General features: G+C 39.0%; 2 protein-coding genes and 1 long non-coding RNA gene across 19 annotated transcripts; 1 reads left to right on the forward strand and 2 right to left on the reverse strand.

Moving 5' to 3' along the window:
* Window positions 1-3,161: 3,161 nt before the first annotated feature.
* Window positions 3,162-22,238, reverse strand: TEX55 (testis expressed 55). Of its 12 annotated transcripts, none has more exons than XM_033211165.1 (4): window positions 20,666-22,238; window positions 19,931-20,074; window positions 16,649-16,708; window positions 3,162-3,502 (listed from the first exon to the last, which is right to left on the reverse strand). In XM_033211165.1, the coding sequence occupies exons 1-4, from the start codon at window positions 22,202-22,204 to the stop codon at window positions 3,434-3,436; spliced, it is 1,812 nt and encodes a 603-aa protein (XP_033067056.1). In that variant the 5' UTR covers window positions 22,205-22,238; the 3' UTR covers window positions 3,162-3,433. The 12 variants fall into 12 exon arrangements, 8 of the variants coding, with proteins under 8 accessions (XP_033067056.1, XP_033067055.1, XP_033067061.1 ...); XM_033211164.1 differs by having other exon boundaries at window positions 16,649-16,711; XR_004437098.1 differs by lacking the exon at window positions 3,162-3,502 and adding an exon at window positions 5,046-5,241 and having other exon boundaries at window positions 16,565-16,711.
* A 266-nt stretch (window positions 22,239-22,504) lies between these two features.
* IGSF11 (immunoglobulin superfamily member 11) lies at window positions 22,505-250,149 on the forward strand. Of its 6 annotated transcripts, none has more exons than XM_033211177.1 (9): window positions 22,506-22,581; window positions 144,439-144,607; window positions 144,876-144,984; window positions 226,487-226,650; window positions 228,027-228,234; window positions 230,503-230,658; window positions 245,060-245,182; window positions 245,981-246,131; window positions 247,835-250,149. In XM_033211177.1, the coding sequence occupies exons 4-9, from the start codon at window positions 226,612-226,614 to the stop codon at window positions 248,274-248,276; spliced, it is 1,119 nt and encodes a 372-aa protein (XP_033067068.1). In that variant the 5' UTR covers window positions 22,506-22,581; window positions 144,439-144,607; window positions 144,876-144,984; window positions 226,487-226,611; the 3' UTR covers window positions 248,277-250,149. The 6 variants fall into 6 exon arrangements, with proteins under 6 accessions (XP_033067070.1, XP_033067068.1, XP_033067065.1 ...); XM_033211178.1 differs by lacking the exon at window positions 22,506-22,581 and adding an exon at window positions 123,202-123,259; XM_033211179.1 differs by lacking the exons at window positions 144,439-144,607; window positions 144,876-144,984 and having other exon boundaries at window positions 22,505-22,581.
* Window positions 250,150-325,205: 75,056 nt separating this feature from the next.
* LOC117076595 lies at window positions 325,206-328,007 on the reverse strand. Its single transcript, XR_004434423.1, has 3 exons — window positions 327,997-328,007; window positions 327,177-327,181; window positions 325,206-325,338 (listed from the first exon to the last, which is right to left on the reverse strand). It is a non-coding gene; the product is annotated as an uncharacterized LOC117076595 (long non-coding RNA).
* Between the last annotated feature and the right edge of the window lie 248,709 nt (window positions 328,008-576,716).

The following is a 576,716-nucleotide window of genomic DNA, read 5'->3' on the forward strand; positions in this document are numbered from 1 at the left end:
ATAGGTGAGTTTGAATAGAGTTATTAAAGTGGTTAAATACGTAAGAGCAAAGAAGATAGGTGGAGAAGAGTAGGTGAGTAGAGCTGAGAATGAGTTACTAGTCATGAAATACTAGGAGGAAATCATATTCAAGAGACCAAAGAATAAAACAAGGGAATTTGTAAAGAGTAGGGGAAATAGGAGAATAATTCTCCCGGAAGGTTAAGATACTCTTGTTTTTGTTGTTTCTGAGTTTCACAACTATTCTTCTTCTTCCCTGTTATAAGGTGGAACTTAAAAATATTAACCTCCACATTTCTTTTTTTTAATTAGCTTTGTTTATATATAATTCATACACCATAAAATTAACCCTTTTGAAGTGTACAATTTAAGTGGTTTTTAGAATATTCAGAGTTACACAATCATTACCACTACCTAATTCCAGAATATTTTCATCACCCCCAAAAGAAACCTCATGCCCACGAGCAGTCATTCCCCATTACCCGCTCACTGGAACCCCTGACAACCACTTATCTACTTATGTCCCTGTGGATTTTCTTATTCTGGACATTTCGTAGAAATGAAATCAAGTGGTTTCCTATATCTGGCTGCATTTATTTAACACAATGTTTTCCAGGCTTATAAAAGTCATAGTTATGTATCAGTACCTTATTCCTTTTTATGTGAAGGGGTGGCCTACCCCTCCACACCTGTGGGCATTTCTCGTGAGGTGGAACAAGAGACTTGAGAAAAGAAATGAGACACAGAGACAAAGTATAGAGAAAGAAAAAGTGGGCCCAGGGGACCGGCACTCAGCATACAGAGGTCCCACGCCGGCACCAGTCTCTGAGTTCTCTTAGTATTTATTGATAATTATCTTTACCATCTTAAAGAAAGGGAAGTGGCAGGATAATAGGATCATTATAGGGAGAAAGTCAGCAGTAAGACATATGAATAAAGTTCTCTGTGACATGAATAAGTTTAAGGAAAAGTGCTGTGCCTTGATATGCATATGTAAACATCTCCATAAACCTTTTTAGTGCATAAAGAGCAGCATTGCACTTGCAAGTCCCGCCTTTCGCCCTAAGGCGGTTTTCTCCTTTCTCAGTAAACAGAACACGCAATCGGACACCGAGATGTTCCATTGCCCAGGGATGGGCAGGAGACAGATGCTTTTCTCTATCTCAACTGCCAACAACCACCAAGAGGCCTTCTTTCCTCTTGTGCTAGTCCTCCTCAGCACAGACCCTTCACGGGTGTCAGGCTGGGGACAGTCAGGTCTTTCCCTTCCCATGAGGCCATATTTCAGACTATCACATGGGAAGAAACCTTGGACAATACCTAGCTTTCCTAGGCAAAGGTCCCTGTGATCTTTGGCAGTGTGTGTGTCCCTGGGTACTTGAGATTAAGAGAATGGTGATGACTTTTAACCAGCAAGCTGCCTTCAGGCACTTGTTTAACAAAGTACACCCTGCACAGCCCAAAATCCCTTAAACCTTGAGTCACCATAGCACATGTCTCTTGCAAGGACAAGGTGGGGGGTAGGGTCACAGATTAATAGCGTCTCAAATACAGAACAAAATGGAGTCTCTTATGCCTACTTCTTTCTATATAGACACAGTAACAGTCTGATCTTTCTTTCTTTTCCCCACATTTATGGCTGAATAAAAATCCATTGTATAGATATGTCACATTTTTTCATTCTGAACTAAAATTTTTTTGATTGTGGTAAGAACACATAAAGTAAAATTTGCCATTATAACCATTTTAAAGTGTACAGTTCAGTAGTGTTAAGTATATTCACATTGTTGTGCAACAGATCTCCACAACTTTTTCATCTTGCAAAACTGAAAGTAAATCCATTAAATTGCTCTCTATTTGCCCTACTCTTAGTCCCTGGTAATCAGCTTTCTACTTTCTGTTTCTGTAAATTTGACTACTTTAGATATCTCATATAAGCAGAATCATATAATATTTGCTTTTTGTGACTGGTTTATTTCATTTAGCATAATTTCCTCCAGGTTCATCTATGATGTAGCAATTGACAAGATTTCCTTCTTTTTTAAGGCTAAATAATATTCCATTGTATGTATAGACTATATTAAAAAATCTATTAATCAGTTGATGGATATTTGGGTTGTTTCCATCTTTTTGGTTATTATGAATGTTGCTATGAGCATTCGTGAACAAGATTTTTTGTGGACATATGTTTTCAATTCTCTCAGGTATATACTTATGTATTAGTCAATTTTCATACTGCTGTGAAGAAATACGTGAGATGGCATAATTTATAAAGAAAAAGATTTAATGGACTCACAGTTCCACATGGCTGGGAAAGCCTCACAATCATGGCAGAAGGAGAAGGAGGAGCAAAGGCATGTCTTACATGGTGGGAGGCAAGAGAGCATGTGCAGGGGAACTGCTCTTTATAAAACCATCAAATCTCATGAAAACTCATTCACTATCATGAGAACAGCATGGGAAAATCCTGCCCCCATGATTCAATCACCTTCCACTGGGTCCCTCCTGTAACACATTGGGATTATGGGAGCTACAATTCAAGATGACATTTGACTGGGGACATGCCAAACCCTATCAACCTCGGTGTAGAATTACTGTCATGTAATAACACAATGTTTCACTTTTTGAAGCACTGCCAAATTGTTTTCCAAAGTGGCTGCACCATTTTACATTCAACTAGCAGCATATGAGCATTCTAATTTCCCTACATCCTCACTGATACTTATTGTTTTTTTGATTATAGTGAGTGTAAGGTGATCTCTCATTGTGGTTTTGATTTACATTTTTCAAATGACTAATGGTGTCATATTTCTTCTTTAAACGGAAGAAGGGAGGAGAAAGATGAAGGAAAACCGCTCAAGTAGCTTTGCTCTTACCATGAGGAAATCAGGGTAGCTAGGGAATTATTTGAGTGAGGGTAATCAGAATTGCTCGGGTAAAATCCCATATTACTACTGTTGATAATAATATTACTAAAATAATCAGGACTAGCAATGCCCATTACTATTCTAAGTGTTTTCATAAACATCTCTAACAACACTTGAGACGCTCATACTTCATAGCTGTATAAAAAATCTGTTTTTCATAAGCTTCTTTAAAGGATTCCTTCAAGGGAGGTCATGTGTTTTGATCTCCAGTTACTCTGACATTGAAACATTTATTTTCCTTTTATATTCGACATAGCCATCCATGTCCTCTGTCAGTTTTACTCCAAAAGGGTCAGTTCTGAGACGCCTCTTTCTTTTCTGCTTGACAGTAAGTTCCACCCAGATTCTTTAGTGTTTACTCCTGGCCTGGGACTACTTCCTTCCACCTAGGGACTAAGAGCTGAATACACTTTTAGCTGATTGAGCTTCCATATTAGATAGCTCTTTCAGTAGAGAGCCTGAGTCATTGAATATGAAGTTTGATCTTCGTTTTCTCACTTTTCTTCTTAGACAAACATCTTCAGACAGGTTCGCTGTACCATACCAAGCCCATCCCTCTGATCCATTGCCTCATTCTGAAAGGTCAAAAATGACAGTTGTGAAAGGCATCCCAGAAAGCCAACAAGAAAGGCTAAAGTGGCTGGTGTGGTTGGGTCCTAAATGTTCTGCTTTAAGAAACATAGCAAAACTGTCTGGTCTTAGGATTGAAAACTAGTGAACTAAATTTAATCATTAATTTCATTTGTTGTTGATAACATTTGAGTTTTTAATCACTAAAATATTATTGGTCCATTTATCTTTGGATTATTTTATTCACCCAACTAATTGGTATGACCTTAGTGTGTAACTCACTTTTCCCACAGGTTTACTGCAAATTTATCAGCTTTCACCTAGTTTTGCCAGCCCACAGTCAACAGAGCTCCTTATCTGTTTGAATAAGAACAATTTATTGAGTTTGAGTACACATACATTTTGTGGACAACTGAAAAAAAAAACAAGTAAACTTTGAAATTATAAAGTGATTTTTATGTAATTTTAAGAAATGAAAGATATAAAAAAGTAGAATTTGTGTGTGATTGTTCAAACAGAAGCTTAATTTATTGTAATTCAATCATATGACCATACCAATTCATCAACTAAACAATATAAAAAATCAAGTCTCCTGTCATGTTCAAATAGAAATTAAATGGAAGGTTCATATCACAAAAGTAGTATCAGATGATCATCTCAGTTATGATCTTTAGGCAGACACACTCATACCAGACAGACCAAGTTAAGGTTTTTTGCATTAAAATACCAGTTGAACTGGTTATACATTCCACATAATGCAGATACTCTTTAGGGGAAATGGTAATGAGAAGGTGATGTTCTGCCTCACCCACAGGTGTGTATGGAGTAGTATAACATGTTTGAGTTTTGCTGTAGATTAAAAAGCAGAAGTGAGCTATCCATGGGAAAAAATTAGAATCACATCCACTAATGGCAGAATATAACAAACAAGGTTAAAGAAGAAACAGTAAAAATAAAAAAGAGATATTACGGCCGGGCGCGGTGGCTCAAGCCTGTAATCCCAGCACTTTGGGAGGCCGAGACGGGCGGATCACGAGGTCAGGAGATCGAGACCATCCTGGCTAATATGGTGAAACCCCGTCTCTACTAAAAAATACAAAAAACTAGCCGGGTGAGGTGGCGGGTGCCTGTAGTCCCAGCTACTCGGGAGGCTGAGGCAGGAGAATGGTGTAAACCCGGGAGGCGGAGCTTGCAGTGAGCTGAGATCCGGCCACTGCACTCCAGCCTGGGCGACAGAGCCAGACTCTGTCTCAAAAAAAAAAAAAAAAAAAAAAAAAAGATATTACAACAATAATCTTTCATTAAGAGAAAAAATGCTGTCATAAATTCTTTTTCACACATTTTCTGATTACACATTTTGTAAATAGCTTGGAGACAGATTTGTATGCTTTATAAGAAGTACCTATAAATTGCTAGTTGTGATTTGTGAACTTATTATTCAGGGATTTAGGGGAATGAGTATTGAAATATCATTGAATGCATATGTATAATGTGTATATTTTTGTATGATTATCCAGAGATATCTGTAATTGTTATGTAAAGTTTACATAGATATCCTATAGATTTTTTACTTAAAAATTAAGAACACATTCAGGTAGAGTCACCACCAATGTCTATTCAAAACCATTTTTTTCCAGATGGAAAACAGAACATAGTATTGACACATGATTGTAAACAATACTGAAGAGAGGCTCGTTCTTTATAGATTTCACATTTTGTCTCTGTTTTTCATCATTTCCTGCACCTAGGGAGAATGAAAAACAATTTTTTTCCACTTGCAATTTTGGTTTACTTGGAATTACCATATTTTGTTAGGCTAAAATATGTAGAGATTCAAAATACAGAAATCCATATATTGAGCTGGTGCAAATAATTTGTACTTTTTTTTGGTTATATTCATGGTTTATTGCAATGAAATAATACAGATTCAAATCAGCAAAGGGAGACAGCACATATCACATGGGGTGAGGTCAAGAGAAACCAGGCGCAAGCTTCCACTTGGATGCATCAAGGACATATATTACAGTCTCTATGGGAACCATTATAAAATATCATGAGGATTATTAGAACAGTGACTACATTCTGTATAAGCCTGTCACAGTAGATCCATGTCACAGTAGATCACATATATGTGTCAAAGCCCATAGAATGTACGACACAAAGAAAGAACCCTAATGTAAACTATGGTCTTTAGTTAATAATAATATATCAAATACTGGCTCACCAATTTGTAACAGGTGTGTCACACTAATGCAAAATGTTAATAATAGGAGAAATTCGTGGTGGGAGATGAGGGAAGGGTAAGGAGATATATGGAAACTGTTCTTTCTGCTCAATTTTTCTATAAATTTAAAACTGCTCTAAAAATAAAGTTTGCTAATTTAAAAAATTTCCTGAATAAAAAACAACAAAAAATAAAAGTAGATAACTTCTAAGCCAATAGAGGGAAAATGGAATGATAAAAGAAGGCTAAAAGTAAAGAAAAAGAAACATAACAAGTAGGACAAATAGCACACAGCAAAACAAGAGATTTAACCTCAAATATATCTTTAATTGTATTGGTTGTAAATGGTTAAAAACTTACCAGATTTGAGTATTAATGATAAAAAGCAAAACCTCAACTATATGCTATTTATAGAAAACATATCTGAAACCTAAGAACAGAGGAAAATTAAAAGTAATAAGAATAGAAAAATATAATACCATTTACATGTTAACAAAAATAAATCTGGTATAACCACAATAATGTTGAACCAAGTAGTCAGAGTACGTGATATACCTCTTTATAATAAATAGTTCAATTTACCAGAAATAAATAAGAATTCTAAATTCATATGCACTTAATAACATAACCCCAAGCACATATACACAGCAAAAACTGACTGAACTACAGGGAGATAGACAAATTCACAATCATATTAGAAGACTTGAATAACATGTTTAGTAAGCCTGACTTAATTGATACATTCAGAACACTGACCAATGATTGTAGAATAAACCTTTTTTTAAAACTACAAAAAATTTATTCACAACTATTAACCATAAATATATGGTTTTGCTGTGTCATAAAGCAAGTAAACACATTTCAAAGATTTGATGTTATACAAAGTATGTTCTATGAGCAAAGTGCAATTGACTTAGAAACCAAAAGATAACTGCAAAATCCAATATCTAATAATTTGTACAAATAATATAATGTCCCCAAACCTATGAGTTGAAGAAGAAATTAGAATACATATTAGAAACTATTTAGAACTAAATTAAATGAAAATACTATATAATTAAATTTATGTGATAAAACTTTAAATGCATACATTATTTTTTAGCAAGGAGGTTCTGCTTCCTAAATACAGGAAAAGGCACTTAAAAATGAGTCCTGCAGATAACAGCTGTATACAATGGACAAAATACAACACCCACCTCACCTACCACAAACAAACCAATACAAAAATCAAACCAAACCAAAACATAACTTCCTGAAGGCTCTGGAGCCTAAACAAAGACAGATATATTTTAAAGGAAAGTCTAAACTTGGACCAAGTGACCAAAATGAGTTCTTCATTTTTTCAGCTTTGACCCAATAGAAATCACCGTCATAGACAGCTGTGGCAGTGTAAGAATGCCTAAAACTCTGATAAGAAATCCTGCTATCTTTCTGTATGGAAGAATCAGGGGAAGTAGCCTGGCCAAATATGAACAGTTTCTGAAGAGTGAGGGAGAATTCTGAAAGGAGAAAAAGATTCTCCAATAGTATGAACTTCAGGCTGACCCCTAGAACATGTACTCATAGGATAGATTCAAAGTAATGTGAATTGATCTGAGTGATGACCTGTTAATCACATGAGGCAAGAGAGAACTTACACTTTGAATTTAAGCATATTAACTGCCATTAAAAAAAATCAATGTTCATCAGAAAACTATAGCTAATCTCAGACTATGCAATATAATAATAATAATGTCCCAGGTTGTCTAAAATTATTCTACTTGTAGAAAGCATAGAAATTCACTTTAAATGAAAAAGACAATCAACAGATGCCAACTCTCAGATGATCTGGTGTTGAGGTTACTAGAGAAGCACTTTATTTTTGAGACAGAGTTTCACTTTGTCACTCAGGCCAGAGTGCAGTGGTGCAATCTTGGCTCACTGCAACCTCCACCTCCTGGGTTCAAGTGATTCTAGTGCCTCAGCCTCCTAAGTAGCTGGGATTACAGGCGCACGCCATCACACCCAGCTAATTTTTTTTTTTTTTTTTTTTGAGACAGAATCTCGCTCTGTCACCCAGGATGGAGTGCAGTGGCGCGATCTCAGCTCACTGAAACCTCCGCCTCCCAGGTTCACACCATTCTCCTGCCTCAGCCTCCTGAGTAGTTGGGACTACAGGCACCCACCACCACAGCTGGCTAATTTTTTGTATTTTTAGTAGTGACAGGGTTTTACCATGTTGGCCAGGCTGACTTTGAACTCCTAGCCTCAAGTGGTCTGCCCACATTGGCCTCCCAAAGTGCTAGGATTATAGGCATGAGCCACTGCACTTGGCTCTAGACAAGCACTTTAAAGCAGCTGTAATAATTAACTATGCTCAATCAAATAAAGGAAAATACACCGGAAATGAAGGAAAGTATAGGAAATAGAAGACAGATAGAAAGTAAAAAAAAAATGAACTGAAGAAACCACATGGGGATCCATCAAGGGAGTGAGAGGACATAGAAAACAGAGAAGAGCAAAGCTGAGCAGCCAGTCACCTGGGACTGGCCTGGAGGCAAGAGAAGCTCCCCAGTAAGGGGAAGGGGTGAGAATCCCCAGGGGATCCACACTACCCACAGGGACTTATGCAATCCTAGGAATGGAAGAACACCCATGACTCCCACAGGGCCTCTAGACTGATACTGAGAGCCATCTAGAGTTTCTGCAGAAGCAACACTAAAGTCCACAGAGACACCCACAGGTCTTGGGTGCTGGAGCAGCCTGGTGCAAGCTGCCATAGCCCCAATAAAGGCCACAGTCATGATGCCAGAGAGTAGTCAGATTGCTCCACTCCCCCTCACCAGATAAGGTTCAGTGTCAGCTTCCAGCACAGTGGTCCCACACCTGCCTGAACTCTGGCAGGAGACACAGTTCCTGCCTTTCTCCAGGAAGCACCCAAACAGCAGATCAGGTTACTCTACCCACCCCTGCTGCTCCTATGCAAGTGTAACATGCTAGCTGGGGCTTCCAGCAGAGAAGACCTGCCTCTGCCTAAACTCTGTGGGCAGTGCAGCTACGTGTTCTCCCAGGAAGCACCTGGATGGTGGGCCAGATTACTCCACCCAACTGCTGCTCCTAGACTTGCAACACTCCCTGGCTGGGGCTTCCACACAGTGGCCACACCTCTGCCTGAACTCTATGGGTGGGCACAGCTCTGTGTTCCCCCAGGATATGCCTGGATAATGGACCAGGTGACTTCATTCACCCCTGCTATTCCTAGCTAGGTGGGACTTACTGATTTGTGCAGCTCCCAAGCAAGGGGAAACTCTCAGAACAATGAAAGGGGTGAGACGCCTAGGTTCTCAGGCTGGTGGGGGAGCAGGTATGCCTCCCTCCACAGGGCCAGTTAGGGAAGGGTATGGCCTGACTGCCAGCTGTGGCCCCATGCCTGAGGGAGTCCTGCAGTCCAGAACACCTAACAAAGGAAAGGCAGATACAGAGCTAGTGATTGGTGACAGCTACCCCAAACTCCAGGAGTGAACCTAGTTGAGGGGGAGTGGTCATCTCTCTCCCCTCTACTGCAGAGCACTACTGTGAATGTGTCAAAATATGAAAGAGCAGAGGGCTAACAGCCTATCTGCTGGCTACTACTCTTAAGCACGACTACTGGATTTCAGCCCAAATTATAACACTAAAAATATTTTGCCAGTATACAGCATCTGTGAAACCTAAAGTAAAAACCCAGCCACAAAAATCCTGCGCAGAGCATTGGCCCTCTGAAAGCAAGCAGAAATGAAGCCAACTGACTATACTCAACTCCCATCACAGTTAAAGAAACACTAGCCCTCACACATGAGAAAGAATCAATGCAAAATCTCTGGTAATTCCAAAAGCCAAAGTGACCCTTTACCTCCAAATTAACAGACTAGTCCCCCAGCAATGGTTTTAAACCAGATTGAAATGACTGAAATGACAGACATAGAATTCAGAATCTGCATGGCAAGAAAGATCATTGAGATCCAGCAGAAAGTTGAAACCCAACCCAAGGAATACACAAAATGATTCATTTTAGGAACTGAAAGATGAAATAACCATTTTAAGACAGAACAAAATTGAACTTATGGAATTAAAGAATTCACTTCAAGAATGACGAATACGGTTAGAATCATTAACAGCAGAATTGACCAAGGTGAGGAAAGAATATCAGAGCTGGAAGACCAGTTTTTCGAATCAATTCAGTTGACAAAAGTTTTTTTTTTATTTAAAAAAATGAATAAAACCTCCAAAAAAAGTGGGATTGTGAAGGGGCTAAATCTATGACTCACTGGCATTCCTGAGAGAAAAAGAGAGAGAATAAACAACTTGGAAAACAGAGTGAGGATATAGTTCACAAAAATTTCCCCAATCTCACCACAGAGGTGGATATACAAATTTAAGAAAAATAGAGAACCCCTGTGAGATACCATACAAGACAACCATCCCCAAGGCACATAGTCATCAGATTCACCAAGATGAACATAAAAGAAAAAAATCTTAAAGGCAGCCAGAGAGAGAGATCAGGAACCTACAAGGGGAACCCAATCAGGCTAGCACCAGACCTCTCAGCACAAACTTGGAAAAACCATTACCAGCCACTATAAAAATACCCCAAAGTACACAGACCAATGACACTATGAAACAACTATGTTAACAAGTCTGCAAAATTAACTAGCCAGCATGATGATGACAGGACCAAATTCACACATAACAATATTAACCTAGGGCCGGGCGCGGTGGCTCAAGCCTGTAATCCCAGCACTTTGGGAGGCTGAGACGGGCGGATCACGAGGTCAGGAGATCGAGACCATCCTGGCTAACAAGGTGAAACCCCGTCTCTACTAAAAAAATACAAAAAAAAAAAAAAACTAGCCGGGCGAGGTGGCGGGCGCCTGTAGTCCCAGCTACTCGGGAGACTGAGGCAGGAGAATGGCGTGAACCCGGGAGGCGGAGCTTGCAGTGAGCCAAGATCCGGCCACTGCACTCCAGCCTGGGCGGCAGAGCGAGACTCCGTCTCAAAAAAAAACAAAAAAACAAAAAAACAATATTAACCTTAAATGCAAATGGGCTAAATGCCCCAATTAAAAGACACAGAATGGCAAGCAGGATAAAAGACAAGACCCATTGGTGTGCTGAACTCAAGAGACATCTCACATGCAAAGACACACACAGGCTCAAAATTAAGAGATGGAGGAGAATTTACAAAGGAAATGGAAAGCAGAAAAAAGCAGGGGTTACAATCCTAGTTTCTGACCAAATAGACTTTAAACCAACAAAGGACAAAAAAGACAAGGGCATTACAAAATGGTAAAGGGTGTGATTCAGCAAGAAGAGCTAACTCTTCTAAATACATATGCACTCAATACAGAAGCACCCAGATTCATAAAACAAGTTACTAAAGACCTACAAAGAGACTTAGAGCCCCATACAACAATAGTGGGAGACTTTAATACCCCACTGTCAGTATCATTGAGACAGAAAATTAACAAAGATATTCAGGACTAGAACTCAGCTCTGGGCCAACTGGACCTGACAGATATCTACAGAACTCTCCACCTTAAAACACAGAATATACATTTTTTTGGTGCCACTTGGCACTTACTCTAAAATTGATCACATAATTGGAAGTAAAACACTTCTCAAATGTAAAAGACGTGAATCTCATGGATCTCATGGAGGCAGAATAGATTCATGGTTACCAGAGGCTAGGAAGGGAAAAGGGGAAGGGAAGATGTAGAGAAATTGGTTATGGGGTACAAAATACAGTTAAAAGCAAATGTAAAAGACGTGAAATCATAACAAAGTCTCTCAGACTGCAGTCCAATCAAATTAGATCTCAAGATTAGGAAACCCACTCAAAACCACACAACTACATGGAAATTGAACAACCTGCTCCTGAATGACTTTGGGGTAAATAATGAAATTAAGGCAGAAATCAAGAAGTTATTTGAAACCAATGAGAACAAAAAGACAACATACCAGAACTTCTGGGATATAGCTAAAGCAGTGTTAAGAGGGAAATGTATAGCCCTAAATGAATATCAAAAAGCTAGAAAGGTCTCAAATCGTCACCCTAACATCACAACTTAAAGAACTAGAGAACTAAGAGCAAACAAACCCCAGAGCTAGCAGAAGACAAGAAATTACCAAGCTCAGAGTGAAACTGAAAGGGATAGAGACACAAAAAATCCTTCAAAAAATCAATGAATTTGGCCAGGCACAGTGGCTCAAGCCTATAATCCCAGCACTTTGGGAGGCCGAGACGGGCAGATCACGAGGTCAGGAGATCGAGACCATCCTGGCTAACACGGTGAAACCCCATCTCTACTAAAAAATACAAAAATCTAGCCAGGCGAGGTGGCGGGCGCCTGTAGTCCCAGCTACTCGGGAGGCTGAGGCAGGAGAATGGCATAAACCCGGGAGGCGGAGCTTGCAGTGAGCTGAGATCCGGCCACTGCACTCCAGCCCAGGCGACAGAGCGAGACTCCATCTCAAAAAAAAAAAAAAAATCAATGAATTCAGGAGCTGGTTTTAAAAAAATATCAATAGATAGACTGCTAGTTAAAATAATAAAGAAGAAAAGAGAGAAGATTGAAATGAACACAATGAGAAATTATAAAGGGGATACCACCACTGACCCCACAGAAATACAAATAACCATCAGAGAATACTAGAAGGTATCACACCAGATGAATTCAAATTATACTACAAAGCTACAGTAACTAAAACAGCATGGTACTGGCATAAAAACAGACACATAGACTAATGGAACAGAATGGACAACTTGGAAATATATCTATGCACTTACAGTCAACTAATTTTTGACAAAGATGCCAATAACATATTGGGGGAAAGAACAGACTCTTTAATAAATGGTGCTTGGTAAACAGGATGTCCATATGCAGAAGAATAAAACTGCATCCCTATCTTTCACTATATACAAAAATCAATTCAAAATGGATTACGGACTTAAATGTAAAACCTGAAACTTCGAAAATACTAGAATAAAACATTGGAAAAAAAGCAATAGGGCATTGATCTGAATGAAGATTTTTAGGTAAGACCTCAAAAGCACAGGCAACAAAAGCAAAACTAGACAAATGAGATTACATCAAGTCATCTCAAGTAATCTAGCCTTATTAAAAAAAGCTGCTCCGCACAGCAAACAAAATGAGTTAAGAGACAACCTACAAAGTGGGAAAAATATTTGCAAACTACTCATCTGACAAAGGATTAATAACTAGAGGAACTCAGACAACTCAGCAAAAAATAACACAACATAAAATAAGCAAAAGATCTGAATATACGTATCTCCAAATAAGATATACAAATGGTCAAGATGTATATGGGAAAATGCTCAACATTACTAATCATCAGGGAAATGCAAATCAAAACCACAATGAGATGCCATCTCATCCCAGTTAGAATGGCTATTATCAAAAAGACCAAAAAACAAACAAACAACTAAAAAAAAAAAAGAAAAACCAAACCACCAAACAAACCAAGTGCTGGTGGAGATACAAAGAAAGAGGAATACTGCACACTATTGGTGTAAATGTAAAGTATTACAGCCATTATGAAAAACATATCAAGTTTCCTAAACAAAAGTAAAAACAGAACTACCATATAGTCGAGCAATCCCACTGCTGGCTATGATTTCCGAAGGAAAGGAAATCAGTGTTTTAAAGAGATATCTGCACTCCCATCTTTAATACAGCACTATTCGAAAGATCCAAGGTAAGGAATCAACCTAAGTGTTTATCAACACATGAATGGATAAAGAAAATGTGGCATATATATATAACGGAATACTATGCAGACATAAAAAGAAGGAAGTCCTGTTATTTGCAGCAACTGGATGGAACTGGAGGTCTTTATGTTAAGTGAAATAAGCCAGGCACAGAAAGACAAATATTGCATGTTTTCACTCATATGAGATCTAAAAAAGTGGATCTCATGGAGGCAGAATAGATTCATGGTTACCAGAGGCTAGGAAGGGAAAAGGGGAAGGGAAGATGTAGAGAAATTGGTTATGGGGTACAAAGTACAGTTAAAAGGAATAAGTTCTAGTATTTAGTACAGTAAGAAAACTATAGTTAATAATATTTTATTGTATATTTCAAAATAGCTAGAAGAGAAGAATTATAATGTTCCCAAAAGAAAAAAAAGAAAAATGTTTTAGGTAGTAAATATTTCAATTATCTGATTTGATCATTACACATTGTATATATGTATGAAAATATCACATGCACCTTAAAAATATGTGCAACTATTATATATCAGTGAGAAAAGTACAAAAGCAAGTAAGTTGAACCACTGTAGCTACTTCTATTCAGCATTAATTAAACAGGACATCCCTAACCAGTGTACTGTATCAGTCAGCATTCCAACAGGAAATGGATGGCATACTTATAATAGAATTCAATGAGAGTTTATTTATAAATGGGCTATTTGAAAAGAATTAGGCAGGGGGAGTCACATGGGACAATATAATAATCCAAAGCTAGTAGCAGTTGAACTTACTTTAGGGCTGAAGGGTCAAGGAGAGAGAACATTGCTGGAATTCAGAAGAAAATAGTCATATAAAATAAGATACTGTGAGACAGCTTAAGACAGACAGATGAAGGTGACCTCTTAGGGGAGAAAGCCAGGAGAATAAACCTGATTTCACCTCGTTTCCTCCTTATAATCATCTTCCAGGGTTTTCCATTGGCTTAACCCAATTGGAAGTCAGAAGGAATGAGAGCCTGTTGATTTGGTAATTCCAAGTTAGTATTTTTGTGGTAGAGAAGCCAGGAAGGTGGATCTGAAGAGTCAAAGAGAAGATATATCATACATGCAATAAAACAAGGAGGAAAAAAGGAAAAGGATTGTAAAGGCCAAAATAAAACTGCCACTATTTACATGTATCTGTAGAAACACCTAAAGAATAAACACATACATTATTGGAATTAATAATTTGAGTTTAGTAAGGTTGCTGGATATAAGATCAACAAAAAGCTTAATTGTACTTTGTACAAGCAATAAGACAGTCTTGTTTTGAAGCAAAGATGGACAAATATACTATATAATTCAAGTAGAGCAATATGGAAGATATAGTTGTTTTACTAAAAGGCACTTGGTCAACTCGATATCTGACTGGAAGAAAATGAAACTCGACCCCACCTTACACCCTGCACAAAATCAATTCCAGACCAATTGTGGATATAAATGTGAAAGGCAACAAACAAACAAAACTAACCCCCACCCCCTGCTCTTTAAAAAGACCAACCACAAAGAAACTTTCATGAGATATTATGGAAAACTATGGTCGACTGGGTGCTATGGCTCATGCCTGTAATCCCAGCACTTTGGGAGGCCGAGGCAGGCAGATCATTTGAGGTCAGGAGTTTAAGACCAGCCTAACCAACATGGTGTATTCCTATCTCTACTAACAATACAAAAAATTTAGCTGGGCGGGGTGGCGCATGCCTGTAGTCCCAGCTACTCGGGAGGCAGGATAATCCCTTGAACCTGGGAGGTGGAGGCTGCAGTGAGCCAAGATCGTGCCATTGCACTCCAGTCTGAGCGACCCAGCCCGTCAAGAGCTTGGGCTAAGGGGAAGCTTCTAAAATAAGACACTGAAAATGCTAATCATAAAATAAAAGATGGTTAAATTTGACTATATTAAAATTAATAATTTCTGTTCACACACAGATACATTTAAGAGCAATAAAGGGAAGACACAGTGGAAAGACACCTGCAACAAGCATAATCAAGAAAGAAGTCATAACCAGAATATATGGAAAATTGTTACCAATGATTAAGAAAAAGACAAACAATACAATAGAAAAATAAGTATTTCCAAATGGCCAATAAACAAATGAAAAGATATGCAACTGCCTTAGTAATCAGGAAAAAGCAAAATGAAATTGCAATCATATGTTACTCTTCACCTATTGAAATGGCTGATGCTAAAAACACTCATAGTAGTAAGCATTGGTAAGGATGTGGAACAACTGGAACTCTTACACACTACTGGTGGGAACATAAATGGGTATAATCACTTTGGGAAATTGTTTGAAATAATCTACTAAAGCTGAGGAAACACATACCCTATGATCCAGCAGTTACTCTTCAAGGTATGCACTCAAGAGAAATGTGTTACCAAAAGACATGTGCGAGAAGGTTTACAGCAAAAATTTTTGTAATAACTCCAAGTTGGAAACAACCTGAATTCCCATTGAAGGTAGGATAAATTATGGTATTCTACACAATGAATACTGTACAGCAGGCTTGTCCAACCTGCAGTTTGTGGGCTGCATGTGGTCCAGGACAGCTTTGAATGAGACCCAACAAAAATTCATAAACTTTCTTAAAATATTATGAGTTTTTGCGTTATTTTTTTCTCATCAGCTCATCAGCTATCATTGTTAGTGTATTTTACATGTGGCCCCAATTTGTCTTCCAAAGTGGCCCAGGGAAGCCAAAAGATTGGACACCCCTGCCAATTAAAATGAATGAACTATTGCCACATACAACAGCATGGATCAATCCCAATGACATAATTTTGAGCATAAGAAACCAGATACAATTGATTACATACGATACGGTTCCCTTTATATACAGTTCAAAAGCTGACAAATATAAACATAAGTGTTTCATGATTCAGGTTTAGTGATAAAATTATAAAGAAAAGTGAGGAGGTCATTGCCATAAAGGTCATAAAGAATCCTTTTGTGGAAAGTAATAACTGTGAGGGAAAGGAGGGGGGCTTCTGGGATGCTGGTTATGTTTTATTTATTTTTTTAAAATGAATGGTAATTAAAGGTATGTTTACTTCATAAGAATTCAGAGTTGTACGTACTTTGTTCTATACACTTTGCTGTATATATGCTGTATTTTACAATAAAGAGAATTAAAAGGTTGTTCTTTTTCTCCAATTCTATACCTGGCACAGCATAAAATTCAGGGGGTCCTCTGGCTTTTCATAGACTAAGTTTTCAGTAATCTGCTGAGAGAGAGAGCATAAGGCAACACATTATGGCTCTGCACAAAAGTTATGTGGTCAGGTTATATTTGATGCTATCTCTCCCACTAACCTAACACATACCATAGCTTTTGTTTTTTCAGAGATGGGTTCTCACTCTGTCACCCAAGATGGAATGCAGTGGTACTATCATAGTTCATTGCTCACTACAGCTTCAAACTCCCGGGCTCAAGGAATCCTCCTGCCTCAGCATCCTGAGTAGCTAGGACTATAGGTGCACACCACTATTTCCGGCTCACTATGGTATTTTGAAGAAATTAAGTAACAGCTTACTTTATTATTACTAATAAAATTAGGCAAATTAAGGTAAAATTTAGAGAAATAAAATTTAGTATAAATAGCAATTGATATTTTCACTAGTTTCCAAGATCAAAGAGATAGTGAGAAAGTTTGGAAGAAAATATTTGTTTTGAGAATTGTGATCTTGCTAGATTGAGAAATTAATAAATTATTTGCTTTGAAGAACAGAACAGTACGAGAAAAACTTTTTGAATAAAAATTTTAAAACATTGCACAATTTTGCATAGAAACTTCCTTCTGAGACATTTGATTATAAATGGCAAAAATGATGTTCAGTATTATAATATTATGAAAAAGTATATATAAAACTTTAGATTCACTTCCATACTTTTGTTGTTATTGAATAAATTAAAAAATTATAATAAAGTAAGCACAATTCTCACTTGCAGGGCATAACAATCAGGCAGATTTCAGGATAAAATATTCAGGTCTATCTAAGGCACCAACATCATTCCATTATGTGTTTTATATCTATTTCTGTTGAACATATATTTAATTACTATTTTTTCATATAACAATGTTGTATGCATAAGCATTTTTTTCTTCACAGGTGAAGAAAATTATAAAATGATTAAAACTCTACTGTCTCAATGGAAGTCTCAACAGGTTTCATCCTTCAGTTTAATAATTAGTAGTTCTTTAATTAAAGCCAGAAACCCAGACATTAGTACTCTTCCAACAAAAAGACATTTGAAAAAGGAAAAGGCATAGACCAAGGTTAATGAAGTAGACATCATTTATCCTTATTTTATGTGAGGAATCTTAGGTTCACAAAAGTTAAGTAATTTTTCCCAAATCACAAAGACAAGAAGTACAAAGTTAGGATTTGAGCCTTGGGCTAACAGATTACAAAATCTGTTCTCTTTCCTCTATGCTCTACTTCTTTACATTCAAAAATTTTCAGTTTAAAGGTTTTCATTTGAGGTAAGCCATTCTTATTTTACACCTATCTAACCACAAGTTCCAGCACCACATACTGAGGTCAATGAGATTTGTAATTTGAAGAATTAGAAGCAATTTTAAAGTATTTCTTTTCCCCTCTAGAGCATGTGGATTCTTAGATGGTTACGAGATTGGTCATCTTTTGAAAGTATAGTCATGTTCCATATAGTGATGTGTTTCAAGATTTTAATGGAGCTGAAAAATTCCTATTGTCTAGTGACGTCATAGCTGTCATAACGCCATGGTGCAAAACATTAATCATGTGTCTGTGGTGATGCTGGTGTAAACAAACCTACTTTGCTACCAGTCGTATACAAATATAGCACATGAAGTTATGACAGTACATCATACTTGAAAATAAATGACTGTGGTGCTGGTTTATGTACTTGCTATGTGATTTATTTAGAATGTACTCTGTCTACCTATTTAAAAAAAGTTAACTGTAAAACAGTAGGGAGGTTTTTCAGGGGATATTGCAGGAGAAGGCATTGTTATTACTGGAGATGACAGCTCCATGCATTTATTACCTCTGAAGACCTGCCAGTGGGACAAGTGGCGAAGGTGGAAGACAGTGATATTGATGATCCTGACCCTGTAGGCATAGGTTAGTGTGTATTTGTGTCTTAGTTTTAAATCCAAAATGTTTAAAAAGTAGAAAAATAAAAGTAAAAAAAATTTAAAAAATAGAACCAAGATTACGGAATAAGAATGTAAAGAAAAATATTTTTGTATAGCTGTACAACGTATATTTTAAGCTAAGTGTTATTACAAAACAGTCAGAATGGCCGGGCGCGGTGGCTCAAGCCTGTAATCCCAGCACTTTGGGAGGCCGAGACGGGCGGATCACGAGGTCAGGAGATCAAGACCATCCTGGCTAACACGGTGAAACCCCGTCTCTACTAAAAAATACAAAAAACTAGCCGGGCGAGGTGGCGGGCGCCTGTAGTCCCAGCTACTCGGGAGGCTGAGGCAGGAGAATGGCGTAAACCCGGGAGGCGGAGCTTGCAGTGAGCTGAGATCCGGCCACTGCACTCCAGCCCGGGCGACAGAGCGAGACTCCGTCTCAAAAAAAAAAAAAAAAAAAAAACAGTCAGAAGATTAAAAAATTTAAAAGTTTATAAAGTTAAAAAGCTACAGTAAGCTAAAGTTAATTTAGTTTTGAAGAAAAATATGTTAAAAAAATTTAGTGTAGCCTAAGTGTTCAATGTTTCTAAAGTCTACAGTATTGTACAGCAACATCCAAGGCCTTTACACTAACTCACCACACACTCACTCACTGACTCGCTCAGAGCAACTTCCAGGCCTGCAAGCTCCATACATAGTTAAGTACTCCATAGAGGTGTACCATTTTTATCTCTCATATGGTAATTTTACTGTATGTTTTCTATGTTTAGATACACAAATACTTCCCATTGTGTTACAATTGCCTACAGTATTCATTATAATAATGTACAATACAAGTTTGTAGCCTAGGAGCAATAGGCTATACCATATAGCCTAAGTGTGTGGTAGGCTATATCATCTAGATTTGTGTAAGTACACCGATGTTCACACAGTGACAAAATCGCCTAATGATGCATGTTTCAGAACTCTCAGAACATATCCTCATTATTAAGCAACACGTGATGGTATAATACTTCTGCCTGGATTGCCTTTTTCTCTTCTTTTCAATTGATAATATTTTGTCCTTCCCTCCTAGACTGGCTCTTTAACCCTTGGCCAAGTTTTTCTCTATCAACCAACCTACCTGATCTATAATCCCTCTGAATGGCTTCATACAATGGTATCATCTATTTGGTGTTTATCTTTTACTACTTATGGTAACTACATGTTAATGCACTTATTAACTTCTCAATTAGAATATATCCCTTTTTACAGAATACGCCCTTTCTTGTACCTCTTGAAAAACTTACAATTAAAGAGAGGAATTGAGAGGTTTACCTGGAATATTTGCAGAATATGGTGTTTTTCCATGTATTGGAGTGAAACTTGATAAGGATCTTCATAAACTATAGAAGGGAACCTTCTACAAGTTTGATTGCGTATACGATAACTCTTTCCTTGCTCAATTTCTGAAAATTCATCCTGAAATTTAAATCCCCCCACCAAAGAATCCTTAGTAAACCTGAAGGGCCTAGGAATTGTCATTATCAGTGAAATCTGATGTCAATGAGATCTTAACACCAGGAGGTGGAGAAAAGACATATTTTTAAGAGAGACTTGGATAATCCTCCAGGTCTCCAGGTGCAATATAATGCACCTCATGTCCTGGGAGGTACCCTAGGCATTGCCAATCAACTTCAAATACTTTTCCCTTTGCAGGGATCTCTAATCGACTCCAAATTCCCGTCTCCTGGTAGAAGCCCAGAGAGGGAAAATGACTTAATATCACAGAGTTAATTGCAGAACCAGGACTTAAAATGCAGGTTTCCTGAATCCTGGTTTTTAATCCTTCCTGAAAGGCCTTTGGGTAGTAGAGAAGGCAATACTTCTCTTTTATTTCCCATCCTTCTTTTGCCCTTCCTGAAATTATGGGTCACACATACCACAACATGTGGGTTTTTTCTTTATCCTTGACGCAATATATGCCCTTCCATTGTACCCCTATTTCTACTCTCCAGGCCCTATCTAGATCTCTGATCTCCCAGGTAGGTATCAAATGCCCATTTAACTTACAGATTTGGTTACTACGGCTTGAGTTTTTTCTTGACTACTAATATGGTTCAATTTGGATGAGATGGAGGGCAGTCTTGGGAAAAGGGCTTGGTCTTTTGCTTGGAAATCACTGGTGAATCTGGCATCAACTGGGTGGTAGGCTGGGATAGTGGTTGCATTTTGAGTTTCCATTTCAACTGAAAGCTTGGAATTGAGGTCTACTTGGCTGTTCTCAAATTTGCAGGGTTGTACTCTGTAGTCAGCCTCTTTGTCCTCCTTGCTGTTGCCTAACTGGGGAAATATCCTGTCTTCAGACTGGCCACGTCTTTCATAGTAAGACAGTTGGTCTTTGTGATTAGCTTGTCTGTCTGCTAAGTGGTCAATCTGGTCAGATTCACTGTAGTCAGCCTTGTCAACTGGAGGTTGATCAGCATTACTATGAGCTTGGTCAATAGTCTGATGTTCAGCTAGTTCAGTGGCTTTGCCATACACTTGGTGGTGAGTCTTTACAGATGTTTTGTGGTCAACGAGGTCATGCGACCTGAGGTCAATCTGCTCAGAAGTTCCTTGGTCAGCCAGGCTAGCCAATCTGTAGTCAGTCTTCACAGAAGTTCTCCTAACTTTGCCTGACATTCTGCGGTCAATCTGTACTGAAGGTCTTTGGTCAGATGGTACAGATGATCCATTGTCAATCTGTACAGAAGGACTTCGGTCAGATGGTACGGATGACCCACTGTCAATCTGTACAGAAGGACTTTGGTCAGATGGTACGGATAACCCACTATCAATCTGCACAGAAGGTCTTTTCTCAGATAGTCTGGATAACGTGTATGTAATCTGCTCAGAAGTTATTCCCTCAGCCTTGTCAGATATTCTACAGTCCATCTGCTCGGAAGCTCTTCTCTCAGACTGGCCTGCTATTTTGTGGTCAGTCTGTTCAGAAGCTCTTCGGTTAGACTGTGTAGATAACCTACCACCAATATGCTCAGAAGTTCTTCTCTCAGACTGGCCTGACATTCTGTGGTCAGTCTGTCTGGAACCTCTCTGGTCAGATGGTATAGACAGTCTACTATCAATCTGCCCAGAAGTTACTCTCTCAGCCTGGCTAGGTAATCTTCGTTCAATCTGTTCCGCAGTTCTTTCCTCGGTCAGGCCAGACACCTGACCATCACTCTGTTCATACTGTACATTATTAGCTTGGCTAGATGCCTTGCCTTCAGTCTGTTCAGATGGTGTTTGGTCAACCTGATCATCTGCTCTAAGGTCAGAAACATTAGCAGGGTTGGATGCTCTGTGGCCAGCCTGACCAGGTGTACTACGCCCATTTTGTTCAGCTACTCCATTGGTAGTTTGGCTAAATATGTTAGACTCAGCCTGGCTAGGCACTCTTAGGGCAGTCTGATCAGCTATTCTGTGAGCAGTGTGGTTATCTGCCTTCCTTTCGGCCTGGTTCTTCTGGTCGTCTTCTTCCTGGCCATTAGTGTGGCCAGCACTTGAGGGAGCGGCTGGGCTTTCATGTTCCAAGGGTTCAGCCAGAGCCTCTTGCGGAGGCTCTTCCATTTCCTGCTGCGTCCCTGACTGGTCTAGGTTGCCAGGCACTGTGGGTGGAGCTGGGCTGGGTCGCCTAGGAGACCCTTCAGAACCGCCACATGATTCCCAAGGGCTTTGTTCGGGTCTCTGCGCGCGTCAGGGCGAGTGGCCGCCCCGCTGTTGTAAGTGGAGGGATGGCCGTCAGCTGACCCTGCAGGGCGCAGGCGAGCGCAGGGACTACGCCATCTCCTGAGAAGAGGCCATTCCCAGGCTTTGGCAGCTAGAGCTTCTCCTCCCCGCGCAGAGCGACCAGGCCACGGGGCTCCGTGCATCGCCACCTCGAGATTTACCCTCTTCCTTGTTCGCGGAGGTTCTCGGCAGTATGTGAGAAAAAGGCCGTCTCTCAGGTACTGCTACACTGATTAACATCCCCCACCGCACCTCCAAATGTTAGCAGATGAACACACAACCAGCTGCACGAAGACCACAAACCTGAACAGAGGTTGTTGCTATTGCCAATAACTCAAATTCACACTTTGGTACTGAGTTTGTCTCTAATCACAGAGGTAATGCTGTTTTCAGTAGTACCAGGAAGAGTTTAGTCTTACTAACACTCATGCTATTACAATCTTAGGGATCTGCCCTCACAAGAAAAGAGTGTAAAGAAAAGAGTTTTGCTCTCCACCTCAACACATCCCTTGGCAGTTTATTCCTGCAGGAGCGTCCTCTCCCCCATCCAAAGGACAGGTCACCAGTTGTTTTCCATCCCCTTTGGGTATAGCTGTCTTGGCAGTGGAAACTCCTGCCCCAAGGTGTTTTCTTGCTGAATTAGACATGTGATTTATGGCGGGAGAGCCAGAGAGAGGAGAGAAGATCCAGTGAGAATGGGTTCTAAAACTGCACCATCTAGTGGTCTTACAGCAGAGAGGCGAGTTAGAAGGAGGCCAAACCAGTTCCAGAAAGGAAGGGAGTAAGGAAAGTGGAGAAAGATACCAGAAGGAATATTTAGCAAGTGGAGAATTTGTATTTGATGGTGTCGGCCAGTGGGGCCTAGGTTTTGAGATTTTGCCCTCCCCCTTTGCAATCAACCTTAAGAATGCACCTCAGAGTCAGTAGGCTGTCTACTTTCAGGAGTAGGCCAGTACAGAGGTGGTGATTGATGAGACATATTTGACCTTGCAAAGCCTGAAATCACTAAGGCAGGCCAAGGGTTGGTAGTGTGATGCCAGATATTCCTTTAGTAAGGATTTAACTGCATTAAACAATTAGAAATGAGACTTAAAATCCAAATTCAAATACTTGTGATCAAAGTGTGACAGGGAGAGTGGATATACTTGACACCATACTTAGGAATGGAAAGGGGAATCGAAGCACACTACTCTGAAGTAAAGTCATTTATGTAACAGTGCCTAGAACATAACAGGTGCTCAAGAAGTGCTTGTTGAATGTAACTTTATGAATTATCTACCTTATTTATTTAAAAATGTATGACACAATTGGATACTGTGTTTAGAGTAAAATAGCTCTTGGGCTATGGCTTGTAGCTTCAAAGGGTTATTGGTTTTGGAGATTTATTTTTCCATTTTATAACTTAAATGTAATAATCGTAGAAATATAAAAACGAAAGCATAAAGAAAAAAATTCCCAAACACTCAAGAGATAACCTTTCTTGACATTTTGATGTGTATCCTTCTGGAAATACCCCCATGCAAATCTATGTGTCTATATCTATAGGTATGTATATATTTTGCAAAATGATGATTTATTAATTTGAGATCTTTATTCTTTTTAATGTAGCTGTTTCGTAGTTATAAATTTCCCTCTGAGCTGATCCTTTTGCTGCATCTCTCAAGTTTTTGGTGTTATGTTTTCATTCATCTGAAGATATTTTCTCATTTTCTCTGTGATTTTTTTCTTTGATATATTGGTTGTTTAAAAGTATGTTGTTTAATTTCCAAATATGTATGATTTTCCAGTTTTCCTTCTCTTGTTGATTTCTAGCTTCGTTCTGCTGTGTTCAGCGAAGGTACATTGTATGGTTTCAATCTTTTAAAATACATTAAGGCTTGTTTTGTGGCCTAACATGGGTTTATCCTGGAGAATATTCCATGGAAAGAATGTGTATTTGCTATTGTTGGGTGGAATGTTCTTCATAGGTGTTAGGTCTAATTGGTTGATAGTGTTGTTCAAGTCCTATACTTTCTTACTGCTCTTCTGTCTAGTGTTCTACTCATTACTGAAAGTGGGAAACACAAAAATCAGCCGGGTGTGGTGGTATGCACCTGTGGTCCCAGCTACTGGTGGGCTGAGGTGGGAGGATTGCCTGAGACCAGGAGGTTGAGGCTGTCTGAGCCGTGATTGTGCCACTGCACTTCAGCCTGGGCCACAGAGTGACACCCTATTTCACGAAAAAAAAAGTGGGGTATTAAAATCTCCAACTATTATTGTAGAACTGTCTGCCTTTCCCTTCAAATTTGTCAATGCTTGCTTCACAAAATTTGAGCTTGTTGTTTTCTACAAATAATTATTTTCTATAAATAAATATTATAAAACAAGAAGAAATAAAGTCTTCTTGTTTAATTGACACTTTTATCAATGTATAATGCACTTCTTCATCCCTCATAACAGTTTTTGACTTAAAGTCTATTTTGTCTGATACTAGTATAGCAGCTCTTGCTCTCTTTTGGTTATTATTCGCATGGAATATCTTTTCCCATAGTTGTATTTTCAACTTATTAATGTCTTTGAAACTAAAAAGAATCTCACACTAAATAGTCGGATCACATTTAAAAAAAATCTATTCTGCCAATCTTTGTCTTTTTGTTGGAAAGCTTAATCCATCTACATTTAAAGTAATTACTGCTATGGAAGAACTTCCGTCATTTTGCTATTTATTTTTATATGTTATATCTTTTTTGTTCCTCAGTTCTTCCGTTACTACCATCCTTTGTGTTGAGTTGATTTTTTTTATAGTGTATCATGTTGATTCCTTTCTCATTCCTTTTCTGTGTATATATTTTTAGTTATTGTCTTAGTGGTTACTTAGGGATTACAATTAGCCTCCTAAACTTAGCCTATTTTGAATTAAAACCATCCTAGCTTCAATGGTGTACAAAACCTTGCTCTTATATAATACATGTCTATCTCTTTTTTTGTGTGTTATTGTTGTCACAAATAGCATCTTTATACACTGTGGGCCTATTAACATAGATTTATTGTAATTATTTTGTACATCCATCATTTGAATCATACATAAAAAGAGGTTCAAACCAAACATATGATGCTGGCTATTAAATCACCTATATAGATACCAAAACCAGTATCTTTTTTATTTCTTCATATGACTTCAAGTTATTGTATCTTTCATTTCCACTTGAGGATATCCTTTTGGAATTTCTTGTATGGCAGGCCTACTCTAGATGAACTCCTTAGGATTTGTTTATCTGGGAATGTCTTAATTTCTTCTTTATTTCTGAAAGGTAGTTTGCTGAATGCAGAATTTCTGGTCGATGGTATTTTTTTCAGCTGTAAGTATGTTGTCTCACTGCTTTCTCACTTCCATGAATTCTGCTGAGAAATTGGCTGTTCATCTTCAATATCTTTATATGTGAGGAATCACTTCTCTTTTGCTGCTTTCAAGATTTTCTCTTTCAAAATATCTTTCTCTTTTGAAAGTTTTACTGTCATGTATCAGTGTGGATCTTTTTATGTTATTCTTTTGGAGTTTATTGAGCTTCCTGAATGTGTACATTCATTTCTTTTATCAAATTTGTAACATTTTCAGCCGTTACTTCTTTAAATATTTTTTCTTTTCCTTTCTCCCTCCTCTTTTTCTGGAGCTCCCACCATGCATAAGTGGTACACTTAAGGGTGTCTTGTAGGTCTCTGAGGCTCTATAAATTTTTCTTCATTCTTCTTCCTTTTCTTCAGGCTGAACAATTTCAGTTGTCCTATCTTCCCCTAGCTCTTTGAACATTTTTAAGACAGTTGATTTAAAGTTTTGGTCCAGTATCTGTGCTTCCTTAGTAGCAGTTTATTTTAATTTCTCCTAGCCATACTTTCTTGTTTCTTTGCATACTTCATAATAAAAAACCAAAAGGTAAAGTCTGGACAGTTTGTATATTACATGCATCATTCCCTGGGCATGCATGTGCTTTTCTGGATGTCCAATACATGCAGAAACTTTTTGATAAACTAATTATTCAAATAATCTCTCTCCCAGCTTTTCCTCCCAAGCTTTCAGTATGTCCATTACTTAACCATGATTTTAGTCTTTTTACCCAGATGCCAGCAGGTTGCGTTTCAATGTTTTTGAGGAATGCTCTCTTTGTAGCCACTTTTCCATCCTGACAGAGTTTCGTTGATGGATACTTAGATTGTTTCCATATCTTGGCTATTTATTCACAATAATACTGCAATAAACACGATAGCACAGTAGTTTTGATATTTAAGCCTTTCTGAGAATGTGCCCATTTGTATAGATAATGTATATCTATATTAGACATATAGATATTAGAAATATATATTAGATATTTTATCTAATGTATCTAATATATTAGATAATATAGATAATCTGTATTGTAATGTCCCTTTTTTCATTACTTATTTTAGTCATTTGAGTCTTTTTTTAATGTGGTCAACCTAGTTAAAAGCTTATCAATTTTGTTGATATTTTGAAAAAACCACCTTTAAATTATTTTTCTGTCATTTTTATATTCTCATTTTATATTCTCCATTATATTAACGTCTCTCTAATCTTTATTATTTCGTTCCTTCTGTTTGGTGTGGGTATAGTTTGCTCTTTTTTTATAATTTTTTAAGGTGGAAAATTAGGTTATTGATTTGGGACCTTTGCTGTTTTTAAAATATAGGCCTCTATAGCAACAAATTTTCCTCTAAGCATTGTTTTCCTGTATCCCATAAGTTTTAGTATGTTGTGTTTTCATTTGGATTTATACTTTTATGCTTTAGAAAATACTTTGAAAGTATTTTCTAATTTCTTTTGTGATTTTTTCTTTAATCCATTAGTTAGTTAGGAATGTGTTGTTTAATTTCCACATATTTCTGATTTTTCTAAATTTTTTTCTGTTGATTTATCTTTTAATTTCATTGTGATTGCAGAATATATTTTGTATGGTTTTTTTTTTTTTTTTGGTCTTTTTTTTTTTTTTAATGAGACAGAGTCTCCTGTGGCCCAGGCTGGAGTGCAATGGCATGGTCTCGGCTCACTGCAACCTCTGCCTCCTGGGTCAAGCGATTTTCCTGCCTCAGCCTCCCGAGTAGCTAGGATTACAGGCATGTGCCACCACGGCCGGCTAATTTTTGTATTTTTGGTAGAGACTGGTGTTCACCATGTTGACCAGGCTGGTCTCGAACTCCTGACCTCAGGTGATCCACTTTCCTCGGCCTCCCAAAGTGCTGGGATTACAAGCATGAGCCACTGTGTTTGGCCTTGTATGATTTTAATCTTTTAAAATTTACTGAGGCTTGTCTTATGGTATAACATGTGGTTTATCTTGGAGAATGTTCATGTGCACTTAAAAGAATGTGTATTCTGCTGGGTTGGGTGGAATGTTCTCTAGAAGTCTGTTAGGTCTGGTTGATTTATAGTGTTAGTTAAGTCTTCTCTTTCTTTGTTGATCTTCTGCTTAGTTGTTCATTCTATTATTGAAAGTGGAGTATTGACGTCTCCATCTATATTCTTGAATTATCCATATCTCACTTCAATTCTGGAAGGTTTTGCTTCATATATTTTTGGAGTTCTGTTGATAGGGCCATATGTGTTTATAATCATTATGTATACCTGATAGATTGACCTTCTTATCATTATAAAATGTACTTTTTCTAGTAACAATTTTTGTCCTAAAATCTATTTTGGGTCATAGAAGTATAGCCACTCCAGCTATCTTTGATTACTTCATGCATGGCATATTTTAAAAAACCTTTTTACTTTCAACCTATTTGTGTCTTTCGATCTAAAGTTTGTCTCTTGTAGACAGTACAGACATAGTGGTATAGTTGGATTTTTTTTTTTTTTCAGGGGAGGGTCCATTCTGACTATCTCTGCCTTTTGATTCATAAGTAGGATATACATGTTTTATTTTATTTTATATATGTCATGTATTTTTTGTTCCTCAAGTCCTTCTTTCATTGTGTTAAATAGATATTTCCTAGCATACCTTTTAAATTCAATTGCTGTTTTTTTTACTGTTTCTGGAGTTATTTTCTTACTGATTTATCTGGGTATTACAGTTAATTTAATCTTAACTTAAAATAATCTTGTTTGGATTTATGCTAACATAACTTCAGTATTATATAAAAACTTTGCTCCAGTATATCTATGTGCCCTTCACCATTCTTTGTATTATTATTTTCATACAAATTACACCTTTACAGATTATAAACCCATTCACACAACTATTATAATTGATTTATGCTGTTATCTTTTAAAACAGGTTGGAGAAGGAAAGAGTTACATACAGAAGTGTGTTTATAACGTCTTTTGTAATATTATATTAGTCCATTTTTCATACTACTGATAAAGACATACCCAAGACTGGGCAGTTTACAAAATAAAGAGGTTTAATGGACTTAGAGTTGTGGCTGGGGAGGTCTCACACTCATGGCAGAAGGCAAGGAAGAGCAAGTCTTGTCTTACATGGATGGCAGCAGGCAAAAAGAGAGAGCTTGTGCAGGGAAACTCCTGTTTTTAAAACCATCAGATCTCATGAGACTTATTCATGAGAACAGCATGGAAAAGATCACCCCCTTGATTCAATTATCTCCCGCCAGGTCCCTCCTGCAACACGTGGGAATTATGGGAGCTACAAGAAGAGATTTGGGTGGGGACACAGCCAAACCACATCAAATACCTAAGTACTTACCTTTACTGGTGCTCTTTATTTCTTTACGTGGATTTGAATTACTATCAAGTATGCTTTCATTTTGGCCTGAAGGACTCGTTTTAGTATTTTATATGGCAGGATGGTTTGATAGTGATTATGTCAGTTTTTATTTATTTGGAAATGTATAACCTATTTTTTCATTTTTATTTATATATATGTTTTGATTACATAGTAGGTATATATATCTATGGGTTAAATGAGATATTTTGATACAAGTATGCAATGTGTAATAATCAGATCAGGGTAAATGGGGTATCTATCACCTCAAGCATTTATCCTTGTGTCTTAAACAATCCAATTACACTCTTTTATTTTAAAATGTAGAATTAATTTTTTTACTATTCTAATCCTGTTGTGCTAGCAAGTACTAGGTCTTATTCATTCCTTCTGTGCTTTTGTTCTCCTTAACCATCCCCACTTTCCCCCAATTCCTCACTACACTTCCCAGCCTCTGTTAACCATCCTTCTACTCTCTATCTCCATGAGTTCAATTGTTTTTATTTCTAGCTCCCACAAATAAGCGAGAATGTGTGAAATTTGTCTTTCTGTGCCTGGTTTATTTCACTTAACATTATGATCTCCAGTTCCATCCAGGTTGCTGCAAATGACAGGATCCCATTTTTTTTTTTCTTAAGACAGAGTCTTGCTGTGTTGCCCAGGCTGGAGTGCAGTGGTACAATCTCAGCTCACTGTAACCTCCGCCTCCTAGGTTCAAGCGATTCTTGGGCCTCAGCCTCCCACATAGATGGGATTACAGGCATGTGCCACCATGCCTAGATAATTTTTGTATTTTTAGTAGAGATGGGATTTTACTATGTTGGCCAGGCTGGTCTCGAACTCCAGAACTCAAGTGATCTGCCTGCTTTGGCCTCCCCAAGTGTTAGGATTACAGGCGTGAACCACTGCACCTGGCCCGATTCTTTTTTTATGGCCGAGTACTACTCTGTTGTGTGTATGTGTCTATATATATATATATATATATATATATATATATATATCACATTTAAAAAAATCCATTAATCTGTTGATGGACACTCAGGTTGCTTCCAAATATTGGCTATTGTGAATACTGCAGCAATAAACATGGGAGTGAAGATATCTCTTTGGTATACTGATTTCCTTTCTTTTGCGTATATACCCAACAATGGGATTGTAGATCATATGGTAGCTCAATTTTTAGTTTTTTTCTTGTTGAGGAACCTCCAAACTTTTCTCCATAGTGAAAATAATTTACATTCTTACCAACAGTCTACAAGTGTTCCCTTTTATTCACATCCTCACCAGCATTCAATGTTGCCTGTCTTATGGATAAAAACTGTTTTAAATGGGGTGAGATGTCATCTCATTGTAGTTTTGATTTGCATTTCTCCGATGATCAATGATGTCGTGTACCTTTTCATATGCCTGTTTGCCATTTGTATGTCTTCTTTTGAGAAATGTGTATTCGGATCTTTTGTCCATTTTTAATTGGATTATCAGATTTTTTCCAATAGAGTTGTTTGAGTGCCTTATATATTCTGGTTATTAATCCCTTGTCAGATGGGTAGTTTGAAAATATTTTCTCTCATTTTATGGGTTGTCTCTTCACTTCATTGTTTCTTTTGCTGTGCAAAAGCTTTTTAACTTGATGTTATCCCATTTGTCCATTTTTGCTTTGGTTTCCTGTGCCTGTGGGGTATTACTTAAGAACTCTGCTCAGTCCAATGTAGTGGAGAGTTTCCCCAAAGTTTTCTTTTAGTAGTTTCATAGTTTGCAGTCTTAGATTTGTCTTTAATTAATTTTGATTTGATTTTTTTATATGGTGAGAGGTAGGAGTCAAGTTTCATTCTCCTGCATATGGATATCCAGTTTTCCCTGCATCATTTATTGAAGAGACTGTCCTTTCCCAATGTATGTTCTTGGAAACTTTGTCAAAAATGAATCCATTGTAGATGTATAGATTTACTTCTGGGTTTTCTATTCTGTTCCTCTGGTCTATGTGTCTGTTTTTATGCCAGTATCATGCCATCTTTATTATTATTACAGATCTGTAGTATAATTTGAAGACCGGTAATGTGATTCCTCCACTTTTCTTTTTGCTTAGGATAGCTTTGGCTATTCTGGATCTTTTGTTGTTCCATATAATTTTAGGATTTTTTTTATTTCTGTGAAGAAAATCATTGGTATTTTGATAGGGATTGCATTACATCTACAGATTGCTTTGGGTAGTATGGACATTTAAAAAATAGTGATTCTTTTAATCCATGAACATGGAATATCTTTCCATTTTTTGTTGTCCTCCTCAGTTTCTTTCATCAGTGTTTTCTGGCTTTTATTATAGAGATCTTTCACTTTAGTTAATTCCTAGATATTTAATTTTATTTTTAGTTATTGTAAATGGCATTACTTTCTTGATTTCTTTTTCGGATTGCTTGCTGTTGGCATATAGAAATGCTACTGACTTTTATATGTTGATTTTGTATTTTGCACCTTTACTAAATTTCTTTATCAGTTCTAATAGTTTTTTTTTTTTTTTGGAGTCCCGAGGTTTTTCCAGATACAAGATTATATCTGGATCTGCAGACAAAGATCTGAAGTTTCTTTGTTGATTTTCTGTTTGGAAGATCTAGATCTGTCCAGTGCTGAAAGTGAGGTATTGAAATCTTCAGCTATTAATGTACTGGGGTTTATTTCCCTCTTTACCTCTAATAATATATATCTGAGTGCTCCCATGTTAGGTGCATATGTATTTATAATTGTTATATACTCTTGCTGAATTTATCCCTTTATCTTTATATAGTGACTTTCTTTGTCTCTTTTTGTAGTATTTGTCTTGAAACCTATTTTGTCTGATATAAATATAGCTACTCCTGCTCTTTGTTTGATTTTCATGGACATGGAATATCCTTTTCCATCCCTTTATTTTCAGTCTGTGTGTGCCTTCATAGGTGAAGTGTGTTTCTTATTGGCAACAGATCACTGGGTCATGTTTATCTTTTTATTCATTCAGCCACTGTATGTCTTTTTTTATTGAGGAGTTAAATCCCTTTACATTCAACATTATTATTGATGAGTAAGGACTTATTCCTGCCATTTTGTTATTTATTTTCTGGTTGTTTTTTAGTCTTCTCTTCCTTCTTTCTTTCCTTTTGTCTTTTTTTTTTCTTTTTAATTATTATACTTTAAGTACTAGGGTACATGTGCACAACGTGCAGGTTTGTTACATAGGTATACATGTTCCATGTTGGTTCACTGCACCCATCAACTTGTCATTTACATTACATATTTGTCCTAATGCTATCCCTACCCCAGGCCCCAAGCCCATGACAGGTGCCGGTGTGTGATGTTCCTTGCCCTGTGTCCAGTGTTCTTATTGTTCAGTTCCCACCTATGAGTGAGAATATGTGTTTGGTTCTCTGTCCTTGTGATAGTTTGCTGAGAATGATGGTTTCCAGCTTCATCCACTTCCCTGCAAAGAACATGAACTCATCCTTCTTTATGGCTGCATAGTATTCCATGGTGTATATGTGCCACATTTTCTTAATCTAGTCTATTATTGATGGACATTTGGGTTGGTTCCAAGTCTTTACTATTGTGAATAGTACTGCAATAAATGTACATGTGTATGTGCTTTCATAGTAGCATGATTTATAATCCTTTGGGCCTATACCCAGTAATGGGATCACTGGGTCAAATGATATTTCTAGTTCTAGATCCCTGAGGAATCGCTGCACTATCTTCCATGATGATTGAACTAATTTACACTCCCACCAACAGTGTAAAAATGTTCCTATTTCTCCATATCCTCTCCAGCATCTGTTGTTTCCTGACTTTTTAATGACTGCCATTCTAACCTGCGTGAGATGGTATCTCATTGTGGTTTTGATTTGCATTTCTCTCGTGACCAGTGATGATGAGCATTTTTTCATGTGTCTGTTGACTGCATAAATGTCTTCTTTTGTGAAGTGTCTGTTCATATCATTTGCCCACTTTTTGATGGGGTTGTTTGTTTGTTTCTTATAAAATTGTTTGAGTTCTTTGTAGATTCTGGATATTAGCCCTTTGTCAGACGGGTAGATTGCAAAAATTTTCTCCCATTCTGTAGGTTGCCTGTTCACTCTGATGGTAGTTTCTTCTGCTGTGCAGAAGTTCTTTAGTTTAATTAGATCCCACTTGTCTATTTTGGCTTTGGTTGCCATTGCTTTTGGTGTTTTAGTCATGAAGTCCTTGCCCACGCCTATGTCCTAAATGGTATTCCCTAGGTTTTCTTCTAGGGTTTTTATGCTTTTAGATCTTATGTTAGAGTCTTTAATCCATCTTGAATTAATTTTTCTATAAGGTTTAAGGAAGGGATGCAGTTTCAGCTTTCTACATATGGTTAGCCAGTTTTCCCAGCACCATTTATTAAATAGGGAATCCTTTCCCCATTTCTTGTTTTTGTCAGGTTTGTCAAAGATCAGATGGTTGTAGATGTGTGGTATTATTTCTGAGACTTCTGTTCTGTTCCATTGGTCTATATGTTTTGGTACCAGTACCATGCTGCTTTGGTTACTGTAGCCTTGTAGTATAGTTTAAAGTCAGGTAGTGTGATGCCTCCAGCTTTGTTCTTTTGGCTTAGGATTGTCTTGGCTATGTGGGCTCTTTTTTGGTTCCATATGGACTTTAAAGTAGTTTTTTCCAATTCTCTGAAGAAAGTCATTTTGCTCGATGGGGAGGGCATTGAATCTATAAATTACCTTGGCCAGTATGGCCATTTTCATTATATTGATTCTTCCATTTTCATTATATTGATTCCATGCTCATGGATATGAGCATGGAATGTTCTTCCATTTGTTTGTGTCCTCTTTTATTTCCTTGAGCAGTGGTTTATAGTTCCCCTTGAAGAGGTCCTTGACATCCCTTGTAAGATGGATTCCTAGGTATTTTATTCTATTTGAAACAATTGTGAATGGGAGTTCACTCATGATTTGGCTCTCTGTCTGTCTGTTATTGGTATATAAGAATGCTTGTGATTTTTGCACATTAATTTTGTATCCTGAGACTTTGCTGAAGTTTCTTATCAGCTTAAGGAGATTTTGGGCTGAGACAATGGGGTTTTCAAAATATACAATCATGTCATCTGCAAACAGGGACACTTTGACTTCCTCTTTTCCTAATTGAATACCTTTTATTTCTTTATCTTGCCTGATTGCCCTGGCCAGAACTTCCAATACTATGTTGAATAGGAGTGGTGAGAGAGGGCATCCTTGTCTTGTGCCAGTTTTCAAAGGGAATGCTTCCAGTTTTTGCCCATTCAGTATGATATTGGCTGTAGGGTTGTCATATATAGCTCTTATTATTTTGAGATACGTTCAATCAATACCTAGTTTATTGAGAGTTTTTAGCATGAAGCACTGTTGAATTTTGTCAAAGGCCTTTTCTGCATCTGCTGAGATAATCATGTGGTTTTGGTTCTGTTTATGTGATGGATTACATTTACTGATTTGCATATGTTGAACCAGTCTTGCATCCCAGGAATGAAGCCAACTTGATCATGGTGGATAAGCTTTTTGATATGCTGCTGGATTTGGTTTGCCACTATTTTATTGAGGACTTTCACATCGATGTTCATTAGGGATATTGGTCTAAAATTCTCTTTTTGTTGTTGTGTCTCTTCCAGGCTTCTGTATCAGGATAATGCTGGCCTCATAAAATGAGTTAGGGAGGATTCACTCTTTTTCCACTTATTGGAATTGTTTCAGAAGGAATGGTACTAGCTCTTCTTTGTACTTCTGGTAGAATTTGGCTGTGAATCCGTCTGGTCCTGTACCTTTTTTGGTTGGTAGGCTATTAGTTATTGCCTCAATTTCAGAACCTGTTATTGGTCTATTCAGAGATTCACCTTTTTTCTGGTTTATTCTTGAAAGGTGCATGTGTTCAGGAATGTATCCATTTCCTCTAGATTTTCTAGTTTATTTGCATAGAGGTGTTTATAATATTCTCTGAAGGTAGTTTGTATTTCTGTGAGGTTGGTGGTGATATCTCCTTTATCATTTTTTATTGCATCTATTTGATTCTTCTCTCTTTTCTTCTTTATTGGTCTTGCTAGCATTCTATCAATTTTGTTGATCTTTTCAAAAAACCAGCTCCTGGATTCATTGATTTTTTGAAGGGTTTTTGTGTCTCTATCTCCTTCAGTTCTGCTTTGATCTTAGTTATTTCTTGCCTTCTGCTAGCTTTTGAATTTGTTTGCTCTTGCTTCTCTAGTTCTTTTAATTGTGATGTTATGGTGTCGATTTTAGATCTTTACTGCTTTCACTTGTGGGCATTTAATGCTATAAATTTCCCTCTACACACTGCTTTAAATGTGTCCCAGAGATTCTGGTACATTGTGTCCTTGTTCTCATTGGTTTCAAAGAACATCTTTATTTCTGCTTTCATGTCTTTATTTACCCAGTAGCCATTCAGGAGAAGGTTCAGTTTCCATGTAGTTGTGCGGTTTTGAGTGAGTTTCTTAATCCTAAATTCTAATTTGATTGCACTGTGATCTGAGAGACAGTTTGTTGTGATTTATGTTCTTTTACATTTGCTGAGGAGTGCTTTACTTCCAAGTAGGTGGTCAATTTTAGAATAAGTGTGATGTGGTGCTGAGAAGAATGTATATTCTGTTGATTTGGGGTGGAGAGTTCTGTAGATGTCTATTAGGTCCACTTAGTGCAAAGCTGAGTTTAAGTCCTGGATATCCTTGTTAATCTTCTGTCTCGTTGATCTGTCTAATATTGACAGTGGGGTGTTAAAGTTTCCTGTTATTATTTTGTTTTTTTTTTTTTTTGAGATGGAGTCTTGCTCATCACCCAGGCTGGAGTGCAGTGGCGTGATCTCGGCTCACTGCAAGCTCCACCTCCCGGGTTCACGTCATTCTCCTGTCTCAGCCTCCCGAGTAGCTGGGACTACAGGTGCCTGCCAACGCACCTGGCTAATTTTTTGTATTTTTAGCAGAGACGGGGTTTCACCGTCTTAGCCAGGATGGTCTCGATCTCCTGACCTTGTGATCCGCCCGCCTCAGCCTCCCAAAGTGCTGGGATTACAGGCGTGAGCCAACCGCACCCGGCCAGTTTCCTATTACTATTGTGTGGGAGTCTAAGTCTCTTTATAGGTCTCTAAGGACTTGCTTTATGAATCTGTGTGCTCCTGTATTGGGTGCATATATATTTAGGATAGTTAGCTTTTTTGTTGAATTGATTCCTTTAATATTATGCAATGGCCTTCTTTGTCTCTTTTCATCTTGGTTGGTTTAAAGTCTGTTTTATCAGAGACTAGGATTGCAACCTCTGCTTTTTTTTTGCTTTCTGTTTGCTTGCTACATCTTCCTCCATCCCTTTATTTTGAGCCTATAGGTGTCTCTGCATTTGAGATGGGTCTCCTGAATACAGCACACTGATGGGTCTTGACTGTTTATCCAATTTGCCAGCCTGTGTCTTTTAATTGCAGCATTTAGCCCATTTACATTTAAGGTTAATATTGTTATATGTGAATTTGATCCTGTCATTATGATGCCAGCTGGTTACTTTTTCCATTAATTGATACAGTTTCTTTATAGCATTGATGGTCTTTGCAATTTGTCATGTTTTTGCAGTGGCTGGTACCAGTCGTTCTTTTCCATATTTAGTGCTTCCTTCAGGAGCTCTTGTAAGGCAGGCCTGGTGATGACAAAATCTCTCAGCATTTGCTTGTCTGTAAAGGATTTTATTTCTCCTTCACTTATGAAGCTTAGTTTGGCTGGATATGAAATTCTGGGTTGAAAATTCTTTTCTTTAAGAATGTTGAATATTGGCCCCCACTCTCTTCTGGCTTGTAGGGTTTCTGCCAAGAGATCTGCTGTTGGTCTGATGGACTTCCCTTTGTGGGTAACCTGACCTTTCTCTCTGGCTGCCCTTAACATTTTTTCCTTTATTTCGACCTTGGTGAATCCGACAATTATGTGTCTTGGGGTTGCTCTTCTCGAGGAATATCTTTCTGGTGTTCTCTGTATTTCCTGAATTTGAATGTTGGCCTGCCTTGCTGGGTTGGGGAAGTTCTCCTGGATAATATCCTGAAAAGTGTTTTCCAACTTCGTTCCATTCTCCCCGTCACTTTCAGGTACACCAATCAAATGTAGATTTGGTCTTTTCACATAGTCCCATATTTCTTGGAGGCTTTGTTCTCTTCTTTTTACTCTTTTTTCTCTAATCTTGTCTTCTCACTTATTTCATTAATTTGATCTTTGATCACTGATATCCTTTCTTCCACTTGATCAAATTGGCTATTGAAGCTTGTGCACGCATCACAAAGTTCTCATGCCATAGTTTTCAGCTCCATCAGGTCATTTAAGGTCTTCTCTCCACTGTTTATTCTAGTTAGCCATTCATCTAACCTTTTTTTCAAGGTTTTTAGCTTCCTTGGGATGGGTTAGAACATGCTTCTTTAGCTCAGAGAAGTTTGTTATTTACCGACCTTCTGAACCCTACTTCTGTCAGCTCATCAAAGCCATTCTCTGTCTAGCTTTGTTCTGTTGCTGGCAAGGAGCTGCGATCCTTTGGAGAAGAAGAGGTGCTCTGGTGTTTAGAATTTTCAGGTTTTCTGCTCTGATTTCTCCCCATCTTTGTGGTTTTATCTACTTTTGGTCTTTGATGTTGGTGACCTACAGATGAGGTTTTGGTGAGGATTTTTTGTTGTTGTTGATATTTATTCTATTCCTTTCTCTTTGTTCATTTTCCCTCTATCAGTCAGATCCCTCAGCTGCAGGTCTGTTGGAGTTTGCTGGAGGTCCACTCCAGGCCCTGTTTGCCTGGGTATTATCAGCGTAGGCTGCAGAACAGCAAATATTGCAGAACAGCAAATATTGTGCCTGATCCTTCCCCTGGAAGCTTCATCCCAGAGGGGCACCTGCCTGTATGAGGTGTCTGTTGGCCTCTACTGGGAGGTGTCTCCCAATTAGGCTACATGTGGGTCAGGGACCAACTTCAGGAGGTAGTCTGTCTGGAGAACCACTGCTCTCTTCAGAGCTGTCAGACAGGGACGTTTAAGTCTGCAGAAGTTGTCTGCTGCCTGTTGTTCAGTTATGCCCTGCCCACAGAGGTGGAGTCTGTAGAGGCAATAGACCTTGCTGAGCTGCAGTGGGCTCCACCCACTTCAAGTTTCCTGGCCACTTTGTTTACCTAGTCAAGCCTCAGCAATGGCAGATGCCTATCCCCCCGCCAGGCTGCAGTCTTGCAGTTCGATCTCAGACTGCTGCACTAGCAGGGAGCAAGGCTCTGTGAACATGAAACGTGCCGAACCAGGCACAGAAGAGAATCTCCTGGTCTGCTGGTTGCTAAGACCATGGGAAAAGTGCAGTATTTGGGTGAGAGTGTACCAGTTTTCCAGGTACAGTCTATCCATGGATTTCCTTGGCTAGGAAAGGGAAATCCCCTGACCCTTTGCACTTCCTGGGTGAGGTGATGCCCTGCCCTGCTTCAGCTCACCCTCCGTGGGTTGCACCCACTCTCCAACCAGTCCCAATGAGATGAACCAGGTATCTCAGTTGGAAATGCAGAAATCACCTGTCTTCTGCATCAATCATGCTGGGAGCTGCAGACCGGAGCTCTTCCTATTCAGCCATCTTGGAACAGAAACCAGACCTTTCTGTCTTCTTTTTAGTGAAGGTGATTTTCTCTGGTGGTATAATTTAATTTTTTGCTTTTAATTTTTTTAATTTAAATTTTATTTATTTTTTTAAGACAGGGTCTTGGTCTGTTGCCCAGACTGGAGTGCAGTGGTGTGATCATGGCTTACTGCAGACTTGACCTCCCGGACTCAAGCAATCCTCTCACCTCAGCTCCCTGAGTAGCTGGGCCTACAAGCATGTGCCACCACACCTGGCTAATTTTTAAATTTTTTTCAGAGGCAGTGTCTCACTATATTTTCCAAGCTGGTCTGGAACTCCTGGGCTTAAATGATCCATCTGTCTTGACCTCCCAAATCACTGAGATTACAGGTGTAAGCCTTTGTACATGGTTGCTTTTTATTTTTTGTGCATCCATTGTATATTTTCTGATTTGAGATTATCATGAGGCTTGGCAATACTATGTTATAACCAGTTATTTTAAGTTTATAACAACTTAACACTGTTTGAATAAGAAAACAAACAAAAAGCTAACAAAAACTCGACCCCTTAACTTCATCCCCCTGCTTTTAAACTTTTTGTTGTTTCTATTTATATCTTATAGTACTATTTTTTGAAAAGTTATTATTTTCATATGGTTCATATTTTAGTTATTATTTTTGATTGGTTCATCATTTAGTCTTTCTACTTAAGAGTAGTTTACATATCCCAGTTTAGTGTTATAATATTCTGTGTATTTTTCTTTGTACTTACTATCACCAGTGAATTTTGTACCTTTAGATGATTTATTTTTCTTTATTTCTTCTAAAAAAAAAAACGGGATACATGTATGCAGAACATGCTGGTTTGTTACATAGGTATATGTGTGCCATGGTGGTTTGCTGCACCTATTGACTCGTCCTCTAAGTTCCCTCCCCTCACCGCCCACCCCACAGCAGGCCCTGGTGTTGTTCCCCTCTCTGTGTCCATGTGTTCTCAATGTTCACCTCCCATTTATGAATGAGAATATGTGCTGTTTGGTTTTCTGTTCCTATGTTACTTTGCTGAGGATGAGGGCTTTCAGTTTCATCCATGTCCCTGCAAAGGACATGATCTCATTCATTTTTTATGGCTGCATAGTATTCCATAGTGTATATGTACCACATTTTCTTTAACCAGCCTATCATTGATGGAATTTGGGTTGGTTCCATGTCCTGGCTATTGCAAATAGTGCTGCAATAAAAATACATGTGCATATGTCTTTATGGTAGAATGATTTATATTCCTTTGGGAATATACCCAGTAATGGGATTGCTGAGTCAAATGGTATTTCTGGTTCTAGATTCTTGAGGAATTGCCATACTGTCTTCCACAATGGTTGAGCTAATTTACACTCCCATATAGTCAGAATAGTTAGCTCTTCTTGTTGAATTGTTCCCTTTACCATTATGTAATACCCTTCTTTGTCTTTTTTGACCTTTTTTGGTTTAAAGTCTGTTCTGTCAGAGACTAGGATTGCAACCCTGCTGTTTTTTTCTTTTTATTTGTTTGGTAAATTTCCCTCCATCCCTTTATTTTGAGCCTGTGTGTGTCTTTGCACATAAGATGGGTCTCCTGAATACAGCACACCAATGGGTCTTGACTCCTTTTTTGTCAGTCTGTGTCTTTTAATTAGGGCATTTAGCCCAGTTATATTTTCTTTCTTTCTTTCTTTCTTCTTTCTTTCTTCTTTCTTTCTTTCTTTCTTTCTTTCTTCTCTCTCTCTTTTCTCTCTCTTTTCTCTCTCTTTCTTCCTTCTTTCTTTCTTTCTCTCTCTCTTCCTTCCTTTCTTTTCTTTCTTTCTTTCTTCTTTTCTTTCTTTCTTTTTTCTCTCTCTTTCTCTCTCTCTCTTCCTTCCTTCCTTCCTTCCTTCCTTCCTTCCTTCCTTCCTTCCTCTTCCTTCCTTCCTTCTTCCTTCCTTCCTTCCTTCCTTCCTTCCAGGGTCTCACTCTGTCACCAAGGCTGGAATGCAGTGTCACACTCTCAGTTTACTGCAACCTTCACCTCCCAGGTTCAAATGATTCTCCTGCCTCAGTCTCCCTAGTAGCTGGACTACAGACACCTGCCATTGCACCCGGCTGATTTTTGTATTTTTAATAGAGATGGAGTTTCACCATGTTGTCCAGGCTGGTCTCAAACTCCTGACTGTAGGTAATTCACCTGCCTTGGCCTCCCAAAGTGCTGGGATTACAGGTGTGAGTCACTGTGCCCAGTCCCAGTTACATTTGAGGTTAGTATTGTTACGTTTGGAGTTTGATCATGTCATCATGATGCTCTTTGGTTATTTTGCACACTAGTTGATGCAGTTTCTTCACGTGTCATTAGTCTTTATATTTTGATGTGTTTTTGCAGTGGCTGGTACTGGCTTTTCCTTTCCATATTTGGTGTTTCTTTCAGGAGCTCTTGTAGGGCAGGCCTGCTGGTAATGAAATCCCTTAGCATTTGCTTGTCTGGAAAGGATTTTATTTATCCTTTGCTTATGAAGCTTCATTTGGCTGGATATGAAATTATGGGTTGAAAACTCTTTTCTTTAAGAATGTTGAATATTGGCTGCCAATCTTTTCTGGCTGTAGAGTTTCTCCTGAGAGGTCTGCTGTTAGTCTGATGGGCTTCCCTTTGTAGGCGACCTGGCCTTTCTCTCTGGCTGCCCTTAACAGTTTTTCCTTCATTTCAGCTTTGGAGAATCTGATGATTATGTGTCTTGGGGTTGATCTTCTTATGGAGTAATGGTGTTCTCTGTATTTCCTGAATTTGCATGTTGGCAAAGTTGTGTACGTTTTCCTGGATCTTCCCAGGAGATCATATCCTGGGATTTCTTCCTGGATCATATCCCGAAGTGTGTTTTTCAGCTTGTTTCCATTCTCCCTGTCTCCTTCTGGTACTCCAATCAATTGTAGGTTTGGTCATTTTATGAAGTCCCACATTTCTTGGAGGCTTTGTTCATTCCTTTTCATTTTTTTTTTTTTTTTGTTCTTGTCTGCATGTCTTATTTCAATAAAGTGGTCTTCAAACTCTGATATCCTTTCTTCCACTTGGTTGATTCAGCTGTTGATACTTGTATATTCTTAACGAAATTCTTGTGCTGTGTTTTTCAGCTCCATCAGGTAATTTATGTTCCTCTCTCAACTGGTTATTCTAGTTAGCAATTCCTCTAACTTTTTATCAAGGTTCTTGGCTTCTTTGCATTGGGTTAGAACATGCTTCTTTAACTCATCATAGTTTTTTACTACCCATCTTCCCGAGCCTACTTCTGTCAATTCCTTCATCTGATCCTCCATCTAGTTCTGTGCTCTTGATGGAGAGACATTGCAATCATTCGGAGGAGAAGAGGCACTCTGACCTTTTGGGTTTTTAGCATTTTTTCATTGATTCTTATCTTCATGAGTTTGTCTAGTTTTGGACTTTGAGGGTGCTGACCCTTGAATGGGGTTTTTGTAGATGCCTTTTTGTTGTTGGTTTTGTTGTTGATTCTGTTGTTGTCACTTTCTGCTTGTTTTTCTTTCAATAGTCAGATCCCTCTTCTTTAGGGCTGCTGCAGTTTGCTGGGGATTCGCTTCAGGCCTTATCTGATTTGCTCCCGTGCCTGGAGATGTCATTCAAGGAGGCTGGAGAGCAGCCAACTTGGTACCTCCTCCTTCTTCTGGGACCTCTGACCTCAAGGGGCACCAACCTGATGCCAGTAGGATCGTTCCTATATAGAGTGTCTGACAACCCCTGTTGAAGTGCCTCACCCAGTTGGGTGGTACAGGAAGCAGGACCCGTTTAATGAAGCACTTTGTCCCTTGGTGGAGAGGGTGTGTTTTGCGGGGAAGCACACTTGTCTGGGCTGCCTGGATTCCTCAGAACCACCAGGAGGATCAGCTAAGTTTGCTGGTCTGCAGAAACTGCAGCCACCCCTCCCCTTAGGGGCTCAGGCCCAGGGAGATCTGAACTCTGTCCCTGAGCCTCTGGCTGGAGTTATTGGACATCCTGCAGGGAAGCCTCACCCACGGAGGAAGGATGGGTCAGGGTTAGACCTGAAGAGGCACTCTGGCTGCTGACTGCCATAGCCAGTGTATTCGGCTGTGGGGACAAGTCTTGGGACCAAGCTGTCCAGCCCTCTGGCTCCAGCAGCGGAAAAGCACAGCCTGGAGCTGTAGAAATGGGTGTCACCCTTCTCCCACTTAGGGAGCTTAGCATGTTAGGCAGTTGTGAGTCCCAGTGCTGGCTGCTGCTCCTCCCTCAAGGAGCTCAAACAGCTCAGACAGGAGGCAGCAGCAGCCGGTGCTGGTCGCCCCTCCCCGGAGGAGTTTGGTAGGCTTAAGCAGATTCCAGCTGAAAGACTTAAGAATCCATATGTTCCAGGACTGGGACGCTAGGCCCCGGTGGCATGGGTTCACAAGTGGAGTCTTCTGATCTGTAGGTAGCATGGTTTCCCCAGCTGGGTAGCATGCTCACTCACTGCCTCCCTTGGCTGGGGAGAGGTGGTTCCCCTTCCCCATGTGCGGCTCTCAGGTGGGCTGCAGCACCACACTGCTCTCTCTTCTCTCCATGGTCATGCCAGCCTTCTACTCAGTTTTTATGAGAGAACCTGGTTACCTTGGTTGCCAGTGAAGGATTCACACATCTGTTATTTTTTTTTTTTTTTTTTTGATGGGAGCAGTAAAGTCCTCTGAGCTGGCCGCACCATGGTCAGGCCATCATGACATTCCCCTGCCCTTGTGATAATGTACTTTGTGATATTCCTATCCTTGTGAATGTACTTTGTAACATTCCTCCCTGTCCTTGTGACAATACACCCTCCCCGCCCTCGTGAATGTACTTTGTCAAATCCATCCCCTGCCCGCAAAAAATTGCTCCTGACTCCACTGCCTATCCCAAACCTATAAGAACCAGTGATAATCCCACCACCCTTTGCAGACCCCTTCCTCAGACTCAGCTCATTTGCACCCAAGTGAATAAACAGCCTTGTGGCTCACACTAAGCCTGCTCAGTTGGTCTCTTATATGGACGCGTGTAACAGGAGCCTCCAAATGCAGCTGCTTCTAGTTGGTCATCTTGGCACTGCCGGCTCCTTCAGATGATTTTTTATTGCTCATTAACATTCTTTTATTTCTGACTGAAGTGGTACCTCCTCTAGAATTTCTTGTAGAACCAGGTCTGGTATTGATGAAGTCCTTCAGCTTTTGCTTGTCGGGGAAAGTCTTTATTTTTCCTTCATGTTTGAAAGATATTTTTGCCAGATATACTATTCTAGGGTAAAAGTTTTTTTCCTTTGGCATTTTAAATTCGTGTCACTTTCTCCAGGCTTGTAAGATTTCCACTGAAAAGTCTGCTGCCAGATGTATTGGAGCTCCATTGTATGTTACTTGTTTCTTTTCTCTTGCTGCTTTTAGGATCCTTTGTCCTTGACCTTTGGGAGTTTGATTACTATTTAGTACCTCCTTGAGGTAGTCTTGTTTGCTTGTGTTTTATAATCTTCTTGTACTCAGATGTTGATATCTTTCTCTAGGTTTAGGAACTTCTCTGTTATTATCCCTTTGAGTGAACTTTCTACACCTATCTCTTTCTCTAGCTCCTCTTTAAGGCCAATAACTCTTAGATTTACCCGTTTGAAACTATTTTCCAGATCCTGCAGATATGCTTCATTATTTTTTATTCTTTTTTCTTTCGTCTCTTCTGACTGTATATTTTCAAATAGTCTGTCTTCAAGCTTACTAATTCTTTCTTCTGCTTAATTTATTCTGCCCATGACCATGTTGGTCAGGCTGGTCTCGAACTCCAAGGTTAGGAGTTTGAGACCAGCCTGACCAACATGGTGAAACCCTGTCTCTACTGAAAATATGAAAATTAGTGAGGTGTGGTGGCAGGCACCTGTAATCCCAGCTACTTGGGAGGCTGAGGCATGAAAATCGCTTGAACCCGGGAGGTGGAGGTTGCAGTGAGCTGAGATCGTGTCATTGCACTCCAGATTGGGTGATGAGAAACTCTATCTCAAAAAAAAAAAAAAAAAAACTCTGATGTGTTTCTTAATATTTCAGTTTCATTTTCAGCTCAAGAATTTATGTTTATTTTAATTATTTCAATCTCTTTGTTAAATTTATGTGATAGAATTCTGAATTCCTTCTCTATCTCTGTGATAGAATTCTGAATTCCTTCAAAGAAATCTTGAATTTCTTTGAGTTTCCTCAACACAGTTATTTTGAATTCTGTCTGAATAGTTACATATCTGTTTTTCCAGGATTGGTCCCTGGTGCCTTATTTAGCTTGTTTGTTGAGGTCATGTTTTCCTGGATGGTGCTGATGCTTGTAGATGTTCATTGGCGTCTGGGCAGAAGGCTTAGGTATTTATTGCAGTCTTCACAGTCTGGGCTTATTTGTACCCATCCTTTTTAGAAAAGTTTTCCTTGTAATCAAAAGGACTTGGGTATTGTGACCTAAGCCTTATCTACATTAGGGGGCACCTTGAGCTCAGTAACATTGTGGTTCTTGTAGACTCATAGCGGTGCTACCTTGGCAGTCTTGGATAACATCCAGATGGATTCTCTGGATTACCAGAGAATCTTGTTCTCTTCTCTTACTTTCTCCAAAACAAACAGTCTCTCTCTGTCTCTCTCTCTCTGACTCTCTCTCTGTCTCTCTCTCTGTCTCTCTCTCTCTCTGTGCTGAATTTCCTGGAGCTGGGAGTGGGATGACAGAAGCACCTCTGTGGCCACCACCACTAGGACTGCTGCAGTGGGTAATACTTGAAGCCAGTACAGCACTGGATCTTGCCCAAGACTTGCTGTAATCACTCCCTCGCTACTGCTTATGTTCGCTCAAGGCCCTAGGGCTGTACAATCAGCAGGTGGCAAGTGGCAAAGCTAGTCAAGCTTCAGTTCTTGTCCTCAGGTCAATGAGTTACTTCAGGTGCCAGGTGGGTCCAAAGATGTTGTCCAGGAACCAGGGACTGGAGTAAAAAACCTTAGAAATCTACTTGATGTTCTCTTGTATTGCTGTTGAGCTGGCACTCAAACAACAAGACATAGTCCTTCCCATTCTTCCCTCCTCTTTACCCAGGCAAAGGAACCTGACCCTGTGGCCACTACCACCACAGGCCCAGGGAGAGTACTGCCAGGCATCCACCAATGTTCACTTAAGGTGCATGGGCTCTTAAGGAAGCTTGTGGTGAATGGCCCAGGCTGGGACTCACTCTTCAGAGTAGTGGGCTTCCCTCTAGCCCAGCATGGGTTTAGAAATGCTATCCAAGAACCAAGGCCTGGAATCAGGATTCTTAAGAGCCCAAGTGGTACTCTACCCCATTGTGGCTGAGCTGGTACCTAAGATGCAAGCCAAAGTCCCCTTTAGTTTTCCCTCTGCTTTTCTCAAGGAGATGGAGCCTCTCACCATAGCCACCACAGCTAGGAATATGCTGTGTCTCGCCTGAAGCCAGCATGGTTGAGAGTCTCCCCAGAACTCACAGAATACTACCTTGGTATCACTACTGGTTATTCAGTTCCCAAGGGCTCCTAAGTCAGGTGATGGGACCTTCAAGGCAGTGGGTTCACTTCTGATTTAGGGTATGTCTAGAAATGTCTGGGAGCTAGGGCCTCATGACTGCCCAGTGCCCCATCCTAGTGTCTGAGCTGGTACCCAAAATGCAAGACGAAGTTCTCTCTTCTCCCGAGATGAAGGATGGAGTTTCTTTTGGAGCTGTGAGCTGTACAGCCTGCAGTTGGGTGAGGGTTGGTATATGCATTCCCTTAGCTGCCCTGGCTGATATCTCAGTAGGTCATGTGCTCCCCAGTCCACTGGCTCTGAACCCAGCTAAGCACTAGGACTCACCTAGGAGTTGCAGTCCTTGTGGCCTAGACTTCCTTTCAAGTTTATTTAGGGCCCCAGTGCATTTCAGCCCACAGTGGCAAGACTTTATAGAACTTAAGTTTTTTTGGGATGGGCAATTTCCCTCTGGCTGGGGCCAGTCCAAATGCTTTCTTTGTGGGCAGGCATCAGCTATATACAGTTGGGTTCTGCTTTCTTCTGTGAGAGGGCAGCACTGGGTTCAATGCAAAGTCCCAAAATCGCTGTGTTCTCTCTACATAAGTGCACCGATTTTCCATGCCATGCAGCCACTTTCAGGGGTTTGGGAAGAGGTAACATCAGCAAGACAGTCTTTCCTACCCTTTTCTTTTTCTTTTTTTTTTTTTTTTTGAGGCGGAGTCTCACTCTGTCGCCCGGACTGGAGTGCAGTGGCCGGATCTCAGCTCACTGCAAGCTCCGCCTCCCGGGTTTACGCCATTCTCCTGCCTCAGCCTCCCGAGTAGCTGGGACTACAGGCGCCCGCCACCTCGCCCGGCTAGTTTTTGTGTTTTTAGTAGAGACGGGGTTTCACCGTGTTAGCCAGGATGGTCTCGATCTCCTGACCTCGTGATCCGCCCGTCTCGGCCTCCCAAAGTGCTGGGATTACAGGCTTGAGCCACCACGCCCGGCTTTCCTGCCCTTTTCAGTGCCTCTTTCAGCAATATGAAATTAAAATCAGGTACCATGTGAGTGCTTACTTGATTTTTAGTTTTTATGAAGGTACTTTTTTGTGTAGATACTTGTTAAATTTGATGTTCCTACATGAGGAACAATTAGTGCAACCATTTACTCCATCATCTTGCTTCACCTCTCTTCTTCATTTTTAAATGAGAGATTCTCTGTACAGAATTCTTTTTTTTTTTTTTGAGATGGAGTCTTGCTCTGTCGCCCAGGCTGGAGTGCAGTGGCCGGATCTCAGCTCACTGCAAGCTGCGCCTCCTAGGTTTACGCCATTCTCCTGCCTCAGTCTCCCAAGTAGCTGGGACTACAGGTGCCCGCCAACTCGCCTGGCTAGTTTTTTGTATTTTTTAGTAGAGACGGGGTTTTGCCGTGTTAGCTAGGTTGGTCTCGATCTCCTGACCTTGCGATCCACGTACAGAATTCTTAGTTGACTGTCATTTTCTTTTAACACTTTGAAGATCTTATCCCACTGTCTTCTGGCCTCCATGGTTTCTTATAAGAAGTCAGCTATTAATCTTGTTGAGGATCCCTTGTGCATGGTAAGTTGTTTTTCTCTTGCCACCTTCAGATTTCTCTCTTTGTGTCTGACTTGGTTCCATTTGACTAGCATATGTCTAGGTGGGAATCTCTGAGTTTATTCTACTTGGAGTTCATTGAGCTTTTTGGATTTATAGACTCATTTATCTTTATCAATTCGGAGGTTTTAGTCACAAATTTTCTTTCAGTCCCATTCTCTTTTTCCTCTTTTCTTGGGCCTTTATTATGCATATGCGGTTTACTTGGTGATTTCTTGTATATCACCGAGGCTCTGCTCCCCTTCTTTTCATTCTCTTTTCTTTCTTCTCTTCAGACTGAATGATTTCAGTTGACCTATCTTTAAATTTGATAATTCTTCTGCCTGCTCAAATCAGCTGTTAAAACACTATAATAAATTTTTCATTTTAGTTATTGTACTTCTCAGCTGCAGAATTTTCATTTGGCTCCTGTTAGTAATTTTTATCTCATTATTCCTATCCTTTATTTGTTGAGACACTCTCCTGGCTTCCTTTAGCTCTTTACTCATGGTTCCTTTACCTCTTTGGACACATTAATAGTAGCTAATTTAACATCTTTTTCTACTAAATCCAAAATGGTCCCCTCATGGATATTTTCTATTAGTTGCTTTTTTCAGTGTACATGTGGTAGTAGTTTCCTGTTTGTTTTTGTAAGTATCATAATTTTTTGTTGAAAGCTGGACATCTTAGAAAGTATATTTAACAAACTCTGATATCAGATTCTTCTACCCCTTAAGATTTGTCATTATTGCCATTTTGGCTGTGGTTTTTCTTGTTGTTGCTTATTTGTTTCTGTTTGATTCTTCTGTATTAATTCTATAGGTCATGATAATACAGGAGTTATTAAGATATTAGTTTTAGGCAATTAGAAAGGGTAAAAGAGTTCTCAGTAGAATTTTCGTTTAATAAAAAGCAGCCCCTTGAAGACCCAGCCATCCCACTACTGAGTATATACCCAAAGGATTATAAATTATTCTACTACAAAGACACATGCACATGTATGTTTATTGCGGCACTATTCACAATAGCAAAGACTTGGAATCAACCCAAATGCCCATCTGTGACAGACTGGATTAAGAAAATGTGGCACATATACACCATGGAATACTATGCAGCCATAAAAAAGGATGAGTTTGCATCCTTTGTAGGGACATGGATGCAGCTGGAAACCATCATTCTTAGCAAACTATCACAAGAAGAGAAAACCAAACACCACATGTTCTCACTCATAGGTGGGAACTGAACAATGAGATCACTTGGACTCGGGAAGGGGAACATCACACACTGGGGCCTATCATGGGGAGGGGGGAGGGGGGAGGGATTGCATTGGGGAGTTATACATGATGAAAATGATGAATTGATGGGTGCTGACGAGTTGATGGGTGCAGCACACCAACATGGCACAAGTATACATATGTAACAAACCTGCACGTTATGCACATGTACCCTAGAACTTAAAGTATAATAAAAAATAATAATAATAAAATAAAAAAAAATAAAAAGCAGCCCCAAACCATTTCTTCTCTAACGGAAATCAGCCTGAAGAGTAAGTCATAGATATGTAAATTGGGAACTTTTATATGTAAATTCTGTCAGCTGTACCTGGAAGCCAGGTACATTCAACATGGCATCTCCTGCCCTCTTTTCCTTGTCACCATTTGTGCTGGTGTCTTGGCAACCTCCAGGTAAAACCACAGGTACAGGTATCATGGTGACCCACCAGGTAGAAGCCACATTTGCATAATAAAAGGTTAGGGTGGGAGGCCAGTCTTTTCACGGGCTGTGTAAATGGCACACCTGGTCAAACTGATCCCCTGATCCCTATGTAAATCAATTACCACCTCCTTAAGCCTCTGTGCAAAATTGATTGCATTCCACTGCAAACCAGAGACCTTTTCTTGGGAGACTTGCTTTCTCAGCATGAGGAAACTTTTTTCTCTGTCTTTTTTTTTGTCTATTAAACCTTCCACTCCTAAACCCACTCCTCATGTTTGTCTGTGTTATGAATTCTGTCTCAGCCAAGGCAAAGAACCAGGGTATATACCCCAGACAAAGAAGCCATTTTACTGATTCCTTGCCGTGTTTTAGTGTATAGCCACAATTCTTTGCTGCTTTTATTTTTTTAAGTTAGTGCTTTTGTTTTTAAGCCCTGGCTTTCTAGGGATCACTCTTGGATTAGTATAATTTAGTGGCTAACTGATAGGTGGTTAGATTTTCTTAAATGTTTTGACAGTAGTCTTTCATGTGTTGCCAAAGGGTTCTGTGTGAGATATCATGCCGCCAGCCTTCAGGCACTTTAAGACTGCTTTATTCCCTGCTTGGACAGGACCTCAGGTCAGTCAGAGATGAATGACTGTTGCCATCTTTGCCAGGTCTTTCCTTGGCATGTGCACAATCTTTTAGATTTTATGAATATGTTGGAGCTTTTTAAAATTCCCTATGGTAATCTAGTTCTCAAGAATTTTCTTTTAAATTCTAAGCCAGGCTCCTCTTTGCCCCAACTAACATGATAGCCTTAGGCAGTTGTAATGTTGCCAGCAGTTTGCTATTGTTTTGATAATTGCCTGAGGATAACCCCCCTCCCCCACCTGCTGAGCTGAGTTCTGAGAAGAACCAGAGTGAGATAGTCACCATAGTCTGAGAATTGAGATTTTTCTGGGAGATGCATGTTCGGACAAAACATTGACTATGTTCTGGGGATGGCTCTTTTAATGGATTCCAAAAGCAGTCAAAGATGCTGGCTTTTGGCCGCTGCCAGTGAGCTGGAGAGGGAGGAGTCATGGGAATAGACCCAAGTTTAAAATATCACGGACAACCCTGATATTGCTTGGTTGTGTCCCCACCCAAATCTCTTCTTGAATTCCCATGCATTGTGGGAGGGACCTGGTAGGAGGTAATTGAATCATGGGGGCAGGTCTTTCCTGTGCTGTTTTTGTGATAGTGAATAAGTCTCAGGAGATCTGATGATTTTAAAAAGAGGTGTTTCCCTGCACAAGCTCTCTTTAACTGCTGCCATCCATGTAAGACGTGACTTGCTCCTCCTTCCCTTCCTCCATGATTGTGAAGCTTCCCTGGCCATGTGGAAGTTTAAGTCCATTAAACTCTTTTTCCTGTGTAAATTACCCAGTCTCAGGTATGTGTTTATCAGCAGCATGAAAATGGACTAATACAGTAAATTGGTACCAGGAATGAGGTACTGCTGAAAAGATACCCAAAAATGTGAAAGCGACTTTGGAACTGGGTAACAGGCAGAGGTTGGAAGAGTTTGGAGGGCTCAGAAGAAGACAGGAAAATGTGAGAAGGTTTGGAATCTTTTAGAGACTTGTTGAATGGCTTTGACCAAAATGCTGATAATGATATGGACAATGAAATCCAGGCTGAGGTGGTGTCAGCTGGAGATGAGGAACTTGTTGGGAACTGGAGCAAAGGTGATTCTTGCTATGTTTTAGCAGAGACTGGTGGCATTTTGCCCCTCTCCTAGAGATTTTTGGAACTTTAAACTTGGGAGAGATGACTTAGGGGTATCTGGCAGAAGAAGTTTCTAAGCAGCAAAGCAGTCAAGAGATGACTTGGGTGCTGTCAAAGTCATTCAATTTTAAAAGAGAAACAGGGCATAAAAGTTTGGAAAATTTGCAGCCTGACAATGTGGTAGAAAAGAAAATCCCATTTTCTGAGCAGAAATTCAAACTGGCAGCAGAAATTTGCATAAGTAATGAGGAGCTGAATGTTAATCATTAAGACAATGGGGAAAGTGTCTTCAGGGCATGTCAGAGACTTTTGTGGCAGTCCCTCCCATCACAGGCACAGAGGCCTAGGAAGAAAAAATGGTTTTGTGGGCTGAGCCCAAGGTTCCTGTGCTGTGTGCAGCCTAGGGACTTGGTGCCTTGCATCCCAGCCACTCCAGCTGTGGCTGAAAGGGACCAAAGTAGAGCTTAGGCCGTGGCTTCAGAGGGTGCAAGCCCCAAGCCTTGGCAACTTCCATGTGGTGTTGAGCCTGTGAGTGCACAGAAGTCAAGAATTAGGGTTTGAGAATCTCCACCTAGATTTCAGAGGATGTATGGAAATGCCTGGAAGTCCAGGAAGCAGTTTGCTGCAGGGATGGGGCCCTCTTGGAGAACCTCTGCTAGGGCAATGCAGAAGGGAAATGTGGGATCAGACCTCCATACAGAGTCCCTACTAAGGCACTGCCTGGTGGAGCTGTGAGAAGAGGGCCACCATCCTCCAGACCCCAGAATGGTAGATCCACCAACAGTTTGCACTGTGCACCTGGAAAAGCCACAGACATTCAATGCCAGCCTGTGAAAGCAACCTGGAAGGAGGTTATACCCTGGAAAGCCACAAGGGCAGAGCTGTCCAAGACCATGGGAACCCACCTCTTGCATCAGTGTGACCCAGATGTGAGACATGGAGTCATAGGAGATCATTTTGGAGCTTTAAGATTTGACTGCCCTGCTGGATTTTGGACTTTCATAGCGTCTATAGCCCCTTTGTTTTGGCCAATTTCTCCCATTTGGGATGGCAATATTTAACCAATTCCTGTACCCTCATTGCATCTAGGAAGTAACTAACTTGCCTTTTTGCAGGCTCATAGGTGGAAGGGACTTACCTTGTCTCAGATGAAACTTTGGACTGTGGACTTTGGGTTAATACTGAAATGAGTTAAGACTTTGGGGGACTGTTGGGAAGGCATGATTGGTTTTGAAATGTCTGGACATGCGATTTTGGAGGTACCAAGGGGAGAATTATATACGTGTTGTGGGAGACACCTGGTAGGAGATAATTGAATCATGGGGGCAGGTCTTTCCTGTGCTGTTCTTGTGGTAGGGAATAAGTCTCAGGAGATCTGATGATTTTAAAAAGAGGTGTTTCCCTGAACAAGCTCTCTTTGCCTGCTGCCATCCATGTAAGACATGAGTTGCTCCTCCTTGCCGTCATTCATTATTGTGAGGCATCCCCAGCCATGTGAACTGTAAGTCCATTAAACCCCTTTTCCTGTATTAATTACCTGGTTTCGGAGTATGTCTTTATCAGCATGATGAAAACAGGCTAATAAAACCCCCTCCCCCATCTTACCAAGATTCAGTAGTTTTTTTTTTTAATAGATAACTTCCAGTTTATTTTTTGACCTCCATGTGTAATCACCTGAGGGATTCTTCCTGCCCATTGCATAAAGAGAGACCATGAAATTGTAGCAGAGAGTTTAATAGACATGAGGCTGGACATGTTATGTGGGAGATGAAGTTTGTACTCAAATCATCTCATTCAAAGCCCATATGTTAGGGGTTTTTCAAGGGCAATTTGGGAAAAGGGGTTGGGGTGGCCAAGTACCAGGTGCTTGCCGCCGATTGGTTGGGGCAGAGATGAAATCATGGTTGAAGCTTTCCTCCTGCAGGCCCAATAACTTCTGGGTGGGGCTACAGGAGTGGGGTTGTTGGTCCAGGTAGAGCCATCAGGTCCAGGTGGAGACATGGATGTCAGATATGCAAAAAATTCTGGAAAGATATCTCAAAAGGTCAATCTACCATAGTGGTGTTATTTGCAGGAGTAATTGGTGAATTTGCATATCTTATAAGCTCTGGAATAATGTCTGCACCTTATCAGGACTCAGGCTCATCTCCTCCCTTCAGCCTGATGGCCTCCTATTAGCTTTACAAAAGCAGTTGAGTTTTGGGCAATGTCTATTATCATTGAAACTGTAGCCTAAATGTCTTCCAAAGTTAGCATGGCCCAATATCCCAGGAATAATTAAGGAAAGGCAAGATGGGGGTTAGCTTAGCTTCGTTTACTGTAATAATTTTTTCACTGATATAACTTCTGCAAAGGTGATTTTACATGTAGTGAGGAATTGGCTCATGTGATTATGAAGGTTGAGTAATATCATGATCCGCTGTTTGCAAGTTGGAGACCCAGGACATCCAGTGGTATAATTCTAGTCTGAGTTCAAAGGCCTGAGAACCAGGGGAGCCAGTGGTATAAATCCCAGTCCAAGAGCAAAAGACCAGTATTTCATCTCAAGCAGGCAGGCAGGAAAAAAAAGGGCAAATTCCTTCATCTTCTGCTTTTTTGTTCTGTTCAGGACCTCAATGGATTGCATAATGCCCACCTGTATTGGGAAGGATAATTTACATTACTGAGTCCACCAGTTCAAATGCTAATCTCATCTAGAAACACCCTTCCAGACACACCCAGAAATAATGTTTTATCTAAGCAGTCTGTTGTGCAATTAAGTTGACACACACAAAATTTACTATTACAGTTGTTTGGCTCATATTTTTATTGTTTAGAGGTAGAGTAAATTCACCAAGCTCCTCATTTTGCCATTTCAGAAGTAGGACCTTAATTATGTAATCTTAAGACTTAAAATGTTTTCTGAAGTCTTTTGTGATAGCAAATAAAGTTTTTCACCACTTTTATACATTTTTGAGGGAATCAGCAGACACCAAATGGCAAACCACTGATTTTTTTATCACCTCATTTTAGAAGGTTATATAGATTGTACATTTATTAGTTAAGATTTCTCTACTTTTGGACATATGGGATTATATCAAATTAAAAAGCTTCACAGAAAAGGAAACAATCAACAAAGTGAAGAGACAACCCACAGAATGAGAGAAAATATTTGCAACTATTTACCTAACAAGAGATTAGTAACCAGATTATATAAGGGACCCAAACAACTCTATAGGAAAAAATCTGATAATGCAGTTAAAAATGGGCAAAAGATCTGAATAGACATTTCTCAAAAGAAGACATACAAATGGCAAACAGGTATATGAAAAGGTGCTCAACATAATTAATCAGCAGATAAATGCAAATCAAAACTACAATGAGATATCATCTCACCTCAGTTAAAATGGCTTTTATCCAAAAGACAGGCAATTAACAAATGCTGCCAAGGATTTGAAGAAAAGGGAACCCTTGTACATCGTTGGTGGGACTGTAAATTAGTACAACCACTATGGAGAAAGGTTTGGAGGTTCCTCAAAAAACTAAAAATAGACCTACCTTATAATCCAGTAATCGCACTGCTAGGTATATACCCCAAAGCAAGGAAATCCAATGTATCAAAGAGATAGTGGCACTTTCAAGTTTATTGCAGCACCATTTACAGTAGCCAATATTTGGAAGCAACCTGAGTGATATAGTTTGGATTTGTGTCCTCACCCAAATCTCATATCCAACTGTAATCCCCAGTGTTCAAGGAGGGGCCTGGTGGAGATGATTGAATCATGGGGATGGGCTTCTCCCTTACTGTTCTTGTGACAGTGAGCGAGATCTGGTTGTTTTAAAGTGTGTAGCATCTCCCCCTTTACTCTCTTCCTCCTGTTCCAGCCATGTAGGACATGTCTGCTTCCCCCTTTGCCTTCCATCATGATTGTAAGTTTCCTGAGGCCTCCCAAACCATATTTCCTGTACAGCCTATGGAACTGTGAGACAATTAAACCTCTTTATAAATTACCCAGTGTTAGGTAGTTCTTGATAGCAATGCAAGAATGAACTAATACAGAAAATTGGTACCTAAGAGTGGGGCATTGCTATAAAGATATCTGAAAATGTGGAAGCAACTTTGAAACTGGTTAACAGGCAAAAGTTAGACATTTGGGAGGGCTCAGAAAAAGACAGGAAGATGAGGGAAAGTTTGGAACTTCCTAGAGACTTGGTAAACTATTGTAACCAAAATGCTGATAGTGATAAGGACAAGGAAGTTCAGGCTGAGGTGGTCTCAGAAGGAAATGAGGAACTTATTGGGAACTGTAGCAAAGATCACTTTTGTTATGTGTTATCAAACAGGTTGGAGGCATTGTGCCCTGCTCTAGAGATCTGTGGAACTTTGAACTTGGGAGTGATGATTTAGGGCTTCTGACAGAAGAAATTTCTAAGTGACAAAATGTTCAAGAGTAACCTGACTACTTCTAGCAGCCTATGCTTATATTTGTGAGTAAAGAAATGACGTGGAATTGGAACTTGTATTTAAAAGGGAAGCAGAGTATAAAAATTTGGAAAATTTGCAGCTTGGTCATGTGGCAAAAAGGAAAAACCCATTTTCTGGGGAGGAATTCAAGCTGGCTGCAGAAATTTGCATAAGTAAGGAGGAGCCAAGGGGGCCGGGCGCGGTGGCTCAAGCCTGTAATCCCAGCACTTTGGGAGGCCGAGACGGGCGGATCACGAGGTCAGGAGATCGAGACCATCCTGGCTAATACGGTGAACCCTGTCTCTACTTAAAAAAAAAATACAAAAAACTAGCCGGGCGACGAGGCGGGCGCCTGTAGTCCCAGCTACTCGGAGGCTGAGGCAGGAGAATGGCGTAAACCCGGGAGGCGGAGCTTGCAGTGAGCTGAGATCCGGCCACTGCACTCCAGCCTGGGTGGCAGAGCAAGACTCCGTCTCAAAAAAAAAAAAAAAAAAAAAAAAAGTAAGGAGGAGCCAAATGTCAGTAGCCAAGACAATGGGGAAAATGCCTTGAAGGCATTTCAGATACCTTTGCAGCAGCCCCTCCCATCACAGGCCTGGAGGCATAGGTTTCATGGGCCATGGGCTGGGCCCAGGGCCCTGCTGCCCTGCATAACATTGGGATACTGCTTCTTACATCCTAGCTGTTCCACCTCCAGCTGTAGCTAAAAGGGCCCCAGATATATCTCAGGTCACTGCTTCAAAGGATGCAAGCTGTAAACCTTGGTGGTTTCCACATGGTGTTAAGCCTGTAGGTGTGCAGAGGGTAGGAGCTGAGGCTTGGGAACCTCTGCTTAGACTTCAGAGGATGTATGGAAATGCCTGTATATCCAGGCAGAAGTCTGCTGCAGGGGCAGAGCCCTCGTGGAGAACCTCTACTAGGGCAGTGCAGAGGGGAGATGTGGGGTTCGAGACCCCACACAGAGTCCCCACTGGGGCACTGCCAGTGGAGCTGCAAGAAGAGGGTCACCATCCTCCACACCCCAGAATGATAGATCCATTGACAGCTTGCACCATGTGCCTGGAAAAGCCCCAGGCACTCAACCCCAGCCTCTGAAAGCAGCCATGGGGGCTGTACCTTGCAGAACCACAGGGGCAGAGCTGCCCGAGGCCTTGGGAGCCCACCCCTTGCATTAATGTGGCCTGGATGTGAGATATGGAGTCAAAAGAGGTTATTTTGAAGCTTTGAAGCTTTAAGATTTAATGACTCATCCTGGGTTTTGGACTTGCATGGGGCCTGTATGCCTTTGTTTGGCCAATCTCTTCCTTTTGGAACAGGAGTATTTTTCCAATGCCTATATCCTCATTGTATCTTGTAAATAACTAACTGGTTTTGAGTTAGGGACTTGCCTTGTCTCAGATGAGACTTTGGAGTGTGGGCTTCTGAGTTAATGCAGGAATGAGTAAAGATTTTGGGGGACTGTTGTGAAGGCATAATTATATTTTGAAATGGGAAAAAAAATGAGATTTGGGAGGGATCAGGGTAGAATGATATGGTTTGTATTTCTGTCCCCACCCAAACCTCATGTCAAATTGTAATTCCTAGTGTTGGAGGAGGTGCCTGGTGGGATGTAATTGGATAATGGAGGCAGACTTCCCTCTTGTTGTTCTCATGGTAGTGAGATCTCAGAGATCTCATGAGATATGGCTGTTTAAATGTGTGTGGCACCTCCCCATTTGCTCTCGTCCTCCTTCTCTAGCCATGTAGGACATGTCTGCTTCCTCTTTGCTTTCTGTCATGATTGTAAGTTTCCTGAGGTCTCCTCAGTCATGCTTTCTCTACATCCTGCAGAACTGTGAGCCAAATGAACTTCTTTTCTTTATAAATTACCCAGACTCAGGTAGTTCTTTATAGCAATGTGAGAATGTACTAATACACTGAGTGTTCATGAACAGATGAATGGATAAAGAAAATGTGGGACATATATACAATGGAGTACTGTTCAACCTTAAAAAAGAATGAGATCCTGTTATTTTTGACAACATGGTTGGAACTGTAGGTCATTATGTCAGGTGAAGTAAACCAGGCACAGAAAAGCAAATTTCTAACTTATTTGTGGGAGCTAGAAATGAAAACAATTGAACTCATGGAGATTGAGGGTAGAAAAATGGTTACCAGAGACTGGGAAGGGTAGTGGGAAGTTTTGGGAGAAATGGGGATGGTTAATGGGTACAAAAAAATAGTTAGAAAGAATAAGACCTACTATTTGATAGCGTAACTGGGCGACCATAGTCAATAATAATTTAATTGTATCCTCAAAAACAACTAAAATGATAAAAATGGATTGTTTGAAACACAAAGGATAAATGCTTGAGGTGATGGATGTCCCATCTACTATGATGTGATTATTGTACATTGTATGCCTGTATCAAAACATCTCATATATCCTGTAAATAAATCAAGAGGATACAGGGAATTATGGCAGACATACCTCTTAACATGGATCCTTCGATGTATGATCCCTTTGCTCTATATATGTTTTGCATTCAATATGTTTGTAATATGACAAATAAATATGAGCCAACTTTTTGCCTCCCTGTAGAAAGAGATCCAGAAAGCTTGTTGGTTGGGGTTCAAGGGAAGTATAAATAAGAAAAGAAGTATAGTTTAATTTTTGGAGTAGGAAAGGGCAAAAAGGGACCTCAACTAAAGTGAGAGATAATTTAGACCTATTTTGTGGTGGTAGGCCAAAGGAATCTAGGCTGAGAAAGACCTGGATATGGGTATTGGGAGTGCTCCTCCAGACTGAGGAAAGAAACCAGTAAATGCCATCTTGCAAGCTGAAGGATTTCATGTATGGTAAGTGTGGTTTCCTAATCTGAAAGAGCTTGTAACTTTTTAAAGTCCTCACTATTTATGTCAGAGGAGCTTTTTAAATTACTAAAGAAAATTGGATAAGTGTGTTACTGTTCTGATAACTTGTTGTAATTGATGCAGGTGACCTACTACAAGGAGTAATATAGGAGATAAAAAAGGTCAAGGTCTCTGGATGGTGGCAGCCATGATGGGAAAGTAGTATCCATTCTATTACCCTGATCCATCTTGATACAACTGTGGGTAATCCCATACAGATCTAGTTTGGGGTAGCTTTAGTTAATCCATTCTCCTATTAAAGCTTCCGTGTGATTAACTGGTCTGATGAAATGGTTTCCATCCTAATGTTTTATTATGGCTCCAAATCCTGTACCCAGGAAGGTTTTCCTAAAAGAAACTAAAAATTTTAAAAAAATGAAATTCATGTAATGTTTTCATGACATAAAGTCTCTCTTTCCCTGTTCTCACCTTCCTCAGGCAAGAAGAATAAATGTCTGTGGTGAAACTTTTGCTCTGGTGGAACTGCTTTTCTAAAACTAGTGAGTGACTTGACATTGGAAAAGTTTTATTACTATTAGTAGTTATTATCTCTTATGGCCTGGTTGAGTGAAAGGCTTTTTGTGACACTGACCTCTATTTACATTCTCCTACTACTAAAAAAAACTTCCATTTCTAAATCCTGAGAAAAATCATTTTTTCTTTCAAAAAACATTTATTGAGCCCTTGCTATGTGTCAGGCACTGTGGATTCAATAGGAAATAAGACAGAATTCTTTTTTTTTTTTTTGAGACGGAGTTTCGCTCTGCCACCCAGGCTGGAGTGCAGTGGCCGGATCTCAGCTCACTGCAAGCTCCGCCTCCCAGGTTCACGCCATTCTCCTGCCTCAGCCTCCCGAGTAGCTGGGACTACAGGTGCCCGCCACGTCGCCCGGCTAGTTTTTTGTATTTTTAGTAGAGACAGGGTTTCACCATGTTAGCCAGGATGGTCTCGATCTCCTGACCTCGTGATCTGCCCGTCTCGGCCTCCCAAAGTGCTGGGATTACAGGCTTGAGCCACTGCGCCCGGCCTTTTTTTTTTTTTTTTTTTTTTGAGACGGAGTCTCGCTCTGTCGCCCGGGCTGGAGTGCAGTGGCCGGATCTCAGCTCACTGCAAGCTCCGCCTCCCGGGTTTACGCCATTCTCCGGCCTCAGCCTCCCGAGTAGCTGGGACTACAGGCGCCCGCCACCTCGCCCGGCTAGTTTTTTGTATTTTTTTTAGTAGAGACGGGGTTTCACCGTGTTAGCCAGGATGGTCTCGATCTCCTGACCTCGTGATCCGCCCGTCTCGGCCTCCCAAAGTGCTGGGATTACAGGCTTGAGCCACCGCGCCCGGCCCAGAATTCTTAACCTTGAGAATCTATATGCTGGAGGGTGACTCTGATAAGAAAATAAGCAATGCAATTATAACACACTGTGTTAAGAGCTTTGATGGGAAAAGTATAAACAGCTATTGGTGCCTGTAGAGGAAGCACATAACCCAAAGTTGAGGGGTAAGGAGAAGTGACATAAATATAGTAAAATGTATAGTCAGTTTGTTGTTATAAGGCCTTCGGAGTATTGGAGTTCAGTTGCAGCTACAACATTTACTAATTCTGTTTCCTTATACAAATTTCATAATCTTTTAAAGGTTCAGTTTTCTTATATTTAAGATAGGGGCAATAATAGCACTCACCTCATTGGCTAGCTGTGAAAATAAATGAGTTAATACATAGAAATTGCTTAGCACAGTGCTTTTGTAAATAATAAAAAATGGAAGCTCATTATTACTATGCTGAGAGCTGAAGGGTTATTAAGATTTAAGAAGTGAATGGGAGTGATCAGTGTCAGGAGAAGCATATTCCAGGCAAAGAGAAGAGCATATTACATGCTCGGAGGCAGAACAGATTACAGGGAGTTTGAATAACGAAAAGAAATTCAATATGCTGTAATATTGAGTGTGAAGGGACTGGGTAATAATAGACGAGAAAGGAGAGGTAGACAAAGGAGAGGTAGACAGGGAACATATAGAGATGTTTAGCTTTTATTCCAATAATATGCAGAGTCATCAAATGGTTTCTTGCAGGGTATTAACGCAATTGGATTTGCACTTTAGATCATGCTAGTTATAATTGGGAAAAATGGATTGAGGAAGAGATTGGAAATTGGGCGACTAAGATGACCTTATTATAGAAATTTCTTTTTAAAAAATGGCTAAAGACGGTACTGTCCTCCTATTCTCTCAGAAATCAACCCAAGGTAAGAAGAACAAAAAACAGAAATGTCAACTTCATCTTTTTAAAAAAACTAGATGAAACCTATAAACTTTAGCCACAATATATGAAGGGGCATTACCAAGAGCAGTTAGGTGCTGCTCGCATCTGTATATCTCAAGCAAAACTGGGGAAATACCCAACAATTTCTTATGTGGAATTATGGGAAGATGGTAGTGGAAGCCTCCCTAACCCACTCAAGTCAATACTAGTAAGAAGCAGGATTGGTAGGAATGAGGGAAAAATCACACTAATAGGCCATATCTGAGTTTTACATTTTATTTTACTAGCAGTACAGGGTGGAGGAAAGAGACTCTGCATTGGGTACAACCCTATGGCAACTGATCTTTGATGACTTTGGAGAAGTAAAAAGAAAAAAGAAACTTTTATGCGTAACTTTGTGTCATAAGAAACATCACTGTCAACTGGGAAGAATTTCTGCTAATCCAGAAATTCTTGGCTTAGCAGAAAGGAGGGTCTTAGCTCCTTCCTCTTATAAACCTCCTGCCAATAGTGATCATAAGAAAAACTCATCACATTCAAACATGAGTAGTAATCGAAGAGGAATTAACACAGGATTTATGTAAGTATTAAAAAAAAAAAAAAAGAAGGAAAGGAACAGTAGACACCAAAACAAGCAGAGAAGGAAAAACTCTCATCAGAATAAAAGTTGTCATAGATCACATAAAAATTTTGGGCCGGGCGTGGTGGCTCACGCCTGTAATCCCAGTGCTTTGGGAGACCAAGGTGGGCAGATCACAAGGAGATCGAGACCATCCTGGATAACACGGTGAAAACTCATCTCTACTAAAAATACAAAAAATTAGCCGGGCATGGTGGCAGTCGCCTGTAGACCTAGCTACTCAGGAGGCTGAGGTAGGAGAATGGTGTGAACCCAGGAGGCAGAGCTTGCAGTGAGCTGAGATTGCGCCACTGCACTCCAGCCTGGGAGACAGAGCAAGACTCCGTCTCAAAAAAAAAAAAAAAAAAAAAAAAAAAATTGGCCAAGTATGAATTAAAATATAAAACAAAACAACAAACCTTAATTACGCACTCCTTCTGTAAATATGAACTCAGAACGAAGAACTCCAAGGGCTCACAGAAGACATACTAAGACCACAGAGGGACTTGACAAATGAGCTCAGGGAAGAAATAGAGAATTAAAAAACTATTTTAGAAATAAAGGTCTTATTGGAAGAAGCCCGAAGAAAACTAGATATAACTTAAAACACTTTGGAGATGCAGAAGATGGAATGAAGAAAAGCAAGAAAAATGAAGCAGAATCCACAAAATATTTAGAAGTATTAGGGACAAAAATATTTGATAGGAAAGATAAGGAGGTCCAATATATAACAATGAGCATAGATTCAAAGGACTAGATGCAATATTTAGATATATAATTAAAAAATATTTTCTAGAAACAAAAAATGTCTTGGATATATGTATGAAAATGGTATTCTGTAGCCCAGGAAAACTTGACATGGAATTGTTAACATTATGTTATGTTCAAACAAAATTACTGTTTCTCAAAGATTGAAACTCTTTTATGCAACTAGGCAAAACAGCCTAATTTCATGTAAGAAAGTAATTCAGACGGGCTCAGACTTCTCCACAGCAGTAATCAATGCCAGGAAACAATGGAATAATGCTTAAAATTCCTTAAGGAGAGAAAGTGTGGACTCCAGAAATGCATTTCCAGATAAGTTATCTTTTTAGTGAAAAGATAGCAGACATCTTTGAATATGCAAAAACCCAGAAAATATAATTCCATGAATTTTTTTTTTTTTTTTTTTTTTTTAGTGGCTATGAATTAAGTTATTGGCAGTAAAAGAGAATAAATGGATAATGGCTCATAAATGTTTTTCCTAAACTCTCTTTTTTTTTTTTTTATTATGCTTTAAGTTCTAGGGTACATGTGCATGACGTTTATATCATGTATAACTCCCCAATGCAATCCCTCCCTCCTCCCCCCTCCCCATGATAGGCCCCAGTGTGTGATGTTCCCCTTCCCGAGTCCAAGTGATCTCATTGTTCAGTTCCCACCTATGAGTGAGAACATGCGGTGTTTGGTTTTCTCTTCTTGTGATAGTTTGCTAAGAATGATGGTTTCCAGCTGCATCCATGTCCCTACAAAGGACGCAAACTCATCCGTTTTGATGGCTGCATAGTATTCCATGGTATATGTGCCACATTTTCTTAATCCAGTCTGTCACAGATGGACATTTGGGTTGATTCCAAGTCTTTGCTATTGTGAATAGTGCCGCAATAAACATACGTGTGCATGTGTCTTTGTAGTAGAGTAATTTATAATCCTTTGGGTATATACCCAGTAGTGGGATGGCTGGGTCATATGGTACATCTAGTTCTAGATCCTTGAGGAATCGCCATACTGTTTTCCATAATGGTTGAACTAGTTTACAATCCCACCAACAGTGTAAAAGTGTTCCTATTTCTCCACATCCTCTCCAACACCTGTTATTTCCTGACTTCTTAATGATTGCCATTCTAACTGGTGTGAGATGGTATCTCATTGTGGTTTTGATTTGCATTTCTCTGATGGCCAGTGATGATGAGCATTTTTTCATGTGTCTGTTGGCTGTATGGATGTCTTCTTTTGAGAAATGTCTGTTCATATCCTTTCCCCACTTTTTGATGGGGTTGTTTGCTTTTTTCTTGTATATTTGTTTGAGTTCTTGGTAGATTCTGGATATTAGCCCTTTGTCAGATGAGTAGGTTGCAAAAATTTTTTCCCATTCTGTAGGTTGCCTGTTCACTCTGATGGTAGTTTCTTTAGCTGTGCAAAAGCTCTTTAGTTTAATTAGATCCCATGTGTCAATTTTTGCTTTTGCTGCCGTTGCTTTTGGTGTTTTAGACATGAAGTCCTTGCCCATGCCTATGTCCTGAATGGTACTACCTAGATTTTCTTCTAGGGTTTTTATGGTATTAGGTCTAACATTTAAGTCTCTAATCCATCTTGAATTATTTTCGTATAAGGGGTAAGGAAAGGATCCAGTTTCAGCTTTCTACTTATGGCTAGCCATTTTCCCAGCACCATTTATTAAATAGGGAATCCTTTCCCCATTTCTTGTTTCTCTCAGGTTTGTCAAAGATCAGATGGCTGTAGATGTGTGGTATTATTTCTGAGGACTCTGTTCTGTTCCATTGGTCTATATCTCTGTTGTGGTACCAGTACCATGCTGTTTTGGTTACTGTAGCCTTGTAGTATAGTTTGAAGTCAGGTAGCGTGACGCCTCCAGCTTTGTCCTTTTGACTTAGGATTGTCTTGGCAATGCGGGGTCTTTTTTGGTTCCATATGAACTTTAAAGCCGTTTTTTCCAATTCTGTGAAGAAAGTCATTGGTAGCTTGATGGGGATGGCATTGAATCTATAAATCACCTTGGGCAGTATGGCCATTTTCACGATATTGATTCTTCCTATCCATGAGCATGGTATGTTCTTCCATTTGTTTGTGTCCTCTTTGATTTCACTGAGCAGTGGTTTGTAGTTCTCCTTGAAGAGGTCCTTCACATCCCTTGTAAGCTGGATTCCTAGGTATTTGATTCTCTTTGAAGCAATTGTGAATGGAAGTTGATTCCTGATTTGGCTCTCTGCTTGTCTGTTACTGGTGTATAAGAATGCTTGTGATTTTTGCACATTAATTTTGTATCCTGAGACTTTGCTGAAGTTGCTTATCAGCTTAAGCAGATTTTGGGCTGAGACAATGGGGTTTTCTAAATACAATCATGTCATCTGCAAACAGGGACAATTTGACTTCTCTTTTCCTAACTGGATACCCTTGATTTCTTTCTCTTGCCTGATTGCCCTAGCCAGAACTTCCAACACTATGTTGAATAGGAGTGGTGAGAGAGGGCATCCCTATCTTGTGCCAGTTTTCAAAGGGAATTTTTCCAGTTTTTGCCCATTCAGTATGATATTAGCTGTGGGTTTGTCATAAATAGCTCTTATTATTTTGAGGTACGTTCCATCAATACCGAATTTATTGAGCGTTTTTAGCATAAAGGGCTGTTGAATTTTGTCAAAAGCCTTTTCTGCATCTATTGAGATAATCATGTGGTTCTTGTCTTGGTTCTGTTATATGCTGGATTACGTTTATTGATTTGCGAATGTTGAACCAGCCTTGCATCCCAGGGATGAAGCCCACTTGATCGTGGTGGATAAGCTTTTTGATGTGCTGCTGAATCCGGTTTGCCAGTATTTTATTGAGGATTTTTGCATCGATGTTCATCAGGGATATTGGTCTAAAATTCTCTCTTTGTTGTGTCTCTGCCAGGCTTTGGTATCAGGATGATGTTGGCCTCATAAAAAGAGTTAGGGAGGATTCCCTCTTTTTCTATTGATTGAAATAGTTTCAGAAGGAATGGTACCAGCTCCTCCTTGTACCTCTGGTAGAATTCAGCTGTGAATCCATCTGGTCCTGGACTTTTTTTGGTGGGTAGGCTATTAATTGTTGCCTCAATTTCAGAGCCTGCTATTGGTCTATTCAGGGATTCAACTTCTTCCTGGTTTAGTCTTGGGAGAGTGTAAGTGTCCAGGAAATTATCCATTTCTTCTAGATTTTCTAGTTGATTTGCGTAGAGGCATTTATAGTATTCTCTGATGGTTGTTTGTATTTCTGTGGGGTCGGTGGTGATATCCCCTTTATCATTTTTTATTGCGTCTATTTGATTCCTCTCTCTTTTCTTCTATTAGTCTAGCTAGCGGTCTGTCAATTTTGTTGATCTTTTCAAAAAACCAACTCCTGGATTCATTGATTTTTTGGAGGGTTTTTTGTGTCTCTATCTCCTTCAGTTCTGCTGATCTTCGTTATTTCTTGCCTTCTGCTAGCTTTTGAATGTGTTTGCTCTTGCCTCTCTAGTTCTTTTAATTGTGATGTTAGAGTGTCAATTTTAGATCTCTCCTGCTTTCTCTTGTGGGCATTTAGTGCTATAAATTTCCCTCTACACACTGCTTTAAATGTGTCCCAGAGATTCTGGTATGTTGTATCTTTGTTCTCATTGGTTTCAAAGAACATCTTTATTTCTGCTTTCATTTCGTTATGTACCCAGTAGTCATTCAGGAGCAGGTTGTTCAGTTTCCATGTAGTTGAGCGGTTTTGATTGAGTTTCTTAGTCCTGAGTTCTAGTTTGATTGCACTGTGGTCTGAGAGACAGTTTGTTATAATTTCTGTTCTTGTACATTTGCTGAGGAGTGCTTTACTTCCATTATGTGGTCAATTTTGGAATAAGTGCGATGTGGTGCTGAGAAGAATGTAATTCTGTTGATTTGGGTGGAGAGTTCTATAGATGTCTATTAGGTCCGCTTGGTGCAGAGATGAGTTCAATTCCTGGATATCCTTGTTAACTTTCTGTCTCGTTGATCTGTCTAATGTTGACAGTGGAGTGTTGAAGTCTCCCATTATTATTGTATGGGAGTCTAAGTCTCTTTGTAGGTCTCTAAGGACTTGCTTTATGAATCTGGGTGCTCCTGTATTGGGTGCATATATATTTAGGAGAGTTAGCTCTTCCTGTTGAATTGATCCCTTTACCATGATGTAATGGCCTTCTTTGTCTCTTTGATCTTTGATGGTTTAAAGTCTGTTTTATCAGAGACTAGGATTGCAACCCCTGCTTTTTTTTGTTCTCCATTTGCTTGGTAGATCTTCCTCCATCCCTTTATTTTGAGCCTATGTATGTCTCTGCATGTGAGATGGGTCTCCTGAATACAGCAGACTGATGGGTCTTGACTCTTGATCCAGTTTGCCAGTCTGTGTCTTTTCATTGGAGCATTTAGTCCATTGACATTTAAGGTTAAATTGTTATGTGTGAACTTGATCCTGTCATTATGATATTAACTGGTTATTTGCTCGTTAGTTGATGCAGTTTCTTCCTAGCCTCGATGGTCTTTACATTTTGGCATGTTTTTGCAATGGCTGGTACCGCTTGTTCCTTTCCATGTTTAGGGCTTCCTTCAGGGTCTCTTGTAAGGCAGGCCTGGTGGTGACAAAATCTCTAAGCATTTGCTTATCTGTAAAGGATTTTATTTCTCCTTCACTGATGAAGCTTAGTTTGGCTGGATATGAAATTCTCGGTTGAAAATTCTTTTCTTTAAGAACGTTGAATATTGGCCCCCACTCTCTTCTGGCTTGTAGAGTTTCTGCCGAGAGGTCTGCTGTTATTCTGATGGGCTTCCCTTGTGGGTAACCCGACCTTTCTCTCTGGCTGCCCTTAAGATTTTTTCCTTCATTTCAACTTTGGTGAATCTGGCAATTATGTGTCTTGGAGTTGCTCTTCTGGAGGAGTATCTTTGTGGCGTTCTCTGTATTTCCTGAATTGAATGTTGGCCTGCCCTACTAGGTGGGGAAGTTCTCCTGGATGATATCCTGAAGAGTGTTTTCCAACTTGGTTCCATTTTCCCCCTCACTTTCAGGCACCCCAATCAGACGTAGATTTGGTCTTTTTACATAATCCCATACTTCTTGCAGGCTTTGTTCATTTCTTTTTCTTCTTTTTTCTTTTGGTTTCTCTTCTCGCTTCATTTCATTCATTTGATCCTCAATCGCTGATACTCTTTCTTCCAGTTGATCGAGTCGGTTACTGAAGCTTGTGCATTTGTCACGTATTTCTCGTGTCATGGTTTTCATCTCTGTCATTTCGTTTATGATCTTCTCTGCATTAATTAATCTAGCTGTCAATTCTTCCACTTTTTTTCAAGATTTTTAGTTTCTTTGCGCTGGGTACGTAATTCCTCCTTTAGCTCTGAGAGGTTTGATGGACTGAAGCCTTCTTCTCTCATCTCGTCAAAGTCATTCTCTGACCAGCTTTGATCCGTTGCTGGCGATGGGCTGCGCTCCTTTGCAGGGGGAGATGCGCTCTTATTTTTTGAATTTCCAGCTTTTCTGCCCTGCTTCTTCCCCATCTTTGTGGTTTTATCTGTCTCTGGACTTTGATGATGGTGACGTACGGATGGGGTTTTGGTATAGGTGTCTTCCTGTTTGATAGTTTTCCGTCTGACAGTCAGAAGGACTGTCTGTTGGTCTGTTGGAGATTGCTTGAGGTCCACTCCAGACCCTGTTTGCCTGGGTATCAGCAGCAGAGGTTGCCGAAGATAGAATATTGCTGAACAGCGAGTGTACCTGTCTGATTCTTTCTTTGGAAGTTTCCTCTCAGGGGTGACGCCACCCTGTGAGGTGTGGGGTGTCAGACTGCCCCTAGTGGGGGATGTCTCCCAGCTGGGCTACTCAGGGGTCAGGGACCCCTGAGCAGGCAGTCTGTCCGTTCTCAGATCTCAACCTCCGCGTTAGGAGATCCACGGCTCTCCCCAAAGCTGTCAGACAGAGTCGTTCGCGTCTAACCGCCCCCGCTCTTTCCCCTAATGGACTGCAGCTGTGCGCTGTCCGCAGAGGTAGAGTCTACAGAGACAGGCAGGCTTCCTTGAGCTGCTGTGAGCTCCACCCAGATGGAGCTTCCCAGCGGTTTTGTTTACCTACTTAAGCCTCAGCAATGGCGGGCGCCCCTCCCCCAGCCTCGCTGCTGCCTTGCGGATAGATCGCTGCAGACGGCTGTGTTAGCAGTGAGGGAGGCTCCGTGGGCGTGGGACCCTCCCGGCCAGGTGTGGGATATATTCTCCTGGTGTGCCTGTTTCCTTAAAGCGCAGTATTGGGGTGGGAGTTACCCGATTTTCCAGGTGTGTGTGTCTCAGTTCCCCTGGCTAGGAAAAAGGGATTCCTTTCCCCCTTGCGCTTTCAGGTGAGGCGATGCTCGCCCTGCTTCAGCTCACGCTGGTCAGGCTGCAGCAGCTGACCAGCACCGATTGTCCGGCACTCCCTAGCGAGATGACCCCAGTACCTCAGTTGAAAACGCAGAAATCACCGGTCTTCTGTGTCGCTCGCGCTGGGAGTTGGAGACTGGAGCTGCTCCTATTCGGCCATCTTAATTCCATGAATTTTTATAGCAGATGGAAAACCTCAACAACCACAGATAAATGAAGAAATTATGGCAAAAAGAGTGGCAGTGATGTACCAGTATGATTAAATGTGGAATTAAGGTGAAAATAAACATGAAGGTTACAGTTAGAAAGGAATCTGTTTTTTTTTTTTTTTGAGAGCGGAGTCTGGCTGTGTCGCCCAGGCTGGAGTGCAGTGGCGCGATCTTGGCTCACTGCAAGCTCCGCCTCCCGGGTTCCCGCCATTCTCCCGCCTCAGCCTCCGAGTAGCTGGGACTACAGGCGCCCGCCACGGCGCCCGGCCAGTTTTTTGTATTTTTAGTAGAGACAGGGTTTCACCGTGTTAGCCAGGAGGGTCTCGATTTCCTGGCCTCGTGATCCACCCGCCTCGGCCTCCCAAAGTGCTGGGATTACAGGCTTGAGCCACCGCGCCCGGCCAAAAGGATCTGTTTTATAAACTCTGAGAAAGTGGAACTAATAGAACAAACAAAAGATGGAAAGGGGAAGAAAAAGTAGGAGGTAGTGTAAGCACTTTTTATAATTATAATTAGAAGTTAAAATTATTTAAAATATAGATGAAGTAATTGAAAGTAAATATATTTAAAACTTTAAAGACAAGTACTAAGATAAATCTTATAATTCACTAACATTAGGTACTGGAGTAAGAAGAAAGTGAAAATGAAATGGAAATAGACTAATTTATTTAATCATTGTTGATACTGTGGAGTCAATAGATACCATCCAATGAAATACAGAATTAAATATGTTATACACTTAGAGTTAGCCCACAGATATATTTGCAAATGTGAGAAATAAGGTATATGAAAAAATGTTTATGGCAACATCATTTGTAGAAGCCAAGGACTGCAAATCAGGGAAATGCCCATTAATTGGAACCAGTGAAATAAATGATGGTATATCCATTCAGTAATGCTCAGGGGAGGGAGGGATACATTTTATTATATACCTTTCGGTAATTTAACAATTTTTTGTGACATGTATGTATATGCTTTACTTTTTTTTTTTTTTGAGATGGAGTTTTGCTCCTGTTGCCCAGGCTGGAGTGCAGTGGCGTGATCTTGGCTCACTGCAACCTCTGCCTCCCAGGTTCAAGTGATTCTCCTGCCTCAGCCTCCTTAGTAGCTGGGACTACAGGCATGTGCTACCAGTCTTCACTAATTTTGTATTTTTAGTAGACACAGGGTTTCTCCATGTTGGTCAGGCTGGTCTTGAACTCCCGACCTCAGGTGATCTGCCTGCCTTGGCCTCCCAAAGTGCTGGGATTACAGGTCTGAGCCACCGCACCCAGCCTGCTTTACTGTTAAATATAACTTTTTTTAGTTTTAAAAGTAAATTTGTAAAAAGAGGCTATTTAAATCATTTGTGTTAGAAATGACGATAGCCCATGTTAGACAAATGGCAGTGGCATGGATTGGAAGTATTATCAGTCAGATTTGGTGTTAGAATGATGAGTAGTGAGGAAGAGAAAGAGTCAAAGACAACATCTATGTTTCTTCTGGTTTGGGTAACTGGATAGATAGATGGAGGTGGCATTCCACAGGATGGACTCTACTGATTCCCCATGGATCTGTCCTCAGGATTCATTCCTCATCTCCCTCTATAGAGTTCTGTTATCTCATCCCATTCAATGACTTCTGATTTTACATACTTGTGAACAGTTTCCGTATCTTTCATAAACTCTAGACTACCTGGTTGTCAGATGCCCCCTGGATGTAACTTATAGCACTTATCCTTAACTAATCACAAGACCCAACCTCATAAACTTTAGATCTAAAATGAACCTTAGAAATGCCTCATGGTACAGCCCTTTTATTTTACCAATGAAAAGCCTGAGACACAGAGGCATTATGTGACTTTTGGATTTTTCTTATACATTTAAATAAGTTGGATTATGAAGTTACATATTTTTGATCTCCCTACTCCTTATTTAAATAATAAACTAAAGCATTTCTAAGCAGTGAATACTAGAACAATTTTGTTCTTTAACCACATGTGACAAGTAGGCAACATATGGGAATTAATGACAAATTGTCATCATCTCTGTGATCTCTGCCACACTGACTTCAAAATCTTTCTAGCTGCCTAGACTCAAAGCCTCAGAGACTTCTTTATTCTCTTATTCTAAGGATCTTCTCTTATCCAACACTCCACATCAACCCACTGTTGAGTGACTTTGGTTCTTTTTCTGAAACATCTTATATCCGTGTCTTTTTCTCTATCACCATTATTACAGCTGTGGTTTACATTTTCATCTCTGGATGATATCAGTGGCCTTTAAACTGATCTTGATTTTAGGCTTTCTCTTTTTCAGTTTGTCTTTGAAACTACAGTAGTTTTTCCTTATCCATACTTTTGCTTTCTGAAGTTTCGGTTACCCACAATTGCAGTCTAAAAATATCAAATGGAAAATTCCAGAAATAAACAATTTATATTTTAAGTTGCATGAAGCTCTGAGTAGCAGAATGAAATTTCATGTCATCCCGCTGTGTCTTACCCGGGATGTGAATCATTCCTTTGTCCAGCGTATCCTCACTGTACACTCTGCCTGCCCATTAGTTTCTTAGTAGTTGTCTCAGTTATCAGATTGAGAAAATACAGTGTACATTGGGTTCAATACTACCCGGAGTTTCAGGCATCTACTGCCGGTCTTGGAATGTATCCCTGGTGGATAAGAAGGGACTAATACACAGCAAAATGTTTCTTTGTAAAACCATGGATTTTACTGCGACCTCTTGTAAAATGTCCAATAACTTTTCAAAGCAGATAGCTCAAAGTCCAGATTTCCTGATGGCATTCAAGGCCCTCCATGATTTCTAACTAGCCCTTGTTTCTGATTTGATTTCTGAATGCACTCGCCACTGCGGCCATACCTGACTCGTCATCTTTTCCAAAATTCAAGCTGTGCTTTTCTACTCATGTGCAGTAGTTTACCTTTTTCCATCTATGTGAATGAAGTAACTTTTCTTTTATTTTTTTGTTGATGATTTAAGCATCCTTAAAGAGCTCGTTCATCTGCCATCTACTTTGGGAAGCATTTCTAGAGCAAACTTTCTTTCCCTGTACTCCCGTGGCTCTGAATTTGTACCACCAATGGAAGTACGTTCTCTCAGTTTGCTTTCTATTCTACTTAGTGGTGTTGTGTCCACCTACCTTCCTTCAGGAACAGATAATGTATTTTTCGTTTTGGTATACTACACTAACCTTCCCTTTCCCAGTTTTTGCACATTCTCGGTGCTCAGAAAATTTTCTGGATTGAATTGAGAACTCTTTGTGACTCCTCTGCAGAACTTCAGTAATCTGAAATTGGATGAAAATCTGAGGTTAATCTGAAATTGGATTAAAATCTGAAGTAAAATCTGAGGTTAGACACCAGAGGGATTATCCACAAACATTTAAGTAATAGTGGAACAAAAGTACCCTTGAAATGTGTTATACTTCTAAATGTCGTTCTGAACCTGTGACCCTTTTTTCCCCAATTTTCATATCCTATTTATTTTGCAATTTGTTACAATCGAGGCATATTTTAAAAAGTGAAACATTATATTTCATATGACTGACTTCTCAAAGGGACTAGATTATGAATGCAAAGAATATGTTACCTGAGATAATAATGCAAGTTTTGAAACTTTTTTTTTTGAAAACATATAAGATAGAGTAGAAAAGTTGTTTTGATTTTTAAAAAATATATGCCAGCCAATTGAGGACATCACCTTTGTGTGCTTTACATTTTCTCCCACTAGAGGGCAGCAAAGATTCATAATTGAATCAGGCAATCGCTAAAAATGCTTTGGGATTACTTTTGATGTAGTTTCCAATGCTAAATTGCACAAAATGCCTTTTCCATTAATTTAAAAAACATGTTTTATTGACTTTCTGGCCAAGTGGAAACTAATCTCTAGTAAAGGTTTTTAAGTTTAGTAAAGCAAATTGTGCTATATGGCAGAACAATTTTCTTAACTTAGTTTTTGTCTTCATTTCTTATTTCATTTATTCATGCAGCAAACACGTGTTAATCTCTATTGTGCTAGGCACTGTGCTGTTCTTGAGGGTACAAAACTGAATAAGACGTAGTCCCTGCTTCAGAGAACACTGTTTCATGAAAAAAAAATTGTTTCAGTATTTCTATACTAAATACAATGGAGTATGCAAATATGTTATAAGACATAGTAATACATAGCATGTGTTGAATGCTTACAATATGTTAGGCACTGTTCGAAGTGTTTTGCTTCCGCTATATCACTTACTATTCACATTCTAAGAAGTAAGAATTAGTATTCCCATTTTATAGGTGGGAAACAGAGGCAAAAAAAGGTTAAGTAATCTGCCACACATCACACGACATATAAATGATGGAGTCAGCATTTGAACTAAGGCAGTTTTAATACACCTGCATACTTCATCACTGTACTGTACTGTTTCACACATAAGCTTTGTTCTCCAAAAGAAAACCAAATTGGCTGGGTGTGGTGGCTCACACCTTTAATTCTGGCACTTTGGGAGGCTGAAGTGTGAGGATTGCCTGAGCCCAGGACTTGGAGGCCAGCCTGAGCAACATGGTGAGACCCTGTCTCTCTGAAAAAAAAAAAAAAAAAATTAGGTGAATGTGGTGGCAGGTTCCTGTGGTCCTAGCTGCTTGGGAGGCTGAGGTGGGAGGATTGCTTGAACCTGTGAGATTGAGGCTGCAGTAAGCTGTGTTTGCACCACTGCACTCCAGCCTGGGTGACAGAGCAAGACCTTTTCTCAAAAAAAAACCAATCACATATGGAGAAATGAGACATCTTGGAAAAATAAACAGCATCATATGAAGTAAGTGCTTTCTCTTGAGGTTTGTAATGGAGTCTCAATAAAGGTACTTTCCTTTTCCACCTGGATTATTGAACAGTTTGAGGACTAAAACAAAAGATTTGGGTGATGGGGTCAAAATATCACACTCTGATAGAGGCCAAACTGGAGGATTTGTTAGCCAAATGATATCAAGTCCCCAAGTTAGCAGGCTCTCTCTCTACCTCTCCACCCCAGGAAGGCTGGGTTTGGGGTGAGCCTCACCCCCGACCTGTGCTTGCTGGGGTAGATTCCCTGGAGAAGTAGTGACGTGTGTGCTCTCCATAGGCAGTTTGCTCCCCAGAGGGAAAATGGGAGGTTCTGAGCCAAGTATGCCCAATTTACCAATAAGATAAACCACTTCATCTCCTGTGGGCAGAGACGCCATAATTATAGTTACCGAGCTCCTCCAGGGAAGGAAACTTCCGAAGTAGTGGAGATGATGCATTCCTCCCTAATATTTCCCAACTTCTGACAGCGATTTCCTTTTTTGGAGAACAGTATTATGGTAGACAAAATAGAGGCTCCCAGAGATGTCTGCTTTCTGGTCCTGGAGCTTGTAAATGTCCTGTTACATGGCAAAAGGAAATTAAGGTTGTAGATGAAATTAAGTTCACTAACCATCTGACTTTAAGATAGGAGATTATCCTGGATTATCTAGGTGGATCCAGTGTAATAAATCTTAAAAGTAGAAGAGAGGCCGGGCGTGGTGGCTCACGCCTGTAATCCCAGCACTTTGGGAGGCCGAGACGGGTGGATCACGAGGTCGGGAGATTGAGACCATCCTGGCTAACACAGTGAAACCCCGTCTCTACTAAAAAATACAAAAAACTAGCCGGATGAGGTGGCGGGCGCTTGTAGTCCCAGCTATTCGGGAGGCTGAGGCAGGAGAATGGCGTGAACCCTGGAGGTGGAGCTTGCAGTGAGCTGAGATCCGGCCACTGCACTCCAGCCTGGGTGACAGAGCAAGACTCCGTCTCAAAAAAAAAAAAAAAAAAAAAGTAGAAGAGAAATGTTGAAGAATAATAGAGATGGAAGCACAAAGTAGCACAACTTCACAACGCAGAGGCACATGTGATGATGGCATTAGTAATCTGCAAGAAGATTCAAAGGAGTTGAAAGAATCTCAGGATGAAGTAGTGTAGTTCAGTTGCTTTTCTCCATTTGAAGATTCCTTGGCATTTCTGGACTGTATTATCATTAATATGGCTTGCATTTCAAGAATTTACAGCCATATATATGGTATATGACTGAATATGTGTGTATGTATACACATGTATATATGTATATATGTGTGTGCATGTATATATATGTAGGTATATACGTGTATATATATGTGTGTGTGTGTATGTATATATATATTCTACTTGAAGTCAGAGCCATGTCTCCCACTTCCATGTGTATGTCCAAAAGCCTGGGCCATAGGGGTAGACCAGTTAATAAAGCCTTGAGGGTGAGTATTCCCACCAGTAGGTACTCTCCCATCAAGAAGAGTGCTTGAAAGCCAAGTCACTGTAACCGTAATAGAGTTTATTCAATACATCCATTGTTTTCGTAGAGTTTCTACTAAGTACTCAACACTGTGGTAGGTAGTTGCTGGAGTTAAATATAAATAAATAAATTAAAAAAACAGTTTTCATCCTTAAGGAGTTTTAAGTGTACTTGAAAAGAAAGACATGCAAGTGGATAGTTAGAACACGATATAAGATAAGGAAAAAATAAAGTTTATAAGACGCAATCCTCCATGGGCCCTGAGTATACCTGTATACTCATTCTGGGTATACCAAGAATGAAAGCTTCTGATTTATCTCTACCTAAGCCATTCACAGGGTTGGGTTTGCAGCATGCGACCTTGAGGGTTAAGGTAATTTCTTCCCCCAAAGAATAGGCTTGCTTACTGTAAAAGTGCTGAATCTCCAAGTTTAGTGTTTCTATTCCTGTAAGGCAACCTACTGCATGTGTAGGCCACAGTCCCTAACTTAATGTTGTTTTCTTCTGTGAAACTTGGAGGATATGAGGAACTGGCATGAACATGAAGCTTTGGCTACTACTTTTGCTATAAGTAATGAAGTCTTTTGTCCCTATCTAGGAATCTCATGTCTTCTTCTGCCAAGATCCATGAACAGTAATAGGTTAATTTGTTAGCTTATAAGTAGGGTAAAATCCTAGACCCTTCACAATCCCTGACTGTGCTCTACCTTGGGAAAGTAAACTGATATTTCAGCTGAGACTTGAAGAATGAATGTGAATTTTTAGGCTGACGATAAGGTCACCTCTACCATGTCAAATAACAGAGTCAGGCAAGGCCACTGTGTGAATATTTTAGCTCTCTTGTTATTTCTGACCCTTGTATGTCTACTTGGTTCATTGTTCAGTTCTTGGAAGTATTGTGTATATTCTCTTTGTGCCAGATTTTTTATGGCCCATAGTTATTAGTGTGAAGGAGAGGGTATTAACAAAGATTATACGTTCTCAGATATGAGCATGAACCATCCAAAGTGTGTATGTATCAGATTCAGCTTCTTATTGTCATTTTTCAAATACCAAATTTGTTTGAGTTTTCACTTTGATACTTTTCTTTAGCTCATTTTTCAATGTGAAATTAGTTTTCCTGAACTTTTGGAATAGGGTGCATTTTAGGAAGCTTTTTCATAATATTACAGAACTCCTTCCTTTATCTGGTGTTAAAAATATAGAGACTTTTCCAGGCTCGGTGGCTCACGCCTGTAATCCCAGCACTTTGGGAGGCCAAGGCGGCCGGATCATCTGAGGTCAGGTGTTTGAGACCAGCCTGGCCAACATGGTGAAACCCCATCTCTACTAAAAATACAAAAATTAGCTGGGTGTGATGGCAGGAGCCTGTAATCCCAGCTACTTGGCAGGCTGAGGCAGGAGAATTGCTTGAACCTGGGAGGTGGAGGTTGCAGTGAACCGAGATTGCGCCATTGTCGGCAAGAGTGAAACGCCATCTAAAAAAAAAAAAAAAAAAAAAAAAAAATAGAGTTGCTCTCTGGGATTTTCTGGCTTTGTTCACCTACCCTACTTTGGTGTGGATATTCTCATTCCTATTTTCCTATTCTGTTCAATTTTGATTGCACTCACAGCAGATTCTCTCTTTGTTCCACCCTTCTCTAGCACTCCTAGTTCTTTTTCAGCATCTCCTTCCTGGAAGACATGAACTGATAAAAGGATTCTGTTGTTACATCTGTCAGACGGTGCCTAATTGCTTCTTTATCTTTCCTACCAAACAAGTGCTAATACCATACAGATTTTCTGGCTGTCAGTGGTTCACCACTACCCATTTGTATGTTGTGGTTTATAGGAGTACCTTGTTGTTCAATTAGTAAATAAATATTACTCATTTTTTGGTGGTTGTTGTTGTTTTTTACTTCGCTATGTAGTTCTTCTTTCCATTTTGTGTGGGGACTTGAAAAAATGGAGAAGCTGTATTTCCACTCCTTCACATATTAAAATTTTTATCAACTATAACTATTAATATCATTAGCTTGGCCAGTATATTCCTGCTACATGTTATACCTCATGAGGTGATTTACCAAGATACTGCACCTTTACGAAAATGTCTCTTAAAATCTCTTAGATCATATTTTCTGATTGAATCTAGGCTATCTTCTGATCTTAATTGGATTTCTCCCTTAGAAGTGCTCATGTTGATTAGCTGAGATGTATAAATACTCTTGGATATTCTATTTCTCATGATAAATTATTCATATATTCAATTCAGGTTAAACCTTCTTTTGGGCCTACTATTTGTGCCACACAGTATGAGTTGGGTACGAGAATCAGAGTTGAATAAACCATAGACCCTACACTGAGAAAGCTCAAAGGCAAGTGGTTTGCTGGCATTAGGGACCTGTCTTTATCTCTGATGATGTCAGACCGCTGAAACAACCTCTCATGAAGAAAAAGAACCTGGACTTTTTGACTGTCAAAGCTTTATGAAAATATCTAGTGAAGTTTCTGGAAGGTAGAGGGAAGTAAACTGCTGCTGAGCCCCAAATTAATGTGGAGGACAATACTTTGCTTTTGGTACTGATATTGAAGATACCTGGTGGTTACTAAAGATTTGTCATCCTAAAATGTGGTTGGGTATGGGCATTTACTGACATAAATTTTTCCTGAGAAGTATTTTCAACCAGAGTAAGTTTAATGGTCTGGTTTAAGGGTCTCAGGAGCCCACATGTGTAAATGACCAGCAGCTTCTTCAAGGAGTTCTCCATGGTAGTGTGTTTGGGTCAGAGCTCATTCCACCGACATGGAGCTGATGCAGTGTAATCCCTGGGAAGTGTCCAAAAAAGTACAGTGCTAATGACTGAAGGTGAAATACGCAAGCATTGCAGGCAGACGTAGCTCAGCAATCTTTAATGTCTTCTGTAATGATAACACAGTGTGTGCATTGTTCAATAGGGCATTTTCTGTTAATCACACTCTAAATATACCTTTGTGTTGCTTTTTTTTGTGTGTTGATATTTTAATATACAATCATGTGTTACTTAATGGCGGGGTACTCCCTGAAAAATGCATTGTTAGACAATTTTGTCATTGTGCAAACATCATAGAGTGTACTTACACAAACCTAGATGGGATAGTCTACCATACACCTAGGCCATATGCTCAAACAAACCCGGATGGTATAGCCCTACTAAATACTTAGCCTATTGCTCCTATGCTACAAACTTGTGGAGCATGTTACTGTATTGAGTACTGTAGGCAATTGTATCAAAATGGTAAGTATTAGTGTATCTAAACATAGAAAAAGGACAACAAAAATATGGTATGAAGATTAAAAAATGGTATAACCTGTATAGGGCACTTACCATGAATGGAGCTTGCAGGAGTAGAAGTTTTTCTGGGTAAGTTAGTGAATCAGTAGTGAGCAAAAGTGAAGGCCTAGGACATTACTATACACTACTGTAGACTTTAGAAACACTGTACACGGCTGGGCACAGTAGCTCATGCCTGTAATCCCTGCGTTTTTGGAGGCTGAGACGAGTGGATCACCTGAGGTCAGGAGTTCAAGACCAGCATGACCAACATGGCGAAACCCCGTCTCTACTAAAAATACAAAAATTAACCAGACGTGCTGCCACACACCTGGAATCCCAGCTACTTGGGAGACAGGAGACTCTCTTGAACCTGGAAGGCTGAGGTTGCAGTGAGCCAAAATTGTGCCACTGCACTCAGCCTGGCAACAGAGCGAGACTCCATCTAAAAAACAAAAAAAAAAAGAAAGAAACACTGTATACTACTTAGACTACACTAAATTTATTAATTCTTTTTCTTATTTTAACTTTGTTATAATATTTTTACTTCAGAAACTTTTTAATTTTAACTTTTTTACTCCTTTATATCACTTTGCTTCAAGTGCAAATACAGGGCATGGTGGCACAGACCTATAATCCCACATACTTAGGAGTCTGAGGCATGAAATTTGCTTGAACCCAAGAGGTGGAGGTTGTAGTGAGCCGAGATTACACCACTGTACTGCAGTCTGGGTGACAGGGTGAGACTGTGTCTCAAAAGCAAAATAAAAAAGCACCAAAAACCTAACAAAAATAAAAAATAAAAAAAGAAAAAAACGCACTGTACAGTTATACAAAAACATTTTCTTTGTTTATATTATTACTCTAAGTTTGTAAAAATTTTTTATTTTTATTTTCCTTTTTTTTAAAAAAACATTCAATATTTATGACATACACGGGGCACATTTGCAGGTTTGTTACATGGGAATGTTGTGTGATGCTGAGGTTTGGAATATGGATCCCATCACTCAGGTAATGAGCACAGTATCTGATAGGAGGTTTTGCAACTCACGCTCCCACTCACTTCTTCCTCTAGTAGTCTTCAGTGTCTGTTCCCATATTTATGTCCGTGTGTGCTCTGTGTTTAGCTCCCAGTTATAAGTGAGAACATGCAGTATTTGGTTTTTCTGTTCCTCCATTAATTTGCTTAGGATTATGGACCCCAGCTCCATCTATGCTGCTGCAAAGGATATGATTCATTCTTTTTTATGACTGCACAGTATTTCATAGTGTGTATGTATCACATTTGTTTAATCCAGTCTACCATAGATGGGTACCTGGGTGGATTCCATGTCTTTGCAACTTTGAATAGCACAGCAATAAACAATACAAGTGAATATGTCTTTTTGGCAGAAGGAACTGTTTTCTTTTGGGTATATACACAGTAATAGGATTGCTGGGTCGAATGGTAGTCCTCTTTTAAGTTCTTTGAGAAGGCTCCAGAATGCTTTCCGCAGTAGCTGAACCAATTTACATTCCCATCAACAGGGTAGAAGCGTTCCCTTCTCTCTTCAGCCTTGCCAGAATCTGGTGTTTTTTTGACTTTTTAATAATGGTCATTCCGACTGGTGTGAGATGGCCTCTCATTGTGGTTTTGATTTTCATTTCTCTGATGACTAGTGATGCTGAGCATTTTTTCATGTTTATTGGCCACTTTTTGTCTTCTTTTGAGAAGTGTCTATTCATGTCCTTTGCCCATTTTTAAATAGGGTTACTTGTTTTTTCCTTAAGTTCCTTGTAGATTCTAGATATTACACCTTTGTCAAATGCAGAGTTTGCAAATATTTTCTCCCATTCTGTAGGCCATCTGTTTACTTTGTTGGTGCAGAAGCTCATTAATTAGGTCCCACTTGTCAATTTTTGTTTTTGTTTTTATAGTTGCTTTTGGGAACTTAGCCAAAAATGCCTTGCCAAGGCTGATGTCAAGAATCTACTTTCCAGGTTGTCTTCCAGGATTTCTGTAGTTTGAGGACTTATTAAATCTGTGATCCATTTTGAATTAATTTTTGTATATGGTGAAAGGTAGCCATCAAACTTTAATCTTCTGCATATGGCCAGCTAGTTATTCTATCATAATTTATTGAATAGAGAATCCTTTTCCCCATTGATTGTTTTGGTCAACATCGTCAAAGGTGTGGGGCTTTATTTCTGAGTTTTTTATTCTGTTCCATTAGTATATGTGTCTGTTTTGGTACCACTACCAAGTTGTTTTGGTTACTGTGGCTTTATAGTGTAGTTTGAAGTTAGGTAGTGTGAAGCCTTAGCTTTGTTGTTTTTGCTTAGGACTGCTTTGGCTATATGGGCTTTTTGTTGTTGTTTCATATGAATTTTAGAATAGTTTTTCTAATTCTGTGAAGGGTGATGTTAGTAGTTTGATAGGAATACCTTGGAATCTGTAAATTGCTTCGGCAGTATGGCCATGTTTACAATGTTGATTTTTCCAATCCATGAGCATGGGATGTTTTTCCATTTATTTGTGTCATCTCTGATTTCTCTCAGCAGTGATTTGTAGTTTCCCTTTCACCTCCTTGGTTAGCTGTATTCCTAGGTATTTCATTTTCTGTGTGGCTATTGTAAATGGGATTGTGTTTTTTATTTTACTTTCACCCTGGAGATTGTTGGTATATAGAAATACTACTGATTTTTGTATATTGATTTTGTATCTTTTTTTTTTTTTTGGTTTGTTTTTAAGACCAAGTCTGGCTCTGTTGCCCAGGCTGGAGTGCAGTGGCATGATACCAGCTCACTGTAACCTCTGCCTCCCAGGTTCAAGTGATTCTCCAGCCTCAGCCTTCTGAGTAGCTGGGACTACAGGCAAGCACCACCGGGCCTGGCTAATTTTTGTATTTTTAGTAGAGATGGGGTTTTGCCATGTTGACTGGGCGGGTCTCAAACTCCTGACCTCAGATGATCCACCTGCCTTGGCCTCTCAAAGTTCTGAGATTACACGTGTGAACCATTGCGCCCAGCCTGATTTTGTATCTTGAAGCTGATAAGATACAAGATAAGATTTTGTATCTTATCAGCCTAGAAGCCTTTTGGTAGTCTTTAGTGTTTTCCAGGTATGGAATCATATCATTAGCAAAGAGAGATAGTTTGACTTTGTCTCCTGTTTTGATGCCTTTTATTTCTTTCTCCTGTCTGATTGTTCTGGCTAGGACTTCCAGTAGTATGTTGTATAGGAGTGGTGAGAGTGGGCATCCTCATCTTGTTCCAGCTCTAAAGGAGAATGCTTCTAGTTTTTGCCCATTCAGTATGATGTTAGCTGTGGGTTTGTCATAGATAGGTCTTACTTTTTCGAGGTATGTTTCTTTGATGCCTCATCTGTTGAGGGTTTTTTTTCAATCATGAAAGTATTATATTTTATTGAAAAGCTTTTCTGTGTCTATTGTGATAATCATATTATTTTTGTTTTTGATCCTGTTTATGTGGTGAAACATTTATTGGTTTTTATATGTTGAACCAGCCTTCTATCTCAGAAATAAAGCCTACTTGATTGTAGTGTATTAACTTTTTGATGTGCTATAGGATTTGGTCTGCTAACATTTTGCTGAGGATTTTTGCATCTATGTTAATGAGGGATATTGGTATGAAGTTTTCTCTTTTCATTGTGTCTCTGTCAGATTTTTCTATCAAGCTGATGCTGCCTTCATAGAATTAGTCAGGGAGGAGCTCTACTCCTTGATTTTTTTTTGAATAGTTTCAGCAGAATTAATATCAGTTATTCTTTGTATGTCAGTAGAATGCATCTGGTCTAGGGCTTTTTATGGTTGGTAGGTTCCTTATTATTGATGCAATTTTAGAAGTTGTTATTGCTCTATTCACGGTTTCAGTCTCTTCTTATTCAATCTTTGGAGTTTATGTGCTTCTAGGAATTTATCCATTTCCTCTAAATTTTCTAATTTGTGTACATAGAGTTGTTCGTAGGAGTCTCTGAGAATCTTTTGTATATCTGTGGGATCAGTTGTAGTACTGTCTTTGCCATTTCTGATCGTGTTTATTTGGATCTTCTCTTTTTTTTTGTTAATCTAGCTAGCAGTCTATCAATCATATTTATTTTTTGAAGAACCAACTTTTCCATTGATCTTCTGTATGGATTTTTGCATGTCAGTTTCATTAAGTTCTTCTCAAATTTAATTGTTTCTTCTTTTCTTCTGCTAGCTTTGGGGTTGGTTTGTCCTGTTTTACTTTTCTTTCTTTTTTTTTTCTGTAGTGCCTTAGGCACAAAGTTAGATTGTTAATATGAGATCTTTCTAACTTCTTGATGAAGGTGTTTAGGGCTATAAAACTTTCCTCTTAACATTGTTTTAGCTGCATCCCAGAGATTTTGGGAAGTTGTGTGTCTATTATCATTAATTTCAAGGAACTTAAAAATGTCTGCCTTAATTTCAGTGTTCACTCAGGAGTTATTTAGAAGTAAGTTGTGTTTAATTTCCGTGTATTTGTATAGTTTTGAGAGATCTTCTTGATATTGATTTCTGTTTTTTTTTTCCCCCACCATGGTCCACAGAGTGTTTCTGGTATGATGTTATTTTTTTTGAATTTATTGAGATCTTCTTTATGACTGAGCATGTGTCAATCTTAGAATATGTTCCATGTGCAGATGAGAAAAATGTATATTCTGTGGTTGTTGGGTGGAGTATTCTGTAGATGTCTATTAGGTCCAATTGATCAAGTGTCAAGTTTAAGTCCAGAGTTTGTTAATTTTCTGTCTCAGTGATTCATCTAACATTGTCAGTGGGGTGTGGCAGTCTCCCATGATTATTGTATAGTTGTCTAAGTCTTCTGTATGCCAAGAAGAACTTGTTTTTACAAATCTTGGTGCTCCAATGTTGAGTGGATATATATTTAGGAGAGTTAAGTCATCTTGTTAGATTGTACCCTCTATCATTATGTAATGCCCTTCATTGTCCTTCTTAACTTTTTTCCATATTTATTATTAAAATTTTTAAAAATTTACTTTATTTCAGTAGGGTTTTGGGGGAACAGGTGGCATTTGATTACATAAATATATTGTTTAGTGGTGATTTCTGAGATTTTGGTACACCCATCACCCGAGCAGTGTACATTGTACCCAATGTGTAGTATTTTATCCCTTGCCATCCCCCACCCTTTCCCCCAAGTCCCCAAAGTCCAGGGTATCATTCTTACACATTTGCGTCCTCATAGCTTAGCTCCTACAGATGAGTAAGAACATATGATGTTTGGTTTTCCATTCCTGAGTTACTTCACTTAAAATAATCGTCTCCAATTCCATCCAGGTCGCTGTGTATGTCATTATTTCATTCCTTTTTATGGGCTAGTAGTACTCCATGGTGTGTGTGTGTGTGTGTGTTTAACATTTTCTTTATCCACTCATTGATTGATTGATGGGCATTTGGGCTAGTTCTATATTTTTGCAATTGCAGATTGTGCTGCTATAAACATGCACGTGCAAGTACCTTTTTCATATAATGACTTCTTTTCTTCTGGGTAGATACCTACTAGTGGGATTGCTGGATCAAATGGTAGATCTACTTTTATTTCTGTAAGGAATCTCCACACTATTTTCCATATTGTCCTTCTTAATTTTTATTGCTTTAAAGTCTATTTTATGATATAGGAATAGCAACTCCTGCTCTTTTTTACTTTCCATTTGCATGTTAGATCTTACTCTAACCTTTTACTTTGAGCCTGTGGGTGTCATTACATGTGAGATAGGTCTCTTGAAAACAACAGATAGTTGAGTGTTGTCTTTTTATTCAGTTTGCCACTTTTGTCCTTTAAGTGGGGCTTCTGGCCCATTTACGTTCAAGGTTAGTATTGATATGTGTGGTTTTGATCCTGTCATCATATTGTTAGCTGGTTGTTATGTAGACTTGATTAAGTAGTTGCTTTATAGTACCTGTGGGCTATGTGCTTAAGTGCGCTTTTGTGGTAGCAGGTGTTGGATTCCATGTTTAGCACTCCCTTAAGGACTTCTTGTAAGGCTTATCTTGTTGAAACATGTTCCCTCAACATTTGCTTGTCCTGGCAGAATTTTATTTCTCCTTCACTTATGAAGCTTAGTTTGGTGGGATATGAAATCCTTGGTTGGAATTTGTTTTCTTTAAGAGTGCTGAAAATAGGCCCCCATCTCTTCTGGCTTGTAAGTTCCTGCTGAGAGGTCTGCTGCTAGTCTGATGGGGTTCCACTTGTAGGTGTCCTGACCTTTCTCTTTAGCTACCTTTAAGACTTTTTCTTTTTCTTCCTCCCCCTCCAACTTGGACTTTTGCTTTTGTGTTGACCTTGCTGAATCTGATGACACTGTTACTTGGGGATGGTGACTTGTATAGTGTCTGGCCAGGGTTTTCTGTATTTCATGAATTTGCATGTCAACCTGTCTAGCAAGATTAGAGAAATTTCCGTGGACTGAATCGTCAAATATGTTTTCCAAGTTACTTATTCTCTCTCCTTCTCTCTTAGGAATGTCAGTGAGTCATAGATTTGGTCTCTTTACATAATCCCTTGTTTCTCAGAGATTTGTTCATTTTTGTTAAGTTCTTTATTTTTGTCTGAGTTTATTTGAAGAACTGAGGCAGGAAAATAGGGTCCAGAGACAGGGAACATAAAGCCGATTCACACTTCAGCTATAACAGGAAATATTCTCTCCAAAGGGCATACGCCGTAAATGACTTTGTAACTGTAACTTTACTTCATCCTTTTCATTTACATAGGGGGTACCCCAAGTAGAGAGTATTGAAACTCACAAAAATTCTGTAACGGGGCCTTTGAGCCCCTTTGCTCAGGCCCACTCCCACACTATGGAGTGTAGTTTCTCCTTTTCAATAAAACCCTTAATTCCTTCCTTGCTTTGTTTGTGTATTTTGTCTGATTCTTTGTTCAAGATGCCAAGAACCCAGACACCATCCACCATGAACAGAACTGATCTTCAAGCTCTGAGATGTTTTCCTCAACTTGCTCTATTCTGCTGTTAACACTTCAGATTGTATTACTATATTATTTTAAGGAAGTTTTCAGCTCAAGAAGTTCAGTTTGGGTTTTTCTTAAAATGGCTATTTCATCTTTCAGCTCTTGAACCATTTTATTGGATTGTTTGGCTTCCTTGGATTGAGTTTCAACTTTCACCTGGATGTTAATGAGCTTCCTTGCCATCCAGATTCTGAATTCCACGTCTGTTACTTCAGACATTTCAGATTGGTTAAGAACCATTGCTAGGAAGCTAGTGGGCTCATTTGGAGGTAGGGGGACACTCTGGCTTTTTGAATTGCCAGATTTCTTGCACTGATTCTATTTCACTGGGATGATTTTTATTTCTTAACCGTGGTGTAAATTTGAGTACACAGTCAGTTGGCTTCATTTATGGAAGTTTTCAGAGGGCTAAAACTTTGTACAGGGTCTTTGTTAAATTCTTGCTCTTAGTTTCACAGGTGGGAGAATTAGTTTTTTGACATTGTCGTTTGGGCCACAATCCAGTAGGTGACGCTTGAGAAAATGGGTGCCAGGTTGTTACTCAGCCACGTATCTTCTTTGTGTATCCTCACATTTGCACCTGTGTTCTGTGGTACGAGGGGGAGAGAGGTGACCTCACCAGCTCCACTCTTGAGCCTTGGGGGAGCCACCTCCCATTATTGGCACCGTGCCCACAATTTTGTTGTTGTTGTTATTAGGTCTTTTGGGCGGCAAGTCTCCCTCCAGAAGAAGACCAGTAGGGAGTTAGGCCACACCTTTATCGGACAAGCCCTGCGGAAGGAGGCATACCTAGGTTCCACACCAGCCTGTGAACCTGTGCAACTCAGCCCTTTCTGCTTTCTGAGAATGTGGGCTCCTCCCCAGCTCAAGTGCTGGGCACAGATCCTGTCTTAGCAGTCTGGAGCTACTGGCCACAACCCTGGAACACCAGGACCCGCTTGTGGCTTCCTCCTCCAGGCCCTCGGGGCTGGGTTCTGGGTGCACCGAGGGATATGAAGGGCTTACACACTGCCAGAATGCACTCAGGTGAAGCAAGGGACCCAGGTTGGGCAGTAGAACCTGCACTGTGTGGGCAGGAGCCCTGGAAGGTTTGGCTGGCAGGCAAGACTGCAGGACAGATGTGCCCCAGTCCCATGTGGAAGGAAGCCCTGCTTTCTTCCCGGTGATTAGCTGGGAGACTCGAGAGGGAGATGGGCAGCCTGAGTTGGGAGCGGGTGCTTATGGCTGTGCTCCACTGGAACTACCCCACACATGCTTGCTGCAGGTCCATTTCTGTCTGATCTCTGGGAAAATGCCCCTGCTAGCTCAAGCATCCGTGGGGGATGTGGGGTCTCCTGCAGCTAGGATCCCAGAGGTCCGTGGTGCAAGTGGGAAGTCCACCATCCTCTTCACTCACCCTTTCCCTAAGCGCGGTTCGAGGCAGGAAACCAGCCCTAGCATTCAGGCACCCCACGCGAGATTCCCAGCGCCCCACCTTCCTTACCTTCAGCCTCAGTGTTTGTGCCTTTTCACCATCCACATTTGGGGTTTTCTCTCCAAAGATCTGTTCAAATTACGTTGGTTTAGACAAAATCCTTGTCTTTCTCTGTAGGAGCAGCACTTCCTGGCTGTATCTAGTTGTCCATCTTGCCCACTCCTCTATTTTTATACTTTTAAAAAACTTTTTTTGTTAAAAACTAAGACACAAACACATACATTAGCCTAGGCCCACACAGGGTCAGGATCGTCAATATCACTGTCTTCCACATCCATACTTTGTCCCACTGGAAGATCGTCAGGGGCAGTAACACACACGGAGCTGTTATCTCCTGTGATAACAATGCCTTCTTCTAGAATACCTCCTGAAAGGCCTGTCTGAGGCTGTTTACATTAAATTAAAAAAATAATAAATATAAGTAGTGTACTCTAAAATAATGTTCAAAACATAGTGTGATAAATACATAAACAATTACCTTAGTAGTTTATCATTAGCAAATACTGTGTACTGCACACAATTGTATGTGCTATATTTTATATGACTAGCAGAGCAGTAGGTTTGTTTACACAAACTGGTGAATAACGTGTTCCACTAAGATGTTACAATGGCTACATGTCTCTAGGTGATAGGAATTTTTCAATTCTGTTATATCTTTTAGGACCACTATCATATATGAGGTCTGTTATCTGAAACATCATTATGTGGTACATGACTCTGTGTGTGTGTGTGCATGGTGTGCATGCGCATGTGTATGTGTATGTGTGTGATCTCTGTGGTAAGAGTGTTTGTTCTATAGATCAATTAGGTCGGTTATTCCCAGGAGGGATAGGAAAGGAAGTAGGAATAAATTACTACATAGAAATAGTCTGGCCAGGTGCAGTGGCCCATGCATGTAATCCCAGCCCTCTGGGAGGCCGAGGCAGGAGGATTACTTGAGCCTTGGGTAACATGGCAAAACCCTGTCACTACTAAAAATGCATAAAAATAGCTGGGCATGGTGGCATGCTCCTGTAGTCCAAGCTGCTCGTGAGGCTGAGATGGGCTGAGCCCACGAAGTTGAGGCCGCAGCAAGATCGTGCCACTGCACTCCACCCTGGGCAACAGGATTGAGATGCTGTCCACGTGCCCCCAAAACAGAATTAGTCTAGGAAGATAATCATCTGGAGCAATCAATGAAAGAACCCACAGCTTATGGTGCTATACTTGAATTTAAGTGGTCAATTTAGTCTGCTTGATTATAGTTTTGTCCTAAAACATAGCCCTAACAATTGATTTTAAATCTATATAATCTTTACTGGTATTTTTCTTTTTATACTCCCTTGAGACAAAAGAACTTTTTTGTTTGTTTTATATTGGAAAACCCTACTTTTTATGTAGATTTAGTCATAGAAGCATGCTAAGTTGATGGTTTTAGAGAAAGTTTACCCTCCTAGATTCTTCCCTTAAGATTTCAGTAAAGTTTAATTTTTTGTTGTTAAAAATATTTGAACATACAAACACTAAAGACTAAATACAAACTGAATTTTATATTGCAACCAATGAAACTTACAGTGACATTAATCTGAAATATTTAATGATGAGCATGATTGCTATTGAACTTTATGAAATGTAAAGATAAATATTGAACTTTGATGTAATTTATCTGTAGAAGAATAGTATAGATATAACCCATAAAACATGTTATTGTATTGATTGTAAGGATGTTATTGAGGATAGAATTTAATTCATTATATATTATTTTCTGTATGAATACTCATGGAAGATTTTTCTGTGTTCTTATAACCTGTAATAGTTCTGCTGGTTATAAACTATTGTTTTGTTTACCTTTTAGAGACTCTGTATTTTATAACTGATCATATTCCTCTTTGCATTGCCTGCCAGGAAGCTCAGAGCCAGACTTCTGGCCAATCTGTAGTTAAGTGTGGAGGATATTATGGCATAAAGTATATGTCCCAACTTCACATTTTATCTTACTTTTATGTTGCCACTTTTTCTTACCTATTAAATTTTACAACTTATTATATTGATTTTAGTTTTTGGTAAGCCATTACATTTCAATTAGCAAGAGGTCTGAATAAATAAAGTGAATATAAATAATTACAAGTGGAAGGTGTTTACGTAGTCAGATTTCAGGACTGCAGCTAACTATAGGCAAACTAAATGAAGCAGGAAGTTTCTCTATCTGAGGATCTCAGGATCCTGAATGTAGGAGGGATTAGAAGGTCAGGCTTTATAATTTCTCACATTGGAGTTTCCTACATTTCAGGTCGTCTGGGTACTGTGACCTCAAACTCCCTTTTTTCCCTATTCTTCATTCTCACTGCTTACCTTGGCTTCATAGGCCAAGAAGTGTTTCTTGTCCCAAAGGAGGTTTCTTGTCCTGAAATATATTTCATAAATTTCCAACAGACACAGATTTATTTGGACAAGCAAATACCCATGGAAGGAGTAAGATTTAAATCTTCCTACCTGTCATTCACAAGTAGGTGTGAGTAAGTAACAGCATCATAAAACTGAAAGGGTCTTTAGAAATCCCAAACAACTCTCATTTTATAAGTAAGGAAATTGAGGCTCCCTGTGGTAAAGTAATGTGCCAAAGGGCATACAGTTTGTCATTGCTGAAAACCAGGACTAGAATTCCTGAATACAAATCCAGTGTATGTTAGAAAACGGCTTTTTAAAAGAACTGTAAGACATGGGACAGTTCTTTATATCTTTATGTATATTTAGTCCATGCTTAGTATATATAAAATACTCTACCAAAGGACTGTCACCTTTGGAGCTGGTATGGACCCACGCTGCCCTTGTGGATTCAGTATTCACCTAGGTATTATGGTCGTGATAATGATTGAGTAGAGCACAAAGAAACAGAATGGGAAAAAGAATATCTGGAACAAGAAGCAATAAAAAGTAGAGGGAAAAGAAGTAAAGGATAAGATTATGAGGAGAGGCAAGGCAGATGGAAAGATAGAGCCGAAAGTAGAAGTAAAAGACAGAAATAGGGGAATAAAAATGAGCAGATGAGAAACAGATGAAAAATGGGATTGTGAGGATGAAAAGAAGGAGATAATAAAGAATAAAATATGAAAGATATGAAAAATACTCCCTAGACAGTCAAATGCTCAATCAGCTGTTGTAAATAACAGGTGAAACAACACATTACACAATTAGTGTTTAAAAACATTGAGTATTCATTTTACTTTCTAAGTTACTGAGAGGCACCAATATATTGCCCTAAAATGAAAATTAATACATTGAAAAAGAAATTAAATAAACCCTGAAACATTTTGGGTACAATTTTAGTAGGAGGAAATTCATTAATATATTAATAGATTTTTTGATTTGCAGGGAATTAGTTAAACTGGGATAAAAAGCAACTGTCACCCTGGGTCTGGGCTATCTTTCTTTAAAGATGCAAATTAAGCATGGACTTTCAAATAGTACTTAGGATAGGAAAGTTACAATTAGCTGCTATAATAATTGTGCTCTTTGGTTCTTTCTTTGTTTCACAGTGGCTTTAATTAAAGGTCTAGTTTATGTAGGAAAGTCACATTAATTATTCATCTGCAAACATTTACATAGACTTCCCTGTTCCCCTTCAATAAATTATCAACTTCACATCTCCATAATTTAATCAAAATGACTAAAAATACACCATCTCAGGCTTTTGCCCCTCCTCTCTGGGCTTTGTCTCTTCAATGTTACTTGTTCTTGCAGAAGACTTCCCACTGTTATTAAGAAATAAGAGAAGAAAATCTGTGGGCTGAAATTGTATGGATAGTGTTTACTTTTTTTGCACACTGTCATATTGATTAGTACAAAGCTGTGGTTTGCAAATGTCCATAATTTTTTTGGAGTAACATGAGAGGGATCATAGAATTGTTGTATTATTAAAAGCCGATATGATGCTAGAATATATTAATAGAAGCATATTCAAGAATAAAGAAAAAATGTTTCCCATAATCCTCAGAGTGTAAAGAATCAAAGCTTCCATTACTAAGCATAGAAAAATTATAAAAGGGAAAGTTCTAGGGGTTTCAGCTAAGCAGTTTAGAGAATCATATGTAAAATTAGAAATATGATTTAAGAAAAATTGCCTATGGAGGCAGATATGCAATTTGATAAATAATTGCTTAGTAGCAAATAATAACTGCTTGATTATAGTTTTGTACTAAAACATAGCCCTAACAATTGATTTTAAATCTATGTAATCTTTACTGGTATTTTTCTTTTTATACTCCCTTGAGACAAAAGAACTTTTTTATTTGTTTTATATTTGAAAACCCCACTTTTTATGTAGATTTAGTCATAGAAACATCCTAAGTTGATGGTTTTAGAGAAAGTTTACCCTCCTAGGTTCTTCCCTTAAGATTTCAGTAAAGTTTAATTTTTTTGTTGTTAAAAATATTTGAACATACAAACACTAAAGACTAAACACAAACTGAATTTTATATTGCAAGCAATGAAACTTACAATGTTTCATTGCAGTGTTGCAATTTGACCTAACCCTTTTAAATTTCCTTCCAACTTTTATTTCAGGTTCAAGGCAGTACATGTGCAAGTTTGTTACATGGGTAAATTGCATGTTGCTGGGGTTTGGTGTACAAATTATTTCATTACCCAGGTAGTGAGCGTAGTACCTGATAAGTATCTTTTGATCCTTTCCCTCCTCATACCCTCCACTCTTAGGTAGGCCCTTGTGTCTTTTTTTGCCTTTTTTTGTATTCACGTGTATTCACTGTTTAGCTCCCACTTACAAAAGAGAACATGTGGTATTTGATCCTTAATTAATTTGCTTAGAATAATGACTTCTAGTTGCATCCATGTTGCTGCAAAGGACATGATTTCATTCTTTTTTATGGCTGCATAGTATTCCATGGTATATTTTGTTTATCCAGTCCACCACTGATGGGCATCTAGGTTGATTCCTGTCGTTACTATTGTGAATAGCGCTGCAATGAACACACATATGCATGTATCTCTATGAAAGAATGATTTATATTCCTTTGGGTATATACCCAATAATGGGATTGCTGGATTGAATGGTAGTTCTCTCTTAAGTTCTTTGAGAAATCTCCATACTGCTTTCCACAGTGGCTGAACTAACTTACATTCCCATCAACAGAGCATAAGCATTCCTTTTTCTCTGCAGCTTCACCAACATCTGTTCTTTTTTAACTTTTTTTTTTTTTTGAGATGGAGTTTCACTCCTGTCACATAGGCTAGAGTGTAATGGCGTGATTTCAGCTCACTGCAACCTCCTTCTCCCAGGGTTTAAGTGATTCTCCTGCCTCAGCCTCCCCAGTAGTTGGGATTATAGGTACCTGCCACCACACTTGGCTAATTTTTTGTATTTTTAGTAGAGATGGGGTTTCACCGTGTTGACGAGGCTCATCTCGAACTCCTGACCTCAGGTGATCTGCCCACTTCGGCCTCCCAAAGTGCCAGGATTACAGGTGTGAGCCACCACGCCCGGCCTATGTTTTTAACTTTTTAATAATTGTCATTCTGATTGGTGTGAGATGGTGTCTCATTGTGGTTTTGATTTGTATTTCTTTAATGATTAGCGATGTGAAGTATTTTTCCATGTGCTTGTTGGCCACTTGTATGTCTTCTTTTGGGAAATGTCTGTTAACTTCTGTTCTGTCCTTTGCCCAATTTTAGTTGGGGTTATTTGTTTTTTTGCTTGTTGATTTGTTTAAATTCCTTATGGATTCTGGATACTAGATCATTGTCAGAAGCATAGTTTGTGAATATTTTCTCCTATTCTATAGGTTGTCAGTTTACTCTGTTGATAGTTTTGTTTGCTTTGCAGAAGCTCTTTAGTTTTGTTAGGTCCCATTTTTCAATTTTTCTTTTTGTTGCAATTGCTTTTGGAGTCTTCATCATGAAATCTTTGCCAGGGCCTATGTCCAGAATGGTATTTCCTAGATTTTCTTCTAGGGTTTTTATTGTTTTAGGTTTTACATGTAAATCTTTAATCCATCTTGAGTTAATTTTTGTAAATGGTGAAAGGAACGCATCCAGCTTCAATCTTCTGCATATGGCTAATCAGTTATCCCAGCACCATTTATTGAACAGGGAGTCCTTTCCCCTTTGCTTGTTGTTGACTTTGTCAAAGATTAGACAGTTGTAGGTACATGGCTTTATTTATGGGTTCTCTAACCTGTTCCATTGGTCATGGTCTCTGTTTTTGTACCAGTACCATGCTGTGTTGGTGTTCCATTGGTCATGGTCTCTGATTTTGTACCAGTGCCGTGCTGTTTTGGTTGATGTATCCTTGTAGTATAGTACTTGATGTCAGGTAGTGTGATGCCTCTGGCTTTGTTCTTTTTCCTTGAGATGATTTTGGCTGCTCAGGCTCTTTTTTGGTTCCATATGAATTTTAGAATAGTTTTTTCTAGTTTTATGAAAAATGCCTTAGTTTGATAGGAATAGCATTAAATCTGTAAATTGCTGTGGGCTGTATGGCCATATTAATAATATTGATGTTTTCTGGAATGTTTTTTCATAGGTTTGTGCCATCTCTGATTTCTTTCAGCAGTGTTTTGTAATTCTTGTTGTAGAGATCTTTCATCTCACTGGTTAGCTGCCTTCCTAGGTATTTTATTCTCTTGTGAATGAGATTGCATTCTTGATTTGGCTCTCTGCTTGGACGTTATTGATACATAGAAATGCTACTGATTTTTGTACATTGATTTTGTATCCTGAAACTTTCCTAAAGTTATTTATAAAATCTAGGAGCCTTTGGACAGCGACTGTGGGGTTTTCTAGGTATAGAATCATATCATTTGTGAAAAGAGATAGCTTGACTTCCTCTCCTTTCTATATGGCTGCCTTTTATTTCTTTCTCTTGCTTGATTGCTCTGGTTAGGACTTCCAGTGCTATGTTGAATAGGAGTGGTGACAGTAGGCATTCTTGTATTGTTCCAGTTCTAAGGGGGAATTCTCCCACCTTTTGCCCATTCAGTATAATGTTGGTTGTGAGTTTGTCATAGATGGCTCTTATTTTGAGGTATATACTTTTGATGCTTGGTTTGTTGAGGGTTTTTAACATGAAGATAAGTGAATTTTATAAAAAGTTTTTTTGCATCTATTGAGATGATCATTTGGGTTTTGTTTTTAGTTCTGTTTATGTGATGAATCATATTTGTTGATTTGTGTATGTTGAACCCATCTTGCATCTCAGGAATAAAGCCTACTTGATCACGGTGGATTAGCTCTTTGATGTGATGCTGGATTTGGTTTGCTAGTATTTTGCTGAGGATTTTTGCATTTATGTTCATGAGGGATATTGGCTTGAATGTTTTTGTTTGTTGTTGTGTCTCTGCTAGGTTTGGTATCAGAATGATGCTAACTTCATAGAATGAGTTAGGGAGGAGTCCTTCTCTTTGTTTTTTTGGAATAGTTTCAGTAGGATTGGTACCAGATCTTCTTTTACGTCTGGTAGAATTTAGCTGTGACTATATCTGGTCCAGCATTTTTTCTGGTTGGTAGGTTTTTTATTACTGATTTAATTTTAGAGCTAATTGTTGGTGTCTTCAAGGTTTCAATTTCTTTCTGGTTCAATCTTGGGATGTTGTATATTGCCAGGAATTTATCTGTTTCTTCTAGGTTTCCTCGTTGGTGTGCAGAGGTGTTCAAAGTAGTTCCTGAGGAAGTTTTCTATTTATATGAGGTCTGTGGTAATGTCCCCTTTGTCATTTCTGATTGTGTTTATTTGGATCATCTTTTTTCTTTATTTGTCTAGCTAGTGGTATATCTATCTTACTTATTCTTTCGAAGAACCATCTTTTGGTTTTGTTGATTCTTTGTATGTTTTTTTTGCATCTCCGTTTCATTCATTTCAGCTTTGATTTTGGTTATTTCTTTTCTTTTGTTAGCATTGGTATTGGTTTGCTCTTGTTTTTCTAGTTCCTCTAGGTTTGCTGTTGGGTTAATTTGAGATCTTTCTAACTTTTTGATGTGGGTGTTTAACACTATAAACTTTCCTCTTAACACTGCTTTAACTGTGTCCCAGAGATTTTGCTATGTTGTGTCTGTACTGTCATTATTTTCAAAGAGTTTGTTGATTTCTGCATTAATTTCATTGTTTACCCAAAAGTCATTCAGGAGCAGATGGTTTAATTTCCATGTAATTGTATGGGGTTGAGAGAACTTTTTGGTATTGATTTCTTTTTTTATTGCACTGTGGTCCATGAACATAGTTTGTGTGATTTCTATTTTTTTAAAATTTGTTGAGAATTGCTTTATGGTCAAATATGTCATAGGTTTTAGAGTATGTGCCACGTGCAAATGAGAATGTGTATTCTGTTGTTGTTGGGTGGAGTGTTCTGTAGATGTCTGTTAGGTCCATTTGGTCAAGTGTCAAGTTTAGGTTCCAAATATCTTTGTTAGCTTTCTACCTTGATAATCTGTCTAATACTATCAATGTGGTGTTGAAATCTCCCACTATTATTGTATGGTTATTTAAGTCTATTTGTAGGTCTCTAAGAGCTTGTTTTATAAATCTGGGTGCTCCAGTGTTGGGTCCATATATATTTAGGTGAACTAACTCTTAAAGTTACATTGGCAAGCAATTAAAGGAGTCATAAAAGATGGTAGTGGGAAATATATGGATATTGTAGTATTAGCTGGATCTAAGTTCAAATCTCAACTTTGCTATTTAGTACTGCTCTGATTTGGGGACAGTTTCTGATTTTTAAAAAGGTGTATTTGTTAATCTTGATAGATAATGCCTTAGCTCAGGATCATTTTCTTGCAACAAAGAGAATCCAACTCAAGCTAGATTAAATGTAGTGGACTTACTGTATGGAAACAAAGAAATCTCATGGAAGACATGTGCTAAATATAGCCAGATCTTATGGAAATTGGGAAGTTTTTAGGCAACTTTTCTTTTCTTGGAAGATTCTCCTAGAGTCTCTTATTTTTGATTCCTGTGTAAGACTTGTATTTCCTGAAGAAACTAAAGAATACCTAAATAAGTAGAAAGACATTCTGTGTTTGTGAATCAAAAGACTTAATATTTTTAAGATGGCAATCCAAATCAACCTAGAGATTCAACACAATCTCTGTCAAAATTCCAGCTGTTTTGTTTTTGTTGGGCACAAATTGACAAGCTCTGAAATTCATATAGATATCATGGAGGCTCAGAGTAGCCACAACAATCTTGAAAAAGAAAAATGAAGTGGGAAGACTCACACTTACTGATTCCAAAACTTACTATAAAGCTAAAGGAATCAAGACAATGTATCTCTGGCATGATGATGGACATATAGATCAATGGAATATAATTGAGAGTTCAGAAATTATATATATGCTCATATATATGGTCAGTTTATTTTTGACAAGGATGTCCAATTATTCAATGGGAAAAGAATAGTCTTTTCAACAAATGGTGCTGTGACAACTATATATCCAAATGTAAAATAATGAAGTTGTACCCCTACCTCACACCATATACAAAATCAACTCAAAATTGATCAAAAGCTAAATATAAAAGCCAAAACTGTAAAACTCTTAGAAGGGATAACAGGTCTAAATCTTCATGGCCTTGGATTAAGGAATGCTTTCTTAAATATGACACCAAAAGCACAGGGAACAAAATAAATAATAGATAATTTGGACTACATCAAAACTGAAAATATTTGTGCATTAAAGGACAGTATCAAGTGAAAAGGCGACACACAGAATGGGAATAAATAATTACAAATTATGTGAGTAGGACTGTGGCCATGGTCATTTGTGCCCATTTTACCTCTTAGCTCTTTCTAGTCTTGCAGGACTTCATCCTCCTCTCAGAAATTTTTTTCTAGTTTTTTCATAGAAGCTCTATGATTCTGGTGTTTCACATGTGCTCATGAATACTTCTGTCTGTGTTCTTTCACTCTTGTGTAAGCCTCCTAACGCAAGCCACCAGAGAGAAATATTTCTCCCAACAGCTTTTTTTGAGGATGCTACTCATGTGGGTATTGCTGTTCTCTACCTACTGTAGGCCAAAAGTATGTTCATGGTAGGGTTGGAGGAAAGGAAAAATAATCTCTGTGATTTTGTATTGCACATGATCACTTGGACAGAAAAGTAGCTATGTTAAGTTCAGAGCCTCCTGTAATGAATATACTTCCTTTAGCCTTTTGCCCTAATACTGCTCTTGGAGGAATTTGAACCTATCCACCAGTATAAACATGGAGAGAAATGGCACAGCATCCTGATCATTGTCCCCAATTTCCTCTTGTCTTTATTCCACAGGTGCCTCTATACTACTCTATGTTCACTTAGGAAAAAAATTCAAAACCCCAAAACCCAAACCTAAACAAAGCAAACATCATCAATAACAAAAAACAAAGAAGGAATGAATAAAATACATGCACATAAACTCTAAATGTAGATACTTGAATGTTACCTGCATATCAGAAGATGTGATCCTTAGCTGTCCAGATAGAATACAATTTTAAAAATCATCTTAAAGTAGTTAAATTTTGAGACTGCATAAAATATCCTTAATCAGTAGTTATTTTGGTGTGCTTGCTTAGTCAGTTCAACTCCCATCACTTTATACATTCTTCCATTATGTATTTCAAATATATATCAATATTCTAATTAGAACAATATTATAATACATTATTTCAGACATAGGTATAATTACCAGCAATTCCTATATGCAGGCACCCAGGAAAAGTGGTAAGTCCTTTTGGTTGAAGATTCGTTTATTTTTGTTTTCAGTTTTCAAAAGAGTAAGGAAAAAACACATCTGAAATTCTTGCTGAGGGCCTGGGGTTAAAAATTATATAATCTGTTTTAGTCTAGAAGAACTGTGATAAAGGGAGTAAAGCATGAGCTCTAAAGTCCAGAACATCTGAATTCCAACTTCATTTCTTATGCATTCTTGATCAAGTTTGTGAGCTTCAGTTTCCTCCTTTGTAAACAGAATATATTTCCCAATGTTAAGGAGATGCTGCAAAGTGCCTAGCACCTAGTAGGGGCTCAACAGATGTTAGTTCCTCCTACCCATTGCTTTTTCTTACAGGGTTGTCTCATACTCGAGTGAATCATTGCTATATGGGAGTTTTAGAACTGGGAAGAAATAGGTTTCAATTTTTATTGCCATGACAACAGAATTCGAGAAGTAAAAAAATTTTCTCCTGAAACAGTGAACAACTGTTAACAAAATAGCACCTTTTTAATTGGTGGCAAGTATGTGATTTTTTTTTTTTCCCTTTTTGCTTCAACTAGTTTTCCTAATTTTATTTGTTTATTCTGAAAGGACCAAAAAGAGAAGTTGGTTTTTGAATTTCTACTTACTGTGAAAATGTTAACAGTAATATCTAGCACTTTTATATCACCTACCCTGCTGCTTGCAGGATATTGTGGAGGGTACCTGGGGTTTTATTATTATCTGAAATTAGGCCTTTTCATAACCAATATATGTATTTGTCAGATGTCTTTAAGCCATAATTATACTATATTCATAAAATCTCAAAGACTACAATGGTCATGTAGTATTTCCTTCACCCTCTCAAAAGGATCATTTCCAAAAGGATTTTTCTACTTGTTGTTTCAAAATACCTAATGTTGACTCAATTAATTTCCATGGCGATATCTTTCAGTCACTCATTTTTTTTGTGGTCTTTATTACCAACCCAGCTTACTAAAATGTAAGCGTGTTGTCTCTCCTCTCTCTACCAAAGATATAGAAAATAACGGTTGTCGACCAGGTGCAGTGGCTCATGCCTGTGATCCCAGCACTTTGGGAGGCTGAGGTGGGCGGATCACAAGGTCAGGAGATTGAGACCATCCTGGCTAACACGGTGAAACCCCATCTTTACTAAAAATTCAAAAAAATTAGCTGGGCGTGGTGGTGGGCACCTGTAGTCCCAACTATTCGGTAGCCTGAGGTAGGAGAATGGCGTGAACCCTGGGAGGCAGAGTTTGCAGTGAGCCGAGATTGTGCCATTGCATTCCAGCCTGGGCGACACAGCTAGACTCCGTCTCAAAAAGAAAAGAAAATAACCATTGTCACTCATAAATCATACCTTTATATGCTCTAATTACATGCTTTACTTAAGAAAGACTCTAAGTTATGATCTCTTTTTTAGAATAAAGAAACCATTGTCCTTGTATCATGTGAATCAGTATGAAGCTATTTTAAAATACTGTTCTGCTTAAAACTTATTTTTAAAAAGTTACTTTGAAAGCTAGAGTCCTCAAAAGCAGTTTGGCAGAGATCAGTAAATAAATTATTTACTGAAAAATTTCTTATTAGAGAGAAGAACTGAATGACAGAGAAACGTGTTGCCAGTAAAATTACTTCCTTCTCATTGATAAAGGACCACTACAGATATGGAAGTCGTGCTGCTAGCATGCAAATATGAAATGGCCTAATGTTCTTTGGGCTTTTGATAAGTACTTGGAGCAGAAAATAATTTTTCTCTTGTGCAATTATAGAGAGGAATTTATTAGTCAGATAAGAAAGAAGCTAAAAGAAGTGCTAAGAATGGAACTGTGGCAGAGATTGCTAGCTGCCCACCTAATATCCATTTTCTCGTTTTCTTTGCTATGACGTTTTCATGGGGGCAATAATGTACTCAAGTTTAAAATATTACATTTCCAAGCCTCCCTTATAGATAGAAGTGGACAGATAACATGGTTTGGGTCAATGATATAAACAAATGGAAGTTTATAGTTAGGACCTCTGCAAATACTTCAAAAGTTGGTGATCCACTGTTGGGATGCCTTTTCTGCTCTCTGGATGGTCTCCTTTCTCCTGCATGGAACATGATAGGCATGATAGGTGAAGACCCATTTATCTTGTAGCAGTGAGAGAAAGCTGAGAGAACCTAAGTACTTCAGCCTAGACCTCAGCCTTGTAGTGGTTTCTTAGGTGCAGTCAGTATTGCTTACGATTGGCTACTCATTAGAATCTGCTAGGAATATTGACTTCTACTAATAGGTAAGATGTATATAGATTGCAGCAGGCCAATGTTTCCATTGCAGTGGCCAAATAAATTATGAATTTATTTTTAAAGGTATCAGATACTTGTAAAAGCAAGTTTATAATGCTAAAATCCTAGAGAGAGAAGAACCTAGAGAGGGTAGGTGAATGAGCAAATGCCTCCCTCTGGGCCTTTGCCTGTTCTGGGCATGGATTGAGTATCTTGCTTGATGTAAGTAGAGGGACTTTATGGAGACCAAAATACAAGAAATAAAGTTTTTAGTGGTCATGCAGGGTTAGAATGAAAAAGAGGAAACTTGAAGCACTTTAAATGCATATCTGATTTTTCCCCACAGTGCGTTAGCCAATTTTTGGTGTTGCATAGGGAGCTGAAGAGCTAAGCTGAAAGCTTCTAAAAGGCAGAGTGAAATTCCCTGCAGTCTCATGAAACTTGGGAAACAAAGACCCACCAAGGGAAGGGACCTTCCTTAAATATACAGTTGATTTCCTTCTGAAGTTATTGGCTAGATTTTAAAATGTAGGAGGCAAAAGGCTAAAGGTGGGCTGAGGACCTTGGAAGGGCAGAGCTGGATCTACAGTTTGTCAGAATTGGCTCACCAGGATTTCCATAAGAAACCTCACGAGAGCCTGAGGAAAAGAGGTGAGCCAGAGGTAGACTTGACTTTCATTAACACTGAAACTCAGCTCCAACCAGTTCAGTAATTGGATTGAGGTGATCAGCCAGCCACTCATCATATATGCTAGTACAGTACAGAAGAAACTCTTTGGTGAAAGATAACATTACTTGGAGTTTTGTATCATTTTTTAAATACATGGAGCTTAGTATACAATAAAAAGCTACTAGATTTACATTGAGGCAAGACAAATAGGATCTATAATAAAAAAAGCAGACAGTTATACTAGGGCCACATGTGGTCCAGATATTGGAATTTGCAGACAATAAATTTAAATAACTGTGATTAATATGTTTAGAAAATAAAGGAAAATGTGGACTAATAGATAAAATGATGGAAAATTTTGCCAAAGAATTAGAATCTATGAGAAATGAAATAGATGTTTAAAATTAACAAGTATAATATCTGAAATCAAGAACTCAATAGATAGGTTTTATGGACACAGCAGAACACAGATTAAGTGAACTGGAAGACAATTCAAGAGAAAATATCCAGTTGAAACACGGCAAGACAAAAGGATCAAAAGAACAAACTGGAGTATAGCAAACAGGTATAGTGGTATGATGACAATCCAGTTCTCTGGGAAAAATAAAAGTATCAACTTGCAGTGTTTGCTGACTGTCATGGTGTAGATACTGTCACCATGGATGATTTCAAGCTACCAATGATTTAACAACAATCTCATGGAATTCCTGAATATTTAACCATTGGCTCTGACAAGCTGATATGAGCTGCTCCAGCACACCACTTTGTATGAATCATACTTAGAATCTAAAATATGTTTAATTAGAGATCCAGAGAGAAGATAGAGATGGGAAAGAAGGAATATTTGAAGAGATTACAGCTGAGAATATTCCAAAATTTTGAAAATAAATCAAGCCACAGATTAAGGACCACAGCAAATTATAAATACGATAAATCCATAAAAGACTATATGTAGGCGTATCATCATGAAACTGTTGCAAACCAAGATATAATGGGCCGGATGGTGACACCCAAAAAGATATGTCCATGTCCTAACAAATGTTACCTTGTTTGGAAAAAGGATCTTTGCAGATGTAATTAAGAATTTTGAGATGAGATCACCCTGGATCAGTTAATCCAGGTGGGCCCTAACTGTTGTCTGCCTGTTTCACCATGATAAAAAAAGAAATACAATTACTTGTATTAGTTGTGAAAAAGGGGACATTACTATGGATTTTACAGACCTCAAAGTTTCGATAAATTATGATGAAATGGATGCATTTTTAAAAAATACAACTAACCAAAGCTGATAGAAGAAATAAAAAACCTGAAGTATTATGTTTATTTAAAAGTTATCTGTTGAAAAACAGCCCTCCCATGATGAAAATTACACATTCAATGAATACACAAGTAAATTCTTCTAAGAATTTGTGAAATTCTTGTGAAACAAATATTTCACGATTCTTTTATAGAACAGAATACTACAAGCAATGCTTCCTTGCTGCTTCTTTTTTTTTTTTTTTTTTCTTTTTTGACAGAGTTTCACTGTCACCCAGGCTGGAGTGCAGTGGTGCCATGTTGGCTCACTGCAACGTCCACCTCCTGGGTTCAAGCAATTCTCCTGTCTCAACATCCCGAGTAGCTGGGATTACAGATGCATGCCACCGTGCCCATCACATTTTTGTATTTTTAGTACAGAGGGAGTTTCACCATATTGGTCAGGCTGGTCTCAACATCCTGACCTCAGGTAATCCACTTGCCTCGACTTCCCAAAGTGCTGGGATTACAGGTGTGAGCCACTGCCCTGGCCTGCTTTCTTGTTTTTTGTGAGGCCAGCATAATTTTGCTTCTAAAACCTGACCAGGAAATTACAAGGAAAGAAAATTATAGACCACTGTCTCATGAAAGTAGATACATTAAAAAAAATCCAGTTATATGTAAAAACATATCCCATGATGATGACCAGGGAGATTTCACAGATACACTGATGGTTTAGCATTCAAAAAAATCAATGAAGACTATATATTACTAAGAAAAAGTGACAGGTGACATTATCATTGCAACAGATACAGAGAAGGTATTTGAGAAAATTTAGTGCACATTAATGATTTTTTAAAATCTTGGCAAACTTACAATAAAATGGAATGTTCTTAATTTGATAAATATGTCTATTAAAAACCTATGTGATACATCACTTGAAAAGATAAAATATTCAAAACTTTCTGAAATTGGGTATGAGTCAAAGAGGCCAGCTACCAACACTTACATTCAACATATTCTGGAGGTCTCAGGAAATACAATAAGGCAAGAAAAATAAGTGAATAAAGATTGAAAGGGAAGAAATAAACTTATTTTTACATGACATGATTGTATATGTAAGACCATTCAAAAGAATCTATAGTCAAACTATTAGAATCAATAAGTGAATGTAGTAAGATTTTTGGAAACAAGTTAGATGTATGAGAGTAAATTTTTTTGTATGCCAGCAATAATCAAATAGAAAATTAAATTTGAAAAACAATACTATTTATAATTGCATCAAATAATGTCACATACTCGCAATCAATTTGATTAAAAAGGAACAAGAAACTACAAAATATTGTTGTGAGAAATGAAAGAATCCTAAATGTATTGATTGATATGCCATTTTCTTGGATTGGGAGACTTAATATTATAAAGATATTTTGTCCCAGATTAATCTATAGTTTCAGTACAACCCCAATCAAAATCCCAGAGATTTTATTGTGTAAATTGAGATGCTGATTCCTAAGTTCACATGGAAATAAAAAAAAAAAAGAGCAGCCAAAGCAACCTTCAGAACAAAGCTGGAGGGCTTATACTACCAGACATCAAGACTTAAAAACCTACAGTGTGTAGGACAGTGTGGTATTGGGATTAGGATGGAGTAGTTGACCAGTGAGAACAGAATAGAGGGAAAACCCCCTACACGTACTCAGCCATCTAATTGATGACAAAGGCTGTGCTGCAGTTCAGTAAGAAAAAGCCTTTTAAAAAAATGATGCTTAGTTACATTCAATATTTTGGCTATTCCTACCTCATACCATTTATAAAAATTAAATCCATGTGGACTGCAGATATAAATGTGAAAAGTAAAACAAAAAAGCTTTTAGAGTAAAATGGAGGAGAACTTCTTTCTGACTTTGTTGTAGTCCCTGATCTGTGGTCATTTTATTCCGACTCGGGGTTCCTCTGGCACACCAGTTTCCTTGGCATCTCAGAGTCCCCTTCCTCCTTTCAACCAGGAACCTAACGCTACTCTGCACTTTCTGGACCACTATAATGGAACATGGGCAACTCCATGAGACAATCTTTTGGCCTACTCATCAAGACATTTTCCCAACCATCACTCTTCCACAGCTCATTTGCTAAAATGCAGCAGTGCCTTCTTGCACTACTACACATTACAGAGAAAGTGAGGACATTCACATTTGACCTCCTGGCCTCTTTCTTTCTCTCCCCTCGTTCCTCTTTGAGAAGTTTTCCTTTCCTTCTTGCTAGGGTTGGAACATCATCTCTGTGATATCCTCTGATTTGTATTCAGGAAGACTTATGATATAACACCTTTGTGTGAATACATCTGACTTGTCTTTAGATATTTAGAAAGGAACTATTGAAATTAGAAACAAAACTATACACTATAATAACAAGAACACAACAAAGTAAGACGTCCCCTATCTTGAAGCCTGGCTAAGAGAAAATATTTTTGCATGGGAGTAAAAAATGGGGCCATTGTACTTAAAGCAGAGGAATGACTTTTTTTTTTCTAGGTACTTGCACTGTTCATGTCTGTGCACAAAAACAAAACAAAACATAACAAAAAAAAACCCTCATGGCTTGTCCTCAAAAGGGAAAATTTTCAAGAAAACATGATTTACAAAGGGGAATTAAAATGCAGAGTTTTGTTTCAAAATATCTCCATTTTTTCACCTGTTCCAAAAATTATCTACTTACCCTTTGCCTAGCCAAGCATCAGTCTTTGTAGAGGAATCATGTCTTTGGGGAATTCTTTCTAGCTTTCTTTGATTATGTCAAATTGTTCTGTTACAGGTCCATTCAGAACTCAGCCCCTCTCCTTCATACCACTTTTCACATTTGTCTGTAGAATTATGTGGTAAATTTCTGCCTTTTCCACTAGACTGAAGGTTTCATAAGAGCAAAGACCTATTGATTTTTTCTACTTTGTGTATTATCACCAGTACCCTGGACAAAGCCTGGGAGATCATATATTCTCAAAAAGCACTGTAAAACCCAATCCAGTGTACCTCATTAATAATGAGAATGAATATATAATTCTATTGACAATTCCTGTCCTATGTTTAGTTCTTTTCTCATAGTGCGGGGAGGGGAATTAAAGGGAATGGAGGCTAAAGTGGAGGATGTGGTGGGGTGAATGAAGTTAGAGGGTTAAATCCTTCCTAATCCTGCCTTGAGAAGCAGAGGGTGTGTTCCTGTATATCATGGCCCAGTATTCTTGCATCAAGCTGATGAAACAAGTGTCAGTTCACTGTTCCTGGTATCACTGATGCAAACCTGGAAGCACCAATCAATATAGGACACAGAAACATTTCCATCAATAGCTAAGCTTTAGTTTGAAGTGCCACCTTGCTAAACCATAGCTAGGACATAAATAGATGCAGATTCAGCAACAGGATTTCTGTAATTCTTGGCTGTCTTGCTAGGCAGTTTATTACCCTAGTCATTTTAGAACCTCATAATAATATGACTGTATATTTTGCATGATCTGACTGTTTAATTTCCACTCAACACATCATAGCAGAATTTTTATATAGTTGTTGAATTGATGAAAGACTGCACAAGAGCAGTGCAAATTCAATGGAAGGATAGAGTGGGGTTGGTTGTGAGGCAAAGGCATTTGTGGAAGCGATAATGTTTTGCAGTCTCTCATTTCAAAGGTCTATACAGAGGTATTCTCAGTTTATTCTGGGGAGGTATCTTGATTCTCCACATTAAATTAAATTCAAATATTTGCTTATGGCTGCAAAATACAATGCAGTGAACTATTTGGGTGGAAATATCAAGTTAATGGATCTTTTATCCCCATGATGGCAAACTTTCAAATAAAACCAATTCTACTAATAATGGTAATAATAAGAGCAGCTAATCGGACTTGCCAGGCTGATTATCAGCTAGACACTGTAATGGGCATTTGCATACGTATTACCTGATTCAATTCTAATAACCTGCAAAGTAGGAATTATATTCCATTTTTATAAGGTGGTAGTTGAGACATATAGAGGTTAAGTGACTTTCCCAATGTTATTAATAATATAGCAGAGTTGAAATTAAGCAAACCTTTTATCATTTAGAAGGTCAAATGCAAAAGCTCTATTTTGTATTTACCTTATTTGGTTCAAGACATCAAGAAATATACACTATAGACATGCCCAAATCTCTAGGACAAGAAGTATACTAGTATCATAATTTTGATGTATATTTGAAAAGAGCTGGCTACTGAAAAACTAAAAAAAAATCCTATAGTTAATCCTAGTAGGAACCATGTACATAGATACATAAAGTCTATTTGAAGTTAGTTGTCTTAGTTTGGGTTCCCCTGAAAGTATATCCTGAGTTAAAGGTTGATATATAGTTAGTTTATTTAAGAAGTAATTTCAGGGAGAAAGAGTAATTGATGGGGAAATGAAAAAGGCAAGAAGAAAAGCCAACGATGCATTTGTTGTTGGTTGGCTGCTATTGATCATGCCAGAACTTCTGGGGAGCCTGATGAAATGTGGCTACGAACTGCTACTTGGAGGATGCAAGGGAGAAGGATTATCTATTGACTCCCATTCTACATTGGTCAAGAGTGGCCCCTGTGCTTCCAGGTTGCACATGTCTATGGCACCGGATTCCTGCTGGTGTCAGAGAATCTCTGGAACAGAAAGAGAGAGGTACTTGATATAGTCCAAGGCAAAGCAAGACATTGTTAGGTTATACCTGTGAGAAGCTGATCTAAGCCTGCAGCAGAAACTAGAATAAGAGGTAGGACTGAGAAGATATGAAACGGTGCATAAGAAGATTTTAATACTGCGGCACTCTTTCTTTAAGAATACATAGTATTAATATGTGGATTTTGGTAATAATGATTAGATATATATTGATTTTTCTAAAAATGATATTAAAACTGTGAACCAATTTATTTGAATTAAAATATCTTTTAGGCCATCTAATTTTTTCCTCATTGAGTTACCATAGAAACAGCATAGTTCACTGTTTTTGAGTTCCAATTTTTATGGGTTATTCCTGATTTTATTATTAAAAACATTTAAAATCCAGGTATTATTTACTTAGTCTTTCATGTTTACGAAGTATAAAACTTCTGATTAATTTTTAAAGAGTGGGTTATCTATTTAATTGTATATGTCTGTGTCTTTTAAGGAAGAGTGTTCATTAACAGATAAAAAAGACAGGCTAAAATCTGAACAAAACATATTTTAGTGTTAAAAAGTAGCAGAAAGGTTATCCATTTCAAATTGTCAATCAGGGTGCTAATTCAAATGGAGGTATCTGTGTATAGTGGAAAGAACACTGGCCATAGAGACAGAAAACTTGAGTTTTATTTTCTAAGCTTTATTATTTATGGGCTGTATCATCTTGACTATGCAGTTTAAAGCTTCTTTGAATCTCAGTTTTCTTTATCTGGAAAAATGAAGTAAAATTACTTGTATCACAGCATTGTTGTGAGGATTTAAATAAGACAACTGTGTTAAAGTGTAGTGTAGTTACAGTGCCTGGAACATAGTAAGTATACCATAATATGGATTAAATTTTAGTATGAAATGTACACCTGTCACTGGTTCTGATCCACACACTGATCGTATGTTCTATCAGACTGGAGGCCATTTTTTCAAAATCTTCTGGTTCTTCTCAGGGTTGTTTTTTCTTATCTTTTGACTATCTTCTTGGATGTTGCTGGTTTAGAAAGATCTCTGATGGCTCTCATCAGGTAGGACCCTCCTCACCTCTTTGAAGTATAAGTTAATCAATATCTCTAACTTTCTGGAAAGATAAGAATTTCAGAACACTTTAATCCTAAAGACAATGTTCTTGGTTGTAAGAAACAGAAACTGATGATGGTTCATTAAAGAAGAAAAGATCCAGGCTGTTAGGTAGCTCATAGAAAAGGTGACAAGTCTAAGGGATTAGAAAATAAGCAGCAACCAAAGGAGGCTGAATAGCCAAATGACACCAAAGGAACACTCTGGTGGGGACTCACTGGACAGCTCCTGGGACCACTACCACTGCTGGCACCACACCTACAACTGCTTCTGGTCAGTGCACAGTGGAATGAACTCTTTTTCATCTCTTCCTTCTTTTATGTCTTAGCATTTCCTTTTCTTTCTTCTTTCCTTATCCCTAAATTTTTGTTACACTTGCTCAAGACTTAAAATTCCAAATATGAGGCTCTCCAGTTGGCTGAACCTTATGTTATGTGATTGCACCCTGGTTGTTAGGGGGTATTTCTGGCCTCTACAGGGGAAGGTGGACTCTACTTTCCACTGAAAATCAAACTCTGGAAAATTGCCTGGACATTGGAAGAAGGTCTTGATGCTTAGCAGAAAAAAAAAAAGCTTGGCAGTAAAAAAAAAAAAAAAAAAAAAAAAAAAAAAATCACCAGTGTCTGCAGTTTTGGATGTCCCACATCCACCAATACCCTTTCCCTTCTAGTTATACTGAAAAATAATAAATGTATCCTTTTTAAAAATTATTTCAGTAGTTTTTGGGGAACATGTGGTATTTGGTTACATGGATAAGTTCATTAGTGATGATTTCTGAGATTTTGGTGCATCCATCACCTGAGCAGTGTACACTGAACCCAGGTGTACTTTTTTGTAATCACTCACTACCCTCAAACCTTCCCCTGAGTCCCCAGAGTCCATTATATCAGTCTTATGCCTTTGCATCCTCGTATCTTAGCTCCCACATATAAATGAGAACATACAATGTTTGGTTTTACATTCCTGAGTTACTTCACATAGAATAATGGTCTCCAACTCCATCCAGGTTACTGTGAATGCCATTATTCCATTCCTTTTTATGGCTGAGTCATTTTCATGGTGGGGTGTGTGTGTGTGTGTGTATCTGGGTATATATACACACACCACATTTTCTTTATCCACTTGTTGGTTGATGGGCATTTAGACTGGTTCCATGTTTATGTAATTGCAAATTGTGCTGCTATAAACGTGTGTGCAAGTGTCTTTTTCATATAATTACTTGTTTTCCTCTGGGCAGATAAGGAGTAGTAGGATTGCTGAATCAAATGGTAATTCTACTTTTGGTTCTTTAAGGAATCTCTGCACTGTTTTCCATAGTGGTTGTACTAGTTTACATTCCCACCAGTGATATAAATGTGTTCGCTTTTCACCAGATTCATGCCAACATCTATTATTTTTTAGTTTTTAATTATGGCTATTCTTGCAGGAGTAGGGTGGTATCACATGGTGGTTTTGACTTGCATTTCCTAATAATTAGTGATGTTGAGCATTTTTTCACGTTTACTGACCATTTGTATATCTTCTTTTATAATTGTCTATTCATGTCCTTAGCCCACTTTTTGATGGGATTATTTGTTTTGTTTTTTTCTTTCAGATTTGTTTGAATTCCTTGTAGATTCTAGATATTAGTCCTTTGTTGGATATATAGTTTGTGAAGATGCATAATTTGTGAAGATTTTTCTCCCACTCTATGGGTTGTCTGTTTACTCTGCTGATTATTTCTTTTGTTGTGCAGAAGCTTTTTAGTTTAATTAAGTCCCATCTATTTATCTTTGATTTTTTGCATTTGCTTTTGGGTTCTTGGTCATGAACTCTTTGCCTAAGCCAAAATCTAGAAGGTTTTTATGATGTTATCTTTTAGAATTTTTATGATTTCAAGTCTTGGACTCAAGTCTTTGATCCATCTTGAGTTGATTTTTGTACAAGGTGGGAGATGAGGATCCAGTTTCATTCTTCTACATGTGGATTGCCATTTATCCCAGCACCATTTGTTGAATAGAAGGTCCTTTCCCCACTTTATATTTTTGTTTGCTTTGTTGGAGATCAGTAGGCTGTAAATATTTGGCTTTATTTCTGGGTTCTCTTTTCTGTTCCATTGGTCTATGTGCTTGTACTTAATAACAATACCATGCTGCTTGGTAACTATAGCCTTGTAGTATAGTTTGAACTTGGATAATGTGATGCCTCCAGATTTGTTCTTTTTGCTTAGTCTTGCTTTGGCTGTACAGGGTCTTTTTTGCTTCCATATAAATTTTGGGATTGTTTTTTCTAGCTCTATGAAGAATGATGTTGGTATTTTGATGGGAATTGCATTGACTTTATAGACTGCTTTTGGCACTATGGTCATTTTCACAATATTGATTCTACCCATCCATGAGCATGGGATGTGTTTCCATTTGTTTGTGTCACCTATAATTTCTTTCAGCAGTGTTTTGTAGTTTACCTTGTAGAGATCTTTCACTTCCTTGGTTAGGTACATTTCTGAGTATTTTATTTTTTTGCAGCTCTTGTAAAAGGGGTTGAGTTCTTGATTTGATTCTTAGCTTGGTCGCTGTTGGTGTATAGCAGTGCTACTGATTTGTGTACATTGATTTTGTATTCTGAAACTTTACTGAGTTCATTTATCATATCCGAGAGCTTTTTGGATGAGTCTTTAGGGTTTTCTAGGTATATGATCTATACCTAGAAAACAGCGGCAAATCAGCAAACAGTGGCAGTTTGAATCCTCATTACTGATTTGGATGCCCTTTATTTCTTTCCCTTGTCTGATTGCTCTGGCTAGGACTTCCAGTACTATGTTGAATAGAAGTGGTGAAAGTGGGCATCCTTGTCTTGTTCCAGTTCTCGGGGGGAATGCTTTCAACTTTTCTCCATTCAGTATAATATTGGCTGTGGGTTTGTCACAGATGGCTTTTATTACAGTTAGGTATGTCCCTTGTATGCTGATTTTGCAGAGGGTTTTAATCACAAAGAGATGCTGGATTTTGTCAAATGCTTTTTCAGAGTCTATTGAGATGGTCACATGACCTTTGCTTTTAATTCTGTTTATGTGGTGTATCACATTTATTGACTTGCATATGTTAAAGCAACCCTATAACCCTGGTATGAAACCCACTTGATCATGGTGGATTATCTTTTTGATATGCTGTTGGATTTGATTAGTTAGTATTTTGTTGAGGATTTTTGCATCTATGTTCATTAGGGATATCAGTCTGTAGGTTTCTTTCTATTTGCTATGTCCTTTCCTGCTTTTGGTATTAGGGTAATACTGAATTCATAGAATGATTTAGGGAGGATTCCCTCTTTCTCTGTCTTTTGGAATAGTTTCGTTAGTATTGGTACCAATTCTCTGAATGTCTGACAGAATTCAGCTGTGAATTCATCTGGTCCTGAATTTTTTTGTTGGCAATTTTTAAATCCTCCCTCCCTCCCTCCCTCTCTCCCTTCTTTCCTTCCTTCCTTCCTTCCTTCCTTCCTTCCTTCCTTCCTTCCTTCCTTCCTTCCTTCCATCCTTCTTTCCTTCCTTCCTTCCTTTTTTTGTGACAAACATGATTCTCCTGTCTCAGCCTCCTGCGTAGCTGGGATTACAGGTGCATACCACCACACCTGGCTAATTTTTGTAGTCTTAGTAGAGACAGGGTTTCACTGTGTTGGCCAGACTTGTCTTGAACTCCTGGCCTCAAGTGATCCACCCACCTGCACTTTCCAAAGTGATGAGATTACAGGCATCAGCCACCGCCCCCAGCCAAGAACTATCTTTTTGTTTCATTTAACTTTTGTCCATTTTTTTTGTTTCAATTTCATTTAGTTCTGCTCTGATCTTTGTTATTTCTTTTCTTCTTCTGGGTTTGGGTTTGGTTTGTTCTTTTTTTCTAGTTCCTTGGGGTGTGAGCTTAGATTGTCTATTTGTGCTCTTTCAGACTTTTTGATGTAGGCATTTAATGCTATGAACTTTCCTCTTAGCACTGCTTTTGCTGTATCCTAGAGGTATTGATAGGTTGTGTCACTATTATTGTTGAGTTCAAAGAATTTTTAAATTTCCATATTGATTTCATTGTTGATCCAAAGATTATTTGGGATGAGGTTATTTAATTTCCATGTATTTGTATAGTTTTGAGGGTTCCTTTTGGAGTTAATTTTCAATTTATTCTACTGTGGTCTGAGAGAATACTTGATATAATTTCAATTTTCTTAAATTTATTGAGACTTGTTTTGTGGCCTGTCATATGGTCTATCTTGGAGAATGTTCCATGTACTGATAAATAGAATGTATATTGTGCAGTTGTTGGGTAGAATGTTCTGTAAACATCTGTTAAATCCATTTGTTCTAGAGTATAATTTAATTCCATTGTTTCTTTGTTGACTTTCTGTCTTGATAACCTGTTTAGTGCTGTTAGTTGAGTATTGAAGTCCCCACTATTACTGCATTGCTATCTATCTCGTTTCTTAGGTCTAGTAGTAATTGTTTTATAAATTTGGGAGATCCAGTGTTAGGTGCATGTGTATTTAGAATTGTGATATTTTCCTGTTGGACTAATCTTTTTATGATTATATAATGCCCCTCTTTATTTTTTTAACTGTTGTTGCTTTAAAGTCTGTTTTGTCTGATATAAATAAGAACAGCTACTCCTGCTTACTTTTGGTTTCCATTGGCATGGAATATCTTTTTCCACCCCTTTACCTTAAGTTTATGTGAGTCCATGTGTGTGAGCTGAATCTCTTGAAGACAGCAGATACTCGGTTTATGGGATTTTATCCATTCTGCCATTCTCTATTTTTTAAGTGGAACATTTATGCCATTTACATTCAATGTTAGTATTGAGATGTGAGGTACTGTTCTATTCATCATGCTGATTGTTGCCTGAATACCTTTTTTAAATTGTGTTATTGTTTCATAGGTCCTGTGAGATTTATGTTTTAAGAAGGTTCTATTTGGGTGTATTTCAGGTTTTGTTTCAAGATTTAGAACTCCTTTTAGCATTTTTTGTAGTGCAGGCTTGGTAGTGGTGAATTCTGTCAGCATTTGTTTGTCTGAAAAAGACTTTATCTCCCCTTCATTTATGAAGCTTAGTTTTACTGGATACAAAATTCTTGGCTGATAATTATTTTGTTTAAGAAGCCTATAGATAGGACCCCAATCCCTTTTGGCTTGCAGGATTTCTGCTGAGAAATCTGGTGTTAGTCTGATAGCTTTTTCTTTGTATAATAGGTTACCAGATGCTTTTGCCTCACAACTCTTAAGATTCTTTCCTTCATCTTAATGTTAGATAACCTGTTGACTATGTGCCTAGATGATGATCTTTTTGTGATGAACTTACCAGGTGTTCTTTGAGCATCTTATATTTGGATATCTAGATTTCTAGCAAGACCAGGGAAGTTTTCCTCAATTATTTCCTTAAATACATTTTCCAAACTTTTAGATTTCTCTTCTTCCTCAGGAATGCTAATTACTCTTATGCTTGGTCATTTAACATAATGCCAAATTTCTTGGAGGCTTTGTTCATTTTTTTAAAAATTCTTTTTTCTTTACCCTTTTCTGATTGGGTTAACTAGAAAGTCTTGTCTTCAAGCTCTGAAGTTCTTTCTTCTGCTTGTTCGATTTGATTGCTGAAACTTCCCAGTGTATTTTGCGTTTCTCTAAGTATGTCTTTCAATTTCAGAAGTTGTGATTGTCTTTTCTTTATGATGTCTATTTCTCTGGAGACTTTTTCATCCATATCCTGTGTTGTTTTTTAGGTTTCTCTCAGTTGTTTTTCACCTTTCTCTGGTGCCCCCTTGAGTAGCTTAATAATCAACCTTCTGAATTCTTGATTTGGCAATTCAGAGATTTCTTCTTGGTTTGGATTGCTGGAGAGCTAATGTGACCTTTTGGGGCTGTTATAGAACCTTGTTTTGTCATATTATCAGAATTGTTTTTCTGGTTCCTTCTCTTTTGGGTAGACTGTTTCAGTGGAAAGATCTGGAACTCAAGGGCTGCTGTTCAGATTGTTTTGTCCCATGAGGTGATCCTTTGGATGTGGTACTCTCCTGCTTCCCCTAAGGATGGGGCTTCTTGAGAGCTGGACTGCAGTGATTGTTATTGCCCTTCTGCATCTAGCCATCCAGTGGGGCTAAATGGGCTCCAGGCTGGTATTGGGGAATGCCTGCAAAAAAAGTTCTGTATTGTGATCCATCTTTAGGTCTCCCAGCCGTGGATACCAGAACCTTCTCTGGTGGAGGTGGCAGAGGTGTGTAGTGAACTCTGTGGGAGTCCTTGGTTGCAGTTTTGCTTACTGCACTGGTGTTCTTGAATGGTGGTTATGCTAGCAGTGAAATTGTCATGTGGATGGACTCAGGACCTCTAGTTAGCTGGGGTGTTGCAGGCAGTGAAATCAGCTGTTGTTTCCTCCTTCTTTGGAGCATGGTTGTGAGAGACAGGACAAGCTAGATTTCCTAGGCCAACTAAGAATCCCTAAGCCTAGTTGGAAAGGTGACCACATCCACCTTTAAACATGGGGCTTGCAACTTAGCTCACACCAGACGAATCAGGTAGTAAAGAGAGCTTACTAAAATGCTAATTAGGCAAAAACTGGAGGTAAAGAAATAGCCAATCATCTATCGCCTGAGAGCACAACGGGAGGGACAATGATTGGGATATAAACCCAGGAATTCGAGCTGGCAATGGCAACCCCCTTTGGGTCCCCTCCCATTTTATGGGAGCTCTGTTTTCACTCTATTAAATCTTGCAACTGCACAATCAGGCTAAAGGCTTGCCATTGTTTCTGCACTGCACAGCTAAGTGCCCGGGTTCGTCCAAATCGAGCTGAAAACTAGTCGCTGGGTTCCACAGTTCTCTTCTGTGACCCATGGCTTCTAATAGAGCTATAACATTCATTGCATGGCCCAAGATTCCATTCCTTGGTATCCGTGAGGCCAAGAACCCCAAGTCAGAGAACAAGAGGCTTGCTGCCATCTTGGAAGTGGCCCGCCACCATCTTGGAAGCTCTAAGAACAAGGACCCCCTAGTAACAGTTGTTCTGTTATGAGTTGCTGTAATGGCTTTAGTTGGTTTGCTTCCAGCCAGGAGGTGGTGTTTTCAAGAGAGCGCCAGCTGAGGCAGTAGAAGTATATAATCTTGCCCTACGTTTGGCAGGATGGGTACTCAGGTTTCTCAGGTGATGGGTAGGGCCATAGGACTCCCAAGAGCGTATGCCTTTTGTCTTCAGCTACCAGAATGAGTAGAGAAAAACCATCAGGTGTGGGCACTGTTAGGTGGGTCTGAGCTCAGGCTCTTCTTGGATGGGGCTTGCTGCCACCACTGTGGGGGGTGGGAGGTGGTTCCCAGACCAATGGAGTTTTGTTCCCAGGGGAATTATGGCTGCCTCTGCTGCAACGTACACATCACCAGGGAAGTGGGGGAAAGCCAGCAGTGACAGGCCTTACCCAGCTCCTCGTAACCAGCAAGGTCAGTCATGTGCCATGCCTCTGCAACCACATTGATTTTATATCCAGTCAGCCTGCAATCAGGGCTGAGATCTTGCCCAAGGCTACAACCCTCCCTGTTGAGAAAGCAAACAGGGCTCTCAGGCTTCTCAGGCTTCTCTGCCTGCCCACTGAGCACTCAGATCTGCACTACGAGCTTCCTTCACCCTGTGGCCCTCTGATTCCGCTGGCTGCCTTTTCTTCCCCAAGGACCTCTGTTAGATAAGGCCAGGAATGGCTTCTTTGCCTTCAGTGGGCACTTAAGAAGATCATCTAATTTTTTTCCTTTAACCTCAATGTGGTGAATTGCATTGACTGTTAAATATTAAACATTACACTCATGAAATAAATCCAATTGGTGTGATGCATTATCTCATATATGTATTAGTGGACTTAGTTTACTAATGCTCATTTGCATCTCTGCATAAGAAAAATTGGCCTATTTTCTTTTCTCTTATCATTCTTGACAATATTTGGTATGCAGTATAACAGTAGCATCATAAAATGAGTGGAGTGTATCATTTTTTTCTCTATTTTTAAATAGTTTGTAAAAGATTGGGTTTGTTTTTGTTTTCTGAACATTTGGTAAAATCTGCTGATAAAATTACCTGGAGCTAGAGTTTTATTTATAGAAAGATTTTAAACTATTGCTTCAATTACCTTAATTGTATGGGACTATCCAGGTTTTCTGGTTATTTTTGAGCAAATGTTGATAAGTTATATTTTTCTAGGATATTGCCCATTTCCTCCAAATTTTCAGATTTATTGGCAGAAAATTATTCATCTTTTTTCATATCTTTTAAATATCTGCAGCATATGTAGTAATGTCTCCTTTTTTATTTTTTTTTATTTTTATTTTTTGAGATCAAGTCTTGTTTGTTGCCCAGGCTGGAGTGCAGTGGCATGATCTCAGCTCACAGTAACGTCTCCTTCCCGAGTTCAAGCGATTCTCCCACCTCAGCCCCCAGAGTAGTAGCTGTGATTACAGGCATGCATTACCACATCTGGCTAATTTTTGTATTTTTAGCAGAGACGGGATTTCACCATGTTGGTCAGGCTGGTCTCGAACTCTTGACCTCAGGTGGTCCACCTGCCTTGGCCTCACAAAGTGCTGAGATTACAGGCATGAGCCACCTCAACTGGCCATCATTTTTATTCTGATATTATTTGAGGTCTCTCTCATTTTTAATTTTGATTAGTGTCACTAAAATTTGGTTAATTAATGATTTCAAGGTGCAGATATTTGACTGTGTCAATCTTCTGTATTATACATTTGTTAAACATTTTATTGTTTTTGTCTCTATATTATTTTCTTCTATTAATGCTTCCTTTAGACCTATCTTGTTTTATCAAAATTCTTAAGCTATATAGTAATTTATTTGTGTTTAGGTTTTCATCTTTTCTAATATAAGCATTTGAGACTTTAAGTTTTCCTTCAAATAGATACTCTAGCTGCATTTTACAGATTTCAATATAAAAGATTTTTATTTTCTTCTAGATACACTTTAGTTTCCTTTATGATTTCTTGATTTTGAAGTATTTAGAATTGCTTTTTGTAATATCTCTGTGTGTATGTGTGTGTGTATTTGTTATTGATACCTACCTTGATATCATTGTGGTCAAACAATGTGTTGTAAATAATTTCAGTCCTGTCAAATTTCTTGAGAATTGCTTCATTCATTGATTCATCCATTCAAAATATTTATTCAGCATCTACAAGTGTCATGATCTGTTAAAGAGACTGAGAATTCAGCAATGAATAGAGTTCCTGTCCTTGTAGATTATATTGGGTGAAGCAGACAACAAACAAACAAGATTATTAAAATAATTGAGTATGTTAATGACAGAATGCTAAGAAAAAAATACAACAAGGAGACGGATTTTAAAATGTCGTTTAATTTTTTTTTATTTTAGAAGGATGATGTTAACTGCCCAAGGAGTTCACCTTGCCTGCTGCCTCAACAGAGCCAATTCATCAAGACAGGGGAATTGCAATAGAGAAAGAGTAATCAACACAGAGCCAGCTGTGTGAGAGACCAGAGCTTTATTATTACTCAAATCAATCTCCCCAGACATTGAGGGAGCAGAGTTTTTAAGGATAACTTGGTGGGTGGGGGGAAGCCAGTGAGCCAGGAGTGCTGATTGGTTAGGGAGGAAATGATAGTGAGTCAAAGCTGTCTTCTTGCACTGAGTCATTTCCTGGGCAGGGGCCACAAGATCAGATGAACCAGTTTATTGATCTGGGTGGTGCCAGCTGATCCATCCATCCTGTGCAGGGTCTGCAAAGTATCTCAAGCACTGATCTTAGGAGCAGTTTAGGGAGGGTCTTGTAACCTCTGGCTGCATGACTCCTAAACCATAATTTCTAATCTTGTGGCTAATGTTAGTCCTACAAAGGCAATCTAGTCCCCAGGCAAGAAGAAGGTCTGCTTTAGGAAAGGGCTGTTATCGTCTTTGTTTAAACTATAAACTAAGTTTCTCCCAAAGTTAGTTCAGCCTACGCCCAGGAATGAACAAGGACAAGGTCAGGTTAGAAGCAAGATGGAGTTGGTTAAGTGAGCTCTCTTTCACTGTCTCAGTCATAATTTTGCAAAGGTGGTTTCAATGGTCAGTTACGACTTAGATGACATATGAGAAAAGGTCTTTAGAAGTGAAAGGAGAGCTATGCAACAATGTAGGGAAAGAACAATTTTAGTGTTCCTGAGGGAAACACGTTCCTGCTTATTCAAGAAACATTGAGGAGGTCATTATGGTGACAGCAGAATGACTGAGGGGAAAAACAGAAGATGTGGTCAGAAAGATAATGGGGGACTAGATCCAGTAGGGTCTTGTAATCAGAATAAGGGCCCCACACAAAGGGGATTCCCCACTTCCTAATCCCCAGAACCTGTGAATATATTACCTCCTATGGCAAAGGGGAATTAAGGTTGCTGATGGATGCTGTTCAACTGATCTGGAAATGAGGTTATTCTGGATTATCTGAGTGAGCCCAGTGTAATCACAAGAATCCTTAGATGTGGAAGAAGGAGTGTGAGAAGGGCTTGGCCTGATGTTACTAGATTTGAAAATAGAGGAAGGGGACCATGAGCCAAGGAAAGTTGGTGGGCTCAAGAATCTGGAAAAGGTAAGAAAATGATTCTCCTCTGGAACCTCCAGAAAGGAACACAGCCCTGTCCACACCTTGATTTTAGTCTACTGAGAATCATGTTGGACTTCTGACCTCAAGAACTATAACACATTTGTGTTGTGTTATGCCACTAAGTTTGTAGTAATTTGTTACAGTAGCAATAGACAACTAACATAGGCCCTGTGATTTATAGTAAGACCTATCCTGAGTGATTCAGGAAGCCATTGGAAGGTCTTGGACAGACCTGATCTGACTTCTTAGGATCATTGTGGATGCTGTGTTGAGAATAGACTGTAGATGGATTCCTTCCTTCATGCAGCCTTTGGCTTTACTTTTCCGTATTTTATTCATTTAAGATTATAAAAATATATAAGTTCACATTTTTAATAAATCAAGGTCTCTGACCTGTTTTGTTGCTGGAAGTGAAAGTGTGAACTGCAGTTTAAATTAAACTTCTATGGAAAACACCTCAGAATTGAAAAATACTGAGGTAACTGCCTATACCCCAATATATAAAATCGAGTGAATTAATCTGAAGCATATTACCTTTAATGAAAACTGGTAAAGAAACTTGTCAGAACATTTGAAAATTATATTCCTTATAAAAATGAAAATACAAAAAATTTTCAGGTGACATATAAAATGCTACTTATGCTATTGCCTTTTTCAAGTCCTAAAAAACATAGTGGTATTATTTTAAATTTGCTATTTGAATTAATTCTGTAGCATTTCATTACAATGTTCCCTGCTTAGAGAGTAACTTTACCTAAAAATAAATTAGGGCTTCAAGAAAAAGAGCTAACTTTTCCCAAAATGAATGAAGATGGGAAACTTTGACAATATTCACAACAGTGATAGGGATTGGGCTATGGGGAGGAGGATGGGTATTGCTGTTTAGCTCCTTGTAAATCCTATCTAGCAAGGGTTGACAGAGGAGTGGGAAGAAAGATACATAAGAAAGACAGTAAGATATCAATATACCTAGGTTATGAGTTAATCCAGAATTCGAGAGTGTTGCTTTAAAATATTAAGTGGCTTATTTATGTCAACATACAATAAACACTTGTTGGTTTGCTTTCCGTCTTACTGTAATGATGCCACTATTTTCTCCTCCATTCCTTTATTATTTTAGAGCTTTTCTTGACATTTTGCAATGGGGGGGGGGGAGAAAAATTCCTCCAAAATTTTACTTCTAAAAGGACTAAGCTGTGCTCTAGACTATATGTTGTCTCTAAGCAGCTGGGTTAAAATATATACAGAATGAGTTACTGGCTCAAACAAGGATCAAACAGGTTTTTCCTAACTTTAAGAACAATGCTCTTGGCCGGGCGCGGTGGCTCAAGCCTGTAATCCCAGCACTTTGGGAGGCCGAGACGGGCGGATCACGAGGTCAGGAGATCGAGACCATCCTGGCTAACATGGTGAAACCCCGTCTCTACTAAAAAAAATACAAAAAACTAGCCGGGCGAGGTGGCGGGTGCCTGTAGTCCCAGCTACTCGGGAGGCTGAGGCAGGAGAATGGCGTAAACCCAGGAGGCGGAGCTTGCAGTGAGCTGAGATCCGGCCACTGCACTCCAGCCTGGGTGGCAGAGCGAGACTCCGTCTCAAAAAAAAAAAAAAAAAAAAAAAAAAATAACAATGCTCTTATAAAACACTCCATAGACAAATACAACCAAACTTAAATGCAATTAACCTTTAATTTATATACACGATGAAGAGGGATCTGAGGTATAAAAAACTTAAAATAGCTAATTCAAAAGTAAATTATACTTGGCATTGGAAATCCTTATAATTCCCTACATCATTTTTCTTTCTTATGTTCCTCCTAAGCTAATAATAAAGTTAATTTTCCATTCTTGAATGCAGATAAACTGATTGTGGAAAGAAGTGGTCCAGCATTTTGATGGGTTGAGGAGAGAAGCTTGCCTAGGATTAAAATGTGAACTTTAGAAGTTGACTTATTCTTCACGGCATCAATGTTTTTGAGTCAAAGGTGCTATATAGCAGAGTCTCCTACCAGGGTTCCTCATTCTGATCATTCCCCTCTCCATTTCTTTCTTGGTAAGGTAGACCAACTACAACTCCCTCAAAGATGAGGGTGGGACCAATCTCATCCAAATCTTATAGCTTCTGAGGTGGTGTCTGGGTGTGGTAGTGATGGTGGTAGGGCAGAGGTGGGATAAATCTTTAGGAGGTAAGTACAGTGTTACCCTCAGATAGCTTTAAGACACTATCATTTATACTTTTTTAAAAGTTGGTCTAAAAAGAGATAAAAGAAAAAGACTTCATGGTGTGGTAGAAAAAACTATATGGTAAATAAGACCCTGGTTCCAGGTGTCCCCATTTACATCTGCAATCTCTGAGGTGTCTCTTGATCTTTCTGAGACACAGTATCCTCCTGTGTGAAGACAGGGTCATCATCCATGCCTTACCCATCCCCCCTGGGTTTGCTGTGAAGATCAAATCAGATGATAGGTGTGAAAGTACTCTGAAATGTGTAAAGTGTTATACAAATATAACATGTTGTCTGTGTCTTTAGTACTCAGAATACTTAAGGGATTTAAAGAAATCATTTTGTGCTCGTAAAGCAGATTAGGATAAAAGAGTTGGTGAAACTCATCATTACTAATAAAAAATTACTCAAAGTATATGCCAATGGTATTGTCTCTATGAATTTTTTTTAAAAACCACACTTCTTGTTTCCTGGGAGAGTGTCCTTGGAAGCCTCTGTATACAGCACTTGGAGCTTCCAGTACTCCTGATCTGCCTTCTTCTGGTCCACCAGCTACCATCTGCCCCTATGACTCTGGGCAGCTGCATTGCCTCCTTAAATCTGATCATCCTCACTCTCCCTGCAGAAGCCACACTTCTTTTTCTATTGAAAGGGCTCCTCCACTGAGCTGTGAGCACTGTCCTCTTAATGACTCAGTAGCTCTTGTCTGGCAAGGCAGAATTATCCTTAGGTGACAAAGAGGCAGAACTCTTACCTGCTGATTCATGATAGTACAGACATAGCCCATATGCAATTGGAACTTATTTGGGGTCAGGGGTCATTTTTTTTGGTTTAACCTTAAACCCGGTGCCTTACAAAGTGTAGGTACTTGGTAAATAGTTCTTAAATTGATGTGATAAATATATCAGATAACTTGCTTTATCAGGGCTTTAAGCTCAGATTAGTAGGTTATTTAAAGGATAAATATTCTGTCTCTATATTTATATCTGGGATTATAGTGACATGAAGAATTGCTTTGAGTAGCTCCTATCACTTGACAGCGTCCTTGTTTTTCTTATATTGCTTACTCTTATACCCTGCTTAGGACCGGATTAGACTGCAGGAATATGTACAAGAGAGGGTGAGAAATTGAACTGGATGGAAAAAAGAAACACTAGTCCTCACCCTGGAGTTTAAAAGAATGAGAATGAGCCTCGTGATATCATAGTTGGAAATTTAAACTTGTTATTAATGTGAAAAACTCTACTGTCACATCATTTATTTCTTGCCATTAGAGATCTGGTAGGGAATTCTAGCAACTTGGAAGTAGTGAGCAACGTTGAGGCATCTCTAATTCATAATAAAAATGTATCCTTTCAGGATATTCTTGTTAAAAATTATTAACATTTCTTAACGTTTCCTTTTTTTACCTTAAAAAAATAACATCCACATTTTCAAAAGAGAAGTACATTCATAACTCCACCATCTTGATATTTTAATTTTACATATATCTTCCAATCCTTGTCCAAATGTATGTTTAAAAATATTTTACATATTTTTTCTGTGCATATTATTTTTGTTTCTGAGTTTCCCTGGGAGTACTGTATTTGCCAGATGAGGGCTCAATTTCTGAATGGCTCCGAGAATCCTAATTTATGCTGCTGCAGAAACTGACCAAAATGGGTTGGCATCCCCTGGGCAGGTATGTCCTCAAATTTAGAAGGCTCAGTTTGGAGGCTGAAGCAGGAAGTGACTATGAGCTGTACAATAACGAGCAGAGTCCAGTGTAAGGCAATAAAGATAGTTTTATAAGAAAAGATGTAGGTAGATACTTAAGTAAAACAATTTCAGATGCTAGGAAAGTCCTTCTTCCCACCCAACCCAAACAAGAAACAACAACAAAAAACCCAACTAAACAACCATTACAATAAATGCACCTCTCCCACTAGTTAACATGTATACTAAAGGTCAGTTTAAGAAAGCACTAACGTTTAAGATGGAAAACTTAAAATATTAGAAGTTGACGTAAGGTTTACAAAAGGGGCAAGAGAAGATGGCAGTCTCTTTGATAGGAATGGGGAGTTAGCGGCATGGTACAGCCCCTATCCACTTTTCAAGAAAGAAAGGTGAAAAGGTATCCAGGAAACAGCACAAAACCAAAAAAATTGTAAAATTAGGAATTCCTAATTTTGCCAGAGTCAGGTTCTTTCAGATTATTTAGGTTTTATAAGAGAGGAGTGAAAAAGAAAAAGCCAAATATAAATTATCCGAAAACTGCCACAGGAAAGACTCTTGCAGGCTCAGGAGGCGGCTGTGGAAAAGTCATTCCTAGAGCTCTCCAGGATGCATCAGGCCGACCACCTGTTTGCGGAGGCGTTTAGAGCAAGGAAGGGGCCCTAACTCCGGCGAGGAGGGCGCCCGCCCCTCGGTTCCTGGAGCCGGTGGAGGCGTGCTGGGGAGCGGGCGGCGCGGTGCGCAGGTGGCGCGGGCCGCGCCAGCTGCGCGCCACGCTCTGCTCCGCGGGTGGGCCGCCAGGCGTCGCGCTGGAGCCGCGGTTGCCCTGGAGACCGAGCGGGGCGAGTGGGCGGCGCGGCGAGGAGCCGAGCTGCGGCTGAAGTAGCCGGCGTGAGTTGGGGGGAGTGGCTCCCCGGGCGAGGGGTCGGCTGGTCCTGGGGCAGGGCTAGGTGGCCGTGAGCTGCGGGGCGCGGCTGGCGAGCCCGGAACGCGTCTGGTCACAGCTCAGCGTCCGCGGAGCTGGGCGGCGCTGCAGCTGCACTTGGCTCTTCTGTGCGTCCGACGGTCCCAGCCCCGCGCGGAGGACAGCGGCCCGGCGCTGGGTCCGGGAGGACCAGGCTGCCCCAAAGAGCGCGGGAGAGTCACGCCCGCGCCTCTACTGCCGCGACCGGGAGCCGGGTAGGCGGCAGGCGCGCTCCCTGCGGCCCCGGGATGACTTCTCGGCGCTCCCCACTGGCGCCTTTGCTGCTCCTCTCTCTGCACGGTGAGTAGCCCCAACCTTTTCCTCCCAGTGGGGCCAGGCTGGGTCGGCGGGCCCGGGGTGAAGCTGTTTGGGGACAGCAAAGAGCCTCCTTGCTTTGCCGAGGGTCGGGAGTCCAACTTTCTCAGGGGCCGTGTTCGTTGCTGCGGCCGAGGCTCGCGCGCACCTGCAGCGGCTGCTTCCGCCGCCCGCGCAGCCCAGGTGTTCCTCATTAGAGAGGTAACTAAACTCGCCCCGCTACCTCCGGTCCCAGGCTGGGCCCCGACTCTCACCTCGCTGCGCTACGGGGAATGCAGGATCGTTTTTAGATAACGAACTCCCTTACTCACTGGTCCAGTTAGAAACTGTAGTTAGAACCAGTTGTCTTTACTAGGCGGCCCTAGGAAAACTAGAAGTGCTTTTAAAATCATTTGGAAAGCTTTCTAGCTTTAATGTAACCTTTTGGAAGCCTATACACGTTTTGGCCGAAAATGATCTTTATTTAAAAAAATAATTGTATACTGTGTTTTACTATATTAGAAAACAATAGTTTATTTATACTCTAGCTTCATCTCCAGATGACTTAAGTTGGCTCACAAAAATACATAGAATATAACAATATTAGAACAAAATAAATGCCTTTAAATTTCTTGTTAACAGTTTTAAAAACATCTGTTTATAAATTTAATTTTCTGCTCTCTGCTTAATCTTTCTTACATTTTATTTTCGGTGAATAGCCGTCATATTAATTTAGATCCTGATTTTCATCCTATACAGTGCTGTTTGTTTTTTGTGTGTGCGTTGTTCTGTGCAATCCAGTTTTCTGTCCCATTTATTTCTGAGATTTACTGAGATTTTTTTCTAAAGGGTGTTATTTAAAAAGTGGGTTCAGGATTTATGGAACTTTGTGATTAACCCTGTTTTTTTTTTTTTCTGGAGACACCAGCATGTTTCCAGTCATTTTATGGCCTTATTCGAACTGATTTTGAAGTAACCTAATTCTAGCCAACTTAAATTGTGCAGATTCATTGAATAGGGGAGAAGAGAATACGAGAACTTTTTATATGTCTTCTCCATAGAAACTAGTGAAGCTGTAATCATCAAAATTACAGGTAATTTTCTAGAGTTCAGTAGGTATATTTTTAGTGATGATGTGCAGACAATAACATCAATATGTACATTATGAACTTGTGCTTCCAAGTTCATAATGTACATATGAGATGGCCAGTTTTTCTCTCTGTCCTACTACTTTTTAAGTGTGAAATAAGAGGGTAAATCGCCTTTTTATGAAGTCCTTGGACACAGCTCTAAATATTACCAATATTACAAGAGCGGCTCAAATTTTTGGTAGAACAATCTATTATTAAAGTTGTATATTATAATAAATGCTACTATTTTTGTAAGTAGCGTTTATGTATAGTTTGTTTTTGAAGTATTAGGCAGTACTTTAAAAGAGTTGATATAATTCGCAGAATCAGCCTTGCAAGGTCATCTGATTTGTTCTTTTTTTCTTCAGCAAAACTATTCCCAAGCCATACAAGAATGTTTTTAAAGACTTCCAAGGACATCTCAGTCTTGGCAATAACCTGTTATGTAGAGGCATTTTCCACTTTCAAAAACAGTGTTCATTTGTTCAACAGATATTTACAGAGCCATCATTCTGCATTTGAGTATCTGGTGGGGAAAGGTGGTGGTGGAATACAAAGGTGTGTGTGTGTGTGTGTGTGTGTGTGTGTCTGCAGCCCGTAAGGAGTTTGCATTTTTAAAACAGGCTATAAGCATGTACAAATAATTTATGATACAGTGAATGTATGAGGAGTTCTATTTGTTAATGTAAGTATCAAGTAAGACTTCTTGGAGAAGTTCCTTTTTTTTTCTGGGCATTGAATGCGTAGGGTATGAATTGGCTCAGATGGTAGTGGATGGGCTTTCTTAACCAAAGGAACAGCCTGAAGGAAGCATGTGAAGTGGAGCAGGCAGGGGTATACTCTTGAAAGGCCAACCTGCTAGAGCAGGAGATGTGTGCAAGGGAGAAAGAGCCAAAAAGTAGTTGGGGGCAAGATAGTAGAGAATCTTGAATGCTGTGTTTGGGCTTTATTCAGCTGGCCATGGAAAAAGTACTGATGTTCAGTTTCCTTACTGTGGGTGGGGGGAAAGAGGATGAACAGTTAGCGTGCCTGTTTGTGCTAGCACACCTATCTCCAGGAGAGTACTATGCCCTAACCGAATTTTATTCTTGAACTAGTCAAGGGCAAACTTGGTTTGAATGAATTACGGTTCATCCCCAGAACTTTCAATGTGGAATAGCAGGAGGGGTGTATATCTGAACAAAGTTGGCTTTATTACAAAGGGGTAAAGGGAAATGGATGTTAGATAAATAACCAATAGTAGTGGCCACTACAATGAAATAATACACCAAAGGTACAAATAGAGGGTCCTTTCAATAAATGAAAGAAAATCGATGTTAATAAATTTCTGTTTCTATTTGTTTTTTTTTATTTTGTTTATATTTGTGGAGTAACTTCAAAGGTAATTTGAATTGAAAAGCTGACTTCTTTATAGTTCTTCCAATGGGTTAGATGTAACTAAAGTGTTTCTTGTACTTGTGATTCCTTGAAATAGCACATAACTTTTCAGAATTTGAGAAAATGTATAAAAAGAAAGAAACGACCACATAAAATGCTATGAAAATGAAAAAAGTCGTGAACCTTTTCAGTGTTACCATTATTAAAAATTTATTGTAAAATCCAGTTTCTCAGCTCTAAATTGAATACTGTAATTGTTTTGGAAGGATTCACCTGTCAGTAAAAATCTGTAGTTTAACCTACATGAAAGGTGACAGCTACGGGATGAAAATTTCAGAGACGTTGAGCCTAATACACATGTATATTCAACATGGACTCTTCAGGAAGCAATTTAAATATTAAATTACCAAGCACTTAAAAAGCGTTATGCTTGGAGCTATTGTCAGACACTAGGTAATGATGCCAGGGGTAAAAGTACTTGTTTCGGCTTCCCCTCCCCGGATAACAGCATGTGGCACATTTTGAAATGTGTTTTCACACTTTCATAGTGGAAAGATTTATAATGAAAATTCTCATTTGAGTCTTCATACTTACGCCATGTGATTTATTGTCAAACAAGGTGATGTGCTGGTGCAAAGGATTCTTTAGTTGCAGTGAGTAATACAAAACAAGGGACAGGAAGTACTTACTGAGCTGGGAGAAAGTACAGAAAATGGCTTTCCCACTAAGGCTTTTCATCCGTAACTACTTAGTTAGTTAGTTTGTTTATTTATTTATTTGAGATGGAGTCTGGCTGTTGTTGCCCAGGCTGGAGTGCACTGGTGCGATCTTGGCTCACTGCAACCCCTGACTCCCGGGTTCCAGCAATTCTCTTGCCTCAGCCTCCCGAGTAGCTGGGATTACAGGTGCCCACCACCACCCCTGGCTAATTTTTGTAGTTTTTGTAGTTTTAGTAGAGACAGGGTTTCACCATGTTGGCCAGGCTGGTCTTGAACTCCTGACCTCAAGTGATTTGCTCGCCCCAGTCACCCAAAGTGCAGAGATTACAGGCCTGAGCCACCACGCCTGACCCCATAACTAGTTTATTTAGAATAGGGATTCCAAATCTATTGTTACCTAGACTAAGGATAATTTTTTATACTCTCTCAACACTTAATTATTTTAGGCAGTTTGAGGAGGGTTTGCTGAATTTCTGTTTTCTAATTTACTTCAAGTGAACACAGTCATCTCAACTTTCTCTTTCTTTGTTTGGTGAGGACTAGCTGGCACTAATACATCTCATCCCTGCATTTTGGGAACTGCCCCCACACCATCTGGAGGATCTGAAATCTTCTCTTGATCATACTTTGTGAGCAACTGGCTTCAGAGAGGTTGTTGGTTCTTGGGTGGTATTCAAAAAGCCATCTGATTTGAGCTGAATTTGGTCTTAAAAGTGGAAAGTTAATTAGTTTACTTATTAGTTAAGCCTATCTTACTAAACCATGGAAGGATTTTTTTTTTTTCTGTTAATGTTTGGGTAATTAATTTTCTGTGTACCTGGTTTTCTGCCACTCAAGAACAAGACCAAAGTAGTAGTTTGCATTTGTAATGGTTTTAAATTGTAGAAGTATGAAGTTAGCCGCAGAGAGAAAATTTGTTTCCAATTTGCAAATAGTAGACTCAGCCAATGATCTACCACATCATCATTGCCTTTATCAGATATTATATAGGTACAGTATGACTCTGCCTCACTCATGTATTACAGAAAGGGTCATATTTTGATAAGTGTCACTAGAATATTTACAGAATAGAATAAAACCCATACACATTTGCTGTTATGAGCAAAGTGTGTTCAATAAAAAGTTATTTGAAAAAGTCTACTTACTGGTTTGTTTTCATTTAGCAGTTAACTCTGTTGATCTTGAGAGAGATATAAGCTGACAGTGTTAGAGGACACTTTTATTTAGAAAAGGATTCCTGGAAAGAAACCGAGATCCTAGAAGAACCGAGTTCAGAAAATTCTTGTATCACGTAGAGTTCCTTGGGAAGATCTTCAGATATTTAGGTTAACGTTAGCAGCCATTAATGGTAGTAGACTGGGGTTTAGGGTTGGAATAGGTGGTTAAAGTATAATAGGTTTGTGGAAACCTATGCCAATTTTTCACTGAGGGTAACAAATATGTAATAAAATACAATATGACTTTGTGAATGTAACTCTAATGTAGTGAGGCCACTTGTAGGCTGGTCTTAAAAGAATTATCAGTTCAATATTTTTAGAAATTTAAGTTTAAATATTTACCAAAGTCTGTTGAAGATCCCAACAATGGAAACATAACAGTGTCCTAATTTAGAGAACCCCTTTACTCACTTTTGCCCAAAGTTTCACTGTTCACAGCAGTCACACACATAAAACCTTTCTCTTCTGTATTCCCCTTAATGATTGTTTTTTCTTTTTACTTGTCGTCTTCTCCTTCCATTTTGGAAGATGTTATGTTCCTCTGCTAGTAACATCAGGTTCTTCTATGGTAATAAATCCAGTCCTGGTTCTTTCCAATTACTCAGCTCTACCCATTTCAAGGATTGATATTTACAAAAAATTAACCCTGGAGCCAACCAGGCAGACAGAGAAATCACCATAGAAGCTGAGCATTGGTGGGGGTATGTGGGAGTGTGGGCATAGTTATATGCTAATATTTTCCCCTTGTTCAATGAAGTTAACTTTATAATAGAATTCTCTTTGTCCCCCTGTGCTTGCACTCTTTCTCTTTTGCTCTCTCTCTCGCTGTCTCTCCCCCCTACCTCTCTCTTTCTCTCTCTCTCTGTGTGTGTGTGTATGTGATCCCCAAAAGGCAGTACCATGTCTGCCATGCTGGGCACTATAGTAATGCTCAGTAGACACTTGTGAATGAAGGTTTACTAATATAGGTGGTACCCCTGAGAAGACTGTTTTTTTTTTTTTTTTCATATTTTAAACTTTTTATTTTGAAGTATAGATTCATAGCAAGTTGCAAGAAATGTACAGGAAGGTCCCATGCACCCTTCACTCAGCCTCCCCTGATGTTACCATTCCCCAAAACCAGAGTACAAAATCAAAACCAGGAAATTGGTGTTGGTATGCCCACAGAACTTATTCAGTGGGCAGAGAAAATTCAAGTGCATTTTCTTTTTTAAAGAAAAATAAAATTTTTGTTACAAGTTTCTTTAGGGATTTGGTGTGACTATGTCAGCTTCAACTAATCTTTACACCTTGGTAAATATTTTGTGAAACAGGTGATGGAGATCAATTTTCGTAGTTTTTTTTTTCATATTTTGTGACTTCTGTGGAAGTTTATTCAAAATTTCAATACTTACAGATCTCTTGAAATAGATTTTTAGCTTATCTTTAATCCTAAATATTTGAAAATTTTTTTCCTAAGGAATTCTGAAGCTTTTGCTTTATGTTGTAAGGAATGATCTTTGACTTTTGGCAATTTCTTTAGAACCTTGAAGTTTGCCATTTTCATGTCTGGTGTTCTTAGTCCTGAGGGACCTGTATGTTAGAACTAGTCTCCCAAGGATGGAGAAAATTAGTTAAAATAACATCTTTTGTAGCCTAAGGCTACCCTCTTTCTCCCTACGTTACCATATACAAAGTACTGCAGACACTTTTCTAGAGATAGGAGCATTAACTATAAATCAACCTTATATTGGGGGAGTTTGGCATGACTGGCAGTTATCTGCCTCTCCTATTCCCTTCCCTCCTCCTGAAGTCTATGTATTTCCATTCATAGTTTATCCCAGACATGATTTATACCCTTACGGACCACACTGTCAGTCTGAAGTATTTATACGTCTCTCAAAATGTCAAAAGTAGTTTGCTAATCATAAATCCTGCACTATATACTTAAAGATGACTTAACATCAAACTTCAAGGCTTAATACTTCATCTTTTTTTTCTTTGGGCCAGGTCCATGACTATAAGGTATAGAACTTCTTTTAGCCCCCATGGGTCAAGATCATCTGCCAGAACACAGAATACATGGCAAAAACGGAGGCTGTAGTACTGTAGTAAACATCGCTTCTTGAAGAGTATATTCAAATCAGGCTAACATTTTAGGCTTTTATTGGTTAAGAAAGTTTATAGTACAGTCCACTTATGTATATTGCCCATGTGTAAATACAGATAGCTTTGTTGATCAAGACTTAAGGCAGTATGCAGGGCATGTGAAAAATTGGTTAACAGTGTACTGCAAAGATTCTTAAACTTCCTGGCCTTAAAGATTACTGGGGCTTTAAAGATTATTGAGGACTGCAAAGAGCTTTAGTTTATGTGGATTATGTCTATCGATACTGTATTAGAAATTAAAAGTGAGAACATTTAAAAGAATCTATTAATCTGTTTAGAAACAAGACATACATTACATGTTGGCGTAAATATTTTTATGACAATTAACGTTTTTTTCCCCAAAACTGAATAATATTAGTGAGAGAAGTGGCACTTTCACATTTTTGGGACCCTCTTTAATGTCTGGCTTATTAGAAGACAACAGATTCTCCTGTTTGCTTTTGCATCTCATTTATTGTGATATGTCATCTTGGTTTGGTGGAAAATGTGAAGAGTATCTGGTCTCACATGGATACATAGTATTTTGATAGCATTTTCAGATAATTTTGGATATTCATCTTTGATATTCTACTAAAGCATGATATGCAGTAGTTTCTTAAAGACTGATTGAACCAGAAACCATATCAGTGAACACTTCTACTTGTTATATTAAAATCCATTGCTTTATCTTGCACTTTGAATGGATCTTTTACTCATGCATGATTTTTCGTAAATCTATGCATTGATCATTGGAAAATATTGGTTCACTTTGTTACACAGATCTTACAAATGTTAACATATTACGTTATGTAACATTTAAAAATTATATTTATCAATATCACCACTGAGATAATCAGAATAGTCTTTTAAGTATTATGAAGCTGTTGAGCTCACAATGTCAGATACAAGTTTTCCAAAATTTTAATATTTGCTTGAATTTTATCATTGCCCACAAATGACTGTCAGTTATTTCACTTGAAGTGATGGTCTCATTTTGTACTGTTTTGAGAAAATGTCTGCTAAATATATAAGTTTGAATAACCATAGTCTGTGAGTTGTTCATTCAAGTAGATGTGAAGGAAAGTGGTTAGTTCTTTCAGCCTTGAGCTCAAATGATTGCACCAGTGTCTTACTTTGGGATGACCATTTTGCTTCAGTATGCAGCATAAGTCGTTTTATACTACTCATTTTGTCACACAGAATATTACAAAAGGTCAAGATTTAATGAAATTATTATTACTGTTTCATCAAAGACATTCTTTAGTGAAACTGGATTTTTTTTCTTTTTTAACTGTGACTACATGATGGCAGAGACTACAGTGACTACTAGTACAGTCTAATGCCAAGGCCTTGACCTGTGTTAAGGTGCCAACAGTTTCACCCACTACTGCTTTTGTACCATCAATGCACATGTTAGCCCAGGAAAAAAGGGATAAAACTCTACTGTTAGTAAGCAAAGTAGTTTTTACTACACAGACTTTCCGAAAGGGTCTTGGGAATCTGCATCAGCCCATGGACTATACTTGAAATGCTGGTATCCGTAGTAGAATGTTGGATTCTCTTTTTTTTTTTGAAATTGCTGTAGAGATAACTAGCCATACAATAAATCTGTGCTATATGGGGTGGCATTAAATGGAATATACATGTGTTATTTTAAAATAAAAAAGGAACTCATTTCAAATTCATTGTTTTGTATTATAATTTAAAAACACGTAAAAGTAACATTCTAGGGTAAAAACTCAATGAAAAAGTATTAAGAAGTTTTTTAAGAAGAATTTTTGTATTTTTAGTAGAGACGGGGTTTCACCATGTTGGTCAGGCTGGTCTCAAACTCCTGACCTCGTGATCTGCCTGCCTTGGCCTCCCAAAGTGCTGGGATTACAGGTGTGATCCACTGTGCCCAGCCTAATATAGACATCTTATCACATCTGTTACATGGATCTATCTCATTCTTTTTAATGGAAGTTTAGTAGTTCATAGCAAGCATGCCATAATTTTTAGCTGTTTCTCCATTATGCACATTTGTGTTGTCTCTCATTTTTTGATATTCATAATGTTTTAGTGACCGTCTTTGTACGTATACCCTATACATTTGTGTAGATATTTCTGTGGTCTAGCTTGCCCAAAGTGCAATTGTTTGGATGTACACATTTAACATTTGGGGGGAGACAATACCATTGTCGTGATTCAAACCCAATATGTCTGACTATACAAAGCCTATGTAAAAGTTCATGGGCTTTGTATAGTCAGACATATTGGGTTTAAATTATGACTCATCATTTCTTTGCCCTGTGACTTTGAGAATGTTATTTAATGTCCTGAGCTTGAGTTTTTCTTGTGAAACGGAGATGGTCTTCTTACTGTGTTGAGAAGTACTAAATTAAATGAGAACTGTTATCTGTAAAGTGTCTAGCATAGTGCCTGACTGGCAGCAAGTGCTCAGTTAGTGGCAGTTACTGTTACAAGGATTGATCAGTCCCAATTTTTAAGTCAGGAGATGAGTCTATTTAGGGTGTGCCACTGGAGCTGTGGCCTAGGGCATATCATGTAATTCTCCAGGCCTGCTTTCATTTGCAAAATGAGGGAATTAGACTAGGTAATCTCTTGTTCTTTTCCAGTTCTATAATCTTGTGATTCTTTGACATGGTTTCCAGTATTGAAAATATTTGTAATAAGATAAACTGGAGATATTATGTGACTGGTTTTAACATGTTTGTAAAATTTTTCCTAAAATAGTTACTTGACTTTTCTCTCTCCCTCCCCCACCAATATAATAAAATGTTATAGTAATTTCTGTCCTCAGCATTAAAACTATCTCCATCTGTTGTAGAAAGATTACAAAATGTCATTCGAATATAGTCTTATTTTAAACATTTATTTTAAAATTGATTGCTACTCACTTTGACTTAGGCTGTGTACATACCTATTTTTTCTCTTCAGTTCTTTGTATCACAGACAGATCTTGTATGTATCAGGAAAGGGTCAGTTCAAAGCAGGCTGTAAGTATGACAATATCTTCTTTTTACCTCAATCACTGTATTCTAATCCTTTAACTTAATTTCTGTGATCTTTCTCTGCTTTTCTCTGATAATGAGCTTTCTTTGTCTTAAGCCAAGCATTGATGTCTAAATTTTAGCTATATTAGGTTACATGATAAATATAGACATTTTACTAGCGTTATTATTGATTAAAAGGGAAAAGCTTGTGAGCTTAAAAAAAAAAAACAAGTTTTAGGCAGGGATATAGTGATACTTAAACTGAAAGCTTTGGAGGGGTGTGGTTAGGGCACATCTTAATTTTGATATCATTGATTATATCATCAATAGTGTTGCCTAGCTGTTCTTTTTTTTGCATTTTCATGAGAGAGGTTGTTTTTGCACAAAGCCAGGTGGTCTCTAAAATTGATAGAATTAATTACATTGATAACACTTAAATAATTCTGAGATTCATAAACTCACTGCCTAGTATTTTATTTTGGTAAGTAGAATCTGTTTTCAGGTCATTGAATTTTTCCGGAAACAACCATACTGATAAGAGATGCTTCTTGAATTTTGTACTCCAAAATATTAATAGTAAAAGAAATTTAAACATGATTCATTTTCATGAGAATGTTTTCTAAATTGTGACTTTTGATTCTTTCTAATTTGTTCATTGTCCTCAGAACAGGACAAGTTTTAGTTGCCTGTTGATTAATATGTATTTTCATTTTCAGTTTTAACATTTGCATTTCTTTGAACAAATTAATTGTGCTCTTATCCTCCCAACCCCTTACTCCCATCGCAGTTATTTTGAATTTAAGGAGTTGAGTTATCTTTCTCATTAATAAGAAAGTATAATGTTGTGAGTCACAGGGAGCTGGACCAGTAAGGTCTCTTAGAGCCCTTTAATTCCATAATGTCCTTGATCTGATGAAGCCGCTCGGTAAATCTCTTCACAATTTCCATGACCAAGCCATCTGCCTGCATTAAAATAAATCAAATCTGCTTACTCCTTCAGTGTCTAACAAATATTCTATAAACTGATGATGATGAAGACCATGAACACAAAAATAATTTGCAGTCTTCAGCACTTCCTTTTGAGTTCTCAGCTCAGATTCTCTTGACATAGTGGGGGTTGGCATGTCAGCTTTTTCTTCGACTTGAGTGGAGAGTAGTGAAGTCCATTCTCCTAGTCATTTTTATTATATTTGTCCCAACTGTGGCAAGTGAACTGATTCAGCTTTTTCATGTTTAGGTTAAACGTCACAAAACTTTACTTTTTCTTCTACTTCATGTATGTTAATTAGAGAAATGCACATAGATTTATCTAATTTTATATGTGGCAGTTTACATATGTGTAAACTGAGTGGGGGGGTGCATACATGTGCATATGTGTTTTTAAGTCTCTGGCAGACTGATTTGATATCTGGTTCAGGTTTCTGATATTGTCCAGACTTTAGGAACTATGTCAGTTGTAGCAGCACTATGCTGTAAAAGTACATGATCCCATAGCCCATTTGTAGGCAAAAATAGTTATTTTTTTTAACATCTTGAAAAGCATTGAATTTTTGAAGTATTTCTTCTTCGTGATCTTCTAACTATCCTTTCTTTCCTCACCACATTTGTTTTTCCTTTGAGATGGACTCTCGCTCTGTCACTCAGGCTGGAGCGTAGTGGCGCGATCTTGGCTCAGAGCAACCTCCGCCTCCCCGATTCGAGCAATTCTCCCTGCCTCAGCCTCCTGAGTAGCTGAGATTACAGGCATCAGCCATGACACCTGACTGATTTTTGTATTTTTAGTGGAGACAGGGTTTCGCCATGTTGGCCAGGCTGGTCTCGAACTCCTGACATCAAGTGATCCTCCCGCCTCAGCCTCCCAAAGTGCTGGGGTTACAGGCCTGAGCCACTGTGCCTGGCCAAAGAGATTTGTTTTTTTCTAGTTTTGGCCTGTAATGAGTAATGCTGCTGCAAATGTTCTTGTGTGTGTCTTTTGATGCATATCAGGATGAATTTCTGTTGGATATGTCCCTACGAAACAAATTGCGTATGTTGAACTTTAGTAGGTATGGCCCATTTTCTCAAGTGGCTGTGCTGATCTTTCTCCCACTAGCAGTGTATGAGAGTTTCATTTCCTTTACATCCTTGTTAGTGAACACTAGGTATTGTCAATCTATTTTATTACTTCAGCCATTCTGATAGGTGCATAATGGTATCTCATTGTGTCTGTGTGTGTATGTATGTAGGTGGTTTTGTACTTCCCTGATTACTAATGAAGTTACACACCTTTTCCCCTTTTTACTCGCATTTGGGTATTGTCTTTTACAAATTTTCTATTGAAGTCATTTGCCAGTTCTTAAAACAACTTTGTTGAGATATAATTCACAAATCATATGGTTCACCCACTTAAAGAATACAGACCAATCATTTTTGGTATTTTACATTATTTTTAAAATTGTGGTAAAATATATATAACATAACATTTACCATTTTAACCATTTTAAGTATATGATTCAGTGGCATTAAGTACATTTGCAGTGTTGTGCAGTTATCACCGCTATTTCCAACACTTTTACGTTGCCCTAAACAGAAGCTATAACTATTAAGCAATACCTCCCAGTTTCCACCTAACCCCTGGTAACCTCTAATCTACTTCTTATCTCTATAAATTTGCCTATTCCACATACCTCATATAAGTAGAATTAAACAACATTTATCCTTTGTGTCTGGATATTTATTTCACTTGGCATAGTAGATTTATTTCACTTACCATAATGTTTTCGAGGTTCATTCATATTGTAGCATATACCAGAACTTCATTTCTTTTTATTGCTGAATAATTTTTCATTGTATGAATATACCACATTTTATATGCTCATCTGTTGACGGATACTTGGGCTTCTTGCCAGTTTTTAAAATTAAGGAATCAGTGTCCCCTCCCACTCCCTTGGTTTCAGTGGGTTTAAAAAACATGTTTGTTGAAGTACTGGCACATTATTGTTTATATGTGTTGTAAAATCTCGTACTCTGTGACTTGCTTTTTTACTTTCTCAGTTTGGCATCTTTTAAAGAACAGAAGTTCTTAATTTTAAGTGATTCATTTAAGCAACTTTTTTCTCCTTTACTAGCATTTTTTGTGTCTTGACTACAAATTTTTTGCTTTTCCTAATATCATAAAGATATTTCCTGTTATCGTTTGTAAGCTATACTGTTTTACCTTTCATATTTCAACCTACAGCCTATCTGGATTTCATTGTCTTGTGTGCAATGAGCATTGGGGGTAAGGACAAATTTTTTTTTTTTTTTTGTGATGGCTGGCTTATTCATGTTTAGCCTTTTTAGGAAGATAAGATGTGGTCTTACACTTTGTTTTACCTGTAGAATCTAGTATAGTGCCTTATATATGGTGAGTGATCAATAAACTTTTATTAATAAATAAATCATGAAGACTCATCTCCCAAAAAACACATAGGGTCCCAAACAGAATTCTATATATGAATGCTATATAAGCATTATTTTTTTCCTCCTTTTGTTGTCTTTTTCCTCTTCCTCTGTTGTCACCATCATCTTTATCACTATCATATCCTTTTACTTCATTAACATAATCTTCATCATCTGGAGTTGAGGTTAAGTTTTTAATCTCACAATATTAATTTTTCTATTATATAGTAATTTGTTTTAAAATAATCATTTTAGTTTTAAATGGCCTTTTACATTGTTGAATCCTTTGCATTGTGTAACCACTGCCTACATTTGTATTGTACAAGGGATTTTAACCTGTGACCAAAAGATGGTTTTCGGGGAGGTCATAGAAATTTTATTCCAAATTTAGTGTTATATGCATTTGACATTTTTCGTTTCCCCGGGGAGAGTGTCTCATCAACTTTTAAAAATATGTTATTTCATTTTCCAACAAACTATTGAGAACCTATTCTATATACACCACTGTGAGTTATAAAGAGATGTTCAATATATCTGGTCTTAAGTAACTTTATACTTATATAACTACAGTTGGAATCATGACTGTAGTTACAGTTTGGAGGTGTGTGTGAATCAGGAAAGAAGTAATTGCAGAATACTTATTGTCAGGATTGTGTGGGGAAACAGAAGTATAGATATATCATAGTTAAAATGCCATGTGGAAGAAGATACAGCCACACAGCTAATAAACTTGTGTATTGCCTGTCTGGTCTTTACCCCAGCCAGTGAGGCATGGCACATTTGATTCTTATGTATTCAGTGGTTTGTAAGGATGAAAAGAACAACTGAGGGTTTATTACGCTCCAGGCATCTGGGGATAGAAGGATGACAAATGTGGATGATCCAGTCTTCAAATTTAGACTAAACTTCTATGATTTACTCTGAAAGACAAACATGACTTAGCTCATTATGGTGTCTATGTGTTACATTCGTGTAGTGAGTGAAGTGTAATTTCCTGCTCAGTTCTCATTCTTTTCTCACCAAGCCATTCGATTTTCCCTGGTAGTATGTATTCTTTGGAGTATGGTTCTTTGGAGTCTGCACGCTGTGCAACTGTGCATGAGTATGTAAAAGTGATGACATCGAGGCAGTGACAGAAAACAGGTGGAGTCTGAGGCAGTGCACCTGATTACTCAGGACTACATGAAGTGTATGAGGGACCAAGCAGTGTCTGTGTGTCCTTGTGAGGGGATTGACAGAGGCCTGTGTTACAATGTAGAGGTCTGTGCAGGGATTTCAAGATCAGTGTCTTCCTCTGTTTGGGCCTCAGTAACAGAATACGACAGACTTGGTGGCTTATAAACAACAGAAATGTATTTCTCACAGTTTTAGAGGCTGGGGAGTCTAAGATCAAGGTGCCTGCAGATTTAGTGTCTAGCGAGAGCCTGCTTCCTGGCTTGTGAACAGCTCTCTTCTTGCGGTGTCCTCACGTGGTGGAAGGGGCAAAGAGCTCCCTGGGGCCTCTTTTATGATGGCATAAATCTCATGTATGAGAGGTCCACCATCATGACCTAATCATCTCCCAAAGACTCCGCCTTCAGATATCACCACTTTGGGTTTTAGGTTTCAATATATGAATTTTGTGGGGGATACAAACATTCAGTCTATAGCAATCAGAGACAAATGGCCAGGGTCACAGTACAGGGGTGGGAACCTGCACACACCCACCACTGTTCCCGTTCAATAACAGCAACAATGGAAAGAATACCCTCACAGAGGAGCATTCATATTTTACTGGTTACCAGTCTGGCCTAGTCTGTCAAGATACTCTGCAGCAGAGGCAGGTAAAGAAACCAGAGAACTTGGTGTGGCTATGGGGGAACTCTTTTCTTCTCTGGCTGGGGGTAATTTGAGCGCTCTCTCCTTCATGCAGGAAGATACTGTCTTGAAGCAAAGCAGCACAAGGGGAAAGAAATCTGAAAGACCGAGAATTTCTCTGAGCTATTGAAAAGAGAAATCTAGAGATTTCTTAGGCTGTGCAAATTCTTGGATCTGCCTGAAATAACTAAATTCAGTCCAATCTAATCATCTTCCTGACCCCTGTCACCCATCTAGTATGCGAGTGAGTTGAGGGTGTGTGTGAGTGAGAAGTGGTAAGATCAGATCGGTTTGAGAGAAAATAGACTCTGTTTCTTTGCATATGCCTATTTATTAACAAAGGAATGTAAATGTACTTATTGCTGTCCTCTTGATAAAATTTGCTATAGATGTAGGGCTAATCCCACAGAATCAAGGATCCTTATCTGTCCAGATGCACCAATTTTGACCTCTGTCCTAGTTTTTAACTTAAGCTGATATACCAACAGGGCAGCAAATATATAAGCAGTTGCGAGAACTGCACTGCAATGGTTTATTGAACCTTAATAAATGATACTTTCTTTTAAGAAAAGCCTCTTTATTTGCTTGATCACTTGAAGTGCTTTTTAAAAATACTTGGATTTGGCAGGCTTTTTCTGATACTGAGGTGCTCACAGTAAACTGAATGTGGTTAAACAGCTTGGAACACTGGAGTTGAATAGTTTCTGGGCACATGTGCCAAAGGATGGCAAGCCAAGTCATCCAGCCTCCAGTGCCAGCTCTGATGAGCTTCAGTTCTGCTGCTGCCAGCACTTCTGCATGCCTCTCTGAGTCTCACACATTTCTTCTTTTAGTGTCACAAGTGTCCAGTCTGGATGTCACATTTTCATTAAGGGCATAGCTGTGATTGTTGGATAACCACCATGTGCCATGTATTGCCTAGACATTTTATGTATGTATATTCGTTAATCCTTAAACTAAGCCTGTGAGATAGATGAGTATTAGTCCTATTTCCAAGTGAAGAAATAGATGATTCAGTTGTAGAGCAGAATGAATTCCAGTACCTATAGTTAAGAGCCTGGAATATTAAGTAAGATGGTAGGTAAAGATAATATGTAACATGTAGAAATAATAAAGTGCCTAATACTGTGTCAGGCTCAGGTGATCAGTAAGTGGATTACATTTTCTCTTATAAGCTCCATTTACCTTTGTGGTGATTTGGTCTGCATTCTAGGGTCTAACTGGAGAATTTGGGAAGCATTTGTAGAAGTTATGGGCAGATCTTATAGCAGACCTTTAGAACCCTAAACATTAGAATTTTAAGCGCTGTGAAGCTCCAAACAGTAAATTGTAAAGTATAGGTGAGGAGGTAACACAGTTCTGAGTTTTTTATCCTCAAGAGGACTTCTTTCTCTTTCTCTCTCTCTCTCACTCATCTACCTCTATCTCTCTGCCTTGCTGATGCCTTATTTATTTGTTTGGTGTGCCTATTGAGTAATAAAGCACTAGCTATGAGAGTTTACAATTTTATTTTAATTTGTATTAAATAATTGTGTTACCAAATTCAAAGGGGAATTATTAAAAATCCTGTTTTAGAGATTACCAGTCAATAAGAAATTGTGCTCGACTGTTGGGTTAGACAATGTAGGTGATAGGAAAGAGGTATAAAACTCAGTTCTTACCAACATGGAGAAACCCCATCTCCACTAAAAATAGAAAATTAGCCAGGCATGGTGACGCATGCCTGTAATTCCAGATACTAGGGAGGCTGAGGCAGGAGAACTGCTTGAACCCAGGAGGCAGAGATTGTAGTGAGCCGAGATCGCACCATTGCACTCCAGTCTGGGCAACAAGAGTGAAACTCTGTCTCAAAAAAAAAAAAAAAAAAGGGAAAACAAACAAAAAACTCAGTTCTTGCCTCCACTGAGTTTATACTTTTAGAGGAGAAAAGGGAAAAAACATTTTTGAATGCCTAACTAGTCTTTCAGTGTGCATTATATAATTAATTTTTACCACAACCTGGCATTGTTTTCATTTTATAAACAAGAAAAATGATGATCAGAAAGGTTAAATAAGATCACATGGCTCAATTCCTTTGGTTTCCAAAACTCGTCTTCTTGGCTTAAGGAACAGAGAAGAGGAAAATATAGTTACAGTTGTGAGCCACATGATGATGTTTTGGTTAACAATGGACCACACATACAGTGACTGTGGTCTTATAAGATTATAACACCGTATATTCACTGTACCTTTTCTGTGTTAAATATGTTTAGATACACATATTTACCATTGTGTTATAATTGCCTACAGTGTTCAGTACAGTAACATGCTCTACAGGTTTGTAGTGTAGATGCTCCACCATATAGCTCAGATGTGTAGTAGGCTATTTACCGTCTAGGTTTGTGTAAGTACACTCGATGTTCACACAATGATAAAATCACCTAATGATGCATTTCTCGAGACATATCCCTGTCATTAAGTGAAACATGACTGTACTTCACCTTCAGATTTCCCTTACTCTTCTTTTTTCTGGGCCTGGAAAATAATGCTTATGCTTTAGTACCCAGCTTGGATGTCACTTCACAAGTGAAGTCTTCCCTAGAGTTAGCTTTTTTTTTCGCCCTACATCCATATAACTTTGCTCAAACTTTAGCCTTTATCTGTTTACTGTAATTTATGCACTTGACTATTTGTTTAACCCTCTTCTTCCTTTCTTAGCCAGTGCTTAATACACGTTTATTTCATAAACAATACATGATAATTGTATTGTCAGGTTAGAAGTACAACTAGAGTCAGAGACCTTACGGAACAGGTAGGAACGAATTGAGTCTTGCAGGATCTAAGTGGGATGTAGACTAGCACAGAGGTGGCCTGGTACACAAGACTGGGGAGGGAAGAGTGTGGGAGATAATGTTAGAAACAGTCGTACGGAAAGGAGCGTTGCTAGTTCCTGTTAGGAAGTAACATGAGGTAAATTTGGATGCCACGTGTATCATTTCAGCTCTTTGAAAACTGCCCCTAATGACATGTCTTTTCTTTTGTTTCCTCAAAATTAATTATCCTTTGGTAGCTATGGTAACTCATTTGAAGCTCTGTTATGCATGTAATTTGTACACATTGAACTATTTGCTTCAGCATTCTAAATATTTTCTTGCATAGTCAATAATCCTATATTTACAATGTTCTCTTTCTTTTGGCAAAAATTGGCTTTTCCTCTTAGATTTCTAAAGATTTTTTTTTTAAAAGAAGAATGACAGCATGAATAATAAATTACCATAAATGACCATCATCTTTGTCACTCATGTTCATGCTGTTATTTGCTGGAATTGACATATTTCTGGACAGTTTTTACTTTGAGAACCTTTGAACACATGCCACATGCCACCTGGCTTCCCCAGCTTCCCAGCTCCCAGGACCGTTACAGCCTCACTCCTGAGGACTGCCACACCTCTGTCCCTTCTCTTCTGTGCCCCACAGCCCAGTGTGACACCCTTTGTGCCTCCTTCCTGGCTCTGGCCCAGTCACTTACACCTTTGTGTTTGCAGCTCTTCTTTTCCCATGCTGCCTCTTACTGGATCCCTAAACTTCCTAGCTCAGCCTTTCTGCCTGGTCTTCTTAGACTGGTTTTCTTTTTATGTCCTCCCTCTCTCTTTCAGATGAGTTTTGCACCTGCGCCCCCGTTCAGTGGTTAGACTAGATGGTCCATTTCTTCTGTTTGGTCAGAGTACTGTTTAACCTTTGAATCGTTTTTCTCTTGTGAAAAGTGGGACAGGTAATGCCTACCCGCACCAAGTGGCTAGACTGGATGAAGTGATGGACTTCAGGCACCAGGTGCTTAGTGAATAGGAGTCTCTAACTTTTCCTTTTCCCCAGCTCTTAACATTATAAAACAGCTTTTTAAAGCATTTATTCATATTTGGTAAGTATTTATTTAGTGCCTGCTTTGTGTTAGGCTATGTTCTAGGTACTGAGGATATAGCAGAGGCAAAAATAGACTAAAGACATTTGTAACAACAACTTAGGCAGCAAAAAATGAGATGGCACTAAATTGTTTTTTCTCAAGTCCCTGCCTCTTAAAGTGTTTACTTACCTCTGAAATAGAGGCATGTGAAGAATAACATGACACAGAAAAAATGTTATGTTAGGTACTTAGGTGTCCTTAAGTCGTGGTGAATATACTTTTTAAAGCTTTTACAACCTTTCAGTTTTGTTTGTGTCATCCAGGTTTGTAATGGATTCCTTAGTGAAGTGACAGGGTTGTCGTGGGTAGAGGGTCTCTGTCTCTGACACCCCTGCAGTTAATTGTGTTAAATAAGGTAGATCTTACACAAGCATTGTTTTCATTTCTAAATACATGACTATTGCTAAGAGCAGTAATGAAAGTTTAATACTTTTGTTTGAGACAATCATTGGCCAATATTGCCTATACCACAGTGCCTTACAGAGGGAAGGTATTTAGGAAAGATGTGTGGACCCAGCAAATGTTTATTTCTGGAGGTACTTTTATACTTCCATTTTGGGGGCTTTATCAGCAATTACATGTGAGGTTTATTTGCAGTAATAAACATCGTCCTAGGTAATATCTATCTCTTAATTTATTTATATAGTTTAGAAAAGTAAAGTTGTTCTGTTTGAATTGTGTTTATTTTAAAAATACTTCTAAGTTGTTTTAGTACTACTAAAAAGACATTTAGCATACTGTATGTGACTCAAGCACTTTTTAGGTACATGAAAAGGTATATAAAGAGGTATTTATTGATTTGCTTCTGAGGGTTTAATGTTGGTAATTCCAAACTAGAAGGTGAAGATTTCTTCCACTTACAACGGCTTCCTTGTAAAATTTTATATAGCTGTCATACAGTCCTGGAATTGTAGATCTGGAAGATACCTTTAGTCTTCTAGGTTCTCCTTTATACTCAACTCTTTCCTCCTGCTTCTATTCTTGCATGTCGTTTAATTAAAAATCTAGAGAGGTAAAGTGATCTTTTCAAAACTACACAGCATGTAAGTGGCAACGTTTAGGCCAGAATCCACGTTGATGCTGTTTCCAATAACATGAGTGAAATAATAAAACTAAACAATATTTCAGTTACTTTTTCTGTCTTATTCAAACTAATTTTAACTTCTTCAGGGTCAAAAATCTTCTCTTCTTGATGCCTTTCTGTCTCTGTCTTTCCATCGCAATAAAATATTTCACAAGAAAAATGTGTATGTACCGTGAATGTACACAGATATATTTATGCACTGTGTATAAATAGTGCATGTGCTTGTGTAATTGTGGTGGGGTTATTTAGGCACCGTGGGGAATGTGTGATCGAATAAAATATGTATTGGATGCATTGCCTGTAGCTACCTGTTTATGCCTCTTGTCATGCCATTGTATTCCAGACTGGGTAAGATGAAACAGAAGAAAATACGCAAATTTCATTTCAGAATCTGCAGCAGCTGGAGTGAACGTCAAACAGATGGGCTTTTCCACCCTGATTATCCTAACTTCCTAAATTTAGAAATACATGCTTTAAAAAAATGTAAATTACCCGAGGGGGTGGTGTAGCACATGCCAGGCAGTGCTAACGAGTGCAAATAGATGTCATCTGCTGACTTAGATGAAACTCAGCTTCCACTGCTGGGTTTCTGTTATTTCATCCCCTTTAGATTTGTTTTATGTTGCTGCTTTTCTTTCTGTAAAAGTAGTGTCAAGTCTCTTTTCACATATAGATTAATATTATTTTAAACTTTGAGATGTATATCGTATCTGAAACCAAAAATAGTGTTTAATCTTATTACTCAAAATTCCTTCAAACTGGTAAAATAAGTTGGAAAGAGAGAGACATTGAATGAGAAAATTCTTGTATCTTATCTTTGCAATTAACTAGATGGGTGAATTTGGGCAAGACACTTTGTCCACTGTAAAATGAGTGGATTGGACTCCATGGTTGGTCTCTAATGTATCTTTGTAAGTTACAAAGTTCTTTGTTTTTATAAATGAATCTGTGTCTATAAATTCTTTTGTATACTGTTGTGTCGCCAGAATCTACCGCAGTGCCTGGCACACATTTATTAGTCGATGTCTAATAAACATTGTCGAAAGAATCGATACTGTTTGCCTTATATTTTCAATTACCAAAATTCATTGGGAAACTTATTTAGAAAGGAAGTGTTGGCCACCACTAGAAGACATTACTTCTCTCTGTTACAGTTAAGTTGAGGAGACCAAAAAGGGATCCAGAGACATAAAAAAAGCAGTAACTAAACAAGTGAGGAGGTTTGTATATGCAGGTTGCCTTTCATTGAGTGTGAGTTTTGTGAGGAATCACAGTTTATACAAATGAATATGTTGATAGAACCACTTTTATTCCAAAGTTCCAAGAGGAAATTGCAGAAAACAGTCTGAGTCCATCATCAAAGAAAGTCTTGCAAGATGAGGGGCCGAAGAAGTGAGCCTAGAAGGATGGACTTGCTAAACTTCTGTTTATCCTCCAAGATGTGATTAGTCTTCACAGAACTCCATAGAAGTTCAGGAAGCAAGGAGGTAATGGGGAAAGGAGAGAGCATGGGAGAGCTAGCCCTTCTGGGCAAAGAGAACGGGTAAGCAGAGTTACAGAGGCATAAAATAGCCTGGGAGCCACAAGTAGTTCGACATGATTGGAGAATAGGGTAGGGTTTAAGGGGAGCAGAGGCTAGAGATGGGGCCAGAAGGATAGGCAAGCACCAGATATTTGGACTTTATCCGGTGAGCAGTGGGAAGACTTCCAAGGGGTTTAAACAGAGGAATAACTTGCTTAAATTTGCTTTTTTAGCAATTCGACTTTAGCAGCATTGTGGAGGATGGATTGGAAGTGGACCAGGAGGGAGATGGGGAGATCAGCTGAGGCTGTCGTGGTCGTTAAAGATCATGTGAGATTCCTCGTAAGTGCTGGTAAATTAAGTTTAAGAAGAGGGATGGATTTTCAATAGATCTTTAAAATACTTGTTATAATATATGTTTCAAAGCAAAAAAATAATTGGGGGGGAGTGGAAAACTCCTAAAAAAGATTTTTTTTTTTTTTTTAGAATGGGGGAAATGTATGAAGGGAAAAAATGTTGATGGGAGTTTTATTTAAGAGATGGGAAATGTGAAAAACTGAGAGGTGATTGGTGTTGTATTGAGACTGAATCCTAGCCATTTGAATCCATTTTCTAGTTCTTGTGTTGATGAGCCAGCCAGATCTTAGAAATCTAGATTGCATTGTGAAGTGGAAATTCAGTTTCAGTTTACTAAACAATATACCTCTGAGCACAAACTAAGGCATCTTTTTTTGGAGGGTTGGTATATAAATTACAGGTATGTTGAATAAAACCTGTAACATTATAGTTTAGAACTTATTTGGGAAGCTCATGAAAGATTTGGAAATATCATAATGAATAATTCTGAGAATAGCAGACCTTTGTAGTTTTTTTTTTTTTTTTTTTTGAGGCGGAGTCTCGCTCTGTCGCCCGGACTGGAGTGCAGTGGCCGGATCTCAGCTCACTGCAAGCTCCGCCTCCCGGTTTCCGCCATTCTCCTGCCTCAGCCTCCCGAGTAGCTGGGACTACAGGCGCCCGCCACCTCGCCCGGCTAGTTTTTGTATTTTTAGTAGAGACGGGGTTTCACCGTATTAGCCAGGATGGTCTCGATCTCCTGACCTCGTGATCCGCCCGTCTCGGCCTCCCAAAGTGCTGGGATTACAGGCTTGAGCCACCGCGCCCGGCCCTTTGTAGTTTTTTTTCTCCTGAATTTGCCTTGAGAGACTAATCACTGATAGTTTGCCAGTTTCTCCATATTTCTCAGAGGTCCCCAAGAATCTCTGGCAATCTCCTGTCCTTAAGGGTCTTTTTGGGGATCTTGAGTTGCCTGTGTGTCGCTTTTCTTTTCTATCTTATGCTTCCTGGGAATGGACCCTTGCAACGCCAATCCTCAGCTTTCCACCAGTAATTCTTTCTAGTGCGCTCGCGCTCTCTCTCTCTCTCTCTCTCTGTGCGTGTGTGCGTGTGTGCATATACCATATTGCCAGAGGAAAGAATTTATACCTATATATGTGTGTATATATATATACACACACAGAGAGAACACTGGTTAATATAGCATCTGTTGATTGTCTTTTTCTTTGAGAATGAATCAGATTTTCTTAGCCTTTTTTTAGAGGAATAATTTTAGATTATATGTTCAACATTTTGAATGCTGTGTTGTAAGATTCTTGTTTCTGTTATCTTGATTCAAAGTATGTTGAATATTTTCCTTTGTAAGCAGGCATTTAACATGGTTAGACTCAAGCTGCAACTTCTGTCATGCCTGAAGTAGGTGGTGACTCAGATCTAATTTCAGGCCGCCTTGAGTCTGGCCTGTACATATATGGCTCCTTGGTTAGCCAGAGACTTATATAGTATTTCTATAAAATTTTGGGTTCTGCTTCCGTGGACCTCTTCTTTCCAGGGTTCCTCTTTCTCTCTCTGGTAGCCTATGTTGCCTTGGGCTCTGGTTTCTTCTGGCAGAAGGATGGCAGATTTTTCTACTGGAGTTTCAGCCTCCACGTGCTGTGGCCACAGTAGGTGGTGGCTCTTCTCACAGATTATGCTGTTTGGTCTGTCCCACGCACAGGTGCTTCAGGGGTCTAAAACTTGTGCAAACTTTTAATATAGAATTTGATATTCTCCTTCTCTGGGTCTCTCTTTTCTACAGTTTTCCCTCACTATCTGGGGGCTCTGGTTTCTCTGAGTTCCTGCTCTAGGTTCTACAGGCCATTTAGATGTTTTAGTTTTTTTCAGTGGGAGCTTAGCTGCCTAGCACCACGATCACCACGGTCCTCAGGGAAAAGCTGCAAAACCCAGAAACTGGCCCCATGCCAGTCACTTCCACAGTTTAGACTTCCCTCCGAAACATGGCTACTTATATGCACTGGCCAGAGCCCTCCGGTAATTGTTTTTAATGTGTTGTCCAAAGTTGTTATTTGTGGAAGGATAATTTGTTAGAAGCTTATCCTTCCATATGAAACCTTGCAATAATTTTTTTCTATAAATGCTTTTTATCTCAGTAACTTCTAAGTAGGAAGAATGAATTGAATGACTTCTTAGTTCATTTTTAACTAGTATGATTCCTTGAGTCTAAAATTACATTAAGAGAGCCAGATGTCCTGTTTTGGCTGCCATTCCTGAGTACACAGGTACTTAGAGAAGCATCCTTGGTGTTTGCTAACCTGTGAAGGTATATCATTCATGGTTCTCCAGAGAAAGGAAACCATTAGATATATATAAATATGTAGAAAGAAATTTATTGCGAGGGATTGGCTTACACAGCATTGGAGGCTGAGAGTCCGATGATCTGCTGTTGGTCAGTTGGAGGCCCAAGAAAGCCTGTAGTCCGAGCCTGGAGGCTTGAGAATCAGGGGAGTTTATATCTGAGGGCAAGAAAGAGGGAAGTCCCAGCTACAGAAGAGAGTTTAGTTCACCTTTCCTCTGCCTTTTGTTTTCATTTTGGCCCTGAATGGCCCACTCACATAAGGAAAAGCCATCCTCTTTACTCAGCTTACCAGTTAAAATGCTAATCTCTTCCGGAAACACCCTCAGAGATACGCCCAGAAATAACGTTTATCCGCTCTCTGGATATCCCTTACCCTAGTCAAGTTGACACATACAATTAACCATCGCAGAAGGACTCTCATCTTTTCCTGCTTTTCTCCTTCTTGTGGTATTTCTATTTTTTATTCCTTTTAAACAAGACAGTGGAGTGAGAAGGTTGCTGGGGAATCCCAGCTGAATTTCAGTAACCTCATGTACACTGCTTTTCCAGAAGGAGTCCTGTTCCATGAGTATACTCTGTGGTTCCTGTAGGGAATCTTCTCAGCTCTGAAGTAGGAGTCTGAAGGAAAGGAAAACAAACTGACGCTTCACAGCGCCCCAGAAGGAGGCCAATAGGATGACTCTTCTCTATATGACTTTGTCTACTTTTTTCATCTGTCTTTCCATCTTTTTTCCCTTTTTTGTTTATTATGCTGCTTCTACGCATTCTGATTATTAATTTTATTAAATTCATATTCAAAATATCAAAACGTCTTACTCTTAGCAAATAAGACACGATTTTACATTGTTTAAATGGTTTAATTTGTAATCTAGGTATTGTATAATTCATGGTAGATGTCAAGGTAGATGTTATGTTCCTTATAGTACCTTGCCTTTTCCCAGTTTCTGTGGTAGTTGAAAATAGCGTGACAAAACAGGAATAAATAAAGCAAAGAAGCTATGAAATTTCCCAACTACTTGACAATCAAAATAATTAGAGAGGCTAAATGATAAGGAAAATAATCTTTTTATCTGTTAATTCCTGTTGATCATTGTATTAGTTCGTTCTCACACTGCTATTAAGATACTACCTGAGGCTGGATAATTTATAAAGAAAGGAGGTTTATTTGACTCACAGTTCCACATGGTTGGGGAAGCCTCAGAAAACTTATAATCATGGTGGAAGGCGAAGGAAAAGCAAGTACCTTCTTCACAAAGCAGCAGCAGGAGGGAGAGAGAGAGAATGCAGGGGAAACTCACTTTTTTTTTTTATAGATTTTTTTTTTTTTGCTACAAGCTTTTAAAAAAATTATTATTATACTTTAAGTTCTAGGGTACATGTGCATAACGTGCAGGTTTGTTACACAGGTAAACTTGTGCCATGTTGGTGTGAAACTGCCACTTTTAAAACTATCAGATCTCTTGAGAGCTCCCTCACTATGAGAACAGCATGGGGAAACTGCCCCCATGATCCAATAACCTCCCACCAGGTCCCTCCCTTGACAAGTGGGGGTTCTAGATAAGATAGGTAAGATTTGGGTGGAGACACACATCCAAACCGTGTCAGTTGTTTATAGGTTCTTTGTCTTTGGTCTTCATATTGCCTTTTTTTTTTTTTTCTGGTAACATGGATGTTGCAAAGGGCTTTACGGAAGATGAGAAAGCTTAGGTAACAGAATTTTTACTCTAAGATTATTAATTGGCCTCTAAAATTTAGTCTGAAGGGGTGAACATTGAAGCAGATAGACTAAAGAATATATACTTTTCATGCTCAGATATTGTATTAGGATTCTGTAGAGAAATTTGTGTGTGTGTATGTATGTATAAAGAGATTTATTATAAGTAATAGGCTTCTGTGAGTATGGAGGCTGGCAAGTCCAATATCTGCAGAGGCAGTGTCCTAGTTTGACTCTACAGCCTGGAAGCTGCTTATAGAACCAGGGAGAAGTGATGTTCCAGTTGGCAGGAGAATTCTCTCTTGCTCTTGGGAGATCAGTCTTTCATTCTATTCAGGCCTTCAACTGATGGGATGAGGCCCACCCACACATGGAAGACAATCTGCTTTACTCAGTCCAATGACTTAAATGTTAATCTCATTCAAAAACACCCTCACAGAAATGCCCAGAATAATGTTTGACCAAATATCTGGGCATCTCGTAGTCCAGTCAAGTTGGCACATTAACCCTCACAGGTGATGGGCATGTTTCTTTGTAGAAGAGATTACACCCTAATTCAGGAACACTCTACGGACCTATTCAGAATGACCAAAAATGTTGTGGAGGTGTATAGGGGAGAAGATGTGAAAAATTAGCTTTTAGCACTGTTGATTGCTTCCTTCTCCTAAAAAACTTCCTCCTCCATATTTCCCTGATTCTCTTTCTACCTCTCTGAATAATCCCTAGGTTTCTGTGCAGGATCTTTCAATATTCAAATTTAGACTGTATACTATAGTGCATGGCAGATGGAGGAGTAGAGAAAAAATTGACTTTCCTGAAAAACTGTCACAGTGGAACTTTATTATTTGGTTTGGAGATTTTGGAATTCAAGAAGTGCAAGGAAGACCATATTCCAAAGACAACTGGAATGGATTTTGGATGATCTCTTGGTATATTCCTATTGACTTCTATTTTAGACAAATGTGGCTTTTTCTTTTTCTTTTGTGGAGATTTCTGAAATAATCTGGAATTTTCACTTACTTTTTCTTTCTTTCTTTCTTTTTTTTTTGTTTCTTTCTTAACCAAGAAAAGTCTATTCTTCTGGATGGAAGGTTGTTGAGATTTCACCCCTCAAGATTCACTGTAATATTGGTAAAGGTAATCTTTCATAGGTTTCAGCTTCCTTGTCTGTAGAGGGGAGTGAATGGAATAGATTAACCTGGAGGTCGCTTTCACTTTTGAGTTGATGATTAGGAGGACATTTGGGAACTTGGATAAGGCTATTTTAGTAGAGGATTTGAAGCTGAAGCATATATTTTTTGATGGAAGAGGGAGGAGGCAATGGATATGAATTACATATTTAGGTAACTTGACTAGAAAAAGGAAAGAAATATAATAGTTAAAGGAGGAAGCATGATCCAGGTACATTCTTCAAAATATCAGAAGATATTTGCTTTATTGAAGGCACAAAGCAAGGGACCAAAGAAAAGGGAAAACTTGAAATGTCAAGTTGTAGGATGATTGAGCAAAGATCTTGGTAGAGGTTGGGAGATGGGTTAAAGCAAAGATGGGGCTTACACTGCTTCCTGTGCTGTGGGAGAGAAGGGAAAAGGATAGGTGAAACAGTGGATACTCTGAGATGGTAGGGGGAGAATTCCTTCAGTTTATTCTAATAGAGATAAAAAATGAGTTGTTTGCCAAAGATTGGACGGGTGTTAGGAGTAAAGTTTAAGAATAATGAATCTTTGGGAGAGCTTTTAAAGCCAATCTGTCAGGAACTCAGTGAGGGATGAATAATGGGAGTATCTCTTTGAACTCAGATAGTTAATCGAGAAGCCAACCCCTTTTGTTCGTCTTATTTTACATTGTTGATTTTTGTTTCCCAACAACTCTGGTTGTCGGTTGCTGGTACTGTAGTCTTCTTGCTTTGTACTCAACTCTTTTGGACCTAAGACCTTATTTCTCAAGAACTGCTTTATGAATTATTTTTTAAAAAGCATTCTGTCATTTTGGGTCTATAAAAGATAATGTGAATAAGATACGGATTTTAAATGGATATTCTATTAAGTAGCGTTTTTTAATATATGATTTAATATAGCATTATGAATGAAGAGATTTTGACTTTTCATTTAACAAGTGACATACAGTGTGATGAGAAAAACTGAATATTTTCAAAATTTTTTGCTCAGTCACTTACGGGGATATGTCAAGAACCTCATGTTTTGCTGCCTTTTTGCCGTAGACCTGAGGAGTGAAGGAACCCGTTGTTGTTGCTGTTTCAACCATTGATGGAACATTTAAAGGGTTTGGGATGAGATTAACTCTAGTATTTTTATATGTCATACAACTCAATGGAGTACATAGTGAGAAGTTTTAAGAGAAGACATAATTATAACAGTTTCTTTACACATTGGTTTTGTCTGTGTAATTGTATATAACCTAGTCATTGAGCAATATGTTTTTGAAAGTACTCATTTCTTTTAAAGTACTCTTATACATGGTTCATTTAAAAAAAATGTTTAATTTAACTATTTCTTTCTTAGCTAATATATTCATATAGCTCAAATTTCAAAAATGTAAGAAGATATTTATTAGTAAGTTTGTCTCATATCCTGGCCCTGTTCACTCAGTTTGTTTCCCCACAGGGAATTAGTGTTGTCAGTTTTTTTAAAAGTATAATTCTAGAGTTACATGACCTATATACAATCTAATATATTTACATATTCCCCAGTGCACCCCCTTTTCCTACACAGGTAGTAGCACACTATACCCATTTCCTTATTATTAAAAAATTTCTTCATAACATTTCATTGTATGAATGTATCATAACTTGCACCCTCTATTGATGAATACTTAGATGGTTTCCACTGTTACTACTACAAACAGTGCCAAAATGAATAACTTTGTACATACTATTTTGCATATGTAAAGGTTGCTTAATTTACTTTAACCGCATAAATAGATACCATTTGTTAACTTTTAAAATCACATGCTTTTGGGAATGAGTGTAGATTAAAGGGCAGATTGAAATTTAAGGTTATATTGAGGCTTCAAAAATAAATAAAAACCTTAGTCTGTCACCCAGCAGTTGAGAGTCTCGTATTTCCTGCTTATTTATAAAAAATAGTTTTGGGGCTTTCTTTTAAAATACAGTAAAATATGACATATTTCAAACTGCTATTTGCAAACCTTTTTTTTTTCTTTGCAAATAATACATTGTGGGTGCAGATAATACTTATTCACCATAAATGAAAAATAGTCAGTTTGATGTTATGTTTGCTGTGTTTTCATTTTTTCTTTTTTTTTTCCCCAATGGATTTTTGAAGTATTGGAGACATTTTAAATCTTAAGGAATTTGATCAGATAATGCAATATACAGAGCTGGTAAAAGTCGTCTTGAGTTGAAGTTTCAGATTTAACATTTTTGTTCTTTATTGACTTCAACAATTCTAGTATGTCTTGCATTTAACCAGTAGTTATTTTTATAGATGTAAAACAATTGATATGCAACCAAGCATAAGTCAGTGTAAAACCTTAGGATTGACGGAGTTACCAGGCTATCACCTCTGATCACCTGATTAGTAAACCAAATGATTAGGTCATAAGCCAACTCATCTGACACTTGCTGTTGTACACACTCCCTGGATATATAGGCAGAGGCTCTCAGAAGCTCTGTTTTAAAAGAAAATACATAATTATTTTATTTATTGACTTAAAAATCAAAATAGAGGTGCCATTACCAAGCTTATTCAACTTGAAGGGTTTGTATACAGTAGGTAAACACTCATGTTGGCAGAAATTAAGGAGGAAAAGGGATATTGGATATTATAATCAATGTCTCTTACATGTGTGTTTGGAAAAGTAATGGTTACTTACTAGAAACCTGGAAGCACTTAGCATTTGCCATAATCAGTACATTATATTAAATATTTTCGTGTAGTACTATAGGAAATCTGCAATAAATTACAATTTTGTTATTGTTTGAAAGTCATGATAACAGTAATGTCCTAAGGCAGCTATCTAGGGTCAGTAGAAGAGAGGAATGAAAGTAACTTTTGCATATGTTCTCTAAACTGTTAACTTTCCCCAGACTGAGAAATTGCCTGGTATAATTGTCAGAATACAGGCTTCCAGGCACCACCCCAGATGTGCTGTCTGAGAGTCAGGTAAGGTTCATGATTAACTAATAGAGAAGTCATTTGGAAATTGGTGAGGACATCAGGGAGCGGGGGCGTGGGTGGGGGTGGGCAGAGGTGTTGTGAAAATAGTTTGAAGGAAGTGGGCAAATCACAGGCTTTGCTGCCAAATAGCTTCTTGTAAAGATTCCACCACAGATCTAGTGCTAGGTCAGTGGTTTCTGTGGTCCTTGAAATGCTGACCTAGACCTGACCCAGAGCTGCAGAATTCCAGATTAGAGAGACACTTTAATCTTTCTGAGAAGCTGAGCTTGCTTCAAGCTTTGTTAACTTAGTTCATGATTATCTAAAATAGTCTTAGTCCTGTTTACCGTAGATAACTCTACTTATTTAGTCCTGAAATAGTGAGGCCAAATGTCAGTTTGGATTCAGGCTCCTACTACCAGTTGCCATAGGGTCATCCCTTGCACATCCCATAGACACCTCAAACCCAAGAATCCTGAAACAAAACTCATCATCTTACTCCAGGCCTGATCCTTTCTCTTTTGTTCTTTTAAAAAAATATTTATTGTCTACAGTGTACTAGGCACTGAGTGTCCCAAGATGAATAAAATAAGACATGTTCTTTGTCTTTAAAGTGCAATGGGAATCCACAGAAGGGTTTACAGTTTACAGAACTCATTATTGTATGTAGAATGGTTTGGAGTGAGTCAGGGATAGTAGCAAGGAAACTGGGTTAAGAGGCTGTTGTAGAAATCAAGGTGTAAGATGATGGTGGCATGGAAGTAGCATGGTGGCAGTGGTGGTGGAAGTGGTGGATAAGTGAAACAAATTTTGAAATCAGAATCAGTGACACTTGGTGATGGACTTCATGTAGGGAATGTGGGGGAATAGCTATCAAAGGTGATTCTGAGGCTTCTGGCTCAAGCACCAGCATAATCTGGAGCCATGTACTGAGATATGAAACTGCTAACACTGCTAACACTAACAGGTTTGACGAGGGGCAAGAGAGTTCAATTTTGGGGATGACTAAATTTGAAGTATCTTTAGGTAAGCTGAGTATCCCTGTCCATTTTATCAACAGTCATTTCTCTTCACCTAAACCATATGCCTTATTGCTGCCCAGGCGTGGTGGCTCACAGCTGTAATCACAGCACTTTGGGAGGCTGAGGTGGGTGGATCACCTGAGATCAGGAGTTTGAGACCAGCCTGGCCAACATGGTGAAACTCTGTCTCTACTAAAAATACAAAAAATTAGCCAGGTGCAGTGGCTCACGCCTATAATTCCAGCACTTTGGGAGGCTGAGGTGGTCGGATCACGAGGTCAGATCAAGACCATCATGGCTCACACAGAGTGAAATCCTGTCTACTGAAAATAAAAAAAATTAGCTGGGAGTGGTGGCGGGTGCCTGTAGTCCCAGCTACCTGGGTGGCTGAGGCAGGAGAATTGCTTGAACCCGGGAGGCAGAGGTTGCAGTGAGCCAAGATGGTGCCATTGCCCTCCAGCCTGGGCAACAGAGTGAGACTCTGTCTCAATAAATAAATAAATAAATAAACCATAAGCCCGGAAGTCATCCTGGATTCTTTCTTCATTCTTATGCTACATCTAGTCAGTCTAGAAATTTTGTTAATTGTTTTGTTTAGAGCTTTCTGGACTCTCTTTTTCTTCTTTGTCGTTTTAGGTACTGATCATTTTACCCCTGAACTATTAAACTAGCTTCTTAATTAATCTCCAGTCTTCCATTATTATTAATACCTCTCTTTAGTTCAAAAATTTCCACACCATCTTCTGCTGAGCTGTAGGGATTCTTCAGTTGTGGGGGCTAAACGGTGGTCATTGCCTGTACAGGGCTCCAGGCCTTCCAGTGTTTCAACTAGAAGTGCTTTGCTTTTTGCTTTCTTTCGTCTCTGGTTACTATATAACATTGCATTTGAAAGCACCACATTAAAAGTGATTACTTAGGTAAATAAAACCTGGAGAACCCTTGTTGTAGTGAATCGTCATTCTGCAAATGATTGGCTAGGATGATATTTCTAGAATAAATCTGATAATTTCATTCACCTGCTTAAAACACTTCAAAGCCTCACCGTTGCCTTAGGATAAGGTTTGGAATTTGTAGCATATCCGTAATCTAGCTTAATTCCCCAAACTCATCTTCTGACATTTTTTGCATGACCCTTAATTTTGTTTCCAAATTTCTTTCAGCCCTTCAGGCCGCTTTGCTATTATATACCCCTTTTCATTACCTTGACTGTGGCCTGCTTTCCTTCCTCCACACTCTTCCCTGTACCATTCCTCTCCTGTCTACCAATCCTTTAAAGCCCTGCTCGGGTATTCTTATTCCTGTGAAACCTTTGTGGGGCATATTGAGATAAAATTAACTACTCCCTTCTCTGTACTATTTATTTATCTGCCTCCGTGCTTATTCCTGTAGTTTGCACATGGTATACTGAACTGGAACCATGTGCATATGTATCTCTTAGACTTAACAAGCGTTGAACTTCTTGGGTATTAGGCCCACTATTTTCCTCTTCTCGTCTCGTCTCTTCTCTCTCTACAAGGTGTAGGCTGGAGTGCAGTGGTGCGATATAGAATCACTGCAGCCTCAACCTCCCAGGCTTAAGTGATCCTCCCAATCTCAGCCTCCTGAGTAGCTGGGACTATGGTTGTGTGCCACCACACCTGCCTAATTTTGTTTATTTTTGGTAGAGATGAGGACTCACTATGTTGCCCCAGCTGGTCTCAAACTCCTGGGCTCAAGGGATTCTCCTGCCTTAGCCACCCAAAGTGCAGGGGTTACAGGCATGAGCTACTGTGCCCAGCCCCATTATTTCTTTTGTCTTTGTATTCTAGAGATAGTCCTTAGCCAGTTATGGGCCTCAATCAATGTTTATTGAAGTAAATGGAACCAAAATTGGCAGTAGGTGCTGCTAGGCTTTGGTAATTCTTAGGAATTCATAATGTTTAGAGTGTATACATTGAGTTATCTGGTGCTCGCAGAGCCAGTCCAACTCTAGATTAATGCTTGAGATAAAGACACAGGTTGATAGGAGAATAATTGCTTTACTTCATATATACCTTGCCCCATAAAATATCAGATAGCTTGAGGGACTGCATTCAGAAGTGTGAAAAGGTTTGCAGTTCGGCACAATGCAAAACTATTTTATTGACATATAATTTATATACCACAACATTTACCAGTGTAAAGTGTACAATTTGGTTGTTTGCAGTATGTTTAAAAAATTTATGCCACCAGTACCATTATCTAATTTGAGAACATTTCTATCACTCTCCAGAAAGAAAACTTGTACCCATTATATTCACTTCCCACACCTGGCACCCTCTCTCAGTCCTTGGAAACCTCTAATTTACTTTCTGTTTATATAGACTTGCCTTTTCTGAACATTTTGTATCAATGTAATCATGCCATATGTGGTCTTTTGTGATTGGCTTATTTCACTTTATATAATGTTTTCGACGTTCATCCGTATTTTAGCGTTTATCACTACTTTATTCCTTTTTATTGCTGAATAATATTACATGTACGGATATATAACTTTATTTTTTCATTCATCAGTTCATGGATATTTGAGTTGTCGCTACTTTTTGGCTGTCATGCTGTGAACACATGTTCTATAAATATAGGTAAAAGTTTTTATGTGATATGTTTTTATTTCTCTTGCATATATAACTAAAGGTGGAATTGCTTAGTAATTTCAGAATTGGCAACTCTGTTTAATCACCAAACTGTTTTCCAAAGTGACTGCACTCTTTTACATTCTCCACAGAAGTGTCTGAGAGGTCCAGTTTCTCCATATCCTTGTTAACACTTGTTATTGTCTTTTAATTGTAGCCATTCTAATGGATTTGAAATAGTATCTCGTGGTTTTGCATTTTTATAATGATTAATGATACTGGACATCTTTTCATGTCTTTGCCTATTTATTTACTTACTTTATTGGGATCTTGCTCTGTTGCCCAGGCTGGAGTGCAGTGGCACCATCAAAGCTCACTGCATCCTTGAACTCCTGGGCTCAAATGATCCTCCCACATCAGCCTACTGTGAGTAGCTGGGACTACAGGTATGTGCCACGATGCCCAGCTAATTTTTAAATTTTTTGTAGAGACAGGGTCTTGCTATTTTTCCCTAGGCTGGTCGTGAACTCTCGGCTTCAAGCAATTCTCCTGCCTTGGCCTCCCAAGGTGCTGGTATTCTAGATGTGATGCACCTGACCTTTATTTGTCTTTTTGTTACTGAATTTTAAGGTTTCTTTATTTATGCTGGATACAAGTCCCTTGTATATGACTTCCATTCTGTTGGCTCTCTTTTCACTTTTTCGGTAATGTCACATTTGAAACACCAAAATCCTTAATTTTCATAAAGTTGAACCTCAGTTTTTTTCTTTTATCACTTGTGCTTTTGACATTATATCTAGGAAATAATTGCTTTAACTCTGGTGAAATTTCTTTTGCCTATTTCCTTGACCTTTGTGTTTTTCAACACCAAGGGTAGCCATGGAATCATTGTAACTTAATTAAGGGCCTGCAAACTTCTCTAGTCGCAGGATCAGATTCACAAAACCAGATCCGTCAGTCAGATAGGCCATAATTGTGTGTATGCTTGGAGATTGGAGTGAGGTTGGTGATTGTTTGCCTTGCTAGTCTTGAAGAGGTATTTGCAAGAATCTGTTAATCTGGTGAATAAACACTTTTAAAATGTAGATTCAAATGTTGTATAAACAGACTTTGCACTTTTTGCTAAATGTTTAAAGAACGCCATCTAAATTAACCGTGTGCTGAAATCTTGGACTACAGTTTAAACTTTATGTGATAAGAAATTTACAAAGGGAGAGTAGTTGGGTAAAATTTATCAGTATAAGTTGATAACTGGGAGACTCATAACATCCAGACTTACCTTATGTCTGGTACGTGAGTTTTTCAAAATGCTAACAATAGTAATCTTTCTTATTTGTTTCACATTTTGGAATATAGGTTGTTTGTGATAATTTTTGGTACATTTCTCTGTTCTTCTTTTTAGTGCCAGTTTAAGGAATTGCTAATTGTCCATTCTTGCTGGAAAGTACTGATTTCCATTTGAATATAACAGTCTTTTTGCTAAAACTTTCCTATGGTTGATTCGAGCAAATACAGAAGCCTTCTGTTTGTGGACTGAATGTTCAGCCAGCTGTGACGTAGTCACTATTATCAATGAAGCTTATTCATCACTTTCCATGCTGGTGCATTGTACGGGACTAGCAGAGGATCTTGGATACTGAATGGAGAGCTTCTCCTTGCTTACCTCCATACACTGGTGGTATTAAGTGATTCTGTTCTCTATCTTTTCCAGACCTTGTGGATAATTAGATCTTTTTGTTTTCCATTGATTCCCAATAGTGTCTTGCAGATGGTAGGCACTGATTGAGAATTTGTTCATTTTCAAAATTAAAAAAATGGTAGTTAATGCTCTTAGGAGATAATTTTATGTTCTCTTCTCTTATATGGGAGCGTTTATCTTATATCCATTGTCATTTTACAAAGGCAGAGGCTAATAATGTTTTTATAAAAGAAAATTAAGTGGCAGTTGATGATTTTATGTTAAAAGCTTATTACTCTTTAGGTAAATTAAACTTTTTAATATTTAATTTTGTATACTTGTTGAATATTTAGATTAAATTCACAGGTTAATTGTGGTATTTCACTTGAATAGATGCAGCTGTGGAGTACAAAAAGGCTTATTTGTCCCAGTTCATGACTAGAATACAGTAGACGTTGTTATAAAACTAAGCCTGTTACATACTTTGGTAAAATCATGTGCCCTGAAATATGGTAGGCACTTACAAGACACAGTCAAACCACCATAACATAGATATTGGGCCTGCCCACAGCAGTGGTGTTATGATAAGTGGTGTTCCCTGTATGTGTGATGGTTAGTGGAGGTACAGAATATCTGTGATAGAACAATAATTGAATTGTTTCTGACTCCATCTGATTTTCTGTTGCATTTTAAAAAATACTCTAAGAAAAATGGTATATGTTTGCCCAGTGCTTCTACTTCTGGTCCTTTCTAAGTGAGTGTTGCAGGTTCTCTAAGCCCGTGACCCGTGTTCTTAGGCGATGCAATTCTCTGGATCTCTGTGGAGTTTACATTGGATTTAAGAGGGCTATGCATTCCCTGGAGACCAGGTAATTCCAGAGGAGCTGGTTGATTCAACAGATTTCATCCGAGGGACTCATAGTTTCCTTGGGAACATTTCAGGAAATACTCATTTCTTCCAATCAAGGCACTCTGCCTTCCTACCTACACATATATACATACCCTTGCCCTTTAGAGATTCCCTGAACCCACAGAATTTCTCTGGGTTGAAAATGAGTCTTGGTTTGAAATCTATTGAAATAAGTATATCAGGTTTCTGTCGTCCAGAACTAACTTCTAGGTGGAGATTCACAAGTTGCCCAGGGGTTAGAAACAGTGAAAAGGACTATTACTGTTTCCCTTTGTGTTTTCCATAGTGTCTACAATACTGCTCTGTACATAAAATGTGGAAAATAAATGTGTTGGCTATAACTCTTTATCCATTTTTCTTCTCCATATGTGTGTGTGTGTATGTGTGTGTGTATATATATGTATATATATGAATCTATGTAAGATTATTAAAACCCAAGATTTTTCTAGAATTTCGTATTCCACTCCCAGGTCTATCTCCTGTCTTTCATTAACTCACTTAGTTTCTTTATGCTTACTGATCTCCTCTTCATATGATCAGGACACTTAATTGAATTGAGTGAACAACTAATTACAGATTCTGACCCATCTTAAGTAAGGCACATTATGCATCCATACCTTCAAAACATTTCTCTAAGCCATTCTTTCTTGCCTGTTTTCCTTGATATAATGCAGGTCCTCTTCACTTCACACCTAGGTTATTTCAGTATGTTCACAACTGGTCTGTGTCCCTCCCTCTCTCCCTTTCAAATCTGTCTACCACACTGCTGTGCTGTCAGAATAATGAAAACATAAATATATCCTTCTTTGGCTTATAAAACTTTTCAGTGGTTCCCTATTGCATTTTGGGGGAGAGTCCAAAGCCTGAACTATAAAATCATGCCAGTCTCTGTGAATTTCTTTGTAGCCTAATTTCTGTACTTTTGCTGTTTATTACTGTGCCTCAAAGTTTATTTTTATAAAAATACCATTCACTAGTATGACCCTGAGCCTTTGTGGATGCTCTTCCTGTGCCTGATACTTCTTAATATCTCTGGAAAACCCCTACTTATCCTTTGCTGCTCAAAAGTTATCTCCCCTTTGGAGCCTCTCTTAAATCTCAAAGGCCATTTCTTTTCATCTGTGTTTGTATAGTATAGTATGGAAAATAGTACTTCTGTTACATCACTGTATTCATCGCTCCTTAAACTATTTTTGGACTGATTTTGTAAAATGTAATAAAAATGAAATACTAGAAAAATGAAGTGTAAAAAACATAAAATAGCCTCATTTTAAAAATTGTTAGCTTCAACAGACCTAAAATTACTATTAAAATGCTATAAAGGGTGCCGGGCACGGTGGCTCATACCTGTAATCCCAGCTCTTTGGGAGGCCGAGGCAAGCAGATCACGAGGTCAGGAGATCGAAACCATCCTGGCTAACACGGTGAAACCCCGTGTCTACTAAAATTACAAAAATCAGCCGGGTGTGGCGGTGGGTGCCTGTAGTCCTAGCTACTCGGGAGGCTGAGGCAGGAGAATGGCGTGAACCTGGGAGGTGTAGGTTGCAGTGAGCCGAGATCAAGCCACTGCAGTCCAGCCTGGGTGACAGAGTGAGACTCTGTTTCAAAAAAAAGATAAAGGAAAAAAAATGCTATAAAAGTTTCTGTATATTTACTTTCAAGATGTGTACTTAGCCATCTTCTTGTGGCTCAACAACCAACAATTCAGAGTAGCATTGCTTTATAACATTTATAACATTTATCAAACAATTTTACAATCCTTTGCTTGTGTATTTGCTTTCCTCACTAGACAGGGGTTGTGTCTGATTGATCTTGTGTTTTGTCTTTCCATCTTTTGTTCCCTCCTCTCAAAATCTTAGGTCTTAAAATAGTTCATCACACAGGATTAATCAGTAAATGTTCGTTGAAGGAATTAACGATTGGTTTCATTACCCTGTAATCACAACTAGCTTGTGTTTCATTGGGTAGGGTTTTCTTTCAGTTCATGTGGGACTTAGAACTTCATGATGTCATAGTGAAAGTCTACTGGAGAAAGAGCTTTCTAACTCAGTCTGAAGTAGAGGTATTAATGTTGTAACATGCTTTAGTTTTGCTGATCTCCGAGAAACCTCACGGTTCAGGAAGGAGACATTTCCATATTATTAGCACAAGTAATAAAACAGTTCTTTGCTGTAGGAGAGGAGAATAGAACTAGTAGCGCCATTGAAGCAAGTTTTTTTTTAAGCAAATAGTTGCTTTGAGTTACAAATGCAATGCTTTTTTTTAAGTTTTTTGTTTTTACTGACAAACCACATGCAGATGCCATTCTGTCCTCCAAGTTTCCCACCCTGAGGACAGCCAGCTGCCATGCACTTCCCCCATCCTCATTCACAGATCATTAATCAATATGTCTTTAGAATTTGCATTTTTGAAAGTCATATTCCCAGCTTCAGAAGCCTGCAATTTGCCCAATTTCCTGTGATTTTGGAAAAATGTCCTGCTGTGGTGGAAAGTACTGTAAACCTGAGTTCCAGCCTAGGTTTTGCAACTAACTGTATGACTGCGCAGGTCATATTCCCTTTTTAGCATGTGTCCTCATTTGAAATCCAGACTAAGTTATCTCTAGGGTGGCTTTTTAACTCTTCCTTTTAGTCCTCACAGGGGTTGATTGACATTTGCTTGCCTTGCTTTTTGGTCTTTTAACCCTGGCTAATGATCTTCATACACTATCATGTACATACTACGCCAGCAATTAGGATATTATATTGACATTCTTTTTGCTTTTTTTTCCTCCTACAGTGTACTATACTTTCCTCAGAGATACCTTATTCATCTTTATATTAGCTGCTCTTGGCCCAGTATCTTAATTCATGCCCTATTGATGTTGGTTGACTTGAGCTGAACTCTGTTCCTTGCTTTTGTTTCAGACCTTTGTTTAGCAGTCTGTCAGGTGAGAAAACTTGGATTGGTTGCGTATTTGATATCCAATTAATATATTACAGAACTGTTTAAGGTTGTAAAAGTACTAAAGCCCAGTTGGAGTAATGCTGATCAGTCATATGCGTGTGTAAAACAGATGACAGTTATGGTTATTCATTGTTCTCCTTAGGAAGGTCTTATTGATTATTAGCTTGATGAAGGATCTGAGTTGATATTCCTCTGTCTGTACCTTCTTAACTTCTGGCTGCAGGAAAAAAATATGTGAATTTTCTGCCCACAAACTGTCCAGCTCTGCCAAGGCAGCCTGCCAAGTCTCAAGTCACATGCCTAGTGAATTACTGCTACATTTTTTCTTCCTTGTCTTTTTCAAGGCTACTGATGTTGGGCTCTTTGCCTGGTGTCCCTGAACTGTAGCCCTTTTAACTCTCTCAGTGATGAACTCCAAACATTGTTTAGCAGCAGAAGCAGTTTTTTACTGGGACTAGATTACCTCCACTGACAAGGCCAGGCTTGTTTTTATGGCTCCACACTACTAGGCAGGACTTCTAGAAGTGGCAGGCTTTGGACTTGGTTTAGTCTTTACTCCTGAACTTGAAGCCCTGATTCGTACCAGCTCCTGGTTCTCAGTGTTCACCATTTGTTCCCAGTGTCCCTAAACCTAGAATATGTATGGGTGTTGTATGAGAGACAGCTTGTCCTCACCCATTTCCTGGAGGAGAGGTGTTCTCATCCTCTGGGATGAACACAAGAAATAACTCCTCACACTTACCTGGCCTCGCTTTTCTAGTTAGGCATTCTATTTTGCATTCCATTTGCAGAGCTAAGCCTTGTACCTCTTTATAGTATCTTTCAAATACCAAAATGTGAAAACACCATTAGGAAAGTTAGTACTTCCAGTTGTATTTGTAATGATGGATTCAACCTGAGCTTCTACACGTTTTCCTGGTCCATGTGTTTGTGAGATCGGTTGCAAGGGTTTAGTGGACAGATGTCTGGAGAAAGTAATTAATGCCTCACTTTATGGAACTGCTAACCATAAGTCTCCTTTACCACTGTGTTCTAAGCAACAGCCATGGTCTTAGAGTGACCTCATTACCCAGAGTCACATATCCTGCTGAGGGATGTGGAGAAAAGAGGAAGTTGTGAGACTGGAGGAGAACTTAGAAAATTTTCTTTTATTTAATCTTTGTATTGCCTTTTCTTTTTGCTCAATTTCTGTGTTCTCTTTCTTATGTGAGAAGCACTAGTGCATACATGTAAAACCTATATTTCAATATGAACCCATCCTTTCCAGCTAGATAATCTTGAAAGGGTTTACTATCCCCTCTGAGCTGTGGTTTCCTTCTCTGTGAAAACAGGCTATAGCCACTACTTAACATGCATGGCTGTATTACATATTAAATAAAATAGTGAAAGTATGTACTTGGCACCATGCACTGCTGACCTGGAGAACACTTTAGTAAAAGCTCCTTTCCATTTTCCTGTTAAATTGGGCATACAAATTATTATTTACTATAAATTCCCCACTTGTGCCTATATTAGAAACTAACAGAAAATGTTACAGATAGTATACAGTAGAAATTGAGGCACTTAATGAATAAAATTCAGTTCAGTTCAATGAACATTTATTGCATACCAGGCACTGTGAGTGGAGAAGACAGCTTCTTTTAGAAATTTACAGTCTAATGAGGAAAACAGACGAGTGAATAGACATTTAAATGGGGTGTGTGATGGGTGCTTTAAAGGCATGATGGTTGCTGTGCACATAAGGTAGAGGGCACTTGCTCTCATTCAGTGGGAGAGGGGTGAGGGGTGGCACAAAGTCAGGGAGGTAAAGCAGTGGATTTTTGAACTGTGGCTCCTTGAAGAGAGGGCACACATTCCAGGCAGAGGGAAGTACATGAGGGAAGATGAAGTATGAAACTGCATAACAAGTGTAACTGCACATTGTTCAGGCTTGCTTGATTGCAGATTGTGACATGGCAAGTGGCAGGAGGGGAAGCTGTTAATGGCCAGCCCATGGAAGGCCTTTTTGTCGTGCTGAGAAGCTTGATTTATATCCTATAAAGAGTGGGGGCCATTCATTTCAAGGCTCTATACTGGGGTTGTGACAAGATCAAATTTGCATTTTTTAAGAATCACTCTGGTGCTGGTGCTCAGAATATATTGCAGGAAGACAAGGGAGAAGGAGGAATAGACATATCAAGAAGCTGGTGCCAGGGGTTCAGAGGAGAGATGATAAGGGGCTGAACTGAAAAAGCAAATGGCAGTGGGATAAAGAGGAGGAGACCAACTGAGGAGACCAATTTAGAAGGTAAAATGAGTGATAGTTTCATTGTAAAGTATGAGAAAGTGTCAAGGGTGACTCTCTTAAGTTCTTTTGTTGGGTATATCTAATTGGAGTGGCAAATAAAGATCAGATTTTGGGGAAAAGATGATCGATTCAGTTTCAGACAAACTGAATTTGTTCTGCTTGTGGGATGTTATCCAAGGGGAGGGAAGACCAGCAGGCAGTTTGATAGGTAGGTCTGGGGCTTCACAGAGGTCAAGGCCAGAAATACAGCTTTTTAGCATTAGTCTTCATTGATGACAGTGACTTTAGAAACAACAAGTAGAATGATCCCTTTGTCCTTGCATTGTGACAGAGACAGAAATGTAGAATATGTCACAAATGAAGCTATCGTTAAAAATATCCAGTAGATTCCCCACTTCCCTCCTTCCTCAATTCTCTCATTAATGGAGATAGAATATTGTTATCTCCCTTTTCTCTTTCAATTCCCATAGTGCCTTTTGATTTGAGATATAGCTTTGAAATTAAACAAGATTGAATTTTGAAGGGTTTTAAATTTTAATGTGATACTTTACGTAACTCCAAGCTGCATTTTAATGTGGCTCAGCATATATTCTGATGCCTCTGGGAGTGCTTTAAAATAATTTATTATTATTATTATTATTATTTCATTATTAGATCTCAGACAGAAGTTTAGAGAAAATTATTAGAAAAAGTCAGGATGTATTCCTTAGGCCGTGGAAGGGATAAATGTAAATGCCTTGGTGGCAATGGCTTCTTATCTTCTCACGTGACTCATCCTGCCTTCTCTTTCCTAGAAGGGCTCTGTGGTTTTAAGTCAGAATCAAGGTGTCACTGAGTGGCAGCTTTCAGTCAGTTTTTGCAGCCCTGCATTTTTGGGAGAATCTTCTACACCTTCACCTTGCTCCCTTACCCTTCCCTCCTCTTTTCTCAGTGTGGAGGGTAGACTTCATTTTAGTTCAGGAAAATCTTAGGAAATCATATTCTTGGATGTTTTTGATTTATTCCTTAACTTTCTAGACATATTTTTCCTTAATTATCTTCTTGTCAATATTAAAATTTATGGTAACCTGTCTCCTCCTACCCGCTTTCATTTGAATTTACATAGAAAATCAGCCATTGTGTCCTGGCTCCCTTGAAATTATGGGTTTGTCTGTCTTCCTTCCTCCTTCGCTCTCTTCTTCCCTTCCTTCTATTTTTTTCTATCCATTAAGGTAAAACATTCCAGGTCCAATCACTATACCCTACCCCCAATTCATATGTATCTTTTAAACCTCTGTAATATCCTAGCTACATGACCAACCGTTCTTTTCTTATATATGTTTTGTATTGACTGGGAGGTTCATGGTCTCATATGGTTCATTTCATTTTCAGCAACATTAATTGTTGAAGGGTCTTCTGTGTGTAACATGGTGATATTGTGATGCATTAACCAGTGTGCTTTCTGTTCCTGCTATTTCCTGCAACCTTCTGAGGACTTTACTTTTTTTGGTTATAAGGGGAGGGGAAGGACACTTCAGCAGGATGTAAAAAAGAGGTTATAAGGGGATTATAAAAAGAGGCAGATGTCTGGTTTTTGTTTTTTGAATTTCAGAAATTACAAAGCCTGAGTCTGGCTATAAAACTGAATTTGAAAAAACAAAAGTCAAGAAAAAAGATTTTATAGACTAGAAGAGGAAGGAGAGCTGGGTAGGGAGTTGAATGAACCTAGATACGGGGACTATATTTGAACCCCCCAGGAAGGTTTGATAAATTCTAGAGGAGAGTGGACTTCCCCCTGCCATGACTCGCCCCACCACTGATGGAAGCTAAGAAAGCAGAAAGACCTGAGAGGAAATGTGCCACGATTAAGTTTCTGCCTCTCAACTAAAGGGAGACTCACAACTGAAATTGTTTAGTCATAGTAAAAAATAAAAAGAATTATATTACTTTTTTTACTCCTGTGATTGATGGAGTGGGATTTGCATCTACTATGTCTATATTGAGTAACAGTGAGATATGGCGGAAAATTACTTAGGCTCTGAAGCTGGATTGATTTGGGTTTAAATACTAGCTCTGTGTAAAACCCTAGGCTAGTTATTTAATCTCTCTGGGTCTGTTTTCTCTTTTGTGTAACTAGAATAATAATACCCACCTTGTTTGAGGTGTTTTGATGCTTGGATAGGATATATGTACAATATCTAGAATGGTGCCTGGCTCACAGTAGGTACTCAGAAATACTCTCCTTGCATTTTAATCTCAGTATTACGTCTTTATTTTGTGTTCTGAAGACTTACAGACTACCTCTAAACCCTTCTTTCGTATGACAGCTCTACAAATATTTGAGGGCCAGTGTCCTTAACTGTGACTGTGTCTTGAATATTTGAGAAGCAATGTGCCATAGTGTATTCTGGAGCTCATTTCTTAGATTTGAATCTCAGCTAGCCCACTTACACACTTAGGTAAGTTACTTGACTTCTTTGAACCTCAGTTTCCTTATTTGTAAACTGGCGATGATATTAATAATACCTGTCTCCTTGGTTAGTTGTGAATATCAAAGATGTTAATACAGATAAAGACCTATAGGCACATGTTAGTTAATTATACATAGAGTAAATATCTCATTGTGACAGAGGCAGTGGTTACATGTTCACCTAGTCTTGTTTTATTTTCATCTTTAGAGCCAGACTTAAGCTGTTTTTTTCTGCCTTCCTTGCAATTATGTTGGGGCTATGCGCTTATTCTAACTGGTAGACTGTAAGTAGAGGTGATATGTGTCATTTATGAGCCAAAGCCTTTGCCACGTGGATTGTGTAGGCTGCCTGTTGAGATGATGGATTCACAAGGTGATACTAGACTGAATTTCTGAATCACCATTTGGAATATAGCTTCTAGGTGCATATAGGACATTGTGTGGGCAAGAAATAATTTCTGTGTGAAGCTGCCGAGAGTTTGTCATTGTGCTGTCAAGGCATAATCTAGCCTATGAGCCTATGTAGATTAATATGACTAATTTTGGTAGATGAATACTGAATGAAACAAACTGTTGAGGGGTCGTTTTTAGGAGAAGGCCTTTTCAGTGAATTAAGGTATTCATTAAGATATCCTCCTTAGTGACATTAAGGAGGAGGGAGGATTTTATTGAAGACACAGAAACAGGGTTAAAAAAGGAACCTTAATTTTTCTATTTGAAATGGGTTTTATGTAAATGCATGTTTTGGTGATAAAACCCTTTGTCCTTCTTTTTATTGTCGCATATCCTATAATAGATTTTTCTTTCTTTAAAGTTTCTTACATCTTTCTAAATGTGAAACAGTTTTATTCTGGAATGGTCATTAATAATTTTAATGGTGAATGAGTTTATCAGCTCCTTTTTTTGGGAGAAGATTCTACCAAAGGGTATGGAGGAGAAAACGTCAGAGTTCCAATTAAGTTTTTGAGGAAAGGAGGGGGCTTTAAATGCAGGCTAAGGATGGAGACCAGTGGATGTTGTATTTTCCTCTAATTTGGTATTGAGGCCTCTCTCCGGAGAGCTGCTAGAAACTCTAGCTCTGCCCTGATGGGGATCCAAGGGAGGTGGTCTTAGATACTTACAAAGTGACTTTACGTGATACTTCTTTATCCTGGTGGACAGTCTAACCTAAGTGTCTAACTCATGACCAGTTGTCCCTCTTACAGGGAACTTGAATATACTGGCAGGTACCTTTGTGGTTCATGCCTGACTTGTGTCCAGTTTATGAGATAGCCACTTTCTAGGAGAGCCACAATGTTATTTATAGACCCAGAAAGAAGAGGCCAGCACACCTCAGGGCCAGCAGGAGGAAGGGGAGTCATCCAGGACATGTACTCTCAACCAGCGGGTGGGAAGAAGAGAGAAAGAGATAGACATGTGGGTCAAAGTCTTTATTGGGGTCCATGGTGTTACCCAAGTAAGTTTCCCACAAGGAGTTCTAATTGGTGGGTTTAGAGGAAGCAGGCACAAGTTCTATGTAGGCATGCTGTGTCCGTGAGAGGAGGTCACTGTGGCATATCTGCACAGTACTTGTGGGGTGTGGAGGTCAGTGGGGCAAGTCCAGTAGGTTGTGTTTAGCTCTCCCACAGGGAGGTGGCCACCAGGAGGCAGTTGTATAAGGGAGATATCTGGATAAATCACATTGAGGAACAGGGAAGAGGTGAAGAACTAGATACTGTGTCAGGGATGACTTATCCTTTCTTCTGATATGAAAAAATTCAACTTATGTTTAAAATAGATGCCAAGAGCTGGGCACAGTGGCTGATGCCTGTAATCCCAATACTTTGGGAGGCTAAGGCGGGCAGATCACTTGAGGTCAGGAGCTTGAGACCAGCCTGGCCAACATGGTGAAATCCCATCTCTACTATAAAAAATACAGAAATGAGCCGGGCATGGTGGCATGTGCCTGTAGTCCCAGCTACTTGGGAAGCTGAAGCAGGAGAATTGCTTGAACCCAGGAGGTGGAGATTGCAGTGAACTGAAATCATGCCACTGCACTCCAACCTGGGTGACAGAGTGAGATCCTGTTTCAAAATAAAAAAATAAAACAAAATGGATGCCAAAGCAACATAAAATAATTATAAGAATTTGCTACAGTGGAAAATGTAGTTAGGACTCAGCTCACTCATAAACACAAGTGATCCTTGAGGTGAAACTTGGTGAGTGGCAAAGTGTTGTCAACCACTGTCCCAGATGTTAACTCTGCTTCCCTCACATACCACATAAAGTGGTAAATGGGTTTGATTCCTAGGAAATGAGTTTTCAAGTATCTTTAACCACTTAACAAGAAAATGTGACTTCTTAAAATGTACTTCTTAGGTTGACTCATTGTGAAGATAAAAAAGAAATACCAGAATAAAGTGTAAGAAAAAATACAAATTAAGTATTTAAAAAAATTTTGGATGCATTATATTTGTACATATTAATGGGGCATACATGAAATTTTGTCACATGCATAGATGTGTAATGATTAAGTCAGGATATTTAGGGTATCCATTGCCCAAGTCTTTATCATTTCTATGTGTTGGGCACGTGTTATTTCCTCTCTACTATTTGTGTTGAAAAATACAACCATTGTTGTTAGTTGCAGTCACACTACTCTGCTATCAAACGTTCAAACATATTCCGTGTATCAATGGTATGTTTGTACCCCTTAACAAACCTCTCTTTATCTCACTTCCACCCTCTACCCTTACATCCATCCCAGTCTCTGGTATCTATCGTTCCACTCTTTACCTCCATATGATCAACTTTATTAGCTCGCATGTATGAGTGAGAACACACAATACTTTTTGTGCCTGGCTTATTTCCCTTAACATAATGAGTTCCAGCTCCATCTGTGTTGTGACAAATGACATGATTTCCTTTGTTTTTATGGTTAATAGATTTCCATGGTATAAATATACAGTATTTCCTTTATCCATTCATTTGTTGATGTATACTTAGGTTGCATCCATATCTTTGCTATTGTGAATAGTGCTGCAGTGAATGTGAGGGTACAGGTGACCCTCTGATATACTGAATTCTTTTCCTTTGGATAACTACCTGGTAGTGGGATTGCTGGATTGTGTGATCGTTCTGTTTGTGATGGTGGTGGTGGTGGTGGTTGTTTGAATCTCCTTATTGTTTTCCATAGTGGCTGTACTAATTTACATTACAACCGACAGTGTATGAGTTCCCTTTTTTCCACGTCCTCACTAACATCTACTATTTCTTGTTTTTTGATTAATAGCCATTCTAATTGCAGTAAGATGATACCTCATTGTGGTTTTGATTTGCATTTCCCTGATGATTAGTGATGAACATTTTTTTCATATACCTGTTGGCCATTTATATGTCTTCTTTTGAAAATTTCTGTATATGTCTTTTGACTCTTTTTACATGGTATTAATATTTTACTGTTGATTGCATATTCTGGATATTAGTCCCCGGTTGGATGAATAGTTTGTAAATATTTTATTCCAACCAAGAAGTTGCCTCTTAACTCCTTTGTTTCTTTTGTTATGCAGAAGCTTTTAAATTTAATATAGTCCCATTTGTCTATTTTTGTTTCCATTGCCTGTGCTTTTTAGGCCTCAGCCATAAAATCTTTGCCTACACCAATGTCCTAAAGAGTTTTCCATAAATTTTCTTCTTGTAGTTTTATAGTTTTGGGTTTTACTTTTAAATCTTTAATCCATCTTGAGTTGATTTTTGTATATGGTGAGAGAGTGTTCTAGTTTCATTCTTTTGCATGATTATCTAGTTTTCCAGCAGGCACCATATATTAAAGAGGTGTATTCTTTTTACATTTTACCTATTTGGGGAATTTCTGAACTTCTGTATCTGGATGTCTTAAACTCTTTCTAGACTTGGCAAGTTTTCATCTATTATTAAATAGTTTTTCTCTTTCATTCTCCTTTAGTAACCAATAATTTGAATATTTAGTCACGTTATTGTGTCCCATATGTCATGAGGGCTTTGCTCTTATTTATTTATTTATATTGCGTTGTTTCAAAAGACCTATCTTCACGTTCTAAGATTCTTTCTTTTGCTTTGTTTAGTCTATCATTAAGACTTTAGAATGTATTTTGTATTTCATTCAATGATTTGAGAGTTTCTATTTAGTTCTTTTTATTATATCTATCTCTTCGATAAGTTTCGCAGTCATATCCTGAATTGTTTTTCTGATTTCTTTGTATTGTTTTTCAGAGTTATCTTATAGCTCAGTGAGATTTTCTTTTTTCACATTTTCAACATTTTGAAATCTTTTCCTGAGATTTCATGAATTTCTTTTTGATTAGGATTTATTGCTGGATGTGTTCCTTTGCAGGTTTCATATTTCCTTGCGTTTTTATGTTTTCTGTGTCCTTACATTGGTATCTGTGCATCTGGTGTAACAGTTGCTTCTTCCAATTTTGTGATTTTGCTTTCATAGGGGAGGACTTTTTCCTGAAGATGAATATATGGTGTTGGTTGGGTAGGGCACTTTGGCTTTGATTCTGGGTACATGCAATAGTGCAGTGTCTGTATGTATGATTTCTTTGACTATAAACAGCATCAGTGGTGTCTGATTTCCTTGGCTTAGGGTACGGTTGTCAGAGAAGGCTGTGGTGAAGTTGTGCTGGGATCTCGGTTGCCAGTCTTCAGGCTTCAGAGGTGGCAGCAGGGAGCTGACTGTGCCTGCCCTTGGGCCCAAGGTGGCATGCATTGGCACCAGTGTTAGCGGGTCCAGGCAGGCTGATTCTTTGCTTCTAGGTGGTTTGTTCATGTACCAGGCATGGCAGTGGTGGGCTGGGTGGATGGAAGAGTTATTGAGCCCCTGGCAGGGGATGTGGCATGAGCAATGGCAGTGGCAGCAGTGAGACAACCCTCTGAAACCCAAGCGGTCTGTGCTAGTGTTGGCAGTGGCTGTGACCAGTTGGGTGGGCTGATGACCTGCAGGTGGCATGTGGGGGGTGGGTGCCGGCTGTGGTGGTAGTAGCAGGTTGAGTGGACCTGATCCTAGACACTGGGAGGAGTGCTCAGGTACCACGGGCAGTGGACTGGATCAGGCAATCTCCAAGCTCCTGGATGGTGTGCTCAGGTGGAAGCAGCAACATCTGTGCTGTGGACCTGCTATTGGAGAAAGCTTGGTTGCTTTCCCTGGGGGCAGCCATAGGCAGGCAGCTGGAGGGTGTGGGTTTTTCTTGCATCTCATCCCACAGTAGTCTCTAGCTGCAGTGGTTGTGGGTAGTGGAATTTTTCCTCAGGATGCATGAGAATGTGTGGCTGCCCCTCTGCTGGGCTTGGGGTAGGATTGTTGCTCGAGACTCTTGACCTGGGCCTGGTTGCAGGGCAGGATGCAGTCCAGTGTGGGCTGGGCTCTTAAAATGGCACCGTGCTGCAGCTACTTAGGACTCAGCAGTTTGTGGGACTCGGTGTGAGCTCACTTTCTGGAACAGTGCCTTCCTGTGGTTTCTAGGGCACACCCTATGTTACTTTCAAGGCCTCTGAGGGTCAAAGGGCTCTCCCCTGGCTAGGATAGTTGTCGTCCATGATGGGAATGTGGACCACTGGGGTCTCTCACCCTTTCCCCACACTAGGGAGTTCCAAGATGATCCCTGCTGAACAGGCTGCCTCGCTTCCCTCTACTTTCTTGCTTTAGGTGTTTCCTGTCACTTTGTTGAATTTCAGTGTTCTCTCTTGGATGATCTATTTGAAGTGTTATTTTTCTCCTCACCATTTTGTTTCTTCTTAGTGGAGGAGGTGAGTAGACATTAGGAGATGCCTCTAATGAGCCATCTTGAAGCTGGGACATTGTCTTTTTCAAGAATTACTACCCAAGACCAAACTAGAACATGACTCAGAGGTTCCAGGTATAGCATGCGGCACTGAGGAATGTGGTCCTGCCCCTCAGCCACAAGGGCCCTGCAGGCTGTTGCTGCCTGTCTGAGGGCAGCAGAAACAGAGCTCAGCCTATAAACTCATGCAAACCAAGGTGCTGGGACCTCTGAGCTCACCCTCCCAGGAGTGTCCAAATCAAGTATTTAGGTGGCTTAGTTAGAGATCCAAGCCAGGGCAACGTTAAAGGAAAATTTGGGGAATATGTGTTTTCTTGCTGCCATTTTCTCAAAGCAGACATTATGATAACATAAAGTGAAATGTGGGATAAATGATCACTGTCCTAATGCTGTGGATCAAATATTTTTTCGCATATCAATTTCCATTGATAAATGAACTTGCCCTAGCTTAGGACCCCTAAGAGCAACTGATAAAATTCAGTATCTCTTTTTTTTCCTACAGAAGTGGGTGACAGGAAGTTCACTTCTTAGAGAATTTATCACTGTTTTTGAAAATATGGTTATGAAAAGTAATTTCTGATATTGTGGCTAGAATGTTACATTATGGGGGTTGGTCAGAGGAAGGATAGACTCCCCTGTTACCTTTCATATCTCTCCTGGTCCACTGTAGATTGCCATGGTAGTAGGAACTTTGATATACATTCATATAGTCCACATAGAAATTATATGAGGAATGAAGCAAGAGGCTTATAACTTCGGGGAAGGAGGGTTGCCGATATGCAGTGTTCAGAATGTCCTTTATCTTCAGACTGGAATAAAAGTTTGATTCTGTCTCTAGTTTCCCTGGTAGCAGGAGTTTTGTTCTCCTTTACTATGCTTGCTGTAGCAGCATGGAAACTTCCTTGTAACCTCAGATCACGGCAGCAGTGGTAGATTCCTACTTTGAGATATTGGGAAGCAGGCGAAGAGAGCTTTGGACCCTTCAGTGATGATGGTGGTTTTGGGGTCATGCCTTGGGGATTTCCTGTATACAAGGTGCTATTTGAAAGTACAGACAATACATGAGAACTAGAAAAGATAACTTCAGGGTTTGAGCCTGTTACCATTAGCCAAAAAAGAGCAAGTTGGGAAAACAAACTAATTTTTAAGGAGAAGAAACTGACTTCATTTTTGGACATTGACTTTGAAGTGATGATTATTAAAATGGTGGCTGGAAGTTTGACACTCCCTCTTATTTTTCTTTTTTAAGGTTAAAAAGAGGAATTTACTGGGGCATATAACCAAACTATGAAATGCATACAGCTTAAACTGCCTTTAGGGCTGGTTGGGAACACATAACTTGAATTTAGTTAAGGCTGTCTCTTCTATTTCATGTATCAGTTTCATGTTCTCTCTTTTTTAAACATTTTTATTAATTTCAACTTTTATTTTGGATTCAGAGGGTACGTGTGCAGCTTTGTTAAATGGATATATCCTGTGACACTGAGGTTTGGGGTACAAATGATCCTGTCACCCAAGTAGTGAGCATAGTGTCCAATAGGTAGTTTTTCAGCCCTTTATTTCCTCCCCCTGCCCCCCAGTAGTCCCCAGTGTCTGTTGTTCTCATCTTTTTGTCCATATGTACCCAATGTTTAGCTCCCACTTATAAATAAGAACATGCAATATTTGGTTTTATGTTCTTGCATTAATTCACTTAGGATGATGGCCTCCAGCTGCATCTATGTTGCTGCAAAGGACATGATTTCATTTTTTTTTGTGGCTGCGTAGCATTCCATGGTGTATGTGTACCACATTTTCTTTATCCAATCCACTGTTGATGGCCACCTAGGTTGATTCCGTATCTTCGCTGTTGTGAATAGTGCTGCAGTAAACACATAAGTTGACACTTCATCTTTTGTGCAAAGCTGGGGCTAACAATGTTTTGTTTAGAGACCTTTTGTTAGGCTCAAATTAAAGACCCTATTCGTTATTTGATAGAGCATGTCTTTGAGATTATAGTTCAGGTTTGTGGAAGTATGTGATTCAATATATAAACTCCTAACAACTTTCTATGAGCACATCTTTGTGTGTTTTTTTTTTTTTTTTTTTAAATCCAACAGGGCTGCAAATTTATTTGTCACATATGGTAAAATCTATATGAAATGAATAAATTTTTTTAAGGAAATATATTATTGAAGGAAATAGGAAAGTGGTGGGATAACATTTTAAAAAACATATATGTGGCTTTGTGAACAAAATGATTTTTTTTGTTGTTCAAGGCAAAAATCTCTTCAATAAGAGAGATAGAGGAGAATTTCTTCCCCAGAATGTAATCTGTAGCCATCTGCTGCTGTATCTCATTATGTTCTTCATGTAATTAGAGCAATTAGGGTGAGGCTTGCACTGTATATTGGTCATGGAAGGAGGGTTGAGCTATTTCTAGGCTTGTTTTGAGAGACTGGAGATTAATGGCCTAATCTTTTAGGTAAATTGATAGAAACTGAGATATGTCTAAGCTAGGAAATGGAGAAGGGCAATTTTTTTGTTATCTGTTACATTGCTTTCTTATCACCATGGTAACTAGGTGTTTTGACAAATATATTTTTAATGAGATTAACTCATGATAAAGAAGAAAGTGATAGTGATAGAGAAAATGATAAGAAAGATCGTAGAATGAAAGAAGATGGGTTTCGTGATATGGTGATATGGTGGAAACCTCACTCCAGATTTTCAACGCTAAGAAGTTTGGAGAAAAGGAGGAAGGAAAATTTAAAGGAGAAGGCAAAATCAGGGATATAGAAAACTCTCTTTTGGGAAGCCAGTCATGGAATGTGGTTTGTACTGAAGAGGCTCCAGGAGATTAGGTACTGCAACCACAAATGTGCTAAACCACTGTAGGATTCTTAGGGTAGATTGCAGTGCCACTCGACCCTCTCGTAAGATTAGCATGCCATTCCAAATCCTGGAAGAGGCTTCTTGTGACATCTGACTGTTCTTCCTAATCTCCCTCTCTGCACCCTTTATTTCCAATTGCGAACACATTAGTGATGATTCTCAGTGCTAATACTGAACTATTGCCTATTCTTCCAATGGATCTTTCTCAGGTAAAGACTATTATCTACCTCAATTCAACCTACTTGTGGTCACCAAATACATTTTTATGAAATACTGCTCTATCCCTGCCTCTTTTTTATTCAAATACTTTTAGTAAAGGCTCACATTGCCTACAATACCATGCATCTTATCTTGACGTTCAAGGTCACCTGAAGAGAGACCAACCCACTTTATCTCCTATAGCTCTTCTGTATGAACCCTATTTTCTTTTTTTTTCTTTTAACTAAATTTAAAGTTCAGGGATACATGTGCAGGACGTGCAGATTTGTTATATAGGTAAACGTGTGACATGGTGGTTTGCTGCACTTATCAACCCATCATCTAGGCATTAAGCCCTGCATGCAATAGCTATTTATCCTGACGCTCTCCCTCCTCTGGCTCCTCCAACAAGCCCTAGTATGTGTTGTTCCCCTCCCTGTGTGCATGTGTTCTCATTGTTCAGCTCTTACTTATAAGTGAGAACATGCGGTGTTTGGTTTTCTGATGAACCCTATTTTCCACTAGCCTGTGTTTAAAATGTGTCGTGTTCATCTCTGCCATTGCTTCTTTGCACATGTGATTGCTCTTGTTTGGAGACTTCCTTTGTTCTCTAAGTCTTAAATCCTTTAAGGTCCAATTCAGTACCTCACCATCTTAATTGTGTTCTACATTTATTTTCTGTTATATTTTTACTTAAGAGACCTTACAGTGCTTAGCATAGTTGTTGATAGCATAGCAATGCTGAAAAGTTGATGCTAGTGCTTGAAGCGTAGGTCTTTAGGAGAGATCAGGATGGCTTACCTCACTTTGTATTTCAAGTTGCTGTGGCACCAGGCCTTTGGGAACCCAGACAAGTCAGGTTAGAGAAATGAGTTCGGTTTTTATTTCACTCCTTTGTTTAATTTCCTGTCAAAGCCCTGGTGTCACCAAATTCTATGCAGCCCAGGCACTTGACAGAGAAAATGATTTTCCCTGGTTTTGAGGGGACTTATTCTAGATGCATTGAATAGATTCAGCTTCTGGGTGTATGCCCAGTGCCTTATACATAGAACAGTTAATTCTAGGGGATGTCCATGCTCCATTCTGTTCTGATCAGGACTCATTTATGTGTGCCAAGCCGCTGCTGAGCTTGGCATGTGCTGGTGGGCAAGAGAGGCCTGGCTTTTGTATACATATGACAAGCTCTGCTCCCTGCTGGGTGGGGCATATCCCTGGATGAGAGATCCTGGGTGAGAGAGCAGCAGAGAGAACAAAACAGTGGGAATGAGAAACTGCAAGTAAGCAGTTAGAACAGACATAAAAGGAGATATTAATAATAGAGGAAATTGATATCCATATTGCCGGTGGAAAGAGCCACATAGAGCAGGGTTTTGATGTCCTTCTCAGTGCGCACATCTTTGTCTAGAATTTACCCAGGTTCTGGCATTATCTGAAGGTCACTGACTCCAACTCTATTCGTTTATGGTGTGGCCTATGCTTTATCCCAGTGTTACTGGGAGATGTTAATTCTTTATTGAAAATGTCTATATTTTAGTTCTTCAGGGGCTACTTAACTCTTTAATTGCTTTGTTGTTTATGCCAGTGAAACCCTGGGCTACATATCTGAAAATGTTTCACTTATCCTTGAATTATACTTCCCAAGCATTAAGCTATAGCTTCTACAAATTTAGTAATGGTGTCTGCCCTGAATAACGAAGATCTATCTGTCCAGCCCTGTACCCATGTGTTATGTGTCAGGCACATGAATTTTATTGTTTCTAAATGGCAAATTAATAAGATGTCAGAATTTACATAGACTATGCAAAATTATCCATTCAGCAACTATTGAGCAGTATTCTCTGATAATACTGAAAAAATAGGAGATCTTTGCCCCTGAGGAACCTACAGTTTAGCCAGGAGAGAAGATAACAGACATGAAGCATAAGTATAATGCTGCTAATAAGTGTGTTAGGAAGTCATAAGTACATTGGAAAATAGAAAAAGTGGTAAGAGCATGAGTTGAAGATACATGAACGAGATTAATTACAGGTTAGTATTTTCCATTTCCTTTTTAGATTACAGAACTAAAAGGAAACAGGCATTGAAATCCTTGTGTTTGTCTGGATCCTACAGGAATAATTGGCCATTTAGTTCTTGCCATTTGGGAATTGGAGAGAAGGACAGGAATAAACCCCCAAATCTCAAGTCCAGATGAAAGTGTAATGAGAGCAACCCCCCAAACAAAGGAGAAGCTTGAGTTCTTCCTTTCCGACCTTAGGAACTTGGGAGTTGCTCGTTTAAGATAGAAATGCATTTGTTCTAATATTTGTCTTCAATGTAAAGCAATAATAATTTGAATTTTAGGTGGTTTGGTTGAATATCTTTGTATTGAATAGATTTAAATATGATGTTGGGAATATGTTATCTTAAACATGCCGTTCTTTATTCTTAATTATAAACTAAAATTTTCAGGTATCAGTCAAGGCTTGAGAAGGCACTGGATCAGAAGTTTCTTCTATCCAGCAACTATACTGTCTTATTTTTTTTGAGACGGAGTCTTACTCTGTTGTACAGGCTGGCGTGCAGTGGCGCAATCTCAGCTCACTGCAACCTCTGCCTCCGGGGTTCACACAATTCTCTGCCTCAGCCTCCTGACTAGTGGGGATTACAGGCGCCCACCACCACTCCTGACTAATTTTTTTGTAATTTTAGTAGAGACGTAGTTTCACCATCTTGGCCAGGCTGGTCTTGAACTCCTGACCTCGTGATGCGCCCACCTCAGCCTCCCAAAGTTCTGGGATTATAGGCGTGAGCCACTGCGCCTGGCCCAACTATACTTTTATTGTTTATCTTCCCTTTTTCTTCCAGTCACTTCTTTTCGGGATAATTAATGTTATTGAAATAAGAAAACGTACTACCTTAAAATTAAAATCAAACCACATTGATGTTAATTTTAAGGTATGTTTTCTTATTTTGGCATAATCCTGAATTTTGGTGTTCTCTTTTTCATGTTTACACATAAACCTAAAATGTTTTCCCCTTCGGTATTTATTTTCTGTTACTAGATTGTCACTCCCTGAAGTTTGCTAATCTGATGGAAGCTGACCTAATAATGTAGATTGTAAAAATGTCTCTCTGCTTTCTGCCCCGTAAATACAGTGTGCCATAAATGCCCATTGTATGCTTCAGTCATTCCAGTGCTTTTTGCTCTTTAATAGTATAATTGCCTCTTTTATTTCTTCAGGTTATCATCTGGGCAGAGTGTTAGTTCATAAGGGAGCATGAGGCACATCTGTTGAGTTCCAGAGCTCAGCAGGATTCACCCCTGGGCTTTGGCAGGGCATGTGAAGCTGGGGCTGGCACCTCATTATTGCCAGCTTTATTGTTGCCTGTTCTGCATCAGCTGCCAATACTGCTGTGACACCAAACACTATTTTCGGTCTTCTTTTTAGCTAAACATTTTTTTTTTCTTCAAATAATAGGTAACTTATGTACCTATTTCTACAAAGGAAAAGACTATTTAATAGAGAAGTGGGAACGGAAAAGCAGATTTTAATGCTTTAAGATTTTAAAAACTTTTAAAATTAGTTGTGTGTGTATTTTTTTTTTTTGTAAAACTGTGTAGCTGTTTGAAAGCTAATAGTATTTGAAAACCACAGTAATGTGTATTACTGAGAATGCAATAGTACCAACTCCTAGAACATATACTTTTTGCTGCTATTTTAAATCATAACTTGAAATGAAAAAAGTATGTGAATATAATTCAAAACCAAATTCAAAACCTTTCCACTTCAAACTGGCTTCTGTTTTGATATTGCCAGAATTCTGATAATCTTAAAGGCAGGAAACCATGAATTTGTTTTATTTTCTTGCTTATGTAGTATCCTTCACTCCCATGGAAGATTCCTGCCAGTTTTTCCATTTAGCACCTCTATACATATTTATTTCATTTTCAAAGATCCCCTAGTTCAGATCCTCTTTATGTCTAGTTATTTTGATGCAGTAACAATTGGAGTTTTAATCAGTGTCTCTCCCTATTATTATTTCCTATTATACTTGCCCTTCCCTTTTGTTTGGAAATCAGACTTTTTTTTTTTTCAGGAAAAGATAAATGTAGCGTATCTCATACTGCAAAAGAGTTGAATTCTTGACTTTTGAATTTTACAAGTCAAATTCTAGGCATAAAGGTAACTGTTTTGGAAGAATTAGAATCAGTTATGTCTGTCCTCAGAAAAGTAGAGGTAGGGGTGGTGGCATTCAGATCCCCTGTGCCCAGCATGGCTGGAGAATAGTAGAGATGGCTGTCTAAGTTAGAGCGACCTGTGGCAACTTTGCAAATTTCCCATGGCAAGGATAACTTAGGGGCGATGAGGAGATACCTGTATGCCCAGAGGGACATGGATGTAGCCAACAGAAAGTCAGACTTGCGGAAGGCTTGTGGCAGAGATGAGGATGAGGGAAGGAGCTAAGGATCTGGGTAGACCTACCTGTAGGAGAGCTACAGATGTTTGTGGATAAATGCTAATGACCTCTACCATCCTTCCATTCCTCTACCACACAAATCTAGCATTTTGTAATCTTTTGGAATTTAGATGCAGCCCATGAGGAAGGGGAAACCAGAAATTGAGATTACCCTGACTTGGCTGAAATTTAGTTTTCACCATTCAGCAGAATAGGAGTTTCAAAACAGAGATTAAGTTCAGTTGTACAGAAATAAACTCCCAATTACTTGCACACCTGTTTGTGCTTTGCCCTGATACCTGCTGCACTAGTTCCTTTGCAGTGAAGCCTCTCTAATCTTGCTGCTTTCATGGGGGAAGCTACCATGGCTGTTGGCAATACACGGCCTGGACATGTTGATTCTTCATAGTCTGTGTCCGCTTCATTGTTCCTGCTGTTTTCCAGCCTGAACCTCTCCTTTACGCAGCCCAGTCCCCTCATAGCCTCATGTCTACCAGGAGACTTCTCAGCTTCCTGCCTAACTGCTCTTTCTTTGTGTATACTTTTCCCACTTACATTCCCATTACATTACATTCAGACATGAGCTGTCTTCTTCCTCCTTTTTTGCCAGTCTACATCTTTACCAGTTTTCATGGTTCAGCCCTGACAGCTGTCATTTAATGACCTTTCTTTATTTTCATAGTCACTACAGTGTTGGATTATTATTATTATTTTTTAAATATTTACCACTTAGCACTTACATAGTGCTTTTTGTTTCTTGATTTTTGTTCTATGGCTGTTAGTTATTTTCCCTCCAACTTGATGATAAGCTTCTTAGGAACATGGGCCATACCCTGTTTTTTCTTGTGTTCTCTTGAGTGCTAGCGTATGGTGGGCATAGAGCAGATACTGAAAAGTTACTCGTTAATTAATGGGGCGGAAGCCATTTCTATTTACATTATGTGTATGAGATGAATTTTATCTTTATCTGTTTTATTCTTTATGTATTTCTATGTCTCTACCACACTAGCAGTTAAATTAAGGAAGCAAGCAGTGGGTGGATGCACTGTTCCTGTCTCTGACAAGTACAACAAAGCTGACTTGCTCTATTTTTAGAAAGCTTGATGGTGTTAATTTTTCAAATGTCACTTAAGAATAGGTAGCTAAATGAGTACTCTGAGTGTTTTTAATGCAATGGGATACTTTTATAAAGGGGCCTCTGGAATATGGGTATTACAGATTTAACGTCTTTAGTGAACACTTGCTCAAAGTTATTGAAGAGAGAGAGTTATTGCTCTGTCTTGTGTAATATTTTTTAATTGCTAAGTTATCTGTTGTTAATTAGGATCCCCTTTTTGATGTAGCCTTAGAAGAATGCTTTGTCCTAAATTCTAGCTTAGTGTTTCATTTATGTGCTTGGATAAGTTTCCTTCCCCGTTCTGGACTTGACTTTCTCTGTCCTGTACTTTATTTTTTTATTCAGCATTAAGGACCTTTTCACAGAAGAGTCCTTCCCCGTTGGGTTTTAAAGACACTTGATCTTCTTTTCTCATGTTATTCCTCTGGCTATTATGTATAATTCCCTGGGGACCCAAAGCAGGCAAGAGACCTGGGAAGGAAGGAACGGAAACCTGAGAGGCTTCAGGCACACAGGAATGTCATTCTCTTCCCCTTCAGCACCTTCCCCTAGTTGTGCATTGGTTTCCCCCAGATTCAGAGAAGAATATAAAACCCATTTTGCAGAAGTAGGCCATATGCCTCTCTTTAGGGATGACCTGTACAGCGTGTATTGTTTTTCACATATTAAAAATATGTGCATCTGATATTTTGATATTTTTAAAATCTCAGATGGCACCTGACAAATAATTTGAGCTTTGCAGTGCCCTTTGTATAAGTCACCCTTATCTGAGGTGCTTTTTGGTTAAGATCTCAAAAATTTTCTCTCTCTTTTCTACTGGAGTGAACCTGAAAGTACCTTGTGTCACATTAAAGTTATTGGCAAGTGTGTCCTTATTGTGAGAATAAGGAAGAACATGCACTGACTTTTGGAGGAATGCCCACCTCATTCAGTGGCACTGCTAGCCAATGCATAATAAAAAAATAAGATAGAGAGGCTCCTACAGAGAGGAAAACAATACAACTGTATGTATTCACTTGCTTTCTCATTTGCTTATTTACTTGACATGTTTTCAATAAGTGCAGAGAGGAAAAGGCACAGGGTACTATGCAAACAAATGGACAGGAGAGGGGGTCCTTTATGAGAAGAGTTAAGAAAGTAATTTCTAAGCTGGGACCTACTGAATTTCTGAGCTGAATTCCTACTGACTAGTAGAAATTCCTACTGACAAGTCAGTAGCAATTAAAGAGCAAAAGAGTTGAAGAGATTGTTACAGTGAAGTTGAAAATAGCCAGATATGTTGGAGGACCTGAAGTCTAGACAACATGGCACAGCAGTAGGGGAGAATGGCAGGAGAAGGAGGCAGCTTCATTTCGAAATACTTATGTTTAATTTTTAAAAGATGCGTCTTGGGCTCTCGATTGGCAAATAGCTGTAGAAAGTGAAATAGTTTATTTTGAAGAGTTAATATGGTTGAAACAGCATCATTTTGTAAAGTTATATCTAAATCTGAATAGAGATGTAAAGAAAGATTAGAGATTTAAGATTTAATGCAGACCATGTCATGTGGTCAGTGGCTTTTATAAACATTTTTACTCAAGTTATGAGTGTTATATCTGGACATTTATTTAAAAGATTCTATATGTGTGTATATATATATGTATGTGTTTGTGTGTGTATATATATATATGGATAGATAGTCTTTTGGGTTTTTTGGCATTAATTCTTGAAACTCAGTTTCTTTAGCATCCCCATATGTTTAGGAACCTTTTATAGCTTATCTCACTTGAGAATATAACAATATATTTAAATTAGAGCCCTCCTTCAGAATCCTGAGTTTACTTTGGAAGGTGTATCTTTTTTTCTTTCCTCTCCTTTCCCTTTCTTAGCTTATCTTTTAGATAGAGTTACAGAAAGTGGTAGGAGCAGTTGTCTCTCCTAAATGTGGTACTGTGTTACCACCTCCTGTGCAGGCAGAGCCCTGTGCATTCCAAAGATGTCCTGGGAATGGAAACTAGACAAAGAGAGAGGAAGATTGGCTTGGCTAAGCTAGTAGGACATTCAGTTTGTGAAAAGATAAACTAGATATAAAGAATAAGAAGTGACAAATGGTTTGTCACTTAAATTTAAATCCCAACCTGACCCTTATTAAAGTGATCTGGCTGCTTTTTATTTGGGTAAATATATAATCTTTGATATGTTCTCTTAATGCTGCCTTTGTGCTAACCTGAACTTGGAGATCCTTATGATTGTCACTGAAGATACATGATATGGAGATGAAAGTTACCTTTTTAATTCCAGTCCGTAGTAAGCACATTGTTAAATGCTTGAAGGAAATGCAAATCAGAAAGGCTAGATGTCTTTCGGTAAACTTACCATACTTTTCTGATATTTACTTTATGTAGAATATAATTAAGATAAACCAAATAACCAAGCTTGTAAAGGTGCTGTCGTGTAGATAAGAAGCAACATGGAGCCAGGGGCCTTTTAACACCGCAGTTCTGCCACGAAGAGCCGTGCCATTTTAGACTGAAAGCATATAAGCTTTCTGAGCTGTTTCCTCATCTATGAAATGGAGATTATGCCTACTTTATTAGGGGCATTTGTGAAGATCACATGTGGAAGTGCTGCACACATATGTGTGGTCCCTAACCTTCAGATGAGTTTAATTAATTGTTGATCATACATGTATTATGTGCAGGGTTATGCTGGGCAAGACAGTCCTAGCTCCTGCCTTTAAGCAGTTCACAGTTCAGTAGCTGTGCGACCTGAATCCTTTGTAGCTGCCTCATGTGTTGTTTGAGAAGCATTAGCAGTGCCATTTCTGCATCATGCTTCAATTCAATGGCCAGACCAGGCAGGGGTCATTCACAGGATCCTGCCTCAGACAGAGGACCACGGGGCAGGAAGCAGACTGTATTGCCACCTTACTGGATGACATGTGATCACGCAACATGAGAATCATCTGGTTTGGCTGCTGTGCAAGTTGATGAAGTGGGGGGTCAGTCCGCCAGAGCAGGATAGGTGGAAGAGAGCCTCCGTGATCACATGAATGATGCTGGAAATGCAGCAGAGTTGGCATGCAGAGATTGCTTGATGAAACTGTGATGAAGCCTGAACATAGAAACTGGTGGTATGTAGCGAGGTGAAATTTACCAAGTGGGTAATGCTTGGTATTGGTTTTGTATTATTCATTATGCATTTTGTATATAAAAGGAGATAGTATTTTTATTCACTGACTTGGGTTTTGATTCCATTTGCATCACACTAGGTTCTTTGATTAACTACTATTGTAGTTTTGTTCACACAATTCTTTTTACTCTTCTATTTTTTTTTCTCATTTCTGTGGCCTTTTCTTCCCTTTCCTTAATCTTGTCTGGTCTTTTCTGAACCCTGTGAACTGCTTCATACCCAGAACTCATCCACCCAACTGCTGAATATAAAATAAGTTGGCCTTTCCTCATCTTTCTTTCATCTCTCTAAAATGACACTTTATTACTATGCAGTAAACATGTTTTAATAAATGTTTCCCTAATTCCAAACATAATATACATTTTGCAGGGATTTTAGAAGCGGTAGACAAGTACAAAGAAGAAAATTAAAATTACACTAATGCTTCGCACCTAGAGCTTTAATGTATCTGCTATCTCCTAAAAAATTATTTAGGAAATGTTTGGATTTTCAGTGCAACTCACATATATTTGTTAGATTTAGAAGATCAGCACCATATTTATTTATGATCTGTGATAATTTGGGACTAGTTTTCCTCAAGAATTTTAATGACTTTTTTTTTTTTTTTAAACCTCTATCGGGCATAAGATGACTGTGTTTACTAACATTGATTCGTTTTTGAGTCAAAAGAAGAAGCAACAAAGCATAAATTAGCAGATAAAAGAACTCTTTTATTTAGTAATTCCTGATACATTTTAGATGCTCATCAAATAGTTAATTTTCTTTTTGTTGCTTCTTACTTTTCCCTCCCTTTATTTTTTATACTCCTTACAGCTCACACATTTAGCTAAGGAGTGGCATCCCACTGGGTCTCCTTGGGGTGCCTTATGTAGCTCATGTTAGAATTTGAGTATGGTCCCTGAGAAGACATGCTTTATCTAAATTGAAGGCTCCTGATCTGGGGGTTATTCATATTTTCTAAAATTATATGCTAAAGTATATTTTATATGTTTGTTTTTCTGGGAAGATAATCAGCCTGTGAGTTTTATCAGATTTTTAAATGATTCTGTGACCAGAAAAAAGATTCAGAATCTGAATCTAAGATCTGCTTGTGGCCTAGCCCTTGAATTCTTGTCAACTCTGGGCAAGGTACGTAACCTCTCTGGAAACAAGAGTCACTTTTGCATAAAGTACATGGAAATTATAAAAATTTTAAAGACAATTATGAAAATTGGGTTTATTGGTTAGGAAAAAAATCAAGGGACAGTATATTTCTAGTCTGAACCATATCAACTATTGTTGTATTCAAGGCTAACTATGAGCTATGGAATCCTGAAGATAAAATAAATACTGTTTTAAACTCTTGTGTGATAGATTTGGTAGACTATATGATAGATTTGGTAGACATTTCCTATAGGAATTTCAAACGTTAGAATGAGTTTGTGTAGTATTCTTCTCGTAAATTGGGTAAGATTTTTATTTGAATTAAGTACTTTAGAAGTGATCTTATTTGAATTTAAAACAATTTTCATTACCTGTGAAATATTCCATATGCTCAGAGTCTAAGAAATCCGAATAGGCAGTTAAAAGTGTAAAATGTCTTCCATTCTTTCTGTCTGTGTCTCCTCCCCTCTCCATGCTTTTTTCCTGCAAATAATTTGTGTGTTTGCTGTAAAGTGTGTACTTAACCTTCAGCTAGTGTTTTCAGACCCTCTTCTTAGCCTGTGACATACTGGTGGGAAGTCTTCTGTCCTGACCCTTTTTTTTCTCTCTAGCTCTGCCCATTCTTCATCCCATCCTCTGACTTACACTCATTGTCTGCATGTTGGTTAACTGTCTATGGAACGCTATGCTATGATTAGTACACATATACAGATTTAACGTACCCAACTTTCATGATTTCTTTTTCACTTAGTTGCTCTTTTATTAAAAACTCTTTGAAACAAATATCCAAACCCACAATGTAATGTATACCTGAATACCAGTTTTCCCAAGGTAATCCAATGTATAGGATGCTGTAGGTGAGTCAAAAGGACGTAACTGGGGAAGAACTCAAGTGAAGTGAGCAGATCCTTTAGACTGTGGGGGTGGGGATGGGTAGGTGTAATGATTTTAGAAAGTAAGGTGTAGAAGGTTGAACTAAATGGTCTCTCAAGGATCTTTCTGGCTCTCATATTCTGAGACCTAAAAAACATTGCTTAGACAGAGATCACTGAGAACAAAAGGCTTCTCTTCATAGTGGAGCTTGTTGTGATTCTCACTCAGGAAGCTTGGCAGAGGGGCCCATCATAAGACTGTCACCAGTCAATTAAAGTCAATGTCAATTAGAGAATATTAATTAAAATTGTAGCTTCCCTAAGGAAAGAAACATTGATTCTCTGTCTCTATATATAGATTAGAAACATTGACTCTTTATTTCTGTGTATAGATAAATAGAAATATAGTTCTTTTCCCAACGAAAAGAAAGACAATAACTAAATATTTCTGAATACATCTAACAAAAGGAATCTAGTGCTTTTAGGTTCTCTGACTTCTTTTCAGCATCTCAGTACTACAAAACAGAACTTTTTCTTTTTTCTTGTTTCACAGTTTTCCTGGCCCAGAATCCTGTCTCCATGAGTCTCTTAGCTATCTATGAACATAATTATCCCCCAGGGCTATAGGACCTCAACCCTCATCAGAATAAAGATATCACATGATCAAAATGAATTGATGTAAATAAAAGATATTATTTCTGCCCTCAGTGCTTCTGATTATTGTGTGTTTATCATGTAATTGCTGACTTCTGCATTGATTTTAGTCATCATGATTTCACATCCTATCTTCAGAGAGAGACAATCCATTGAAGTCCAGAATATCAGAGATAGAATGGACCTTGAAGAACATATACTGCAGTGGTCCTCAAATTTTAGCATGCATAAGAATTACCTGGGTGCTTAGAATACATAGTGTTGACTTTTACCTCTGAGATTCTATTTTGGGTATCTAAAGTAGGGTCCTTGAATCAGCATTTTAAGCGGATACGACAGATAATCCTGATGCATGTGGTTCAGGGACCACATTCTATAGTTCACCAGAGCCCAGAGATTTCCACTGTGGCTCACCTAGAGTAAGCAATGTAGGCTTCTAATTGTCCAATCATCTGTGTCAGCAAAGTGACCAGGTGTACTACTCTTTGGCAACTGCTTTTGTAAAGACTACCAGAGACCTCCTGGTAGCCAAATCTAGTGTTATTGGCTTGCAAGCTTCATGATAAACTGACTTACACCTACAAATTGATTTTTATAGCTTCTTATACCTGTGATTACCATTTTCCTCCCTATTTCTCCCTTGTCTAGGTGCTTGTCTCGCCCTTCCAGTTATTCCTTCTTATTCTCTTTCCCCTTCCTCTGCCTACCACTCATTCGTGGGTATGCCCACAGAATTCTAGCTTTTATTTTTATCTTTTACTTGGATGATCTCTTGTTTAGTTTCACTACCTTGATGGCCCAGTTTTTTGTGATTTCCAGATCTTGCTCTTTACCTTTATTTATGTCTACATACTGGTCGTTTTCACCTGTCTGTCCCTCAGAACCTTCAAACTCAGTGTCTGAAATGGAACTGAAAGTCATTTTCCTCCAAATACTTCCTCCACCTGTATTTTCCATTTTAGTAAATGGTCCCACCAGTGACCTCTCCAGAGTGCTTGACAACCAGAGTAGATTATTTTTTAAGACTCACCTTTCCTATATGACAAAAGTATTTTCACTACTAATAATGAAATGAAACAAATAATGGCCAGAAAATATTTTTTATTGAAATCTATTTGCGTATAATCATATCAGCAACAGAGTATTACAGTACAAAAAAGAAAGTTTATGAATTATAGTCATGTAATTATAATAATATAATAATTGACAAAAGGAAGGGGAGAACTTGTGAAGAAACTTCCAAAAGAGTGAACTCTGCAGATTTCAGAAAATAATTTGCAGGTAGAAGAACAAAATGGAAATATCTCAAATTGTGTTTCTTTCTTTCATTGTTTGTTTAGAATCTAATCTTAAGCACAGGAATATGTAGCTGGAGACGTATACGGGTCAGAGACAGAAACTGCACCTGAAATGAGCTCCAGTTCTTTCCAACAAACATGTATCAGAGTCCAGGCCGTATAATTACCTATCATCTGTAAATCCCATATAATTAGTGTTCCTTCTGAAATAACTTTCATGGGGCATACCACATTTATTAAAGTATAAGAAATGAGAATGTGTCAGTTCAACATTTATACATATTATTATGTAGCTATTACTAAAACTTAACGGTAACCATGGCAATTATTGGGTACATAGACCAATACATTTTAACAGGGAGTAATTTATTAATGACGTTGTTTACAATTGCTATTTTGTAGTGACAACAAGAAGCAAACTGACTTTTAGTGAGCTATACTATTATTTTTTAATTGATTGCAAATAGTACACCCCATTGTTGTCTGAACTCACTCCCATACCCTTAATATCCACTGGATCTCGCCACTGGATCCTGCCATTTACACACTCACCTTAGGCCAAGAATTGTAGGATCATTTTTAAAAAATTCCTTTTCTCCTATGTTTTTAGAGTTTATTTTTCTGTGCAATTTCATTGTGTGGTTATTCATTTAATTTGAGGCTTTTCTCAAAATAACTTATTTTATAGTAATGAATAAGTGGTTAACTTATTCATTGTGTGGTTAATTCATTTATTTTGAGACTTTTCTTTTTGTTAATGTGAACATTTTAAACAAATTTTCCTTTGCCACTGTAAAAACTAGCTTTTTTGAGGTATAATTTTTATACAGGAAAATTACCCCTTTGTGTGTTATACAGTGCCCTGAATTTTAAGAAAATGAGTATGGTGGGGATGTATGAAAGAGCCTGTGAACTTGCAGAAGCCTAGTTTTGGAGCAGAGCAGGCTCTATGCCGGGACTTTGTGAGCGGAGTCCACAGTCTACGACCACAGTGCAGGTGCCAGCAAGTTTCTTCAGAAAAGCCTAGGACCAGCCACATCTCAGCAGGAACTGGCCCCAGGAAGAGGGTCACTTTGTAGCTGACAACAGCAATGATGCCTAGGGACATCAGCTGGACCAAAGCCCTCCCCCTCACCAGAAGGCTCTTGTGAGCCTCTTTACAGATTGTCTTTTAATCTTCCTGGGTGGGAGTGCAGCTCTAAGAGACTGTCTGGAAGTCCCTGAGTCATCCAAAGGGGATCATTTAAACCAGCTGTTTTGGCAGGTCAGATTTCAAATAAATGAATGTTTAAACCAAAGGATTGTCTAAGCTGGAAAAGCTTGAAATATTGCTGATTAGCAAGTCTGTTTTCCTATTAGCCACTAGGATGGGGTTCCTAAGGATGATTAAATCAACTGTATAAATGAAAGAAGCTGCGTTTTCTTTATACAGTTGAATGTTTCAAAAGTAAATTTGTAATATGTCACCACAAAAATTAACCCCTGCCAAAAAATAGATTTGTAGCCTTACTATGTGATTATAAAAGTAATATAATAAATGCGTGAGAAAAGATTAGGTGTATATCTGCACCAACAGTCTTCATCTCTGAGTAGTGATATTATAAGTTATTTTTATTTATTTATTTTTTCCCCTTAAATTGTCTGAAATAAATTGCATGTGTTGTAGCTAGGAGAAACACATACTATTAAAAAAAATCAGCTGGCAAAAAGTAATTTTTATTAGATATATTATTAATACATTATTAATTATTTATTTATTAGATACATTATTAATTATTTATTTATTAGATACATAATTATTTATTAGATACATTATTAATACCTGTATAGGATACATGTTATACATATGTATATGATAAAATACATTTTACAGAATTTTATATCATGCATTTTCATTATCTAATATTATAACATGATCAGTTTTCCTTTTCCCTAAGTCGTTTTCAAAAGCAGTTAGAAAAGTAGCCATATAATAGTTTTTTGATGAACAGTTTCTCTGTTGCTGGACATCTAGGTTATTTTTAAAATTTTACCATCTTAAGTAATGCTGTACTACACACATTTCTTTATAAATCTTGGCATATTTGATTATTTTCTTGGTATATTTTCCTTGAAATGGAATTACTGGGCTAGATAATAGGACCATTTTCAAAGTTCTAGATATTAAACAGTTTTAATTTCAGTGGTCGTTTGAGAGCCTTAATTTTAAGGACTGAGCCACATTATTACCTGGGTGTATAACCTTTTTGTTCGACAGATTTGTTACTTCTTTCTTTTTTTTTTGAGATGGAGTCTTGCTCTGTCACCCAGGCTGGAGTGCAGTGGTGTGATCTCGGCTCACTGCAAGCTGTGTCTCCTGGGTTCACATCATTCTCCTGCCTCAGCCTCCCAAGTAGCTGGGGCTACAGGCACTCACCACCATGCCTGGCTAATTTTTTGTATTTTTTAGTAGAGGAGGGGTTTCACTGTGTTAGTCAGGATGGTCTTGATCTCCTGACCTTGTGATCCGCCCACTTCAGCCTCCCAAAGCACTGGGATTACAGGCGTGGGCCACTGCGCCCATCCCACACTTGTTATTTCTTACTAATAACAGCAGCAGCAGTAATTAAACACACATGTGTACACGTACACAGCTATTCTCTCTAATCAAGACTTCCTCAGGCCATGCTCCCCTAAAAGTTTAGGATACCTATTGTCTGTTTTCTTTGGGGAAAGCCACTTACTATTCATAGTAGTTGCTCTCCTTTTGTGAATTCAACAGTCACAACTGGCTAAGAATGGCTTTGGTAGTCCTTTGGTGGGGTCACGTTATCCATGAATATTATTACTTACCTATTATTCCATCATGAATAACTCTTGACATATCTCTCTGTAACGCATTTATTGCAGTTTCCTTAGTCTAGAGTATGGTACCACTTCCTTGCTGTTTAATTATTCTCCCTGTTTTTCCATCTCTCACTACTCAAACTGTCCACAATCTTTCCCTTTTGAGGCAAGCCATGTCTATCTCTTCCTTTTCTGACATCCAGTAGCATATGTAATCTCAATCAGAAATCTTACTTAGAGGCTTGTATCTTCTCTAAGCAGAGAGTTGTGGCCCACAATTCGTGGCAGGGAGCATCATAACGGATTCTCTGTCTAAAGAAAACTCTCCACACATTGCAGAATGGGTTTTCTATTTGTACTCCGTAACTAATCCGTACAGCACCTACCTCTAAAGTGCAGCTTTAACATCTAATATCATGTGTCCAGTTTTATGAGCAAAACAGCCTTCTCTGCCCTACACGTGTTTTGTAGGTGTCTCTCCAGTCCATAGAATTCAGCAAAAGTAGAATTTCTGCCAGAAGGAAATAGGGGGAGTCTGCGCTTGAAATTTATGAAATGAAATGATGACTTCTGTTAATGTTGAGAATCTCATTTGCTGCTTTTGTGTTCTCCACAATTCCTAACTCAATGCTATGGGCAAAACTCGCCCTTAATAAATAACTATTCTCTATTTGTCTATACTTCTGTTTCATCATATTATTATAATAATGCCTTTGGTGATAATTAAGTGTTGAAGAATATCTATTGTAAAACACACTTATTAATCCTTAATGTCACAGACTGACCTTGTCATTATATCAGTTTTTACTCACTGCAAGTAAATCTGTCTTTCTTCATTTTTGAATTCATTCCAGTGGCGGAAACAAACATAACTATAAAATGTTTATATTTCTTGAAGTTATAGTGAATGTGCATGCATCCTTTGTAATAATTTTTTTTATCTTGCTGCTTATAACATTTTCTTGTTTTTTTTTTTTTTTCCACTGACTAGGGAAAGTTGGAGACTAATGAAATGCATGGCTATAAGATTCCTGGTCATAGTCCTCATATAAGCATCTCTGAATACAATGTGATAAGGAAAGGGAAAAATTAACAAATTTAGTTACAAAATATGTCTGTGTTCCCCCTCCTTTTCACTTTAAAGCATAAATGGTGGTCAGAGTAATGGTAATAACAATAGTTTCTGGATTCCAGTTTATTGCCAACATTTGTCAACTTTCTTTTTTTTTTTTTTATTTTTATTATACTTTAAGTTCTAGAGTACATGTGCATAACGTGCAGGTTTGTTACATATGTATACTTGTGCCATGTTGGTATGCTGCACCCATCAACTCGTTAGCACCCATCAACTCGTCATTTACATCAGGTATAACTCCCAATGCAATCCCTCCCCCCTCTCCCCTCCCCATGATAGGCCCCGGTGTGTGACTTTCATGTAATTCTTTTTTTATGGAAGGACAGTCATGGTGTTCATCATTGGCAAAGCTAATTGTGAAATTTATTTAACCTTTCTTTTAGTTGACTTTGAATTTTTTCCTACCTCCTCTGAAATACTATACAGAAATTTGGGGCAGTATATGTAATTCTGAGAAATAGAAGAAAAGAAGGTGATTTTTAAGTGGTTCTAGAATAAGCAGTGTTAAGTTTAAGACTTCTTTTCCTTCTGAACTTCGACTTTTATATTTTAACACCTTTGATTTTAGTAGGAGGGCTTTTCAGCTATTGTAAAACTAGCTTATTTTGCTAATGTCTTCCTAGTCAAATTGGAAATATGTAATAAGCTTAGCCCAGAGAAAGTAAGAAAGATAGAAGTTTGTGGGTTGATGTCCTTTTTGGAGGCAAAGAAAAGAATGCTAGTTACTTTACCCTTGGTCAAGTTGGTAACAAAACCACGTGTTCCTATATTTAGCCTATAGACAGAGCACTTTCTGCTTAAGACTCTGCTGGCAATTGACTGCTCTTTCAAAGTAGGAATTACTTTCTACTTTACCTCAAAACAGAGGTAAAGTGGGGACTAGTAACTGCATTGAAAAAATTATGTTTAAAATATGTTGCTCCTGTAATCCCAGCACTTTGGGAGGCCGAGACGGGCGGATCACGAGGTCAGGAGATCGAGACCATCCTGGCTAACACGGTGAAACCCCGTCTCTACTAAAAAATACAAAAAACTAGCCGGGCGAGGTGGCGAGCGCCTGTAGTCCCAGCTACTCTGGAGGCTGAGGCAGGAGAATGGTGTAAACCCGGGAGGCAGAGCTTGCCGTGAGCTGAGATCCGGCCACTGCACTCCAGCCCGGGCTAGAGCAAGACTCCGTCTCAAAAAAAAAAAAAAAAAAAAAATATGTTGCTTGTGAAATAAATGATGATTGGAGAAAATAAGCTAGGCTACAAGGAATGGAGAGTGTGATGGTTAAGAGCATACATGCGGGACTGGACTTCTTATATTCAAATTTTGATTCTGATAAGAGAATACTATTAACAACTCTATGTTGATAAATTTGTTAACTTAGGCGAAATGGACCAATTCCTTAAAAGACACAATTTGCCAGAACTCATACGAGACGAAATAATTTAAACAAGCCTATGTCTGTTAAAGAAATTGGATTAATAATTAACTCTGGTTACTTTTATGTGTAAATTTGAGTGGGCTGTGGGTACCTAGATTAAACATTTTTTTCTGAGTGTGTCTATGGGGTCTTTCTAGCTGAGATTAGCATTTGAGTAGTTGGACTAGGTAAAGTAGATTGCCCTCCCCAGTGTGAGTAGATACCGTCTAGTCAGTTGAGAGCCTGAATAGAACAAAAAATGAAAGAAGGAGGAATTCACCCTTTTTTCCTGCCTTACTGTCTGAGTTGACAGGTCTCATCTCATCTTCTGCCCTTGGACAGGGATTTGCATAATGAGGTCCACTGGTTCTTAGACCCTCAGACTTGGACTGATTATACCCAAGCTTTCCTGGGACTCCTGCTTGTAGATGGAAAATCATGGGACTTCTCAGCCTCTCTGATCTAGTGAGCCAATTCCTCATAATAACCCCCCTCTCCCCCACACAACACACTCACAGAGACATACCTTGTTTGATTGTGCTCCAGTGTATTATGCTTCACAGATATTACATTTTTCACACATTGAAGGTTTAAGGCAGCCCTGCATCTAGCAGGTCTGTCAGTACTGTTTTCCCAACAACACATGCTCACTTTGTGTTTCTTTGTCACATTTTGGTAATTTTCACAATATCTCAAACTTTTTCATTATTACACTATCATGATTTGTGATCAGTGATCTCTTTTTTCTTAACTCTGAAGCTTTGCAGTGATGAACAATCTTTGATATTACTGTTGTAATTGTTTTGGGATGCCACAAACTAGCCATACAAGATGGCAAACTTAGTAAATGCTGTGTGTTCCGACTACTCCACTGATCAGCTGTTTGCCTGTCTTTCTCTCCTCTGTTCTCCCTGTTCCTTGAGACAAAACAATATGGAAATTAGGCCAGTTGCTAACCCTATAATAACCTTGAAGTATTCAGGTGAAAAGGAAGAGCTACACGTCTCTTGCTTTAAATCAAAAGCTAGACATGATTAAGCTTAGTGAGGAAGGCATGTTGAAAGCCTAGATAGGCCAAAAGCTAAGCCTCTTGGTATTAAATACCCAAGTTATGAATGAAAAGGAAAAGTTTTTGAAGGAAATCAAAAGTGATACTCCAGTGAACACACAACTTAGAGTGAAACAGCCTTATGGCTGATACGGAGAAAGTTTTGCTGGTCTGGATAAAAGATAAAACCAGCCACAACATTAAACCAAAACTTAATCTAGAACAATGCCCTATCTTTTCTCAATTATATGAAGACTGAGAAGGGTGAGGAAGGCACAGAAAAAAGTTTGAAGCTAGCAGAGGTTGGTTCATGAGGTTTCAGGAAGGAAGTAGTCTTCATAACATGAAAGTACCAGGTAAAGCAGCAAGTGCTGATTTAGAAGCTGCAGCAGGTTATGCAGAAGATCTAGCTAAGATCATTGAAGAAGATGCCTACACTAAACAACAGATTTTCAGTGGAGATGAGAAACAGCCTTCTGTTGGAAGAAAATGCCATCTAGAACTTTCATAGCTAGAGAAGTCAGTGACTAGATCCAAAGGTTCAAAGGACAGGCTGACTCTCTTGTTAGGAGCTAATACAACTGGTGACTTTAAGTGGAAACCAGCACCCATTTACCATCCTGAAAATCCTTGAGCCCTTAAGAATTACACTAAATCTCCTCTACCTGTGCTCTGTAAATGGCATAACAAAGCGTGGGTGATAGCACATCTGTTTATAGCAGGGTTTACAGAAAATTTAAAGCCACCTGTTGAGACCTACTGTTCGGGAAAAAAAGATTCTTTTCAAAATATTAGGGCTCATTGACATTGCATTTAGCCACCCAAGAGTGCTGATGGAGACGTACAAGGAGATTAATGTTGTTTTCATGACAGCTAGTGAAACTGTATCCCCATCTCTCACCTTATGGAAAAATCAACTCAAGATGGATCAAAGACTTTAAGACCTGAAACCATAAAAATTATAGAAGATAACCCTCACAGCTTAGCTCCTACTTATGAGTGAGAACACATATTTGGTTTTCCATTCCTGAGTTACTTCACTTAGAATAATGGTCTCCAGTTCCATCTGGGTTGCTGTGAATGCCATTATTTCATTCCTTTATATGGCTGAGTAGTATTCCATGGTGTGTGTGTGTGTGTGTGTGTATATATATATATATATATAATATATATACACCATAATTTCTTTATCCACTCGTTGATTGATGGGCATTTGGGCTGGTTCCATATTTTTGCAATTGCAAATTGTGCTGCTATAAACATGCATGTGAAAGTATCTTTTTCATGTAATGACTTTGGGTAGATACCCAGTAGTGGGATTGCTGAATCAAATGGTAGTTCTACTTTTATTAATAGTTCTTTAGGGAATCTCCACACTGTTTTCCATAGTGGTTGTACTAGTTTACATTCCCACCAGCAGTGTAAAATTGTTCCCTTTCTACCTCATCCATGCCAATATCTATTTTTTTTTTTATTATGGCCATTCTTGCAGGAGTAAGGTGGTATCGCATTGTGGTTTTGAAGTGATTTCACCATTTGATAGCATTTACCCATATTTATTCATTCTGTGATCTATCAATCAAGGAATAACTTCAACTGTCAAGTCTTCTTGTTTAAGAAATATATTTCATAAGTATTGAAGGAAATTAAAAATGCTACTCCAGTGAACACACAACTTACCCTTTTCATTCACAATTTGGCTGTTTGATGCATTTTATCACTGCCATGGATAGTGATTCCTCTAATGGATCTGGGCAAAGTCCATTGAACACCTTTTGGAAAGGTTTTACAATTCCAGATGCCATTATGAACATTTGTGTCATGGGAGGAAGTAAAAATATTAACAGGAATTTGTGAGAAGTTGATTCCAACCCTGGTGCATGACTTTGAGAGGTTCAAGACTTCAGAAGAGGAAGTCACTGCAGATGTGTCGGAAATAGCAAAATAGCTAGAATTAGAAATTCATATGGACCCTCCCCAAAAGGCCTTCATAGCCAAACAAGACTAAGTAAAAAGAACAAATCTGGAAGCTTCACATTACTTGACTTCAAACTACACTATAAGGCCATAGTCACCAAAACAGCTTGGTTCTGGCATAAAAATAGGCACATGGACCAATGGAACAGAATAGAGAACCCAGAAATAAAGCCAAATACTTACAGCCAACTGATCTTCAATAAAGCAAACAAAAAGGTAAAGTGGGGAAAGGACACCTTATTCAACAAAGGTGCTGGGATAATTGGCAAGATACATGCAATAGAAGAATGAAATGGAGCCATCTCTCACCTTATACAAAAATCAACTCAAGATGTATCAAGGACTTAAATCTGAGACCTGAAACCATAAAAGTTGTAGAAGATAATATTGGAATAACCTTTCTAGACATTGGCTTAGGGAAGGACCTCATGACCAAGAACCCAAAAGCAACTGAAACAAAAACAAAGATAAATAGATGGGACTTAATTAAACTAAAAAGCTTATGCACAGCAAAAGAAGCAATCGGCAGAGTAAACTGATAACCCACAGAGTGGGAAAAAATCTTCACAGTCTATACATCTGACAAAGGACTAATATCCAGAATCTACAAGGAACTCAAACAAATTAGCAAGAAAAAAACTATCCAACCAAAAAGTGGGCTAAGGACATGAGACAGTTCTCAAAAGAAGACATACAAGTGGGCAATACACATATGAAAAAATGCTCAACGTCACTAACGATCAGGAAAATACAAATCAATACCACAATGCGATATCACCTTACTTCTGCAAGAATGGCCATAATAAAAAAAAAAAAATACTAGATGTTGGCATGGATGAGGTAGAAAGGGAACAATTTAACACCACTGGTGGGAACATAAACTAGTACAACTACTGTGAAAAACGGTGTGGAGATTCCTTAAATAAATGTTAATAAAAGTAGAACTACCATTTGATCCAGCAATACCACTACTGGGTATCTACCCAGAGGAAAAGAAGTCATTATACGAAAAAGATACTTTCAAATGTGTGTTTATAGCGGCACCATTTGCAATTGCAAAAATAAGGAACTAGCCCAAATGCCCATCAATCAACAAGTGGATAAAGAAATTGTGGTATATATTCATGTATACCATGAAATAATAGCCATAAAAAGGTTGAAATAATGGCATTTGCAGCAACCTGGATGGAATTGGAGACCATTATTCTGAGTGAAGTAACTCAGGAATGGAAAACCAAACATCCTGTGTTCTCACTCGCAGGCGGGAGCTAAGCTGTGACGGTTCAAAGGCATAAGAATAATACAAGGGACTTTGGGAACGCGGGGAAAGATTGGAAGGGGGGGTGTGGGATAAAAGACTACATATTGGTTACAGTGTATACTGCTCAGGTGATGGGTGCACCAGAATCTCACAAATCACCACTAAAGAACTTATCCATGTAACCAAACACCACCTGTTCCCCAAAAACCTGTGGAAATAAAAATATAAAAATTAAAAAATAATTTTAAGATCTTAGGAAAAATAACAACATAAAAACGGGAGTTTCCCAAATAAAGTGATTTCACCATTTGATCAGTGCATTCAAAACTTATTAATATAATTTCTTTAAGTGCTTGTATTTTATGGGTCATATTTCAGTTTTAAGATCCAATTTTTACTTCTCATTTTTGCATATCTACAAGTTTTCTGAAAAAATCATAGGAAATTCCAGTAATATTTATACCCTAGTTTGACAAATGCTCAATCATCTTTATTATATTAAAAGCTTATTCTGTCTTTAAAAAATGGAGCCTGAAGATGTGATTAAATTGTTGCAATCTCATGATAAAACTTTAACAAACGAGACATTGCTTCTTATGGATGAGCAAAGAAAATGGTTTCTTGAGATGGAATCTACTGGTGAAGATGTGAACAATGTTGAATGACAACAGAGGATTTAGAATGTCATATAAACTTAGATGATAATAGCAGGATTTGAGAGGATTGACTCCAATTTTGAAAGAATTTCTGCTGTAGGTAAATGCTATCAAACAGCATTGCCTGCTACAGAGAAATCTTTAATGAAAGGAGTGTCAAAGTAGCAAACTTCGTTGTTGCCTTATTACCACAGCCAGGCAAGCTGTCGGTAACCATTAACCTGATCATTCAGCAGCGGTCTATTAACAAAAAGGTGATGACTCACTGAAGGCTCAGATGATCATTAGCATTTTTAGCCATGAAGTATTTTTTACTTTAAGATATGTGCTTTTTTTATATAATGCTACTGCATACTTAATAGACTACAGTATAGTGTAAATACAACTTATATGCACTGGGAAATCCAAAAATGTGTGTGACTTGCTTTTTTGAGATTTTTACTTTATTTTAGTGGCCTGGAACCAAATCTCTAATATCTCTGAGGTATGTCTGTATGTATACATACGGTATGCCTGTATGTGTATAGCCAGCCCTCCATATTTGTGGGTTATGCATGCATGGATTCAACCAAACACAGATTGAAAGTATTTTGGGAAAAAAATTTTTAAAAACCAACAATAAAACATACAAATAGAAACACAATACTATATTTACATAGCATTTACATTATGTTAGGTATTGTATGTAATCTAGAGATGATTTAAAGTATTTGAGAGAATATTTGTAGGTTACATGCAAATACTATACCATGTTATATAAGAGACTTGAGCATTTGTGGATTTTGGTGTCTGGGGGGTGTCCTGGAACCAATCTCAATGGATACTGATGGGTTGAACTAATACAGGCGAAGAACTTAGAATGGTTCCTAACCCATAGTTAAGAACCAATAAAGGGATGGATATTATTCGTCTACTATTATTTTTAAAAGAAATATCACTTGAAGCTTTCTTGAAGTGATGTTTTGCGAAAAAGAATCTGAAAAATAATACTACCACATTTTGTAGGATAGAAAAATCAAATGCTTATGTGTGTGTGTAGTTGTATCTGTGTGATGGAGAATTAGAAAATGTTAAGATACAGTGGCCAACTGGGGAGTAGCCTGTCTATAAGTTTCAATTTAGATTAAAAGCCAAAATACTCTGATCACCAAACCATACTCGTTTGTCAGCCAGCTTTGATCTATGAATCACCAGTTGCAATCCCCGATGTAAGGTATACATGCATGAAACATAGCTTAGTTCTATAAAAAGACTGAGTATTTAAAGCTGTGCTATCTATCATGCTAGCCATTAACCACATATGGACGTCTAAATTAAAATTCAGTTCCGCAGTCACATTAGGTACAATTCACATGCTGAATAGATACATGTGGCTACTACTATGTTGAGTGGTGCAGATACAGGACAATTTCGTCATTACAGAAAGTTCTATTGGATAGAGCTGACCTAATGGCTTATAAACATATTCATTTATTACTGTCTACCAAGTTATCTGTTCCTTGATGAGAAATCACGAAGCGAGAGCCAGTAGACCGGTTATGCTCAGTACTGTAAGACTGGTCTTATACTACTTAGCTATTAATCTGCTCCCCAGCAGCAGCTTACAAGTTTGTTTTTGAGGTTCCCCCAACCCTGCAGAGCTCTTGGTTTGGTGACTATAGGCCTCTGGCATTAGTTGATTCTCCAGGTTGAGGAGAAAATTTGATAGGGGAACAAAGTAGTTTATTTTCCCCCATGAACTTCAATGGATACATTATTAATGCCTTTCCAGGCAAGAAGGGGAAAATTGATTTGGGGTATATATATGCTTGCATGTGAGTATTTTTTTTACCCACTAGGATAAATACATCAGTGAGAAACCTTAACCTTGAATATTCTCTATAAAATATATAAAAGGCATATTACCTTAAGAATTTTTTACTGTGTCATCATACTGTTGTATCTCATCGTGGCAATCAACATTTGCTATCACTAGAATAATGCTTTATTGTTTATAATAGGAAATAGCACAGTTTTAACCTTAATGGTGATTTGAAGAATTTTTACTGTGTTAGAACTTAACTGGAGAGAGCTTGATCTGGTGAGGAGTTGATATAACAGATCAGATCCCTTAGAGCTATTCAGGTTAGTGGATAGGATTGTGTCTCTTTTGCCATTCATGATAGAGCCCACGTGTTACTCCTTAAGCAGAGAAAGTATAGAGGGAACGTGTATGTGCTGTGGTTTCTTTAGAAAGAGTGATAGCATCAAGTATTATATGTTTCACGGGAAGTATAAATTTATGCTTCCATTCCTGACTCAATAAATATTAGGGATAATTCTTTGTATTTCCCTTTTTTATTGAGGTTTTGCATTGGTAATTATTCCTTCCCCTCTCTAGCATAACCTAATTTGTTCTAGGCCTTGGGCTTGAGGACTAAGGCCAATTTTCATTGGTAAATTAATTTCAAATATTACCCTCACATTAGAGTAAATGCATCACTTCTCCCCAAGGGAAGATATGCAGAGGCTTTTTGACCTACCTGGAACAGCTGTTTGCTTAATCCTTTCTCCTGGGGCTGTGTGTTACAGTAGAAAGAAAATGAACATCATGAGACTTGAATTTTAGTCTTGGCTTTGATAAATGTTTTGGATTACTTTATGCAAGCTACTTTATTACTCCGAGTCGTTCCTTATTTTGTGTGTAAAATGAAGGTAACAGCCGCAATGCCCACCTAATTTGCAAGAATGTTGAGAATAATACGTGCAAAATTGAAACTGCTTAGAGCCCTCAGAGGAAAGATAACAGATCTCAGGTTCAGGTTTCATCACATTTCAGCTATGCATGCTTCATTGTTAAAGCCTCTTAGATGTTAACAATTATGGAGTCTGTTTAGATTTCAGGAGAATCTTATTATTGAAGTGGTGTTTGTGTGGTTTTTGTGTCTGTGTATGTTCGTGTGTTGTATTTCTTTTCAATGATGTGAGTGGTCAGACTACCCGTAGGGTTTTTTAAGCTTCTGGGCAACTCTGAGGCAGAGTATAACTTTTTTTTTCCTCAGGTGGCTAAAACAATCCTAGTGAGACAGTGCATGAGTAATAGTAACAGAGGTGTTAAGCAGTTGTGACTTTCTGCTCCAATAGTAGAATGGTAAAAATCTTCGTTCTCTTTTTTGGTTTCTTGGGACAGATGGTCTTGGTGGCTGTTGACATTTTCTGTGGTCTCTCTGGTGCCTCTTGTGCCCTTTGTCCCCTGTGCTACCCTGGTTGAGCTGGGGGCCAAAGAGTATCCATTTTCCTATCAGTTATTTTATGAAGTTTATCAGGATGTCTTTGCCTTCGTTATCATTTTATTTAAAAAATTGTGCCTTTAAATGTAATGTTTGCTTTTTTTTTTTTTTTTTGAGACGGAGTCTCGCTCTGTCACCCAGGCTGGAGTGCAGTGGCGCCATCTTGGCTTACTGCAAGCTCCACCTCCCGGGTTCATGCAGTTCTCCTGCCTCAGCCTCCTGAGTAGCTGGGACTACAGGCACCCGCCACCATGCCCAGCTATTTTATTTTTTAATTTTTATTTTTGGTAGAAACGTGGTTTCACTTTGTTAACCAGGATGGTCTCGATCTCCTGACCTCGTGATCCGCCTGCCTCAGCCTCCCAAAGTGTTGGGATTACAGACATAAGCCGCCTCACCCGGCCTAATGTTTGCTTTTTAAGATTCTTACAGTTTTCTCGTGAGGAACTAGGGATAAATTCCCAGCATTTGAGTCAGAGAACAGGATAACAAATGGCTGTATTTACTATGACATCTAACAATGATCCTCCTCGTTGACTATTACCACCCTGTTTACCAGACCCAAAGTTTAACATGTAGACCTTTTCCCTGCTTAACTTGAGTTTCTGGTCAAGTCAAGGATTCTGTCATGTGCCATTTTGTGGGAACTTCATTTCTTGTGTTTTGGGACTTAGCATGCTGCTTTAATATCCACTTCTTTCTGAAGTCTCAAGTTTTCATGTAGACACAAGGCCCTGAGACCTGACGTGTCCCAGCAGATTTCCTGCAGAGAAGTACTTTTCTGCCTTTTCCTCCCATGACTCTTGAATTCTTGTAGTAATTTCTGAGAGTAACAGTGACAATATCTTATTTTCAGTAGAAAATACATTTACTATCTGATATGTCCAAGAATCTGTGTTGCAAGAAGGACACAGTGTGTTTCAGCTGTTCGGTAACTTTCCTTACATTGTACGTTTTGCCATTTGCAAAGCACTTTCACAGCATGTTTCTATGTATATATTTAACGTGTGTGTATATACACATACACGTGGTAGAATTGCTGGTTCATAGAATTTGCGTATGTTTAGAAACTTGCCAAACCATTTTTTTAAAAGTGATTGTTCTACATCTGTGCATGTGCTTATACCCTAAATGCCAGTCAACAATAGAATGGATGATTAACTTATGGTGTATTCCTGAATCCAAGTATACTACATAGTAATAGAAATAAATGAACTGTAGCTATATTTAACAATTTGTATAAATCTTACCAACAAAAGTTGGAGCAGAAGAAGCCAAACACACACAAAATAGACAGTATGATTCTGTTTATATCAGGTTAACAACAGGCAAAACTAAAAGTATGATGTTAAAAGTCAAGATAGAAGTTACCCTGAATGGGGGAGGGTAGTGACTAAAAAGGGGCACAAAGAGGGCTTGTTTAGGGATCTGGTAATGTTCTGTTTCTGGTTTTATACCATGTGCTGGTTACAAAGGTGTGTTGTTTATCAGAAACCATTGAGAGGTATACTTGAGGGGTGTGTTTTTTCTTTATGTCCGCATACTTCAAAACACTCACATGAAAATGTGAATTTATAGCTAACTTTATCTTATTTGTAACAGTATTGGATTTATTTACTCTTGTAAATAAATTCTTATTTATCCATCAATTTAAGGAACATTTATTTCATTTCACTTCTTCATTATGACAAAATCGTTTCTTGTTATTTGTCAGTCTTACTCTCATAATCCACATCTCAACAATCACTTTCTTCATGAAACTTGATAATTACTGTTCTTTTGTTGATATCTAACCTGGATAACTGATTTCATCCCTAAATCCTCAGATTGTACATGTATATGTTTGTTGGATGTTTCTATGTTTGTTAATTAGTTGCTAGCCATTTTGCACCTAGTAATATCTTTGTCACAAAACCACAGACAACCTTGAAGAGCAGTGAATTTTCTGAAGAATTAAATTGAAATGTTGTGAGGCTTCCTCTCTAGTTCTTAGGGGGTTCAGTATATCAGAGGGTGTGCACTGTGCGAAGGAAAGTTGTAGTTGGTGTCTAGGACTGCTGCTGCTGCCGGTCTCAACTGGAAGTTGTTTTAGGAGGAGAGAAAAGAGAGTAACTTTAAAAATTATTTGGAAGGAAATTACTAATATTGTTTAAGTAGTTGTAGTACCTTAAATTCTTAACAATTTTCTCAACCCTTTAACTCAGAAGTTGATGGAAGCAACTCCTGACCTCGTGATCTGGCCACCTCAGCCTCCCAAAGTGCTGGGATTACAGGCGTGAGCCACCGCGCCCGGCCGTGTGCATTTGTTAAACAGTTAAAAACGTTAAGCCAAAATAAAGAAAGAGTGATAGCAGACCAGGGAGCATTGTGCCCAAAGAGTGACTATACTCTTATTGTTTTACCTGTCATAAAAATGCCTGTTAGTGGTGACCCTTTCTAGATTTTCTGGTTTTAAACTCAGGAGAATGACTAATAGGGGTAAGAAGTGCTTTTCACCAGCAGTATGACATACACTGGACACAAAGTCATAATCCTATAACATGACTAGTATGTCAGTCTTAGTTATTCAGGAATAGTAAGGGAGGTAAAAGCTCATTCTTCTATACTAAACATTGAGAAATCTGTTGGGCCTCAAAAGATTTCTTTTTTTCCTCTTCTTTTTTTTTTTTTTTTTTAAGTAAAATAGGCTCATTTTAGAGATTAAATCTGTTGTAAAGTGCTATAAATAGGTTGCAAGTACAATAGAAAAATTACAATAATACTATGCTAGCCTAGTGTTTTAGTGTGTGTAGCACCAGTGGTTAATAATGTAAGTATATTTTTTGTCTTCCCATCTGTTTCTTGCTCCTGCAGTTCTATGGTTGCTATGGAGAAGGTTATGATAAGGAAAAGCACAATAAGGTTAAAAGTTCTTCTCTTTATCTGGGACAGAAATAACAATCTCCCACAACACCATCCTTTTTTACGCCCTCTGCCCTCATGTGATGATCTTCAGTACTGCAGTGCCTGTTGCTTACGGGAAGATGGTTTGATGCTATATTTAAAAAAATTACACAGAGGAGCTAATTCTCTTCTTTTTTGCTTCTTTTAAGGTTGATGACTTTCATAATTTTAGTCTAGGCACAGAATGGAAGGAGAGAATAAGCATATTAGGATGAATTGTCAACCCGGGACATTTCTGGTTTGTGTGGGTGGTTTTTTCCTTTAATTTCATTTATGTGTTTCAATTTTTTTTTATTTTTTATTTGCTGATACGAGGTAAGAAAAGCTTAGAGAAAGGACCTGATGTGGAACAGTTGGGATTTGGTTAATCTGCTTAGAAATAACACTAATCTCTAGATCAGATGCTGTCAACAATACAGTGCCTTCTATCCCCATTATCTTCCTCTACTCTTTCCTTGCTTATTCTTCCTGCACTCTGTGGTTTCATTTAGTTTTATCTTTTCATTTCTTATCAATTTTTGTTTTTAAATATTTCTTTCCTACTTTTCCTTTACATTTTACTTTTGAATTTCACCACGGCTTCATCATGGGAAGTTTTTTGACTTTGAGGTGGCAGAGTGGAAAGCATAGATATGTAATAACTCATATGGCAAAATAAGCTTTTTCCTAATATATGCTTCAGAGTAACTTTGTGTTATTTTCAATAATCACAGTTGTAGATTTGTGTCAAAGTAAGAGTATGACCACAATTTTCTTGAGAAGTTTGATGCTACTGGGACGATTATATGACACTAGGTGAATACGTGCTATTTTCTTTCCTCTGGTTTCTGTTTTTTTTTCTGCTTATTTGTACGTTAGATTATTTTTTGAGATCAAATTCAATTGCTCTTTATTAAAAACCTCCTTTGTGCAAGGCATTTGATGTATATTTCTTCAAAGTGATTTTGTGAGGCAGATATTTTTATGCGTTTTCTTGAAGATGCCAAAAAACTAAGGCCAACAAATTAAAATAATGTGCCCCAGGCTACACAGTTAGTCAGTAGCTGTACCTGAATTCTACATCCTCTGCTCTTTTCAGCATTCCTCAGAGGCTGTAAGGGGTAGGAGTTAGGAAAGGCTCTGGAGTCACACTAGACATTGTTTTGAATCCCAGCTCCATCTCTGGGATCTGTAAAATATGATTAATAGTCATATCACCTCCAAGTCTTGTTTGTTACTAACCTTTATATATATCACTTAAAACAATACTTGGCACATAAGTTCTTGATGAATAGCATCAAGTACATTGAACATTAAATATATTGAACATTTACTATATTATGGTCTATGTGTACAGAGACCTGAGCATGTAGGTTCTACTTAGAATCAAATTGAGAAAGGCCTCTATTAAGAGAATTTACAGTGTCATGACTATATCAAGGAAGTACAGGGTGCCATGAGGGCATTTAAAAAGGAAGCGTAGTCTGTTCTGGAGGTCAGCAGAATTTTGAAATCTAAAGGATGGGTAGAAATGAGAGGTATAGACTGTGTGTGTGTGTGTGTGTGTGTGTGTGTGTGTGTGTGTGTATTTCAAGCTAAGGCAATAGACCACACAAATCTTAGATGGGAGAGCTCAGTGTGTTGCTGGACCTGAGAAAGGTCCACTGTGGAAGAAAGTACTATAAGATTAGCTGGAAAGACAGGCAAAGATCAGATTAAGCAGAACCTTGAAGGTCATAGAAAGTAAACTTAGATACATTGTATCAGAACCTAATGATGATGCCATATTACCTCTATCTATATTCCTAGACTTCAAGAGAACTTCTGAAAGGATAACCAAACTCTCTACTTCCACATTTAAAATATTGTATATTAAAAACTGAAGAATGCTTTAAACTAGTTAGAAGTTAAACTAGTACTAACACAAACGTATCTAAAAATCAAGAAAAATTTTAAAAGTAGTGTTTAATTTGGAAAGAAGCAGTGTTACTGGTGAACAAGAATAAAATATTTCAGTTGAGCCATTTTTAAAAAGAATTTAATTGGTTTCAGAATGTAACATCCTTCCTGATGGTTTCAGATGGCTTTATTTGTTCATAAATAACTCTACTTGTTGATTTAGCCACTTTTGTCATATGAATGCTTCATTAAACAAATGGAGCTTGCTCATTATAGCCAAGTAGAGCTATATTCAACCAAGTGGTGAAGTTGAGAGTACACGGTTGTATTTAACAGCAAAGGCCCTTTATCTGGCCTCTTGCCATCTGGAAACTCTAGATAGCATTTCCCAATATAAATCTCAATGTAGTAACCAGACTGATAAGGACATGCAACTATAGCATCACAATGTCAGAGAGGCCTACCAAAATATAAAGTGCTCCGTATACAGGAAAGAAAAATACGTTCTTCTCACCCTATTCATTATCCAAGTTAAAAGCCTAGATTTTCAGAAGTTCTTTAGAAAGCTAAACAGCAAGGAATTTTTATTTTATTTTCCCTGAAAAAGACCAGTCACATGGAAGTTCAGATTTGGCTAGAGGGGTATCATTGTAATAAAAGACAATCCTGAAATAGCGAAAAAATAGCCCCTAGATTCTGTCATTTTTTTCTGCTCATTCCCTGCCTTGTCTTTAAACTATGATTTCTGAAATTTTTGAAAGCACAGAGATTTTTTTTTTAGAAGTCCTTATCTAATGCTTGGGGTATTAAGATTTATTTTTAAACTTTATTCATCATTTCTAGGCTCTACAACATTTTGTAAGAAATGTATATTTATCTGTTTCTTAAAATGTCAAGTTGAATTCAAATCTGAGACCCCTTTTAAAAAAAATCAATGTGGATATTATCAATTATTGGGGCTCCCTTCTATACACTGCAGTCTCTCTTACAGAGCCAGAATGCTGGGAGGACCCCTCTGGTCTTCTGCGGAGTAACTGCTTTTTGTTCAAGCCCCTTGTTCAAGCCCACAGGATCCTTTATGTTGCTCTGCAGCTTCTGTGCCTTGTAGGACACATGGAATGTTGTTATGACCAGAGCCCCAGTCTCCAGGACAGCCATCCTCTTTGAGGCACCGTTATGTCCTTTGTCCTCTGAGCAAAGTAGAGCATGGATCTCCTCTTGTCAAGGAACTTGGCCAACTTCCATTCCCCTCCCAGTAGTCTTTTTTCTCCTTTATCAGGCTCAAAGGCAGCCCCTCCCACCTCCTCTGCCCCAGTGTAGCTTCCTCAGTGAGCATAGGCTTCACATGAGACAGGAAGCCTGTTGATCTTCAGTAGTTTCATCTTTCCACCCTACAAAGCCCACAAGATAAAGGAATACATAGAGGGCTTGACAAAGATAGGCTTAGAAGAGTTAGGAGAGAGGAAGGAGAAAGACATAATTTTTAATGTTTTCATTTGTTGCTTGCTATAGTCAGCATAGTCATATTCATGGGTGACAATCATATTTTGAATAGTATTTCTGTTTGGAGGCATTCCCACGTTATGAGTCTGCCTCCCCAATGTTAGAAATGAGAACTTGAATTTCTGGCCTCTTGTGCAGCTTGGACTTCGGCCCTTCAGTCAAATTCACATAGAGAGTCTCTGGCCCTGACTTGAAAGAAGAAACTTGAAAGAAGAAACATGACAGAACAAGCTCTATGTTGAGCTTCTATTGCTAACATAGCATCGTAAGAGTATGGCTTTGCAGGGTCATAGTGTTGTAGGGTTAAGTGCCTGATACAGCACTGAGACATCATTCGTAGTTGCAGTAAAGTTTTGGCATTTGGGGTTTGGTGACAGGGACAGTTGCAGCAATTTTCTTAAGCCAGTTTTACAGTATAGTTATGGATGTTTTCCTGGAACATTAGCTCTTACTTTGTTTCTCAAGTCAACTCCATGATTCTGTAAGCTTCCTAACATACCTTTTGCTAAAAAAAATTTAAAAATCAGATTTATAAAGTATAACTAGCATACAATAAAATCCCTCTTTTTAGGTATATAGTTTACTGAGTTTTGACAAATGTTTCATCTTGTGTTCACTACCATAACCATGATGTACAATATTTCTATCACTCCAAGGAGTTCCCTTCTGCCCTATGGGGTATTCTCTGCCCCACTCTAACCCTCAGTCCCAGCTCCAGCATCTGGCAACTGCTGCTTTGTTTTCTGCCTGTATAGTTTTGCTTTCTCCATTGATTTTTTTTTTTTTTTTAATGGATATGTGCAGTATATAGCCATTTGTTTCTGGATTATTTCACTTAGCACAATAGCTTTAATATTTAGTCATTTTGCATCTATCAGAAGTTTGTGTGTTTTTTTTGTTCATAAGTAATATTTCATTAAATGGCTATGTCACAATTGTTTTATCCATTTGCAAGTTGGTGGGCATTTGAGTTGTGTCAGGTATTTTGGCTACTAAAAATAAAGACGTAGTGAACATTTGCGTATAGGTTTTTCTGTGGATCTGTATCTTTACTTGTCTTGCATAAATATCTATAATTGGAATTGCTAGATTTATAGTTAAGTATATATTTAATTTTGTAAGAAAATGTTTCCAAATGACTGTACTACCTTTCATTTCCTTCAGAAATGTATGAGAGTTAGTTGTTCTACATTCTCGTCAACACTTAGCATTGTCATGTTAATATAATATACTCTAGTTAATGTTTTGTATTATCTCAATATGGTTTTAAGTTCCCTGTTGACTAATGAAGTGGAGCATCTTTTCAGGGTGTTATCACTCATTTGTATGCTTTCTATCTATAGTGAAGTGTCTGTTCAAATCTTTTGTGCATTTAAAAAATTGAACTGTTTTGTTGAACTTTAAGAGTTTTTAGGTATTATAAATATAAGAACTTGTGTCTTGAAAATATTTTTTCCCAAACTATGGCTTGTATTTTTATTTTCTTAATAGTGTCTTTTGAAGACAAGAAACTGTTAATTTTGATGAGGTCTTCTCAATTTTTAAGTAGTTAATGCATTTTGTATCCTATTCCAGAAGGCTTTTTCTAACTCAGAGTCATAGAGAATTTCTCCTGTATTTTCTTCCAGAAGTTTTACAGTTTTTATTGATGTGTTTAAATTTTGTATCTAGTTTGAATTAGTTTTTATATAAAGTATTTTTTTTCAAAAAGAGTAAACTCTTCCCACTGAATGGCTTTGACACCTTTGTTGGAAATCAATTGCCCATTTATATATGAATCCATTTTTGGACTCTCTATATGTCCTTATGCCAATGCTACTTTATCTATATTACTTTATAACTTATTTTCTTTTTGAAAATTTGACTATTCTAATATTCACTTTTGTACATACATTTCAGGAGTAATTTGTCTACTTATACAAAACAGCTCGCTGAAAATTTGATTTGGATGCTATTAAATCTAAAGATAAATTTGGGTTGACTTGACCTCTTAACAGTATTGAATCTTTTGACTAATGGTCACAGTTTGTCTCTCCATGCAGTAAAGTCTTTAAATTTCTCTCAGAAAAATTTTGTAATTTTCATTGCACAGATCTTACAGATATTTTCTTAAAGTTATCCCTAACTATTTCATGTTTTGGATGCTATTGTAAGTGGTATCATTTTCAAATTTTAATTTCCAAATATTCGTTGGTACTGTATAGAAAAATAGTTGCTGTTTGTATATTGGCCTTGATTTCTGAACCTTGCTAAACTCATTTATTAGGATTAGTTGTTGTTTTGTAGACTTGTAAGAATTTCTAATGCAGATGTGTTATCTGCAAATAAATACAATTTTACTTTAAAATTTTCAATCTATATGTCTTTTAATTCTTATTCTTGCCTTATTGCAGTGACTACAATCTGCATGTTAAATAGAAGTGGAAGAGCAGACATCTCTCCTTGTTCCTTACTGTCGGAGGAAAATCTTTTACCATTAAATTTGTTAGCTGTTTGAATTACTGGTACTGATAATATCTCTTTGTTCTTTTTTTAATGTCTGTAGGATCTGTAATTATGTCTTTTCTTTCATATCTGATATTGATAGTTTGTGACTTTTCTCTTTATTCCTTGTCAGTCTGGTTAGAGATTTGTAAATTTTATTGACCTCAGATAACTAAACTTTGATTTGATTTACCTTGTTGTTTTTCTGTCTTTATTGAATTCTACTCTGTCTTGATACTTTGCTTCTGTATGCCTGCATTTGATTTAATTTATATTACTTTTTTAAAAAGTTTCTTAAGGTGGAAACTTAGGTCATTGATTATAAACCTTTCTTCTTTTCTAATATGCACATTTAGATGCTGCTATTACTTTTCTCTAAGTAATGCTTTGGTTGCCTCCCCACAAATTTTGGTATGTTGTGTTTCCATATTCACATAATTAAAAATATTTCCTAGTCTTCCTTGTGATTTCTTCTTTGACCTGTGAATTATTTATAAGTGATTTTTTTTTTTTTTGAGACGGAGTCTTGCTCTGCCACCCAGGCTGGAGTGCAGTGGCACGATCTTGGCTCGCTGCAACCTTTGCCTCCTGGGTTCAAGCAGTTCTCCTGCCTCAGCCTCCCAAGTAGCTGGGACTACAGGCATATGCCACCACGCCTGGCTAATTTTTGTATTTTTAGTGGAGATGGGGTTTTGCCATGTTGGCCAGGCTGGTCTTGAACCCTTAACCTCAGGTGATCCACCTGCCTTGTCATCCCAAAGTTCTGAGATTACAGGCATGAACCACCGCACCCAGCCCGAAGTGATTTAAAAAAAAAAAATACATGATGGTTTTCTAGATTTCTTCCTGTTAATTGGGTTTAGTTTAACTCATATTCTTTATATAACTTTAATTATTTAAAAATTTCTAAAGTTCATTTTATAGTCCAGAATATGTTCTGCCTTGATGAATGTTCCATGTCTACTTTAAAATAATGTATATTCTATGATGTTAGGTAGAACATCCTAAAGTTTTCATTTATGTTATGTTCGTTGTTCAGGTCTTCTGTGTTTTTACTGTTTTTATCTGTTCTATAAGTTAATGACTGAGACTTGTTGCAATCACCATAATTGCAGGTTTTTCACTTTTTGTCCTTTTAGTTCTGTCAGTGTTTGCTTCTTGTACTTTGAAACTCTGTTGTGAGGTGCATACACAGCACTGTTATGTTCTTGATGAATCAGACTGCCCTTTTATCATTATGTAATATCCCTCTTTATGCCTGTTTTAGTTACTTGACTCTTCTGTCTTCACATGCTACTGCTTTCCCAAACTCTTTGCTTTCTCAAACTATATGATCTTATAATAGTTACCTCATAATTAGCTGTCCAGCCTCTCCTTGGTGAGTTGCTGATTCCTGGTACAATCACTTGTAGCCAGGATGTAAATAAGATCCTATGTCATAAACCATAGCGACTCATGTTCAAGGAATTGCTTCTTTGTCCTCCCTGAAGTCAGTTTTGAGTGTGGTAGCAATCATAGTAGCATGTCCATCATAACACTGCAAAACCTGGTTCTGCTTTTGTGCCTTGATTCTTTATAGCTAATTGTAATCACATTACTTGCTTAGTTTTAAATAAGAGGTTGCAAACATAAATGCCCACAGGAGTCAGACAGGTAACATGATGGAGTAAAGTGGATTATATCGTGGAATAACAGGAAGTGGGTGGGGATCCTGGCAGTGTGGAAAGCTCCTGTTTTGTCTAAAGGGGCTGCACTAATCAATTGCCATGTGAAATGCAGGCCTGGTGTTACTAACTGCCCCTCAAAAGGGGATTCCTAAGTGGAGTAGAATACGTAAACTAATAGCCAGATACGAAATCAGGAGGAAGTGATAATAATAGGAAACTTGCTGAAGAGAATTCTGATAAAGTTCACACCAAGTTTTAGGAGATACTGCTGAATTAATGCTGCCCATGTAATATATATGCCATGACATGTAGGAATCAAGTAAGCATGTATACACATGCATATATATATATACACACATATATACATATGTACACACATACACACACACATATATATATAGAGAGAGATCTTTTGGAAAGTGACAAAGAGGAGTGATAATCTAGAGAGCGTGCATTAATTAGTTCAGTATAAGGCATGCTCTTTGCCCTTGGGATGGTCCCTAAGCAATGTTTGTGGTTGAAGGGGAGAAGTCAATTAGAAAGCACTGAAATTATATCTAAAGGGAAACTGTAGTAGCACAGAAATAGAATACAATTACATATTATAGCCAGACTATTACATGTTACATAGACTGTGTAATGAATGTTTAATGCTTCAGCCAGAAAATGAAGATATATAATTTTATGGTAGCTTGCCATCGTATACCAACCATAAAATATATTGTGTGATATGACATAAAATGAAGTAGAAACTTGGCAGTGATCCTGTAAATTGATTAATGTAGATGACCAATATGTAATAGAGCCATCTATATTGATAAGTTAGTGAGCTATTACTCTTCGTTTCACTTAGCACTGAGTAAATAGCCAAAATATAAGTGAATTTCAGCTAATGCAAACATTGTTTTTAGTTGAGATGACAGTTTGTAAAAAGAAAGAGTATATGGTAAGTATAAAGGTAGATTATTTCATCTAATTAAAATTTGGTTAAAATATGAAGGGAGAATGATTTGTTTAAAAAACTACTACAATGCTAGAGAATTGTGGTATTCCTTAGTTTCCTTCAGAAAATGAGGATAGTGTAGAATTTTTGCTTTTTGAATTCATGTCAGTCTGATAAACTGTAAAACTTAATTTGGTAGGTTAAGTAAATTTGTATTACATGTCTTACATGTCTTTATATAGGAAATGCTTGTGAGATCGTATGGGATGATATAAACCAATAAGCATTTTGTGACCACTGATACTAACATTTTAGGCAGAAGGATAACATAGATCTCCCAAAGTGCCGTAAGGTCTTTTTGATGCTTTGTTGATTATATTCCCAGAGGGAAATGTTCTGGCAGTTGGGCTGATCATGAAACATGAGCCCTTGCTCCATAGTCATCAGAGAACACTATTGTGAAATCTCCATTGGATTACTTGGGCCAGTCCCCGTTGTGAATTTCCGACGTTCTATCTCTGATGCGTTTGCAGGGGAGATTTCATGTCATTTGACTCTAGCAGTAGGCAGATAACTGTAAAATGTCCATTGTTCTCTTGGCTGTGTAGTATGGATCGTACCTCCTAGGATTTTTAAAGATTCTTTGTTGCCAGCTTCATTTCCTCTAACATGTACCAAGAGGTTTGAGATAATGTGAATGCCTTTCTGCTTTAAATCTTGGGAAACAGGAGTATAAATAAGGATTATAGACAACTGTATTTATGACTTTAACTCCTCAGAGGAAATATGACCATGCACTTTATGTCTTTTTTATGTAATTGCTGAGAGTCATTCAGAATTCATGAGTTGACTCATTTTTTCTTGGGTGAAATACAAAGAAAAGATTCAAGTGCAAAATGCTGTCACTTTGGCTCTTAAAGTATGCATTTTACGTTTAAATATTGCAAATTGTAAGATGTTTTAAGTGTTTTTATTTATTTATTTATTTTTTTGAGATGGAATCTCACTCTGTTGCCCAGTTTGGAGTGCAGTGGTGCAATCTTGGCTCACTGCAACCTCCACTTCCCCTCCCAGGTTAAAGAGACTCTCCTGCCTCAGTCTCCCATGTAGCTGGTACTACAGGTGCCCACCACTATGCCTGGCTAATTTTTGTATTTTTGGTAGAGACAGAGTTTCACCATGTTGGCCAGGCTGATCTCGAACTCCTGTCCTCAAGTAATCTGCCCACCTCAGCCTCCCAAAATGCTGGGATTACAGGCGTGAGCCACTGCACCCAGCCTAAGTGGATTTTTAATCTAATATTTAGCATTCAAGTTTAAATTCTTGCCTAGAATTTCAAACATGGAAATATACTTTAAAAGGAAATAGGGTTTTTTTGTTTTTTTAATAGGATAGAAAAAAAGCATGAAAAATGCAAAATAAAACACCCATTTCCCTCATTCTTACTCTAAGAAACTTTTTATTACACATAGTTCTTAAGAAACTTTTTATTACACATAGTTCTATCAATATACTAAAGAGGAACCATGAAACACATTCACAGAGTAACTTAATGTTGTCTTCTGCATACCTTTACATTCATTCATGAGTCAGTTCTTTCCCTACATGAGAACTAAAGCAGGTTATACAACTTTTCTGATCACTTTAAATTTAAAAAATGAAACAAAACAAGAAAATCTTAATTTATATACAGAATTATAAGTATGGTTCCCTGATTGCCAGTGAGATACCCTCTAGGAGTCCAGATATCCGACTTCAACTTTCCTCTACTGAGGTCCCATCAGCGAGCCCTCTTGTTAGGACCTGAGATGACCCTGCACCAGCTTTCATGTGTGTTCACCTACAAGGTGGGAATAGGGTGAGTGAGTCTTATAGTGTACCATAGCTCTAATTTAGAAGTTCTCTCCACAAAGCCTCTTTACAGACTTTCACCCTTGACTCATTTATTCCCTTTGTGTAGTCCTCAAAGTTATGTAACCAATTTTCAGCTATCTTCTTTGTGCAAATTCTTGAGGGCAGTTTGTCTTAAAACTCTCTTTGGCATCTGATATATACACACTGTATATATATACACACAAACATATACACACATATATATACGTATATATGCACATACATATGTATATGTGTATATATGTATATACGTGTGTGTGTGTGTGTATCTCGGTATATATAACACCCTGATATTTTCATGTGGAAATTGAAGGAATTGGATTAGATCAATTTAGCAACATGTATTTATTGAGTTCCTGTGGTGTGCTTTCTTAGACCATACAGTATACTGATGAGGATTTGTTAAATAATCGCCAGGTATGATTAAAAGCTTGGTGGTGTTCTGACACTACTTCATGAGACTCTGACCTAGACTGAGAGGTCAGGGCTTTTCTTGTGAGAAGGTATCACTTGAGCTATTGTAAATGATGAGTAGGTTACTAAGAAGCCAGGGTTTATGAGTAGGTTACTAAGTAAAGAAGTTGAGGTTTGGAACAAAGCAAACCAGACAGAGGAAAGACAGAAAACAGAGTAAAGACCCAGATTCCAGGAGTCAAGAGAAATTTAGTTAGTAAAATGTGCCAGATTTGATCATGGATTAGGTTTGGGAGATGATGACAGAGTTGACTTGCAGATTTCTAAATGTCTGGCTTGCCCAGCTTGGCCCTGTTTGAGCCATTCACAATCACAGGGAGCATCAGGAAGGAGCCAGAATATATTTGGGAGGTGAGCATGCAAAGGAATAGTTTGATCTTGGACACGCTGACTTTTGAGGTGCCTTTGAGGTAGCGACATGATGAAGTCTAGGAGGCAATTGAATATAACAGGAGAGATTTTGATTAGAGATATGAATTTGAGAGCCATTAGCATTTACATGAGAATTGAATTCATGATGGTAAATTACATGAGAATTGAATTCATGATGGTAAATTAAGTTCTATAGGGAGATAGTTTAGAATAAGGCATCAAGTCAGCACTTTCAGAAATACCAACATTTAGTAACCATGTGGAAAAGGGTAAAACAGCAAGAGAAAGTGAGAAGTGTCCAGAGAGTTGGGAGGAAAACCAGAAGTGAATTATATTAACATCACTGAAGCTAAGGGAAAGGTGTGTTTTAAGGAGGAGGGGAGGGTCCTCTCTGTCAGATGTTTACAAGAGTCCAGGAATGATGACAAGTGTCGTACAGCCACAAGGAGGTCTCTGGGAAGCCTAGGGAAAATTGTTTTTAAGAAGTGATTGGGGCAGAAGTAGATTGAAGACTATGGAGTAGGAATAGATTCTGTGGAGAGAGTATAGACAGTGCTTTCAAAAAGATTGACATGAAGTATCAGAGAGCTAGGACCTCCCTGGTGAGGACTGTGAGGTGTAGGGAGGTAGGAATTTTGTTTTCGGTTTAAATTCTTGAGGATGTTTAAATGCTATCAGGAAGTCTCCAGCGCAGAGAAGGGGGTTGAAGTTACGGGAGGGGGCAGTCTATGACAAGGTCACTAGGGAGCCAAGCAGATGGTATTTAAAGCTCACATACAGGGTTGGTCTTAGATAAACTCCTCTAATCTGACAGGAGAGAGGGAGATGAGGGTGAGGCTGACTGACACTGATTTGCAGATTGAGAAGCAGGAAGTAGAAGGAGTTTCTAATGCCTTTATGTGAAAGTCCATTCTAGTTTTAAATATTTCCTCATATAATGTTGGAGTGATCATAATAACAACAAACACATATGGAATGATTTCTGTGTGGTGAGTTACGTGTAGTAGCGTGTGTTTCTTACAGACTAACTGCCTGGGTTGGAAGCCAGACCTCCACTTCCTAGCTTTGTGACTGTGCCACCTTGAGCTGTATTTTTAATTCTCTGTTTTTCTACTGTAAAATGAATATAATGTCAGTAAGTACCTTATAGGATTAAATGAGTTTGCATATATGTATATATATAATACATGTTATATAGAGAGAGAGCTTAATGTGGACTTGGTGTAGTCAGTGTGACCTAAAATTATTAGCTAGAAATAGTAGTGGTGGTGGTAGTCATTCTCAGCATCTGGTACTGCCCTCATCATACTCCTTGGATGATGTGATGATAATATTTAGCTCTGTCTTACAGATGAAGCAACTGACTCAGAGATTAAGTTACTTGTTTGGGGCCATGCAGCTAAATAGGTGAAAGTACCACATTTCAAACCCGATCTGTACAGCTTCAAGCCTACACCTTTGCAGTTCTGAAAGCAGCTCATCTAGAATATTTCTTCAACTATTTCAGAATGTGAGATTTTAGGATTGACCTTATGTAAAAACGTGAAGTAAGTGAAGTTGGCCTTTCACAACTTCAGCTGCCCCAGAGGCTTGCTCTGTGCCAGCAGTCCTGTGGCTTCCCTGGCTCCTAGCCCTGTCCCGCACAGCTCCTTGTCCTCTGCTCACCCTATTGTGGTTGCTTTCTCTTTCATTCTTAGTTCATATTGGTTATTTTTAAAAATTTGTATCAAAGATTATTTGAGTTAAACTTGAAATTAGTGAATTGCTGGTGGAAGGTACTTACAATCCCATATAGTTTAAGGTGGGATCATATTTCCTTTACTCCTTCGTTGGAGTATTGTCTGAAGAATGCAGTGATGGAGGTTCTGGCACTCGTTGACTTCCACACTCATTCTTAAAAACATCTCTATCAGCATTTATTGTGAATTTATCATATCATTATAACAAATACATTTTCTCACCCACTTCTACCTTATGAGGTAGCTCATTCTATTCATTACCTGCTTCATGATCAAGTAACCTTCCCTCAGGAATTAGGATCACTAATTCCTGAGGTTCTTTCAATTTCTTTTTAAAAATTTAGAGGCTTCCCCTAATGTTATTTATCTTAGAAACTTTTCCTGATGTCATCAACTTTGTAGTTTATCACAGACTTCTTTACATTCTTCTTCTATAGACTTATATATATCACAGAATATCTTTATATTCTATCACAGACAGTTTATGAAACATTTTATTTTGCAAATTTAACTCCTAAGAACATCGTCAGACTCTATGTGAAGAACATGAAGTTCTATAGAGGGAAGGTGTTATGTATGTTTATTTTTTAAACTAATTGTAATCATAACTGTGTGTTATTCTGTTACTTTTTTGGGAGAATTGAGATGCTATCACTTCAAAGTAAAACAGTTTGAGATACTGTCATAGACTTAATGTGTTTTTCATGATCTAAAATAACTTCTTTGTAGGGTCTCCATGGCCTATTTTGATCTACTGTTATTTCCATACTGTTTCATCATCCCAGGGAGGAGGCTTTGCAGAAGAGATAACAGTTATTTTGATTTCCCATGAGTTGGCTCTGGTGAATCAGTTTTCTTTTTTAGAATTTTAAGTGTTATTGACATACAATTTATATTCCATAAAATTACTCCTTTGAAATACAAAATTCAGTGACTTTTGGCCGGGTGCGGCGGCTCACGCCTGTAATCCCAGCACTTTGGGAGGCCAAGGCAGCCGGATCACAAGGTCAGGAGCTTGAGACCATCCTGGCTAACATGGTGAAACCCCGTCTCTACTAAAAATACAAAAAAATTAGCCGGGCATGGTGGCGGGCGAGTAGTCCCAGCTACTCGGGGGGCTGAGGCAGGAGAATGGCATGAACCTGGAAGGCAGAGCTTGCAGTGAGCCGAGATAGTGCCACTGCACTCCAGCCTGGGCAACAGAGTGAGACTCTGTCTCAAAAAAAAAAAAAAGAAAAAGAAAAATTCAGTGACTTTTAAACTTGCAGAGTTGTGCAACCATCACACAAACCTAGTTTTAGTTTTCCATCACTAAAAAGTCCCATTAAGTCTATTTACAAGTCCCTTTGCCATCCTTTGTATCCCCGGGTGGTACTAATCTATTTTCTGTCTCTATAGATTTGCCTTTTCTAGACATTTTATATGTGTGAAATCATATATAGTGTTTTGCATCTGGCTTCCTTGAGAAATATGTTTTGGGAGGCTCATGCGTGTTGTAAGATGTATCAGTACTTTGATGGGTTTTGTTTCTGAACAGTGTTCTGTTGTATGGATATATCACATTTTGTTTGTCCATTCACCAGCTGATGGATATTTGTATTATTTCCTTTTCAGGACATGATATAAATAATGCTGTCATGAATATTCATGGACAAGTCTTTGTGTGGACATACTTTTTCATTTTACTTGAGTAGATTCCTAGTAAATGAAATTGCTGACTACTAGTATGTTATGATTATTTAGGTTTATGAACATTTTCTGTTGATTTTTATTTAGGTCTGTGATCATTTTCTGTTGATTCTGTATTCAGAATATTTAATTTTTGGCATATTGCTATCAAATGATCCCAGCACCATTTGTTGAAAAGACTGTTTTTGAGGGGGCGGAGCAAGATGGCCGAATAAGAACAGCTCCAGTCTCCAACTCCCAGCGCGAGCGACACAGAAGACTGGTGATTTCTGCATTTTCACCTGAGGCAAACAGGGTCTGGAGTGGACCTCAAGCAATCTCCAACAGACCAACAGACAGTCCTTCTGACTGTCAGACGGAAAACTATCAAACAGGAAGGTCACCTATACCAAAACCCCATCAATACGTCACCATCATCAAAGACCAGAGACAGATAAAACCACAAAGATGGGGAAGAAGCAGGGCAGAAAAGCTGGAAATTCAAAAAATAAGAGCGCATCTCCCCCTGCAAAGGAGCGCAGCCCATCGCCAGCAACGGATCAAAGCTGGTCAGAGAATGACTTTGACGAGATGAGAGAAGAAGGCTTCAGTCCATCAAACCTCTCAGAGCTAAAGGAGGAATTACGTACCCAGCGCAAAGAAACTAAAAATCTTGAAAAAAGAGTGGAAGAATTGGCCGGGCGCGGTGGCTCAAGCCTGTAATCCCAGCACTTTGGGAGGCCGAGACGGGCGGATCACGAGGTCAGGAGATCAAGACCATCCTGCCTAACACGGTGAAACCCCGTCTCTACTAAAAATACAAAAACTAGCCGGGCGAGGTGGCGGGCGCCTGTAGTCCCAGCTACTCGGGAGGCTGAGGCAGGAGAATGGCGTAAACCGGGAGGCGGAGCTTGCAGTGAGCTGAGATCCGGCCACTGCACTCAGCCGGGCGACAGAGCGAGACTCCGCCTCAAAAAAAAAAAAAAAAAAAAAAAAAAAAAAGAGTGGAAGAATTGACAGCTAGACTAATTAATGCAGAGAAGATCATAAACGAAATGACAGAGATGAAAACCATGACACGAGAAATACGTGACAAATGCACAAGCTTCAGTAACCGACTCGATCAACTGGAAGAAAGAGTATCAGCGATTGAGGATCAAATGAATGAAATGAAGCGAGAAGAGAAACCAAAAGAAAAAAGAAGAAAAAGAAATGAACAAAGCCTGCAAGAAGTATGGGATTACGTAAAAAGACCAAATCTACGTCTGATTGGGGTGCCTGAAAGTGAGGGGAAAATGGAACCAAGTTGGAAAACACTCTTCAGGATATCATCCAGGAGAACTTCCCCAACCTAGTAGGGCAGGCCAACATTCAAATTCAGGAAATACAGAGAACGCCACAAAGATACTCCTCCAGAAGAGCAACTCCAAGACACATAATTGCCAGATTCACCAAAGTTGAAATGAAGGAAAAAATCTTAAGGGCAGCCAGAGAGAAAGGTCGGGTTACCCACAAAGGGAAGCCCATCAGACTAACAGCAGATCTCTCGGCAGAAACTCTACAAGCCAGAAGAGAGTGGGGGCCAATATTCAACGTTCTTAAAGAAAAGAATTTTCAACCCAGAATTTCATATCCAGCCAAACTAAGTTTCATCAGTGAAGGAGAAATAAAATCCTTTACAGATAAGCAAATGCTTAGAGATTTTGTCACCACCAGGCCTGCCTTACAAGAGACCCTGAAGGAAGCCTAAATATGGAAAGGAACAACCGGTACCAGCCATTGCAAAAACATGCCAAAATGTAAAGACCATCAAGGCTAGGAAGAAACTGCATCAACTAACGAGCAAAATAACCAGTTAATATCATAATGACAGGATCAAATTCACACATAACAATATTAACCTTAAATGCCAATGGACTAAATGCTCCAATTAAAAGACACAGACTGGCAAACTGGATAAAGAGTCAAGACCCATCAGTCTGCTGTATTCAGGAGACCCATCTCACATGCAGAGACATACATAGGCTCAAAATAAAGGGATGGAGGAAGATCTACCAAGCAAATGGAGAACAAAAAAAAGCAGGGGTTGCAATCCTAGTCTCTGATAAAACAGACTTTAACCATCAAAGATCAAAAGAGACAAAGAAGGCCATTACATCATGGTAAAGGGATCAATTCAACAGGAAGAGCTAACTATCCTAAATATATATGCATCCAATACAGGAGCACCCAGATTCATAAAGCAAGTCCTTAGAGACCTACAAAGAGACTTAGACTCCCATACAATAATAATGGGAGACTTCAACACTCCACTGTCAACATTAGACAGATCAACGAGACAGAAAGTTAACAAGGATATCCAGGAATTGAACTCATCTCTGCACCAAGCGGACCTAATAGACATCTATAGAACTCTCCACCCCAAATCAACAGAATATACATTCTTCTCAGCACCACATCGCACTTATTCCAAAATTGACCACATAATTGGAAGTAAAGCACTCCTCAGCAAATGTACAAGAACAGAAATTATAACAAACTGTCTCTCAGATCACAGTGCAATCAAACTAGAACTCAGGACTAAGAAACTCAATCAAAACCGCTCAACTACATGGAAACTGAACAACCTGCTCCTGAATGACTACTGGGTACATAACGAAATGAAAGCAGAAATAAAGATGTTCTTTGAAACCAATGAGAACAAAGATACAACATACCAGAATCTCTGGGACACATTTAAAGCAGTGTGTAGAGGGAAATTTATAGCACTAAATGCCCACAAGAGAAAGCAGGAAAGATCTAAAATTGACACTCTAACATCACAATTAAAAGTACTAGAGAGGCAAGAGCATTCAAAAGCTAGCAGAAGGCAAGAAATAACTAAGATCAGAGCAGAACTGAAGGAGATAGAGACACAAAAAACCCTCCAAAAAATCAATGAATCCAGGAGTTGGTTTTTTGAAAAGATCAACAAAATTGACAGACCGCTTGCTAGACTAATAAAGAAGAAAAGAGAGAGGAATCAAATAGACGCAATAAAAAATGATAAAGGGGATATCACCACCGACCCCACAGAAATACAAACAACCATCAGAGAATACTATAAATGCCTCTACGCAAATCAACTAGAAAATCTAGAAGAAATGGATAATTTCCTGGACACTTACACTCTCCCAAGACTAAACCAGGAAGAAGTTGAATCCCTGAATAGACCAATAGCAGGCTCTGAAATTGAGGCAACAATTAATAGCCTACCCACCAAAAAAGTCCAGGACCAGATGGATTCACAGCTGAATTCTACCAGAGGTACAAGGAGGAGCTGGTACCATTCCTTCTGAAACTATTCCAATCAATAGAAAAAGAGGGAATCCTCCCTAACTCATTTTATGAGGCCAACATCATCCTGATACCAAAGCCTGGCAGAGACACAACAAAAAAAGAGAATTTTAGACCAATATCCCTGGTGAACATCGATGCAAAAATTCTCAATAAAATACTGGCAAACCGGATTCAGCAGCACATCAAAAAGCTTATCCACCATGATCAAGTGGGCTTCATCCCTGGGATGCAAGGCTGGTTCAACATTCGCAAATCAATAAATGTAATCCAGCATATAAACAGAACCAAAGACAAGAACCACATGATTATCTCAATAGATGCAGAAAAGGCTTTTGACAAAATTCAACAGCCCTTATGCTAAAAACGCTCAATAAATTTGGTATTGATGGAACGTACCTCAAAATAATAAGAGCTATTTATGACAAACCCACAGCTAATATCATACTGAATGGGCAAAAACTGGAAAAATTCCCTTTGAAAACTGGCACAAGACAGGGATGCCCTCTCTCACCACTCCTATTCAACATAGTGTTGGAAGTTCTGGCTAGGGCAATCAGGCAAGAGAAAGAAATCAAGGGTATCCAGTTAGGAAAAGAAGAAGTCAAATTGTCCCTGTTTGCAGATGACATGATTGTATATTTAGAAAACCCCATCGTCTCAGCCCAAAATCTCCTTAAGCTGATAAGCAACTTCAGCAAAGTCTCAGGATACAAAATTAATGTGCAAAAATCACAAGCATTCTTATACACCAGTAACAGACAAGCAGAGAGCCAAATCAGGAATGAACTTCCATTCACAATTGCTTCAAAGAGAATAAAATACCTAGGAATCCAGCTTACAAGGGATGTCAAGGACCTCTTCAAGGAGAACTACAAACCACTGCTCAGTGAAATCAAAGAGGACACAAACAAATGGAAGAACATACCATGCTCATGGATAGGAAGAATCAATATCGTGAAAATGGCCATACTGCCCAAGGTTATTTATAGATTCAATGCCATCCCCATCAAGCTACCAATGACTTTCTTCACAGAATTGGAAAAAACTGCTTTAAAGTTCATATGGAACCAAAAAAGACCCGCATTGCCAAGACAATCCTAAGTCAAAAGGACAAAGCTGGAGGCGTCACGCTACCTGACTTCAAACTATACTACAAGGCTACAGTAACCAAAACAGCATGGTACTGGTACCACAACAGAGATATAGACCAATGGAACAGAACAGAGTCCTCAGAAATAATACCGCACATCTACAGCCATCTGATCTTTGACAAACCTGAGAGAAACAAGAAATGGGGAAAGGATTCCCTATTTAATAAATGGTGCTGGGAAAATTGGCTAGCCATAAGTAGAAAGCTGAAACTGGATCCTTTCCTTACCCCTTATACAAAAATTAATTCAAGATGGATTAGAGACTTAAATGTTAGACCTAATACCATAAAAACCTAGAAGAAAATCTAGGTAGTACCATTCAGGACATAGGCATGGGCAAGGACTTCATGTCTAAAACACCAAAAGCAACGGCAGCAAAAGCCAGAATTGACACATGGGATCTCATTAAACTAAAGAGCTTTTGCACAGCTAAAGAAACTACCATTAGAGTGAACAGGCAACCTACAGAATGGGAGAACATTTTTGCAACCTACTCATCTGACAAAGGGCTAATATCCAGAATCTACAAAGAACTCAAACAAATATACAAGAAAAAAACAAACAACCCCATCAAAAAGTGGGCAAAGGATATGAACAGACATTTCTCAAAAGAAGACATCCATACAGCCAACAGACACATGAAAAAATGCTCATCATCACTCGCCATCAGAGAGATGCAAATCAAAACCACAACGAGATACCATCTCACACCAGTTAGAATGGCAATCATTAAGAAGTCAGGAAACAACAGGTGTTGGAGAGGATGTGGAGAAATAGGAACACTTTTACACTGTTGGTGGGAGTGTAAATTAGTTCAACCATTATGGAAAACAGTATGGCCATTCCTCAAGGATCTAGAACTAGATGTACCATATGACCCAGCCATCCCACTACTGGATATATACCCAAAGGATTATCAATTACTCTACTACAAAGACACATGCACACGTATGTTTATTGCGGCACTATTCACAATAGCAAAGACTTGGAATCAACCCAAATGTCCATCTGTGACAGACTGGATTAAGAAAATGTGGCACATATACACCATGGAATACTATGCAGGCATAAAAAAGGATGAGTTTGCGTCCTTTGTAGGGACATGGATGCAGCTGGAAACCATCATTCTTAGCAAACTATCACAAGAAGAGAAACCAAACACTGCATGTTCTCACTCATAGGTGGGAACTGAACAATGAGATCACTTGGACTCGGGAAGGGGAACATCACACACTGGGGCCTATCATGGGGAGGGAGGAGGAGGGAGGGATTGCATTGGGGAGTTATACATGATATAAACGTTATGCACATGTACCCTAGAACTTAAAGTATAATTAAAAAAAAAAAAAAAAAAAAAAGACTGTTTTTGCCCCATGTAGTTGTCTTGTACCTTTATTGAGAAGCATTTGACCATAAATACAAATATTTATTTCCATACTCTCAACCCTGTGACATTTATCTGTATGTCTATCCTTAAAAGGCTAGTACCATACTCTTCTACTACAGCTATATAGCAAGTTTTAAAATCAGGTAGTGTGAATTCTTCATCTTTGTTCTTGTTTTTCAGTATCTTTTGGCTATTCTAGTTCTTTGTCTTTCTGTATGTTTTAGAATTTGTCAATATCTACAAAATGACTACTGGGATTTTGACTGGACTAGCTCTGAATCTATAGATCAATTTAGGGACAATTGGCATCTTAAGATTGACTACCAATTCATGAACGTTACATATCTCTGCATATATTTAGTCTTACTGATTTCTTTTATTAGCATTGTATACTCTTCTGTGTATGGGTGCTGTACACATTTTGTTAGATTTATATGATTTGTTAGATTTATATGTAAGCATTTAATTTTGCACTGTGCTTATGTAACAACAGTTCGAAAATTCAGTTTATTTTTAATCTTTCATCAAAATCCATCAGTTGAATTAATCTGTGTCGTATTTGAATCTGGCCACATATCAGATAGCATCTTCCAAAAGAAAGTAAAGAGCTTCTAATGTTTTTCTATTGTAGTTTCCAGGAGGTAAAGGGATGAACCATTTTTATTATTTTGACTCAGTGACTGGTCAGCAGTTGTTTAGTAAGACTATCATGTCAGTGTGTTCACATGATCAATAATAATGTGATAACATAAAACACACAAACCTTCCTGAAGGAGTTGGGACTATCGGGAAAGGGCAAGAATATAACCTCCCTGTTCCTTCTTCTGTAGGTGTTGCAGCATCCCTGGAAGTGTCAGAGAGCCCTGGGAGTATCCAAGTGGCCCGGGGTCAGACAGCAGTCCTGCCCTGCACTTTCACTACCAGCGCTGCCCTCATTAACCTCAATGTCATTTGGATGGTCACTCCACTCTCCAATGCCAACCAACCTGAACAGGTACTTCTGTTCCATCCTGTGCTACCTCTGAAAGGTTAATCTTTTCAGAGGAGGTGGGTAGGGAAGCATCCTGAGTACCTCTTTGGTTTCAAGAGTAAGGTGGCATTTTCAATGTGTGTGTGCTCTTTTAAGGCCTACTCCTCTGCCTTATCAGCCAACTATCAGAAGAGGCTAACCTCTTTTTAAAAAGGTAACAGATGTTAAGAATATCCTCCTGCGAGTTTTATGTAGGAACCTGTAATTTTATCAAAAACATTGCTAATAGGCAATTTTGACCGTAAGGGACTGGCACCAACACAGATGGTTGAGAGCATACTTTTAAAAGATAGTGATAATAGTAAGGAAGTAACATTAGGTTGTAGTAGTTGATTTTTTAAAGTTAATTTCACTAGTATTTTAAAGTAAAACATGACTAGCCATGTTAGCCAGCTCAAAAAGTCTCATATAAATTATTAATATAATGTGTACATGAAAGAATGTACATGAAAATGAAGCTACTCCCCAATAAGCTGTATTAATTACAGGAAAAAGACACATAATTTGTAGAACTCACTGCAGAAAATAATGCCCAGGAATTTAATGAATTGTGATAATGCTTACACCTTTATTTACAGTGTTAAGCTTTTCTCCTTCAGTAAGCTTATTACCTCAAAATATTTGATAAGGTAAATTTTCTGATATGAAATTAAATAGAAGCTTCTTTTGTTTCTTCATAGAATTTTTGTAGTTAGACTCTGCCTTCAAGATCATTTTGTTCAATCTTACTATTTTAGGAATCAAGGATGGAGTTAAAGAAGTAAAGAGCTTGAGTAGAGTTACTAAACACATTTACAGGTAGAGCTTGAATAGAACTGAGTCCCTCACTCACAGCCCAATGGACTTTTTGTTATGTCATTCTAGGTCTTCCCTGAAGACTTAACTTTGATAATAGAGGCTGACATAAGAACAGCAGTCATGGACTTGTAACTCTACTTCCCTTCTGTGACATTTATTTACTTTCAGTCTATACCTATGATCTATCATTATGTGACCTAATAAGCATGAGAATGGCAGTGCTAATATTTTTTAATTTTTATTTTGGAATAAATTTTTTGAACTGGTAAAAATATTTATGAACTGATAGTAGGATGGGTAGCAGCAAAGACATTATTTATGTTCTGATGTGTTAGGTAAGGAAAACATATTATTCTAATTTGATATGTGAAAAATTAAAACTCCAAGATACCTATGAACAAGTACTGGAAAAAAAAGTTGATGATAACTCTCATATTAGAAATAAAATTTTCCAACGTTTGGTGCTGTCTACCAGATAGTTATTGTTTTGTGTCTAGGAGAGGATAGAGTGGCCAGTGTATTTATTTTGCTTTCTTTTCCAGGTCATCCTGTATCAGGGTGGACAGATGTTTGACGGTGCCCCTCGTTTCCATGGTAGGGTAGGATTTACAGGCACCATGCCAGCTACCAATGTCTCTGTCTTCATTAATAACACTCAGTTATCAGATACTGGAACCTACCAATGCCTGGTCAACAACCTTCCAGACATAGGGGGCAGAAACATTGGGGTCACCGGTCTCACGGTGTTAGGTGAGTGACACAAGCGTCCTGGGCTGTTTGGGCTTGACTTACGAATCTGCTCTCAAGCATACTTGCTTCTGCCCTTGTTTCTACACCTTCAGTCTGCTTATGTTCTTTTTCAGTCTTCTCTCAGTTCCATCTCTTCTCTGCTTCTCCATGCTTCTTACAGATAGTCTCCCCCTCCTTTCTTCATTTCTGGCGGTCTCTAAAACTTAGTCTTTAACGACTTTCTTCTGAAGGTGAAGAAAGATGGTATCAAATACCATCAGAAGTGGTCTCTCAGTTTTCTTAAGCTTCTACAGGACAGAACTTATTGTTGAGTGCAAATTAAATCAAGAATGACGTATTTTAGTACAGAGCAGAAGTTTTTGCATGTGTGAGAATAATACTATTACTTCACATCTGTGTGACACTGAGTAGGATCACCACAGTTCTTGGCTTGCACGTGTTGTCCTGGCATAATTATAATAGTACCTCCTTTTACTCTCAAAAGTATCCTTGTTTGAAGAATAAATCATATTATCACCTTAATACTGAGACCAAATAGATTTAGTTTTTTTTCCCCCAGATTACATAGAAAATAAACAACAAAGTTTAGATTAAAATTTAAATCTCCTTATTCAAACCAGCACTCTTTCCATTACACCATGTTGTTAGACTATCTCATACTAAGTTATATCCATTATGAACATGTTTGATTTTCCAGTTCTTCTGTCTCTAATATAAAATACTGCTTTCTAAATGAATACTTGTGTAGAGGTGGCTAAACTCAGTTCATCTGGGGAGATGGAAGAAGTACTTAGAGAAGGTTGATGTTCTTGATTCTCCTCCATCCTACTCAAGTCTCAGAATCTACTCCTGTAGTCCTTGTCAAACTCCACCCACCCTTTCTTTTTCATTCGTTGTTGTTGAGTCACTTAAGAATTCAGGGGTTGGGAATTCTTGTCATTTTCCCTCTGCGTTTGGTGCCTTTTTCTCCCAGCCTTCAAACAGAATAAGAAAACTAATGACCAAGTCGGGGATTTCTGTTCTCAAAATCATATTCATTGTATTATATTAAAAATGGTATAGATTCTAAAATACTCTTGAGTACTGAGTATAGTGTACTAATGGAATTAAATATTCGGATACTTATACCTGTAAGTTAGGTGACTGACTTCCCATGTTATCCAACATTATTTCTTTTTTGTTTGTCCAGACTTAACTTCTCAGCATCATTTTTAAAAAGAAGATAAAAGAAAGCCCTTAATTTATTTTATAATTAATGCTACCTCCAAAGAATTATTTTGGATTTCTGTTCCTGGCATCACAGTGACAATGACAAAGGCAATCAAAGATTAGTTTGCCCCACCACAGTAGATACTAGGATTTGCTAAGATTTTTACTCTTCCTACCCACACCCTTTTATTGTTCTCTCTTCCCCTACCCAGTCTTTTTTTTTCTGATTCCTATGTGTATACTCTGCATTCATTTTTTTCATTCATTCATTTATTCATTTTGGAAAGGGTGTACATATTTACTGAAAAGTCATTAGCATTACAGATAAATCATAAATTGGATTTAAACTCTACCGTCTGCATTCCCCTGCATGAAACTTCAAGCCATGCGCTTAGTTTATGGTTTTGTTTTGTTTTGCTTTTTACTGTATAATGCCACCTTCTTCCTTTAGTGTTCTTTTTGGTAATTTTTGTTCCCTGTTTTTTGTGTCCTGTCTTAATGGTTGTGAAATGTCCACTACGTTATTATCAACTCTGCTTTTACTTGAACCTTAGTTTAACTTTCCCCACCATAAAGCAGAATTTGGTATAAAGTAGGTCTGTCCGGTTTTTGTCTGTAAAGTAATGAAGGACCTTGTTAAAGTGGTCTTTGCCAGAGGGTAGTTGGCAGGATAAGGGTTGCTTTTCCCTGAAGTCTCTAAAAGTGGCCTCTTTCAGCAATGTTTTTAAAAGCAACATGTTGATACAATGGATCTTAAGAATTCTTCAGAGGAAGCAGAGTGAAAAGAAGATCTTAAGATACCTTGAAAATATAATCAAAAGGTGAAGCCCCTTTGTACATATTTGCCCTCTGCTTACCAAAGCTGCAGGTCTGCTCCTATGCCTAAGCCTCGTGAATTGGTACATGACTCCTCTGGGTTCAGGTGTGAGGCTGTCTCCTGGTATATGTTCCCAAAACAATGTAATCTAAGGGTCCAGTGTACTGAATGTTGATGTCTCCTCCATCATCAATTGGCTCACAGTAAAATGTGTACTCTATTGCTTACTCTTCCTGTTATAGTTCCCCCTTCTGCCCCACACTGCCAAATCCAAGGATCCCAGGATATTGGCAGCGATGTCATCCTGCTCTGTAGCTCAGAGGAAGGCATTCCTCGACCAACTTACCTTTGGGAGAAGTTAGACAATACCCTCAAACTACCTCCAACAGCTACTCAGGGTATGTACAGTGCTGCTTTACCCATTTTATTAGTTATCATGGACAATTCTAATATTCAAAAAGTAATTAACTTTAATAGGTTTTGAAAAATAACACCCTATAACTGCTGAAAAAGCTTTCTGGATCATTTTGTGTTTTCAACTTTAAAGTGAATAAAACATTTTCTCTCTCTTCTCTATATTGCCTTTATGAAATGTATTTCATCCAGCGGTAACTATATATGGAAACTCTTCCCATTCACATGAAGATTTAAAGCACCTAAGTGATAGCTTCTTTGTGTTAATTGTAAGACAATCCTTGAAATTTATATATGAGAATACACTTTCTACTTGAGGTAGAGCTGCCTATTTTACTAGGAGAAACCTGAGCATAGTGTCAGGAGGGTCGATCCTCCTGTTTTCAGCCTCAAATCTGGTTAGAGGAGGAAGATAGGAAAGAGTAAAGGAAAAGGCCTCAGGTCACCGGAGATCCAGGAATTGGTCACACCAAATAGGTAATAATGGAGGAAGCCTGAGTGTCATAGATGATTTCTACATGTAAACCCAGCGACTTAAATTTAGTTTTAAAGAGGACATCCTTAAAAAATTGAAGAGATTTTTGTCAAATAAAATGAGGGGAAGATATAGAATTATATTATAAAATACTCTAGTTCAAGAAAATAAAATTTAGGAGCCTCGAGTATTACTTCATCTCTAATACAGAAAATGTTTCTTGTAGTATTCTCAGGGTAGATTTACAAATCTGAAATTTACACATAAAGTGTTGGCAGTTAATGGAGAGGCCACAAACAACCTTAATTATGCCACGTAAGTCTGAATCATATTGATGGTCCACGCCTGTCATGGAAAAGGAAAGTCCTAAGTTGTAGTAAAATTATTCACATTAAAGAGCCAGTGCCACAAGCCTCTAAAGACCCTATAAATTTCTGCTAGTAATCCCAACAAATACTGATGGACCTTACAATTGTCTTTTAATTAACCTAGCCTCAAATTCATCATTAAAAAAACTTCTTTTCAACATAATAACTTTTATTACTTTAAGAATGATTGCTGCAGTACTGTTGTTCATTGCTAAATGTTTCAGCCACACTGTTGGCTAAATAGCTGCTTTTTGTGGACTGATTTGTCAATCTCACCATTGTAAATGACATGATTAAAATAGCCCTTGTCTTGACATACTGAAAACTATATTCAAATTTTAGATTTTTCCACTGTTTCTGTAACAGTTCGCCTCTCTGGGCTCATGTTGCTTTTTTTTAAACAAAAATAAAGGGGTTAACAGTATCATCCTCAGGGTCCTCTGTGGCAACACTTTCTTTTTTTATTAGTAATATCTCTGTGGAATATTGGATGGAGTTTGGAATTTTAAATGAACAATTGACAGTGATTATTTGTATGTAAGTTGAGAAATAGCTGTAGAAATAGCCTTCCATAACCTCTATTTCTGGATAAGTGTATATCAGTCAGATTTCTTGATATCATATCCTTTTTTCAACTTGAATACTTTTTGCAACTTTAGGTATAAAAGTGAACTTGAATGACAAGGATAAAAACTTTGTCTTTTATAAACTCTGGATTGATTACCAAACTTACTTTGGATAACTGTATCTATCAAAATCATGTACATTAAATGGTAATATTTTTCATCTAAATTTATCTCTTGATATCCATATTAATAAAGTTGATCTCTAAATAGAATATTACCCCAAAATAATTCAGATTTTTTTCAGAAGATTTACTTTACTAATTATGTTTACGCTATTAATATAAACTCATGATGCATTCTCTGAAAAAAGAATATTTGACACCAGGAAAGTGAATCCCAGAAATCTGGTTGGTGACAGGGGAATAATATATTGAGATTAGAGTTTCTCTTATATGTTGAGACTAGCTTGTGGGAACTCCCTCTAGCCAAATCGGGGACAATTCAAACGTTAAAATAAATATATAGCCCATAGAATAAAATAAGAATCACCAAATCCCTACTGATAAATAAATGGGGTCAAAGAGCAAGCATTTTTTTTTTCACAGTATGATGCCAACTGATATATATACAAGGAATAATGGAGTTAGAAAATCATCACTGAGGTGAAAACAGTCAGCAAAAATTTGATGGGAAGCAGGCTATTTAGTTACAATGTATGTCCCCCCAAATTGCTTATTAATGACAAAAAAGTAAGTTTATAAGGGAGAGACCTGTTGGATACCACTTTAACCAAGTGATCAAAGTAAACTTCACCAATATTATGACAAACTGATGTCACGTACCTCCTAATATATGTACTGAGAAGGACACATCATTTCTGTGATATTACTGCCAAAAACACATAACCTAAATCTCATCATGAGAAAACCTCAAACAAACAAATGTGAAGGCAAAACTGTCAATATTGAAAAAGACTAGGGAGTTAACCCATTTATGCCTGAGGTTGCAAGTTTTTGATTTTTTGCATTCAGACCTTGGCGATGACCTTGAGCAGTAGGATGTAAATAACTCCCACATGCTTAGCGTTCCAGTAATGGAACACTGGGCATAAATGGGTTAAGATGAGTAGATGTAATGAAGAACCTTGGCTTAGAATCTGAACAGGAAGAGAAATAGCTATAAAAGACATTGTTGAGATAATTGATGAAACTGAGTATAAACTATAGATTAGCTAATACTCTTAGATCAGAGTTAAATTTCTCGATTTTGATACATTTACTGTGATTACATAAAAAGTATCTTTGTTCTTAGGAAGTATTCACTAAAGTACTTAGTGGTAAAAAGACATGGTGTCTTCAACCTTATAAGAGAGACTCAGTGCACTAGCTAGTTCCTTTCACCAAGTAAGGACTGTGAAGCAAATTTACTGTGCACTGGTTACTTGCCCGACTCTGGTGAGACAGAGCATTGATACACAAAACAAGTTTCATGAAGTGGATGTATTATTTAATAGGCAGCAAAGGACAACAGAAGACTAGCATTCAGTGAAAGCCAGTTCCCCAAGGCTCAGAAAAGTTTCCTGGAACAGATAGAGTCTCGTCTGCACATGTCCACTTGCACGTCAGCTGAGAGAACCCGAAAAGCAGCTCACTCTGAGTTTTATACCCAAATGTCACTGCGCTAAAGTGTTGAAGGACATCCTCTTTCTAGGAGGGTCTGGAACAGAGCCTGAGGTGTTCCAGTCAGTTCCTTCTTAACTCAGGATGTTGTATTCCCAGCATGTTCTATAGTTATGCTTGAGAACAGCAAGCAAGAATATGGGAGGAACTGAGTTGGTCCCAGACCACCCAAAGAACTGTCCTGAAAGACACAGCAAGAAGACATCATCATCTAGAAACCAGGAAATGGGCTCTTACCAGACACTGAATCTGCTGGGGTCTTAATCTTGGAGTTCCCAGACTTCCAGAACTATGAGAAATAAATTTCTGTTGCTTATAAAGTACCCAGTCTATGGTGTTTTGTTATAGCAACCTAAACAGACTAAGACAATGAGGAGTCTAAAATAGTTGAACTGGTAGAAACAGAGAATAAAATGGTGGTTTCCGTGGGCTGGGGAGTGGGGGAAATGGGGAGATGTGGGCTAAAGGGTACAAAGTTTCAGTTATTCAGGATGAATAAATTCTGGAGATCTAATGTGCAGCATGGTGACTATATTTAGCATTACTGTATTGTATGCTAGAAATTTGCTGAGAGTAGATCTTAATTGTTCCCAACCACACACACACACAAAGGTAGTTATGTGATGTGACTGACATATTAGATTGGGTGTGGTAATCTCTTCACAGTATTTATGTATATCAAAATATATACCATAAATATATACAATTTTTGTTAGTCAGTTGTACTTCAATAAAGCTGGGGAAAAAAGAAAAACAATTGTGTAATGCACAAGGAAAACCCTCATAACAAAGAATTATCTGGGACCGAATTTCAATAAATAAATTACATTTAACATTTTCTATTGTTAAAACATCCTTGCATTTATGGAATAAAGTCTCTTTGATCGTGATTTTTAAAAATAAATTGTTCCATTGGGTTTACTAATATTTTAATAAAATATTTGTATCAGTGATCACCAGTAAGAATGGCCTATGGGTTTTTTTTTCTGTCTTCTATTGTCCTGGTTCAATTTTAGTATCATATAATACGAAATAATCTTGTGAGTTTGGCAACTTTTCCTTTTTCCTATTCTTTGAAATAGTATGAATAAGTTGGGCATCATCATGATTCTATAGAATTTGCCTATGAATGTTTGCCTTGCTCTTATGTTTTTTGGTAGATTTTTGATTACTGATTTAGTTTCTCTAATGGTACAGGTTTTCTATACCCTATTTTTCTGGAAAATGTCTTTTTTGTCCAAGTTATACATATCACTATCAAGATGTACATAGAATTCTCTATACAAAAACAGAATAATGTATTTAAGAGTGTAAGTTCTGGAGACAGTGGACATAGTTTTGAACCCTGAATCCAGGAATCACTGAGTATGTGACCGTGTGTCTTAGTTTTCTTATGTGTAAAATGGAGACAATCATCATGACTAACTTATGGCTGGATAAAGATTGAATAAGCGTGTAAGATGTGCAGAACAGCAGCTGGCATGTGTCAGCCCCTACTAAATATTAATATTTAAATTACCATCATCATTGTTATGAAGTTTTAAACTCTGTATTGAGTCCCCTTTTCATTCCTAATACTGTTTATATGTGCCTTTCCTCTATTTTTATAATCTATCTTGCTAAATTCCGATTTCGGTTTTATCTAACCTCTTGTAACTTGCATAAATTTCTTTCCTCCTTCCCTCCCTCCCTCCTGCCCTCCCTCCTTCCCTCAGATGTTTGTTAAGCACCTATCAGGTGCCAGAAACTCTTCTAGATGCTGAAGATACATTGCTGAACAGGATAGATATTCTTTCCTTTGTAGAGCTTACATTCTAATGGGTGGAGATGGAATATAATCAGTAAATTGTAGAATTTGTTACAAGGTGAAAAGTTCTGTGGGGAAAAATTAGATCAGGGTAAAATAGATTAGCTAGGGTATGAGGAGCAGCAGTTTTGAGTAAGGTGCTTAGGGTAAGGCTCATTATATTCTGGCAAATATTTAAAGATAATGAAGGAATGAGCCCTGTGAATATGGGGACTGGAGAGCATTCCAGACAGAGGGAATGGACATATGAAGGCTTTGAGGCAGGCATGTGCCCATGTACTTGATGAATTATCAAAGAGGCCAGTGTGTTTGGAGTGCAGCCACCAAGGTGGAGAAGTTAAGAGCCATTATGTTGCAGGTGTTAGGGTATTTGTACATGCATTGCATAGGAAGCGTTATAGTTGTATTATTCAATATTCTGTATCGTTAGCAATATTTTACATGCTTCAGCTATGTTACTATGAGAAATATGTATTTAAAAATCACATTGTAAGATTGTGGATTTGTCAATTTGTTCTTACAATTATGCCAATTTTCTTTACCCATTTTGAGCCTGTGTCATTAGATGCTTACAAGCTTGTTGTATTTCATTGTTTCTCTATGTTTAATAAGCTTTTTGTGTTTTTTTAATTACTAAACTTAAAAGATACAGTGGCTTTCTTTGGTTAATTCTTGTTGGTATGTTTCTATTATATGGTTCATTGGCGTTCAGTTGTCCGTGCTTTATGTTTTAGGTATAGTGCTTATAAACAACGTATATCTGGATTAGTTTGGTTTTCAGTTTGTAATCTGAGAGCGTCTGTCCTCTGAATTCATTAATGATTATGGGTATGGTTCAATGTCTAATATTTTATTTGAGGTTTTCTATTTATTAAGCTTTTTTTTTCTTTGTCCCCTCTTCCCATAGCTTCTACTGATTATTCGAATATTCTTTATAATATTTTTTCTCCTCTACTTTTGAAGTTATAAGTGTATTTCTCTTAGTGCTTATTCTTAAAGTTCTTAAATACATACTTGACAATGTAGTCTAGAAGTAAAAAAAAAATCTCTAATCTCTATCCAAATAATAGGACCATTGAAAGCTGTCTTTCTTCCATTTTCCCTAATCTTATGAATATTTCATCTCATCAGTTCTCTCTCTTCTCTCCTATTAGCCATTTTTTGGACCTTTTCATTCTGTCTACCATGACTCTCAGCTTCTCTCTCATATGCTTAATTTCTGTATTTTTATCGTCTGCATTTTAGTTATTTTCTTGGCGCTAGTATATTTGTTCCATCTTGTTTTTAACTTTTCTCCTTATTAATCATCTCCATTTTTGTCATTGTTTACATACATTTCAGTTTTATATAGATTTACCCAAAAGTTTACCAGTTTTTTGGCTCAACATTGCTTCTTTCATCACAGTCATTTTTTCTGTGTTCCATTTTCTTAAGTACACACACCCTTCAGTAGGTATTACATGGATGATCTATGAGTGTTAAGTTGTTCTCAGGTTTGTTTTTCTGAATATATCTTTTTTCCCCTATACTCTTTAATGCAGTTTAGTGAGTATAGAATGCTAGATTATCAGTTATTGTTTCTCGAGAATTTTTATTAATCCTGCTATGGGCTTGTGGTGCTTCTTAAATTGAGAGATTTTTTTGTCACTTACTGAAAAATCTCTGTCCTTATATTTTTGAATATAGCCTTTTCTCTTGTTTGTTTATTGTTTCCGATTAACTCTTGGTTTAGTCTTTTAATTCTGTAAACCATGTTTTTTATTCCTTTGCTTATCTGTAAATTTCTTTACCTTTCTGTGTGGCATTCTGGTTATTTTTCGTTTTTGTTTTTTATTTTTCTAGATCACCAGTTCTCTCTCCTGCTCTGATGGCTGTTCAGCCTGTCCTCTGAGTTTTAAATTTATTTTCTTCTTTTCTTTCCTTTTTTTAAGAGATAGAGTCCCGTTCTGTCATCCAGGCTGCAGTGCACTGGCACAATCACTGCTCACTGCAGCTTGAAACTCCTGGCCCTTAAACAATCCTCCGACCTCAGCCTCCTGAGTAGCTGGTATTACAGGTTTGAGCCGCAGCACCTGGCTATTTCTGTTTCTGTGTTGCTTTTGTCTCTTCATGGCATCATCCTCTTGTATTATGGTGACTATTCTGTATATGTTTAGTAATTTTAAGCATACTAATTTTATAGTGAACTTCACGTAACTTTATGCTCTTTGTATGCTAATCCTTCTGTTAGTTGTGTAGTTTCTTCATGGTGACATTCCTTTCCTGTTTTCCTCATGTAAACTCTTCACCTGGATTGTTCTTCTATAGTTTCTCTAAAGCTGTAGGTTATGTTTTCTATTTGTTTCTGCCAACAGCTCTAGAGGTTTCAGGAAGATGAAGGGATGAGCAAAACAGGAAAGGGATGATTGTCTGTACAGTGAGGGTGGTTGGGCGGCTGGGCCCTGTGCTGGTGAGTGAGATGATTGGAGATGTGAGGCAACACGGGGTTTGTCCTGCAGCAGTTGAAAATCCAGGGCTGGAGCTAGCTCACAGGAGCTGCATATCAAGCCATGGAGTGGAATTCCTTCCTGGAGTGACACCCACTCCCCAAGTCCTGCAGCTTCTTGGCAACCAAGGATGGAGATAAGCACAGTTATTTCTCACGATGGTCAGGAAAACTTGGAAAGCTGAGGGATAATTAGAAAAAAAGCCACCTCCTTTCTGACTTAAAGGGGAGAATAGCCTTCACACTTTTAAAGATGCACAGAAAAGTTTAAAATGTGTTTTTAAAAATTATGTGTAGGCCGGGCGCGGTGGCTCAAGCCTGTAATCCCAGCACTTTGGGAGGCCGAGACGGGCGGATCACGAGGTCAGGAGATCGAGACCATCCTGGCTAACACGGCGAAACCCCATCTCTACTAAAAAAATCTACAAAAATCTAGCCGGGCGAGGTGGCGGGCGCCTGTAGTCCCAGCTACTCGGGAGGCTGAGGCAGGAGAATGGCGTAAACCCGGGAGGCGGAGCTTGCAGTGAGCTGAGATCCGGCCACTGTACTCCAACCTGGGTGACAGAGCGAGACTCCGTCTCAAAAAAAAAAAAAAAAAAAAAAAAAAAAAATTATGTGTAAATCATGGCAATTCATTTTCTCTCCATACTTTCACTTGGTAAATATAAAGTATGGTGTATTTAGTTTCATTATTAATGGTTAGCATTTTCTGAAACTAGATTGTACATTTTTCTTTCATGGTTTGTAAGAAATCCTCTGTTTTCCTCATCCTTTCATAATTTAATACAGTGAAGAGAGATGATGAACTCTCCTGCTTGCCTGAGAACTCTGTGTCGATCTTTAGAGATCATAGCTGTAGCAGGAGAGTATCTTAAATATCACCATGGTCCCAATCTCATGAGGGAGAAGACTGAGGCTCCTAGAAGAGACCAGGTTTGTCCAAAAGTGATAGGAAGTACTAAAATTATCTTGGCGTGGTTGTAACACTCAGGAATCTTGATATTCTCTTCCTCTGTCTCTCTCTTTCTCTCTCTCTCATCTCTCTCCTCTTTGCTCTCTCTCTCTCTCTGTCTCTCTGTCTCTCATTTTTTAGAGACAAAGTCTTGCTCTGTTACCCACCTAGGCTGGAGTACAGTGGCATGATGACAGCTTACTGTAACCTCAAACTCCTGGGCTCAGTTATCTTCCTGCCTTGGTGTCCTGATGGGGCCTTGCTATGTTGACCAAGCTGGTCTCAAATGCCTCGGCCTCCCAAAGTGCTGGGATTATAGGTATCAGCCACCACACACAGCCTGATTCTGTTTCTTGGACTGACACTGCTGTTTCCCTTCCCAGTAAGAGTGGTTCCATAATTTTTTTCATGGGGAGCAGAAAATTTTTTGCCCACTAAAAGTGCTGAATAAATGAATGCTTATTTCTGCTTCATCAAGATGTTATTCCAACTGAAGTTGAGGTTTTTTTTTTTTTTGCCCTCTGACATAAAGGAGCAAATCCTATATAATGTTCCGTACTTCCTCTTTTTAAAAAGATTAAATGCCAACAATTATCACTATATTAATTTGTGTATATATTCATTCATTTTTAAATGTGTGTGTATGCACACACACATAAACACACATCTTATTCTGTGCAACTGCTTCAGAGTTGAGTGTTGGGCAAGGTAGAGAAATACAAGGAAACTTATCTCCATCCTAGAGCTCACTGCCTAATGGAAGAGACAGATATAAAGAGAAAATCATAGCACTACATGTTAATGCTATAAAAATGTATGCAGTGCTGTAAAATTTAAATGATAGAAATGTTACTTGTCCATGAGGAGTCCGGGAAGAATTTTATAGGGAAAAGGATTCTCAAGCAGGAAAGGGTCTTAAATGATGGATAGAAGTTTTACTGGTTAAAAGTAGGTATTATAAATACAGGGAACCATGCTTACAAAATCTTCCAAGTGTAAAAGTTTGACGTTTGCAAGTGAGAATATCTGTGAAGCTGACATAAAGCTATGTGGGGATTTGACCAGAGAGGAGCTTGAAAAGGTAAAGTCCAGATTGTGAAAGGCTTTATATAATATGCAAGGAGATTGGATGTTATCTTTAACTGTAGAGATGCCCTGACATTTATAAACAAGAGAAGATCACCAGATATGCATTTTAGAAACTGTCAGTAATCAGGCTGAAAGACTGGCAGCCAGTTATAAATGGAAGGCTTTGATAATAGCCCCATCAAGAAATGAAGAGGACCTGAACTAAGTCTCTAGTGACAGGGATGGAGAAGGCACAGCGGGGAAGGGTAAGATTCAAGAGAGATTGAGGAAAAAATTACAATATATGGAGCTTGATTAGATGTTTGAACTGAGAAGAGTCAGAGTTAACCCAGGTTCCTGTTGTGGACCGCTGAATCAACAGTAACCATCTTAACTCAGAAGAGGAATTTGTAGAAGTTTGCTTGAGGAAAGTAGTGAGTTGAGTGGTCTCCTGGGACCTCTAGATGGGGATTGAAATAATGATAATGATAACATTTCTTGAGCACCATGTGCCATTCTTTGAGAATTAAAGAGCAACAGTCAACATAGAGATATATTGATTCAGAAGAATCTGTTGATGCCCACTTAAAAGTAAAAGCAGAGTCAACAGAAGTGGGTAGGAGAGAAGCAGTCAAAATCTAATTAGTTGGTCTTGCTTTTGCCATGTGATAAGTGTGTGGTCATGGCCTTCTTATATGTTGCTAATGGTGAATCATTTTTGCAAAGAAATACTAACGTATTTTTACATATTACATTATTCAAATAATGCTGAGTAATGTTCTTTGGTATTTTCACAAGTTTGAATATTTGCTGTAGGCTTCAGCTCTTTGTGAATACTTGAATGGCAGAAACGCAAATAGAAGAGGATGAGAATGTTGCTCTGCAGGATACTAACATGAGATCAGAAATGAATTTAAAATCTGATTTGGCAAAAACAATATCTGTTTCAATGCCAAAACAAAATCAGGGAAAACAGACAAAATATTTTTATCATTGTCTGAAGGAACTGAGCTACTGTGAAGCAGGATATACCCTAACATCCATCTGGATGGTGCTCTTGGAAATTCTATTAATGGGAACAGGTTCTTTCCCTGTCCCTTCTCCATCTCTGCCTTAATTCAGCCAGCATCAACACAAAATGAAATAAAATTTTCTGTGTCCAATGTTATATTTTAAATTTATCTTTAAGAGTAATAGAGTTTGATATTAAGTATTTGTGATGTTTAAGTTTTTCTACAGATTTTTATTTGACATTTATTTTGTATTAATTTTACCTTTATTTACAATTTTTAAAAATTAAATATCTTTTTCAGGTTAGGATCATTTTTACATATTATTGAAATATATAATTTTGATGTAACATATTCATTCAAATAGCAATAAAGTATGCATCCATTGTTATATAGCCTACAGAATACTCCTGAAACTTTTATATAAGAAATGTTCAGTTTATTATAGTCACTCATTATTTAAAATATATAAATCATGAAAAATATATAACTTATGATTTAAGAATTCTTATCTATCACTCTTCAAATCCTGAAGATCAATATCTATTGGGAATTAATATCCATTGGGAGACACTGGACGTTTTTCATATTTCTTGACTGAATTTTTTTATGATTCAGAAAAATATGTCAATTCCCCTAGAAGTGCCAGGAAGGAATTCCCACATGGAAACATTACCATGTACCATACTAACCTTTCATTTAGTCCTCACAGTAATCTGTGGTTGTAGGCACTTTGGTAGCTCCAAATTACAGATGAGGAAACTAAAATGTTGATGAAGAACAGGGAACACACTCAAGACCATATGACTAGTAGTAGGTAGAATAGATTCAAACTTAGGCTGTCCAACTGGAACGTGCTCTTAGCAGACACATCAGCTACTAGGCAGCCAGAGGCAGCATTCTGGAGCTAAGGAGAAAGGATGGAACTGGAAATGTACACTAACATTGGTTTTTTTCTAATTCAGAAGGGCCTTCTATGTCAGATACATAGCTGGTGAACCAGGGAAATAGTTGCTATGAACTAAAACAGTGGAGTGTGATGTCCTTTGAGTTCCTCAAACTAGGTAGTTTCATGCCATTGAACTTTCCCTATTCTTTAAAAGAAGCTCAAAAGAATATTTTTTCTCTGACTTTATTTCAGAAAACTACTTCCCTGCCTGAGCAGACCAAGTGAAATGACAAATTGAGGAATTAGCCTGCTAATTTCGGGAAGGGCTGTGTGCTTTGTGGCTGCAAACAGTTTGCTGTTTGCTGGAGTTGCTCCCTTCTCTATTTTGCCTTGTCTACATAAACAGGATGTTTTGTTCTGGTTAATCTTCTGTTATCAATATACCTGTCTCCTTCTCTGATTATATTCCAAGTTAAATCTACCGTGGTGTATCAACCTCATTTAATAATATTTTCTTACAGTAACATGCTCATAGTGTTGGCATCTGTAGAGACAAAAGGAAGACAATGACTTCACCTTTTAAAAATAACTTTTTAAAGGAAGAATATTTAGAGTTTACCTCTTTCTGCGTGCGAGAATGCAGCGTAGAGGAGCTGTTTACAGTTTCCCAAATTGTCTCTGGAAATGTCAACAAAATTACCAGTTTTCTATTCAAATTTTTAGAATTCCAGAGCTTAGGAGAAAACCCACCACCACTACTAACAGCAACAACAACAACAGCAAAAACCCCAGGAACACAAATTATGTGGTTGATTGCCCGGAGATTATGGTTTTCTTGCATTGATGATATTAGTACATATGTTGAAGAGGGAGATAGGCACGTCGCTTAGTTTATAATACTAACAGCATTGGAACATGTATTGGTCAGAAAATATTCTATAGCTGCATCCTATAGAATAATGTGATTTTAAATGCCTTACTAGAATGCCAAGTGTATATATGGTGAGTATAAGCTTTGAACTTGGACAAATCTCATTTTATAGATTGCTGCTACTTGTATACTCTGTGATCTTGGACAAATTACATAGCTTCTCTGAGCTGTCTTTGAAAAGTAGGGAATATAGAACATAAGCTTGTTATGAAGATTAAATGAGGCATATTTAATATTTCTTAGGACAGTGTATGTGGTACACAACAGACACTAAAGAGTAGGCAGCCCTTTTATTTATTGATCACCTTTGTTTAGCACCTTTCTGTGTGCCTGGTAATTTCCGAGACAGCAATTATTTTCTCCTTTCCTGTAGTCTATTTGATTTCTCAATCCCTCATTAGATGCCCCTCCTGTATGCTCCCCTATCACCCTCTGTTCTCTATCTCTGGCTGGCACTATCCCATATATTGTAATTGTGTGCATACTTGTCTTATTAGGGTAAGGGACTGGGCCTGTCTTGTTCATTATTTTATCACCATCCTCAGAAAACCAAGCACAAAGGAAGATGCTCAATAAATATTTGTTTATTAAATGAATGAATTAATAAATGCATGCACACTTTACTCAGGTCTGCTTTTGCTGAACCCTCCTGTCTACTTCTGCCTTTGATCTAGATAGAGATGATGGTTGCCAGCAGAAACCAGTTAACTAAATCTTAGTTCCACTAAAAATAAGTAACCCAGGGTGGGGATAGCTCCAGGTGTAGCCCCAGGCATACTTGGACTTTGTGTCAGAATATTTTTTTACTTATCCTATTAGGAAGCTTTTCCATTTACTTCTAAATTTGCAGCTATTTTGAATGGTTGAGATGACTGAATGTATTATCTTTCCTGCATAAGGAAGGCAGTGAAGCCTAGAGCTTAGAGGTGAAATGGCCCCTTCATCCAATTGAATTTCTTAACAACCAGCTGTGTAATCTTATTACACATCTAAAGCTTCAGTCTCCTTGACTGTTCAATGAGATTAATAATAAAAATACCTCAGGATAATTGTAAAGATTGAAATAATACATATAAAAGCTTACCCAATGCCTGGCACATATTAATAACTATTAACTTTTTAAAGTTATTTCTGTAAGTCATTTGTATTTTATAGGAATAAATAATCAAAATATGCTAATGATGAATTACTAAAATGTGAACCATTGAAACACTTCTTGGCAAAACCAGTGCAGTGACCTTGAAAATTTATTGTTCAAACTTCCGATATGGGGGACATAATTGACTGAAAGCCCTGCTGCTTCCCCTCTAGATCCACCACTGCTTCGCACCAAGACCAAGCTTCCTCTGGGCTGCTCCCAGCTAGTGATGAGGAGTTATGGTTAGGGTTAGGGCCTAATGCAGGCCTATTTCTGCAAAGCATGGGACTTCTTTAACAGGTGACTTTGGCTCAAGGACTCCCCATCTGCCTACTGGACACTTCCATAAAACTGTGTTGCAGCCTGAGACTCTTCCTACCCAATCTTCCTTGCTTCCCTCTCCCCTTGACAGTGAGTGGTGAGACCTACACCGAAGTCTGAGGCTCTCCCTGCCTTCTGCAGCTTCCTCTCACATTTCTTTTACTGGTATTTCCTCCAGGAAACCTCATGCTTGTCTTGGTGCCTACTTCTTGGAGGATCTGACTTAACACAAACAACTGTAATTTTTGTTAGGGAGTAACAGTCTATACCTTAGAGCACAGATTTGATATTTTCTTCATCAGGTATGAAGTTAAAGTTATTATAAGTTTAACATGATCTTTATGTTACTGCAGTTCCTGAGAACTAGAATTTGGTGTTACCTTAAATTCTCTAGGATAAGTATTAGCCACCAGTTCCTCAGAGAAATCTACTAACATTTAGGACTTTACATGCTAACCTGTAGATTGAGTTTTAAGATTGTTCTTATTTAGGACAGCCCTCCAAAGTTCCAGGTCTTAAAATGATACAGTAATTTTAGTCTTTAACATTCATGAACCAATAATTTCTCACCCTACCCCCCCAAAAAATGTATTGATAGCTCTCCAGTGTTCATCTGTTTTTATAGTCTTCTCCTGATTTCTTTGGTTTTGCTATTAGTCCTGCCAGATCCTCACTCGATTATTATTTTTGTGACAGACCAGGTCCAGGGAACAGTCACCATCCGGAACATCAGTGCCCTGACTTCAGGTTTGTACCAGTGTGTGGCTTCTAACGCTATTGGAACCAGCACCTGTCTTCTGGATCTCCAGGTTATTTCACGTAAGCATATGAAATTCTGATGTCAACCCTGGATCTGAAACTCTAAGATCTTTGTTATACCAGAAAATGAAGAGTTCTGCTGAATTGTCTTAAGGTTATCTGAAGATTAAATAGAAATTGTTTTGGTTTTAATTATTATTGAAAATAGTTTATAAATGTTTTAGTATACTTTCCAGGCTCAGCAATATATGATAATCTTTATGACAAAATATCTTTCTCCTCAGGATCAATAAAATTGAACAATTTCTTATTGTATAATGCTATATACATTATGAAAATGGTAATAATCTTATGGGTATAGCAAGACCTTCTTGTGTTTTTTCCTAATTTTTTATATCTGCATAATTTTTGAGTGTGTAGGTTGTAAATGGCAGTGTACAAAACTTCTCTTTAGTTAAGAATTCTGGGATATTTGAATTCCAGTTGCAAAAGGGAGTGATCTGGCTGGGTTGAGGTAGAAGGATATCCCCTAGTTTCCAGCATTCATGTAGGGTAGATCAGGCAAGTTAGATTGGTGCTGTCTGTTACCTAATGTAGGTATTGTTCTCCTAAAATGTGCAAGTCATTTAATTGTTTATTCATTCAGAATATGTTCAGAGCCTACTATGTGTTAGTCCTAGCCACTGACAATATAGAAAGTTAATTGAGGTTTAAATTTATGTAGATGAAAGATTTTAGACAGTTTTATACATTTTAAGCAGATTATTTAGTAAGCTTATGTGCTTATTACAGTTGCATGGGTATATGCTATTTCTCTCTTTCTCTTTTCTTTAAATATACCTTAAATATATTTTGCAGCCCAGCCCAGGAACATTGGACTCATAGCTGGAGCCATTGGCACTGGTGCAGTTATTATCATTTTTTGCATTGCACTAATTTTGGGGGCATTCTTTTATTGGAGAAGCAAAAATAAAGAGGAGGAAGAAGAAGAAATTCCTAATGAAATAAGGTTTGTGTGTCAGATTTTAAAAATTTGTCCTGCATAGCCATTGTGTATTTCTATTCATTTTTGGCAGTTAAGATATATCTGCTAATCATAAAGCTCTAATGGCCAAGACTATTAAAGTGGCCACATGATATTTTCTTGTATATCACTTTTCTTCATGGTACCACACAGCTTTATTCACTGAATCATGAAGGAGGGGACAGTCCAGCATGTGCCCAACTAGGAGGATACAAATGAAGAATTCCCCTTCTCTTCCATATCTCCAGGATAGGCAGGGTTAGGTGGCTGTCACAATGGGAAAGGTAGTGTCTAAAGCATGCGTTTAGTATTGACATTTATAATAGATGTGAACATAAAGCAAGAAGGAACACCATAAGAGCATACCAGTGCCTGTACACAGTCAGGCCACAGCACTATGGCTCAGAAAAGTAATTTGGCTCAGAAAGGTAGTTCAGACAAGAATAGGAACATTTTAAGAAAACAATGCCAACATGACCTTTAAAGAAAAGTGACCTAGTCATACTGGGGAGATTTGAGGGTTCAGGCTCAGTCTCACATTTCATCATGGCATATCTGTATTGAAAATGCTGTAATGACTCCAGTCTCCATAGTGAGACATACCACAGCCTTACAGGATCTGATTCTTGCCTGCATATCTTCTCTCTCACCACTCTCAGCATACTTTGCCTTCCAGTCTGTCCTGCATTTTCCCATTGCTCAGAGCTTTTACTCAAGCCTCTGCTCTCTTCCTGGACCATGCTTCTCATTTGATCCATCTCTTTACTAAATTCCTTAATCTGATTCTGGATTAGGCCAGGCATCACCTCCTCACATAAGTTGTCTTTAGCACCTTGCCCAACCTTTCAGACTTGTGAACATTCTTCATTGATTACTACCCTCCATGACTAGAGGTTTCTTAGGTGTAGGATTTTTGTCTTTTTTACATGAAACATACTGTAAAGTGTACTCAATAAATGTTAAATGAATTGGTTGACATCTTAAATTAAATAACTCCTTTTAGCCTGTTGTAATTCTTAAGGGTTTGGGCCATATGCAGGGATAGAGTCTTCCCCAGGATAAGATTACTGAGGAGAACCTCTCATCAGCACCCCACAGTGATTTCTCAGTCTCCATAGGGCAGTACAGTCAGGCCAACTCTGATTATTTCTGGAAGTTCTGCATACCTATAGTTTGATTTCCCAGCTATTTTATGGCACCTAGTTTAGTAGATTTCTTCATGGACTAATTTCCTACTTATAGTAAATATTTATGAGTGAATAAATATACATTTACTATATATGAATATTTACTGTAAATATAAAGCAAGATACTATATATTTACTATAAATATATATAAATCAAGATTTGTTATATATTTACTATATGATATATAAACATATTTATGTGAATTTTATTTACATATTAAAAGTTGTATTGGAAGAGACATTCTCTGAGAGATCTGAGATTTCCTTTTCTACTGTTGGAGACTGAGAAGCTGAGGAGAGATTTTCTTGACCATCGTCTCAAAGGGAATGGATGCCAAAGCTGAGGCCATCCAGGGTTGCCATGCCTGCTTTCACGAGAGACTAGTCCTGGATTTGCTTTTTGGATGTATAAGCCTTAACATGAAAAGAAAGATTCCAGGGTAGGAGGATAGGATTAACTTGAAGTAAATCCTAATGACAACTTTATTTTGTTCCTTTCAGAGAGGATGATCTTCCACCCAAGTGTTCTTCTGCCAAAGCATTTCACACTGAGATTTCCTCCTCAGACAACAACACACTAACCTCTTCCAATACCTACAACAGTCGATACTGGAGCAACAATCCAAAAATTCACAGAAACACAGAGTCAGTCAACCACTTCAGTGACTTGGGCCAGTCTTTCTCCCTCCGCTCAGGCAATGCCAGCATACCGTCCATTTATGCTAATGGGAGCCATCTGGTCCCAGGTCAACATAAGACTCTGGTAGTGACAGCCAACAGAGGGTCATCACCACAGGTGATGTCCAGGAGCAATGGCTCAGTCAGTAGGAAGCCTCGGCCTCCACACACTCATTCCTACACCATCAGCCATGCAGCGCTGGAGCGAATTGGTGCAGTACCTGTCATGGTACCAGCCCAGAGTCGGGCTGGGTCCTTGGTATAGGACATGAGGAAATGTTGTGTTCAGAAATGAATAAATGGAATGCCCTCATACAAGGGGGAGGGTGGGGTGGGGGAGTGCTGGGAAAGAAACACTTCCTTATAATGAGTAAAATGCACAAAGGAGAAGGCAGTGCTGTTACTTAGCCACTAAGATGTGTAAAATGGACTGGAATGCTCTATCCTGAAGACTTGCTTCCCCACCAAAGATGTCCTGGGATTCTGCTGGATCTCAAAGATGTGCCAAGCCAAGGAGAAAGATACAAGAGCAAAATAGCACTTAAAATCCAAACTGCCGCCCAGATGGGTTTGTTCTTCACGCCTAACTTAATAATTTTTAAGAGACTAAAGTGCCAGATGGAGTTTAAATATTGAAATTATTTTAAAAGGTATGTGTCTTTAAGAAAATAATGAGCAACCCTGTGATATGTTCTGTCTCTCCCAATTCCCTCGTTATGTAGAGGGCTTAATGGTATAAATGTTTAATATTGGTCCCAGCAGGGCTGACTCTTCTGTCATATAATCAAAACTTTTTACATGAGCAAAATTCAGTAAGAAATGGGGGAACACAAAGGAAACGTCTTTGAGAAGCCCCTTCATATTTATTTATTTATGTCTTCCTGAACCATGAATTTCATATTTGGAATATTGCTATATTGACAGATTCTTGCCTGTCTATGTTATTCTAGGATCTGTTACAGGTCCATGGCAATTACTGTTTATTTTTTCCTGGAAAAATATTTTTTTATAGAAGATTTTTTTTTTTTTTTTAAATACACGAGAGGCATTGGGCTAAGAAAGAAAAGACTATAATACCTTGTTCAATGGTTGTATTTAGTGAGCTCATAGAGGTCCATCATATCATGAACGAGCTAGGTTGTGTGGGCAGGAAGGTAGGGCTAAGGGGTTGTAGCCTTGCTGGGCAGCCTCTCAGAGCAAGGTTGTTCAGATCTCCCTTGCTATTACAGTAGGTTAATATTAATGAGGACAGCACCTGATGCCTTTTGTACTGAGGTAGATAACTTTCTCTTTATTTGACAAGTAGAGTTTAACTTACTGTCAGGGAGGGCAGAAGTTGTTTTTCTGTTTTGTTTTTCAAAATAATTCTTTTTGCAAAAGAGGTAAGACTGAGACAAAAGATGTATCTTCTGGTGTGCTCCTGGAAGTGTCTACCCTACATTTGTGTCAGCTGAGGTTTGCAGTGTTGCCCAGATGCGTTTTACACCACTGTAAAGAGATTCCTTTTGTGGTTACTACCTGGCTTGGCTGGCCTTGCGGTTCACCAGATTAATTTACAAACTCTCCCACTTTATTTTGTGCTAGTAGATCTGGCCATACTTGTATTGGTGACTGTCTTGCGTTAACCACACTTTAAGCAACTCACAAATTTCTTTCCAGATTTGTTTCCTAGATTATTTATAATACTCATCCCATGTCTCAGTAAGAGTGTCTTTTCTTTCTGGGATGTGTTCTCTCACTCCCTCTTACCACCATGCTTTTTGCCCTCTTCTCCTGCAAGCGTAGTCTTCACAGGGAGTGGCTTCCTGACTTTTTTTTTTAGTTATTTGAATGAATGGAAACCAACAGCTGCTGCAAACACTGTTTTTCCAAAAGGCTACACTCAGAACCTAACCATTGCCAACCATTTCAGTATTGATAAAAAGCTGAATTTACTTTAGCATTACTTATTTTTTTCCATTTGATGGTTCTTTGTAAAAATTTAAATAAATGAATGTCTATACTTTTTATAAAGAAAAGTGAAAATACCATGACACGGAAAAGATGATGCTATCGGATGCTGTTTAGAAAGCATTTATCTTGCATTTCTTTATTCTTTCTAATTATCTAAAATTCAATAAAGTTTTATTCATATAAAATAAGTTGTCATTAATTATCAATACTAATGAGTATGTCATTTTAAAACTTAGTATTCTCTTTAATGTTATAAGCTTTTCTCCATCCTGTTAAATAATATTTATAGTCATTTTAATAGGCATATGGTATTCTAAAAATGACATAACCTTTCTCTTATTATTAAAAATTTAGTTTGATTCCAATTCTTTTTTTTTTTTCTTTCTTTTTTTTTTTTTTTTTTGAGACGGAGTCTCGCTCCGTCGCCCAGGCTGGAGTGCAGTGGCCAGATCTCAGCTCACTGCAAGCTCCGCCTCCCAGGTTTACACCATTCTCCTGCCTCAGCCTCCCGAGTAGCTGGGACTACAGGCACCCGCCACCTCGCCCGGCTAGATATTTGTATTTTTTAGTAGAGACGGGGTTTCACAGTGTTAGCCAGGATGGTCTCGATCTCCTGACCTAGTGATCCGCCCATCTCGGCCTCCCAAAGTGCTGGGATTACAGGCTTGAGCCACCGTGCCCGGCCTGATTCCAGTTCTTACCCATATGACTGAAGATTAATGACCCTTTTCATACATTGAGCTGTTTTCCCATTTCCTAGAATGAAAGTTCATGAAGACAGTCTCTATGCTTGCCTTTTTCACCACTGAATCTCCGTCACCTACCACAGTGCCTCCTGTGGGTGTTGAGTAGATAAATGCTGACTTCTGAAATGAAATTGCTAAGACGAGTTATGAGCATGATTGTAGCTCTTGATGTGTACTGGATCATTCCTTTGTTTTAACTTTTTATTTTGAGATAATTATACTTTTACATGCAGTTGTAAGAAATAATAGAGATCTCATATACCTTTTACCTTTTTCTCCCAATGGTAACATCTTGCATAATTATTGAACAGTATCACAAGTTGACATGGATATAATCTATCAGCCATACTCAGATTTCATCACTTGTACATGCACTCGTGTGTATGTGCATATTTAGTTATATACAGGTTTATCAAATGTGTAGATTTTTTTTTTTTTTTTTTTGTTGAGACGGAGTCTCGCTCTGTCGCCCAGGCTGGAGTGCGGTGGCCGGATCTCAGCTCACTGCAAGCTCCGCCTCCCGGGTTTACGCCATTCTCTCGCCTCAGCCTCCCGAGTAGCTGGGACTACAGGCGCCCGCCATCTCTCCCGGCTAATTTTTTGTATTTTTTTTAGTAGAGACGGGGTTTCACTGTGTTAGCCAGGATGGTCTCGATCTCCTGACCTCGTGATCCGCCCGTCTCGGCCTCCCAAAGTGCTGGGATTACAGGCTTGAGCCACCGCGCCCGGCCCAAATGTGTAGATTTTTTAAAAAAACTTTTATTAGTTTTTGGCCGGGCGCGGTGGCTCAAGCCTGTAATCTCAGCACTTTGGGAGGCCGAGTCGGGCGGATCACGAGGTCAGGAGATCGAGACCATCCTGGCTAACACGGTGAAACCCCGTCTCTACTAAAAAATACAAAAAACTAGCCGGGCGAGGTGGCGGGCGCCTGTAGTCCCAGCTACTCGGGAGGCTGAGGCAGGAGAATGGCGTAAACCCGGAAGGCGGAGCTTGCAGTGAGCTGAGATCCGGCCACTGCACTCCAGCCCGGGCAACAGAGCGAGACTCCGTCTCAAAAAAAAACAAAACAAAACAACAAAAAAAAAACTTTTATTAGTTTTTATTTAAAAAGTAATACAGAATACTGAAAAAAGATTTAAAAATCAACAAGTAATACTCCCACCTACAGAATGCCACTCTTAACATTTTTTAGTATTTACATTCATTTATTTACAAACATATTTTTTTGTGTTTATTGGGGCATATTTTGCATACAGTGAAATTCACCATTTTAAGGTGATGTGTGTATGATGTATGATGAATGTAACAACCACTACAATCAAGATACAGAATATTTCCATTACCCTCAAAAATCCCCTCCTTACCTTTGTAATTAAACCACTCTCCCCAACCTCTCTTTAGCAATCACTGGTCTGATTTCTGTTCCTAGGGTTTCAGCTTTCAGTAATGTCATGTACATTTCATGTGACTAACACCACAGTCAGGATACAGGATTCCTTATGCTACCCTTTCATAGTCATAGCCACCACCCTTCTTTCCAAGTCCCTAATTTGTACCAATCACTGTCTGTTCTTCATGTCTGTAATTTTGTCATTTTGAGAATGCTGTATAAGTGGAATGCAGTATGAGGATTGGCTTTTGCTGTTTTAAAATTTTTTGCTCAGAATAATTTCTTTGAGATCCATTCAAATTGTAGCATGTATCAATAATCGGTTCCATTTTGTTGCTCAGTGGTTTCCCATGGTACAGAAGAGGTAACACAGTTTATTTTACCCATTGGAGGATATGAAGGATATTTGTATTCTTTCTAGTGTTTGGCTATTAGGAATAAATCTGCTATAAACATGTGCATAGGTTTGTGTGTGAACGTTAAGTTTTCATTTTCTGGGGTAAATGTCCAGGAGTGCAGTTTCTGGGTTGCATGTGGTAAGTACATGTTTAGTTTTGAAATAAAATGACATAATCTTTTCTCGGGTGGCCATATAATTTTACATTTCTTTCAGCCGTCTGAGTGACCCGGTTTCCTGAATCCTTGACAGCATTTGATATTATCAAAATTTTACATGTAGCCACCATATTGATAGGTATGTAGTGATATCGTATCTTATGGTGGTTTTGAAAAATTTTGTTAAATTATTATTGGTACATAATAGTTATATATGTTTATGGGGTACATGTGATATTTTGATATGAGCGCACAATGTATGATAATCAAATCAGGGTAATTGGGGTATCTCCATCACCTCAAGCATTTATTATTTCTTTGTGTTAAGAAAATTCCAGTTCTACTCTTTTAGTTATTTAAAAAGATAACAGTAAATTATTGTTGACTATAGACAACCTGTTATGCTATCAAATACTAGATCTTATTCATTCTAACTATATTTTTGCATCTAAACCATTCCCACTTCCCCCCACTACTTGCCATCCTTCCCAGCCTCTGATCATCATCATTCTACTTTCTATCTTTATGAGAACAATTGTTTTAATTTTTCACTCATTTTGACTCCTATGAGTGAGAACATGTGAAATTTGTGATAATGATTTAAATTCACACTTTCTTGATGGCTAAGCACATCTTTTCATGTGCTTGTTTGTCATCTCTACATCCTTTTCAACAAATACCTGCTTATGTCTTTTGCTCATTTTCTAGAATTTTTTTTTTCTTTTTTTTTTACTGTTGAGTTTTGAGAGGTTTTTACATATTCTAGATACAGGTCCTTTATCGAATATATTGTTTGCAAATATTTTCTCCCAGTTTGTAGCCTGTCTTTTCATTCTCTTCAGTCTTTCGTAAAGCAAAAGTTTTAAATTTTGATGAGGTACAATTTAATTTTTCCTTTTGTGGATTTGTACATCTGATGTCAAGTCTGAATTTTTTCCTAGATCTGCCTGGGTTCTGAAGATTTTCTCCTATTTTTTTTCCATAAAAATTTTAGAGTTTTATTTAATTCTGTGATTCATTTTTAGTTAATTTCTAAAATAATAAGGTTTAGGTTGAGGTTCATATTTTTGTCTATGGATGTCCAGTTGCTCCAGTAACATTTGTTGAAGGCTGTCCTTCCTTCAGTGAATTGCTTTTGCACCTTTGTAAAAAATCACTTAGGCATATTTGTGTGAATCTGTTTCAGACTCCTCTAGCTGTTACATTGATTTCTGTGTGTGTGTGTGTGTGTGTGTGTGTGTGTGGTGTGTGTGTGTGTGTGTGTGTGTCACTCCTTCCACCAATACTATGCTGATAACTGTAGCAATTGAGTAAGCCTTAACATCTGGTGGAGCGGTTTCTCCCACTTGGTTCTTTTTTTTTTTTCCAAGTTACAGGAATTATTCTAGATCCTATGCCTTTATAAATTTTAGAAATAAAGTGGTCTCTGTCTACAAAACACCTTGCCATTTTCATATGAATTACACTGAAGCCTGTAGAATCCATTTTTGGGAAGAACTGACATCTTTACTCTGTTGAGTTTTCTTAGCCATGAACACAATGTCTCTCCATTCATTTAAGTCTTCTTTAATTTTATTTCATTAGCATTTTATAACTTTTACAATACAGATATGATACATGTTTTATTGGACATATTTAATTTTTTGAAACAATTGTAAATGATTCGGTTTTTTAAATGTTGGTTTTAATGATTGGATTAAATGATTTGATTCTCTGTGGTTGATTTTGTATTTTGCAACCTTGCTTATTTATTTCTTCTGAGATTCTTTTAAAAAACATCTTTACAGATTACTTGGGATTTTCTACATACCATATCATGTCATTTGAAAATAGGTGTAGTTTTATTTCTTCCTCTTCAAACTGTGTGCCTTTTGTTTCATTTTCTTACCATCTTGCAATGACCAGAACTTAACAGTACTATGCCAAATGAAAGTGGTGTTCCCTTTTGCCAGTCTCAGGGGGAAAGCATTCATTCTTTTCCCACTAAATATCATGTTAGGTGTAGGTTTTGGTAGATGTTTTTTATCAGTTGAGGAAGTTTCACTCTATTGGTTTTCTGAGTTTTAGTCATGAATGGGTGCTGAATTTTGTTAAATATTTTTTCTGCATTTATTTACATAATTATTTGTTTTTCTCTGGTGTGTTGATGTGCTGGGTTACATGGTTTGATGTTTGAATGTCGAAGCAGCCTGGCATACCTGGAATAAATCCCATTTGCTCATGATGTATAATTCCTTTTAAACATTGCTGGACTTGATTTGTTAATATTTGGATGAGAATTTTTGTGTGTGTGTTTATGGAATTCTCTAGTGAAATCTGTGCCTGGAGATTTCTATTTCAGGTTTTAAATGACTAATACCATTGATTTAGTGGTTATAGGACTATTAAGGTTGACCATTTCATCTAGTTTGTGGTTTGTGATTTTTTTTCTAGGCTGTCAATTTTGTGAGCATAAAATTGTTTGTATTATTTCCTTATTGTCTTTTTAATCAGAGCATGATTTGTTTTTCTCCCTCAGTTTCTCATTATGAAAACATGGACACATAATATATCCCAGTCTATCTGTATCAATGTTTTACCACTTTGACTTGTGGAAACTTAATTGCATTTACATCTCTTTTCTTTCTCTATTTTAAATATCTTTTTCTTTAGTATAAGATGTATAATTTTTGTTTTAATGATCAGGTATGATTTTTAAAACTGATGAGAAGTCCAGTGTATGCATCTATACATCTGGGTTTATTTTGTTCTTCCTTCTTCCTGATTGTCTGAGATTTCTTTTTCTGTCATTTCCTTTGAAGAAAACCCTTCAGCCAATCTTTAAAAATAGATGTACTGGCAACAAATTCTATTAGTTTTTCTTTGTCTGAGAATATCTCTGTTTCCCCTTCATCCCTCACTGAATATCGTAATCATGGTTGACAATTCTTTTCTTTCAGCGGTTGAAAAAATTGGGAAGTGTTCAGCCATTATCTTTTAAAATACTCTCTTTCTCATATCTTCCCTCAGACTTCGATTATGGATCTTTTGTTATTATCCCCGTTTATTTTTTTCAGACTATTGTATCTCTGTTGTTCAGATTGTGTAAGTTCTATTGAGCTGACTTCAAATTTACTGATTCTCTCCTCTGTCATTTCCATTCTACCGTTGAACCCAGGCAGTAAGGTTTTATTTCGGTTACTGGACTTCTTAGTTTGATGACATTCCTTTTTAAAACAAAATGTAATTATTAGTTTAAATTATACTGAGATATAATTTACATACAATAAAGTTAATTCATATAAATTATACATTTCAGTAGTTTTTGGTATATATGCAGAGTTATAGAAGCACCACCACAATCTAGTATCTGAACATTTTCAATACCTCAAAAAGAAAGCTTCCCAGTCCTCATTCCATGCCACCTTTAGTCTCAGAAACTACTAACCTACTTTCTGTCTCTGTAGATTTGCCTCTTCTGGACATATCTTATAAATTGTATCATATAATATGTGAGGTTTTGTTTTTATGTGTGTGTGTGGCTCATTTCACTTAGCATAATGTTTTTACATTTATCCATATATAGTAGCATGTATTACTTCATTTCTATTTCTTTACTGACATTTTGTAAATTTTCTGTTTGTTTTAAGAGAATTTATAATTGAAGCACTTGATGGCTGCATTAAATATCTTGTCAGATACTTTCAACATCTGATGCATCTTGATGTTGGCATGGATGGATTGTCCTTTCTCACTCAAGTTGTGATTTTTCTAGTTCTTGGGGTGATGAGTTGACTGTTTTCTGTTTGACACTTTGGATATTATGGGACTCTGGATCTGTGTATGTTGAGTCTACCATTGGGTCTCACTGACAGTGGAATATTTATATTGCCTCAGTGCAGATGAACAGGGTAGAAGGATGGCTCCTCCTTTGGCTCTGCTTATACCTTCTTGGTGAAAGTGGGGCATCAAGTTGCACCACATTGTTGCTCCTAAGAGGAAGTATAAACTGGGCCCTGGTGACACCACGCCACTTGTTGCCATAGGGTAGGGGTAGAAACTCACTGTCCTGCTTCCCTGCCGACACCAGTGGAGCAGGGGAGGGAAGTGAAGTGCCCCTTCATTTGGGCTTATTGATGGTAGGTGGAGGGTAGAGGCTTATCTCCCCATTGGCAGAAACCAGAGGAAGGAGGAAACAGTGTCACCTGCCCTGCCTTACACCACCTCTTTCCACTTTGTTAATGCTAAGTGCAAGTAGTGGCTCAGCTCCCCACAGAGGGAATCCCAACTTCCTCAGGAAGTCTGCTGCCTTTCTACGATTTAGGGTCTTCCCATGCTTGCTTGTTGTGTTATGTCAATTTTGTGTTAATTTTAAGAGGCTAGACCATCTTAAAATGGAGTTTGTAGTGGGCCTATCCCATCTTGGCTGGAACCAGAAATCCTGAATCATTACTTTTTGAAATAATCATCAGTTAAATCTCATAGTACCCTACTATTTGAAAGCTTTAAGGATTCTCAATTGTGTATTAAATAAAATTGTTACTGCTTGCCTTGACTTATTCAGTGTCTTCCACAAATAGTTCACTGCCTTTTTCTTTTTTTTTTATTTTTTTTTTATTTTTTTATTTTTTTTTTTTTTATTTTATTTTTTTTTTATTATACTTTAAGTTCTAGGGTACATGTGCATAACGTTTATATCATGTATAACTCCCCAATGCAATCCCTCCCTCCTCCCCCCTCCCCATGATAGGCCCCAGTGTGTGATGTTCCCCTTCCCGAGTCCAAGTGATCTCATTGTTCAGTTCCCACCTATGAGTGAGAACATGCGGTGTTTGGTTTTCTCTTCTTGTGATAGTTTGCTAAGAATGATGGTTTCCAGCTGCATCCATGTCCCTACAAAGGACGCAAACTCATCCTTTTTGATGGCTGCATAGTATTCCATGGTGTATATGTGCCACATTTTCTTAATCCAGTCTGTCACAGATGGACATTTGGGTTGATTCCAAGTCTTTGCTATTGTGAATAGTGCCGCAATAAACATACGTGTGCATGTGTCTTTGTAGTAGAGTAATTTATAATCCTTTGGGTATATACCCAGTAGTGGGATGGCTGGGTCATATGGTACATCTAGTTCTAGATCCTTGAGGAATCGCCATACTGTTTTCCATAATGGTTGAACTAGTTTACAATCCCACCAACAGTGTAAAAGTGTTCCTATTTCTCCACATCCTCTCCAACATCTATTGTTTCCTGACTTCTTAATGATTGCCATTCTAACTGGTGTGAGATGGTATCTCATTGTGGTTTTGATTTGCATTTCTCTGATGGCGAGTGATGACGAGCATTTTTTCATGTGTCTGTTGGCTGTATGGATGTCTTCTTTTGAGAAATGTCTGTTCATATCCTTGCCCACTTTTTGATGGGGTTGTTTGTTTTTTTCTTGTATATTTGTTTGAGTTCTTTGTAGATTCTGGATATTAGCCCTTTGTCAGATGAGTAGGTTGCAAAAATTTTCTCCCATTCTGTAGGTTGCCTGTTCACTCTGATGGTAGTTTCTTTTGCTGTGCAAAAGCTCTTTAGTTTAATGAGATCCCATTTGTCAATTTTGGCTTTTGCTGCCGTTGCTTTTGGTGTTTTAGACATGAAGTCCTTGCCCATGCCTATGTCCTGAATGGTACTACCTAGATTTTCTTCTAGGGTTTTTATGGTATTAGGTCTAACATTTAAGTCTCTAATCCATCTTGAATTAATTTTCGTATAAGGGGTAAGGAAAGGATCCAGTTTCAGCTTTCTACTTGTGGCTAGCCAATTTTCCCAGCACCATTTATTAAATAGGGAATCCTTTCCCCATTTCTTGTTTTTGTCAGGTTTGTCAAAGATCAGATGGCTGTAGATGTGTGGTATTATTTCTGAGGACTCTGTTCTGTTCCACTGGTCTATTTCTCTGTTGTGGTACCAGTACCATGCTGTTTTGGTTACTGTAGCCTTGTAGTATAGTTTGAAGTCAGGTAGCGTGACGCCTCCAGCTTTGTCCTTTTGACCTAGGATTGTCTTGGCAATGCGGGCTCTTTTTTGGTTCCATATGAACTTTAAAGCAGTTTTTTCCAATTCTGTGAAGAAACTCATTGGTAGCTTGATGGGGATGGCATTGAATCTATAAATAACCTTGGGCAGTATGGCCATTTTCACGATATTGATTCTTCCTATCCATGAGCATGGTATGTTCTTCCATTTGTTTGTGTCCTCTTTGATTTCACTGAGCAGTGGTTTGTAGTTCTCCTTGAAGAGGTCCTTTACATCCCTTGTAAGCTGGATTCCTAGGTATTTTATTCTCTTTGAAGCAATTGTGAATGGAAGTTCATTCCTGACTTGGCTCTCTGCTTGTCTGTTACTGGTGTATAAGAATGCTTGTGATTTTTGCACATTAATTTTGTATCCTGAGACTTTGCTGAAGTTGCTTATCAGCTTAAGGAGATTTTGGGCTGAGACGATGGGGTTTTCTAAATATACAATCATGTCATCTGCAAACAGGGACAATTTGACTTCTTCTTTTCCTAACTGGATACCCTTGATTTCTTTCTCTTGCCTGATTGCCCTAGCCAGAACTTCCAACACTATGTTGAATAGGAGTGGTGAGAGAGGGCATCCCTGTCTTGTGCCAGTTTTCAAAGGGAATTTTTCCAGTTTTTGCCCATTCAGTATGATATTAGCTGTGGGTTTGTCGTAAATAGCTCTTATTATTTTGAGGTACGTTCCATCAATACCGAATTTATTGAGCGTTTTTAGCATAAAGGGCTGTTGAATTTTGTCAAAAGCCTTTTCTGCATCTATTGAGATAATCATGTGGTTCTTGTCTTTGGTTCTGTTTATATGCTGGATTACATTTATTGATTTGCGAATGTTGAACCAGCCTTGCATCCCAGGGATGAAGCCCACTTGATCATGGTGGATAAGCTTTTTGATGTGCTGCTGAATCCGGTTTGCCAGTATTTTATTGAGAATTTTTGCATCGATGTTCATCAGGGATATTGGTCTAAAATTCTCTTTTTTTGTTGTGTCTCTGCCAGGCTTTGGTATCAGGATGATGTTGGCCTCATAAAATGAGTTAGGGAGGATTCCCTCTTTTTCTATTGATTGGAATAGTTTCAGAAGGAATGGTACCAGCTCCTCCTTGTACCTCTGGTAGAATTCAGCTGTGAATCCATCTGGTCCTGGACTTTTTTTGGTGGGTAGGCTATTAATTGTTGCCTCAATTTCAGAGCCTGTTATTGGTCTATTCAGGGATTCAACTTCTTCCTGGTTCAGTCTTGGGAGAGTGTAAGTGTCCAGGAAATTATCCATTTCTTCTAGATTTTCTAGTCGATTTGCGTAGAGGCATTTATAGTATTCTCTGATGGTTGTTTGTATTCTGTGGGGTCGGTGGTGATATCCCCTTTATCATTTTTTATTGCGTCTATTTGATTCCTCTCTCTTTTCTTCTTTATTAGTCTTGCTAGCGGTCTGTCAATTTTGTTGATCTTTTCAAAAAACCAACTCCTGGATTCATTGATTTTTTGGAGGGTTTTTTGTGACTCTATCTCCTTCAGTTCTGCTCTGATCTTAGTTATTTCTTGCCTTCTGCTAGCTTTTGAATGTGTTTGCTCTTGCCTCTCTAGTTCTTTTAATTGTGATGTTAAAGTGTCAATTTTAGATCTTTCTGCTTTCTCTTGTGGGCATTTAGTGCTATAAATTTCCCTCTACACACTGCTTTAAATGTGTCCCAGAGATTCTGGTATGTTGTATCTTTGTTCTCATTGGTTTCAAAGAACATCTTTATTTCTGCTTTCATTTCGTTATGTACCCAGTAGTCATTCAGGAGCAGGTTATTCAGTTTCCATGTAGTTGAGCGGTTTTGATTGAGTTTCTTAGTCCGAGTTCTAGTTTGATTGCACTGTGGTCTGAGAGACAGTTTGTTATAATTTCTGTTCTTGTACATTTGCTGAGGAGTGCTTTACTTCCAATTATGTGGTCAATTTTGGAATAAGTGCGATGTGGTGCTGAGAAGAATGTATATTCTGTTGATTTGGGGTGGAGAGTTCTATAGATGTCTATTAGGTCCGCTTGGTGCAGAGATGAGTTCAATTCCTGGATATCCTTGTTAACTTTCTGTCTCGTTGATCTGTCTAATGTTGACAGTGGAGTGTTGAAATCTCCCATTATTATTGTATGGGAGTCTAAGTCTCTTTGTAGGTCTCTAAGGACTTGCTTTATGAATCTGGGTGCTCCTGTATTGGGTGCATATATATTTAGGAGAGTTAGCTCTTCCTGTTGAATTGATCCCTTTACCATTATGTAATGGCCTTCCTTGTCTCTTTTGATCTTTGATGGTTTAAAGTCTGTTTTATCAGAGACTAGGATTGCAACCCCTGCTTTTTTTTGTTCTCCATTTGCTTGGTAGATCTTTCTCCATCCCTTTATTTTGAGCCTATGTATGTCTCTGCATGTGAGATGGGTCTCCTGAATACAGCAGACTAATGGGTCTTGACTCTTTATCCAGTTTGCCAGTCTGTGTCTTTTAATTGGAGCATTTAGTCCATTTACATTTAGGGTTAATATTGTTATGTGTGAACTTGATCCTGTCATTATGATATTAACTGGTTATTTTGCTCATTAGTTGATGCAGTTTCTTCCTAGCCTCGATGGTCTTTACATTTTGGCATGTTTTTGCAGTGGCTGGTACCGGTTGTTCCTTTCCATGTTTAGGGCTTCCTTCAGGGTCTCTTGTAAGGCAGGCCTGGTGGTGACAAAATCTCTAAGCATTTGCTTATCTGTAAAGGATTTTATTTCTCCTTCACTGATGAAACTTAGTTTGGCTGGATATGAAATTCTGGGTTGAAAATTCTTTTCTTTAAGAACGTTGAATATTGGCCCCCACTCTCTTCTGGCTTGTAGAGTTTCTGCGAGAGATCTGCTGTTAGTCTGATGGGCTTCCCTTTGTGGGTAACCCGACCTTTCTCTCTGGCTGCCCTTAAGATTTTTTCCTTCATTTCAACTTTGGTGAATCTGGCAATTATGTGTCTTGGAGTTGCTCTTCTGGAGGAGTATCTTTGTGGCGTTCTCTGTATTTCCTGAATTTGAATGTTGGCCTGCCCTACTAGGTTGGGGAAGTTCTCCTGGATGATATCCTGAAGAGTGTTTTCCAACTTGGTTCCATTTTCCCCCTCACTTTCAGGCACCCCAATCAGACGTAGATTTGGTCTTTTTACATAATCCCATACTTCTTGCAGGCTTTGTTCATTCTTTTTCTTCTTTTTTCTTTTGGTTTCTCTTCTCGCTTCATTTCATTCATTTGATCCTCAATCGCTGATACTCTTTCTTCCAGTTGATCGAGTCGGTTACTGAAGCTTGTGCATTTGTCACATATTTCTCGTGTCATGGTTTTCATCTCTGTCATTTCGTTTATGATCTTCTCTGCATTAATTAGTCTAGCTGTCAATTCTTCCACTCTTTTTTCAAGATTTTTAGTTTCTTTGCGCTGGGTACGTAATTCCTCCTTTAGCTCTGAGAAGTTTGATGGACTGAAGCCTTCTTCTCTCATCTCGTCAAAGTCATTCTCTGACCAGCTTTGATCCGTTGCTGGCGATGGGCTGCGCTCCTTTGCAGGGGGAGATGCGCTCTTATTTTTTGAATTTCCAGCTTTTCTGCCCTGCTTTTTCCCCATCTTTGTGGTTTTATCTGTCTCTGGTCTTTGATGATGGTGACGTACTGATGGGGTTTTGGTATAGGTGTCCTTCCTGTTTGATAGTTTTCCGTCTGACAGTCAGAAGGACTGTCTGTTGGTCTGTTGGAGATTGCTTGAGGTCCACTCCAGACCCTGTTTGCCTGGGTATCAGCAGCAGAGGTTGCCAAAGATAGAATATTGCTGAGCAGCGAGTGTACCTGTCTGATTCTTCCTTTGGAAGTTTCCTCTCAGGGATGACTCCACCCTGTGAGGTGTGGGGTGTCAGACTGCCCCTAGTGGGGGATGTCTCCCAGCTAGGCTACTCAGGGGTCAGGGACCCACCTGAGCAGGCAGTCTGTCCGTTCTCGGATCTCAACCTCCGCGTTGGGAGATCCACGGCTCTCCCCAAAGCTGTCAGACAGAGTCGTTCGCCTCTGCACCGCCCCGCTGCTTTCCCTATTGGACCTCAGCTGTGGGCTGTCCCCAGAGGTGGAGTCTACAGAGACAGGCAGGTTTCCTTGAGCTGCTGTGAGCTCCACCCAGTTCGAGCTTCCCAGCGGCTTTGTTTACCTACTTAAGCCTCAGCAATGGCGGGCGCCCCTCCCCCAGCCTCGCTGTTGCCTTGCGGATAGATCGCCGCAGACGGCTGTGTTAGCAGTGAGGGAGGCTCCGTGGGCGTGGGACCCTCCCGGCCAGGTGTGGGATATATTCTCCTGGTGTGCCTGTTTCCTTAAAGCGCAGTATTGGGGTGGGAGTTACGCGATTTTCCAGGTGTTATGTGTCTCAGTTCCCCTGGCTAGGAAAACGGATTTCCTTCCCCCTTGCGCTTCCAGGTGAGGCGATGCCTCGCCCTGCTTCAGCTCACGCTGGTCAGGCTGCAGCAGCTGACCAGCACCGATTGTCCGGCACTCCCTAGAGAGATGACCCCAGTACCTCAGTTGAAAATGCAGAAATCACCGGTCTTCTGTGTTACTCGCGCTGGGAGTTGGAGACTGGAGCTGTTCCTATTCGGCCATCTTGCTCCGCCCCCCGCCTTTTTCATTCTCAATGTCTATGCCTCCTCTACGTGCAAACTTTGCTTCAGAGCTGTTCACCTTCCCTTTAAGTAAATTTTTTCTTTTTGTTTCTGTTTTCTCCCCCGTACACCTTCCAGCTATATAATCTCCACTCAAATCTTCTGGTACTGCAAGTCCAATTCAAATACATTGTCCTCTATAAATTCTCTTTTTCAGTCTAATGGGAAGTGATTGCCCTCTCTAACGAGGTATAGCATTTGCTACCTGTAAGGGAATTGCCACAGTTGGTATTATATTTCTGTATTTGTGTACATGATTGATCCCTCCTGCTGGACTATAAAATGAGTCATTCTACAATAATTTTTGATCCTTAATTATGTGCTAAACATTGTTCTGGGTGTTGAAGCTAAAAACAGAGCGGTCAGGAGATCGAGACCATCCTGACTAACACGGTGAAACCCCGTCTCTACTAAAAACTACAAAAAACTAGCCGGGCGAGGTGGCGGCGCCTGTAGTCCCAGCTACTCGGGAGGCTGAGGCAGGAGAATGGCGTGAACCCGGGAGGCGGAGCTTGCAGTGAGCTGAGATCCGGCCACAGCACTCCAGCCTGGGTGACAGCGCGAGACTCCGTCTCAAAAAAAAAAAAAAAAAAAAAAACAGAGAAATAACTGCAGCCATATCCTCAAAAAGTCTGTATTGCAGGAGGGATCCACATCTGTGAGCAAGTAGTTGCAAGTCATATGTGAGTGGATGTTTATACACGTTCAAGCGTGTGGGACTACTACTTCTATATCTTGGTTATGGTCACAACACTTAACACGTTGCTGTATTCAGAGAAAGTGCTTGAAGGATGTGCTAAATTCATGAAACTGAAAATAAATGATTTGTTCTCAACTTCAGTGTTAAAAGTAGCAGTCAAATATTAGAATATTCTCAAAGCAAGGCCACATCAGAGTCATTTTCTCAGGTGGCAAATGGTTGTGCCAGTTCCCTGGGGGCATTTGATGTTATATTGGAGATGCAGTATTGTTTGGAAAAGCTGTGGAGATAACATACTTAATGCAGTGGTTTGGAAGAATCTTATGTTAATTATGAAGGATTTTTTTTTTTTTTTTTTTTTTTTTTGAGATGGAGTCTCGCTCTGTCGCCCAGGCTGGAATGCAGTGGCTGGATCTCAGCTCACTGCAAGCTCCGCCTCCCGGGTTTACACCATTCTCCTGCCTCAGCCTCCCGAGTAGCTGGGACTACAGGCACCCGCCACCTCGCCCGGGTAGTTTTTTTTGTATTTTTTAGTAGAGACGGGGTTTCACCGTGTTAGCCAGGATGGTCTCGATCTCCTGACCTCGTGATCCGCCCGTCTCGGCCTCCCAAAGTGCTGGGATTACAGGCTTGAGCCACCGTGCCTAGCCAGGATTTAAAAAAAAAAAAAAAATCTGTTGTGCTTACTACATGGCAGTACATGAAAAAATGCATTTCAAGTGCTAATTTAATTTCATCACACTCCTACATGGAAGATATCATCACTCATATTTTACAAGTCCAGAAACTGAGGCTAAGAATGATTAAACAGTTTTTCCAGACTAGTCAGTAATCAGTTGCTTTTCTCAGTCAATATTTCTATCTGACTGAACCAATGTCTAAAAAGAAAGATCTGGGATCCTCGTTTTGCCTTCTAATAGCCCTCTTCTGGACAAGTCACTTGTGTTAAGTAAGATGATACTCAGCCTCACAGAAAAAATGCAGAGACAATAAATGCAATTCAGAGAAAAGTTGACTTGTGAATTCTATGTGTAGCTATTTATAGCTTTTCCTCACAGCTTCCTTGTGAAGAAGGTGTTATTTCCCTATTTTAGGTAAAGGCAGGGCACAAAATTCTGACTTAATCATAAGACATTAATGATAGAGACAAATTTATTAAAGCAATAAGTATAGGTGCCTGCTATGTGTTTAACACAGTGAGGTCAGTTGATACCTGATTGATTTTAGCAGGTCAAATTAGATAATCCAATTTAGCTTATTATAACTTACATTGAAGCCATATTTCTGTATCATCCATCAGTTGCTCCCTCAGTTTATCAGATTTGCAGCAGTTTTGCATTTGGGGTATATATATATATGTATATATATGTATATATATGTATATATATGTATATATATGTATATATATGTATATATATATGTATATATGTATATGTATATATATATATATATGAATGAGCTTCAGTTGTCCATTACATTGGACAAACTACAAAATAAGACTCTGTTTCATCTACAAAATAGAAATAATGTAATAGTTATCTTTGGGGTTGTGAGTACTAAATGAAATAATGCACATAAGATGAGTGTCAGAGTGTCTGGTAATAGTAAACACTTGACATTTGCCATTATTAGTAGTAGTTCAGAAGCTTTAAATTTCTAGGCAATAGCTATGTCATTTACACCTACTCAGTATTCCAACTCTTTTTGCCAGAAGTACTATTTGAGTGCTACTGCATATAAAATAGCACTTTGAGATGTTTTTTGTTTAAGAGAAAGGAGAAGCCTTGGTAATTATTGTCTACCCAAATACTTTCTCCTGTCTCCCCTTTCCTCACATTCCAAAATAACACACTTATCTTGTGATTATCAATTTCAAATCGCTGAGGATAATTAAGAGGGTGGGAAAACATCAACATTTATAGAGCACCTACTCTGCTAGACAGCGTACTGGTCACTTTGTGTATATCCCATAGAATCCTCAACACTTTCAATTTCAGTACTGTATTATGCTGATTTTACAGATGAAGAAACAGGCTTTCATGGGTTAAGTACCTTGCTAAAGGTCATAAAGCTTGTAAGATGTAGAGCCAAGGGCATTACTCATCTGGTTGCCATATACTGTCCTTCCACTAAGATAGCCAATAAATAGTAAAGGTCTTGGTACTGCCTCAAATTTGGCCTGGCATAGACAGAGTTCTTTATTCTTTCTAGTCATTCTTTGCCCATTAAAAAATTATTTAATTAAATTTCCATCTCTGACTTCTAAGACTATTAGAATATTTTTTTTCCATGCAGTCAAACTTCTTGAGTTTTTCTCCTCTTAATTTCTACACACTGGGGATCCTCACAGCCATTTAATTCTTTCTCATCAGTTTCCTAGGGCATTTGCAATTTGCATAAAACACTAGTTGCCTTACCACCTTCAGTTCAACAGTCAGAGCTCTTGCTAGGGGACGGTTGGTTTGAGGAAATTCTCATAGGTGAGAAGTTCTGAGGGGAACACAGAGATCTTTGAAGACGTGGTGAATTTGGAGGAAATTCTATATGGAAGGATGCCTTTTGCTACCCTTTTGCTACCCTGGTCCTGCACTTCAGTCCCAGCTCCGTCACTTCCTACTGACTTGAGGCAAGCTGTGTAGCCTCTCTGGGGATATAGAATGGGGATTATAATTGCTACATCATAGGTCTGAAGATTCAGTTAGATAATGTGTATAAAATGGCATAATTATAGATAAATTGTAGCTGTTACTGGTTTACTTTTTAAGTCTGTATTTGAATTTTATAAGGAGAAAAAAGGAAGTTCCACTGGAGAGATTAGAGAAGACCTGTGTCTCATATATAACCAGCTTGTCATTCTTTTCTTCACCTCCCCTCTCTCAGTCATCCAGAGATCAAGGTGTGTTCACCCCTCCAACTTCTCAGTGCTGATCCTGTATTATGATGTGAGTAGAGGTGAGGCTGTGATTTCTGAGCCCCAATCCGTTTAGTATAGAGATCACAACCTGAAATGTCTGTGAAGGTAAAGTAAATGAGAGAACTGGACCAGATGGGGAGCATGGTGACTTGGAGATTTATGCTCTGCCCAAAGAGGTTAGCAGCTACTCAGCTCCCACCAAGAGTGGTCAGGAGGACTTGGGTCCAGGATGGCCAGGTCTCTTGAATCTTCAAGAGAAGGCAAAAATGCTTATTTGTATCTCTCTTGGATTGTGTATGTTCTCAGTGAGTTTTTAAAAGTTAAATCCTGCTTAATAATACATTCCTGTGGGTCTATGTGGCCTGTGGTCCAGTACTTACAATCTCTGTTATTGAGCAGACTCGTTTCCAGCAGCTTCACAGGGGGATCCAGCTCGAAGCTCTCTTCTGAATAGTATCCAGTAACAGGAAACTATGTGCCAGGTGCTGCTCTAAGCACTTTACATCTGTTAAATCATTTTAATCCTCACAACCACTGTATGAGATAGGTACAAATACTATCCCATTTTGCGGATGGTAACATTGAGGTACAAGTGATAAGTAACTAGCCTAAGGTTACATAGGCAGACCTGGGACCTGGATTCAAATGTAGACAACCTGGCTCCTAATCGCTATATAGTATTTTCTAATGTTTGTGCTTTCAGAAGAAAAAAGGTGCATTTCTGGTCATTTAAAATTTTTGAGGAATATTTCAATGCTTTAGATCAGTACACTACTCTTGCTAGTTCTCAAAACAATCTGGGCTGACATTTTGGAAAGGAGGGGAAAAGGCCAGTTCTCTCATCAGGCTTCTCGGTCAAAGCTCTTCTGAAATAAATGGATCTGAAAGCCCCCATTGTGTAAACTCTCAGCCCACCCCTCCCCACAGGAAGAAGTCATAAGCAAGTCTTGAGTCTCCACATTAACTCAGAGTTTTATAGAGGAAACTCTTCATTAACAATGCATTGATTTGTGACCACACTTTTATAAAAAGAACAGCTTTCATAGAGTCCTTTGCAACTTTCTTTTTTTTGAAGTGTAGGGGTTTTGGTTACTTGCAAAACACTAAAGAGGAATTAACTTTTAGATGGGTAGAAGGAATCTTCAGATGTGTTGCTGCTAGCACTTTTTTCCCCTCATTGAGTATAAGGGTGAAAAAAAAATGTTACATTTCAGAGAGGATTATCAGGAAAGAGAGTTTCTTCTCAATTGATGAAACAGCAGATAGGGGAAAATCTTTCATCCGGTTCCGACTTTATTCCTTAGGATGAAAAAAAATCCTGTCTTATCTGAGAAAGAAAGTGAAAACTTGTCATTTTAGTCTTGTACTAGAAAACTTATAAATATGCTTGAGAGGAAGACAGAGCTGGGTAGAAATTTTTGCTCAGACAAGGGGAGAGCTTAGGCTTTAGTCACTCCCTTCCAGGAAAAGGAAGTGATTTTTTTGAAAAATGTGTGCCAGACACAATCCATACATTATCTTATTTATTCTCACTCCATGAGGTTAAGTATTATTTTTCCTGAAGTGTTGGAAAGGTAGTCATTCTTAATTCCCTTCCACCTTATGTCTCCTTTCTTTGCCCCCAGACACTAATTATGACTTTAAAAAGAAGAACTACTTAGAGGCAACAATTTATTGGAAAGTGTGCAGGATGGAGGAAGGGAAGATGGATGATTTTTCCTATGATTCTTTTAGCACATAAAATACGTGTTTTTATTTTACCTATGCATTTAGGTGGGATGCAGGAGATCATGGGAGGTTCAACCCCATGATCCAGCCCACCCTTTCACACCATCCCTGCCTCTATGATAAGTCCGGGCTGTGTATTTGACATTTCAATGTCCTTCCTCTCCTCTGTATTCCACCTTTTTTTTCTAGCCTGTGTTTTTGCCCTTACTCTCTTGGACCACCATGATGGTCTCTTTGGGTGGATCTCTTGCTTTGAATCTTGTCCACTTCCAATCCATTCTCCACACTGTAGCTGATTGAAACTGTGATGCTACACCTCTGCTTATTGCATTCCTTAAGTGGCGCCTTACTGCCTACACAAAGAGGTTGAGTAAAAAAATAAAACATGGCAAATCTCACCAAGGGCCAACTAATTAGTGTTACTGGGGGTGAGCTAAGCACCTGCCGTCTTTAAAGCTGCACAGGCTATGTGCATTCTTTTCAGAATCAGTGGCTCAGAGTGTCCAGGGTCCTTGGCATTACATCCAAGGCCCTCCATGATTTTGCCTGCACTCCGTTCTCCAGATTCACTTTTCAACCCTCTCTCCACCTTATGCTCCAACCATGGCAGTATGCCTGCCGTGCCCTGAATTTACCACAAAGATTCACCCTTCTCTGTGCTCCTTCTTTCTACCTGGATTGCTCTTCTTTTCTTCCTTTTGGAAACCCATGTTTAGTCTCAGCTCAGGCATTATCTCCCAATAGAAATGAGCACACTCTTTCTCCTTTTTGGCCCCCATTGTACATCGTCTGTCCATCATCTGCAACACTAGTGCATTTATTTGTTCAAATGTCTGCCTTCACATGATAGATTTGGAGCACCTTCACATTTTGTAGTTCTGAGCACATAATATTTATAGCCAGTAGTGTTTATTGAATAAAATGAGTACTTTTATTTTTCTTTTAAATGAGACAGGTTCTCACTTTGTCACCCAGGCTGGAGTGCAGTGGTGCGATCTTGGCTTACTGCAGCCTTGACCTCCAAGGTTCAAGCAATCCTCCCACTTCAGCCCCCCAAGTAGCTGGGACTACAGGCGTGTGCCACTGTGCCCGGCTAATTTTTGTATTTTTTGTAGAGGCGGGGTTTTGCCATGTTGCCCAGGATGGTCTCGAATTCCTGGACTTAAGTGATCTGCCTGCCTCGGCCTCCCAAAGTGCTGAGTTTACAGCATGAGTCACTGTGCCCAGCCAAATAAAATGAATACATTTTACAATTAATCCAAGAGCACACAGGACTCCAGGATTGTCTGAATCCCGTGCTCTTCTGTTATGCTCCCTGCAAGAAACTGTGACTTAGAAATATTAGGCGAATTGTTGACCACAGTGGAACTGAAGCACCATAAGGTTTGAAAGCAGAAAGTGAAGTGATGAGGTGAGCCCTATATTACAGAATGAGAAAGGGGAGGAGAAACTAAGTTTCATAAGCTAGCTGGGTGATTATTTCAACAATTCAGGCAAGAAATGCATGTGCCTGGGAACCCAGTCTTGCTTTCCAATGGAAAAATCAGATGACAAACTGCCCAGTATACTCCATGAGACTCTAGTGTGCTCTCTAGCCTCTAGCCCCAAGGCAGCAGTTGAAATCCTCTGATGGCCTGGGTTTGGTGATATTTCTGGAGCAGTTTGATAATGGGATGGGACACAATCCAAGTATAGGGCCACTGAAAAACACACTTAAAAAATCACAGTATATTATTCTCAAAACTCGGCCATTTCTGATGGACAAAACTTGAAGATTCTGATTTGGATGACTATGAATGACTTTAGTATTCGAATATGGCATTTATGAATAGTGGGGAAATAACAAGGGCTCAGGGAAAATGCAGGGATGCTTACTGCTAAATGTCTCCTTTGTTCTGTAGTTCTGTCTATTGAATACAATCAGATATAAAATGGAAGATATATACACCTCTGTAAAGTGACTGAGGCAAACCTACAAAGCTGAATTGTGCAAAGCCACAGTGCACACATTTTCAGCATTTTTCCTTTCTGCTTTGTTTTTCTCCGGATTTTATTTTTTCAACAAATATTTAAAATTTTTAAATATTTAAAACTACAAATTAAGCCCTTACTATGTGCCTGGGACTGTTCCAGGTGCTGGAGTTGCAGAAACAAACCAAAGTCTGTCTCAAATAAACTTACATTCTAGAAACCCTAACATAAATCATGATTATGATTGCCACTCTAGCAGTATCAAATCATAGATACATGTGTGACTCTCTAACCAGAAAGTTCCATTCTTTACCATTCTAGACTGTAGATAAACGGGAGATTATGATTTTGCGGCTGAGACTATTGAATTGATTATTCTCTTTCAGTCAAAATCTACATAGTATGGAACACACATAAGTTATGCTAATATGCATATTAGACCCTGGTTCTTAACAATAGCAGGATGTGTTCTGGGATTGGATTTGGGAAATACGGTACTTCCTTCAGCTGACCAGCTGTGTAATCTTAGTCGATTGACTTAACCTCTCTAGCCTAGTTCCACTTTTCTAAAATGAATATAACATCTGCCCTACTCATTATACAAGGTAGCTATAAATCTCAAGTGAGATTACAGATATTTTTTAAAAAATTCTTTGAAAAGTACAAGGGGTAAAACAAATACAAGGTTACCATTATCTCCCATGTTTTTAAATAGTCCTAAAAAATGCTTGTCCAGCTACAAGGGCAACCAAGTTCATCATGACTGTTGATCTGGGAAGAGCAAAGAAGGTAGGGAGAGGATGGTGTGCTGTTAGGGGTTGCTTTGCATCAAGAAGATCCAACCCAGGGATAGTCATAAGGACTTGGGGGATATCAATACAACAGAACGAGTAATGCTTTTGAAAATTCTACTTTAACAGTCTGCCACTCTCCAGCAATTAGCATACAACCGTGTCCCAGAGACACTTCCTGACGAATAGGGAGTCAAGGGGATGCAGGGGGAAGAAATATGCCGCAAAAACAATCATCTGCAATGGGACATGAAATGGTGCAATGTTTTTTGTTTTTCTTTTTGCTTTGTGGTGTTTTATCTAGGTTAAAATGTAGGTGATGTTATATGATGTGCATTATACCTTTTCACTTTCTTGTTACTTTTAGATCTGGGGCATTGATTGTTCAGAAGCTGTAGGGTGACACTTACTGCAAATTATATGAAACTGCAACCCTTAAAAATTCAACATTCGGGTTGAATATTTGAAGTGTGATGAATTAGTAATGACAGATCCTACAAGCCCCACATGAAAATCAGTTTCACTGTGCCATGGAATACTCATTCTTCTTTAATTGATGTGCACCTGTGAATGGCAAGCCAGTTATGAAGTATCCTTGAGTGCTCACACTGTGCCCTGTGCTGCCCCCAGGTGGTGTAGGAGGCAGTGGGCAGACTGGGTGGTGCACTGGATTGGAATCATCAGATTGCCAGCCATGGAGTTTCAGCCCTGCCACTCTCTAGCTCTCTAACTAAACCCTAGCTTGCCTACACAACTGGATTGTTATGTGGATTAAATATCGTGTACGTAAAAACTCCATAAACTCTGTGCATAAAGTGGTTTTACTAAGATACTTAGCATTTTGCATATATTTATAGATCTAATTTACACCACAAGCCTGGTAAGTAAGTTGTCTTTTATCCATATGTTGAAGGCAAAAAAAAAAAAGCATAGGAAGGTTAATTGGCCCAACATCACAGATCACAGAGACACTAAGTGGCAGAGCTGGGATTTGAATCCCAGCTTCAATACGGCTCCGTAGACTATGTTGTTATTCTTTATACTATACAGTTTCTCTGTGTTATTTTTTAATTGCTATTTAAATTATCGGAGTTCAGTGTCAGGAGAGTGCCATGAGGACTGAGGTTACCTCTCAAAGGCAACTATAGTTGAATGAAGGAGCTGAGCCTACAATTACTAATCCTGAGCTTCAGAGCAAATGTGAGCTCCACAAGGGAAAAAGGACAGGGCATGGGGTCAAAATTAAATCTAAGCTCCAAGGGGCCTGATGGAGGAACAGGTTAGACCCTCAGAGGAATCTGGAATCTGGCCACAGGCATTGAGAAGCTGGCTAAATGGACTTGCAGATTCAGAAGTGGGAATCCAGTGGAATTCCACTCCTGTGACACTACGATTATGGTGTAAGTAGAAAAAGAACTGGTCATCAAGGTGTGACTGGATGGACAGCTATTAATAGCAACCTTCCTAATCTCCCTTGCCTTAGGATTGCATGGAATCGAGGGTCTCTGGGTTGTTTAAATCTACAAGTGGCAGTTAAATGGATGTATGTGATGTGTGCCACTTCCCTTCTTTTGGAGACCCATCTTCCTTGATTCTGTGTGGCTCAGGTGGGGCTGAACAGCCTCCTCATCCTATCGTCAGGTCCAGAGAGGAGCATGTGGCCAGGCCTGGGCAACCGGAGCTTTGTTTGCCGAGCTATTGAAAACAATGCTGGTTAGACTTGGTTCTGTTCCCCTGTCCTCAGTAATTGATTTATGGATGATCACATGACATCATCAGGACCAATCAAGGCTATTGAAACTGCATTGTCTTTTCTTCTGTGACTGTGAGGTGTAAGCACAATATAAGTTGCAACTACATGTGGGCCATCTTCCCCAAAGTATCTCTTTGGAGAGGATGAGCCCAACGTACAAAGAAATGCAAAACTTAGCACACACCACACTATTTAAGTTCCTGGATCCAGCCCTATGTCAAGGGTCTGGCTTTAGATTTGCACTGTTTAATATGATTGCCATTGGTACATGTGGCTATTGAGCACATAAAATATAGCTAGGCCAAGTTGAGATGGCCGGAAATGTAAAATGCAACCACATTTTGAAGAATTTTGTACACAAATTTTCAAATGTCTCAATAATTTTAACGTTCTGATTACATGTTGAAAGTGGAATAATTTTGGATATACTGAATTTAAAAAATATGTTCCTAAAGTTAATTTTACCTTGACCTTTCAGCTTTCTAAAATGTGTCTACTAACAGTTTTTAAATGACGTGTGTGTCTCACACTATGTTGGCTAGTGCTTCTCTAGAATTCAGGGACAAGAACCAGTCACCTTTTTCACTAATTCTAATTTGACTTGAGTTTTTGTCACTTTGCAAATCACAGAGTTAGGACGGGCGCATATTGGGTCCCAGCTTGGGAAGTTAGGAAGACACAGGACTGGGAAGCAGAGCCCTGCCTAAGTCATCAGGTGGAGATGGCAGAACATTTGGCTCTCTATGTAAGTGGCTTTTGTGACCTCCCAAATCACATTTCTTTTTGTCATTTTTCTTCTGAGTTCTAGGCACAAATTTCCAGATACCAGCTAGATCTTTCTTTTTATCCATTTCATTACCACACAGTCAATATGTGCATAAGCAAGCCTGCAGGTCCCTCTGCTCAACCGTACTCAAAGATTCAGTCATCCTTGACCTCGCCACCCTCCCCTGCCTTTTGATTTTCAATCAAAGACTTTGGCGCCAGGATGAACTTCTAAGTTCCTCTAGTTGGATATAATCTCATTTCATAGATATAAAAACTGATGAGTCAGAAAGCCAGTGGAATCATTCTCCATGCTCTTTGCCTGCCATGGGCCTTCCCCAGTGACAGAAGCAGGCAATTTCTTGATTTCTGCCTCTACCTTTCCATGCCTCCTCTGACTTCTTTTATAGCTGCCTGGGTTAAATAATCTGCTTGATCGCACTGCCCCCTTGTGGCACTAACAAATGTTGGTTAGTAGTGCTGAGCAGAAGAACCCTGGAAAAGTGGAGTTAAGGATTAGAAAAGCTATGTTAATTTTATCTCTGTTTGCTTATTTGTTGTTATGCAAGAATAGGCATGTATTTTGGACTCATTTACTTATCAAATTAGTATTAGAGAACAAGCCATATTGAATAAGTTAAAAATAACTTATACTTCAATGTTAAGGGTGAAAGAGAAGAAAGAAATAGAAAGGGAATCACTAGGAGTAAGAGATGAGGACAGATGTTAAGAGTGAGACAGAGAAAGAATAACAAGGATAATTTCAAAAGAGAGAGACAAGGAAAGATGCTGTGAGAAGCACAGAGACACACAGGAAAAGATACCTTTAAATGAAAAAAGCAATCATTGCAGAGTAAGGGTTCTGCAGAGGCTGGTGTTGTCTTCCTAAACAAGATTTCTATAGGGTCAAGAGAAGGGCTGGGGTCCTTTTTGGGTGGTGACAAAATAAATGAGCCTGCTGAGGGAAATTGTGAAGAGGACTTAGGGAACTGAGCCTGCTGAGGGAAATTGTGAAGAGGACTTAGGGAACTTACAGCTGAGACTCCAGACAAAGTTGGCGGGCAGGGCAGGGTGGACAGTTTCAAGTACAACTTGATGTTCCCTCTCATAGCTCCTGAGACTTAGTGCCAAAGGGCTGTCTCTTAACTTCTTGTGGAAGGCACTGTAAGAGACTGAGGATGGAAGTCTCAGTCTCTGAGGAGTACACTATGGAAGGGTATACTATGGAAGTGTACACTAGAAGCCAGTGACAAAGCATGTCCCTCCTGTGTCGGACCATATTTGTCCACTCCAGCTTCCACAACAATCTTCCATGGACTTGGTGGCTTAAACAACAGAAATTAATTTTCTCACAGTTCTGGAGGTTGGAAATCCAATACCAAAGTGGCAGCAGGGTTGGTTTCTGTGGAGGCCTCTCTTTCTGACTTGCATGTGGTTGCCTTTTCCTGCGCCCTCTCATAGCCCTCATTCTGTATGCACATGGAAGGAGAGTGATCTCCAGGGTTTCTTCCTCCTCTTATAGGGACACGAGTCCCATCAGATTAGGGGCCCACCCTTAAGACTTCATTTAAGCTTAATTACTTCCTTAAAGGGCCTGTCTCCAAATACAGTCACATTTTGGGTAGGGCTTCCACATACGAATTGAGGCAGGGGTGCACAGTTTATTCCATACCAGGACCATGTTAGAACGTTGGAATCTTGGTGGTGAGAAAGCCTCTCCCGCCTCCACAGTGTGGCAGGCACAGGAAAGAGCAGCAAAGCACCAAGGGATGGAGGGATGTGACAAGGAGGTAGCAAGGGGCCGGAGCAGGTGGCTGGGGGGATGAGGTCTGCTACTTCGGAGATGGTCAGGTCCTCACAGCATCTGCCATGCAATAGTGATAGAAAGAACAGGGTAACTTCAGCCCTGAGGGGATCAGAGGTGGAATTTTCTCCATTACCATCAAAATGAACTTGTAGTGACTCTCCAGCACAGTGACCAACTCAAGAGTTCTGTCATGGAAAGGCAGGAGCTCTGGCAGAGTGAGGCTCTAGTATTTTCATTGGCAGAGGCTTGGTTTTGTTTCTAAAATTATTCATACCTTTCTCAGGCTTTTGAGAAAGAATCCTCTGCACCACTATATTTTTGTCTCCCAGTCTGCTTTAATCCTCACCTGTCTATCAGCCCCCATCACTTGCTGTTTGTTTAACTTACAAGTGATGGGGGCCGATAGACAAGTGAGGATTGGCCAAGGAGAGTAGGAGAGAGAGAGAAAGAGTCAACCGTGACCCCGACCACAGCCGTGCCCCGCCCCAGCACACACAGATGAGCCCCACATAGATAGGCTGATGAGCCTGAGGTACTTTCCAGAGCAGAGAATCTTCAGCACCTGACCTTCTGGTTTAGCGTTGTTGAAGTCCCTAATGCTAGGTGGTGTTTTCCCAATCACCCTGTGGGGGGAACTGTGACTCTTGGTCCTTGCCCCTGAGATATAGATAGCATTGAACCAAATATTGGGATCTACTTTTGGGACTGGGAGTTCCTCACATTCACTCATGATGCATGAAGCTGGCATAAAACCAGCTGGAGGACCCTCTCATGGTAAGAAGTGGTTAGTTCCAATTGCACCCAGAAACGAGCCTCTCCTCAAACCTGTGAGGACTGTAATGTAGCAGAATTATAATTAGTGTGATTACATATCAGATACAGTTGGTAGAAGAGGAGAAGCTCACACTCAAAAGAGGCTAGGCCTTTTTGCAATTGGAAGAGGAGAGACCAGAAAGGGGCTGAGAACTAGCGAAAATAATCAAGTTGACATTTAAGTTCAAACACCTTGAAGGTTCTGCCTAAGCCATTTAGAAAGCAGGCACATCCAGGCCAGTTTCACAGAGTTCAGTGTTCCCCGGCCAGTAGCCATCTTTAGTGGATATACGTAGCTACTTTATCAGAGGCAATGATAGGAGAAGAGGCAGCAGGAAATTTTCGGAAGTGCAGCATATCCACAACAAAGTAACTCGTGGACACCCCTAAGGCTTGTTGTCTCTTCCCTCCCTCACATGCAGACCCATGAGCTAAAAGGTAAGCAACGCCCGTTCGGTAGCAGAATGACCAGAGTAATCCACTGTACTCTGTGGAGGGTTTGCATCCAAGTGGCTAAGAACCACTGTCGAGCTGAGCCAGCAGGTGGAAGAAACAGGAGTTTAGAAATTTCCATGAGAGAAAAGTAAGGGAATCAGTATTGGGTATTTCAGAGGAGCTGTCCTGCCCAAATGTGAAAAGTAGAAACAGCCTTTCTGCCTTAGTGGTCAGTGAGCTCGGAGAAGAAGCTGAGCTCCTCTTTCCTGGGCAATCTGCTTCCCGGGGTTTTCACCTTCCGGAAGTCCCATTTGCTGTTGCTGTTGTCTGAGATAGAGCTGAAAGCCCAGTACTTTCGGAAGAAGGTTATTTCTTTTCAAGGTTTATGACAATTAGTTTTAGTGGTTGTCGGCTATCGCAGTGTTCAGAGTTTCAAGGTTAACATGCCTCTGGGTCACACTCCACATGCCACAACTCCTTATGAGACTGGCAGCCAGTCCTGGGTCTCTGAAATTGTGGCTGGTGCCTCTGAAGACACTTGTCTCCTGAGATTCAGCAGGCCAGATGGTTCTGCCTTTACCTTACAATCACAGCAACCCCAGAGACTCAACTGACCTTTTGCTGCTTACTTATATTGCAGGAGAAGCAATTCCTCAGGACCTGCTCACAGAACTAAACTGTCACAGAATTTTACAAAGTTCAAATCCTTTTTTACTTTAGGGTAGGAGTTGGCATACTTTTTTGTAAAGGATCAGGTAAAAAATAGTTTAGGCTTTGTGGACCAGTTTCTATTACAACTACTCATTTCTAACGTGCATAAAAGTACCTGTAAACAATATGTAAATGAATGCACATAGCTATGTCCCAATAAAACTCTATTTACAAAAACAGGGAACTGGCTGGATTCAGCACACATGCTATAGTTTACTGACCCCTGTTGTATAACATTAAAAAAGAAATGGGCTGTCTTTACCTGATGCCTTCACCAGAACAGCCTATATTCCATAATTACCAAGAGAGATGTGAGTAACTTGAAAATTGAATGTATTTTGGCTGGGCACAGTGGCTCATACCTGTATTTCCAGCACTTTGGGAGCCGAAATGGGAGGATGGCTTGAGCCCAGGAGTTCAGGATCAACCTGGGCAACATGGTGAAACCTCATTTCTATAAAATATACGAAAATTGGCTGGGTGTGGTGGCTTACGCCTATAATCTCAGCACTTTGGAAGGCCAAGGCAGGGGGATCACCTGAGGTCAGGATTTCGAGACCAGCCTGGCCAACGTGGTGAAAACCCATCTCTACTAATAAATAAACAACAACAACAAAAAACTAGCCAGGCATGGTTGTGGGTGCTTGTAATCCCAGCTACTTGGGTGACTGAGGCAGGAGAATTGCTTGAACCTGGGAGGTGGAGGTTGCAGTGAGCCGAGATTGTGCTAGTGCACTGTAGCCTAGGTGACAGAGCAAAACTCTGTCTCAAAAAAACCAAAAACCAAAAACTGAAAAACAGAAAATAAATATACAAAAATTAGCTAGGTGTGGTGGTGCACATCTGTAGTCTCAGCTACTCAGAAGGCTGAGATGGGAGGATTGCTTGAGCCCAGGATGTGGAGGTTGCAGTGAGCTACGATTGCACCCCTGTCCTCCCACCTGGGCCACAGAGTGTGACCCTGTCTCAAATTTTATTTTATTTTTTAAATGTTATGGCTCACTAGGTTTTGGCCCTTGATAAGAAGTGGTGTGTGTTCCTGATCAATTAACACTTGAAAGCCTTTTAGAAAGAGTTACTGAACAGCACTCTAAGTGTGCTCCCTGCTGTTCTTTATCAATAGAAAAGTCAAACAACGAGATTACATGCCTCTACCTTGTAAATATGGGCATAATGGAACAATCCAGCTCTAACTGTACCCTATTTATAAAATGAGTCTCAAAAACGTTCCCAGGTAAAAGTAGAAGTAAAGATATCACGAACTATTTCTTCGTCATTTCTCTGTCCAGATATCTGTCCAAGTGGGGTGTTGAAGTCTCCAGCTATTATTGAATTATGGCCTGTCTCTATCTTTAGCTCTAATATTTGCTTTATATATCTGGGTGATCCAGTGTTGGGTCCATATATATTTATAATTGTTATATCCTTTTGTTGAATTTACTGCTTTATCATTATATAGTGACCTTGTCTCTTTTTAAAGTTTTGTCTTGAGGTATGTCTTGTCTGATATAAGTATAGCTATTCCAGCTCTTTTTTTTGGTTTCTATTTGCATGGAATATCTTTTCCCATCCCTTTATTTTCAGTCTATGTGTGTTTTTATAGGTAAAGTGTGTTTCTTATGGGCACAGATCAATGGGTCTTGCTTTTTAATCCACTCAGCCACTCTGTCTTGTGATGGTAGAGTTTAGTCCATTTACATTCAATGTTATTACTAATAAGTTAGGACTTACTCCTGCCATTTTATTTGTTTTCTGGTTGTTTTGTGGTCTTCTTTCTTTCCTTGCTTCCTGTCTTCCTTTTAGTGCAGGTGGTTTTCTCTGGTAGTATGCTTTAATTTCTTGCTTTTTATTTTTTTGTGTATCTGTTGTTTTAAATTTTATGGTTACCATGAGGCTTACAAATAATACAGAGTAGAATAATGGTTACCAGAGGCTGGGAAAGGTAGTGAGTGCGGGAGGTGGAGTGGAAATAGTTAATGGTACAAAAATATAGTTAGAATGAATAAGATCTAGTATTTGATAGCATAACAGGTGACTAGAGTCAATAATAATTTATTGTACATTTAAAATAACTAAAAGAGTATAATTGGGTTGTTTGTAATAAAAAGGATAAATGCTTGAGGTGATGGATGCCCCATCTACCCTAATGTGATTATTATGCATTGTATACCTGTACATACTTTTCTCTCTCATGGAAGATATGTAGTTTTTCTTTTGGAAGGGTACAAAAAGACCTGGCTACACCTTTCTAGCAGATAACGATTACTTTCTATTTGTTCAATTTAGTCCCATCAGAAGAACTCCTTATATGACAGTGCCAGGAGATCTAGGCCCCATTTAGGACATTTTTTGGAGAATATCTCATACAGCATTTGACATAAGTGTGCTGTGACCTAATCCAGAGCCCTTTACAGAAAATTCTCGGGTAATTAATTTCACTGGCCATGACTATAGTTGGTTCATTTTCTCCCTTTCAGCACTCTAAGAATTATGGCGATTTCTTATCAAAGAAATAGTTAATTTGAAATTTTACTTGGAAACAACACACAACAAACATTAATTTCATATAGAGGCCCGAATGTCTTATGTGGCCAACTGTGATGTTCTTTACCTTATCCATGTGGCTGACACCTTAGCGAATATTTCCTGGGCCTCCATGAGGGGCATCATGTAAGTCAACTGGAATCTATTCTTTTCTCCAACTCTGCTGCCAAAAGCACATCTTTTTTTTTCTTTTTTTCTTTTTTTTTTTTATTATACTTTAAGTTCTAGGGTACATGTGCATAACGTGCAGGTTTGTTACATATGTATACTTATGCCATGTTGGTGTGCTGCACCCATCAACTCGTCAGCACCCATCAATTCATTATTTATATCATGTATAACTCCGTTGTCTGGGCTCCTGTGTGTTATAGAAACCCACTGCTTACATCACATGGCTTTCTATTTAGGACTTAAAAGAGAAAGGAACTGTGGTTCCTTTTCTCTGTGTTACACTATTTTTAATTCTCTTAGTTTTTCTCCAGCTATTTTCTTCCACTCATGTATATAGTATTTCTTTTATGAACCAGCTGCCCTGCTCATTTTAAACTGAGATTGTTTTACCCAGTCAATTATTCAGCTTCTGCCCCTCTTTACAGTGCATTCCTACATTGTAGTCACATTGCATTATTAAATATTTTCATGATAAGCAATTCAGAGCAGTATTCAAAATTAAAAACATTCATCCTGAGCCAAATAGGAGCTCTAGTTTTTTGGAATGTGCTTTAACAATAATCTGATGTTTCTCAGAAGGTTATCAAATTCCAGTCTGAGTTTCTGAGTGGTAGATCTCTTTTTAGGATCCCAGCACCTAGTTACCGTCTTCTAATTTGCCATTGGTTCTTAGCAATTTGGTTCCTGCTAAAGCTTCTTCGATTGCAACAGCTGATTTTTTTATTAGAAAGTCTTCCCTAACTTCTCTCTCTCTCCACACCTCTTTGAGAAATAGGAACAAGTTTGCTTCCTCCCTCGTCCATTAATTCTAGGTGAACTACATTGTACTATTGTATTAATTATAGTGGGCGTTTGTAATAATGCACCAAGCTTAGCATTGTGTAAATGAACAGGAAAATTCTCACTATTTTTGGAAGAATTTTAAAAATCTTACCCTTTGAGATGCTCTCTAGGATAATCTCAAAACCTTCATTATGCACTTCTTAAGTAAATGGCATTGCCTTAAAAGAGCTCTATTTCTCATCTGCCCAAGTCTACCTTTTAAGTGACAAAATTGCAATAGTAAATGCATTGCTTCCTGTGTCCTCCAATACTTCACAGCTCATATCTCAATACTTCAGTTTCTCAAGTGCAAAATGAGGATAATAGTTTACAGCATTTAAGATGTGAAGCACTTAGAACAGTCACTGAAACATTATTCAGTGCACATTAGCCACTATCACTATTTGAAATGTCTCATTGTTATACATATTTTAAAATACGTGCAAAGTCAACATTGTATTTAAGACTATTGCATTCTCCCACTGCCGCAGTACCACTAATTGAATTTGTGATTTAGGTTTCTCCGGGCAGAACCCAAGGCTATGACTGGGCTTTAATACCATCTAGATATTGGATTCCTGACCTGAATTGCTGAGTCTTACCTATCCTGTATTCTTTTTCAATGGTCTCTGCTTACCAACTGAGATAGCCTCTGATTTTACCTGTGCTCCTCCTCCTCTTTCTCTCTCAGCCACTGGTGAGTATTTACATGAGCTAAGATTTAGGAGGGCTGTAGGTCAGGAAGCTTCGTTGGCATTAGTGGCTGATTCAGTTTCCCCAGTGCCTGTCCCCTATAGCTGTGCTGAGTGCTCTCCTGGACCCTCCTCTCTGGTCACATCCTGTTCTAAGAAATGATCAAATCAGATGTGATCTTAGTCTCATTGTTTTAGTCCATTTGTGCTGCTAATAACAAAATATGACAGACTTGGTAATTTATAAACAATAGAAATTTATTTCTTACAGTTCTGGAGGCTGGGCAGTTCAAGATAAAGGCACCAGCATTCATTGTCTGGTGAGGACCTTCTTGCTGTGTCCTCACATATTTGCAGGGCCAAAAAGGCAAAAAGACCCTAAGTCACTTCCCTCAAGATCTTCTATAAGGCACTAATCCATTTATGAGAAGAGAGCTAGCATGACTAATCATCTTCCTAAAGTCCCCACCTCATAACAACACCACCATGGGGATTAAGTTTCAACATATGAATTCTGAAAAACATTCAGACAACAGCACTTAACATTTAAAAGTTGCTGAATTTCAAGGCCAAAAATTAATCTTATATTTCAGAATATTATTCAAAAATCCATCATAAGCAGTTTAACTTCAATATGATATGGGAAGACCAATGGTCATTAAAAAGTATGTTGTTAGAAGTCTTTACTGTTTCTCAGATGACTGGAAATAATGGCCTTACACTAGAGTGACCCTATTACCAACTCACCCAAGTTAGTCTCAGTTTGTGTTTGTAGCCTAGGAATTTTTAATAGTGTCCCTCAATTACTCGCAGAGTGTCTTAATTTGGGCAATAAGTTTATAAGGTCACCACAGCTTGAAATGTTGTCTAGTAATCATCCTCCAAATTATTTTATGTCAGGAGTTCACAATCTAACATCAGTTTTCCATAGATCTTCACATTTGTATTACAGCTTTGTTGACTCTTTCAACATCTCTATTTTAATAGCTCTGAGACAAAACTTCAGGAAAGTTATGTTGCTTATCTTAGAAACCTAACTTTCATGGTGAAAGGATATAATGAAAATAGGATAGGAATCTCCACCACAGAAGAATAGAAAAATCTCTTCCTAGGTGATATCTTTTCCTGAAGCTTTCCTTGATTGCCCAAGACAAGAAAATAAATATTCTGTGATTATATAAGATAATGTATACTTATTATAGGATATACCATATCATATTCAAATTAATTTTGTCCTGTGACTATGTTCCTTGAAGATGGGAACTATTTTGTAATTATTTGCTCCTTGAAGGTGGTAACTATTTCATAAGTATTTGTGTTTTTTCAGGCCTCACACATGGCACATAGTAGATGCTAAAAAAAAGTTTGTGAATCTGAATATTGGAACTCAATTGAACTCAAGACTATTTTTATCAACTCGTCTATTGATCAAAGTCGATTAGTATATACTAGAAGTTGCTGATTATAAAACAAACGGATCTGATGTGTTATTGGTCATGCAGGCCACCCACCCAGTTAATCCTTCTATCTACTATGTGTGAAACATTCTCTTCCTTCCACTTTATGTGGAGACAGGTGAAACTTTTCCTCTTTTCACTCTCTCAATAAGTCTGATAACTCCCTATGTTCCTGGTCATCTGATTCCAAGGAAACACTGTATTGGTTCATTCTCACACTGTTTTAAAGAAATACCTGAGACTGGGTAATTTATGAGGAAAAGAGGTTTAATTGACTCACAGTTCCACAGGCTGTATAGAAAGTATGACTGGGAGGTTTCAGGAAACTTACAATCATGGCAGAAGATGAAGGGGAAGCAAGGCACATCTTCCCATGGCAGAGCAGGAGAGAAAGGGGGGTAGTGTCACACTTTTAAACCATCAGATCTCATGAGAACTCACCCACTATCATGAGAACAACAAGGGGGAAATCCAGCCCCATGATCCAATCACCTCCCACGAGGTCCCTCCTCCAACACTGGGGATTATAATTTGATACGAGATTTGGGTGGGAACACAGACCTAAGCGATATCATTCTGTTCTTGATCCCCACCCCCCAAATCTCAAGTCCTCCTCACATTTCAAAACCAATTATGCCTTCACAACAGTCCCACAAAATCTTAACTCACTCCAGCATTAACCCAAAATTCAGGTCCAAAGTCTCATCTGAGACAAGCCAAGTCCCTTATGCCTATGAGCCTGAAAATCAAAAACAATTTAGTTACTTCCAGGATACAGTGGAAGTACAGGCATTGGGTAAATGCTTTCTTTCCAAATAGGAGAAATTGGCCAAAACAAAGGGGCTACAGGCCCCATGCAAGTCCAAAGCATAGGACAGTCATTAAACCTTAAAGCTCCAAAATAATCTCCTTTGACTCTGTGTCTTACATCCAGGGCACAGTAATGCAAGGGGTGGGCTCCCAAGGACTTGGGCAGCTCTGCCTCCATGATCTGAAAGGAACAGCCCCCTACATTGCTTTCATGAGCCGGCATTGAGTGCCTGTGGCTTTAATGCTGGATCTACTATTCTGTGGTCTATAGAATGGTGGCCCTATTCTCACAGCTCTACTAGGCAGTGCCCCAGTGGGGACTCTGTGTGGGGGCTCCAACCTCACATTTCCTCTCTGCACTGTCCTAGTAGAGGTTCTCCATGAGGGTTCTGCCTCTGGAGCAGACTTCTGCCTGGACATCCAGGCATTTGCATACATCCTCTGAAATCTAGGCAGTGGCTCCTAAGCCTCAGCTCTTGTCTTTTGTGCACCCACAGGCCCAACACCTTGTGGAAGCCACCAAGGCTTGGGGCTTGCGCCCTCTGAAGTAAGGGCTGTAGCTGTACCTTGGCCCCTTTTAGCCATGGCTGGAGCTGGAGTGGCTGGGACTCAGAGCACCATATCCTGCAGCTCACAGAGCAGTGGGGCCCTGGGCCTGGCCTGGAAAACCATTTTTCCCTCCTAGGCCTCCAGGTCTGTGATGAGAAGGGCTATCACAAAGGTCTCTGAAATGACCTGGAGTCATTTTTCCCATTGTCTTGGGTATTAACATTTGGCTCCTCTTTATTTATGCAGCTTTCTGCAGCCTTAAATTCCTCTCCAGAAAGTGGGTTTTTCTTTCCTACCACACAGTCAGGCTGTACAGTTTTTCAACTTTTATGTTCCGCTTCCCTTTTAAGTGTAAGTTTCACTTTCAGACCATCTCTTTGTGAATGCATATGAGTGTATATTGTTAGGAGCAGCCAGGCCACATCTTGAACACTTTGCTGCTTAGAAATTTCTTCTGCCAGATACCCTAAATCATCTCTCTCAACTCCAAAGTTCCACGGATCCCTAAGCAGGGCACAATGCCACCAGTCTCTTTGCTAAAGCATAGCAAGAGTGACCTTTACTCCAGTTCCCAATAAGTTCTTTATCTCCATCTGAGACCACCTCAGCCTGGACTTCACTGTCCATATAACTGTCATCGTATGCATTGTTTGATCACAACCATTCAACAAGTTTCTAGGAAGTTCCAAACTTTCCCTCATCTTTCTGTCTTCTGGGCCCTCCAAACTGTTCCAACCTCTGCCTGTTACCCAGTTCCAAAGTTACTTCCATATTTTCAGGTATCTTCATAGCAATGCCCCACTTCTCTGGTACCTATTCTCTGTATTAGTCTGTTCTCACACTTCTATAAAGAACTGCCTGAGACTCTATAATTTATGAAGAAAAGAGGTTTAATTGAGTCACAGTTCCACAGGCTGTATAGGAAGCATGACTGGAAGGCCTCAGGAAACTTACAATCATTGTGGAAAGTGAAGGGGAAACAAATACATTTTATTATGGCAGAGCAGGAAAGAGAGAGCAAAGGGGGAGCTACTACACACTTTTAAACAACCAGATCTCCTGAGAATTCACCATAATTAGAATAGCAAGGGGAAAATCCACCCCCGTGATCCAATCACCTCCCATCAGGTCCCTCTTCCAACACTGGGGATTCCAATTTAGCATGAGATTTGGGTGGGAACACAGAGACAACCCGTATTCAACACCTGCCTTGGCCAGGAATGTTTAGTAATGTCCAGTTATGGACTGTAACCAGTTCTAGAGAGACATCCCTCTAAAACCCACAAGCAGCCAATAACTTGGATAAGGAAGGTGATACCAGGTTACTCCAGCCAGAGTCATGAGTCTGAGATAATAGCTGGTCTTGACAAAACAGAATGATCAAATAAAGAAAAACCAATTAGAACTTGTTCTTAGAATAATTCTCATTCCCTGTCTGTAATTCTGTTAAAATATTTGAAAGTGGTTTCTCACATATGGTGTTTAGACTCTGTGGATTTGAATGACCCAAGCTATTCTTATCTTGCTTTACAATGAAGAATTGAGATTAGGCATGTAGTTGGATAAAAAAGAATGTTTCAAAATCCAAAGTGACTATAGCAGTTTCCGCCTTTTAAGTGGGGTAGAGATGACATACTTCATATCAGAGAAAAATTATGTGTCTGTACAACTTCCTTCTACTCATAGAGGCCAGAAGGAAGGAAAGACAGGAAAGGATGAAACTTCAAAGTCACTGCAAGTTTTTCTGGGGTACCAAAGATTGAGAGCAAAAGTAGATAACTCTTTTATTGGAGGACATAAATGAATCTTTATATATGCAAATGTGAGCCTAGAGCCTGGTTGTGGGTGGAGAACTAAATTAGTCTGAAACTTAAAATGAGAGGAATTGAGATGAGAGATTTGAGAAAAAGAGGTAGTCAAGCAACAGTCAAGATGTTCCAAAAAGACTGAGCATGGTGGCTCATGCCTGTAATCTCAGTGCTTTGGGAGGCTGAGGCTGGCAGATCACTTGAGGTCAGGAGTTTGAGACCAGCCTGGTCAACATGGTGAAACCCTGTCTCTACCCAAAAATACAAAAATTAGCTGGGTGTGGTGGTTGGTGCACACCTGTAGTCCCAGCTACTTGGGAGGCTGAGGTGGAGAATTGCTTGAACCCAGGAGGTGCAGGTTACAGTGAGCTGAGATTGCGCCACTGCACTCCAGCCTAGGCAACAGAATGAGACCCTGTCTCAAAAAAAAAAATAAAAAAAATAAATAAATAAAATAAAAAAGATGGTTCAAGGACTTCTAAATTTAGGGACAGCTAATATGCAATTATAAAGTATAGGCATTGCTTCTGTGTAAACCCCTCCACTGTACCAAATCTGTAATAAAACCTGTTATTCCTACCATGCTTTTTCTGGGAAACCAAGAAGTAACTGTGTTCCATATCTAAATTGTCTGCATTGATTATAGTAGAGCTTCTTAAACTTTAATATGCATGAAAATCACTGGGGATCTTGTTAACCTTGCAGATTTTGATCTAGTAGGTCTGAGGTGGGAAAGTCTGCATTACTGACAAGATCCAGGGATTACCAATACACCAATCTCAAGACCATACTTCAACTGTCAAAGAGAGAGGCAAGAATCAGAGGCGTGAGACATGCAGGAGAAACATCATGTTCAGCAGATTGAGAAACTTAGAATCCAAAAACCTTTGAGAGCATAAACCCTAGAGATTCTCAGATATCTTGCAGTAAAGTATTACACTACCCACAGAGCTCGTGAAAGAAGGGTGGAGCCACTTTTACTAAATCTCAAATGACAGGGAGAGGGAAGCTAATATCTGAGTTATAGGCACCTGAATTACATTTTGTGTTTTAGGATTGAAATTTTCTTGACTTGCTTTTCGTGGTCATTTTCCCTTTTATTGCTTTTTTGCCAATCCTCTGCTGTTTCTTCTTTTCTTTTCTCATTCTGATCTGCATTTTGCTCACATCCAATGCACAATTTCAACTGGAATCTGAAGAAGAAAAGTCAAACTTGTCCTGAAAGTGTCACCCCTAGTTAATATCCTAGAAGGCCGCCCTTTCATTAGTATTCAGACCTTGTTTCTGCCCAGATCATTAATGGACTCTTTTCTCTGAGGATGATAATTATGTGTGATGCTGATGTTCCCTGCAAGTCTAGGGATCTGAAGAGCTTTATCACTGTGGCGGGCTCACTGGAGAGTTAAATGGCATGACTGAAAGCTGTTCTACCATGAAAACATCTGACACTGTAAGCAAAGTTTCAGCCATTACCAAAGCTGATGTTGCTGTAAAACCTCATGTGAGGTTCATGTAATTTCTGACAGCATGAGACTGTTAGGTCTGCCATTTGCTTGAGTCGTATCTGATGAACACTATCTGTTGTGCTCAGCTTCTCTGTTGAATCACCCGTGGGTATAAGTGCAACAAAAATGAGAGTTCCTCCTCTAAAAGCAATATTAATCTAGATGTTCTGTATTCTGACTTAGTTAATATGACCTCTGAAATTGTAAATCACATGATGCCATAGTCTGAATGTTTGTGTCTTCCCCCAAAATTTATATGTTAAAATTCAAATCCCCAAGGTAATGATAACAGGAGGTGGGACCTTTGGGGTGTGATTAGATTATGAAGGCAGAACTATCATGATTGGGATTATTCCCCTTATAAGAGAGACCCCAGTGACATAAGCATCATGATGGCTAATCTCCTTGAGCTCATCTCTTTCACAAAGCCAGAACAATGAATAAACAATTATTTTAATAAAAATGACAGGGAGAGTACTGGAGTATATCAGAAGAGTTAAAAAAAAAAAAAAAAAACTCTAAGGAGCGTAAAAAATTGAGATGGTCACATAGAAAACAGTAGGAAATGCTGGGCCTCCACCACCCCATTTCCCAAACAGGATCAGCTGGGAATGAGAAGGAACTTCTCCCTGTGGTGATGAGGTAAGTAAGATAATCCCAGCAACCCCCATCAACATCTTGGACACCTGCAGACTTCACCACTGGGGTCTCCTGCAGCTTTAGCTATTCAAGGTCTTTTGTGATTCCATATAAATTTTAAGAAAGCAATCTCATTTACAATAACTACAAAAAATAATTAAATATCTAGAAATAAATGTAACAAAGGAGGTAAGTGGTTTCTACAAGGAAAACTGTAAAACACTAGTGAAGGAAATTGAAGAGGACACAAAACAAAAAATGGAAAGATATATTCATAGATTGGAAAAATATTGTGAAAATGACCATACTACCAAAAGTTTTCTACAGATTCAATGGAATCCCTATCAAAACACCACTGATAGTCTTCACAGAAATAGAAAAAAGCAATCTTAAAATTTATATGGAACCACTAAAGACCTTGAATAGCCAAAGGAATTCTAAGAAAGAGAATAAAACTGGAGGCCTCATACTATCAGACTTTAAAGTATACTACAAAACTATAGTAAGCTGAACAGCATAGTACTGGAATAATAATATGCCCATAGACCAGTTGAACAGAATACAGAGGCCAGAAATAAATCCATTTATTTACAGCTTACTGATTTTTGATAAAGTTGCCAAGAACATACATTGGAGAAGAAACAGTATCTTTAATAAATGGTGCTGGTAAAACTGGTCATTCATATGCATAAAAATGGAACTAGACCCATATCTCTTAGCATACACAAAAATTAACCAAAATAAATTAAAGACCTAATTGTGAGACCTGAAATGATGAAACTACGAGAAGAAAACATAGGAGAGAGATTTGTCAGGAGGAAGATAGTAGAATAGAAGGATCCGCCAATCATCCTCCCCTCAAGGACACCAATTTAACAACTACACAGATAAAAACACCTTCATAAGAACAGAAAATCAGGTGATCCCTCATGGTACCTGGTTTTAACTCTGTATCACTGAAAAAGGCACTGAAGAGGTAGAAAAAACAGTCCTGGAGTGCAACACTACCCCTTTCCCACCCCTGGCAATGGCAGGTGGTGCCCAGAGTAGCTCTGGAGCATAAAAGAGGGAGAGTACAGCAATAGTGAGACATAGAATTCAGTGCTGCCCTGTTAGAGCAGAAAGGACAACTGGACCAATTCAGCTGAAGCACGTGCAGGGAGGGAGCATTGAAACCAGCCCTAGCCAGAGGGGAATCGCCGAGAAGCAGTCTGAACTTGAGTGCCCACAAACATTGCTACCAAGGGCCAAAGTGCTCTCAGTCTGTAAATAAACTTGAAAGGCAGTCTAGGCCATAAGGCTAGATGAGTCCTAGGGCTGAACCTGGCCCAGAGACAGTGGACTGGAGTGGCACGTGACCCACTGAGACACCAGCCGGGCAACTATGGGAGTGCTGGTATCACTTCTCCCCTTACTCTAGGCTGCATGGCTTGTGGCTCCAAGAGAGACCCCTTCCTTCCACTTGAAGAGAGGAGAGGGAAGAGTGGGGAGGACTTTGTGTTACATCTTGGATACCAGCTCAGCCACAGCACAACAGGCCACCAGTCAGAGCCATGAGGTCCCCGTTCCAGGCCCTAGCTCCCAGATGACATTTCTAGACACAACTTGGGCCAGAAGGGGACCCACTGTCTTGAAGGGAAGGGCCAATTCCTGGCAGCATTCATCATCTGCTAACTGAAGAGCCCGTGGGCCCTGAAAAACCAGCAATGATACCCCGGCACTACTTCAAGGGCCTTGGGTGAGACTCTGAGACTTACTGGCTTCAGGTGAGACTCAGCATATTACCAGCTGTGGTGCTACCAGATAAAACTGCTTCTGCTTGAGAAAGGCAGAGAGAAAAGTAAAGTGGACTTTGTCTTGCACCTTAGGTACTGGCACAGATACAGAGGGGTAGAGCACCAAGTGACCTCTTGGGGTCTCCAATTCCAGAACTTGACTTTTGGACAGCTTCTCTGGACCTGCTCTGGGAAAGAGGGGAGCCCGTTGCCCTGAGGGGCGAGTCCCAGGTCAGGCAGCATTCACTACAAGCTGAATTAAGAGCCCTAGGGCCTTAAGGAAACATCAGCAGTACTCCTTGTGGCCTGGGATGGCAGCAGTAGTCTGGCAGTACTCGTGACCTGGGGTGAAGCTTCTCTGCCTTTGGAAAGGGGAGAGAAGAATGGGAAGGACTGTGTCTTGTGGGTTTGAGTGCCAGCTCAGCCACAGTACAACAGAACACCAGGTAGACTTCTAAGGTTTTTGATCCTAGTCACTGATTGCCAGGCACCTCTGGACCTACCCAGGGCCTGACAAAACTTGCTACCCTGAAGGGAAGGATACAGGCCTGGCTAGCCTCACTACCTGATGAATATAGAGCCCCAGGGTAGCAAAGAGGGAGTTGCCAGAGAGTAGTTGTAGCAGGCCTTGGGTGAGACCCAGTGCTGTGCTAACTACAGGTTTGACCCAGCACAGTCATAGTGGTGATGGCCACAGGGATGCTTGTGTCACTCCACCCCCAACTTTAGGTGGCTCAGAACAGAGAGATTCTGTTTGTTTGGGAGGACATAAGGGAAGAGAACAAGAGTGTCTATCTGGTAATCCAGAGAATTCTCATGGATCTTATCCAGGACAACCAAGGACATACCTCTAAGAGTCTATAAGAACCACAGTATTACTGGGTTTGGGGTACCCCCTAAGTAGATACAACTTAGATCACAACACCCAAGTCCTTTTAAATACCTGGAAAGTCTTTTTAAGAAGGACGGGTACAAGTACAAGACCAGACAGTGAAGACTAAAATAAAAACCTGACACTTCAATGCCCAGACACCAAAGAACATCTACCAGCATCATCACCATCCAGGAAAACATGACTTCACCAAATGAACTAATAAAGGCAGCAGGGACCCATCCTAGAGAAACAGCTATGCAACCTTCCAGACAGAGAATTCAAAATATATGTGCTGAGGAAGCTAAAAGAAATTCAAGAAAACACAGAGAAGGAATTCGGAATTCTATCAGATAAATTTAACAAAGAGATTGAAATCATTTAAAAGAATCAAGCAGAAATTCTGGAGCTGAATAATGCAATTGGCATACTGAAGAATGCATCAGAGTCCTTAAACAGCAGAATGGCTAAAGCAGAAGAAAGACTTGCTGAGCTTGAAGACACAACTGTGTATTTGAAAATACACAGTTTTCCTTATTTTCATATGATATGATCTTGTATTTAAAAAAACCTAAAGCCTCCACACAAAAAAAACTATTAGAATTGATAGACAAATTCAGTAAATTAGGATACAAAATCAACATACAAATATCAGTAACATTTCTAAATGCCAACAGTGAACAATCTGAAAAAGAAATCATAAAAGTAATCCCATTTGTAATAGCCACAAATGAAATTAAATAACTAGGAATTAACCAATGAAACTAAAGATCTCTATAGTAAAAACTATAAAACCTGACAAAAGAAAGTGAAATGGACACCAAAAAATGAAAAAATATTTTATGTTTATGGATTGGAAGAATCAATATTGTTAAAAAGTTTATACTACCTGAAGCAATGTACAGATTCAATGCAATCTCTGTCAGATGCCAATGACATTCTTCACAGAAATAGAAAAAACAATCCTAAAATTTATACAGAGCAACAAAAGACCCAGAATAGACAAAGCTATCCTAAGCAAAAGGACAAAGCTGGAGGAATACCTGACTTCAAATTATACTGCAAAGGTATAGTAACCAAGACAGCATGGAACTGGCATAAAAACAGACACGTTGACCAATGGAATAGAATAGAGAATCCAGAAACAAACCCACACAATATACAGTGAACTCATTTTTGACAAAAGTGTCGAAAACATGCACTGCGGAAAAAGTTTATTCAGTAAATGGTGCTGGAAAAATTGGATATGCATACCCAGAAGAATGAAACTAGACCCCTATATCTCACCATATACAAAAATAAAATCAAAATGGATTAAAGACTTACATCTAAAACCTCAAACTATGAGACTCCTAGAAGAAAACATTGAGGGAAATCTCCAGGATATTGTCTGGGCAAAAATTTTTTGAGTAATACCCCACAAACACAGACAACCAAAGCAAACATGGACAAATGGGACTGTATCAAGTTAACAAGCTTCTGCACAGAAAAGAAAAACAACAAAGTGAAGAGACAACCCACAGAATGGAGAAAGTATCTGTAAACTATCTACAAGAGACTAGTAACTAGAATATATAAGGATCTCAACCAACTCTGTAGGAAAATATCTAATAGTCTGTTCAAAAATGGGCAAAAGTTTTGAATAGACATTTCTTAAAATAAGAGATGCTATACAAGTGGCAAACAGACATATGAAAAGATGCTCAACATCATTGATCATCAGAAAAATGCAAATTGAAACTACAGTAAGATATCATCTGACCCCAGTTAAAATGGCTTATGTTCAAAAGACTTGCAATAACAAATGCTGGTGAGGGTGTACACTGGAGGCTCCTCAAAAAGCTAAAAATAGAGCTACCATGTGATCCAGAAATCCTACTGCTGCATATATACCAAAAAGAAAGAAAATCAGTTTATATAAAAAAACTTCCCTCTCATGTTTTTTGCAGCATTGTTCACAGTAGTCAAATTCGGAAGCATCCTCAGTGTCCACCAACAGATGGATAGATAATGAAAATGTGGTACATACACACAATAGAGTACTATTCAGCCATAAAAATAATGAGATCAAGTCATTTTTAATAACACGGATGGACTGGAGATTATTACAAGTGAAACAAGGCAGGCACAGAAAGACAAACATAACATGTCTTACTTATTTGTGGGGTGTAAAAATCAAAACAATTGAACCTATGTACATAGAGAGTAGAGGGATGGTTATCAGAGGCTGGGAAGGGTAGTGGTGGGCTGGGCACCAGGTGGGGATGGTTAATAGACACAAAAAATTAGTTAAAAAGAGTAAGACCTATTATTTGACAGCACAATAGAGTGACTACAGTCAATAATAACTTAATTGTAAATTTAAAAATAAAGAGTGTAATTTGATTGTTGGTAACACGAAGGATAAATACTTGAGGGGGTGGCTACAGCATTGTCCATGATGTGATTATTTCACATTGCATGCCTTTATCAAAACATCTTATATACCACATAAATATATACACCTTCTGTATTAGTCTGTTTTCACACTGCTGATAAAGACATACCCAAGACTGGGAAGATAAAAGAGGTTTAATTGGACTTACAGTTCCACATGGCTGGGAAGGCCTCAGAATCATGGTGGGAGGCAAAAGGTATTTCTTACACGGCAGTGGCAAGAGAAAATTAGGAAGATGCAAAAGCAGAAACCGTTGACAAAGCCAACAGCTTTCATGAGACTGATTCACTACCATGAGAACAGTGTAGGGGAAACTTTCCCCATGATTCAGATTATCTCCCACCAATTCCCCCACACAACACGTGGGAATTTTGGGAGTATAATTCAAGATGAGATTTGGGTGGGGACATAGAACCAAACCATATCACCTACTATATACCTCCAAAAAAAAAAAAAAAAGGTATGGGAGAAATGCTTCAGGACATTGGTCTAGGCAAAGGTTTTTATGGTTACGGCTTCAACAGCATAGGCAATAAAAACAAAAACTACAAATGGGACTGTATCAAAGTAAAATGGTTCTTGCACAGCAAAGCAAACAAACAAAAAATCAACTAAGTGAAGAGACAACATGCAGAGTTAAATAAAATATTTGCAAACTCTTCTTCCAACAAGGGATTAATATTTAAAATATGCAAGGAACTCAAATGACTCAACAGCAAAAACCGAAGTAATTTGATTAAAAAATGGGCCAATTATCTGAATAGACATCTCTTAAAAGAAGACATACAAATGATGTATACTAACAGGTATATGAGAAACTGCTCATCAGTAATCATCAGGGAAACACAAATCAAAGCCATAATGAGCTATCATCTCACCCTAGTTAGAATGCCTATTATCCAAAAGACAAAAAATAACAAATGCTAGTGAGAATGTGGAGAAAGGAGAACTCATACACTGTTGATGGGAATGTAAATTGTTACAGTCATTATGAAAAACAGTATGGGGATTCCTCAGCCAAACTAAAAATAGAACTACCATATGATCCAGCACTCCCATTACTGGGCATATATCCAAAGAACAGAATGTCAGTATGTCAAAAAGGTATCTGCATTCTCTTGTTTATTGCAGTACTATTCAACAATAGCCAAGATATGGAATCAACATAAGTGCCCATCAACAGATAAACTGGTAAAGAAAATGTGGTTTATATACACAATGGAATATTATTCAGCCATAAAAAGAACAAAATTCTGGCATGTGTGACAACACAGATGGGCTTGAAGGACATTACATTAAGTGAAATAAGCCAGGGACAGAAAGACAAATATCTCATATGTGGAAGCTAAAAAAGTTGATCTCATAGAAGTAGTGAGTAGAATAGTGGTTTCCAGAGGTAGGGAAGTGTGGGGGTAGGAAAGGATAGCCATAGGTTGGTTAATGAATACAAAAGTACAGCCAGATAAGGGGAATAAGTTTTAGTGTTTTATAGCACCATAGGGTGACTATAATTAACAATTTATTTTTTATTTTTAAATAGCTAGAAGATTGGATTTTGAACGTTCCCAACATGAATGCTTGAGGTTATCGATACGCTAATTACCCTGGATTGATCATTACACATTGTATACATATATCTGTATCCCATAAATATATAATTATTATATTTTAATTGAAAATAATAATAAGACCAAAAAGGGTCCTAGAGAGCTAGCTAATCCCACGTGAGGACACAATGAGAAGGCACCGCTTATGAATCAGGATATGAGACCTCACTAGACACCAAATCTGCCACCACTCTGATCTTGGAATTTCGAGATCTACAGAATTGTAAGAAATAAATTTTTGTTGTTTATAAGATACCCAGCCCATGATGTTTTGTTACAGTAGCTGAAATGAACTAAGATTCATGATGTTTCCCAAAACCTCATTTTTTTCTCAGCCTTTCATTCTGTTGACCATTCTCCTCCAATCTAACACTTTAAAGCTTCACATAGATCAAAGAACTTCTACATATAAAGGAGTATCTCAGAGATACTGACTTCTCAGTTTTAGAACACCACAGTAAACTGAGTATCACAATAATATGTCACACACATTTTTTTTTGGTTTGCCAGTATATATAAAACTTACGTTTACACTATGTTTTAGTCCATTCAATGTGCAATAGCATTATGTCTACAATAAGAATGCAGATACTGTAATTAAAAATACTTAATGGCTAAAAAATGCTACAATCATCTGGGACTTCAGTAAGACCTAACTTTCTGCTGGTGGAAGGTCTTGCCTGAGAGTTGATGACTGCTGGCTGATCAGGGTGGTGGTTGCTGAAAGTTGAGGTGACTGGCAATTTCTTTAAAAAAGGCAATGGTGAAATGTGCTGCATTAATGGTTATTTTCACAAAAGAGTTCTCTGTAGCATGCAATGCTGTTAGATAGCATTTTACCCAAGTAGAACTTCCTTCAGATTTGGAGTCTTTTCTCTCAAACCCTGCTACTGCTTTATCAACTTTTATCTAATATTCTCAATCATTTGTTGTCATTTCAACAATGTTCAGAGCATCTTCACCAGGAGTAGATTATATATCAAGAAACCACCTTCTTTCTTTATCCATAAGAAGCAACTCCTCATTTCTTAAAGTTTTATCATGAGATTACAGAAATTCAGTCACATCTTCAGGCTTCACTTCTAGTAGTTTTCCTGCTATTTCCACCACATTTGCAGTGACCTCCTCCACAGAAATCTTGAACCCCTTACAGTCACCTGTGAAGGTTGAAATCAGCTTCTTCCAAATTCCTATTAGTTTTGGTATTTAGACCTCCTACCATGAATCACAAGTGCTCTTTTTTTTTTTTGAGACGGAGTCTCGCTCTGTCGCCCAGGCTAGAGTGCTGTGGCCGGATCTCAGCTCACTGCAAGCTCCGCCTCCCGGGTTCACGCCATTCTCCTGCCTCAGCCTCCTGAGTAGCTGGGACTACAGGCGCCCGCCACCTCGCCCGGCTAATTTTTTATATTTTTTAGTAGAGACGGGGTTTCACCGTGTTAGCCAGGATGGTTTCGATCTCCTGACCTTGTGATCCGCCCGTCTCGGCCTCCCAAAGTGCTGGGATTACAGGCTTGAGCCACCGCGCCCGGCCGAATCACAAGTGTTCTTAATGGCATTTGGGATGGTGAATCATTTCCAGGAGGTTTTCAATTGACTTTGCCGAGATCCATCAAATGAATCACTATCTATGTCAGCTATTGCCTTATAAAATATATTTCTTAAAATGTAAGACTTGAATGTAAAACTTACTCCTTGATCCATAGACTGCAGAATGGATGGCATGAAACAACATTAATCCTCTTGTACATCCCCATTAGAGCTCTTGGGTTACCAGGTGCATTATCAATGAGTAATAATATTTTGAAAGGATTCTTTTTTTCTGAGCAGTAGATCTCAACATTTGGCTTAAAATATTCAGTAAACCATGTTTTAAAGAAGTGTGTTGTCATCTGAGCTTTGTTGTTTCGTTTACAGAGCACAGAGTAGATTTTACATAATTCTTACGGGCTTAAGGATTTTCAAAATGATAACTGAACATTGGCTTCAACTTAAAGTCATTAGTTGCATTAGCTTCTAACAAGAGAGACTGTTTTTTGAAGCTTTGAAGCCAGCTATTGCCTTCTCCTTTCTAACTCTGGAAATCCTAGATGGCATCTTTTTTCAGTGGAAGGCTGTTTCAGCTACATCAAAGATCTGTTGTTGAGTGTAGCCGCTTTTATTAATGATCTTAGTTATTTCTCCTGGATAACTTGCTACAGCTTCTCTATCAGTACTTGCTGTTTTGCTTTGCACTTTTATGTTATGGGACAGCTTTTTTTCTTGAAACTCATCAACCAACTTCTGCTAGCTTCAGACTTTTCTTCTTTAGCTTCCTCACCTCTCTTGGTCTTCATAGAATTGAGGAGGGTTAAGGTCTTGTTCTAGATTAGGTTTTGGCTTAAGGGACTGTTTGCTTATTTGATCTTTTATCCAGACCATTACAACTTTCTCCATATTAGCAATAAGGCTCTATATGGTTGAGCTCTGTGTCCCCACCCAAATCTCATCTCAAATTCTAATCCCCACATGTCAAGGGAGGGACCTGATGGGAGGTGATTGAATGATGAGGGCCGTTTCCCCCATGCTGTTCGCATGATAGTGAGTGAGTTCTCACAAGATCTGATGGTTTAAAAGTATCAATTTGCCCTTCACTCTGTCTTTCTCCTGCCATCATGTAAAACATGCCTTGCTTCCCCTTCACCATCCACCATGATTGTAAGTTTCCTGAGGCCTCCCCAGCCACGTAGAACTGTGAGTCAATTAAATTTCTTTCCTTTATAAATTACCCAGTCTCAGATCTTTCTTTACAGCAGTGTGAAAATGAACTAATACAGGGCTGTTTCCCTTTCTTATCATTTGTGTTTCCACTGGAGTAGTACTTTTAATTTCCTTCACTAATTTTTCCTTTTCATTCATAACTTGGCTAACTGTTGGTATAAGAGGCCAAGATTTAGGCGTATCTGGGCTTTGACATGTGTTCCTCATGAAGCTTAATCACTTCTAGCTTTTGATTTGAATTGAAAGATGTGTGACTCTTCTTTCACTTCAACACTAAGAGGTAATTGTAGGGTTGCTAATTGGTCTAATTTCAATATTGTTTTGTCTCAGGGAATAGGGAGGCCCAAGGAAAAGGAGAGAGGCAGGGGAATGACTGGTCAGTGGAATAGTTAGAACACACACAACATTTTTTGTTAAGTTGGCTATCATATGGGCACAGTCAGTGGTGCTCTAAAACAATTAGAGTTGTAGCATTAAAGATCACTGAATACAGATCACCATAACAGATATAATGGTAATAATGAAAATGTTTAAAATATTGTGAGAGTTACCAAAATGTGACATGAAGACATGAAGTGAGTGGATGCTGATGGAAAAATGGAGCTGATAGAATTACTAGATGCAGGTTTGGCACAAACCTTCAATTTATAAAATATGCAATATCTGTAAAGTGTAATAACATGAAGCATGAAAAAACAAAGTATGCCCATATTTGTATTTAGTACATATGTCATTATCTGTGCGTAATTTTCCTTTATTGCTTTATCACCTTTCCACTGAAAAATTACTTATCACTTGGCCTGGCTTATATCCATAGAATAGTGTATTTCACAGTATTATGTACATATTTCTCTCACCCTTGCTGATATTTTGTAGAACTGTGACTACATCTGTCATTCTGGGTTATGGGCAGCAGTTTTCTTATGTAACAAGTCAGTGATTAATGTTAAGCTTGGAAAGTAGAGCTAGGATGAGAAACCTACCACAGAGCAGGTAAGAAACAATGTAGGCAAGCCTGATTTGGGCCACAGTTTCCTGAAGAGCAAAGCAACGTAGGCAGTATACCATCCAGGGAAAGAGTTGAGACTTATAGTTCTGTAGAAGCAGAAGAGGTAGAGAAAAGCAAACAAGAAAACCAAGGCTTATAAGGTAGCTGCAAAATGGTGGTGTCTAATGAAGCCATGTTCAGTCCCAGAAGTTTATAGATCTTTCTTGTTAAACTCCAGTCTGTTCCCTGAAATGGCTGCCTCTGGACCTGGAGGTAGCAGTGAATGAAATAACTTTGTGGAGTGGAGGGTGGGATGGAAGTTACAGGAATGAAAATAAAGCCAATTTCTGGTGTAGACACTATTATTTATGCAATTTTGGATGTCTCCTGTATCTAAAATTACAGGACAGCTCAGAAGCACTGCTGTCTGGAAGAGGCAGCTGTAATCATATTGCAATTTAGATTTTAGACACATTATATGGAGGCAGTGTGAACTTTACTACTAGCTCAAATCCTAGTAACCAACACACAGTGGGCACTAAATTTATGTTTGTTGAATTGAGCTAGACCAAACGTGAGAAGGCTGTAACTTGACCAAGTAGGAGTTCTGTGTGAATCAGATAGGAGGGAATTAATATTAGTTTTTAAAAAGGGCAGAAATATTGAGAAAATAGAAGTTAGCAATAATGGAAGGCTGCATAATGGAAGAGAAGAAGGAATACATATATAGAAAAAGAAAAGACACAGTATAAGAAATCCAGAGGTGGGGCATCCCCAGAGGAGGTTAATTCAGTAGCTCACTAACGTCAAGAATGGCCAGCCTCTTTCATTCTTTTCATTTTCATCTTTAGTGGGATGCTTGATCTTCAGAGTCATCCTTCCTATGGTGACAAGATGTTTACCTCTGCTCCGTAGTTGTGTACAGACATAACCACCAGAAGGAGATTATGAGAACTTGCTTTTCTAGGTTCTCCTTCTTCATAGAGAGATCCCAGTACACCTCTTCTCTTTGGTGAGAACGAGGTCCCTATTTCCTCCTAAATCAATCACTGACAAGCAAAATGAGATTTTTATTAATGGCATATATTGGACTGAGCAGAATATATTCCTTGGGGCTAGGGGAATGGAGATGGAGCTATTCTCTCTTTAAACATGAGGTGGAAGTGAGCTGATGAGTCAAGGATTTTGAGTAGGTAATCTTCTCATCAAACCTGTAGTAATAGAAATTTAGGGGGGTTGGAAAGCTCTTGGAGCTGGCAAAGGTCTAGTGTCTGGTGTGAATACACACTGATCTCACCTCTCATAGAACACGTGTATTCTGAACCACTGAACTAGGGTTGGTGTTGAAGACCATTCATGCAAGTGGGTCATGAAAGGATGGACGGGGAGACATTACACCCCAGGTCATGGTCTTTGGTAGAGAAACCCACCTGTTCCCTTTGATGTTGTGGGTATTTGTCAGGGGAGCCTTCTTTGAGGGGATTGCTCTTAGCCTGGTTCATCACATACATCTACTGATGATCCACAAGAAACGTTGTTTCTTGTGGTGACTATCGTGCATGGTCTTTAAGACTAACAATGTGGATGCTCATTCCTCAGACCTCAAATCCCTCTATCCTTATTATCTAGTTGTCTTTCCACAGCAGTCTCTGCCCTACCAGCCCCTACTTTCCTTATTTAAGCCTGGGCTCATGTACTTTCCAAGATTAGCTAAAAACCAACATGGAAAACACATTTCTGTCTGGGACTTCCAGCCAGTCCTGTGGGGAAGTTAGGAGTAGGATACCTCTCTCACAGCCCGCCTTGTCCTACTAAATAACTATCCTATCCAATCTACCTCCTAACATTTGTTCTTCCACATGTATTTCAAGTTCAAAGAAGCCAAAGAGAATGATGCTTTCTTCCTAACCAACTTTTAATTGTGTTTTTCACTTAAGGTGGTTGCAACATTCATGAGGCAACGTAGTTTTAGTTTTGGAAGGATATCTCATTCCTATTTCATCCCTTACACCTTAGTAGCACTCAGTTATACATTCTATGGTTAAATTTAATTGGAAAATGAGATTTCCCTGATCTTATTCTCAGTTTTGTTATGTAAGAAAATCACAAAAGGTACTTTTTATGTTCTGTCTCCTGAGGTTTAAATGCCAGTCTAACCTCTTGTGCCCTTGACACATTGTCCCAAGATGATTTGATGATGGAGACATTTTGATGCCATAGGATATTTCATAACTTTAAATATTTTATAACAAATTAAATGTTAATTATATGCTGGTCAGGGAAGAAAATCACTGAAGTATTTAATTAACATTTAATTTATTAGTCATCAAATATTTAAGTAGTGCCTATCTGAGGGACTTTTACTCCTCATTAGTTGTAAGTGAGTAACAAGTTATCACTGTTAGTTGCTACAGCTTCTACTATTCCAAGTATGAACGGCTTTTCTGGATTTCTTTGAAAAGATCTTTGCATACATGCATAGGCAGACCCCCAAAAAGGAGGAATATATTTCTAAAGCATTTTTGTTTTTTCTAAAGTCTTTTCATGAGTTCAATTGATTGTTACTTGGGTGCATTTTCTTACAGAAACCCTATGCTTGCATGGTACTTTATAATTTGAAAAATGCTATAATCTCCATGACCTCAATTGGCCTGGTTGTTAGTAACAACTTTTATAAAATTCGTAGGGTGGGTAAAATCAGCATTATTTTATACGAGTTGGAATCTCATAGGGTTTGTGTGACTGCCCCAATGTCACACAGTCAGGAAAATCAGACAAAACTTAATCCTAAATTTTCTGCCCACAAGTTTCATGTTGTGTCATGATCAATGTCAAGCGATATTTTAGCCTCAGAAAAGTTCTGACAGTACCTTAGAAAGCAACTTTTATTTTTTTTTCTAATTGACTATGAATGGAAAATACAGCCTATAAACTATATTCTTTTAATAAATCTTTAAGCAAAATACATGATTATTTTTGTAGATGTTTTGTGGACATAAGACAAAAATGTGTATTCTCTATTTAGAGCTATGTGGATTTTCATATATGTAATACAGTTATTGATTGTGTTACTCAATTTATTGATTGCATCAGTCTGTTTCTCTAGGTATTTGCTTACTTTTTTGTGTGGTAGAGCTACCCATTCCTGAAAGAGAAGTTTTGAATCATTCTACTATATTTGTATTTTTATTAAGTTTTCTTTGTAATCTCCATGCTTTGCTTTTGATGTAATTATCAGCTATGTTATTTGGTGATCACCATCTCTTCTTTATAACAGTGCATTCTTACTGCAAAATATCTCTTGATCTTCCTTTTTTTTTTGTGAGATGAAGTCCCGATCTTGTCACCCAGGCTGGAGTGCAGTGGCGCAATCTCGGCTCACTGCAACCTCTGCCTCCTGGGTTCAAGCAATTCTCCTGTCTCAGCCTCCCGAGTAGCTGGGATTACAGGTGCCTGCCACCATGCCTGGCTAATTTTTGTATTTTTCGTGGAGACTGGGTTTCACCATGTTGGCCAGGCCTGTCTCGAGCTCCTGACCTCAGGTGATCTGCTCGCCTCGGCCTCCCAAAGTCCTGCTGAGATGAGAAGTCTTCTCCCGATTGAAGGTTTTTTCTCGATCAAAGGGTTCGTGGTCTCACAGGCTTCAAGGAATGAAACTGTGGGCTGCAGCAGCGAGTGTTACAGCTCAACTAGAGCAACACGCAGACCCAAAGAGTGTGCAGTGGCAAGATTTATTAAAGCAAAAACTAAAGTAAAGCAAAAGTGAAAGTAAGCAAAAGCAAAAGTAAAGCTTCTACATGGTGGAAGGGGACCTGGAAGAGTTGCTGTTTCTGGCTTGGGTGTCTTATGCTTATATCCCCTTATGACTCCTCCCCTTTTCCTTTTTCTGTCCTATAGAATTAGCTTATTTTCTACCCACTTGTGTATTGGTGGGCCTGATTGATTAAAAACATCAGGCTGCGCTGGAGCTTAGACTCCCTATATGATTGGTTGAAGTTTCAATCCCTTAGCTTGCAGCTGTGACTCATTTTGGCTTAGAGGAGAGTCCCCTTAGGGAAGTCCCTATTGACTCAGGAAGTCCAGTCAATTTAGCCACTTAGTCCCTCAGTCCCCTTTCTCAACAGGAAAGCCCGTGTGCTGTTGGGAAGTTGGGCTACCATCGTCCTAGCTACTTCGGGCTGAACTGGGGCATAGAAGGGGCTCTGCAGTTGAGGTTTTCTTTTGTAGGGGATTCTTCAGTGTCGTGGTACGAGAACATGTTGGTGGGTTCGTCTAGGGGTCCTCGATAGTAGGTGCTATTGGTGTTCATTTGGGGCTCCATTTGTAGAACCATTTGTAGTTTCATGGATTCTATTCAGGAAGAGACAAATTTTACAAGGAGGTTAAAAATGCAGGGTCCATAGATAAGCAAGATCACAATAGCCGCCAAGGGTCCCAAGAAAGGGAGAAGCCAGGATATCCATTGGTTGACAATACTCCAAGGTCCTGTGTCTTGGAGCTCTTGTGCCCAGGGCTGTAACCGGTCTCGAAGATCTTTAAACTTCTTGGTGACAATTCTGGATTGATTAATGAAATAACAGCACTCTTCTAGAAAAAGACAGGTTCTACCTCTTTCTGCTATTTTTTTTTTTTTTTTTTTTTGAGACGGAGTCTCGCTCTGTCGCCCAGGCTGGAGTGCAGTGGCGCAATCTTGGCTCACTGCAAGCTCCGCCTCCCGGGTTTACGCCATTCTCCTGCCTCAGCCTCCCGAGTAGCTGGGACTACAGGCGCCCGCCATCTCGCCCGGCTAGTTTTTTGTATTTTTTAGTAGAGACGGGGTTTCACCGTGTAGACCAGGATGGTCTCGATCTCCTGACCTCGTGATCCACCCGTCTCGGCCTCCCAAAGTGCTGGGATTACAGGCTTGATCTTTCTGCTATTAATAAATCTAAGTCTCTCCGATTTTGAAGGCTACTGCTGCTAAAGAGTTAAGCTGGCTTTGTAAGGTGACTAGCGAATCTGCAACTCGTTCTGTGTCATCATTTAACTCTTGTGATAATTCGTAATATAATTGGGTGGAGGTGGTAATGCCCTCAATGCCGGTTCCTAGTTCTCCTAGGATCCCAGCCCTGATAATGAATGAAATGACTAGTGCCCGTTTGTAATGGAGTTTGAGTAGAAGAAAATCCTGTAACTCCTGATCAGTGTTGATAGTCATGGGGGGGGGGCGTCAAAAAGAAGAGAAAGCGTAGACTTTCTTAGGAACCATTTAAGCAGCAGTAAGCTGTGGAGCCACAAACAAAAAAGACTCCTGATGGTAAACAAGAGAGTCGTGGAGGTAGGGTAATCCATATTTTGCACTGGAAGGCAGTTGCGTCAATTGTTGTGCTAAACTTTACACAGGTGAGATTTGATGTATGTGTTATTTCTAGATTTGAGACTAAATGGCCTACCAGGCCTGTAGTGTTTGTTCTCAGTTCGGTGGCATTCTAATGTTTGGGAACAGGAACTGGGACATATGGTTTAAAGCATAAGGGGAGGCACATCCAGCAGTCAGTTGGATTTTGGCTGGGGGCCCTGTGAATTTCGGTAAGTGTGACATTAAATAAATTTAGCAAGAGGGAGTGAGTGTGAAGGGTTTTATGTAGCTTGAGAGGTCTAATCCTTTGTAGGGATTGGGTGTTCTGGGGGTTTGAACCAGTTTGGAGATCACCTTCTGAAGATGTTGCTCTAGGGCTTGATCTTGGACCCTACCTCCATTGGGTAGGTCAACATGTGTACAGTAGGTCCAACAAGGAGTGGCCCCATATCCGCCTGGACAATCAGCTCTTTCATTTTCCTTGTCCAATACTTGGTGCCTGCATGCGTACAGAGGGTAGCAGCCTTATAGCACTCTCTGCACATATAAGTTTGGGTGGTAAAGGAGGCCCTCCTCCCAAACAGGTGTGCAAAATTGACTACTGCCATGTTTCCCAGGAGTCATGAAGAACTGAAGCCAGGGGTGGTGCAGATACGTGAAGGGGCAGTATTAGCTGAGGGAAGCATAAAGACTATTAGGAGGAATTTGAAATAGGAGGGGGCCTTAGGGGAGAGTGGTGATTAGTTAATTTCCTTAGGCATTTGGTTGAAGAGCAGACACAGGTCCTCCAGTGGTTCACAGGTGTAGGAGGCATTGTTTTCAGGGTTCTGGGTTGTTGGTTCCTCCAGTCCTCCTGGTGACGTCCAGGGCTTGATTCAAGTGTGATGAAACCAAGATTCTATCCCAACTACTTTAACTGCAGTTAGAGTAGAGAGGATGACTGGAGGGGCCTAGGGACGGGGAGGTAGAGGGAAGGGATTTTACTAATACTAGGTCTCTGGGATGGAATAGCTCTTTTCCTTTTTCTCTCTGATGTCTTTCAGGCAATGCTTTTAGAATTTGCTGAAATTTTGCTAGGGAAGTTATGCTTTTCACAAGGTCTGTTGTTTCCCTATCAATTACTAGGTCATTCATGAGAAAAGGCCATCCATAGAGCATTTCATAGGGACTGAGCCCTATTATTTAAGGGGAGTTACAGATTCTTAACAAAGCCAAGGGTAACAGAGTGGGCCATGCGAGGTGAGTTTCCTGTGTTAGTATTTTTAAGTGTTTTTTGAGTGTTTCATTCATTTTTTCAGCTTTCCCTGGGAACTGTGGTCTCCATTCACAGTGGAGGTGGTATTGTAGTCCTAGTGCTTTGGGTATTCCCTGAGTTACTGCAGCCTTGAAGGCTGGGCCATTGTAACTTCGTAAAGTACGGGGAAGCCGGAATCTGGGAATTATTGCATGAATCAAGGTTTTCACTACTTCCTGAGCTTTTTCTGTCTTACAGGGGAAGGCTTCAACCCAACTGGTGATGGTGTCTACCAAGACTAGGAATTATTGAAGTCCCTGGGATTTGGGAATGTGGGTGAAGTCTAGTTACCAGTCCTCTCCAGGATAACTATCTGTTTTTTGCTCTCCTGAAGGAGCCTGGCGATAAGGCAGGGGGTTATTTCTTTGACAGACTTCACAGGCCTTTACTATTTGCTGAATAGTTTTGAAAAGGCCCTGTCCTGTAAACAATGATTTAGTCATTTGATAGGTGTTATTGATACCTAGATGGAATGTCTGATGAAGAATTTTTAGTATCTTCCATTGGCTAGCTGCAAGTAAAAGTATTTTTCCTTCCTCAGTTGCTAGGCATCCTGAAGGGAGGAAACTATGTCCTCGTAAGGTTCCCCACTCTATTTCTTCAGATGAATATTGGGGTTTGGTCTCTTGGAGAGGATTGTCCTATATTAAAGGTCTCTCTATGGGCACTTCTAATGGAGGATCCCATCTTGCAGCTTTTTTGGCTTCAGCATCTGCTCAGCAGTTTCCTTCTGCTTCCCTCTCTCTCCCTTTTTGATGGGCCCGGCAGCGTAAGACTGCTACCTCTTTAGGTTTTTGCACAGCCTGCAATAATTTCATAATCGCTTCTTGAGGCTTAATGGGTGTTCCCTCTGAAGTTAAGAATTCTCTTTCTTTCCATTTTGCAGCATGGATGTGAAGAACTAGGTAAGCATATTTGGAATCTGTATATATATTTACTTGCTTTCCTTTTCTCAGTTCCAGTGCTTGGGTGAGTGCTACCAATTCTGCCAATTGTGCACTGGTACCTGGAGAGAGGGGGTTACTTTCAAGTATTGCATTATCACTGACCACCGCGTATCCTGCTTTCCAAAGTCCCTTTTCTACAAATGGGCTTCCATCAGTATAGAAGTTGAGTGCGGGATCAATTAAGGGGACCTCTAGAAGGTCCTCTGAAGCAACATAGGTTTGGGCTGTAACTTGTTGACAGTTATGCTCTATTTCTTCTTCACTGTTTGGGAGAAATGTGGCTGGGTCAAAAGGTGCACAAGTGCACAGTTGCAGTACCGGCCCTTTAAGTAATAGAGCCTGATATTTAAGCAGGTGGTTTTCTGATAGCCATAAACCCCCCTTAGCAGTATACCTTTTACATCATGGGAGGTCCATATACAGTAAGATCTCTTCCCTGTATTATTTTAACTGCCTCAGATACCAAGATGGCTACTGCAGCCACCACCCATAGACAGTGAGGCCAGCCTTTTGAAACTATGTCAGTTTCCTTACTTAAGTAGCAAATTGGTCCCTTGGACCTGAGTAAGAACTCCAAGAGCTATTCCAGTTCTTTCTGTGACATATAAAGAGAAGCTTTGCCCTGTTGGCAAACTTAACACTGGGGCCTGGGTCAGGGCCTTTTTTAGGGCTTGAAAAGCTGTTTCTGCCTCAGGTATCCATTCTACTAAATGAGTATTAGCTTTTTGAGTTTCCTTAATTAATGTATATAGTGACCTGGCCAATTCGCCATACCTGGGGATCCATATCTGGCAGAAACCTGTTATGCCAAGAAACTCTTAGTTGTTTTAATGTCTTGGGGTGAGGCTAAGCCAGAGTGGGTTGAATATGCTCTTCACTAAGGGCCCTGATGCCTTTGGATAGATTTAGCCCCAGGTATTTAACCTGTTGTAAACATAGTTGAGCTTCTGCTTTTGAAACCTTGTAGCCACAAGTGGCAAGAAAGTTTAAAAGTGCTTGGGTGGCCTGATGACATAAGTTCTCTGAGTTAGCAGTTAACAGCAAATCATTTACATATTGAAGGATGAGAACATCCATGTGGGAGAACTGACTTAAGTCTTGGGCTAAGGCCTGGCCGAATAAATGGGGACTATCTCTGAATCCTTGGGGCAGGACAGTCCAGGTAAGGTGAGATGCTGGGTTTGACAGATCTTTAAAGGTAAATAAAAATTGAGAGTCAGGATGCAGAGGGATGTAGAGGATCCTTTAAGATCTAGGACTGTAAACCATTCTGCTTCCTCTGGTATCTGGGAGAGTAGGTTATAAGGATTAGGTACAACTGGATACAGAGGAACAACTGCCTCACTGATAATTCTGAGGTCTCACACTAACCTCCATTGTCCGTTGGGTTTTTGTATGCCTAGAATAGGAGTGTTGCATGGACTGTAGCATGGCTTTACTAATCCCTCTGCTTTTAGGTCTTTAATGATCTTTTGTAACCCTTGTTGGGCTTCTGGTCTGAGGGGTACTGGCTTTGATAAGGAAAGGAGGTAGAATCCTTTAATTTAGCTTGACCTGGATGAGCATTTTTTGCTCGTCCATATTGTTCTTCCTGTGCCCAGACTTCAGGATTAACTCCTTCCTCGAGTAAAGGGCAGCAAACAGGTATTCCTTCTCCTATATTCAAGTGTATAATGGCCTCTGCTTTATGTCCCTTCCTAGTAAAGGAATAGGGCTTTCAGGCATAATAAGAAAGGCATGTGAGAAAAATAAGGTTCCCCAGTCACAATTTAGGGGGTGGGAGAAATACCTACTAACTGGCTGTCCTGGGATCCCTTTGATGGTAACGGACCTGGAGGATAGTTGTCCGGGACAGAAGAGTAAAACTGAGGAGGCCGTGCCAGTGTCCAGAGGAAGTTAGTTTCCTGGCCCTCAATGGTTAAGCTTACCTGGGGCTCTGTGAGGATGATGGCATGGGCTGGCGCCTGCCCCAGGCACCCTCAGTCCTGTTGTTGGACCATCTGGTTAGTGGCCTCTGGCCCAGAGGACTTTGCCCTCGGGGGCAGTATGCCTTCCAGTGATCCCTCTGGCACAAGGGACATGGATGAGGGTGCAGTTTATTTTTGTTTGGGCAGTCCTTTTTCAAGTGCCCCTGTAAGCTGCGCTGATAACAAGCCTTGTTAAGCAGGTTGCCTGCCCAGCCCTTCTTTCTTTCAGAGCCACTGAAATTCGTCTGCCTTAGGGCTATGACGAAGGCAGAGGCCTTTTCTTGTCTTGTCTGTCTCATTCAGCCTGCTCCCCCTGATCCCTATTATAAAACACCAAAGTTGCTAAATTCAATAGAGTTTCCAAATTTTGCTTGGGTCCCAGGGTAGACTTTTGAAGTTTTTTCTAATGTCTGTAGCTGACTGAGTGATAAACTTATCCTTTAAAATTAGTTGGCCTTCAATAGCATCAGGTGACAAGGAGGTATGCTTTCTTAATGCCTCCCTTAGTCTCTCTAAACATGCCATAGGGTTTTCTTCTTTTCCCTGCATTCTGGTGGATATCACTGAGTAATTCATTGGCTTTTTTTCTGGTCTTTCTTAATTCTTTAGTATACAAGTCAGTAAGTGCCTGTGACTCCAGTCTCTGTGCTCAGAATCAAGGTCCTAATGGGGATCCATACTGAGAACTGCCTGTTGGCCTGTAGGGAGTTGTTCCCTTTCTTCTGATGTCATTTTATCATTTACCTGGCTTAGGTACCAGAGATCCCCAAACTCCTGGGCCACAGCTAAGGTGGCCTCTTTTTCGTTGGGAGTTGATGTTTGACCTAACAACAACATAGTATCTCTCCATGCTAAATCAAAAGATTGTCCTAATCCCTGTAAGATGTCTATGTATCCATCAGGATTACCTGAGAATTTTCCTAGGTCCGGTTTGATCTGTTTTAAGTCTGAGAGGGAAAAGGAGACATGTACTTATGCCGGGCCAAAGTCTCCTCCTCCTCCCATGGCTTGGAGGGGGCACAATCAAGGGCCATTGGCACCTTTTTGTTCCTTGACTATCTTTTTATCTGGTTCCTTTTGGGTCATTATGGCCAAAGAAGAGTCCTTACTAGTGGGAGAGGGAGCTGTGGGGAGACGAGGGTATGAGGGTAGGCTTTGAGGACCCCGGTAGGATGTAAATTACGCTTTTTACCTAATTGTGGGTTATCCCTTAGAAAACCCTGTACATATGGCACTTCACTCCACTTGCCCTCTCGTTTACAGAAGAGATCTAGCCGTAGGATGGTATTATAGTTTCTACTTCCCCTGGGCATCCATGTCTCTCCTCCAGGAAGAGACTATTGTGGCCAGGCAGTGCTGTAGAAAAATATAAGTCACTTCTTCACCATTGGAGCATCAAATTGGTCCCAGTTATCCAGAATACACCTCAGGGGTGGCTTCACTTTTGAGGGAACAGCTCCCATCTGAAAGGAGAACATAGGAGTGCCCACACCCCTAGGTAGGGAGACCCCCTGAAACTATTGCTACAGAATAAAAGATGAAATGCTCCTGATTATAATACAAAATTATAAATACAAAATTGCATGCAGGATTGTGTACAGACAATGTCAGGTTGGACTGCCAGAATGAGCCAACAGCGTGTGGTGTGCTTCCCCCTGCAGAGAGCCTATGAATGGACATGTAGTCAGAGAGGTTTCACATCACCAAGATTCCTATCACAGAAAAGCAAATGTTCATAGCTCTGAAATGGAATGTGACCTTTGTGGAGAGCCTATAAACGGACACATGAGGAGCGCCTGTTCATGTGGATAAGATAGGGCTATAAACGCCTTCATCTTGCCATGGCTCTTCTAGGTCTCTTTAGGGTTAAGGCATACTCCCTTATGCGAATTTCTGGTCTAACTGGTTGTCTAGTACTGTTTCTATGGATTGTTTGTAAGCAGCTTTTGCTGTAACTGTTACTGCTGATTAATATCTTGCTAATCATAGGTTATGGAAAGACTGTGTTTCTGTTTTAAGGCTCTGTTAGAAATTACTGATGCACATACTATATTGTAAATTCTTATCTCTGTATGCGGTACTTCTGCATACAGATGTTATGTTAAAGAATTACTTCATCCCCATGTGACCATCTCACCTCATAATCAACGGACCCTAAATCCCTCACTAACCTACACTGACCTCACTAAACTTAATAATAAATGCTGGTATATCCAGTGCATTGGCAGCATCACTGGACCAGAAGGCGGGGACCCCCCCGGACCCAGCTTTCACTATCTTGTGTGTGTCTATTATTTCTCTACCTGCTGATCCACCTGGGAACAAACAAAAAGCCCCACTGCATTGTGGGCTGCTGGCCAGATCCCACAATACCCCAGTCCTCCCCTAGTAAGCAATAGCCCTAGTGTGTCCCCTATGGTTCTAGTGTCCTTTACTTTCCAGGGTGTACAATTACCCATGGAACCCTGCTGATTGGATTTGATTGCATTTACCGACGTGGCAGTTTTGCCTGCACACATTTCCTGCAATTTTTTAGCCACAAAAATGGGGGCTGGATTTTAGTGGCTCCTTACCAGCATGCCCACAATTGCCTTTGCATCTGTGAGCGGCTCTTAGGTCGGGGTGTGTTTTGAGTTCAGAGACCAGGCACCTGTTAGAATATTTCTGGGTTTGGAGCTGTCCCAGCAAGATGGATTCCTTGAAAATGGCACCGGAGCACAACAGGTTTAGAGCAGGCAGTGGCAAATTGGAGGACCAAGGTTGAAACAGTGCTTTTTGTATCCAAGTTTTCTGTCCCCATTTGCCCTCATAAGAATATTCATTGACCTTTGGCCTTGGACCAGGGGACCTATTGTTTATTATATTGTTTTCTGCCTATACATCTGACTGCTTCGAGTGGAGATGTTCTACAGTTCTAATCACTGATCCCAGACAGAAAAGATGGTACTTAAAGTGGCCTCTACAATTTGGAGTAAGTTTAAGGCAACAAAAGGAAAACTGTCCCAGGCCTTCTATCAGCCACTGACATACCTTTTGATGTCCTGGATAGTGCTGAGGGTACAGGTTATGAGGGACAGATCCTGTATAAGGATATTGATACCCATTTGCATAAGAATAAGCCTGAGGGCACCATGAGCAAGGGTTTTTGGATTGCCTCCCCATTCGACTTAGGCTCCTAGCCAAAAGATTCTTAGACTCAGGGGTAGGAAAGATCCTGGAGGGTAGGGCATCAAGAAAGGCTTCTCTGAGGACATTAGGACCCAGGAGGCATGGGTCAGAAAGGGCAGGGAATGCATGCATGGGCAGCTGTGGAGTGGAGGCTTCTGGCTGTGCCATGATCTCAACTGGATCAGTGCCAGGAGTTCGGGACTACAGTTTTCCACTTCCAGCCAGCCCTCAGCTTTTCCCAGAAAAGGCAGAGAAAGGTGGAACTGGTTCCAGGCGAACTAATGCTCCCAGCCCAGAGGGCCAGGGGTTGTCAGAGAGCCCTTTCCTAGAAAGCCTCACATGCATGTCTTAAGTGCAGCGGCTGCACTTGTCACTTTTAAATGGCCGACAGGTGCCCAGTGTTTTCCTTCAATTTCTAGCAAGAAGATAGAACAGAATAGCAAGCAAAAGGGGTCTGATGTTATGCACTGCTTTGGAGAAATCCTGGACGAGCCCCCCAGAAATGAGACAAGAAGTTTCCTCCTGATCGAAGGTTTTCTTCTCAATTGAAGGGTTCATAGTCTCACGGGCTTCAAGAAATGAAGCCGTGGACCACAGGGCGAGTGGTACAGCTTGACTAGAGAAATGTATGGACCCAAAGAGTGTGCAGTGGCAAGATTTATTAAAGCAAAAGCCAAAGTAAAGCAAAAGCAAAAGTAAAGCTTCCATGCGGTAGAAGGGGACCTGGAAGGTGGCCTGGCTTGGGTGTCTTATGCTTATATCCCCTCATGACCCCTCCCCTTTTCTTTTTTCTGTCCTATAGAATTAGCTTATTTTCTATCTGCCTGTGGGTTGACGGGCCTGATTGGTTAAAAACATCAGGCTACAGCTAGAGCTTAAACTCCCTATATGATTGGTTGAAGTTTCAATCCGTTAGCTTGCAGCTGTGACTCATTTTGGCTTACGGGAAAGTCGCCTTAGGGAAGTCCCTATTGACGCAGGAAGTCCAGACAATTTAGCCACTTAGTCCCTCACTGGGATTACAGGCATGTGCCACTGGGCCCAGCTGATCTTGCTTTTTTAAAAAATTTTTTAAAAATAAACTTGTCTGATTTTAAAATGCTCCATCCAACTTTCTTTTATCTATATTTTCCCAGTATTTCATTGTATATCTCTTTGTTCTCAACCTCTCGTGTCTGCTTTAAGTGTTTCTTTTAAGGTTACATTTTTTTAAAAGAGAAAATAAACTTATTTTTGTCTTTTATCTTTTAGTGGAATAATTCAATCATGCACAATGTAAGGATTGATTTACTTGATGGTATTCCATCTCTCTTGTTTTATGCTTTGTATTCATTACATGGTGATCTGATTTTAAAATGCTCCATCCAGCTTTCTTTTATCTATATCTTCCTAGGATTTCATTGTATATCTCTTCATTTTCAACCTATCATGACTGCTTTAAGTGTTTTTTTTAAGCTTAGAATTTTTTTTAAAAGAGAAAACAAACTTTGTCTTTTATCTTTTAGTGGAAGAATTCAATCATACCCAATGTAAGGATTGATATATTTGATGGTACTTCATCTCTCATTTTATGCTTTGATTTCATTACATGGTTTGGTCCTCTTTTCATCCCATTTATTGAGATGTAAATAATTAAATCACATGAAATGTACAGATTTAAAGTGGACAGTTTGATCACATTTGATATATGTATACATCTGTAAATCATAGTCAATCAAGATAACAAATATTTCTAACACCTGCAAAAGTTTCTTTGTGTTTCTTTTTATTCTCTCCCTCTCTTCACTCCTGTCTTTAGGCAAACACAGTTCTGTGTTTTGCCAATATACATTAGTTTAAATATAAAATTTTATATGAGTGGAATCATATAGTATGAACTCTTTTTTGCCTAACTTATTTCAAAGGGCATATGATTTTGAGACCCATCTATTTTGTGTGTAGGAATAGTTCCTTTCTTTAATATTCCATTTTATGGATATATCACAATTTGTTTATTCAGTGGCCTACTGACGAATATATGTTTTTTTTTCAGTTTTGGGAATTCATGAAGAAAGCTGCTGTGAACTGTCATGTGGGAGTCTTTGTATGGATATGTGCTTTTATGTATCTTGGGCAAATATGGTAGAATAAAATGGCTGAGTTACATAGTAGATATATGTTTAACATTACAAGATACTGCGAAACTGTTTTGTAAAGTGGCTAAACCTTTTTACATTCTGGAGATATATGAGAGACCCAGTTTTACATACTCATAAACACAAAGGATTATTAATAGAACCCAAAGTCTACATGACATAATAATCTGATACTTGACATACAAAGTGCCAGAAAAATGTAATTGATTCTCAAGGGAAAAGGCAATCAACAGAGACCAATCCTGAGGTCACTCAGATGTTAGAATTATCAGACAAAGTTTTTAAACTGTTTTTTATATCTATGCTCCATGAAGTTAAGTTAAACACTGATATGGTTTGGCTCTATGTACTTACCCATATCTCATCTTGAATTCTAATCCTCATGTGTTGAAGGAGGGAACTGGTGGGAGGTGACTGGATCATAAGCATGGTTCCCCCATGCTGTTCTCATGACAGTGAGTGAGTTCTCGCAAGATCTGATGGTTTAAAAGTGTGTGGAGTTTCCCTCACTCATTCTCCTCTGCCACCATGTAAAATGTACTTTGCTTTCCCTTTGCCTTCTGCCATGATTGTAAGTTTCCTTAGGCCTCTGCAGCCATGCAGAACTGTGAGTCAATTAAACCTCTTTTGTTTATAAATCACCCAGTCTCAGGTAGTTAATTATAGCAGGGTGAAAATGGACTAATACAGAAAATTGGTACCAAGAGTTTGGGGCACTGCTATACATCTACCTGGAAATGTGGAAGCTACTTTGGAACTGAGTGACAGCCAGGGGTTGGAACAGTTTTGAGGGCTCAGAAGAAGACAGGAAGATGAGGGAAAGTTTGGAACTTTCTAGAGATGTGTTGAATGGTTTTGACCAGAATGCTGATGGTGATATGGATAATGAAGTCCAGGCTGAAGTGGTCTTGGATAGAGATGAGAAACTTATTGCAAACTGGAGCAAACATCACTCTTGCTATGCTTTAGCAAAGAGACTCATGGCATTGTGCCCCTGGTCTAGGGATCTTTGGAACTTTGAACTGGAGAGAGATGATTTAGGGTATCTAGGGGAAGAAATTTCTAAGCAGCAAACCATTCAAGGTATGACCTGGGTGCTCTTAACAGAATATAGTCATATGCATTCAAAAAGCAGATGATCTGAAATTGGAACTTATGTTTAGAAGGGAAGCAGAGCATAAAAGTTTGTAGCCTGGGCCTGGCACGGTGGCTCACACCTATAATCCCAGCACTTTTGGAGGCTGAGGCAGGTGGATCATGAGGTCAGGAGATTGAGACCAGCCTGGCCAACATGGTGAAACCCTGTCTCTACTAAAAATACAAAAATTAGCTACGTGTGGTGGTGTGTGCCTATAGTCCCAGCTACTTGGGAGGCTGAGGGAGGAGAATCGCTTGAACCTGGGAGGCAGAGGTTGCAGTGAGCTGAGATTGTGCCACTGTACTCCAGCCTGGCAACCGAGCAAGACTCCACCAAAAAAAAATTGTTTTTTGCAGCCTGGCCATGAAGTAGAAATGAAAAACCCATTTTCTGGGGAGACCTTCAGGCTGGCTGCAAAAATTTGCATAAGTAATAAGGAGCCAAATGTTATTAGCCAAGACAATGGGAAAAATGTCTCTAGGGCATGTCAGAGGTCTTCATGGCAGCCCCTCCCATCACAGGCTTGGAGACCTAGGAGGGCAAAATGCTTTCATTTGCTGAGCCCAGGGCCCTGCTGCTCTGTGCAGCCTCAGGACATGGTGCCCTGCATCCCAGCCACTCCAGCTCCAGCCATGGCTAAAAGGGGCCAAGGTACAGCTCTAGTGGTGTCTTCATAGAATGCAAGCCCCAAGCCTTGGTGGCTTCCACACAGTGTTGGGCCTGTGGGTGCACAAAAGACAAGAGTTGAGGCTTGGGAGCCACCGTCTAGATTTCAGAGGATGTATGAAATGCTTGGATGTCCAGGCAGAAATCTGCTGCAGGGGCAGAGCCCTCATGGAGAACCTCTTACTAGGGCAGTGCAGAGAGGAAATGTGAGGTTGGAGCCCCCACACAGAGTCCCCATTGGAGCACTGTGTAGTGGGGCTGTGAGAAGAGGGCTACTATGCTATAGACCTCAGAATGCTAGATCCAGTGTCGAATCCATAGGCACTCAATGCCAGCCCATGAAAGCAACCAAGAGGGCTGTACCCTGCAGAGCCATGGGGCAGAGCTTCCCAAAGCCATGGGAACCCACCCCTTGCATCAGTGTGCCCTGGATGTGAGACATGGAGTCAAAGGAGATTATTTTGGAGCTTTAAGATTTAAAACTTATCTCTTGGTTTTGGACTTTTATGAGGCCTATAGCCCCTTTGTTTTGGCCAATTTCTCCCATTTGGAATGAAAGCATTTACCCAGTGCCTGTACCTCCATGGTATCTTGGAAATAGCTAACTTGTTTTTGATTTTACAGGCTCATAGGCAGATGAAACTTTGGACTTGGACTTTTGAGTTAATGCTGGAATCGGGGGTACTGTTGGGAAGCCATGACTGTGTTTTGACATATGAGAAGGACATGCAATTTTGGAGAATCCAGGGGCAGAATGATATGGTTTGGCTCTGTGTTCCCAACCAAATCTCATCTCAAGTTGTAATCCACACATACTGAGGGAGGGATGATTGGATCACAGGGACAGTTTCCCTCATGCTGTTCTCATGATAGTGGGTGAGTTCTCACAAGATCTGATGGTTTAAAAGTATGTGGCAGTTCCATCTCTCTCTCTCTCCTCTGCTGCCATGTAAGACGTGCCTTGCTTCTCCTTCACTTTCAGTCATGGTTATAAGTTTTCTGAGGCATCCCAAGCCTTGGGGAACTGTGAGTCAATTAAACCTTTTTTGTTTAGAAATTACCCAATTTCAGGTAGTTCTTTATAGCAGTGTGAAAATGGACTAATAGAAACACACTTGAAGTAAATGAAAAAAATGTGAGCTCTCTGAAGAGAAATAAAAATTATAAGAATAAAATGAAAAGTTTAGAACTAAAAATACAATATATAAACTAGAAAAGTGTACTGGATTAGCATAATATCATGGTGGATAAGACAGATAAATAAGCGAATTTTAAGATAGATCAGTAGAAATTGTCCAATCTGAGGAACAAAGAAATAAAAGATTGAAAAAATGAGCAGAGCCTTTGAGAGCTGTGGAGCAATATTAGAAGTTCTAACATACATTTTATGGGAGTTCTAGAATTAGAAGAAAAAGAGATTGTGAGAAAAAACAAATTTTAAGAAATAACGGCAAAAACTTTCCAAATCTGGAGGGGAAAAGCCCATACATTTACATTCAGGAAGCTCAGTGAAACCTAAACAAGACAAACTCAGAGTGCTGCACCCAGATATAGCATAGTCAAACTGATGTAAGAAAAAATAAAGAAGCAAGTCTTGAAAGCAACTAGAGAAAAATTACATGTTACATACAGGGAGGCAATGATTAGAATGATTATAGATTGCTCATCAAAAACCTTGAAGGACAGAAAAGAATGAAACGAAAACTTTAAATACTGAAAGAAATGAACTGTCAACTTCAAATTCTATGTCCAGTGAAAATATCCATCAGTAATGAAGATAAAATGAAGATGATTTTTTTAGATGAAGGCAAGCTAAGAGAATCATCATGGGTGGATCTGCTTTCTCAGAAACGTCTACGAAAGTTTTTTTCAGGATGAAAGAATCTTCAGAAATGAAGGAAAAACAACAGTGGCAAATCTCTGGGTGAATACAAAAGACTTTTTTTTTTTTATCTCTTAAAGTCTTTAAATTATGTATGACTGAAAAAAGCAAAAACTGGGTTTCTCACTGCACAAATATGCAGTATATATAATATTTACAGCATAAAGTTTGGTGAAGGGAGCTATATGGTTGGGAGTCTTCTACTTTTATAAAAACTGGTACATAATGATCTCTAATTAGACTGAGGTGGTATGGTTATTTATCTTAAAACCCCTTGAGAAGCCATTAGAAATAAGATAAAACAAAACAAAACAAAAACCCCAAAAGCCAATAGATAAATTAAAATGGAATACTAAAAGTATTTAAATAATCCAAATGAGTATTATTTTAAAATTATTATTTTTGCTGGTTTGTTAAAGTTGATATTCATTTAATTTGTCTCCTCTTGTTAATTTGGAAGTTCTACTATACTTTGCCATTCTCTTTTGTGTTATTCAAACTCATATACATATTTCTCTACTATTTAATTTTTAAACATTTTGCCTATTTCCCTTATCAAGACCCTGTATCCCCCCTCCTATTCTCTCACCATGATGTCAATAAAATAAAACTTTAAGAATATGTTAACTTTCATCATCTAATAAATTCCAGCCCAAACCCAGGTGACACTTTGGAATACATCAACATTCGCTTTCCTCTCTATACTCCTGATGTTAACATTTTGCTGAAATAGTTTAGTACTTTTTGTTCTTAGGCATTATTAAAATTTTCACTGATGTTTATTCCTTCTATTTTAATAATCCTTATTTAGTGCCTACATCACTCATTCCCACAGTTTATCAGTATCCATTTATTGTTTTCTCTGTGTCTATATCCGTCTCCATCTCTCTCTCTCTCTCTCTCTCTCTCTCTCTCTCTCTCTCTCTTCTCTCTCACACACACAGGCTGCAAAGCTTGATATTCTTCATTGTTTCCTCTCCTCTTCACTATGTTAGATATTGAGTTTTCTGTTATGATTCATTTGTTTTTTATTATAGTGCTTTCTTGAGCATTTTATTCTGGTGAAATATGAATGACATGCATATCTACAAATTATTAGTTTTTCCTTCCGACAGTTAAATAATATCAGGGTTGGATACAGAATTCTTGGGTTGCAGTTCTTTCCTCTCAGTAGTTTTTTAGATAGTACACCAACATCTAGCTTCCAATGTGGTTGATAAGGAGTTTTATACTAGTTCTTAGTAGATAATTAATTCTTCCTGTTAGAAACTTATAATATTTTTGTTATCCTTGGAATTCAGCAGTTTTAACAGGATATACTCGGGAATATCTTTTTCAATCAAATTTGTCTGTAATTTAATGTATACTTTTAATCTGAAATTTTGAATTTTCCTTCATCTCATGAAGTCCTGTTTCATTTTTTATTTACTTTAATTATTTATTCTCATTCCTGTATTTCAATTGTGATTTCTAGAACTCCTATTATTGGCATTTCTATTCTCTTGAATTTATCCTTTAAGTCTTTTATCTTTCCCCTTACCATTTTTTTTTCTGTGCTTCGAGATTGTTTTTATAATTGGTATTCAAGGGCTTTAATTGTGTCTCGCTGTTAACCTCTTCTCTGTCACTTAATTTACTGAGATATTTGGCTTGAAAATCAGTGTTTCCGGTTTCCAATGATCTTTGGTGGGTGGCTGTGTACTGTGCTTGGCTTTTATGAAGTGCTAGTGGTAATCCTCAATGAAACAGTGTTGGGAGGTGAGTCCTAATGGGAGGTAATTTGGCCATGAGAGCTCTGCCTTTATGAATGAATTAATGTCATTATTGAGGGAGTGGGTTCTTTATGAAAGAATGAGTTTTGTTATCTCCTGCTCTCTCTTACTCTCTCTTTGCCCTTTTGCTATGGAGGGAAGGAGGCCCTCATAAAATGCTGGTCCCTTGATCTTGGACTTCCCAGCCTCTAGAACCACAAATCAATGCATCTCTGTTCATTACAAATTACCCATCTGTGGTATTTTGTTATAACAGCACAAAATGGACTAATACGGACTTATGTAATATATGTCCTTGGTGACAACTTAATGTTTTGCTTTAACCGATCTCAGATGTTCCTGTAGGCAATAGTTTTGATGAGCTAAACTGGTCATCTCTTGGATTTTAAGTCTATTTATAAAATTGGGAACAAGGATGGGAAATGTGGCTTTATGAAAGACCGAGTTTTTTTTGGCTATGCTACTGGAATATTATTTTGAGGAAGAAAACCATACTAGGGAAAGAGAATAGTCAGGGTAATTTTAGTCTATTGGGAGCTCATGACTCATCTTGGAACCATTTTTTGTTTCCTTGTTTTGCGTCCAAACAGGTCTAAGGGCATTTATTGGCCCATATTACTTGAAGTTGGGCCTTGGTGAGAGGAGTGAGGGTAGCCCTATTCCTTTACTTCTTTTTTCCTCCTGGGAAGAGCTTACCTGCCTTTGTTGGTAAGCTTGGATGGTAGGAAGAAACTCTTTTCTTGATGTGTTTTTCCTTGGAATTGCTTTTCCTTCTCATTAGAGTGTTAACATTCACAGGATTAAGATGTGAGTGTCAGCTTATGGGAAAGGGACCTGGGGTCTCTGAGTTTGCTATGTTTATATGCCTCTTAGGCAAAAGGGGCCTTCCATATGATTAAGTCTGGTCACTAAGGACCACACTGGGATTGGAGTAAACAACTCATGGTAATAATGATCATGCATTTTTGGCTTTGTTCTATCTATCAATCAATCATCTTAGGAACTTTGGTGGAGCAGTGGTGATGGTCATAGGAGACAGTATTTAGGCATTTGTGGATATTAGAGACTTGGCTGTTTCTCTTAGTTGCTCTCATTTTTAATAGGATTTATAACCTAGGAACTAGATCTAGTCTGGGCAGTTTTAGGAGGTCCTTTATGCCTTTTATATTCTTGGGAAATCCTTGGCTTCTTCAGGGGCTACTGGGGCTAAATATTGGGGGTCCTTTGAAATAGGGAAGAGCATAGTGGATGTCTCTGAGCCTCCACAGTTTCCCAATGTGGAAAATATCTGGTCAAGGGGAAGGATAGGTGCTTTCTGTCAGTCATTAATCTATTGTTTCTTACCTCCAAAGCACCCTCCTACACTTGGCTTTGTGATACTCTAACAATCACATTTATGGTTTGCCAGCTGGTTACTTACTCATGTTGCCAGTAGGGGGTACTAAGAGGGAGGCTGAGAGGCTAAAGGAAGAAGAAGGGACTTCACTCCTTTCTGTTTGCTTTTTGTTCCTTTGGGTGTCACTCAGTAAAGCTTCTTCACTCTGGCAGCAGCAGTTCCTTTTTGTAGCAGTACCTGAATTTGGTTTATAGATTTTCCAATACCTGGAAGATCAGTTTTATTATTTTCCCTCAGAGACAATAGCACTAGTCAGCTACCACCCCTCTACTCCCCCCAGAGGTCAATGTCCCTCCTGTATTTTTTTTTTTTTCCTTCTTTAAGTTTTAATAATTGCAAACTACTTTGTTCTCCAAGCCCTAAAGATGATAGCTGTTTCCTGCAGTTGATGCCTCCATAGTACCTTAATGTTCTTTCCTTCTTTCTGTTTCTTGGCTAATAGCCTTATACCATTCTTTATATTAAATTCTCTCTCTTCACATTTCTTTGGTGCTTTCCGTCTCCTGACTGTACCTTAACTGATATAAAATCTTACCTGAGTTTGTGCTTGGAACTGTAGTAAAGATTCTCAGAAAGGGCCCATATAGGAGCCCTTGAGACTCATAAGTCTTTACCATAATATAGAAAGAGATGTGAGCCTTTGCAGTTTCCCAGACCCTCTGTGAAAAAGGATCACATGAATCCTGCCTTATACAATGGTTCCCACCAAGAGCTACCCCTTCTCCAGGACGCTAACCTGGATCATCAGAAGTTGCTTACTTCTAGGGCAGGCACATCTGAGCTAAGACAACCTGGGAAAGAGCTCAGGAACCCAGAAAACAAAGCAGTGATGTAGGGGAGTGATCTTTAGCCTACTGAGAGTCTGCAAAACCAGCTAAGAAGGATTGGGTCTGGAATGGAAAGAGTTAATACTGAAACCCTCTCTGGAGTCCGTGGCCAGAGCTTTTAGAAGAGCATCAGTAACTGCTGCTTCAGTAGCTGCTCTAGGTCAGATGATCAGGGTTTATGGGAAGCCAGAGAACATTTGATCTGCAATTAGGAATCTGGGCAAAGTTTTTTGCTTTTGTTTTTGTTTTTGTTTTGAGACAGAGTCTCACTCTGTCATCCAGGCTGGAGGGCAGTGGTGCCATCTCGGCTTACTGTAAACTCCACCTTCTGGGTTCACGCCATTCTCCTGCCTCAGCCTTCCAAGTAGCTGGGACTACAGGCGCCCGCCACCACGTCTGACTAATTTTGTGTATTTTTAGTAGAGACGGGGTTTCACTATGTTAGCCAGGATGATCTCAATCTCCTGACCTTGTGATCTGCCTGCCTCGGCCTCCCAAAGTGCTGGGATTACAGGCGTGAGCCACCACACCTGGCCCAAAGTTTTATTTTATTTTATTTTATTTTTTTTTGAGACGGAGTCTTGCTCTGTCGCCCGGGCTGGAGTGCAGTGGCCGGATCTCAGCTCACTGCAAGCTCCGCCTCCCGAGCTTCTCCGCCATTCTCCTGCCTCAGCCTCCCGAGTAGCTGGGACTACAGGCGCCCGCCACCTCGCCCGGCTAGTTTTTTGTATTTTTTAGTAGAGACGGGGTTTCACCGTGTTCGCCAGGATGGTCTCGATCTCCTGACCTCGTGATTCGCCCGTCTCGGCCTCCCACAGTGCTGGGATTACAGGCTTGAGCCACCGCGCCCGGCCAAGTTTTTAATGATGATTGGAATATGGCAGTTAATAGCATCTTCAATTTATTGAATACTTACTATTTCTCAAATATTTCACAGGTATTTTTAATCCTTACCTGTGAAACCCATCTTATAGATGAGGAAATAGTTTTGAAAAGATTCAGTAATTTCTCCAGTCATGCAGTCATGTAATAGTTAATGTTGGAAATGGGCGTTGGATCCAGATTTTTAAATCTATCTTGAATCTAGAACTCCTGAGCACTATTCTTGACCTTCTTACTATGCAGAAATTTTAAAAGAGAAGAAGTCAATAGTCAATATTCTAAGTAGTGGAAAGAGCTTAACTCTTTCTATAGGGGCTATGGGCTATAACTGCCTAGTTCCTACTCCTCTCTCTCAGTCTGAAATTAGTTGTAATAAAAATAATGTTAACTTAAAAGAATGATAATTGGTGTCTGTTTTACCTCTAGGCAGTCCAAATTTTTTCACCTTTGGTTCAACTTGCATTTACATCTTTGATGACCTGAGGTATCACTTCAGGGAACAAATCACTTTTCTTTATTCTGTTTTCTCTCTGTTCTTCCTGCCTATACCCACTTTTATGCAATTCATTTAAAAAATTTTTTTATTTTTGAGACAAGGTCTCACTCTGTCATCCAGGCTGGAGTGCAGTGATGCCATCTTGGCTCGCTGCAACCTCTGCCTTCTGGGCTCTAGCAATCCTCCCACTTCAGCCTCCCAAGTAGCTGGGACTACAGGCATGTGCTACCATGCCCGAATAAATTTTGTAGTTTTTGTAGAGATGGGGTTTTGCCATGTTGCTCAGGCTGGTCTTGAACTCCTGGGCTCAAGCCATCCTCCCACCTTGGCCTCCCAAAATGCTAGGATTACAGGCATGAGCCACTGTTCACAGCCTAATTAGTTGATTTTTAAGCAAAGCTGGGCCCTTTTTTCTGTGACTGTAGAAAGATTCCTGATCCACCCTCAATTATTTAGCATGTACGTATATAAAGTTAATCTTACAACCGGGCTCTGTGAGAGGAATATAGTGGAGAGAAGTGGCAGGAGAGGGTATCAATATCTTCTCTCTTCCCATTAGATAACAGACTCTTGGAAGACAACTATGTTTAAGATTCTACACTGCCTAATAACCAGTGTTGTTAACTGGCATTAAATAACTGACCCAGGACTTCTGTTTTAATATATTTTATAACCTTTCCTATAAGAACAACAGACCTAGCCATCTACACATATTTTGGCCACCCTGTCTTCATGCCTGATATTGGTGGTGGTGATATGAGTGGAGCTGTTTGATGGGTTTACTGCCCAGTCCACAAGTGGGTTGATGGTGCTTTTCTATAAAAAATCATACTGCTACTCATTAACAGATAATTTTTTTGAGCCAACACTCAAATTTGTATTTTAATTGCATAATGTTGAAATATTTAAATTCAAACCTAGTGGCAATCATAAATCTGAAAAAGGGGCTTTTCAGGACCATATCATGGACAGAGCATATGTCAAAAGAAAGAGCACTGAACTTGGAGTAGGTGGATTTGAATTTAAGCCTTTGTTTCATCAATTACCAGCTATGTGCTCTTGTGTCATATAAAATATTAGAACTTCACACTTATTTCTAAAATGAAGAGAGAACATTTGATCAAACAACCTCACTTAGTAACTATATCAGTTAGGGTCAAATCAGTTACAAGTAACAGAAAATCCAAATCAAATGAGCTTAAGTGATCAAAAATATTTATTAGCTCATGTAATCAGAGGTCTAGAACTATGGTGAGCTTCAGGGTGGGTGTGATTCAGCAGACCACAATGTCAGTGTATTTCTTTTTCTCTCTGTCCTTTTTTGCCTTCCTATGTACCAACCTCATCCTGAGAATAATTCTGCATCACTCTCCAACTCGAGGACCAGGTTTCTTGTCCACATTTGCAGTGTGTAAATATGGGAACCCACTGGGAGTCATTTGGAAAAGAGGGGATGCTCTATCTTATGTCCTCCTAGAAAACTCCAGCACACAATTTCATGGGGCTACATTGTGCTATATTCCTAGCCTTGAACCACTAACTGTGGCCTAGGGACAGGATAACACTTATTTTCCTACATGTCCCAGATCTGAAATCAGGTGTGCCTTAGTTTCCACCAAAGCACATGGGCTACAGTGGGCAGGGTGTGGGTTCTAGAATGATAATCTTGATGTTTACCAAGAGAAGAAGAAAGAGAAGTTAAGGAGGCAACTATAACCATGATAGTAAATAGATTATAAAATCAGACAATTTATGGCTATAGTTATTAAAATTCTGTGTCTCATTCAGCCTCAAGGGCTACCTCACAGGATGTGTGGGAGTGGGGGATGAGACACTCAGGTCTGACCTGCCCCTAACACACATACCTTCAACCAAAGCAGTGCTGACCAATGAACTGTGGGAAATTGTTAGTAACCTATAAAGCACCAGGGACTGGTTACATGAAAGACAGTTTTTCCACAGCCGTGGGGATTGGGGGAAGATGGTTTCCAATGAAACTGTTCCACCTCAGATCATCAGTTAGATTCTCATAAGGAGCGTGTAATCTAGATCCCTTGCATATACAGTTCACAATAGGGTTTATACTCCTATGAGAATCTAATGCTGCTGCTAATCTGACAGGAGGCAGCGCTCAGGCAGTAACGCTCACTTGCCAGTCACTCACCTCCTGCTGTGCAGCCTGGTTTCTAACAGGTCACAGACTGGTACCAGTTTGTGATCCAGGATTTGGGGATTCCTGCTATAAAACACTGCATAAATTATTATTATTAATTACAACAATAACAAAATGAGTATAGTCTTAACTGGTTTAGATTTGGATCCTATTGACTTTGTTGTTTACTTTCTGTTTAACCAAGAAAAGAGAGATCATTTTGTAACTTGCCAAGGTCTAAAGAATGTTGAGTAGTGCTCATCCTTGTAAGCTTATATCATTCTGTGATTATAATATATTTGAAAGCACCTTTTTCTGCACCTGGAAATGCAGATTGGTTTCTGTTTACTGTTGCAAGAGACACCTTTTATTAAGATGTAAGCAGAGCGGAAATAAAATTATAGAAGGCGTCTTCAGTTTTGACCTTCTTGACTTTGTTGCTAATAAACTGTCAAGATAACACATTACTTTATACAGAACACCTTAAAATATTCAAGACTCTACTGGTCAAATTCCTTAACCAAAGGAAAGATAAATCTACTTATAAACAGGTAGATTACCAATTGGTATTGTCTGTTTCTTCTTATCAGCCCTTGAAGTTCAAGGCTTTTAGCGTAAGAACTCTTAGCTCTTTAGTCTCTTGACTTTGGAATGTCATTCAAACTATGGAGTCTCTCTCTAATGTGGCCTCAATTATTCAAAATGCCTTTAATCTTCCAAATTAACCAAATCTGTTCCACTGCCCTTGCCCAGGGCTCAGGGTAGACCTTTATCAGTTAATGAAATTTGACTTGAAAATTTTGAGGTTTTTATCACTCACGTTTAATTTTAAACTCTTTTTCTACTTTATCACAAGAGTAAAGCTATAGTGAAGAGCAGACTTGTCTGAAAGTCTGACGGTATTATTTTAAAACAATAGATTTTATTGAAATTCTAACCAATAGAATAAAAGTGTTGTATCACATATGGGCTGGGCTTGGATATGCAGTTTCTTCATCTAAAGGATTTAATTTAGGAGCCCTTGTCTCCTCCCTCCCTCTTTCCCTTCCTTGTTTGTTTCTTCTTTACCTTTTTCCTTTCTTTCTTTCCTTCTCCCAGCCTCATCTTCTGCCTCAAGTGCTTTAAGACAGATTTTTGTCCTTCTCATCTACACTGCTTGGTTTTCTGGACTGCTCTGTAGGTTTCTGGCTGAGATAATTTCACTCATGAGATATACTTTTCTATACTGAATTTGATATACTTTTCTATACTGAATTTCATGATGCATATGGGATTTGGGGCAGGCATGTAGCACTCCTTCCCATTCCCTGTACTACAGCCTCAAATCTGAAATCCCCCACTCCAACCCTTTGACCTAACCCTGAGATGCAATTCATCTCAAGGGTTTTCCTCAAGCCCTCCTCAATGTCCTGCCCAGGCCATTCCCCATTGGGAAGGTCCTAAGCCTGTGCACCCATCTTGGAAAACAGAGAGGATCTCCTCTGTTGGTGTCTGCCTCTTCCCAGCCCAGGAAATCTGGGTACAGATGACTGGAATCTGTTATTTACTGGAGTAATTGGGTTCTACACACCTTTGAGAACTGCCTGGTGTGGCCAAGTGCTGTAAAAGTTGCTTTTACCCCATTCCATGGATGCTTTCACTCCTTAAAGCCTCCACAGACCTTCTTCCAAAGATCACTCAGGGCTGACTGGGCTTGTCCATCAAATCCCAACTAGGTAAATAGCTTTCTTATTGTTTAATCTCCACCTCGGAGCTTTTGCCTCAGGATTGTCAAGGGCTGCTGCACCAACCATACTCGATGGGCATCTACAGGGGGCTTGTGGTCAGTTGCCACCTGATGTGGCTGACATGGGGCCTCCTGCTGCTGGGCTGACCTGCATTGTGCACCCTGTCTCTTCAGCATAGGGCTCAGCCCGAGGGGCTGGAGGGAGATGCTTGTCCCAGGAGTCAGCACAGAGCACACTATGGCCACCTCTTGTGCCAGCACACATCCCCTCTGGCCATTGTCACCCAGTTAGGCTTTTTTTGCCATCCACGATGAGGACTGGGTAAATACCCTGATGGAATTTTTAGTTCCTTTTCTGTCTCAGGCAGAATGTGCAAATTGAACTCAAAAGATTCTGCTTGCTAAACTGACCCCAGGAGGGGCTGTTGACTGTCGTGGCACATACAGCCCACCCTCCTAGTGAGCTTGGCAGCTTCTCTGTTAAGGTGCCTGTCTGCCTCTCTGCCACTTTCTTGTATCAGTGTTTGCAGAGTAGAAAATATTTCCTGTACTCAGACTGTCTGCATTCTGATCTCAGCTACACTGCCTTCTATCTGTGTGCCTCTGGGCAAGTTAACTTAGCTTCCCTGGGCTTCAATTTCTTCAGCTATAAAATCAGAGCTGTGTTTGAGTATCTACCTCAGAGGTTTCTTAGAAGGTTTAAACAACCTAATGTCTCTTCATGTACTTAACCCCGTGCCTGGCACATTATAAATGCTCAATAAACAACTGTAATAATTATTACAATTATACCTGTGTTTGGTTATACTTTTATTATCTGTCAGTGTTTGCATACTCATTATGTGATTTAAACCACTCAGCAATTTTGAGAGGCAGAAATTATGGTGTCTTTTTTACATATGCAGAAACCAAGGCTTGGGGGCATTCAGTAATTTGTCTAAAGTTATGAAACTAAAACATGAGAAGCTTGCTTATTTGGACACTGGTCTGTGTGAATTCTAAAGCTTCAGCTCTTCCGACTGTTCCCTGCCTCACAGCTTCACAGCCCAGTGAAGCTCCCAGTGTCTTCCCAGGCCATTGCCCATTGGGAAGGTCCTAAGCCTGTGCACCCCTCCAAGAAATCCCTTCTTTCAGAATCTCATATTTCTGGGAGATCTCCTCCAGGTCTCTGACTTTTGCCTCAAGCCTACCCAAGTCCTCATGGCTCCAGGTATGGGACTCCTGAGCACCAGTTCCTATCCCCCATCCCTTGTCTTCCTGGTGAGCAGCCTTGCCTGATCACTCTGGGCTATGCATCACCATTACCACCCCTGGGCTATGCATCACTAGTTACCACTTCCTTTTGTTCACACCAGGGGCTTCTGTGCAAGCTGTGGTCCTACAATAGAAAAGGGAAACTGGCAGGGGAGACCTTGTGAGTGCAGGTCACCACGAATCAGGCCTGGGAAGCCCACGTCCTAAGCATTAAGGAATACCTCATGAGAGCATCAGCCCCGTGGGGCTTCCCATGTTATTTTCCCTTGGTGTTAGCCAAGTACCTTCAACGAGCCCAGCTAGCTGTTTAAAATAGTCATTTAAAGGTTTCAAAATGTGGATAAACATGGCAAAGATATCAGGACTTCTATGAGCATATGAAAAATTCAGGCATAACCTTTAAAGTGGGATTAACTTATCCTTCTTTTTCCTATGGCTCATGCTTCGTATATATAGTCTGAGGGTGCTAATAGATGCTATGAAGCTCTGTGGGCAAAGATACTAGGACTTCTATGAGGCATAACCTTTAAACTGGGATTAACTTATCCTTCTTTTTCCTATGGCTCATGCTTAGTATATATAGTCTGAGGGTGCTAATAGATGCTATGAAGCTCTGTGGGCCAATGGGAATTCATGGCCAAAGCTGTTTGCAGAGTGCTGGATTAAACGTGTTGCTCCGATGGAAGACTTTTTGTAACCTTAATATAATGTCCACCACTGAAACTCTCTAGAGGGAATATTGCTTGCAGCATTTCCAACCATGTTGAACCCTGGAGTTTTTCTTGTTTTCCCACAGAGCATCCAATAAAGTAAGTCTTCCTATAGACTGAGAGGTGGGAGACTGGGGCTTGGTTCTGATGGCCTCCAGCAGCTGTGTGACCTGAATGAGCCATTCACCCTGTACAAGCTGCAACATCCTCAGCCATATTAATAAACATGTGAGGCCACTAAATGTGCTTTGATTTCTTCCACATATTCATTTTTGCGTTACATTAGAAGATCTACTTTTTGCATGTGTTTTCTGGGATGGTGGAATAGAAGCGAGTTAAGGAGGGAGAGAAAAGGGCCCATAAGAAGGGAGAGGAGAGGGCCCAGGTTGACCATTCTTAAGCAAAGGCAGTCTGCTGATTTGTTGGATTGCCGCGCTTTCCTTACTTGGAACTCACTGCACTTGCGCTCCTCCGTTTTCACCACCAGCATGCAGGTTATACCTTTCCTGACCCCACGTTTCCTTCACACCCCTTTGCCTGTGACTAGTCACATCAAGTCCTGGTGGCTCAGACTCTAAGATCCATCCTGAAATTTACCTCCTTCTCTCCATTTCCACCACCATCACTCTAGTTGCCGCCATCATCATCGCTCAGCCAGACCACTGCAACACTCTCCTAGCTGGTCTTCCAATTTCTGTCTTGTCCCCTATAATGGATTCTCTACTCTGAAGCCTGCTTAGCACTCCACCATTGAAAGCCAAGTTTCTGTGAGATTTCTCTTTCAAATAGAGCTTTTGTAAGTATACTGGGATGGGATACTGGTTGGGAAATGTAAATTTTCTGCCTCATGGGACTCATTTATCTATTTATTTGGGGAAAATGTTACCAAGTATCTACTATATGCCCAAATCTAAGAGCTGGACATATAATGATGGACAAGACAGATGCAGTTTTTACTCCCATGGTGGTTACAATCTAGTGCAGTGGTTCTCAAACTTCAGCATCCACCAACTTACTAGGACAGACTGAGAAAACAGCAGTGAGCTCAACCCTCCGAGTTTCCCAAGTGATGCTGGTGCTGCTTGTCTGGGACCACAGTTTGAGAATCAGTGTTACAGTGGAAGAGAAGGACACATACAAAGTAAAATCACTGCCAATTATAATATATGTTATAAAGGAACCATGAGGGTCCGGAGAGGGATCTACTCAAGGTTAGGTGGGTAGGGAAGTTCTCTTTGGAAAAGTGATACTTAGGATTATACCTAAAGTAAGAGTGAGGCTAGCTATGTTTGGCAAAGAACAGAAAAATGAGCATGAGTAAAGACCTTGAGATGGGAACAAGCTTAGTGTATTTGAGAAACTAAAGAAAACTGGTGTAGCTGGAGCAAAGAGAGAGAAAGATGAGGTTCAAGAAAAATGTAGGGATAAGATCCTGTTGGGCTTTCACAGCTTCAGTGATGATTTTATTCTGAATGCAAAGGGAAGCTTCTGAAGTAGTTCTAGGCTAGCTGTGGAATAGGCAATGGATGTTAGGGGACAAGACAGAAATTGGGACACCAGCTAGGAGACAGTTGCTGTGGCCCAGGTGAGAGAAGGTAATGGCTGGGACTATGATGACGGCATTGGGAATGGGAGAAGGAGACACATGAGAGGATGGATCTTGGAGGCTGAGCCAACAGGACTTGGTAATGGGATGTGGGCAGAGGGTGTGAGGGAGAACAAGCAGAGTGAAAATGGCTCCCACAATGATTCCATTAAATAAAATAGTGTAATGAGATTTGTTTTAAGAAAAAAAAATCGACTCAGGCGGATGTACTCCTTAAGTAGCTTTGCTTGCCCTAAAGCATGCACTGGATGCCCCAAAGCGAGGGTTCCTGGTGCCCTTTTCTGTTTGTGGACTCGCTCTTGAACTCCCAGATGATAGCCACTCCCCACACCTCCTCACATCACTCTCAGTTCTGCTGGTTAACTTGTTGCTCACCTTCCTGTCTCATAATTATGTGGATAACTCCTTATTATAAATTCTCAAGAATTTGCCTGGCATTTGGAAGAGTAGGCATAAAAATCAACTGGAGAGTGGCCGGGCACGGTGGCTCATGCCTGTAATCCTAGCACTTTGGAAGGCCGAGGCAGGTGGATCACCTGAGGTCAGGAGCTTGAGACCAGCCTGACCAATATGGTGAAACCCTGTCTCTACTTACTAAAAATACAAAAAAACATTAGCTGGGCATGGTGGCATGCACCTGTAATCCCAGCTACTCAGGAGACTGAGACAGGAGAATGGCTTGAACCTGGGAGGGAGAGGTTGCAGTGAGCTGAGATGGCACCACTGCACTCCAGCCTGGGTGACACAGCATGATCCTGTCTAAGAAACAAAACAAAACAAACAAACAAAAAACTGGAGAGCTTGAAAAACGTGCATATCCCCAGGTGCTGTCCGTAGGGATGCGTGTCCGGGTGGAGCTCAGGAGTTGGAGTTTTCACTGGGCGCTGAGTGATGCTGATGCAGGTGAGCAAAGCACCTTTATATCTCACCACCCAAAGTGTGATTCCTGGAACAGCAACATCACATCACTTGCAAACTTGCTGGCAATGCAGACTCTCAGGCCCACCTTTAACCTTCAAAATCAGAATCTGCATTTTAATAAGACCTGAGTTCTGTTGCACAGTAAATTTGAGAAGCCCTGCTCTAGGTGGTAGAGCAAAACTGGCCTCCATTGTCTCTTATCATGAATTTTGGAGAAGTCAAGGGCCTGCCTTGGGTCCTTGGGGGCGCTGGCCATTTCTTTTTATAATATTGTTCAGTTTTATTTGCATAAGCCAGCTCAGACTCTGCTTCTCCTTTCTCCTGTGCCCTGGGTAGGATGGGCACATCCTGGGCACAGTCCCAGGGAGGGACTGATGGATTCCTCTTTCTCTGGGCACTGAGAGAGCACCTCAACATTCCCGCTTCTTCTTGACCCTCAGGAGACCCCTCCACCTGCTGCAGTTTTATTGCTTTTAAAATCTATTTTATATTCCATTATGTGATTCCACTGTCCTCCCTCTCATTCAGCTGTTGTACATGCTACATTCTAATCTAGGTTCAGAACATTTCATCAGATGGTCTCCGATTAAAATCCAATAAAATTTAAAGCAGGGGAAAGTCCAGAATAAAGGAGATGCCATCTAACCTGCAGGGTCTGAATTTAATTCTATTTCAAGCCTTCTGAACACATTTTGGGTACCGCCTCTGAGGCCTGTATTAAAAATGAAACAAAACAATAAAACCACCTCCTGCTGCCTCTTGTCCAACAACTTCTTTTGTGTCTTTAACCTTAGGAACCAAGTGTCTCTGAGGACCTCAAGTGCTTAGCACGTTTATTAAATACTTATTATGCACTGGGTGTGTAGAACAAATATTCTTTCTTTTTATTTACATATCTATCACCAGCACTTTCCCCACCACCACTATCTATCTATCTGTAATCTGTTTTGTAGCACAACTGCAGTTTCCAGGCCCTTGGAATCAATCTTTTTTTATTTTTTATTTTTATTTTTGAGACGGAGTCTGGCTCTGTTGACTAGGCTAGAGTGCAGTGGTGTGATCTCAGCTCACTGCAACCTCCACCTCCCAGGTTCAAATGATTCTCCTGCCTCAGCCTCCTGAGTAGCTGGGACTACAGGCACACACCACCGCCTCGCCTGGCTAATTTTTGTATATTTAGTAGAGACGGGGTTTCTCCATGTTGGCCAGGCTGGTCTTGAACTCCTGACCTCAGGTGATCTGCCCGCCTTGGCCTCCCAAAGTGCTGGGATTACAGGAGTGAGCCCATGTGCCCAGCCTGGAATCAGTCTTTATGCCCCATGCACCAGCTTGTTCCCTGACCACCTTCTTCCCTCCCTGTCCTCCTCGTAGCTTTCCCCACTGCATGACTCTGCCTCTGCGGATGATGCTTTCTCTACTTGGCACCATTTCTCTCCTCTCACGGGCAGTATTACTATAGCCTCGAACACTTAGGGCAAAAGCCAGCATTAGGGAGTTAGAAAAGCTCTATTCTGTTTATCCACAACAAAGTGCCTATTATGGAAGATAGATTGTCAACCCATTTGCAATAAATGTTTTCTCATCACATTTCTAAATATATGTAATTAGATGCACCCAACTTATATTTACTCTCTGCCCCTTCATAATTATGCTCCCTCCCATTTTGGGAAGAAGAATGCATCCTCCACATAATTCACTTTCCTTTATAATAGCAAAAATTGCGGCACCCAGGCACAATGTGATGCTCACGCTGACACCTTCACTCAGAATCTCCATTATAATTCTTAGCAGAAAGAATTTTTGCTTGATGCAGCATTTCTTTTTCTAGGAACTTAAGGAATTGTCATAATTGCCAGGGACAAAGTATGAGCAATGTGGTAGGAGGGACAGAGTGCAATTAATTTTGTCATTGATTTGGGGATGGTCCCTCCTCCCTGGTAAAGTAGGCTAGCACATTCCTCCATCTTGCCTCAACATACATTAAAATGAGAGGGTTGAGAGGTGGGAGTGGGAAGGAGGCCTAAGTGCATGAATACAGTCAGACTATTTACGTGTAATTATTTTCTGTATAGGCTACCAGAGTGGGTGTGAGGGAAGACAGCTGAGTTAAACCTCAGGATGGTTGCTTTTGTTGTTTGCTAAACTGGAGGAGGAGAAGCACTGCAGGGAGGTTCTGTGTTATCTGTTATTCAGTTTTAAATATTTCAATTATACTTCTCCATTGGTATGGAAAATTGAGAGTTGGCTATAAAATGCTTGTAAAAATAACCGTACTTGGAGCAGTTTAATTACTTTAATGAAATGGAGACAAATATTTGTAAGCGAAGAGCATGCTTATAGATAATGCAAGTAGAGCACATGTATTATTCAGCAAATGACTTAATTAGTTTTTAATTAGTAGAAATTACAATAATTTTTTAGCATATCTTTTATTGGAATGGTTTTTAATAATAAAAAAGCGTGTGGGTATCCTTCGTAGAAAGCCATTTACAGCAAAGTAGGATAACAGGTTTGTTGTTTCAACTAGAAAAATTTCAGTTCCATTATAAGCTAATTATAGCTCAACTTGTCTTAGGAATGCTCAACATAGGGTTTCCTGTGTGTCATTTGTAGTATGTGCACATCCACATACAGGAAACAACCTGAAGATGCCTTAGCTTCTAGATTCTATTGCCTTTTGAAAATTTATAGGTTTCTGTGTATCCATCCATCATTCCATACATTTATCATTCACTCATGCATGCATTTAATATTTATGGCATGCTAGGAATAGTACCAGATATTGGAGATTTAAGGGTTTCTAAGACCCAGGGCTTTTGAAAAGTTCAAAGTCCAGTGGGGAGACCCACACATGAATGAATAATTATAATTAATTTAGTAAATGGCATCCTACAGCCAAGTATCAAGTGGTTTTAAAATTAAAAGGAATTAACAACCAATTCTTACTCAGGGCTCCAAAGAACGCTACCTGGAAGAACTGATTTTCAAGCTCCTGTAAGGTCTTCCAAGCAGTCAGGCCTTAAGCAGAAAAGCACAGGGATCTGGAAAAGCCTGATGTATTTAGGAAACAAGCAGGGCTAGAGCAAAGGTTTTCCAGGGCCGTGAATGGAATGTATTTTAAATTAATATATCTCTAATTATTAAAGTAATAATGATCATCATGGAAAGTTTGCAAAAACAAGTTTTATAAAGAGTGAAATAGGGCCGGGCGCGGTGGCTCAAGCCTGTAATCCTAGCACTTTGGGAGGCCAAGACGGGCGGATCACGAGGTCAGGAAATCGAGACCATCCTGGCTAACCCGGTGAAACCCCATCTCTACTAAAAAAAAATACAGAAAACTAGCCGGGCAAGGTGGCGGGCGCCTGTAGTCCCAGCTGCTCGGGAGGCTGAAGCCGGAGAACGGCGTAAACCCGGGAGGCGGAGCTTGCAGTGAGCTGAGATCCGGCCACTGCACTCCAGCCTGGGTGACAGAGCAAGACTCCGTCTCAAAAAAAAAAGAGTGAAATAAAAATTACGTATAATCTTATATATTGTTCACAGTTTCATACTTTTTAGTTATTTTTCTTTGCTACAAACTTACTTTAAAAATGATGAGATTGTGCTATATAAATAGCTGTATATTCTGCTTCTTTTATTGAGTGCTTTGTAAGCATTTTCCCATGTCATTCCAATTCTTTGTGAATGTAATTTTTAATGACTGTGTAACAGTCCATGGTATGCATGTATGTACGGCCTCTAATTTATTTAAGCAGTCCTCTATCATGAGCATTTTTACTGCTTCCATTTATTACCATAATAAATAATGCTATAATAAACATATTTGCACATAAATTTGCCTGCATTTCTGATGATTTCCTTAGGGTAGTTATCTAGAATTGAAATTACTAAGTCAAAGAGTATATAAATTTTAAGATTTTTAATACATTTTGTCCTAGTGTTTTCACAATGGGTGGCGTGGGGCAATTGCAGTATTAAATATATACGTGTTATTGGACAATAGGGCATTTTTATAATGTTCTCATGATTTTAATATTTTCCAGCCTGATAGAGACAAAAAAGTATTTCATTGCTGATATAGTTTCCATTACCTTAATTATAATTATTTTTATTTAACATATTTTTAGCAGCTGCTAGTGATAGGCGCTGTGGTTTTAGCAGTCATTTTTTATTTGTTTGTTGGAATTGTCTATGTTTTTTCTCTATTTTCCTGTAGCACTTTCATATATTCATTATTGATTTCTTATTTTATTGACATACAAACTAGAAACAAATATATCAAAAATATTCTTTGAGATGTCTTCCATTCATTCATGTTCTTAATATTGTTTGACCTGGAGTTCTCAGGATCCCTCAGGTAGTCTGGCTACCATATGCCAATAGGTTTCTCAGTCTTTGCTATGGGAAAACATATCCGTCGTCTGTGAACAGTGTGGTCTAATTTATTATTTAGAAATATATATATATATATACGCACACATATATGTATGTGTGATATGTGTGTGTGTATGTATACATATATATAAGTTATAACAATGGAAAAGAGAATGAGTTCTTAAAATGTTCACTAGCTTTATATTGTATTATGTCATCAAAATGTTTGCATATTGGCTACTTTGTAAAATCTTGTTTAGAGATCGGGAAGCCCACTTCGTGGAGACCTAGATGGAAAAAGGAAAAAGCGATTGAATGTGATTACTGTCAGTCATTTGGAGTATGATGGGGGCTATGATTTCTTAGGGGAGAGGTGAAGGGACCAGGTCACATCACTTGAATATAGTTGTACCTAAGGCAGCATGTGGTGTATGGGGGTGTGTGCGTGTGTGTGTGCGTGTGTGTATCTGTGCGTGTGTGTGTGTGCAAATATGCCTTCGGTTTGGCTGAGGTCTCTGAAACAGGTCAAGGAGAAGTGATATCTGATGATTTCTAAATGTTATCTTGAGTGGAAAATAAAGGAACTTTGTTAAAAATATGTCTGATAGGTATTTGGTCCTTTCAATCACTGCCTTTAAAAAAGAACCTATTAATTTGGGGCAAAGCAAGGAAAAAGAATATTGATCTTTAGCCAGAAATTCTCTTAAGTCTTCTGATTCTAGTAATCTATGTCAAATAACTTCACCATCAAATTAAAAGGCAAATAATAAATGGGGAAAAATATTTGGAATAACTAATATCCTGAAGAAAAAGTTCCCCATCCTTCTTTAAGGTATTTAAAAATATATTCTTATCTATTCATTTTTCCAAATAAAATTTAGAATAATTTGTCAAGCTCTACGCCTTTTCTTTCAAAAAATCTAATACAAACTAATTATAAATGCAGAAAAGATTAATGTATGAATTTTTTATAATAAGTATGTTTATCATAGATTTGGTGAATTGACATTTGAGATCAATGAGATTAATGCTTAATGAGCAGAGGAGCTTCCAAATGTCTCATGATATCACACAAAAATAAGACATCAAGTAAGCCGTCTCTCAAATGGGACAGGTGAGCACCCCATCCCTGACACAGCTCTCACTAAAAGCATAGTCGAAAAAAATTGTCAAATGCATGTCATTTCACCATGAACCAGGTCACAGGCCTAGTAGGAAGATTGCATATAGAACTATTATTTGCTAAATGGGGTTCTTTGTCTCAGTCCAGACAGAGGAATGAAAATAATGTCTCTGATGTTTTGTGGACAGGAGCTCACACCAGAAATTACAAGCAGAGTTTGGACAACTTGGGGATGGGGTGAGGTGGTGTGATTTGGATGATGTAATTATTTCCACTGCAGTATGATGAGGCCAGCTTGGCAAAAATGTTTTCTATGTAAACATGTTGTCCCTGAAGGATTTAGTGATGAATCAACACATGGATATGGCATGGGTCTGGCCCAGTGGTCCAGACAATTGTGGCTGCCTATTTCATTGGGCATTTGTTGCCATGATTCAAAAATAAATAATTTTTGAACTCTAGCACACTTTTGCTGATAAATCAACTGCTTAGAAGTTATTTAGAAGTGAATGGATCATTTGCTTGACTGATTCTTGATCCTAACTCTTTTACCTTTTCAGCATACTCATACTTACAATATCCTCAGTTCCTGAGAAGGCTTAATAACTACCGAACTTTCTCTGGAAGCTTCACAAGTAACTTCACACTAATGCTTAACACAAATGAACCTCTCTCCTTGTCTGTGAAATGGGATCAATATATTGTCTGCCTAACTAACAGTGTTGTTTTGATAATAAAACAAAATCATGTATGTGAAAAATGCTACACAAATGTGAGATAATCTCATATCTCAATATTATGTTTTCGCATTCATCCATAAAGATACTCTTGAAATGTACCAGAGGACCGGTCTCATTTTGCATTTTGCCCCCTCTGGGATAAAAACAAACATGCTTTTTCAAAAGTAGCCTATTTTAGTCAAAATAGCCATCATCACTTTGGTGATGAAATTCTGGAGCCTTGTGGTTTGTATCCAACTTTGTTTACCTCCACAGCAAAGGTATGTTTTAGTGTACGTGGTGCCAAACAGGTAGTACTTTGTGAGTTCCTGCTCCTCACCACAAGGTGGTGCTAGTGTATCCAATAAGACAGTTTACTCAGCGACTGAATCAAAAATCCTCTTCCTTTCAGCCCTAATTTATGATCAGGATTTACAAACCGTTTCCGTAACTTTACCTTTCCTAAGCCATCAATTCTGTTTCTCTTTCAAAGATTCTCTTCTTATGAAACTTTTTTTTTTTTTGAGGGTTAAGTTGGCTTAGTGACAAATTCATGCCTACATTTTGAATTATTGACTGTGGATATCCTCAGGGGTGAGTGCTGGCCTTTCTTCACTGAGATTCTACAACACCCAGTGTTGGACTTGTTTGCAGAATGTCACCGTCAGGGTCTGATCTTAAATGTGTTGTAACGAATGGTCAAATGGGAGGAGGGTGTGAAGGCATTTTCTGGGCTGCTGAGCTATTGCTCTGTGAAGGAGCTGCAGGCTCCATATCAGAAGACCCGTGTGACCATGGGCAAGCCACTTGACCTTTCTGAGCCTCAGTTCATCATTTCTAAAATGGTAATCATGGTAACAACAATCTTTTTGGACTATTATGAAGATTAAGGGCAAGCAATAATGTCTTTTCTCATCTGTAAAATGCTATGATAATAGTTCCTTCTTAGGGTGGTAGATAGTAAACAAGAGAAAACATATGAAACTCCTAAGAAAAACACCTGCAGCTTAGAGGGCACTCAGTGAACATTTTAGTGTCACTAGTGTCATCACATGCCAGAGATTCTGTGCATGGAACTGGAGTCAAGCTGGAGGAACTCTGAGACCTCTGCTCTTAGATTTCTTAGCTCTCTGTAATTGTAGATAACTATTTCCCTGTTAGGCATGAAGCTGGTCGTCTTGCTGCATTTGAAGTGGTAGGAGGTTTTGTCTTTTTATTTTCCTATTCCTTTTTTCTCTTTTTTACTTAAAGGGAGAATAAATTATTTCCCTGTCAACTTCCCTCCTTTTAAAGGATGTGAATTTCAGCTGTAAAAACACCTGAATAAGAGGGCAGGGGACCTAGTTTTCCTCCTAGCAGTGTTATCAAGGAGCCTTGTGAGGTTAGAGAGAGCTGGCCTGGAAGCCAGGAGAATCCAGATTTAGAGACTTGGAGATAAAATGTCATATATATTTAATGACTGGCATTCTCTGATTTGTTGATTACTCAAAATGGGAATGGTAATATTTTTTACTCCTATCAGATAGGAATGTTATAAAGGTTAAAATGAACATGCAAGATGTGAATGATAATATTGAGGTTCCAGATGTCAGTGCCACAGACAGAGGTTATTGGTATCTGATAGTAGGTGTGTGTTGGGTGAGAGAGGTCATGCTTTGTGAATGCTGATTGAACAAAATATGATTGACCTGGCAGTTTCCATAATAAAATCAGGAAGTGAGGTTTTTGCATGTTCTCTCTTTCTTTCTCTCACTCACACACACATATACACCCTCCACACCCTAGTTCCAGTTTAAAATATAGGACAATTATTTGTCCCAATGGAGTTGAAAATGGAACAACCACTAAAATATGGGTCATTACTAAGTGTATTTGGGATACATAGTAGTTTTGCCTTTGGAGGAACATGAACATTATTTTGTAGGGCAGGTATCAGCCCGTGGCCTCTCCTTAAGAAATCTAGTGGTACAAAACCTGCCTAAACCCGAATAGGTATGAGGCACGGAAGAATTCAAAGAGCAGATAATAAAAACGGAAAGAAAGTAGGAATGAGAGAAAGAGAAGAGGAAGGCAGAGAAAGGACAAAGAGAGAGTGGTACATTGTGGGGAGTGAAGACAGTTCCCGGCTGTGTTCAGATGTGGGGCAGAGGAAAGACTAGAAGCTTGGGAGTTAGGAGACCCAGGGCAGGAATCCAAGTTGTGCTACCTGGTGACCCTGTGGCCCTAAGCAATTTACTTAACCATTCTGATGATCGGTTCCCTTAATTCTAAGGTAGGGTTAATAATATCGATCTTTGCATGGTTTTAGTAAGTTTAACAGGACACAATGTCCCAGTACTAATTTGTGGGTGTGTGTGTATGTCTGTGTGCTCTTACCCAGAGATCTGGTGGTCTCCCACTGTGAGGAAAGCAGTAGCAGGCTTCCATTATGTTGCTTAGTGGGCTCTTTCCCATTGTCAGCTGTTCTTCATCTTATTTCCATCACATAAAAGTAATCCTGGGAGCTGAGGTGTGATGGGCAGCCTTGGGGGTTACAGACAGGCATCCCAAGGAGAATGTACAGGTGAGGCTAAACAAGAAGGAGGTGAATGCCTGCCCTACCCGTCTGGAGAGTGTTCCTTCAAAGTCCAGCTCTGCTGAAGCTTAGGTGAATTGCTGTATGTTGTTGTCATATGCAAAGGCTTCCCTTGAGAGCATCCATTCTTGTCAAAATGTGCAAAATAAATAGTCCAAGGACAAGGGTCTCTAGACTCCCTTTCAAGCTAACTTTGAACACAAAATTAACACTACCTTGGGGTAATTTTTCAAACAGAAATGAGTAGACCTAATCATGCCGTTAGTCTCTGATATAGTTTGGACGTTTGTCCCCTCCAAATCTCATGTTGAAATGTGATCCTCAGTATTGGAGGTGGGACCTGGTAAGAGGAGTCTGGGTCATGGAGGTGGATCCTTCATGAATGGCTTGGTGCCATCCCCTTGGTAATAAGTGAGTTCTCGTTTAATTAGTTCATGTGAGAATTGATTGTTAAAAAAGAGTGTGGCATTTCCCTTCTCTCTCCTGCTCCCTCTCGCCGTGTGACATGCCTGCTCCCTGTTAACCTTTCACAGTGAGCAAATGTTTTCTGAGGCCTCACCAGAAGCCAGGCAGATGCTGGTGCCATGCTTGCATAGCCTGCAGAGCCACGAGCCAAATAAACTCTTTTCTTTATAAACTACCTGGTCTCAGGTATTTCTTTATAACAATGCAAAATGGACTAATACAGTCCCCATCTCACCATTCAAACAATAAGGGTATATTGAAGAATATTAAATATTTTGCTTAAATCAAGGCATACTATGTTTGCAATTTCCCTGAAGTTTTTTAGCTTCATGAGTAATTCTTTATTTTTGCTTTTATTATTATTTTTTATTTTTTTATTTTTAAAATTATTTGGTCTGCAGATGAATAGCCTAGTAATTCTAACACATACATTGTGTCTTGAATATTTTGAAGTCATTTTTTGTAAAGTATGCACTAAATTTTCTGAGAATTGATAAGTAATGTGTTGTTCTATAGTTTAGTAGAACCATTCTTTTTCTTCCTTTTAAAAACGTAAGAGTTATTCCATATTCAGTCTTCTTATACATTGTCTGTTCTTTGTGATTTTATCATACTAACAGAGTAGCTCTGAAATACAGATGCAAATTCCTTTAGCACCTGAGATATAATGAGTCTGGGTTCTGCTTCAAGCTTTTATCCTTTAAAAATATAAGAGTAATTCTTTATTAGAATAGGAATAACACTAGATAAATTTAAAATTTGTCTTAAAAATTTGAAAGTACTTCTAGATGCATTATCTCGTGTGATCCTACAACCACTTGTGAGATTTGTAGCACTGGTGTTATTCTCTATTTTAAAGACAAGGAAACAGACTCAGGGAGGCTAGGTAACTTGCTCAAAGATCCCACTGTGACCAGTTGGCAGAACCTGGTTCTGCAAACCATGGCTCTCTAACTTGACTTTTGAATATCTTCTTATAAATGTGTTTTATTGTGTGTCTGTTATTTTCAAAAGAAACTAAACTATACATAGACAAGAATACACACATAACACCTAGATGCCCAGACACACACACCCAGACACACACACACACACACAGTGTTGTCCAAAAGAATATTCTATGATGACAGAAATTGTTCTATGTACTATTCAATTCTGGTAGCCATTAGCCACAGATGGCTATAAAGCACTTAAAATGTAGCCAGTGTGACTGAGAAACTGATTTTTCATTTATTTAATTTTAAGTGAAATATCCACAGGCTAAAGAAGCTTTTGCCCAGGAGTAAGAGGGGGACAGGACTCCTCACCTAATCCTTCTCCAGGGTTAGGACAACAGCTAAGTCCACCCTCTGGGGGAAGGGAAGGGGAACAATAAAAGGGATACTCCTGACTGCCCTGAACATCGACCAGAAGGAGACTGTTTTAAACCACAAGTGATTGTTTGGTGGCTTTATAGGGGCAGGCAAATGGAAACAGGGGCTTGAGAGTATGGGAAATTAAGCTCCATTTCTGCACGTCTGAGTCATAATGCGCAAATTTTAAATTCACTGCATGAGCAAACCTCAGCAAGCCCCTTTGGGGCTTTTTCCCTGCTGAATTGTTCTTACAGGGTTCTGCAGTCCTGTGTATGAGTCTTTGGTTATGTGCTCCGCTGCTTTCTAATTCTGCACATCTGAAAGTGTGGATCTCATCAGGGAGTTCTCCATATAGGCAATTGGATTCACTGAAACTGCTTAGGAAGTACAGAAGGCTTCCTGACCACCCCCGTCAGCATCCCCCAGCCAGGGGGCCCTAAGAGGAAGCAGATGTGGTGTGAAGAACATGGGCTCTGGCACCAGGCTGCCTAGGTTCACATTCCAGCCATTTATTAGCTGCATGACCTTGGGCAAGCATTGAAGGGCTCTGTGCCTCCATGTCTTTATCTGTAAAATGGAGGTGATTAATAATAGTGTCCACTTCATAGGGTGAATATATTTAATAATACCCAATACAGTGAATACCATATCAGTATGTATTGTTGATAGGGTTGTTTTAGGTTCAGCTCCACTTTGGTCTTAAGGGCCAATTGTGTTTCTAGGAAAGGCAGGGAGATTTAAGGAACACTATCTTTTCTTTCAGCAGCTGCACTGTGAGAGCTTTAAAGCAAGTCCTGGCCTACACAGCAGGGTGCTTACCTAGTTCCTGGAGTCTTATCCTGGGTGCTCAGACACCATGAGGCAGTCTCTAGCTGCAGTAAGTCTTTTCCAGGCCTGACCCCTGTCTGACTGCTGGTGGCCCATGCCAAACTCTTATGATGCTCAAAACTCCTGCATACACTTCTGCTGTCGAATTCTAAAAGCTTGGTCCACCTGCCCCACTCTGGTGGGTTTGTCCATTTCCTAGGTTCCGACACCTTGGTTGTCTGCTCCCTCTGGCCTCTCAGCATGTTTCCTTTTTATTTTAAACAGGCATTATTTTGGGGATCTCCAATGTGCCAGACACTGTACTAAATGCTGGAGATACAGATTTTCATAATTTTTGGAGTCTCCAAAAATGGTTGCTAATTTGCACTCTAAAGATGAAGCACAGAGTGCCACCACTCCCTTGATAGCTACTTTACTTTCAGAGAGACATACCGCAATAGCCATAGGTGGGAAGGAAAAAGGAAGCTAAAATTCAAAGAGCTGACATCATCAGGACTTCTATCTCTTATTTCACATTTGTCCTGCTTCCTGACTCCATCCACCTACCCTTTGCAAAGGATGGTGTGTGGTCAGGATGAGATGAATGGAATCCCAAATTTTATCTACAGCAATCCACCAAAATGGGAATGGTATGGTGTATTGGAACTCCCAAATTTTGAGATGTATATATAACTCCCCAGTTTTGCAATGTGTATGTAAAATCTTGAATTTATACATTACATCCTTGTTTCAGATCTAAGACTCTGCTTGTTCGTGGTCTGATCAGTTATTCAATAAAAATTTACAGAGAGAATCATGAAGACACACACCCACAAACATGCCTTTTTGGTTTATTTGCCTTTACAAATATAAGCAGTTTAACCTGGGCACTATTTACCAGGTACTGTATTTGAGGAAAGAGATGTAGGTTCGAAAAATTTATTGGCTCCGTAAGTTCAGTCCCTGCTGGAGAAAGCCAAGAGGGCAGTGGTGGAAGCTTCAAGGTTGGGAGGTGATTGTGGGTGAAGGAAAATGTAAACTCTAGTGGATATTACACTACTAAGACATGCCAGTACTTGGAACAGAACAGAGAAACAAACAGAAGGGATAAGAACAAAAGGAAAAAAACCCAACCCTGCTTGTTAATATGTATATTTTACATGGCATCTTTGAAGATGAAGCTACTGCTTACATTGCTTTACTCCAGTTCACTGAGTTTTACAAGACCACAGGGGGACGTGTTCCAGTTTGAACAAGCTGAAAATGTCTTAAAGCTGACAGAATAATGAGTATTTTTTCTTTGTTTAATATTTTTGATACAGATCTTATAACTGTGGGTTCTGTCATTTCTATCCAATATGCCTTTTGCTATTTTTCAGCTGTATTTCTTTGACTTACTAGAACATTTAATTTCTTGCATGTATAAAAAGAAAGCCAAATAAAGGCAATTATTTCAAGTTATTATTAAAAAATTTCCAAAATCATGCATTGAATATTTGATTCTCGGGCTAGCTAGTTAATGTTAAAACTGATGGTTCTGATGGAATATTTTTTCTCTTTCTTTTTTGCTTTGTTCTAGTTGTATTTCTCTTCTTGATTTGAAGATTAAACTGTCACTGATATTTGGTCTTCCACACCGGGATAGTCAGAAGGGGACAGAGGGAAATCTTTTCAGGACAAAGGTGTATCTAGATAAGCCCATCTGGGATTGGATTTGAAATAGGTAGCTGATGTGGTTTGGCTCTGTATCCCCTGCAAATCTCATCTTGAATTGTAATCCCCAACTGTCGAGGGCAGGACCTGGTGGGAGGTGATTGGATCATGGTGGTGGTTCCCCCGTGCTGTCTGATTATAGTGAGGGAGTTCTCACAAGATCTGATGATTTTAAAAGTGGCAGTTTCCCCTGTGCTTTTTCTCTCTCCCGTGCCTTGTGAAGAAAGTACCTGCTTCCCCTTCACCTTCAGCCATGATTGTAAGTTTCCTGAGGCCTTCCCAGCCATGTAGAACTATGAGTCAATTAAACTTCTTTTGTTTATAAATTACTCAGTCTCGGGTAGTATCTTCATAGCAGTGTGAAAGCAAACTAATACAGTAACAGAGTCAACACGTGGAAAATGATTTTTTATTTTTGCTGGCGCTGAGATGACTGGTTTTCAGATCGAGCTTTATTTGTAGCATATTTGTTATTATTGTCACTCAATGTTGCAATTAATTAATTTCCTAATGTGTGCTATGGAAATGAGGTTCAGAGAAGTTAGGTAATTTTTCTAAGGTCACTCAGCTGCTGTGAAAACCCGGTTTTATTTGTTTCCAAAGCCTGTTCTTGTTTCACAATGCACTTTCTCTGTTTTTAAACTTGGGGCCTAGATCTTTTTGCCTTCCAGTGTAGGACTTTGGGAGGGATTAGGTCATGAGAGTGGAGGTTTTCTTTTGTTTGTTTTTTTGAGACAGTGATATGGTTTGGCTGTGTCCCCACCAACCCCCACTCAAATCTCATCTTGAGTTTTAGCTATTATAACTCCCATGTGTTGTGGGAGGTACCCAGTGGGAGGTAATTGAATTATGGAGGCGGTTTCCCTCGTACTGTTCTTGTGGTAGTGAATAAGTCTCATGAGATCTGATGGTTTTTTAAGGGGAAATCCCTTTTGCTTGGTTCTCATTCTCTTTCTTGCCTGCCGCAATGTAAGATGTGCCTTTCACCTTTACCATGATTGTGAGGCCTTCCCCAGCCACGTGAAACTGTGAGTCCATTAAACCTCTTTTTCTTTATTGATTACCCAATCTCATGTATGTCTTTATCAGCAGTGTGAAAATGGACTAATATAGACAGGTTGTGGCTCTGTCGACCGGGCTGGTGTGCAGTGGAACCATCATAGCTCACTAAAACCTTCGCCTCCCGGGCTCAAGCCAGTCTCTGACCTCAGCCTTCTGAGCAGCTGGGACTACAGGCATGTACCACCATGCCTGGCTAATTTTTGTATTTTTCACAGAGATGGGGTCTCACCATGTTGCCTAGGCTGGTCTCAAACTCCTGAGTTAGAGTGATCCCCCCACCTCAGCTTCCCAAAGTGTTAGGACTCCAGACATGAGCCACTGTGCTCGGCCTAGGGTGGAGCTTTGATGAATGGGATTAGAGCTCTAAAAAAAAGGGACCCATGAGAGCTCTATGTAGCCCTCTTTCCTCCAAGTAAGGATACACTGAGAAGTCAGCAGCTGCAACCCGAAGCGGCCCCCCACCACAATCTGACCATGCTGGAACCCTGATGGTGGGTGCTCCAGCCTCCAGGACTGTGAGGAATACATGTCTGTTGTTTATAAGCCACCTAGTTTACGGTACTTTCTTCTAGAAGTCCTAACTGACAAAGACAAGTGCTATTTTGCCCTTCTTTGTAATTTAAAAAGAAGTTCATCTGTCTCACTTCATTTTTACTGGGCAGGAGTATTTGCTTCAATTTTGCAGATGAGGACAGAGAAGTTAGAATATATTCTAGAATCTGTTGTCCTTTCCACCTCTCTGGGTGCAAGAACACATGTGCCAGGCCTTGTACCTTGTACTCGTCTAGGAGCATCAAACCGGGAGAGAGGCAAGAGGGTCTCTGCCCTAGGCCTGGCCCTCACCTGCATCCTCTGGAGCTTCCTGTGCAGTCTCATTTGGTTTCTCTGTCCCTGCTATTGCTTTTTGCTTGTGTTGCTTGCCTGTGAGTCAAGACCTATTGCAGCTCTGCTGGTTGCCTCCTGTGTATGCATCAATATTCCACACTCGTCAAGTGTCAAGTCTTCATTCCTATTCTTCCCATCTCGTTAGGCTTTATTCTGTTTCCTTTATCATTGTTTGCTGGTTGCAACAGCAGTTTGCAGCCCAGCTGTGCTCTGTGGCATTTCAGGGGCGTGATGAGGTAGATTGCGGGGAAAAGAAAACTAACTCAGAGACTGGGCCTCTGGTCTCACTGGCTGTGTGGTCCTGAGAGTTCATTTTTTTTTCTCTCTGTGCCCCATTCTTTTATTGTTAGAATAGGGTCATTGAGTTTCTCCCTGGTACTAATATGCTCTGGCTCAAATGTGATGTTTGTGGAAGGTTAGAGGCTCACCTCCTCAATTTTCTGGGTATGCCTATTTTGTTGCTTAGAACAGGTAATGCTAAGGATAGTTAGGAGCTTTATATTTTATTTTTTTCTGACAGAAAAGAGAGAAATTGCATTTCTCTAAAATATTGACACACCCAAGGGATGCTGCACTTATCTGTGCCGCCATCTGCCCTCAATGGAACAAAACAGAAGTGAGAAGTCCCCAAAATACAGTGCAGCATCCAGTGCCTAAAGCAACAGTTAAATAAAAAACACCCCACAAAGCCAATTCCACAAACTCAAACTTGGTTGCGCAGAAGAAAAAGCTAGGAGGCAGGGTCAGTTCTATGGGGAATATTATTACCTTTTTTTCTTTTTTCTTTTTTAAATGTAAAAGCTCTGAAAAGCAGAGTTCTATTTTTCACCTGGAGGATAGCAGAAAGACTGGACAATAAACCCTTTGGGTGTTATAAATGTGTAAATATGGCACAAAAATTCTGTATAAAATGTTGACAATGTTTCCTTGAGGTTGCAATCCTGATTTGGATTTTTGTCACTCATTCTCCACACTCTACTCTCATTCTTGTAAAAGAGGGTGGGAATGTCCTGTTTTCTCAAGGTTTTACCTTGTATATGTTTACAAGTTTTTCCCTGGAATCCCAATTTCAACACTTTGACACTTTGTAAAAAATTCTGTTTTATAATTTTTTATTTTCATAGGTTTTTGGGGAACTGGTGGTATTCAGTTACATGAGTAAGTTCTTTAGCGGTGATGCCTGAGATTTTCGTGCACCCATCACATGAGCAGTATGTACTGAACCCAATTTGTGGTCTTTTATCCCTCACCCCCCTCCCACTCTTTCCCTCAAGTCTCCAGAGTCCATTATATCATTCTTATGCCTTTACATCCTCATAGCTTAGCTCCCACTTATGAGTGAGAACATACAATGTTTGGTTTTCCATTCCTGAGTTACTTCACTTAGAATAATAGTCTCCAGTTCCACCCAGGTTGTGGTGAATGCCATTAATTCATTCCTTTTCATGGCTGAGTAGTAGTCCATTGTATGTATATGTACCACAATTTCTTTATCCACTTGTTGATTGATGGGCATTTGGGTTGATTCCATATTTTTACAACTGTGAATTGTGGTCCCATAAACATTCATGTGCAAGTATCTTTTTAGTATAATGACTGCTTTTCCTCTGGGTAGATACACAGTAGTAGGATTGCTGGATCAAATGGTAGTTCTACTTTTAGTTCTTTAAGCAATCTCCACACTGTTTTCCATAACGGCTGTACTAGCTTACAATCCCACCAGCGGTGTAGAAGTCTTCCCTTTGCAATGCATCCATGGTAACATCTATTATTTTTTGGTTTTTTAATTATGGCCACTCTGGCAGGAGTAAGGTGGTATCTCATTGTGGTTTTGATTTGCATTTCCTTGATCATTGGTGACTCAACACTATTTCTTTTTTGCTTCTTGCTGAGTTCCCTTTTGTCTCTACCACTAAGTTCTGACCTGCTCCCATCATCGTCCTCCCAGAGACAGATATATACACCTGGAACTAGTCCCAAAGTCAGGTCTCATTTAGAAAGACAAGGGGTTAACTTTATTGTTGTTAATACTTTGAAGGTGTCCTGAATGTCTCCATAGTAGAATCATATGTATCAATCTATCTATCATATCAAATAGGGAATAGCTCCTTTCTCTTTATGGAGTATTGGAGTCTGAGATAATCCAAAGAATAAATAGTGGTTGAAGGAGAGAAGATATTGATATACTAATAACTGCTTTTGAACAAATGCATAGAAGGGGTGTCTTTATTTATTTATAATTTTCTTTCTTCCAGAATAATTTCAGGCAGTTTTCAATAAGGCTGATACATACAATGTTCGTGTCTTTTCAACTTGCCTAGTGTGGTGCTCCTAATGGCAGAGGAGAATAGGTGGACACTCTTCTCAGGAGGCTTTGAGGGGAGAACCCAGAATGATTAAATTTTGCCTTCCAATTCGCAATATTCATATGAATATTAAGAAGTTTTAAATTACCTGGCTTTGAATACACTGGAGTTGCCAGACATATGAGCAACCTTTAACCTGTGGTTTCCTGGATCCCACAGCACACCATGGCACAACCTGGGCACATGTGTACTTCAGTGTGAGAAGCATGGCCACAGAACTTTCAAATAGATTTAAAAGGCAGGAATCAGGCACTTTAAAAAGGGGAGACAAAATTCCTAAACACAAAATTAACCTCTGAGCTCACTACTAGCAAGGACAAAACATTAGTTCTCAAATTATACTTAAATAAATCAAGTCTAAGACTTTGCGTGCAAATTTATTTTCTCTTTTGATGAAGTATAATCAGGGAAAAACATGGTTGAGTCGCTCAGTATAGATTTTCTGGTACTCTTTATAATCGGTGGCTCTGAATATCTGTTGACTATCTATCTGCTTTTTGACCCAGGTATGACAAGCTGGCTGTTCACTTTCATTTTCTGAGTATGTTCTGGTAGTTTTCATGCTTTCTTACACATTAGAATCACCTGGAGAGTTAAGAAAAATTAGACATCTAGGGTGCACCTGGTGCCAATGAAATCAGAATCTCTGGAGGTCAGAGAGGAATTAGGAACCAGCCATCAGCATTAAAAAAAAGTTTTATAGGAGATTACAATACGCAGCTAAGTTTGAGATCCAGTGTAACACTGTTCTGTAACAGACCAATGGTTCTCAAACTTGAGCATGTATAAGAATCACCTGGAAGGCTTGTTGAACTACAGATTCTGATTTCTACCTTCAAGATTTTCTGGAGGCTTGAGATTGCGCTCAAGAATTTGTAGTTCTCACAAGTTTCCAGGTGATGCTGATGTTACTGACCTGGGGATTATAGTTGGAGAAACATCATTTTAGAGTTTCAGGTATGTTATTACTACTAGAATGGATGGGATGGAAATATTCAGGCTATAAAGATGAATTTGGGTTAGATGGTAAAACAAGGTGATGTAACAGGGCTTGGGAAAGATTTGTGGAACCATGCTCTTCTGCTACAATGGCCATATTTAAATTCGATTGACAACATGTTTTGTTTCAGTTGGATTTAGCCCAGGTCTTGGACACCCAGCCTATTTCCTATTGGTTAAAACTGTTTCATAAATTCAAATGAAGGAAAAACCTCAGTCTACTGCTTGCTGCTTAGCACAGGTGTCCTGTGAGATGTCATGGTGCCCCGTGAATGTTGCCTCATTACTCTCTCTGTTTGTCAGCTACAGTGGATGTGATGGAAGCCTTCAAAGGAGTGATAAATGTCCTTTCTCTAGGGCTACAGCTTTTTCTTTATTGGGCTTAACAGTTTTCAGTCAGGCTGGCCAGCTCCTGTTTCCACTTAGTGCGTAGTTTCTTTTTTCTTCTATTATAAATATTATCTGCACAACTCTCTTAGCTTTACTAGTCCCATTAAAGTGTCATTAGGTTTCCCATTAGCAGCTACTGTTGACGGTTTCCCGCAGAGGCCTCAGCGTGGGCCTTCCTGCTATGAATTTGAGCTGGGGGAGAACAAGAGAAGAGGGAAGTGTGGAGACTCCACTAATATCGACCTTCCAACTTCAAAACACAAATGCTAGGCTGGAACCAAAGCCTTCATTTGTCAGGCAAGGTTGGGGGCAGGTAAAACAAAATTTGTGTATTTGTTCCCCAGTCCCCAAATAGCAACTTCATTTACTTTCTTTGCTTCTTTTAGTATTTTTTTAAAATATAAAAACAAATCAACAATGTCTCCAGTTCAATTTGAGTCACTTTTTACATCTCCTACCTTCTGTCAGTTACCAATACTCCATATAGTTTTCAGTCTGCTGCCGGCTTACCTGCAGTACTAGGTCTATGATTAAACTGATTCAGGTATGGTGGACTAGACTTCCCATGTGTGAGGGGTAGAGTACCAGAACAAATGGGACATTTCTTTTACACAATTTTTGCCCTTCTTATAAGAAATAATCTCTTGTACTAAATTCCCCACTATGTGGAATTTATTAAACACTCTATGAAGAATACATATGATCAGTAAAATTTAAAGACACGTGGAATCTAGGTACAGCTATGAAACTTGCTTATTAACTGCTTATACTGATTCATATCATTCCTTTAAAAGTCCACAACTTTAAAGAAATAGTGTTATCACTTTAGAATTTGACATCAGAAGTCTCTTTAAATGGCCCTTCCCCAGACTGTAGGTGTCTTCAGTTTTTCTTTACCAAGACAATTCTCAAGGCTTGATCTGTCCTCAGTTAAGAAACAAAGTCATCTTCTGGAAGTCTTAGCTTCCTTTTCCTCAGATGCCCACTTTTTCTTTCTCATAGTTTGCAGGAAAAGAAAAACGATCCCAATTACACACACTAGCTCCATTTACCTGCTCTACTTCACCATGATTGTGCTTTTCCAATTAGGAGAAAATTTGCTTTCTTTGACTGCTTCTCAGATTTAGCTCTCTGCCCTTTCCAGCTGAAGAAGAGAGTCCTAATTTACACTGAATACATACATTTAGTCATTACCACTAAACATTACAACTTTTTGTTGAGAATCTCCTGGAACTCTTCTGTCTGGCTTTTGGTATAGCCTAGCTTCTTTTATGGGGCTTCACTTAAGTTTGAGCCTATGTCAAAGCCTGTCACTGTGTATAATCATTCAGTTAGGATTGGGAGTGAATTTTTTCCACGAGGAGAGGTGGTTCTCTGGACTCTGGACCCACTGAATGGAGATCATGGGGATCTGGAAGGTTGAAAGTGATACATTTGAGGCCAGGCATGGTGGCTCATGCCTGTAATCCCAGCACTGTGGGAGGCCGAGGCAAGTGGATCAAGAGGTCAGGAGTTGAAGACCAGCCTGGCCAATATGGTGAAACACCGTCTCTACTAAAAATACAAAATTAGCTAGGCATGGTGGCACATGCCTGTAATCTCAGCTACCCGGGAGGCAGGCTGAGGCAGGAGAGTTGCTTGAACCTGGGAGGCGGAGATTGCAGTGAGCCAAGTCGTGCCACTGCACTCCAGCCTGGGTGACAGGGCGAGACTACATCTCAAATAAATAAATACATAAAGTAAGTAAGTAAGTAAGTGTGATGCATTTGCTAGAGGGAGCAAGGCAGGGCCATATTTCCATGTACTTTGCAATGGCAAGCTGTTTAACCCTTTGAGAAAATTATGTGTAGACCCAAAGGAAGCTTTTTAGAAGCTGAACTCCACTTACCAAGCTCCCTAGAATACCAGAGCTTGCTCTTTCCTCTGCAAAAAATGGGACACTGTGAAAAATATGGCTGTGCTGCAGCCAAGCAGGCATAGGGTAGCAGGCATGGCCAAGGTAAACAGCCTAGATGACTCAGTGGGTTTGGGGTACAAGAGCACAGTCCCGTGTCTTATATAATCATAGCCATGAAGACATAACATAGAGAAGCTCACCACCTGTCTCTCAGCCACTGTTGTCTGTGTAGTGTATAGATGTAATATTGACCCTGTGAAGGGGCTGCTGAATAAATTTGGGTCTCATCTACGTGCTGTCTCTTGAGTGTTCTTCCAGCTCCCTGCCCCACATCCACCCACTCCCCTCAGCTCTCAGCTGGAAATGGAACCTGACCCTGAGCATGACATTTGGCATAGTCGTTGGCAGGATGAGGTGAGTGGGTCTTCAGCCCTTGGGGCTCCCGGGTTGGCTATGTGGCCGCAGCATGGGCTGTGGTAGGCAGTGGTAGAGATGCTGCTTAGGTGGGCCCCAGTGGAAATGTGGGAGGCAGTGGACGGGTCTCCCACGAGTGTGGAGAAGGCACTGAAGCAGCTGGAAGCTCACATCACCAAGAAGAAATGCATCTTTGCTGGCAGAGTTGGATAGGTGTTTCTGACCATACTACATGAAGCACATGCACAGTCTCTGTGGGACATGGTACAGGCAAGGGACCTGCAGGCACAAGTTGAGTGACTGGGAGCCCAAATGCACAGCTTGGAGCAACACCTGGGGGTGAATGACCTCCAGGTGCAAGCAGGGCACTTTAGAGGCTCAGATAAGCAGCCTGGAGCAGGCATTGGAAACAGCTGTCAACGCGACCTTGAGCCCGTCCTCCAGGCCGGACACTCCCGTTTGGTCTGATGCGGAGAAGAAGGAGGCTCCTCCGCGGTGGGCTTGCCCTGTGATCAGTCAGAAGTAGAACATGAGCAGCCGACGGGACCCCAGAGGAGAGCCCAGGGGCCTCCCACAGTGGTGGAATACACCTCTTATGGTGTTTACACTCGCCATGAGTTGCGGAAATTAGGTAGGCAATGCAGGCAGCGCCCAGGGGAGCCCCTCCCAGCCCTGATTACTCTGTCTTTGGGATGAGGGGGCTGACAGCATTTCTTGCTCTGCCTCCGAGATAGAGAAGCTGGCTTCTATCACAACTCACCCCTCCCTTGGTCAGAGGCTGCAGCTGTGCCAATGGTTGGCACACGGGCAAGGTGACCACATGTTAATCAAGTGGCTGATGGCAGCCATACAGACTGTTTGGCATGATACCAGTGAGATACCAGAAACTGTGAGTAAATGGCAATCATACACAGATTTGGTGCAGGTACTCCAGGAGATGGGTGTGCAGCTAAAGCAGACTTCCTGGTAGCCAAGCAGGCTATTTAGCAGGCACAAGCCCTATGGGTAGTGGGTCAGGGGTGCCCATTTAAGCTAAATGTGCATGTGATCATTTCCATTTCCGTTAGGGCCTATGGTAGCACACGGAGCACCGGAGTACGTCAATAGGCTTTTGGTCCCAATTATGGAAGGGAGCTGAGCTCTGGTATTCCTTGATAAAGAAGCAGTTAGTAATAGCAGGATGGGTGGGTTCATGGGTTCATGGATAACCATCCCGTAGGCTGGGAAAGCAGTTAGTAACTGTATATGCTGCCCTTCAGGCTCATAAAGAGTGTGGGAGGACAGGCTACAGTCGTCATGCAGACCATTTACCGGGTAGCTGGATGGGTGCGCCATGGATAGCCATCGCCCCCCGCCACCCTCCCTGGACAGGGATGGCACTGATGTCCACCTTAGCGAAGTGGGGCACCTACTTAGAGGAGCAGAGTATGGTGAGTACAAGTCCCTTAGTAGCAGAGTTACAAGAGGGTTTAGGGCCTGTAGTCCTAATGCAAGATAAGGCCATGGGGCCTGAGGAACCCCTAGTCCCTGAGCCTTCACTGTTAGGAAGGGCGTCCCACCATTCCTAATAGGGCATGATATGCACATGGGTCCAGCCGGGATGCTACTGCTGCTTTGACGTTGTCGCAGTTCAGCCTAGCACTGACACCATATGGTTTGAAACCAGGTGTGGGCAAAGTAGTTAATGAGCTGAACTCAGGGCAAGGTAGATGGTGATCACCAAGGAGGTGACACCTATGGGAATCTGCACCGCTGCTGGGCAGTTTATTGAGGCTTAACCTTGCGGTTAATTACCTGAAAGTTACAGAATTAGTGAGTTAGTCACCAACCCATGTAGGGCCAGGCCATGTGGCCAGATCTATTAGAGGAAGGATGACCTACTCCAACCAGGTGTAGGGACGAATGGCAATCTATTATTACCTGCCCAAATGCCCCTAAAGGTAGGGAAACAAAAAAAAAAAAACCCTGCTGTTAGCCACGGGCCCTCCAAGCCCCTCATTGCAGATGGTTGGCTATCATAGCCTCCTGGACGGAGGGTCTACAGTATGACTTATGTTACTCCTTGGGTATTTAATGTGTGGCCTCCGCAATTGACTGTTCATAGGGGAATGGCCAGGGAAGGGACACTCCTCCGGGGAACATATGTACTGTCTGCGTGACCTATTATGGGCTTCCCTGTGACTTTGGCATGGGTACAGGACCCGAAAGAACCATGGGGAGCTGAGAAGGTGTGGTGTCATCACCCAGGGCAGAAGCCCTTGGTGACTGCATTGTTATTCAGAGATGAAAAGTTGACCTGTATTTTGCCTGAGGAAGGTGATTTGCTTCTGTTAGTACCTGTGCCTGCTTTGTCATTCCGGCTATAGGTTGGCATGCTCCAACAGCATCACGGACTGTGCCCACAACTATGCCAAGGTGACCAATGTCTCCAGCTGTTGGATCTGCACCACCCTTCCAGCAGCAGCTGCGGTTGGCTTTCCCTGGCACGTGCATCCAGCTTCTGTGCAGACGTGGACATAGCTAGTCTTGGGGTTCCACAGACAATGGGTGGGATGCAACATGGTGGGCTTTCAACAGGTGGTGTCACAGAACCCAGCTCAAGCCTGGCCCCTAGCTGACTCCTAGTGTCCATGATGGATGGGGCTGGCTAATGGGAGAACACATGGTACCCCCATTGCAGGTACCATGATGCATAGAACAGCACTGGGGTAAAGTCACTGTAGGATGGTTGCCTGCTGAGGTTTGTACAAACAACATGTATCACCACACCAAGGGTGTGGTGGAACAAGTGGCCTTACCAAGGCTGGGTCCCCATGGACTTTGTACCCCCTGGGAGTTTATGGGTCTGTGAGGACACAGGATGGCCCTGTCTGCCAGCCAGTTGGACTGAACATTGTATCTGCGGGTGGCCCTGTGTACCTGCCACTGTCCTTCCCATATTGTCTAGTCATCTGCATAACTGGGAGGCACTGCCTTCCCGCTTTTTGTGAGTGCAGTGGGCCCCCAGGTGGTTCTATCCCTTAGCAATAACTATCCCTGGAGCGGTTGTCAATACTGTAGAAAAGCAGGTTACAGGCTTTACAGAGAACATAGCTCGGGCCCTGAATTACACCTGAGTTGCCCTCCTTTCGTTAACTGATGGAATTGATCAGATCAGGAAGGTGGTGCTGCAAAACTGGATGGCCTTAGACATAGTCACAGCTGCCCAAGCTGGCACCTGTGCCCTTGTAGGGACACAATGTTGTACATTTACCCCGACAACCACCAGAATATAATGGCAGCTTTACAAGGGGTGTCACAGGAGATTAAGGTGATTGAGTACCTTACTGACAACCCCCTGCAGAGATGGTGGGCGTCTCTGGGCTCGGGCATATATTGGGCTCTCATAATCATAGGTAGCATAGCAGGAATATTAATGGTAGGCTGTTGCTCCCTGTATTGTTGCTGTGGCCTATGGATCCAGGGTGCTGCCTTATGTGCACCGGTCCCCACCAAGAGGACCCCCTCCGCCTAGGGGGTGGAGTGTAAGGAGCATGACTATATTTCATCCTAGCAGGCACACGGTAACAGGCATAGGCTGAGGTAAACAGCCTGGATGACCCAGTGGGATTGGGGTGCAGGCACACAGTCCCATGTCTTATATAATCATGGCCATGTAGACATAACATAGAGAAGCTCACCACCTGGCTCTCAGCCACTATTGTCTGTGTAGTGTATAAATGTAACACCAACCCTGTGAAGGGACTACTGAATAAAACCATGTCATCTACCTGCTGTCTCTCCAGTGTTCTTCCAGCTCCCTGCGGAACCCATCCACACCCCTCAGACCTCAGCTGGGGCTGGAACCTGACCCTGAGAATGACAGGCACCATGTGAGTTGGGGCAATATCCCTGGCACTTCAACTCCTGTGGATGACATTTCCACCTCTCAAGAGTCAGGTGCATTTGTAGCAAACTTTTAAATGCCAATTGTATTTGCTATTATAATTATATAATTTTAAAAAATATTACACAAATAGATGGGATATTAATGCAAGAAAAAAGCATTTCTATGAAAGCTAAGCTTTTTTAGAAAGATGTAAATACAAGTTGTTAATATGAATTGTTATCAAATTAGGAGTGGACAAAACATCTGCAAAAAGTTAAATCATAGAAGTCTAGGAGAATTCTGCATTAAGTTTTTTTTGTTTCATCTGAAGAAATCAGATGCTACATGATGGATGTGGTTTATACAAGAAAGATGATAGAAGACTCTTACCAACAGGCTCATGGTAGAAGCAGCACCTTGGACTCCAGATTAATACATTGGTGAATAAATTTATACTTATAGGTTTAACTTTGAATAAAATTAAGGAACACTGACTGCCTTTTATGATTAAGCAACAACTGTCAATCCCTATTGCATTCACTATTGAGGAAGCCCAAGCGTGAGCTGGGTGTTTCTGCTCTTTCAGAATTACAGGACATTGTCCTTAAAGTTCCACACCAGGCCCAGGAATCTGAGAATTCCTGGGAGACTTACACGTTTGTGTTCACTTTTGGCTCTAACCTTTTGGTTCCCTGTATTTCAGTTTTTGCATTATCGTTTGTCGTTTGTGTATTCTTTTTGTTCTCTGTCACTTAGCCTGGGCTGTGAACTCAGGTTTCCTTAATTTCTATGTATTTCAAAAAAAAATCTTACCTAAAGCAGTTGCATATATGGTGGACTTGACTGAAGAGGGAGAAAGGGAAGGCTTTATATTGTAGGAACAAAAATAATTTCAAATTGAAAATCAGATATCCTTGTTCTTAAAAGTGCTTTGGCCACCTTGCTGCTGGGAAGGGAATTTAACCATTAATCCCAATGTAGTACCCCAGCCATGCAGTATCTGCCTACTTTCTTTGAATTGTACTTGTTTTTTTCTCTCTTCTGTTCTTCTTTCTATTCATGTTTATATCAAAGGCAGAGCTGTTTGGCTAATCCCTCCTCTTGGGTGGGATCTCACCTTCCTACTTGCCTCTACTCAGGTAGCTTGTATGTGGGGTGTGTATGTGTGTGTGGAGGGAGAGAGAGAGAAAGAGAGAGAGAGAGAGAGAGGAGAGAGAGAGAGAGAGAGAGACAGAATGTGTGTCAATAGGGTGACCATATCTTAGGAACTGGAACAATTTTGAAAGTTACAGTGGACAGTATGAATAATTTCCCTCGGATACAAGGCAACATTTTGAATTGTTCTGGATAAATCAGAATCTGCTATTTATCAAGGTATTTTTCTAACCATGGGCCATTTTCTCCATAAGGAGAATTGTGTTAGCTGATAAAACTGTTTTCACCCCATTACATACATATACTTCCCAAATCTGGTCAATTGCAAATAGCCAATTCCTTGCCTCCTTAGGGGAAGGTGTTGTTAACTGAAACAAAGCATGCTCTTTTATCTGCTATCACTGTTAACCGTTCTGTGTACTTTACCCTCTTCTAGCTCAGTTTTTCCATCTAGGAAATGGAGGTGATTGCCTGCTAAGGGACTTGAATGAAAAACATAGACAATAAGACATTTTAAGGGAATTAAATGATAGAAATGTTTGTTTGTTTTAGATGATAGTAAGGGTCAAAAGTCACAGGAACGGTGAGTGATGTGGAGCCACATCAGCCCTCATGGCTTTTCTGGGATTTGAGCCTCTGCGCATCTTATTCGGTGCCCTTTTATTCTTGCTCCGTGACTCTACACCTGGTCCTTTGACACAACTCTACCAATAGTCCTGGATCCTAACCTTCCACCTCCTTATTAGTTCAGTCCTGGGCCTCTACTCAGCAAATTCATCCAATCACCCTGAATTGTATGTAGTTGAGTCAGGTTATTGTGATGCTGATAAATCAAAACTAAATTGAAGCCATCAGCCTCATTTTCCTTACTCACCTTATTTCCAGATGTGCAAGTTAATGGGCTTGGATTGGCTGCTAACACCGACACTCATCAAAGAACATTTTCCCTAAGGACATTAACTGTAATTTATTGATTGGGTGGAGGTCTGAAGCATTTGGGGTGTGGAATTGTATTATGGCCTAAAAAAATGGTTGGAGATGAAATCTAAGCCTGCCACGGATGAGTTTGTCAAATTGAGCAGAAATACTGTGACTTAGATTTGGAGGCCAGGTAGACTGACAAGATGAAGCAATTTAAAAATGAATCACCTTATGAGAAAGAGATGAACAGCTCTTTCCTTCCTCTAAGAGTAGGAATATGGGGCCCATTTTATGTGTGCTGAGTTCAACTGCTTAAATTGGGGGATACATCCATTTAGTTCTTCATTGTCTCCTGCAGTCTATGATGGCTACTTGGATGGTTTCTGCCTGCTCTCTAAACTTCCTCTTCTTCTGTCTCAAATCCATTCCACTCAGGACTTTTAATCCCTCCACTCCAGCCGAAGTACTCTTATAATGACCACCAATGCCCTCCCCATAGCTAAAAACAGAGATCAGTTCCCAGCTCCCATTCTAATTGTGCTATCACCGCATTTAACACGTTGGGTTATACTTTTCTACTTGAAACCGTTTCTTCACTTGACTTCCAGGACATTATACTCTTCTGGTTTCCTTGCACTTCACTGACTGCTCCATCTCTCTCCCATTGACTGATGCAGCCTAATCTTCCTGACTTCTAAATATTGCATCCTCTAGGGTTCAGTCCTTGGATGTCTTTCCTATTTTGTCTATACTCATGCCCATCCCATCTCATGGATTTAAATTCATATTCAAGATGCCTAAATATATGTATCTGGCCTGAAACTCTCCTGTGGACGAGAGATACATATAACCATGAGCTTGCTCAACTCTCCACTTGAATTGGTAAAAGGTATGTTGAAAAATTAATGTCTAAGTGAACTTCTCCCCAAAACATGCGCCTCTTAGTCTTCCCTTATCAGTAAAGGGCAACTCTTTCCTTCTAGTTGCTTGGGCCCAAACCCTTGAAGTCATTCGTATCTTTTGATCTCACATTTTACTTCAATACATCAGCATAGCTTAATGGTTTTATCTTCCCAATATCTGTATATCCAGAATTGACCATGGTTTGTCATTTCTCGGCTATCACTTTGGTGGTCCCAGCCACCATATTCTTTCACCTGAATGTATTCCTGCTTCTGCCCTGGTCCATTCTAGTAGAACTTCAGTGTGGAAGCCAGGATTATGCTTTAAAAACAAAATTCAGGTTATGCTACTCCTCTGCTCAGAACATTGAATGGATCCACACTTCACTCAGAGTAATTGCCAGTCCTTCCAGAGGCCTAGAAGGCTCTTTAAACCCATTTCTGAGCTAATGTCCTAATAGCCTCTTTCTCTCTGTGTGTTGTCAGTAACAACACTGACTTCCAATACTCCAGCCACATTCCTACCTCAGAAGATTTTCATTTGCAGCTCCTTCTACTTGGAACTTTCTTTCTCCATATATGTTGGATGACTAATTCCCTCACCTCTTTAGGTTCTTTTCCCAAAATGTCACCTTCTCAGTAAGGCCTTCTCTGATCATCTTATTTAAAATTGGAAAACCCACTCATCCCAGAGCCTCCTACCTTTTCTCCTGCTGTACTATAGACTTATGAAAAATGAAATAGAAGTTTTAAAAGACAATGGTTTTATAAAGGAAATTTGATCATAAATCTTATTAAAAATTACCATGTAGAAATTTTATTCTTGAAGGTAATAATGTTTTCAATTTCTGAAGCTTTTTACCCCAAATATAGTGATCACTCTCCAAAAACTCTGTTCAAACATACTGTTTAAAAATGCAGTGTTGGCCAGGCATGGTGTGCCTCATGCCTGTAGTCCTAGCACTTTGGAAGGCTGAGGTGGGTAATTTGCTTGAGCCCATCAGTTTGAGACCAGCCTGAGCAACGTGGTGAAACCCATCTCTACAAAAACTAGCTTGGTGTAGTGCACTCCTGTAGTCCCAGCTACTCGGGAGGCTAAGGCAAAAGAATCACCTGAGTCCGGGAGGCGGAGGTTGCAGTGAACCATGATTGTGCCATTGCACTCCAGCCTGGGTGACAGAGTGAGATTTTGTCTTAAAAAAAAGTGCAGTGTCTGTGTTATTTAATGGATAGTATTATATGCCTGTCTGCTTGAAGAGCTGACCTTCTGTTGCTGCACTTAGACTGTTGGAACTTCATGGATATGGCATTGTGCCTTCTTACCACCCATCTGTCTTTACTGGAAGCTAATTATATATTTGTTTCAATGTGTTTTTAAGACTTTTGTATTTTGATAATATTATACATTTATTCTAAATTTATGATCTCCTCTAAGGATGCAGATGTAGATAAGTTAAGTCCTCAATTATTGGGAAGTACAGGTAACTGAACAGGCTCAGTCAACATAATCAGGATCTTGGAAGCCAAGTCAAAGGAAACCAGAAACTAGAGGAGGTATTAAGTAGAATTTTCCTCTAGTTATTGGATGAAAGGAAAGAATGAAATGCTCATCCCTTTTCTGTTTTCCTAGAAATTCAAGTAATCAGTTTCTTCCTTCTAGGGCCCCAAACCACTTCTCAACCTATTAAAAAGTGATAAATTATATAAATATATCTTACCCACTTTCAAATATAACACATTTAAAATGCATTTGAGATACATAAGTGAATTATTCATTTACCAAAGAGCAGACTTTTACTAAAATAGTTCAGGATAAAAAGCAGCATATGCAATTATCTAATTGTCACCTACTTGCATTCTAACAACCATATGTACTCTCCCATTCACTTTCTATATTTTCAGCCCTCAGGCTGAAAGGTCTCGAACAGTGTTTTGAGATTTGAGAATTCTGAGGTCTTTGATTAAATCCACACCTACTGGTGATCCAACTGCTGAGGTTCCATATCAGGAAACTTCAGGAGAAGAAATTTACATGTTTGTACAGCCAGCACTTTCTAAAATTTTGGTGAAGTGCAAATCTAGTTATTTAGAATTTGCAAACTACAAATTAAGATATGTTTTTTAATAGCGCACACACTCACTCTCTCTTCCCCTCCCCCCCATCTATCCAATTTTCTATTCTGTTTGGAATAGCTAGAATATTGTTTGGAATATTGCCTTAGGTGCCTTATTTATTTAACAAATGTTAAAGGAAATCTAATGAATTAGGTAGTCAGTCAAAATTGGGGTGTTTTAAATGGATGCTCCCATTTCTTCAGATGTAGAGTCACAGGGTATTAAGTTGGAAGGAACCTTAAAGTTTCATCTTGACTAGTGCTTCTTACTCCTGGTTGCACATTAGACTCATCTGGAGCACTTTTAGAAATACTCATGACCTAGACCAGTTGAAACCAAGCTTCTGGGGGATTGTGCCAACCATTTGCATAAAAACAAAATGAACTCTCAGATTTTACTGTGTAGCCAAGATTTAGAACCACGATCTAGATTTGGTGCTCAAATCTCCCCTGCATTATTATGACTGGCCCAAATTTGGTTGTTCTTTGTTAGTTACCTCCAAGGAAAATGCTCACTCTCTCTAAAGAGCTCTATAGGAAGTTCTTCTTCATATTGATACAAAGATATTTCCTTATACCTTCTATCCATTGCTCCTGGTTGTGTTACTGGAGACCACAAAGTACAAAATCTAATATTTCCATATGGTAGTTCTTTGAAAATTTGAAGGCAATTTTCACTTATCCACTTTTTAAAAACCAAGTATTTACTGCCTGCCTATTATAGGCCCAAGCCTGTAGTGGGACTCCAACACAAATAAGATAAAGTCATTATACTCACCAGGCTCACAGTCTTGTGGGGAACATAGAAAAAGCAGTGATGACAGTACAACTTAACAATGCATTGGTGTCCCCTGCCTCCCTGCCCTGCACCGACTCCACCTTATTCTTCTCTACTCTAGGACAGTGTAGCCCCAATTTCTTCACTTTGTCTCCATATGATATTGTTTTGAAGCCCTCTGTTTACCATAGTTTGAACTTACTTCAATTTTTCTGCATCCCTAATAAAACGTCACTCCCAGCATGGATTACAGGTTTCAGATGTGGTCTGAATATACCAAAGAAGGGGACTGCTATCTATTTCCTTCCATTGCTAGATGATGCATTGCTGGCTGGCTCATCATGAAGTGGTGGACAATTAAAGTCATTAGGACTTCTTGATATATCCAGGGTTACTTGTAATGAGCAAATCTATTCTTTGGGTGAACAGGAGGACAGGGAAGGCAAGGCTGATGTCAGAGCAAAGGGATGAAGGAATTTAATTTCCCTTTACCTTGTCTGCCTTCTCTTTGGGCTTAGTTGTGGGCACCTAAGGTCACATGTAAACATTCTGAGAATTGAACCATTATGCTACTGATCCTGCAGGGCCATGGATGAGCCCATCCAAAGGTGGGCACATTTGCTAAGTGAAGTGGACCTGAAAGGGATACAGTGGTGAGTGTGAAACACTACATTCAAAATAGGAAGAGTGTGGTAAAACTCTTTATGCAACCAGATTTTCATGTGTCTGCTTATCAATGCTGGAAGAAATGGACTTTCCTGGTTCTGGTGTCCACTTCTGGATGCAAACTGGCCTAGTCCATTTTTCAGCTCTTTTTAAAAATCTGTGCTGTGATCTAGTTGGGGGAGTACATGTATTAATTTCCAGTGTTACTTTATGGCTTTATGGGAACTCTTAAATTAGTGACCTCTTTGACCTTTTACACACTTTTTAAATTATTGTTTTATTTTATTTTATTTTATTTGATATGGAGTCTTGCTCTGTTGTCCAGGCTGCAGTACAGTGGCAAAATCTTGGCTCCCTGTAAGCTCCGCCTCCCGGGTTCACACCATTCTCCTGCCTCAGCCTCCCGAGTAGCTGGGACTACAGGCGCCTGCCACCACGTCCGGCTAATCTTTTGTATTTTTAGTAGAGATGGGGTTTCACCATGTTAGCCAGGATGGTCTTGATCTCCTGACCTCGTGACCCGCCCGCCTCAGCCTCTCAAAGTGCTGGGAGACCTTTTACATACTTTAAGGTGTCAGTGTTGTTATGGACCAGTCAGAACCCCCATCAGTGGATGATTTCAATGTTTGCCCCAATCCACCCTCCCTTTATGTTTGCCAAGTAGCATCCCAAGAAGGAATGCCACTATGTCTTTGAATTTAATACTGATATTTAATAAAATATTTCACAAATATTTGATAACAAAATAAGCTCTGCTCTGCTGAAAAAAATGGGTACACTCAAAGGCCATAACATTACCATCAGGATCAGTAAATATTCACTGAGGGTATGTGATGTAATTGGTTCAGATGGGAACAAGTTGGAGTTCTAATCTGGGGGAGATTTGGGCAAGGCCCTTCATTGTTGGTGTTTCTTTAGTACCCCTTTAATAAGAACAAAATAGCATCATCCAGAAAGCCCTAGGAAAGCATGGTGAATGACCACACCTGAAAAGATGTGTGTTCTAGGTCAGCAAACATCCAGGATAATCAGAGATGCTTTTGAACAGAGAGAAGGTAGAACCCATGCATCTGACTAAGATTGTAAGAAGAGTGAGGGAGGAACATTGTGTTTATTTATGCTATCCAAAGAGCCTTTAATTTGCTGCTGGACACACTGACCTGTTCAAGATGTTGGGGTTACATTTGCAGATATATATGTGGGTGATGCTTGAATATAGGCTTTTGTCTGTTGCTTAACTTGCTTACCTGTCATTCATGATAGAGCTTCCAGTGCTCAACTCTTTAAGGGGCAGACTTTCGCCAATACCAGTGGTCTGTTTGATCCTTACCATCCTTATCTTCTCTGCAGCATTTGACAACCTTAATGATGCCGATTGGAAAACCGCCTCCCTTGTGCTGTTTCACTACACTGTCTTGGTTTGTCTTGTGTCCTTCCGGTCCATCCTTCTCTCACGTAGCTCTCTCACCACCTCACCATGGACATTCCCTGAGACCCAGTACCTGGTTCTTGGACATTATTGTCTATGTATCTGTTTTCATTTAGATTTCTCAGTCATTACCACTTAAGTGATATGTTTCAAAACATTATATTCAGCCCGAAACCACAACACGCATGATCCATTATACATTTAAGTCAAATGTCATTGTAATTATTATTATCTTTACATATCTGCACCTGAACTTGCTTCTGTCAGCTTATTGTCAATCCTTGAAATCCAACATTTTGTTTTTCTTTTCTTTCCTGGTTTCTTTATGTTTTCAGTGGTATTCTTATTCTCCCAGCCATCCAAGTATTTTTGTTTTCTCCACCCCCCACCAATCAACAAATAAAATTATCTATTTTATTTCAGACACTGTGCTAGATTCTGGGTAGATTACATACTAAGAGATATGGTCCCTACCTCAGTGGAGTTTGCATCCATGTGGAAGAGTTATATTATTAATTCTATCATCACAAAAATATAGCTTGCCACACACCTGAGAGGAGGAATAAAGGAAAAGTACTGGGAGCCATGCAAATATATAACAGGGGCCTGACCTAGACTGGAGGGGAGAGAAAGCTTCTCTGAGAAGGATATTTGCCCTGAGATCTGATTGATGAATCAGGGCTGAGGAAGGACATTTTAGGGACAAAAATAGCATTTCTGAAAGTCTTGGGATGTGGGTGGTAGTGGGAGGAAACTGTACAGGTCAAAGTAACAAGGAAAACAATGTAGGTAGAAAAGGGAAAGGAGTTGGGCAAGAGTGGACCTAGGGACACTGGTCTGGTCTGGAGACTGTAAGCATAATGCAAATAAGGGCAAGGGAAGCGGTTGTGGAGGTCGAGAGAAAATACGGGTTCTCAGACACAAAGTCAAACCTCAGTATCACTATATTTGAACACATTTAGTATTCAACCAGCCAACACATTCCATTCAATGTTTCTGTATAATACCTGCATTTACATTTTTCTTTCCATTCATGGTCTTGCCACTTAATTCCAGGGCTGTGGCTTCATGTCTAAATTATAGCCATCTCCTAGTAGGGTTTGCTTACTGAAAACTGCTATTCCTCTGCCCTTCAATTCCCCATTTTAATGAGGGCCTCATCCCACCCCAGGCTCTACATCAGCACTGAGGAAACTGGCTTCTACTAGGATAAAACAGCATTTATTTCTGTGTCATGTAAGGTTCCAAACACAAATAAGCTCAGTCGGCTGGTACACTTTAAAAATGTACAGATTCCTAGGCTCAATATCCAGAGGTTTTGATTCAGCAATTTTTTTGAGGTGGAACCCACCAATCTGTATTTGATGACACTCAGGTTTCTAAGAAGCAGGCAGGTTTGGTTTGGTCTAAGGCATCACTGACTGTGGATTTCCCCCTGGAGTTAAGAGGGCAATCCTTTTCCCAGTCTGTCTAGTCCCCATCTTCTCTGTAACCTTCCCCAATCTTCTTCCTCCCCAAAGGAAAACACCCTTTCTCACTTAATTCTTTATTTGACTTCAGAGCCGTCTGTTTTGTGTTTTTTCTTCCCTCTGGGGAATTTCTGATGTCTTCTCCGCAGGGCAGGTGTAGCCAGCTCTGAAGGGATGTGCCATGCTATAGAGGACTGCTCCTGGCTGGCTGAGTGACAGGGAGGATTTCCTAAGATTCGTCATAAAGCAAACCCTGTATTTTCAAAGATGAGGCGTTGGATAGAGCATGAGAAGAAAGTCAGCAGCAAGAAAATAATCTATTTGAGAAAGCAGCCCTGTTTCATGTCTCTACCAGTTAGATTGCTTCCTTTTGGTCTTTAGATTTAAAAAATAACTCAAATAAACATGACTGTGGCGCGTCTGTTTTAATGCTTCTAATCTTCTGACTACTAGAGCAAAAAATTAATATCTTCCTTCCTCAGTAAGAATAAAAGCGTAGGTACCAATGGAAGAAGGAAAATGAAGAACAGCTGCAGCTTATTTCAGGGTAGGGAACATGCATTGGTGTGTGTGTGTGTGTATTCACGTATCTATATGATTAGTATCGGTTTAATATTTTTATGGAGCTGTAGAAATAGATAATGTTAGATATGTGAAAAAATATCAAAATTGAATCCTTGACCTAATATACTTAACTTTCGTAGGCATAAGTGCATTATCAGATATCCATGAGCCAAAGAAATACCATGAAGGGAAGTTTACTTGGTGTCCAATTATAGATTCATTACTTTTTAATATTTTCTGATGTCTATTCTTAGAATCATGGGTCTTTTCAGATGTCCTTTAATTTCATGTATTGTCAGTGTACTGACAAGTGATTATTGAGCTAGGGCAGGTAACAAGAGAACACCTATTTACATTCCCTAATCTTGAATCACTGAAACCCGAATGAAGAGGAACGCAGATGAATTATAAATTTAAATTGGAGAGTATCTGTTGTGTGTGTGTGTGTGTGTGTGTGTGTGTATGTTGAAATGGGAGAGGAGGTGAAATTGAGAGGAGGAGGGAGAAGGACTTGTTTCCACTCATAGCACAGAGGAAGATAAATCAACACAGGAGATTAAAAAATGTAAAAAAGCTTTTCCCATTCGCCTCGCTTCCTTGTGGTGTCTTTGAATGTGTTTGGCAGCAGTGGTCCATGTCAGGCCACCTGTGCAGTTAGCAAATTGCTCATGGTATTTAAAGGGCTCCTTTATTAATCTCCTCAAGCAGCCCTTTGGGAAATTGGATGCTTGCTTTGGAAGGTCCACTGTATTTTTACTTTTCTCGAGGCATTATGGTATTTTATTTAATGGTTAATAGGTATTTTATTTATCCTCAGAAAGAACAGACCATAAGCTTCTGTAAGGAAAAGACTGTCTACCTTACTTTTGTGTCTTATACAAGGCCTTGTGCAATGGTAGACAGGGTCTGTAAGTTTTGCAGTTCCAGGAGCACTAGCCACACTGTCGTGCTAGTGGGGAGAGCCTAATATGAGATACATTGTGAGGGGTACCCCCGAAGTTGTGCAACACAGCAGTAGCACTTAATAAAAATAAATTAAAATTTATGAATGAACAAATAAGTTATTGAATGAGTATCTTTCTTTTCATTATTTTCAGAGGCTGTTTAGTGTAGTTTTATGTTCAGTCCAAGTGAAATAGAAATATATGAATTATGGATTAAGAGAGACTTGGGTTCAATCTTGATACTCTCATTTACTTATTGTGTGATTTAGACAAATTATCTAATTTCTTTAAACCTCAGTTTGCTATCTGTAAAATAGGTAGAGTAATACCTGCCCTATAGAATTGGAAAGATAATTTTATTTGTCATATATGTATATTTGTATGTCACTTGACAGTCTTTGGCACACAGTAGATATTGAATATTAATAATGATAATTATGATTCTGTGTCTTTCAATCCAACTTTAGTTACGTTAGTAATAGTGAATGGAGAAATTAGAGCATGAACATAGGATTAGTTCAAACCTGTCTCAACTAACAGCAGGGACTGGATCTCCCAGTCACACGCATAGTTTGTAGGACAGAAATAAACATTGTTTTGAATGCATAGATTATAAATTACCTGAGTCTATGTTTCTTTTCTGAAAATATAAAAAATAGTTGAGAATGACTGATTCTACATTGTGCAATGCAAAGGACATTCATTTCATCATATATTAGCTTTAATGCATGGTTATACAACCAACAAGAAATTATGCATAATGGGTTTTTGATATTAACTCCTGGGTGCCACACACAAGTAGGGCAGAGAGAATTGACTATTCTGGCTGGCACAGATTCCTCCTCTAGGATTTGTGAATCTCCAACCACGTTCTACTTTCTTAGTTCTACTATAATAAATTCTTATCAAGTCTGCAGCCTGTCCTGCAGAATTTACCATAGTTATTCTTTTTTATTATTATTGCCTCATGCTTACTGCTTTTTATTGGGTTATTTGTGCCTTTGCTCTTTCCATGTATTTATTAACTGAATTAGTACATTTCTAAGGTTTGTTCACATTTAATGAGGTATTGGTATTCTGATGGCAGAAATGAAGAAGTGAGACCCATGGGTAAGACTTTTATTGAACTTCAATGTATTTTATTTTCCAAGATGTATAATTCACAAAGCCATAATATATTGTGCAACACAAAGTGATACGTGTCCCTACAGTATCTGATATTGTTATGGTTGAAAATATAATGCTGTTAAGGAAAGTTCCTTAGACAAACTAACCATATCTTAATCTTAAAGAGTCAAGTTTATTTAATAGAAAAAGAAAAAATATCCCATCATCCGTAAAACATTTCCAATGTGTTAAAAATGATTAGAAATACAAAACTGAAATGGAAATGCCTCTGGATTAATTTGATTAAATAATCTTAGTCAAGATTCTTTTGGTGGAAAATAACAAAAACCTATTCACACTGACTGGCACAGAGAGTGGGAGTTTATTAATAAGGACCCATGGGTGTCTCAGAGTTCCCAAGGGCAGAAAATGGGATTGCAACCTGAAGCTAACAACCCACCCAAACCTAGGCATAAGCACGTTTTAAACCTCAAGATTTCTCTCTACTTTAGTTTTCTCTCTCTGCAGTCATTATTTGTACTTCTTTTGGCCCAGCTGAAGATGACTTTCTCTAAGGCAAACTCAGTTCGTGAGCTCAAACGAAGAGCTCAGACTACCTGGCATCTCTGAGTCCCAAGGGCAGATACCTAGGAGAAAGAATATGATTAGCCTAGGATGCAGGAGTCCTGTGGTGAAGACATGGCTGCCTGGATGCCCGATTTGGGGTGGAATGGGATGGGGCAGGGAAGAGAGAGTCCATCTTGTTTGATCCTCTTGTAGTGCCACTGCATAAAGCCAGTTTCATGTGAGCACAAAACAGTTGAAACTGAAGTATTTTATGGCATTCACTTACTGTTAAAACACTGAATCTTTATTTGTACAGCAAAGTGACCGATTAAGGAAACTTCTTGAAGAATTTAAGTTCTAATAATTTTTACCTGAAATTATGGAGAGGTTGTATATAATTGAGTTTATATTTGTTTTGCTTTCTTTGGGGGTGAATTACATTGTGTCTAATCATAATTTCAAGATCATGACAGTGGTATCCTTTTATATGATTCCTCAAAAATGTTTATTATTTCTCTGATACTTCCCTTTTCTCATGTTTATCTTTTTCTTTGCTCCATTTTCTCCTGTATTCCACGCTTAGCGTATTCTTTCTCTCTCTTCCCCTGTTTTTATTCTCATTTTCTTTCTCCCAAGGAATGAAAAGATGTGTGTGGGTGTTGTAACAAGAGGAAGAGAGGAAAAATTGAGCAATGACAAGTTTGAGAGTAGCAAAATTATTTTAGTAACTCACTGTCTTAGGAGGATACATATTGATGTGTAATTTATACACAAATGCAAATAGTCTTGTAAATCGGGTGTGTATTTTAGTTCTTAGAAAATGACTGCCCACACGTTGCTGTGCAGTCCTGCCCTATACTTCAGCTCCAGAAGGCCAATTTGGAGTCGATAAGAGTTAGAATTAAGGAGGATCTGGTGTAATTGTAAGATGAAATGCATGGTCCTTATATTCCCATAAAATGACCAACACATGTGAAAGGGTTGAAAGGAGAGTAAAGAGGAGAATAAATGGAAGAAAAGAGCAGACAAAAAGACAGCTGAGGTGATGAGGGGAGGGCAAGAGAAGGGAAGGAGCGGGGTCTGAGCAGGTGATGGGTCCTGAGCAGGCATTATATAAATGGTCATCTGGAGCACATTTACTTAGTCAGAAAAAGGGCCACTGCTGGCCCATCCAGTATCTTTGTGTGATTTAGGAAAAGACACCCATTTGCAGTTATGTGGCTGCACGAGTGCATCCCTTGACTGGGTTGGGCACATCTGTGCAGGACAAACTTACATAATCTTATGCAGCATCCTTGAAGGGTGAGAGAGAAGTGAGAACTGGGAAGTCAGGATGAAAATCTAAGGTTTGCAAAGAGCCTTTCCCTAGCTCATGACCCCTTTCTCTAGCTCGTGGCTGTGTGAGTCACAGTTACACTTTGGGGTATTATTGCTTGCAAACTTGGGGCAGGGAGAATAAAGGGAAGACTGATCAGAAGAAAGAAGGGATAGAGTGTGGGCCATATCTCCACATGAAGGTGGTATAGGAACATATGTGACTGATGGCAGAAGGAAATCTTCAGGTGGAGAAGGCCAAGAGTATCTATTAATATTTTCTTTCTGCATTAGGCATTGGTAGGTGACCAACTTCACGGGCTAGGAGAACTCCTGCCTCTATTTCACCCCTTGGTGGAAGAGGAAAAGCACTGAGATGGGCCAAGACAAACTTCTGTGCTAGGCAGTTACTCAGTTAGTAAGTGAGAGAGATGGAATTTGAATGAGGCCTGGCTGGCTGTAAAGCCCATGCATTGTACATTCTGCCTCATTACCTTTATTACTGCTTCTGCCCTTCCTGAGGGCAATGCTGATAGCTTCCAGTTTTCAGCTAATGTGTTGCACACTCATGACAAACATGCAGCTCCTAGTTCCGGAGTAGCCATGGAGAAGAAAAGTTGTTGCACCAAATGTTAAGGTATACAAATTGTTGTAGGGGACAAGACCCATGAAGCAGGTCTTCAGATTTTCTGAAACAAAAATTGTGACAGAAGATCTAACAAAAAAATGTTGTGTGGCTTCATGCTGTGAATCAGATTGGGATACATATTTAGAAGATGAAACATTCAAACTTCAGAGACTTTGAAGGTTTAGAGAACAATAGAACAGAGTGTTTAAAATAAAATGTGTCCCAGAAAATCCTGGGTATAAGTTCATGCTACCTATGAAAACCCACATAGTTGGTATACCATCTCTGACAGGTCCTACAGGGGCAGCCAAAAAGTCATTTGGAATGAGTAGCACATCTTGCACTAACATATACATGCTAAGGAGCTACTCAAACAATTGAGATAAGACATTAGCTTAGGAGTATAAGAAAAGAAGGGGCCGGTGCGATGGCTCATGGCTGCAATCCCAGCACTTTGGGAGGCCGAGGTGGGCTGATCACTTGAGGTCAGGAGTTCGAGATCAGGCTGGCCAACGTGGCAAAACCCCATCTCTACTGAAAAACTACAAAAATGATGGTGCATGCCTATAATCCCAGCTACTCGGGAGGCTGATGCAAGAGAATTGCTTGAACCGGGGAGGTGGAGTTTGCAGTGAGCAGAGATTGCGCCACTGCACTCGAGCCTGGGTGACAGAGTGAGACTCTGTCTCAGAAAAATAAATAAATAAACAAAATTTTTAAAAAAGGAAAGAAAGAAAAGAGGTGCTAGTATTTGGAAGAATTAATAGACCTTTAAGGGACCAATTTTGTCAAAGAGGCATAGAGGAACAGGAGACAACTCAATGATAAGTATAGGCAAAACCATAAAGGGGAAAAAGAAACCAACATAGTGAGCTACACGTAAAAGAAAGTAGTTTCTCCTTTCTCCTGGTAATATGAGAGATGACTTTCTGAGTGATGTGTGCTGCCTTGACATTGAGGCACTTGCAGTTTTTGAGCATGCAGTGATCTCCATCACCTCTGTACTTCAATGCATAGTTTCTCCTACCTGGAATGCTGTTTTCCATCCTTGCCTTACTATAGAACATCTATTCTTCTTGAAGTCCCAGTTTAAGTATCTTCTCCTCATTGATGCCCTTACTGATTTGCTCTTTCCAACTCCCACCACAGCAGAGTGGGTCACTCGACAGCTTAACAACAAATATTTGTTGTGTGTCTGATGTAAGTGGGGCTCTGAGCTAGACACTGGAGATGAAACAAACCCAGTTTCTGCTCTTGTGAAGCTTTCCCCACATGGTGCCACTGCTAAGCCTTAAAAAAGATACATTCTACCATTATTTATGTAATACTTACACATTGTTTTGAAATTATTTATGTGTTTGTATCCCCTATTAGACTGTGAATCCTTGAGGGCAAGCACTGTCTTAATCTAGCTTTTATCTTCAATACTGAGCAGATTGCCTGGAATATAACAGTAACTAAACGTATGTATATATAATGAATGAATCTTCTTTGCATGTTTACCTTTTGTAAATTTTCAAACCTTAAGAATGTACTCATTCATCCTTCATCTTCCAGCGCTTCCATTTTCATATAGAAGAGTCTCCAGGGGAATCATCTAGTACCTTCTACAGACTTTTATTTTCAGATTTACTATCTATCTTGACGTGATCAACCAAACTGTGGTAGAATGATTGTGGCAGGTAGCATTAAAATGAGTTTGTTTTATTTTACATGGCCATTATCTGAAACTTCAAACATACAAAAATATGCATTATTGGGAATTGTTTTAATTTTTCATCACACTATTCTCTTATCTAGCAAGTTCTTCTAGTACATTTGAAACATGATTCAGTTTACAGAACATTGATTTACAAATAGCTTTATCAGCAATATATCTATTGTTTGAAATATACAACAGCAATATATGGGAGAAGGATGAATGATAAGTTAATTAAGAAGAGGGAACATAAAGCTTTAATCAATAGGCCTAACAAATAAAATGTACTTTAGACTAACATTATGGCCAGGTAAGTGGTGGGGAGAGGGACAGATGAAAATGGATGGGCATGTGCGTTAAGGGGTGGGATGAAGAGATACCCAGGGGAAAAGCAAAGATGAAGAAAAGGGATCGCAGGGAATGAGAGAGAGTTGAATGTGTGGGCTGACAGCAGCAAGGGAGGACATTGAGAGATGGGAAATACAAAGCCATCACACCTCAGAGCAAGCAGAAACAACGCAGGTGTGTGGAAGGACCCAGCCACTGCCAGGCAAGGGCCAGTGAAGGTCACAAGTTTAGGAGAGCCGTGAAGAGCTGGGGAGCCATGAGAAAGGAGGGCAGACAGGTAGCAGATGGCACCAGGATGACCTTGGTTCCTGGCCAAAATCTGTCCTAACTAGATATTGCACACACGAAGTTATTGATGGAATTGGAAAATTAGTAAGAAACATCAATAATTGTGCCTTTGTGCTTGTATTTCTTTAATTTTTTTTTTTTTTTTAAGACAGAGTCTCGCTCTGTCACCCAGGCTGGCTTGCGGTGTCATGATCTAGGCTCACTGTAACCTCCGCTTCCTGGGTTCAAATGATTATCCTAGTGATTCTCCTGCCTCAGCCTCTCGAGTAGCTGGGATTATAGGCACCTACCACCATGCTGGGCTAATTTCTTAAATATTTTTAGTAGAGACAGGGTTTCACCATGTTGACCAGGCTGGTTTCGAACTCCTGACCTGATCTGCCTGCCTTGGCCTCCCAACGTGCTAGGATTACAGCTGTGAGCCACCATGCCCAGCCTATTTCTTTAATATTTTTACAAATACTTTAAAAAATTATACTTAAGAAGAAAAGCACTGTGCAAATTACTACAGGAAATACTAGACAAGTTTTCAAAGAGTTTATAGAGGTAAGACAAATATATAATAACCATAATAAAGATCAAATATTTTGTCAAGAACTCTCCATCCTGTTTCAATATGTTATTTAACACATAAGCTATATTTAACATATTATTTAAGTAATCATAATAAAAACATTTAAACCACACAGAGAGGCTACCCACCTACTGCACACAGGTAACTATCCTTTAAAAAATTAAGTCTTTATTTTTAGAGCAATTTTAGGTTTACAGAAAAATTGAGCAGAAAGTACAAATAGTTCCCATATACCTCTATAACCACTTTTTAAATTTTTTGGTATTTAGTTGTTCTGATGTTCATTGTTATAACCTTAAATGATCACTAATACTTTCTTTTCTTGATTTATTAATGCTAGATTATATTTGTTGACTTCCTGACATGAAGGATGACCTATTTGTTTCACTTATATTTTCTCCCAGCCTCCCTTCTTTTTTTCTTGTCTGAATTTTTGTTACATTCATATTTTTGTTTGAATTTATACTTTATTCTGCAATGCAACTTTTCTTGCTTTGACTATATGATCATGTGAAAAATGTAAACCTCCAAACAGCATTTTATATGTTATGATTATGTGAAGATTATCCAGTCGTATCAAGCTTAGTGCCTGGTCATACAGAAGGAAATATAATCTGGTGTCACTGAACTATTGATGCTCAAAGAGAATATCTCAAGCGTCAAGGTCCACTGCATCATTGTTTAATTTCTTTTCAACTTTCTTCATTTCTTTTAGGTCATATTCAGCCACCACAGTCTTATATCTTATATTGTATTTTTATATCTCTTTTTAATTTTGTTGCATCAGTTTCTAGCATCATTTTTTTTTCCTACATGAGACATAAATTTTCCACATTCTACATGACCAAAAAATGCCTTATTTTGCTCACATTTGACTTAATGATTTGAGCATCGGTGGGTTTTAAGGATTCAAAATACTTTCTTACAATTTTAGAAACATTATTTGATTGTGTTCTAGTACCCAGACTTGTTGATGAGAATGAATGTGACACTTTACTTCACTAAATATGTGTATTCTTTAAATTACCTAGAAAAGGGCCTGGCATGAAATAAGTGCTGTGTTCATGATTGATAGATAAAATCACGAAGACTTTTGTCTGATCTTTCTCTTACAGGTGATTACATATTTTCTGTTTGCAAACTTTTAGGATTTTTTTCTTTATCGTTGGAATTTTGAAATTTGGTCAAATTGTATTGGAAATCCTACTTGGAACTTGGTAGAAATTTCTAATCTCAAGATTCTTGTCTATCTCATGCTTTGGAAAATTTGTTTCATCATATTATATATATTTGAAGCAAAATTTTTTATGATGGCAATGGATGTGGGCTATATACACACAGAGACAATGGACATGGGATATATATACATATATATAAAATGTAGAGGGAAAAGTTAGGTGATATGGAGGCTAGAGTCAAGGAGTCCAGCATCTATTTAATAAAAGCTCCCAAAATAACAGAGACAATGGATGTGGGATATATATTAGATATGTATTTGATATATTATTTGATTCACATATGTATATGTACAAGTTTTGGTGTTTTTATTTATCAACCATGAATACAGCACTTATTTCATACCAGGCCCTTTTCTAGGCATTTTAAAGAATAACTTACTTATTTAATACATATATATTACATTCACTGTCTCTGTTTTTTATTTTTGGAGCTTTTCAGATATCCTTCCTTGGAGCAAGACCCTTCTAATTTGAGCTGCCAAAAATAAAAAAAAAACAGAGACAATGGATATGGGATATATACATATCATATATATGATACATATGCATATATGTACATAGTATATATATGATATATATGCATGTAAGTATATATCATATATATGTACATATCTCACATCCATTGTCTCCGTCTTCTATTTTTGGAGTGTTTATTAGCTGTTGGACTCCTTGACTCTATCCTCCATATCACCTAACTTTTCCTTCTACATTTTCCATTTTGTTTTGTCTTCTGGATCAACACCTGCGTTGTTTTATAGAAATGAAACTATGTGACTGCTGAGTATATTAATTAGATTTCTTAAAATTTCATTCTGTGTTTTCTGGACCTTGTAATACTTTTTTCTTCTTGAGTCAGTTATTTGGTTTAGTCACTGTGTTAAAGCTTCTTTCTCTAGTTCTTGCTCAAATGTCTAGTGAGTCCTGGTTATTGGTTAATACACATGTATGCATGAAGAGCTAGATTAATTAGTATTTATTCCTGGTGTGGTTTCTTATTTCGTTGGGCTGGTGTGTGCCTGCAGGACTTCCTCTCATGGGAGGGAAAGTAACTGGGTGGGTCACATGAAGGGCACTTTGAGGTAAAGCAGGCATTTGTCTCCAGCAGCCACAGCAGGTCAAGTCAGAAAGGGCTTGCTTCAGGGAAGAATACCTGAATAAGAACTCTCTCCTCCTCTTATGCTTCCTCCTCCTCCTTCCTCCTTTTCTTGTTCCAACTTTTCCTACTCACCATCCTCCTCCATTCCTTTATGATTTGAGGTGGAGTACAGAAGTGCATGAACTTTTGCCCTCCTTCTCCCACTGCCCCAAGCATCCACACATTGATCCTCACTTAGACAATTGTCCATTTTGTTAAGGAGTAGCTGTAAAGCTTCCTCCAAGTAGACAAAAGTTTTGCTATTTGTATTCTGTATACCTGGAAGAGGAGTCAACATTTTCCTGGCTCGGTTGATCTAAAAAGAATTCTTCAGTGAACTTGTCTGATTGCCTCAGAGCCTATTTGTGCTCTTTGTTATTTATCGACAATAAGTTACTTGTCTTGTTTCCAGCTTCTCCTGAGAGAAACAACTCCTACTTCTGGTGTTTTGGATGGTGATGTCCCTTCTATTTCATCTTCTTCTGTCTTTCAGTATTTCTTCAAACTTTCTGATGCCCAGATTGCTCTCTTTCTTATGTGATATCCCTGTTATGATTTCACCCTTTAACCAATATCCTTTTAGTTATGTCACTGGGCACTTGGGGTGGAAAAGAGGTAGTTGCGTATGCTCGTTAGGCCTTCTTGAAATGGAAGCTTCTATTTAAAGGTACTATATGAATAGAAAAATCATGCTAAGTACTGCCTCTCACTTGACTACACTAACGGGAAACAGTGCTTCCTAGACTTTTTTTTTTTTCCTTAAGAGGGGAATTAGCTGGTGACAAATTTGAATCCTGGCCAAATGCTTGAGGAAGAGGGAAGCTTCATTATTAGTAGCCCTGGAAACCCAGATATCTACAAAAGTGTAGCCAACACAACTGTCACTTGCTGTTCCTGACAGCTTCCATACCTTGCTGGAAAGTGTAACCAACATTTCTTCTACCACTTTGACTGCTGCTGCTCCGGGAATATGGAAGAGCATGAAGGATAAACAGTGTTATACTCTAAAGTGGGAATGGCTTATAAAGATGTGAAGAGGAAGCATTCTTTATGAGGCCTTTTGAAAATGTCCTCCTTCCTTGTGACTGAGAGTAACATATCTCTCCTCCTAAAGTATTTAGCTATATGTGATGGAGAACAGGGATGCTCTTAAGATTCTGGAAGTTTTCAACACAGCAAACACTATTTCCAGTTTTTTTCAAAACCTTTTGATTACCAACTTGTGCTTGGAGCCATCCTGAAAAAAATCCAATTTGGTATATTTTATGGATTTTATTATAGTGCTATTTATTCTCCGTTTCTGATAGATAAAACCAGTGTTAAATAATGCAGGCTTTGCAGCTCTGAAACTCCAAAACAGACTGGGTCTGTGTGCTCTGCTTTCAGAGAATCAGAGGGTGGGTGAGGGGTGGGCAGCTGTAAGCGCCAATTCACAGCCCTCCACTGTGCCGCAGGGTGTACAGCTCGTGGATGCTCGCGCAAGCTGGCTTGGGAGTCAGGACACCTGGGGCTTCTGACTCAGCTCACAGGCTGTAGTAATTGGCTTGTGTCTCTGAGCAAGTCATTGAACCCCTCTGGACCTCAGTCTCCTCCTTCATAAAATGTTTAGAGTTTGCTACCACCTCCTCAGGCAACTTCACGCTGGGTGATCTCCAAGGTTTATTTTGAATATTCTGAGTCTCTTTTGATGAGACTGCCTTTAACAACACACCAAGCATTTCTGTAAGCAAAAAGAATACATGGAAATAGAATGCAGTGTTAGTCTGTTTAGGAAACAATATTCTCCATGCCATAGATTTATTCAGCCTAAGAAGGAGGGGAATGTCCTTCAATGGTAAATGATTTAAGTGAGGTAGTCTTATTATAATAGTATTTCAACTAGAGAGCATACTTAAGGGTAACTATTGTGAGAATCTGGAATGACACATCCGTAAACTATGTCTCCAGTATTCTGTGCTTTTCTAGTGGCTGGGGCAATGTTCAGATTGAATGCCTCAGTTTAAAAGGGACATGGATAAAGAGGAGTACATGTAAAACAATAAATTGAGGAAGATTTGGGGGTATGCAGGAGGAGAGGTAGGGGAAGGTATAGAGAAACCACAGTGCAAAAGAAAAAGGTAAGAGGTGAGTATAGCAACATGTGTAGCTCCTAAAGACCACATTTGATAAAACATCTGTGATATTACACAATTCCATTTACATGAACTAAAAACACATGCACCAAAACAATAATACATATTATGTAAGATCATACACACACAAATATAATTTTAAGGCAATTTAGTAAAAAGAAAGAGCTGGAGGACATGGGATTATTCAGCTTGATGAACAAAAGATTTGAGAGGGATGTGATAGTATTTGTAAGTAATTAAAGACTGTCCTGTGGAAAAGAGAAGATTCATTCTGGATAGCCCTTGAGGGGAGATATGGCACTGTCTACTCTGTAGTTTGGGGTGTTGGTCAATACCAAGTACCTTTTGTGTGTCAGTGAAACCTTGCCAAATAGGCCAATTGGACATATTTAGGAGAGAGAAAAGGTAACTTGTGTTGGCTTACATGAAAGTGGCCTGCATATTGGACACATTTGATTATACAACGTCTAATGTCCATTACATGGCTAATAGTCTACATACTAAGATATGAGTAGAACAACCTCCAATTAACTCTAGAGTAGATAGGAAAGACGGAGTTATGAAGATATATGTTGTTCAAGGGGAAAACGCCAGCTGGTTAGCCACCAGAACATCCCAAGAGTGATGCTAGCTTGGTGAATTTGCCCCTGCCTAGCACTGTAATAGAACTACCATGATAGTTGTTTTCAAACTTTAATGTGCATGGAGATCACTTGAGGAGCTAATTTTTTAAGGCACCATTCCCAGATGATGGCAATATGGGAGGTTTGGGCTGGGATTAGAAGTTACTGCAGCTTATATAATGACCTGGGTGATTTATAGACAGGTGGTGGTTCGAGTTGGGTCAGATGTTGCAGGCAGAAGTCAGGTTTTGAAAGAGGGCTTTAATTCCTGACTTCTGGGGACCTTCTTACCCTGAGCTCCTGAGATTCTCTGCCAACAGCTTGTAAAAGACCCCTAGCTGAACTCTTTCTCCATTCTGCCTTGGTGGGTTTTGGGTTTCTTGCTTCCGGTTTCCCTGACTGTTGCAGATAGTTCCTGTCTGTCTTAACATGGACACTTGACAAGACTAGACCAGAATAATGACTAGTGAGTGTCAATATTCCTGGAGATAAAAATGTTGATTTAGAAACAGATACAAATATTTAGTACAGAGTTCTTGTTTTTTGGCTGCTAATGATTCAATTAGTACCAGTGATCTTGAGTACTAATTGCATGTTTTCACATTTAAAGCCGATTGATAAGGTTGGCTTTAGAAATGAAAGTAGTTTTCTGAAATTCTATAATTTTTGTTTGCTTATTAGTCACTTCTTCCTAACCTATATGCACAGGAGTCCAGTGGGCAGCCCTGTGGACAGGTGCATATTTCCCTGTAAAGCAGAGTTAACCATACCGGCTGAGCAGCAGCATCAGCTGAAAGTTTCTTAAAACAGGCATTCTCAACTGGTTTCAAGTTCTGGTGTCTCAGTCCCACCCCCAGACGTTTCAATTTAATTGCTCTGAGATCTGGCCTTGGCATCAGGATTTTTAAAAATCCCAGAGGTGACTGGGTGCAGTGGCTCATGCCTGTAATCCCAACACTTTGGGAGGCCGAGGCGGGCAGATCACGAGGTCAGGAGATTGACCATCCTGGCTAACATGGTGAAGCCCCTACTCTACTACCAAAAAAAAAAAAAAAAAAAAAATTAACCAGGCATGGTGGCGGCCCCTGTAGTCCCAGTTACTCAGGAGGCTAAGGCAGGAGAATGGCCTGAATCAGGGAGGCGGAGCTTGCAGTGAGCCAACATCGCGTCACTGCGCTCCAGCCTGGGCAAGACTCCTTCTAAATCAAACAAACAAACAAACAAACAAACAAAAACTTCCCAGAGGTAGTGTTAGTGTACATTCAAGTTTGAGAACCACCGTTTTTAAGTATATTTTCTTTTTTTTGGATTATCTTTTTTTTTTTTTTTAAATTATACTTTAAGTCCTAGGGTACATGTACACAACGTGCAGGTTTGTTACATATGTATACATGTGCCATGTTGGTGTGCTGCACCCATTAACTCGTCATTTACATTAGGTATATCTTCTAATGCTATCCCTCCCCTCTACCCACTCCCCACAATAGTCCCAGTGTGTGATGCTCCCCTTCCTGTGTCCAAGTGATCTCATTGTTCAATTTCCACCTATGAGTGAAAACATGCGGTATTTGGTTTTCTGTTCTTGTGATAGTTTGCTGAGAATGATGGTTTCCAGCTGCATCCATGTCCCTACAAAGGACGCAAACTCATCCTTTTTTATGGCTGCATAGTATTCCATGGTGTATATGTGCCACATTTTCTTAATCCAGTCTGTCACTGATGGACATTTGGGTTGATTCCAAGTCTTTGCTATTGTTAATAGCGCCGTAATAAACATACGTGTGCATGTGTCTTTATAGCAGCATGACTTAAAATCCTTTGGGTATATCCCCAGTAATAGGATGGCTGGGTCAAATGGTATTTCTAGTTCTAGATGCTTGAGGAATCGCCACACTGTTTTCCACAATGGTTGAACTAGTTTACAATCCCACCAACAGTGTAAAAGTGTTCCTATTTCTCCACATCCTCTCCAGCACCTGTTGTTTCCTGATTTTTTAATGATTGCCATTCTAACTGATGTGAGATGGTACCTCATTGTGGTTTTGATTTGCATTTCTCTGATGGCAAGTGATGATGAGCATTTTTTCATGTGTCTGTTGGCTGTATGAATGTCTTCTTTTGAGAAGTGTCTGTTCATATCCTTTGCCCACTTTTTGATGGGGCTGTTTGTTTTTTTCTTGTAAATTTGATTGAGTTCTTTATAGGTTCTGGATAATAGCCCTTTGTCAGATGAGTAGAATGCAAAAATTTTCTCCCATTTTGTAGGCTGCCTGTTCACTCTGATGGTAGTTTCTTTTACTGTGCACAAGCTCTTTAGTTTAATTAGATCCCATTGATCAAGTTTGGCTTTTGTTGCCATTGCTTTTGGTGTTTTAGACATGAAGTCCTTGCCCATGCCTATGTCCTGAATGGTATTACCTAGGTTTTCTTCTAGGGTTTTTATGGTTTTAGGTCGTACATTCAAGTCTCTAATCCATCTTGAATTAATTTTCATATAAGGAGTAAGGAAAGGATCCAGTTTCAACTTTCTACATATGGCTAGCCAATTTTCCCAGCACCATTTATTAAATAGGGAATCCTTTCCCCATTTCGTGTTTTTGTCAGGTTTATCAAAGATCAGATGGCTGTAGATGTGTGGTATTATTTCTGAGGACTCTGTTCTGTTCCATTGGTCTATATCTCTGTTTTGGTACCAATACCATGCTGTTTTGGTTACTGTAGCCTTGTAGTATAGTTTGAAGTCAGGTATCATGATGCCTCCAGCTTTGTTCTTTTGGCTTAGGATTGTCTTGGCAATGCAGGGTCTTTTTTGGTTCCATATGAACTTTAAAGCAGTTTTTTTTTTTTTTTTTAAAGCAGTTTTTTCCAATTCTGTGAAGAAAGTCATTGGTAGCTTAATGGGGATGGCACTGAATCTATAAATTACCTTGGGCAGTATGGCCATTTTCACAATATTGATTCTTCCTATCCATGAGCATGGTATGTTCTTCCATTTGTTTGTGTCCTCTTTTATTTCACTGAGCAGTGGTTTGTAGTTCTCCTTGAAGAGGTCCTTTACATCCCTTGTAAGTTGGATTCCTAGGTATTTTATTCTCTTTGAAGCTATTGTGAATGGGAGTTCATTCATGATTTGGCTCTCTGTTTGTCTGTTACTGGTGTATAAGAATGCTTGTGATTTTTGCACATTGATTTTGTATCCTGAGACTTTGCTGAAGTTGCTTATCAGCTTAAGGAGATTTTGGGCTGAGACAATGGGGTTTTCTTATTTATTTATTTATTATTATACTTTAAGTTCTAGGGTACCTGTTCATAACATGCAGGTTTGTTACATATGTATACTTGTGCCATGTTGGTGTGCTGCACCCATCAACTCGTCAGCAGCCATCAATTCATCATTTATATCAGGTATAACTCCCAATGCAATCCCTCCCTTCTCCCCCCTCCCCATGATAGGCCCCAGTTTGTGATGTTCCCCTTCCCGTGTCAAAGTGATCTCATTGTTCAGTTCCCACCTATGAGTGAGAACATGCGGTGTTTGGTTTTCTGTTCTTGTGATAGTTTGCTAAGAATGATGGTTTCCAGCTGCATCCATGTCCCTACAAAGGATGCAAACTCATCCTTTTTTATGGCTGCACAGTATTCCATGGTATATATGTGCCACATTTTCTTAATCCACTCTGTCACTGATGGACATTTGGGTTGATTCCAAGTCTTTGCTATTGTGAATAGTGCCGCAATAAACATACGTGTGCATGGGTCTTTATAGCAGCATGATTTATAATCCTTTGGGTATATACCCAGTAGTGGGATGGCTGGGCCATATGGTACATCTAGTTCTAGATCCTTGAGGAATTGCCATACTCTTTTCCATAATGGTTGAACTAGTTTACAATCCCACCAACAGTGTAAAAGTGTTCCTATTTCTCCACATCCTCTCCAGCACCTGTTGTTTCCTGACTTTTTAATGATTGCCATTCTAACTGGTGTGAGATGGTATCTCATTGTGGTTTTGATTTGCATTTCTCTGATGGCCAGTGATGATGAGCATTTTTTGATGTGTCTGTTGGCTGTATGAATGTCTTCTTTTGAGAAATGTCTGTTCATATCCTTTCCCCACTTTTTGATGGGGTTGTTTGTTTGTTTCTTGTAAATTTGTTTGAGTTCTTTATAGGTTCTGGATATCAGCCCTTTGTCAGATGAGTAGATTGCAAAAATTTTCTCCCATTCTGTAGGTTACCTGTTCACTCTGATGGTAGTTTCTTTTGCTGTGCACAAGCTCTTTAGTTTAATGAGATCTCATTTGTCAATTTTGGCTTTTGTTGCTGTTGCTTTTGGTGTTTTAGACATGAAGTCCTTGCCCATGCCTATGTCCTGAATGGTACTACCTAGGTTTTCTTCTAGGGTTTTTATGGTATTAGGTCTAACATTTAAGTCTCTAATCCATCTTGAATTAATTTTTGTATAAGGAGTAAGGAAAGGATCCAGTTTCAGCTTTCTACTTATGGCTAGCCAATTTTCCCAGCACCATTTATTAAATAGGGAATCCTTTCCCCATTTCGTGTTTTTGTCAGGTTTGTCAAAGATCAGATGGCTGTAGATGTGTGGTATTATTTCTGAGGACTCTGTTCTGTTCCAGACAATGGGGTTTTCTAAATATCCAATCATGTCATCGGCAAACAGGGACAATTTGACTTCTTCTTTTCCTAACTGAATACCTTTTATTTCTTTCTGTTGCCTGATTCCCCTAACAGAACTTCCAACACTATGTTGAATAGGAGTGGTGAGAGAGGGCATCCCTGTCTTGTGCCAGTTTTCAAAGGGAATGCTTCCAGTTTTTGCCCATTCAGTATGATATTGGCTGTGGGTTTGTCATAAATAGCTCTTATTATTTTGAGATATGGTCCATCAATACCTTAAGTATATTTTCAAGCCTCAACCTAAAGATTTTTATTTGCTTGTCTGGAGTGGGGCCCAGGAATCTGCATTTAAAACATTCTCTCTTTCTGATGTTCACTCTTATTTGGAAACTATGGGTACCAGTGCGAACATCTGAGATTGGGAACCAGGAAGATTTGCTTTTAATTCCTGTTTGGTTTTCATTAGCTGGCAACTTACAACCTTGGTCAAGTCCATTAACCTCTTTAAGCTGTTTTTACATCTGTAAATGAGGGATAATAAGGCATTGACTTCACAGTCCCACAGTTAAGTGTAGTGGTCACTCACCTCTACTTCGAAGTCAGACTAATGGAGTTTGGATCCGAACTCCTCCATTGGATAACTGTGAATCATTGAACAGTTTATTCTAACCCTGTGCTTCTCAAACTTTCATGTGCACATGAATCATCTCAAGATCTTGTTAAAATGCAGGTTCTGATTTAAGACGTCTGAGGAGAGGGCTGGTGTTCTGCATTTCTAAGGAGCTCCCAGTTCTTATTGATGCTACAGGCAGGGTGGGTACTGCCAGGCCCAGTGCAAAACGAGGGGCCCCTGGTTCAAAAAGTGAGAAGAAAGTATTGTTAAAGGTACTAAAATGTACAGCTTTTTTCTTTCTTCCAGTCTCACTCAGCTTGTTGTGCTGTGTTTTGTTATTTAATGTTGTAAAGAAATGCTGGAATTTTAAATTAGTAGTGTGGTTTATAATTTATCTTTATGTTGTTTAGTATCACTTTTAAAAGCAAATATAAGAGCATTTAACTCATATATGGATTCATTGAAATTATACAATTGATATATAATTATATAATTCATATTTTGTAGCTGCAGCATCCGCATGTAATTCTTTCTTATCAAAATAGTGGTTGCACTACACAAAACTAACAGCTGTTTTTATTTCACTTTTTTGAAAAGTATTTTATTTTTCAATGTTTGTTTATTTATTTATTTATTTTTAAACTTCTTTAAACTTTTGTTGTAGGTTCAAGGTACATGCGCAGGTTTGATATACAGGTAAATTTCATGTCATGGGGATTTGGCATATAGATTATTTCATCACCAATGTAATCAGCATAGTATCCAATAGGTAGTTTTTTGAACCTCTTCCTCCTCCCACCTTCTACCCTCAAGAATGAATGCCGTGGTGCCTGTTGTTCCCTTCTTTGTGTTCATATATACTCAGCGTTTAGCTCCCACTTATAAATGAGAACATGCGGTATTTGTTCTTCTGTTCCTGTGTTAGTTTGTTTAGGATAATGGTCTCTAGCTCCATCCATGTTGGGGCAAAGAACATGATCGCATTCCTTTTATGGACGCATAGTTTTCCATGGTGTGTGCATCACATTTTCTTTATTCAGTCTACCATTGATGGGCATTTGGGTTAATTCCATGTCTTTGATATTGTGATTAGTGCTGCAATGAACATAAGCATGCATATGTCTTTATGGAAGAATGATTTATACTTCCTTGGGTAAATACCCAATAGTGGGATTGCTGGGTTGAATAATTTTGTTTTAGGAACTTAAGCAAATTTACAAGCAAAAAACAAACAACAAACAACACTATTAAAAATTAAGCAAAGAACATGAACAGACACTTTTCAAAAGAGAAAATACCTGCAGCCAACAAGCATATGTAAAAATGCTCAACATCACTAATCATTAGAGAAATGCAGATCAAAACCACACTGAGATAACATCTTACACCAATCAGAATGGCTATTACTAAAAAGTCAAAAAGTATCAGTTACTGTTGAGGCTGTGGAGAAAAGGGAATGCATATACACTGTTGGTGGGGATGTAAGTTAGTTCAGCTGTTGTGGAAAGCAGTTTGGTGATTTCTCAGAGAAGTATATTTTAGATTCAGGAGTTACATGTACAGGTTTGTCATCTGGGTATATTGTGTAATGTTCAGGTTTAAGCTTCTAGTGAATCCATCACCCAAATACTGAATGTAGTATCTAACAGGTAGTTTTTCCATCGTTACCCCCACCCCCAGTGATTATTATTTCCGTCTTTATGTCCATATGTACCCATTATTTAGCTCCCACTTATAAGTAAGAACATATAGTATTAGATTTTCTGTTTCTGAGTTAGTTCACTTAGGATAATGACTTCCACTTTCATCCATGTTCCTGAAAAGGACATGATTTCATTCTTTTTATGGCTGCATAATAATCCACAGTGTATATATACCATATTTTCTTTATCTAGTCAACCATTGATGGACAGTAGGTTGATTCTATAACTTTGCTGTTGTGAATAGTGCTGTGATAAACAAGCACAGGTGTCTTTCTTATATAATGATTTCTTTTCCTTTGGGTGGATGCCAAGTAGTGGGATTGCTGTGTCCAATGGTAGTTCTATTTTTATTCTTTGAGAAATCTCCATTATATTAGTCTGTTCTCAGCTGCTAATAAAGACATACCTGAGGCTGGGTAATTTATAAAGGAAAGAGTTTTAATTGACTCACAGTTCCACACGGCTGGGGAGGCCTCACAATCATGGTGGAAAAGCAAAGGATGTCTTACGTGGCGGCAGGAAAGAGAGAATGAGAATCAAGCGAAAGGGGAAACTCCTTATAAAATCATCAGATCTCATGTGGCTTATTCATTACCATGAGAACAGTATGGGGGAAACCATCCCCACGATTCAATTATCTCTCACTGGGTTCCTCCCACAACACATGGAAATTATGGGAGCGACAATTCAAGATGAGATTTGGGTGGGGGACTCAGCCAAGCTGTATCATCCATATTGTTTTCCCTAAGGTTGTACTAATTTACATTCCTACCAACAATGTATAAGCATTCCCTTTTCTCTTCATCCTTGTGAACACCTCTTATTTGTTTTTACTTTTTAATAATAGACATTCTGACTGGTTTGAGATAATATCTCACTGTGGTTTTAATTTGCATTTCTCTGATAATTAGTGATGTTTAGCATTTTTTTCATATATTTGTTGGCTGCATGTGTGTCTTCTTTTGAAAAGTGTCTGTTCATGTCTTTTGGCCACTTTTTAATGGGATTTTTTTTACTTGTTGATTTGTTTTAGTTTCTTATCGATTCTGGGTATTAGTCTTTTGTCAGATACATAGTTTGCAAATATTTCTCCCACTTTGTAGGTTGTCTGTTTACTCTGTTGATTGTTTCTTTTGCTGTGCAGAAACTCTTTAGTTTAATTAAGTCCCATTTGTCTACTTTTGTTGCATTTGCTTTTGAGGTCTTAGTCATAAATTCTTTGCCTAGGCCAATGTCCAGAAGGTTGTCTTACAAAATTTTTATAGTTTCAGGTCTTATATTTAAGTCTTGAACCCATCTTGGTTAATTTTTGCATATGATGAGAGATAGGTATCCAGTTTCCTTCCTCTGCATATGGCTAGCTAGTTTTCCCAGCAACATTTATTGAATAGGGTGTCCTTTCTTTATTGTTTATTTTTGTCAGCTTTGTTGAAGATCAGTTGGTTGTAGGTATGTGGCTTTGTTGCAGATTTCTCTATTCTGTTCCATTGATACATGTGTATATTTTTGTCTATTTTTATATGATACACGTGTCTATTTTTGTATTAGTACCATGCTGTTTGGTTACTATAGACTTGAAGAATAGTTTGAAGTCAGGTAATGTGATGTCTCTTCAGCTTTGTTATTTTTGCTTAGGATTACTTTTGCCATTCAGGCTCTTTTTTGGTTCCATATGAATTTTAGAATTTTTTTTCCAATTCTTTGAAAAACGAAATTGGTAATGTGCTGAGAATTGCATTGAATCTGTAGATTCCTTTGAGCAGTATGATTATTTTCACAATATTGATTCTTCCTATCCATGAGCATAGGATGTTTTTCCATGGCTATTGTAAGTGGGATTGAGTTCTTAATTTGGTTCTCAGCATGAGCATTGTTAGTGTATAGAAATGGAACTAATTTTTATACAATGATTTTGTATCCTTATTCTTTATTGAAGATGCTTTTCAAGTTAGGAGTCTTCTGTGGTAGTCTTTGGGGTTTTCTAGGTGTACAATCATGTCATCAATAAACAGAGATAATTCAATTCCCTCTTTCCCAATTTGGATGCTGGTCCTCTGCGGTTGCCAAAGTCAGAGAAGTTTCTAGGGTATGTTGGTGGGGGTATCTGGTGATGTAGTAACTCAAGGTTTAAGGTTCCCCAGGCAGAGCAGTGGTCCACAATAATTACACAACCACTGTGGTGCCTGTCATCTCCGTTCAGGCCTGAGGGGACTACAGGTGCCCCTGTGCGAGTTGGCCCCCGGTTCTCTGTCCCCGAGAAGTTCTCAAATCACTACTAACAGCATTGCCCTGGGTTGTGAGGGCAGAGGTACTCCTTGAAAATTTAGCAGTCAGCAGATTGTTCTAGGGGTGAGGGGAGCACAGAAGCACCCCACCTACCTTTTCCATGTGGCTTCGAGTTCCTCAGGGGTCCATCTTTGCCAGATGCTTGCTGCTTTGCTTTTCTGCATCCCAGTTTCTTCGAGTGGGCACTGTGACAGATTCTGGCTCTCTTCCTTTAGTCTTCCATTCAGATTATGACCATTCACCTGGAACACTGAAGTTCTTTGAGGAGAACTGACATCTGATGTTCCTAGTCAGCTATCATGAAAAAAAATTATTTCACTTCTTGATACACACATAGTCTGTAATATTCTCTATTTTCAGGTTATTTATGAGTAGGGAAGGATTCAAAGAAAAGGAGCTGTGAGTTTCTCTATCTTTTCTTTCCCTCCTGTGTCATTTTCAGCATGTGTCTGACTAACACAGGGATGAAAGTATTCCTTGGTAGCTTGTGCTTCTTAGAATGCCATTTTCTTCTTTCTGTATTCAAAGCATGTGCTGTTGTAAAAGACAGGTGTGGTTTCTTGGAGCTGCCACCACTCTTGCTTACTCAGTCATGGACTTAACATGCTTACCTTGTACTTGCTTTGAGTCTTACTGAACTCCCACGTATCATGAGTCCAGTGGAATTCTGTGATTATGGACATTGCAAATGCTGTTTGTGAATGGGTTGTCAAAGAATGGCAAATATATATGTTGCCTGCATCTCCTTTGTTTCTGTGTGTGTTTCAGTGCATTTTTACTTACAAAACGCCAAGTTGGAAGATAAAATTATTTAAAAATTCAAGACAACAGAACGTTAAACAAAGTGTGGCCATCCTATGTGAATGGCCCCATGTGACTATAGAAGTTGTACACCCAGGCTGGGCATGGTGGCTCACGCCTGTAATCCCAGCATTTTGGGAGGCCGAGGCGGGCAGATCACTTGAGGTCAGGAGTTCAAGACCAGCCTGGCCAACATGATGAAACCCAGTCTCTACTGAAAATACAAAAATTAGCTGGGCGTGGTGGTAGGCACCTGTAATCCTAGCTACTTGGGAGGCTGAAGCAGGAGAATCACTTGAACCTGGGAGATGGATATTGCAGTGAGCTGAGATGGTGCCATTGCACTCCAGCCTGGGGGACAAGAGTGAGAGTTCATCTAAAAAAAAAAAAAAGTTGCATACCCATGAAGTCAACCCATGCCATACTTTGAGTAGCAAGGATCTAGTCTCTCCAGGATTGCTATAAACTGAGAGTAGAGAAACGGTACCTACCTTGCAGGCAGATCCCAGCATATAGTAGGACTTAGCAAATGTTGATTCCTTTGTTTTCTTGTTTTACCACTTCTCCCCTATGAAGAAATAGTTGCTCCATAGAAAATCCTTCAGATTGTGGAAATGAGGCTGCCTAACCACTGGGGATAGTGAAAAGGACAATTTCCTTTGAACACACTCATTTTCTGATTGAAGAGTAAGTGTCCCAGGGCTGGGCTAGGCTTGTTCTCCAGCCCTGAGAAGAGATATGTGACTCATCATGGCCAAGTGTGGTCAGGAGCCTAGGAACTCCTGTATTAGAGTTCTAGGGAAGAAAAAAAGGACTAGTTTCTCAATCACTGAGTGGGAGGACTGCTGCATTTGCCTGTGTTTGTCCCTTGTCTTCCTGCTGCTTTTGTTCTCTGAGCTAATTCCTGTTTGAAGAGCTGATATTTAATTCAACAGCCCCCCATGGAACCTTGTGCCTGTGATAGAAGTTTCTAAAAATCTCTCAGTCAACAAAATGATAACAGCTGCTCTTTGAAACTCTGGGAGCTCTAGACTGGGGAGGTGCTGGGGGAGGGAGAACTAAGGGAACCAGGGATTGGGGCTGGGGAATGCACTATTTGTTAAGGATAATGAGGCAAAAATGTGACAGAGGTTTTTATTACAAATAATAGACAGAAGTCTTCAAACAACAGCAGAGAGTCATTAAAAAAAGAAACAGAGTTAAATAATTGTCTAATTAGCAGGCACCAAGAAGAGAAAATTTATTCCATTAGAACTTCTTAAGGGAGAGTCAATAAATTCACAGCTGGGTGTTCGATTTCTCAGAAATACAGAGAAAGTGGATTTTCCTGGTGCCAAGTTGTTCTTCCATTCCTTGGCCAAGTTTCCTTTCTGATTAACTCAAGGTGATCCTTACCTCAGAGAACTGCTAGGTTCAATTGCTTTACTCAACCATGTTATTAAGCTCTGGCCCAACTAGTGGGACTTAAAGTCAGGAACTGCAGGTACCGCTACTATTAGCAATTCTATCAGCTGACACGCTCACAGTGCTTCCTAGCTTATGAAACATGTTGACATAGTTTATTTCATCAGTAAGGGTGGCTGAGCTTATATGAATGTTGAGCATGGGTAGCAACCACCTGGTGGGAACCCAAACCATCTTCAGCCATGCAGATCACTGTCTGCATTAATATTACTTATTTCAAGAAATTCTTGCCCAGGAGTATGTTGTTGCAAATTATTATTTGGCTACCAGACTTCCTGAAATCCATTTATCTGAATGAAAGATGATCCCACTATCCCTTGTTAGAATAAATAACTCACTTTTGGGACAAGAAGTCACTTTAGACCCATCATGCCACTGTTTACTCTTCCAGATTCACTTGGAACCCTTTCCTTGCTATGGCCATTAATCCTAAACTACTTTATCAGGAACTTGGCCCAATCTGAGTTAGATTCCTTCCTTGAATACCTGCCTTAAACCAGATCCTCAAACCTCATAAATATCCCTCCTAGAAAAGAAGACTCTGTCAAGGGAGTACTCTTCCTTACTTCAGTAGGCAATGAACTTGATGCTGTTTTATCAACAAATTGATTAAGTGATTATTAGCGTATAAGTAATCAACATTGATTTGAACCCTGGCTAGCTACAATACTTCCTAGCTGTGTGATCTCGGGGAAAATTTCTGTGATGGTTAATACGGAGTGTCAACTTGATTGGACTGAAGGATGTAAAGTATTGGTCCTGGGTGCATCTGTGAGGGTGTTGCCAAAGGAGATCAGTGGACTGAGAGAGGCAGATCCACCCTCAGTCTGGGTGGGGACGATCTAATCAGCTGCTAGTGTGGCTAGAATAAAGCAGGCAGAATAATGTGGAAGGACTTGATTTGCTGAGTCTTCTGTTCCTCATCTTTTCCCCATGCTGGATGTTTGCTGCCCTCAAACATCGGACTCCAGGTTCTTCAGCTTTTGGACTCTTGGGCTTACAAGCTCTCTGGCCTTCAACCATAGACTGAAGGCTGTACTTTTGGTTTGCCTACTTTTGAGTTTTTGGGACTCAGACTGGCTTCCTGGTTCCTCAGCTTGCAGATGACCTATTGTGGGACTTCACCCTGTGATCATGTGAGTCAATTCTCCTAATAAACACCCTTTCATCATATATACATCTATCCTATTTGTTCTGTCCCTCTAGAGAACCCTGACTAATACAATTTCTTAACCTCTCTGTGCTTCGTTTTTTGTGTATTTAAAAAGAGTGCCAGCCACAGTGGGTTATTATAAGTTTTAAATGAGTTAATACAGGTGAAATCCTAATATACTTGGCACATAACAGGATCTCAATAAATATGGGAAACGTTGCTCAAAGGGTAGAAACTTTTCATTATAAATTATGGAGACCTCATGTACAGCCTGGTGACTGTAGTAAATAATAGTGTATGATACTCTATCATCTACTTGAAATTTGATAAGAGAGTAGATTTTTGTGTCCTTAACACACACACACACACACACACATACACACACACACGTAACTGTGAATGGTGATGGATGTGTTAAATAGTTTTACTGCAGTAATCATTATATAGTATATATATACATCAAATTATCATGTAATAACTGAATATATACACTTTTTCTCAAATATGCTGCAATAAAAATATACATGTAGCTATATATATATAATCTACCTTTATATTTATTGCTTATATATATATTATTTATATAATATTTAAATCTGTCAAATGGGCTGACCAGTGCTCTCATCCATTTTCCTGATATGCACTTCCCTAAAGCAAAGCTGCCTAAGGGAAATAAAATACCATAACTTTTGATTCACAATGAAATTGCATACCTAATTTCCTCCATTTCTAAAATGGGGTAAGCTAGAAAATATCAACTTAAACATAGTTGAGGGCAAAAAAATGTAACACTGCCATACTAAGTGTATACATTAGTTGTAATGTGCATGGCATTTTCAGAAATTATAAAATGTAGGAAAAACTATGTAAGGATTAAGTGAAATTGCAGTTCTCTCCTGAAGCCTTCAGAGAACTCGTGGGAAAAAGGGAAGTTTCTCTGAGGTGCTTTCAAACCCATCACTATAGCTAAGTGGTTTCTGAGTTGCTTCTGGGGCAGGACAGGCCAGCTTGGAGGAAAGGGTGATGAGTGTAAATTCATTCACACATTTGAATTCCTCACAGATTTGGTCTTGGGGCCCTATGTTTGCAGTTACATGGAGTGTGTTTGTTGCAGGCTGGAGCTGGTGTTAGCCTAAGGGAGGCCTAGGAGAGGAACGCTCCTCCCACAGAGCTGGCACTCTGCTTGGCTGTGCTGACAGAAAGTATTGATGCGGCCATCATTTGCTGTCTCATGGAGAACATTTGCTTCGTGTCTACTCATTGGTCTCTTCTTCCTTAGTCTCACCTCACAGCCTATTCATTGCCACTGAAAGTGATTCAGATTGTCAAGGCCCATTTTCTATACAGTGCTTCCCAAAGTGACATCAGTAGACCAGTGCCAGTAAGAAAACTGTTTCCACTCTGATAAGGTGAGTAGAGAAATTGAGAGTGTTTAGACATTTTATAGCAAATTAACCTAGCCATGAAATCCTAGTAGATGATCAATGACCTCATCTCACTGAATAGGGTATGGAAAGTTTCAGATATTGTGTTCTGCCCATGGCGAGGTGCATAGAGGGCAAGCTACCTACTGCTCATATGCAGTGGCACCATATACTAGCCTGCAGTGGGCTGAACATTAAACAACAAAACAAAGCAAACAATTAAAAAGACTGGCCCATCATCACAGATAGACTGAGAATATTGTTCTAAAAGCTAGTTATTTTTATATAGAAGTATATATTGTATCTGGCCTTCCAGCAGCTGCCACCATGTCATGGAAAGGCCTTGGAACACTAACCTGGGACCAAGAGTTCCCAGCTCAACTAGCTGAGAATGATTAATGTTTATAGTTCATTTGTATTTGACATTGTTCTATAAACCAAAATATAATGCTGTAAAACTGTCTAGATGTGGACAAGTATGGATTGCCTACTTCTTTACTACATGAAGATTATGGTTTGAAGCAAGTTTTAAAGAAACTGTGGAATGTAGACATACATCAGCATACTTCTGTGGTGTTCAGTATTAATCAGAACATGATGTTGTCTTGTGGCATCACTGATCTCACTTCCAGTGTGAAGCCTTTCTGGGCTGTCCTTCCTATGTTTAGGAATACTTTTGGTGTTAAGAAAATAAGTATTTTCTGCCAGAGCTCTAGAAGTTTTTCTTTATCAAAGCAAAGTGATAAAATGTTTTCTTAACAGTCATTCATTTCAAAGGGCAATTTCTTTATTACTTGACCTTCTAACTCTCTCATAGTTAGACGATGACAATGTACCTTAATTAAAACAAAAGTTTACTTGATTTAGATTGAGCAGCTATATCAAAGGTCTTTCCCTTCTTTCTCTTCAGTAATCTTCTAACATTCCTTAAATTTCTAACTATAGCTGACAAAATTGTTTTTAACGTAAAATTTTTACATTTCTCCCCTATGGAATTATATGTGTGTGTGTGTATACAGTTTGAATAGACAAACTGCTTTAACATTGTTTTTCAGAGTCACTTGCAGTATCTATCTGTTTCTGAACCCTCTCTGCTGTATGTACCTTGAAAGTTACTACAAGTTGAGCATCCCTAATCAGAAAGTCTTCAAACCATAATGCTCAATAATCCCAAACATTTTGAGAGCCGCTCAGAGGAAATGCTCATTGGAGCGTACTGGATTTCAAATTTTAAGATTAGAGATGCTCAATCAGTATACATTTCTGCAAATACAGTCATGTGTCAATGAAGGGGCTACATTCTGGGAAATGTTATCAGGTGATATCATCGTTATGTGAAAACCATAGGGTGTACTTATGCAAACCTAGGTTGTATAGCCTACTACACACCTAGCCAATATTATTTCCTACCCCTAAACCTTCCATTACCTTCTCATTTCCTATAGAAGAAGCTCTAGACTCTTCAGGGACTGGGCTCCCCTAAATGGCTTTTCTAATTTTATTTTCCACCAAATCCTGCCTTATACTATGTTCTAGTCCCACAAATAATGAATATGTGCCTTGCTCTTTCACATTCTAGGCCTTCAATTATATTCACCCCTCAACCTATAATGCCTTTTCCTTTATTCTTACCCTTTTGTGCTCCAGTCCTACATCCTTCTTGGTTCCTCCCATGTAGAATGAGCTGTACCTCTGTGGGGCCTCCATAGGCATTCCTTGTACCCCAGGCTAGTTCTTGTTTAATTCTGTCATATTTTCTTATTAGTTGTTCTGAGACTGTCCTGATGAAATCACATGTGTTTTGAGAGCAAGGGAATTGTAGCATTCTTCACTTCTCCAACATAAGCATGATGTCTTGGTGGCATCTGGCTTTCCATGTTGGTAGAATGATTGAATATGGGTGACACAGGAGCAACTAAGGAGATACAGCCCAAGCTGTAACATACTGTTTTCTCCATACTACTCTGTTTGCTACCTGGTTCTTCACTGCAGTGGCTGCCTGCTCAACAGTGGGGACCCTAGTCCTTTCCTGAACAATCAACCACCTGTACTTTTTTTAATTTTTATTTATTTTTTTTTGGAGCAAAACTGCAAATTTATTTTGGTCACCTAAGGTGTGGGGGAGAGGTCTGTTGGCCTCCGGCAAAGAAGGCCGACAGAGTCCCCCGGTGGGGCTCTCGGGCGGGGTTCCTGATACAGTCCCAACATCCCGACAGGAGTGGGGCTGGGAAGTCCGCACGTGGCGCTGGCCGGAGCGGCTTTTCTGGGAGTGGGAGGGCAATAGGCGGGGCACGGGCGTGTCGGGGGGCGTTCTGCAGGTGCCACCAGGTAAATCTTAGTCTCTTCGGATTGACGTCACCTGGCGCATGCCCGGTTGGTCTGCACCTTCCAGGTTGCTGGCTGCATTTTCGCGCGCGTGGGAAAAGTTGGTGAAGAAGAACCCGGAAGTGCACCATCTTGCCTCCGTTCATCCAAACAGTCCAACCTTTTCTTGATAATAGTGATAAAGGGGCGCCGTGGTCTGTCTGGCTACTTCCTGCTGTTAAGGGGCGTTAAGGTCGGGGCCTATGGTTGGTATTTGGACGTATGGATGAAGAATAAAATAAGGCACAGTATTAGTATAGGAATGAGGAATGGAAGCATTTGTTGGAATAGGGGCAAAACCCAGAAGGAAGGTGCCGGCAAGGTTGGGGAGTATGAGATAGTTAAGAAAATTTAGTAAGTTTGAGGCGAGTGGGGGAAAGCCAAACTGATTTCCACTGATTGCTTTCAGTAGGGGCCCTTTTTAGCTGGGAATGAGGAACGAGTGCACAAAGTAGTTGTTGGCCAGGCAGCAATTAAGGAGTGGAGTTTTTTGTGGAGTGGATGGCTTTCCGCTTACTCCTACTACAGAGATACTGGATGGAAGGCTAGGTGCAGAGAAGGACGGCAAAACAGAATAGGTAGCCTTGCTGTTGATTAAAAAATTAATTGTCTTACCCGCTACCAGGAGAGTTACCCGCCGCTCAGGGAGGGTGATGGGGGTCCCCAAGTCTTGGCACCTTCAGTTGTCGTCGTCCAGATGTAGGAGCTGGAAGGAGCTCCCAGGATCCTGGGAAAGGGGGTCACGTGGAGACACAGCACCTGTTCTCAGGGTGGGGCAATCAGACCTCCAGTGTCCTCCCTGCTGGCAAGCAGGGCAGGGGGTTGCTGGTGGACGAGGGTTAGGACACTTGGTGGCTCAAAAGTGGGCCTTGGACCTGCGCAGGATTTTTGGCTGAGGGAGGTAAAGAGGAGACAAGGGCACTTACCCCAGAGAGGCCGTGAGAGGCATTCGCTGGCCTAATTTCCTGAGGCCTTGCACTTATAGCAAGGCTGTGTTGGGGCTCGGGGACCTTGCGGACACCTGTTGGCATAGTGTCCTGCCTTGCTGCACTTATAGCAGGCTCCTTTTGTAGCCTTGGAGTCTGTGGGGTGTGTACTCTCTGGCCTGGGGTTACGACTGGGCTGTAAAGCCGCTGCTAGGAGCTGTGCTTTCTGTTTGAGGTGAGCCTGTCTCAGCCGTCTCCTCTCAGGAGTTATAGACCTTAAAGGCTAATTTAACTAGGTCTTATATTGGTGCCTGAGGACCATCCTCTACTTTCTGAAGTTTTTTACGAATGTCAGGAGCTGATTGAGAAATGAAATAAGACGCCAAAATGGTGGCCCCTGTGGGGGAGGCCGGATCTAACCGGGTATACTGGGTTAGAACCTCAGTCAGTTTAGGGTAGAGGTTATGATAACCTGGAGGTCATGCCAAGTTAAGTCATAGGCCTGACAAAGGTATCTAAATTCCTTTATGTATATGGTAGGATTAGCTGAGAAATCACCTAAATGCTTCTCAATTTTGGAAAGATTGGCCAATGAAAAAGGGACATGTTCTCTGACTACCCCCTCCGCCCCAGCCACCTCTCGCAAAGGTGCTAACACTGTAGGAGGGTGTGGGCAGAGATAGGGGACTCAAGACAGCCAGTTGGGGGCCCCAAAGGAGGCACGGGACCGAGTGGATTACTAGTAGATAAGGAGGAGGAAGGAGGAGTCTGGGCAGGAAGGGAGGGAGTGGAGAGAGCGGGGAGAGAAAGAGGAGTATAGGGCAGATCGGGACGAGAGCGTAAGGCCCAAAAGCCTTGTATGTAATTAATTTCAGACCACCTGCCTAGCCGCTGGCAGAAATTGCTAAGGTAGATCACGCCACAGTGGAAAGGAAAATTAACCGCTTCCTCCTTAAGGTCTTGTTCGAGCTGTAAGATTTTTAAATTAGCTAGGAGGCACCCTAAGGGGGTGCTCTTTGGAAATTTGGACTGAGGGTTTCCCATTTGTTTCCTCTTTACTTACACAATGGACACAATGGAAATGGAAATGGATCTCTGCCTGGCTTCAAAGCGTCCTTTGAAACCAGCAGAGACAGACTGGAGGCTCATGGAGCCAAAGTGGAGATTACCTTCAGGCGGACGTCTCCGTCCTGAACGGGTCTCCTGAGCCACTTGGTGGCTCAAAAGTGGGCCTTGGACCTGCGCAGGATTTTTGGCCGAGGGAGGTAAAGAGGAGACAAGGGCACTTACCCCAGAGAGGCCGTGAGAGTGAGGGAAGTGGGTCTCAGGTCCTGGTCCGTCTGCGGCGTGGGAGCAGGAGGAGGGGTCTCCTCCCGGGTCTTCGGCACCAACTGATTTGTTTTTCTAAGACCACCAGAGCGAGCACAAAAGAACCAGCGAGTAGGCAAGGCTAGGAGCAAAACTGCAAATTTATTTTGGTCACCTAAGGTGTAGGGGAGAGGTCTGTCAGCCTCCGGCAAAGAAGGCCGACTGAGTCCCCCGGTGGGGCTCTCGGGCGGGGTTCCTGATACAGTCCCGACATCCCAACAGGAGTGGGGCTGGGAAGTCCGCCAACCACCTGTACTTTTAAAAATCATGATGAATTGCCTGCGTTTTCTCGTGTTAGATTTATAGCAATACTTTTCTTAGAGCGTCTTCTGATGTCTCTTCAATCCCTTCCTCCATTTTAGTGAAAGTTTTGTCTTTCATAATATTTGAAAATACTATATGTTTGTAGAACTTATAGTAGTAAAGTGAATAAACTTCAGCCAAAGAGCAAGAATTCCATGTTGAGGTCAGAGAAAATATGGAATGTTTTTCTTTATCCATACATCGCTGTGGCAAGAATCCAAGATATTTTGTAAATGGCCCAAGATCAATAGTAACAAGTGGCCTGAGAGATCATACACCAAGACTTTCTAGAGGCAGTTGCAAAATGCGATGTTGATAGTTATAATCAGAGTTTTCCCAATTTCCTATTATCGGTAGTTATGCTATTAATATATTTTTCATTCAGTGGCTTTTCTTTAGTGTTTATAATTTAGAAGGAACACATTCAAAAGCTTCCTAATAATGTTTTTGAATTATTTTTGCAAGTTTGATGTTAAACTGAGAAACTACATTTTCTTTTGTTTGGCTTCAAATGCTTTTATTTCCTTGTGTGAGATGGGTTTGCTTTATCATATTTTACACTTTTATTCTTGTATTTATTTCACACTGTACTTTTCTTTCATGAAAATTCTTGCAGAATTACAGGATTCTTGGTTTAATATCTGTCTCCCCTGCTAGACCATAAGCTCTAGGAGGACAGGACAGTGTGTGGCCTGTTCATCCCTGTCTTAGTAACTAGCCAGTGCCTGGCACACGTGTATCAGTGCTCAGTAAGTATTTGTTGATTAAACAAATGAATCTATTATGTATTGATTATCTATGTTCTACTGTCTACCATCATTCCCCCATGTAAATTTTGAACAGAAATGAAGAAAACTGGCCGCTTGTCTATGTGAATCTTGTGTCCACCCTGATGTTTTGTTTTGAATCTGCAAAATCAGAGGTACTTTAGTCAGTTTCAGTCTGGAGGCAGAGCCATTTTGAGTCATAGAGAACAGCTTTACAATAGGATGACCCAACACAGTTGAAGGGTTAAATTATGGGAAAGAAAATCACTCAGCTACATGCTACTGTAGCACTGGGATTTGATTTAAAAAGTGTTTACATTCAATCCTTTATTTCCTCCTTTGCTATAACTCTCTATCATTGTTTACTTATTTATTTCATGACTCCCTGGGTTATTATTTCAGCTTTACCCCAGATTAGGGGTAGAGACTAGGATCATAACATATCTTTTTCTCCTCCTAAGTGTAAGAAGTGCTCATTGGAGCTACCTTATGGGTACAGCAGAATAGAGACTGGGAATGCAGGTTGGGCATCTCTTCTTAACAATATGGACTCAGGACACCATAAAGTCATTGGAAGGATAAAATGAGAGCACAATACTTTCAAAAAAGCTCCTTTTAGTTTATGTGTTCAACAAATATTAAGTTGCTGTTATACACAAGGCATTGTTCTAAATACTTATAGTTTAATGCTTACAATTAACTTTAGTTAACCACAGATTAAAAATACTTATCAGTATAGATACTGGATGAGTTTTAGTGTTAATTACTAATCCCTCTTTCTAGTGGACACTGAAGCTAAGAATGGCTACTCATTTTCTTTCCTGCTGTGCATCCTCTTCTTTTTTACCTTCAAGTTATTCTTCCTTGGCCAGAGGTAAAAACTGTTGGTCCATGCCAAATTGGGCAGTTATTGGTAGCAAAATTGGTTGTGCTCCCTGGAGAAATCTCTTGCTCCTTATGTTACTACTCAAAGGCCAGTCCCTTGTATACTCAAAGCTCAAGCCCAATGCAGCTCATATTCCTTCCATCGTTATGCTGTTGTTACCAGCTGATTATATACCACTTTCTGTAATGCAGTACATTAGAAATTATGGCTACTTTTTATGCAACTCCTCCTAGAAATAAAAAGATCATTTTTATAATAAAGGAGCTGTCTTGAAGGTAGTGTTTTTTAATTTTTAAACTTAAATTTCTTTGTATAGTTTTAAGGCGGAAAACAAAAGAGCTCTTTCTGCTGAGAACTGCATGAAAAACTATTTTTCCATTTCTCTAAAGCCCTTTCCTACTGAACATTTCTAATCTTTCACTACAAGTGCATTCTTTCTGAGAGATGGCTCATCTCTTGGACTATTTGTCTGAGAGATTTGTGAGAGATTTCTGCCACTGACCAAGGCAGAAATTTGCTGTTGAGCTTTTTCCCACTTCCCATGTAAACACCAATTTTCTGTCACTTTGTAAATTATGTTTCATCTCTCTCTGTCTACCATAGTGATATACATGCCACATAGGTAAGTTCTTCAAACCTTTACATTCCAGGTAAAAAATGATCCTGGACCCATGTGGTTGTTTCCCTTCTTTCCTGTGTTTGAAAATAAAGCATAATGTAAAGGGGATCATTTGGGAAGTAGACCCAGTGTCTAGTGTCATTATAGACAAAATATCAACCTAGGTCTTCATCTGTTTCATTAGGGAGTGTGACGTTAATTTTGTGTGTCCATCTGACCAGGCTGCGGAGTGCTGAGCTATTTGGTTAAACATTACTCTGGATGTGCCTGTGAGGGTGTTTCTGGATGAGATTAACATTTGAGTCACTAGACTGAGTAAAGTACATTTCCCCCACCCCATGTAGGTGGGCCTCACCCAATCTGTTGAAGGCCAGAATATAACAAAAGTCTGAATGAGGAAGAATTTGCTCTCTCTGCCTGTCTTTGAGTTGGGACATGGGTTTTGTCTTGCCTTTAGACTCTGATGTGGCCTGGAACGTCTACCATCAGCTCCTCTAGTTCTCAGGCTTTTGGACTCAGCCTGAAATTATATCATTGGTTCTCCTGGGTCTTCAGCTTACTAACTGCAGAGCTGGGGACTTCCTAGCCTCCATAATTGTGTGAGTCAATTCCTTATAGCAAATTTCTCTCTATCAATCAATGTAACATATATTATAATTCATATCTATATTCCTTTGGTTCTGTTTCTCTGTAGGACCCCCATAGAGGAAGCATATTTTAGAAAGTCACAGAAAGTATTACTGGTTCATTTTGATGAATTCATTTTGATGAATCAATTCAGTTCATCACCTATTTATTAAGCATCTGCTAGATTCAAAGCAATGAAATGTGCTAAGTGCTGCAAGGACCATAAAGATAAAGGAGTGTCCAGCTCTACAGCAAGTTTTAAAACTTGCTCTTAAATTATCATAAGGCAGGGGTTTTTAAGAGCCTTGAAAGGGATGCTCTTCAAATGCTTGGAAGTTTTGGTGGAAGGGAAAGAGACTTTGGTTAGGTAGTGTGGGGAAAGCTTTATAAAGGAGGCAGCACAAGTGAAGCTCAGTTCTCTAATGTCACTCAATTTCCCAACTATTGTCCTTCTTCTCTTATTTATATGCAAACAGCCCTGAACTCCCCTGATTGGTGTTGCAGGACATATTAAAATCATGAAGGTACTATTCTTAATAAAGACTTAATACTCATTCAATCAAATAACATGGCATCAAAACAAATAGAGCAAAAACTATCAATGGGAAGTAGACTGAAACATATTAGTACAAGTAGACTTTAAATAACTTTTTCCTCAGCGCGTCAGCAAATTAAGTGGACAAATGAGTAAGTAAAGATGCAGAAGACCTAGAAAACATAATTAACAATGTAGCTGTAACTGATACAGCTACATCAATCTACAGTGCACCATACTCTGAAAACAGAGAAACAATCTTCTTAACAAGTGCTGTGAAACATTTACAAAAGTAGAATTATATTAGGCCCTAAAGAGACATTCTAAAATTTTTTAAAACCATAGAAAACATTCTCAGAATCCAACACAATAACAGTAAAGATTAATTAACAAACTAGAAAACAAAGATTTCTGCCATTAGTAAACTCAAACCTCTTTCTTAAACACTTTTTAGGTTAAAAATGAACTCAAAACTGAAAGTGGAGAATATCCAGAAAATTAACATAATAAATTGTGTATCAGAATATGAGGAATATAATTAAAGCTAAGCTCACCAAATTAAAAAAAAGTGATCTTAAATATTTATAATAATGCTCTCTATGAAAGTAGAAAAACTGAAAATACTAAAAACTCCTAAGTAAAATAGAAGAAAAGAGCTAATAAAAATAAATTCAGAAATGAAGAAAGTCCTAAGCGGGAGGATTGCATGGGCCCAGGGGTTTGAGACCAACCTAAGCAACATAGTGAAATACTGTCTCTAGAAAAAATACAAAAGAAAAAATTGGCAGGGCATGGTGGTGTGCACCTGTACTCCCAACTGCTCAGGATGCTGAGGTGGAAGGATTGCTTGAACCCGGGAGCTGCCGTGGGCTGTGATTGTGCCATTGCACTCCAGCCTGGGTGATAGAGTAAGACCCTATCTCAGAAAAAAAAAAAAAAAGAAAAGAAAAATTAGGAAAGTCATAAACAGAAAAACAATGGAACTAATAAATTCAAGAACTGTATTATAAATAAAAACATTAAAATAACAATCAACTAACCTAATAAAGATATGCAGTAAAGAAAATACCATTTGTAAATATTTCCTTGAGGAAATATAAAAGCAGGTTCTGCAAAGAGTGATGCTGCAGGTTCAGTTTCTAGGGTCTGTTTTGTTGCGATGTTCATTACTATGGTTTCTTGTTTTGACTTGCAGCCTTTACATTGTCTTCCTTTCAAATAGGTGACACTATTTCCTCTTGTGAATGAAGAGATTGATTGTCTATGCAGCACAGGAATTGAATTGTGGATCTTAGTCTCTGGGGGCTTCAGGAACCATTGTCTACACTCTCCTCCTGCCTGTTCCTCCCCTCTAATACTCCATGGTGAGGGTGACAAAGTGAGAAGACCCTGGATTAGGGGTCATGCTACCTGAGTTATATTAATAGTTACATTTCTACTACAAATTTGAGTATTCTCAGGTCAGAGCCTCTTGGAACCCCTGTTTTCTCTTCTGCAAGACAATGAATTTGGATTTGATGATTTCTGAAGTCTCTTACACAGATCATATTTTGGATGCAATATCTTTTGATTCTTGGTGTCCTGTTCTCTGTAACTTCTGTGGTTACTAATACTTGGTTGCCCCGCCCTCTACTATCTTCCACCTTAGGGTAGCGTCATGTCATCAGCTGGAGGACGCAGTGACTTCAGATGTTTTTTAGCAACTTTGCTAATACTGGTTCTCAAAATTTCAGCAATTAATTTTTTCCTTGAACATCTGTACCAAATTATTTTTTATTTGGTATTGTTGTGTTGATTGACAGTGAGTTCATTAAGAACTGAGCCAAACTCTTAAGCACTTCTTTTTCACACCAGGAAATATATATATATTTTTAATTGAATCCTACTTTAGTCAGTCCATTTTCATTCAAGTTCAGAGCTACCAGGATTGATTAGAATGGCCATCCATTCCAGACTGTGTTTTCGCCATATCTAAAGGAAGGTATTAAATATATTATGTATTTGGAGTTTTCTCAGAGGTAATTTACAGACAGTAGATATGCTACCAAAAGGTTTAAAAAAACAAAATAACCATTACCAAAAAACAAAAACAAAAACTCAACCTTCCACAGCACCTTTTCTCTCATATCCATAAAACTGTTGGGTAATTCTTGGAGGAGGCAAATTTTGCTGACATTGATCTACAAAGGAAGTAGTTCCTTACAAGGTCAGAATATGCAGTAACACACAATAGCTCTTCCCCCAAGATCAGGTCTGCTTACTTGGATACTTATTCATCTGCCTGTGCTGAGCAGCCTGCAACCCTGTCCTATTTTTATTACTGATGCTAATCAGTCTCTACTGAGCACAGGTCAGAACCAGGACAGAATGCCAGCTCCAGTCTGCAAGGCATCACCTTTTGTGAGCCATTAAAGAGTGTTCATGAATAAACAAAAGCAGAAAAAAGAAAGGATAACTCAGTTTGCATTTGGAGAGTGAGATAGTAAATAGAGAATAGAAAATAATTTACATACATAAAAAAGAAATTACAAAATTCATTCAAACTTACATGCTGAAATTTTCCTTCCTTGTTCTTCCTGACTGGATAGAATGTCAGAGAGTGAGTGATGGACTAGGCTTCAGGGTGAGGCTGTTGCTTGCTCAGTGTTGGAACTGCACTTTCCTATTTCTTTTACTACCTGTGTAAGTGCAGCCACATAGCTACTTAGTGTGACTGAAGAGGGGATGGGGAGACTCCTCCAATCAGTAATGTCTGTGAGATTGTTGGTATTGATTTTTCCTCCTGAATGACACAATTTAAGTGGTTCTTGACAGGAATTTTCTTCTTGATGACAATTGACTTCTGATTGCCTGGACATCTCACAGCCACTGGCAGGAGAGACGGGCACCTGCAAGGAGAAGCTCAGAGTGTCTCCAGCTCCATTGCAAGCTTTCCCCACTAGGATGCTCTTACGCTGCCTCCATGAGGGGCCAGGTGGCAGCAAAGGAGAAGGGTTACAAAAGTGGCAGGCCTGTTTGCTGTGGACCCTTGATCCAATCAGCTTGGCAACTCTGGAAATTCCTGATATGTTAATTGGCTTATCAGCATCATTATCATCATCATCCTTATTATTATACTTCGAGATAGGCCTGTATAATCCCAAAGATACACAGATAGAAAGTGAAAATTGTTTTTAATCATCTGAAGAGTTTGCTTGCAGGTCACTAAACATGAGAATGACTGATGAATCATGCTTCATTCTGCCCATTTTCATCCAAGTTTAGAGCTATTATGTTTAATAAATAAACATGAGAATAACTGATTCAAATGTCTGAGTGTTATGCAAAGCAGGTTTTAGATACAGATTTCTAGACTGGTGACTAACTGGGAGAAGGAGACAGGGCTCAGAAGACTGATTTCCTTGACACTTTTTGGTTAGGATAGAGAAGCAGAGATTAAACCATCAGGAACATCGGAGACCCTCTTTGCTTTGCTTTTTTGGACAAGACAATGAAAATATTTACTTATAATGTATACTTTACTTTCAAGGGAAACTTGAGGCAGCCCAAATTGAAACATGCAAAATAGTAGCGTTAAAATGTAGACAGAGAACTCAGAAATTTAGATGAAGAACAGAAGGAGTTTTACTGAAATACAGTTAATGCAACTGAACACCAAACTTGGTTTTGATCAAAAGTCAACAATAATAATAGTAGCTATAAAGATATTAATAATAGTTACCATTACTTTGTACCAAGGGTTTTTATGCATTATTTCTAATCTTTGCAACAACTTCACAACAACAAAAAAATCCAGAGGCTCAGAAAAGACAAATAATTTTACAAGAGTCACAGACAAAGTAAGTGATGGAGCCAAGATTCAGATTCAGAACTTCCTGAGTTCAAAGCCCATATGTGATACAACATGTCTTTGCAGGACATGTTCCTGGGCTCTACAGGGCAAGTCACTGAGACATAAGATGCCTGACGGCCCTAGTAAAGGCCCAGTATTGGAGAGAATTACCCAGTCCTACAGCTACTCACCAGTGAGTTGCCTTGGAATGTTGCTTGCATGTTTGTCAGAGGAGGATTTTTGGTATACATACTGGTTCAATTTTTGAAAAACCCCTTAGGAAATGAGCTTCCAGGGTCTATATTTCTATTGCAGAAACTGTTAAAACAGAGCCACCTAAAATATAGCTTTTTTGTTTAATTTTTTTTTAACCACTCTATAAAGGAAGTCCCAGTTGCCCTGTACTAAGATGGGAAGAAAGGCTCATAGTTTGGCACAAAGACCTGAGCAAAAGGAAGCTGACCCTGGGCCTGGCCACCTGATGCCACCATCCAGATGGCAGAGCAGGCTCAAGCTCCTCATGCTAGAAACTAGGATTATGGTTAACTAGGGGTCTGGGACTCTTGGTGGCATCTTTTTTTTGTGAACAAAAATATACATAAATGGTAAGTATATTTGTAGCCGTAAGAGTCTCTGCTCTGTAATAACCATGTTAATGTTCTCATAAAAAGATATGGTGCAAGAGCAAAGTGACAGAAAGGCTGATTAGCATTTTATGACAGAATTAAGCTGCATGACAAATAACTCACTGGTTTTATACCCTAGCAAATTCTACTTTCAAATGCCAGAGGTGCTCGGATGTTTTTGTTCATTTATTTGTTTTTTCTATTTAACCACGAAACCGTCCAGAGCAATTTGTAGGAAAATGGAATATAATAGTAATAGTAAATATGATTGGTGCTAATATTTATTAATAATCTCTTCTAACATTTCTGTAAAAATTACTCTTTTTTTTGGCTACTGGATTTCCAAGTATATATTGGTTTAGAAGTGGAGGAAAATGTTCAGACCACTACTCATCAATCTTTTCATGTGATAGATTTTACAAAATTCAACAATTCTGCCATGAGTTCTCCCTAAATTTGGGGAAACCACACTAAGGTTATTAATTCTGTGAGTGTTACAGGGGAAGTGACTTCTACTTTGTCCAAAGTGCCAGATTCTAGATTGAGAACTCCCTTTATACTTGCAGTTTTGTTACAGATAATGGGGCTGGGCAAGGTGGCTCACGCCTGTAAACCCAGCACTTTGGGAAGCCAAGGCGGGCAGATCACCTGAGGTGGACAGTTCGAGACCAGCCTGACCAACATGGAGAAACTCCGTCTCTACTGAAAATGCAAAATTAGCCAGGCGTGGTGGTGGGTACCTGTAATCCCAGCTACTCGGAAGACTGAGGCAGGGGAATCGCTAGAACCCAGGAGGAGGCAGAGGTTGCAGTGAGCCGAGATTGTGCCATTGCACTCCAGCCTGGGCAACAAGAGTGAAACTCCATCTTAAAAAAAAAAAAAAAAAAGAATGGGGAAAGGCGGAAAGAGGCAGAAGAGACACCTTGCTCAATTCAGCAAAGCATTAGTTATTGTTGCTTGGAAATGATTCAACAGCTGGTTTTCTCATCTACAGATGAGAAACGGCAGGTTTCCTTAATTGCTGGTGCTGGTGGTAGATGATAATATTAGTTCTCATTTACTTCATTAAGAGTATAATATTAATATATCAAAATTACCAACACAAAGTAAAAAGATGAAAAAAAAAAAAAAGAAAAAGAAACGTGCTGGGCAGCTGGAGATGCAAGAAGACAATCTAGTCCCTGATCTCCAACAATTCAATCCATTTGGAAAGCCAAGATGATTGAGGAAAACTATTAATGAGCAATGCAGGGTGATATACTAAAGTGCTTTAGGATGTGGATAAAAATTATGTAGTCACTGTGGTCTTGATTGCATCTGTAATTTAGATTGATAACATTTTATACATTCTAACTGCTGACAAACATTTATTGGATTGAGAGTCAAGAGATACTAGTCTGGTTGCCACTTGTATGATTTTGAATAACCTACTTAACATATATAAATATATAGTAACAATACATTATAATATATAAATGTATATTTTATTAACATATATAATTATATATATATATTTCTGGATAAGACAAAGAAGATGAGATTAGATGATCTCCAAAGATCCTTTCTGTTCTAAAATTTTATGAGTTAATGATTCTGGCTACTATCACTAAGATGATTTTAATTTTTTTCCATAAAGCCTGTGAGGTTCAGAGACTTGCAAAGTGCTTCTCCTCCAAGATAACAGGGTCTACCAATCTTTTCTGATAAGTGGGGTCCCGGGGTTCCAGTCCCCAGGGGTGTTAGGCCTGGATAAGGGTGGGGGCTGGAATGGCCCTTTGTTTCAGAGTGTACAGTGAAGGCACCATCCCAGGACTACATTGGAATGAAGAGTCTAGGAGTTCGGTCAGCCGTACTATTGATTTGCAAGGACTAGACAAAGATTAAAAACTAACTGAGGGGCAAACTCAGAAATAGCAAAACTGAAATGAGGGTCAGAAACAGAATTTGAAGAGATGATCTGAGCTTGAAAGTATGAGCACAGGGTGAAGAGGAAGCTATTAATTTTAAGGACAGATGACAGACTCCCTTCACAGACTCGCTATATAGCAGCCATCTTCACCCACTACTTCATATGAACTTGGCTTTCTCCTGCAAAGGTAAGCCCATGAATTCATTTATGTTCTCTTGCCTTATCTCTTCCTTGGACAAAGGCAGGTCTTTGAAGTGGTAGTTGGCTAGGCCGAGCATATAGCTTTGCTGTGAAAACTCACAACTGTCTCCTGCAGGTCTCTTTTTTACTCAATCCACCCTCCATCCTACTACTAGCATAGTGATTTTTCTACAGTATATTGTCTCTGACCTTGCCACTCCTCTGCATGGGAACCTTGATAGCTATCTTTGTCAGAACTTAAAACTTTAAGATCTTCTACAATATGGCTTCAACTTGCTTTTTCAACTGTATTGGTCACTTCTACCATAATTATGCCTCTTGATGTTTCTCACATATACACCGTCTTTCCCCACTATTGTGCCTTCATTCATGATGATTCTCTTTCCTGGAATGCCTTTTCCCTGTCAAAATTCTACCTAAGCTCCAATCCAATCTCAGGAACCTCTTCAGAAGTTCTCCCATCAGATATAATCTTTCTGCCCTTTGAATTTCCATGGCCAATTTCCCCTACTTTTTTGAGTTTATTATTTCTACCTTATATTTTGCTTATTTATTTTATTTTATTTTTTTTTTTGAGACGGAGTCTCGCTCTGCCGCCTGGGATGGAGTGCAGTGGCTGGATCTCAGCTCACTGCAAGCTCCGCCTCCCGGGTTTACGCCATTCTCCTGCCTCAGCCTCCTGAGTAGCTGGGACTACAGGCGCCCGCCACCGCGCCCGGCTAGTTTTTTTGTATTTTTTAGTAGAGACGGGGTTTCACCATGTAAGCCAGGATGGTCTTGATCTCCTGACCTCGTGATCCGCCCATCTCGGCCTCCCAAAGTGCTGGGATTACAGGCGTGAGCCACCGCGCCCGGCCTATTTTGCTTATTTCAGTACTTATCATCCCTGTACCACAAAGTCGTGGTCTCTTTTGGGGAGGAACCACGTGCCCCCAGCACCTCACATAGTGTCTGATACATGATGAGCAGACTTAGTTGTCTGTTGAAATTCTGATACAGGCTGGAAAGTGGGTAGACATAAAAAAAAAAAAAAAAGACTGACAAAAATCACGTAAAATCAAGAAGTGTTTCTACTCTTTTTTCTTGGCATTATACATTTATTTATGCAACATACATTCCCTCTCCATCCCACTGCCAAACGTGCTGTTGTTGCCTATGAAACATAAAGCACTCTAGGATAATGGATTTTATCATCATTTTTTACAATTATGAAACATAGGCAAACAAGTGCAACCCTATCTTGAATTGTTAATACTTTAATTGGAATAACTCATTTGAACTGCCCAAGCAATTGTGTTAAAATCCATGTGTCCATTTCAAGCAAATTTCTGGAATGCAAGGGTTTCAAATGAATGAAAATATACCCTTCTTTCTTCTCTGTCTCCTCCAGGGAGATACTCCATTTTTTTTTTGTTTTTTTCTGGCATAAATAAACCAACTTGTTTAAGTTAACCTCATAACTCTCATTTTAAAGGCATTTTTTATTTTTTATTTTTTAATTTATTTTTATTTTTTGAGGTGGAGTTTCACGGGAGGCTGAGGCGGGAGAATTGCTTGAACCCAGGAGGCGGAGGTTGTGGTGAGCCGAGATCGCGCCACTGCATTCCAGCCTGGGCAACAAGAGTGAAACTCCACTCCCAAAAACAAAGAAAAGAAAAGAAAAAAAAAAAAGAAAGAGATGGAATTTTGCTCTTTTTGCCTAGGCTGTAGTGCAATGGTGCTATCTTGGCTCACTGCAACCTCCGCCTCCCAGGTTTAAGTGATTCTCCTGCCTCAGCCTCCTGAGTTGCTGGGATTACAGGTGTGCGCCACCATGCCTGGCTAATTTTGTATTTTTGTAGAGATGGGGTTTCACCATGTTGGCCAGGCTGGTCTCAAACTCCTGACCTCAGGTGATCTGCCCGCCTCGGCCTCCCAAAGTGCTGGGATTACAGGCATGAGCCACCAAGCCCAGCCTTAAAAACATCTTTCCTTCATCTTTGTGGCTTTTATTTTTGGCCCCCATGCTGTACTCCCAAGTGCCCCAGGCAGCATAATGTAACTGTGGATAACTTCTTTAATCAGACTGGCTTCAAATCTTACTTCTGCAGGATCACTAGCCCTGTGACCCTCCACTAGTTAATCTCTCTCTGCTGTATTTCCCTATCTGTAAAATGAAGATGATGATAATTGGGTTGTGGTTGAACAATGAAGTGAGTTAATGTCTGCAAGGCACTTAGCACAGGGCCTGGTATGTAAGTATTGGCCATGAAAACTCTTGTTGATTGTTAAGCTTCGAACTGAACTAGTCTTTTAAAGCTGTGGAAACTCAAGTGCCACATGGTTATTTTCTGGTTAAACTGAGATCCATGCTGATCTCTAGACTGCCTTTCCCAGTTTTTCCTACACAGAGCCACCTCTCCATCTTGTATCTGTGCAAGGTTTCGTTTTGTGTTTTCATTCCCTGATGTGCCACTATCCCCTAGTTCACACGGAGACTTCATTAGACTCTGATGGGTAGCTTCTTTTATTGTCTTAGATTGAGAATAGTAATGGCTAATATCCCATGTTGTACTTCGGTAGAGGCTGAGAGGAAAATTTCCACCATAAATGGCACTGTGCTATTGGTTAGAGGCATATTGAAACTTTTTTACCTTTCCCTATTGCATTCAGGGAGAAGAGGCAGGGCCTGGCGGAGGAGCAGTTTGATTTGAAAGAGCAAATTCTAACAACAGCAGAGAGACTGGGGGAAGAGCTGTTAGGCAGCCTTCCAAACATACCATACTGTTGATTCTAACAGTAAAGGGGCTGTCTTCCTAATCACTCACTTTATATTTCCGAGCTCTCTTGACAACGGCAGTGGAGATGAAGGCTGCTATTACAGATGTGGCTTGTGCATTAGAGTTAGCCAACCTGTAAACTCCTGAGATTAAAAGCAAATTAGGAAAACATGTATGTGACTTGCGCTTCTTGGGAAGCTTTTTACTCCCGTCAAGAGGTAAAAATAGTAAAGTTAATACGTACTCTTTCATTTGATTCCAGTCAAGAGTGAAACCAAACTAGATCGGAGGCTCTTTGTACCTTTGACCCAGCACCTTTGACCCATGGTGGGCACTGAATAAGTGTTAGTTGACTCCGAGATGCCTTCCCATTAGCTATTTGGATTGTCTGATGCGGAACAATTTTCTTTCTTTTATTTATTAATAGTTCCCAAGTTGTCACCAATTCAGTGTGCATTCTGGTACAGTTTAATCAGTTTTTAAAAGATAAATGACATTTGCTTTTTCCTGGACACAGTCCCTTTTCTTATGTAATCAAAACAGCGACAAAAAAGCAATGGCCCTTTTTGTTAGAATATCATATTGAAATTTCATTTCTTATTCATATATATCACCAACCTTCATTCTTATCGGTCACTCCCTAATCCCTTGCAACCTATTTTTCATTTCTGGTGAATATTTGTGTTTTGGAATAATTTTTCCTAAGATGAGTATATCTTAGTTTATATACAGTTTGCATTCTTTTCAAGTTCAAACTCTTCTTTTCTTTATACATTTAAAGCCTTAGGACTTTGTTTTCCCTCCTTAAGAATTTTTCATCATGTGCAATGTTTTCCCATTCAGTCTTATCAGCATCACTGATTAATAATTTCTTCCTATTCCCAGAGCATGTAACTATGAGCACAAGCATAGGCTCTGAGAAAGCACTTGGCAAATACTTATTAATTTATTGAGTCATCAGTTGAAGGTGTTATTAGATTATTTCCACAGTGAAAACAGTGCAAATTTTCAGATGCAAACTATTAAGAAGGTGGTACTCTGAGAATGGTCCCATCTGCCTTTATTCATTAAAATTCATAGTATTATTTGTTGTGATTCTTTTGCAATGTCATGATGCCTGCTTCTGATTTCTGGGATAAGGAAGGGTGAAAAATGAGTGAAACTTGGTGGAAAGAAAGAAGGTTTGAGATGAATCAAGGTACATTCACAAAGTGATGAAGGGCCAGGACTAGGGTCAGTATTTCCAAACTAAAGACTGTTCAAACTAAAAAACTCCACTCATTCAGATTGGCCTCGACAGTTTGGCAGAGTAGGAAAGGAATGCTTCTCTGTTTTTATTTTATTTTATTTTTTGTTTGTTTTTTGATTTCTTTGGAGACAAGGTCTGTCTTTGTTGCTCAAGCTGGAGTACAGTGGCACAATCTCAGCTCACTGCAACCTCTGCCTCCCAAGTTCAAATGGTTCTTGTGTCTCAGCCTCCTGAGTAGGTACAATTACAGGCATGTGCCACCACACCTGGCTAACTTTTGTATTTTTAGCAGAGACAGGATTTTGCCAGGTTGCCCAGGCTAGTTTTGAACTCCTGACCTCAAGTGATCCATCCACTTCGGCCTCCCAAAGTGCTGGGATTACAGGCATGAGCCACCCCACCTGGCTCAAAGAAGGGGTTTTAGAGCCAAACTGCTTGGATTGGTGTATCAACTCAGTAACCTATTAGGCATATGGTCTTGGACATGCCGTTAAACTTGTTTTGCTCCTCCCTTGTCTCCTTCTCCTCTTCTTCCTTCTCCCTTCTCCTCCTTCTCCTCATTTTCTTTTTCTTAGGAGGGGTTGTTGGGACCTAGCTCATTAATAAGCAGACTATATCTGAGTTGTTGTGTGTATTTTTTAAAATTATGAGATATTTCAACCATAAAGAAAAGTAGACTGATACAATAAAATTCATGGGCACTCCAGCTACTTTGTTTAATTTTAACATTTTGTATGTTTGTTTCACATTTTTTTTTAAAAAAAGAAATAAAACATAACACATTCAATTTTAGTCTACTGTGTTCTCCTTGACCACATTTCCTCTTGCTTCTCAAACTTTGCATTTATCCCTTTTGTTGTATCCCTTCAGGATTCTGTAAAAACACGTAGTGTTGTTTTACAAGTTTTAAGCTTTGTATAAATAATATCATATTGTACATATTCTGCTGAAGCTTGACTTTGGCCCAGTGTTGTTTCTGAAATTTGTCTTTATGCATGTAGTTGTAATTCATTCATGTTACCAGTTGCATAGTATTCCAACAAACCTTAATATGTCATTGCATGCTGCTGGTACTGTACACTTGCCGCTTATAGTTTTACTTTTTTAATCATTACAAATTGGGGCTATCATAAATATTTCTGAATATACATATATGTATACTTGTTTAACAGTTTCTCTGAGACATACACCTATAAGTAATGTTGCTAGCTTGAAGGTATGAATATTTTTAACTTTATTAGATTTTACCAAACTTTGTAAAGTGATTGTACCAGTTTGTACTTCTACCAATTATGTAAGAAGTTGTTATTGGTCCACAGCAGTTGATAATAGTCAGAATTTTAAGGCTTTACCAATCTGATAGTTGTTAAACAGGATACCATTATTGTTTCAACTTTCAATTCCCTGAAGACCAACAAGGCTGAGCACTTATTCATATCTTTATATATCTTTGCCTTGCCTTTTTATGAATTATCTGTTGATATAAACAATGTGCTATGGATTTTTTAATGTAATGTGTTCATCTGTCTTTTCACTTCTATTCCTTCTGTAATTTAATTTTCTAGATTAAAACTATTTTTAAGGCACACAAACAATGTGGCATAACTCACATACATTTATTGTGATTAATAAGATAGTTTTATTTCTTCCATCTTATTTTTTTATTCTGCTTTCTCTCTGCTTTTTTCTATTCTTACTGCCTTATGTTGATTATTATTTTTATTCATTTTCTTCATTTACCATTTGAAATTCATGCCTTGTGCTTTCATCTTTCAAAGATCAGCCTTAACATTTTAACCTGCATGGTTGGCTTAACAAACTCTTGACTGTGTTCTTCTAAAGTCTTCTTGTGTTCTCCTGAACAACAGAAGAAGCTTAGAATGTCTTTGTTTTTTCTCTTTTGTACATGTTTATTGTTCACTATTTAAGATTTGCCTGGATTTATAGTTATCAGTTATCATCATTGTTGATTTTATAGTTAATGACTATCTAGATTCACCATACTTTAAACAATTTTATTCGGTAAACAATCTTATTTGATTATCATTGCTTTGTGTGTTTTAGTCATTTATTTGGGTCAAGAATACTTCTTTGTAAAGTTCATTCTTTATTGAATTTTTGAGCAAGTGGCTGTTAGTGAAAACTCTGTGACTGAGTTTGCTTGATATGGTCTTTATTTCAGTCTGACTCATGAGTAATGGTCTAGATTTGTATAGAATTAAAGGTTGACAACTGTTTACTTTCAGGACTTCAAAGGTATTATTCTTTTGTCTTCTTTTTCTACGGATGCTGTTGAGAAATCTATAGATAATCTAATTATTGTTCCTTTGTAGTGGCCTGAATTTTCTCTCTGGATACTTTTAGATCTTCACTTTGGTGTTTTGGAGCTTTGCAATGGAATTCTAGGTTTGGATTTATTTTTACTTATTTTGCCCATAAAAATTGTATATCCTGAATTACAGCTTTATTCAATACTTGTAAATCCTCTGCTGTTATCTTTTCAGCTAGTGCATCTTCCACTTCTATTTTCATTTTTTTGGAACTCCTATTAGACATATGTTGGGCCTACTTATTCTATCTTACATATTCTTTGACACTGTTTTACATTTTTCAGCTCTTCAATTTCTCTAAATTTAATTCTGGGTAATTTTCTCTCAAATATTTCTTTTTCTATTTTTAGTCTTTAATTTTTGTGGGTACATAGTAGGTATATATACTTATGGAGTACATGAGATGTTTTGATACAGGAATGCAATGTGACATAAGCACATCATGGAGAATGGGGTATCCATCTCCTCAAGCATTTATCCTTTGAGTTACAAACAATCCCATTACACTCTAAGGTATTTTAAAAGGTACAATTATTATTGACTATAGTCACCCAATTTTGCTATCAAATAGTAGGTCTTATTCATTCTTTCTGATTTTTTTTTGTTTGCATTAACCATTCCCACCTCCCTCACATCCTTTTATGTCTATTATCTCTTTAGTTATGTCTAATCTGTTTAACCTGAGTTTAATTTTCATTTTTTATTAACTATTTTTAAAACACACAAACAATATAGAGAATACTGTAGTGAATGATTGGGAACTTGCCATGAAGCTTTGGAAATAAAGACCTTATATCTTTTGTTGATTTTGTTTCCTTTGCTTCACTGAATTTTTATTAAGGAATGATGCTTCATTTTGTTCCCTTGAAACTTTTCTGCTACTCATTTGTAGTGTCTTGCTCATTTTTATAATTTCTATTCCTTTTATGATTAGCCATTTAAAATATTTATTCTGCAATTTTCCCGACAGGTGTATTATTGGAAAGTTTTAGGAGTTGAATCCTGCTATTTTGTTTTCTATGCCAACTCTCGTTTGCTGAGGAGATTTTCCTGATGTGTTTTACAATTTTGGGTTATAAGCTAATTTAGCAGTGCATTTTCTATTTGAATCGTGGGTATCCTGAGTTGAGGGTGTGCCTCCCCTAGAAGGTTTATTCGTTTGTTTGCTTTTTCCTGGTATCCCAGAGGCATTGACAGGCCAGAATCCATTTTTATAATTCCTAGAGATTGACAGTGGTAAATGCACACTCTACACAGAGTGTATTCTCTATTCACAGAGACACATTCCTGGTTGCAGGTTCCTAAAGTAAACTTTACTTTCTTTCTATTAGTGCCCAGAAAATGTCAAAAAAAAATTTTTTTTTCTGTTACTTTCCTTTGCTAGTAAATAGTTTTTTTTTTTTTTTTTTTGGTTTACTTTTTCACTGAATTTATAGCCCTGTGAGATCTCTGGTTTTGTGAGGTGTCTTAATTCCAACTACGTTTCTTATTTCATCTCCTGGTCCTGTCTGGGCATAAAATTCAAGGACCCTACATTATGGAAACCTCCCCATGTTCAGGCTGCTGTGACTTCAGCTCTTGTGCTAACTCCGCGTACTCACTCCTCTGGATTCAGATCCCTCTTTGTTTTTGGTCTCTGGAGTTGTCTTTCAGTTTGTCAGATGCTCAGTTCTTTAGCAGGTGTTTATATTATTTTAGTCCATATTTCAACGTGGTTTTTGGTAGGAAGGTTTATTTGGTTTTCTGGTTTCCCAAACAGAACTCCCACTGAAGTTCTTTAAGGTTTTCCTTTTTATTTTTAAAATTGCGGTAATAATACATACTTTGCAGCTTCATATAAGAACTGAAAATAGTATGCACAAACTATCTCTCCGTGTCTGGCAATGTCTAGCACATAGTAGATATTTGACAAAATAGTTGTTACTAATTTTATTTTTTGTTAACACATGAATAAAACATGAAAAAATAAGCCATGAAGGAATGTTTTAGATTACTTATTATCATTAAGGAAACACTTCTGGGAATATTCTGTGGAGTAATAACTTGGATCAGGGCCCAAGTTTTGATTAGATTTTATAAAACATTTGTTGAAGGCCTACCGTGGGCTTAGGTCTCTACTATATTCTATAGGTTCCTCAGTTCTAGTGTGGGAGATAGTGCCACTTCTAAACCATGTGCTGTTTTTCTTGAAAAAAGTTCCTCAAGTTTACATTGCATCACGAAGCCAATATTAGGGACACCAAAGGATTTAACTTCATCGTCTCTCTATTATCTTATCTTTTAGCCATCTGGCAGCTGTATCATCCCCCACTAACTTCACACTTCCTTTTGCCAATTCAATAAAAAATATTGAGTATTTATAATGCCTGCTATGTACACATTGTTCAGGGCATTCTGAGAAATACAGATGTAGTATAAGAACATGTTCTTATTCTTAGATTACTTAGAATCTGTTTAGAAACATAAGGTATCTGAAATTATAAACAAGAACAACAACAAAATTCTGTGTAATAACATACCAGGATTAGCTATATAAATAACAATGCTCTGGGATTTCAGAGAAGGGAAAAAGGTAAACCTAGGTTTGTGAGTAGAGCTTGAGTGAATTTACTTACGCAGGAAAGGGAGAGAGAGATCATATTAGTCAAGCTAAGAAAATACGATGAGCAAGGCACAGAGGAAGGCACCACAAAGCCAGAGAAAAGAGCTAAGAACCTGGTGATAGAATACTTAAGTAAGAGTTCTGGCTGAGTGACCTTCCGTGTCCTAATCTTCTATATGAGAAGTTCATCTTCTCTGTCACTGGGAACATCTCGGGGTGGAACATACCAAATGTTTTGGGTGATACATCAGTTAAGATAAGAGAGAGAAAACCCAATTCAGCTTAAGAAAAAAAAGAAATATATTGCTTACCGAACTGAAAAGACAGAGGGTCACTTTTCATAGGTGTTTTGATCCAGGGACTCATAAAATACCACCTGGATCTGGTTGTCCTCCATCACTCAGCTCTTCTCTCCTTCATAGTTGGTTTCAGTATCAGGTTCCATATGATAGCTGCTAGTACCATCAGGACTCCATCTTCTGAGGTTCAAATGTAGCGGAATAAAGATCACCTCTTTCATTCAGCAGATCCAACCACGTAGAATAGCATCTCATTAGTCCTCATTGGGTTACTCACCTATGCCAAGGGAATGTGGCACACAGTAGGCAGGTCTGAGTCATGAACTAGAGACGGAGTTAACTCTACTTAGAGCACATGGATTGAGAGAAGAAGAGGGACTAGATGAAATGTTTCCCAGATGAAATGTTATGCTTGATTACTTAAAAAAGGAGTAGTTGGGTTCTGGCAGCTAAAATGGCAGAGTCCACTATGGGATAAGAGAAGTTAATATATGGAGATATATTAAAGCCACATGGGTCATTTCACATCTTGGGCAAAAGTCTCAGTCTTTGGATAACTTGGTGTTCATATCTGTAATGGTGCCTACCAATAGTATTACTTGGAAGACCAAGAGACCTAATGAGTGGGAAAATGCTTTGTAAATTATAAAGTACTATAAAATCATAAGGTATCTGCATGTTACATGAATAAAAATAAACATATAAGAAAATGAGGGGATTTGACTGGACTTTGAAGGGATATGGGTGGACTGAGGACATGCTAAATAAATGCCTTTTGATGGGGTTTCTGGGGAGTCACTAAAGATTTTCTATGTAAAAGACAGTGATATATTTATGGCCCATGGTTAATTTCCTTAAAATTTAACCTGTTCTCCTTTCCAGAACCTCTATGCACATTCTCCTTTTTCTCCCCCTGCCAGATTTCTTTTTTTTTTCATGAGAGTATACCCTAAACAATCATCAGGGGTCTAAACAATCTTTACAATTGCCCCAATTTCTCATAGCATCTTGGAATGACTGAAGGACAGGAAGGGAATAGCCCTAGGTTTCCAAGTTCTTGTATTCTCTTCTTGTTGAAGTTGAAGATGCTGATAATGTCTCCTATATTATTTTACAAAAAGAGGATTTTGTCCCTTCCTCTTCCTGACTTTCTCAGCCCTATCTCTTCTTTGTATTGTCTGGATTATTAAGTATTTCTAAACATTTAGGGGGCTTAAACTGAATTATCTGGTTGACAACCATTAACAAAAACAGGAAATCAGGTTATTCCTTTGAATAGTTTTCAAAGGAAACAAGCCCGTGAGCCAGGTACTACAGACCCTGAAGTCAGACAAGTTGGATATATATGTTTTTTCTGTCTTCAAACATAAGACAAAAGTTGGGATGATTCCACTGAAACAATATTTTTTCTCTATGCTGTTAATATTTTACATGATTATGCAGCTCTGCCTGTGGCCATTCTGATACTTTTTCTCAATCTACAGTAGTGCTTCCTTCATTTTGCATCCTGTGTCCTCTGCTCTTTTAACCATCCCTTCCTCTCATCCAGATCAGCTCTTTACGTCAGTGAGAAGGGAAAGAATTCCTTCCACCTTTTCTACTCAAGAGTTAAGAAAAGCTAAAGGGCTGGCTTTGAGTGGTGAACACGTTTAAATCACAGGATGAGTTTTCACGCTGATTCTAAGCCTCTGGTTTGGAAAGCAAACACAACAAAATAATTTAGTTCTTCACAATTAAAACAAAATATGGATTTTTAAATGGAAAACTTTGCTTCAATTTTGTTTTATAGGGCTAAATACTTGATTATATTGATGGTATAAAATATTGCTGGTGTCCACTAACTAAACACTAACAACACTCATTGGCGCCATGAAGACAGAGCATGTCCCCTCACTCATGACTGATGTAGGCAAATGGAATATTAAGAAAGAAAATGTCACTGATCTGTGGGTCTTAAATTGAGGTAAAGATCAAAATGCAATCAGAGTTGCCTGACTGCTGAAGTGGTGGCTTTAATCATCTGAGCTGGCAAATTAAAGCAATATACATGTATTGCTTCAGACAGATAGATAGATAGATAAATTTTTGCAAAATTTCTATCCTAAAACCATCCATTTGCCTAGTATGTAGAAGGCTCATTGTTGATGCCTATCAGGCTTTCTTGCTGGAATTCTGAAAGTTCCTTTGTGGACTTGGGGTCCCTTGAAAAGAAGAAAACTAGGGATTTTATTGGTCCTCTACCACCTAGACTATAGACTTTTCTTTTTCAGTGATATGATTTGGTTGTATCCCCACCCAAATCTCATCTTGAATTATAGTTCCCATAATTCCCATGTGTTGTGGGAGGGACCCCAGTGGGAGATAATTGAATCACAGGGGCAGTTTACTCATACTGTTCTCTTGGTAGTGAATAAGTCTCATGAGATCTGATGGTTTTACAAGGGGAAACGCCCTTTGCTTGGCCCTCATTCTCTCTTGTCTGCCACCATGTAAGATGTGCCTTTAGCCTTCCATCATGATTGTGAGGCCTCCCCAGCCACGTGGAACTGTGAGCCCATTAAACCTCTTTTTCTTTATAAATTACCCATTCTCCAGTAAGTCTTTATCAGCAGCATGAAAATGGAATTAATATACTCAAGTTTTCCTTTCTGTGGTTTCAGTTACCCACAGTCAACTGTGATGTGAAAATAGGTGAGCACAGTACAGTGAGGTACTTTAAGAGAGAAGAAGAGAGAAGGAAAGAGAGAGGGAGACCACATTCACACAAATTTTATTACAGAATATTGTTATAATTGTTTTATTATTAGTTGCTTTTGTTAATCTCTTACTTGGCCTAATTTATAATAAACACTGACTCACTCATTCCACCCCTTCTCAGCTCCTGGAAATTACCATTCTACTTCCTGACTCCATGATTCTGACTACTCTAGGCACCTCATATAAGTGGAATCATACAATATTTATCCTTTTATGACTGACTTAATTCACTTAGTATAATGTCCTTAAAGTTCTTTCATGTTGTAGCATATGTCAGAATTTCTATCCTTCTTAAGGCTGAATAACATTCCACTGTCTTAGGAGAATTTTGATTGTAAGAAGCAGAAACTAGCCTAAGAAAAAGGAAATTTATTTTGAGCTTGATCATATCAGGCATTAAAATATAGAAAACAGAGGCCACAAGAACACTGAGTCTAGACTGTTATTGCATATCATGGAGGGTACTTCCTTTGTCTCTCATCTAACTGGACTCTTTTTGTCTCACTGTTTAGAACTCCATATACAGGTCAAAAAGTCTGCGTGCTTGGGCTTACCCTGGGGTGGTTCCTCTTAGTTGGGGCATCCATTGGTTCAAGTGTCTGGGGAAAGGGCAAACAGATTACAGACATTGAAGTAAGGGCAGCTTCTCTGAAGTAAGTTTCCTGATGAGCAGGGGATTACTGACACCTTTGGTGAAACTGGTAATCAGCCAGGTTTTACTATCAGGTGCCTACTTTGCAGAGTTGCTAAGATTAAATTACTACATACATACAAATTCTCAAAATGCAACACATAGTAAAAACTCAGGGTCACTCACTTTCTTTGTGCCTTGGGCAAGTTAGTTCCTTCTTTCAGATCTCGGTGTTCCATTATCTGTAAATGAGGGTTTTAGACTAAGTCCTTTCCAGTTCTACCAAAGGGCGTGGTCCCACCTGAAGATCAGAGGATGGACTAAGTGACCAGGGGTTTCTTCGTTTCTTCCTTATCTTATTCAACTTCCTAGAGTAGGCTTCATTGCTGGGCTGCTCATTAAGTGTTTTTTTCTTTTTAGTGGTGTGAATAATTAATTGCCACTATCATTAAGACTCCTAGCAACCAAGTTCTGTCCCATATCTCCTGTGGTGCAGCATGTACTTCCTGGGCAGATGAAGAAATAACAGTGTGTGAGAAATCTGTTAGCAATTAGCATGGCCAACTGGACTTTCTCAGGAGGATACACAGCATTCCCCTTCAAGAACAAGGATTCTGCTCCTCCACACCAAAGAGAACCATCTGATGTGTTCAATATTTAATAAATGAACTGAAGCTCTAGTGAGGTGGAGACATTACATGTGGACAGTTGTCTCCTGAGGGATTAGTGGGGCAAGCCTCCTCCTGAGATCACATCAACTGTGATCAACTGTGCCATTATGATTTAACCAGAGGCCTTGCCTCCTCCAGCAGGAGGAAGTTCACAGCTCATTTTTCACCTGTCTGTTGTCGCCTAGGATTTGCTCACCTCTCCAGTGTCAGTTCTAGAGTCTGGGCCTGAAAGATACAGCAGGAACCATTAGCCTTTCTCCATGGTTGTTGACCTCTCTGTGTGAACTTGGTAATTCTCTCAGTGGGGAGTAAAAAATTCCATGTGGTCAATGAGCACAGGGAAGTTAGGTTATTAAAAAAACCTCGGCCGGGCGCAGTGGCTCAAGCCTGTAATCCCAGCACTTTGGGAGGCCGAGACGGGCGGATCACGAGGTCAGGAGATCGAGACCATCCTGGCTAACACGGTGAAACCCGGTCTCTACTAAAAAATACAAAAATCTAGCTGGGCGAGGTGGCGGGCGCCTGTAGTCCCAGCTACTTGGGAGGCTGAGGCAGGAGAATGGTGTAAACCCGGGAGGCGGAGCTTGCAGTCAGCTGAGATCTGGCCACTGCACTCCACCCCGGGCGACAGAGTGAGACTCAGTCTCAAAAAAAAAAAAAAAAAAACAAAAAACTTCAAAACCCTAGAAATGGTTTGGGGATGGGAACCACACAGGGTCATGAATAACTGGTGAGATTTCAGAAATTAGAATTTGAAGGGCAATGGCCATTCAAATGATATGGGTCAGCTTGCCTTACTGTAACTTGGTCACTTGACATATTTTCCTACAGGGAGGGCTATGAGCTTCAGGGACATTTTATTATACCTGCCACTTTCTACCTGCCTGTAAAGGCAAGTAAACATGCTGACTCTAGAACATTAAACCTTGAGGGACACTAAGAAGGGGCCATGTGGCCCTTTCCAATTTTTCTGTTTCTTGGTTTTGTCCATGTTCTATCTGTACTCTCTTGTCATGTCCAATTCTCTCGACTGCCTTTGCCTTTTCTTCTTCTTCTTTTTAACCTTGGACTCAATCACTAAAGTCTCAGGAAACATTTTACTATCCTACTAGCAATCACCAATAAGAAACCATGACCTATTTTACTGAGAGTTATTAGCAGACAGTTGATTCTCTTGACATCAGAAGTGATGGGTATGAAAAAAAGGAATATTTTCTCAGCAAGTTTGAGGATCACCTTTCTATGACTGATAGCTTCTGTCCAAGTCTTGAGGATTTTACATGAAATGCTTCATGCTAATAATAGGAGCAGTAATGAGGAATACTCATGCATGTGCAGTCAGGGCTGGTGGAAAGGAGGGTAGTTTGTGGAGAGTGAGGGTGAAGGGGTAGTGAAGATTAAAGGTTGCTTATAAACCTGGGAATTACTTAAGATAATAAACCTCTGATATTGAAAGTTTGGGATTGAAAAGGGAATAATAAAGTAGTAATCAAAAATGTACTAAAATGAATTTGATGCAAATGAGATGCAGAGAGTGCCCTGGATGTGTTGGAAGAGGATGTCAGATAATTGGAAAGCATACGTTCTGGCCTATGCATGGCCAGTGCCAATCTCTTCAAGAATTCTCTGGAGCCTCTTATGCAAAACCATTTTAAGTTGAACAGGGACATTTTCTTTTCCTGTCAGTTAGAGAGTTGTGAAATTTTATCTATTTTGGTATTTGTTCTATTGGGAAATGGACAAGTTCTGGAAAGAAATCAGGAACAAGCCTTGGCAGACACTCCATACTCATCTTTGGTTCAGCCAACTCACCTTATTCCAGCAACTGCCTGGCATGAGAGAAGATATGGTGGTTTATGTAATAAGGAGAAGGGAGGTATGCCTAGCAAAGACCAAACTCAGGGCACCCAGCCCACCCAGAATCCTAACCGTTGCTCTATGAGTGAGAAGATGATTTCTTCAACAAAAGAGAGCACTGGGTGCACAGAGGCAAGCTGTTCAACCCCTCTGCCCCTACCAAACCATTCTCTTTCTCCTACTCCTTCCTGGTACTGCCCCATTGGCCCTATGGAAAAGGTACACTTAATCAGACTGGTCAGATTTCTAAACTTCTGCTAGCAGTAGGCAGGGCTCAAGCCATGCAGCTATGTACTCTGTTCTCTCTTCTACTCCCTCCTGCCATGAAGCTAATTGCTAAGTTGAGTTTGTCCTTTTCATGGGGCATTCCATCTCTCCCTGTCTCTGCACACATGCCATTGAGACAAGATCATCCATGTTTCCAGGTAGAAGTGTTTAGATTTTAGACATGAGGACAAAGTAGGAGACTTCACTGGGCCCTAGTGCTCAGCCTCATGGTTCAGCCCTGTTTTTGCAGAAGTCTTGGTTTGCATTACCAGGCTCTTACCATTACGATGTTTCTTATTTGTCTGCTGATCTTTAGGATCCTTTGATCACCCCCCAAGGGCTGGTGGGTACAGGTGTTTGGCAAAGCAGACTTTCACATTGTCCCCTTATTCTTCCTATAGGCCTGGGAAAATCACAATCCTATTCCTATTACCAAGGGACAGAAATGTGGTGAAATTTTCTCTCTCCAAAAGGATTAAGTCACCCTAACCTGAAATTAGAGAAGCTGAAATATGATTGGGTTTTAGATATGATAATGTGCTATGCTAATGTTTATCTGAACAGAGATAATAAGCTGAATGGTAAAGCTGTGGGAACAGATTTGTGAGGGGAACAAAAAAAGGATTTGAGACTCAGAGGAAGGCTTGCGGCACTGACTAGGGTGGTTGTGGACAAGAAGAAAGAAAGCCTGGCTTAGGGAGATTTTACTGGCATTATCCAGGGTGGCTGCAGTCATGATTCATTTATATAGAGAAACGGAAGGTAAGTTTTACGTTAGAGGAGAGAATGTTCTTTTCTGATGACCAAAGAACCTGGGCCCCAAAAGAAAAGCTAGAAGAAAAAAGATGTAAGGAAGGGAAACTGGAAAAAAGACCTGTTTGGGTGTCTGAATCTTTAATAAACCAAGATCCCTCCCACTAAAAATAAAGGGCTTTGGGCACTTTAATCTTTAGGGAGCAATTAGTTAATATGCACAGAGTCAGGGATGTGTTATCCAAAGCAGTAGAGCAGCTTGCTGGGGTGAAGGATGGAAACCCCAGGAGCATGGTGTCAGGGAGTGAAAAACTTACACTTTTGGTGAGATTTCAGAAGATAACTCGAACTACAACCACTGAGTGATGGAAAGAATCTTAAATAGTTTATGGGTTCAAATTGTGACTATGCCGGTGACTAACAATGTGACCTTAGGAAGGTTTCATTCCTTCTGTGTTAATTAGTTCCTTGTCACCAAATGAAGAGCTGGTCCCATAGCTGCTAAGGTCTCTTTTGGCTTTTTCTATGCTCTTGTAATGTATGATTAGGAGCTGTCGTGGGTTATGCTTTGTCACAGGTATTCTGTGTCCACTAAGCACACTATAGGACCTCTCTTTCTATTGTCAATTCAGAAGCATTTTTGCCCCTTCTGAATACTCACAATGTTAAATTAAATAAGCAGGAGACCATTGACCTGAGGTTGTCCTCAAACTTTGAGCCCTACTGAAAAAAAAGAAAGAAAAAAGGAACCTAACATGGTCCATAAACAAACTGAAACCTAATCATGGAGTATAAAAAAACCCACATCTTAGTCAATCACAAGCAGCAGCTAAGCTTCGGCCAATCACAGGATGCCAATTGATCAGACCATGTCCAAATAAGGCAAACCCTGAGCTGTAACCTTTCAAGCTATTTCTTTTTTTTTTTTTTTTTTTAATTTAAGTTCTAGGGTACATGTGCATAACGTGCAGGTTTGTTACATATGTATACTTGTGCCATGTTGGTGTGCTGCACCCATCAACTTGTCAGCACCCATCAATTCGTCATTTATATCAGGTATAACTCCCAATGCAATCCCTCCCCCCTCCCCCCACCCCATGATAGGCCCTGATGTGTGATGTTCCCCTTCCCGTGTCCAAGTGATCTCATTGTTCAGTTCCCACCTATGAGTGAGAACATGCGGTGTTTGGTTTTCTGTTCTTGTGATAGTTTGCTAAGAATGATGGTTTCCAGCTGCATCCATGTCCCTACAAAGGACGCAAACTCATCCTTTTTTATGGCTGCATAATATTCCATGGTGTATATGTGCCACATTTTCTTAATCCAGTCTATCACAGATGGACATTTGGGTTGATTCCAAGTCTTTGCTATTGTGAATAGTGCCACAATAAACATACGTGTGCATGTGTCTTTATAGCAGCATGATTTATAATCCTTTGGGTATATACCCAGTAGTGGGATGGCTGGGTCATATGGTACATCTAGTTCTAGATCCTTGAGGAATCGCCATACTGTTTTCCATAATGGTTGAACTAGTTTACAATCCCACCAACAGTGTAAAAGTGTTCCTATTTCTCCACATCCTCTCCAGCACCTGTTGTTTCCTGACTTTTTTATGATTGCCATTCTAACTGGTGTGAGATGGTATCTCATTGTAGTTTTGATTTGCATTTCTCTGATGGCCAGTGATGATGAGCATTTTTTGATGTGTCTGTTGGCTGTATGAATGTCTTCTTTTGAGAAATGTCTGTTCATATCCTTTGCCCACTTTTTGATGGGGTTGTTTGTTTTTTTCTTGTAAATTTGTTTGAGTTCTTTGTAGATTCTAGATATTAGCCCTTTGTCAGATGAGTAGATGGCAAAAATTTTCTCCCATTCTGTAGGTTGCCTGTTCACTCTGATGGTAGTTTCTTTTGCTGTGCAGAAGCTCTTTAGTTTAATTAGATCCCATTTGTCAATTTTGGCTTTTGCTGCCGTTGCTTTTGGTGTTTTAGACATGAAGTCCTTGCCCATGCCTATGTCCTGAATGGTACTACCTAGGTTTTCTTCTAGGGTTTTTATGGTATTAGGTCTAACATTTAAGTCTCTAATCCATCTTGAATTAATTTTCGTATAAGGGGTAAGGAAAGGATCCAGTTTCTGCTTTCTACTTATGGCTAGCCAATTTTCCCAGCACCATTTATTAAATAGGGAATCCTTTCCCCATTTCTTGTTTCTCTCAGGTTTGTCAAAGATCAGATGGCTGTAGATGTGTGGTATTATTTCTGACTTTCAAGCTATTTCTGTACTTTTGCGGTCTATCTATAAATACTCACTGTCCACATTGCAGGATGGAGCTCTCTGAACTTCTTCTGGCTCTAAGTGCTGCCCGATTCGTGAATTGTTATTTGCTTAAATAAACTTTGTTAAATTTAATTTGCCAAAGTTTTCTTCTAACAACAGTAACCTCTTGCTCCCTCTGCGCTGACCCATGATTCAATTTTTTTAGAATTACATTTACCATATTCTCTTCTCAGCAGGTTGTATGCCTGATTTGGCTAATGAGATCTACTTATATAGGATTTGGATGCCAAAAGGAAAAGAATAGCATGAGTTTCTGAGGCAGCTATGGGCAGGTGTGTAGGCTATAACAGAGGGAAGGCATAGGGCCATGCCAGTGGCTTCTGTACATTCTCCTGAGAATCACCTTCTTCAGTGCTGCAGGCAGCTGAGATCATTAGCAGTGGTTTCCCTGTGATTCTTGTATTCCTAGATTTTCTTAGAGCCAGCAGCAGTCTCCTTGACCTTTGAAACTGGCAACTTTTAGAGCAGTTGTGTAAATCTCTAATTCTTTATATTAACTCTCTTCCTGCTTGAAATATCTAGGGTAGCTTCTGATTTTTTGACTGTGTCATTCAGAGTTCTCCACAAACACAGAACAAATAGGATGTGTGTGTGTGTGTGTGTGTGTGTGTATACAATAAAAAAAGGTTTTATTATAAAAAGCTCATGCAATTGTGGAGGCTGGTGAGTCCAAATTCTGGTAGGCTGGAGATCTGTAAAAGTTGGTGATGTAGTTCCATTCCACAGGCTGATGGCCTGGAAACCTAGGAGAGGTGACGGTGCAGGTCAAGTCTGAAGGCAGTTTGCTGGCGGGCCTCTAGATTGGGCAGGATAGTCTTATGGTTCTAAGTTTGTCCTCTGTTATCCCAGGATCACAAATCTCCATTTGTTTACAGGAGCCCATTTCAATCATGGCTTTTCCCAACACCACTCTCAGCCTGTAGAGGACAGCCATTTAAGAGTTTTCCAAAGACAGCAGTGCTCCCCCTCACCAACGCCTTGCTCCATGCCTCAGTGGAAAGAATACTATCCAGGCTCTCCCAACTAAGTGAGGAAGGCAGTCATGTGTGATAAATTTTATCCAACATTTCTCTCTTCCAAAGGCTTCAGTTTCATTCCTCTACATTTTACATAGGAAAGCCTGGCTTCTCAACTTTATTTAACCTAACCCACAGTTGAATCCAGGTTTAAGTCCACCAAATCAGTAATTATTTGAATTGATATCATTTGTTTCTGATAAAACTTTGAATCTAATTTTGATAAATTCAGTCCAATCCAATACTGTGTTATTTACTTCTTGGTCCAACACCCTTAGAATCTATTGGTAAAATCTTCTTTCAATGAATATGCTGTCTCCTCCAAGTTTAGACTGTGTTATCTTATACCTGGATTCTGTTGAGATCCTGTACTAGTTTGGGCCTGGTAGCTATGAGAGATGGTGGGGGTGAGCCTTGAGGATAATTTGTTTCTCCTAACTGTAGTGTTTTTAAGAATGAGGAGACAAACCACCTGCTAGATGGAAGAAGGGACTCATTTTTCTAACAAAGGACTTCAGAATTATTTGGGGTTCAAGGTCCAAGTATTCAGCAGAATCCATCCAAATGTCTGACTCTAATCCTAGGAGTCACATGCCTTCATTATTCTCCCCAAAGCACCAAGAAGCATCCATCCCAAAGTCCTACAATTAATCACTTCCTCCACATTCTATTACAATAGCCACTTTGCCTCCCAAAGCTTTATGTCAAATAGACACTTAATTGTGGGCAAATGTAAATGAAACTTTGACTAAGTTTTATCACTACATGCCACAGATTACCAGTATTCCAATTTTTCCTGGTGATGAAGTAATTTTCACTTTTAAGTCTAACTAAGTCAAATAACCAATTCCGTATATCATATTTAAGGTTGTATTTCCTGGAATCTGCACTGGTACTAAAAACCTTATTAACGAGAGATTGGTCAATGTGATGGTTAATTAAGGTATCATGGGATTATATTAACACTTAAATTAGTGAATTTTGAGTAGGCAGATTGCCCACTATAATGTGAGTGGGCCTCATCCATATTTTGTTAAAGTTCTGACTAGAACCATAAGACTATCCTGCTCAATCTAGAGGTTAGTAATGCCTAACCACCAAAGACAAGGGATGCATGGTTATAAGAATGAGATACAAGTCCAGAACAATAATCAGAATGATTTTGCATGTAGGGATATAGGGAGATAAGTAGTTAGTGTTGTTATCCTTAGGACTGAAATAGATGGGCAGACTAATAGAGCCTTATTTCATCTGAATAATTGAAAAACTGTAAGTCTGGTGAGCAAAGGGCCCCAACTGATGTCACAAAAATAGTGATTTAAGTTCTCTCATACAATTTTCAGACTGGAACTAGTTCACAGACCCAAAGATGCTTGAATGAAGAAAGGCAGTCTTCCCTGGAGGAAGAACTCAACAGCACTTCCACAAACAGTTCATTGTAAGTAATCCTCCTAGCCTTCCCAAAAGGCTTGTGTAGCCATTTTCCAAGGCTTTTACACTCTTGGAAAGTGAAAGAACACTTTTTTTTTTTTTTTTTTGTAATTCCTAGACTTTAGCTCTGAACTGATGATACCTTTTGGGAAGTCATATTTTACCAATTGCCCCAGTGATTAGAAAATATTCTAGATGCCTTCTTCAGCACATGTGTGTGAGAGGGTAGAACTATCTCCCATGAAAAGTGCAGGCTCATTACCTTAGAGCAGTTTACAGGAGTTCAGTGGTCTGGGGTGTTGAGTTATCCCCTCTAAAGTGTTAGTAAAATTACTGAATTTTGGATTCCTGATCACTTAGAAAGAAGTACAACACTGGTTGACTTCTTTGAATACCATAATTCAATGTGATGTTTTGACTCATTTACCTAATAACCCATAAGGCTGTCAGTTTTGAGTAGAGCCAAGAGCAAGAGAAGGCTATACAACATGTACAACAGGGTACTCTGTGACTTGAACATTATAAAATCAGATGTAGCAAAATGTTTGTGACATACAGGAATGTTTTCTTGAATCCCAGGAAAATGCTGATTAAAGAATCCTGGTGTACACCTCTATGGTTATAAAGTCAAGTCATACCCTGGTGAAAGCAGCGCTGAGCTTGCTAACAGGCCTGGTAGAGACTAATCCCTGAGTATTGGACAATATGTAGTCATGCAACCTGAACTACCCATCATCTATCGAGTATTATTTATTTAACCAAACCATAAAGTGAGCATGTGCAGCAACATTCCATAATCATGTGGAAATGGTACATATGAGATTGGGTTGGAGTAAGTCCTGAAGGAAGGAGTTTCTTGAGAAAGTGGTTTAGACTCTAACGGCATCTACTTCTGTATTTCTGCCTCCCCCTGATCCCACGCCTCTGGCATCATGGGAAGCTATTTATGATCACTTGACTAGAGAAGAAAAAAAACTGGGTCCTCTGAATTATAGATGATTCTATGTGATGTTCTGGTACCAGCCAGGAATGGATTGCTGCTACATTGCAGAGGTAGCTCTAGAGGACAGTAGGGAAGAGAATACCACCTACTTACCTACGGGAAGAATTTTAAGAGGCAACCAGAAGTACAGATCGATACTGGGAAGTGGCAAATACTTTGACTGGATGGTCAGGGACTTCATAAGTTTCAGATTGGAGGTGTGGGGACAGGGAGCTCTGAGAAAGAGGTATGTAGATGGACCTTTTGGAATGGGTGTAGAGTTAAGAATAATTGCTACCAGGGGTACTGCTTATCCAAGGGCATCTGCTGCAGAGAAGCCTCTCAATAATCACAGAGGCTAGATGACTTATTCTGTGGATGGTTTCAGCCTTTTTATCCAGCCACTCCATAATCTGCTCATCAACAAAGTGGCCATGTTAACAGGAATGAATGTTATTCATGAGCTCAACAACATGGAGTTCTTCTCACCAAGACTGATCTGACTGCCACTGCTGAGTGCCTGGCATGTCAACATGTCAACGGCAGAGACCAAAGCTGAGCTCTCAATATGGCAACATTTCCCCGGAGGACCAGCCAGCCACCTGGTGGCAAGTTGATTACATTGGACTCCTTCCATCATTGAGGGGGCAGCAATTTTTTTTCTTCCTGGAATAGATGCATAATACGGACCTGGGTCTGCCTTCTTTGCTGGCAATGCTTCTGCCAGCATCACCATCTGTAGACTTATTGAATGCATTATTCACTGTCTTGGTATCACACAAAATATTTTTATTCTGACCAAAGAATTTTATTTTGTAGCCTAAATAAAAAGAAAGTTAGGGAAAGTGTCACACTCATGGGATTCACTGATCTTATGGTGTCCATCACTCACTCAGAAACAAGATGCAGTAAACATTCAAAATTAGGAACACATATATGATACCAGGTATCTCATTGTAAATAAAATATATAGGTTTAGAAAGCCAATTTTTGCTTTCTGACCCCACAACTAGAGTCTTAGATGCTACATGAGAAACCCTTTCACCAGGGGTCTATATTAGTCCTTAATGAAAGTTGAGAAAACAGTTTGGCCTCCTAGAAGTTTCTCATACCACTGAACCAAGAAATAGAGAAGAGTTACTGTATCACTGGTGATTGATTCTGATTATGAATGTGAAGTAGGGTTGCTACCGCATAAAGGAGATAAGGTGTAGCCTAGGGAATTTGTGTTGGGAGTCTAGGGGATTTATTGGTATGCATTCCATATGCAGGAAGTTAGTGGAAGCATACAGCAACCCACTACAGGCACCTTCAGGAGTAAAGATTTGAGTTATTCCAACAGATAAAAAGCTATGACTGGCTTAGATGCTGATTGATTGATTATAAAGGAAACACAGACTGGGTTGTAGAAGAAAGAAGTTTAAAGTTGAAGTATGGCCTTGTAATTGCTTGCAAAAATGAGGACCATGTTAACTGTGTATTTTTTCTTGCATATATATGTACATCTTCTTATCTTCTCTTTTCCATACAGAAGTTTGTTAGTTGTGATTAACTTGTAATTTAATTTTTAGTTTACTGATTATCAAAGAAGGACTGTGACTAAACTAGAAGGAGAATTAACACTACCCAGAGATGGCTACAGTTCTGGAGGGAAACTTTGAGTCTCTGCCTTTCCAAGAGGGGATGAGTGCATCTATGTTTGTACCAGAGTAGCCACACCATACGAGGCAGACTCATTAATTTGTCACTGATGTTGGTTAGAAGCTAAATATGTGTTGTAAGGATTTGATGGGTTTAAATGGGAAAACGGGTGGATTGTGCTGGGTTATCCATTATCAAATCAGCTGAGAACTGCATTTCTCATCATTCCTTGTCAGTATAATTCCAGGTCATATTCTGCCTATGAGAAGCACTCTCATGAGATTCACAGAGGTAAAAATGGGGAAGCCGTTATTCCCTGACTGCAGCTGTGGGCAGGGGCATAGACAAAACTGTTGCAGACATGGGGTTGAGCTAGTACTTCTGGGCATCCTTCTCGGAATCACCCATGTGGTGCTGCAGGCAGCTGTGGCCAGTGGCGACGGCTTTTCTATGAATCATGCTGTTCTGTGTTTTCCAAAAGATGGCAGTAGCCTCCTTGACCGTCACTCTCTCATTCCTAATAAAAATTGTGTATTCTCCTAATTGACTTAAGAAATGCCTTCCTGTTTACAATACCTTGAGTGGCTTCTGTTTTCCAGATCAAACCCTGGTATGCTAAACCCAAGGTTTCCTCTCTCTCCTACCAAGAAAATCTTGAAACCAAGAATGAGATAGGCAAAGCAAGCCTATTTCTCTAGACAGCTGTTACTAAATGAAGCCATTTTTGAAGAGTCTGAAACCTCTTCAGGAATGTCTGAAATTAGAGAGTTGATTGTCATGATCGGAGTAGTTTCCATCTTGAGGGCTAAGGTTCCTGTGGATGTCTTGGTTTAACATTAAAGATTGGAAATTCTTAAGTACACCAGCCACTATATTTAGAATAAATTAGAAATAGAATAACTGCTCAATTATGTGTTTTTTTTCTCTCTGTCTTAATTCCTTCCTCACACCCATATATAAGCACACAAAGTTTTTTATTTGCTGTATAGGTTAATAACACACAAATTTATTATTAAAACATTATTGATATTTCCTAATTTTTCTCACCTCAATTTTTTTCTCAGTAGTGAATATAAAAGGTATGCCTATTCTTGATGTGGGTACAGTGGTGCATGCCTGTAGTCCCAGATACTCAGGGAGGCTGAGGCAGGAGGATCGCTTGAGCCCAGGAATTTGAGTCCAGCCCAGGCAACAACATAGTGAGATCCTGTCTCTAAAAAGAAAATAAAAACAAAAACAGTATGCCTATTCTGAAGAACAGATGTTCAAAATCTTTTGCCTGTAAAAAATTTTTCCCATACTAAAATGGTTGAGATCCACTACCTTCAAGTCCAAAATACCCATGCAGTTTTCCTCCCATTCTTGAGCTTGGTTTGGAGAGAGCATGGCATGTATAGACAGAAACGCTGGGGCTGGGTTGTGTTTCTTGCTTCTTGCTGGCTATAAAATCTTGGATAAGTCACTTTTTCTTTCTTAGGCTCAGTGACCTCTTCTGTTTGGTAGTAAAGAAAATAGTTGTTAGAAGTTGTAACATTACAAAAAAAAAAAATGAAAACATCAGGTAATATGAAAGAAAGTGTTATACCACAGTCAGCTGATCCTAAAAAGTTCTGAGCCATTCATACAAATACCATCAGCACATATGTAAATCTACCCATCAACACAAGCTTACCTTTGGCCCACCACCATAGACTGAAAAAAGAGTGTATCTGGGGCAGATTGTTTATCCCTTATTGATCTATTTGCCTTTTTAAAATAACTGATTTCTTATCCATTCCCTGTTGTACTAAAGTTATTTTGCTTATATCCTGAGCAAGTACAAAGGGATAATTTATGGTAAGGATATGGAGAACATCTTATAAACCCCAAGGACAGGGAAGCAGTTAGACTTTAACTAGGACCTTGAACTAGGAAGGGAGTATTTTCTCTTTTTGAAAGCCTCTTTGCTTTCCTCTCAGACCTGTTTCTGTGGTCCACATGATGGCATATGGTTTGTTGTAGCTCCTCAGTTTATATGTTACTGTTCTAGCAACTGACCTGCAAAGAGGTAGACTCTCTTAGCCTCAATTTCAAACTCTGAGTTGTAAAAATCGAATGAAAACTTATTGGGTCAAATGTCCATCTCTGGTCCAAAACATGTAGCCAAAATGACCAGTTCATGGGGTATAAGCAAGGCTGCTGGACATCTACTCCAATGAGTGATCCCCAGTAAAGATAGCCAGTGTAAGAGTAAGACCCCAAAGGTTCTACATATTCAAAGGATCTTTGAGTGGAAGATCACCCGAAGGGTAGAGACATAGAGGTACTTCCTGAAACTCCAAGTCCTGATACTTTACAGGCTAAGCTTTGTATTATGTACTTGCATACTTACTCATCTATTTATGTATTTATGCAGAGATTGCCAGGTGTCAGGCACTCTGGTGGGATTCCATCATGAGCTAGATAGATATAAACTCTGCCTTACAGGGTTTGTAACTTCGCTTTTACTCATTTAATTCTAAGCCACAGTAATGCCATGTTTTAGGCATTTTCATTCCTATTTCATAGACAAGGATGTGGAGAAGCCAGCTTTTCTGGTATGACAGCAAGACCTTTTTTGTTCCACCATAGATGATGATAATTAACCTGATATTTTATATACTAACTTTTGATGTACTAATTATAAATCATTTTTGTCACTGCATCACATAATAGATTCTCCTAGGCAATTCTTTTCAGAATTATTTTAGTTACTGAATACATTTGAAAGCAATTAAAGCGTACTTTTAAAAAGTATCCCATAATTGGGCTGGCCTTCTCCCAAGTTATTTAAAATTAGTGAGGTCATTACTAATACAACCAACTATATTAATAAATGTATGACTATTTCTTGTATGTCTATTACATCTAGCAAGCTCTAAGCTAAAATCAGATTTTAATATTTTATAGATGGGACAGGATTTTAGCTCCTAATTACTCACTTGCCATGTTCTCTTGTGCTGGGAGAAAGAAGGTTTGTGTAGTATATTGCTCAGTTGTCAAGATAGAGAAGGAAAGCAACAATAATGGCAGAGTTGTGATGCCATGTGTAAGCTGGGAGTCCATATGTATTGTTTCAGGTACTGTTATTTGTTAACTTTTCTTGCATATCTCATTCAATTCTCACCAACTCCAATGAAGGATTATTATCCAAATTTTACAAATTGGGAATTTATTGTTCCAAAACGTTCATACATTTGGTTAAGATCAAGGAGTCACAACATGTAGCCAGATCTTTATCACTACAATGCTCGTGATCTCTCCACCACCCAGTCCTGACCCTAAGACCCACAGTTTTAGTGTAGTCTATAAAGAAGATGAGATTCCAGCAGTCAAGCCAAGAATTTGTAAAGTCTTCCTTCTGATCCAGAGTTGCCTTAATCCTGTATCTGACTATTTCTATAATGGACACTTCTTTGTTGAGGAGTTTCTAGACTTAGTTAACTTACATGGCAGAATGTCAGGACTCTCTTGTTAGAACTGAACTTGAACAACCTAAAGCAAAAATAAGTCTCTCGAAAGACAGATTTCATGAACTCTCAGATACCCGAGGACCTACCGACTGGAGCTAGGACTACACTCTCCATGTCTTGTCTCTGCATCACATGGAGTTTATTTCTTTGCAACTTCCCAGGCAAGGCAGAAAGGGGGTTGGATATGGGATGAAGTTTCTCTCTTCCAATTCTAGTTGTATAAGTCTTTCAGAAGGCTTTTGGTGGGTCTCAAGTCCTCATCTTGGTTTGAGCAATGGGTTGGGGCCAGGGAGTGGAGAGTTGTGGTGTCTAGATCCTGTATCCATGCCCATGGTTAGGAGGGGAGACTGTATGGTCAGAGGGAGGGGAAATGGGCGATTCACTATGGAAAGTGGGTAGGAAAAGTGGACATTCACTATGAGAACTAAGAAGGGAAAGCTATGTGTTCTTCCAGCTTTCAAGGAGTCGTCTTTGGGTCAGGGAGAATGTGATTAACAGGTCATGTACCTAATCCCCACTGTGTGGGACACTTGATAGTTTTTTTTAAATGCAGAGTCAGAGACCAGACTTTCATCATTCACCTGAATCCATGCTTTCTGGAGTTTGGCTCTACCCTTTTCCCCATTCTGTATTCTCTCTCCAAAGACCTCCAAATGTTCTTAAATTATTTTTTAAAAACTACAATTAAAGCAAATCTGTTTATCTCCAAATCTTGTTAGTTCATTATGGATTCAGAGAATAGTTTTCTGATTTATTTCCTCTGTTTGGGCTTCTTCTGCCCTGCTAGTGGAATTTGAATCTAATCTTTGTGATCAATTATAATTAATTAGGCAGTATTCTTCCAAAGTAAATGGTGACTATAGAATGGTTATGGCGATCTGTGTGTTCACTCTGAGCTGTAAGTAGAGATGTGTTTGCTAGATTGCTGTTAATTAATTGTTTAGTTTGTCAAAACAACACAATAGGCTTAAAAATACATTTTGATAGTGCTGCTGCTGACTGCTACTTGTGAATCTCGGCTGGCACCAAGAAAAAAGAATGATGAGAAGGATAAAGCTTCCTTACAAAGTTGCTGATGTTGGTGTGTAAATCTGTGTCACTTGCTGGGAATGTGTGTGGCTCTGAGACTATATATTTATTTTTAGGACATATATGGACGTGAATATAACTGATAACTCATGAGGACAAATGTACCATCTGTAATTTATTTCAAATGGATGCAAACTGGCAAGTTGCAAAACGGCTGTTCTTCAAAGCCCTGGATAATATTCATAGATAATACAAAGACTTCATTTTAACCAATAGTGTCAGTCTTCTCTCCAATCAAACTTGTAACTATAATGCTAAATAATGACCCCAAAATGCTCTATTTTATGTATTTCTTCCAGTCACATTCAGCTTTGAGAGTGGATGTGCAAGAAATAGCCCCAGTATTAGATGGCAGAAGTGAGGAGAGGTCAGGAAGAGGCTTTAGGCTTGGGCATGCCTCAAACTGGATTATTTGATAAGAGAATAATGGCATTAAGTAGATTGCTTCCTCAACTCTACAGAAGAGGAAAAACGGCTGCTCCTGCGTGTCAAAGCAACGAAGTGAAACTTATGTCTACTGTCTGCTTTGGACAGGTGTTTTTTGAGAAGCAGAGGGGAGGTTTTCAAAGGCTATTATCAAAGTGGTACAAGTCTGTGGGGTCGCAAGGCTGGAGAACTTTAGGAACCTGCAACTGGAAATGGACATGACTCACATCATTTCACCTTAGGGAACATGGAATGGAAAGCTACTCGGTAGTGGGGAAGAACTGTGCTCATTAGCCCAATTTTTGTTTCAACTTGGCCAATCAGCTTTTTAAATAAAGGATGGGTATGTCCTACAGAAAATCTCTGAGATATAATGAAAGCGTGATGTTTGGGGAAGCAAATATCCTCCCCATCCAATTCCAGGATTCTCTGATGTCCGGTGATTCCTGATCCTGCCAGGGAAAGTGGAGAAGTTATTTGCTTGTTTGTATTAGTTTGTTTCATTTAAAAATTTTGAATACTTCAGTCTTATCTTTATCTCTGATTGCATGATGATAAACATTGTCTCTAGTTCTAGAAATTTCATTCTCTGCTGAGGGAGTATGGAATAGTGGTTAAAAGTCTGGACTCCTGTGCCAGATCACTTTGGTATAAATCAAACTGTCTTGGCTTTGAAACTTGTTCATTGAGTAAATTGTGCAGAATATTTTAACCCTCTATACTTAGTTTTATGCTACTCTAAAATACATTTTTCACAATAATGCCTATTACCTAGTTTTGTTCTGAAGATTTAAAACAAAATGTGGAAGGCTTAGACAAGGTTGTGGTGTGTAGCCAGTGCTGTATGCATCAGCTAGAGAAGCAATAAGTCAGAGCGATTAAGAGGGCAGACCCTACTAGTCAGACTATATAGATTCGATCAACAGTCCTGTCACCTATCTACTGTGTGGTCATGCGAATGTCATCTAACCTCTCTCTGCATTATGTGTGTCATTTGAAAATAAGAATAATAATACTAGCTGCATCTGAGAGTTATGAGAATTAAATACATGAATATACTTACATATAACACTTAGACCACTGCCTCAAGTATAGTAAGCCTATATGTGTTTATCTATGATGATGACTAAATAAATATGGGAAGAATTTCTTGGGTTCCCAAGATGGTGTCAGAGGTGGCATGACAATGGTGAAAAGCCTTGGTTCTGGAAATGACTGCTGTCTACCTTAGTTTCCTCATCTGTGAAATGGGGATTAGAATAGAATAAAAATTATAGATAAGTGGTGAGGACTAAATGAGGTAATACAAAGGGGGCGATTGGCGCCTAGCTGGAAAATGAATGTTAGCTAATTTAATTTATTGCTGGCATAGTTACTGTGAAGGCAGCCACCTGTTTTTTGTACCCACAAAGGAGTACTGAGAGTCTTCAAGCAGCTCTAGAGCTTACCATACCTAAGGGTCCTCCCAAATTCCGGTACCAGAGCATGGCTGTCTCTTCATCTCACCTAGCAAAGGTCTTCTTGGGCCCCCCTTTCAAGTTTTCCCTGCCGTTTCTTGCACGTGGATATTTGGGACTATGTTTTTTTTGAAATTAAAAAAATACTTCCATTGGTCAAAACAATTTAGGGATGCTAGAAGACATATGGACTGCTAAAAGGAGTAAAAATAACAGTAACTACTGAGCACTTACTGTGTGTCAAAAGCTGCGGATATGTTCTGTTTTAAAATAACAACCTTATTGAGATATAATTTAAATACTATGAATGTCACACTTTTAAGGTCTACAATTCAGTGGATTTTGGTATGTTCACAAAATTGTGCAAAAATCCCTATATCTAACTTTAGAACATTTCATCACCCTTAAATAAACTCTGTATCAATTAGCAGTTACTTTGATTCTTCCCTCCTTTAATCCCCTGGCAACCACTAATCTATTTTCTGTCCATATATATTTTTCCATTCTGAACATTTTATATAAATGAAATCATATAATATGTGGCTCTTTGTGTCTGGAATTTTTCTCTTAGCATACGTTCCCAAGTTTATCCATGTTGTATCATAAATCAGACCTTTATCCCTTTTTATTATGGAATCATCTTCCATTGCATGTATATATCATACCTTGTGTATCCATTCATAAGTTGGTGGACAATTGAGTTCTTTCCACTTTCTGGCTATTTTATATATCTTTATATTGCTGCCATGAACATTTGTGTACAAGTTTTGTGTGGGCATATGTTTTCATTTCTCTTGGGTATAAACCTAGGAGTGGAATCACTGAGTTGTACGGTAACTCTATGTATATAATCTTTTGAGGAACTCCCAGGAGGTGCTCTTTTACCTACATTATCTTACTCAATTATGGCAATGCTTTTCATTTTACACATGAGAAAGCTGAAGCGCACATTTGCAGAGTAAGGGGGTGGTGGAGTTACAGTCCATTCTTTAAAACATCACTACACACTCCTGGTGTCTCCAGAAAACTGTTCAGGTCTCTGAGAAATTTTTTACTGTATTCATTCTAAAGGAAATTTGAGGCCAGCATTTTTCAAAAGTAAAGGGTATTGGTAATGGGCAGAATGTACAATAACATAACCCAATCCCAGGTAAACTGATTGTGAGAAAAATTAAACTTGAGTGAGTGGAGTTGCGGAAACTAATTTGCAGTGATATCCATGTAGTTAGGTTATTATTTGGAAAATGACCAACAGAGCATAAAAGGTTCAGTGCCAGCATTGGCTTGAAGAGTTTAGTATAGAATCTGGGCATGAATGCTTTGGTGGTTAAATATGTCGGAAATAAGTTTTCCCAGTTTGTGTTTATCTTGTAGCTTTCTTTAAGGTGTCTTTTGATGAAAAGTTTTTTTTCTTAAGTTTTAATGTATTCAGATTTATAAATCTTTACTCCAGGGCACAGATGTGGGAGCCAGACTGCCTCGATTCAAATTTCGGAACCTGTGTTTGTTAGCTGTGTGACTTTGGATAAGTTAATTTATGTCCCATCCCTTCAGTTTTGTCATCTGCAAAATGAGGATAATAATGATGTCAACTTTAATGGTGTACAGGGAGAATTACATGTGTACATGTAAAATAATGAGAATGATGCTTGGTCTATAGGAAATACTATATGGAGACTATACAGAATCAAATTATTTTATTCTCTATGGTTTGTATTTTAGTGTTCTGTGTAAGAAAACCTTACGTGGAAGTCATAAAATTATTCCCTCTCTGGCAGTTTCCAATTCACTGTTTAATTTATCCTTACTTAGAGGATTTTTCATCTAATGATTGTTTTTCAGTCTCTTGTTTTCCTTCTTGTTTTCAAGTTTATCTTCTATTTCTAAGCACTTAATAAAATGTAAGTAATTTACGTTCCACATTTAAATTATATCTGAAGTGTTTGTTACTATGTTTGTGGGCATATCCTTGTGTATTCCTCTAGTCCTAAGTCAAGGAGCCTTTTTATTCTTCAGTTTTTTCTTCTGTTGTAAACTTTTTATTCATGTTAGAAATTTTTCAGTAAGAATTCTTTTAGGCTTGGGTTGAAATTGCATTCTTCCAGGTAGGGCTATAGTTATCCACCCAAGGACCTGAAGTGTCTACCAATCTGGGATCACTTTAAATCCTATTATCTGAGCAAGGTTCTTCAGATAACTTGAATATGGACCAAAACGCCATGAGGACCGGCTCGTTGTTACAAATTATCAGGTAATGTTTCCCCACCTCTGTCTAGTGCCAAAATTTAGAGGATTTTAAATCCCTGTTATCCCCTTCTGTGTAGCAGGGGTTATTTCTCATTCATCCTCTCTCTGAGGGGAGCCTTCAAAGGCTTGGGATTTTATCCTCTGTTCCCTATACCCAGAACTCATGTTACTGATACACAGAAACATAAAGTCTTTAGGGTCCAAAGGAAGCCATTAAGGAAAATCTAGTTGTGGTGCTTATTATTTTCCCCATGATTTGGGTTTCATTTCAACTTTTGGAAACTGTGAATCCTTTTGTGCCAGTTCGGCAGTGTCTCTAAAAATGCATTTCTATACATTTTTAAAATCTATTGTTTTAGTTGTTTCTATCAGTAGCAGTTATTCAGGGTATTTAACTTACGATACTTCCAGAAATAGATGCCTCTTATCCTTTCTCTTCTCCTTCTTCCTCTCTTTGTCTTTTCTTTCGCTTCCTTCTCTTCTCTCCTCTCTTGCCTCCCCTCCTCCTTTCTTTTTACTTTCCCTCTCCTGCCTTTTTAGCTTGCCTATAATGGTTCAGCAAAACAACTCTTACCCTAGAAAAAGAAGGTATAGCTGTAGGTCTGTTTCTTGGAATCAACCCAAATGTCCATCAGTGACAGACTGGATTAAGAAAATGTGGCACATATACACCATGGAATACTATGCAGCCATAAAAAAGGATGAGTTCATGTCCTTTGTAGGGACATGGATGCAGCTGGAAACCATCATTCTCAGCAAACTATCACAAGAACAGAAAACCAAACACCGCATGTTCTCACTCATCGGTGGGAACTGAACAATGAGACACTTGGACTCGGGAAGGGGAATATCACACACCGGGGCCTATCATGGGGAGGGGGGAAGGGAGAGGGATTGCATTGGGAGTTTTACCTGATGTAAATGACGAGTTGGTGGGTGCTGATGAGTTGATGGGTGCAGCACACCAACATGGCACAAGTATACATATGTAACAAACCTGCATGTTATGCACATGTACCCTAGAACTTAAAGTATAATAATAATAAAATTAAATTAAAAAAAAAGAAAAAGAAGGTATAAAGAATAACAGCCTTTTATATAGGTGAGGTGCCTTAATTATCTAAACAGCTTTTTTTTTTTTTTTTTTTTTTTTTTTGCAGCCTTTATTTTATTTACGGAATTATGTGTAAATAATGTTCTAACTCCTCTTAGCAAAGAACAGTGCTTTATTCATTATTATATCTACAGTGAACTGAAAAATTATCTTAAGCCAATACACACAAACTTTCCTTCTGGGTATGTATAAAAATACGTCTCATTTACAGGAATATAAGCTGCATTAGTTAACCCTGTCTTTATCCTTAAGTCTTTTGACTATATTCAGTTCCACCCCCACCGGCCAGACTTTGATTTATCTGATCTTTGACACTGCAAAGTTTCCTAGGCAATTCTGAATCCTGTTTTGTTAGAATTATTATAAATCTGTTATTTAAAAGTCTTAATCTGTTTTATTCTGAAATCTCTACATTGGCTTGTATCTGCTGATCCACTTTCATCTCTTCTTTGGCAATCAGGGATGATCATGATGGTCTAGTCTAGTTTGAACGTCAGTGGTTGAGTTATAGCGTTTGTAACCCTATGTTGTAGGCTTCCCCCAGAAAGACTATCTTGGTAGTGTTGAGGTGTTATCATCCGGAAAGAATGGACTGATCTGATTTTCAGAAACCATTCAGATAAATTTAGCCTAGAACTAGCACATGAAGTTTGTACGTCATATATTCACTAACATTTATGAAACATCCACTATGTACCAGGGATTGAGATTCTGTTCTAGGGACTGGCAATTTAATTATGAATCAGACAAATTCGTTGGCCTCAACACATTATTGGTTTAATAGGGGTGGCATGTAGGCCTCTCTAATACTCTGTTCTAAGAGATACTATCTCTCCATCTCCTTTCTCCTCCACAAGACTCTCAAACTGTAGAGGAAGGATCCTAGTAGTGCAGCTCTGGTCCTAGAATAGTTTTGCATTTTTAATCTCAAGACCTAGAGGTACATTTTGATATTTATTCAATATCTCTCTTAAACACTAAGAATGATCTTGGAAAATTCTATTAAATGTTTTTTCTATACTATTTTCTAACCCTCCAAACACAGTCTCTTACTCTTTTATGTTCCAGACTGTCTATCTTGCCCATCCTCGTAATGTTACCTTGTTTGTTTAGTTCTCCCTCTCCCCATTTCATGCATATAACTCCTCTGGTAATTTCAGTTATTCTCCTGGTTGATTTTCTTGTGATAACTCTTCTAAGCAGCTTTGGCTGTTTCTGTTCAGAGAGTGAGGTTGGGAGAAAAAGCTAAGTAGGTAAAGGGGAAAGTTGTGATTACCAATATGTTAAGTTTTATCTCATGGTATCTGCTTATATGAGTTCTTAAAAATACCAGTTTTAAGGAGTTAGTAAGGAACATCTTGAGACTAGAGTTAGCATGTTGGCCAACAAGGCAGGAGGGAAGGAAGTCTGAATTGTTACCAGGGAGAAGGGATGCCAGTTCTGGAAGGGTGGTCTGAAAGAAGGAAGGCAAGGACTGAAGGGGCATAACTGATATATAGTAGGCATAGAGAACCCAGAAAAAGAGAGACAAGATGAAGGAATTGTCTGCATGTGGAAATCACATGGTTATAGACTCTACATTTCTTTTCTTTCCAGAAACAGCTGGCTTTTTCTATAGCATGGATTATGTCATTTAAAATGCATCTTAGTTCCTGACCCTGGTGGCTTAAGTCATCTAGCATGAACCAGATAAATTTCACCATCCTGTTCACGTAATGGAAGCCTGATGGTGCAGGCTTCAAATATCTTAAATTTTACTATGTAAAAAGAACTTTGCAGCAAACTGACATAGCCTCAAATAAGTCATGTTTTTGGTGATGGTGGGCTATGAACTTGAAGCCATCTTTTTCTTTTTTCTTTTTTTTTTCTTTTTTCTTTTTTGACAAAGCTTCACTCTTTTTGCCCAGGCTGGAGTGCAATGACGTGATCTCAGCTCACTGCAACCTCTACCTCCCGGGTTCGAGTGATTCTCCTGCCTCAGCCTCCCAAGTAGCTGGAATTACAGGCATGTGCCACCATGCCCAGCTAATTTTGTATTTTTAGTAGAGACAGGGTTTCTCCATGTTGGTCAGCCTGGTCTCGAACTCCCCACCTCAGGTGATCCACCCATCTCAGCCTCCCAAAGGGCTAGGATTACAGGAGTGAGCCAGCATGCCCAGCCAAAGTCATCCTTTTCTATATTTTATCACAAGATTGTTTTGACATTTTCATCAGTTTGGACCTATATGGATCCCACCAGATGTATGAAATTCCCCAAAAATGTTAGGCCCTTCCCATTGATTAGGTGATAAGGGTTTCCTCAGGGTCCTCTAAGAAGAATTTATGAGGCCAACATCATCAGAGACACAACAAAAAAAGAAAATTTTAGAACAATATCCCTGATGAACATCAATGCAAAAATCCTCAATAAAATACTGGCAAACCGAATCCAGCAGCATATCAAAAAGCTTATCCACCATGATCAAGTGGGCTTCATCCCTGGGATGCAAGGCTGGTTCAACATATGCAAATCCATAAATGTAATCCAGCATATAAACAGAATCAAAGACAAAAACTACATGATTATCTCAATAGATGCAGAAAAGGCCTTTGACAAAATTCAACAGCCCTTCATGCTAAAAATTCTCAATAAATTCGGTATTGATGGAACGTATCTCAAAATAATAAGAGCTATTTATGACAAACCCACAGCCAATATCATACTGAATGGGCAAAAACTGGAAGCATTCCCTTTGAAAACTGGCACAAGACAAGGATGCCCTCTCTCACCACTCCTATTCAACATAGTGTTGGGAGTTCTGGGTAGGGCAATCACGCAAGAGAAAGAAATAAAGGGTATTCAGTTAGGCAAAGAAGAAGCCAAATTTTCCCTGTTTGCAGATGACATGATTGTATATTTAGAAAACCCCATCATCTCAGCCCAAAATCTCCTTAAGCTGATAAGCAACTTCAGCAAAGTCTCAGCAAAAATCACAAGCATTCTTATACACCAGTAACAGACAAACAGAGAGCCAAATCATGAATGAACTCCCATTCACAATAGCTTCAAAGAGAATAAAATACCTAGGAATCCAACTTACAAGGGATGTAAAGGACCTCTTCAAGGAGAACTACAAACCACTGCTCAATGAAATAAAAGAGGACACAAACAAATGGAAGAACATACCATGCTCATGGATAGGAAGAATCAATATAATGAAAATGGCCATACTGCCCAAGGTAATTTATAGATTCAATGCCATCCCCATTAAGCTACCAATGACTTTCTTCACAGAATTGAAAAAAAAAAAAATTGCTTTAAAGTTCATATGGAACCAAAAAAGAGCCTGCATTGCCAAGACAATCCTAAGTCAAAAGAGCAAAGCTGGAGGCATCATGCTACCTGACTTCAAACTATACTACAAGGCTACAGTAACCAAAACAGCATGGTACTGGTACCAAAACGGAGATATAGACCAATGGAACAGAACAGAGCCCTCAGAAATAATACCACACATCTACAGCCATCTGGTCTTTGATAAACCTGACAAAAACAAGACATGGGGAAAGGATTCCCTATTTAATAAACGGTGCTGGGAAAACTGGCTAGCCATAAGTAGAAAGCTGAAACTGGATCCTTTCTTTACTCCTTATATGAAAATTAATTCAAGATGGATTAGAGACTTAAATGTACAACCTAAAACCATAAAAACCCTAGAAGAAAACCTAGGTAATACCATTCAGGACATAGGCATGGGCAAGGACTTCATGTCCAAAACACCAAAAGCAATGGCAACAAAAGCCAAAATTGACAAATGGGATCTAATTAAACTAAAAAGCTTTTGCACAGCAAAAGAAACTACCATCAGAGTGAACAGGCAACCTACAGAATGGGAGAAAATTTTTGCCATCTACTCATCTGACAAAGGGCTAATATCCAGAGCCTCCAAAGACCTCAATCACATTTACAAGAAAAAAACAAACAACCCCATCAAAAAGTGGGCAAAGGATATGAACAGACACTTCTCAAATGAAGACAATCATACAGCCAACAGACACATGGAAAAAAGCTCTTCATCACTCGCCATCAGAGAAATGCAAATCAAAACCACAATGAGATACCATCTCACACCAGTTAGAATGGGAATCATTAAAAAGTCAGGAAACAACAGGTGCTGGAGAGGATGTGTAGAAATAGGAACACTTTTACACTGTTGGTGGGATTGTAAACTAGTTCAACCATTGTGGAAAACAGTGTGGCGATTCCTCAAGCATCTAGAACTAGAAATACCATTTGACCCAGCCCTCCCATTACTGGGTATATACCCAAAGGATTATAAATCATGCTGCTATAAAGACCCATGCACACATATGTTTATTGCAGCACTATTCACAATAACAAAGATTTGGAATCAACCCAAATGTCCATCAGTGACAGACTGGATTAAGAAAATGTGGCACATATACACCATGGAATACTATGCAGCCATAAAAAAGATGAGTTCGTGTCCTTTGTAGGGACATGGATGCAGTTGGAAACCATCATTCTCAGCAAACTATAACAAGAACAGAAAACCAAACACCGCATGTTCTCACTCACAGGTGGGAATTGAACAATGAGATCACCTGGACACAGGAAGGGGAACATCACACACCGGGGCCTATTGTGGGGAAGGGGGAGAGGGGACTGATAGCATTAGGAGATATACCTAATGTAAATAACGAGTTAGTGGATGCAGCACACCAACATGGCACATGTATACATATGTAACAAACCTGCATATTGTGCACATGTATCCTAGAACTTATAGTATAATATATATAAAAAAAGAATTTCTGTAGCATGTACTTGCTGTTGATATTGATTGGGCCCTGGAGGACTCACTTGTCATTTTAATTATTTCATTCCCTCAAAGTATGAAGAAACCACATTACCTCCGTGTTCTCTGGTCATCAGTCAAATGATGTTGACTTCTCTGTCAGCCCCAAGATTTGAGGATATTGCATGTCAACTGTTAATTCAATGTCCTATGATAGGTCCTTAGCTGAGATCACATGAGAATTTCTAGAAAATGTTTTGAAGAAAAGTAGTAAATGGGTTTAGAACAATTAGTGAGCCACGTGTAAAACATACAAATCATCTTTTGTATGTCATCTCATAGCTCGCAGCAAAATAAATATGAGACAAATTAATAATTTGTACATGTGATAAACAAAAAAGAAACTGGAAACAGAGGAAATATTTATTGAATTTCTGGATTAGAAAACATTTTCTAACCTTACAGTTGTTGAAAATAATCACATACAAAAATATCAGATTTCACTAGATAAAAATGTTAAAATGTATGTACACTCAAATACATAATATAGAGAAATAAAGATTTGCTACCAAGTATTGAGGACCGCGCTGGGGGTGATGAAGAATGAATAAGACACAAGAGACAAAGACAAACAGAGAACATGGCGGCCGCGCCTAGAGCCTCCGCCTCACTTTATTTATACTCCATAAACCCCACGTCAGCCAAAATAACACAATGCAAAACAAACTTTCTGCTCCCCGATGTAACCTTCTGCTTAGTTCCTTGTCTCTAAGCTCTTTCTTATTTGTCTGCCTTCTTGGCGCCTACTAGAGTTCATTAAAAGTTCAACTAGAGATACTGTCCTTGACCACTGGAGTTCATTAAAAGTGCAACTAGCTAGAGATACTGTCCTTGAACCTTATCTATTCTTAGCATATTGTTTTCAATGGTCCCTGCAACCAAGTGCAACAAATGTATACATAAAAGTTAATATTTAAATATATAAAGAAATCATAAACTTTGGGAGGCCGAGACGGGCGGATCACGAGGTCAGGAGATCGAGACCATCCTGACTAACACGGTGAAACCCCGTCTCTACTAAAAAATACAAAAAAACTAGCCGGGCGAGATGGCGGGCGCCTGTAGTCCCAGCTACTCGGGAGGCTGAGGCAGGAGAATGGCGTGAACCCGGGAGGCGGAGCTTGCAGTGAGCTGAGATCCGGCCACTGCACTCCAGCCTGGGCGACAGAGCGAGACTCCGTCTCAAAAAAAAAAGAAATCATAAAAGATAAAAGATAGGAGAAATGTAACAAAAGGGTAAAAAAGTATGAGTAAAAATCATGAGAGTAAAATTAGAAGTGGCTATTAAAATTTGAATAAAACAAATGTTTTCTACTACTAATTACCAAGAAATTATACCTTAAACCAAATATAAAGTTCTACATTTGTCTATCAAATTATGGAAGACTTAACAATCAGTAATACACAATACTAGAGAGAACATGATATAATAAAAAACATTCCATATGACATATAAACCTAATAATAATTGATACACATTTCTGAAAACCAATTTGAAAATATGTACTAAGAGCCTTTGAGACAATTTTATACTTTGCTCCAATAATTACATTTTATGGGCTTTATCCTATAGAAATAGTAAATTTTAAAAACAAAGATTAGGGTTTTGAGAAGATGGAGTAGATGTAATTTTTCTATCCTCTTGCTAAGTACAATGAAAAGTCATGGATATTATATATAAAGTCAAGAAACCTATTATAGGTAAACAAAGAATGCAGACTTTCTAGGAACCTCTGGACTCCAGGAGTGCCATGGTGATGTGTTCTCTCGGTTCTGTTTTTGCTCTACATATCTCAGACTTGGAACTGAAGACACCAGTAACTAGGAAGACCAACAGGCACAGACCAAAAAATCCTAATGAAAGCCTACTCTCATAAGCTAAAGGACTAAAAAAGGGTCAACCTACCAAGACAGAAAAATTTTAGGTACAGTTTCATTCAAGCCAAACACCACAGAAAAAACTGTGGTCCCAACCCCACCCATGCCAGCAAAGGCCAAATGGGAAGCTGAAACATCCACCCCTTGTCAGGAAGGCATTCCACCTTCCCCTGTCATCCCCTACCAGGGTGAATACAGAGAAGATGAAGTAAGAATCTGGGTTGGTAACCAATTCCCCTTGCCCCACCTTGTGATGTCAGTGGAGACCACATGTAGATTCAGGAATTCCACTTTCACTTGACACTAACAAAGCACCCTTCCCATTTCTAACTAGGGTGGTATCATAGAGATTAGAACTGTTATAATTGCCCAGTGCTAACAAGGCCACCCCCGTGTGGTGTCAGTGGAGTCTACATGGGGAGCATTAACAAGGACTCTTACCGCTCCCAGCCAGGGTCATATCAGGAAAGGCCTAGTGGGAAAACAGAACTCTCAGTTCTGCTCAGAGGTAATGACGAACCCATTCACCTAAGGGTCACTAAAGGCTGAGTAGGGTAGCTAGACTTCTAACCTCGCAGTAACAAAGTGAAATCTGTCCCTTCCCCTGCCACAGCAGTGCCCAAGAAAGCTAGCTAAAAGAGAAGTTTTAAGTAAGATCGAAAGTTTCATAATATAAGATATAAGATACCCAAGCTTCAACAGAATGATCAATTATCATACCAAGAACCAGGAAAATCTGAACTTAATGAAATGATGATGAATAGATACTACTGCCAAGATGACAGAGATGTTAGAGTTGTTTGACAAAGACTTTAAAGTGGCCATAGTAAAAATGCTTCAAAAATAATTATGAATAAACTTAAAACAAATGAAAAAATACAAAGTATCAACAATGAAATAGAATTAAAGCAAAGAAATAGAAAATACTAAGAAGAACTAAATGAAAAATTTAGGAATGAAAAATACAATAACTGAAACAAAATTTTCAATGGACAGTCTCAACAGAAGAACGGAGGCTACAAAGGAAGGAATCAGTGAATTAAGTGAATTAAGTTAGAGTGATGATAGAACACTATAAATAACTTAATCCACCAACAGTGTGACAATATCTTAAAAAATGAACAGTGCCTAAAAGACCTGCAAGGTTACAATGAAACGTCTACTATTTGTATTTTTAGAGTCATGGAAAGAGAAAAAAGGTTGGGGTTGGAAACATTCTCAGAGAACTAACGGCTGAAATTTCCTAAATTTGATAAAAGACTAACCTATAGATTAAAGAATCCGAGTGACCCTAAAATAGGATAAACCCAAAGAAGTCTACGCCAATACACATCATAGTCAAATTTCTGAAAATGGGAACAAAGGAAAAATCTTGAAAACAGTTAGAGAAAAATGACACCTTACTTATGGTGGAAAATACTATTTGAAAGACACCAGATTTCCTACTGGAAAACATGAAGGCCAGAGGAAGTGGCATTATGTTTTTTTCAATCACTAGTAGAAGAGACTTGTCATCTCAGAATTCTATATTCAATGAATATATTCTGCAAGAATGAAGAGGGAATCAAGACATTTTCAAATAAAGAAAATAGAGAATTCATTACCAGAATACCTAGTTTATAAGAATAGCTAAGAGAAGCTCTCTAAAAAGAAAGGAAATGATGAAAGAAGGCATCCTGGAATGTTGGAAATGAAGAAAGAACAATGGAAAGAGGAAAAATATGGGCAAATATAATGAACTTTCTCCTTTTGGGTTTTCTGGATTATGGTTGACAATTGAAGCAAAAATTATAACATTGATATCATCCTAAATACATAGGGAGAAAGTATTTAAATCAATTATACTATAAATAGGGGCAGTAAAGGGACATTATGAGAGGTAAGACTCCTAAACTTCATTTGAACTGATAAATTGTCAGCACCAGTAGACTGCGATAATTTTTTATGTGTATATATATATATATATATATATATAATATCATACCACTAACAAAGCTATACAAAGAGATGTACACACAAACACTAAATATAAATCAAATGGAATTCTAAAAAATGTTCGAGTAACCCGCAGAAAGGCAGGAAAAAGAAAACAGAAAGAAATGAAAAATAGAAAAAACAAAACACACACAAAAAAATGGAAAACTTAAGTCTCGACATATGAATCATCACATTAAATGTAAATGGTCTAAATATATCAATTAAAAGACAGAGACTGGCTGAGTGGATTAAGAAACCATATGCTGTCTATACAAATACCACTTGAAATATAATGATATAGGTGGATTGAAAGTCAAAGGCTGAAAAATATATATCATACAAACTTCGATAGAGGACTAAATTAATTGACTATATTAACATCAAATAATTGTTAGGTAATGATAAAAAGGTCCATTTACCAAGAAGACTAGGCAATCCTAAATGTGTGTGCACCAAATAATATAACTAAAAAATATGTAAAACACAAACGAGGAGAACTGGAAAGATAAATAGACAAATTCACAATTGTAGTTGGAGACTTTCAGACCCTTCTCTCAACAATTGAGAGAACAAACAGACAAAAAATCAGCAAAGATATAGAACTCAATAATACCATCAATCAATAGGATATAATTGGCATTTATAGAATACTTTAACCTATGAAAGAAGAATAAACTTTATTTTCAAATGCCTATGGAACATATAGCAATATAGAATTATCCTGGACCATAAAACAAACTTTAATATATTTAAAGAATTAAAACCACACAGAGTGTGTTCTGTGATGATAATGGAATCAAGGTAGATGTAAATAATATAAAAATAACTAAAATTTTTTAAACACTTGGAGACTAGACAAAATACTCTCATTTGTCAAAGAGCAAATCTCATGGAAATTAAAAAAATGAACTTCATGAAAATGAAAACAGAGCACATCAAAATTTATAGGACAGCTGAAGCAGCGCTGAGAGGTAAATTTACATCTCTAAATGCTTAGATTAGAGAAGAAGAAACATCTGAAATCAACCTAAGCTCCCACTTCAATAACCTAGAAAAAGAAGAGCAAAATAAACCCAAATTAAGCAGGAGAGAAATAATAAATGTAAAAGCAGAAATCAATGAAGATTAAAACGGTGAAACAATAAAGAAATTAAATGAACCAAAAAAACTATTTAAAAATCTATAAAATTGGCAAACTTCTAGAAATACTGAAAAAAGAGAAAAGACAAATTACCAATATAAGGAATGAATATCACTAGAGACTCTGCAGACATCAAAAGGATAATAAAGGAATACTGTGAACAACTTTTCAAATAAATTTGACAACTTAGGTGAAATGGACCAATTCCTTGAAAAGTACAAACTACAACAATTCACCTGATATGAAATAGGTAATTTTAATAGCCCTGTAACTCTTAAAGAAATTAAATGCATAATTTAAAAACTCTCAATAAAGAAATCTCCAGACCCATAATATTTCACTGGAGCAATCTACGCCAATTCTGAAATAACACCAATTCTGTAATATCTACACAATCTCTTCCAGAAAATAAAATAGGAGGAAACACTTTATGATTTCTTAAAAAACAGAAACTACCTTATAACTTAGCAGTTGTACTCTTGGGCATAATTCTAAGATTAATGAAAACTTACGCTGACAAATTTCCTGTGCCTGAATGTTCATATCAGCTTTATTTGAAATAGCTCCAAACTGGAAACAATCTAAATGTATTTTAGTGATACATGGTTAAATTAACTATAGTAAATCTATTTCATGGAATACTGCTCAGCAACATAAAAGTACAAACTATTGATGCTTGTGACATTTAGATGAATCTCCAGATAATTATGCTATATGCAAAAAGCCAATCAGAAAATGTTACATACTGTATAATTTATTCTTAAAGTGATGGCATTATATAAATGGAAAACAGATTAGTGGCTTCCAGGGATTCAGGAGGGTATATATGGGGTGAGGGTGGAAGTGGAAAGGAAGCGTGTGTGGCTATAAAAAGAAACCATGAGGGATCCTGTGGTGATGGAAATGTACAGTATCTTGATTATATCAATATCCTGGTTGTGATAGTGTACTGTAGTTCTGCAAGATATTATATTTGGGGACACTGGGCAAAAGGAACACAAAATATCCTTTTATTATTCCTTATAACTGTCTGTGAATCTACAATTATCACAAAATAGAAAGTTTAATAAAAAAGGAAGTATCTCTTTATTACTGTACAATTTATAATAGAGAAAATTGAAGTAATCCAAATGCCCAAAAATGAGGAATGTTAAAGTAAATTAAACTATAATAATAACACAGAACATTATGTAACTTCTTAAAATGATTTCAATATTTTACAGAATATTTCTGCTATAATGTGAAGTGAAAAAGCAGTATACAAAATTGCTTGTATCTTATGATCTCAATCATGTTTAACAATTGCATTAGTAAAACTGGAAGACATAGTACTAGTGTATGAATAGAAAAAATAGATTAGTATAATAAAATAGAAAGTAAAAGATCTGTGCCATTTACACAAGGAAATTTAGAATATGATAAAGATGTGATCTCAAATTACTGGGGCAAAGATGAGCTTTTAAATAAATGATGCTGGGACTACCTGTAGCCACTGTGAAAAAGATAACGTTAGGCCCATACCTCACAATGTACATAAGAACAAACTCCAAATGGATTAGGGATTTGTGATGATCAATTTTGGGTGTCAATGTGGCTAGATTAAAGGATATTTACATAGCTGGTAAAGCACTGATTATTCTCGATGCTTCAGTAGGCACTGAACTCATCCCTCTCCTGCTGGATGGAAACCCAGGTGATTTGGCACTTGACAGAAAGATTGGTCTGCTCTAGATGTGTGTTCATGAGGGTGTTTCTGAAGGAGATTGGCATTTGTGCCAATGGAGTGAATGGGGGAAAATCTAGCCTCAGTGTGGACTGTAACCATCCAATCAGCTGTGGACCCAGATGGAAAAACAAGGAGGAGAAAGGACTAATTCTTGCTCTCTGTTCCAGAGCCAGGATGCCCACTCCTCCTGCCCTTTTACATGTCAACTCCACATTCTCTGACTTATGGACTCTGGGGCTTACACCAGGGTTCTCAGGCCTTTGGCATCAGACTCAGAATTACACCAGTGGCTTCCCTGGTTCCAGTGCTTTTTGAACATGGACTAAGCCACATTACTGGCTTCCCTGGTTCTCCAGCTTGCAGATGACATGTTATGGACTTCTCAGCCTCCGTAATCAAATGAGCCAATTCCCCTAATAAATCCCTTCTCATATGTATCTTTTTCTCTAAACGTATCCTATCAGTTCTGCCTCTCTGGGGAACTCTGACTAAAACAGAATCTAAACATATGCACACACAAAAAATGCAAGTATTAGAAGAAAATATAGACAAATTCCTTTATAATCTTGGCGTGCAAAAGGGATTTCTAATTCTCTCTCAAAATCCAGAGACAAGAAAATAAGACTGATCAATTTGACTACATAAAAATGTAAAAATACATGGCAAAACACTATAAACAAAGCTCAAAGACAAACTGCATGCCTGTATCAAAACATCTCATGTATCTCGTAAATACACACGTCTACTATGTACCCATAAAAATTAGAAATGATAAAAGTCAAACAATCAAAGTTAAAAGACAACTGATTGGGTAAAAACATTTACAACACATACTATGGACATAAGCTAATATTCCCAGTGTATGAAGATATTTTAAAACTTGACAAAGGGGAAAAAACAGAAAAATGGGAAAATGCATAAACAGATAATTCACCAAAAAGTATATATATATCTCCTAATCATATAAATATGAATATGTTCAAACTCATTAATAGAGAAATGCAAATTAAAACAATAGAGGTTTATTATTCTTGGATATGTATGTATATATACACATACATACACACATATACACATACATATATCTGTGTGTGTGTGTGTGTGTATGTGTGTGTATCTATCTATCTATCTATCTATCTATCTATCTACACACACACATAATAAAATCCTTTGTCTCTAATCTATGGGCCTCATGTCCTCTATCAGCAGCCACTAAACTGTGGTACCTAAATGCCTATATATAGGATAGTGGTTAAATACATTATGATACATCTGTCAAGAACTGTGAAGAGTCTGAAATTTTACCCTATCTGCAAGTCAAACCACTGCCACAGTTTTGTAGAATCTAACAGAAGGCATGAGACTCCTCAGTCAGAGATGAAGGATAGTTTATTACCTAGAGTAAATGGAGCCAAAGTATGCCATTTTTGGCACCAGTTTTATGAGCCCCAATTCCCACAGGATAAAGCAAAAAGTGGCAGATAACGCCTTCATATATTCTGTCTGTACAATGATTGACTTACTGTACGATTGAGGAATTCTGAGATTAGAGAGTGCATATCTTTGATATTAGACAGTAAACATGCCTGCCCTTTGTTCTGAGGAAGATGCTATCTCTATATTTCAAGATTGTTGGCTATACAGACATGCCGGAAAAGATAGTCTGGAACAAAGGGCAGTCAGTGTCTTGCTCAAAAGATGTGAAGAAATGCAAGCATCCCCAACAAGATCCATACAATGAAGCACTATATAGCTGTTTAAAAAAGGGAAATTATCTATAAATTGATTTTGTGGAACATATCGCTAGTTAAACACAGCAAAGTGAAAAAAAAACCCAAAGTAACAATAACATCCAAACAAAACAAAACAATACAAATACACACAAGAAACAAAAACACAAAAACAAAAACCAGCCAGTTTACTACTTTTAATATTAAGAAGAAGACTTAACAAAATACTAAGATACCTATGCATTTGTGCACACACACCCACACACCCCTACACACACACTCTAAAACAAACAAACAAAACCATTGGAAAGTGGAGGTAGAAATTATTAATAGTTACCTACAGGGAGTGGGTTGGAAAAGGGTTACAAAGAAAGGACTAATGGAAATGAGACAGTAGGGATAAAGAGGGAAAAGCACTTTCCTGAATATACCTTTTTGTTTAGCTTTGACACACCATAGTAATATTTCACATTTCCACTCACCCTCCCTCCCAAATAATTAAAATCAACCAGGATGTGGGAAAATTACAAAATAAATACACTGACAAATGAACTTAGCTGTATTACAAACAAATGATATAACCACAGTGGGTAGGATGGGAAGGAAAATAAGTAACTTTGGAAAGTAGTATTTTGACTGGATACTATAAGGCTAAAGACAAAAAATTGTACACAGATACTACACTCTAGTTAGTAAATCTGTTTTTCATGTGGAAGAGGAGATATGTGTTAGCAATTTCGTAACCATTTCATATGTGTCCTAAGACTGAACAAATTAGTGACTATATTGTAGTTAATGAGAGCAGGTATCATCTTACTGTTGGAGAAAGAAGTAACAAATAAGGAAGGGGCAGGAGCCTGAAGCTAGAACAGAATGAACATTATGTGTTACATTAGAGTATGTAGCTCACACATATGGTATGCTTAACATATGTGGAGACAGATATAAAAATAAGTATTCATACGTGTGTACACACAAGTTATTACACATTCATGCATTTCCAAGCTCTGTCTGCTGAGAGCGTCTAAGATTAATCTGCTCCATACCCACTGCAAACTTTCATAGACACAGCACAACCAACACTGTAATGCTACTTTTCTAAATGCCATTTTTAAATAACAGAAGCCAGAGTTCAGTAAATGAGCATTTGATTCCAGGGAAGGGTCCGGGAAAATCGATGAGCATTATAGTACCAGAACTGTTTGAAAAGTGATGGAAAGCATGTCCGAAGAACACAGGTGCCAACCTCAAGGAACTCCCACTGGCCAAAGCTGAAAAAATTTGGCTGATAAAATAAATAATGATAATATGGAATTATAACTCACAGAATAAAATAGGGCATCATATTGCTATAAATTTATAATTCAATACATAAATAAATATGAGATAAGTGGCAACCCTTCCTTACAGAAGAATTCCAATTAATAAATACAGAAGGAATGAGGAAATTTTAAAATGAAGTGACCATGAGGCACATATCACAGTAATAATTGTTAAAAACGAAATCTACTGATAGTTGCCAACATCAGTGGGTGAGGTTTGAGAGGAAACACGATGTTAGTAGAGTCTTAAAGTATCTTATCCAAGATATTTACCAATTATAAAGATGGGAATATTAATTTTACAGGGAAAACAGGTATCACCTGAACCTAAGTGATCAAGGTTGCCATTACCAGTAATAAGATTACTAATATCATGTATCCCTTGAAATGATGCACTGAGCAGGACCTAGCATCATTTCTGTGGTATAATCATTAGAAAAGGCTAGAGAATCCAAATTGAGAAGCCTTCTGATGAAAAGTAGAAGGCCAAGAAAGATAAATAAAGATTGAAGGACTGTCACAGAATGGATGAGACTAAGGAGATGCAATAACTAAATGAAGCATAGCATTCTGGAATAGTAAAACAGCAATAGAGGAAAAACTGGAGAAATTCAAATAAGGTCTATAGTTGTATTGGTGATATTGTCCCAATGTTAACTTCCTGATTTTGATAATTGCACTAAGGTTATGTAAATTTTTGACATTAGGGAAAACTGGGTGAAGGGTATACATAAACACTTACTACTATTTTTGCAGCTCTTATGTAAGACGATAGTTATTTCAAAACAAAATGTAAAAAAATCTGGATCAAAATAAAACAATGTTGACAATATTATCCTTTATGTAATAACTCATTTATTTATTACACTTTTAAACTAGTTTCCAAATTTTACACTGAGCAATTTATAGTTTATCTATTTGAAAATGTGAAATGTTTTTAAAGAAACTAAAAGTTAAGACTACAACAGACAACCATATCATCCAAATTCAATGATATTAATATTTTGCCATATTTACATCAGTAGGTTTTTATGGGTATAAAATGTTACAGAGACATTAGAATATTTTTTTCTTGATCTTGTTCATCTTCCTCCTTCTCCTTTCTAGAGGCAAAGATTACTCTAAAGTAGGGTGTATGCAGATATACATCCTACATAGACACACATTTGACTCCAAGTAATGCTTAAAATTGTTTAGTGTGTTTCAAAATACATAAATATTATAGTATACATATTCATCTACAAGTTTTTTCACTCAATATTATGTTTTCAGGATTTATTCATGTTCTGTTCATTTTAAATGCTACATAGGATTTCTCTGCATAGGTATAACATTGCATTTAATCCTTTGCCATTGAAAGAACTTATTTTCTTTCCTGTCTCCCCTTTTTGCAATGACACTGTTGTAATTACATCATGGGCATAACTTCCTGTGAGCATGTGTGAGTTTCTGTAATAAACTTTGTAGAAGTATAAATTCTGGATTGTAGGGTGTGTGCATCTTCAATATTATATGTTGCCAAATTTGTTTCCAAAGTGGTTAAACCAATTTGTACTTCCACTGGCAGTATATGAATTCCTATTTTTCCACATGCTTGCCAATACTTCTATCATTAGACTTTTAAAATTTGCCAATCTGATGAGTGTGAAATGATATTTCATTTTTGTTTTAATTTGCATTTTCCTGCTTAGTAATGAGGTTGAACATCTAATTTAGTGTGATTCATGGTCATTGGTGTTTCTCATTCTGAAAATTACTTTTTCATTACCAACTAACTTTTTATGGTAACTTTATATGTACTAGTTAAAAAAGAAATGGAGCTAAGCATAGAAAATTCACTGTATTACAAATGATACAGTGTTTGATTGTATTGACTGAGATGTAATGTCCACGGTCTTGGAGTACTGTATTTTATTCCAGATATCTGTCTAAAGAATGCTAAATGGAATAATGAAGAATCTTGAAATAATGAAATATGAGAAATGATTGCAGCACTAGGGGATGATTTTCCAAAAGTGTCTTATGAGGGATGTGACATCTGTTTTTTTAAAATTTGACAAGCTCTCCGGAGTCAGAGGATATGTATGTATTAATTTTGTTTCAGAAGTGCCAAGGCCCGTGGTAGAAATTTTGAGGAAAAATATTTGAACTCAAGATCACAGAGATTTTTGTTTTTCATCATTAAATTTATTCTGGGATGGAATTAGTTACCTGATCCCTGAACTTGTTCAAGCTGAGGTTTACGGGCCCATGTATCAGGAATGTAGTTAGAGAGATTCATCTGTAGGGGAGGACCCTAAATGAAATAATCTCTATTCTGACTCAAAAGTCTACGTTTTTTATGTAGTAAACAATTCATAGAATGAAGTTCTAGGAAATCCAGAAATGAGTCATTTTTTTGTATTCATAATTACGGTGGCTCAATTAAAACATTGCTTGAGGTAATGGTGAGTCAGTCTTTGATTTTTCTAAAATTTCTCAGCAAAACAAATACGCCTTAATTGGCTAAACCAAACTGGAATGTTAACTCTGAATTCAAACTTGATTTTCATCATGGCACTTTAACTTCATTCCACCCTCACTCCTACTCCAAGTGGCCCTCTGCCTTTCTGGTCCTGTGATTCCTGTAGCAAGATAATGTCTATATGATTATGGGCATACCCACTAATACCATTGTATCTTTTGTACCAAGAAATGTGGAAGCCCAGGATATAGTTGGTAAATAAAAGACCCTTTAGGGAAAGGAGAACATTTCTATCATCAAGCAGACTGTAATGGAGTTGTTTTTGAGCAACCAAGACGCCCTTTATACATGGATTTGGGGGCAACAGAAAGAATTTTAATTAGTTAGAGGGAGAATTTGCTGTTAGATTTTCAGAAGATCTTAATGAGTATTAAGGGGAGTTGAGGAATCTTTTATGAAGACATTTAGTGAGAGAAACTTACTCTGTGTGATGGTGATGGCTTAGATATTGTTCTCCCTGAAACCTGCTCTTTGGTGAAATGACCTCTGAGATGTCTCATCAAGGCCTCATCATTCTAAGTGGCCTCTAACACTTGAAGCTCTTAATTTTCTAAGGATCACAAGTGCTTTCCCTCTAGGCCACCCCATTTGGAATTTTAACTAAAAGGCCCAAGTTCAGTGCACTGACTCTTTGGGTATTTATTGTTTATGAAGTTGGTCATGAAGTCCCATATGCCCCCAAATGTCCTGCTGCACTACTAGATCATGTCTTCTCCTGTTATTTTCTCTTCCGGACCAGATGGAGGCTGGTGCCAGTTGTTTATTGGACTGCTTGAATTATCTTATGCACTGGACTTTGGCAATGATGCCTTGTACCCTTGTCTCAGATTGATATGTGAAAGCCATTTCTTATTTATTTTTCCTCTCTGGCCAGGACCCTGAGAAGAAAAGCCAGGTCAGAAGAAAGTGCCAAGCAATTTCTATCCCTTTCCCAATTGTGACTCACAAAATTGCTCCACCCTTCATATTTCTATATGTCTCTGAGAAAGCAGTGCACTTGTTTACAAAACACATAATTCTAGTCCAACCTCTTTATTTTATGACTGAGGAAATGAAAGCCCCAAGAGGCTGAGTGACTTGCCCAAGACCACACCGTGCAACAGCAGTGCAGCCAAAACTAGAATTTAGTATGGATGCCACTCTTCCATTAGAAAAATCTTTCCCATAGATTCCTGAGGGGAAACTCTCTCCTTAGCCTTCTAGATAGGCCTAGATAAATCAGGATGCTGCTGTGAGCAAGGTTTAGCCTAATGAGGTCAGTGTCCACTGCCAGGGGGCTCCTGAAAATGAGTAGATGTTAAGGATTTTGTAGACATATTCTGGGTTTAGGGCACATAGTAGTTGAAGGGAAAATCCCAGAAAAAAGAAAAGAAATAGGAACCAGCTGGTAAGAAATGTAGATGATCAGGAATGCCATCGTCACCAGGAGGATGGTAAATTAAAAGGACTGAGTGAGGAAAACAATAACTTGAAAATTTATGTAAATACAGTGAATCAAAAGATGGCTTTGAGAAAAACATTAACATAATTATGATTCTGAGAGTGTAAGATTTTGGCTAGATCATTCATTTGGTTTCACTGGCAGCAGTAATTGAAGAAGCTAGGAGGAAGTTTGCTGAATAAATGTGCCTGGAGTTGATTGGAAAGTATGTATCTGCTGTGCCTTGTTCTGTAGCACACATATGCTCTCTTTCTTTCTTTCCTGTAAGGGGACACTTGTCGTGTCAGGCACTGTGAGCTCAGAAAGGCCTAGAGGGCACCAAAACTTGAGGATCTGCCTGTTTTCTCCTGAAAAACCCAGAAGACATTTTTTTTTTCTTTTGCCACTTATAATGATTGCAAATGTTTGAAGAAAGCAGTTAATAAACATGAAAGAATCTTCAGAAAGGAGACTAGGAAACAGAAGAGTCAGAGAGAGAACTCCAGAGAATAAAGTTAAGCAGTGGTAGCAGTGGCTATCTGGAAAAGGATTACCTTCTGGATTTCTGAGATGATTGTGTCCTGGATGTATATTGGACCAGAGTCTGATTTTAAATATTCTGTCCTGATTTTAGACCATAGCAAACAATAGAAAGCCTTGCCTTTTGGATGCTACCTGGTAAGGTTGGGAGGAGTGTAAGAAAGAAAGTGCTATCCAACAGTCCTTCCCAAGGTGGATCAATAGAATATCAGAACAGAGAGGGAATTAAAGAGGATCCTGACCTGTGTTCCTCAACAGGGGTCATGTGCATTTGAGGCAAGGCAGTTTTTCCCTGCTTATCGTAATGACCCAAAATTGTTCCACCCTTCATATTTCTATATGTCCCTGAGAGAGCAGTGAACCTGTTTACAAAACACACAATTCTAGTCCAAACTCTTTCTTTTATGGCTGAGGAAATGAAAGCCCAGAGAGGCTGAGTGACTTGCCCAAGACCACACAGTACAACAGCAATGCAACCAAAACTAGAATTTATGTCCACTGCTTCTCCCACATGTGGAGCTGTACCCACAAGTATGCTCATCGTTTCATTAACAGAGATTCATTCTTTTGGGATTAGTTTTTTAATTTCTAGCAATCTTCACTAATGTCAAATAGTTCTAGGAAGTATGAAACTTGAAAAGATGAGGACAAAGAAATGTTGAAAGGAAAGGAGAGAATGGAACAAAAGGTAAGTTGAGTTCTTCTCAGGTAGGACAACAGAGAATGGAAGGCCTGGATTGGGTGCTGGGGTGGGTGGGGATATTCAGATGCAGGCTGCATTCATAAGTCATGTACCACAGCTAGGTGAACATGTGGCTATAATACATCGAACCTGGCGATCAGACGCAGCTCGTGAAGTCAGTCTCTTGACTTCAGTTTATAGTCATACCTCATAGAATTTATATCACGAATTCATCTTTGAGGCAGCATTTTTCTAGTACTCTTGTTCAGTCCGAATGTATTTCTAGCTTCTCAAACTCAGCCCACTTACGTTCAGGATTCCAGCCTGACTCTTCAGTAAATCCCTTCTCCACAGTTTGACAGTTTGGAGCAAGCACTTGGAGGAGCAAGGCTTGACATTCAGCCAGAGCTGTGGCTGAGTTTCAGCCCTGCTGCTTCCTAAGTTGCTATGACTTTGGGCATATCTTAACCTTTCTGGGGTCTGTTTCCTTCTCTGTAGAATGAGGTGGTGGGAGGGTTTCCAAAAGTGAATGTGGAGTGTAGTTGGCACCTGGTCAGCCCCAAATGTTGTCATCTACTCCTCCCTGCCTAATCATAAATGATCTTCTTGAATAAAATTCATTTTCCATTTAAAAAATCCTATAGCTTTTCCAGCCTTCTCCTCAGCCAGTTTTCCTGTTGTTCTTTAAGTGCATGCAAAGAGCCATTTTGTTTCATATTACAGAATCGTCAGCAGCTTACATACATATTCAAGTACATTCAAAGGAGCTCAGTTTGTCACCGAGCATCATGGTTTCTCTATTGCCACTAATTCTACAAGATACATTTGCACAGGGTGCTCAGAGACCATTAAAGCTCCTTAAAGCCCTGCAATCACATGTAGTAACTGTTTGGTTATACCTTCCCAAAGTTAAGGACACTGCAACCAAATTACTCAGCTTGTCCTTTCTTTATGCCCCTTTCCTCACAGAAGTCATAGTCCATTATGGGGCAGGCTAGTGGGATCTATTACTTTCAGTGAAAGGGTGTTCTTCCACAAGGTTTTTCATAAGGCCTTGAGTTTTCGATATACACCTCTGCTTGTGAGACGGGCCGCTGATGAGCGTCTGTGTTGTGACAGCGTGATTATGCATGTTGTGAATAAACATGCTTGTGTACGTGTGTGCAGTCACAGCAATGAGCAGCATCCAATAAATACCGGGTTAAGAGTATGCCAGCATCTTCCTAACAGCTGGCACTGCTGAAAAACTCGCCTGCCTTATTAACACTCCACTTATCTGGAATCTGCTCACTGAGCAGAAACAACTTCATAAATTTTTGCAATTTGCATTCCACCTTGTTGTTGCTCATTACTGTTGACCTCATCCCTTCTCTGCTAGAAAGGACTGACCTCTCATGGCCCCGCCTGCTAGATGTCCCTTACCTCTGCCTGTCGACATCAAAGGCGGAATCAGGGTTAAGGCTTGTTGATGCTTCCAGGGCTGTGAAAGAATAATGTCATTTCCCCCACTTCATTTGGGAAAAAGTGACATTTCCAGAGTCCCTTCTTCCTCTTGTGCAATTGTAACCTCTCCTTTATGAGAAAGATTAAAATGGAGAAGTCCAAACCTTCCAAATGGGAGGAAAAGAAAAAGGCAGGCAGCAATTTGGTTGTCCAAGAAAACATTCTAATCCCCTCTCAGTGTTTTTCAGAGATTAGTCTATTGTGTTCACAATGCGTGCTATTTTCTCACTTAATCATTCTAATCTAGTTCCCCAGCCTTTTAACCTTTCTCTCCTTTGCCCTGGCTCTTTTATTCCATGTGGCGTTTTCAGCTGTTTCATTAGCCACAGTTCACAACTCATAGCATCCAGTTAAATATATTTTCAGGCCAGGTACCTTTTCTTATTGGCCTGTGTAGTAGCGGGAGGCTGATTCCTTTTCCCTGCTTCTATCTGCTCCTCCCTTCTCAGTAAAACGTCCTTATTATCCTTGATTGAAAACGGTGGTTTGCCTGCTGTCTCAGGTCTCTCTGAAACAGCCCCCATCCCAGGGTGCCAGATCCTGAACCCCCATGGACTACAGAGGCAGCTCCTGAATGCAGTAGAATCTCTGAGCAATGGCTTCATTAAAAATCATATCACAGGCTCAGTTTTATATTTTCCCCTCCCTGACTTGATGAAAACAAAACAAGAAGAGGTGGGGAGGGAGGAAGGAGGAGAGGTAGAAGTGAATTGCTTAATAGAGACAGTCTGAATATTTAATATGCTGATTTTATTGAATAAATGGTGAAAAAGTGGTTCTTGTTTGTTGCTTGCCTGTCAAACCATGGCAAACAAGCATTCTTTTCCCTGACTGGAGCTTTTTATTACTGTATGGATTCTAGAGTGTAATTATTCCCTATATCTGAGCTGCATTATACACACAATTACAATTCCCCAGCTGAACTATTTATTTATTACCATTTATTATCAGAGGAGATATTTGTTTAGTTTCCTTGGAGGCTTTTTCTTGGGTGATGACTCTCATTGTCTTGCTCTTCATCCAGATGGAATGTCCAGGAGCAGCCCCTTGCTTTAAGCTCCTAGCTCATCTGTTGATAGCTTGGATGAACTTCCTAGCCACATTTATTCATGCTGTTGAAGAAAAATGTTGGGCAAAAGAAATTATAGGGCTATAAATGTTTAAGAATGTTTGCACTGTTTTCAGAGCTTTCATGGGAAGGACTTTTTATTTTAGCTATTATCATCTTATGAAATCTGATTTGAAATCATTTAAGAAAATAGTTTTCCCTAGATACAGCCTGCCTGCCTAGCAGTTCATAAAGAAAGAGCCTACAGCTAAATAGAATTCACGTCAATAAACATTTGTTGAAAACCTTACCATAAGCCAGGCACTGTATGGACAAGAGGGCACAGAGATGAAGAAGACTCAGTCTTTATCCGGGAAGATCTTGTAGTTCATCCTGAGAAACAGGTCTGTAATTAATTCTGAGAAATGTAACAAGTGCTCCAATATTGGTTCATTCATTCATTTTAATTTTTGCTGATATCATACACTGTCCAAACACTAAGTGGGGGATACAGACATATTGGGGAAAACAGGTAAGGTCTTCACCTCTCAAGTGTGGTCTCATTATAGAAGGGTGTTGGAGGGCCAGACCGATAATATTGAAGGAAGCAGAGAATATTTAAGGCAGTTTTTGATACTTATGATTGCCATGAAAAACAAAACAGGAAAATGTGACTGAATGTGTGGAGGTAGAAAAGGAAGAGATGGGGGTGCTTACCTCAGAATAAGTGTACAGTAAATGTTAGCTCTTTTCTCTCTGAGCAGGTGTCATTTGAGCTGAGATCTAAGTGATGAGAGAGTTTGTCATGGGATAAACTAGAGAATGTCTTGGGGAAAGAGCTCTCTGGATAGACAGAACAGTATGTGCAAGAGCTCTGAGGCAGACACTGCAGGAAGAATGTGTGGTGGGCCAATAGAGAGGGAGAGAGCAGAGGGAGATGAGGATGAGGAGGTAGCTGGGACTGGGTCAGTTATATCCTGCCTGTTGTGGAAAAGAGTTTTGGGTTTTATTTTAATTTCAGAGAGAAGTCATTGGATACATCTGATGGGATTGTAGTAAAGAGCTCCACACTTCCTTAGCCTACACTCAGACAACTTTCCAAACCAGACCAGTCAGATGTTTTCTTCCTGGAGCAAAAGGAGGAAAAAGTGAATAAAAATGCCTGCAATCCCTCACTTTTCTTGGCACAAGTCTTATGAGAGTCTCTGCTTAGCATCAGGTATCTTATCTATCATCTTGCACTATCTTGGGTCCTGCCCATTTTCAAGGCTGATTTTCCAGTCTTCCGTTGATTCTGTGAACTTCAGAATTACTTCTAACAAATTCTGTTTGGATTGAGTTAACCAGGTTTTGTTGAAACTAAAGGACTCAAACTGAGACAAGGAGATGCGTAGTGCCTTCCTACCTCTTATGTGGGCTGGCAAGGCAAGACACGTAGATCTCTCTCAAGCTCACTCCATCAGCCTTGAAAGTGATGACAAAGCATCCCAGATTCTGGCTCTAGCATATCCAAAGGCATTGTTTTCCAGTGTTTCGTGCTTTGGTCTTTTTCTGTGTCTTTATTATTATTTTAGTGGAGATTTGGGAAAAGCTAGATGAAGAATTTTAAACTTGGGTCAAATTTAGCTGCATGTAGGGATCAAATTAGCCAGGAAATTATTAAATTTCACTTATTTCTGCACTATTTGGGATCAATTTGTCTCAGGTAAAATTTTGGTCTACCTCCCAAAACTTGCCGTACCCAATAGAGTTGGGCTACAAAATTGAATCTTTGAGACATTTTAGAGAATCCTGACTGAAGACAATTCTGATGTGGCTAGAAAAGAAAAGAAACATCTTCAAAGATCAAATTTTCTTTTTCTGTCTGTCTTGTCTCTAAACAACTTTTATCTCCACCCCATTCCTTTGTTAGGTTTCTGGATTCAAACATTGATGGCTGCTTCCTAATAATTTTCTAATTATTTTATATATTTTTCATTTTTGTAAAAATATGTCCAGATGGTTCCAGAATGTTTTTATTGCTGTATCTTTAAAGCTCAATACTTATTTGTAAAGAATTTAATTTACTCTTTCTATGTCTAGATACCCACTCTTCTCTTTCTTGGAGTCTCTCAAATATTCCTTTCTTTCTTCTTAGTCTCAAATTGATAACAACCTTTTTGAAATATGATTACTTTAAAAATCATTAAATTAGGATTTGAGTACATTTTTCCACTTGAATATTATCCCTAATATTTTTCTTTAATTAAGATGACATGACATACATTTGCAAATAGGTTCTTATTATTTGTCTTATTAATTTTCATATTTAGTTTGTCAGTAAATGCACACCGTGGAGTCCAAAGACAAATACTCCATGAATCTTTGGTGCTGTAAGTGTCTTTTTATGGAGATTATTTTTAGTCAAATTTGTATCAAAATAATAGGCAAGAAGCAAAAAATGAATATAATTAGCTGTGGGAGTATGTCTACTATGAAGGTCATGACATTAATGAGAATTTTAGAAGTGTTGTAGAGACAAGTAAGGGCTTTTGGGGGTGTTTTTTTGTTTTCTTCCACTCCTTTAAAATCTTTCTTTTGAAGGCTGAATTTTTATTTATTTATTTTTTAACCAAAGGTAATTAACTTGTTCAAAAATCCTAAACCACAAAGAAATAATCTAAAGCCATGCAAACGATGTTTAGACCAGCAATAAAAAACTATGTCAATAGGTGGGGCTAGGTAAGAAGACAGGAGTTAGAATACAGGTTGATAAGTGATATTATAACGGGTTAAGCACAAGATGCATTGGTATAGAAGGAATTTCTACTCCAGTCTTGTACAGGGAGTGGTTCCCAAAGAAAGGGGATTTAAAGGAGAGCTGAAGGAAAAGTAAGAGCCAAGCAGAAGCAGAGTGGAAATTTCTAGGCAGAGGTAACTGTTTACCTATGAAGACCTGCAGAAGGGTTCATGATGCTTTTCAGTACCCCCGGTATGGCTGGAGTAGGGCCCAGTGAGGCATGGTGATGGGGAGGGAACTGGTGCTATGATATGCGTAAGGCTATCATCATGTGAAATGTAGATTTCTTGCTTTCTCTTCCCCAGCCATCATTCTGGCTATAATTCCTGGTTTCTCATCATTCTAGAGTAAATACTCATTTCTTGACAAAGCTGAGGGCAAGACTAAATGAGAGAGCATATATGTGGTACAGAGGATAGTATGGGTGTGGTAGGGAAAATTACATGATTCCTTCTTTCACCCAAGATTTTTTCTCCTGTTCTCCTGAACTGTAAATAGGATGAACTATCACACCTATGATTATGTCACATTACACCACAAGGGAATTTTGCAAATGTAATTAAGGCTACCACCAGTTAACTTTGAGTTAATCAAAAGGAAAATTTTTTGAGTGAGCCATGTATAATCATAGCAATCATTTAAAAGCAGAACATTTTCACTGGCTAGTAGCAGAGGAAATCACAAAGAGTCTGTGAGAAAGAGTCAGTGTACCATTGGTGGCTTGATGATGGAGGTCCCCAAGTGCCAAGGAATGGAGGGAGGTCTTTAGAAGCTGAGAACAGACTGTGACTGATGGCTAGAGAAGAAATGGAGACCTTCATCTCCCAATCTCTAAGAATGGGATTCTGTCAACAACCTGAATTAGCTTAGAAGTGGATTCTTCCCCAAGGTCTCCAGATAAAAACCCAGTGTGGCCAACATCTTGATTTTAGTAGAGGACTTAAGCAGAGAACCAAAGTGAGCCCACCTAGATTTCTGGCCTACAGAACTGTAAGACAATAAATGAGTGTATGTTTGTGGTAATTTTTTAAGTAAACTAATATAATGGAATTAAATTTTTGACCCACTTTGGGATTAGGCCCAAATTCAAGTCCTTAGTTTTCCACTCACCGTTTCTATGATTTTGGGAAAGTTACTTAACTTCTCTGAGTTTCAGATTCCTCATCCATAAAAAGAAATATAATAGCAATAGTATCTGCTTTATAGAAGTAGTTGGAAGACCAACTGAGGAAATATACAGAAAGTGCTTACCTCAGAATAAGTGTACAGTAAATGTTAGCTGTTTTAATTATAGTTTTTATTACTACCATTTCTATTGTGTAAAATACCTAGCAGAGTGTCCGGCACATAGTAGGTACTTAAGTTGTGCTACAGCCTTTCAGCTTTGCCTCATCTTCCCTCAGTTTCTTGGCAGCCCCCAGTTCTAACTGCCTTCTTCCTGCCTATCTCCTCCACTTTGTGAATATTGATTTTGAGACTGGAAGGGAAACATTTATCATTCTTAATTGCAATAAAATCATTACAATGGTGTTAAACATTCAAAGAGAAATTAAGTTCCACCGCGTAACGCAAAGACAACTATTAATCTGTGCCGGTAGCCAAACCCAGGAAAAGTGATATGGATAAAATGGATGTGATGTATTAATAACATCATGATGCTAGGGAAGGAACTTCGATCTGAGCAAAATAGTTATACTTTATAGGCAAGTCTTTCTGTTTCTAAATGGAGAATCAGCAGATAAATTCCCGCAGCAAAATAGCAGAGTAAAAAGAAAACTTAAAAAAAAAATAAAGAAGGCATTTAATTCCCAAGTAATTATCAACATTGCCTGTGGAAGATACAATTGCAACACTGTTATATAAAGATTTATGTTCATTCTCATACAAATTAGCAAGGAAACTGATTAGTTGACATCTTCTCTGTTCCTCTATTCCTGATCGAATATGATCTCAGCCCTAGGGACTGGCAGGCCAGGCTTTCAACGAGGGTCAGATGTAAGTTTTGTGGGGCCTGCAGCTGAGACCATTTTTGGAGCCCTCTTTAAAAAGAAGACAAAATTACAAATTCAAAAGCTAGATAGAAAAGTAAAGACTTACTCATCCAAAACAAGAATAGAAAACACACATGATAAATTGTTTAAAAGATAATAAATATCACAATCATCACAAAGTTCACAAAATGCCTTATTATAAATACTACTACATCCCTATAATATTCCATCCCTATATATTTGGTTACATGCTCTTTGATCATCTCTTTATATGACAATAATTTTGTAATATAGTTTTCTATAGAGAAAATTCCATTTTTCTCCAGCATGATTGACAGAAATCCATTTCTAATTGCTTAAAAAAGAGGTTTCTGCTTCAGAAGGCAACATCTATAACTTCCTCTGCAGGAACTTACTTGGAAAGAGCTCCTTGCCCTAGGGCAAGCCTTAGAGAATCCCATTCTTTTGATCTCTCTTGGCATAGCTTCCAGGGCTGCTGATAGAGCAACTGGTTTGCTTCTAAAGTACTCAGTGTCCCATTCTTTTGCTAACACTTCTCTTCTAGGTTTCAAAGAGCAGCACCTCTTTTATTCATTATTATTATTTTATTTTTCCATAAGTTATGGAAAAATACCACCTGTATGGGGTACAGGTGGTATTTGGTTACATGATTAAGTTCTTTAGTGGTAGTTTGTGGGATCTTGGTGCACCCATCACCTGAGCAGTATGCAGTATACCTTGCACCATATTTGTAGTCTTTTATCCCTTGCCCCCTTCCCACTCTTCCCCACAAGTCCCCAAAGTTTATTGGATTATTCTTATGCCTTTGCCTCCTCATAGCTTAGCTCCCACATGTTGGTGAGAACATACAATATTTGGTTTTCCATTTCTGAGTTATATCACTTAGAATAATAATCTCCAATCTCATCTAGGTCACTGCAAATGTTGTTAATTCATTCCTTTTTATGGCTGCACAGTATTCTATCATATATATACACCACAGTTTATTTATCCATTCATTGATTGATAGGCATTTGGGTTGGTTCCATGATTTTGCAATTGCGAATTGTGCTGCTATAAACATGTGTATGAGAGTATCTTTTTAGTGTAATGACTTATTTTCCTCTGGGTAGATACCCAGTAGTGGAATTGCTGGATCAAATGGTAGTTCTACTTTTAGTTCTTTAAGGACTCTCCACACTGTTTTCCACAGTGGTTGTACTAGCTTACATTCCCACCAGCAGTGTAGAAGTGTTCCCTGTTCACCGCATCTATGCCAAAATCTACTTTTTTTTTTTTTTAAATTTTTGATTATGGTTATTGTTGCAGGAGGAAGGCAGTATCACATTGTGGTTTTGATTTGTATTTCCCTGATCATTAGTGATGTTGAGCATTTTTTCATATGTCTATTGGCCATGTGTATATCTTCTTTTGAGAACTATCTATTCATGTCCTTAGCCCACTTTTGGATGGAATCGTTTGTTTTTCTCTTACTGATTAGTTTGAGTTCATTGTAGGTTCTGGATATTAGTCTTTTGTCAGATGTATAGATTGTGAAGACTTTCTCCCACTCTGTGGGTTGTCTTTATACTCTGCTGACTGTTCCTTTTGCCATGCAAAGGCTCTTTAGTTGAATTAGATTCCAGATCTTTTCTTTGTTTTTATTGCATTTGCTTTTGGGTTCATGGTCATGAAATCCTTGCCTAAACCAATGTCTAGAAGGGTTTTTTCCAATGTTATTTCGAGAATTTTTATAGTTTCAGGTCTTAGGTTTAAGTCCTTAATCCATCTTGAGTTGATTTTTGTATAAGGTGAGAGATGAGGATCCAGTTTCATTCTCTTACATGTGGCTAGCCAATTATCCTCGCACCATTTGTTGAAAAGGGTGTCCTTTCTCCACTTTATGTTTTTGTTTACTTTGCTGAAGATCAGTTGGCTGTAAGTATTTGGCTTTATTTCTGGGTTCCCTATTCTGTTCCACTGGTCTATGTACCTATTTTTATACCAGTACCACACTGTTTTGGTGACTAAGACCTTATAGTATAGTTTGAAATCAGGTAGTGGGATGCCTACAGATTTGTTCCTTTTGCTTAGTCTTTCTTTGGCTATGCAGGCTCCTTTAGGGTTCCATATGAATTTTCAAATTGTGTTTTCTAATTCTGTGAAGAATGATGGTAGTATTCTGATGGGGATTTCATTGAATTTGTACATTGCTCTTGGCAGTATGGTCATTTTCACAAATTGATTCTACCCATCCATGAACATGGGATGTGTTTCCATTTGTTTGTTTCATCTATGATGTCTTTCAGCAGTGTTTTGTAGTTTACCTTGTGGAGGTATTTTGACTCCTTTGTTAAGTATATTCCTAAGTCTTTTATTTTATTTTATTGTAGCTATTGTATAAGGGGTTGAGTTCTTGATTTGATTTTCTGCTTGGTTGCTGTAGGTGTATAGAAGAGCTATTGATTTGTGTACATTAGTCTTGTATCTGGAAACTGTGCTGTATTCTTTTATTAGTTCTAGGAGCTTTCTGAAGGAGTCTTTAGGATTTTCGAGGTGAAGGATCATATTGTCAGCAAACAGTGACAGTTCGACTTCCTCTTTACTGATTTGGGTGCCCTTTATTTCTTTCTCTTGTCTGATTGCTCTGGCTAGGACTTCCAGTCCTGTGTTGAAGAAGAGTGGTGAGAGTGGGCATCCTTATCTTGTTCCAGTTCTTAGAGGGAATACTTTCAACTTTTCCCCATTCAGTATTATGTTGGCTGTGGGTTTGTCATAGATGGCTTTTATTTCATTAAGGTATGTCTCTTGTATGCCAATTTTGCTAAGAGTTTTAATCATAAAGCAATGCTGAGTTTTGTCAAATGCTTCTTCTGCATCTATTGAGATAATCCTGTGAATTTCTTTTTAATTCTGTTTATGTGGTGTATCACATTTATTGACTTGTGTATGTTAAACCATCCCTGCATCCCTGGTATGAAACCCACTTGGTCATGGTGGATTATCTTTTTGATATGTTGTTGGATTTGGTTAGCTAGTATTTTGTTAAGGATTTTAGCATCTATTTTTATCAGGGATATTTATCTGGAATTTTTCTTTCTTGGTTACGTCCTTTCCTGGTCTTGGTAATGGCTGATGCTGGTTTCACATAATGAATTAGGGTGGGTTCCTTCTTTCTCTATCTTGTGCAATAGTACCAATAGCATTCATCCTAATTCTTCTTTGAATGTCTGGTAGAATTCTGCTGTGAATCCGCCTGGTCCTGGACTTTTATTTGTTGTTGGTAATTTTCAAATTACCATTTCAATCTCGCTGCTTGTTATTGGTCTGTTCAGGGTATCTAATTCTTCCTGATTTAAGCTAGGAGGGTTGTATTTTTCCAGGAATTTATGCATCTCTTCTAGGTTTTCCAGTTTATGTGCATAAAAGTGTTCATAGTAGCCTTGAATGACCTTTTGTATTTCCGTGGTGTCAGTTGTAATATTTCCTGTTTTGTTTCTTAGTGAGGTTATTTGGATTTTCTCTCTTCTTTTCTTGGTTAATCTTGCTAATGTTCTATCACTTTTATTTATCTTTTCAATGAACCAGTTTTTTTGTTTAATTTATCTTTTGTATTTTTTTCATTCGTTTCAATTTCATTTAGTTCTGCTCTGATCTTGGTTATTTCCTTTCTTCTGCTGGGGTTGGGTTTGGTTTGTTCTTGTTTCTCTAGTTCCTTGAGATGTGACCTTAGATTGTCAGTTTGTACTCCTTCAGTCTTTTTGATGTAGGTGTTTAGGGCTATGAACTTTCCTCTTTCCACTCCTGATGGATCCCTGTGGTGCCAGGCAGGGGTGGGCTGCTTGGGGACCCAGTGAGTTCCCAGGGTCTTTCTGCTGCTTCCTCTACCCCTGTATTTTGCTTGGCTCTCTAACTTGCCTCAGCTCCAGGTAAAGTCAGGAACGTCTCCCACACACAGACCTTCAGCTTCTCCAGTGAGGGTGTGAGTTCGCAGTTGGGGCACTCACAGTATTTGGGGTGTCTCACCAGTCCTGCAGGAATGGTCTGCTTCCTTCAGAGGGTCTGTAGGTCCTCTCAGGATTGCTGACTTGTTCTTGCAGTAGATCTGGAGCTAAAGTTCACAATGCAAGCCTCCGCATGCAGCTCTGTCTAGAGCTGCAATGTAATTCTGCCTCCTGTCTGCCATAATCCTCTGAATCAGTTCCACCAGAGGAGGAGCTCGAACTCGGTGGGGCATCCAGCATCTCTTTTAGATCCTCCTTCTTGGAAGCAATTTTTGCTGAGGGCTGGGTGGATATGGAGGTACTGCGGGAAGTGGGGCCCCCGGTGACCATAAGAGGTGGCCTTGAGGCTGGAGCAGGGCTGCTAAGGCTCCTACTTCTTCCTTGTGTCCCTGGAGCAGAACCTCAGCAGCCTTGGAAGGGACCAGGCAAACTAAGGGTTTTAAGCATTATTAATTTGATGGTAAATTCATCTCTTATCTCAGTCTATCCTCAATCGCCCTTTCCAACTTACCAAACTTTACTAACAGCTGTTCCCCAAAGATGCCTGTATCTTTTCCACTTCTGGCCCTAAACCGTTCCAGTGTCTCTACCTGGATTTTCTTTCCTCAACATTTATCTACTGAGATCCTGCAAAGTCTAGCTCAAATGTTACTTCTCCAATAAACCTTTTCTGATTCTCCTTACCAGATAAAATCTTACTTATGTCTGAGCCCCTTTAGCACCTATTGCCCTCAGAGTTTACAAGGACTTTTCCAAAATTGCTTGTATATAGCTAACATATATATTTATGGAAAATGTGTGAGAAATTTCTCCAGCCAAATAAAAAGACACCCCAAAAAACTAAACAACATCAGTTTCAGCTATAGTGAGAATAAGAGTTTCGAGAGAAAAGAGCTGGGTTTGATAGAAACTGCCAACCGGCTCCTGTGTGGGTCCCTATGGAAATTAGATCAAAGCAGTTGAATGATGAGTAGCACTTAGCCAGATAAAGCAGAGGAAGCATCCCTGGCAGATGAATAGCATATACAAAGGTCCTGAGGTAGAAAAGATCTTGCTGCATTCCAGAACCTTAAGGAAAGCTTATTAGATCATGAGCATCTTTATGGCAGTTATTTGTTTCTATAACTGTCTCCTCTATTTCTGTAAATTCTTAGAAGACAGGGATGATTTCCTAAGCATTTCTGCATCTCCTACGCCTATTACAGTGCCTATCATATACTGATGAAATGTTTGCTTAACTGCCTCAAACCTCATTTGTTTAATGAAAGAAAGTAGAGGGCCTATGTTAAAACACACAGAATGATCAAACTAATTTTTTATATCTCATTGATTCTAAGATGCTCGTATCTTCACAATTTAACACCTTGGAAATTGTTACACTTGATAACACCTTACATCTGGATTTGGCATTTTTTTCTTTCTTAGTAGTACATAAAACGACGGTGTGTTTTATAATCAATGGTGTGTTATATTCAATGAAATGTGGTAGATGTCTTCATATGGCTAAATCATTGTTAATTTGAAGAAATAAGTGAGTGATTTTTATAAGTTTTAATGTTTCAGACTGATTTTTCAAATCATTAATTTGAAAAAGTCTTACTCTGGGCTAATAGAATTGTAAGAGTAGAAGAAAGTTACAGGAAGCTGGCTCCACTTTCCATCCACTCTAGGGTGTAGTGGAGACTTATTTTTTTGTCTGTCCTGAAGTACCTCATGTCCTTCCCACTTCTGAGAACTTCTGTCTTCTCTGTGGCACTGTCTCTCCACCCTCTATTGCCTTCAGTAGTTACTGTGGGAGGCAGTGTTAATACAGTGGGACCCTGCTCCTTGGCCTTATATGATTGGTCCAGATTGTAGCTAACACAAGCATAGTTTCTTCCAAAGGAATCTGAATTTTTGACAACTCCAAAAACATTGCACCAGTTAACATTTTGGGTACCTGTCACGTAAGGTATACAATTTGTAAAGCTTTGGTGTTCACATTCTGCCATGGAAACCGAGAAGCACAGGAGGCCTCTCTGTGGCCAAACAGAGAAGAGAGGCAGACATGCAGTAATGGGAGAAACACACGCAGGAAGGCACTGGGGTCCTGTCTGTATTCCTATCTCTGGACTTCATAAGACAGCAAGTAACCTTATGGTATAATAAATTATCACCTGGCTTAAGTGCCTTGTAATTGCAACCACGTGGCAACAAACTACCACCAAATGAGGCTCAACTGGTATACACAGCATTCCCAGAAAGTGATCACTCAGTACCTGCTTGAATGTCTCCAGTGGCAAATAACTTATTGTCTCCCAAGGACTCTATTCCAGTGTGGGAAAGTGATGAATTCTTGGCAATTCTATTCATATTGAGATGAAATAGCTTCATATGAACTCTACAAATTGTTACAAGTCATTCAATTGCCTGTACAAATTGAATGACTCTATTCTGCCTCCTACTTTATAGCTCCTCAACCTTAATAATGACTATCCCATCCTCTAACCTTCTTTATCTAGGACAGACATCCCAGGTTTATCAAATTAGGTCTGTTTTGCTGTTGTTGTTGCTCATTTATAAGAGCAGGAGAATGAAAGTGTTAAAACAAGAAAAATAACAATAGCAACAAAAAATATAACTGTCAAAAAGCATTTACTTTGTGCCAGGCACTGTGCAAAACTCCATGCTTTATGTATATTAGTTCACAGAATCCTCACAACAAACTTGTGAGATAAAAATAGTTACTTTTCCAAATATGCTGATAAGGAAACTGAGGCTTAGGAAGATTAATTTACCCAACACCACCCAGTTAGTAAGCAGCACAGCTTGAATTTGAACTTGAGATTTATCATGTCATAAGGGACATAGCATTGCCTAGGTCTGCTTTGGTAAAAGAAAAAAAATCTTCAAAGAGCTCAGTAGTGTTTCTTTGAAATTCTGTAACATGAGACTGAAAAGTGGTCTCAGCAAAACGGCACATTATGTAATGAATTTACCCCTTCGAATCACCCATTCCCTGGGGGAAAATGTCCTCAAGATGTGACAGAATCTGCCAGTCCCAGAATAGACCCATCTGTTATCTTGGGTCCCCCGGACAAGATTTTCATGGAAGACATCCTTCTCATCTCTCTGAGACATTGCTGAACAGAATTTTTACATTTGTTAATCACCCTCAAGATGCTAAGCGTTGAGCAAACCAACTATAAAGAGGCAGCTACTAAGTTAACAACATGAACACACATATGTTTTGTCAAAAGAAAAAAAATGTTCTGCTGATTCTCCTTTCTTATTTTAGTCCATTTAGTGTTGCTATAAAAGAATACCTGAGCCTGGGTAATTTATAGAGAAAATAAAGCTTATTTGGCTAATTATTTGATTTTTAGAAGGTCCATGGGCTTGAGATTGGGTATCTGAATCTGGTGAGAGCCTCAGGCTGCTTCTACTCATGGTGGAAGGTGACAGGGAGCTGGTGTGTACAGAGGTCCTGATCACATGGTGGTGGTAGGAGGGGTTGGTGGTGAGTGTGGAGAGGTGCCAATTGAATTTTCACTTCAATTCAATCGCCAGCTCTTTCAGGAACTAAGAATGAGAGAACTCACTCAACACCAAAGGAGGGCACTAATGTACTAATGAGGGATCCACCCCCATGACCCAAACACCTCCCACTGGGTCTCACATCCAACACTTGGGATCACATTTCAACATACAATCTGGAAGGGGCAAACATCCAAACCACAGCACCTAGGATAAAGATGTTTAGGAGGTAAAGTATAGTGAAGACCAGACAGGAAAAAATACGGAGAGGATTACCACAGAGCATCACAATTTTTATTTATTCATTTTATTTTATATATATATAAATATACATAAAAAATTTTTTTGAGATGGAGTTTCACTCTTGTTGCCCAGGCTGGAGTGCAATGGTGCAATGTTGGCTCACTGCAACCTCTGCCTCTGGGTTCAAGCAATTCTCCTGCCTCAGCCTCACAAGTAGCTGGGATTACAGGCACCTGCCACCACACCTGGCTAATTTTTTATATTTTTAGTAGACATGGGGTTTCAACATGTCTACCAGGCTGGTCTCGAACTCCTGACCTCAGGTGATCTGCCTCAGTTTCCCAAAGTGCTGGGATTACAGACGTAATATATTATAATAATTCCAGTGGCTGAGAGAAGGGGTTCTGTTGGGTAGTAGAAAAGATGAAAAAAAGAAAAAAAGAATTACAAGGATAGAGCCGGCCACTGCACTCCAGCCTGGGCAGCAGAGCAAGACTCCGTCTCAAAAAAAAAAAAAAAAAAAAAGAAAACTTTCATTTCTTCCTCCTGTCTCCAGGTAGTATCATGCTGAAATGGCATGATAAATGTTGTTTTTGAGAACTTCAACTTGAAGCCATTTACAGGCAATCCTTGTCTGAGGGCTGTTGCTTCCTCTCAGTGGTGGTTAAGTAGATCCACAATACATTCTATCCTTTACAGTAGGAGGATGGGGCACATACACACAAGTGTTTCTGATTAGATTTATAACAATGTAAGTGGCATACATTTCATTATCTTTACCGAGCAAATTAAACCTCACATCATGGAAAAATAATTAGCAAATTTCTTACTGATGCTTCTGTTGTCAAATCTATGCTTTCTATTCTAAAGTTAAGTACTGGGGCTAAGGAGGCATTTGTCCTTATTAAAAGCATTATTGCAGAGTAGTGTTTAAAGATCTGCCTGCTTGGTGGGAAATGGAAAATGTGTAAAATTCACATATGCAGATGTCCCACCCAACCTTATTCAAACTCTTAAGTATGATGTTAGTTTTTGCAATAGAAATACAAGAAAAAACAAACTAATTAATTTGATTATTGCTCCTTCCCATTAAGGACTTTAGCAGACAACCTGAATACTAAAATATCATGAATATACACAGTCACAGTTGAAATTTAAGATATCCTTATATAAGGGATGCTGCTGACTACAAAACAGTAAAATACTGGCTACTTTATGCCAATAGTTATTTATAAAAAATATCTGGAGGTTTTTTATTTGAGATTTTACAAAGCAATTTTATTCCAGAAACACTGGCATACAGAGTCAAAATTACACAATTTACTCTATACAGTTACCTTGAGGATACTGTTGTAGATTACATGACTTATATTCAGAGACTCCTTTGAGGGGAGGTATACATTCCCACTGTGCTGAACACAGGTGTGGTCATGTGACTTGCCAGGGCTGTCAAGATGAATGATGTATGTCACTTCTCAGTAGAAGCTTTACAAGCTGGAAAATGTGGCTTACCATATATTTTTTTTCCTCGATATGACTCCCAGCAATGTTGCAGATGGAGTCTACTCTGTTGGCCTGAGACTGGGAACAGCACTATGGTCAATCTGTGATAGACAGTTAACATAAACAATAGATAAACCTTTGTCATGAGATTTGTGATAACTTGTTACCATAGCATAAATTAGCCTATCTTGACTAATACCTTAGTCACTTAGACAAAGTACAAATACTTTTATCATGTCATAGGGCAATCTGAATTGTCCAAAGTTTTCACATCCAGGAAATGGGAATGGGAACCCCCTTAGCCCAGGAGTATACAGGGAGAATCTCTACTAAACTGATTATGGCTAAGATAACTGTTTGTCATGGGCTTAATATATTTTTTGTTTGTTTTTAATTTATTGATCCTCTTCTTCTGTGTCCTCTGCTTTTTTTTTTTTCTGTAGTGGTCTGACCTCTCTTGAGTGATCACTTAAGACACTTGATATTAATTGCATTGAACACTAATACAACATTTCATTGTTATGCTCTCAGCTCATATTTTAAGTAGGGTCTTTTTCAAGTCTTCCTATAGCCCTGGCTAACTCTTTTTATACGCATAACATTTCTCTGCACAAGTTTTTGTCTTTCTTGCCTCTAAAGACACGATAAAATGGCCAGCTTCAATCATGTAATTATTCCTCCAGAAATAATTTTCCTCTTTATTTGTATGGAGATGCAACTTTCTTCTTTATCTTTCTGTATTTTGTCACAGAGAGGTAGTATAATATTCTTCTCTTTTTCACTAGAACAAAGAGTACTAGGTTAAGTTTGACCTACAGAAGGAGTTTTGCACTGGTCAGAGGGTGCTATATTGCTCCCTGAATAAGCTTTCTCTCAGGTTTGGTCTTTTAGTCCTGTTACTATTTAAATGTTTTATGCTCAGACTCTGAGGAATTGCACTTAAAGCACTAAATGACATGTGTAATTGAAATATTTCTTAAGTCAGTTAAAGAAAACATAGTCACTCAGCAAATATTACAGCAGCTGCTACTTCTCAGATCTTTCTATCTTCAACTTTTTTTCTTCAAAGTTTAAATTTTATTAAGATTTTGTAAAATAAGTGTGCCCAGTTTTTCAAAACATCAACTCAGGAAAGTGTGGTTTGTGAAACAAAGACTTTGAAAGTTCAAAATCCAGTTCTTTCACTTTATTTAGCAAGAATATTTGGAACTAGGGTAGACAGGATGACTGCAGGAGAATCTCTACTGAACCGACTTTTGATTAAGTGTTGAATGGTGCTGAGTCAAGATTATTATTATTCACCAAAAGGCATCCTAGAAAACATCAAAGGCAGGCATAAACTTCAGGTTTTAATACTAATTAGAGGCATCTGTTTCCCAGGTGTGAGGTGTCTCTCTGTGAAAAGAGGGAGATAGTAAAGCAGAGAAAAAAACGCGCTAGAGCACCGATGAGCCAATAAATGATTGAGTGGATTTGAGAAGGAGAACAAAACAAGTGAGATAAAATAAGATGTTGTGGTGAATATGAAGAGCTTGGAGAACAGCTCTAGCTTGCCTCTGTGTATGGGGCTGAAAATAATACAGATGTGCCTGCTGTGCTGCCTAATTTTTTATTCAAATTCTTTTTTTTTCTTGTTTTTTTTGGTTAGGGCTATAAAATGATCTTTAGTTTGAAAAATGTACTTTTCTCTGAAATTTATGAACCTCAGGAGGGCTGATGAATCTATGCACTTATCTGTGCTTTGCTAAGTCTATGTCTTCATTATTCATTCAGCACTTATGAAGAACCTTAAAAACAGGAAGCATACATTTCATACTTTTCCTTCCCAAAAGTTGAAGCAGATCAAAGTGGCTTTTGACATACTGCAAAATAGCACTTGATTTGGGAGACAGCTCAAGCATCTGAATATTTTCCCAGGTTTACTGAAGTGTTTTGTTCTACTGTGCATAGACATAATAAGGTGGCATAATAAGCAGGTGATTTGGGATCTACAGACCTGGGTTCTAGTCTTCATTCTGCCTCTTCTAGCTGTGTGACTTTAGGAAATTCAACTGGTCTCTCCAATCCTTGATATCATTATAATACGAAAAATAAAGCTTTACTAACATTACCTTTAAGGTTTTCCCCATGTCAGTGGTTTTATTACAAAACTCATAATTCAATTCAATTCTCTAAAGCTTTTTTTTTTTTTTTTTGGCACTATGTATTAAGCACTAGAGATAAGACAAATATAAGATATCATGTTCTCAAATAGCTCACAGTGGGAAAAGTACAAGAGATAAATGTCCCAGATACTGTGTTACTGTGGCAGAGGGGCTGATTAATCCTATCCAGGAGGGTTAGGGAAGATCTGTCAATAAAGGTGACACTAGAGCACAATTCTGAAGGATAGATAAGAGTCACTATGCAGACCAGGACAAGGACATGTGATATCATTATGTGGCTCAGCAGTCTTCAGCTTGGATGTTTCTAAGTCTTTCATACTCTGGCATTCTGGCATTACCTTTCCTATAACACTGAGCCCCTATTTCCATTTTCTGTAGAGGTCCATCAGGCTTTGGACAGAAATCAATCTCTCTCTCTCTCTGTGTGTGTGTGTGTGTTTGTGTGTGTGTGTATGTTAGGTAGGGGGCATTTATTCTTTTCTGAGTTATTCTACACTGAGGGATGCTTAGATGTTTTTACAAAAGCGATAATCTTAGCTCTCAGCTCCTGAAGTTACTACCTTTGCCTACCTAACCTCATCTTTCCCCTTCTTCCATTTACCTGAACATCACTAATACAAGGTCATTACGCAGAGACAACTGTTACTGAAGGCTTAAGAAAAGTAGAAGGCAATTATAGATCGAGAGAGAAGGCAACTTTAGAGTCATTGTCCTCATAGAAATACACGTCACAAGGAATTTTTCACTGGCCTTTGCTTCCCATTACAAGAACTTCTCTAATCTCTCTTTATATCTCCACCATTCTCCCTTATAAATCCCCAAATTTCTAACACTTGGTTAGGCAGAGCCATTCAGCCTCTTTTTGCATTCTCACCTTCGGGCTATGTTCAGGTAGCCTGACTTTTCTTACTAAAGCACCCACTTTTATGACTTGCTAGATGCTTTCTTTAACTACCTGGCAAAACAAAAACCAGTTTGGAAGGGCACATTTACCTCTACAAGTCATTAGTTAAAACTAAAATCTAAAATAAGATTTACTTAAACCCCAAATAGATAATTTCCCTCTTTTTTTTTTTTTTTTTTTTTTTGAGACAGAGTCTGGCTCTGTCGCCCAGGCTGGAGTGCAGTGGCCAGATCTCAGCTCACTGCAAGCTCCGCCTCCCGGGTTCACGCCATTCTCCTGCCTCAGCCTCCCGAGTAGCTGGGATTACAGGCGCCCACCACCTTGCCCGGCTATTTTTTTGTATTTTTTTAGTAGAGACGGGTTTTCACTGTGTTCGCCAGGATGGTCTCGATCTCCTGACCTCATGATCCACCCGTCTCAGCCTCCCAAAGTGCTGGGATTACAGGCTTGAGCCACCGTGCCCGGCCTAATTTCCCTCTTATGGTAAAGAGTTGTAGTGAGATAGTTCACAGCTCTGTGGTGGTCCTGTCCCACAAAGCCTTCAGGGACCCAGGCTGTTTCTGTCTTATTGCTTCATTGAAAATGACCTATATTCTCAAGGTCAATCCAGGGTCCAATGCAGCACCTGAATTCCAGCTCTTACATCTGAATTCCAACATGAAAATGAAAGAAGAAGGGGCAATAAGTAAGACACAGCTTTCTCTGAAGGAAGGTTCACGGAAGTTGCCAAGGCATTGGCTGGAATTCCCTACTTATATCTCCTTTGCCAGAATTTAGTCCCATGTTACACAATCACACATAGCCATAAAGGAGACTGGGAAATGGAGCCTTTATTGGGCTCACTTGCCCAGCTAAAACAAGAATATTCTACTGATACAGAAGAGGGGAGGAATGCATATTAAGAGACATTCAGACATCTCAGTCACAATTTATTTTCTAGTAGAGATGGGGTTTTGCCATGTTGGCCAGGCTGGTCTCAAACTGCTGACCTCAAGTGACCCACCTGCCTTGGTCTCCCAAAGTGCTGGCATTACAGGCGTGAGCCCCCGTGCCTGACCCAGATTCCTTTCAAAAGATGGATATCAAAAGTAGGCATAGAGTTGTAAAAAGGGCCTCACCAAAGCTTTAATCTGTATTTATTCACTTGTCAAATATGAGCCTTCTCTGTTACCATCGTTGGGATTAAAATCCAGTTTTGTAAAGAACATGAATGAATCATCTTTTTTTTTTGTCATTTTGACAGTCTAATTTTTTTCTGTTGTTATTTTTGTGTTGTGTGACTCTAATAATCTATTCTTTCTTTAAAAATCTTAGTTTTGTACTATTTCCCTTCAAGCTCTTTTTAATGAGAGCATTGAATCTGAACAAGAGCTTAATTGTAAGGAATTTAACAGAGTACGTATCATAATAGCATTAATAAGGCCATTCTATGAGAACCTGCTGTATGTATTTGGTATTTGCTTAGATATAATCATTCATTCATTCTTTTATTCATTCAGGAGATGTATACTGAGTATCCACATTTTGTCTTACTGATTACAGTATCTGTCAGGGCTTGAAAACTTAAAAGTGTCAAGAGAGACATGGCTTCTGAGCTCATGGAGCTTACTTTCTAGTGAAAGAGAGATAACCACAAACAAAAATAAATTATTTACCTGTTTGAAAAGAACCTCTGAAGAAATGAAAAAAGGATTCTGAAATAGAGAGCAATGGAGGTGGAGGCCTGCCCTAGTGTGGGTGATCTGGGGATAGGGCTCTCTGAAAAGGTGACGTTGAGACAAGCTCAAAGGATGACACAAAGCCAAGCCCATGAGGAACTTGAGGAAGAGCAATCCAGGCAGAGGTAACAGCATATACAAAGGCCTTGAGGTGTGGCAGAAATTGACATGGTGGAGATGCTGAAGAGAGGATAGTAATGATAATGTGCTGGCTTGGTCAGTAGGCTCTCCTATAAAGCTTGCTTTTAAAATGCAAATTAGTTCTAACAGGATTGATGGGCAACAGTTTGAGCATAACACGATTTTGTTTATGTGTGACTTTTTCTGAGAAGAGCACCTGGTGGATGAAAAATACTGCACCCAGCTGAACTGAGTAGGAATATACCAAATGTACATATGCATGCCTCCGACATCCACCAGCTACCTCGGTTCACTGCGTGCATGAGTCACACCCACCCATCCACCTAGCATCATGACTTTCCTTGTGATTTCAGATAATCCCCTTTCTACAACTTGATAATACACAAACTGCAGATCTTCTGGTACTCACTTCTGCAAGCAAACTTAAAGTCTTTCCGAGATAAAGTGCCATATTTATTCTAGTATCTTTGCATTTCTTAACCATTTAAAACAGTGCCACCATTTCTATTAGGTTATTACTTCTTTTGAAACGTGCCACTGATGAAGTTTTTGAGGGCTGCTCCCCTAACCCCATTCTTCCCATAGTGCTGTGGTTTTAATTACATGATTTTGCATAGTGCAGTGATTTTTAGGAATGCACATGTTGCAGTGCACTTTAGGAATGCACATGTTGCAGGACTGACTGTACTGGGGAGGTTGTCTTTACACATAGCCTTATCATCTATGTAAAAACTTAGTTATTTTTCTTTTTCCCTAGCTGTCATGGGAAGCCCCCAAACCATTTTAAGCAGGGAACTAACCTGACCTGATCTGTGTGGTGCTGTGGTTTATAGTAAGGGCTAGGGGTTGAAGCAGTGAGACTAGTTGAGAGATTATTATAATAGCCGGGATGAAAGGCTATATTGATTTGGACTAGGATGGAAGCATTGAAGTTGGAGAGGGATGTTTAGAATTAAGCTACATACAATTTGGCTTGCTGTCTGGATGTTTACCAACTCTTACTTAAAGACCAACACAAATTTCTAACAGCTGGACAATCTCTGGCTCAAACCGCTAAAATCTCTGGCTCAAACCACTCAAATCCCTGGTTAATGTGGCCCCATATAAAAAAGAGACCGTCTCTATTTATGAGGGAATCTAGGCCTTTAGCCTTTTTCTGCTCCAGCACTACTATACAATGCAAGATCACTTTCAAGAAATGAGAGTGCCCTTGAAGGTATCTTTTGTAATCAAAAATGCTAATTTATTTTCATTAATTTCTATTCCTTTCTTTTAAGATACACTCAGGATTAATAAAATAAATTACAAGATACAATGACTTGAATCCTAGGATGCTTAAGGAATTAACTGAAGCAAAACCCTCTGAAAACTCTGTGAGGCTTGCTGAGGGGCCCATCATACCCAGATGCCATAAACCAGGCGGCATATGTTTCTATCTAGAAATACAGGAATAATAGGAAGATTAATTTTCAAAGTCTGAGAGGGATTACAGGGTAATGGGGGAAAATCAAAATGACTCTTAAAATAACTAATCTTGTCAAACCAATCTAACTTTTTTCAACAACAGCATGAAAGTTATAATGTGGCTTGGTACTATAGTGCTTTTGATTAGACATTTGAATGGCATTTTCCTCAACAGTCTGGGCAAAGTGATTTTGAACATTTTCTCCCTCGGGGGTACCTGGATCAGAAGGAGGCCTAGATGCCTAGAGTTACTGATGAGTGCAATCACCAGATGGGAGGGTTTGGTCCTGAATAAATAGAGAGCAAAATGTAGGTATTGAGGATCCATTTTGCGAGTGAGAGTGGGGCAGGCCAGTCTGAACTGTGAACATCCACGATTGTTGAATATTATTAAGTCAATGAGGAACAGAGATAGAGGTCACCACTGGGTCCTACAGCACACCAGTCACTCCACTTGCTTTACTGAAAGTTGAAGGCTGGTCTGGGTTGTGAGGAGAGTGGGGAACAGGAAGTCAAACCTGGAAGACTCAGTGCTCCTTGGGATTGGCATGTTACCCTCTGTCCAAAGCAGCAGAGAACATGTCCTGGAGAATCAGATGAATAGAAGGTAGGCTAGAACTTGTAGTGATCTTGATAGACGTATAAGCTCTCTTAGTCTGTCCAGGCTGTGTTTTAGTCTGTTTGTGTTACAAACAGAGGAAATTAGTTAGGGAGATAGCAAGGGCATGGGAGTCCTCGGTAAGGCTTTACTTTTAAACAAAAAGCATAAAGTTGAGCTGTAGACATAGACAAGCAAGCTGGGAGCTCACACAGGTGAATGCTGGCAGGAACTAGGGACTAGACATATTCAAGATGGTGGCTAAGCCTTCCCTTCCCTGCCAGCCATGTGTACAGTAAGAAGCAGACAAGATGGCGCTGGCCAAGGGTAAAGTTCATTTGCATAATAAGATTAGGGTGGGGCAACCAGCCTTCCCCACATGCTATGTGAACATCATACCTGATTGAACCAATTTGTGAGCCCTATGTAAATCAGACACCACCTCCTGAAGCTGGACTATAAAATCTGGTGCATCCAACACCCGCCGGTCTTTTCTACTCAGAAGACCCCTCTCTCTCTCTAGAGAGAGCTGTTTTTCTTTCTCTTTTTTTCTGCCTATTAATCCTCCACTCCTAAACTCCTTGTAGGTGTCCATGTCCTAAATTTTTCTGTTGTGAGATGACAAACCCCAGGTATTTACCCCAGACAACGTAGCTACTTCATTACTACAAAGGAATGTTTGAGATTAGGTAATTTATAAAGAAAAAGAGATTTATTTGGCTTGTAGTTCTGTAGACTGTACAAGAAGCATGATGCCAGCATCTACATCTGGTGAGGGCCTCAGGCTGCTTCCACTCATGGGAGATGAGGAAGGGGAGTAGGCATCACATGGTGAGAGAGGAAGGGAGGTGCCAGGCATTTTAACAAGCAGTTCTCCAGAAACTAAGGATGAGGACTCCCTCCCTCCCATGAGAATGGCCCCAAGTCATACAGGAGGGACCCACTTCTGTGATCCAAATACCTCTCACCAGGTGAACCTCCAACACTCTGGATCAAATTTCAACATGAGACTAGGTGAGGCCAAAAAAACCATATCTAAACCACAGCAGACTACTATAACAAAGTACCTTGGACTGAACAATTTTTAAACAACAGAAATGTATTGCTCACAGTTCTGGGGGCTGGAAAGTGCCAGATTTAGGGTACTGGAAGATTCCAAGTCTAGTGATGATGTGTTCCTAATGAAGAGCATCTTCTACATGTCCTCACACTGTGGAAGGGCAAGACAGCTCTCTGGAGCCTCTTTTATAAGGGGATTAGTCACATTCATGAAGGTGGAACCCTCCATCAAGTATCATCCAAAGCTCCACCATCTAATACTATCCCCTTGATGATTAGGTTTTAATATGTGAATTTTAGGGAGACACAAACCATTCAGACCATAGCATATGGTAAACTCCTTCTGCTAACTCCCACAATGTAGTAGAAATTAATCAATCACAAACAAAGTCAGAAAGGATACTAAGCTACCCTAATGCATAATTAATTTTTGTACAAATTTAGATATTGTTAATTTAATTTTATGTGACTCTTAATGAACAAAAGATGTTTAAAAGTTTGCAATATCCCAGTTGAACATCAATGCAAATATCCTCAATAAAATACTGGCAAACCGAATCTAGCAGCACATCAAAAAACTTATCCACCATAATCAAGTCGGCTTCATCCCTGGGATGCAAGGCTGGTTCAACATATGCAAATCAACAAATGTAATCCATCATATAAACAGAACCAAAGACAAAAACCACATCATTATCTCAATAGATAGAAAAGGCCTTTGATAAAATTCAGTATCCCTTTGTGTTAAAAACTCTCAATAACTACGTATTGATGGAACTTAGTGGAACTTATTTCAAAATAATAAAAGCTATTTATGACAAACCCACAGCCAATATCATATAGAGTGGGTAAAAGCTGGAAGCTTTCCCTTTGAAAACCGGTACACAACAAGGATGCCCTCTCTCACCACTCCTATTTAACATAGTATTGGAAGTTCTGGCTGGGGCAATCAGGCAAGGGAGAGAAATAAAGTGTATTCAAATAGGAAGAGAGGAAGTCAAGTTGTTTCTGTTTGCAGATGACATGATTTTATATTTAGAAAACCCCATCATCTCAGTCCAAAAACTCCTTAAGCTGATAAGCAACTTCAGCAAAGTCTCAGGATACAAAATCAATGTGCAAAAATAACAAGCATTCCTATGCACCAACAATAGGCAAGCAGAGAGCCAAATCATGAATGAATTTCCATTCACAATTGCTACAAAGAGAATAAAATAGCCAGGAATACAGCTAACAAAAGATGTGAAGGACCTCTTCAAGGAGAACTACCAACCACTGCTCAAGGAAATAAGAGAGGACACAAACAAATGGAAAAACATTCAATCCTCATAGAGAGGAAGAATCAATATTGTGACAATGGCCATATTGCCCAAAGTAATTTATAGATTCAATGCTATTTCCATCAAACTACCATTGCCATTGTTCACAGAATTAGAAAAAATATTTTCAACTTCATATGGAATCAAAGAAGACCCCATATAGCCAAGACAATCCAAAGCAAAAGAACACAGCTGGAGGCATCATGCTACCTGGCTTCAAACTATATTACAAGGCTACAATAACCAAAACAGCATAGTACTGGTACCAAAACAGACATATAGACCAACGGAGCAGAACAGAGACCTCAGAAATAACACCATTCATCTACAACCATCTGATCTTTGGCAAACCTGACAAAAACAAGCAATGGGGAAAGGATCTCCTATTCAGTAAATGGTACTGGGGAAACTGGGTAGCCATATGCAGAAAACTGAAATTGGACCCCTTCCTTATACCTTATTTAAAAATCAACTCAGGAAGATTAATGACCTAGATGTAAAACCCAAAACCATAAAAACCTTAGAAGAAAACCTAGGCAATACCATTCAGGACATAGACATGGGCAAAGATTTCATGACAAAAAAGCGAAAAGCAATTGCAACAAAAGCCAAAATTGACAAATGGGATCTAACTAAATGAAAGAGCTTCTGCACAGCAAAGCAACTAGCATCAGAGTGAACAGAAGAAAATTTCTGCAATCTACCCATCTGACAAAGGTCTAATATCCAGAATTTAGAAGGAGCTTAAACATATTCACAAGAAAAAAGAACCCCATCAGAAAGTGGGCAAAGGATATGAACAGAAACTTCTCAAAAGAAGAGATTCTGTGGCCAAAAAACATATGAAAAACAACTCAACATCACAGATCATGAAAGAAATGCAAATCAAAACCACAATGAGATACCATCTCATGCCAGTCAAAATGGCAATTAAAATTCAGGAAACAGTAATTGCTGGTGAGGCTGTGGAGAAATATGAATACTTTTACACTTTTGGTGGGAATGTAAATTAGTTCAACCATTGTGGAAGATAGTATGGTAATTCCTCAAGGTTCTAGAAACAGAAATATCATTTGACCCAGCAATCCCATTACTGAGTATATACCCAAAGGAATAGAAAACACATGCACATGTATTTTACAAATATTTATGCACTACTTACAATAGCAAAGACATGGAACCAGCCCAAATGCCCATCAGTGATAGACTGGATAAAGAAAATATGGTACATATACACCATGGAATACTATGCAGCCATAAAAAGGAACGAGATCATGTCCTTTGCAGGGACAAGGATGAAGCTGGAAGCCATCATCCTCAGCAAACAAATACAGGAACAGAAAACCAAACACCACATGCTCGCACTTATAAGTGGGAGCTGAACATTGAGAACACATGGCCACAGAGCAGGAACATGCCAGGGCCTTTTGGCATTTGGAGGGTGAAGGGAGGGTACTTAGAGGACAGGTCAATAGGTGCAGCAAACCACCATGGCACACATATACCTATATAACAAACCTGTACGTTCTGCACATGTATCCCGTTTTTGTTTTTGTTTTTGAAGAAATAAAGTTTAAAAAAAAAAAAAGAAAAATGATTAAAAAGAAGAGTTTGTATTCTCTAGCAGGGTAAAATAAGGAAAACACCTTCATTTGTTCATCTCAACCTTTTTTATGGTTTAAAAGTTTGTAATTTTGATTATAATACCTGGTTTAAATCATCCTTAGCAACAATATTATATAATCTGCAAGAAAAATAGGCTTTTCATAAAAAAGTCTTTAGTTGAGTAAATTTAGTAATAAGGACTACAATTTATTGAACACTTACTGGGTGCTGGGCTCTATGTCAAGTCTGTTTTATTCATTATCTAATTTAATATTCTTTTTTTGATTAAGAACATGGAAACTGAGGCTCAGAGAGGGTCTGTTTCATACCTAAATTCCCAGAGTTAGAAAATGCCTATTGTTGAGTGATTCTTCCACTAGTTTACACAAGCACTAAAAGAAACAAAAGAAAAGACCATCCCTCTCAATACTGAGAACAGTTTTGAAAGTGGTGCTATTCAAATGCTACAGGTACTCTCTACCATTTTTTCAAGGAAAGGATACATTCAGTGTCAGAGTTTGTGGGTTTTTTTTTTTTCTTCTTCTTTTTCTTGAGGACAGATGTAGCTTAGGGTAGATGTGATATTGTCAGCACTTTTTGAAATACTGTTTGGCTGTTCTCATTCTAAATTTTTAGGGGGAGTCAGAGGCTTGCTGGTTTGGTCTCAGGAGTGGTCTGAACTGTGAAAATGTGTAAGGACACTCCTGCAGGACAGTTCTCAAGGTGACCTTGAAACAACCCAGTTCTCTCCCTTCTCACTTGTAGTTCTCAAGAATAACTGTTGAATGTGCTGGGAATGTCACATCCTGTGACGAGGAGGGGCCAGCTGGGACAGCCTGATCCCTCATAGGAACGAGATGTCTTTCTATGCTCTAGCTCAGTGAATTATGATGTCCCTGGATATAAAACCTAGAGCAGACTGTTTTCTGGAGGTCCTCAGCTATAATGCAAGTGGGGTACTTGTAGGCAAACCTTTATCCACTCTGGGTAGATTTTCTGAGGCATGGGGGACTGGTTTTCCCTGAATCCGAGGTTTCTGTTGTCACTCTCATGTTTATCTGTAAGTGATAAACTCATTTCAGGTAACTTGTGTGTGGGTGTTCTGTCTCATTAGATTTAGATTTAAAAACATTAGTAACCAGCAAACAGTGAGCCTGTTTCATAAATCCCTGTAGCCGGTGTCTCTGATCAGGTTCAGATCAGTCTTAGTAGGCACCACACTTGCATCTCCATCACTGCACCCACCAGCTTCCTGTCTATTCCACCAGAGCAGCCCTCGTTTGTCCATCTCCAGCAAGGCTGTTAAGAGAAAGCATTGACAGATTACTTGTATCCCTATTTCATGTTAAGATGCAGTAGAAAAAAATGGGGACAATTATTATTTGCTTGACTCTTTTACCTTTTTGATAGAGACAGGGTTTGTTACCCCTTAGGAAACCAAATAGTCCTTCAAGTAGGTCTTGCTGAATAATGCAGAATTGTTTTTTATTTTAAAGCTATCAACTATCTTTTATCTTAAAAACTGTTTATTTTAAAGCAATTTATTCTTAGTTTAAAAATATATCAAAACCAGATATTAGCTCTAAATATGGTCCCTGTGATCTTAGTTCCTGCAATACATGATCAACCACTTCCTGCCCTCAAACATGGAGAGATGATCCTAACAAATTTTTCCAAAACAGGAACCTCTCTGCTTTCATTTTTCACCATTCTATCCTTATTAAGTGCTTATAGTTACAAAGAGCTCCAAGAATTCTCTTTCAAGCAGCAGAGCTGGGGTTTGAACTTGGCCAGTGTCAAATCCTATGTTCTTAACTATTATCCTCTTCTGCCTGTCAGGGTGATGCCTATTTTCTAGCCTCCTTAGATTTTAAATTTTAGAACTAAAAGTTAAAGCTTTTACTCACTAATAAAAGTAGAAAAAATTTTTAAACATTATATGGACGTCTACTTTTATAAAACCTTTCCATAAATTTATGATATTTGCACACACACACACACACACACATATATATGTATCTATATTCAAATGTAGAGGTTCTTTCCCACTGCCCCCAGGAAAGGAAAAAATTATATTTATGTGCGAGTGTGTATGTGTGTGTAAGTTAATTAATAAACTCTTTACCTGGCAGGACTTTCAAAAACATTTTTTTTTTTTTTTGTAAAAGAGTGGTTAGAAAGATTTGTTTAATGAATCAGAGATTTGTTCAAAGTTGACAATATCTTTTAAGAATTTTTTTTCTAAATATCCTTGATGTGAAAGCAAGGGAATCTCAAGATTTGGGTTCTTTCCTGGCTATGCCAGCAACTAGCTGGAAGACTTTAGGTGAATCACTTTACCTTTAAATAGGACAGGAAATTTTGAGAGTTATATTACAATGCTTTGAAGGTAACTTTGATCTCTAATTTATGAAAATAATTATCCCTACCCTAAAACATATAAAGAAAGCCTTCTCTTTAAAGAAACTTGTTATGATAGAAGCAAACTGAAATTCATTGACGTACTATAACAAAAGAGAGTACCACATGGAACAATTTTGAAATGGTGAAATGTTAGGGAAGTAATGTTTTTTGTGGCTTATGGGTTGAGGTCTGAAAGTTCTTAAGGTAGAATATGAGAAGTGAGTGAGTCTTTGAATTGATTTCTAAAGCCAAGTGTCTATGTCAGCGAGGTAAGGTTCTGGATAAACAAATAAGTATTATGTGAATTACAAGATGTTCTGTGGTGGCAACTATAAAACCCATGGGTGCATTTGTTCCCATTTTCACCTATCATACAGTATTAGTGTGACTTCTCCAGAGAAACAGAAACAGTAACATATTATATATTTCTATATATAAAGAGACTGATTATAGGGAATTGTCTTACATGATTATGGAGGCTGAGAAGTCCCAAGATTTGCAGTTGGCAAACTGGGGACCCAGGAGAGAGTCCGAAGACAGGAGGAGACTGATGTCTCTGCTTGAAGACAGTCAGGCAGAGAAAGAGAATCTCTCTTACTCTACCTTTTTGTTCCATTTGGGCCTTCAACAGACTGGTTGAAGCCCACTCACATGGGAAATGGAGCCGGGGGGCAATCTGCTTTACTCATTTTATGGATTCAAATGTTAATCTCATCCAGAAACAGTCTCATAGAGGCACCCAGAATGCTTACTTAGATGTCTGGGGATTTTGTGACCCAGTCAAGTTGACACATAAAATTAACCACCATATATACCATTTTGTAATTAACTGCAGTTTTCTCTGTGACTTCTTGAAGACACAAATTGTGACTTGCTAATTACTAGGATTCTAAAACAGAGCAAAGGACCTGGCCTATGTGTACTGCGTGTTTAATGCATGTTTAGAAAAGAGTTAATGAGCACATGAATGGAAGAAATGGGAAAAAGTGGTCTGGTATAGATTAGGTTGGGGATAGGTGAGTATGGGAGTTGGGTGGTTTTCCACCTCATAGCAATTTGATTTTATTATCTTTTAAGAGAGAGAAAACCTTTCAAAGCGGCTTCATTTACTGTTGCTTATTTGAATAGATGTGACATTCCAAAGCTGATATTTCTTAATAGCTGTGATTAACATACCTAAATACCTCTCCAATGACTTCTGAAGCATTTTTCCTTTGTTTGAAGTTTTATTACAATTTAGACTGGTACTTTGAAGGAGCCAGGCTGGTAGTTTTATTCTTATTCTTCTTTCTGATTGAAATATCATTTGTAAATGGATATACCAGGAATGGGGGTACCCTCTCCCTCAAGGATGAGAATCTGCTCAATATTCCTACAATTGAGAAAACACATTTTTAAATACAATTATAAATTTAAAAATCTTCGTATGTCCTATTAGAAAAAATCAAAGTCTGCTCAGGGTCTACTATTAAGCATAAATTAAGTTTAATTTGCTTGCCCAAACTTTACTCATGCATCCAGCTGAGAAAAACTTCAGATCAGCCCAGACCTTGTCACAAGAGCTCAATTAAAACTCTGAGTTAATAAAGCTGTCTTAATTGGCCTGACAGAAGTAGCAATATGACCTTTTCACCTAGCTACACCTCTCTGATTCTGGATTTAAATTCCCGTGAAGGACAGATAGTAACTAGCAAATTTTTGTTTTCTTAAAAACATACCACATACACGGTTATAACATTCAAGGCCTCAGCTCACAACTTTATCCACCAATCTAGGTATGTTCTGGAGCTAGTTAAATTAACTTAGCTATCAAAATGCTAAGTTTGATAGCTCATTTATCTTTCTGTCTCACAACTCGACATTCCAATACAGTGGTGATTGATCTTGCATCTTCTAGGTACCATATAGTATAAAAACTAAGAGAAGATTAATTAAAAGCTGTCTTACCCAGACAGGTTTTTAAATAAGTTTTAGATTTACACTATATATCAGCTGAAGCAGAAAGAGATTCTAAGACCAGGAGCTCTGTAACACCAATTGGATTTTTCTTTTATGTAGAATATGTATGCAGTGATCCTGATGACCATTATTATTCTTTCACATGCGTTGAATACCAACATGAGACAGAAAGGCCCTGCGACAAGTGTCCTCACGTTGTCTCTAGTCTCACGCAGCATAACATACAGCGCACAGAAAGCGTATTGTTCCACTTATGCGCAACCATCATTACTGATGATTTCTTTGAATTAAGAAGTCTGAGGCCGGGCGCGGTGGCTCACGCCTGTAATCCCAGCACTTTGGGAGGCCGAGACGGGCGGATCACGAGGTCAGGAGATCGAGACCATCCTGGCTAACACGGTGAAACCCCGTCTCTACTAAAAACACAAAAACATAATTAGCCAGGCGAGGTAGTGGGCACCTGTAGTCCCAGCTACTCGGGAGGCTGAGGCAGGAGAATGACGTGAACCCGGGAGGCGGAGCTTGCAGTGAGCCGAGATGGCGCCACTGCACTCCAGCCTGGGGGACAGAGCAAGACTCTGTCTCAAAAAAAAAAAGGAGTTGGAGGGATTTTAAGTGGATGTGGAGGAAAATGATGTCTAAACCCAGGACTTAGAAAACTCACAAATATTTGTATTTAACATTTATGGAGCGTTATTTTATGAATTGGGGAGGGGTATCTGACTTTGCAAATAAAAATTGCAGCTACTATTTAGTGAAGTACTGTGTCACATGACTTATTTTCATTATCTTTAAATTTTACAATTTCAGAGCATTAGGTATTGTTATACCCATTTTGTAGATGGTGAAACCAATGTCCTCAAGTCTTAAGTTCCATGGCTAAAGCCTGCTGGCTAGTAATCAGCAGAGTGGTGATTTATGTTCTAGGCTGGCTTACATGGTTCCAAGGCCACTGCACCATGTTGCTTTCCAGCTCCCTGCAGACCAGCAAGTACACTCTCATACACACTACAGAGAATTTTTGAAAGCCTAATAAACTATTCAATTTATTATAGGATGCTAGAGTTTGCATTTAGGAGATTTTAGTCACAAGAAATTGTTGCTCCTGTGAGATATGCCACATCTCAAATCAGTTTTCGTCTCTAATATCCAGGGGGTTCTTTGTGGATGTTAGACCCCCATATTATTGAATAGTCTTAATGGGTAGAATTTTGTGGTTTTCATCTAAATGATTTAAGTTCCTTGACAAGAAAATTGCTAAGTTCTATTTTTTCTGCATTTAAGACAAATAATTGAGCTGTCCTTTCAAAGCTTTAAACTTATAATCCTAAAGATTGTTATAGATTAACTGTAAAGGAAACACTATTATATGGCCATCTCTTTCCTTTACAGTTATAAAGCACTCATCATATGCCATAAATGACTATACTTACAATATCTATATGTTTTGATTTTTTAGAACAAGGGAAGACATTTCATTTTTAAAGAAGGATGTAAAGGATGTAAAGGAAAGGAAAATAAAATGTATTGAACCCCTAATGAGTAGTAAGCAATGTTGCTGACAATCTAATTAATGTCAAATAACTAACTCAATTTATTAAGCATGTACCGAATATCTTCTGAATTTCAGGAATTGTGCTAGGCACTTTTGTGAACACAAAGTTGTTTAAGATACAGCTCTCTTCATGAAGGATCTCCTCATGCAGTATGAGATAAGATTATATCCACACACAAAACAAGTAGGTAAAATGGACACTCAGGAAATGATCTATGAGAAAATAATTTTCTTCAATAGCCTGGACATTTGCTTTATTGGCTGATTCTGAAGTTAAAATCTGGATAGAGTCTATGAGAGAGAGTGAATCCTGGGCTCTCCTCAGACAAGGATTTTCCTCAGGAGCAACACTTGCCAAGGGCTGAGATGCACAGAGGGAGCAGGGACACCTCAAGATGTTCTCTGAGATGGGAAAACTGTCCTTGAGTTCCTGTTTAGACAGGAGGGTGTGCCTATATGAATAGCAGTTCCTCCCTATGAGATTCCTCTCCCCAATTATTCAATCAGATATTAATGTAATCAAGCACTAACCTAGGTACTGCTGTAAAGGGACTTTGCAGATGTGATTAGAGTCCCAAGTCAGTTGACCTTAGGGTACAACAGATTATCTGCGTGGGTCTGACCTGAACAAGTAGCACCTGTAAAAGGAGAGAGTGTTTTCTGGCTAGGAGCAAAACAGCAAGTCAGAGAGATATAAGCACAAGAAGGATTTGATGCACTGTTGCTGGGTGGAAGATGGAGGGAGCCATGTGACAAGAAATGGAGATGGCCCCAGAAGCTGTGAATGGCCTCCAGCTGACAACCAGCAAGGAAATGAGGAGCTCAATACTGCAATCCCAAGGAACTTGGATTCTGCCCACAACATAAATGAACTTGAAAGCAATTGTTCCTGAGTGTCCAGACAGCCCAGTCCAGCCGATACTTTGATTTTAGTCCTGTGATACCTAGAGCAGAGGACCCAGTAGATCCTGCCTGGATTTCTGGTGTATAGAACTGTGAGCTAATAAATGAGTATTGCTTTAATCTCTAGGTTTACTGTAATTTGTTATGCAACAATAGAAAACTGATGCACCATCAAAACCCGTGGAGAGGTGAACAACAAAGAGACCACTTTGGTTTGCACTCAGGAACTATTTATTCTCCAATGAATGGGAAAACTGAAGCCTTATTTTATATGCTGGTTAACATGGAGTGAAAAAAAGATCTTATGCTCTAGAGTCTCACAACCTGGATTTAAATCCTGGCCCTGCCATTTATGAACTGTGTTACCTGGGATAACTCTATGCAGTCATTTTGGTTGCATTTGCAAAATAGACTTAATCCTATTTATGGAGCAGGGGTGTCATGCAGATGAAGTGAGATAATATATGAGATATAGTCAGTATTCAATAAACATGACACTTGTTTGGTTTAATAATAGATTTACAGCATTTATTTTTCAATTATATAGCTTTGTGGAAATTCTCCTCATTAGAGTACTGATAGCTAAAGTAGTGACCTCGATATCTTAACGCTCTTAAACTTAACGGGAAGAGGTTGCCCAATGTAACCACTTTAAAATTTCCAAAAACAACAGGAAAAGCTACTCATTTCCCTGGTATTGAGGATACTTCTTGTAACTATTTAAATCTCCATATTTACCAAGTGCTAGTAGTCCAGCTTTGCTATTGTTCCTGAATTCACGTCTTGAGTTGATCTCCTGTTGGGTGGTGATAAGGGCTTATAAAGTATATATTTGTAGAAAGAACTATGTCTTGAATCATCATAATCAGCAGGTATCAGTAGAATATATCTCAACACAGCTTGAAAACTGAGGAGGACTATTGCAGAAAAATGTTTGTTCATGTCTACCCTGGAACTTCCTGAAATAGTGGTCCTAAAAGTGAGATCCATCATACTCATTCATAATATAAAATCTTGGGTCCACCACAGACCTACTGAATTAGAAATCCTGGGGGTATGGCATAGCAATCTGTGTTTAAAAAATTCCTTTCTGTGATACATTTTAGTCTTCAGAACCCTGCCCTAAGATATTGGAGTGACTCTTAGCATCTCCTGGAAATTTGAAGTGGAATTTTCATTTTTGCAAAGTGACGAACACAACCACAGAGAATTAATGAGAAAGATTATGAATGATCCAATTCTATAAAAGACTGAACACAATTTTAGTTGATACGCCTCCTAAATTTTTCAGGTATATTAAAATTTTGTGAAATGAATCACTGTGCAAATGTATCAAGAGACTAGTTTTTTGAAGAAAAAAAATTAGGTGGCAAATTCTTTTGTAGAGTTAAAACTCTGATTTATCTGTTATATAAGCAGGTTTTTATGTATTGAATTTTCTTAGGAGAAGGCAGATTGTATCTGGTAGTTTTATGCATTGGAAATACTTCTGAAGAAATATTTGATTAGTTGATATGGGAGTCAAAATATGCTAGGTTGTAGAAAGCTGAGAAAAATTGCCATTTTTACTACAAATGCTTTTAAAATGGAATTTGATACTCTTTCCATAGTGTAATTTTCAAGGCCTTGTTTTTTCTACCGGTGGTGTACAGAAGGGTGAAGCGGCATGGTGTACTGGGAAGAATGGGTCAGTGCACTGGGCTCTCCCACTTTTCACCTCTCTGACCTTGGACAAGTTCCTTACTTGTGGAGATTAAGAATCAGGTTGTGGTCTAGCTTCTGTGGGTCAGTGTTTCTTAAACGCAAGTGTGTGGCAAAATCACTTGGAGGACTGACCCAAATACAGATTGTCTGGGAACAGGGCCTGATAACAGTTGCAGCAGCCCTTTGCTAGTGACCCTGCTTTATCTAATAGTCCCGTTTTAAGTCAGGCTGGAAAAAACGGCTGGTTCCTGTGTTTCATGACCCACCTATAGGAATATTGCAGAAGGCTAACTCACAGACTGGTTAAAAAAGCCACTTAAGGAGGTCATCCCTATGTTTAATGAAGAGACTGCCTTCCTTCTGAATGAGAGCAGGTGATGCTAGGAAGACATCCTTTGTAATACTTTGTTTTTCAAGATCCATGGACTAAATACACCCACCATAACATTTAAAACAAATTTTAGTGCAAAAGATTTGTGTCTTTAAAATAGATATGTAATTGTTTCAAAAATAAATCGATAATACTGCATATGTTTTCTAAAGCTTGACTTACACATTGAAATTTAACATTCAGAAATTATTTTGAATTGAGAGATCCTAGTTTATTAAAATAAAATTCCCAAGAAAAAGGTGGAGGAGTCGAATATCTGCTCCAAGACAGAAAGCAAGAAAAGAGTTTTAGTCATTGTAATATAAAAGAGTAGCTTCTGTGGATAGGAGCTTCTTCTTTTCTATCTTTCACAAAATAGTATCAAGTATATTAATTATTAATAAGCAATTAGAATAGCTAATATTGATTGCTCACTATGTGCTAGGCACTATTCTAAGTACTTTACATTTACTAACTAATATTTTTGGTATAATTCTGTTTTACTTATTATAATTGACAAATAAAAATTGCATATATATATATGGTATACAACATGATGTTTTAAAAATGTATAAATTGTAGAATGACTAAATCAAGTTAATTAAAATATCCATTACCTTATATATTATCATTTATTTGCGCAATTCATTTAATCTTCATAAGAACCCATCTATGTAAGGACTACTATTATCACTTGGACAAGGAGACTTGAGTTACTTACCCAAGGTCACAGAGCTGCAAATGTCAGATCCAGGTTTCAAATACAAACATCTTTTCTGAGAGCGGGGGTTGTAAGTCCCTGTGCAACACTGGCTCCGGTGTGGCTTCTGCTCTGCTGTTCAGTGCTGAGTCTCTCTGTGGCTTGGCCAGGTGGGAGATCATCCATCTACTGACCACCAGGACAACTCATACAGAGCCCAATCTTCCTGGCCTGTACTCTCACATCAGACCTTTCCCACTGCACCCCCACCCACTACTAACACTACCTAACATCTGCACTGTGCTTACCACATCATCTTATTTAACTGACTTCTTTCTTCTTGGGACATTCTTCCCTGCTGGGAAACTTCACCCCAAATCTGTGTGTACACCAGGCCTCCTGCCCCATGGGGTCCAGGTCAAATAAAAAGGAACCTTTACACCTGTCCTTGCTCTGCTACTCCTGAGCCTTTTCACTTTACTCCTGCTGTTACCCACTCCACCATTCCAGTGTTCACCAGCTTCTCTTTCTGGATCTTGTCTGTTTCCAACTTTCAGATGGGCCTTCTGGACATGAAGATACAAGTCAGTATTCCTCATTTGCCTAATGATCCTTGGTAAAGACTTTGGATTTATCTACTGACTCCTTTTATTCTGAGCCATTTCAGGTAAATATACACACTGGACACAATTCTGGCCTACTATGGTGCCAAGCAGTGGTGGCAGAAGGGGACAAGTGGGGAGATGAGATGGAAATTTAGAGTCTTATGCAAACAAAGTTGTTAATAATTTCACATCCCCTCTATACTGCCCAAGTACTTGAGCATTTTATTGGTGGCTTTGCCATGGTCCGTGGGTATATTTTACACAGAACATGAACTTTAGAAAGACCAAGTTAGAGACATGTTTCCCAGTGCCCTTCAGTTCACATGTATTCTAGCATGCATACAGTGTGGCTGAGGCTGCCTCTTATTTTATATATATATATTTAATTAATATATATTTTTTAATTAATGGAAAGTAAAACCAATCTAACATCACAATGGAAATCATGTTTTATTGAATTAATTTTTCCTGTAGGCATTCTCTGGCAGATGGAACAAAGCTGGCCTAGCGGAGACACGGCAGCATTTTCTAAAACCCTTTCATTCAGGAGCTCACGAAATGTGGAAGAGGAAACGATGGACAAATTACTTCCAAAGTCCCAATCTCCTTTGTTTGTTCAGGTCATTCAGAATATCATTATCACATTAATGGAATTTTCTTATTTCTATTTGCAGGTCCTTTTGTATGCACATTGTAATCTGATTTGAAAGGAAGAAGGAAGAAACTCTTCTTCATTTTCATGTTTTCTGAAAGCCTAGTTCACTTGCCAGCTGTGTTGAGTGAACAGTTTTATAGGCTATCATGACAGAGCTGTCCTTCACACTTTCATTTATCTTGCCCCTGATTTTCTGACTTCTATTTCTTTAATTCTTATGTTATCATTTAGCTGTTACTTATCCATGTTATGATTTAAGCTTAGGCTGGAAAAATCTATAGGTCCCTGTAGTCATAGCAGGGTAGGAAGTAAAAGCTAAACCCCAGTTGCTGAGTATTTGCAGATAATTCAGGCAAAAGATAGCTTTAATTTTAACTGTATTTAAGTGTGTGCCTTCTCACTCCATCCAGGTAGTTAAATTGACTGGAAGGATAGTCCCAGGTTCACTGCAAAAGAACTTAATTCTTCATTTAATTTTACCCAGAGAGAACATTTTTATAGCGTTGTGATTCAGGGATGATAATTTCATTCGCAAATGGTGTGTTTTAAGCAGTAAACAAATATTACTTTTCAGACCCCAAAGATAAGTTTAGTCGAAGCTCAAATCATATGGTGCTAAATCTAGAGCCTGATTTCAAACAGTTTGACTGTGTTTCTTTATGGTGCAATATGACCACGTATTTCGTGCTAGCAATGATAGGAAGGTGCAACAACCTTAACAAGAGTTGAGCAAGGGTCCCAATCAAATCCTGTGTCTGCAGTTTCAAAGAATTACCGTTCATATAACAGATCTTATAGAAAATCTTTTCATTTCTATGAATTTCACTGAATCAGAGAATTTCTTTGCTACTTTATTTGGTTTCCTTCCTCCCGTAAGTAATTACTCTTTATTTTAAGTGACAGAATTATTTTAATTTTGCATTTTTTCATCTTTATGTAGACCTCGGCCAAGATTAATCTGTCCAGAATATTCTGGGTACTTGGCTCTTCTGTTTCAGGATTGTAAATGGGATACAGCAGGCAGCTTGCCCTTCTCCTGCCTTCTAGGTTTATTTGAATGTAAATGTTATGTATATTTTAAAAAGGTATCTCCTAGCACCTTTTCCATCTTTACTGAAGACGATGTTCAGGATTGCTACCTATACACAAACTCATATTGCCCTGTTGGAGCTTGGGAAATCTTTGATGCTGTGATTTTAAAAGTGCAATAAAAAATTCTTTCATCGTTAATTCCTCTTCTTGTCCATTTTCTCCATTCTCCACATCCCTCCTCTCATAATTTGTAATCTCTTCCCTCTTCTCATTAGTTTCTTATTTGACCACCTCTTTGCTCTTTCTTATTAAGAACCACTTTCTTTTCTGTATACTTTCCCTTTCTCTCAGGTTAGTGTTTCTTCTCTTTGGGCCCCAACTTCTAATTCCCACCTTCCCTCTAGTTTGTTTCTCCCTTTCGCTGAAAAAGAAACCGAGTTGGTTTTACTTTTATGGTTTAGAGTGAACTGATTTTAAGCCTTCACTTAAAATCGGTGCCCTGCCCCTACCCAGCAAGCAGACAAATTTGCCATTTGACCAGACTGTTGTTGTTTGTATACACATCACATGTGAACTAAGGGTGTGTGTGTGTGTGTGTGTGTGTGTATGTGTGTGTGTGTGTTGGGGTAACAGAAAGTAAGGAGAGAAAGTAGCATGAGGTTGATCACATCATATTCTCAGGACACCAAGTAAAAGGGTCCGTGTTCTTGAGGTAGTTACTAGCCTTAGTCTTACATGTTTATTTTGCTCTTGGTGGTAAAATAACATTAAAAGAAAAACTTCAGATGACTTAAATTTAACAGAGTTTAATTGAGTAAAGAACAATTTGTAAATCAGTCAGCTCCCAGAACCATAAAAGGTTTTGAGTGACTCCAGGGTTGGATAACATTTATGGACACACACACACAAAAAACAAAAAACAAAAAACAAAAACAACCAGAAACAGCTGGATTGGTTGGGGCAGGTGTTTGCTTTATTTGAACAAGATTTTAACATTTGGCAGCCTGTGATTGGCTGAAACTTGGCTGCTGTGATGGGCTGAGGTTTGGTTACTTGTTATAAGAGTAGGTTACAGTCTATTTACATATCACATGATGTTACAGTTCATTATATACTGAGAAACCTTTAGGCCATACTTAAATATGCAGAGGTACTGCTTTAAGCCAAATGTAATTCAATTTAATAATGGCAAAGAGAAGGCACTTTAGCCTTTTCTTTGTATGTTCTCTGCTTTTCATTTCAACCTATTTTCTTTCTCCTAATTAAGCCATTGAGATACTCCATTAAAAGCAGGGGCTGAGGGCCGGGCGCAGTGGCTCAAGCCTGTAATCCCAGCACTTTGGGAGGCCGAGACGGGTGGATCACGAGGTCAGGAGATCGAGACCATCCTGGCTAACACGGAGAAACCCCATCTCTACTAAAAAATACAAAAAACTAGCCGGGCGAGGTGGCGGGCGCCTGTAGTCCCAGCTACTGGGGAGGCTGAGGCAGGAGAATGGCGTGAACCTGGGGAGGCGGAGCTTGCAGTGAGCTGAGATCCGGCCACTGCGCTCCAGCTCTGGGCGACAGAGCCAGACTCTGTCTCAAAAAAAAAAAAAAAAAAAAAAAAGCAGGGGCTGAGGTCAGGCATAATGGCTCATGCCTGTAATCCCAGCACTTTGGGAGGCTAAGGTGGGAGGATAGTTTGAGGCCAGGAGTTTGAGACCAGTGAGAGCTCATCTCTACAAAAATTAAAAAATTAGCCGGGTGCAGTTGCCCATGCATCTGTGGTCTCAGCTACTTGGGAGGCAGAGGAGGGAGAATTGCTTGAGTCTGGGTGGTTCAGGTTGCAGTGAGCCATGATCACACCACTGCACTCCAGCCTGGGTAGCGAAAGAGTAAGACCTTGTCGAGAGGTCGAGAAAGAAAGAAAGAAAGAAATGGCCTGGGCTGAACTTTTGCATAATGCTGCAGTTTGTGTACTTCTGAAGGTACTCGAGGCAGAGAGACATTTTTGGACATCACACTGGACAGCTTTACTTCCTGAGGGTTTGATTTTAGAGGTGGGTTGACCCTGCCATTTTCCCTCCCTTTTCCTCTGGACCCAAATCTGTCTCTTACATAGCTTCACTCTTATGTCTTCATAGGATTTGAAGGAAAAATACTATAGTGACTTTCCTTAGAACTTCATTTTAGAGTTGAGGATATTGACTTACACAAAAATCAGGTAATTTATTTAAGGTTATTCAGGAAATTGATAATAATTATGGGGATTATATTTTTCAATCCCAAACTGAGACCCATAATCTGACAATAATACTCATAATAACAGCAGTAATGACAACAACAAACACAACAACAATCACTGCTGTTAGTTGAACATACACATTGCCAGGTATTATGTAAGGTACATATCATCTTATTCGATCCTCTCAACAACATTCTATGTGGTCATTTTTTATTCTAACTCTACATATAATGGAGGCGCAGACAGAAATCCACTTTATGCATAATAATGGAGCAAAGTAAGTTGTAAACCGGAGTTTTACTAAAACTTGTGCCTTACATAGTGGTGTGCTGGAGCCATCTTGTCCTGGCTCATGAGTGATGATTGTTAGCATCTCTTCCAAACTCAGTGTTCAGTGACATCAGGTTAATTGCTTGAAATCTGCCACAGTAGAAGTATTTATACCATGGAAATTGGCCGAGGCTAAATATTAGGGCATGGCTTTCTTTGCCAGAGAGCTGATTGTTAAACATTTACCAACACATAACTGCCTACATGTGTTTTTACAATATTGTTCTTTTATCAATGAAAGAGATTTTTAAATATCATGATTCTCCTAGAAAATCTGGATCACATGATTGTGATAGTGGTGTTAGGGGAAAAAGCTAAACTAAAATTCAGATGTCTGTACACTCCTGATTTAATGCTCTTTTTGACTTTTCTTGCTGGAATTTATTTTCTTTTATAATCTTAAGTCCACAAGTTATGTTTTAGACAAGGGCTATTTGGTTAAGGAATAGAAACTTAATCAAATGTAAAGTGAAAAGAGAAAATATGTTGAGAAGGTCCAGCGGCACTGTGGATCTCATTCCCACAGAGTCCTGTAGCAGAAAGTGTGTCCTCCTGAGGGAGTGGAACATAGAAACTGGAAAGTCAGTCCTAAGCACCTTGGTCTCATTGCTCTTGAACTTTCTAGCTTCATGTTGTTGCATCTCTCTGCATGTCCATGTTGGCAGACCAGCCATTTCTGCCTCAGAGTGATATAGCCAACACCCTGATTCATTGGTATTCTCAGTCCAAGCAAGTACCACGAGATTTACTGTTTTGAGCTCCCATTTTCCATTTTCCAGGAGAAAGACACTTGTAAGCCCAACAAGGACCAGTTGTCCAATCAGCATGGATAGATGGTGAAAACAGAACGTCTTAAAAGGAAGTCTGTGGAAAGAGGTTTCTTCGAGAAGGCAGGAGTGGCTAGAAAATATTCCTTGTTTTTAGTACAATGACTGGAAAGGGGGCGGTATGAAATACAGAGGAAGAAAAGCTAGATTGCAAGGAATCTGAGGGAAAAATCTGGGTCTTACTTATTTCTAAATATATGAAACCTCACCCTGTGTTTGACATTCCAAAGACACTGAAAATAAAGTCCACAGGTAGCTCTTATGGATAATTTTCCAAATAGTAAAATAAAAATTCAAAAAAAAAGGTCTCCATAGTGAATTCTTATAATTTTACGTTGCCACAGCACCCTAATTTTCTCATATCAGAAGTAGGGCTCAATCACCCTGGACACAGCTTCCAGCTCTATAGCACAGCCACTGGCTGGCTCAAGCCAGTGGATGGAGAGAAGAACTTAGAGGCATCTTTCCTGCCTAGCAGGTGGGGTTGTCTTCTTTCCTGCTTCCTTTAAATGAACCACTAGGCATCTGCCCTCAAACTTAAAGTGACCCACAGTCTAATCCCTTATAAATACTGCTAGTCATTACATGCTTCACTCTCTCTCTTTTTCTTTCTCCTCTCTCAGCCGGACTCTTCATTCCTGCCTTGTGTGACCCAGGGATGGAGGATTGCCCTTCCAACTCATTATCCTCTTTGCCCAGGAGCTGTAAGTAAAAATCTTTGAACTTGTTTCATATTCTAGTGGTGTACTGAATTTGTATTTTCCATCTGAAGAAATAGGGGCTACCCTAGACCAGGTTTTCTTCAGGATACAGGCAAGAACACGGTTGGGCTCCCAGCACTGGAGCAATGGTCAGGCAGGCATAAACTAGATATAGGTCAGATGAGAGCCACAGGGATGTCTGCCAGTATAAACAAGTTTCCTGTGTGAGAAACTATTTGATCACAGGTTGAACAACTAGTCATTAGACTGTCTGCCAGGCAAAAGAAGGATCCTGTGAAAGGCACACTGTAAACGCCCAAGTTCAGCTCCCCTTCATTTCCCATCAGGACAGTGTTGCTCACAGCTCTGATACTGGAACCCCTATTTAGCTGAGGGCTCTCAAAACTGTTTCTTCAAAAGAGAAAATAGAAGGCTAGTAGATAATTCTATAAACAAAACCATTCTAGTGGTCAATACAGATTATTACCAATGAGATCCATATGGGTCATCAAAGGGATTATGATGTCATTTTCAACACCCAGCTGTAACCTTCAGTTGGAAGTCCAGTTCAACATAAAAGTTTACCATTTTCAAATCCCCTCCCACACTGCTTTACCCCCTTACAAGGTTATGACTAAAAGCACAACCATTTTAAATAATCATTTTATGAAATTACATGCAAATAGAAGAAATCATGTTCAAATTGAAGAAAATGACCATGTTTTTCATATTCAATCTTTAGAAAATAGCTTTTAAAATAAGTGGTATACCATCCTTACTTTTCTCTGGTTAATGAGGAGCAAAATATGTGCCCTCAGGATCAGGAGCCCTAGAGTTCAAATGATCAATGCAATTGTAAAAAATTCTTACCCTGCATGTTGAACTTAAAATCTCATAAGAAAAGATTTTATTTGTGCTATTAGAAGGTTACTGCCTAAAGCCTTCACTTTTCCAGAAAGTATTGTTAAGATTTAAAATAATTGCAATAAAAACCAGTCTACATTTTTCAAAGTTTGAAGAATGGTGGCTTGGTCTGAGAATTTGAATATATTTTTTACTCTTTTCATTATATGAATTTATTAACACTTTACCTTTAAAATGCAATGAATATAATTCAACTGTTAATTTTGCAAGAACTGATTTTTTACACCGAGCACATCTACTCACAGCACATCTTGCTTTTAACTTCCATGTAAAATAACCTTTTCTGCTTAAGCAACTCTTCTAGTGACATTATCACCATCTCACTAAGTTTATTCTTATATGGAATTGCAGCCTGCTAGGAACTGGAGGAGGTACGTTCTGGTTGACTTGTTTTAAGATCAAATAAAACAATCAATTACTCTATTCTTTCTAACTTATCTTCTTCTTTCTCTTTCTCTTGTTTCCACCTTTCCCTTGCCAGGTGTGAGACAGATGGTCATGCAGTGGAGAATAAACGAGGACCCTTTAATCCAGCTGGTGCTCTGCTTGTCTCACTTGTGCTGTTGGATGTATTCGGCTAACAGTGGGAGTCCAGGGGACTGTGTGGTAAGGATGAGTGGGGTCATATACTGGGCTGCCTTTTTTCCCAGTACACAGTGGAATGACCATGCAAGTTGTTAAAATACTAAAATATTTTTGCACTCGTTGATAAATAGCAACTGGTTAGGGCCCCTTAACACTAAGCTGTTCCTGTCACCCACCACCCTGGATTCCTGTGTCCCAGCTCTAGGGTATTTGGACCTGCCTTCCCACATCCAGTTGGATTGATACCTGGTACAAAAAGAAGCCTTAGGACTTCTTTTACTGCTTTTTAAAACCACTTGTATCTATTTGGTTTTATCATGTATGCAACCCAACTAATTCTTATATAAGTTAGAATAGTAGTTGTTTTAGTCCATTTTGCATTCCCATAAAGGAATACCTGAGCCTGGGTAATTTATAAAGAAAAGAGGTTTGTTTGGCTCACAGTTCTGGAGGCTGTACAAGCATGGCATCAACACCTGCTCAGCTTCTGGTGAGGCCTCAGGAAGCTTTTACTCTTGGCAGAAGGCGAAGGTGGGGCAGGCATGTCACATGGTGAGAGAGGAATAAAGAGAAGGGGGGATGCCAAGCTCTTTTAAACAACCAGCTCTTGCCTGGACTAATAGAGTGAAAACTCATTGATTATCACAGGGAAAACACCAAGCCATTCATAAAGGATCCACCCCATGGCACTAACACTTCCCACCAGGCCCCACCTCCAACATTGAGGATCACATTTTGACAAGAGATTTAGAAGGGACAAATATCCATATTACATCAGTAGTGAAAAGCACAATTGCTGGTGTTATGAAATCTTTCTCTATATGTGTGTGTGTGTGTGTGTGTGTGTGTATATATATGCAAATCTCAGCCTAGCTAGGACCGAGTTCCTTAATTTTCTTGAACCTCAATACCTTCAACTATAAAATGTAGAATATAATAATATTTGTCTTGCAGAGTTGTTGAGATGATTAAGTGAAATAATATATGTAAAGTGTTAGTAATGTTCCTGGCAATAAGTAAATTTAACATTAATTTTAACTAACATTGTTTTCATGCTGCTTCATGCCCTGTGAAATGTGTTCATCTCTATCCAGCTGCCCAGAAATCAAGGTTGAGATTGTCAACATTAAGCATTCTTCCTTACTCTGAAATCTAATTCAAAACTTACTAGAGTCTAGTTCAATATCTAGTATATTTCACTTATTGAAATTGTTTTCTTATTTTATAAAGGTTTCATTGCAACAATTCCTGAAACTTCTGTGTGTCAATGCCTGATTACACATACACATCTCCTCTTCACAGATTCTCTTTTCTTCTGTGTGCTTATTGCGAGCCATGCCCACTCCCATTTCCCTCTTATTGTTTACCTATTTTCTCCCACCTGGAATTCTCGTTCCATTAATTCTAATCTTTATGATTTAAGGCCACTGTAAATTCCTGTCTACTCTGGAAAAACCTCCCCAAATATCCAGTCTCAATAATGCCTTCTCCTTTGGCCTTTAGCAGAATTTATAACTTTGGAAACCCCACTTTAAAACCAATTCACTCTATTGTTTCCAGTGAGTCTTTTCTTTACAACTAGATTGTACATGTCTTGAAGGCATGCACCTGAGTTTAGGCAGTCATAGGAAGTATCATAACGGGGTTTTAATGGCCAAGCAGTTTTTTGAGAGGTCACAAGGAATATGGGCTTTCTAAAATATAAAAACACTTTAGACAGAGAAAGGAAAAATATTTTTTGAAAGTTGATAAGTATAGCAGAGCACGTTAAAACAAGACAAAACAAAAACCCCTTCTTGGAATTAGAGAGGATGGAGCAAGATGGCTGAATAGAAGGCTTCACCAATTGTCCCCAGCCCGGTCCCCACAAGGACACCAAGTAAACAACTATCTACATGGAAAAAACACTTTCGTAAAAACAGAAAACCTGGTGAGCATTCACAGTACCTGATTTTAACTTTTTAACTTCATATCACTGAAAGATGCACTGAAAAGGTGGAAAGAACAGTCTGGAGTCTTCATGGATACCACCCCTTCCTACCCTCTCCAATGGGGGCCTTGGTGCAGAGAACATCTCTGAGCACTGAGGTAGGAAGAACACAGCAATTGTGAGGCATTAAACTCAGTGCCATCCTGTTAGAGCAGAAGCAAAAATGCTAACAAACTCAGCTGGTGTCTGCCCACAGAGGGAGCTTTTAAACCAGCCCTAGCCAGAGGGGAATTGTAAATCTCAGGGATCCGCTGGAGCTTGAATGCCTGCAAACCTCGCCACAGAGGGCTCCAGTGCACTGTGTCTCCAAGTAAACGTGAAAGGCTAGCCCGTAAGGACTGCAACTCTTAGGCAAGTCCTAGTACTGAACCAAGCCCGTAGGCAGTGGACAGTGGACAGTGGGGCAACCTACTGAGACACCAGCTGGGAAAACCAAGAGAGTGCTGGCATCTCCCCTCCTCTAACCCTAGGCTGTGGAGCTTGAGGGTCCAAAAGAGACAAATTTTTTCCGCTTCAGGAGAGGAGAGGGAAGAGTGGGAAGGACTTTGTCTTGCATCCTGGATACCAACTCAGCTACAGCAGGATAGGGCACCAGGTAGAGTCGTGAGGCCCCCATTCTAGGTCCTAGATTCCAGATGAGATTTTTAGACACACCCTGGGACAGAAGGGAACCCACTACCTTGAAGGAAAGGACCCAGTCTTGGCAGCATTCATCACTTGCTAACTGAAGCGCCCTTGGGCCCTGAATAACCAGCACTGATACCCAGGTACTATGTTGAGGGCCTTGGGTGAGTCTCTGAGACTTGCTGGCTTCAGGTGAAATTCAGTACATTACCCATGTGTATAAAATATTATTAGAGTTGAAGAAGAAGATAGGACCACATACAATAATAGTGGGAGACTTTAAGACCCCACTTTCAGCATTAGATGGATCTCCCAGACAGAAAATCAACAAACATCAGACTGCACTAAAGACCACACGGATCTAATAGATATTTACAGAACATTTCATCCAAGAGCTACAGAATACACATTCTTTTTCTCAGCATGTAAATCATTCTCAAGGAGAGACCATATGTTAGGTCATAAAACAAGTCTTTAAACATTAAAAAAATTGAAATAATATCAAACATCTTCTCTGACCACAATGAAATAAAAGTAGAAATTAATAAGAAGAGGAATTTTGGAAATTGTACAAACACATGGAAATTAAAGAATATGCTCTTGAATGACCAGTGTGTCAATGAAGAAATTAAGATGGAAATTAAAAAATTTCTTGAAACAATTGATAATGGAAACACAACATACCAAAACCTGTGGGATACAGCAAAAGCAGTACTAAGAGATAAATTTATAGCTATAAGTGTCTACATTTTCAGAAGAAAAACTCCAAATGAACAATCTAACAGTGCATCTTCAAGAACTAGAAAAGAAAGAATAAACCAAATTTAGAATGAGCAGAAGTAACGAAAGAAAAAAATCAGGGCAGAAATAAATGAAATTGAAATAAAAAAATCCAAAGGACCAATGAAACAAAAAGTTGGTTTGTAGAAAAGTTAAACAAAAGTGACAAACCTTTAGCCAGACTAACTAAGAAAAAAAGAGAGAAGATACAAATAAATAAAATCAGATACAAAAACGGAGACATTACAATTCATAGTGGCTACTATGAGCAACTGTATGACAATAAGTTGGAAAATGTAGAAGGAATGGACAAACTCCTAGATATATACAACTTTCTAAGGTTGAAGTTGGAAGAAATCCAAAAGCTAAACAGACCAATTACAAATAATGAGGTTGAAGCCATCATAAAAAGTCTCCCAGTTAAAAAAAAGCCTGGGACCTCATGGTTTTGCTGCTGAATTCTACAAACATTTAAAGAACTAATAGCAATTCAGATCAAACTACTATGAAAAATAGAGGAGGGAATACTTCCAAACTCATTCTACGAGGCTAATATTACTCTGATACCAAACCAGACAAAGACACATCAACAAAGGAAAATGATAGTCCAATATCTGCATGAATATTGATGTAAACATTCTCAACAAAATACTAGCAAACCAAATTCAAGAATGTATTAGAAAGATTAGTCATCAAGACCAAGGAGGATTTCTCTCAGGGATGCAAGGATGGCTCAACTTATGGAAATCAATGAATGTGATACATCATATCAACAGAATGAAGGATAAAAATAATATGATCATTTCAATTGATGCTAGAAAAGCATTTGATAAAACTAGACATCCCTTCATGATAAAATTCCTCAAAAAACTGGGGATAGAAGGAAATATCTCAATATAATAAAAGCCATATACCATAGTTAGTATCATACTGAGTGGGGAAAAAGTGAAAACCTTTCCTCTAAAACCTGGAACATTACAAGGATGCCCACTGTCAGCACTGTTATTCAAAATAGTACTGAAAGTCCTAGCTAGAGCAATCAGACAAGAGAAAGAAACAAAGGACATCCAAACTGGAAAGGAAGAAGCCAAATTATCCTTGTTTGCAGATGATATTATCTTATTTGGAAAAACGTAAGGACTCCATAAGAAAACTATTAGAATTGACAAACAAATTTTGTAAAGTTGCAGGATGCAATATCAACATACAAAAGTCAGTAGCATTTCTATATGCCAAGAGTGAACTATGTGAAAAAGAAATTTTAAAAGTAATCCCATTTACAATAGTCACAAATGAAATTAAATACCTGGGAATTAACTAGAAAAGCTAAATATCTCTGTAATGAAAACAATGAAACACTGGTGAAAGAAATTAAAAAGGACACAGAAAAATGGGAAAATATTCTATGTTCTTGGATTGGAAGAATAAATATTGTTAAAATGTCCATAATACCCAAAGTAATATACAGATTCAATGTAATCCCTATGAAAATCCAATGATATTCTTCACAGATATAGAAAAAAAAAATCTTAAAATGTATATGGAACCACAGAAGACCCAGAATAGCCAAAACTATCCTAAGCCAAAACAAAAAATTAGAGTAATACCATTACCTGGCTTCAAATTATACTACAGAGCTATAGTAACCAAAACAGCATGATACTGACATAAAAACAGACACATAAAACAATGGGACAGAATAGAGAATGCAGAAACAAATCTACACACCTATAGTGAACTCGTTTTTTAACAAAGGTGCCAAGAACATACACTGGGGAAAAGACAGTCTTTTCAATAAATGGGGAAACTGAATCAATATGCAAAAGAATGAAATTAGACCCCTATTGCTTGCCATATACAGAAACCAAATCAAATCAAAATGGACTAAAGACTTACATCTGGCCAGGTGTGGTGGCTCACGCCTGTCATCCCAGCACTTTGGGAGGCCAAGGCGGGTGGATCACCTGAGGTCAGGAGTTTGAGACCAGCCTGGCCAACATCTCTGCTAAAAATACAAAAAATGGTGAAGCCCCATCTCTGCTAAAAATACAAAAAATTAGCCAGGCATGGTGGTGGACGCCTGTAATCCCAGCTACCTGGGAGGCTGAGGCTGGAGAATCACTTGAACCCAGGAGGCAGAGGTTGCAGTGAGCCAAGATTGTGCCATTGCACTCCAGCCTAGGCAACATGTGTGAAACTGTGTCTCAAAAAACAAAACAAAACAAAACAAAAAACAGATTTAAATCTAAGACCTCAGTGTCTCTTTAGGTCATCTCCAGTGAGAAAGAAATCAGAAATATTCCCTGAATATTACCAAATACATGTCTTAGAATTAAGTCTTCTCAGACTTAATGGACTTGATATGGGTCTAGTGTCCATCCCTGAACCAGTCACTGTGGCCACGGGGATGGAGTGTGCTGATTGGCTTAATCTAATTCATGTGCTGCCCTCTGATATCTTGGGTTGGTGTCAGGTTCACTGAAAATACACAGGCTGGGATTGGGGACTACAGATCCTTAAGCAAAGGAAACTCTTGTTAACATAAGAAAGGAGTATATGCTGGCTGGAGTGTGTCCTACAGCTATTGATTCCTTCTTTATTCCATACTATTTACATCCCACCTCAGAATGGACAAATCTTTGTATTGGTACTTTTACTCTAACAGTGGAGAATTTTCATTATTTCATGACCACCCAGAATTTGGACTTCAGTTGCAAAACTTCATAAACTTTGTTTCTGTGTTCTTAATTTGCTACTATGTAGATTGCACAACATCAAAATGAAGGGTGCTCAAGCAAAAGGCAGAGACCTTGTCTATCTGCTTCTCTGTTTTGTCCCCAATACTTAGTACTTTTTCAATAAGTACTTATAGACAAAATAGAGATTTCCTCTCCTTCGGTGCACTTCCTGCAAAAGGTGTGGTTCTTATTACCCAGGAATGTGTCCTTTGTTTCTCAGCCTTTCTGGGAGTAGGTGGCAGTAGTAGAAGCTTTGTAGACATCCTTGATCTTTGTTGGGAAGAATACACTTCTAGGGAATGCTACTTGAAGAGTGCCTGCTTTATGTGAAAGTTGCTGACTATAGGTTATTTCATGTGTCTCACACATAACAGATATTTCCCTTTCTTGTAGCTTCTCTGGGGTTTCATTATTTAACTTGCTCACGCCCATTGACTGTGAGCTACTATTAGATGGGCCCTAATATCCATTGGTACAAAGAATAGTTTTGTAGTGGCACTAACGGTTTTTCTAGATTTGAGGGAAGGAAGAAAATGAGACTTTACACTTCTGAACCTATTGACAGTAGATACCACTGTTTATATACAGATTTTTTTGTGTGTGTGTCATTCTTACTGTTTTATATAATTTTCTTCCAGGTACAATCATAGGGCAATAAAGGAGTATTGGAAGAGGGTTGCAGTTTTTACCCAAAGGCTAGAAATTGATGAATGTTTCTTCCATTTTTGATTGTGTAGATCCTACAATTGGCAAACCCAGAATGAGCCACAAAGTGGCAAACTGAGGTCTCGTCTCTTGATGAGTAACGTTCTTTACCTGGATATGGCACATCATGGTTCACAGGACTCTCATACACCAGTGAACTTGTTCCTTCAATCCTTATTAACAGTCGTGTGAGGCAGCCAGGGCAGGGATTGTTATGCTCATTTTACCCAATGAGGTAACTGAGATTTAGACAGAAGTTACATGATTTGCTGAAACTTCACAGTTAATGGTATACAGAACTGGATCCAATTCAGGCTTCTATCCAGGTTTCCTAGCCTAGAAGCTTTTCCAGGGTAGGTGTCTCATTTTTAGAGTTAATTGTAAGCCCCCGAAAAAGGGCCTTGTTGACATTGACTCTGCAATTCTTACTGAATCACCCTTAGCTGTCTGTGCATCCGCACTGGAGTCTCAGCTTCCACACTGAATTTGAAGCAACTGGAATTTTCACTAGGAGGTTCTGCATAGTGCCAGGGAAGACCCACTTTTTCTTCATCATGAACACCAGCAGTGTAACATTTTTGAACTGCCTGTCTTACATATCTGTTAATACGCCCTGTGCACTCTTCCTTTCTTTGTGGGACCCTTAGGCCTCCTTTTATCAGGAGGCTGATTTGAGTGAAAGATGTGAGTAGCAATACGTATTTACACTCTGCAGTCTAAGGGGTTTCCCAGCTTACCACAATCCAGGGAAATAGGTTGATTTGTTTAGTTTTACATTTTTAAAATCAGGATGAAAATATTAAAAAATACATTACTGAAAATTTAGAAAATTGACTATATTTTTCCTTATACATATTGTCAGAGTATTAATAAGCATACATGCATATTGTATTTTACTTTCCATTTAATTTTTTGTAAATATTTTTACACATTTCAACCCAGTCATCATTGAGTACCCACTATGTGTGAGGTGCTGATCTAGGCTATTTTCTAATGGTGTTTTTAGTTGATAAACTATAATTTACTCAACCGTTCATCTATACATGCACATTGTTTCTGATTTTTCCACTATTGTGAATGGAAGAACAATGCATATATTTGGAGATACAGCTTTTTCTATACTTTTATTAGGATAGATTTTAGTAACTGGAATTACTGGGTCAAAGAGCATGAATATTTTCGTAGCCATTAGTACTTATTGTAAATTGCTTTCCAGAACAAGTTTTCAAATTTACAGTGCTATCAGTATTGTATAAAAATATCAGTTTCACTGGACCCTCAAAGCATCTGATTTTATCATTTTAAAAAATGCTAAGAGGCAAATAATGGTGTCATGTTTTTTCTTTTTTTCTTTTTTTAACTTGCATTTTGTTGCTTAACTTGGGAAGGCTGAACATTTTTGCTTATTGTGTTTTTTAGTTTATATGTGAATTGCCTATTTTCATTTTAGGGTACTAGATTTATAAAAGGCATCATTGTAGGTTAAATTAAATAGCCACAGCAGCCAAGTTCTTGAAAATGACCAGCCCTCTCATGTGACAATTTTGTTTCCTTCCCTTGTCCTCACCCTATTGCAGGCTAATAGAACAGTGGCATTGTTGCATCTATTTCCACAAAGATGTTAATGGTCCCTTTTCCCTTTGCTTTAACAAGGCAGCTGTGAAGGAGCCAGGACGCCAGCATGCAGGAACTGTTGCTGGAAAAAAACCCACGGTGGTAGGAAATTACCCTAATAGGGTGAAAATTAAGAAACGACCCATGGCACAGCCTGTTTCCAGGATACGGGTGGTATTTTCACGCCCTAGCAATTATTCTCTTAGAATCAATTTGGTGGTTCTTTAAAAAAAATTAGATTTGAACTTGAAGAGGGTTAAAGAGAAAAGGATAAAAGCTTGGAAAATATTTAATTTTGTTTAATAAAGAAACCATTCTTGTCTTTGCTATTCAGTAGAAAATGTAGCTCTTTTAAATTTTTCCTTGGTATTTCTTATTTGTGCAAAAACAAATAGTATCATTTTAGCTTATTCATGTTGGAGCTCAGGTAGAGGTAGACACCTGCAGAAGGAAAGAATCAAAGCCTTTTTATTGTTCATTTGCAGAAAAAGTACAAAGGCTGTCAGGCCACTGATTGGTGGTGACGTTTTGGTGCCCAAGAAGTAGCTGTCCTGGGGCTGGAGAAGTAGAGTGGAGTATGCTAAATAGCCACTGCTTCAGCAATTGAGGAGCAGGCATGTGTGCAGCCACCTGCTTCTGTATCAGGAGTGCAGAGCCTGAATCTCTTAATGCTTTTTCCTCCTCATGTCCCAGTCACTTTCTTACACAGCTACCCTTAAAACTTCTGTAGAAAGGGCCATTCAGTTGTCTCTATTTCAGCAATCCTCTTTTTTTGCTTCGAGTTATAAGTCTTGGATTGACAAAGGAATCTGGCAAGCACTGAAAAACTATTCTTTTTTATGGAGAAAATTCATTATTTATTTGTTTGTTATCTCATTTTCATTCCATGCATTTTTTTTTTTTTTGGCACATGATAAATCTGAGTTAAACATGGAAGCAATTTTCATTTAAGAGTATGGCCTGTGTTTGGTTGGCTAAAGGTATAGATATTTAGCAGAGGAAAGCAACGACTAGTACTATGTGGCAAACTCTTGGAGGCAAGGTCGTGCCTTGCTCAACTCTGGACTCTGCATTCTTGGCACAGAGGAGACACTCAGCACCTGGTTATTGAGCTGAAGTAAGTACCACGAAAAGCAGCTTCCCTTTTATTCTCTGAAGCTTCCCTCTGAGGACAAGTAGACTGCCATTAGGGTATTCAATAGACTCAATTTAATTTTAATGAATTCGTAGAAATTCTGCCCACTGATAGCATCATCAGTTTCAGAGTTTGGAGAGATCTTGGAGCTCAGTGTCTCTACACTTCCCTCTATAATTGTCAGGACTCAGCTACAAAAGAGACTAAAAATCTAGAAACAATGGGTAGAACTAACAAGCTGGGATTTAATAGAGATTCAGTCAGCACTCTGTAAACATTTTTTGAGCATATTCTGTGTGAAAAGCTAGTTGAGAATGAGATTTCAAAAGCCCTTGATCTCAGTTTCTTAAACATAAATAATAGCGGTAGATTTAAAGTCTATCTTCAATTTTACAAAGGAAAACAATCAATAGCATGTATTCATTCATTTATTCATGTACTCAGTTATATTTATTATTCATTCATTGGCAAAGCCAATATAGGCACTGTAGAAAAAACGTGAGTAAGGGGAAAAGACCCAAGAGTTTTTGTCAACCAACCCAGCTTAAATGCTTCCAGGGTGGCTCATATCTTTTAAAATAGCTCCCTAAAAACTTCTTGTTTTTTTATTTTTTTAATTGTTAATTTTTGTAGGTACATAGGTGTACATATTTATGGGGTACACAAGATGTTTTGGTATAGACATGCCATGTGAAATAAGTACATCGTGGAGAATGGGGTGTCCATCCCCTCGAGCATTTTTTTTAGTTACAAACAAGTTACTTTCTTTAAGTTATTTTAAAATATACAATTAAGTTATTATTGACTGTAGTCACCCTGTTGTGCTAGCAAATGTTAGCTTTTATTCAATCTTTCTAATCATTTTTTGGTACCCATTAATCATCCCCACCTCCCATATACTGGTCCTAGTTCTACTATGTAAAAACTATAGAGAAATTATAATTTCTTTCCACATTATAACTTTGTGAATACTTGTCTGAAATTTCTGCTTATCTTTAAAAACTTAGTTGAGTGTCGCCTCCTCTATGAAGCCTCTGTAAAACTCCTTAGAGAGATGTTTCTTCTGCTATTTTAGATCAAACTGGAGTCCTAAAACTTATTGTGTGTTAGAACATCCTAGGGAACAATAAAAATAAAGATTCCGGAGCTACACTCCAGTATATAAATAAAGCTCCCCAGAAAGTCCTGAGACAGTTGGTTTGCAAGCTATCATTTGTTAACTACTGCACAGAGGAGATAAACTTGCATTTATTGAGCACTTACTAGATGCTTTAGTGTTTTCTTGTTTAGTTATCACATCTACACATTTTTATTTTTCCTTAAGTATCTTCATTACCACTTACTGAATTATAATTTAATAATATTACCTATTGATATTCACCATCATTCTGAAAAGTATTAATTTATTTTTGATGTTCCTAAAGCCTTACCACAATGCATGGCACACAGTAGGATCTCCATCAATGACTGCACAATGAATGAGTGAATGAAAAATAAAATACAAAAATAAAATAATAAAATAAAATAGCTTAAGTGTCAGGGAAAAGCTTAACATTTGTACCACAGTGAGGTAGGAAAATTAAACAAAGCTTTTTAGAAAAGCTCTAGGGTATGTCTTCATTACCGCATCTAGGTTTGTGGGCCAGAGGAATTGGAGCATCACCCTAGAAGTTGAAACACTTGGCTAAGAGTTGTAGACTGGCCACCAAATAATTGCTGAAGCCCAAAGTCCTCATGTGTGAAGAGAAAGGATTAGCCTATAGAATATTATAACTTGTTGGCTTCCTTCCAGTGCCACAATTTCCTTAGGGTCTCTGTTATTAGCCTCTGGACCAGGCTAAAGAGGAGGATGATTTATATCTATATCTATATCTGTATCTATAGCATCTATATTGATATCTATATCTATATTCATCTATCTATCTATCTATCTATCTATCTATCTATCATCACTATATATCTATCTCCCTGTCTAGAGATAGAGGCTCTTGGTGGGGAATTAGTGTATTAGTAAGGTATTGCCAATGTGTCTAATGGGCTCATACCATAGCTGGAGAAGTGAAGGGTATTCAAAAACTCTTCTTTCTTCTCTTGTTTAAGTAGAAGAAGTAGGAATAAAGAAGTGGATTGGTCAACTGAATTAGAGCTTTTTGAGATCTTTCAAGTTCTTTAGTTGACCAACCCACTCTTTTTTTTTTTTTTTTTTGAAACAGAGTCTCACTCTGTTGCCCAGGCTGTAGTACAGTGGTGTGATCATGGCTCTTTGTAATCTCGAGCTCTTGGGCTCAAGTGATCCTCCCACCTTAACCTCCAAGTAGCTACCATGTCCAGCTAAGTTCAAATTTTTTTTTTTTTAAGAAATGGGGTCTCTCTATCTTGCCCAGGCTGGTCTCAAACTCCTAGCCTCATGTGATCCTCCCAACTTAGCCTCCAAAGCACTGGGATTACAGGCTAAATCTTCTTTATCATCTGTCAGCTATCAGTTCAATAAATATTCACCAAAGTGATTTTATTGAAGGGACATTGAAGCCCTTAATTTCTAAGACTTGTTTTGAACAGTTTGAAACAGTTATCATCTAATGACTCTGCTATTTTCCCTGAGCCCTGAGTGACTGTTTAACATTCAAGCCGTGTAGAACCAGTGAGAGCTCCCAACAGAAAAGGGAATTAACTGTTTGGTGTGTTTTAATAAATGAGTGAGCAAAGATCATGTGAATCGATTATCAATTTGGCTAACTTTCTGGCAGGGTTTGTGTGGAAGAATTAAATTCAAACAGACGGCATGTTTATCCAAGAAGACTGCACTTTGAAGTGAACATTAGGATTCTCAAATGCAGTTTTTGTAATGCACTGGTACATTTTCTTCTCCTTTTCTTACTTTTATCAAGATTATGTGCTGGAAATGAAGGTGAAAATCATAGAATAGAATAGAATAGAATAGAATAGAATAGAATAGAATAGAATAGAAGAATCAGACATAGCACACAGAGGACCTATTCCCTTAATAAGTATATTTAAGACCATTACAGTATCTTTCTGTTGGTCCAAAAGCCACTACCAGAGCCTCAGTTTCCAAGGACACTTGAGTGAAAAAGATATGGCACCAAAAAGCTAAATGTGTCTTGTTTTACCTCTAGGATGTTCACTGTTTGAGAATAACTAGAAAAGGGGATGTAGAATAAGCTTGGATTCTGGTTCTTCCCCCTTTCTTCCTCTTCCACCTTCCTTATCCTCATTTTTTTGCTTTCTGGCAGGGAAGCAAAACTATGTATAGGTTCATGACTGATAAGCATTGTTTCTTCAAGAAGGCAGTGTTGGGAGAGAGCCCCCTATATCTGTGATAAAGAAAGGACACAAACCCCTGGCCAGCTGCATTTCCAGAACCAACATCTTCCTCTGTTCCCCTTTCTACCTTGGGGCATCTCCATGCTGGCACTCAACACAGACATGTATTCTTAGGTCTATTACTGCTATTCTTTGAGCACAGGATTGGGCATATAATAGCAACTCAATTATTGCTGTTGAATGACTGAATAAATAGCCTCTTATGAGCTTGGTTCTGGAAATGTAGCTGGACAGGGGTTTCTGCCCTTCCTTTATCACAGGATCAAACGTGTCTCTCCCAACCCCGCCTTCTTAGAGAAACAATGCCCTTCAGCCCTGAACCTATAGACAATTATGCATCCCTGTAAGAAAACAAAGAATGAGGATAAAGAAAATAGAACAGGAAGAAAGAAGGAAGAACCAGAATTCAAGCTGATAATGAAAGTGATAAACATTCATTTAGTTAAAAAAAAAAATTAACTGTTGCACCTTTTCTGGTACTCATAAATTTCTGGGCTTTGTTGTCAAGCACAGGCTTTCAATGGACTGTCCAGCTGAATTTTAAAAGTCCAAAGAACTAGTGGTTTATTTCGTTATGATTGGGTCAAATAAACTGAAAGGCCAGAAGTTTACTGGGCCCAAAGAGGACAAGCTGATCCTAATAAAATGTAAGAATTGAAGTGTTGGGGATATGTCACATTCTTTATATATATATATATATATATTTTTTTTGAGACGGAGTCTGGCTCTGTCGCCCAGGCTGGAGTGCAGTGGTGCTATCTTGGCTCACTGCAACCTCCGCCTCCCAGGTTCATGCCATTCTCCTGCCTCAGCCTCCTGAGTAGCTGGGACTACAGGCACCCGCCACCATGTCTGTCTAATTTTTTTTGTATTTTTAGTAGAGATGGGGTTTCACTGTGTTAGCTAGGATGGTCTCCATCTCCAGACCTTGTGATCCGCCCATCTTGGCCTCCCAAAGTGCTGGGATTACAGGCGTGACCCACTGTGCCTGGCCCACATTCTTTATATCTTGAAGAAGTAAGTACAGATAACCCAAAGTCACAAAGTCATAGTAAACAGTGGAGATGCTGGGTAGGGCTGGCTCTGGACAGTGGGAAGAGTTGAGGTTTGTCAATCTCTGTCCTCTTGTCAGCATCCTCTTTGCTTCAGATGACCCTACCTCCAGGTCTCCAAGGTCATCACACTAATGCATAGGTGGCCCAAGGCTTCTGTTTCCCAGATCTTTCCCATCCTGCCTGTCAACACCTATGTATCTGTCTTTCTAGGGCCTGCTGAGTTGACCAATTTGCTTGTGTTTGATGAATGAAAATGCAGTAAGAATTGAAGTTTTGGTATTTCACTTCCTAGGTTTATTTGCATCTTAACTAGGTATGCATGGACTCTTAGTTTGTCTCAAAAAAGGTATATCACTGATACTTGAACTTCCAATGAGACAGGTAAGTGAGGTAGACATTTTTCTCAGGTTTACATTCCAAATGTCAGCCTTCGACTCATGTGACTCTCCCTTCTAGGGACATAGACATTTCTTCCTCTTCTCCCTCTTCTGCTGTTGCTTCTTTTCCTTTCACCTCCTCTTCAGCTTTCTCCTTGCATTCCTTTTTCTTCAAATTCTTCTTTTTAAAGATCTAAACTATAAGTAGACCCCAGAGTCAGAAGTTGTATTCACTTCAGCATTGTGGTTAAAGGAAAGCTTTCACAGTGTTTGTGGCCTTCAAACTATGCTGGAAAATGGAAGGATCATGAGTGAGTTGGCAGAGGGAAACTGAGTCTAAGTGCTTTGAGATTTAGATTTGGATCTTCTAAATCCCTACCACCTTTGCACCTTAGTAAACTGAGAATGTCCCTGGAGTTCTGTGCTTCCTAATATGGAAGGTAATTATGTGGGGATTATGGGTTGCTGTGTCTCTTCTCTGTGGAAGACAGAACCAGAATAAGGCTAAATGCAGCAATAGACATAAAGTCTATTCATCAGTGAGATGTGAATGACTGTGAGTTGTAATAATGGCATAACCATTTTGGTAGCTATTTACAAACAGTAACCTTCATTTTTTATCATCAGTTACAGTTGTGACAAGAAGGCAGGAGCCTTGGTTGGGCTTGGGAAACTTTAGAGGCTCAAGGCGTTCAAAGATGTTATTATTCCACTAAACAATAAATGGCATACTCCAGATCTGTACTGTTCAGTATGCTAGCCACGAGCCACGGTGGTTGCTGAACATCTATCTGAAGTATGGCTAGCTTAAATTGAAATATACTGTAAGTGTAAAATATATACTGGGTTTTGAAGCCTTTGTACAAAAAAAGAAAATTTCAAGCACATTGGTATTTTATGTGGATTATATTAGTAACATGTATAATATTTTTGATATATTGGGTTAAATAAAGTATATTATTAAAATTATATTAAGTTGTTTATTTTTGATTTTTAAAAGTGTGGTTACTAGAAAACTTAGAATGGCATCTATGGCTTGCATTTGTGGCTGGCGTTATATTTCTATCAGACAGTGGTGGTGTGCATCATACGAATTTTCAGTATACATATTTCTTTTAAACATTGAAAAGATATTAAGTCACATATTATAGTCATTCATTTTATTAGACGAGTTTCACCAGTGGCCCCTAGGTTTGCTTTATCAGCACAAGGGCTGTGGTGACAACACCTCTTGGATATCACTTCTTGGAAACAACACCTCTTGGGTGTGCATTTTGGGTGTATGCTCATGAGGATCTGATAGGGCTCTCTTGTCTAGGGAGCAGCAAGTAAATGTTAAAAGACAAGTTTTTGCCTGTGGATAAAATATCTTCTTCTTTTTGAAGAGAACATCTTATTCTGTATACCATGAAAACAATTATATCCTTAAGGAAAATGACAGGAGATCTTTAGATTACCAGTTAAAAATGAGAGTCTTGTCTCGAGACAATTCAGATCCTCATTTCTATTCAGGATTTCTTTTCTGCTGTAGATGATTTTATTTGGTTTGGATTTGTGTCCCCACCCAAATCTCATGTTGAAATGTAATCCCCAATGCTGAAAGTGGGGCCTGGTGGGAGGTGATTGAATCATGGGGGTGATTTCTAATGGTTTAGCACCATTCCCCAGTGCTGTTCTCATAATAGAGTTCTCACAAGATCTTGTTTAAAAGTGTGTAGCCCCTCCCAACCTCTCTCTTCCTCCTGCTCCCGGCAATGTGAAATGCCAGCTCTCCCTTCACCTTCTGCCATGAGTGTAAGTTTCCTGAGACTTCCCTAGAAGCCCAAGAGATGCTCCATGCTTCCTCTACAGCCCACAGAACTGCGAGCCAATTAAACCTCTTTTCTTTATAAATTACCCATCTCAGGTATTTCTTTGTAGCAGTGCAAGAACAGACCAATACATCATTCAAATTATTTTACTAGCCTAGACAGCCATTAGGCTACAAAAACAATGGTATAATCTTTGTATATTCCTTAAGATTGGATATGGCTGTAAGTAACAATACAATTCAACAAATAGGGGCTTTAAAAAAGATAGAAGTCTACTTCTCTTCTATATAAAGCAGCACTGTACAGAGTCCTGAGGTAGTATAGTGGCTTTGTTCCACTGTGTCTCAGGGACCTGGGCTCCTTCAGGCTCCATACTCTGTCACTCCAAGTTGTGACTCTCTCTCTCTTCTAATCCAAGATGAGATCTTCTACATTGCACTAGGTGGGGAAAAGGAAGGAATAAAAAAGAAGGGGCAAAGTTTGTACGATAGCTGTTTCTTAGAGAGTTACAAAAACTGTCACAAGACAATTGCACATAAATCTTATTGGCCAGACTTTAGAGTGAGTGGCCATGGGCCTGGCTAAAAATTCTGTGGCTATACAAGAAAGATGGAATAGATATTGTGGGACAATAATCTTTGCCCATTGAGTTTTTACACATTGTGGGCATTACTTTATGAATTCTATTTTATATTATTTAGAGCTCTGCAACATAGTTACTTCATATAGCTTTGTGTAGAAAAGCTGGAATGCCTGCTTTATGTTTCTACTCTGGTTTATGCTCTTCACAGGAAAGTATTTGGTCCCGATCCTTAAGGAAAGACAAGTTATTTCTGGAGAATAGCTGTCATATGATATAATGATAACGATCCTTTAAATTTGGGAAAGGATGAAGCCATTAACCTGTTAACCTGGGTTTTTGCATTCTGGACACCAGAATCTTGACTCTAATAGTCAGATAGGGTCTTCCTGATCCCTATTAATATTTAGAGGGGGCCCATTACCTTGGGAATTAATGAATATGACAAAAGGATTTTCTAAGTATGCCTGAACTCACCCTTTAGAATAAGGAATAAATGTAGCTGGTAAAATTACTGGTTTAAGCCTAGGTCAAGCAAGCTTAGGCACATCTTTTTGAATGATGAGACTGGCATGCCATATGTCTTCTGTAGGCATGGAGGTCTGAGGATCTGAGAAAGGGGCACTGAATATGTATGTATCCACCCCTGCTCTCAGCACTTGCTACATGATCGCTGATCAGGGGCTTTGTGCTGCTGCCAGGAAGGAGTTCTGTATTAGAAGCCACCAAGGTGTCAGAGGAACCTTGTATATTTCTTATATTTGGTTTCCTGGAGCAATTATTTTTCTATATATATATGATGCGGTATCCAATTTCCCATAATTTCATAAACATCTCCAAAATTTGAACTTTCTTTTCAATGGGAGTAACTCTGGAGTTTCTTTCTACAGGTTCTTCAAAGGGACTCTAAACTTTTTTACTGAACCCTTTGTTAAAGGACCAGCTTTTACTTTCCCACTTGGCAAGATGATTTTCTTTTATAAGTTATTGCATTAAAGCTTTGAAGAAAATAATTTGTTTAATGTTATATAAGGCATATTTATAGCTTCTTTAAAAGGTCCCCAATTTAACAAGTTTGTATGACTTCACAAACGTTACACATATTTTCTCAGATATTTATCATAATACATGTTAAGAAAGTGAGTGGATTTTGAGTCAAACTAATTTTGGTTTGAATGCTACCTATTTTTGTTAGCTTTGCCACAATTACTAGCTGTGTGGTCTTGGTCAAGTCACTTAATTGTTCTGAGTCTAAGCTGCAAAATTACTTTCCTAACCTTTATCGTGGAGGGTTATTGTGAAGATGGGAATAATCTATGTAAAGTCCTTAATGTAAAGTCCTATATTTAAAAGAACCTCAATAATCTCTATTGTTATTATTTTAGGCATCAGATCCTAGTCTACATAACATTGCAGATTTTTCCAGTTTACACACTGTCAGGTTCCAAAGGGATCTTATTTATTGTGAGTTAAAAGCCTTTCCTTTCTTTCCCGCTCTTTTCTCTTCTTTAGTTCTTTCTCCTTAATTTCTTTTCTCCCTTTCCCTTTCTTCCTTTTATCCCCCAAATATCCCATTTCCTGTTATCTCATTCCCAGGGTAAAATATTTCTATTAATCTTGCCTCAGTAGTTCAGTATTTTCCTTATTATCATATCCCTTTGGTGATTACAGGGTAGGACTCCATAACCAGATTTCAAATATTAAGAATGTCGAATCATCATTTCATTTCCAGTCAGCTGTAATGGTCAGTTTACATTTTATAACTTCATAGTGTAGGGTTTAACCCGAGTGAAGCCAGGCTGCTGTTGACAAGATCAGATCCTGAGCCTCTTGCACTCTCCTGCTTCTTGTTTCTTTGCCTTGGGGGTGGGGAAAGCAACTGGCAAGTCAAGGCAATGGATGGAGCAGGGTAGGTGTAAAGAGCCAGAGCCCAGGTTCTGCTGAGTCCTGTTGCTAGGCAACTGTATGCAGGAAGCCGACACATGCATATGCCTGCTAGCATCCTGTTGTCTTAGCAACAGAACATTTGGGTGAAGGGTTGGGGAGGAGGGGGACTGGGTTCAAAATATTCAAAGTTCCCAGCATCTTAGGATATCCCTTCACCTGAACCCACCCCCCATCTTCATTGTCTTATTTTTTCCCACATTCACTGAAGCAGAAGTTTCCATCTTTTTAAAAATTTAGTTCATCACCCAAAATTTGTATGAGGTCTTTCCTCAGAGCTCTACATTACCCAGGTCACATTGCGATTCATTAGAGCCCATCCACCTCCAAGTCCTCTGGTGCTCTGCGTGGCAGGGCTTATTCTATGGAATTTTAAAATGATCCCCTGCTCTAAGCACAGCCCTGTGGGACAGAAATTAAACGTTCACTTGTATGGAAATTTAAATTCTCGGGTTTTGGTATGTGAAATGATTCTAAGTCATTATCATCAGCTCCAAGGCTGTCACTTCTGAGCTTTTCAGTCAGTTACAAAGACGAAGGAAAATGAAAGAGAGCAGGATGGCCTCCCTTCTCTCACTGGTCTATGTGTGATGTTCAGGAATTAAGGCATTCTGTTCTGTCTGTTTGCCTATCAGTCCTTCCCACTTGACCATTCTCCTCTAAGTGTTGGGGCTATGGCTTTTTCATCTCTGGATTCTTATTTTCTGCCACAGTTCCTGGCACATAGTAGGCGAATTCATTTAATAGATTACCTGGGAACCCATACAATGTAAAAGTACTTCAAAACGATGCAGTGTGGTGCATAGATATTAGTCACTATTTCTGCATGCCTGGCTCTAATATTGTGCTCTTTGATCACTAGATTAGACTGTCTTATTCCTGAGACCACCTCCTGCCTTTGGACTCCAAGGTTAATTACTAAGTATCTGTCTTATTTTCCAAAATCTTATGCCCTGTTTTGAATACCTGTAGTGCCCAATTTCTTATGGTTGAAACCTTAGGTATTTTTTTCTTTCTGTATTCCCCAGAGACCTTATAAACCAGCCCTACAGCTGAGGCGCTGTCTCTAGCCTTCAGATTTTCCCAATACTGCTTATTAGCTATTCTGCATTTTGCTTTATTCTAAAACCTCCGCCATTTTATTCCACCATCCCACTGGTGTATCTGTAATCACAGGATCTCTCTCAGGTGATTTTCTTGTCTTGGCTCCCACCTGTTGTCTATTACTGCATCTTCCATGAATGCTTACTACCCACCTGGGGAAGCACTTAATTTTAGACCTTTCTTCACTGCAGCTAATTCTTCTATTTTGGGATGTGTCTGGTGTGATCAGAGTACTTTCTAGTCACCTTCTCTAATATGATCACAGTAAACTTGGCTGTGAAGCCTGCCTGTTACCCCGTGTTATTTCTATTACCCTTCACAGGGGATTGCACACTCACTATGGAAAAAAAAAAAAGAAAACTACCAAACTGTCCTACAAAATGATCTAATTAAGAACTAAATTATGTACTGACTTTTGCTATCATTTAATTTTTAATAGGAAACATATATGCACTGAAGTAGGAAAAAAACAAAATTTTTAAAACCCTATTCAATGTCCAGTGCAGGGCTAAGCACACAGTCTCCAATTAGAAAATGTTTAAAATTAAGTTGAATTAGATTTTAATACTTACCAGGGAGTTACAACTTTCTTTTGCTAAGCCTTTGAATTTCTTCCAATGAAGTTACCATAATGTGACCCAGTGTCTCAATGAAATTAGTAGTCTCTGAAATAGCAGAGGAGAGACCAGTTCTCTTCAAGTGGTGTGTTGACTTTACACCAGCTTTACATTTGATTCTATATGCCCTGAATTAGAGGGCATCTTCCCATCTTTGCAATGGAGCCTTACTGACATTCTAGTCCACTGCTGCAGATTTCTGCATGTAAGGATAAGACAACGTATTTGGAATTTGTAAATCTGGCAGGTCAGAAATCCAATGGCCCATTTAAGGAAAATTTTAATCCAGAAAACTGAAATTTGTGTAAAACTATAATCAGATAAACCAAATAACAGAGATCTTCTGATTCAACCTTTAAAACTTATCCCTATCTTATCTATCTATCTATCTATCTATCTATCATCTATCTAGTGGTAAGGAATTTATTTCTTCACTGGAGTCAATAAAAAAAAAGGCACGCTATGTGCCAGCATGCCATTGACCCACTGATAACCGAAGCCTCTAAGACAGGGAGACAAAGTCTGCCACAGCCTCGGCCAGGAAATCCTATCACTCACTTCTGCACTTCCTTCTCTCTTCTCCTTATTCCACTGGGATAGATTCTCACTGCAGGTTCTCGTAGTCCTCCTTCTAGTGATTCAGCAGCTATGGCCCCTTCCACCAACTCTATTTGCAGCACACATTAGCTCAGAGATAAGTGCAAAGTTTGCATCTTATACTTAAGCACATGCCCCAAAGGTGGCAAGAGGTGGGGCAATGCAGAGTCAGAGCAGGAGAGACATCAGTGCTACCTACGTAAGGATTGTAGTATCATTGGTCTGGGGACAATCAGAGGGAGGGAGTTTTTTCTCCCTTAACATTCTGCCAACCTTAATTCTTTGTCTGGAGGACTTTATTTTGCAGAAATTCACTTGAAAGGAGGTAGAACAGCTCTGATATTGCTGGTCATGAACCTCACTCTATTGAAATATAACAAAGGCTCTTCTCATCTGGACGCTCAGGTACATACAAAGGTGGTGATTCCAAAGAATTCGAACAAACAAGCTGGAGCTGGAATCTGTCCTGTTATAAAAAATCTGTTCTGCCCAATCACGAGAACATACGGGTCAAGGTTACAGCCAATGCCTGCAAATCACCACCATGTGTTTCATTGAAGAAAGTGCCCTGCTCAACCTCAAATTCTTATCTTTCAAATGATGAAGAAAATGTCACCTGATGGACATCATCAAAATTTTCCTTCTGTAATTGAAATGGGATTAAAAGTGATTTCCTTGGTTTACAGCAATAGCTATAAAATAAACCAAGCTGTCTCTTTGTTTGTTCTTCAGAAAAGTGAAACTCTTGAGTTTCAAGAAATAATCAGAGACTAATGCCAAGACACCCCTAAGAGTCCTCCAGAATGATGGAGAGCCACGTTCCATCTCCCTAAATTGGGAGCATATTGTAGCTTTGCAGCATAGCAATAGGAGGTATCTTTCTGGGGCATGGCTTGATGTTGCAGAAGTGGCAGTGGAGTCTCCAAAATCCCTTGCCTTCCTCATCTCTTCCAGCTCCACAGGGCTCTGGAGAGGCAGACAAGATTCTGCAATGCTCACCTCCAAAACAGTGCTCTAGGAAGCACTTGGTGGGATAGTGCAGTCATAAACACTCTGGGATTTGAAGATCCTGACAGATGCCTGTGTCAACAAAACTCAAATTTTATATTTGGCTTCATGTGATACTCTTTTTTTATGATGCATATATGATATGGAACAACTGCTGCTATGGAATCACCCAGAATAAAAGTGACCCTCTTGGAAATGCTTCCATGTATGTGTGAGTGAGTGAGCGACAAGCTGTGACTTGTACTCTCTACTTCATGCAGCACCTGGGAAATGTGTCCACCTTGCTCCTTCCTTGTCACAGTCTGACTATGGCTACACTATGCGTCGGTGATCACTGTCCGTCGGGCAGAGTCTCTCCTGATTCTTGTATAAAAAAAATCACTAATTCATTCATCACTCATCAATCATTTTCTTCAGTGACTCATCATCTGAAAGTTTCATTCCTCAGTCCCCCTTTCTGAGGCTGGTAAATAGCATGTCATTCCAGCAAAAGGCGGAGGGGGCGGCAGCCCATCTGGACCCTCAAGTTTGATTTCATATTTATGAAACAGCTTAAATGTCAGTTTGAGTGAAAAACGACACCTTCTCCAGCTTCTCACATTAGTGCCTCTGGCTGCTGCTGAATGTTTCTTTTTCTTTTTTTTTTTTTAAGGCAGCTTGTGGCTTCCCTACTTGGCTTTTCTAAGGCAGGAATGGAAAGAGGAGGCATGAATGGATGGATGGATAGATGGACGGATGGATGGTTGGATGGATGGATGCAAAGACAGATGGATGAGACCACAATGAAATATTCTCACCAGAGAGGAGAAAGACAGAAATTGGAGAAAATGAAACAAAAATCAAATAGAAGAAACATTTTGGTTTTATAGGGAGTTTTGATCAATTGGGAGGATCTTGAAACATTCTTGTGTTACTTGCCCTCTATATAAAGATTTCAAGAGATAAGTCATCTATGATTTCACCTCTCTAACAATTGGTATGACCATTTAGATATGTGGCTCCCAGTCATTTTTTAATGCACATGTAGTTTCTAAACTTCAAAATAAGATGTGTATATGTGGAACCTGGGACTCTGTAACAGCTCAGGATTTTAGGAAAATTTTATTTTGGACCTAAGGAAGAAGGCTGCCTTCCCTGGGAAAAATGCAAGTAAGGTAACCTGTGAATGCCTTCAAGGCAGTTTCTGTATGCCCCCTGGGAGTTTAAGACAGCCCCCTTAATGAGGAGTTTTCCTGTTGCTGGAAGGCTGGGGAATTTTTGCAGCATAGAAAATGACCTTGTGATGATGCATGTGGATTCGCTTGTTCAGGTGCACACCTCTCAGAGGGGGCTTTTGTGTCCCCCAAACACACTGACAGAAAGGGAGTAAGAGGGCTCACCTCACTGCCATAGCCTCAGTAGTTCTATCAGGATGGACCAACTGCCTTTCTTCAGCCATCCACTTGGGGGAAGCCTCAACAGGGAAGAGAAGTACTCCTGTCTTTTCCTAGACACACGCAACTTGAGAAATAGAAAAAGGGTTAGCTGCCTTCATGGGAGATTTTAAGAACTTCCTAATGGAAGGGAGAATAGAGCAACAAAGTTAAGGAGCAAGTGGAGCACAGAGAAGGCAGTGGGTCTGGCGGCAGTGATATGAGTGACTAGAAGAACACAGGGACCCCTCTGGTAGTAGAGAGAACACAGCCTTGGTCAAAATGAGTGCAGCCTTACTCAGCCCTCTCCTCTCTCTAGTGGTGGCTTCTGGAAGAGCCAGACAAGAGGTACTAGCTCTGAGAGGCAGCAGGAGGCCCCTCCCTGCAGGGCTGCCCTACTGGGACTCGGAGGTCCGTGCTGTCTTGCCAGCTCCATTGTACCAGACATAGCCATGGAGGGTAGGAATAGTGCCAGGGGTGCAGGCAGATCCAGTGGTAGGCACTGGGTCACAAATCGTTGACGGAACAGTACTAAATTTTGGTCTTCAGAGGTTTTTTATTTAGAGGAATTTGGATGGGAAGGAAGGAAATACTTCACCATGTTTAGACATAGAGCTGGCTTTGTCTTTACTAGAAGGAAGTCACCATTGTCCTGCAGGGACAAGGTGAGTGGGAAGGAAGGAAACTTAACCTTAGGTCGTGCGCTGGTAGTAAGATCCTTCAATACCCAAACTTTTAGAATTGTTCATATGTACCTTTAGATTGGGGTTCCAAACTAAATAAAGTAACTGACTAAAGTGAAAAATGCTTTCCTTTATAATCTCTGTTTATCTTTCCAGGTTTTGTTTTACCCTTTTACTTGGATTTGAAGTTAAGTACTGGGTTTGTTTGTTTGTTTTTTTCATTAAAATTATGTTTAAATATTTACCCAATTGTCACCTAGTCTCAGTCATTAATTTTAATGGCTATTATTTTGAAAAAAAAATTACTTTATGGCTATGACTAGTTTTACTTGATTACTTCCCAATTGTGGGTCACTTGGGTTACTTCTAATTTTTGCTATGGTAAATATTTCATAGTTGATCCTACTCTCCCACCACCACATTTTGAAGTTTTTCTTTGGGCTGTATTCCCAGATATTTGAGTCAAAGAGTATGAATGAAGGTTCTTGGCATCTTGGTATATATAAGATGAAGGGCCACACACACAATGAACCCAGGAAGAAAATTGGCTCCTGAAAGTTTCTTGGTGGAAAGAGAAAAAGAGCATCACTAGAGGCAGAATGTTTGCTTGGGAAAGGTCCGCACAGAGGGAGAGAGAGAGAAGAGAAAGTGCACCTGGCTTATAAAACCCAAGGACAAGCAGAAAGTAGAGTGTAGCAGTTTTGATGAATGAGACAAAGCCATGCACTTCTGCCGTTCTGCACTGGGACACAGAAGGATCCAGTCCCCAGGAGCAGGCAGCACTGAGGCAGAAGTACTGAAGGAGAAATAAATATAAAACTAAAGGCCGTGTGCGGTGACTCAGGCCTGTAATCCCAGCACTTTGGGAGGCCGAGGCGGGCGGATCACGAGGTCAGGAGATCGAGACCATCCTGGCTAACACAGTGAAACCCCGTCTCTACTAAAAATACAAAAAATTAGCTGGGTGTGGTGGCGGGCGCCTGTAGTCCCAGCTGCTCTGGAGGCTGAGGCAGGAGAATGGCCTGAACCCCGGAGGCGGAGCTTGCAGTGAGCCGAGATCTCGCCACTGCACTCCAGCCTGGGCGACAGAGCGAGACTCCGTTTAAAAAAAAAAAAACAGAAAAACCCCAGCAACCAAGCTAGAATAAATCAGTAAATTCAGGGTCAGCTTTCGGGAGTAATTCAGAGACTCTTGTATTTTGTTTGATTTGTTAGGGCATGAGTGGACAACTTACTTATGTATCATTTTTTCTGGTTATAAAAATACAATCTGTTCTGCAGAAAACTTAGAAAGTATTGAAAAATGTAAGCAAGAAAATAGAAATATCGTAATTGTTGTGCCAGAAATAACTGCTGTTAAGAATTTTACTTATTTTTTTTCTGATCTATGTGCACACACACACATACAACACAAACACACAAATGGAATTATACAGTATATAGAGTGTTGTGGATTATTATAACATAGATATAGTAGAATGTATTTAAACTTCTCATATTGGTGGGATTTATGTTATTTTTATAAATTATATTATACCTAGCAATAAGAATATGCTTTTACATTTTTAAAAACATTTTTAAAAAAAATTTGTTCAGACCACATTCCTTGATTTTAAATGATTGGGTCAAAGGATAAAGGCAACTTTAAAGCTCTGTCACATTTAGGCCGATAGTAGTATGAGTGCAGGGGTGGGTATTATCTCACTCTTGCCAACAAAAGGTTTTGTTTTGTTTTTAAATCTTTGACAGGGGCTTCCTTTGAAGGCAGCTGATACCGATTTCCTCCTCACCCTCTACATCTCTCCCCTGGCCTTGATGCTGAAATTAATTTTTTTTTCAGGTAACAAAAAAGAACCTTCAAGGATATCCAGGGCTAGAAAAAAAGCTAGCTATAGCACGAATATGTGCTAGAATAGGACTGAAGAAAAGTGGATTATGAAGCTCAGAGGAGGATGGTTTTGTCAGTACCTTGAATTATTCAAGAGCATCAAGTGACAAAGAAAAGAAGCTATCAAGACTTCTTGATCTTGTTATATTATTAGAAAGAGAGAGAGAGAGAGAGAGTCAACTTTGGTCTAGAAAAGGAGTGTACCTCAAATTCATTTTGAAAATAGATGGAATATAAAACAAAATATGTCAATAAGTAATTATCATTGTATTTTATGCAAACTCAAAATCCTCTGGCTAACTAGCATTTTTATTAGGAGGTCCAGATGTTGGACAATTCAACCATCATAATCTACCATGGCAATTACATTTAAATTTATATATTAGGTTTGTAACACTAGTCAGAGTTATGCCTTCTGTTTTCATTTTATAATTTTTGTTTATAAGTCTAATATCAAGAGAGTGCTTTTTTCTGAAATTGGCTGACTTTTTCATATACAGATGAAAGGTTATTTTATTTATATAGTCTTGTTTGAGAAACAGTTCTCTAGGACTTTGATGTAGAACACACACACACACACACACACACATACACACACACACTCTTACACTTTCTCCAAGCAGCCAAGCATGACAGAGCTGGGGTTACTAACATGAGTCCCTTCTCACTTTTCTTAATTGTTCTCAATCAGCCTGGTTTCATCTCTAAACTTTGAATATAATTTTTATTTTATATTTATGCAATCTAATCTTACAATCACACTTCTCTTTGGACCACCACATGTTTTGTGTCTTCAGGCTAAATGTGGCTTTTTCAGCTGCCTTAGGACCAGGATAGTAAGCCATTCAGACGTGAGATGCTAAGTTGCTGATTACTGTTCTTCCTGTCCTGTTGTAAAGGCATGACAGATATTCAGAGCAGGGACAGCACAAAGTGAGGCTTCCCACCCTGTTAAAAAATATCCCCTCTTATATTCCACTAATGACAGATTCATTTAAGTTAGTGGTTCTTAATCTTGTTCAGTTGGCAAAACACCTGGAGGAAGTAGTGTTCTCAGAAGAACTCCATGAAATATTGATACACTTAATTCCATTTGCAAACTAAGAACACTTAACCAGCAGAAAATATGACTGTATCATAAACTGCAATATGAAATCACTTCCATAATCATATAGGCCAAGGAACTAAGGATGATTCTAATTTTTTCTGTTAATATTAACATAGCACTTAATAATTTGTCTTGTCATTTGCTAAGACTCAACAACAGCAAAACTGTAGCAATAATAAGAAATTTAAGAAAACTGTTTTTTCATGGAACAAAGAAATCGAGAAAATTCTCTTCATTGAAATCTTTTTTTCATTGTGAATTCAGATATAAGCAGCTACCATAATTTGCTTTCAGCAACAAAATACCTCAGATTAGCATTGCTTGAGAACTACTAACTTGTTCTATTAACCTCTTCTTTTAAAAATGGGAACACCCCTTTGGAGGTTAAGCTGGGCTCCAGTAACATGTTAGCGTGAATTACTTTAATCAGATAATCACCTAATGTCTGTTATCTATTTACTTTTCTTTAATCTACAATTATGGTTTTCAAACTTATACATTTTAGCTGCAGATTCCTTAGCTTCAAATATATAACTGCTCTTCCAATCTTTCAGAAAACCCCAGGTTCATCTCAGAGACTTTCTCTACTTCACCTCCTACACCTTTATTTATTTAAATTAGTGTTTCATGCCTTAAAACAAATTATTCCAACACTTGGTAGTTTATAATGACAACAATCATTTATTTTTCTCATAAATCTAAAATTTGAGCAGGGCTTGGAAGAGAAGACATATCTCTGCTCCATGTGGAGTCAGTTGTGGCAGCTCAACTGAGGGCTGGAGTATCCACTTTGGACCTGATTCACTCACATAGCTGGTAAGCCAGTGAAGGCTGTTGGCTGTGAGCAGTGCTGTGCTGGATCCGGCATGTATTGATTCGCAAAGCCGACTGTTGTGCATCTATTTCTCAAATTCATTTCCAGTGGTATCATGTTTGTAGTTTGAAATTGGTCCTAGTGAAGGTATTTATTTATCTATTTGTTGAGGCGGAGTCTCACTCTGTCGCCCAGGCTGGAGTGCAGTGGTGGGATCTCGGTTCACTGCAACCTCCACCTCCCGGGTTCCAGCCTTTCTCCTGCCTCAGCCTCTGGAGTAGCTTGGACTACAGGCACCCGCCACCATGCCTGGCTAATTTTTGTATTTTTAGTAAAGACAGAGTTTCACCATATTGGCCAGGTTGGTCATGAACTTCTGACCTCGTGAACTGCCTGCCTCAGCCTTCCAAAGTGCTGGGATTACAGGTGTGAGCCACCATACCCGGCCGGAGGTATTTGTTTACACTATGGAAATTGACAAATGCTATCAATCAGAGTTTCCAGCCCCACTCTACCTCCTAACACCCATGATCTCACCAACAAGAGTTGGCGGTTCAACATTTAATAGCATATCACTAGTGGGATCTTGGCTAGCATTGAGGGTTGGGGCCTCAGAATTGCTCCTTGTCTCCTCTTTCTTTCTTTCTTTCTTTCTTTCTTTCTTTCTTTCTTTCTTTCCTTCTTTCCTTCTTTCCTTCTTTCCTTCTTCCTTCCTTCCTTCCTTCCTCCTTCCTTCCTTCCTTCCTCCTTCCTTCCTTCCTCCTCCCTCCCTCCCTCCCTCCCTCCTTCCCTCCTTCCTTCCTTCCTTCCTTCCTTCCTTCCTTCCTCCTTCCTTCCTTCCTTTCTTTTTCTTTTTTTGATGGGGTATTACTATGTTGGCCAGGCTAGTCTTGAACTCCTGACCTCAAGTGATCCACCCACCTTGGCCAAATTTTTGAGATTACAGGCGTGAGCCTGAGCATCCGGTCCTTCTGGGACCAGTCCTTTCTATGTGGCTATTACTGTGTAATAAGTTACTACAAACTCAGTGGTTTAAAACAACACAAATTTATTGTCTCATGGTTTCTGTAGGTAAAGGTCCAGCATGTTGTAACTGGGTCCTCTGTTCAGTATCTCTCAAGGGTGAAATCAAGGTCCTTATCTGGAGACAATGACCTGTTTCTAAGCTCCTTCCCACTTTTGGCTTTCTTTCTGGTTGTAGGACTAAGGTCCCCATTGTCTTGCTAGCTGCTGGTTGGGTCCTTGCCACTTGTCTCTCTCCATCTCAGCAACAGGAAACCTCCCTCAAGTTGACACTGTCTGACCTCCCGTGCTGAGACCAGCTGAGGAGGCTCTCCCTCTCTTTAAAGGCTCATGTGATTAGGTCAGGTTCACCGGGAAAATCTCTTTTTTAAAGTCAACAGTGCCATCTAACATAATCCAATCAAGGAGCAAAAATCCATCAAGTCCACAGTCCTGAGGATTATTCTGGGAGTGTGGATGAGAAACCTGGTGGACCATTTTAGAATTCTGTCTACCCCAACCTGGAATGATACACTGAAGATCCTGTCTTCCTGAGTGGTTAATGAAACTTGTTTGGCAGTGTGCTGCCCTGGTGACTTTTAGTGTGTCATTTAAATTATCCAAGGCTCAGTTTCTTCATTTGCAAAAAAAAGAGATAATAACAATATTACTAATGTTTCTATCCTACAGGGTTGTCATGGAGCTCCAGTGAATTAGTAAATGTAATAGGGTTTTGGAAAATGTAGTGTTTTGCTGATTTTTGTGTTGAAGAATCTTGACTTGTCAGAATCCTATTCTTCCATTTGGTCTCAGTTCAAATTCTATATACTCCAGTTTTTTTCATCTTTTTAGAAATCCTACCATTCCTTGATCTCATCTAACATTTCATCTGACTGTCGTTTCTTATGCCATTTTTGCGTATTTTTCAATTAGTGTAGACGTATTTTCTTTTTTGGCCCATGAGTTCATTGAGGGACTTTGCATTACTCACAGATCATGTGAAAAGCCTAGCATAATGCCTACATAATGACAGGGTCTCTTTAAATATTGGATGGAAGAATGAATGAAGATGAAATTGCTGGGATAGCAAGTAGCTACAACATGATCTTTGGCCTAACACATTGTTTCGGGAGCTCCGTGAAGGTAGCACACAAGCCTCTCTCTAGCCTTGGCATTATGTTTGTCTATTGTAGCCTAATAAATAGGCAATAAATGAGTGAACAACTACTGGCTCTCTTATGGCTATAATGGAAAAAGGCTCTTTCTGATCCAATTCCACGGCCTTGTAGTGCCATATCCTGTTCCCTGTCACCGATGTAAATAGGAATTGAAACTCTTATATGAAGGATATAGTAGATATTATAATCATAGCTCTAGGGGCTGACCACACCTCCATATTTTGACCTCAAAAGATCAAAAAGCCTGGGTTCCAGTGGCAATGCCATTAAACCCACAACTGTCCCCATTCCTGAATACTGACATAGTCTTTATTCATAGGAGCTCAGTCTTTCAGCAGGCAGCAACCTCCGACAGCTTTACAGTAAGCTTCACTTCCCATAGACTCAGGGCTAGCTTTTTGTCCTGGACAATCTGGATAAAAATGCCATAACGAGACAGTGTCAAACAGGAAACTGAAAAATCACAGTCCTGCATTGTCTACAGTAAGTGTAAATCCAGTAAAGGTGGCAGTGAAGTGATAAAAATAGCAGGGTTATTATGTTCATCTTTAATGCATTTAATATAACAATAGATTATTTCATTGTCATTAAATGAAGGGGAAGTAGGAGGATCTAATTCTATCTCTAGATTCCTTAATAAGTACTTCATTGTCAGTGAAATAATTTTCATTGTTCAATCCCCAAATAAAAGACTATACAGTGGCACATACATTCACAGGGAATGGAGAACCATGAGTGGACTTCAGGCCCCAGTGCATAGTTAAACTGCATACAGGAAGAAGATTGGAGATGAACTGCTATTTGTTCTGAAATGAAGTGCTTCACTGTGGTGGAATCAGGGAGATAGTGTTTTGGTGAGATGGAATTGACAAACGCTTCACTTTATCCACCTCCTCACACCCCCATGAACGTGTGATTTTGTGGCAGGATTTGGGGATGAGATTTTCTACTGTATAGGCTTCTTGTCAGGATGAATGAAGACCCTGTGTTAGCAAGACTGCATTAACTTCTATGGCCTGTAGGAGGAGCGTTTGCTCTAGATGAATCACCTGCAGGCTTCAGGCAGGACCGCTTTCACAGCTGACGTCTGCTCTGGGCAGAGCAGAGTGCTGTCCTGTAAAATCTGCACTCAGGGATGCTTAATCGAAGAGCCCCGACACAGATCTTCTCATGCCAGATCCACAAATCCTCAGTATTTGCTAATCAGCCATTAATGTTCTATCGATAGGCAGAAACAAAACAGACTCACAGGAATGGTTACATTGCTGCTCAAGTTTATAGCCTGAAATGTTTTTTTCCTTGCTTCATTTTCCCTTTTTCTTCCTTGAAGTCCTTAGAGATTATAACTGAAGGGGTTTAAGAAATCGTCAGGGATTATGGGTTTGTCAAAAGGTTGAAATAAATTGTTTGAGATCCACATAAATTTAATTTCTTATTTTTGAGAGATAAAGATTGTACATATCATGATTAAAAACATTATATTAATTCTATGAAACGGAATTCTGCACTGTCCAATATGGTAACTGACAGCCACATGTGACTATTTAACGTTAACTTTAAATGAATCAAAATTAAATAAAATTAAAAATTCCCTTTCTTAGTTACACTAGGCATAATTCAAGGGCCCAAAGGCTACATGTAACTAGTGGCTACTGTGTTGGAAAATGCAGATGGAGAACATTTCCATCACTATAGAAAGTTTTATTGGACAGCTCTGGGATAGATAAAAAGAAAGATAAGTAGGCGCTGAAGAGAAAAGGAGGGAAATTTAATTGTGGAGAGATAAAGGTCCAGACAATGGTCTAGGTCAGCTGAGAGAGAAAAATGAAAGAGTGAGAATTTCTCAGTCGGATGGACATACACAGAGGGATAATAAAAGTCATATAGACTGGCATGACTACAGATTGCAGTACACAGACCGACTAAGAAGGAGGCTTTCAGAAAGATGTTCTAATATGTGGAACCCTATGATTCTATAGAAAATGGTTTTTAAAACCATGCTTCATGTTTTTGTTTGTTTCAGAGAGAGGGCTCCAGCCCAGGCTGGAATGCAGTGGTGTGATCATAACTCACTGCAGCCTTGAACTTCTGGGCTCAAGAAATCCTCCCATCTCTGCCTCCCGAGTAGCTGGGACTACAGGGACAAACCACCATGCCTGGCTAACTTTTAAATTTTTGGTAGAGATGGGGTTTCACTGTGTTGCTCAGGCTGGTCTCCAACTTCTGGCCTCAAGTAATCCTCTTACCTCAGCCTCTGAAAGCACTGGGATGAGCCACCATGCTCAGCTCCAGGCTGCATTTTTATAATTATAGCACAGTATGTATGGGTAATATTACCTCTTGGCACTTTTCATGTTGTCAAGATGAAAATAAATTAGAGTTTCTCTTGGCTCATAGACTACAGATTAGCTGTACCTAATCTATGCAATGCCAACTCAATTCGTTGGAAATTTTAAAGTCTTTAGATAGTTATTTTGTTCATACAGGATGAAACCATTAGTTTGACTTATGCCTGCTGAATTAACAAATTATCTTTGTGCCATGTAAGTGCATTGGAAGAATCAGAAGACTAGAAGTGACTAAGAGGGTAGGTTTGAATATGAACTGTATTAGGTTAATATTTATCTTATATTAAAAAATATTAGGAATTTGGATTTTATAGATCCACTTGATAATTCTAACATCGATTGCTCTGTCAAACTTTTTTCCTAGCTAACTAATAGTTGTTGTTGTTTTTACAATACTATATGCCCATTACTTTTGATCTATTGTTTGGTGTCTATTGAGAAAAAGAAAATTGTTTTGGCTATTGTCGTTTATATCATGTTTCTTTGAACTCTAAAGACCGCAACGGGAATAATAACATTGAGGGTTGGGGCTTCCATCTAGCCCTTAGCTTTTCCTTGTAATCTTTGTTATACTTACTGAAGTCATATGACAGGTAAGGCCAGCAGACCTGAACCTTTTAACTTTTACTTCCTTTTTAATGCCCAGTCCACAATTTTATAGCACTAGCAATGTGATTTTATCATCATTTTTCCTGGCATGATTAGGCACTGAATAATTGATTCATGATAATGTAACTCCCACCCCCAATTCTGATAATGCTAGTTAAAATGCAGGTTTATTAGTTTACAGCTGGGGGAAAACCTGGCCTGAGATCATGAGCTTACTCAGAAAAATGCATGGCAATTCAGAAGTTTTCTTGGTGAATATAGAATCAGAGCTGATGTCCTCAAGGGACAATGCTGTCAAGCCTTGGTAGCTTGATGAATTGTCTCTCTCCTCCCGAGAGATGCTGCTGTCTGAAGAGCCAGAACATTTCCAGCCTGAGCACCCTCATGCCGGAGCAGAGCAGGAGAGAGACAAACCCCGGCTCCTCAGCTCTCCTCTTTGATGGCCATTGTCACTTGCCTTTGTTGTTGCATCAGCCTTCCCTTTTTCATTTAGCATCCTTTTGTAACAGTTTATAGTTGACAAGTTTACAGGTTACTTTTAATTAATTACAGTTTAGGTTGGCTACCTTCTAGTGACATTTAAGGAAACATTATAAACTCGTTTGGCAGTACATCTCCAAATCAACTTGTAGAATACATTTTTTTCTGGGGAAGTTTTTGTTTTTGTTTTTGGGTCTTTTTTTTGACAGCTTTTTCATTCATTCACTTATTTTCTCATTTAGTATTTATTAATTCCTACTCTTGCTAGACATCAAGAGAAGCTCTTAGATTGTAAAGATGAATACTCTTCCTGATTTTTCAGTGCTCACACTCCGGTTTAGAAATTGACTCATAAACAATTCCTCTGTTACAAGTTTTATAGCAGAGATAGGTACCAATTGTTTGGGGAACATGAGGGAGGAATTGGCTGAGTGTCTTGGGGGAGTATATGCTTGTAAACTTCATGTGCTATGAAATGTCTTCTTTGATCTTGCATTTATTCCTCTATTTTGGGATTAACAACAATGAAAGTGATATTGTATCTTGAGCACTTACCACATGATTGATGCTATCTCTAGCAATAAATAAATGCTATCTAATTTAATCTTCAGAACAGTCCCCTGGAAGAATATATGATATCTATTTTATGGAGGAGAAAACCAGTATTCAGAGTGGATAGGTACCTGCCCACGGTCACCCAGCTAGAAATGCCTAGAGTGGGGCTTGTATCTTGATTCTGATGATGATGCCCATGTTCCTCTCACCATATCACATGACACTCACCAGCCATTAGCCTTCTGATTGTGAACTCTACCAGCTGGAATTGTAGGATAAGGTGTATGTGATTGGCTGGCGGATCCCCATCCATTTGGCTTGATTAAGTAGATTACCTAAAGCTGAAACCTTCCATTTTTAGACACTGTGTAGAGAGGCAGACACATTTGAGTTGTGTTGTGAAAATCAGATGATGAAAATTGAAATACATATGTTGAAATGATGGGGAATGGCAATTTTAAGAGATATAAGAAACATGACAGGTTTAATAAATGTTGAAAGCATTTGTGAGGTCCTCAGAAGGACAGTGTGTTTGTTGGGTGAGTAGAGGCAGGACTGGAGACAAAGTTGTCTGCCACAAATGTGTCTGTCCTGGCTGAGACCATCATGGTCCCAGTTCTGTCATCTCAATCAGGCTTACTCTGTCTGCTTTCTTAATTCATAACCAGCTAGTTTGTCTGCTTTCTCAAATTCATAACCAAGTAGTTTGATTTGATCACTGAAGCTAACACAGTGGGTCTGGGCTTCCTGCAAAGCAATGAGATGCCTAATGTGAGGAACTTTTAGTTGCATTTAAAGGACATATCTTAGAAGAGTATTGTAGGCCTTTGTAGGACTCACCAGAGAATCTCTTGTTTCCTCTGAGCCTGGATTTCCTCATCAGTAAATATTTGCTATTTTGTATCCCTTCCATGGTAATTCTTGCTTGCTGCTTCCAGAAGCTAATGCCTTATTCCCTTCTCTTTATCCTTTTGGATCTGGCTCTGTTGCCCAGACTGGAGTGCAGTAGCACAATCACAGCTCATGGCAGCTGCAACTTCCCAGGCTCAAGCCATCTTCCCACCTCAGCCTCTGGGTAGCTGGGACTACAGGTACATACTACCATGCCCAGGTAATTTATTATTTTTTGTAGAGACAGGGTTTCATCATGTTGCCCAGGCTGGTCTTGAACTCCTGGGCTCAAGTGATTTGCCCACATTGGCCTCCCAAAGTGATGAGATTGCAGGTATGAGCCACTGCACTTAACCTTTAAAAAATATGTTATTCTTATTGTTATTATTATTATTATTTTTGATACAGGGTCTCTCTCTGTTGCTCAGGCTGGGGTGCAATGGCACAAGAAGAGCTCACTGCAGCCTTGAACTTCTGGGCTCAAGCTATCCTCTCACCTCAGCAGCCCAAGTAGCTAGGACTACAAGCACCACCATACCTGAGTAGTTTTTATTTTTATTTTTTTTATACAGACAGGATCTCACTCTGTTGCCCAGGCTGGTCTCAAACTCCTGGCCTCAAGTGATTCTTCCACTTCGTCCTTCCAAAATGTTGGGATTACAGGTGTGAACCAAAATGCCTGGCCTCCTTTGTCTTTCTTTAATGTCCTCTGCTATCCTCTCTACTCCCTGACTGCCTCTTGGCCATCTTCTGTCACAAATGGGAAGGGAAGCACATTGGTAAGGGCTTCTCTGGTGCTGCCTCCAAGGAAAGATTCCACTCTCTGCAGGGCAAGATTGGAAAAGTACTAGAAGGCACCCAGCATTTCTTTCCCTTCTACCTTCCACTGCAGGCTTTGGGGGACTAGGGGAAATGGAAGGGACCTCATTCACAGGAGTACTTGCCAAGAAGGCATGGAGCAGGGAGTTCCTATTCTTTGACAGGCGCACATACACACCCCTGCTACCCTCAACATATACACACAGGGACTGGAGGCACTATATCTGTATTTCAGAGTTCGCTAGGAAGATCAATGCCCTAGGTTCAACACAGAGGGGAGAGACACAACATAGCAGTCTGACTGTCCCACCATGCCTTCTGTTCCTCACAAAAGAAAAACATGAGCATAGGGACTAACGAATTCCACTATAATACTCCCTCACTATGCTGCGTCTCAGTGAGAGTTTGGTGAAAACTTGGATGGGTTTGTGGGTGGAGCCTAGTGCGTAGATTCAAGAAAATGTGAGTTCTACTCCCCACTTTGCCTTTTACTAGCTATGAAACCTCAGCCATATGTATCATTTCTTCCCACCTTAAATTCCTCTTCTGTCAAATGAAAATGGTATTTTTTTTTTCTTTTTTTTGCCTAGACCTGGTGAAGCTAGCTTTAGGTAACAGATTGAAAAGCACATTGCAAATTCTAATGCAAGAAACAAATACAACATAGCAAATTAAAGATTTATCAGCCCTCTATCCACTCCTGTTTAGGAGGAACCACTCCTGTAGGAAGGATGCCAAGAAAGTGTGCTTCTCCTTTTCTGGGCATGAACTGCAAAGAAAGTAGAAAATTTGTGTTTGAGAAACGTTTGCCTAACTTTGGGGCTCAGTGAGAGTTTGCTAGTTCATATAATTCCTTACATTTGGGAGGTGGCACCGTGGTTAAGGGCATGCGCCTCCGAATCAAACATCCTAAATTCAAATCTTGGCTCTTATATGGCCTTAGGCACATCTCATGATTACTCCGTGCCTCAGCTGTTCCATGTGTAAAGTATGAAGATTACAGTAATAATAGCCCCTCATAGAACTGTTGTAAGGTTTAGGTGCATTAATATATGTAAATTAGTTCAAAGGCTGCCTGTTATGTATTAGCTTTCAAAATTATTACTATTATGTCACTTACACCTTTCCCAAGAATGTTTATGTGTTATATGTTGTACTGTCATCATCTCAGCAACCTTGAGTTGCAGCAGCCACATTTTATGGGTAAGAACACTGATTGTTGCAGCCATAGGCTTCAAGCTTACACAACTAGTAAATGACAGCAGTGAAGTTAGTGTCCAGGGTGCTTTCCAATACTCTTTGACTATAGTCTTCCTGGATCCTGAAGCTAGGAAAAAATTGAAGACTTAAATGACAGTCAACCTATTTAGCAAGTAATCATGACAAACTTATCGCCTAGCTAAGAATCGAGACGTTGGATTTGTAATCAAAATTTTTAAGTGGTCTTAAGAGCTCCATTAGGTCATTAAATATTTGAAATTATCTTTTATACTAGGTTGCAGTTTTAGATTTAATGGTAACAATCTTATTGTTTTTTTTTTTTTTTACAAAAAGCAATATTCTTCTTACTGTTTAAAATTTGTACCCCACCTATTTCCAAGATGCAGAGTCCAATTGAAATGTGAGTTTCCAAAGAGATTTAGAGATTAAAAAAGAGAAAAGTTCCCATAAATCAATGCTAAGCAACCCTCTTTTTGCTGTGGAAGCTAATCCAAGACAAGTATACATATTTACATGTAATTTTTATTTCATTCAGAATGAAAATAGGTTTATTAGCTCCCTCAGAGGAAAATGTATATTTTTATAACTTAGATTGCCTATATTATTGAATGTGAAAATGTCAATGAAATAAATGGCACTGAGTTTTAGCCATTAAAATGTTAATTTAGGGGCATATCTAAGTTCATTCTGAAGTTGGCTAAAGAGTGGGAACTTAAACTCGATGGTCTGCCTATGGCTAAGGGATAGGGGAGGGGTGACTCATTAGATTTAAATAAAATGTGATAGGTAGACCCTTCCAAGGCAGCAGGAAACAGCTGGTAAGTCTCAAGGGACACTGAGTCTGGCCAAAAGTTTCCATTGTTTCCTAATACAAGAGTAGACATTTGTACATTATTTCATTTTTACTTTCTGACAAAATAAATATACATTCACCCAAAGAGATCTTTTTTAAAAAATTCTAAAATCAAACCTAAGCAGACATTTATGGAATGAGAATTTATATAAAGAACTTTAACACAGTGGACGGTACCTTCAATGACAGCCCTTACAAAAAGACATTAAAATCCTTGTTAAATAGAGAATTCTTATTTCAACTTTCTATAGAGGCAGAGGCATAATATTGAATTCTAACTCAGTAAGGACTTTTTCTTTCTTCTTTCTTTTTTGAGAAAGACATGAGAATGAGCTAAGCTGGTACATAGTTACTATGGTTTCTGATAATTTAGCTTAAGGTACAGTGGCACCAGAGAATCTGGAATAGGGTCAAAAACTCCCATGCCTGTTGGGGCCTGATCAATAACAGTGGTGAGTGAGCAAGGCCGGGCAGTAGCAATGGCAATCAGGAAATTGTGAGCCCTGTCTGAACAACTCAGCGACTTCTTAGCTCCAGCACCAGGGGAGAATGGGGGCCAGTTTCCTCAGATCTGCTCTTTGAAGAAAAATGACAAATCCAGGTTATACACAAAATCTCCTCACTTTTGAAAATTGGCAACTAATTCATATTTTTAAAAATTCATAAGTGGCATGTGAAAAAATCATATATTCATGAGGGTTATTTATTGCAGTGTTGTTTGTGCTGGCAAGTTGAAAACAGCTTGAATGTTTGTTAATAAGGGACAAGTGAAAAAATCATGGCATATCCATTCAATGAACTATTATGCTGGTATCAAAAACAAAATGAAAACTTTATGTCCTTATATGGAAATCACAAAGACATTGTCAAATGGAAAAATCAAAGTGCAGGGGTGTATGCTATAAGCTTCATTGTGTTAAAAAAAAAAAAAAGGGAAAAGATAATATGGTGTGTAGGTAGGTGTGTGGGGTGATATGTCTGCTCAGGCTGCCATAACAGAATACCATGGACTGAGTGGCTTTTACAAGATAAATTTATTTTCTCACAATTATGGAACTGGAAGTTCCATGATTAAAGTGCCAGCCAATTCTGTTTCTGGTGAGGGCTCTCTTCTGGGCTTGCAGATGGTCACCTTCTCCCTGTGTCCTCACATGGCCTTCCCTCTGCGCTCCTGCAGAGTGAGTGAGCTCTGGCGTCTCTTTCTCTTTTCATAAGAACCCAGTCTTATCTATTTAGGGCCCCATCTTTGTGACTTCGTTTAACTTTAATTACAGGTACCTCCCTGAATGCCCTATTCTAAACACCATCACACATCACATTGTGGGTTAGGGCTTCAATATATAAATTTAGGGGGGAAGGATGCAATTCAGGCCATAACTGTATATATACACACACATATATATATATCTACACACATACATATTACATATATATCTATATTATAGATATTACATATATAAACAAAACAATATATATGCATATATATACACACACACATATATATTTGCTTTGTTTTGTTTGTAAATGCACAGAATGTATTTAGAATGGTAAACTAAAGTTAATAACATTTCTGACTAGTGGTGTGGAACTGGGATACACGTAACAATGAATTCCATTTTGTGCTCCTCCTCTTAGAAGAGCCAGCACCACTGTTTCATCGTTTAAGTTTAAGAACTGGACTCGCCATCTTACCCAGAGAGAAGGCCAACTGCCTCCTTCACATGCAGTTGCTGCAGGCATGCCTGCTTCTACAGACAATATTATTTTTCAGAAAAGAGCTTTGGATCTTTAAGTGCTTGTGTAACTGCTTGCTTGAGACCCCAAAGTTCTGCCTCATATAACATGTAACAGAAAAGAATATCAAACACTAAAAACAAAGGGATTGTGACTTACTGAATTCATCATCCAGATTCAGTTCCATATCATTTATCAATGAAGAAACAGACATATTTGTGCAGCATATTAAACATTCAGCTTGAGTCTCTCCCTCTACCTAGGCAGAAAACTCATTCCTCGAATGAAAGGAATTCCATTTTCTCTTCCACCTCATCTTCCAACCCCTCCCCTGTCCACCATGATACCACCAAATTCAAGGAAACGCTAGGAATGTTTCCTAATAACTTTAGCATATGCTTTCTCTGATTCATAGGTTGGGAAATCCAATTTGTTAAGCAGCTTCTACCCCCGTAGGTGCGGGGTGGAAGTGGTGGTTGAAACAGTTACTATTAATGTACTTCCTGCAAAACACTCTGATGCTCTTTTAGGTGCATGTCTCTGGATTTCATGGAAGCCAGAAAAGTGTTGATAATTACTTATCCACCCACATGCCTGAATACAGGTATCCAGTAGGATAATGAACTCCCAGTAACAATAACAACAATCTGTCTTTTTGGCCAGTCTCAGTCAGGATAATTTGTTGCAAGTTTCACTGTCTTCTTTTTTCCTTCACTTTACTCACTTCTGCTCCCAAATGCTTCCTGTTGCTCCCAAATGCTGTTAAACATGACACATACCATGCTGGTGCCAGGGCTGGCTCCCATCCTGTGTGATTGTGTAGTCTGGGCACTGGTGAACTAAAGAGGCACTTTTTATGTGGACTCTAAAAGTGTCTTGAGCAGCAGAGGCCGCTGAAGAGGAGGCATCTCTATCTGGAAAAGCTGCATCTGGATCCCCCGAATCTAGGCAGCCAAGGGCCTGGGTTCTCAACTGAAGGTGAGCACTGGAGCCATTTCTTTGTCTCTACTTTTTGGGAGCTCATGGAAACCCTTTCCCCTTGAAGAAGGGAATCAGCTGCCGTCTTTCTTCCCCTACTCCATCTAGTCACATAGAAGGTAAGCTTCTTCCCTCCTCCTTTCTATGGCAGCTCAACTTTCCATGGTATTTCAACTCTCTTGAAATGTCTTTGTCCCCAGATGGCTTCCACTACACCTTACCTCCCTCTATTCCTGTTGGCTCTGGTGAGGAGTGGGCGTTTAGTTTTAACCAGTTCGTTTGGAAGCTAATGAAAAACTAGGGAAATCAAAACAATATTTATAGTTTAATCTATGGTATGTTCGTTTACTAGTTTTGATCATTGTACCATGTTTATGTAAGATACTAACATTAGGGAAAACCGGATGAAGGGTATAGAAGAACTCTGCTCTCTCATGATTATTCTGTAAGTCAGAAGTTATTTCAAAATAACAGGTTTTTTAAAATGGTATCTGATGAAGTGAATGTACAGGCATGTTCTAAAAATCTTTCCCAACCCAGGCCTCACTTTGTCAGCTGTCTCCATATTTAGGTGGTTCTTTGAGCAACGCCCTGTGCATGTTGGTAGGTGGCACACAGTCTCTCCTCACCACCCACCAATAGACTGGTCATGCTTATGCTAATTCTCGCCTGCCTATACAGAAAGGGCCCTGGGATGAATCAAGGTAAGATGGATTCTAAAATCCAAAGTGGAACTGGTTGCAGGGAAGTAAGAACAATTACATATTGAGTTACAACTTCAGTGCATTTGAATTGAGAATATGAATAGAATATAAGAAATCGAGCCATTTTTATACTGCTTTTCCTATTGTTACCTTAAAGTAGATTTTTAATTCTAATAAGACAGTTCTCCTGGGTGTCCTTGGGAATGTGTCCACTGGCAGCAAGACGGCAAAGGAGACTCTTCTAGATTTCTCTTCAAGGGCGTGGATCAAAGGAATCCATAAGGGAGCTATTGTTACTTTATCTGGCCACCGTCCATGCCACATGCCAGGACTCCTCTCAGAAATTCCAAGAGTAGGGTGTTACTTAACTGCAGTCTCTTCATAGTTTACAAAGGCCCAAGTGATTTGGCTGATTCCTATGTTTTCAGCCTCCTGTGATATTCCCAGTTGCCATGCTCTAGGCACACTGGATTTCTCCTGTTCTTAAAACAGTTGGCTTTTCCCTTCTGTGAACTTTTTTACTTGGCCTTTTTTGGAAAACTATTCTCTTAGGTCTTCTCATGCTACCTTCCTATTCTACAGGTTTTGCTTACATTTCACCTCAATAGGAGGTGTTTTCTAACCAACTAGCTAAAGTAATCATCCTGTTACTTTATCGCATTATCTTCCTTTCTCCTTACTAATGCTTATCATTGTCTATAATTATTGTTTACCCATTTGTGCACTTGTTCATCATCTGGCTAGCATATAAATTTTATGAGAGCAAGAACTTTGCTTATTCACTTCTGTACTTCAAACATCTGGAACAGAGCCTAGAAAAGAAGCATTTACTGAATTAAAGAATGGAGAAAAATGTCTTTCCATTGTCTCTGCAACATGCTAGGTAAAGAAGAGGAGCCCTGGCCACTCCTGAAGTTATGGAGGGACCTCTTGTGGGGCCCAAGGAGTCTGACTGCACATTTAGTCCACAAAGGAGACTCCACAAAGGAGACTCCACAGCCCTTTGGTCAGTGGCAGGAAGAAGGGCATTGTGGAGACCACCCTGAACCCCTGGGGCTGTTTTCTTCTCTTTAAAAGGCAAGACTGGAGAACATTTGTTCTCTCAGAGTGAAGGGACATAGTTACTTCCTCCTTCCCTTTCTCTCTCTTCCACAAATATTTCTCATGCATTAGAACTTAGTTCAGTTCTCAGCCCACAGTTTAAACCATGAACAAGGCAGACACAATCCCCAGTCCTTCTGTACTTACAGACCAACAAAGCTGACAGACAAGAGGCAATTACGATTTGGTGAAAGGCACTCCGAGAGAAGCTGTACTTAGAAGGGGATTCTCCTGCTTACCTGGATTCACATCAGATAAAGAAGAGGGTGAGGAAACGTGCAGAGCACACAAGCTGGATACTCAAAGGACGCAAATAATCCAGGATGTATTGTTTCACCAGGCAGCTCTCATGCTGGGTTCAGTTACAAATAATGAACTTAACACCGACTATGTCTGCCACCTCCACATATTTATTTTACTTGCCTGGCACTTGAAGGAAATTTTAGGGTATCACTAGAGCAACTGGGCTTGGAATTCAGGGACTAGGGTTCAGATTGTCACTTTGATATGTACCAGCCTTCAGACTGTGTTTCTATTCCCAGGCTCCTGGTAATACGGACTCAGCAATCCACCTGAAAACTTAGGTCATCAGGCAACTCTTACGTATGACAAAGTTTAAAACAATCTCATAAGACTTCAAGCAACATAATTTAGTAATGAAGCTTTTCCTGTTTACTGTTTATTCCCAGCAAGCCTGGCACATAGTAGGTATTCAAGAAGTACCTGTTGACTGTGAAGTTGTGAGACAATCAATGGGACTAAAAACTCATTAAACTTCAATTTCCTCATGTATAAAATGAGGGCAGTAATAGATACCTTAAAAGGTTGGTAAGAATATAAGAAAATAACACTGCAGGGATCATATATTATAATCCCTGGCTCATGTCACCTTTATTAAGTAAAGGTTAGTTGAATCTGGATCCATATGAGGAGTTAGGAGTAGACACATTGGTGTATGCTGTGATGAATGTGGATTCTAACCTTTCTATTTGTGCTCTTCTGGCTACATAGACTGGAAAGCAAAAACTTACCTCCCCAGTCTCCTTTGCAGGTTGGTTTTGTGATTCAGTTCCATGAATCTGATACCCTTGTTAGAGATGTAAGTTAGGAACTGAGTTAAGTAGCCAGAGAAGCAGGATGTGAGGCATCCACTTTTACTAGTATCCTTAGTGGCAGACACAGCATGGTTCTAGAGCTGGCAGATACGGTGGCATCATCCTGGTGGCCTTCTGTGTCAGTCAGGAGCAGCAGTGTCCTTGGCTAACTGCATCCACAGTGTGGCTTTGGGATTATTCCAAATCAAAGCCCATGGTCTTTATTTCAGCATCTTCTCCACAGAACATAATTCTCTGAACCACTTAATGCAGTATGTATTTGTTTTGTAGGACTGCCTTAAAAAAGTCACCACAAATTGTACCACTTAAAACAATAAAAATTTTCCTTTCACAGTACTAGAGGCAAGAAGTTAAAATCAAGATGTCACTAGGGCCATGCTCCTTTTGAAGGCTCTAGCAAGAGTTTTCTCTTGCCCCTTCCTGGCTTTGGTGCTTGCTAGCAGTCCCTGGTATTCCTTGGCTTGCAGCTGCATCGCTCCAAGCTTTGCCTCTCCTGTCACATAACCTTTCCCATGTGTGCTTCTGTGTCTTCACTTTTTCTCTTTAAAAGGACCCCAGCCACTGAATTCAGGGCCCATTCTAATATAGTATGATCTTTTATAAACAACTAGATACATATTCAAAGACCTTATTTCTCAATCAAGTCACATTCTGGGATTCTGAGTGGATGTGAATTTTTGAAGGACACTAGTTAACCCAGCACACAGTGTCATAATTTCATATTACTCAAACTATCTGGAGTGAATTCTCTTCTCTGACACCAAGCCTTGCTGATTTGGGTGAAATCTGAGGCTGATGGCCATCTCTGACATTGTAGGATTCGCCTCTTGATGTGAGATGTTTGATCTGTGCTGTGATTGACAACGTCAGTCTTGGACACCAGCAGCCATGCAGAAAACTTCACTGAAGGAGGGTTTCACTTATTTACAGTCATTTATAATCATTCACTTTTGCATGGGAGAAGCAGCAAACTTTTTCTCTGGAAGCCTACAGAACCGTTTGCTTAGGCTTACTTGTCACTTTGTCCTTTTTCTCAACCTTCCTTGTGCACAATTGCGGCAGCCTGCTTTTTAAACAAATTTGTTTATTTTCATAGGTTATTGGGGAAGAGATGGTGTTTGGTTACATGAGTAAGTTCTTTAGTGCTGATGTGTAAGATTTTGGTGCACCCATCACCTGAGCAGTATACACTACACTCAGTTTGTAGTCTTTTATCCCTCACTCCCTTCCCACCCTTTCCTCCTGAGTCCCCAAAGCCCATTGTATCTTTCTTATGCCTTTGCATCCTCATAGCTTAACTTCCACTTCTGCATCAGAATATACAATGTTTGGTTTTCCATTCCTGAGTTACTTCACTTAGAATAATAGTCTCCAGTCTTATCCAGGTTGCTGCAAATGCCATTAATTCATTCCTTTATATGGCTGAGTAGTATTCCATCATATATATATCACAGTTTCTTTATCACTCACTGATTAATGGGCATTTCTGTTGGTTTCACATTTCCTCAATTGTGAATTGTGCTACAATAAACATGTGTGTGCAAGTATCTTTTTCATATAATGACTTTTTCCTCTGGGTAGATACCTAGTAGCGGGATTGCAGGAACAAATGGTAGTTCCACTTTTACTACTTTAAGGAATCTCCACACTGTTTCTAATAGTGGTTGCACAAGTTTACATTCCCATCAGCAGTGTAGAAGTGTTCCCTGTTCACCACATCCATGCCAGCAACTATGATTTCTGGATTTTTTTATTATGGCCATTCTTGTAGTAGTAGGGTGGTATTGCATTATGGTTTTTATTTGCATTTCCCTAATCATTAGTGATGTTGAGTGTTTTTTCATATGTTTGTTGGTCATTTGTATATCTTCTTTTGATAATTGTCTGTTCACGTCCTTTGCCCACTCTTTGATGGGATTATTTGCTTTTATGTTGCTAATTTGTTTTAGTTCCTTATAGATTCTGGATATTAGTCCTTTGTCAGATATTGTAAAGATTTTCCCCACTCTGGGTTGTCTATTAACTCTGCTGACGGTTCCTTTTGCCATGCAAAAGCTCTTTAGTTTAATTAAGTCTTAGCTATTCATCTTTGTTTTTATTGCAATGGCTTTTGGGTTCTTGGTCATGAAATCCTTACCTAAGCCAATGTCTAGAAGGGTTTTTCTGATGTTATCTTCTAGAATATTTATAGTTTCATGTCTTATATTTAAGTCCTTAATCCATCTTGAGTTGATTTTTGTATAAGGTGAGAAATAAAGATCCAGTTTTATTCTCCCACATGTGGCTAGCCAAATACTCAGCACCATTTGTTGAATAGAGCGTCTTTGCCTCACTTTATGTTTTTGTTTGCTTTGTCAAAGATCAGTTGGCTGTAAGTATTTGGGTTTCTTTCTGGGTCCGTATTCTTGGTCTATGTCCCATTGATCTATGTGCTTATTTTATACAAGTACCATGCTGTTTTGGTGACCATGGCCTTATAATATAGTTTGAAATCAAGTAGTGTGATGCCTCCAGGTTTGTTCTTTTTGCTTAGTCTTGCTTTGGATATGTGGGCTCTTCTTTGGTTCAATATGAATTTTAGGATTGTTTTTTCTAATTCTATGAAGAATGATGATGGTATTTTGATGGGGATTGCATTCAATTTGTAGATTGCTTTTGGTAGTATAGTCATTTTCACAATATTGATTCCACCTATCCAAGAGCATGGCATGTGTTTCCCTTTGTGTCATCTGTTACTTCTTTTGGCATTTTTTTGTAGTTTTCCTTGTAGGGGTCTTTCATCTCCTTGGTTAGGTATATTCCTAGTTTTTTTTTTTTTTTCAGCTACTGTGAAAGGGGTTGAGTTCTTAATTTAATTCTCAGCTTGATTGCTGTTAGTGTATAGGAGAGCTACTAATTTGCCTACTTTTTTTCTTTTGAGATTGGAGTTTTGCCCTGTTGTCCGAGTGTAGTGGCATGACCTTGGCTCACTGCAACTTCCACCTCCTGGGTGCAAGTGATTCTCTTACCTCAGCCTCCTGAGTAGCTGGGACTGCAGGCACATGCCACCACACCCAGCTAATTTTTGTATTTTTAGTAGACATGGGGTTTCACTAGGCTGGTCTTGAACTCCTGACCTCGGGTGTGATCCATCCACCTTGGACTCCCAAAGTGCTGGGATTACAGGCATGAGCCACTGCACTTGGCCAGTGTATATTAATTTTGTGTCAGGAAACTTTGTTGAGTTCTTTTATCATATCTAGGAGCTTTTTGGAGGAGTTTTTAGGATTTTCTAGGTATACAATCATCTCATGAGCAAACAGCGACAGTATGACTTCCTCTTTAATGATTTGGATGCCTTTTATTTCTTTCTCTTGTCTGATTGCTATGGCTAGGAATTCCAGTGCTATGTTGAATAGAAGTGGTGAGAGTGGGCATCATTGTCTTGTTCTGGTTCTCAGAGGCAATGCTATCAACTTTTCCCCATTCAGTATTATGTTGGCTGTGGGTTTGTCATAGATGGCTTTTATTACATGGAGGTATGACTCTTGTATGGCAATTTTGCTGAGAGTTTTAATCATAAAGCAGTGCTGGATTTCATCAAATGCTTTTTCTGCATCTATTGAAATGATCATGTGATTTTTGTTTTTAATTATGTTTCTGTGGTGCATCATATTTATTGACTTGCATATGTTAAACCATCCCTGCATCCCTGGTATGAAACCCACTTGATCATGTTGGAACTTTTTTTTTTTTTTTTTTTGATATGTTGTTGGTTTCAGTTAGCTAGTATTTTGTTAAGGATTTTTGCATCTATGATTATCAGGCATATTGGTCTGTAGTTTTCTTTTTTGGCTATGTCCTTTCCTAGTTTTTGTATTAGGGTGATACTGGCTTCGTAGAATGATTTAGGGAGGATTTCTTCTTTCTGTATCTTGTGGAATAGTGTCAACAGGATTGGTTCCAACTCTTCTTTGAATGTCCAGTAGAATTTAGCTGTGAATTCATCTGGTCCTGGACTTCTTTTGTTGTTGGTATTTTTGTTATTACCATTTCAATCTTGCTGCTTGTTGTTGGTCTGTTCAGGGTATCTAATTCTTCCTGATTTAAGCTAGGAGGGTTGTATTTTTCGGGAATTTATCCATCTTCTCTAGGTTTTCTAGTTTATGCAAGTAAAGTGGCCATAGTAGTCTTGAATGATCTTTTGTATTTCTGTGGTATCAGTTGTAATATCTCTTGTTTCATTTCTAATTGAGCTTATTTGGATTTTCTCTCTTCTTGGTTAATCTTGCTAACAGTCTATCAATTTTATTTACCTTTTCAAAGAACAAGCTTTTTTTTTTTTTTTTTTTTTTGAGACGGAGTCTCGCTCTGTCGCCCAGGCTGGAGTGCAGTGGCCGATCTCAGCTCACTGCAAGCTCCGCCTCCCGGGTTTACGCCATTCTCCTGCCTCAGCCTCCCGAGTAGCTGGGACTACAGGCGCCTGCCACCTCGCCCGGCTAGGTTTTTTTTAGTAGAGACGGAGTTTCACCATGTTAGCCAGGATGGTCTCGATCTCCTGACCTCGTGATCCGCCCGTCTCGGCCTCCCAAAGTGCTGGGATTACAGGCTTGAGCCACCGCGCCCGGCCAAGAACAAGCTTTTTGTTTCATTTATCTTTTTTTTGTTTGTTTCAATTTCACTTGGTTCTGCTCTGACTTTGGTTATTTCCTTTATTCTGCTTGGTTTGGGTTTGACTTGTTCTTGTTTCTCCAGTTCCTTGAGGCATGATGTTAGATTGTCTGTTTGTGCTCTTTCAGACTTTTCAATATATTGGTTTAGGGTTAAGAACTTTCCTCTTAGCTCTGCCTTTGCTGTATCCCAGATGTTTTGATGTGTTGTGTCACTATTGTTCAGTTCGAAGAATTTCTTAATTTCCATCTTGATCTCATTGTTGACCCAGTCATCATTCAGGAGCAAGTTGTTTAATTTTCATGTATTTGCATGGTTTTGAAACTTCCTTTTGGAGTTGATTTCCAGTTTTATTCCACTGTGCTCTGAGAGAGGGCTTGATAGTATTTCAATTTTCTTAAGTGTACTGATGCTTGTTTTGTGGGCTATCATATGGTCTATCTTGAAGAAAGTTTCATGCACTGATGAATAGAATGTGTATTCTGCAGTTTTCAGGTAGAATGTTTTGTAAATATCTCTTAAGTCCATTTATTCCAGGGTACAGTTTAAATCCATTGTTTCTTTGTTGACTTTCTGTCTTGATGACTTATCTAGTGCTGTCGGTGGAGTATTGAAGTCCGCCACTATTAATGTCTTGCTGTCTATCTCATTTCTTAGGTCTAGTAGTAATTGTTTTATAAATTTGGGAGCTCCAATGTTAGGTGCATGTATATTTAGGATTGTGATGTTTTCCTGTTGCACAGGCCTTTTATCATTATATAATGTCCCTCTTTGTCTTTTTTAACCACTGCTGCTTTAAAGTTTGTTTTGTCTGATATAGGAATGACTGCTTCTGCTGCTTTTGGTGTCTATTTGCATAAAATGTCTTTTTCCACTCCCTTACCTTAAGTTTATGTGAGTCCTTATGTGTTAGGTGAGTCTCTTGAAGGTGGCAGGTAGTTAGTTGGTAAATTCTTATCCATTCTGCAATTCTGTACCTTTTAAGTAGACCATTTAGGCCATTTACATTCAACATTAGTATTGAGATGTGAGGTACTATTCCATTCATTGTGCTATTTGTTGCCAGTATACCTTGGCATTTTTTTGTATTTGTATTTTTGTCCTGTGAGATTTATGTTTTAAAGAGGTTGTGTTTTGATGTGTTTCCAGGATTTGTTTCAAGATTTAGAGCTCCTTTTAGCAGTTATTGTAGTGCTGGCTTAGTAGCAAATTCTCCCAGTATTTGAAAAAGACTGTATCTTTCCTTTGTTTATGAAGTTTAGTTTTGCTGGATACAGAATACTTGGCTGATAATTGCTTTGTTTAAGGAAGCTGAAGATAGAAATCCAATCCTTCTACCTTGTAAGGTTTCTGCTGAGAAATCTGCTGTTAATCTGATAGGTTTTCATTTATAGGTTAACAGGTGCTTTTGCCTCCCAGCTCTTAAGATTCCTTCCTTCGTATTAACTTTAGATAACCTGATGACAATGCGCCTAGGCGACGATCTTTTTGTGATGAAATTCCTAGGTGTTTTTTGAGCTTCATGGATTCAGATATCTAGGTCTCTAGCAAGGCTGGGGGAGTTTTCCTCAGTTATTCCCATAAAACTTTCCCAAACTGGCTCAAGCCTGTAATCCAGCACTTTGGGAGGCCGAGACGGGCGGATCACGAGGTCAGGAGATCGAGACCATCCTGGCTAACACGGTGAAACCCCGTCTCTACTAAAAAAATACAAAAAATTAGCCGGCCGAGATGGCGGGCGCCTGTAGTCCCAGCTACTCGGGAGGCTGAGGCGAGAGAATGGTGTAAACCCAGGAGGCGGAGCTTGCAGTGAGCTGAGATGGGCCACTGCACTCCAGCCTGGGCGACAGAGCGAGACTCCGTCTCAAAAAAAAAAAAAAAAAAAAAAAAAAAAAAACTTTTCCAAACATTAGATTTCTCTTCCTCAAGAACACCAATTATTCTTAGGCTTGGTAATTTAACATAATCCTAGATTTTTAGAGGCTTTGTTCATATTTGCTTATTCCTTTTTGTCTTTGTTTAATTGGGTTAATTAGAAAACCTTGTCTTCAAGCTCTGAAGTTCTTTCTTCTGCTTGTTCAATTCTATTGCTGAGATTTTTCAGAGCATTTTGCTTTTCTATAAGTGTGTCCTTTGTTTCCTGAAGTTTTGATTGTTCTATATTTATGCTATCTATTTCACTGAAGATTTCTCCCCTCATTTACAGTATCATTTTTTTTTTATTCCCTCATATTGGGCTTTGACTTTCTCTGGTGCCTCCTTGATTAGCTTAATATCTGACCTTCTGAATTCTTTTTCATATAAATCAGGGATTTCATCTTGGTTTGGATCCATTGCTGGTGAGCTAGTGTGATTTCTTGGGGGTGTTAAAGAACCTTGTTTTGTCATATTATCAGAGTTGGTTTTCTGTCTTTTTCTTTTTTTTCCCATCAATTCGTCATTTATATCAGGTAAAACTCCCAATGCAATCCCTCCCCCCTCCCCCCTCCCCATGATAGGCCCCGGTTTGTGATGTTCCCCTTCCCGAGTCCAAGTGATCTCATTGTTCAGTTCCCACCTATGAGTGAGAACATGCGATGTTTGGTTTTCTCTTCTTGTGATAGTTTGCTAAGAATGATGGTTTCCAGCTGCATCCATGTCCCTACAAAGGACGCAAACTCATCCTTTTTTATGGCTGCATAGTATTCCATGGTGTATATGTGCCACATTTTCTTAATCCAGTCTGTCACAGATGGACATTTGGGTTGATTCCAAGTCTTTGCTATTGTGAATAGTGCCACAATAAACATACGTGTGCATGTGTCTTTATAGCAGCATGATTTATAATCCTTTGGGTATATACCCAGTAGTGGGATGGCTGGATCATATGCTACATCTAGATCTAGATCCTTGGGGAATCGCCATACTGTTTTCCATAATGGTTGAACTAGTTTACAATCCCACCAACAGTGTAAAAGTGTTCCTATTTCTCCACATCCTCTCCGGCACCTGTTGTTTCCTGACTTTTTAATGATTGCCATTCTAACTGGTGTGAGATGGTATCTCATTGTGGTTTTGATTTGCATTTCTCTGATGGCCAGTGATGATGAGCATTTTTTGATGTGTCTGTTGGCTGTATGAATGTCTTCTTTTGAGAAATGTCTGTTCATATCCTTTGCCCACTTTTTGATGGGGTTGTTTGTTTTTTTCTTGTAAATTTGTTTGAGTTCTTTGTAGATTCTGGATATTAGCCCTTTGTCAGATGAGTAGATTGCAAAAATTTTCTCCCATTCTGTAGGTTGCCTGTTCACTCTGATGGTAGTTTCTTTTGCTGTGCAGAAGCTCTTTAGTGTAATCACATCCTATTTGTCAATTTTGGCTTTTGCTGCCATTGCTGTTGGTGTTTTAGACATGAAGTCCTTGCCCATGCCTATGTCCTGAATGGTACTACCTAGGTTTTCTTGTAGGGTTTTTATGGTATTAGGTCTAACACTTAAGTCTCTAATCCATCTTGAATTAATTTTCGTATAAGGAGTAAGGAAAGGATCCAGTTTCAGCTTTCTACTTATGGCTAGCCAGTTTTCCCAGCACCATTTATTAAATATGGAGTCCTTTCCCCATTTCTTGTTTCTCTCAGGTTTGTCAAAGATCAGATGGCTGTAGATGTGTGGTATTATTTCTGAGGACTCTGTTCTGTTCCATTGGTCTATATCTCTGTTTTGGTACCAGTACCATGCTGTTTTGGTTACTGTAGCCTTGTAGTATAGTTTGAAGTCAGGTAGTGTGATGCCTCCAGCTTTGTTCTTTTGACTTAGGATTGTCTTGGCAATGCGGGCTCTTTTTTGGTTCCATATGAACTTTAAAGCAGTTTTTTCCAATTCTGTGAAGAACTCATTGGTAGCTTGATGGGGATGGCATTGAATCTATAAATAACCTTGGGCAGTATGGCCATTTTCATGATATTGATTCTTCCTATCCATGAGCATGGTATGTTCTTCCATTTGTTAGTGTCCTCTTTTATTTCACTGAGCAGTGGTTTGTAGTTCTCCTTGAAGAGGTCCTTTACATCCCTTGTAAGTTGGATTCCTAGGTATTTTATTCTCTTTGAAGCAATTGTGAATGGAAGTTCATTCATGATTTGGCTCTCTGTTTGTCTGTTACTGGTGTATAAGAATGCTTGTGATTTTTGCACATTGATTTTGTATCCTGAGACTTTGCTGAAGTTGCTTATCAGCTTAAGGAGATTTGGGGCTGAGACAATGGGGTTTTCTAAATATACAATCATGTCATCTGCAAACAGGGACAAATGGACTTCTTCTTTTCCTAACTGGATACGCTTGATTTCTTTCTCTTGCCTGATTGCCCCAGCCAGAACTTCCAACACTATGTTGAATAGGAGTGGTGAGAGAGGGCATCCCTTTCTTGCGCCAGTTTTCAAGGGGGATTTTTCCAGTTTTTGCCCATTCAGTATGATATTGGCTGTGGGTTTGTCATAAATAGCTCTTATTATTTTGAGGTACGTTCCATCAATACCGAATTTATTGAGCGTTTTTAGCATGAAGGGCTGTTGAATTTTGTCAAAAGCCTTTTCTGCATCTATTGAGATAATCATGTGGTTCTTGTCTTTGGTTCTGTTTATATGCTCGATTACGTTTATTGATTTGCGATGTTGAACCAGCCTTGCATCCCAGGGATGAAGCCCACTTGATCATGGTGGATAAGCTTTTTGATGTGCTGCTGAATCCGGTTTGCCAGTATTTTATTGAGGATTTTTGCATCGATGTTCATCAGGGATATGGTCTAAAATTCTCTTTTTTTGTTGTGTCTCTGCCAGGCTTTGGTATCAGGATGATGTTGGCCTCATAAAATGAGTTAGGGAGGATTCCCTCTTTTTCTATTGATTGGAATAGTTTCAGAAGGAATGGTACCAGCTCCTCCTTGTACCTCTGGTAGAATTCAGCTGTGAATCCATCTGGTCCTGGACTTTTTTTTGGTTGGTAGGCTATTAATTATTGCCTCAATTTCAGAGCCTGCTATTGGTCTATTCAGGGATTCAACTTCTTCCTGGTTTAGTCTTGGAAGAGTGTAAGTGTCCAGGAAATTATCCATTTCTTCAAGATTTTCTAGTTGATTTGCATAGAGGTGTTTATAGTATTCTCTGATGGTAGTTTGTATTTCTGTGAGGTCCGTGGTGATATCCCCTTTATCATTTTTTATTGCGTCTATTTGATTCTTCTCTCTTTTCTTCTTTATTAGTTTTGCTAGTGGTCTGTCAATTTTGTTGATTTTTTCAAAAAACCAACTCCTGGATTCATTGATTTTTTGGAGGGTTTTTTGTGTCTCTATCTCCTTCAGTCAATCAAAACCGCTCAACTACATGGAAACTGAACAACCTGCTCCTGAATGACTACTGGGTACATAACGAAATGAAGGCAGAAATAAAGATGTTCTTTGAAACCAATGAGAACAAAGATGCAACATACCAGAATCTCTGGGACACATTTAAAGCAGTGTGTAGAGGGAAATTTATAGCACTAAATGCCCACAAGAGAAAGCTGGAAAGATCTAAAATTGAGGCTCTAACATCACAATTAAAAGAACTGGAGAAGCAAGAGCAAACACATTCAAAAGCTAGCAGAAGGCAAGAAATAACTAAGATCAGAGCGGTTTTCTGTCTTTTTCTCATTTGGGTGGGCTCTGTCAGAGGGAAGGTCTAGGGCTCAAGGCTGTTGTTCAGATTTTTTTGTCCCATGGGGTGTTCCCTTGATGTAGTGCTCTCCCCCTTTTCCTAGGCATGTGACTCCCTGAGAGCTGAGGTGTAGTGATTATTATACCTCTTCAGGATCTAGCTGCCCAGCAGGTCTACCAGGCTCTGGGCTGATATTGGGGATTGTTTGCACAGAGTCCTGTGATCTGAACCATCTGTGCGTCTCTCGGCTGTGGATACCAGCACCTGCTCTGGTGGAAGTGGCAGAGGGGTGAAATGGATTCTGTGAGGGCCCTTAGTTTTGGTTGTTTAATGGACTATTTTTATGCTGGTTGGCCTCCTGCTGGGAGGTGGTGCTTTAAATAGAATATCAGCTGTGTTAGTATGGGGAGGATGAGGTTGTGGACAGGGCCCTAGAACTCCCAAGAGCATATATGCCCTTTGTCTTCAGCTACCAGGGTGGGTAGGAAAGAACCATCAGATGGTGGCAGGGCTAGGCATATTAAAGCTCAGATTCTTGGGTGGGTCTGCTGCAGCTGCTGTGGGGGGTGGGGGATGGTGTCCAGGTCAATAGAGTTATGTTCCTAAGAGGATTATGGCTGCCTTTACTGTGGCATGCAGGTTGTCAGGGAAGTGGAGAGAAGTCAGTAGTCACAGGCCTCACCCAGGTCGCAAAAAACCCAGAAGGCCACTCTCACTCCCATCGTGCCTCCCCACAACAGCACTGCGTCTGTTTCCAGGCAGAGGGCAAGCAGGTTTGGGAACTTGCTGTAAGCTACAAGCCTCCCAGCTGCAAAAGCAAGTAGGGCTTTCATGCTTCTTTGCCGTGGAGCCTGCACGCTAGATTCACACCCTTCCCCAAGTCCTGGCCAGGAAACTTCTCTTTCAGTTGGAATTGTTACAAAGCTCAACTGGAGGTTTTCTTCTCCCTGTGGCCTTTTCCCAGTTCCTCTAGCAGCCCTCCCCAGGTACCCCTGCGAAACAAGTCAGAAATGGCTTCCCTGGGAACCCAGAAAGCCCACAGGACTTTTCCCACTGCTTCCTCTACCCCTCCATTTCACTTGGCTCTCTAAATTGACTCAGCTCCAGGTAAGGTCAGAGTCTTCTCTAGTGGTGTAGACCTTCAGGTTTCCCAGTGAGGGTGTGTGTTCAGGGGCAGATGATCTCCCTTTCTCATTTCCACAGTTTGGGCATTCACAGTATTTAGGGTGTCTCCTGGGTCCTACAGGAGCAATCCACTTCCTTCAGAGGGTCTGTGGGTTCTCTCAGTTTCCCTGAATTATTCCTGCAGTAGTTCTGGAGCAAAAGTTCACTATGCAAGACTCCACATGCTTCTCTGTCTGCCCAAGTGGGAGCTGCATTCTAGTCCTCTCCCAAACTGCTCTGTTACGACATGTCTCTTCCAAACGTAATAGACACAGCCTGCTTTGACAGACTAAGTCTTTTCATACCCAAACAGTCCTTCACTGTTGATTCTAATCTCAGCAAAAGGGGCTTGTCTAAAGAACTAATACAAAATTAGGTCCATAGGGAGCATGTTATTACAAAATTAATGAAGTGATTAGGACTAGGAAATGGCTACTAAGAAAAGGTTGAGGAGGGAGCTGGAAATTTCTTTATAATACATACACACTATGAATATTATATATTTTTATATATTCTGAAATCTATTATCTATCTATCTATATCTATCTATCTATTATCTATCTATCTATCTATCTATCTATCTATCTATCTATCTATGTTGCTTTTCTATTGCTGCCATGGAAAATTCCCACAAATTTGGTGGCTTAAAGCACACTCACTTATTCTACCACATTTCTGTAGGTCAGAAGCCTGTGGCTTAAAGCACACTCACTTATTCTACCACATTTCTGTAGGTCAGAAGCCTAAGTACAGAGTAACTCAATTGGATCTGCTGCTCAGAGACTCACAAGGCAGAAATTGGGGTGTTGGTTGGGCTCTGGGGAAGACTCCACTTCCAAACTTACTCAAGTTCCTGGCAGACTTCACTTCCCTGTGGTTATAGGACTGAGGCCACCATTTCCTTGGCATGTCTTTATCTTCAAGCCAATAATAACACATCAAATCTTCCCTGTTCCTTAGCACCTCTGACTTCTCTTTCTGCTGTGAACTGGAGAAAGATCTATGCTTTTCAGGATACACGTGCTTAGATTAAGTCCATTCACATAATCCAACTTAATCTTCCTATCTTAAAGTCAGTTCTTTGTAGCCTGCACTGCAACTTCAAAGTCCCTTTCTGCCATGTAACATAATATATTAATGGAAGTAGCACCTGCAGATGAAGGTCACGAGGGCCAAAATCCTGCTTACAACAACACATGTTGTAGAAAACCCAAATCTAAGAAAAACTGAAGCTAAATATTTTTCTCAGGGTTACACAGCTGGATAAAGGCAGAACTGTGGTTTCATTCATTCTTTCCATAAATGCTTATTGAGTTCCTGTGACCAGGAACTGTTACAGATGCAAAGGATCTAGAAGCCCATTGAACAGACAAAAATTCCTGCCCTCATAGGCCTATATCTAGTGAACTCCCCTAGACTGAGGAAGGCAACATGTTTCAAGGAAGCTAGGAAGGAGTAGGCCTTGTGGAATATTCAGTGTTCCTCAAGAGAAATACTAAGTTGCTTTTGGAGATCTGAGGTGGAAGTGACCTGCGTCTCATGTTGCAGGCAGATCCTGAGAAGACGAAAGTTGTGTAGAGCTCCTGAGTCTCCCAATCATGGGAGCAATACATTGATGAGGCTGTGTCAGGTGTTTCGGCTGATGAGTCTGATGCAGTTTTGCTAAATTTCCCGGTTGTCTGGATGGTCAAGAGAACAGTCAAATACTTCCCAAATACCTCAGAGCACTGCAAGAACCGAATATGGGACCTGTGATGATTTAAACAATTATTGACAATTAGTGTGCAACAGTATTGTGCAAGAATAATGAGTGGAGGGCACCTGCCAGGAATGTGAGTACCTCATATGCTAGTGGCCACATAGGTCATAAGGAATGATAACCAATTGTCTTCTCCTTCCCTCTCGTGGAGTTAAGTAACCCCGGGAACACAGACACCCTATCCATGAAGGGTGAGAGAAGGCCCTGTGTGTTAATCTGAGTTCTCCAGAGAAGTAGAACCCAGATTAATAGATATTATATATTAAAATATATATATATAATATACATATATTCCATGGTTCTTTGATATATAGATAAATAAATATACATAATATAATATATAAAAATATAAAATCAAATGGGATTGTTGGGTCAATCAAATGGTATTTCTGGTTCTAAATCTTTAAGGAATTGCCACACTCTGTTCCACAATGGTTGAACTAATTTACATTGACACCAACAGTGTAAAAGCATTCCTATTTCTCCACAGCCTTGCCAGCATCTGTTGTTTCTTGACTTTTAAAAAATTTTTAATAATAATCTTGACTGGCACGAACTAACACAGGAACAGAAAAGTAAACACCGCATGTTCTCACTTATAAGTGGGAACTGAACAATGAGAACACAAGGTCTTTCATGTGACTAGTTTAGATGCTTTACATAGTGGCTGGATGTCAAGAGCAAGCATTTCAACAGAATAAGCCTCCATGGTCAAATGCACATCAAGGCTTTCTATGTCCCATTAATTGGTCAGGCCTAGAGTCAATGTAGAAGAAGATCACACAAGGACGTGAATACTGAGGGGTGTGGTTCCCTGGGAGCCATCAGAGTAATCATCTACTACACTATGCTAAAGGATTAGAAAATTTTTCAGAAAGTAATAGAGAGCTATTAAAATTTTTTTAGAGGAAAGTGATGTAATTATATTAGTCTTTAGGAAGATTAATTTGTTAATATTGTTATAGGACGGTGTGAAGAAACACATGAGGCAAGGAGATCAATTAAAGATTATCACAAATAGTCAAGGTGAAAGGAATGAGGGGTGGGAATGTGGTATATGTCAGTCAACTGCTTAAATGCTTTCAGATCCATACCTCTCTCTTCCCCTAATGACAAGGGAGCTAATTATTGCAGTCTGTGTTTCCCAGGCTCCACATTGGGTGTCAGCTGGCTTCCTGCTGGTATGGCCAATGAGAGGCTCTGGTGGAAGAATGGAGGGAGGAGAAGGAAGCCAGGGTAATTCTCTTTCACTCCCTGTCCCTCAGGTGATGTTTCTGGCAGCAGTGATAAATTTGGATCCAGCTTTGGTAATCCTATCTTCTATTTTTTTTCTCCAGGGTAGGACAGGTAGAATTTACTGTTGTACTAATTTCTTGTTTGCCTCTCTATCACTTGTTTGGTTTCTTGGTTCGTCTATCATCTGTGCAGTAAACTTCTATATTTAAGTTCCTTCATTTTAAGTAATCAGTTTCTGTTTTTATTGTTTAAACCTGGCTGATATAATTCCTGGCTGAAATCTGGAATAGTAAAGAGGAAGCAAGAAAGAAACACACAGCACTTGGTAAATAATTGGAAGGTTGAGTGTTTTTTAATAGGAGATATTAAACGTAATTTGGAGTTTTGAAACCTGGGTAACTGAAAGAATGGTAATATTGATACAGGAGGGGGACAGGGAAGTGCTGGGTAGAGAAAGGCAGGTTCATGGCTATGAGTCCACCCTCAGCCCTGTGCCCATGGACCTAGGTGAGGACAGGCTCTATTGCCTTTGTGCCCAAATGTTGTATTTCCCCAGAACACCTTGGCTTGCCCCATCCTGTGCCTTTAAAAACCCTGAGACCCTAGGGGGCACATACACAAGTGACTGGATGTTGAGGGGAACACATAAGCAGAAGAAGACACAAGGAGCTGGATGTCAAGAGAAATGCACCAGTGTAAGAGCACACTGATAGGCACCAGCCAACCTTCAGGCCATCAACTGGTGGAACAACAAGGAGTTTTACCAGGGTAGCCAGAGGAGAGCCCAGCCTCTGAGTGGCCTGACTCCAGTGGAAAACCACCTTTCTGCTCCATCTCCCTTCTGCTGAGAGCTACTCCCACTCAATAAAACCTTGCACTCATTCTCCAAGCCCACATGTGATCCAATTCTTCTGGTACACCAAGGCAATAAACCACAGGATACAGAAAGCCCTCTGTCCTTGTGATAAGGCAGGGAGTCTAAATGAGCTGACTAACACAAGCGGCCTACAGACAGCAAAACTGAAAGAGCACCCTGTAACACCCACCCACTGGGGCTTCAGGAGCTGTAAACATTCGCCCCTAGACACTGCCATGGGGTTGGAACCCCACAGGCTGCCTGTCTGTATGCTCCCCCTAGAGGTTTGAGCAGTGGGGCACGGAAGAAGTGAGCCACACCCCCATCACACACCCTGCGCGGGGAACAAGGGAACTGTTCCCATTTCAGTATGAGTAAAGAAATAGAAAAATGAGGAGGAGAAGCAACCTTTGAGGAGAAAGCAATGAGTTCAGTTTTGGACATATCAGATGTTTTGGATGGTGGGTTACTTAGATGATAATGAACACTACGCAGTTGGGAGAGAGGTCAGGGGCACAAGTTTAGATTTTGGTACCATATGAATAGAAGTGGTTGTCGAGGTTATGAAAGCTTATGAGATTGCCAGGAGAAGAGGTAGGAAAAACAGAATTTAGGAATTACTGATATACGGGACAATGAGAGTGAATAAGAGCCAAAGAAGAAGAGTTTGTGGAGATAGAAGTAGAATAACAAAATGTATTATTACAAAGCCAATGAGAGAATTTAAGAAAGATGGAGGTGTTTTAGTTTCCTATGACTGCTATAACAAATTATCACAAACTTAGTTACAGGAAAGGGGTCCTGATCCACATGTCAAGAGAGGGTTCTTGGATCTCATGCAAGAAAAAATTCAGGGCAAGTCCATACAGTGAAGTGAAAGCAAGTTTATTAGGAAAATAAAGGAATAAAATAATGGCTACTCCATAAACAGAGCAGCCCCAAGGACTGCTGGTTGCCCATTTTTATGACTATTTCTTGATGATAGGCTAAACAAGGGGTGGATTATTCATTCCTCCCCTTTTTAGAAGTTATATAGGGTAACTTCCTGACATTGTCATGGCATTTGTAAACTGTCATGGTGCTGGTGAGAGTGTAGCAGTGAGGACGACTAGAGGTTATTCTCATTGCCATTTTGGTTTTGGTGGGTTTTAGACAGCTTCTTTACTGCAACCTGTTTTATCAGCAAAGTCTTTATGACCTGTATCTTGTGCTGACCTCCTATCTCATCTTGTGACTTACAATACCTTAACCATCTGGGAAGGCAGCCCAGTAGGTCTCAGCCTCATTTTACCCAGCCCCTACTTAAGATAGAGTTGCTCTGGTTTACACACCTTTGACATTTCCCCACTCCCTTTTACAGGAGAACCCTTAATCCTAAGGGTTGCAGAGGGACAAAGATCCATCTTCTGTAAATTCTTCAGGCTGAATAGGGGCAATGATATTCCTGCTTAATTGTGAGGGTCTCTTGTGTTAAGGGTAGAAAGGAGATCAGTCAGAAAGCATCAGTATGGCAAGGGCCATTCATAACTCTGAGTTTAACAAAAGGTGATACCTGGAAGATTAATAAGTGTTTAGTTTAATAAAACATTGAGTAAGCTTATCCTCATTCCTACACAAAGTGTACAACAGCAATATATTCCACAACAGTAAAGCAAAATAAGTAAAATTATTCCAAGTAAACTAAATTAGAAGACAGTCCATGAACTGAGCAAATGTTGAAACCAATATTTGTTGGTTGCTAGATGATTCCAATGTGCGCCTGGGATTAGAATACTGATCCAGATTTTTACATTAACCACCCCTCTTTTTTTTTTTTGAGTAGCACTCAGAGATCACAGGTTGGTTCACAGGAATAAGCAAGATTAGCCTAAATTGCAGAAACAAACTTAAAAACAATTGATGAGACTAGCATTTAGTAACGAATGTACAACAGTTCTTGAAACATAACTTTTCTCTCTCTAGTTCCCCATTTTTACTAAAGACAAATAATGGTAAGACTGATTTGCTTTATTATACTTGGCCTGATTATTTGTATAAAGTGCAGTAAGAAGACTTATTTTTTCACATAAGCTGTTTTTAAATTGACTTTGATGGAACTCTGCTCCATAGAAAGAATCTTAGATAAGACTTTTTTAGAGCTGAGCCTGCCATGGGTTTCTACCCTCAAATACCTATTGATTTGAGTAAATTCCTCTCTTCTTGGGGTCCCAAGATAACTTGGGGCTGCTGGGCCTATGAGAAACTAACATTCTTTACATACCACAGGTTAGAAACCCTGTACAAGGACTGTGCTAACAAAGTATGAGGCATTTCCCCAAGGAGTTTATATTGGCTTTACAAGTTAGGTTTGATTTCTTACAGGAAGGCATGCCATTCCAGTCAAAGCCTTGGTAAAATAACCAATTTCTTCAATTATGTCCTGTTGCAAAAGAAAACAGATTTTTATTGCACTCATGCAAATAAGTATATTGCCATAAATTAATAATATTCATAAATAGTTGCCCAATTCTGGAGAAATCAGAGAGAAACAAATATGCTCCCAATTTTGTTCACAGCAGTATACTTTACTCAATTGTTAAAATCTGTAAATAGCTCAAAAGAAAAAAAAAGTTTTCTAGACCCTGAAAAAGTAAACAAAGGATGGGTAACATTTTAAGCAAAAAGTTGTAAAGATTACCTTAGTCTTCTATTGGTTCAGTCAATTCAGTTAACTCCTGTTTTGCTTGATATTCATGAACATTCCAGCTCTCTATGAGAGGTCTGAAAGTTTTTCCTCTATTCTGATGTCACAAACTCCAAAGTTATCAGAAAACCTACATTTAAGTGCACCTCTTAAAGTCCTACAGTTGATTATAAAACCACCTTCTAAAGTGGACCAAAATGAGACAATATTTTATAAATGAAAAAATTTCTTAGGACAGCCACAATTAAAAACACAATTGGCCAATGAATTTGGTTACCTCTCTGGCATACAACAATTTTATGTAACAATTATAATTATTAATAACATACACTAAATCATATCAGGATTACAGGAGTTTTCCATAATTTTGGAACATATAATAACACATTTATACAAATATAGTGCAAAGAAAACCAAACAGCATTTCATATTTGACAGTGCTTCTTGTATGATTTTTTATACCAAATAAACCAGATTTCACACTTTACATTAGTGTACTATTAATGTTAAAACCAATTCTTAATAAAACTTTATAGGTAAATGTATTCAATCTTAATCATGTTGACCATAAGATAAGATTTTCATAAACCTTTTATAACCCTTTACAGATTTTGTTAAAGAGCAATTCATAAGCAGGTCTTTGTTCTAAGAAAAACCTGTTGTTATTCCAATGTTTAATTTACAGAAAGACTGAATAATACCCCTTTATCTTTAGCTAATATGTTCACACAGAATTTCTTTTACAATTAATTTTTTACAAACCTTCCACAACTTGTTTAAGCCTCTAGCTTTATTGCTGCTTTATTCTAATTTAAAACAATCCTTTAGCTCTTTAGGCAAAAAAAAAAAAAAAAAAAAGAAGAAGAAAAAATCCACATTCCCATGACTTTTTATAATCGTTTACCAAAAACACATTTCACTTTCTTTACACACCTTGCATGTAAAACTGTTTCTTCAGTAGTCTCAAATACATGTTACAATATTCTCTTAGCAACTTTTACTTTTGGTGAAAAACTTGGCTAGTAAGGGATTTTAATTACACACTAGGTGTGGAGCCTAGGACCAAGACAGAAGGGCAGATAAGGTCTGACTTTCTAGCATAGCTAGGGGGCGTGGCTAACTCCACATATCCCATGTCCCTGGGCCTTATCTAGACTCTAATGCTCCAAATTAGGTAAATTGATTAATTTTCAAAAGTTGAGGAAGCAGTTTATGACCTTGAAGCATTTAGCAAACCTAATATATGACCTCCATAATTTAGACCAAATATTTACATTTTTTAAGATATTTTAATTTCACCAGTAACCTTTAAAACTATCTTTATTTCCCAAAGATTACTTAACTCACATGAACTAAAAGGCATTACAGTCTCTACTTTTCTAACAAAATATTTGATTTAAGCTTTTATTATTTTTAGGTCAATAGTTAAAGCTCTTTCATACATACACATCACACACACAACACATTATATAAATACACAGGCAGAAGATAAAGGGCTCGTCCTCTAAGCTGGGAATTGAACCCTGAACCCAGGCCACCATTATGAAAAGAGAAAGCATGGTCACATAGTTACAAGGTCAAGCTCCGAAGGACATACAAGACAAGAGTTAAACCTCATCTAGTTTTTTCAGGGACCTGCAGTGAAGTTTATAACTGACCAGTTTGCTGGGCCATCTTAAAAATCAGGCTTACAGGTGTCCTAATTCTGTGTTCTATCCCAAGGTATCCCTCTTGATGACAGAACAATTCAGAAAGACACACAAAGCACACCAAATTCACTACAGCTTAATAGTAGTCCCACAAATCCTTCTTTCCATGAATCAAAACTTTAGAGAGGAGATAAACAGTGATTTTTACAATTCATTCAACTGATTTGCACAGAGGAAGAAAGGATAGGTTTGCCTGAGGCAGGGTGGGGAAGGCAAGCGCTCTGGGAGGCCAGAGAAAGACCCACCCATTGCGGTGACACTGAAAAGTTCAGGCGGACGCTTGTCTGCTCTGAAGGGATCTTTTCTAACAGTCCCATCAGCTCTCAAGTTTCCCCTTTTAGGGAAGAGAAAGCTCCCCATGTCCCATGATTCTGTACTTGCCTAATCCTGTCACCCACAGCCCCAGCAAAGAGTGTAAGACAGATTAATTCAAAGAGAATAGCAGTTAACATCTTGTAGTGTCAAACCCATTCTTAGACAAAAGTGACTTAACCAAGAGGGGCCTTTAACTCCCTAAATCTTAGAAGGGACTCTAACTCTTCTAAGTTGGGCCTCTAACCCAAGGTCTGTCAACTGTCCTTTGCTTTTTATTAAGAGGGGCCTGTAACCTACACTGCCTTAGGAGACAGTAACTCCCTTAAATCGGGCCAGCAGCCCAGTCCCATCCTTTACGTGGGTATATGCACCCCACTTACCCGAAGTCATTCAATTAGTGCTGCAGCCTGTTTTCTTTGTGTCAGGGGTCTCCTCGGTATTGTCCCTTCCGTCATTCACCAGAAAGATGTTGCTGAACCCCATCACTTACCCAAAGTTAGCTTTTGGGTCAGGGGTTTCCATACTATAGTCCCTTCTGTGATCACCAGAAAGATGTTACTGGACCCCACCAGTTACCCAAAGTTAGCCTTTGGGTCAGGGGTTTCCATACTATAGTCCCTTCCATGGTCACCAGAAAGATGTTAGAAGAAAGGGGTCCCAATCCAGACTCCAAGAAAGGGTTCTTATATCTCACGCAAGAAAGAATTCAGGGCAAGTTCACAGAATAAAGTGAGAGCAAGTTTGTTACACAAGTTAAGGAATAAAATAATGGCTTTCCCATAGACAGAGCAGCCCCAAGGGCTGCTGGTTGCCCATTTTCACGTCTATTTCTTGATGATATGCTAAACAAGGGGTGGATTATTCATTACTCCCTTTTTTAGACCATATAGGGTAACTTCCTGATGTTGCCATGGCATTTGTAAACTGTCATGGCACTGGTGGGAGTGTAGCAGTGAGGATGACCAGAGGTTATTCTCATTGCCATTTTGGTTTCAGTGGGTTTTAGCCAGCTTCTTTACTGCAACCTGTTTTATCAGCAAGGTCTTCAGAATGTCTTAACCATCTGGGAATGCAGACTAGTAGGTCTCAGCCTCATTTTACCCAGCTCCTACTTAAGACAGAGTTGCTCTGGTTTACATGCCTCTGACAACTTTGTGGCTTAAACAACAGGCATTTATTATCTTCAGTTAAGTCGTAATTCTGGCATGGGTCTCATCTGCCTAAAATCAAGATATCACCAAGCTGCAGTTTTTTGTTTTTTTTTTTTTTTTTTTAGGCTCTGGAGAAGGGTCTTCTTCCTTGCTCCTTTGAGTTGGCACAATTCACTTCCTTGTGGTTGTGGGGCCAAGGTCCCATTTGCTTCCTGGCTGTTGCCAGAGAATCCTTCCCAGATTCTACAGGCTGACTGCATTTTTTGCTTGTGGTTTCTTCTCCATTTTCAAAGCCAGCAACTCTGGGTTTAGTTTGTGTCACATTTCAAATTTCTCTTTTTTCTTCTATCATATCTCTGTTACTGACACTTGACTTCAAAGGGCTCATGTGATTACCTTGTACCCACCTGGATAATCCATGAAATGCTCTAACTCATGAACTATAACCTCAATCACATCTGCCAACTCCCTTTTTCCATGTAATGTAACATATTTACAGGACCCAGGGATTAAGACTTAGGCATATTTGGGGAGTTGTTATTCTTCCTACCACAGAAGATAAATCCTTACTGTCACGCAATTCAAAGGCCAAATAGAATGAGTAATAAAATAATTTAGGATTTGGTGATTTGGAGTCCATAGGTGCTCTCTGAAATAAATACTTCTATGAATTGACAAGAAAAGAGGACAGCTTGCTGGGCTTAATGTTGCATGAGGGTAGACAGGAGGTGAAATGCAGTAGGCAGAGTTGTGGGATAATTGTTAAGTCAGGTAACATATATAATTATGCTCAGCACAGTGACTTGCAGGTAGCCAGAACTCAGTCCTTGTTTACCAAGTTCATACCTCTCTCCCTAGTAGTTTGGTGACAAAGTGAAGGAACAGAGGTGTATACTTAGAGACTAAAAGAAATCCCTAGAGAAATAGAAATAAAAGCATGGGTAGAGAAGGGGGCAATTGAACAATAGCTATTGGGGTTATTTAGGAGATAGAAATGTATGGGCCCAAGTCAAGTTGAAGGATTAATCTTAAAAAAGAGAAGAAATCTTTATACTGAATGCAAGAAGGAAGAAGAGGATATACAAAAACAAGCATTCAAAAGTAAAAAGGAGAGGAAGTGGTGTCTTAGGCTACCTGAGCTGCTAAAAGGGAATACCTGAGGCTTGATAATGTATAAAGAAAGAGGGTTTATTTGGATCACGGTTCTGTAGGCTGTCTGTACAAGAAGCAAGGGCACTAGCATTTGCTTCTGGTGAGAGCTTCAGGCTGCTTCCACTCATGGTAGAGGGGGAAGGGGAACCAGTGTGCAGAGAACACATGGCAAGAGAGAAGAAGTGAAAGAGAGCAGAGGAAGGTGCTAGGCTCCTTTTAACAACCAGCTCTTGCTTTGGGGAGGGGGTGATCTCTCATGGGAATTAATAGAGCAAGAACTTGCTCATTACCTGGAGGAAGACAAGTTATTCATGAGAGATATTTCCCCATGACCCAAACACTTCCCACATCAGGGATCAGATTTCAACATGAGACTTGGTAGGGCCAAAGAAACCAAATCCAAACCATAGCAGATGGAGATGACTATGTCAGAAACCCCTCAATCTTTGAAGGAGGATATGTGCTTCTTTGCATGTGTCCATGAGGTTTGTGATTGGTGGGATTGAGGAGATAGTAGCTTGAACTGAAAAACTATCAGAACTTTATTTTTTTCTCCTGCAAACTGACTTGATTTTTTTCCTACTTCTCTATCACATGGCTGGCAGAAGGTCACCAACTCACACCTCAAAAGTTTTCAAATTTTTCACTCAAAAACTAGGCCAGACTAACTCCTAATTCTAAATTTTTCAGAAGAATTAATTTGACAGACTTATTTTGTTGCAGATGTTCCTTTTACATTCAATTACCCATGACTGAGAGGAGCCCAACACTGACAGCAGACAAGGAGGTGACAGGTACTTCAGTGGGGCGAGGTACTGACAGGATAGCTTTACTGAGTACAGTGAAACCACAACCATAGCAGCAGGAGTGGATGAATGGCTCATGGTTATAATAACAACATGGATTGTGGTTAGAGTATTACTAGAGCTGAGGTTCAGGGGTTTATTCTAAGGGTTACTGTGGATCAGTGAACAGAAGAAAGCATGAAAGGCTGTTATTAAAAGAACTGTTTCTATGTCAAACTTTTTTTTTAAAGAAAAGAAAGGATAACAAAACAAACAAACAAAAAACACAAAAAATACCAGGAAAAGGAGGAGCTTGAATGAAGAATATGGAAAAAGGAAGGCAGTCATTTGGAGCTAGGCATTGTGCCAGTCTTTTGCTAACCTCCATGACCAGAACAGACATCTTCTTTCTTGTAGTGGGTAGTATTCACCCAGGATATTCCAACTGGGCCTAGAGTAGAATGTTCCAGAAGCTTAAAGCCTTCGTGACATGAAGCTTTCTTCCAGGAATTTAGTGAAAGTATAATGCTGAATAGAAGTGGTGGAAGTGGGAATCTTTTATACCAGTTCTTAGAGGAAAAGCTTTCATCTGTTCACCATTGAGCATGATATTTGCCAGGGACTTTTGATATATAGTCTTTATTATGATGAGATAGTTTTCTTCAGTTTTTACCATAAAAGGGGGTGTTAAATCCAAAAGTTCCGAACAGATTAAAACAATGCCAGGACTTAGTGTGGTTTTGCTCAATTATTTTCTTTCCTTCAATTAACATGATTATCATTGTTATTAAATCAATTGTATCATGTGTGAAGAAGCCAATTTTCATAAACTAAATTGCCTCGTTGTGTGTTTTCCAGATCGAAATCATTGAAGATCGAAGTTCTGAAGGTGGTACCAAAAAGGCAGTTTTAAATACATAAACCATTCATTTAGATGTGTACACAAGATAATTGAAGGCACATACACTCTGCACAATTACTATGTTCCATTTTCATGGGGCAAGTGTCAGATCTACATGAATATTGAGGGCATATCATTGTGGGTACACCTGTTACATTCATCGTTAGAAACATAGTCACAAATGGGTTGAAGCTCTTTCATGAACGAAGGGCAAGGAAGAAGCTCTTATTTTAGAAGTAATACCACTTAAATATTTATGATGAGTTTCAAATCACTGAGAATATTAGTTCTTAATGAGAACATCAATAGGCCCACAGCTAGAATGAGGTGAAAGCTGCTGCTAGTCTTCTAATGCATCAGTTTAAATGGTCCCACTGATACAAGCCCACACTTGACTTTCTTTGTTATGCATTACCTAGAAGACGAAATAAATCTCAGCATGAAATTTGCTGGAGCAATATAATTCACCTCAATGGTATCTCTGCTATCCTGCATTTCATTTTTTTCCTAAGAGTCTGCTACATCAACCCACACTGATCGTCTTTGACTAGAAAGTCAAGAATTTAATGGATTTAACTTCTTCTCATAGAAAATTGCTCCACTGGAAACTTTTTTGTGCCTAACATTTTACTCTGAATTGCTAAAGACATTGCTTACCAGTGTTATAATCATATATGAATTCAAAGCCAATTTAAGATCAAGTATCCATCTGTTTATAGGTATGTTGTTAAGTATATATAGTTTGCCTTAAGTTGATAAGATTCCTCCTTAAATAGAGTCCTGCCTATCATTTTTTGTCATAATAACTTAAAGTTTTATTTACTGAAGCCCATACAATTGACATTTAAAAGAAATAAGGACATTACACTTTCCTCCTTTTCTGACATTATCTAGAGCAGTGCTGTTCATTAGTACTTTCTGTGGTGAGAGAAATGTTCTATATTTGTACTGTCTAACATCTAACATGGTAGCCATGAGCCACATGTGGCCTCTAAGCACTTGAAATGTGGCTAGCATGCATGCCTAAGGAACTGAGTTTCTAATTTTATTTAATTTTAATTCGTTTAAATTTAAATTTAAATTTAAATTGCTACATGTGACTCTTATCTCACATATTGGCCAGAACAGATGCAGAATATTTTCATCATTGCAGAAAGTTCTATTGGACAGTTCTGTTTAAGAGATATAAATTTTTTCCTGAGTAGGGAGTAGGTAGTCTTCTCTGTAACTCTCAGCTCCTAATGTACTATGGAGAATGCAACTGCACTTGATAAACACTTACTGCTTGATCAACTTCTTTATAGGAAAGCCTACTTTTCATTTCTGGCCTTTGAATCATTATTAAATCTACCTTTAGTTCTTACAGTTACTTGTTCCTTTATGATTTCTGTATTTTTCTTTCTCAATTCTTAGCCAGCAGTTAGAGCTAGCTACAACCACACAGTATGATGCCTTTGCTGGTTTTCTCTGCCACACTCCTGATAGATGTAGGTAACTAAAAAACCAAAACCAAAACAACAGATTGTGTTTCTCTTCTATATGTATCAAATAAGATATAATATTTTAATCAGAGTACATAAATGAGAGTAAGATTTAAAGAAAATCTAATATAGGTATAGTCAAGTACCTCTCAGTAAACTTTATACGTGATGGATCATGGCATAATCTTAGTTTTTTTTTCAGGGCATGGTAATTGGAATGAAATTCCCCTGAATTGGTATGGGTTTCACAATGTCTGTGTGCTTCAGTTATTCAAGAAAACTTGGTATTTAAAATCTCTGAAGACAGTTTGACTAGCCTGTTATTTGTTCAGCACACATGGTTTTCTCTCTGGAGATGGCTGAAATGTACTTTTCTCCACACAGAAAAGGGAGTTGGAAGGAAACGAAAGTAAATCATGGTCTTCTGCTATGGTTATGTGGACCTATAGACAAGATTCAGTCATTGTTCTACTTTATAACTGTACTATGTACTGTAAAGCAGTGTTGAAAAATTAGGCCGGGCGCGGTGGCTCAAGCCTGTAATCCCAGCACTTTGGGAGGCCGAGACGGGCGGATCACGAGGTCAGGAGATCGAGACCATCCTGGCTAACATGGTGAAACCCCGTCTCTACTAAAAAATACAAAAAACTAGCCGGGCGACGTGGCGGGCGCCTGTAGTCCCAGCTGCTTGGGAGGCTGAGGCAGGAGAATGGCGTAAACCCAGGAGGCGGAGCTTGCAGTGAGCTGAGACCCGGCCACTGCACTCCAGCCTGGGCGGGGCAGAGCGAGACTCCGTCTCAAAAAAAAAAAAAAAAAAAAAAAGAAAAATTAACATTTATGCTTCCCACACACATATCTTTTGAAAATATATGGGTCTTTAAAAAGAGGTCATTCTAGATCAGAGATCACCCTCAGAAACTACAAATTTATCAAAGGTAGATGAAAATCAATGAGAATAAGTTGGTATATCCAGTGGTTTAGAGCAAGAACTCTAAAAAGTCTGAATTTGAATCCCATATTACTAAAAGTGTAACCTTGGGAAAATTATTTATTGCTTCTGTGCCTCAGTTTAGTCACCATTAAAATGAGGCTATTAATAATATGTAATAATAGCTCACATGACAAAAGGCTTATAGTTAGTGCTCAAAAAACCCATTATTATTACTGCTATGTTATTATTATTACCTTACTGGCTACACTTGAAAAGGCTATCCTTAGAAAGCATTAATTAGACAGAGTCAGAGAAATTGCCAACTAAGAGTGGACCGTTAGGCTGTTTAACAC

This window comes from Trachypithecus francoisi, unplaced genomic scaffold (assembly GCF_009764315.1).
Source record: "Trachypithecus francoisi isolate TF-2019V2 unplaced genomic scaffold, Tfra_2.0 Lachesis_group0, whole genome shotgun sequence".
In the NCBI taxonomy this organism is placed as follows: domain Eukaryota; kingdom Metazoa; phylum Chordata; class Mammalia; order Primates; family Cercopithecidae; genus Trachypithecus; species Trachypithecus francoisi.

Coding starts and splice junctions, on each gene's coding strand:
- TEX55 (XM_033211164.1), bottom strand. CDS start 22,204: ATGGAAGAGCCTCCGCAAGAGGCTCTGGCTGAACCCTTGGAACATGAA. Junction 16,712..19,930: donor ATATTCTGCAAATATTCCAG/GTAAACCTCTCA, acceptor TCTCTCTCTCAG/CAGATTACTGAAAACTTAGT. Junction 3,503..16,648: donor TGAATTTTATGCTGTGCCAG/GTATAGAATTGG, acceptor TTGACCTTTCAG/AATGAGGCAATGGATCAGAG.
- IGSF11 (XM_033211173.1), top strand. CDS start 123,208: ATGACTTCTCGGCGCTCCCCACTGGCGCCTTTGCTGCTCCTCTCTCTG. Junction 226,651..228,026: donor ATGCCAACCAACCTGAACAG/GTACTTCTGTTC, acceptor TTTCTTTTCCAG/GTCATCCTGTATCAGGGTGG. Junction 228,235..230,502: donor CACCGGTCTCACGGTGTTAG/GTGAGTGACACA, acceptor TTCCTGTTATAG/TTCCCCCTTCTGCCCCACAC.